The sequence below is a fragment of the Pelodiscus sinensis genome, chromosome 1, assembly GCF_049634645.1.
Source record: "Pelodiscus sinensis isolate JC-2024 chromosome 1, ASM4963464v1, whole genome shotgun sequence".
In the NCBI taxonomy this organism is placed as follows: Eukaryota; Metazoa; Chordata; order Testudines; family Trionychidae; genus Pelodiscus; species Pelodiscus sinensis.
This window is the reverse complement of record NC_134711.1, coordinates 233,369,536-233,898,936: the sequence shown is the minus strand read 5'-3', so window position 1 is coordinate 233,898,936 and position 529,401 is coordinate 233,369,536. Positions and strand designations below refer to the sequence as shown.

Here is a 529,401-nt window from a genome sequence, read left to right as displayed (position 1 = left end):
CGAACTAGTGGGGTAGTGTAGACATTCCCTCTGGGATTGTCAGGGGACCTGGCGTGGGGCAGCAGCAGGGGTTAGGCTTCCTTACACTCACCACAGTGGTGGGATTCATGGGGAAGGGGAGCTACGCAGCAGCTTCTGCTCTGCTCCATCTCCCAGGTCAGCCGGATTGCCCCTCTTCATTGCAGTGGCAGCTCAGGCTTATTTTTCCTACAGGCTCCAAGCAGAAGGCACCCTCCCTGCTGCTCCCGCTTCCTTCCAGGAGACATTCTGTGAGGGGTTATTTCAGATCCACCTGCTCAGGTCTCCAGGCTCAGAGGGGCTGTCACTGGCCTTGCTCTGCCATTGCTTTTTACCCTGCTTGTGCTTTACTCACAGCTGTGAGTGGCTCCCATTTTGAAACTTCCCTGCAGTATAGAACATTAGGCACACTGTCCCAGCGCTTATTAGATTACTGAGCGCTCACAGGCTTTTTACTGTGCATGTCATAATTAGTTTTTTTTAAGGGTTCTCCTAGCGTTCAGATTTCTGTCTTCAGTCTTAAACCATTTTGCCCTTACCTAAAATGGCCACCATTGTCAAACTGTTCAAGGGACCAAGTGGCAGGCTACCTCCAACAAGATGGCAGCCATTTCCCTACAGGCTTTGCTAGTGAAATTGTGGCTGCCCTTGCCAAATGTGGCTGTTTTCTCACACTGTTTGCAATGGGGTTGAAGCCAGGGAAAATTATAGTTTGGTCATCACATGAAGAGCTGGCTGGCTATAAGGGAATATGATGATGTAGGAAATGAATCTGGGAAGGGGCAGCAGAAAAGGATCGGTGTTAGGAAATGGAAGCAGAAGCTCAGACCTGAAAAGTGTCATGCCATTTGCATGTTTATCACCTGTTCCCATATACTGGTAAAACATTTTTAGAGATGGTCTGCTGTGCATAATACACCCTGTAATCTAGGGCAAAGTACACAGAGATATAAGCCAACAGACCATGAGTTCTAAACTTAGCTCATCCAATGATTGCTGTTAATATTTGTATGCTGCACAGTTGTTCCTTACCAAAGCTTCCATACACCACACCAAAGAGAAGGTGTAATAATTCACTTACTTTACAGCTAAAATAACAGAGCAAATGGATATGGTCACTAGACACAAAAGTAGAATGCTCTAGGGGCTAAGCCACAACAATTTGAGCATCTTCTAACTCAGGAGAGGTTGATGTTTTTAGAGCTAGAGATCTGAGCACATTCCCTGTTAATACTCTGCATCTATGGACCGGCCCTTCCTTAGGGAGGGTAATATGTTTTTCTCCACCAGCTACTACTATAGCAGAAAAGGAAGAGTTGTGTGTTACATGCCTCCATGTTGTAGATCAAACACAATTCATGTATGACCCCTAGTGGAGGGAAATTAGTATAAGGATCCTGGGATACTTACATATATTTTAATGTGAAAATATTGGTACAATGTATTAATATTTGTCATATTTTGGTTAGTGGGAACTATCCTATTAAAATATGATGCAGCATTTAGGATAAGGTTTGTTTGAAGATTGGGGTTGCATGGAGGAGAGGATGCTTGGGTGTACAGAGTGGAAGGTCCTACCAGAAGGAGTTCCACAAAGGTGAAAGCTTTAATACATACATATCTGGAAAAAATAAACTTCACTTGTGAAGGAGCAACAACAAGGGCACTTAATGTCTCCATTTCCGTTCTCACCTCAGAAACACACCATCACAGTTAGCATTAATTGGTAGAATCAACAGAGGCCAAAAGTAGCATGGGCCATAGAGTCTAAATTACCCATTTATCCCTATACTCTTTCCCAAGGCTCAAAAGTGCTGGTGAAGTTGTGCTGTGTGTGTGCTGTAGCTAAACAAGGGCATTCATTCATGAAGGCTGTATAAATACTACATTAACACTCTTTTTAAAAAAGCCTAACTTTACAGCTGAATTTTGAATCCAAAATGATTACATAGAAATTGGGGGTGGAACGATTCCTCCCAAAAGTGAAGAAATCAAGATGTGATGGCTTAAAATCATGAGGTTTTTTTAAAAGCTTGGGGAGAGAACTGACTCCCAGAGTTGAAACATTCTGCAATAATTATTGGTCTTTCTTAAATCCCCACCTTCTGCAGTCAGAGGAATATATTTTAATCTTAGCCTTCATTTTTAAAAATGAAGTTTCTAGCCCTCACTTCTACAAAGAAAACCCTGAAAATGTGACATCCCTCTCCCCCAAGGATCCTTTCCAAAGGCTCAAAATTCAGACTGAAGAATCCCACACACAACCGTTTAATTTTTTGTTTGTTTGAGGGAGTCTTATAGCTTTGGGGTTTCCAAACTCATGATTTTTGACTATTTGGGATTGGCTATATGGGGTGTCTCTGTAATTATGTCCTTTGATCAAAACTCCCCAGGGAATTAGGGCAGTGATGGACAACATAGACTAGGGCATGGGTTGCATGAGTGGCTTCCTTCATCCCAGTGGGCCTCAAGATTGTTATAAGCAAGACGGTCTTCTGCGGTAAGGTTTTGCTAACTGCACTTGAAACCTAGAATTTACACGGTGTGGCAATTGACCGGTAGCAGCGCTTTGGATTCAGAGGGATTACACAGCTCTCTGTCAACGTTATCAGCAATCGGCACACACCTCACTTCAAGTGTCCTGGCTTTACGTGCAGGTCACTTTAGTATAATCTATGTGGATGGAAACAAGTGGACTTTGGCAATACTGTGCAGGGCCAGTGTTTAAAAAAAACGTCTTGTGGGCCACACATGGAGCCCCGATGGGCTGCATGAGGGCTGTAGGTTGCTCACTTAACTAGGGTGCCACCTGGAGCTAAGGTGGAGACACTGTACACATATAGTGATGCAACTACAGACACTGCTGTCTGGGATTGAACCTGGATGTCAAAGCATGAATCTACTCAGGAAGGATAGGTGGCGGGAAAAGGGAGGCGGTATTCCCTTATATATTAAAAATGTACACACTTGGACTGAGGTGGAGATGAGCATAGGAGATGGACGTGTTGAGAGTCTCTGGGTTAGGCTAAAAGGGGTAAAAAACAAGGGAGAAAGGGCACTGCTGGCCAGTGCTGCAGGGCTTAACACAGCTCCCGCCCTGGGTGGCTGCTGCAGCCTGCCGGGAGCCAGGCACCCCCCGTAGTTTGGCGCCCTGGGCAGCTGCCCGACTAGCCCACCCCTTAGTCCAGCCCTGGCTAGGGATCTACTACAGGCCACGTACTCAGGTGGAAGAGAGGTGAATGAGGCTTTTTTTAAACAACTAACAAAATCATCCAAAGTGCGGGATTTGGTGGTGATGGGGGACTTCAACTATCCAGACATAACTTGGGAAACTAACACAGCAGCACAGACTATCCAATATGTTCTTGGACTACGTTGAAGACAACTTTTTATTTCAGAAAGGTGAAAACGTTACTGGGGGGAAGCTGTTCTAGGTTTGATTTTAACAAATAGGGAGGAACTGGTTGAGAATTTGAAAGTGGAAGGCAGCTTGGGTGAAAATGATCTTGAAATCAGAGTTCATGATTCGAAGGAATAGTAGAAGGGAGAACAGCAAAATAGAGACAATGAAGGAAGACTGGAAGAATTGGGCTTGTTTAGTTTGGAAAGGAGAAGACTGAGAGGGGACATGATAGCGGTTTTCAGGTATCTAAAAGGGTGTCGCAAGGAGGAGGGAGAAAAATTGTTCATCTTGGCCTCTGAGGATAGGACAAGAAGCAATGGGCTTAAACTGCAGCAAGGGAGGTTTAGGTTGGACATTAGGAAAAAGTTCCTGTCAGGGTAGTTAAACACTGGAATAAATTGCCTAGGGAAGTTGTGGAATCTCCATCTCTGGAGATATTTAAGAGCTGGTTAGACAGACGTCTGTCAGGGATGGTCTAGATGGTGCTGGGTCCTGCTGTGAGGTCCCTTCCAGTTCTAGTGTTCCATGATTCTAACCGCTGTCCATGGAAGGTAGTAGCCTTATAAATCTCTCCACAGCCACAGTAATTTGGAAGTCTATGAGGCTGCTAATTCTTGTGACGTCCCTGCAGCATGGATCAAACCCAGCTGGAAATTCATGCTACTACTCAGGAGCCTGTGAGAAAGTGTCTGAAACTGGGATTCTGCTGGGCAAAAGGGGAAGGTTTTATTGGGTCTGAGAAGGTAGCTTTATCCATGGCTGTCGCTAGCATGGAGGAGGAGAGCATGAGCCCAGGCAGAATAGTTTGAACTGGTAGATGATACGCAACGGTCCCAGAGATGCCACTCTTGTCCTTGGGCATGAAAACAAGCAGATGGGGGATGCTCTGTAACAGCTTTCTGCTCCTGGGATGCCCAGAGAGGAAGGGAAGCTGGACAGCATGAGCTGGCTCAGGTGTGTGTGAAGAGGTTAGGAGAAAAGTTGGGGAAATAATTGATTTTTTCCCCATCAGTTCAGTGGCAGAATAGAAAAATCTTTTTGTGCCAGGTCATTCAGAAATACAAATTGGTGTTGATTCTGGGTTGGGTTTTGTTTTGTTTTTTTGGCCAAAACCTCTTGTCTCGAACTTGCAAACCATTTCAGTTGACCCTAAATTGCATTTTTTTAAACAATAATGCCCAGCTGTAGTTGGGAGCCTGCCTTTGCATGGGAGGGAGAAGTAGCCAATCAGTCATTGAAAACATTTCTCTTGATATTTTCTGGGGATATGTTTAAAGGTCACGATAGGTATGTTCATTATTTTCAGTGTCCTTCAGAAAAGTAGCAAGAGCCTGCAGGCATTTTGTCTGTTTTCTCAGAAAATTGGTAGGACCACCACTTGGTCTGAATTACTGGATCAGCATAAAGAAATGTGACTTTGTTGGGTCTTAAAACATTGAAAAGCTGGCTCACAGCCAAACAGTTCATATTCTTATTTCAACTTCCACTATGGCTAGGTCTGTTTTTCTCTAATATACTTAAGGAACTGGTTGAAGAGATCTCTGATCCATTACTAGTTGTCTTAGCGAACTTATGGAGGATGGGAGTGATCCTTTAGGACTGGTGAAGAGAAAACATAGGACATGTCTGTAAAAAGAGGAATAGATATAACTCAGGGAATTACAGACCCAGTCAGTTTAACTCTGCTACTTAGAAAGATAATGGAGCAAAGCAACTAGAAGAAACTAAGGAGATAAAGAGCAGTCAACGTGGATTTGTCAAGAACAAATTATGCCAGATGAATCTAATATCCTTTGACAGGGTAACAAGCATTGCGGGGAAGCAGGTGTGATATGCTGAAAAATGCAAAGTAATGGACATTGGAAAAAAATAATCCTAACTATACATACAAAATGATGGGGACTAATTTAGCTACGACAGTCCAAGAGGGAGATCTTGGAGTCATTGTGGATAGCTCTCTGAAAACAGCATCAGCAGTCAAAAAAACAAACAGAATGTTAGGAATCATTAAAAAAAGGAATAGAGAATAAGACAGAGAATATCTTATTGGCTCCATATAAATCCATGGTATGTTCACATCTTGAATGCTGTGTACAGATGTGGTCACTTCATCTCAAAAAAGATATATTGGCATTGGAAAAGGTTCAGAAAAGGGCAACAAAAATGATTAGGGGTTTTGAACGGGTACCACATGAAGAGAGATTAAAAAGACTTGGACTTTTCAGTTTAGAAAAGAGGAGTCTAAGGGAGAATATGATATGGGTCTATAAAATTGTGACTGGTATGGAGAAAGTGAATAAAGAAAAGTTATTTACTTGTTCCCATCACATAAGAACCAGGGGTCACCAAATGAAATTAATAGGTAGCAAGTTTAAAACAAACAAGAGGAAGTTTTTCTTCACAGAGCAGTCAGCCTATGGAACTCCTTGCCAGAGGTTGTTGTGAAGACCAAGGCTATGTCTACACTGCATTTTTTTCTCAGAAAAAGATACGCTACCTTTTTCCACTTGTTTTTTTTTTTTTTTTTGGAAGAGGTATTTCTAACATTTGGCCCACCTACATCAGCCTTACCTCAGTCCCTGGAAAAATCATGGAGGGGATCCTCAATAAATCCATTTTGAAGCACTTGGAAGAGGGGAAAGTGATCAGGAATAGTCAACATGGATTCACAAAGGGCAAGTCATGCCTGACCAATCTGATTAGCTTCTATGATGAGGTAACTGGCTCTGTGGATATGGGAACGTCAGTGGATGTAATATACCTTGGCTTCAGCAAAGCTTTTGATTCGGTCTCCCACAATATTCTTGTCCGCAAGTTAAGGAAATATGGATTGGATAAATGGACTGTAAGATGGATAGAAAGCTGGCTAGACTGTTGGGCCCAACGGGTAGTGACAACAGCTCGATGTCAGGTTGGTGATCGGTTTCTAGTGGAGTGCCCCAAGGATCTGTTCTTGGAACAGTTTTATTGTACATCTTTATTAATGACCTGGATGAGAGGATGGATTGCACCCTCAGCAAGTTCGCAGATGACACTAAGCTAGGGGGAGAAGTAGATACTCTGGAGGGCAGGGATAGGGTCCAGAGTGACCTGGACAGATTAGAGGATTGGGCCAAAATAAATCTGATGAGGTTCAACAAGAACAAGTGCAGAGTCCTGCACTTGGGACAGAAGAAGCCGAAGCATTTTTACAGGCTGGGGACTCCATGGCTAAGTAGCAGTTCTGCAGAAAAGGACCTGGGGATTACAGTGGATGAGAAGCTGGATATGAGTCAACAGTGTGCCCTTGTAGCCAAGAAGGCTAATGGCATATTAGGTTGCATTAGGAGGAGCATTGCCAGCAGATCTAGAGAAGTGATTATGCCCCTTTATTTGGCTCTGGTGAGGCCACATCTGGAATATTGTGTTTAGTTCTGGGCCTCCCACTGTAGAAAGGATGTGGATGCAATGGAGAGGGTCCAGTGGAGGGCGATCAAAATGATTAGGGGGCTGGCACACATGACCTATGAGCAGGGGTGGCCCGTGAGCCTAGGCGAGCTAGGCAGCTGCCTAGGGCACCGCTGGCCCAGGCGCCTGATGATGACGTCACGGCCATTGATGGCCGTGCAGGCAGGGGCGCCGATTGCACCACCCCGCCTAGGGCGCCAGCTGCTGCAGCCGGCCTCAGGCCGCTCCTGCCTAAGAGGAGAGACTGAGGGATTTGGGTCGGTTGATTTAGTTGGGATTGGTCCTGCCTTGGGCAGGGGGCTCGACTTGATGACCTCCTGAGGTCTCTTCCGGCTCTATGATTCTATGATACACAGAGCCAAATGTGGGAAAAACCTCCTCTTTCAGAAGATCCATTGTTCCTCATAAAATGAGGAATACAGGGATTCCGAAAGAATGAGCCCACTTTTTCAGAAACTGTTCCAAAAAAGCAGACGCATTCCCTGGATGTGGCGAAGTTATTCCAGGATAAACTCTGAAGTCTAGACATACCCCAAGGCTTTAACAGGGTTCAAAAGAGAACGAGATAAATTCATGGAGGTTAGGTCCATCAATACTTATTAGTCAGGACGGGTAGGAATGGTGCCCCTAGCCTCTGTTTGTCAAGGACTGGTAATGGATGACAGGAGAGGGATCACGTGATGATTTCCTTCCTGTTCTGGTCACTCCCTCTGGGGCATCTGACATTGGCCACTGTTGGATGACAGGACACTGGGCTAGATGGACCTTTGTTCTGAGCCAATATGGCCGTTCTTCTGTTCTTATAATATATCTTAGTAAGATGGTTGATACAGCCTTACTTCACCTTCTCATAAGAAAACTAGTGAAAAATAGCGTACATGGATCGAGCAGGTAATGAGTGCACAACTGGTTGGAAATATGCCATTAGCCTTCTTGGCTACAAGGGCACACTGTTGACTCATATCCAGCGTCTCATCTACATACCGCATACACACAAAGCATACATATCAATAGATCACAGTCAAGCTGGCAGGAATTTGTCCTTGGTTGGGTTCTATTCAATATCTTCATAAACGATTGAGATAATAGCACAGAAAATACACATATAACATTTGCAAACGATACCAAAATGGGAGGAATGTTTGGCATCAATTGTTGGGATACCATCACAGATCCACTGAATGCAGTCACTAGTAACTGGGATCTTGGCATGATGAGTTGTTGCCTGCCTATAGACCCTACTCACTAATGCACTGTCTGGGTTGCTGCACTGTTCTACATCAGGCTACATCTGCTGTCTGTGTGAAGGTAAGTGATAGATAAGGCTTAGGAGACATGATGGCTGCCATACAGACATTATAGCTATGTACGGTGTTGGAAAGTCTTATTTCCTTCAAGCCCCAGCGTGCCCCAAGTTCCAGACTGGATTTATGGAACATATTGTCCCGTTTATCATCCTGACCCCTCCCCTCACTGTCAGTATCCTGAAGCCACACAATTTTTCCTCTGACTTCTCTATCTACATCAAGCTCTTGTCCTTTAGACTCATACAGAAACGCCTCATGCCTTTGACAAAGTCCTCTTGCATTCATTTAAACTCTAATAAAGGCTTTCTACGGGGGAAAAAAGAAAAAGCTGGATCTGCACTACAAAACCTCACTGAGCTATGGTGAGTCCTGCATGTTTTTCTTCATTAATCTGCTGCCATCTTCATGCAGATACATATTTTTTATCACAACTTTTAACAGCACAATTTGATCATACCCAGGCTGCATTTCCCATGGTCATTGTCTTGGACACTTTAAAAACAAAACATTAATGTCCAGTGCTATTTCATCACTAATAATTTCATTGGACAACATGTTATGCTTGATTATATAGTGATGGAGAAACCCTTTAACCATCTATTGTTTGTCCACTCATACAACTTACAACTAGCCCCTTGGGTAATTTTGTGCCCAGGTTGAACTTTCCCAGACAAGTTGTAAAGGACACAGTATGACCTATGAAAGCACTATAATATTGAATATGTATTGTCCACAAGAGGTTGTGTATAGTATGTGCTGAACATAGAAATGTATAGAGAGGACCCCATAAAATGTTTAAATCTGAGGAAACGTTTCTTTCCTTCCCCCCTCAGAAGCGTGGGATTTATTTACAGTGCTGATACAGACCTAAATAACTGAGCACACCAAAATGCATTGTTTTATAAAATACACTAAAATTGGGTGAGATCATGGAATCAGTTTTTATAAATGAGTAAAAAGTCCTTGAAAGTATAATCCTTAATAATGGGGTGCTTTGAAATGGAGTCAGCTAGTGTAAACTGTCTATTCACGAAATGGAAAAATGCTTATTTTACCAAAAGACTTTAATTCTAACACGTCTACATAATGCACAATTAAGCAATTATAGAAACCCCATTCCAAATACATTTCTGTGCTAAACAGTTCATTTCTTCTCTTGGTGTATATAACAAAAGACTACTATAAAAAAAGAGGAGGGGGGTGGAAAGACAGAGGATGTGAGCAAGTGAGGCTAGGACTCAGTTCAATTCGATATAGACGTACAAATCTGAGTTACAGAAGCATAAATGATGTTAATAATCATCGTAGTTTACACTTGCTCCATGCCTGAAGGTGTGTGGGTTTCGGGGCCCAATGGCTGCATCTTCATCATAATGGTGCTGATAATAGCCTCCGTAATATTCATTGCCACCACGTCCCAGGTTTGTCCAGTACGAGATATCGTCCTCAAATTTCTGCAAACAAAAGATTAGAAAGAATCAACTTGTGTTCTAAAGCCACAATAATTTTGTAGAAAAGGAAAACTGTGTGTTGGGTTCTTCTGGTTTGTTTTAGGTATTATAAGTCTTTCCTTATTTGGAAAAAAAATATTTTTTCAAAATTAATGCACTAAATAGTCTACACAGTCATGGAAGTAATTCAGTCTCATCAAAAACATTCCAAGAAGCCAAGAATTTAACATTTACATCTTTAACCTTTACTACTTCTTTATGCTAGAGCTGGGACTGTGTGACTTTAAATATTTCTACTCTCCACTTTCAGAGATCTCTCACTCACAGCTTTGTGCAATATACATACGAACTGGAACGCTTAGTTTCCAGAGAAACAGGTAATTTGTAGGAATGTTGGAGTGGGACTGTCATTGGGCAGAAGGTTTGTCAAATGCCTTCAAGTATGCCTACACTTCTTTTTAAACTTTTTAATTAACTTTAGGCGCCTAACTTTCATTAAGTTGAACAGAAATTAGGTGTGTAAGTACCTTTAGTGCTCATGCTAATTAGAAATTTACAGCACTCATCAAAGCTGGATGTACCATGGTTACGTGATCTAAAAGCATCTCCCCATAACTACCAATGCACAAGGTACTCAAATTCCTTGCTTCTTCTGAGAAGAACTCTGATCGTGCCAAATTGTGAGTGGATCAAACACATAAAAGTAAGAGACTGAGGCCACCATGCTCATTTCAACATGTGTAACTTGGTTTGGTATATGTCTCTCACACTCTTCCATATAAATTAGATAACAATTTCATTAAATTGAAGCAATAGGATTCAAAATTTTGGAGCAAATTTTCTTAATATAATTTTGTATGAATAGAGTTTTAAAACATATGATCAAAAATAACTATTGGAGTTTGCATTCCGCTGTAAAAATTCTCTATTCTCTGTTTCAAAAGATGTGAGAGTGTCAAACTTGTGAAAAAGAAGTCACTTTTTTATTGATATGTATTCTTAGTATCACTAGATTTACACACACATTGAAGTCCCCATTACCACTGGAAAGATTCTACTCACAGCTTCATCAAATCCCAAGTAGAGGAACTGCTGATACCACTGCTGCACATCAGGTTGAGTCCTGTCCCACAGTTGGCGCTTCTGGCGTTTCAGGCTGCTTAAAAACTCCTTGGCCGTGTTTTCCTTTACTGACACCTCTGTTTTAACTGGTGCAAGAGCTGAAATGAAGTCCCCAAAAGAGGTGCCAATAACTTTTTAATCAACTCAAAATATATTACCATAAATATACCTTTAACATGAAGTTATCACCTTCTGTAACAACAGAGCATGCACTAGTAACAACAGAACAATAATAATAACAGACATACTCAATAGAATAGAAAAGATCAGTTTACTTCATTGTGGATTTGCCTGTGTCTCTCCCTCAGCCCATGCTGACTTTTGTATTAGCTCTGCTTGCCCAGAATCTATACTCTAAACAAGGAACAATGAAACCACTGCGTGCTATGAGCTGTGTCCACTCTGATGAGCAATGCTGAATGAGTGCTCTGGTGGTACAAGTGAGCAGGAGGAAAGCAAAATGTGTCCTTGAACCAAGCCTAAGGCTCTAGGATAAACACCAACAAGTCAAATTCATGGGTTTTTTTTCACTCTTAAATCAGTTGTGTGGTCATGTGAAAACAGTAGTTTGCATCTTTAATTAGATGATTTTAATAGACAGCATAGTCTGGTGCTTCCAAAACTGTGAGACATGACTACAAAGAATTCATGTGTGTCTGGCACATTTTTATCAGTATGAATATTCTTGTTTTTTTTACAATTAAGGGGAAAAAATCATGTACCTTATCTACGGCTCTACATCTGATCCTGCTGGGGCTGAAAGGCCCTCTGGGCCCTCGGCACCTGTAGGGAGCCTACAGCAGAGAGACATCCCGGTGGAGCAAACATTCAGCAGGATGTGTCTCAGGTGACAGCCCTGTGCTGGAGCAGCTGGCACAGAGAAGCTTCTTGTGCAGGCAGTACTAGAATCTAGAGGAAGGATTCTGAGGGAAAGCCACAGTTTATATAATGGACCAATTTTTACCAAGTGCTAAGTCTGTGAGTAGCTTGCATGCAGGTGAAAAAGATGATGGTTTTAATACAGTTAAACAGGACAGGAAGCCAAAACGATAATAGTGATGTTATGTTTGGATGTTCATGTTACCACAGAAAGTTCACGGCCACAATGTGTCATTTGTCTTCAATGTGTTAGTACATGAAGTCTGAGGAAACTACAGAGACATATGGAAACCACGCAGCCAAACTTCATAAATAAGAGCTGTGACTTCCCTTTGGATACAGGAAGAATTAAAGCGGCCAAAAAAAAAAAAAAGCAACTGGTCTTTAAAAAGCCTTAGCAGCAGTTTATGTTGAGGCCATACGAAGTGCAAAATGCAAACAAGCATTGGTAAGAGACTTCTACTTCCAGCAGCAATAGCCAGAACAGGATTATGCCTGAGGAATACAGAGCCATGGCACTGAAAACCATTCCTGTACTACATAATACTGTCCACTTATGCCTTGATCCCCTTGCGGAACATGCCCAAGACCAGTTCATAGAACTGGAAAGAACCTTGAGAGATTAAGTCCAGTCCCCTGCACTCATGGAAAAACCAAGCACCATCTAGATCATCCCCAATAGATGTCTGTCTAACCTACTCTTCAATATCCCCACTCACAGAGATTCCATAACCCCCTAGACAACTTGTTCCAGTGTTTCACCACCCTGGCAGGAAATTTTTCCCATTGTCCAGCCAAAACCTCCCTTGCTGCAATTTAAGCTGGGGGTAGAAAGTGGAGAGTGACGTTCGATGGTTCAGTCATGGAGGAGGCTTGAAGAGGCTTAGCGTCTGCAGCATCTTATGGGTGTCATCCTGCCTCTCTATATGGTACAGCCCTGCTTCGTCCCTCTCCAGCACTCCCACTCCTCCAGCCATTACCTTTGGCTCCTAATGTTGGCCCACTGCACTTCATTTGCACACTAGGCCCAGCAGTGAAAGTAACTTAAAATTTCTTACAGATACTGTCCTATTTTAGCCTGGGTCCCTGCCAGCTCTGTAAATAGCTCCCTGCTGGCTTTCGCTGCATCCCAGCCAGTTCTTGCCAGAGCTGCACACCGGTGCACACCCGCTTACTTTCACCTCTGACTAGGTCCCTACTTTTAAATTTGCTTGACAGAGGCAGAGTGGCCTTTCAGGAAGGAGACCCAGAAGGGCAAAATCAGTGTATTCACCTTTACAAGGAGAGGAGACAAAGGGGGAAAACAAGTCTCCCACGCAGATTTAACCTGCTCCTTTTCTGCTCTACATTTGCTGTTCCTTGGGGGAAATCTCAGTATCTAGAAGGCATATAAATTGTGACTGCTCTGGACATGTGGAACCTGTGTGTGGGTTTTGGGGTTTTTGCTCTTGGTTAGCTATCTATTATGGAGATGTTCCCTTCTCACTTCAGTGTGATGGATGTAATCCATATGCTGTACCAACAACAGCATGTACATCGGTTCCAGAGCTGACAGGCATGCATAGGCACAACAGAACCAATCTGTGTAGTATTTTTTGACATGGTTCGTAGCGGCGTGCCTGTACACAGTGTGAGACAATTGTTTTTTTCCATACTCCTTAGCTTTCATTGGAAATATGTTTTTAAAATGTTTCTGGTGAGAATAGAGAAACAAGGCGAGGAAGGCAATATCTTTTACTGGCCCATATTAGCATTTCACCGGTAGCAACTGCATGGGCCGTGGGTGAAGCTGCTGCTTGGGGAGGTGAGCTCTCTAGTCTTTGGCCCTGCTCATACTCCACCCCTGCTCCACTCAGGCCCCATCCCCTCTCCACTGCTCCTTCTTCTTTTGCTTACCCATTCCAGCCAAAATCCTGAACCCAAATGTAGCAAATGACATTGAGAAAAAAACCCACCACTCTTCTAAAACTTGTTTCTAAAGAAAATGGAGCATTTCTTCCACTGCATGCCAGATTGTGAAGACTGGACATGAGATACTTAATTAAAATTTGGGAATAAAAAATATCAGTCACCAATTATTTTAATATACCCTGAAGTTTGTCAAAAATGTATTTGCAAAAACTTTGTAGTAAGGGCAAGTTAGCTGTTCTGCTGAATACAACACTACATCTTATGGCATACATGATGCAGCCCTTCTCTGTTTTACATTTTATCCATCAGCATTTCTAAGTTGATTTTATATTTTAAATATAATCTTAAACCTTCATAAAGTAATCATTCCAGATTATTACAAATTTAAATTAACTGAAACAGAGACATTTTAAATTAATCGGTCAGAGTGGCTTAGTGTGTTCATAATAAAGTTCATTGCTTTTAGAAAAAAAGAATACTATTGTGTGATTTTCATAACAAGACATATTAGACTATTATACTACACTGCAGCTATTTTTGGGGAAAAGATACACAAATTGCAAACTGCAATTTGTGTTCCTTTTTCGGATTCTTTTTTCGGAAGAGGCTTCTCTGATATTTGGCCTGTCAACATGGGGCCAAATGTGGGAAAACCCTCCTCTTTCAGAAGAGCCCTTATTCCTCATAAAATGAGGAATACAGGGCTTCTGAAAGAGCGCGCCCGCTTTTTTGGAAACTGATCTGAAAAAGAGAACATGAACTCTGGACATGGCAGAGATTTTCCAGGATACCTCCAGTATCCCAAAAAAACTCTGTAGTATAGACATAGCCTTAATGAAATTTCACTATATGTTTATGTTAAAAATGTTTCCAAAGAGTTTAGGCATAACAACCTTACTACTAGGCTGTGTCTACACTGGGCCACTTATTCCGGAAAATCAGCCGCTTTTCCGGAATAAACTGGGAGCTGTCTACACTGGCCCTTGAATTTCCAGAAAAGCAACGATGCTCTACTGTACAAAATCAGCCGCTATTCTGGAAAAACTATTCTGCTCCCACTCGGGCATAAGTCCTTATTCCGGAACACTGTTCCGGAAAAGGGCCAGTGTAGACAGCCCAGTAGTCTTTTCCGGAAAAGCGCGTCTACATTGGCTACAGACGCTTTTCCGGAAAAGGGGCTTTTCCGGAAAAGCAGCCTGCCAATGTACACGCTCCTTTTCCGGAAAAACTGAAAACGGAATAGTATTCCGTTTTAAGCATTTCCTGAAATTCATGCCAGTGTAGAGACAGCCCTAAGGTTTTGATTTAGGTGGAGGGTTCTCTTAAAACTAGCTCATCAAATAGTCAGAGCTAAAAGGAAACGTATTTGTCCAGATAGATAGCAGGACAGATCCATTTGTACAGATATCTGGCAGAAAAGGAATGTTGTCCCTTTATAGGCTCTCTTCAACAAGGGACATGAACGGAAAGTAGGGATGGATACAAAAGACAGGAAGACTCAGGAAGCAAACTATTGCACTATAGTAATCACAATTAAAATGTGTATTTTAGATAAGACTTTATTTTAAAAACTGCATGTCTGAAGAAACAAGCATTCAAGCCTAAAGCTGAATACTGAGCTTGTGCACCTAAATATCTATGCAAGGATTCTTTTAGAGATGTGATTTTAAAATCTTCAGCAACAAACTAGTAAAATATGTAAAGCAATTTTTAAACTAAGGTCCTGTAGACATAGTAATGCACAACTGCTTTTGTCAGTAAATCCAAGTTTGGTACATGACTGTTAAATGGCTTCATTACTATGTAATGGGTCTTTCACAGGTTCAATGTTATGCTAATAGTTCTGGCAAGCTGGACGGTTATTCCCTTCTAAGATAACAGATCCACTTTGGGGGAAGAGTCTCCAGTCTGCAACCTGCAACAGCCTGCTGTGGGCGCCTTCAGCAGCAGTTCCCAACCTTTTCCAGATGGGGACCCATTTTGACAAATCAGGAAGACTTGATGACCCAAGCCAATTAAAAAAAGGTGGGGAGGGGGGCGGGAGGAGAGAGGGCAGTGCAGTAACTAGCTAATTTTGCTCCTGAGGCAGGAATATAAAATTGTGCCCCTTCCTGTTTAAATATTCATAGTAGTTATTTCATAGAAAAACTGAAAATACATGAATAATAAAATAATAACAACACATTTATTTGAGTTGTGGTGGGGGAAAGATACTCATCCCCAAACCGCTCCTCCTCCCCCCTGGCTTAAACCCCACACTCAGAGGCTGTAGGAGCTGGAGGAGTCACACTCAGGATCTGGGGGGGGGGGCAGGGAGTCACACACTCAGGGGTTGGGGGGGGCAGGGAGTTCCTGCTTGTTGTGCAGGGTGGGGGAGACAGATGCAGGGGGGCACTTTCCCCCTCCCCTGTATCCCATATTCACAGAGTGAGGAGGGTGGGGCCTCAAAGGGGTGGAGCAGGGGTATTTGGGTTTGAGGTAGATCCTGGTCTGACATAAATTCAAAAAGTGATCTCAGGCTTAAAAAGGTTGGAGACCACTACCCTAGTCCAAGACCAGAACCTGTGCCCCAACCCTCTGCCCCTGCCTGATGAAAGAGAGGGAGAATGGTTGGAGTGAGCAGAGGCAGGGCCTCAGAGAAGGGGCACAAAGGAGGTGGGGCAGGGTATTTGGGTTTGAGGTACATCCTGGATTGCATTTAAATTCAAAAAGTGATCTCGTGCTTAAAAAGGTTGGAGACCTTGCCTTACTCTGCTCTGAGTCACTGAAATGGTATTCAATTCAATTGTTGGTTTAACTGCCTGAAGGTTGTTAAACCAATAAAGTTGAGTACCACTTCCGGTGAATGGCTCCTTAAGAACAAGCCAGCTGTGGAGCTGACCAGTGGGGACTTTTTCAAATGTGTGAATGGCTCCTTAAGAGCACCACCTGGGGAGACACTTGGCGCCCCTTTTGAAATGTAATGGTGACCCATATATGGGTCCAAACCCATAGGGTTGGGAAACCCTGGCCTTCAGGAAGGGTGTAAAGAGGGATAGGAAGGGCAGGAAGGGTAGTGCACTAAGACTCAGGGAAGGCATTGCCTCCCCTTGCCTCGTTTACCTGCTGCCAATGAGCAACTGTATTTGCATCTGTTTAAAAATCTGAGAGAACAATTTGCAGTTTGTTTGGGAGGTTTTACCTTCATGTTTTTGAAGCATCAGCTTCAGCTTATTCCCTCTTGAACCATCTAGATGAATGAAAATAAAGATTAAATACATTCTTTAACCATGCACCTTGGACAGCAGGAAGTAAGAGTAACTTGAAAAAAGTACAAAAGGCATAACTCCTGACTATATTGGGATAACAAAACAAGGCCGCATTAGTAGCTGTCCTAACTCTAGGTCTGACACTTAGGTATAATATATGCTATGAGAAGGCATTCATGAGTCTAACATCCTTTCACTACAGAATTTGACAGTAAAACCTGATGTGTACTTATCTTGTGCAACTGCTCTATTTTTTTTTAGCAGATCAAAACTTCTTCCTGGTGTCAGTGACAGGATATAATGTCCATGTTGGTGTGATAAGCATGAGAAATGCTGTCACAAAATAAAAAGTACATTAGCAAGCAGAGCTGCTACAATTTTCCTCTCGGCAAGTCTTCAAAATCTTTTAAAACTGTGTTTTTGCTAAAACAATTTCTCCATAGGAAAACTGTTTGCCTCTTAGTCAACAATATCAGGTGCATTCACACACCAGTTTATCTGAATACGCTGCCTTTTCATACCCAGTAGCCTTCACCACTATTTTATAGCATGCCCATAATGGCATAATTCTTCTGAATCACCTTCTCTGTTTAAAAGCAAAATGGAAACAGGCTGCAGTTTTTAATTTATGAAAATTCATTTGTAATATTGGAAAATATTAGTCCACACACTTAATGGGTCATTTTTCCAAGAATTTTTGTAAGATAAATTATATCTTGTGGACTTGATCCAGCTGTCCCCACTTAGTCAGAATTCCCATTGACTGCTATGGACTGGTAAAGTACTGCAGAACTAGCCCTTATATTTATGAGAATTGTCGTCCTGGAGCTGCTAGGCAATATGTAAATATGACAGCAAAATCCATTTACTTGTCTATTTTTCTTCACATTTTAACTAAGACTTTTGAACTTTTTGTAATCCAGTGGCAATTCAGTCCAGCAAAACGCACAAAGCTTTTGCATTGTTAATTTTTTCATTACCTAGCCTGGAAGGACAAAAAGAACATTAAGCAAGCGTATGGGGTTGAGGAATTTTATACGTTGCTGTTACCACATCTAATTCTCAGCTTGCATAACTGGAATGCACAGCTCCCTTAATTTTAATTAAGATGACAAGGGGGAGGGGGAAAAATCTCTGCACAGAACCAGTCTTGATCCTTGGATCTTTAGACTCCTTTAGCTCAGCTACAACTTTGCTAACATTAATAATGTTCTTGTCACCTCCCAGAGCCAACTGAACACAAGGACAATTTTTATAGAACACAAAAGGCTTAGAGAAAATCGCTATGCCAATGAATATGTGTGGGTGGAACCAGATTTATTTTTTAACGATAAAGAGAAAAAAATTACCCTTCCCTTATTATTCTCCTTTTTGTTTCAGTTACAGCAGCGCTCTTCTAGATTTCATTGTTTTGTTTTTTTAATGCTGAATATTGCAAAATGACATGGGCAGAGAGGCTAGGAGTTTTTCACCTTCTTCTGCAGCATGGGGCATGGGTCATTTGCAAGTTTAAACTAGAGTACATGTTAGATTCTCTGGAACTATATGTCTTTAAACCACAGTATGAGGACTTCAATAACCCAGCCTGAGGTTAGGGGTCTATTACAGGACGGGGTGGGTGAGGTTCTGAAGCCTGTGATGTACAGCAGGTCATGCAAGATGATCAAAATGGTCCCTTCTGGTCTTAAAAGTCTATGAGTCTATAATGTGTGTGGTGTTATCCATAAAAACCCTTCACTTCCAAGTGGGCCCTAAGCAGCTGCAATGAGACTGTTCACACTGTTCTTTCCCACTGAGGTAAATGAGATGGAGGCTTTGACCCAAAGACTGAGGTCAGGATCCAGAGCAGGCCCGAGTGTCACCCTGCTGTACAAAAAGGGAACCCTTTATCCCCAGAATGGGTCTTTAATTATAGGAGAATTCAAAGGCAGGGATAACTGGGTCACTCTCTAGCCCCCTTCCCCACTGAGCACTTCTCTGGGCACATCACCCACTGCAGTGGTGTCTGGGGATCACCCATCTCCCTCTCCCCTGGGTGTTGCTCGCTGCACCAGGTGCACTGCTTACTCACCGGGAGCCAGGCAGACGAGCAGAAGCAGTGTTAGGGCAGCCAGGGGCAGCACCCCCCGGCAGGCTGACAGCAGCATGGTGGCAGGTGACAGCTGGAGAGAGGTAGGTGAAGTGCAGCTCTTCCACCTGCAGGGAACAGACAAGGGCAGCTCAGGAGAAAGCATGGCATAGAACCCGCTGGGCAGGGCTGGACCTGCCGACAGGATGTATCCCCTGGCAGTGATCCAGTCAGTGCATCTCCTTGTGCTCAGCTCCCCCGCTGGGACATGAGCCATGGGGCACCGCTGGCAACAGTACGAGGGTCACCGATCAGCTGCACCCCACGTATTGCACCCCGGGGCCAAAGGAGCTGTGGATTCCTACAGAGCCCTGTAGGGTGCAGCCCCCTACACATTATGCATGTGCAGAGGCAGAGTGCTGCAAAACCAGCTGTAACACATCTTAAGCTTTAGTCATTGCAATTGGTAATATACGAAAAAGAAACTCTGCCATGTTCAATTGGGATGTGCGCTAGAGAGCTACTCATCTGCCTGAGACCCTAACGCATGGAGGCTGTAGCTGAGCACATACTCTCATAGGTATGCAAAAGCATTAACTTTAAAAGTGGACCATAGTGTCCAGCGAAACCCGGTGATGAGGCAGCCAGGGGACATTCTGAACATAAAGCGCTCTCAGCTGTGCCTGTAGCTGTCTCCATCGCTTCATGTGACTCGGCCAACGTTCCAGGCTTCAGAGCAACACACACAGAAAGGTGACAATCCTGGGATCTAATCAAATATCTGGGTTCTCTAAAGCATCTATCGCTGTAGAATCTAAATATCGTGATTTAATTGTTTGTAAAGAGATTTGCGCATTGCTGTAGATATTTCTATGTAACTGTAAACGAATTCAAAAGAGCCTCCCACATAGCAGATCTGTTTAAATAGCCATGTTTATAAAAAGGATGCATACCGGGTGTTAGGACACTTCAAAAAGGCTAAATGATTTCAGATTTGTTCCTTTAACAACTACCTATGGGTGCATCTGCACTGCAGGGCTTAACTCAAAATAATTGAGCTACGTCAACTGCATAGCTTATTTCAAAATTGGGAGCATCTACATGGCACTTATTGTGAAATAGAGCACTCTTCCTCTGACTTCCTTTACTCCTCCTACAATGAGGGTTACAGGAGTTGGACTAAGAAGACCTCCAGCTTGACAGTATTTTCACACTGTTTCGAAATAACTACCTGCTATATAGATGTGGACTAAGTTATTTTGAAATAATGCTAGTCATTTTGAAATAGCGTTGCAGTGTAGACATACCCTATATGAATAAAGTTACTCACAGTGTGTCTACGCTGCACCGTTATTTCGAGATAACTAGCGTTATTTTGAAATAACAATGTGAGCGTCTACACAGCCATTCCGTGATTTCCAGATTATTTGCTTATTCCAAAATAGCTATTTTGAAATAAGGCGTGTGTAGACACTCCACTGCTGCTATTTCGAAACAGCCCCTCACCAGGGCCATTCTAAGCTAATCCTCCCCAGTGCCTCCTGGCGCTCTAAATCGAGATAACACATCTACTTTAGGGAACCTTGCCTTGGACAAGTTTTCAGGCTTCCCTGCAGTGTAGACGTGCTATTTAGAAATAAACTATTTTGGAATAAATATTCCAGAATAGCTTATTTTAAAATAGCCATGCAGCTTAGATGTACCCTCAGTGAGGAATACCATTGAAAATTAGTTCCTTAGATTACAAATTCCTCAAAATAGGGAGTTTGTCACCTTTATATATATACGAAGTGTTATGAGCTCCATTAGAATTAAGTCATTATGCATTTTAAATTTTGAAATCTTAATTCCAAAAGCAGAAAAGTGTAAGCAGTTTGAAATGTGTACTACTACCTGCTGGTCCAAATCACATCTGATATTTCTTTGCAATTATTATAATGTAAAGCAAGCATGCAGTCTGCACAAAAATGCCAGCACACAATGGAGAGATGACTAGATAATAACGTCTGGAAGAAAATACTAAAGTCTGAGTAGGAAATTACAATGTCCAATATATATAGAATCAAAAACAAGGTGAAGAAATGTTGTTATGAGCAAACAATACTTTCCGTTTATATTAGGATCATATCTGAAATCAGACAAAAATGAAGTTAGCTATATTACAGCCATTACTGGATGTACAATTATGCTTTCAGTATTGAATATTTTCTGGACACATTGTAGCTTTTTTTAAATGTCACAAATATGCTAAGATATCTCAGTATTGTTTGTCAGCAGTTCATACAGAATTAGAGATCATGTTACACAAGAAATAGTCATTTAAAAATTGACCCTGTTATAATGTTTCTGTCATTTTTCTACATGAAAAGCCAGATTCTATTTTGATGTAAAATCAGATGGAACCAAATGGTTTTACACCAGATGATCTCTGGCTCTTAGCCCTTTGTTATTTTAAAGGGAACATCGTTACAGTCTGGCATGGAATGCTCTCTGGATCCTAAGTAACTGACATCATCTGATTACTGAGAAAAAAATGATATTAGTCAATGGTCCAAATTAATTCCTGAGGTAATTGCATTGCTCTCAGCAGACTTCCCCAGGCTTAATTTCTCCTTCTGGACCTGAGCCAAAGCTCACCGAAGTCAGTGGATTTTGGATCAGGACCTGCGTGGATCTAAATCCACTTTCTATGCAGGTCCTGGGGCCTGGTCTACACTAGGGCCTAAGTCTGAAATTAGCCCCCCAAGATTGATTTTCTAAGTGTCGCATCCATATTAGTCAAGCCATTATTCCAGAATAAGGGGCCGCAGAATTCAAATTCTGTAGTCCTGCTTTTCAGGAGGAATAACACTATTCCTGAACGTGTAAGTCCGAAATAATGTTAGTGTAGACACTCCGGACTAATTCAAACTAATTGGCCTCCGGGAGGCCTCTCACAGCTCCCCAGAGTGCTTCATGAGTGGCTCTGAGTCCAAGGCAGGCCCTGTTAACATGGACGCGCTACCTCGGACTACATTCAATTCTCCCCATAGTGAGGACATGGAACTTCAAATGTGTAAAACTGGATGCCCAAAGTTCCACTTAGTAAATTTGAAATAATCACCTAGTGGAAACATGGCTAGGGTGACATATCACCTACAGATGGTGGATGGTTTTGGGTCTGATCTAAAGTCTATTGACATTATCAATTGACAAATCGCTGCCTAGATTTTCTAATGGACAGTCTTCCAGTTGACTTCACTGGTGTTTGGATGAGGCCCATTGCTCAAAGTGGAGTATTGGAAGGCAACTAATAGTGAAGGCTATGAATCTGTCTCAGAGATCAGGAATTCCATGAATTTACAAGACCTCAGTGACTGCATGAAAATGTGAATAAGGCAGTCCTGGGCAGCAGGGCTCAAGCTTTTGAGCCTCTAATAAAGTACTCCAGCAGGATAGCTGAAGGAGCTCTGGTTCTGGCTTCATCCCGTCCAGTTGGGCTCTGGCTGTGGTAGCACTATAGCTATGATTTATATTTATTGCCTGCATCTTGTCCATGATTTTTAATAAAAATACTTTTGTTAAAATCGTAGTCTTTATACGAGATAATAATGTTTCCTGTCTATTCTCCACCCCTGACCCCGCACACACACCCTGGAATCTTTTGTGTACCACAGTATTCTCTACAAGTTATAGACCAAACACCTTAGTACTTCTATTAGCAGTTTGGAGCTCCATTTTACATTTTCTTTTTTATATTTTAAGTTTGTATTGTTTGCTAGCTGTTGACCAATGAAGCCTATTCAAGCACTTCTATTAAGCAAAACACTGTCTTAAGATCCAAAAGGGTTTCTAGGGAATGAAACTCTGCTACCCCCGTATTAGAAACTTCCTTTAAACAACTGAATTTTGTTGGTCTCCATATTTTACTGTGTTTTGAGGGTTTATACGTGCAGCCCAGTGCCATATGTGCCCACACTCATAACACACATGTCACAGTGCATATCAGAAAATACCAATACTTAGAATCAATGTGTGCACTAATTAATTTAATTGATTACATTCAATCAAGCTTGAATTCAAATGACTAGTTGCAGAGTATGGCAAAGAATACAGAGATGATACACAGAAAATACATTATGTTATGGAGACAAATGATGTAAGAATGAAAGTAACTCTTATTAACAAAACAATGGGTAGTCCTATGGCACCTTACAGACTCACAAATATATATATATACATATATATAATATCATGAGCTTTCATGGGCAAAACCCACTTCCTCAGACAAAAGCTCATGATACCATATATATAAATAAGGCTCTAAGGTGCTACAGGACTACCTGTTGTTGTTTTTTAAAGGTACAGACTAACATGGCTAACCCTTGAGACTTTCAAATATTAACAGTATTGGCTATGGGAAATTGGGACATTATATGTGATTCAGTAACTAATTTGTTAACAAGCTGCAGGCAGACAGGCATACACAGAGCTTGGCATGATGTTTGGTGTTGCTATGCCATATTTCCTTGGAAATCCAGGGGAATACGAATACGAAAGTTTCACCTGTGTACTAAATACATTATTATAGTTCAAGAGGCTGCCTGGAGCAAATGCTATTTCATTTAACTCAGAGAATTTACTGACTCAAGTTCAAGGTTATTGTGTAAAATCATTGCTCTTCAGGTGGAAAATATGGGATACGATGCTCAAGGTTAGATTTAGAACAATATTTTGCTGGGGGAGGTCACTTTTTTTAGGGAACAGATGTTTTTAAGATAAATAAAAAAAAGGAATTGAAAATATATTGCTGCATGCCCTTTCAAAAATGATGGTGAAAAAGGAGATGAGCAATATCCTTCTCTGAGCAATCGTTTACTCTCTGCTTTCCATGCCAATCTATTTTTTCAAGGGACTGACATATTGCCACCCCCTTGTCATGTGTCAATTGCAGCAGGAGGTAATTTCTCGGCTGAGCTGGTGCATACTGTATCATCAAGTCTCTAGTATGTGCTCGCATTGCTGTAAATCTTCAAATGAGTACCCCTCTTTATTGACAGCTCCATGGTGAGGATTTCCCCCGTTTTCTCTTCGCTAGTCCACACAGTATTTGAAAGACGGCACTGGGAGTTCTACTTGATACTGCAGTTCTTCCCAGCAGCTCATTGTCAGCAGCAATAGCAATGGCCATCGGCAGAGATGACTCTGGAGCATGTTTTAGTCCTAGAGGCAGTGGCTTTCATGTCTATGTATAGTACTATGGTTTTTGGTATTGGAGGGATCCTAAAACAACCAGTCAGAAGCCAGTTTTCTATGGTAGCTCACATATACAACGGGCTTGCTGAGAGAGTCTCCTGGATTTCTGCTTTGGCCAAGAGGTAGTACAGTAAAACTCCATTAGTCCGGCATCCAATGCTCCGGGACTCCTGATGGTTCGGCACCATCAGGAACCCAGAAGTGCTGGGGCAGCCGGACAGGCTTCCCCCATTCAGCTGCTGCTGAAACTGACCAGCAGCTGAATCGGGGAAGCCAGGAGCAGAGCAGCTGGGGTGCTGCCGGGTTGGTCTCGTAGCGCCACCCCTCGGGGCTGTGGGACCAACCCGGCAGAACCCCAGCTGCTCTGCCCCAGAGGTCCCTGATTCAGCCGCTGCTGAAACAGATCAGCGGCTGATTCCAGGAAGCCCGGGGCAGAGCAGCTGGGGTCTTGTCGGGTTGGTTCCGCAGCGCCGTCCTTTGTCGCTGCGGGACCAACCTGGCAGCACCCCAGCTGCTCTATTGCAGGCTTCCCCGATTCAGCTGCTGCTGAAACTGACCAGCAGCGGCTGAATCAGGAGCAGAGCTGGACTATTGTAAGGGGGGGCTATGAGGGGTCTGGGTGGCATCCCCTCCCACCCCACTCCAGACCCCTCATAGGCCCCCCCCCATCTGATAATCCGGCACCCCCTGGGTCCTAAAGGTGCCGGATTATCAGAAGTTTACTGTAGTTGGTTAATAGTTTTTAATCACTGACGCCTACTGACAAGCTAACAGAGCAGTACAGGAGACCCTTGTGATTCACAGAATCGCTATTCATTGTTCCACAGTTTCATGGGGGTTTCCTGTCCCAGAAAGGGTGTGTGTGGTGGGGGCCAGGAGGCCAAGGTGAGTTTCGGGCTGTCATAGGGAACTCGTTGCAGGGGCTGGGAGCCCTGGCCCCCAGAATTTGCGAATTTCGCCATTTGCGGTGGTGCCAGGGTTGCATCCAGCATGAAAGGTGAGGGGTTCCTGTAATGCTAAACTGCCATGCTGACAGGTGCTGATGGCTGCCATGAGGGGGAGTCTCTGATCCAAAGACACTTTCAGACTTAGTTCAAGTCAGCCGATGTGCAAGCTCTCTTTCAGCCACAGTGGAAAATGCAGTTCCTCCCCTTTCTGTAGAAAAAGACTTTTTGAAGGGACTCTCTAAGGCAAATGGCAGATCAGAGCTGGAACTCTTGGGCTGAGGAGTTTCTCTGATGGACAATAAAGGGGCTGCATGTGCTGCAGCCAGCAGAGCTGACAGCCTCCACAGGCTCCTGGGCAACATGGGGAGGAGGGGCACACTCCAGCAGCAATTTAAAGGGCCTGGGGGGCCAGAGCCCCGAGCCTCTTTGACTCTCCAGGCCCCAGGGAAATTGCCCCATTGGTCTCTCTTGTTCCCCCGCTCCTGTCAGCAGACCTGGGGATTCCTGAGCAAGGCAACTGTCTGAGGCTGCTTTGTAAATAAACAAGATAACACCAAGGTTATACCTGACACAGTTCAAGGGACAAGGCTATTTCAGCTGCATAACATATGTGAGCAACACTTCTCCTGCCACATAAAACTGTTACCTATTCTGTGACCTCAATAAACATGGCTGTTTAAGTGAATGGGACTAGACAAGTAAGAAATATCTGTCCCAAACAGCCTTGTATATGTATGTAGGCACCAAAAGATGCAGAGGTGCCCAGTGAGTTCTTCCAAAGTACCTTGGTACCCAAAGAGAGTTAGAAGCAGAGGCATTTTTGAAAATCCCACTAGACACTTCTATATATCTTTAGGCACCTAAGAATCTTTACAGATCTGGCCCTTGCTCCAATGCAATGCAGGGGTTCATACATTTTCAGCTGTCTGTTTGTAATGTTATATATAGCCGGTACAAAATAAATGCACCTGCTTTTGGGGTAGAACACTACTGCTATTAAACAGGGAATTATATATGTTCTATTGAGCTAAAATTGCAGAGATAACTTCTGTATTGCTAACCCCAAAACAATCAAAAATCATAACATTTGGCATAATAACGAGATCTAAAATGTTTGTATTATTTTATTTGCCTTTAGTTTTGGAGCCTTTAAAATTCATGATTTCATGCTTTTCTCCATGACTATGAGGGCTAGAAATATACCTTATTTTGAAAAACAGAAACTGAGAGCCTCATACAATCACATGACTCCTGAAATTAGGGGTTTAAGAAAAGCACTGAACATTATGTGATTTACGATAAAAATCACAATATTTGGCAATAATAATTTAGAAGACAAATTGGAATCTGGCCAGAATTCCAGGGGATAACACTTTTCTTCTTGTAAAAAAGCACCAGGGGATTTTTAATGACCTCATTTGATCAGGAACTTGGCAGCACAGTCAAGTGCCCCAATGCCATGCAATCATTGTTTTCTGCTAATAAGGGTTTTTACATAATATCCCAACTATATTGCCTCTGTAGCTAGTTTTAGGTTAAATGCCTTTGGCATTCAAAATTGCTTTCTGTAGGTAGTTCCAAGAAAACTGTAGGAGTCATGTTTTTCTTCCAAACCCAAGAAGCAAAAACATTTCAGTGATCAGTCAATTACTCCCAAAACATCCTGACTTTTATACTATTTGCCACTCTCCTGCTACACATATTTCCTTATAGATGCGGGACAACAAATCCCAAATGCAAAAACCTCACTCTTGGAGATAGTCTGTTTCTGTACAAACTGTGCATCACAGCCTGGTTGTTGCTAATCACTGACCATGAGGTTTGTTGACTTTATACCACAGTTCAGTTCACAACAGGCAGGATCAACAACATTTCTTCTATTAGTGTATTATTTTTCTGTCCATATTCATTGCTCATCACTGGGGCATGTCAGCTTTCTCAGCAATTTTCGCAGTGATTAGACAGTCATTAGAGAGGTTTTTCTGCTTTGCCACAGCTGATGATTTTTGCAACTTCTTTTGTCTGAGCTTGTCAGATACAAACTGAAGCTTATTCACCTATTTGTCCTCCTACTTTGTTCTGTTAATTCTTGGTACTTTGTCATCCTGTTTATGAAAGGAACTGTCTTGCTGTCATATTAAGCACAGTGGAAAGTATATTAGTGCAGCAACATTATCTGGCTACAACTGCTCCCTTTCATTAACTAGCACACCATAAGAGGATACAAATATATTCAACCTCTGAGCATTCCTTCTCTTCAGCTCCTAAATCAAATAAACCTCAAGCAAATATAGCAGGCTTGTGAGCCAAATGTAACAGGAGAGAAGATGGGATGGGGGAGAATGGAACAGCTTCTGTCTCTGTCTTTTCACCGCAAAACTATTGTTTCCAAAGCCTTATTCTTTTGTTGCCTTCTCTTAGGCATGCTCTAGTCAGGCTGCTTACACACAATTTCCTAAGTCCTTCTTTCTGAGTTACTTTTGTCTCTTATTTCAACACTTCCCACATTTTAAAGCTGTTTTATATATGTTACACAACCTTTCCCCACATTAAAAGAACATCATTACAATTGCAAGATTCCAATAGTTAGGAAATGCCAGAATTAAGGTTGCCTGTGCAACCTTAACCTTGTCCCTCCCATATGTATGCATGATGATCCAGTCTTTAATTACATGAGCGGATACTATTCTCCCCCCAGAACTTTTGCCTGAGTGAACAGGATAGATGGTGCTCATTAATGAGCATCTATTTAATGCTCTGTTTTCTCCTGATTCAGTGTATGGCTCAATGGCTTATTTGTGGTTCATACCTCACTCTTAAGATGTTATTATGAATTTCCACCTGGGCTTTTCTACAGGGGTAATTACAATAGTATCTGAGTGCTCCATAAACAATTATTTTATCTGCATAACACTCCTGGATGTTGAGAGGTCGGATTGGTCCCTTTTTTGCAGATGGGACATGGAGATACAGAAAAATTAAAGTAACAAGTGTGTGCTAATAAACATCCAGATCTGATTTTTCATAGTCTTTTCATTGTATAGCACATGATATGGTCAAAGTACAGCTCCCTCCTCCATGCTGCTGAGAATCAGTAGGGTGGGCATTGTGAGCAAAAGACAGACATAAATCCTGCACTGAATTCAAGTGCCTGGACCCATTACAGCTGCAGGAGCCCAGAGGTGCAAGCATAGGGAAAGTCTGCTCAGCCCTGGGTTAAAGGATGTTCTGTGTGGATGGATTCTTTGAAGATTTTACCTACAAAGCTCTCAGGCAGGGCTCGACAACCTTTCAGAAGCGTCATGCCAAGATTTAACTTATTCACTTCTATTTACAGATCTGTGCGCCAGGGGAAGAGGAGCCAGGGGCAGGCTGGGTATGATGATTGTATTTTCTGAACCAGCTGCAGCTAGGGAGAATAGTTTAATTTCAATTATTAAACAGATTAAGCATTTCAACTTTTTCAAGTTTGTTTATCAAAATTCATTTTAAATAAAGTAAAATATTAATTTATGTCCAACACAAAAGGTTTCAATGTTTTCTTTATTTATGGCAGGTGTGAGGAATCTTTTTTGGGTCGGGGAACACTGACCCACAGAAAAATCAGTTGGGGACCACACTAGTGAAAAGCAAAAATACTCCTCCAACCCCCCCCCCAACTCTCATGTGGCCCCCAACTGAGACACCTCACTCCTCTGGCACTCCAGCCTAAAGGGGTGAGGAAAAGGGACAGAAAGGACTGAGGTTCAGGGTTTTCCATAGGCCAGATTTACTTTTCTGGGGTGCTAGAGTTAGTGGATTTTATGGACCCCCCTTAGGCTCTGGAGTGGGACAAAAATGAGGGATCTGGTGTGTAAGACAGGGCTGCCAGTGAGTGGGTAGGGATGGGTGCAGGAGCTGGGAGGGAGGTGGGGTACACAAGGGAGAGAGATTGCGAGGCCTGGGAGGAAGGTGGGGTGCAGAAGCAGGCTGGGAGTAGGATGTCTGAACAGGGGGAGGGAGCAGGAACAAGGGAGGGTGCAGTGTCTGGCCAGGAGGGAGGGTGCAGGAGCAAGGGAGTGTGTCGGAGCAAGCCAGGGGTGTGGAGTCTTGATGGAGGAGGGGAGTGAATGAGGGGGATTGGGGTGTCGGGGTCTGGGCATGAGGAGGGGACACATATTTGGCTTCACATCCCCTTGCAGTAGGGAAAGCCTCGTGCATCACTGCGCTGCCATTCCTCCAGTGGGGTAGGGAGGGAGAGAGAGCTCAGGCCCCCACTGTGCATCGGGAAGCCTGCACAGCCACAAAGCTGCAGCACCAGCTCTGGCTTCCAGCTCGGAGGGTGCAGGGCAGGGAGGTGAAGAAAGCCCCAACCTTCCCCACCAGACCGGGCTTGCCATGGAAAGCGGCAGAGCGAGCAGCACCATGCACTGCTTCTCCCCCAGTGGGGTGGAGAAGGGGGGAGGGGGGGAGAGTGGCAGTGCACAGAGCACATGTGCTGAGCCCAAGAGTGTCCTGCCTTGCAGCACCTCAGCCAGGCTATGCGCAGCCCCTCCCAGGACTGAAGCGCAGCTACAAGGCACCAAGCTCTGGTGCCTCAGACCTGGCCACCCCCCGCTCCCACCACTGGCAGCAGTAGCGACAGCAGCTGCTGTAACAACAAGCGGCTGCCTGGAGACGGAGGAGGAGGCAGCACAGCCAGACCGGGTCCCCTAACATCAGAGGCAGTCCCGCCGGGGGAGGAAGGGGACCACGCTGTGCGCGGTGGGTGAGGCAGCCACAGTGGGTGGCAGGGGCTTGCCAGGACTCAAAAAAATGCTCCAGACTCCAGAAACCGCACGCCCAGCAAGCCGCCCAGAGCACCTTCGTTCTCAGGGGTTGTGGGGATAGGAAGGCCATTGCTGCTGCGTCCTGCTAGCATGAGCCTGTCCCAGCCAGGGGAAGGGAAATGGCAAGTCAGGAGGAGAGGGGGAGGGCTAGTGTTCCCCGCATGCCAGATCCAGCAGGGAGGCTCGTGTGCCAGTGAAAATCATCTTGTGTGTCACTTATGGTACGTGCGCTGTAGATTGCTGTCTGCTGCTCTAGGGCATCTGTGCTGTGCATGTGTAACCAGTGATTTTCCAAAGGATTGGATAACTTGCCTAAGTTTGAGCAAATTTCCACAGGTATGGCAAAGGCGTACGTCTGAGACAAAGACTGTCCACCTCACCAGCCGCATTTCCAGCCCCTATTCCAATGCACGGGTGCACTTCAGCGGCCAGTGGGGCCAACAGTGGGTCCTGGGGCAATGTGGGGGGAGGGGAAGGGCTTGGCTCTGCACCCCTGGAAGGCTTGGGCCCTCAGGCAGAAGGGGCAGACCTGAGGGTAGTCAGCCCTTAGCACCACCCAGACCGTGTTGCGCCCCTCCTCCAGTCCTCAGAGTGGTGTTCAGGCAGTAATTCAAAAGGGCTCACGGCTCCAGCCACTGCTGATGCTGCAGTAGCAGCAGTGGCAGCTGGGAGCTCCAGGCCCCTTTGAATCTCCATGCCAGGGAGCAATTGCCCCCTTCATCTCCCCTTGTCTGCAGGCCTGACAACAGCCCAAGAAAACGTTGCCAGAATTTTTATCACAAGCCAAACAGCATGTTTTTTCCAAGACTCATTCTCAGAAATGGCTGAACTGGTTTGGCTGCCATTCCCCTCACATCCAGCCTGAGACATACACCCATCATGGAACCTTTCAGCCCACATGGTTAAAGTCTGGCAAAATTGTAAGTAGCTGAAAACAAGAGGTTATATAGCAGGGGTGGGGAATAAAAACCCAGCAGCCTGGAGGGTTAGTCCCCGGAGGGCCACCGCCACTATGTTTACCTCCACAGGTATCAGAGGATCACTGCTCTGGTTGGCCACGAAACACCAGTGATGGCCAATGTGAAGCAGATCAAAACTCAACATTTTGGATTTGTGGGAAGTATTCACATGTTGAAAATTTTGGAGGCAGAAGATGGGGAGGGGGAGGGTACAGGCAGTCCCCGAGTTACGCGGATCCGACTTATGTCGGATCCACAGTTACGAACGGGGCCCTCTCCCTGGTCTCCAGTAGACCAGGGGGACGGGGAGCAAAGCAGAGCAAAGCCGCGGAGCCCGAGGGCAGCAGGACAGCCACGGCGCGTCTGGGCTGTCCCGCTGCCCCCGTGCTCCGCGGCTTTGCTCCAGACACCTGTGGTACAGCAGCTGGGGCGCTGCCGGTTGGTCCTGTAGCGCCGCTCTGGGCGCTACTGGACCAACCCGGCAGCACCCCAGCTGTTCTGCCCCAGGCGTCCTGATTCAGCCACTGCTGGTCAGTTTCAGCAGCGGCTGAATCAGAACGCCTGGGGCAGAGCAGCTTGGGTGCTGCTGGGTTGGTCCAGTAGCGCCGAGGAGCGGCGGCGCTACTGGACCAACCCAGCACCACCCCAGCTGCTCTGCCCCAGGCATCCCCAAGTCAGCCGCTGCTGAAACTGACCAGTGGCTGACTACAGGAAGCCCCTGCCCCAGGCTTCCTGGAATCAGCCGCTGATCAGTTTCAGCAGCAGCTGACTTGGGGATGCCTGGGGTTCTTAAGTTGAATCTGTATGTAAGTCAGAACTGGCATCCAGATTCAGCCGCTGTTGAAACTGATCAGTTTCAGCAGCGGCTGAATCTGGACGCCAGTTCCGACTTACATACAGATTCAACTTAAGAACAAACGTACAGTCCCTATCTTGTACGTAACCCGGGGACTGCCTGTATTTAAAATTGTTGGTTCAGATTTCAGAAATTTCATTTCAGAATATCACTAGGATCATAAAAGTTGTGTGAAGGTGTCAATGCTTCATTACAACACACACACACACACACACACACACACACACACAACATTCTGGTCTAGAAAAGATCAGTACCAGTTGCCTTTCATGAGTTCAAAAATAAAATAAAAAGAAACTATTTCAACTATTATCTTATGTCATCTTGTGACAGTACACAATATGTACTGCCATGCCATTTTGTGTGAATGTTTATACATACACACACAATTTAACACAAGATTTTAAAACACCAAAACAAAATTTCCTGAACCAAACTGTTCCAAAATTAAAAGTTTTCATTTCAGGGTTTTTTTTCCCCTAGGTGATGTAATGTAGAAATTGACATGGTATTCTAAAATGTTTTGATGAAAATGGCATTTCCTGTTGAAAAAGAAAGGTTCCACTAAAAATTTCCAATCGGCTCTATTCTCCGATTCTGAGGGCTGGCCCAGTTCTGACACATGTGCTGGTCCCCTCCAGAAAAGGAATTATCGGCTGGGCATTTGCAGGCTAGACTTGAACTGTGCGCCGAAACTGACCCATTATATTTTTTTCTTGTTTACTGGACAATCTAAAAACATCAGCACAATCCTATTTTTAAATGCCAGATTAAATGTTAGTAGTCATGCTTATCACTAGCAGTAAAACTCTTTTGAAGAACCTTTACAATAATCATTTTTATGTATGTTCCTAGTTATTACAAATGAAGAGGATGCTGCAGATGGACAGTGAAAGGAAACAAAAAGGCAGGGAATCTTCACACTGACAGTCATTGTTCTCCCCTTTGTCTAGATGTGTTTTATCTGCAAAGTGCTAGTTTGAAAGGCAAGGCAGATAATGTTCCCTTGTCACATGACAGATGCAGACTGCACAGCACAAACTTCCTCATCCCATCCTGCCAATGTGACTCAAACCGCACCTAGAGGCAGCATCTTGACAGCGTGTGAGTACAGGGTAATTCCAAGGTCTTGCATTCCTTGGCCATTAGGACATGTGAGGTGACAGGATCCTAGAGCTTGGGCACCAACCCAAGCCCAGAAGTCAATCCAGCAATGAAACAGCCCTGCAAGGCCAAGTCAGTTAGCGAAGGCCAGCCATGGGCTTCTCTTTGTTATGTAGACATAAACTCAGTTCAGTTCCCAGAGGCTATCAACTCACTTAATAAAGCATTCCAACCTCCAGCAGATCATAATCTTTTACAGTCACTACTAATTTAGGGTATGCCTACACTACAGTGTTATTTTGAAATAACGCGTCCATCTACACACAAAATGCATTTCGAAATAGCGTTTTGCTATTTGGAAATAGCGCATCCACACTGAGTGGACTCTGAATTGCATTTAAGGCTGGCCAGAACCAGTTCCAGCAGGGCACCAGGTAGGACTTACTGTGTGGGGCTACTGCCTGAGGTCTGTGCTTAAAGAGACCCCCCCCCCCCGACAGCCAGTTCTCATGTTTCCCTGCTTGCTTGTCTACCTTGCTGAGGGACAGCAAAGCATTTTGTCTCTGCGTGTGCTGGTTGCCTTCACTTATGACACCACAGCACTCTGCAAGTCTGGGCACTCTGGTGCCTCTCTTGGACACGTTGCTGCGAGCCTGGCTGCACTTGCTGCATCCCACCTGTGGGGAGCGGGCCTGCCCCCGGGGCGCACAGCGCATGCGCAGCCCAGCTACAGCCACTGGCGCACAGCCCGGGGCCCGCCCCTAGGGCTCACAGCACAAGTGTGGCCCAGTCCGGCCCGGCTGTCACTGCTGGCGTGCGCACCGGGCTGTGTAGGGACCCGTGGCCGTGGGGGAAAGGGATGCCGTGTGCCCCTTACAGATCCCATCAGGCACCCCCCCATCAGTTTGCAACCTGGGCAGCTGCCCGGCTCACCCATGCCTCCGTCCGGCCCTGCTGGGTGGCTGTCAGTATCCAGGAGGCCCTGCAGGAGAGCTTCCACCCTGAGGAGCACTAAGAGCCTCCCTGGTCTGCCCCACTGGTGGCTTGTGCCTCATTCCCTCCTCACATCCTTCCACTTACCCCTCCCTAACCCCCCTTCCTGATGTCAAATAAAATACACGTATTTTCATGAACACAAACGCTCTTTATTTAACAAAACTGGGGAGAGGGGGAATGAAACTGGTGAGACTGGGGAAAGGAGGCAGGAGAGGGGAGGAGAGAGGGGAGGGGGAAACCTGGGAGGAGGGAGCTGGAAGGGGGAAGCAAGGGGAAGAAGGGGAGGGGAAGCTCAGGGTTGGGGGTCTCGCCAGACCAACTTGATTTTCATGCAAACCTGCTCCTGGGTTTGCATGTGGCCTTTGGTGCCCAGGCTGGCAGCTACCCTGCCATAGACGGCCGCGTTCCTCCGTCTAGTGTGGAGATCATGGATGTTGGGGCATCCCCCACAAACCTAAATAAGGTCCATGATCTCCACCCTGGACCAGGAAGGCGCCCGCCTTCTCCAGCCCCTGACAGGCTCCTGGGAGCTGGCAGACTGCTCCTGGGGAGCAGTGGAGGGCTGGCTGCCAGTGGCTTGCTGGCTCATGTTTTGGGGCCACTGGGTCAGGGGCAGTGACTGCTGACTCTGGGCTGGCAGGCTTGAAGCTGGCACAGGCACTGTGGCCTGAGTCTACCCCTTTAAGGGCTCCGGTGAGTGGGGGAGAGAGAGGAGTGTTCTTAGTTGAGGCTGGAGTGATCACAAGGACACCCCAGGAAGGCTGAAAGCCCCCTATTTTGAAATGTGTCTATACAGAACTTATTTCAAAATAGCTATTTCGATTTTTGCGTTATTCCTCGTAGAATGAGGTTTACCAAATTTGAAATAAGCGCTCTGCTGTTTCGAATTTATTTTGAAATAGTGGTTTGGCTGTGTAGATGCCAGGAAAGTTATTTCGAAATAAGGACTGTTTTTTCAAAATAACTTTGCTGTGTAGACATACTCTTAGGGAGGTGAATTTGAACTAGAAGGTATGCCAGAGTCTATTACCATAACTCCTTGTTTTCTTTTTTGGTTTTGGTTAAGCATACCAGTGCACAGTTCATCATCTTCCAGGCCTGTTTATCTTAATTTGCATAAAACTTAGTTTTCTGCTACCTCATATCTTTTTGTGTCTCACATCCATGACACTCCTTCCATTAGAGACCAGTGTCTTCTGTTCTTGTTATATGCCAACAATACCTAGTGCCCCTATAATCTAAAAATCCCATTTTTTCCACTAGTCCCTGTGTCACCTAATGGCCACCCTAAAACGACACTGCCTCATAATACATTACTACTAAAGATGCAGTATCTTTAAGTCTAATATACACTGGCTGAGCTGGGGTAATTGTTTGGAAAATTATATTTTCCTTGCATTGATCTCTTTGTCTTCCAGTTGAGTCCTGATTGTTGTTCAGCAATATGGAAGCCAGTAAACATGCAAGTAAGCACCGTGGGAAGTTACTGTAACATAAAAATAGCACAAGCCTGGTAATAATTGCAAGATAATGCAAGAGAGGCCCCCAATGTGGTGTAAGATTATTTTTGTTCAAGTAATAAGAGGGTTTGGAACCCTTTTTCAAGGATGATCACTTAAAAAAAATCTTTTCTTGCTGATTGCTACAGATTTTCATGTCAAGGCTGTGACAGCGTGTGACATGTAATACAATGCGCTGTTGGTAATCACTTGTAAATTGGAGACAATAAGATAGAATGCTTGAAGCCTATTTTTAGCAGAAGGAAAATTGCAGGAGCTCAAAGCACTCATTCTCTTTGAAGTACACCAAGGTCGAGTGGGACTGCAGTTCCCATAGGGCAACCCTGAGCTGTTGGTGGGGTTTACGTAGCTGTGCTGAAACACTAGCCCCACGGAAGTCTATGGGCGTTTTGCCGTTGATTTGAAAAGAGTTGGGATTCCATGCTGAAATCATTTCATACAGAAATATGTAAGATCACATTGACCTTTCAAAGGCAACATCTCTATTCAAACAGCCCAGCAAATGGTATCAGCGAACTAGTATAACAACCATCTAGGGTAGTGATTCTCAACCAGGGTTCTGGGGTCTCCTGGGGAGGCCATGAGCAGGTTTTGTGGAGGGTGCCAAGCAGGGCCAGCATTAGACTAGCCGAGGCCAGAAAGCCAAAGCCGCACTGAACAGGGCTGAAGGCTGGGATCTAAGCCTTGCCATGTGGGGCTGAAGCCAAAGTCTGATCAGTATAGCTTTATGGGCAAGGGTGCCATTTTGGGAAAGCAGAGGGAGAGCAGCAGCCCTGTATACCAGCTTGCTGCTTGCTTTTCTTCCTGTTCCCCTTATGATAAGGAGCGAGGGGAAACTACACAGCTTGTGTGCATGCCTCTCACTCCTGGCCGGTGAAAGGAGCCAGTAATTCACGGAATCCAAATACTTTCCCCTCGCTCCCTGATAATTAAAGGAACGGGAAGAAAAGCAAGTCGCATCCCGGTGCATACAGCTGCTGCCTCCTCCCCCCACTCTCCCGAAATGGCTCCCTTGTTCATAGGGGCCCCTTGTGTAGGGGGTCCTTTGCAATTTTATAGCTTTTATAGGCAGATAGCCAGTTGTGACACAAGTGGACCATGGAGTTTTTATAGCACATTGGTGGTGATTCCAGGAGGAGAATGGCTCAGAAAGAAAAAAGTTGAGAACAAACCCCGCAACGCCACAGGCCGGACGTAGAGCACCTCCGTTCCCTCTCAGAAGCACCCGGCGCTAGCTGGCCGCCCGTGAGGACTGCGCTTGTGTCCTTTAAAAGATGGCTCCTGCAGCAAGGACATCTGACAGGGGCAAGATGGAGCCCCTGGATGCCAGAGCGAGGGGAGGACCCACCAAGGTGGGGGTCTCTTGGCCTAGGGAGCGTGGCCATTCGGAAAGGAGCCAGCTATGCCAGACGGAATCTTGCTGCTAAGGGGATGGTCCTCGGGACAAGCCCTTGTGAAGGAGGAGGTCAGAGGGTAGGAAGCGGCCCAGGCCAGGGTGACGTGGAACCTGTGGGTTAGTGAATTGCGGGGTACATCCCCACCAACCGAGCAGAAGATCAGTGGCTCTGCTCTTAGGGTCCTGGGTCGAGACCTGGAGTGAGAGAGCACCCAGGTCTCCCTACCCCCCTCGCACTGTGGAGGTAAGCCTCCGGGGAAATTAATCCAAGCCAGGGCTAAAAGACTAGCCGTGCTTGCGAGTGACTTATTACCGGGTAGATAAGGACGTGGGTAGCCGACCCACGGTGGGAGGGGTTTGGGACTATCACCTGCCCGTTCAGGTGATGAGGCTTCGGGGTGTCTGAATGAGCACAGATAGAGGTACCGCCCCCACCTTGGAGACTGGGACAGAGGTGTAGGGAACTCATTGGAAGGGAAGAGAGGTTTAGGGCAGGGGATCAGGCCAGCCCAGGGCAGTCAGAACCATGCAGCCTGACCACTGGCTGCTTCCTGGCATCAGCCTGGGATGACAGGGGCTATGTGGCTTGCCTACCGGGTGCTCCTGGAACTGAGGGACTTACTACCCCCATGGTAATTCGTGAGTATAACTGTACCTGCTCTCACACTCCTCCCCTTCTGTTTGATGAGAAACAATCTAATTCCACACACATCCCATTGTCCTGGCACAACCAAACCCTGACCTTTTTTAAGTGACGGTAAAAGAAATCTACATAGCAAATGTGGTGGTCCTAGCTTTTACCATGTAGGAGGAGTTCTTGAACAAACAGACTCACAGAAGGATAGACGGACACACAGACACACAAACTCTCTCAAACATATAGTGGATAATGAATGTCACTGGGCGATACTAGGGTCCCTTTCTGACCTGCCCGGGGCTCCTCATTACCTAAATCTAGATTCCTGTACTAACACACTGTACACTACTTTACAGTCAACAAGTTTCAGCATCTCTCCTCAGACAGTGCTTTCAGAGACTGCTGACAGCCTTAAAATAATCAGTATAGATACCAGTTCTTTGCATATCAGCACTAGGAGATTAGGAATTAGTCAAGAAGACTAGCCGACAGAGCCAGGCTGAAAGTTATGCAGCGGGGTACTGAGGAAATCTGAAGATGCCAAATAATAGAACAGTAGAGAAAAGAAATTTTACTAGTTAGAAGATGCAGTTTGAAAAATTTATGACTTGGTTGCTTCCAATAGCAGGGGATTGATTTAATGACCTAGGAGGTCCCTTCCAGTCCTATGGTCCTAAATTACACCAAAATTGCATTGCCACAGGAATTTTCATGAAGATACGAAGTTCAGTTGAATGTTGAACTCTTCGGAGGGGCCATGAAATAGGTGCACTAAAAATAATGAATATCAGATCAAAGTGCAGTCCCCTTTAGGTAATTATCCTATCTATCATTAGGTTTTGGCAGTAAGTCATGTATAGCACAGTGTGAAAGTGCCCCTAGCATTCAGCCTCTATGCAAGAAATCTTCTTAGTATTTCTCAAGGAGAAATGTTTCCCCTTTTACATCACGCTGCTAGATTAGCCATTCCCTAGTGTTGGAAAAAAGAGGCAAAGCTAGATCTTTTTGGATGGGCCTTTAAATAAGTTTGCTAAAATCTGCTTTGCCCAGAAATGATAAGTGGAGAATTCTAATATAAAAGCATAGCAGAACTGTTAAATGTTTGAATGAAAAGAACACACAGATAAAACTATGTGGAGTTGAGTAGAGACTTTAGAAAGATAATTGACCTATATACAAAGCTTTCCTGCCAACGTTGTCTGGTGCTACTTTTTCTGATTTTGACTTTTGCTATTAATTTAAATTTCAGACGAGAGAAGTCAGCAGGGGCTAAAATACCAGACATTAAAGGAGGCTCCATTAAATCAATCCTGTCACATTAGTGCATATGCAATTATTACTGAATGTAGTACAAAGATCTACCATTTCCCTCAAATGAATTAAAAGTTCAAATAGTCAAAAAACTTACTTAAATATCAGTTGCTAATGCTGGCAAGACTACAGAACATGAAAACAAAGCATTCCTCTTTCCGTAGAAAGATAAACATTTGAAATTTCTTGGTAGACTCACACATTTCATGTCAAAAGGTCTCTGAAACCTTTTGACATGAAAGGTTGGTGTCTGTAGGCGAACCACTTCTTGGCCTGTTACAGCAGTATCTCATTAATACACATTGCACCTTCATTTTCTACATGGATATCCTAATGTCCTTCTCACACACACCAGTGCTGGATTAAGACATGCTGAGGCCCTAAACTATGTCAAGTGTAAGAGATCCCATAGCAGAAAGAAAGAAAGAAAGAAAGAAAGAAAGAAAGAAAGAAAGAAAGAAAGAAAGAAAGAAAGAAAGAAAGAAAGAAAGAAAGAAAGAAAGAAAGAAAGAAAGAAAGAAAGAAAGAAAGAAAAAGAATTTTAGTTGTTATTTTCCATTTGGGGCCCCTTTATGCACACTAAAGGACATATAAGGCTTTCTTACTACACACCCCAAACTTAAAAAAAGAGCAAAAGGGAGGCGGCAGAGTTGTTTCTGCAGAGTAAGGATTTTTCTAGCACTAAAAGCCAGATTTTGATAAGAGGTCGCCTCTTAACAAGACAACCAAAGAGAGGCACGGGGTGAAATTCTGATCCCATGAAGTTAATCAACCTTTTACCACTGATCTCTATGGAGCCTGGATTTCAGCTCAGATTTTTCATACCGTTTGATGCCCAGCAGCTCCCAGTGAAACCCTTCTGATAAGATTGTTCAAAGAGCTCAGTATCCAGCCAGTGTGCTGAGTGCTTTTGAAAAGCTGGCGGTAAATTCATATCATATGTGGCAGCCCACTCACTGCTTTTTTTTTTTTTTTTTGCAATATCTCCAAAAATATTGCTTCTCCGTGTACTCTCTAAAGCAGTATGATCTGTACTTTCTGAAAGTCTGTCACTAATAAACTGAATAAATATGTGATTTCTTTAAAGACATTTCAAAGGAAAACATAATACCAAGTAGGTGTGTGCTTAAAACATTAAAACAGGCCAAGTTCTACACAAAGGGTAAGGACAATTTTTTCCTGTGTCAAAACTTTAATGACACTGTATTACTGCAGCAAATTGTTCACACGAGTTAAATGAGGCGCTTTATACTCTATATGTAGCTGTCAGCATGCAATTGATCACTGAACTAATAAAATGAATATTTATCCCATGCTTCTATTTTACCTTTGCCTCTCAATTTCAAACACAAACCAGAATGCATCCATCCAACAGTCTGAGGAAGTAAAATTGGTGTCTGATATAGCTGTGCTACCACAAGCTCCTCATGGAAACTCGGTTACATGAGCAAACCTGCACTTTAGTTGGTATAATTTATTTTGCTGGGGGTTAGTGGAGTAAGCTATGCCAGCAAAAAACAACAACAGTTTTGTCAGAATAAGCACAGATATCCTAGGATAGCTGCCTCAGCAAAGTGCTCATAGTCTTCCACTTTGTCTCCACAGAATCCAGGAACAAACATTTAAGGGGCACAGACACAAGTCTTTCCGAACAATTAAATAATTCACTCAACTAACTTAACTAACTCAAGCTAACTAGCAATCCACAGAGGTAGACAAACAATGCCGTCAGTTTGCCTTTATGAATCTTAGCAAGAGCTTAGCTATCAAGGTAAGTTTTCTTTCATTAAACATAAAACAAGCCTGGTTCCTTTTTAGACAGTTTAAATTACATTTTCAGTCATTGTCTGTAGTAGAATATAAGACCTCCTTGAGATGTAACATAATAAACCCAGAAGTACATTACTTCAACCCCAGTAGGGGCCCTGCTACAAACTGCACTTGGAGAAAACACTCAGCTTCCACATAAATAAAGGATGTTGTTGTCCTTTTCTTGATGGTTATCCAAAAATGAAGAATACATTGAGAAATGAACTCTGTTACTACCATCCACACTTCTAATATTCTTCAGTGTATTACTCACTGTACGTCAGTGGTAGCAGTTTTAGATATTCACACACTCACACACTGACACACACATGCACACACACGCACACACACACTGACAAACTAGATTTCTGTGAGCAAAGAAAAATATTTACACATTGTGAACCTACAGATAATTGAAGACTAACCTGTTTCCCCTACGGTATCTGTAGTTGTTATCAGAGCAGTTCTAAAGTGTTAGAATAACCTAACCTGGTACTGCCTAAAGAATCCTGACTTTTTTTTAATTTCCTCCCATTTCTACAGAAAACACATACCGGTATTTGATCAGTTTACCTTTAAAATAATACGCTTCCCGGCTCCTTCCCAAATGCCTGACGGAAGAAATGACCTTTTCTGTCACAGAACAAGTTTCTCTTTATTTGAGCATTCCTTGAGGTCTGAAAGTTGGGCAAGAAGTGAGCAGGCAGTGGAGGGAAAGGGTTCCGAATGCTGGGACCACCTGAGTGGTGGAGAAGCAGTATATGAAAGGCACATTTATTCCATTGCTCACAAATTCCAGCCCCTTTGCTGAACGCTTCTACTAAGCATTTTGTGGATCAAGTGTGGAGAATCACATTTCTGCTTACTCAGAAGGAGGCCCTGACTGCCTAGAGAAGGGTGATTGCAAGCAGATGTATTCCTGTGTTCTCATGTAAAAAGAATTCAGTTCTTTTGTGTAGGCTGTATGATGAGCAACAGATTTTAGGGTCTATTTCAATCTTTCTTAATTTCTTGCAGGTGTTAGAAGCATGTATATTCTGCCAGGATAGATGTGATCACTGCATATATCATATTCCTGTGTTTCTGTGTGAGATGGCCTCAGGCCAGGTCTACACTAAGCAAGAAAGTCAACATAAGATACGCAACTTCAGCTACAAGAATCACTTAGCTGGAGTCAATGTGCCTTAAGTCAAATTTCTGCAGCATCCCCATTGCGGAGGTCGACAGGAGAAACTCTCCCATTATCCTTACTCCTCATGACCTCATGGAGTACGGGAGTTAACAGGGGTGCAATCAGTAATTGATTTAACTGGTCCTTACTAGACCCACTAAATCAAACCCTGGAATATTGATCTCTAGATCTTGGGGTAAATGTAGACCTGACCTCATTTACCAGAAGGCACCTACCAAGTTTAGCAGAAGGAGCTGGGGAACAAGGTTTGACCTCCAGCAGTGCAGACGCTACGGTTACTATATGCAGTAATGGATCAAGGCGGTGCTTAGCCCCAGCCTTTTACAAAAGTGAAACAGTGACATCAGAGTACTGCCAAAGTCCTTTTATGGCCAATAATCAAATCAGGAAGTATATTAAGGATGGACATGAATAGTATCACAATATGTTTTCTGAGGCTATGTCTTCACTGCAAGGTTTTTGCACAAAAACAGCGTTTTTTTAATTTCCACCTCAAATGCACTTTTGCTCAAGGAAATCAAGAGTAAAATGGCAGAACAGAGCGCTTTTTCCACCATAAGTAAACCTCCTTTTACGAGGCATAACTCCCTGTTGCGCAAGAGTTCTTGCGCAAGAAACCCCTATGTGAAAAAGCACAAGTGCTCTGATGGCCATTCACAGTATGGACACTCTTATGCACAAAACCACATGGCTTTTGCGATATGCTTTGAGCTATTGATGTGCTCTTGCACAAGATATTTTTGCACAAAAACTCTTGCACATAAGGCTTCTTGTGCAAGAAGAATGTAGTGTAGACATAGCCTGAGAATATACAAGAAACACAGACAGAGCAAATGCCTCTGAATGAATTATCAGCAACAAGGACTGACACTGAGACAGCAGGATCTCAGTGCACAAGCCTTTACTGCTTAAACTATACACTCTATTCTCTCCAGACTGCCTGTAGCGCTCTTGTCAGTCTCTAAGGTTAGTAGGTTTGTGCTGTCACTGTGAAGGAGCCACTCAGCCTGGGTATGCAGACTCAGGTGGGCAGGGCTGGCACTAGCACAGTGACAGTAATACGTGGACATTGCAGCACTGCCAGCCGAGGCAGCCGGCCGACCCCAGAGGACCCAAAATCTCACGAGGGTCCATGAGAACCTCTTGCGGCAGCATGTGTGCGTCCTGCGCGACATGCAGCAGACCCTGGCACAGAAGGTCCAGGAGGACGCTGAGTGGCAGAACTGTGCCTGGGACCAGCTTGTGCAGCAGGGCAACAACATGTGTGCCATCACGCATCAGATGATGACATACCCGGCCGCTGTCCCTGCTCCTTCCTCCCACCCTCCTGCCCCCCCCCCGCTGTGTCCATTCCCCTTCCCCCTCAAGCGATGCCTATGCCCTCTCCCCTTGCTATGCCTATGCCCCCTGCCCCTGCCTCCCTGCCATCCCTGACCCCGTCCAGCCCCTCCTCCTGCCCACCTCCCTGTTGTCCCAGGCCACAACCAACCCCAGTTTTGCCAAGGTCCCTGCACCTAAGGTGGCACTTCCAGCCACCCCCCATGCCACTCCCAGCCCTGAGCCCCCCTCTTTCATCCCCTCTGCAGGTTCTCAGCCCCCTTCCTCCCCAGTTGATTTTATTGAAAGAAAAATACAAAGTTCGTTGTGTTGCAATCAGAACAGGTGTGTTTATTCAGAGGTCAGGGAAGGGGTGAAGGGGGCGGTTGAGGTGGGAAAGGGATAGTGGAGCAAGGCACAGGCCCCTAGTGGGGAGGCCCTGGGGAGAGTTAATGGAGTCCTAGAGAGAAACTCTCCCTCAGGGCCTCCTGGACATGCATCCTGGCCTGATGGACCTGGTGGATGGCAGTTGTCCAAGGTTGCCCGAAGGCCTTCTCTTCGCAGCTGACCTCTGCCTCCCACCCCAATAGGAACGCCTTCCCCTTCCTCTCCACGAAGTTGTGGAGGACACAAGACGCTGACACCACCTCGGGGATGTTGTGCTCCCCCATGTCAAGGTGGGTCAGGAGGCACCTGAAGGTGCATTCCACCTGCATCCTCACCCAGCAGAGGTGGGCGATGAATTGGTCCCTGCTGGGGTCCAGGTGGCTGGTACATGGTTTCATAAGCCACAGTATGAGGGAATAGGCCACGTCCCCCACAATGCACAATGGTATGTGCTCATCCCCAATGTGAAATTCACACTGGGGGGAAGAATGTGCCTGCCTCTAGCTTTTTGTACAGGCTTGATTTCCTAAATACACGGGTGTCATGCTCCCTGCCCTACCATCTGACAAAAATGTCCATGAACATTCCACGGCGATCGACCAGGGCCTGCGGCACCACAGAGAAGTAGCCCTTCTGGTTCATGTACTGGGCGACACAATGACTTGGTGTGCAGATCGGGATATGTGTTCCATTGATTGCTCCGCCACAGTTGGGGAACCTCAGGCAGAACCCCAGAAGGGCAGCAAATCCTGTGATGATGGGGTCCAGGTCTCCCAGGCAGATGACCCTGTGCAGCAGGATGGAGTTAATGGACCTCTCCACCTGCAGAAGGAGACAACCCAACACACAAAACAGAGAATGAGAGAAGGCGTGCCTGAGCCTTTGGGCAGTGCCTGTCCCCCTCTTCTCCCCACCTCAAACACCCCAGGAGCCACCCCCGATGAGGCCGCCCCCCCAGCAGTAGGGCTGTGTGAGGATGGGACGGCACAACCCCTTCCAGGGACAGGGCTTCCCCCTCACCCTTAGACTCCCCCTACCTCCCCACCCACTTTCCCTATGCTCCCCCTTTCCAGAACTCTCCCTCCCCTCCTGCAGAGACTGCAACCACAGACTGCCTTACCTGCATCAGGACGGCCCCGACGGTGACTTCCCCACACCGAACTGGTTGCCCTCCGACCGGTAGCTGTCGCAGGGTGGCGAGCTTCCAGAAGGCGATTGCGACCTGCTTCTCCAGGGGGATGGCAGGCCACTGGTGGGTGTCATGTCATCGGAGGGTAGGGGCATGCCAGGCACACAGCTCCAAAAAGGTGGCCTTCCACATGGGGAAGTTTTGGAGTCACTGCTGGTCGTCCCACTGCTCCATGACCAGCCAGTCCCACCAGTTGGAACTGGTGGCCAGCCTCCAGAAACGCCTCTCCACTGTGGGGTGCAGTTGCAAGGGCCTTGCTCCCATACACAGGGAGAGGATCTCAAGAAAGAGCTCGGTGTTGAGCTTGTGGAGGGCCATGAAGGCAGACGGCACAAAGTGCTGCAGAAACTATAGCATGGCCGCGTGTGGCCATCACATGCCATGGGGCAGCTCCGGCTCCATGGCAAAAAGAATGCTGTAGCGTCCAAAAGCTGGGCAACCACAGCACGCACTGCTAAAGCTTTTCTGTCCCTCAAAGAGGTAGGAAAGCTGGCAGCAGAAGCAGAGAAATGGCTGGCTTAGAGGGGGCCCTTTAAGCACGTCTCTCAGATAGCCTTAGGCAACAGTACTCGGAAGCAACTGTTGACCTATTGCCCTGCCTGAACTGGTTCCAGGTGGCCTTAAATGAGATCAGTGTGGACGCTAATCATTTGAAAAAGCAGATCACTTTTTCGATGCATTTTTGCTGTGTAGATGCTCTCTTTTGAAAGAAGTTTTTCCAGAAGATCTTTTCCAGAAAAGCTTCTTTTGAAAGAAGCCTGCAGTTGAGATGTAGCCTGATTTCATTTCAATATCTAAAAGCTGGGGGATTTGCTGGAAAAACGGACCAAAACATTATCTCTTGCTACCATTATATGAGCCAAGCAAGAGCTGAAAAAACAAGAGAAAACCTGTTTGTTCAGTATTTCTTATAACAATTTACTTGAATACAACTTAAGCCTAGATTAGGCTTAATTTTTACATTCATGATTTAACACCCTATGGTATCTGTAAAATCCTGCATTTATTAGACCAGGGGATTCCCAAACTTTTTGACACAGGGACCAGTAAATCCATTCACGAGCTTTTAGAGGACCGGTAACATTCATTTGCATATTTGCATAATCATTAAGCAAATGATGAATATTCAGATAAGTTGTTTCTGGTCCGCCCAAAGCCCCCAGTGCCAGCTTTAGCAGAGCTTTTGAGACGGTCACCCACAATATTCTTGCCAGCAAGTTAAGGGAATATGGATTGGATAAATGGACTGTAAGATGGATAGAAAGCTGGCTAGACCAGGGTTTCCCAAATTTTTACTATCGTTAGAACCCGTTTTTTTTCAGTACTGTTTTTTGAAGCCCAAACATATAAACACACAGAAAAAAAGAATTAAAAATGAATAAATTTTCAGTGTTTCACCCGGCTGCATCCTCTGCCCAGCCTAGGCCAGGGCTTCAGGGACCCGGTACCTCATGGGCACTCCAGGAGGCGGGAGCAGGAGCAGATTGGGGGTAGGGTATCTGGCTAGGAGGGAGGGTGCAAGGAGGGGTAGGGTTGCCAAGTGTCAGGTTTTGTACCAGACATTCCAGTATTTGAGACAATTTCTGTCCGGGAAACAAATTGAGAAAATACCGGACATATAAAATGTCCAGTATTTTCTAATTAGGTAAGTTTTATTATCAGGGCTCGACAATTAATGTAATCTACTCGCCCGTGGCAAGTAGATTTTAGCCCGGCGCGGCCGCACAACACGGTCAGCGCATGCACAGTGTGCGGTTCCGCGCAGCTGGTGAGTGAGGCTTGCCACCACTTGGCAAGCCCTGTTTATTATAATTAGATGTATCAGTCTGTAGCTGCGAACTGCCTGGCTGGTAGATGTGCTCACGCTGAGTGAGTGTATTTATCAGCCAGGCAGTTCGCAACTATTCAAAGGAGGGTATTGGGGGCGGGGGAAATGGAATCCCCGTGGCCGGACTCATTCGTGTGCCCGGGTCAGTCCCGCTTCCCGCCGGCCGATTCCCCCCCCACGTACTTCTCCTCCCTATCTCCCCTGTCCAGCCCTGCTGCCCCCATCCAGCCCTGCTTCTGGTGGCCGGTTCCCCCCCACTCCCCACTGATCTCCCCCAGCCAGCCCCACTTCCCCTGACAACACCCCTCCCAGCCCCGCTCCCCCCACTTCCTCCCAGCCGGCCGATTCTCCCCTGCTTCTCCTCCCAATCTCCCCTGGCCAACCCTGCTGCCCCCGTCTAGCCCTGCTTCCAGAACCTGGTTCTCCCATCCGCCTCCTCCCGATCTCCCCCAGCCAGCCCCCCCTCTGGTCCCCACCCCCTGTTCAGCCCTGCTTCCACCAGCCACCTGCCTATTCTCTCCCCCTCCCTCGCCATCTCCTCCGGACAGCCCCGCTGTCCCCAACCCTGCTTCCCGGCGGCCGTTTCTCCCCCGCCTCCATACACACACCTCCTCCCAGCACGCCCTGCTCCCCTCCCGGCAGCCACGCTGAGGCCCGGTATTTTTTTCCCACGGCCCAGTACCGGGCCACAGCCCATAGTTTGGGAAACTCTGTATTAGACTAGCAGTGACTGAACTATCTGTTTTTGAAAAACTCTTCCTGCTTCTTTGAGGTCTCTGCCTCTTTTGCCTGCCTCCCCTGCCTCCTTGTATGCCAGGCACACAGCCTAATGTCACAACCTGCATATCAGTAACTGAAACTGGACTGTATTTATGCAGCTCTCTCACTTATCCGAGCTCACCATGTTATGAAAACCCCCGCTTGCGTGGCACATAGGTGAGGATACAATAGATGTCTGAAACATCAGCAGCATTTTGAGATCAGCACACAGATACTATGGTGCCATGGTTATTTAATCAATATCTACATTACTCTGCAAAAATTTAAAAAATCTAAACACACAAAACCTGAGCTCCATAAAAATTCTTCTTTGTTCAGTCTATCTGATCCCGCAGTGTTTGTTAAAAGGGACTGGTCCACCCAGAATAAATATGTTTAAACATAACAGGCTATTTATAGCTGATGTTTGTGCCCTTGTGAAAGATCATTTTTATATTATCTCAAGAAGCATTCTTTTAATTTGCACAGCCATGGGCACGCTGACAGGGTGACTTTGAGTGACAAATGAGACACATCCTGAGTTGCAGTGTGTGCAATATGCAGTACGAAACTGTCATGCTGTTGCTTTCTGGATGTAGCACGTTGCCATTCATAAAAACTTTTCCTTTTGCTCTAAAACCTTCCAGCTTTGTACAAACAGGGCATATTGGGTTCTCAGAGCTATTGCTTCCTGTTGCACATACCCACCCCTCTCTTTAGGGAGACTCCTTTGCAGCTTTGTGCAAAGGTCACCGGAACATCATCTTGCTAGGGTAATGGATTCTAACTCTTGAGAGAGCCTGAAGGCCATCTGAGCATGGAAGCTAACCCAGAGGCAGAGGCTTCATAAGGGAGCCACAGGGCAAAAGGAGGGAATGGGTGTATGAACAGCAGGCAATGCTGACAGGCTGATGAAACAGTGATTAAAGGAGACAACTGCTTTTGCCAAATGTAAGCGATTTGCTGTTCTGTTTTCTCAGTTACTAGGCTGAAAATGCTGTAGCTAGTTTAGTGTGTGAGAAGTGTCAGGCTAACTACATTAAAGAGCCTTTTCCAAAACTCACTTCTCTCTGCGCTTTGTAGATTTTGTTTTTGTTACATTACTGTTGTGTGGGCTCTTTCAAACAGACATCCCCAAAGAGACAAAATCCCTGTAAGCCTCCAAAGAGATGGGTGAAAAGGGTCTGGAAACTACACTCCTCTACCCCATCTCCATCAAGGGCTACAAACAGACACCTCCACACTCAATGAGCTGTCTTATAGGCTATGGCAGGATGAACATCGGGGAGTCACCAAAGACCCAAGCGCAAAAAAGTTACCCTTGTGAGTTTCTTTAAAATCAGGACTAAAACAGATTGAAAATGTTTGTGTATCTATCTATCTGTAAGTAACTGGAGGGGTAAATATTTAGGGCAGCTTATATCTTAACAAATCATATTTTGCATTTCTAGAATGGTTTTGCATTAAATTAAAGTTAATGAAAGCCAAATGAAAGCCACACAATGCTTCTGGGAAAGCATGGTGCTGTAGGGGAGCATTCTTATCCCTAATCACCGTGAAGAAACCAAGACATGCAGAGGCAAGGTGGTTTTACCTACATCACAAAGGAAATTTGTGGCAGCATTAGGAATATAACCTGGATCTCCTGGCTACCAGCTCTATGCTTAAGCTGGAAATCCATCTTCCCCTCTTGAACCCTGTTGATGTATTTGTTAAGGGAACCATTCTACAGTCAGCAATATGCTTTTGGTGTGAAAGGTTGTGCAGCACAAAATAACAAAGAAAGAAGTTTTAATTGGTCTCTGATAGATCATTAATATGCATCAAATGTATTGCAGTGACAAGACTTCTACCTGTGTAGTTTCCTTTCATACTCATCAGGTCCATTCTGCACTAAAAACTGGCTGTCAAGAGACACATTTACTGTCTGGTGCATCAGAATTTGTTATCACCATACCATTAATTTCCACACACATCTGCTGTAGTGTTTGTTACTGCCTGTCTCTCACATTCATCTTCATTTAATCCCCCTTTTATTGCCCTTGTTCTAATGCCAGCAGCTAGGATGAAGCCCTATAAACATTTGTTAACTATGTGAGCTGGCCCACTCTCTAAACCTCCACATCATACCAGTTGTTAAGGTTGCAGAGGGTTTCATTTCCCTGGTATTCCATGTACTAGACCAGGGGTTCCCAAACTTTTTGACACGGGGACCAGTAAATCCATTCATGAGCTTTTGGAGGACCGGTAACATTCATTTGCATATTTGCATAAACATTAAGCAAATGTTGAATATTCAAATAAGTTGTTTCTGGTCCTCCCAGAGCCCCCAGTGCCAGCTTTAGCAGAGCTTTTGAGACGGTCACCCACAATATTCTTGCCAGCAAGTTAAGGGAATATGGATTGGATAAATGGACTGTAAGATGGATAGAAAGCTGGCTAGACCAGGGTTTCCCAAACTTTTTATTTTCGTTGGAACCCGTTTTTTTTTTTCAGTACTGTTTTATGCAGCCCAAAAATATAAACACACAGAAAAAAAGAATTAAAAATGAATAAATTTTCAGTGTTTCACCCGGCTGCATCTTCTGCCCAGCCTGGGCCAGAGTTTCAGGGACCCGGTGCTACATGGGCACTCCAGGAGGCGGGAGCAGGAGCAGATTGGGGGTAGGGTATCTGGCTTGGAGGGAGGGTGCAAGGAGGGGAAGGGCTGCCAGGTGTCCGGTTTTGTACCAGACATTCCGGTATTTCAGACAATTTCTGTCCGGGAAACAAATTGAGAAAATACCGGACATATAAAATACCCCGGTATTTTCTAATTAGGTAAGCTTTATTATCAGGGCTCGAAAATTAATGTAATCTACTCACCCGTGGCGAGTAGATTTTAGCCCGGCGCAGCCACACAGCACGGTCAGCGCATGCACAGTGTACGGTTCCGCGCAGCTGGAGAGTGGGGCTTGCTGCCGCTTGGTGAGCCCTGTTTATTATAATTAGATGTATCAGTCCGTAGCTGTGAACTGCCTGGCTGGTAGATGTGCTCACGCTGTGTGAGAGTGTCTACCAGCCAGGCAGTTTGCAACTACTCGAGGGAGGGTATTGGGGGGGAGGGGAATGGAATCCCCGGGGCTGGACTTACTCGTGTGCTCGGGTCTGCGTGTGCCCGGGTCAGTCCCGCTTCCCACCGGCCGATTCCCCTCCTCCCACCACACACACACTTCTGCTCCCGATCTCCCCATCCAGCCCTGCTACCCTCAACCAGCCCTGCTTCCGGCAGCCAGTTCCCCCCCACTCTCCACTGATCTCCCCTGGCCAGCCCTGCTTCCCCTGACAAACCCAACCCCCAACCAGCCCCACTCCTCCCACTCCCTCCCAGCCGGCTGAATCTCCCCCACTTCTCCTCCCGATCTCCCCTGGACAGCCCCGCTGCCCCCGTCTAGCCCTGCTTCCAGAGCCTGGTTCTCCCATCCGCCTCCTCCCGATCTCCCCCAGCCAGCCCCCCCCCCCCGGTCTCCGTCCTCTGTCCAGCCCTACTCCCACCGGCCACCTGCCTGTTCCCCCCCCCGCCATCTCCACCGGACAGACCCGCTGACCCCAACCCTGCTTCCCAGCAGCCGAAACATACACACACACACCTCCTCCCAGCCCTCCCTGCTCCCCTTCCGGCAGCCACGCTGAGGCCTGGTATTTTTTTCCCACGGCCCAATACCAGGCCGTGGCCCATAGTTTGGGAAACGCTGCACTAGACCACAAGTGAAAAAAGTGTGTAATAAACTTTCCAAGCGCACCCAACATGTAGCCTCCCATTTCCCCAGAAGGGCAGTGAAGTTGCCATTTTCAAAGGACCAACGGGAGCGGAGCTGTCAGCTCTCAGAGATTTCCAGTGGAATTTGTGTATCCAGCTTCTTTAGTGTCCTTTGAAAACCAGAGTTTAAACTAGTGGTCTCCAACCTTTTTAGGCAGGAGATCACTTTTTGAATGTAAGTGCAATCCGGGATCTACCTCAGACCCAAATACCCTGCCCCACCTTCTTCCTGCCCCTTCTCTGAGGCCCTGCCCCTGCTCACTCCATCCTCCCTCTTTCTCCCATCCTCCCTCCCTTTCAGCAAGCAGGGGCACAGGGTTGGGACACAGGCTCTAGTCTTGGGCTAAGGGATTTGGAGTGTGAGGGGGCTCTGAGCTGAGCCTGGGGCAGGGATTTGAGGTGCAGGAGGGGGTTCAGGGTGCAGGCTTTGTAAGGGAGTTTGGGACCAGGGAGCTCAGGGCTAGGGCAGGGGCTTGAGGTGCAGGAGGGGGTGCATGACTGGGGCAGAGGTTTGGGATTCTGGTTCCAGCTGGGCTCTGCTTACCTCAGGTGGCTCCTGGGTGATGGTGCAATGGGGCTAAAGCAGGCTCACCCCTGCCCTGGCTCTGCACCCCTCTCAAAAGCATCCAGCAAACTCCCTCCATCCCAAACCCCATCCATTCTGAGGAGATAGAATACAGGGTGGGAGGGGGCACCCTGACATCAGCTCCCCTCCTCTTCCTTCCCTGCCCTGCACAGCAAGCAGGAGGCTCCCTGGGGGCGAGGGGCAGCTCCAAGGCAAAGGACAGGAGATGTGCAACAGTGGGGGCAGGGGCATCTGAAGTGCTGCACTTGACAGCCTCTTGGCCAGACCGGTCAGGATCACCTGTCAGAGGCTCCAAGATCTACCAGCAGATCCCGATCCACTGCTTGGTGACCACGGGTCTAAACCTTTTGCCTGATAGGTTAGTGACTCAGACGACTGATTCCAACATTGTCTGTTCCAGCTGTCCTGGGCACCACATCAACCACACTCGTTTTTTCACTTCCTTCAGCCATCTTCTAGTGGGATCCACCATGATACACATAAAACATGTATTAAAAGAAAACAGGGCTTTCCCTCCAATGAGTGGGCGTATTACCCATTCACCCTTCCCTCAGGGAGCCTTCCAGTTCAATTATTTTGCCTGGTTAAAAAGGCTGGTTCTGTTCCCCTTTCTCCTGTGGCTAGCTTAGTCCAATCCAAGGGCTAGGGCCTAAGTGAAACTTGAAGCTTTAGAAGCTGATGGGCCTTCTCAGCTCATTTCTATCAGAAAATGGTTCTTTGTGGTAGCTCATGGACTTTTTTGGGAATATATAATGTGTGTGTTCAACTCACACGTTATTGGGCGCAAAGGATGCCCAAAGGAGCCTGGTCTCTTCGGCTTGTTGTTTAATTACTTCATTCTGCAAGGGCCTGACCTGAAGCCCTTTGAAGTCCTTGGAAGCCATTCAATTGACTTCAGAGGACTTCAGACGGGATTCATGTCTATCTGTCATAGCAGTTTTGGTGCGTATGGTAAATGTATGAGAGGCTACGATCTCATTCCATCATGATGGCTTCCTTTTCTGTGCATTTCTCCTCTCGTTTTCATAGGGCACATGACAGAAACAGTCTTTCTCACTGCTCGTGCTGCTTATGCCTCACTTGATGGGACAATCCTCTGTCAGTGATATCATAATTGCAGTTCATGGAAATTATTTATGAGGTTGCCAACAGAGGATTAAAATTTCAGGAGAGGAGTAAGCAGCAGGAGAAAATGTATGCTTCAGAAACAAGCCTTTTGTGCTTATGTAAATATCCTACCTAATAAAGACCAAGGGGAAAACAATATGATACATTTTGCTTACAGAGCAGGTAGGTATTTTATCTAAGGGAAAGTAGATTTTCAAAGTTTCCTATGAAGTGTCACTTGGGCGTTCATTGTCTTCATGATAATACCTGTTATATAAGGCATGTTCATTAGTCATTGCTGCCAGCAGCAAACAATGCATTAATTTATATTTCTGTGTTATGAATTGGAAGAGAGGAGAGGAGAGGAGAGTGGAAAAGCAAAATGTAAAAGAGACACACACCAAGACTCCCTTAGTACAAATACAAACCTCTCATTTCCACCCTAGCTACCAAACGCCACAGATTCTTGTCATCTCAGCAACTATTTGTTCCCCCGAGGAAAATATACACGGGTTGAGGGCTCAGTGACAAAGCCCACTGACATCAACAGAAAGACTCGCACTGATTTCAATGTTATTTTTCTTCTTATGTATTATTAATTCACATTTAATATTTGCATGGCAGAAGATCCTGTCAGGATTGGACCCCTATTATAGTAGGCAAACTGCAAATATATTTGAAGGCATAATATTTAGCAAGGGCTTACATGCTTTGCTGAACTGGGGCCTTCCTGTAAAGAGCTGACATGGACCTTCTGCATTTAGTCACACCATAGATTAACAACTTGCATATTCCGATGGATTCCTTTTTGAGCACTGAGGAAATCATAGCTCTAGGACAGCGGTGGCCAACCTGTGGCTTGCGAGCTGCATGCAGCTCGCGGAGAAAAAAATTGCAGCTCCTGATGGAACCAGGATGGAACCCGGCACCTCTCACAGCCAGGCTGCTGTGAGCTACATGCATGCTCATGGCCCATGCTGTTCCACAAACGGCCCCCAGTGCACTGTGTTATATCCTGTACCTGCAGGCCGGGTCGCACACAGCGTCCCAGCCTGCACGTGCTAGCAGTCAGCTGCTGAGTGCAGGCCGCGGCTGGGGAGAGGGCTCTGGGTGCAGCGGAGGCGCCAGTGACAGCTCTGGCTCTGGGACCTGGGCCAAGGTTAGTGGAGAAGGGGAATTGGGTTAGAGCAGGGGGGATGTGCCTGCCTCTGGAGAAGGGGAGGGAAGAAGAGAGGAGAGCAGGGAGATCAGATGTGGGGGGATGCACGTGGCATCCCAGATGTGCATGGTGGTAGCAGCGGTTCTGGCTCCGGGACCCGAGCATAAGGTTGCGGAGGAGGGGGATTGGATTAGAGAGGGGAGGGGAGGTGTCTGGCTCTGGGGAAGGGGAAGGGAGGGGGATTGGGTTGGGGGGTGCGCATGGCATGCTGGCTGCTCAGCGCATGCACCCTAGTGCCTGGAGGGAGATGTGTGGCTGTAGCAGTGGTGGCTCTGGGACCCAAGAATTAGGTTAAAGCAGGGAGGGAGTGTGCCTGGCTCTAGTCTGGAGAAGGGGAGGGGAATTGAGTTGGGGAGGAGGTGCCTGGCTCTGGGGAAGGGGATTGGTTTGGGGGGGTGCCTGACTCTAGGGAAGGGAAGGGGCTTAGAGCAAGGAGGTGCCTGGGGGAGGGAAGGGGATGAGCAGCCAGCACTCTTCCCGAGACCCAGGATCCCCAGGTGCTGGCCCCAGCTGTCTCTGTCCCCTCTCCCTGGCCAGACCCGACCCCCCCACAAGTACCCTGCCCCAGCACCCACCAGCACCCTGCTCCAGCACCCTGTCCCCTGCCCTCACCAGCACAGTTGGGGCCACATTAGTGAGGTTTGGGGGGTTTTGGAGCGGTTGCTTTTTTGCATTTCACTTGTGTGGCCCCGACTGACTTTTCTGTGGCCAGTGTCCCCTGACTCAAAACAGGTTCCCTGCCCTTCTCAGAAATAAAGACAACGCTGAAACCTTTTGTGTTTGACATAATATTGTCTTCAAAAATGAAGCCTGGGCAACAAGCCCCCATCTGGCTGCAGCATCATAACACTGTTGCACCCACCCAGGCCCCAAATCTGAGCCTATCATACCCTGGAACTCCCTGTCCTGAGCTTCTCACATCCCCAAACTCCTGAACCCCCACATCCCCAGTCTTCTGCCACAACACTCCTGCACCATCCACACCCTGCAAATCTGTGTCCTGAGCCCATCATACTCCCAGCCTCCCTGCACTGAGCCCTTCACGCACCCCAGCCCAAACTCCTGCACCCTCAGAGCCACAAGCCTGCGGCTTGCTCAGCACCCCAACCCTCCACCTGACCCCAACATTCTCCAGCCTGGAGCTCCCTCCCTGAGCCAGCATCCTCTTCTCTACTTCCTCCTGCACCCAAATTCCCTCCCAGAGCTTGCACTTTTCACCCCTTCCCAGTGCTTTTTTTGTGATGGTATGCCCTGGAACAGTGTACTGGCACTTATTTTCCCCCGGCGTGTTTTTTTTTCCTCTCAACAACTCCCCCCTCCCCCTGGTACGTGGCTCATTGCACTCTATCCACTGCTATTTTGGCTCTTTGTCTCTAACTGGTTGGCCACCCTGCTCTAGGAACATGCTGTGCACGCATACCCCTTTCCTCCACCATCAATATCAAGGGCTAAGACAGGGCAAAACAGAGTTGCAATCACAAAAGATTTAATAACATTTTTGCTCTAAGACACCCTTTCCTAAGAAATCATCTCCCTCTCTGCACTTTACTGCCATTTTAATTTCTTGGGACTTTCTAGATTGACACTATGAAAATTTGCTAATCTCCTTAGAGTGATGAATTCCAATAAAGTCTGTATCACACGCATGTATTTCAAAACGTGTACGATTCCTTTGCTCTTCCTGCTGGGCTTTGAGCTGGCAAGCCTTGATGAGCTAATCTGCTTGGAATAAGTCTTTGTGACAGTTGGACTTTTAACTGTAGACACCTAATAGTTCCCCAGCCCTCACATTCTGTTCTTCATTTTTTAACTTCAAATAAAAGAGGACATATTCTGCTTGTTTGTTAAAGAAAAGGTTGAAGTCAAATGTTGCCAAGTTAAATCTTTCCATTGGTATCTCCATATACAAATACAGCTAGGCTTTGTCTACATTGCATGATTTTGCGAAAAAACCTGTCCACCTGTCTACACCGGCCACAAGTACTTGCGCAAGAACACTGATGTTCTAATGTATAAAATCAGTGCTTCTTGCACAAATACTCTGACACTCCCACTCAGGGATAAGCCCTCTTGTGCAACTGTTCTTGTGCAAGAAGCCAGTGTAGACAGGCAACGTTAATTTCTTGAGCAAGAAAGCCCAATGGCTAAAATGGCCATCAGAGCTTTCTAGCGCAAGAGAGCATCTACACTGGCATGAATACTTTTGCGCACAAGCACATCTCTTGCGCAAAGGCACATGCCAGTGTAGACACTCTCTTGCGCAAATACTTTAATGCAAGACCTCTTGCGTTAAAAGTATTTGCACAAAATCATGCCAGTATAGACATAGCCCTATAGTTCTACTTTACTGTCTATATCTTTTATATTCCATTAACCTTTAGTTTTCGTTTGCGACCACACCCTCTATTGGGATTCCTCTTAAGCAGGGCTTTCAGTTTTCTTGTGTATGTACCAACATTTTTCTCCATGTATTCTTTAATCATTTTGTTTTGTATTATTATTTCTAATAGGAAAAACTTAAACAGATAATGGAGCTCATGATAACATCTACATTTTTTGTTAGTCTCTACAGTGCTGCAGGACCATTTGTCGGTTTTTAAGTTTTTTCAGACTAACAGCCACCCTTCTGAGACTTTTTATCTCTAATAGGGTGACCTTTGAATACATCTCAGTCAAGCTCCATCTAGGTGCCTTCCTTATGTATAGTATCATGAAAGCCATTGACAGAAACAATGAGTGGTCTGATAAGCTTGATGGGTAATATGTCACAGTCACCTATCTTTCACAATCAAAATTGTGACATAAGAAAAAAAAATTGAAGGCTAGATAATATAGCACAGTAGAGGAAGTGAGGAGAATATGTTCTATTCAACTGATAACAATTCCTCCAGGTATCAATCATTTCTATTCTTCGTGCCAATTCTAGAAAAGCCTCTGGCCCCAATACACTGTTACCTGCACCTCGTGGAATCTCCTATATGAGCATAACATGCCAAATGCTGCCACATTAGAATGGTTACAATTTCATTCATTTTGCTCTGGCATAAATGACTAATGTACAGGGCACAATTAAGAGTTGGGGTCTCTTCTCTTTGGATTTTGGAAATCAGGAAAGGGCTGGATCTAATGCAGCATTCCAGACTCCGGCAATTATAAACAACAAATAGAAGACATATTCAGAATAGCATAGACACTTATCCCAATATTATTTGGTGCATAAACTGCAACCTCTAGGGTTTAATTACTCCTTATAATTAGCACTGCTAATAGGATATTAGTCTTCTGCACAAGGCCTGCCAAGTTCAAATGGCCCATTGTCTTCAGTATTCAATAACTCATATAGAACCCTGTAAGGTAATTAAAGCACAATGCTCCCTTTCTTGGCACTTTTAGGGATCCCTGTGAGCCTAAGAGTATTTCTCTGGAGCCTATTTTCTAAATAATTTTAATTGTTGAAGCTCCTGTGAATTAATAGGTAACCGTGGCCTCACAGTCAGTGAGAATGGCCTCAGAGCTCCGGGCAGCTGAGTGGGAAAAGGCAAAGCAGTCTTCCCATTTCCCACAATCCTCGGGTCAGTTGAGGGCCAAACTGACCTCCAGCACAAATCAGAGCGTAGCTGAAGTTGACATACTTACTGTGGTGCTTTCTATGAGGTAAGATTGGCGGTTGATGTTCTCCTGTCAATTCTGGCTACTCTTCTCATTCTGGTGGAGTACTGGAGTAGACAAGAGAGCGTCTGGAGTTCGATGTATTGTATCTAACCAGAAACAATAAATTGACTGCCGGTGGATCGATCACTGTAGTGCTGATACTCCGTCTAGTATAGACAAGACCTAACTCTAGGCTAAGGCAGTCCTGCTCCTCTCCCAGACACTACCTTCCTGTGCCTTTTTGTCAGTCCTGAGCAGATGAGCTAATTAATTCTTTAGCTCCCACAGCCAGCCAGCCAGCCAGCCAGATAAGCTAATTTCATTCCATTCCCCAGTCAGACCTCTCTAGCTGGCTCCAGAATTATTAGAGGGCTGGCTCACAGTGAGCTCCAACACTCTGTCTTAGTCTCCTGCTCTTCTGAATGCTCTTGAGCAATCTTCAAGTGAGGAAGATGATGAATAGGGATGCAAATTGCACTGCAGTATGAGTTATCCAGGGAGAAAGAAAGATATTTTATATTTATATTGGACCATATGGAGTCTAACATTCTATTAAATAGAGGGTGACGTGTCCTAAGTGATGAAGTGGTCTGTGGTCATAATGAGTGAGACACTAATGGAGAAAAGAAAGCCAAGTCTGAAAAGAGTACTACTGTAATGATGATGATGAAGATGAAGACGAAGACGACGATGACGAAGACTGTATAGTCTAGCCACATTAACCAGGACTAGACGTGCTGAATAAGGAGATGGCTTGTTGAATATAGTCATCTGACAAAATTGAACTATTCTTTAAATTGCAGTGACTTGAAGAACAGTTCCCTAAATTCATGTTTGCTGTAGTGATCAAAAATCTCAGTCAGGACCCCTTTGTGCTAGCTGCTGTACAAATACATGACAAGAGATGGTCCTTGCCTCAAGTATCAAATGCAATAGAAATGCACTTTATAAGGAAGACATGTAAAAAGTCAGACACAGAGGCCGCAAATTTCAAAACAGTCAAATTCTCTCCTCAGATGCTAGCCCACAGGCAGCTCTCATTGACTGCAGGGGGTGCTCTGTGCACGTAATGGAGAACAGCTTTTGGCCCAGCACATAAGCTTGTTCCTACCAAGACCTATGTGCAAGTAAAATATCCCGAACATTTCCTGACAGTGCACCTTGCTTCCGAAAGAGAGAGTTTTCCTACATTTTAGTCACAATTTGCTCCATTACAGTTATTTTGGTAGGTGATAAAAGAGATACGTTGAAGATTACAAAGGGAAGAAGATGTGAAAGAACCCCAAAAGAATATTGCTTCATGGTAAAAGCCCAGCCCATTGCCAAAGACTTTTGCCACACGGACTTTAGAGGAATCAGGATTTCATCCCCTATGCTTGATGCAGAGAGAGAAATACCCCACATTCTCCATCTAGATCAATCTTGTACAGCGCTAGTATCTGAATATTGGCATTATGGTAGTGATTCAGTTCTGAAGGGTCTATTCGTATTTCCAACATTAACTTGGAAGTTTAAATTTTCAGCTGTTTCAGATCACATCAGGTTGAAACTTGAAAGCTATGAAAATTCATAAGTAACAGCACTAGTCAAAGCAGCTGGGGAGACTATACCCCACTAAACAAAATAATGTGGGCAGATAAAATAAACTTTCATTTGATTTTAAAACATATCTTTGCCCCTTTAAAAGTTCTTCAACTCCTGCTGCTAATTTCCCACATGCAGTCATGTGCTTCCATACCAAATGTCTTGGATGTCACAAAGAGGAAATTATGAATTTAGGAGAGGAGAGCGAGAATAAGCGGCAGATGCAGATAATCTTCTTAAAAAAACAAAGATTTTACTTTACTGGAAACATCCTTAGTTAAAGAAAAAAAGAAGAGAAATGTAGAACATATCTGATATGCATGTCATAGAGCTGTCTCTAAAAGAGAATGGTTTCTTTCAAAGCCTTCAGTGAGACATAAATGGGACATTAGCTCACTCTGTAGTTATTGTTGCAAACCCCATTTTTGTTTTTGTTTTTGTGCTGAAAAATGCTGAACAGTGTTTGATGTTAAAATATTGTCCTACTGTGGTTCCCACAGAAGACAGGGTCAGACTCTGACCCTTTATTTTTAAACATACTTTTTTGCATTTAACAACATAAAAGGAAGCAGTTAAAAACAAAAACAAACAAGACTCCCAACATTTCCAGATGCCCGAGGAACTCTCCTGTCACAGAGAGGAAAAAACTGATTCTTCCTCAAGTTGATGTCCTTACTATGATTGTAAGAAATCATATTTTATCTTCCTACAGAGGTGATCACTCATGGCCAGATATATTATTTCAAGAACATACAATGAAAGTCACCAAAATCGCATGAAAAAAAGATAAACACTAGCTATGGAATTAGGGAAATTTTAGGGTCTGTCTTTAATCAACAGAATATAGAAAACAAATCAGGCAGAATAAGCTACATACAATCCTGAACATGTGCAAAAGATCATTTTCACGGAAGTGTCTTGAGAGAAAAGAAGCAGCTTTTCTTCCAAAAGTCATAACATTCAAAAGATAAAGGACCCTGATCAGACGTTGCTAGTTATCCTTTAGAATACGCTATGAACTTGGCAGTCAGCAAAATGTACAAATTTGAAGTGAAGTAAAACACAACGGTGTGTTCTTATGGTGATAATTCTGAGTACAAAAACTGTCTTTCAGAAATGAGGCTGCATAAATAGAGCAAGGTAAATTCTTTGTTATGGAATGTTCTTCTGAAAATAAATAAGCAAACCACATGCAGAAAATGTCAGTGTGGTGTGTAATCCAGGAGATACCTGTAGTACATAATTTGGACAGCAAACATTTTGAGCAGTAAGATGTCCAAAGTTAGATGCATCCATTTAGACATCTACATTAGAACACATCTAATTCATGCAAATAAGCACCCGGTGTGGTTATGCAATTCCGATATATTAGCATGTATATTCCAGTTAGATGCCTCGCTTTCAAAATCTGGCCCTATATTAAATTCCCCCCAGTGTATCTAGTGAGGATATCAGCCACAATAGTGACAAAACACAGAGGATTCAAAGCAGAACATCCTTTGAGGTTGTCACTCGTACCTTCATGCTGGAAAGGCAGAGGCATGCTGGCAGAGCCACTGCAGTGCCGATTCGCTCACTGTAGCTGTTCTGTGGGTACCTAGTGACATGGGCGGCTGGTAAAGTAAGCCAGAGAAGGCACAGCCTTCCCGAAACTGCCTACATGCCCAGCTGCCTGGTCGCAGGGGAAGGCCGGGGCCTCAACCCCCCAGCCACCAGGAAGGGATGGGGCAAGGGCTGGCGCCTGGCAACCTCCAGGCGGCTAGGAAGATTGGGCTGGGTGGAGCAGGGCTTGGCTTCAGGGGCAGGGCCTCAGGCAGAAGGGCTGGGGTTTGCCTTTCCCAGCTGGGCCTTCACCCGCTGCCGCCCATGCCTAGTGATCAGTCTTCACAGCTGTCAAGCCGGCAACTTTTTTCTCAAGCAGAGAATATGTTTTAAACAACTGTATAGAAAAAGAAAACAGGAAATGGCCAATAAACTGATGCTCAGGAGGCAAGAGGCCTCATGCAAGAGCCAGATTTTGGTTTTCAGATTGCAAAGGGCTGTTCTATGTAACTCTGAGAACAAAAAGATTTTAGAAGTAGATGAACTGTACTTCCAAAAAAAGTGCCCAGGGTAGCACCTCCAGAGTGAAGTGAAAACAGAAACATGCCATGAACTCTGTGAACAGTTTGGTTGGGGGGAAATGCAGTTTCAGGAGAATTTACCACTACTGTGCAGGAACAAAACACCACCTACAGCAAAAACAAGTCAAGGAAACCCATGGGGAAAAAAATGAGGTGCAGACTAACTCATTTGTTTCACTTTCTCCCTGGATTTAGGGGAGCACCGACCCAAAATTCTTTGACTTGAACGTGTCCAGAACAAAATTAAGCAACTTATTTTCCCATATCTCCCATTTTTACAAGGCTTTTTTTCTTTTCCTAAAGAAAATGTTACACTGTCTCGACAAGCCTCTAAAACAGCTGTTAAGTGAGAACAATACACTGCAGTGAGAAGATAGCAATTACAACCCACTGACTTGTGATGGTAAATATTTTACACGTAACAGACATATGTCAGAATTGTTGTTAGTTCATGTGACTACTTGGAGTTTTTCTACTAAAATGATTTTCCTGAACTGAGGGGAGAGAACCCGGGGTGGGGGGGTGGTGAGGGTGAGGGGGCAGGAGACAAATGTAGCCAAGAAATGAGCATCTGATTTACTGTTTTGCACAGAATTCCCATGACACCGTCCACATCAGCAAAAGAAGTTTGCCTGCAGCTGTGCATTGCATACCAACGTGATGAGCAGAACTTTTCTTGTAAAGCACAATGGAATGAAAGTGAATGGCAGATTTTCATTCTAACAGGACTTCTAAAGAAAACTCTTTTAGGGATTCTAGCAAGCAAGAGAGAGGTGGCATCCTCTCCGTCTTTCCTCTCTCTACGTCAATTCCAATAAGGTAGAGTGAACGTAAGGGACAGAAGGAAGATGCTGCATTAAAAATAAATGACCAAGATATGAGTTTTTGAGATCTACAGCATATGGTTGGGGAACTTCCCAGGAAAATAAAATCCTCCTGTGATCGAATTTCCCTTTGATAGGAAACTTCTTTCAGAGATGCAATCATTGGTTCCTTTAAATAATACCTATTCCAGCAGATGTCTGACTAATTAACAGAAGGCCACACACATGGCTCTTATTTTCATTATTTACTTCGTTTCTTTCTGGACTAACTGCCTGATTTATACAAATTTTTAAAATACACTTTTACTATTCAGAATAACGCGTTGCTTTACTGGGGCTGCTGCATTTTCTGCCCAGCTCATATTGCTATACTCTGATCTCAGCAAGACATACAATGACAACAGAAAACATTCAAATAAGCAAGACCTGGTATTTCCATAAAACCTGCCCAGCTCATATTGCTATACTCTGATCTCAGCAAGGCATACAATGACAACAGAAAACATTCAAATAAGCAAGACCTGGCATTTCCATAAAACCTCTCATTCAAGGATCTCCAAGCCCTAAGAAAGGAACCATTTAATACCCATGAAGCCAGCGTCACCTGACATTATGCAGATGAAAATTGGGTGCCTGGGGAAAGTAGCATCCATCTCAAACCCTGGCAGGGTTTAAGGCTGCAGCATGGCCAGCCTATGGCTGTAATTCAAGCCAAAAGCTTAAGCACAAGCCATAATCCCTCCATGCCATTTGTACAATGTGTTCAGGCCACTTGGCTGTCTTAGTGCTGTACTTTGTGAGCCTTTGTATGAGGCCTAGGCAAAGAGCCCTTTCTCAGCATGTGCAGAGCACAAAGGTTATACTCACTGCAGACAAACTGCCATTAGATAAAAACAAACACTCTTGCTAAAAGGTCGCAATGTAACACTCATTTATTTCTTAGAATTCAGAGCAGAAATACACAAGAACCCAGAAACAGGGAGAGACAAAGCAGGCTGTTTCCTAAAACAGAGAGGCGAAACTCACCCAACTGTATTCTAAGCTGGCTGAAGCCCTTAGTGCGTGTTTTCCTGCAGAGCCTCCAGCCTGCCAGCAGGCCCAAGAAAAAACAACTGGCACTGAAAATGGCTCTTTAGAAGTGTCACCGTTTTCAGTAGTCTGCAAAAGGCACGTAGGCCCAGAAGGTTTACAAGCAGCCTCCTGCCCGTTCCGTCTCTGGGAGTATTTGGGGAGTAACTCATGTGAGGGTGCACTAGGGATGTAAGCCTCGCACAGAAAGCACTATCAACAGTCTGCTGAAGGTAAGCAGCAGCATGGTCGCATCACAGAAGCGCCAGCCTCCACCGGCACAAGGTCACCCGCTCAGCCAGAAACAAAGAAGAAACTGGCCAACAAGCATTCTGGTTCCCAGTCCCAGGTGCTAACCACTGGTTCAGCTGCTTCCCCAGATGTGATCACACAGCAGTCACTAGCTCAGCAGAAAGCAGCTTTGTTTTATACAGTATATTTCATACCCCTGATATCCCACAATGCAGGACATGTTTTGATAAGACCATTTCAGAATTATTTTCTCTTCAGCAGCTACATCCCCAGCTCACACATATAGAATGGAAGAGGTGGGGCTTGGGAAGAGCCTTGACTCCACCCTCATATTGACTCTACCCTCCCTGGACATTGGGCTGCCATCACTGCAACAGATACTGACCTGTCACCGCTTATTCCTGGCCCGGAGCAACGAGGAGACCAAGGAGAGCACAATATGCTGGCCTTGCGAGGGACTAGGTCCTACAGTGACAACCCTCCTACCTGACAGCTAGCCCGGTGCCAAGGTAGAGGAACTGCCGAGGGCTGTTCCGTGAACAAATTGTTAGCAAGGACAGTGTAGTGGCCAGGGAGCAGGGAGCAAAGGGAAGTGGAAGTGGAAGTGAGAAAGAGAGAGAGAGAGAGAGAGAGAGATTGGATCTAAGGGGTGAGCCGCTACATTTTCATGAAGGGTTTTTAAAAGCAGTGAGTAATTTGAACTTGACCTTGAAATTGGCGTGCAGGCAAAAGCAGCAGCTTGGCACTGGCAGGATATGGCCACTTTCCGTGGTAACAGGCCTACATGTGAGAGAAGGCAGCCATGCATTATACACATGCTGGGACTTAACGGGCGTGGCTGCAAAGTAACTCATTAAACACAACGTGATTCCTGCCATGTCTGCATACACGGATACAGGCCAATAGATCAACGTGGGAATTGCATGTTGATTGGTGTAAGTAAAGGAACAAGAACCTCTGTCCTCGCGTAGTTGTCATTTCATCCTGAAGAAGGCCTAGAAACAGGCCTGGCGAACTTTGGACATCCTAAAGAGAAGGGGCGCACAAAGGAAGAAGCAGACAGACACATCGCTTTGGAGACATATGAGCAGTTGATTTTTAACCGACAGTAATAAGGGGAATCATCTGTGCCTGGTATTATTCTACCATATTTCTTCTCTAAAAAGAACAGGCCAGCAGTTGAGCCTGACTGACTAGATGTCTTGTCTAAGTCTGTCTTGCCACCAAGCCAGTGATCTAACACAATCCTTCAGGCATAATAATCGGTAGCCTAGCACAACATAGAAAGAAACAGAGTCCTGGAGAGGAAGGTTTGGGTTGAGTCACGTCCATGCTGCTGTTTAATGTCCCTTCTCTCCGGGTGTATGACTCAGAGCTATGCCAAATGACAAGCACTGCAGATGGGCACCTATACCCAAGTCCTTAGGCTAGTGGTGTGTATGTTTTCACTGGGGACATGTCCAGCTGTGATAGCCTTTGTGCATTGAAGGCTGCTCCCTGCTCTGTTATGGCTGCTAAAAGGGGTCGGCCTGTTTTTACCACAGTGTTACATGTTGCAGTGCTTCCCCCCACCCCGCCCTCCAGTGCTGCTTTTTTAAGGCAATTTATGAAGTAAGAGTGACTGTTCTCTAGCAGAGTGCAGTCCCGTGAGCCTAGGGTAATGGGCACGGCTGCTTGACTGGCATGTTTCTGTGTCCTTGGGGTATGTATACAAACGTACGTGACAAGGCCATTGAGCATTCTTCTGGAGCACGGATTTTCTTTTGTTAGCTCTTTTCACCCATCCTCAAGTGCTGAGCTTGCTGGTAGAGCTAGAGCCCTATCAACACTAGAATGTATCTAATTCTGCAATGCACAGTTTTCTCCTGTTGGCTAATAAGCCTGATTTGGCCATTATTTGTAGCAATTGGGTAACCGTGCTTTTGTATTCATTTGCTGTTGGCAGCTGGGTCTGTGAAATATGAATGCTTATATTTCCCCCTTTCTTCTTTTCGCCTCTCCACAATAGTGTCACTTGAAGTGCTCGCATAACAGATTGCTTCTTTGAAACTCTGGCATTTATGTCTCTTTGTTTGCTTTTCTCCTGACTCAAAACTTCAATCACCCCTCTGTACCAACATGTGTTCTTTCTCATTATTCTCTTTCTCGGAGAGCTGTAGCCAGCATTGGACTTTCTGCTGCCCTGCGAAGAAAGCATTTGCTGGTTGCAAAGCAGTCTATGAATGACTTTGTTTTATTCAATGCCTGGCGATCTTGTACCCACTTCTTGCTCTCTCTGGCTTTCCGCTGCTCATAAAAGAGCTGCTTGTACCAGCACCTCCAAATCCTGCCTGTGCCTGTAGCAGCCAGTGAGAATCCCCCAGCTGACATTTTTCACTTCCGGATGCTCCTGTCAGCAAAAATATTGACTGCTGTTGCTGTTCTTTTCTTCTATTTGGCTCTGTCCTTTTGCCAACAACGGCTTGCTACACACAACACTTTTATTTCTTTGCCTGAAATTGCAAACTACATTTCAGGAAGCAGGGAGCTGCAAGCAAACTAAGTGTGCAAATGCTGTGCCAAACTGTCAGATTAGCTTTTCCTTTTATTCTAGAAAGATCCTTTCCACCAGAGGACCCTGAACAGGAGTCGGACTGGATCGGCTTTGCAGAAATGTTGCTGTTTAAGTTTTCATTTTGATTCATAACTTTTCTCAAATTGAAACCAAAGGGTAAATTCTCTTGGACTTCATTAGGCCCCTAATTTTTTCAATATAAAAGTAGTTTCAAAGGAACAAATTGAAAGTACATCGAGGGGGATAATGTGGAGAAACACTGCACTACTACATCTGGTAAACATCAGGCAGAGGTCTCGCGGCTTTGATTTAGGTCAGCTGGCATTAAAGGCAGTGTTTGCTTTCATTTCCAATCGAGAGCAAAATAATCTGTCATGAACTTCAGGCCTTTTCATGCCCTGCTCAGAAGCAAGGTAATTCTAAGGGGGAGAGGGAACTTAGGGTTAGCACAGTTCTCCTGCTTTGTTTCTCTGCTTCATGGGCGGTGTCTGTAGGGCTTGGACAGAGGGGGACCCATACTTCCACTTGCTCAAATATTTTGAAGAAGAAAGATGTTAGTTAAATAAATCTCTGGGAGGAGAGAAAGGAAGAAGAATTCCCCTGGTTAAGGGCTCCCCTTTGAACCTTGCGTAGGCGCGGTTGACATGTAATGACATCTGAGTAAGGGCAAATGAAGATGTGGCTGATATGATAGATTTCTTCTGGTTTTTCCCTTAGACTTGAAAGCAAACACCACTGATTCCTTCCCAGCCGCTCCCCAATGATCTAATGCAAAGCCTGGAAGACGCTCTTTGATAATGTTTGCCAGGTGTTTCCCACAGTACTCGTCAGCTCAGCCTACTTCCCCAGCCTCTTTATCCGCATCCTAAGAGGCTTCTGTATTTGAAAGCTATCGAACCAAATGCCAAACAAATGATTAACATTGATTTTGTTACCTTTTGATCCTTGCTCCCTCGGATCATTCCCCTGGATATTTTCGCTTATGTTGTTTGGAACTAGCACAGCAGATTCCATTATTAGCAACTGGCCTGAGCTGCCAGCAAAAAGTTGTCATTATGTGGCAGTTGCTAGTGCAGGGAAGGCAGGTTTGCAGAGCTGTCTCCAGAAAAGGAAGGACTATGGATGTGGACTTCCTTGGTTGCAACCCTGCAGATCTGCTTGGGGAAGCTGGGCAGAGGTTCCTGTAAGCTGAGCACACGGGCAGTCACCCAGGAGAGATTAAAATGCTGCCCAGCTGATTAGCAGAACACCCACAGGCAGCAGCATGTGTTTCTACTGGTGGTGCACAGCCACACATGCCTCAGTGCATATAACAAAATTTATTCTGCACATGTATGGAAAAAATTAGGAGGAACATTGATTCCATGGCTTTTATAGGACGTGCCAGAAGGGGGCTGACAAAGGGGGCAATTGCCCCAGGGCCAGAGATTCAAAAGGACTTGGGGCTCTGCAAGCAGGGAGAGCAGAGCAGGGGGGTGGGGGGGCGAGAGGAGAAGGGACGGAAGGGCATGGTGCTGACCTGAGAGCTGGCTGCCACAGTCCTGCCCCTTCTGCCCAAGGTCCCACCCCTTCCATGAGCACAGAGCCAGCCCTTTCCCCTCCCCCCTGCCTTGCCCAGGGGCCTGGCAATTCTGTCATCCCACTGAGTGACACTACTGGGGCCACCCATGGTTCTCTCCCTGCACTCTCTGAGGCTTGGGGTTTGGCATGTCCCAGAACTGCCTTTTCATGGTGCAGTCCCTCCCTGGTAGTCTAGGAATGGGATGAAAAGTAAATCATTTCCCAGTACACATGGCTGCTACCTCTCTCCCTCCCCCTGCTGCTCTCCCAAAACTCTGCCCTAGCAGGTCAGAGCCTGGAGTGTGCAAGACAAGGTACTGGGTAACAATGCCATCTGGGCTCCAGCCCCCGTGCTCTGCCCCATGGCCTCCCCTCCCAGCCCTGACCCTCCTGTGTGGCCCCTGGGCATAGGCAGGTTTGCAGGGCTGCAGCCCCACAAGGAAGCACTAGGGCAAGCTTAGCACTGGGGGAGGGACCCAGGTACCTGACTTTTCATTTTGGAGCCAGATGCTGACAAAACTTATGCCTGGGTTAGCCCCATTGACGTCAGGCGGAGTACTCAAGGAGATCAAGTTGCTTGCATATATAGGTGTTTGCCTGATTGAGCCGTTAATCTATTATCCATGCTTTCACATAGTATTAGCAAGCAAATGATTTATAATAGGTTAAGCAGCCTGCAGAGGGATCAAGTGTTTTGATCAGCCAATTAATTTTCTTAACATATTGGAATGCGGTGAAAGCTTAAAAATCAGAGAATTTGAAACAGAATAACATTTTGTGCCAGACAACTGCATTGTATTACAGCCAGCACTGTACTGTCGCTTGTTTGACACAGCCTGCGGATATCAAACATGATTTTATGCCACCTGTGTAAACCAAGATTTTATTAGTCTCAGGCTTTCCTAAATCTTGCATCCTAGTGAATTTTATGTCAAGTTTTTAGTTGCGTGTGTTGATGATCAAAAAGGGGTACATGAAGTATCAGATTCCTAGGGTTTATAATCCTCATTCAGTAAGGTTGGCTCTGTTTCTTGCTCTGCCATTCTGAAGAAATCAAGCAGTGTTTGCCAGAAACCTCTCAATTGGGCTGATTGCCTTTTAAGCTCTGATTCTTCAAAGTGACCTGTTTGCCTGGATCCACATAAAGACCCACTGAGCTGGAGCCTTAATGTGTGTCCAATTTCTTAAAGGCAAGGTTTCTTTAAAAAAAAAAAAAGTAAATGGGGTCAGAAAAAGGAGTGGCTTCCCCAGTACATAGGGGAAGAGTGGATTTGTCCTACATTTAAAATGGTTTATGCAAACCAATTATTACTCATTTCTAAAAGATAACATTTCACTAATATTCAGAGGTCTATGTTAGCGGTGGCTAAGCCTTGTTTCTGCTCTGTACATGAGTTATTTTCACCCCAAATGCTTACAGAGGTGATATTGACTAGAAAGACTCTTTGTCCTGTACTGCACAGTTAGGTCAACATAAGTCAGATTACTCTGTAAGCCTTAGACCATCCCATACTTTACTGCACATTGATCTACCTGCTTTTGCCATCCTTGCCTATCAACTGTCTGTCTCTCCAAGTCTTGGAGGTGCCTGATGTCATCCAGAACTGGTCGTTTCAATGTTATTCACAGTCTTCCTTTCTTTCTTCTTGCCTTGTCCATTCAGGGTGCTATTTGGTAAGCATTCTTTTCCTATTCTCAGATATTGATGTCTTCTTCTGTAGATTATTTGTGAGAGGATGCATTGTCCAATCATTTTTCTGACTTCTTCATCTGTCTTCCTATCTCTATATGTTATTTCCAATATGCTTCTCAGTAGAGTCCTGTATAGATACAAAATTTGTATCCTCATCTATGCATCTGTGTCTGCAAAAATGAGCAGCAGATATCTGCAGTGACATCCACGGATGTGGATACCTGTAGATATAAAGTGGATATCTGCAAATTTTGCAGGGTTCTAAATACAAAATATGTATCTGCATCTGCATCTACGTCTGCAAAAGTGAGCTGCAGATATCGGTAGATTTTCAGGGCTCTACTTCTCAGACATTTGTGATGAAATGCATCCTGCTTTTGTGGATTTTCTTGGTAAAGAGCTACACTAAAATGTAGCAACCTCTGATGTAACTCGCCTACTACACCAACTGAATAACTCCAGCTCCATGTGGAGCAGTCAACGTAGAATCAGTGCAGACACTGCATTGCTTACATTGACTATTGCTGCTTTTCAAAAGCCATCTCACAATTCTGCATGAAGACCATTAAATTGGTGCAAGCACTCCTGGTGGGGATACACACTGCCGATACAAGAAGCATAGTGAGGACACACAAAAATAATTTAATTACTTCAGTGGCTGTAAATCAATGTAAGTTAGGTCAATTTAATTTTGTAGTTTAGACTTACCCTCTATTTTAGGAGCCTATTTTCAGTTTGTGGTATTAAAGAGGGTCATGTTATGGAAGATTTAAGCCTTCATGCCTTTTGCTGAAAATGCACATTTAGTTCTTTGTCCCAAATGACCCTAATGCAAAATCTGAGCCAGAGTGAGGCAAGGAGGTATTTTTTATTACGGTGTCTTCCTGACCTATTTTAGAGAAAGTTAAGTTATTTGTTATGAATACACAAACCAACAAATTGAACCTTTCTTCTGTTTGAAAACTGTTAATGAACTGGTACATATTTCTGTAGGTGAGTTTGTTTTTTGAACTTATGTGCTGAGCAGTTTAGGCAGACACATTTCAGTCTACAAATAGATGAGTAGAGTAGATCCAACCGTGTTCACTTTGTTGACTTCTTCACCCGTCTAAAGTGCATAGTGTGTGACTGATCAACACAGGGCCCTAGTCAAAGGGCAACTTTTTTGATCAGGGTTAGCCCATTGAAACTTTTCAAAGAGAAGAATAATGCGTGGCAAAAATTAATACTGCACTTTCCTACAAATCCTCATTCACATGGAAATTCCTGGAAACCCCAGAACATGTGTATGTTTCAGGAATAAAAAAGGAGTCATTTGAATACTGGTTCCTGATGAACAATATGTTGCCTTATATATTAAAAATGAACACACTTGAAGTGAGGTGGAGATGGACATAGAAGACGGACGTGTTGAGACTCTCTGGGTTAGGCTAAAAGGGGTTAAAAACAAGAGTGATGTCATGCTAGGAGTCTACTACAGGCCACCTACCCAGGTGGAAGAAGTGGATGAGGCTTTTATTAAACAACTAACAATATCATCCAAAGGCCAAGATTTGGTGGCGATGAGGGACTTCAACTATCCAGATATATGTTGGGAAAATAACACAGTGGGGCACAGACTATCCAATAGGTTCTTGGACTGCATTGGAGACAACTTTTTATTTCAGAAGGTTGAAAAAGCTACTGGGGGGAAGCTGTTCTAGATTTGAGTTTAACAAATAGGGAGGAACTGGTTAAGAATTTGAAAGTGGAAGGCAGCTTGGGTGAAAGTGATCATGAAATCACAGAGTTCACAATTCTAAGGAAGGGTAGAAGGGAGAACAACAAAATAGAGACAATGAATTTCAGGAAGGCAGATTTTGGTAAGCTCAAAGAGCTGGTAGATAAGGTCCCATGGGAATCAAGACTAAGGGGAAAAACAACTGAAGAGAGTTGGCAGTTTTTCAAAGGGACATTATTAAGGGCCCAAAAGCAAGCTATTCCACTGCATTAGAAAGATAGAAAATATGGCAAAAGGCTGCCTTGGCTTAACCACAAGATCCTGCATGATCTAAAAATAAAAAAGGAGTCATATAAAAAATTGAAACTAGGACAAATTACAAAGGATGAATATAGGCAAAAAACACAGGAATGCAGGGGCAAGATTAGAAAGGCAAAGGCACAAAATGAGCTCAAACTAGCTACGGGAATAAAGGGAAACAAGAAGACTTGTTATAAATACATTAGAAGCAAGAGGAAGACCAAGGACAGGGTAGGCCCACTGCTCAGTGAGGAGGGAGAAACAGTCACAGGAAACCTGGAAATGGCAGAGATGCTTAATGACTTCTTTGTTTCGGTCTTCACCAGAAAGTCTGAAGGAATGCCTAACATAGTGAATGCTAGTGGGAAGGGGGTAGGTTTAGAAGACAAAATAAAAAAAGAACAAGTTAAAAATCACCTAGAAAAGTTAGATGTCTGCAAGTCACCAGGGCCTGATGAAATGCATCCTAGAATACTCAAGGAGCTGATAGAGGAGGTATCTGAGCCTCTAGCTATCATCTTTGGAAAATCATGGGAGACAGGAAAGATTCCAGAAGACTGGAAAAGGGCAAATATAGTGCCCATTTATAAGAAGGGAAATAACAACAACCCAGGAAACTACAGAGCAGTTAGTTTAACTTCTGTGCCAGGGAAGATAATGGAGCAAGTAATTAAGGAAATCATCTGTAAACAGTTGGAAGGTGACAAGGTGATAGGGAACAGCCAGCATGGATTTGTAAAGAACAAATCATGACAAACCAATCTGATAGCTTTCTTTGATAGGATAGCTAGTATTGGGGATAAGGGAGAAGCAGTGGATGTGGTATACCTAGACTTTAGTAAGGCATTTGATACGGTCTCGCATGATATTCTTATCAATAAACTAGGCAAATACAACTTAGATGGGGCTACTATAAGGTGGGTTCATAACTGGCTGGATAACCGTACTCAGAGAGTAGTTATTAATGGTTCACAATCCTGCTGGAAAGGTATAACAAGTGGGGTTCCGCAGGGGTCTGTTTTGGGACCGGTTCTGTTCAATATCTTCATCAACAATTTAGATATTGGCATAGAAAGTACGCTTATTAAGTTTGCAGATGATACCAAGTTGGGAAGAGTTGCGACTGGTCTGGAGAATAGGGACATAATTCAAAATGATCTGGACAAACTGGAGAAATGGTCTGAGGTAAACAGGTTGAAGTTTAATAAAGACAAATGCAAAGTGCTCCACTTAGGAAGGAACAATCAGTTTCACACATACAGAATGGGAAGCGACTGTCTAGGAAGGAATACTGCAGAAAGGAATCTAGGGATCATAGTGGACCATGAGCTAAATATAAGTCAACAGTGTGCCACTATTGTTAAAATAAAATTTAAAAAAAAGGGCAAACATAATTCTGGGATGCATTAACAAGAGTGTTGTTAACAAGACACGAGAAGTCATTCTTCCGCTCTATTCTGTGCTGGTTAGGCCTCAGTTGGAGTCCAGTTCTGGGCATCACATTTCAAGAAAGATGTGGAGAAATTGGAGAGGGTCCAGAGAAGAGCAACAAGAATGATTAAAGGTCTAGAGAACATGACCTATGAAGGAAGGCTGCAAGAACTGGGTTTGTTTAGTTTAGAAAGGAGAAGATTGAGGGGGGACATGATAGCAGTTTTCAGGTATCTAAAAGGGTGTCATGAGGAGGAGGGAGAAAATTTGTTCATTTTGTCCTCTGAGGATAGAACAAGAAGCAATGGGCTTAAACTGCAGCAAGGGAGGTTTAGGTTGGACATTAGGAAAAAGTTCCTAACTGTCAGGGTAGTCAAACACTGGAATAAATTGCCCAGGGAGGTTGTGGAATCCCCATATCTGGAGATATTTAAGAGTAGATTAGATAAATGTGTATCAGGGATGGTCTAGACAGTATTTGGTCCTGCCATGAGGGCAGGGGACTGGACTCGATGACCTCTCGAGGTCCCTTCCAGTCCTAATATTCTATGATTCTATGATATGATCACACAGCCAACAGCATAGAAAACTCCCCATGTTCAAACAAAATACAGGACTATGTAGCACTTTAAAGACTAACAAGATGGTTTATTAGATGATGAGCTTTCGTGGGCCAGACCCACTTCCTCAGATCAAATAGTGGAAGAAAATAGTCACAACCATATATACCAAAGGATACAATTAAAAAAAAAAGTGAACACATATGAAAAGGACAAATCACATTTCAGAACAGAAAGGGGATGCGGGGGTGGGGGAAGGAAGGTAAATGTCTGTGAGTTAATGATATTAGAGGTGGGGAAAGGTAGATGTCTGTAAACTAATGGTATTAGAGGTGATAATTGGGGAAGCTATCTTTGTAATGGGTAAGGTAGTTGGGGTCTTTGTTCAGCCCCCCCGCGGAGAGTGTCGAATTTTAGCATGAATGACAGTTCAGAGGATCCCCTTTCAAGTGCAGATTTGAAAGTCTTCTGGAGTAGGATGCATGTGATTAGGTTGTTGAGACAATGTCCTTTCTGGTTGAAATGGCAAGAAACTGTTTTTTCTTTGTGATTCTGTCTAATATCTGTTTTGTGGGCATTAACCCTTTGGCGAAGTGTCTGAGACGTTTGTCCAATGTACATAGCAGACGGACACTTTCGGCACATGATAGCATAAATTATATTTCTGGATGCGCAGGAATATGTGTTCTTGATCTTATAACTCACTTGGTTAGGCCTAATAATGGTATCAGCAGAGTGAATATGTGGACAAAGCTGGCAATGGGGTTTGTTGCAAGGGAAAGTACCAGGGTTGGTATTAGTGTGGTATGTCCTGTGGTTGTTTTTAATTGTATCCTTTGGTATATATGGTTGTGACTATTTTCTTCCACTATTTGATCTGAGGAAGTGGGTCTGGCCCACGAAAGCTCATCATCTAATAAACCATCTTGTTAGTCTTTAAAGTGCTCCGTAGTCCTGTATTTTGTTTCAGCTACACCAGATTAACACGGCTACATTTCTATCACTATTCCCCATGTTCAGATATTCAATTTCCATTCCACTGAGAATACTGCCTTTCATTGTTTGCTAGTCCAATTTTCTTTCAGACACTTTTTGTGTTTTTTCCCCTGCTACCTCTTATGCACACAATCATTACATTATCCTCTTTCAGATTCCCTCCTTAAACTTCATTCCTGTTGTGAGGCCTACAAAACACACAGTGGCACCTAAATGGTGGGCATGCAGTGATTTCTACTTATTGTACTAAATATGATTATTTCACTGTTACCTGGGCCTTCCTCCTTCAGCTTGTATTTGTCACATACATATGCCTATAGAGATCACTATTCTATTTCTTGCTCCAAACAACTTGCAATCTAAACAACAGCGCAGCAGGAAATGCTTTTCCACCTCCCATGGAAATTTTCCTGTTCCACTTAGGGGTAAATCTGAGACCTTTTGAATATTTTCACTAAAATGGCGTGGGCAGGTCTACACAGCAGGGATACACTCGAAATAACCTATGAAGCTTGAGCTAAGCTAATTGCGTAGCTTAAGTCGAAATAGCTTATTTCAACTTTTGGCACTATTTACACAGCAGTTATTTTGAAACAGAGCCCTCTTCCCCTGACTTCCCTTACTCCTCGTACAATGAATGTTACAGGAGCTGGAGTAAGAAGCCCATTATTTTGAATTTATTTTGAAATAATGGGCTTGCTGTGTAGACGTGCACCACATTATTTCAGAATATCTGATGTTATGGCGAAATAACACTGCTGTGTAGACATAGCCTGTGAGTGGACACTCAGGTGTCCCTTCTGAGTAGCCTGGTAAACCGTGTACACTCCAAAGATGATGGAGACCCAGGTTCAAGTCCGTGCCCTAAATCAGGTACGTTGGGGAGGGTACTTACCTGCAATGAGCTACTCTTGCCCTCTGGTGCTGACCACCAATACAATGCTCAACTCTTTCCTGATGAAAGTTTGATCAAAACTAGTGGGTTCCCACAGAAAGGCTTGGTTTTGTTGAACTGGCAATTTCTGACCAACAAAAATTTTCTTGGAAAATTCTTGTCAGGGACCCTACACTGATGATGATAATGATTCAGTGACTTTTTAAAACAACATTTTTACCTGTTATGACACGGACCACATTCAGTGATCATCTCAATGTAGCTATTTGGATTAGAGGTAATCTATTAGGTAAACTACTATGAAGTAGAATAATCACTTAGAGTAATCACTATGAAGTAGAGATGTTAAAATGTTAATCAAGTAAATGTGTAACTGCTGAAAATTTCAGCAGCTACTTGGTTACATGTTGAGGGGCAGGCAACATGAGTCTCATTAGCCTCCCTACTAACTGTCCGCGACAATGAAACAGGAGGTCGAAGTAAAGCCCTTAACTCAAATTAGCTGGAAAACCTCATTCTAGGAGGAATAACAGCTAATTCAAGTTAGGGCTTTACGTCAACCTCCCCTTTCACTGCTGTGGGTAGATGTGGACAGTTACTCCAGGCTAATCAATTTCCAAAATGGTGACCGCCTAGGAACATGCTAATGAAGCGCGGGATCTTTAAATCCCGTGCTTCATTTGCAATTTCGGTCGCCCTCATTGGCCTCCCTATTTTGAACTAGGGGGCTAGTGTAGACATACCCTATGTGTGAAACTGATTGTTCCTTCCTAAGTGGAGCACTTTGCATTTGTCCTTATTAAACGTCATCCTATTTACCTCAGACCATTTCTCCAGTTTGTCCAGATCATTTTGAATTATGACCCTACCCTCCAAAGCACTTGCAACCCCTCCCAACTTGGTATCATCTGCAAACTTTATAAGCGTACTCTCTGTGCCAATATCTAATTCGTTGATGAAGATATTGAACAGAACCAGTCCCAAAACAAACCCCTGCGGAACCCCACTTGTTATGCCCTTCCAGCATCACTGTGAACTGTGAGGGTATGTCTAGACTACATCCCTTTTTCAACAGAGGGATGTAAATTAGACACCTCGAAATTGCAAATGAAGCCAGGATTTGAATTTTCCCATGCTTCATTTGCATAATTGCATCATGGCACTCTGTCAAAAAAGCTCTCTTTCGAAAGTGAAACTGCAGTCTAGACACGGTTCTTTCAAAAATAGAAGCCATTTTTGAAAGATCATGTAAACAGCAGTGCTTTTTCGAAAGAGCACCATGATGCGATTATGTAAATGAAGTGCAGGAAATTCAAATCCCAGCTTCATTTGCAATTTTGCAGTGTCTAATTTACAATCCTCTGTCAAAAGAGGGATGTAGTCTAGACATGTCCTTAATAACTACTCTCTGAGAACGGTTATCCAGCCAGTTATGCACCCACTTTATAGTAGCCTCATCTAAGTTGTATATGCCTAGTTTATTGATAAGAAGGTCATGTGAAACCATATGAAATGCCTTACTAATGTCTACGTATACCACATCCACCACTTCTCTCTTATCCACAAGACTTGTTATCCTATCAAAGAAAGCTATCAGATTGGTTTGACATGATTTGTTCTTTACAAATCCTTGCTGGCTATTACCTTATTTTATTCCAGATGTTTACAGATGGATTCCTTAATTACCTGCTCCATCAACTTCCCTGGCACAGAATTTAAACTGACTGGTTCGTAGTTTCCTGGGTTGTTCTTGTTTGCCTTTTTTATAGATGGGTACTATATTTGCCCTTTTTCGGTGTTCTGGAATATCTCCCAACTTCCATGATTTTTCATAGACAATAGCTAAAGGCTCAGATACCTCCTCTATCAGCTCCTTGAGTATTTTAGGATGCATTAATCAGGCCCTGGTGACTTGAAGAAATCTAACTTTTCTAGGTGATTTTTAACTTGTTCTTTTTTTATTTTGTCTTCTAAACCTACCCCATTTCCACTAGCATTCACCATGTTAGGCATCCAGTCACCATCAAACTTTTTGGTGAAGTCCAAAACAAAGAAGTCATGAAGCACCTCTGTTGTTTCCAAGTTTCCTGTTATTGATTCTCCCTCTTCATTGAGCCTACCCTATCCTGGATCTTCCCTTTGCATCTAATATTTAAATAATGTCTTCTTGTTACCCTTTATGTCTCTAGCTAGATTGAACTCGTTTTGTGCCTTAGCATTTCAAATCTTGCCCCTGCATACCTGCATTGTTTGCTTATATTCATCCTTTGTAATTTGACCTACTTTTCACTTTTTATATGACTCCTTTTTTATTTTTAGATCATGAAGATCTCTTGGTTAAGTCAAGGCGGCCTTTTGCCATACTTTCTATCTTTCCTACACAATGGAATAGTTTGCTTTTGGGACCTTAATAATGTCCCTTTGAAAAACTGCCCACTCCCTTCAGTTGTTTTTCCTCTTAGTCTTACTTCCCATGAGATCTTACTTACCAGCTCTCTGAGTTTAGTAAAATCCATCTTCCTGAAATCCATTGTTTCTATTTTGCTGTTCTCCCTAGTATTATGAACTCTGTGATTTCAAGATCACTTTTACCCAAGCTGCCTTCTACTTTCAAAGTTTCAACCTGTTCCCCCCTATTTGTTAAAATTGAATCTAGAACAGCTTCCCCCCTAGTAGCTTTTTCAAGCTTCTGAAATAAAAAATTGTTTCCAATGCAGTCCAAGAACTTATTGGATAGTCTGTGCCCCACTGTGTTATTTTCCCAACATATATCTGGATAGTTGAAGTCCCCCATCACCATCAAATCCTGAGCTTTGGTTGATTTTGTGAGTTGCTTAAAAAAAGCCTCATCCACATCTGTAGAAGACCCCTAACATGACATCACCCTTGTTTTTTTACCCCTTTTAACCTAATGCAGAGACTCTCAACAAGTCCGTCACCTATGTGCATCTCCACCTCCGTCCAACTGTATAGATTTTTAATATAAGGCAACACCTTCCCTTTTTTTCCCCTGCCTAACTTTCCTGAGTGAGCTGTACCCATCTATACCAATATTCCAATCATGTGTATTATCCCGCTAAGTCTCTGTGATACCAACTATGTCATATTGTGTTTATTAATTAACACTTCAAGCTCTTCCTGCTTATTTCCCACATGTCTTCCATTTGTATAGCAACATCTAAGATACTGATTTGATTTTGCCTTCCAATTCTGTCTTGTCCCTCCTTTATCTCTGCTTGTTATAGCCCACCCTCCCTACTATTTCTGAGCCATCTCCCAGGTCTCCATATTTTTCACTTACCTGTGAGCTTTTGTCACCTGCCCCTGTCAAACCTAGTTTAAAGCCCTTCTCACTAGGTTAACCAGTCTGCTTCCAAATACAGTCTTCCCCTTCCTCGAAAGGTGAACCCCATACCACCATAAGGAAGTTTTCCTCGGGTATCACAGTGTCCACATTACAAGTTGTATTAATTTTTCTATAATGGTTTCCAATCTGATATCGTTAAAGTGATACAAAAAGTATGCACATACCCTCGACTGGGATTATTATTTGTATTGCAGTGGCATGAAGGCAATAAATAACAGTAGCAGTCTGGGAATCAGAGTTTGTATTATTTAATCAATGTGATATGTAGGGCTACTTTATTAGAATGCTTACATATGCCAAAAGGTTTCTGTCACTTTAATGAATCTTTACAGACCCCATCTGTTTTTATTTTAATTTATCCACATCCCATGGGCTCAAATGACAATTGTTTCAAAATATATTTTTAACTCCTAATAAAATCACTCTACAGTGGGGCCATGTTTAGCACTGCAGTTCAGGGGCCATCTGCATTTAATTTATAAACCTCGGGGATGTAGCTCCGATTAGGGACTCATGGGCTGAAATCTGACACACTTGGGGTACGTCTAAACTACATGCCTCCGTCGATCAAGAAAGGCTTCTTTGTCGACGCGTCACGTCCAGACTGCCCCGATCTGCCGACAAACAGCTGATCGGCAGAGCGGGGCAGCCATTTAAATTTAAATGAAGCCGCGATTATTTTAATCGCGGCTTCATTTCCCTCTGCCGATCTGGCTAATCTACATGCCTCCGTCGACGGAGGCATGTAGTCTAGACACACCCTTGCTGTCAAGGCCAGAAAGTGGTTATTTTGTTACAGATTTGAGGAGAATGAGGATTTGAGCCTCATTTTGGGGGCTGAACGTTTGAAATAATGTTCACAATGAGCATTTGGCAACTCAAAGATGACGTGGAACAGTATGTTTTAATATCCACTACTATGCACCCCATTCGCCTTCCCTATGTCAAACAGCTCTCTGCCTCCCCTTAAACAAGCATTCTTGGTAGCTGAAAACTCTGTGCCATGCTCAGAATAAGAATCCCTCCCAACCTGTCCCCAGATTTTGAGAAGAGAACACAGATTGATTTACACAAGTGAACTGCGAGCTTACTCTGTGGTGGTGCTGACAGCGAAGAAAAGCTAGTTCTCCACCCATATCGCGTCCACACAATGCCGTCCAGCGCAATTGTTTCGAGTAGTGCGGGGCCTGTTGCAGTCTGGCACTCATGACAAAATAGAGGAGTCTTTGACCCCCCCCGCTGCAATCTGTTTGCAAAGCATTTTGCAAATAAGATCGCCCACATCCGGTTGGATTTGGACTCTGGTTGCTGTGTAAGTGGGGCACTGAATGTGTTGAGTGCACCACCCAGTCTTTTTTCTCTGGATCAATTTCAGCTCTTACAGACTGAGGATGTGGACAAGGTGTTTGGAGGAATGCGACCGACCACGTGTTCACTTGACCCCTGCCCTTCATGGCTTATTAAATCTAGACGGGAAGGGATGACTGGCTCAGTCCAGGGGATTATAAACACGTTTTTTAGATCTGGTATGGTTCCTGCTGCCTTGAAAGAGGCAGTGATAAAACCATTACTCAAGAAGACTTCCCTGGACCCACATGACTTAAATAACTATCGCCCAATTGCTAATATTCCCTTCTTGCGCAAAGTCCTCAAGTGGGCGGTGGTGTTGCAACTCCAAGTTTTCTTGAAAGAAACAAACTACTTAGATCCATTTCAGTCTGGCTTTAGGCCTGGTTTTGGAACTGAAACAGCCTTGGTCGCCCTGGTAGATGATTTCCGCTGGGAGATAGACAGGGGGAGTGCATCCCTGTTGATTCTATTAGACCTCTCAGCGGCTTTTGATACCATTGACCATGATAGCCTTCTGGGACACCTGGCAGAGTTGGGTATTGGAGGCACTGTTCTGCAGTGGTTCTGGTTCTACCTGTTGGGACACTTTCAGAAGGTGGAGCTAGGGGGCTGCTATTCAACCCCGTGGCGATTGTGCTATGGGGTCCCGCAAAGTTCCATCTTGTCCCATATGCTGTTTAATATCTACATGAAGCCGCTGGGAGAGGTCATAAGGAGTTTTGTGACATTAGAACCAGGTGTGGCGGTGACTGATCTAAATCGGTGTCTGGAGGAAGTGATGGTTTGGATGAAGTCAAATAAGCTGAAGTTGAACCCAGATAAGACTGAGGTCCTGTGGACCAGGAAGCCATCTGTTCGGGAATGTGGCATGGCACATGTTCTAGATGGGGTTACCCTCCCCCTGAAAGAACAGGTGCGGAGCTTGGGAGTCCTCCTGGACCCTTTTTTAATATATGAAAATCAGATTTCTTCAGTGGCCAGGAGTGCCTTTGGGCAACTTCGTTTGATCCGCCAGCTGCGACCCTTGCTGAACAAGCATGACTTGGCCACAGCGATCCATGCTCTTGTTACATCCCGATTGGATTACTGTAATGCACTTTATGTTTATGTTAAGGCCAGAGTCAAAGAGGGGGGAAGAGACATTCCTGACACAGTTCAGCTGACGAGAGTCAACATTTCCCCCACACTAATGGGTGGAAGGCAATATTCCCCCTAAACTTTTCCATCCACATGTGGATTTTTCTATCCAGGTGTGGAATACATTTTATGTGCACAGAGGTATGTGCAAATGTGCACCACCAGGGAAAACAAAAAATCCTAGCAGTGGGTGCTCTGCTAATCAGCTGGGCAGAATTTGAATCTCTCCTGGTGGCTGCCCAAGCACACAGCTCACAGGGAACACTGGTGGGAGGTCCAATGAAAGTAAAGGGTGACTTTTCCCCTCAGCTGACTGGCAAGAACAGCCCATGCAGGGCATAAAAGAACAAGGAGCTTGAGCTGGCTTGATGTACTCTGCTGGTTGGCAGGAGTGAATCTTCAAAGGAGAAGTGGGGCTGCCAGCCTCGCCTGCCAGCTGATAGGTGAGAGCAAAGCTTCAAAAGCTTTTCCCTGTGCAGTGTGGACTGTGTTGGAAAGGAGCCAGCAGCTCCACTGCATCTTTGAACTCTTCTTCTGACTGTTGCTGAGGAGGGAAGGAGGCGGTGCTTTCAGTGGGTCAGAATTTTAAAACTCTCAGAAGCATCATGGACCAAATTCTGCCCTCATTTAGGCTGGGGCACATGAGGAGAAACTCTACTGATTTCCCTGAGGGTATGCCTAGACTACATGCCTCTGTCGCCAGATGCACGTAAAATAGGCTACCCGACATAGTCAACGAAGAAGAGATTTAAATAGCCCCCGCTTCATTAAAATAAAAATGGCCGCCGCTCTGTGCCGGCTCAGCTGATCGTCGGCACAGCGCGGCAGTCAAGGCGCGGATCCGCTGACAGGGAATGCCTTTGTCGACCTCTCCCTTATGCCTTGTGAAATGAGGTTTACAGGAGCGGTCGACAAAGGCATTCCCTGTTGACTGATCCGCATCTTGACTGCTGCACTGTGCCGATGATCAGCTGAGCCAGCACAGCGCAGCGGCCATTTTTATTTTAATGAAGCCGGGGATATTTAAATCCCAGCTTCATTGACTATGTCGAGTAGTCTAATTTACATGCCTCCAGCGACAGAGGCATGTAGTCTAGACGTACCCTGGGTGTGCACTCGCAGGTGGGGGGGGGGGGGGGAGGTGTATTGAGAATCTGTTTGTACTGTCCAAAGTTCTGTAATTGCGATTCCATAGTCCATGGCCAGGTCAAAAAGGCACATTGCAGTGGCAATATTTTGTTTCTTAGATGCCAAGCAACGTGAGGCGATATCATTAATTGGACCAACTTCTGTTGGTGACAGAAACAAGCTGCCGAGCTTACCTAGAGATGGAATACCTACTTTTGTTCTTTATTTGTATTTTGGTTTGGTATCTGGTCAACTCATTCACCTCAGTGGGGCTGCGCAGCTTGTACCATTGGCACAGAACCTGGCCAACTATATTTTAATATTGAAAACTGATTTTTCAGGCAATTATTTTATAGGCAGTACACACCAACAAACACTCATTATCTGTCACTGATAGTGCACATGCACTGGCAGATGAATACATATGCTTCTGGTGGCAAATCTGACCATTATAATGTCTGTGCAGGATCAGACGCCAATGAAATTGCATGATAGAGGGCAGATTTTGGCCTTTTAACTATATGTACACTTTTCAGGAGACTGCCTCAGCATGTTGGAACCGGTTTGGACAGCATCTTACTTTGGTTATTGTACATGTAGCCAGGCAAATGTGAAAGAGCCAACATTAACACAGGCCTGGGTATGTAGTAGTCAGTCAATAAATTATAAACAAGTGGGATTTCCAGTAATGTCAATGCTTCTCCCATTGAAATTAATAACAAAACTCTCATTGGTGTGGGAGCAGAGGCACACCAATACTGAGTGCTTTTGAAAATCCTGTCCAAAATCGGTCATAATTTTATAACTCTCAGAAGCGTTGTGATGTCCCAGTGACATCTCTACCACCATCTGTAATTGCACGGCTGCTGTAATTCTCTAACTCTTCTTTTATAGTCAGTCTTGAACTCTGACTGTACTGCTGCTGCATTTTCCTGATTGCAAACCCACCATTTTAGACATATTGCATGTATGCTGTGACTAGTGTCACTCTGTTAAGCATAATAAGTTATGGCTTTGTCTACACTATACCACAAATGTCACTAGGCTGCTATCATTCCATCTCATTCTTGTCAGGCGATTTCTTCTTAACTTAAACCATCCCCATCATCTTCTTTCCTCATATCCTCTAAAAGTATCCAGTGTGTGCTTCTGTGTACCTGTCAAAGACTTAATATCAGGACATAACATACTAGCATAATATAGCAATGGTTTTCCAGAAGAGCTCAAACAGAATCACAGCAGCTTATATAAGAACAGCCATACTAGGTCAGATCAAAGATCCATCTAGCCCAATGTCCTGTCTTCTAACAGCAGCCAGTGCCAGATGCCCCAGAGAGAGTGAATACAACAGGGAATCTTCAAACAATCTCCTGTCACCCATTCCCCAGCCTCTGACAAACAGAGGCTAGGGACACCATTCCTATCCATCCTTGCTAATAGTCATTGATGGAGCTAACCTCCATGAAGTTATCTAGTTCTTTCTTGAACCCTGTTAAAGTCCTGGTCTTCACAACATCCTCTGGCAAGGAGTTCCACAGGTTGACTTTGGTTTGAGTGAAGAAAAACACTGTCCTTTTGTTTGTTTTAAACCTGCTACCTATTAATTTCATTTGGTGACCCCTAGTTCTTATGTTATGGGAGCAAGTAAATAACTTCTCCTAATTCATTTTTTCAATACCGGTCATGATTTTATAGACCTCTATCATATCCCTCCGTAGGCTCCTCTTTTCTAAGCTGAAAAGTCCCAGTCTTTTTAATCTCCCTTCATATGGCACCCGTTCCAAACCCCTAATCATTTTTGTTGTCCTTTTCTGAACCTTTTCAAATGCTAATATATCTTTTTTGAGATGAGGTGATCACATCTGTGCGCAGTATACAAGATGTGAGCGTACCATGGTTTTATAGAGAAGCAATAAAAGCTTTGAGCAACCGTGTTCATATTTCTAAAGCCTTCACCCTTAGTCACTAACAAGTTTAACTCAGACGTCTTAGCTGCTTGATACTTAATATATTGATCTTGCTCTAACACATTTAGGGCATGATCCAACTCCCACTAACACCCAGTAGAAAGATCAGTTCATAACTTTTCTTACTGATGATACTACTCAGAACACTAAGGTGAAAATCACAATTTTAATTGAGCAAAACTCCCAAGGGAAGACTACAGAATTTGCCCCTGACTAATTAATCCTCCCCAAAGCCCTCTATGACAGTGATGCACCATCAATACTATCTGCAGAGTGGGAGACTGTGACAGGGAGGTTAAGTAACTCACCCACGGCCATAGGTGAAGACATTTTTGGACCTAGAGCTAGACCTCAGAAGTTCCATGCACCCAAGAACTAAATAACTTGGCTATGCACATGTTCCAATTACTGTGTCCATCCTCAAGAGAGACGTCACTTAGCTGTGCCTTGTATTAGGCCAAATAACTAACATAGCTAGATAAATTGTATTAATTTTACTTCCATAGTCCCCAGTTCAGCAAGGTGCTTATGGTACCATCATAGTCTCATCATGTGCTTCAGTTTAGGCACATACTCTCCTATCTTGCTTATGAGGAAAAAAAATCCTTTAAGAAAAAAGCATCTTTGTTGAACAATGTAAAAGACCTTTGGCACTTCTAGCAATTGGATTGAAAATCTGTACCGCTGTGCTGTTAACACATCATTTTGCTCTCAGGCTATGTCTGTACTGCACCCGTTTTGCACACGAAATAGACAAATGAGGCTAAGCGTGGACTATTGCCGAGCCTCATTTGAATAATTAATGAGCGCCCGTTTTTTGCTCAAGAGGCTTTTGCACAAAAAGAAGCCATCTACACGGCTCCTTTTTGTTAAAAACTCTCTCTTGCGCAAGAGGCATTCTTCCTGAAAAAATGAGGAAGAACAGCTCTTGTGCAAGTGAGGGGTTTTGCGCAAAAAGGAGCTGTCTACTCAGCTCCTTTTTGCGAGAAAGCCTCTTGTGCAAAAGCAGCTGCTAATTAATTATGAAAATGAAGCGCGGCGATATTCTACACCGCGCTTCATTTGCATAAGCTTTTCCAGAAGAAGGCTACAGTGTAGCCATAGCCTCAGTGTACCCAGATTTCCTGTTTGTATAGAATACGCACAGTAGCATTACTACCGTTTCTGATCCACTGTGCATCTGGTACCTAAATGGCATGGACTCCTGATCAGGTATACACAATTTGGAATTCTATAGCAATCCCAGTGATGATATAAAAGTAGCAGAAACTAGTCACCAGTTTTAAAAACAAGAACATGCAATTCTAATATGAATTAAAGTAAACTGTTTATACTTTGGCTCAAAAACATGACATTCAAACCTCACTCAAAATTAGCCCCACGAAATCAAGCTAAATTAATAGCTCATATCAGACTTGGCTTTGCTTCAGGAAAATTTCTCTTGCCTTTGTAAACACAGCTGAGCCTCCATTTTCCTCCTTCCTATTGGCAATGGCTAAATAAGGATGTCTCAACAGTCTCTCCATGTACAGTAATTTCCAAGCTTTTAGCACCAGTGTATGTCTGATAGCTATCCTTGCTCTGCTCAGCACACGGGAAATAAGTGTGTTTATAAAATGTTAGTTCTTTATTCAGGGTTTTATTAGCATAAACAATTTGCTGCATTACCTCTGGGGATTAATCTGGCATTACAGAAAGCTCCCCTTTTCATCATGGTCTCTAAGGGACATTGTCCTGTCAATGTTTCCATTACCAAATCCCACATTTCTGGCTAGAATTAGGACAAATTCACTTCAGGATAAAGTCCAGCAGATTCTTATCCCCCCGCCCCCTTATAAAATATTGCATCTACTTAATTTTATGTCCCAGAAGCCTAGTACCTATTACTCAAACGTAGCTACGTGTTTCCAGGGGTGACTGCTAGGGAGGGACACAAAGGAGGCATGAGTCATGTGACTGTCCCCCCACATAGAATCATAGAATCATAGGACTGGAAGGGACCTCGAGAGGTCATCGAGTCCAGCCCCCCGCCCTCAAGGCAGGATCAAGCTCCGTCTACACCATCCCTGACAGATGTCTATCTAACCTGTTCTTAAATATCTCCAGAGAGGGAGATTCCACCACCTCCCTTGGCAATTTATTCCAATATTTGACCACCCTGACAGTTAGGAATTTTTTCCTAATGTCCAATCTAAACCTCCCCTGCTGCACTTTAAGCCCATTACTCCTTGTCCTGTCCTCAGAAACCAAGAGGAACAAATTTTCTCCTTCCTCCTTGTGACACCCTTTTAGATATTTGAAAACCGCTATCATGTCCCCCCTTAATCTTCTTTTTTCCAAACTAAACAAGCCCAGTTCATGAAGCCTGGCTTCATAGGTCATGTTCTCTAGACCTTTAATCATTCTTGTCGCTCTTCTCTGTACCCTTTCCAATTTCTCCACATCTTTCTTGAAATGTGGCGCCCAGAACTGGACACAGTACTCCAGCTGAGGCCTAACTAGTGCAGAATAGAGCGGCAGAATGACTTCACGAGTTTTGCTTACAACACACCTGTTGATACAACCTAGAATCATATTTGCTTTTTTTGCAATAGCATCACACTGTTGACTCATATTCAACTTGTGGTCCACTATGACCCCTAGATCCCTTTCCGCCATGCTCCTTCCTAGACAGTCGCTTCCCATCTTGTATGTATGGAACTGATTGTTCCTTCCTAAGTGGAGCACTTTGCATTTCTCTTTATTAAACCTCATCCTGTTTACCTCTGACCATTTCTCTAACTTGCTAAGGTCATTTTGAATTATGTCCCTATCCTCCAAAGAAGTCGCAACCCCACCCAGTTTGGTATCATCTGCAAACTTAATAAGAGTACTCTCTATCCCAATATCTACATCATTGATGAAGATATTGAACAGTACGGGTCCCAAAACAGACCCTTGAGGAACTCCACTTGTTATCCCTTTCCAGCAGGATTTAGAACCGTTAACAACAACTCTCTGACTACGGTTATCCAGCCAATTATGCACCCACCTTATCGTGGCCCTATCTAAGTTATATTTGCCTAGTTTATCAATAAGAATATCATGCGAGACCGTATCAAATGCCTTACTAAAGTCTAGGTATATGACATCCACCGCTTCTCCCTTATCCACAAGGCTCGTTATCTTATCAAAGAAAGCTATCAGATTAGTTTGGCATGACTTGTTCTTCACAAACCCATGCTGGCTATTCCCTATCACTTTATTACCTTCCAAGTGTTTGCATATGATTTCCTTAATTACCTGCTCCATTATCTTCCCTGGGACAGACGTTAAACTGACCGGTCTATAATTTCCTGGGTTGTTCTTATTCCCCTTTTTATAGATGGGCACAATATTTGCCCTTCTCCAGTCTTCTGGAATCTCCCCTGTCTGCCATGATTTTTCAAAGATCATAGCTAAAGGCTCAGATACCTCCTCTATCAGCTCCTTGAGTATCCTGGGATGCATTTCATCAGGACCTGGTGACTTGCTGACATCTAGCTTTCCTAAGTGATTTTTAACTTGTTCTTTGTGTATCCTATCTTCTAAACTTACCCTCTCTCTGCTTGTATTCACTACGTTAGGCACACCTCCAGACTTCTCGGTGAAGACCGAAACAAAGAAGTCATTGAGCATCTCCGCCATTTCCAAGTTCCCTGTTACTGCTTCTCCCTCCTCGCTAAGCAGTGGGCCTTTCCACACCACCCCTAGCCTGGAGAAGGGCCCGCCCCTGCCCTACCTGACCCCAGGTCCCACCCTTCCCTGCCCCCACTCCACCCCACCCTACCCACATCTCCCAGGACCCCTCTCCCAAGCAACACAGCCCAGGGGGTTAGTGGAGGGGCCTGGCACCAGCAGCAGGGATCAGCACCACCCCCCGCACTAGACAGTGGCAGCAGAAAGCAGAGTGACCTGGCCCCAGCCTGCTGTGTCCGCTGGCTCCCAGCTTCACCATTCTGCTTCCTACCACAAATGAGTGTGGGCGTCGGTCCCACCCCAGTCCTTATGCCCCCTCCCCTGATCAACATGGCTAGGAGCTGGGGGAGCAAAGCAAGCTGGGGCCAGGTAGCTCTACGTCCCATCACCATCAGTGAGTGCAGAGGGGGTGGGGGCTTGGCCCCTGTCACTGGAACCATTCTCTCCACTAATCCCTCAGGTCACCGAAGCACAGGGTTAGGGACAGTTGCCTCTGGATTGGACAGCTCTGCTAGCTCCTTGCCCCTCCCTCCACAGCATTTGGGGGCACATGGCATTTCCTGCCCCACAATGTGTCACCCCTGCATGTTTCCACCGTGTAGACTAGTGTCTTTGGGTATTTAATTTTGTGTAGTTTCTGAGAACCCCTAAATACTGAGGATTTCCTTATTGTATAATCCCTTTCCGTTAATTTGTACCTCCCATGAGTCATTTTACCACAGTGGCAAAGGGTGGGACTCAGCATACTAGCACCTTCTGCTGCTCACCATGCAGTTCTGCTCTACTGGTCAGTACACCAATTCTTGGTGGCATCTTTCCCACCATCACTTCTGCTCCTGGAAGCATATCACTTCAAGGACCTCTACAGGACCCAGCCTTTCAGCTGTGCCACACTCTCTGCTCTTCCCTTCCATGGAACAGTATCAAAGTTCAAAAGTTTGGCCACTGCCTCAGTGATGAGTGTGTACATGTGTGTCAGGGGAGACCCAGGACCACCCACTACTTTTGGTTCCACCCCAGGAACTCTGTAGATGGCAGGCATGTGCTGCATCCCCACCAACCTCTTAGTCTATTTCCTTGGGCCACTTCCCCCACAGCCTCAGTAATTTCTTTGCCTTTGCTTCAGGGACTCAGCATGCACTGCCCAAGATCTCTTCTCTAGTTCCTCAGGTTCCTGCTAGTAGCACTGTTCTGTTCTGGGTGCTGGCTTTCTTCCACCTCAAAGGCAACCCGCCCTCACTCCTTTAGCTCCAGGGAGCAACTAAACTTGCACTTAGCGTCATGCTGGCTCTGCTCCCATTGAGATCAACAGTAAAGTTCCTATGCAATTCAAGGAGAGCAAAGTAAGACCAACAGAGAATGCTTTTAAAAATCCCCCGCCACATGACCTTCCATCATTGAAGAACGGAATGGTACCATTAATGAAGTTTCTATCTGTTAATACCCTGAAATCCTGCAAGTTAAAGGTTTCCATTCAGAACAGTGCTTTTAGTATTCAACTTTCACCACAGCCTTAGTAACAAACCCAGATTTCAGATCCTCCACTAGGTCAAAACAACAAAGTCCCGCTGAAGCCAGTTTATACCATCTGAAGAACTGAACCCTATTTGTTTTCTGCATGAGCGGAACCTACTGGGTAGTAAAGAGCTCATTACTATGGGAGTGTTGGGTTTTAAATGTGGCATTTAATGCTGAGAAGGCATGTGTGTTGCAGGACCAAGGGGAAAGCTAATTGCAGACAGATTAACTGTAACTGCAGAAACAATGTCATCTAAACACCGACGTTGATTCTCTGATCCATCACATGTACGATGTACACATCTACATCTTTACATGCTATAGGGAGAAAGTAAACTCTCCAAGGCCTGAAAATGGGATTTATTTTCTTTCTTGCCCATTGGTTTGCAAGTGCAGTTCATTAATTTGGCTTTTCATGACTTGGAAACCAAGCCTATTTACTCTTTAATCTAATCTAAGAAATTGTTTTGTTCAAAAAGCCATTGTTGCTTCAACCCAGGGAATGTCACTCTTGGCTTTAGCAGCATGGCAGCCAGTGATACAGCCAGGTTTCAAAACTCTCCATTGAATTACATCTGGGCGAGACAGAGAGTCAGATTGTGGTTATCAATCTGGGGGTGCACAAGATGGAGGGGGTTGAAGAATTTGCCTCCCTTCAGCAGGCCTGCACAGAGGCTAGCCATTGGATGAGGATCATAGGAACTGTAGTAGTCTCTTCCTGCTCTCAGACTTCCCTGAGGGTGAGAAGGACAACCTGGAAGGTTTTTCTATTGAGTTCAGTGAGACTAGGTTCTAGACCCTCATTAATATGTTCTTTTGCTACCAACCATTACCCAAGTAGCTGGTGCACAGGGTGCAAAGCAAGGAGTTGAATTACAAGAGCCTAGGACAACAGAAGCACATGGAGCTTCCCAAATCGCACCAGTTTTAAATGACTCTTTGTATCCCAATTAGAAGAGATTTAAACATCTCCCATTCTGCTCCCAAAAGAGAAACCTACCAAAGGACTGCAGTGGCAACAGAGCCAAAACCTTGGAGTTCAGAAAAGTCCAGATACAGAGCCTAGCTTTAGGATTGGATCCTGGTTTCCACAATGGTCTCCACGAAAACCTTGGCTGTGATCGTACAGCCACGGTCTTGGATAGTGGTTGAATATGGGTCCAAATCTAACATAGTGGGATGTAACTGCTGCTGGTCTCTAAATTAAAAGTTTGGGGATAAGAGCTTCACAAAACAGGGGAGAAGCAAGAGATGCAAATTTACCCTTGGGAGAAAAAAAAACCCCTAGAGACAGAAACAAATCCATTGGCTACACCTGTGTCCTTAATTGTGGAAATAATTTCTGCATGACAAGCACCTCTACATCTAGAGCAGCGAGATCCCTAAAAGCGATTCAAAAGGAGGCCATTCATTCTAATCTAGGAGTTACGATTACAGTGAACATGGCCTCTGTGTCGGGCAGGGATTTTCTTATATATGACAAGCAGGGGGCCCCTCAGCAGGGCCGCATTTTGACTTTCGTGGGCCCTAGACACTTTTGCCTTCGTGGGCACCTTCCTCCATAAAAAAAAATATTAAAAATTATTTTTGATATAACTTTAAATACTTCAACAGTGTATTTTTTTCTGTTTTAGGCAAAATTTAATAGATTTTCGTGGGCCCTAAAAGTTTCATTTTTTTCTGATATGAGAAAAAAATTAAAACATTTTCTTCGACCCTAAAAGTTCATTTTTTTCTTCTGATTTTAAAAGAAACTAAAACATTTCCATGGGCCCCTAAAAGTATTGTGGGCTCTAGGCACTGTGCCTACTCTGCCTAATGGATAAGTCGTCCCTGCCCCTCAAACAAGCCAGGCCTCTGGGCAAAGGGTGTGTGCATGGCTCCACACACCCAAAAGAGACAAGGCCTCAGACAGAAGGGGTGGGGCTGAGGTCTAGCCTCCCATTTCTCTGGCAGTGAAGGGCCCAGGGCTGCAGCGGCAGCCAGGAGACCGGGGCCCCTTTGAATTGCTGAGGCCTTTGGTAGGTGCCCTCTTCAGCCCTCTGCCCCTCCCTCCCCCCCCCAGCAGTGGGCCTGGTGACAAGAGAATAAATGAAACTGTAAAGGATCAGAGTTGGGTAGAGGGAAAACCTCCAAAAGGTTTACTGTTAAAGTAGGCAGCAAAAGGAATGTAACCTCTAAGCCAGGATATGAATGAGGGAAGCTGGAGGACTCAGTTGATAGGATACGTAACCTGCCCCTATTAAAAAATCCAGTCCAGGTCTGGGGCGATCAAGAGGCTAAATTAGCTCATGGCTGTTTGGTGGCTTCTGAACTTTATTGATCCTACATCCAGTTCCAACAGTCCTTACATCACAAAATGCAACATCTTCATTGATATCACCCTTGTCAGAAGCCTCTGCAGAGAAGCCAAGCAGGCAACGAGGTTTCTTTGCGACAGGATGGAGTTACCTAAGTGGATCAGTATAAGCAAGTTCACATTGCTACAGCACAGTGTCTGTTCTAGGAACAGCTGAAAACAATGTCGAGTCAAATTGCAACAGTTTATGGACAATATGTTCACTTCAAAAATGTGGAGCACTACACATCAAGAGAATTTCATTAAAAACTCATGCAAAACATTTGCAGGTTTTGAATAAAAATGCAAGTAAAACTAGTTTTTATTGTTAAAAAGAACTCTGTAGGATGATTCCAGAAACTGCACTGATGACTTAAAAACATCAATTTTTGGATCTCTCTGGATCTTTCAGTAACCATAGAAATGCAAAATATATTTAATTACTTTTCAAATGGAAAAGAATGAAGTAATTTCATCTGTATTAGATATGTCTAGCTAGGGCCATCATCATTTAACCTTCAGAGCCATCCTCACAATCAAGCTACTAAAGCTCAGAGGAACTTCATTGCACTATGTATCTTTAAGGCAAATAAAGCATGCTAGCTTTTGTAAAATAAAATGTGAAGCTGCTCCAAACAAATATTCCACTTGGTAAAATCTTCAGGTATCACTCATTCCACCTACTGGCATAAAAAGCTGCTTTCCGATGCAGAAAACTTTGAGATTACAAAAAACTAATGGTAAGTAGTGTCAGAGCTTTGCTTTATTGCATCCTAAACATTTAAATGAAAAAAGCCAGGGCTATTTCCAATGAACAGGGCTTATTAAAATTAAGATGGTAGTTAGCTATAGTTGCATCGTGCGTAAGCTTGTATAAGATTAATGAAGTCCCACCAAGCCTTTATGCACAGCATAAAAAACATAAGGCCATTCATACAGGGTGTAACATTATCTGATTAAAATATAACCACATAGCTCATTGTTGCAACCACTGTTATATACTTGAAATAAAACTTGTACAAATTGTGGCACGTAGTGTGTCTATGGAAAGAGTATGAGTTGGTGAATATGATTAGGTTATTTGCATCCATGTATCATTTTCATATTTGAAGGTATAGACTCATCAATTCATAGAATCATAGAACTGTAAGGAACATTGAGAGATTGTCAAGTTCAGTCCCCTGCCCTCACAACAGGACCAAGCACTATCTAGATCATCCCTGATAGATGTCTATCTAATCTGCTTTTAAATATCTCCAATGATGGAGATTCCACAACCTCCCTAGGCAATTTATTCCAGTGTCTAACCACCCTGACAGTTAGGAAGTTTTTCCTAATTTCCAACCTAAACCTCCCTTGCTGCAGTTTAAGCCCATTGCTTCTTGTCCTATCAACAGAGGTCAAGTAGAACAATTTTCACTCTCCTCCCTGTGACACCCTTTTAGATACCTAAAAACCGCTATCATGTCCCCTCTCAGTTTTGTCCTTTCCAAACTAAACAAGCCCAATTCCTTCAGCTTTCCCTTATAGCTCATGTTTTCTAGACATTGTTTTTGTTGCTCTTTTCTGGACCTTCTCAAATTTCTCTACATCTTTCTTGAAATGTGGTGCCCCGAACTGGACACAGTACTCCAACTGAGGCCTAATCAACACAGAGTAGACTGGAAAAATGACTTCTCGTGTCTTGCTCACAACACTCTTGTTAATGCATCCCAGAATCTTGTTTGCTTTTTTTGTAACAGTGTCATACTGTTGATTCATATTTAGCTTGTGGTCCACTATGACCCCCAGATCCCTTTCTGCAGTACTCCTTCCTAGACAGTCACTTCCCATTCTGTTTGTGCAAAATGGATTGATCCTTCCTAAGTGGAGCACTTTGCATTTGTCTTTATTTATTAACTGTTCATTTCAAATGACTGGTTCCTGTGGTAAGACTCATGAGGTATTTAGACAGCACACTGTGAAGGGACTATGCAATTTGAATGGCCCATCAAGAAACATTCAACTCACAATGGACTATGGAAGATGCCCATCTGACCCAAATGGACTTTCCTATGAATGCTCAAAGTAGAGGGTGGGTTATGGCTTCTGCTGTGACTAAGCAAAATTATGCCTGGGCATGTGACTTGCCCATGGGACCCCATCCTCCAGCTTTACCTGTCATTTTTCACAGTCATAACAATGGGATTCCCTCCACATGGCAGAAGCTATTAAAGGCCCTTGAAACACCTGCATTTTGTATCTTTCCTGCTCCAGCCTCCCTCCTGCTCAAGCCTCTAGTCTAGGGGTCAGCAACCTATAGCTCTCCAGCCACATCTGGCTCTTTTGACATTCCCCCACACACAACTTTTTAAACTAAAATGAAAAATTAATTCAAAATTTTAAAAACACATTATTACTCATATCAAGATGGTCTTTTTTGTCTATTTCACCTTTAACCAGAGGTGAAAGTAAGGCAGGGTGCCCAGCTAAGAACCAGCTGTGCTCCAGCAAGAGCTGGCTTGGGCACTCTGCTCATTTAAAGGGCTGGCAGAGTCACATTGTAGGGGACACATGCGCTCTTCCAGGCAGGATAGTGAGAGAGGCCGGCAGTGGCAGATGCCTGCATCTGACCGTGGCAACCCATCTCCAGCCCCCATCTGACGGCCGTGGTCTGTCCTCAGCCGCTGTGCTCCTGGGGCAGACCCCGCTGTCCAGCAACTGCTGCAAGAGCCCAGCCATGGTGGTCTGCCTTGGGCTCTGGCCATGGCAGCCTGGCCAACAAGGCCCCAATGAGGGCCGCAGTCTCCAGTCCCTGACCCTGATTTTGGGGCAGGCCTCACAATCTGGCCTCCATCTGGCCACAGGAAGGGCTGGTGGTGGCCTCCCTCCTGCTGCGGCACAGGTGGGAGGGGAGGCCATGGTCCAGCTGTGGAGATCCTGGCCCAGCCCCTCATCCAGCCACTGCCAGGTAAGGTAATCCAGCCCCAGGGCCCCACCCCATATTCTACTTCCCACTCCCAGCACCCTGCCCTGCCTACTGCACCCCCATCACCTGCCCTGAGCCCCTCATTCACTCCATCCCTGACTTCTGCACCCCCACATCCACAAACTGCACCTCCAGAAGAAGCAGATGTCTGATTAAATAAAGTCTGTGAGTACAATGTTTCAGCTCTGCTATTATTCATCATGTCAATTATCAATAAAATTAAGTTGCATATTTTCATTCATGCAAATGGGCATTCTTACGTGGCTCTTTGTTGACCACTTCTTCTGAATTTTGATGTAGTTTGGCTCTTTGGTTTGAAAAGGTTGCCGACCCCTGCTATAGACTTATACTAATGAAATCATTCTAACAAAAGGTCCTTCCCATGATTTGGAAACAACCAGAGACTTGACTTAAGCTAGCAGGTTATTTCATCACTGCTACAAGCCCAGACAAAGAACTTGACAATTATTGTATGGATTTGATTCCTTAGACAATTTTAACTCTCGCTTTTCTTTCTTTTATAAATAAACCTTTAAATTTTTCTATATGAAAAGATTGTCCACGGTGTGATTTTGGGGTAAGAGCTGAGTTGTGTGTTGACCTGGGCATGTGGGTGATCCTTTGGATCAGAAGAACCTATTATTTGCTGAAACTGGTTTTAAAGAAATCTAGTGTTTAGGGGGATGATTCAAAGACTGGAATGCCTCTGGAAACTAAAGCAAAATGCAGGACAATGTAGCACTTTAAAGACTAACAAGATGGTTTATTAGATGATGAGCTTTCGTGGGCCAGACCCACTTCCTCAGATCAAATAGTGGAAGAAAGTAGTCACAACCATATATACCAAAGGATACAATTAAAAAAATGAACAAATATGAAAAGGACAAATCACATTGCAGAACAGGAGGGGAATGCAGGGGGGGGAGGGAGGAAGGAAGGTAAGTGTCTGTGAATTGATGATATTAGAGGTAGGGAGAGTGGGCTGTTTGTGAGTTAATGGTATTAGAGGTGATAATTGGGGAAACTATCTTGGTAATGGGTGAGATAGTTCAAATGTTTGTTGAGTCCTTTTTGGAAAGTGTCGAATTTTAACATGAATGACAGTTCAGAGGATTCCCTTTCAAGTGCAGATGTAAAAGGTCTTTGTAGCAGAATGCAGGTGGTTAAGTCATTGAGAGAGTGTCCTTTCTGATTAAAATGGCAAGAAACAGTTTTCTCTTTGTTTTCTCTTTTGTTTTCTCTGGAAACTACTTTTTATTAGCCAGTGTGGAGAGATGGAAGTGTGCTTTTGTGGCTGGTTTGATAGAGCTTATGGCAGTTGGCAGTATAACCACCGGCAGCTTGGGGCTGTATTTACCTATTTCTCAGCAGTGTGACCTGAATTTAAAGTTCTCTGTTGTAACCCATAAAGGCACAGTTACACAGGGTCAGACCGATAATCCATCTAGCCCAGTATCCTATCTTCCAACAATAGCCAATGCCAGCTGCTTCGGGAAGCTGAACAGCACATGTAATCATCAAAGGATCCATTCCCAGCTCCTGGCAAACAGCTATCCCTACCCATCCTGGCTAACAGCCATTATAGGTCCTATCCTCCACAAACGTAACTAGTTCTTTTCTGAACCTTGTTGGGCTATGTCTACACTCGCGGCTTCTTGCGCAAGTACGGCCGTTCTTGCGCAAAAATCTGCAGAGCATCCACACTGCCCGCCCGCTCTTGTGCAAGGAAATTTACAGTACGGCGTGGTAAGAGCGGGCGTCTTGCGCAAGAGCTACGCTCTTTTTTAACAGGTGTAAGCTCTCTTGCACAGGAGCTCTTGTGCAAGAGGGCAGTGTGGACGCTCAGCAGGGATTTCTTGCGCAAGAAAGCCCTATGGCTAAAATGGTCATCAGAGCTTTCTTGCGCAAGAGAGCATCCACACTGCCATGGGCGCTCTTGCGCAAAAGCACAGCTTGCACATGGCAGTGTGGACATTTTGTTGCGCAAGACTTCTTGCATAAGAACACTTGCGCAAGATGTTCTTGCGCAAGAAGTCGCCAGTGTAGACAAAGCCTTGGTGTCTTGGCCTTTATGACATCTTTTCCAAGGCGTTCCACAAGTTGACTGTGCATAGTGTGAAGAACACAGTTTGAGTGGGTCTGGGGGCTGCTTACTCTATGGGTTCAGATACTTTACAGACAGGTAAGGCTGCAGCTAGAAAATGAACCCAACAGGGCATGGTCAGTTCATCAGTCTACTTATAACCTGACAGATGGTGGTGATCCTTCATGCATGCATGCTCCAGCTGGGCATGCTGCACTTCCTGCTCATCTCAGCTACAGGACAAGCAGTGGAAGAGAATTAATGCACTGTGGGGCAGGAACTGAGATGTGGCATGACACCTTTGCGAATCATGTGAATATACAACCCATTGTGATAGAGGTTATTTCCTCGACTGGCAGAAATGCTTCTGTAACAGTTTCAATGAATGTTTTACTCAAGGCGAGGAGGAGACGACCTTTTTTTTTAGTTGGGGGCCACACACAAAAGAGAAGAAAAACAAACAAACAAACCCCTCACTGACGTGGCCTCCGACGGAGAGGAGAAAGACGTTTCCGCAAATCCCCTCGCACACCAGAGCCTAGGGGGGCCCAGCTTAGTAGATTTTGTGTGCTCCAGCCCTGCAGTGGGTCAGTGGAGGGAACAGGAGCACCAATGTGGGCTCCCTAATGCTGGGGCTGGGACTAAGCCACGAGGACAGGATCGAAGCAAGCCGGGGGCCATATCCGGCCCCTGGGCCTTAAGTTCCCCATCTAAAGGGGAGGCTTGAGAGAGCTTTAATTTACACCTGGATCTAGATGAAATTTTTTGATCCAAAATTTCTTTAGTGAAAAATGCAGATTCAGTGACACGAAAACATTCAGTGACTGTCTGGCAATCGTAGCAAATTGCTGAAGAGTATATATATATATATATACAGGGCTCGTGATCTGCACATGTAAAGATTGCCGGAAAGCACGGCTAGCGAGCGGGGCTCCCCACGGTTCAGCGAGCCTTATATATATATAATCAAAACATTTTATTCCAGCATTTTCAAAACAAAATGTATTGATTTTTTAAAAATTTGACATGACCTGGTTTTGAAATCTCCCATAATTATTTGAGGGCTGTCAATTCATTGCAATTAATACATGATTAACATAAAACAAATTCACACTTTTTTTTAACCAAGCTTTAATTGCACACCTATGGAGATGCAATTCGGTGGCAGCCAGGGATGGAGAGAGCACCCTGCCACCTGCATCATCCCTTCCCCAGGGCTGGCCTTGGGAAGGTATGAGGGGGGTCACAACCCAGGGGTTGCTGCTCTGTACCTCTGGGGAAGGGGTATCCCTTCTCCTGTCATCTTGCTCTAGTGTTGCTCCTGCCTACTCCTCCCCCTCCCCCAAATCTCCTGCCATGCATCCACCCCTAACCAAGCTGCTCTGGACTGAGAACATGCCTCCTATTTGTAGCACAGAGGTAAGGGTGTGTTGTAATTGAAAGCAATGTATTTGAAAATGTAGAAAACAGCCAATATATGGCATTCTATTACTGCTTAGCAGTGTGTGAGATTATACCTGCAAGTAATTGCAACTATTTTGTCTAATCACGCAATGAATTACAATCCACTTTTAAAACTGTTTGACAGTCCTAATTACTTTAGCAAATTAAAAAAACATTTAAAAATGCTGGAATGAAAGGCTTTGCTGAACCCAAAACGTTTTAAAAATCTTTTTAATCTGCTAAAAATGTCATGTTCAGTTTAGCCAAACTTGATTTTTTTCCCTGTGCTTTTTTGGACCCACCAAACAAACTGAAAAATGAGTTGTTCGTACAATTCTATGTATAATTTCCACTGGCTGGTTTGTGCCACTCTTACACTTCATTTAAAGACATATGTCATGGCAAATTTTGACAAGAGGAAGCTGTGGCCTACAATGCGCAGCATTCCATGGCTCCTTTTAGCTCAGAAAAAGGGATTGTTGCAGAGTTCAGTGAGGCTTGCTCAATCTGTGCATGGAGGGGCTAGGCTTGTTTACATAGACACTCATGCTACGGCCATACTACAAGCTTTTTCCGGAAGAAGAAATGCAAAAGGAGCACTCATTTGCATATGTCGTGCTCTCATTTGCATTTTCTCTTCCGATCCTTTTTGCAGAAGAGGTGTTTGCAAAAAAACCCTCAGTGTAGATAGGGCCATTTTGCACAACAAAATCCTTTTGCACAAGGTCCTTTATGCCTCAAAAAAGGAAGTATATGGGATTTTGCGCAAAAGGGGGGTTTATGCAAAATGGCCCTGTCTACACTGCGTTTTTTGTGTGCAAAAACATCTTCCGCAAAAAGTATTGGAAGAGACTATGCAAATGAGAGTGCAAGAAATGCTAATGAGCGCTTCATTTGCATTGCCTCTGCCAACAAATTCCTGCAGTGTAGACGTAGCCCCAGTGTCTGTGTAGGCAAGTCCCAAGTGTCCCTAACCCTCCAAAACCTGAGAGTCTAGTAACAGTGCACGGGCCACAACAATGCAGATTACATTTTTGGACAAGGATTTTCACGCTGCATTTTACACTAATGCTAATGGAAGTTATATGGCCAAAAACTTCCCCATAAAATAAATTTTTTCTCTGGATTTCTGGTTATTAAAGAGCCTCACATTTCTGAGAGAGATACTGTCCTGAGCATAGAATCTTACAAGTGTAGAACTGGAAAGCATGAGCCAGGCTGAATCCCTAAGCCCAACAAATGTCTCCTGTGGAGCAGAAACCCCAAACCCTGGCAGGTGTGCTATGGCTCCCCAACTTCTGAAGACTGTCATATGCAGCTTGGAGGGCCAGTACATTTGGCCACCTCTGCCATTAACTAAATCATTGATGAAGATATTGAACAAAACTGGACTCAGAATGTATCTCTGTGGGACCCCACTTGTTAAGTGCTTCCAGATAAACTGTAAACCAGTGATGACTACTTTCTGGAAACAGTTTTCCAACCAGTTATGCATCCACGTAGCTCCATGTAGGCCGTATTCCCCTAGCTCAGTGTTTCCCAAATAGTGCTCTGAGATTCTGCAAAGTGAAAGTAAGGGTTCTGTGAGAACCTGATCACTCCCTCCCCCAGGGCCAGTCTTAGAGGGGCTGTGGGGTTTTTTTGGTTTTTGCTTTACAGTTTTTACCCTTTTTTTTTTTTTTGGTTGACCAGTTTCCCCCAGTGTTTTTTTTAAAGGGTTCTGTGGCCAAAAAAAATTGGGAAACACTGTCCTAGCTTGTTTATAAGGTCATGTGAGACAGTATCAAAAGCCGTAAAGTCAAAATGTACCACATCTACCACTTTCCTCTATCTACAAGGCTTTTGTTACCCTGTCTCTGAAAGCTATTGGCTGCGTCTAGACTGGCATGATTTTGCGCAAATGCTTTTAACGGAAAAGTTTTTCCATTAAAAATATTTGCACAAGAGAGCATCTATACTGGCATGTGCCTTTGCACAAAAGATTTGCTTTTGCGTAAAAGCATCCATGCCAGTGTAGACACTCTCTTGCGCAAGAAAGCTCCAATGGCCATTTTAGCCATTGGGCTTTCTTGCGCAAGAAATTAACATGGCTGTCTACACTGGCCCTCTTGTTCAAGAATACTTACGCAAGAGGGCTTATCCCTGAGCGGGAGCGTCAGAGTATTTGTGCAAGAACCACTGATTTTGTACATTACAAAGTCAGTGTTCTTGTGCAAGTACTTGCGGCCAGTGTAGACAGGCGGCAAGATTTTGTGCAAAAGTGGCTGCTTTTGCGCAAAATCATGCCAGTCTAGACGCACCCATTAAGTTTATTTGACATGATTTATTCTTGACAAATCCTTGTTGACTATTACCTATTGTCTTCTAGGTGTTTGCAAATTGATTGTTTGAGTAGTTGTGCCATTATCTTTTCAGGTACTGAGGTTAAGATGACTGGTCTATAATTCCCCAGATTGCCCTGTTAATGTGGGCTTCTTTATTAATGTTAGACCTTATTAGTTATCAGTTAAGTTGACATGATTTAAGTTGTTTATTTGTGCGTTCACCATTTTGTTTTGTTTAGAACAACAGGTGAGCCTCCATTTTGATTAGTCATCTTCTTCCTTGCTCATGGAGAAGGCAGGAAAACAGGGAAAGAGAGGGAAAGTTTTGCTAGGCAACAGGAGTGCATAACTAGGGGGTGGTCAGAGTGCTTGGGGCTCTCTTCCTCCAGCCTGCTCACTGACAGGGTGCAGTGAGTGCTGCTCAGGTAACTGATCACTGGCTTGGAGTGTCAGTTGTGAGTAAGGTGGGGTAACATCAGATGGTGTATTTGATTACTGGGGGCACACTCGCACACACGGCTCGATGGATTAGACAGGGCTAACACACACCCGAGACGGCGCAAAGGGGCTAGGGTGGGTTCTGAGTTAGGGCCTAGCCTAATCTGCTACTGTCACTGAATTATTCCCGATCCCTGCCATCCGGAGAGGAGACTTGAAGTCAGCTTTCCCTGGAGCTGGGTAAGACAGGAGGCCTAACATCAGCAACTCTCCTCTGTGTGCCTGCTGTTGTGTTGACTCCCTCAGTTTCCAGACCCAGTTATTCTGTCCTTCCCTAGTCCTTTTTACCTTCCCTATCCTATAGATAATAAAGTTAAGTTTCCTTTATAATTTTGTGTGTGGACTCCTCATTTGGTGCCCTGATAGACGGGTGAAAGGGGTGAGAATCAGATAAGAGCTCAGGTGGATCTCTCTGGAGTCCTTCTTTCTCTTAGGGTGTGTCTAGACTACATGCCTCCTTCGACGGAGGCATGTAGATTAGCCAGATCGGAAGAGGGAAATGAAGCCGCGATTAAAATAATCGCGGCTTCATTTAAATTTAAATGGCTGCCCCGATCTGCCGATCAGCTGTTTGTCGGCAGATCGGGGGAGTCTGGACGCGATGCCCCGACAAAGAAGCCTTTCTTCATCGACACAGGTAAGCCTGGTTTCACGAGGCTTACCTGTGTCGATGAAGAAAGGCTTCTTTGTCGGGGCATCGCGTCCAGACTCCCCCGATCTGCCGACAAACAGCTGATCGGCAGATCGGGGCAGCCATTTAAATTTAAATGAAGCCGCGATTATTTTAATCGCGGCTTCATTTCCCTCTTCCGATCTGGCTAATCTACATGCCTCCGTCGAAGGAGGCATGTAGTCTAGACACACCCTTACAGTCCTTTATCCCCTTCTTGGAGATTGGCACTATATTTGCCCTCTGCCAGTCCTTTGAATTTGTCATCCTCCATGAGCTTTCAAAGATAATCTCTACTAGCTTAGAGATCTCCACAGTTAACTCCTTGAGCATTCTAGGATGCATTTCATCAGGCTCTGGTGAAACTGAGGACATCTAACTTGTCTAAGTAACTTTTAGCTGGTTCTTTCCCTATTTTATCTCGTTCTTTCCCTATTTCAGATCCTCGCTTATTTTCACTGGTATTTACTAGGTTAGGTGTCCGATTGCTGCCAATCTTTTTGGTGAAAATTAAAACAAAAGTCATTTTGCCCTACAGGTTGTACACCCCTAAACCAGGACTCTCTGGTCCAGCAGCAACTGGTGGCTGGTCTAATTTTGTCCCTGCATGCTTGAGTTGTTCCTTTATATTCATCCTTTGGAATTTGGCCTGATTTCCACTTTTTGTAGAGCTCTTTTTTAAATTTCAGATCACTGAAAATCTCCTGATTAAATCAGGTTGGTCTTTTGCCATACTTCCAATCTTTCGTATGTAGTGGGATAGTTTGCTCTTGTGCTCTTAATGATATCTGTTAAAAAACTGCCAACTCTTTCATACGCTTCATCCCTTTAGACTTACTTCCCATTGGATCTTACTTACCAGCTCCCTGAGCTTGCTAAAGTCTGCCTTCTTGAAATCCATTATCTTTATTCTGTTATTTTACCTCCTATCATTCCTTAGAATCATAAATTCCATTATTTCATGATCACTTTCACCTACACTGCCTTCCACTTTCAAATTCTCAACCAGTTCTTCCCTATTTCTCAAAATCAAATCTAGACCAGCTTCTCCATTTCACCTTCTGAAATAAAGTCTTGCTTCCAATGCATTCCAAGAACTTGTTGATTATCTGTGCCCTCCTATATTATTTTCCTAACAGATGTCTGAGTAGTTGAAGTGCCCTGTAAAATTTAGTGCTGTTAGCTGTTTAAATAAAGCTTCATCCACCACTTCTTTCCTATATAATAGAACCCTACCATGACATCAGTCTTCTTTTTATTTGTACCCCTTTTATGCTGACCGAGAGAATTTCAGCAAGTCTGTCTCCTCTTTCCATCTCAACCTCTAGCCAATTGTATCTTTTATATTCAAGGAAATATACCTCGGTTACATCTATACTGTGCTCTCTTGCTCAAGAAAATATGCAAATGAGGTGAAGTGGTGAATATCGCCACACCTCATTTGCATACTTAATAAAACACCATTTTTGCACAAGGGGCTTTTCTGCTGCTTTTTTTCAGGCAGAACAGCTCTTGCATGAGAGGGAGTTTTTGTACAAAAAGGAGCTGTGTAGACGGCTTCTTTTTGCGCAAAAGCCCCTTGCACAAAAATGGTGGCTCATTAAATATGCAAATGAGGCACAGCTATATTCACCGCTTTGCCTCATTTGCATATTTTCTTGTTCGAGAGAGTGCAGTATAGATGTAGCCTTCCCTTTTTCCCCACTGTCTGTCCTTCCTGAGCAAGTGTAACCATCATGAGCTGTACAGGCAGTCCCCGGGTTATGTACAAGATAGGGACTGTAGGTTTGTTCTTAAGTTGAATTTGTATGTAAGTCGGAACTGGTACATATTGTAGGGGAAACTCTAGCCAAACATTTCTCCAGAGCTCAGTTTTATTCTCCCACACCTCACTTCCCTCAGTCCTTTATTCTCAAGCTGAGGTATCTGCTGAGAAAAGCCACTTCACATCTCCCTGGTCTGCTGGAGGGGGGGGGGGGGGGTGCTAGCTTCACGTCTTCCTGGTCTGCTGGGGGGAAGCAGCTAGTGCGGGGTTGCCTCACCCCATTTGTAAGTAGGGATCCGATGTAAGTCGGATCCATGTAACCCGGGGACTGCCTGTATTTGAATCCTGGCCCTCTGGAGTTTAGTATAGGAGCCTCTACCCTTTGAGCTAAAAGCCAGCAGGCTCTTAGCCCATGCTGTAGAGGTCTCTTGTTCTTATCTGTTGCTGTGGTCTAGGTGCCACTGCATGAGAGAAAAGGTTACTCACCTTGTGCAGTAACTTCTGTTCTTCGAGATGTGTGTCCCCGTGGGTGCTCCACTACAGGTGTCGGGCTCGTCCCGGCGCCGCAAACCGGAAACTTCTTCGTAGCAGTAGCCCCCTCCGGAGGACCGCGCGTGCGCAGTGTGTCCCGCGGCGTTCGCGCCTTTTCTGCGTCGCGCGGTCCGACCCGCCAGTTCCTCCTAGCCGGAACATCTGCAAGATACAAGAGAGATCTCCGAAGCAGGGAGGAGGGCGGGTCGTGGAGCACCCACGGGGACACACATCTCGAAGAACAGAAGTTACTGCACAAGGTGAGTAACCTTTTCTTCTTCTTCGAGTGATGTCCCCGTGGGTGCTCCACTACAGGTGAGTATGAAGCAGTCACCCTCGCACTGATTGTGCTTCGGATTTACTTGTGCACGGACGAAAGGACTGCTTGAGCGACTGCTGTGTCAGCGACCTTGAGACGGTCAAGGGCATAGTGTCTAGCGAAGGTGGATGCGGACGACCATGTCGCTGCCCTGCATATGTCTGTAAGAGATACATTTTTCATAAAAGCCGTGGAGGCAGCCATACTTCTGGTTGAATGCGCTGTTAGCGAACAGGGCAGAGATTTCCCCCTGAGAGTGTAGCAACGGGTGATGCAGTTAACTATATGTTTGGAAATACGTTGGGACGACAGCTGATGACCTTTAGAGCGATCAGCGAGTGATAATAGCAAACGCGGAGACTTCCGGAATGGACGTGTTCTGTCAAGGTAAAATGCCAATGCCCTTCTAATGTCCAGAGTGTGCCAGCGGGCTTCCTCCGGTGTAGCATGCGGTTTGGGGTAGAAAGTAGGGAAGATTATAGGTTCATTGACATGAAAGGACGAGTTGACTTTTGGCAAGAAGGATGGGTGACATCTCAGTGAGACTCCCTGCTGAGTGAACATCGTGTATGGCGGGTCCGCTGAGAGTGCTGCAAGCTCTGAAACTCGCCGAGCTGAGGCTATTGCCAGGAGAAAGGTAACCTTTATCGTGAGAATTTGTAACTCACAAGTCGCAAGTGGTTCAAATGGTGGGCGGGTAAGGGTGTCCAGTACAAGGCCAAGGTCCCATGGCTGCGGGATAGGCTTGTGTGGTGGACAAATATTGGAAATTCCCTTGAGAAATTTCTTCGTAAGTGGATGAGAGAAAACGGAAAAGCTCTCTATGGGAGCGTGAAAAGCCGAAATAGCTGCCAAGTGTACTTTTAGCGAAGCAGCGGCCAATCCTTGGGAGTGTAAATGCAGGACGTAGTCCAGAATACGCTGGATCTGCACATTTAGGGGGTTAATGGCTTGTGGCCGGCACCAGGCTGAGAAACGACGCCACTTATAGATGTACGATCGTTGGGTGCTGTGTCGTCTGCTTTGCACGAGTACATCCATGACTGCTTGGGAGCAGGTTAACTCTAGGCCCTGGAGCCAGTTAGGAGCCAAGCTGTCAGGTGCAAGCGGTCGACATCCGGGTGGAGAAAGTTGCCGTTTTGTTGTGAGATCAAGTTGTTGATCCTTGGAAGACGTTGAGGTCTGGACACCGACATCTGCATGAGTTGCGTGAGCCAAGTCTGGCGCGGCCAGAAGGGAGCCACGAGGATTACTGTCGCCGAGTCTGATAGTATTTTCTGTATTACCCGCGGTATCAGCGGGATTGGGGGAAAAGCGTAGAGGAGATGGTACGCTCCCCAATTGAGAAGGAAGGCATCCCCCAAGGATTGGTTGTCTATCCCCGCTCTCGAACAGTAAGAGCGGCACTTCCTGTTGTCGCGAGTGGCAAAGAGGTCGATCTCTGGGTAACCCCATGCCCGAAACAGATCGAGGGCTACAGAGTGAAGGAGCTCCCATTCGTGTTGGGAGTGGAATGATCTGCTGAGCGTGTCCGCAATTATATTGGTTTTGCCGGGGAGATAGGAAGCTACGAGCGCGATCCTGTGGCGGATCGCCCAGTTCCACAGGCGCACTGCTTCCGCACACAAAGTCCTGGACCGGGCCCCGCCTTGCCGGTTGATGTAGTAAACCGTGCATATGTTGTCGGTAAGGACTTGTATGGTGGTCCCCTGTATATGTTGGACAAAGTGGCGGCATGCGTTGAAGACTGCCCTGAGCTCCAGGAAGTTTATATGGAGTAGGGATTCCTGATGGGACCACAGTCCCTGAATCCGGTAGTGCAACATGTGCGCCCCCCAGCCTATTAGCGACGCGTCCGTGGTCAATTGAATGGATGGGGGCTGGATCCGGAATGGAACGCCTGCTAGAGTATTGGCAGGTAGAGTCCACCAAACGAGCGATTTCCTGACCCGGGCAGGGATGGTTATGAAAGTGTTGATATTGGTAATGCCCGGTTTGTAGGCTATGAGGAGCCAATGTTGCAGACATCGCATGCGGAGGCGAGCATGGGCTATGACGTATGTGGTAGAGGCCATGTGGCCCAATAGTTTCAGGCAGGTAAGGTAAGAGACCTTCGGGGCTGTGAGCAAGACGTTCGATAGGTCTCGAATGGTGTCGGCTCTGTCCGTAGGCAGATACGCCATAGCAGTGGTAGAGTCTAGTCTGGCCCCAATGAACACGATGGACTGGGCCGGAGTTAGAGTAGATTTTGGCAGATTGATAATTAGGCCAAGGGTCTCGAAGATGCCTTTTGTAGTGGCAACTGCCATCTCGGCTTGTTCTCTCGAAGGTGCTGAGAGGAGGTAGTCGTCGAGATAAGGGAAGATGGTGATCCCCGCTCGACGGAGGTATGCCGCTATGACTGCCATGGTCTTTGAAAATACTCTCGGAGCTGCGGATAGGCCGAAGGGAAGTACCGCATATTGGTAGTGGTCGTCTCCGACGGTGAATCGCAGAAACCTCCTGTGAGCTGGATGGATAGGAATGTGGAAGTATGCGTCCTGCAGGTCGAGAGACGCGAACCAATCCCCCTTTTGTAGTGTTGGAATGATGGAACCCAGAGTAACCATCTTGAATCTGTATCTTCGCAGGTAGCGGTTGAGACCGCGAAGGTCTAGTATCGGCCTCCATCCCCCCGACTTTTTCTCTGTGAGGAAGTATCGGGAATAGAACCCCCTGCGATGGAATTCGGGAGGAACTATTTCCACTGCACCTATGGTAAGTAGGTGTACTACTTCCTGTCGTAACAGATTTTCGTGGGAGGGGTCCCTGAAAAGGGGTGGGGAGGGAGGGTTGGTGGGAGGCAAGGTGGAGAACGGAATGGTGAGTCCTGAGGTTACAATCTCCCTGACCCAGCGGTCTGTGGTGATGGCAAACCAACGAAGGGAGTATGGATACAGACGGCGGTTGAAGAGTTTGGTTACTCTCGCGTTGGGTTCTAGCTGAGGGATGGCTCGCAGACTCTCGATCAGTATGTCAAACTTGCTGTCTAGATTGTTGCTGGTTGTTGGCCTTGTTAGGTTGCTGGCGGCGACGTTGGGGGCGCTGCCTCTGTCTATGCTGGTCGTATGGCCTAAATCGTTGGTTGGTATAGTAGGAAGCCGAAGAAGGAGGCGGCCTCTGCCTGTTATATGGCCAGGCTCTCCTGCGCCTGAAGGGCGGGGTGTACATCCCTAGAGTTCTTAACGTATTTCTAGAGTCTTTTCCTGAGTGAAACACTTGGTCTGTGTTTTGAGCGAACAGGGATGCTCGGTCAAATGGGAGGTCCTCCACCTTAGGGTGTAGATCCTTTGGCACGGAAGCCAGGTGGAGCCAAGAGTCTCGTCGCATGACGATGGACGTCGCGGTAGTGCGGGAGGCCGAGTCCGCGATATCGAGGGATATCTGGAGCGCATTACGGGCCACTGTGTACCCCTCTTGTACTATGGCCTTCAGTACCTCCCTTTGGGAATGTGGGAGATGCTGTATGAGCGGCACTAACTTCGAATAGTTGTCGAAGTCGTGGTTGGCAAGATGGGCAGAGTAGTTTGCCATCCTCAATGTGGCCGTAGCAGATGAATAGACCTTTCTGCCTAGCAAATCCAAGCGTTTGGCCTCTTTGTCCGCGATAGAATTTCTCGCCTGCGCGGATCTCGCCTTTTGCTGTGCTGCGTCAACCACGATAGAGTTCGGAACAGGATGGGTAAAGAGAAACTCTGCATCCTTGGCGTCGATAAAATATTTCCTGTCCGTGCGTTTGTTGGTAGGAGGCATAGACGCCGGAGTTTGCCAGATGTCATTGGCTACCTCCAATATCGCGGCATCGAAAGGAAGAGCTAGCTTGGATTTACTAGAATGTTGTAAATTTCTGAGCAGCGGATGGTGTTTTGGAGGCGCCCCCGAGGTGCGTAAGTTTTGTGAATCCGCTACCCGTGTAAAAAGCTCATGGAACTGCTTATAATCATCTGCTAGAGGGGGTTCGTCGTTAAACACCGCATCATCAGGAGAAGAGGAAGCGACATCTGTCGGGGAGGCCACTGACTGGTGTTCCGCCACTGGTGACTGAGTGGTATCGTCCTGTGGGACCGAAGTCGTGGACGCATCTCCCGTAGGCGCTGGTGGGCGTTGAGCCGGTGGAATAGAGCCTTGGGTCGTTGGCGAATATATTTGCTGTCGGCTCGGAGACAAGGGTGAGCGCCTCGATATTGATCGTGAACGCTCCGAATGCGGTGAGCGGTGACGAGACGCACGATGAGAGTATTGTGGAGAATAGGACAGAGTGCTCCTATGACGATAATAGCGGGAGCGGGTAGGTGATCGAGGGGAACGAGAACGGTACGAGTAACGGTACGGCGATCTGGAGTAGTATGATCGGTGATAGTGAGGCGGTGTGATGGACCTTCTCGGGGATCTATAGTAGCGGCGTGCAGGAGAGTACTCGTGATAGTGGCTCCGCCGTCTTTGAGGTGAAATCGAAGGTCCAGGCGAGAAGGCTGCCCTGTCCGAACCTGGAGAAGGGGTACGAGGGTGGTGTGTTTTCCTCTGTGCCTTCGTCGGTACCGCTCTAGAAGTATGGGGGACCGGGCTATCTGGGATCGAGATAAGTGAGGCCCCATCAGAGATTTCCCCTGGAAGGCATGGTGATTGAGGCGCAGGAGGCGAGGAAGGCGGAAGCACTTCTTGTCCCGACACCTGAGGGTGTAAGGTCGTCGGATCCGGTGCCGAAACGGGAGACTGAGACGGCTGCTCCACTTCCAGCGATCGGTCGGTGCGGTGCGGTGCCGACGCGCCCTGAGGATGAGGAGTGGCTGCGTCGCTAGGCTTTGGATGGGATCTGGGTGCCGAGTGTTTCCTCGGTGCCGTGTCCGGTGCCTTAGGTTGTTGCGGCTTAGGCTTCGGTGCCTGTTTAGGCTTCGGTGCCGGGCCGGCCACCGGTGCCGTCTTAGTCGGGGCACGGTCATGCGCCGACGGTGCCGATTGCCTCGGTGCCGAGGACCGCACCGAATCCGGCTGCGGTGCCGCTCGGAGGCTCGGTGCCGCTGATGATGGTGCCGACTCCGGACGGGTTGGCGGGGCCGATGCCACAGAGAGTACAGGGCTCGGCGCCGATGTGCTACGGGCTTTGGAAGGCTTTTCCATCGCCTGTGGGTGGCCCGACGCGGCTCTCGAGTCTGCCGCACTTAGGCTCCTGGACGAAGCGGAGGCCTTTTCTTTGGTCTTGTGCGTACCCTCGGTCTCTCGCTCTGTTGACGTCGGCGGCTGAAGAGCCTTGTTGAAGAGGAGCATTTTAAGGCGCATCTCTCTGTCACGCCTCGTGCGCGCCGTTAGCTTGGCGCAATGGCCACACTTCTGAGGGATATGGCCCTCCCCTAGACAGCGAATGCAGCGGGAGTGGCCATCCGACACCGGCATAGCCTCGCCGCATGATGCGCACTTCTTGAACCCGGGAGAACCGGGCATGGTTCGCTGAGCGGGTGTAACCCCCGGGATTAAAACAGGGGGTTGAAGTAACAGGGGTGTTTTTTTTTTTTTTTTTTTTTTTTTTTTAAACAATTAACCAATCTAACTAACTAACGATATAACACTGACTAACACTACGTTGGGAAGGGGCTAACTGGGAAACAACTGAACATATATCTGATTTTTTTAACTAAACGATTCCTCCTCAGGAGAGGAGCGTGTTCCAGATCCGTCTGCGGCCGTGGACGGTTAGGAGGAACTGGCGGGTCGGACCGCGCGACGCAGAAAAGGCGCGAACGCCGCGGGACACACTGCGCACGCGCGGTCCTCCGGAGGGGGCTACTGCTACGAAGAAGTTTCCGGTTTGCGGCGCCGGGACGAGCCCGACACCTGTAGTGGAGCACCCACGGGGACATCACTCGAAGAAGAACAGTGACCCACACTAGATGCGTGAGCTATACAAGCTTTATCCTTCTATATCAACATTCTAGTCATGTTTATTATCCTGCCAAGTCTTTGTGGCTATGTCTATACTACCAAGCTACCAGGTTATTTATTTCAAAATAATAATTCCTGAAATAACTATTTCCAAAAAATAATGCATCTGCACTACAAGGAAGCCTCAAAATTAGTCCAAGGCAGGCTCCCTTAATGTGGATGTGCTACCTCGATTTAGAGCCCCAGGGAGCACTGGGAAGTAATTACTTTGAATGACTGTGGGGAGTAATCTGTTAGTCTATAAGGTGCCACAGGACTTCTCATGGTTTATGCAGATTCAGACTAACACGGCTACCTCTCTGATACTTGTGGGGAGTAGTTATTTCAAAATCACAGCAGCTGAGCATCCACACCAACCCTATTTTGAAATATCCATTTTGAAAGAGGGGTTATTCCTCGTAGAAGGAGGGGTTATTATTTCAAAATAACAAGCCTGTTATTTCAAAATAATGGGTTTGCTTTGTGGACGTTTACCTTGTTATTTCAAAATAACTCTAGAGTAGACATGCCCTGTGATACCAACTATATCATAGTTGTGTTTATTCACTAGTATTTGATAGGTGGTTGATCTTGAAAAACCCAGATAGATGTGAAAACTTTTACATCTCCTTTATGTAAACCACGAGAGGTGAGCAGCATGGATTTCTCTCCAGCTTTTTTTTTTTAAGGGGGGGGGGCATTGTCAGTTTACAGAGCTCAAAATATTGTTGCCTCTATTATAAATCAACAAGAACCCACACCTTCTGCGACTGCCCATGAAGATAGATAGATAGATAGATAGATAGATAGATAGATAGATAGATAGATAGATAGATAGATAGATAGATAGATAGATAGATAGATAGATATCTTTCCCAGCAAATAGCTCTCTCTTACAGTGGTCAGGAGACAGGATAAGAATGCAACAATCCTGCAACAAAAATAACAAGAATGCTCTATTTCTCATCTCCATGCAGCTTTTGTGAGACTCTCCAATTGTACCGAGCATGGACAAGATTGCCAAGCGACAAACTCAGCATGTGTTCACACAAACACTTTTGGAATGATGTTATTCCTCTGATAAGGGAAAAAGTCTGTCATGCCAGGTCCTGACATGACTGTAGCTTTCCTTGGTGCTCCAGGGCAATTCAGAGGGTAGTAGATTGGAGAGGTTTTTGAAACAGTCACTGTCAGGCAATCCAAGTCTCACGTCTGGAAGCATCAAAACAGTTGAATCGGTGTATCAATTGTATAAGTATAGTTGACACATCTGACGCAGGACAAACAATTCCAGAAAACCTCAGATTGCATTTGTGGACTCAATTTCCAGGTGGCTCCACAGTACCAGGAAGAACTACAGTATTTCTAAAAAAGTGAATCGTTGCATTGTACATCTTAAAATCTAATCCTCTGCAATGCAAAAACAGTACAATGTTTCCTTCCTGGGTCACCACACATATCCCCTTTGTTTCTAAATGATAGTTACTCTGGCCCAGATTGTGTTACTCTAATACACATTACATAGCCAGTTATTATACCTCTTTCCCTTTCCCTGAGGCTATGTCTAGACTGCAGGCGTCTTTTTGAGGAACCTTTTCTCGGAAGAGATCTTCTGAAAAAAATTCTTCTGAAATGGAGCATACACACACAAAAGCACATTGACAAAGCGATCCGCTTTTTCAAAAGCTAGTGTCCACACTGAATGGACGCTCTCGCGCATGTAAGCTGTGATTACTATGGGCAGAATGGCCAGCAAGGCTTTTTCCTTTTCTTTTGAAAGAACTCCCTCTTCCCTGTCCACACACGCCTTTTTCTGAAAGATCTCTTTTGGAAAAAGGCTTCTGCCTCATAGAAAGAGGTTTACCACTGTTGGAAAAAACCCTCAGTTCTTTCAATTAGCTTTTGGAAGAATGTGATTGCAGTGTGGATGTAACTCAGGTTTTGTCAGAAAAGTGGCCGTTTTTCCAACAAAAATCTGCAGTGTAGACATACGCCGAGTTATAATATTGTAAGTGGGCATCGGTGTTTGGCTAGGATTTTAGGATCATAGGCCAGGATTTGAATGATTTTGGCAATTAATGATTTTTCATTAAAAAACACTTCTTCACTGTTAGCAGCTCCCATAGATACACAGATAAAGCTATTAGTGCAAATTTTGGGAGAAACTGAGTGTACATATACAAATCTGGAAAGACACTAAAAATGTCAATTGAGAGAGAAGCATGATAAATGTCAATTTTAGAAGAAATCATTTTCCAGTTAAAGGGATATTTATTTAAAAGCTTACTAGGAAGACAGGAAAGATGGAATTTAAATCTTCATGAAGCATGTCTTCTATAATTATGCACATATGCTCAAAAGACAAAATTCACCCTTGTACAGAAAGCCAACCCAGGGCAAAGGCACAACATATATCATCAACATTATCTATGCTGTTCCTCTACAAAGAGTGAATTTCACCCAAAATGCAGCAGCTTTTGGGGAAATCAATTTGTCCCACAAGTGCTGAATTTTCTTTTTAAATGCTCCCCATCCACACACACACGATTTATCCAGGGTTTGTTATAGATTAATAAGACCTACTCTGGAAAAGGCATGCTTGTAGTTAAGTGATAATGCAATATTTTGGCAGGGTTAATGTGAATGCCCATTCCTGGAATGCCAACTGTGATACTGATGCCAACCCAGATTAAAACTGTAGGCTCAGTTGAAAACTGCCAGACTAACAGCTGAAAATCAGACCAATTCACTTGTGTATTAGTACAGATTAAAGCGGTTATTAATGGTATGAGAATGTATTTGACTTGTTAACTACAGGAATGGGATGTTACGTGTATTGTTTTCTTTCATCTGTATCATGTTATAGCAATCACTTATTCCTGTATCTCAGTGGTTACCAATCATTAGATATGGATCTGCCGGTAGATCTTGGAGCCTCTGACTGGTTTGATGATCCTGACTGGTTTGATCAGGAATCTATCAAGCGCTGGCACTTCAGTTGTCCCTCCACCCACTGTCATGCTGCTCCTGCCCTCTGCTTTGGAGCTGCCCCTCTGGGAACCTCCTGCTTGCTGTGCAGAGTGTGCGAGGGAGAAGAGGGGGGTGCTGATGTCAGGGTGACCCTCCTCCCCCTCACTCCTGTACCCTAATTCCACACAGAGAGACGGGAATGGAGGGAGCTTGGCAATGCAAATCTCTGTCACTCTCATGCACTGTGTGTGTCTCTGTCAGTCTCACAAACACACAGGCTGAATCCATGCTGGGCCACTTATTCCGGAAAAGCAGCCGCTTTTCTGGAATAACTTGCCAGTTGTCTACACTGGCCGCTTGCTTTTCCAGAAAAGCACTGACGATCTACTGTAAAATTGTCAGTGTTTTTCCGGAAAAACTATGCTGCTCCCGTTCGGGCAAAAGTCCTTTTCCAGAAAAACTATTCCGGAAAAGGGCCCGTGTAGACAGCACAGTAGGCTTTTCCACAAAAAAGCCCCGATCGCGAAAATGACGATCAGGGCTTTTTTCCGGAAAAGCGCGTCTACATTGGCCATGGACGCTTTTCCAGAAAAAATGCTTTTCCGGAAAAGCATCCTGCCAATGTAGACGCGCTTTTTCCGGAAATACTTATAATGGAAAACTGTTCCGTTTTAAGCATTTCTGGAAAAGGGTGCTAGTGTAGACGTAGCCACACTGTCCTTCACTTATGTCCCAACCCGACACATACGTGGAAGGTTGTTACTTCTTTTACTGCTCACAAAGTGGGTTATTTTGGGGTTTTAACTGGTCTGTGCTTTTCACCATTTTCATTTCTCTCTTACACTTACATTTATTCTTTGACTAGGGAGTTCTAAAATTCCTAACTTGTTGTGGTTGGAGTAATTATCCCTGTGGAGGCTCAGGGGTCCCTGCATGGAGCTGACTGACTGGATGGGGCTGATTAATCACCTGTGAAGCTGTGCGGCCCTTCAGCTTAGAGGGTATACTGCCCCATGCTGTATTGTGCCTGTATTGCATCTTAAAGGTGGGCACATCTGGACTGCCCATCCCCACCTCCACCCCCTGCTCGTCACATGGGCTGGGGGAGCTACTTCCAAGTAGGAGGTGAAGATGTGGAGTTTCACAGGCACATGCAGAGCAGGAGCAGTGCTGGGGTTTGGCCTCGCTTTCCTGTAAGCCACACATGCAGTCCCACAGCTCTTAGCTGGGAGGGGGAGAAGCTAGCATGTACCGTCCAAGCCCAAGAAAGAAACTTCCCAAGCTTGTGCTAGAATCTGGCCTAGAATATTTGTTGCTGGAGCACAAACTCCTGCCTACATGCTGGACTCAGAGGCTATGTCTACACTGCAGGCTTCTTGTGCAAGAAGCATTTTGCACAAGAGTTTTTACACAAAAACTTGTTGTGCAAGAGCATACCCACACCTCAAAGTGCATCGCAAGTGATGTGCTTTTGCCCAAGACAGTCTCCACACCTGTGCTTTTTCCCACTTGTGCAAAAACCCCTCTGGAGCATCCACACTTGCCTTTTTGCCCAATAGTTGTAGCGGAAAAGGGAGCTATGCCTTGTACAAGGAGGTTTACCTAAACTGGCAAAAGCCCTATGTTCTGCCACTTTACTGCTGATTTACTTGCGCAAAAGTGCATATGAGGTGTGGACGCTCCCTAGGTTTTTGCGCAAAACCAGCCATTTTTGCAAAAACCTTGCAGTGTAGACGTAGCCAGAGGATATGTCTAAACATCAAAGCTACTTAATAAAATAGCTACCCTGCGCCTTTTGAATGTGCCCACTATTCTGAAATATAGTGGGCACGCTATTTCGGCATTCCAGTAACCCTTCAAGGGAAGTCTTGAAATAGCACTTTATTTCAAACTTTGGTGCTCTGTAGATAGGCTATTTTGAAATTTGGTGCTATTTCGAAATAAACTCAAAATAAGCTACGCAATGTATTGTGCAAATTACATTATCTTATTTCAAGTTTGCAGTGCAGTGTAGACATAGCCTGAAGGAGTAGTTTCATTTTAAAGGGCTTCAGCCTGCACCAGTCACCTAGTGATGCCTGCTGGAGGTTAGATCCATGAATGGCTATTAGCCAGGATGGGTAGGAATGGAGACCCTAGCCTCTGTCAGAGGCTGGGAATGGATGACAGGAGAGAGATTGCTTGAAGATTCCCTGTTCTGTTCACTCCCTCTGGGGCATCTGGCATTGGCCACTGTCGGCCGACAGGATACTGGGCTACACGGACCCTTGGTCTGACCCAGAATGGCTGTTTTTATGTTCTTATTCTTGCAAAATAACCAACCCAATCCAAAAATGTATGATGTAAAGCCATGGTCACCAATCAGTAGATCGTGAGCTACCGGTAGATCTCAGGGGCTCTAAAAGTAGCTCTTGAGCCCTCTCTGAACTGTGCGCCTGCACAGTACATTTTCATTAGATTTCCTCATTTGAGGAGCAGCTACTCACCGAGCAACAACACAGGTGAGTAGCTGCGAGGAATGGTGGGAGCTGGGAGGTCGGGAGGGCTGAAACACCCCAGCCAGCTGACTGTGGCTTTCACAGCTGGAGCTAAGCACAGCCTCCCTGGGCTGAGCACAGGGCAGCCGGGCTGGAGGGAAGAGAAGCAGCTGCCCGGCCAGCTGGCCATGGTGCTCAGCCAGGATGCACCACGCTCCACGTGGGCTGGCGCAGAGGAGAAGCTGCCTGGCCTGCTGGCTGTGGCCTTCAGCCCAGAGGAGGCTGAACCGCGTTCCAGCTGATTGGGCGGCTTCCCCTCTGTGCCTGCCCACGTGGAGCTTGGTGGCACCCTGGCTGAGCGCCATGGCCAGCTGGCCGGGCAGCCGCTTTTCTTCGCTGCAGCCCGGCTGCCCTGTGGTCAGTCCGGAGGGAGTGCGGGTCGGAGGCTTCCCTCTGTGGCTGGTGTAGGGAACTCCCTGCCCCCAACCTTGTTCCCTGTCCTCTGCCCCAAACTTGTCCCCTGCCCTCCTGGCCCCCTGTTCCCTCTCCCTTACCCCCCCCCCGACCCTGCTGCAGAAACCTGCCCCCCCCCGCAGAAACTTGTCCCCCGGCACCCTGCCCCCCCTGCAGAAACCAGTTCCTTCTGGCACCCTGTCTCCTACTACAGAAACCTGTCCCCCTGCTCCCCTCTGCAGAAACCTGCCCCCCGCCAGCACCCTGTCCCCTGCTGCAGAAACCTGTCCTGGCACCCTGCCCCCTCTCCCCTGCCTCCCCTGTTCCCTGCTCCAGAACCCACTAGCACCTCTCCCCAGTACTGTGTCCCCTGCTCCCAAATGACTTTTCTATGGGTCAGTGACCCCTGACTCAAGGCAGGTTCCCTGCCATTCTCATAAATAAAGACAATGCAGAAACTTGTTGTGTTTAACATAGTATTCTATTTAAAAATTAAACCTGGCCAACAAACCCCCAATTGGGGCCAAGCCCCTATCTGGCCACAACCACTCCTGCACTCCCCCTTCCCCAGACCCTAGATCTGAGCCTATCAAACACTGGAACCTCATGCCCTCAGCCCCTCACATACCCCAATCCAAATTCCTGCACACTCACATCCACAAGCCTGTGGCTTGCTTAGTATCCCAACACTGCCCAGCCTGGAGCCCCCTCCCCGAGCCAGTGTCCCCTTCTCCACCTCCTCTTGCATCCAGATTTCCTCCCAGAGCTTGCACACCTCACCCCTTCCCACACCCAAATCCCTACACATCCTGTCTCAACCCAGCGAGGGTACGGCTAGACTGCAGGAGTTTTTTAGGATTCTGGAGATATCCCAGAAAAACTCTTCTGCATCCAGGGTTGCATTTGTTCTTCCGCTTTTTTAGTGGAAGAGCAAACAGGCTCTTTTGGTCACCCCTATTTTCCTCTTTCCACAAGGAATAAGGTGGCTTCCAAAAGAAGGGTTTTTTTTCTGACATTTGGTCCAGTGTAGACAGGCCAAATGTTGGAAAAATCTCTTCCTACAGAATAAATAAATAAATAAATAAGCAGCAGTATAAGGATTGGGGATAGCAAGTGATGGAGAGGAGGAGAATAGAGAGGGCGGGGCTTCAAGGAAGGGGCGGGGCAATAGATATTGGCTTGGTCTGTCATTTAAAAAGTGATCTTTGGTGTAAAAAGGTTGGAGACCACTGATGTCAAGTGAGATATAGTAAATTCACTTAGAGGTGTAAATGTATATGAAGGGAGAAGATTTTGGTGTAATTCTGTATGTGTAAAAATGAGGAGGGCTGTAGTACCTTAGGCCGTGTCCAGACTCAGGGGTTTTTTCGGGAAAAGTAGCCTTTTCCCGAAAAAACTTCCCCTGCGTCCAGACTCAAGCCGCGTTCTTTCGAAATTATTTCGAAAGAACGCGGCTTTACTTTTGATGGCGGTAAACCTCAATTTACAAGGAAGAACGCCTTCTTTCGAAAGTTCCTCTTTCGAAAGAAGGCATTCTTCAATGTAAATAGGCCGTCTTCGAAAGAGAGCATCCAGACTCGCTGGGTGCTCTCTTTCGAAAAAGCGGATTTCTCTTTCGAAAGATCTGCCTGCAGTCTAGACGCGATCTTTCGAAAGAACCTCTTTCGAAAGATGCTTTCGAAAGAGCGTCTTTCAAAAGAAGCCTGCAGTCTAGACATAGCCTTAGAGACTAACAGATTTATCAGGGCATAAGCTTTTATGGGTAAAACCCACTGCATCAGATGTATTGGAATGGAAGTTACAGAACCAGATATATATATAAGAAAGAAATTACTTGCATTAATGAAGCTAATCAAGTCAGGGTGGAAGTGAGTTAGTCAGCATTTGGGGGAGGGGAAGAAGTGAATATCTAGAGGGGAAATTGCCTTTCTAATGCATTAACCAGTTGAAATCCTTATTCAGTTCTAAGGTGATAGAGTTGAATTTGCAGATGAATTCCGGTTCAGCTGTTTCCCTTTGTAATCATGTTTTGAAATTCTTTTGTAGAAGGATGGCTGCTTTCAAATCCATTCCTGAATACCCAAGGAAGTTAGACTCACCTTGCACACTTGAGTCAGACCAACTCACTATAGCTTTGTTGTATGCCAAACAAAGGAACTCAAGTGATAAAATCTGTAGTCAAACTGAGAGTTTTGGATCCCAGAGATTTGAATAAGGGATTCTGTATAAGCTAAGTGGGAAAGGTCTCCAAGGGAATCCCAACAAAATGAGAGCATTACAGCACTGTGCCACCCACCTAAATTTGTCTGAGATCTTTTAATATAACCACACAGGCCCCATTCACAATATTGTTTAAGTGGCTATTTTAAGCTACCCTCAATTTCATATTACAGTTTGGACCTTCCTAGTACAGGACCCTGAGAACCTGATTGATCCCAGATGAGGGCTTTTGCTGCACCAGGCTATATGTGGCCTCCCCTGCTATCAGCCCTGGACCTCTACCAGTCTTCCCCTCTCCTTTGCCAGTCCTATCCTCCTTCCCTGCTATGCTGAGCAGCCCAGCTCCCAGCACTTGGGAGTTGCATGGGGTAGCCCAGATGTGACAAGCCCAGCTGCCAGTCCTCCACTGGGTCTCTCTTGTCTGGCAACATCCATGGTCCAGTAGGTCAGGTTGCTTTACTTGGCATATAACAAAGCTATGGTGAGTAGGACTATGGATTTCCAGGACCAGAGAAGCCCAATTGACAAAGGTTCAACCTGCACTACTTGAAATCAGACCATCTTTCAAAGAGAGCTGTTAGAGCAGTAAAATATCCCATAAAAAGTTTTGGTCATTTTCTATGCAGTTCATGCACTTGTATCACAATCCTCTGAAATCCCTGTATAACTGCTTGCCTGAGATGCCTGTTAAAATATATTCTCTTCTGATTACATCAGCACATATATACTTGCTAGACAAGAATGACAATGATCTATGGAAAGCGTGTGTTGAATAAAACTGCAGTTATATTCATGATAAAAGTTTGTGTTGGCAAAAGAGACTGTTTTCTCTTTGCAGGAAAAAAACCCCACCTCTAATTCTATAGTTGAATGAACTCTTTGTACAGATATTATCATGGTCAGGGAAGATGATTATGAAGCCACAATTTAAAAATGCCCCTTTTAATGCAATATATAATTCTAAAAAGTTATAAAATAATTTAAAACAACAGACCTTTAGTTTGGTCTTTATTATGCCCTGTGTTCAAACCAGTTAATCAAATCAGACAATCCCATATCATTAAAATGGTGACTCCTGAGGAACTAACCTGCATGTAAGACTTTAAATCTAAGCCCTGATATAGTGTGACTAGCACTGGTGTTTGCTTAGCACAATTTAGTGGTTTTTGAGACAAAGCCAGAATTCCCAAGGCTCCAGTTAATAAAGTAGATGGAATCATGCATTCTGGATGCTTCAAGGAGGAAAGAGTGAATCCATATTACCAAAAAGATGTTTTCCTGTTAATTTAATACCTTAAAAACACACCCAGAATTATCACTCAAACAACATTTGGGAGGCTTATGCTGTTGTAAAAGAGAAGGACTTAGAGAGGCAGGTTGTGTCCACATCCACAGAACCCAGTGAGCCTTCCAGAAATAGCGTGTTTAATTATTACAGAATTGATACAAGCTCAGAACAATGGGCTTCTGTGACTGGCAGCTTTGTGCAGTGTGGTTAAGTGTGTCCTAGTAAACTAGGTGTGCAATTCCAACAGGCCGGATGACTAGTACCATGTCAGTGACATTTGAAAGAAGAAAGATATTTCTTGATGAGCTGCACTGTTCAGTAGCCTGATCCCTGCAGAAGAACATACTGTCTCTACAAGTACACAGAGAGCAGAAACAGAGACTCAAACCATCTGGGCCCTTCTTTGTCATCGGATCTGGGAGTACACTGGAATGTGGGAGGGGGCAGAACATCTAGTAGCAGTACAGCACAGAAGGCCTGGCTTGTGCTAGCGGATTAGGAACACACACATCTGTGGCCAGGATATTTTTTAAAGCAGCTCATGAGTATGGATGACCCAGTTTTGAGTTCCCAGCTCACAGCTACTACAAGGGATGTGATGTAATAGATTCCCAAGGGACTGCATATTCCTTTATACTCTTCCCTACATCCTGCCTGCTCCCTACCTCTTCCATTGTTCTCATTTTAGACTTCAAAGCTCTTTGCAATACAGATGTAGATAGCTTCCTTGCCCCATCATGCTATATAAGCAATAATAATGGACTTATTTCAACTGATTGGGATGGCAGAGTTCAGCTGATACATTAGCTGTTATATTGCACATCCATTTGAACACTTTTTCAATTTTATACACATGCACACCGGACACTATTTCTTTTTCAAAAAAGATTTCATGTTCCTTCACATTGATGATGGGTGGGTGTGACCCCATTAATTCCTTACAAATCTCTTTTCTTTTTTGATCCTTATATTTTCCCCCTCACCTCTGATGTTCCTCCATATGTCACAACTAAAGTAGGACTGGACATTCTGGGCAGGGGGAGTTGATGGATATGCATGGCACAGTGGTGCTAAGCACACCAGCACAAAGGATACCCCACATTATGTGTGATGGATACAGCCATCTTCAGGGAAGTTTGAATATTCCAGAAGGGGGGAGTATTATTGGAAACATTCTGTTTGAGGTAATATTCCAGCATTTCTCTCCGTACAGCACAAACATCTGCTGTTGGGCTTAGCATGCTTGCACTTATACTGCACTTGTGTACCCGTGGGAACTGTAACACAACATTGTGGCCATCAACGTAGAGGATGCTCAGGGACTGGATCCAGAGACCACACTAGTGTCTCTAGTCTGTCATCAAATATACTGCTGCTTGTCTCAGCGCTGTTTTTACTTTAACGAGAAAAGAAAGCAAGGATTCCATCCACAGTTTTCTACTGCTATGCACACGATCTTTCATTTTTGCTAATCATTTCCATTTTATCACCCTCCCCAGAAGAAGCAATTTAAGTATTTAAGAAAGAAAAATAATTTTCACGATGGTATTGGTCCATTGCTAAATGGAAATGCTAAAACGATCAATAGTAATGCAGAAAACACAAAAGTATTAATGCATGATTCTGTTCAGCATTTGATAAAAACAAATGATTCAGTCATACTTCTTTTCTACTAGAATCTCAGGAGAATGATAAATTATAGCTACTAAAGTTAGACATTTTATAATCAGCACGTCCAAAAACTTGCATCCAAGATTTTTAAAAGAGCTGTCTGGGGAGCTCACTGGGTCATTAATGTTGATTTTCAGTAAGTCTTGGAGCACTGAAGAATTTCCAGAAAACTGGAAGAAAATTACTGTTCCTCCAATAATTAAAAAGGTAAACAAGATAACTGGGGTAATTATAAAGCTGTCATATCTATTACAGGCAAAGTAATAGAACAGCCAATATGGACCTTGATGAACAAAAAATTAAAGGAGGTTGATACAATGAATGCCAATCAAAATAAGCTGATGGAACATATATCCTGGCAAATTAACATGGTATCTTTTTCAATATGTTTACTAGTTTGGCTGGAAAAAAAAAAGCAATAGCGTTAATGTAATATAAACAGACTTCTGTAAGATAGTCAGCTTTATACCACACATTTTAATTAGCTAGAATGATAGAAAATTAACATATCACACCTTAAATGGATTAAACATTGGCTAATTGATAGTAATTGTAACATACACTGAGAAAGTGTGTTTGTATAGTGGGGTCTGGGACTGGTTTAATGGCCTTTTACCAGTTAACATTGCTATTAGTGACCTGGAAAAAAAAAACATAAAATCATCACTGATTAAAAAGATGACCCTAACATCAGGAAATGGTAAATAATGAAGACAGCTCACTGATACAGAGCTAGCTGGGTTGCTTGGTAAGCTGGGGGCAAGCAAACAATGTATTTTTTAATACAGCTAAATGTATACTTTTACAAACAAAGCATGTAGCCAGCCATTCTCATCAGAGGGAGAACTCTATCCTAAGAAGCAGTGACTCTGAAAAAAGGATTTGGGGTTCATGTGGACAACCAGCTAAACATTGCCTATTTGGTGCGATACTGCGACCAAAAATGAGATCCTTGGATGCATAGAAATCTTGAGTAAGAGTAGAGAAGTTATTTACCTCTCTATGTAGAACTGGTGTGAGCCCTGCTGGAATAATGTGTCCAGTTCTGATGTTCGCATTTCAAGAAGGATGCTAATAAACTGGAAGAGGTTCAGGGAAGAGCCATAAGAATGATTAAAGGGTTAGGAAATACATCATATGATGATAGACTCAAGGAACTCCATCTATTTAGCTTAACAAAGAGAAAGTTAAAGGGTGACTTGATTACAGCCTGTAAGTATCTACGTGCCAAACAAATATTTAATAACGGGCTTTTCAGTCTTAGCAGAGAAAGTATAACACATTCCTATGCTTGGAAGCTGAAGCTAGACAGATTTAGATGGCAGTATAGGGAGGGCCATAGCCTGGATTAGGGAAAGTTTAGCATCCTTGGGCCTATTCTACCCACCACCCACACCTACCATGTTGAGTGAGTAGATGTGATGATGCTGAACATTAAGGCTATGTCTAGACTGCAAGCCTCTTTCGAAAGAGAGCGTCTAGACTGCACGTTGAACTTTCGAAAAAGCGACTTGCTTTTTCGAAAGAAAGCAACCAGTGAGTCTGGATGCTCTCTTTCGAAGAAGCCCTATTTACATTCAAGAACGCCTTCTTTCGAAAGAGGAACTTTCGAAAGAAGGCGTTCTTCCTCGTAAATTGAGGTTTACTGCCATCGAAAGAAAAGCCGCGTTCTTTTGATTTAATTTCGAAAGAACGCGGCTGCAGTCTAGACGCAGGTGAGGTTTTTTCGAAAAAAGGCTACTTTTTTCGAAAAAAACCCTGAGTCTGGACACAGCCTAAGAGAAGTCCTGAAGAAATATATGTGGTATCCAAGTTGGAGACAAGCTCTGTCTCTTGGCTCCATGTCTGGCTGCTTTCAAGCTTCTTAGGCATGAGATTAACCTTCACGTCACAAGTGTCTGGTAATAGCAACCTCTGCACTCTGCTCTCCTCTGAGCAGGTCCAGTATTATCTCTGTGCTCATGCCAAACCCCTGGTGCGATTCAGTTCTACTCCCACGTAGAGAGTCAGCTTAGTTTTACTCCTTCCTCTGCTATTTTACCCTTCTCCACCTTGCTGGCTGCACCTAAAGCAGATTTCAGATCCTGTGCTTTCCTTTTACCCCATCTCCACGTCTAATGCTCCCTAAGTCAAGCACCTGCGTTGGGAGGGTTGTGATCTTTCACTGCTTCCTGTTCATTTTGAATGCAAAAGTTAAACCTGAGGAAGTTTTTTTTGTTTTTTCCATTATAAAGTCAGCATTTGACAAGTGAGCTTTTGCAAAACTTGAGACAGTTGCCAGGGCCTGAGCCAGCTCTCATTAAAGTCAATAGTCATCTCTCAGTTGATGTCAATGGGAGTTGGATTGGGCCCTAAACGCTTCAGAATTCTATACATAACTCAGCCCGAATTCTAGACATAACCCTCACCTAAAGGCAACACAGCTTCTAACGCTTGGTCCCCATTTTTTTATTGCCCTCCTGGAAACCTTTCCCCTGTACTATGACACACCGAAAATTGAGCATCGGGTGCCAGCTGAGGTTCTGCAGGGCTGTAATGTGGATCATAATCTGATCTGAAGCTACAGCTCAGGATTTTATTCCAGGTCATGGATGGGAAAAAAAATCATCTCTGGCTTTCTTTGCTTCCAATTTTCCTTCTTAGTCACTCTTTTTTTGCATTCAGTGTACATTCCCAGAGTAATATATTCAAATGAAAATGAATAATCACTACCTTAACAGAAGTCATTAATCCCTTGTAAGTACACTCTTGCATGAACCTATTAATTCTCATTTCCCAAGTTTTCAGAGTTAAAATAAATGTTTGATGTAATATTTGCTACCTACTCCGCTTTAATTAAACAACCTCCAACTGCCTATGTTGGTGAAATATTTAATCAGTCAATAGCACTTTTAGTCCTCAAGGAGAAAAGCTTGTCTGACGCATGCGGAAACATTGTGAACCATCAGCTAAGGCAGAGGTGGGGAACCTTTTTTTGCACTGGGGCCACAGCCCCACAGAAAAATTAGCCAGGAGCTGCACACAGTCAGATGCAAAAAACCCAAAAAGTCAAACAAACAAAACACCCAAACCACCCTCTCCTCACTGTGGCCCCAACTGAGAAGGAGAAAAACACTCCCCACATTCCTCTCCCACACCAGAGCCTAAGAGGGCCCCGGCCTAGTACATTTTGTGTGGCCCAGCCCTGTGGTGGGGCAGTGGGAGGGGATGAAGTGCCAGCATGGTCTCCCCAATGCTCAGGGAGCCCTGAGCCTCACGGGCCAGACCCAGGCAAGCCAGGGCTCACATATAGACGCATAGACTTTAAGGTCAGAAGGGACCATTATGATCATCTAGTCTGACCCCCTGCACAATGCAGGCCACAGAATTTCACCCACCCCTCCTAGTATAATCCTCTCACCTATATCTCAGATATTGAAGCCTTCAAATAGTTTGAAGACCCCAAGATGCAGAGAATCCTCCAGCTGTGATCTGTGCCCCATGCTACAGAGGAAGGCGAAAAACCTCCAGGGCCTCTGCCAATCTACCCTGGAGGAAAATTCCTTCCCGACCCAAAATATAGCGATCAGCTAAACCCTGAGCATATGGGCAAGACTCACCAGCCAGACACCCAGAAAGTTCTCTATAGTTCTCTACATATGGCCCCAGGGCCAGGGGTTCCCCATCCCTGAGCTAAAGTTTTCAGCTAATGTCCCATGTGCAACATGACCAGCTTTTCCTTCTTCTCCACAGAGAGTAATTCCACCAGCCCCAGTGAATGAAAGCAGTTCACTCCTCCTGCTTGAAATCTATACATACAGAAAATGGGGCTGGATGATTCAGGAGATTTCTAATAAAGATGCACAAGTGCAAATTTGATCCAGATGAAAAGCAGAAGACAATGGTTACATCCTAGTGATAGCTCCTCAGTGGCTCATGTGGAATGAGTTGATGGTTTCAATGTTCCCTCTAATGTTTTCCATCCAGGCGCAGAATAATTTTTTTATGCATGGCACGTGTGAATGTGCACCACCAGTAGAAACAAATAGTGAGCTGTGGGCGCTCCGCTAATCAGCTGAAATTCCTGAGCAGCCCCACAAGCACACAGCTTACAGGGAACACTGGTCTCATTGTGGTTCCTCTGTGGACACATCAACACCACGGAAACCACCACCGCGGCTGGCATCTTTTGTAGCAACTTCAGCAGTGAAACCAAACAGTAAAGGGGAATGAATTGCCCTTTTATTCCCTGGAGGCAGTCCCTCCAGAATAACGCTGAGACATGCGGACAGGGTAGGTACTTAGGGCATCTTGAATTGCCACGGCCTTTGCTGTATCTCTTCTGTGGGGGAAACTGTCTAATTTCTTGGGCTGTCAGTGTCCTCACTAAGTCTCTTCAAAATTTAAACCTGAAAAAAGGGGGCAATTGAAACACATACAAGAGTTGATTAGAAAGTAGCTGCAGATCAGCAGTAATGCCTGAAGATAGCCCAAGATTCTACATTATGGCATGATGATTCTCTGGGCTCTTCAGGGCCCAAAATTCCTTCTTGTAAGCCCACAGGATAAAATACTCAGCTTTTCTTTAGCGGGGGGCAAAGGGGGCTGCACGGGGAGGGGGGGTTCTTAACAAGCATCTACAAACAAGGATTGCAATTCTCTTCCATTTCAAAAGAGATGAAAGCCCTGAAGTCCTTCAAGTCTCCTCCATTTTTGCTGGCTATCCAATTATAAAAAAAAAAGTGAGATGAGGTTAGGTTTGGCATATTTACATTGTGCATGAAGTATACAGAAAGAAGGTGAGATCTCACAAGGAACTAAAAAAACATAACACGAACTTTTATTTATAATCCCCCCCTTTAAAAAATCCCGCAAAGTACATATAAAGTAGATGTGATTGAAAATGACATTGGGATGTTCCTATACATGTTTGTATTTTTCATAAAGAAAGCGTGGGAATTTGCTTGATATAGAACAGTGGTTCCCAAACTTTTTGGCATCATGCCCCCTTTTTGATTTTTGAGAAACCCTCATGCCCTCCCTCCCCATAGCAGCAAAACTTGAGCAAAAAAGAAAAAAAAAAAAAGGAACTGACCGGGGCCAAAAAACAAGATAGCAGTTTAGGGGGAGAGACCGGGAGAGGGGCTGGGTTGCCTCATGCCCCCCCAGGAATTTCTTCACGCCCCCCCCCCCCCCCAGTTTGGGAACCCATGATCTAGAAGGTGATATTTAATTCCAGTGAAGATGTATGGATGCTTTTTATGCCCATACTTCATGCACAGAGGCTCAGATTGTTCTGTAAGGCCTATAGAAGATCTAGCTGAAGACTCACCAAAGCCCAAATGTGAAACAAAAGGAAAATGGGGAAAAAAGGAATAGAAAAAAAAACATATAAAGTTGTGGGTCTCAACATACAGTACTCTCATGGAGCAGCAGACTGATGGGTCTGAGATTCTACTTGCAGCTAGGAAAAGTGGACTTGGTTAGCCGGTAACTGTTAATATGGGTTTTAATGTGTCCGAAATAGGTGGAGCTTCGCTCAGAGACAGATGACTTGGTCCAATCTGCTGCCAACACCAGAAAAATCCTGGTAAATGCCAGTGTTGTCTGAATCTAGTCCCCAAATAGGAATGCATGGCTCTATCCTCGAGTTCCAACATATTCAGGTATTAAAACCAAGCATTAGGTATCAGGGTAATTAGTGCAATGCCATGCTGCTGAGTCCAATCAGCATTATATAAAGTGGGAGCATCATTTTGAGCAGCAAGAATTAAGGAGCCAAGACAGCAGAGGGTCAGGAAAGAAAACCCAAGAGCTGCTATGCTTGAGGGAGATTAGGCTAAAGTTTATGTTATTATTCCACGGGAAAATTAAGACCACATCCCACAGAAGGAATATGCTGAAGACACTAATTCACATCTTGATGAAAAGGCTTTCATGCACTAGATGAGATTATTGATTATCTGGAAAACAAGGTCTAAATAGGTGAGCCTGATGGAGACAGATTCTACTACATTTCCAGAAGATTCAGGGAAACCTGATTACATAACTTCTCCGGTGTTTATTATTAAAGACAGCTCATTGGACCAAAGTTTATATTCAGAATCCCTGTGTGATGGGAATACTAGAGTCCAGACAGTGTTATTATCTCAGCCTTGCATAATTGGGACTGTATCCAAAAGGCAGCAAGAAGCAAAGGAAATGGGAAAACAACAATATACTGTTTTTGCCTGATCCTAGGCTTGTAGGCCAGAAAAGATTTACTATTCCTTAAAATATCCTTGATAAGCAGATGGAGTTGGAGTCCTTTGCCTAATATAAATATACCTTGTATTGTCTGAGTCTACCAAGGCTGCTGGTGAAAATTATAAGTCAAAGAAAAACTTAGAACAAAAGAACTGAATGATTTAACAATTGGATGGTTTTGAAAAGGCCACAAGATTCCTGAATCAGAAGAAAACTTGAAAGCCAGTGTCAGTTAAACAGCATATAAACAGCGAATGTCAAAGTAACCACGAAATAGGCTTTATAAGATGATCTTCTTTACAGATTTGTGACCATGGATCTCCAAACTTTTACCCTTCCATTGGAGTGTTGAACAACACTTGTGTTAGTTTGGGAACTGCATATATGTAACTCCATCAGCTATTCCAGCAAAAAAACCTTAAAGGAGTGGTCCTGTAGCACCTTAGAGACTAACATATATATATAATATTACATTATTAATCACACCGTGCTTTGGTTGAGGCTGTTAGAAAAAATACAAAATAAATGTTATCACTTTTTTCCTTGGATTGCTACTATATACTTTGGCAACCTGTATCCCTATACTCACCCCTTTACAGGATCGTGCATTTTTTGTGACGGTACTACCTGGTACACAGTACCAGCACCTCCAGACAGAGCTCAACAACTTTTCCCCTGGAGTACCGGCACCTTTTTTTTTTTTAAACAAATAAAGCACTGTATACAATTATGTAAAATTTTGTACAAAGCATGCCTTGCAAGGTATCATTTGAAAACTCATAATTGGCTGATTATTGCCCTGGTAAAATATGTATGCTAACACTGTATGTAAAGTTGTAATATTCTGCTATGTTCTAAGGATGAAGAGTAGTCACAAAATGGTTTGCAGGAGACAAAAGGCTTGGGAAGAACTCACTCAGGTGCCAACAAAATCAAATGGACCATTACCTGGTTAAGTGGCCATTGTTTGGCAGGAAAGAGAATGTGGGTGAAAATCTACATCTTGTCAAAGAAACACCTAGGAGTTCCTATCCACACAGATTTCCTGACTCCTAAACCTGATCTGGAAATTCTTCTCAAAGAAGAAAAAGAGCTGTAAGATGTGGGAGCAGGTGTTCCAAATGATCTCTCCTCTTCCCTTTTACTCATGGTATTGACAATACTTGAAAAACAAAAGAAAGCAACATCGGATTGGAGGAGGGATCCTGACAAACCAATTCAGACAGCAAGACTGCTGTAACACATGGGATATGTTTACACTAGGAAATTATTTCAAAATCAGTAAATTTAACATAACTCCCGATAACAAAATCAAAACTAACTCCTGATAACAAAATCAAAATAGCATGTCCCCACTATAGGGAAGCATCGAAATTAGTCAGAGTTATTTTGAAATAGCATGTTAACACTGATTGGAGCCTGCCTCAGACTTAAGAGCCCCCAAAAGCGCTCCAGGGAGGGCACTCTGTGGCTGACTGGTCAGGCAAGCTACAATGCGTGCTTACAGGGGCTCCTCTCTACGGCCAGGTCTCACATGCCACTCCTCCACTGCCTCCCTTCTCACGGAACACCCAACACACACTGTGTGCTCTGGTTGCCCTTGCGGACACCACAGCACTGACATCACGGAGCCAGAACTGCTGTAAAGCAGTGCCAGGCTCATGGGCCTCGTGCTCTGCCTCATGGCACAGTTCATCCAAACTACCCACATCTTGCTACAGCAGGATGTGGACTAGCCTGGACCACAGGCCCTGATCACCCAGATCCTTGCACTCCTACTGCTGTGCATGCCCCTCAATCTCCTGGACACCGTGGAACACTGCCTCTGGCAATGCGAGACCAGTTTTGACTGGTGGGATTACGTCGCCCTTCAGTGATGGGACAACCAGCCGGGGCTCCAGAACTTCCATATGCACAAGGCCACCATCCTGGAGCTCTGAAAGTGATTCATCCCTGCCCTCAGGCAACAGGACATCTGACTGCGACTCCCCATCCCCGTACACAAAAGCATCATCATCGCCCTCTGGAAGCTCATCACACCAGACAGCTACTGCTCCATTGGGAACCAGTCAGTGTGGGGAAATCCACAGTCGGGGCCGTGCTTCTACAGGTCGCCAAGGCCTCAACCATGCGCTGCTACGGATGCGCTGAGTTCACAGCTGGCCCAGCTGTGAAAAGTTACAAAGTCAGTCATCCCAGGAGAAACTGTATATGAAGCCCAGCCCTCATCTCTAAGCCAACACCGAAGGTCTCAGTTCAGACAATGGTGATGTGCTTTGAGCAAAGCCATACGCTGCCTAGACAGCAGGCACTTTCAAGCAAGGGTACAGACATCCCAGGGGAGCAGACATCACTACCCTTACCGCCTGGGGTCAAGCAGGCAGGGGAAGGTGACAGCCAGGCCAGGAGTGGGGGGATGGGGCAGCTCAGCTTCCTACTTTGTCCCATGCAAGCCAGATCTAGCACTGGCAGCATCCTACAGAGTGAGAACTTCTCTCCCTGCCAGCTGGAAGGGAGGAGCGGTTGGGAGAGGTGTGTGTAAATGGTACATGGTTCTTGCCAGAGAGAGTGCTACTGGGTTCCCCTCATCTTCCTCCCCTCAAAAGGTTTCCATGCAAGAGAGAAGTCTCTTCCACATCGCTGTGCTTGACTGGAAGCGAATGCTGCCTGAGTGTGGGCATGAGCCTGTGTCACGTGTGGCACGGTTGTGTGGTTACATGACCCCAGACTCCTTAGTGGTGACCTATCGTGGGAAGGTGTCCCACCACGGAGGCCAAAGGCAGGCCTCTCCAGAAACCTTGAGAGAAGGACCAAGGCACTCCTGTGTGAGAGCATCATGGGTTGAATGCTCTGGACTGGTGCTCCATGTGCACAGACGTGCAAAGGCTGTTGTGTGATCCCCAGGCCAAGCAGGCTGAAAAAGGAGCACACAGTCCCCCTCGCAGCCTGTCGTCTGCCCCTGTCTGTGTCTACTGGAAAAGAACTCTCACAGAGAAGCACAGTAGACACACACTTGGTTGGAGAATGTAGGGGATGTAGCTGTTCATCAGTCCAGATTGTATCCTGGGCAATGTTACACATATGTATGTTGATAACCTACTACATTATAAACTTAACCTTTATAAATGAGTTGGCCAACAGGGCCACTGCACAGTCCTCATACAAGTCCCTTCTTAATACACTTCTCTTCAAAAAGACTACAAGTTAGTTAAGTTGTGTATATATTTTATCTTTAAAAAACAGTCATTTTGAACTCCCCCTTGGCTCATCCACATGACCATAAAGTGTAGCCACATTCAGCTGGGTTGGTACATTTCCAACAGCATATCTGTCACCATTCCTTAAATGCATTTCACTTCAATAGCTTATTTGTGGATTCTTTTGTCTGTTCTCCATCAGTATTGTATGTTATATAGTAATTATTTTGTATTTCTCTTTTTGGTTTGCAGTGTTCTTTCCTTTTGTATGTGGGTTGATATATTTTTAATTACAGGGTTTTGTTTACAGTTTCAGTCTTCTGAATGGAGGTTTATTTATTTTTCTGCCTTAACAGACACTATAATTACAACAATCTCAATAAACCCTATATACTGTGATTTTACAGTAACACAATGGTTTCTAAGCTTATACACCAGTACAATGCCTACGCTTTGGTCAGGCTAACTTTGCATCAATTTGCTTCAAGCAAAATCACGCCTCTTCCTGAAAACGGCTACTGCTGAACCACAACTTTTAAAGGGGCTGCTCTTCTGCTTTGCCTACCTGCCTCAACACTGAAAGTTACAACCTGAGAATTAAAACAAACACACACACACACACACACACACACCCTCTCTTCAAACACCTGCAGTCAATTTTTCAAACATGACTTCTGAATGTGGCTGCCTTCACTTTTGGGTGCCCAATCTGAGACAGCCTGGGTCTGATTTTCAGACGTACCAAGCACACACAGTTCCCACTTCCAGCTTCAATTGGAGCTTTGGCTGCTCAGTTCTTCTGAAAATCAGTCCAAGGTATCTGACATTGACACCCAATCCTGAGGCATCTAAAATAACTTTCCAAGAGATTACATAGGTTTTGACAAGGGGGAGGGGCTAGGGCAAAACAGATTTGCCATGTGATAGAAGAGTGGTTCAACGTTGCTTTTTTTAGGTCAGGTCTACACTGGGGAAGAGTTGCCCTAAAATAGGCAACTCCAGCTACATGAATGGGCACAGCTGGAATCAACGTAACTTAAGCCGAATTTCCACAGTGCCCCCATTGTGGGAGATTGATGGGAGAAATTCTCCCATTGACTTCCATTCTCTTTGGGTACGTTTAGATTACATGCCTCTGCCAACAGAGGCATGTAAAATAGGCTACCTGACAATCAATGAAGTAGGGATTTAAATATTCCCGGCTTCATTAAAATAAAAATGGCCACCGCGCTGTGCCGGCTCAGCTGATTGTTGGCACAGCACGTGAGTCAAAATGTGGATTGTTCGACAAGGGAAGCCTTTGTCGACCGCTCCTGTAAACCTCATTTCACGAGGCACAAAGGATCGGTCAACAAAGGCTTCCTTTGTCAACTGATCTGCACGTCTTGACTTGCACGCTGTGCCGACGATCAGCTGAGCCGGCACGGCGCAGCGACCATTTTCATTTTAATGAAGCCAGGGATATTTAAATCCCTGCTTCATTGACTATGTCGGGTAACCTATTTTACATGCCTCTGTCGGCAGAGACATGTAATCTAGACGTACCCTTTGTGACCCTGTGGAGCACCAGAGTCGACAGGGTACCCTCGGGGTCCTTGCTATACCCTCTAAATCAGACCCTGGGAGATCAATCTTCAAAGTGTTGATCTCCCACTAAGTAGACAAAGCATTACTGTTACATCTGTTGGCTCAGTGCAGCTGCTTAGCGCTCAACCCCTCACTACCAGTACTACAGGAGCAGAGTATCAAGCACAGAAACTGTTCTAGTTCTGCACAATACCCGGCTAGAGGAGTGGAACAATGATCAAAGGCAGAGGAGCAGAAGGGTAAGAATTCTGAGATCATAAGATTGGAGATAGAAAAAGGGTCAAGTTCAAAGCAGAAAGTAAAGAAACTGGGTGGTTCTGAGAACCACAAAAAAGGAAGCCAAGGAGGCAGACACTAAGAAGGAGAAAAGAGAGTAAGGGATGACATGTAAATGAGAGAGCACCGAGCAAAAAGGGCAGGAAGCTAGTAGGGGGAATGGAAAAAGAACAGGCTCATGGTAAAGGTCAGTTAGCAAGAAGAGAGCTCTACCACCTAGACTGAAAATCCAGCATCAGAGTCCGTGGATTTGCCTTAGAGAAAGAATAGATTTCATTCTTCAGTACTACCAAATCTGACACAAAGCATTAAATGTAAAAATACATTGAATGTCTGTGTAAGATGTGCCCTTGTTGTTCTTCCTATGCTTTAAAGTTTTTAAATACTACACTAGTGGTCCCCAACGCAGTGCCCGCGGGTGCCATGGCGCTCGCCGGGGCTTTTGTGTGTGCCCGCCTACTGACCAGGGCCAGCCCGAGCCATTCCTGCATCAAGGGCACGCAGTGCCACCCCCAGGCGAGTGCGGCCCCCGCCCCGGGCACATGGCGTATGCGCAGTGCCACCCCTGGGCACGCAGCACGTGTGGCCCCGCCCCCAGGTGCCCAGCAGCCCCAAAAGGTTGGGGACCACTGTACTACACCAATAGATATAATTACACATTTTGAGTGTCTAGACTACAGGGTTTTGTCGACAAAAGTGGACTTTTGTCGACATAACTATACCTGCGTCTACACTGCCGCTGAGTTCTGTTGACATAACGTCAACAGAACTCAGCAGTTTTGTCGACATCTGAAAACCTCATTCTACGAGGAATAACGCCTTTTGTCGACAGAGTTCTGTCGACAGAAGGCATTATTGCATCTACACTGTCCTTTGCATCTACTTTCATGTTGACAAAGCGGCTTGCTTTGTCGACAGAACTGGATGTAGTCTAGACGCTGTTTGTCTACAGAAGCTTTGTCGACAGTATTTGTCGACAAAACTTCTGTCAACAAAAGCCTGTAGTCTAGACGTACCCTTTAGTTTTACAGGTTTAGAGACTTCAGAGGTTTTTTAAAAAAATCAGTTAAGGTCCATATGAAAGCAGTACTGTACACCTTGTATTCACCTTTCCATTAGGAGTTTGTCTAATTCCTGTTTGTTATTAAGAGGATGAATGTTGGCTTCCCCACTCTTTTGGAGTTATAGTATATGGCTAACATTTTGCAGTTTAGAAGCTTTAGGGGTAGCCGAGATAGTCTGTACAGAAAAAAAAACCAAATGGTCTGATAGCACTTTATAGAATAACAAAACATGTAGATGGTATCATGAGCTTTCATGGGCACAGGAAAGGGACACAATTCAAAAAACAGGCATTACTGAAACATTGTAGAATGGAAAAAATCAAAAGCATATATTGTTATATCTGAGCTATACAAGATGAATAGTGGAAGGAAAAGGGATGGAGATGCAGCACTAGATTTAAAACAAATTCCACAATCTGGTCATTCAAGTAAATATAAATCATAAGACTACAAATATACCATATGCAATTACAGTAGACTTGTGACACTCAAAATGTAGAATGGGCATGATCTGACTATTTTTGTTGTGTTTGTACAGCACTAGCAAAATAGCGGCCTGGTCAATGACCAGAGTTCCTAGAAACTACCACAAAACAAACAAACAAAGAAAAGCTCATTAAAAAGACCCTAGTGAAATTAGAATCCTTGAACACGGTGCTTAGATATAGCAGTGTACGTTAACAGATTCAGAGAAGGTGTGCATACAATTAAATTGAAAAGGAAGCAAAAGATCAGAAAAAAATTAAATGATAGTACCAATAAAATTGGGTGACAATTAAAAACGAATAAATACACTTAGAAAAATGTGATACTATTTGGAAAAATCAGAAAGATTTCTGTAAAGAAAAATCAAGTATTTCTAATCTACTATAATTCTGAGCCCTTTTAATGAAAAAAAAGAGCTGAAGAATAAGTAGATTGATTTATTTAATCTTAAAACAAAACCCCAATAATTTTTTATGAGAGGCTGTTAAGGAAACGAAGTAGTCATGGAGTGACAGATAAAGTTATGTCAGGGATTAGAATCTGGCTGAGAAACATAAATAGTTTGCATTTATTCCTAAAGTAGATATTCTAACAGTAGACTATCCCAACAATCTTTATTAAGACCAGTATTGTTTTTAGCATAATTATTAAAGAACTGTAAAAAATAGCTAGCAGTCAGGTGGCAAAACTTGCAGAAAAAACAAAATTATTTAGATCAGTTCAGATGACAAGATACAGAGGAAGTGCAGAGGAACCTAACAAATAAGCACCAACAAAGGCAAGCTAAAACTCATTGGAAGGAATAATTTCAACTACTTATACACCATTGTTGGGTTATAAATTAGCTATAACCACACAGGAAAAAGACATGTCCCTCTCACTGTAGGCAGTTCAATAAACATCTCTCCTCAATATACACCAACAGTCAAAAAATAAGCCATGTTAGAATGTAGAAAGACAGGGATAGAAAATAACCCCAAAATTGTGATATAAACCTGTGGTATCCCTTTATCTGCAGTATGGTGTTCTGTTAGATCTCCATATAGAAGGGGTACAGGGAAAGGTGAAGAAAAAAACCTCACTTGATATGGAAATTCTTATGTTACCAATGTCTGGTCACTACCTGGATATATCAGTCCACAAATTATGACTCTTTATGATAGCAATGTTGCTATACTGATTGGGGTCTCTCTCAATCAGTGATGCCATGACAAAGTTGTAGTGGAGAAAATCAAACAGAGTTATGAATGTTACTAGCAGATTCCATTGAAAAAAAATGAAGAAACCTAAAAGAAGAAAAAAAATGAGAGCGAGAACAAACATGTGCACACCTAGATATGATAAAAAACAGTAGATTTGTAAAACTTCCAAAAGTGTCTGCCGATCAAGCTTTTCTTATGCTTGGATTTCAGCTACCTGTGCAGCTGCACCAGTGCAACCCCACTAAAAGGATGAGTTACATCAAAGCAGATCATACTGCACTTGTGTAAATCTTGATCACATTACAGAGTTTCATCAGGGCAGTTATGCCAGTAGCTGAATTCTCAATGGCAGACAAGGAGACACACATAAAAAATTGCCAAAATAATAAATAAAACAAAAGCCTTAGGAACTGGTTTCCTTTGCATTTTCATTACAACTCTTTTTTGCTCATCATAGTAACCAAGACTAAGGAATTACAAAGAATCTCCCCCCTACCTACAGTGTATTGTTCTTTTTTTCTTTAGGTCAAATTCAAAATACACAAATTCCATATTTACACTATTTCATCTTCCTAAATCAACACCATGACTACCAGTCAAGGATACATCCAGTACTCCATCTTCACATAATATCTTTTTATTACAATATCCAAAAAACTGGGTAAGCAAGAATTTGAGATTTCAAGATCCCTTCTTCAATCTCAGGAATGTGCCATCTCAAGACTGTATATTTAAACCATAAAAGAGTTTAAATGTAAAGAAAAGAGAAAATGCATTTTCTTCATAAACATTCTGTGTGTCTCTTACTACCAATCCTACCATCCTCTGTAAACCCTGAAGTTTTTCTCTGTAAAGCAAATATATATATATATATATATATATATATATATATATATATATATATATATAAATAAAATAGTGTTGGTAGCCCACCCACCCTAGCCCAAGATCAGTTTTTATTAATCTTCTGTATTAGTGTCAACAATCAGCTACAGATACATATTACTTTGAGAATTAAATACATAACTGTTTAATTCAAACAAGCAGAAGGGCAAGAGGAAAAAGCATTATGTGGATGGCACATTTGGTTGTAGATTACCAAAACATTCAGCCTTTACAATTCAATGATTCGTTCTCTAGTAAATCAACGTAAAAAAAGAAAATTCCTCTCCGTTGCAATTACAGACCAAAATACACTAGTTTTCTTTTACTACAATCTTACCATAGTAGATTAAGAAGTACTATTACAAAATGCTTTAATTAGTGTACTCTTTACAAAGAGTTAAAGAGGCAATGTAATAGCAGAGTACAGTGTAAAGAGTGCTTCTAGGAACTAGGAATTTTTGTAATATACTACTTGGTAAGCAAAATAGCTACAGAACTCACTGCCACAACTGTTATGTCTACTGTATCTCATTTAATTAGCTGCAGCTTCAGTGCATTCAAACTGTGCCCGATGTCTTTCAATGAACAGTTCCGTCAGCATGAGCAATTTGAACAGATTAACACTGTCTTGAATTGAAAACACCCCTCGTTTATCAGAACTAACTATGTAAACGTACACAGAAGAGGGGAGTTTAGAACTCAGGCCTGAAAGTGAGTGCTTACAACGTCCATTTAAGTGAAATTTTCAACCTGAGGGAAGGTCATCTGAGATTAACAGAACCAAAAAGACAAAATAGGCAAACAAAACAAAACCAAAAAAGGACAACAACAACCAGAGCAAACACTTGTGAAAGAGCCCATTCTTTAAGCCTGCTCCAGGGAGTAGATTGCTCTGCTCTATAAAAGTGAATTAGGACCTAAGGCTTGAAAGTTATAAGAGGCCTAGGCGGCATAGTCTATCTTCAACGTCACTGAAGTGCTTTTACAAGATACAACTTTTCCCCGTGTTCACTGGTGAAGATGGGAGCTTTTTTGTAGTGTTCCACCAATTCATCCATTGTTTGAAATCGACGCTGGCCAATACAATAGACATTGTCCACGAGCTGCACCTTGAAATGTTTGTTCTTCCCTGATGCCTTTAGAGATACTGAGAAGTCACTGGGCTGTTGAAAGAGAGAAAAACAAAATTATTATTATAAAAGAGTCAAAGAGAAAACACAAATGTTGTGATATAAAGTAACTACCATAAACTCTATTCTTTGTTCTCTAGTATAGTGTGTTAGCTATTTAAGACATCTAAATGTCTATTATTTAATAAATGTATCCCATTATTAATATATGCAGTTAATAGAAAACTCTCCAGTTACACGGTCTGAAGTAGCCAGACATGACTAAATTGCAAATAGTGCAAAAATTACTGACTCAAAGTAGCATCACAACAATGACAAGCACAGAAAAAGATCTGTGTCATGTATGGTTTCTTCTATTGATACATCCTGGATAAAATCAATATTGTTAGGGTGAAGAGAGGCACAGAGGTGGAAATTCCCATGACTTTTTTTAAAACCATGACCACTAGAGGGCATTTCCTGCATTGCATTACAGGAAAAAAATCGTTTCCATCCTTAAACTTTGTTTAAAAGGATGTGAGGAACAGTTCTTGTTTAGACATAGGAAGCATATTTGCAATACAAACCACCCAAATACAGTACTAAACACATAAGGTGAAATTCAACATTTTTTTTACTGAAAGATTATTTGAAAGACAAACAAGAATTATTCCATTTACTATTTTTTATACTGAGCAACTTTTCAGTGTTTTTCATAACATTAATGCTATGTAATAAAATAGTCAACGTGAACATAAATAAATGGCAGCAAATATTTTGCACATATACAACATTTCTTTCTACTCAAACATGAGTGGGCCATTCCTTCATCCTCTGCCATACTATTTTAAAAAGCAATTGAAAACGCTCCTTTTTTAATAAAGAATGAACTTCCAATTTGTACATTTTATTTAATTTAATGTTCATTTATACTAATTCTCAATTTAAATTATTCCCAGCGGTTTTGGATCCAATACTTGAACTTGGGCCTACTATAGTATAACTCTTTAATAATGATAGAGACAACATTTATATAAAAGTTAAACAGTGAATGTCCATCTGATTATACCTCTAAAATCTAGTCTATGCTACACAGTGAGTTTGACGCAAGGCAGTTTAGTTCAATCAAACTATGGAAGAGTCTACACTTAAATTTTGCTCCCACTGACATAACTGATTTAATAACTTCATCTCCACAAAGGGTGTAGAGTCAAGGTCAAAGCAATTAGGTCAAAGCAGTGTGTGTAGATGCTGCATTGCTTTTGTTGACTGTTAATTGCTTTTAGTACCACAATGCCCCCATAGTGACAGTGCAATCAATAAAACCACTCTTGTTGAGGTCATACACTGGTGGGACAAGGTGTAAAGAATAGACAAGCACAAGTGATGTAAATACTGTGGTTGCTATTTGCCGATGTAAGCTAGGTCGACTTAATTTTGTGGTGTAGACATGACCTAAGTTTACAAACAACGTCTCTGGTACAGAACATAGATCACAGAATGCATACACAGTGAAGTATGTTTGATTTACCATAAGAGCTGTGTAGTTAGTTACAAAATCAGAACAGATTCACAAAATGTGGCAATAACCCCTAAATTCCGCAACATTATCTTATTCTATTCCTCCACTTCCACACAAAAACATAGAATTATGGCTATTTTAATGGAAAACTCTTATTGGCATAACATTCTTGAAGGACTATTTTTGACAGTGACTGACTTTATGGATGAGTTTTCACTGTGATCTCCAGGCAGCCTAATTCCACTCCCTGGGATGCTGTCCAAGTAGCCAGGTTTAGGCCATCTCTCTGTCAGCATGTATCATAGAAATTTGGAGGATAGGGGTACAGAGCTTGTAAATGGTTTTACATCTCATCTCCTTGAATTCAAGGGCTTCAACTATTGCACTATTCCACAGCCAGCCGAACTTGCCAGTTGAGCTGTGCAGAGAATAGTAATTCTGTTTCAATGAGAATTTTGATTTTACAATTTAGTTTTGTTCCAATTAGGATTGAAAACCAACATTTTTAAATGCTCTATAAAAGAGTCCTCCAATGTGGTTTGCCAAGGAGCTGGACAGGCAAGTTGGCAGGGTTCTGGTGGATCATTGCCTGGGTTTAACTGGGACGTTGCTGAAACTGAATCATCTCACTGAAATGTTTAGCTTTTAATGAATCCACAAATTCTGATGAACAATGTTTCATTGGAATTTTTCTTACTAGCTCTACTTGCCAGCATAAAATCTTATATTTTATTCCCTCCCCTTTCTTCCTCCTCCCTCTCCACTCCCACAACCTGGCTGTCAATTGTATTTTAGCTTTGGCTCTAAACCCATCCTGCCTGAGCTCAAAGGAACAGTGCACAGAGTTTTTACTGTAATTGGATTAATTCCCCCTAGTGAGGAAAACTGGAAAGCAAGAGACAGCTGCAGGCCAGTCCTTACCAAGAAGGGAAATGAACACAAAGTATCAGGAACTTGCCTGCAAAACTTGCACAATCCATGGGCCCTGGCTGAGATGAAAAGGGCAATTCAGTTTTCAATGGTATTGTTACAAATTCTATATGCTGCATTGGTCATATTATACTACAAGATCATCTTCACCATCGTATGCAATAGAACCATTCATGAAAAAAGGTAAACTTGAGACTCTGGAGCACAAAATTCTGCGACTGCTGAATCATAGAAATGTCACAGGGCACTGACAATGAATAGCATACCACTAACTTTGTTTTAAATACGAAAACTAACAACATAAGCCTCCAGGAAATAATCTAATAAGGATAGATGCAAGTCAGTAATAGAATGCTAATTTGTGTTAGTCTGAGAAACAAGACCAAACTTTAATATTAAAGTGCTAATTCTGTTCTTCTGTAGATCACACACACACACACACACACACACACACACACACACACAACAACCCCCCCCCACAAAACAAAAAAACTCAACAACCCACATTTAAAAATACTAATTGACACAGTTACAATCGGAAATACCAAAATATGGAACTGAAAATGTTACATCATGTCTGAAGCAAAACCAACTAAACTAATCCTTTTACGCCATGGGTGGAGAATCAGGCCTAGTGGCTAGATGCGACCCCAGGCTTGCCTGGATCTGGCCCCCGAGGCTCAGGGCTCACTTCAAGCATTGGGGAGCCCATGCAGGAGCGCCAGCCTCCCACCCTACCCCAGGGCTGGCCAGGCTCTGGTGTATGAAGAGAATGTGGGGAGTGTCTTTCTCCTTCTCAGTCAGGGGCCATGTCAGTGAGGGTTGTTGTTGCTGGTTTTGGGTGTTTTTTGCTTCTCACTTATGTGCAGCCCCTGACTGATATTTCTGTGGATCAGTGGCCCCCGAGCCAAAAAAGGTTTCCCACCCCTGTTTTATGTTCTGTGGAGATTTAATGCCCTTTTGTTTAAGGCAATGTTATTATCAGAGCCTCAAAGCTATGATCTCAAGTAAATATATGCGAGTACTTTACTGGAGTGGGTAAGTATTGTTATCTTTATAAAGATGAAAAAGTTGGAGAACAGAGAAGTTGTGACAGTGAGTCAATAGGAGATCAGAAAAAAACCCCATACCCTGTCATTTTCAGTCCTGTGACCAAGCCACTGGCCCACCCTCACTAGCATGCCAAGTAGTCACACAAACACCAGTGCATTATTGCACTATTGCCACACTGCTCTGCTATTTTTGACACTTGCCCACCCTTCCCCAAATGCTGCCCTGCTCACCCCCAGTACACCCCTTTCCCCAAGCGACATAGGCTAAGAGATTACTGGGGAGTCCGGTGCTGGCAGCAGGGTTGTGCCTCCCCACTCACTGCAGAGGCAGGAAGCAGAGTGACCCAGACGGGAAGTGGAGTGAGCTGGCTGGGCGATAGAGCAGTAGAACGGGCTATGGCTGGGCTGCTCCGCATTGCACAGCTGGTGGTGAGGGTGGGGGTAAGTCTGGCCTCTGCTGCCAGCACCAAGCCCACCCAGTAATCCTCAAGTTGCCCTAGGCCTTGCGAGACCCTCCAAATCCTGGGGTGGATGCGCCTTGAACTTTTCTGTGGATGAGACAGCTCTGCATATAACAGAAGAATTTAGAATTATATATATTTCACCACAACATGTTGAAAGTTACATCTTCTTGATGAACTCAGTCTTAAAACTATGGAACAGCCCGTATAACTTTACTGTGAGAGCCATCAGATGGTACAGACACAACAGCTCAAACGCCAGTTGCAAAAGATCTGAAACTTTTTATTGCCCTCAAATTAATGAGTAACAAGAATACAAGAAGAATCAGTGAAAATAACTGGACTTGTATTTATTTTGATTCCTCCTCACGGCAAATATTCCAGTAAAAGGTTTAAATAATGTTTTTAAAAAAAATGTGTGTAAACTATTGCTCTTTAAACTTAACATTACCATCCTAAAGTTTGTTGGTTGAATATAGCCTGAATTGGTTCCCTGATGTCCTTCTTGGATATGTTCCAAGCCTGTTTGTTGATTTTAAATCTATTTTTTAGGCCATTTTCTTTTAGCTTCTGGCAGATTTCCTCCCTTTTCCCACTTGAATTAACTACTACCTTTAGATAGCTTGCATGCACACTTTTCTTGCTTAAAAGCCTCAGATGTTACACACACTCCTTAAAGACACACTAAAAGCAAATCTGAGTCTCTAGATAATCTGTAAGGTTGTCTGGTGATTCTGCAGTAGGATTATACAGCAGAGCATCATGACAGGGAGCCTATGAGTATTTCTGTCATTCTGTATCCCCCTGGATTTCCTTATCACCCCCATAACGTCCCTCCCTACAGTCAACAGTACTCACTTTAAAAAGCATATACAGTAAATGATGAAAATGCTTGAACCCAAAAAAGCTCAGTAAGTTTAAAAAGTATGAACAAATACTAGCTTCCTCACATAGATATTGTATTTTTTATGACAATGTTGGAACATTTGTTTCAGCAATGTTGAATTGTTTCAGAATTTCAAATTATGGTTTTTAAGCAAGGTCTGAATAAGCCCTCCCCTGACAGCTAGTGATGAGCAAGGGGGCAAAAGGGAAGAAGGCTTCAGGACCAGACTGTGTTTACAAAAACATATCTTCCTTGCGTTGGTACCAGCAGACAGAGCTGTATTGCCTATATGATCAATTTTGGTTGGTGTTAGGATACAAATCATCAGGTTATGCTCCTCTAGCCTACATCTTGAGAGGTAGGGGCTACAAGATTCAAACTCACACCCTGATCCTTCATGTCCTGGGTGCACAGGACCTTGGTAATAAGCAAGTGTAGAGAAAATGTGGAATTGGTGAACTCTATGTAAGACTGATGTGGTAACTCTTGGTGGCAGACTTGCTCTGAACAGGCCAGCTCCTCAGCATTTAGCCAGGGAGCTTACAAGCTGTCTGGTTGAGGATGTTCAGCTTTGGGTGAGCATTTGACTATGGTCCTGGTAATATATCTAGGAGTATTCATCTACAAATTTGACACTGTTTCTCTGGGCTTGAAGAAAGCCATTAATTGAATGTTGCATTATAAAGCCAGTCTCCGCTAGGGATGTTAAATATCGGTTAACTGAATAGTCAATTAACCTAAGGCATTCTTATTGGTTAGCTGACTACTCTATAGTCTCTGGGGAAGGAGCAGCAGTCAATGCGCTCCAGCCTCAATCCCGAGGAGCCCCTTGCCACTCCACGCTGCTGCCTCTGTATCAGAGGCAGCAGTGTGGGGCGCCAGGTGGGAACTGATCTGCGACAGGAACCAGTTTAAAAATCAGATACAAAGGCAGCAGCGTGGAGTGGCAGCAGCCCATTTCAGGGAGGAGAGGTTGAGCTTCCGGACCCAGCACGAGTTGGAACTGAGGTAGGCTGTTGGCCAGCTTGCTAAAAATTTACTGGCATGGGGGGGGAGGGGAGGGAAGAGGATGGGGGAAAATGCGTGTAGTCTATAACATTAACCTATAAGCTTTTGCTTATCGGTTAATCAACTATACTATTGCATCCCTAGTCTCCCCTGCCTCTAACAACTGCATTTTTACATCAAAAGCTAAGATGGGACACTTTCAGCCCACTTAATTAGCCTCATTAACACTGGTCCAACAACTGACAGGTACTTCCCCCTTCCCCTTTATAAATATCTTGATTCTGTTATTTTCACTCTAGCACATGATCTGATGAAGTAGGTTTTACCCACAAAAGCTCATGATACTATATATTTTTGTTAGTCTTTAAGACACAGGACGACTCATTGTTTTAGCAGCATCAGAGTCACTATTGAAAGGCCTAGCAGTGTGGTGAACCAGTGCTGGTGGGGCCAGGCTGGGGCTAGAGAATGACCCACATTCAGTCTCATTTGATCTTCAATAGGATACAGTGCACTAGAGGAATGGAGGGAAAGGTATTGAGCAGGTGTCCAATTCAAGGGAGTACAAAAGTGTCCATGAGTGAGCTTGGGTTGTGGCCTCACAAGTAGCAGAACTGGTGACATTTCCTGTTTTGCCTGGGGACGAACAGATCTTCCTGTGAAGTTCCCCACTGCTGGAAACTGACCTTTACTATATCAGAGAAGGACCTACTGAGGTGATCTGCCTCAAAATGGATTGAGTGCATTAGGCAGAATTCCCACAAGTGGATAGTTTTCTGACGTGCGAAAGAGCGAGTTCTTCCCTGCCTACTAAGGTAGAACATGGTTGTGAGCACTAGCACATTCTTGTGCAAGAACCTGACAGCCAGGAAGATTGCTCTTAGTTCCCAAACATTTATATGTAAAGAGAATTCCTTCCTGAGACCACAGGCCCTGCACTCCAGCCCCTGGCGACTTCCCCATTCTAGATCTGCTTGTGAGGAAGTCCCCAAAGAAGAACTGGGAGGGAGGGAGCATGTGAGAAGTGGAAATAAACCAGGATACATCGTTCCTTTCTTCAGTGTTCAGCACCCAGCAGTCCATGGTGATAAGAGACCATGTCATGCTGAAGTGAGACTGTCCAAAACCAAAAGGGAGACAGGATCCAGTGGTATGGTAACTGGTATGACTACTTCAGGTGTACCATCAAAAGTTCTGTTTGGCTGCCTCCATTTATCTTGGTAGGCCTGGTAGAGATGTTGAGGCAGACAGAAGCAGCTTCCTATGTCTAAAACCCATTTAATTTCTTTTGCAGGTCCTGACGGGGCAGTGAAAGTGAGTGTTGGGGGGTTGAAGTACTCAGTTGAAGATACAGGAGTGTAAAGATCCAGAGTCTTAAGAGTGTCTCTAAAGTCTTTAGGGCCATGGAGCTTTGCATCTATTTGCTCTGAGAAGAGTGAAGTGTCTTCATACAGAAAATCCTGACTTGATAGCTGAATCTCCATTGGCAGTCCTGAGGACTGGAACCAAGACACTTGCTCATAACCACTGCAGAAATCAAGATCTATCCACTGAGCCTGCTGCATCCAGGGCAGCCCGGGCTACTAAGCTCCTCTGCCAAAACAGAGAACTGCTGCCTGGACTCTTCAGAAGGAAATCCTTGAATTGCAACATCAAGTCCCAGACCATGAAGTACTACCTCCCCAGCAAGGCCTGGTTATTGGAGGTGCACAGCTACAGACCCCCTCCAATATTAACCTTTCTATACTTTTTATCTGAGTCTTTCGCCGTGGGGACCAGTGCTTATTGCCCTTGTCTGTCCCTCTTGTTGGCCACTAACAACACCAGGACCCAGGAGAGGGCTGGGAATACAAATATTCTTACCCTTGATCTTAGACCTTAGTCCATCCCGTGCTTTTCAGTAGACTGGGCTACCCACAGGTGACAGGGCGCAGTCACAGAAGACCCCTTAGGATTATTCCCGCTGTGCTGATCATGCCACTGATACCTGCCTTCTCTGGGGCTTCCCACCACCCTGTCCTGCTGGGCCAGATCCTCTAGTCTCCCCTGACAAGGCAGAGTCGGGGAAACCACCCTCCTGAAGAGCAATGTAGACAACAAACCACTTCAGCTCTGGAAGAATGCAGTTCTAGGGCACAGCACCCAGGAAACCAACCCCTAAAAGGGATCAACCCCTCCCCCAAATCCATCTTTCTCTGTGTAAAAGTTTTACACAAGGAAAGCTCATGAGGATACTTACCCTCTTTATCAATAAGAGAGATGTACACTGGTCATTTCCCCACAGATAAGATTTACACTGGGCCTGATAATAAAAAGATTATTTTGTTTTTTTTTAAGTACAAACAGCAAGGATTTAAATGGCTGCAAGGCCTCTTTCCCAGGAACAGAGTGGGCGGCCCTTGCCTGCCCAGGTACCCGGGAGAAGGCTTTGCTGCAGCAGTGAAGCCACCTCCCAGAAGGAGTCTCCTCCCTAGGAGCAGAGCTGAGCACCTAGCTCCTGGGGAGGAGGCTTCACTGCCCTGCTGCAATGCAGCTGCCTCCCCAGGAGCCAGCTGAGTTTAAGCAGTATCATTCTAGCATCCCTAGTGTATAGTATATACAGCAGTATAAACAAACCTGTGTCTATGAAATTTGTTTGTACTGACTTTGCTAGTGTTTTTTTTTTTTTTTAAATGTAGAGCATTGTAGAACTAGGCAAATATCTAGATGATTTGATGTACCCACTGGAAGACCTCTGAGTACCCCCAGAAGTTAAAATGTGTCTATTCAGGTTTAGATAAATATGTAAATGCAGAACATTTCAATAGGGGCGAGGGGGAGGCAGTTCCTGCCTATATCAGAGGCAGTAGTGTGGGGGCAGGAGGGAAGGGAGAGTGCAGGGGCTGGAAGCTTCATGGCTCCCTGGCTCATTGGTTAACCATACATTTACAGGAGTTTCAGGGGGTAGCCAAGTTACTCTATTATAGAAAAAAACAGCAAGCAAATGGTCTGGTAGCACTTTATAGACTAACAAAACATGTAGATGGTATCATGAACTTTTGTGGACACAGCCCACTTCTTCAGATGACTGGAGTTATGACTAGGTGATTAGAAAACTTAAAATAAATAGGAGAAGGGAAAGGGTGGGGGAGAGAAAGATACCCTGTTGCCCATCCCCATCCCTCTACCTGTATACATAAAGTATCAGGAGAAAGGGTGCTAAACCTGAGTAGATAAAGATCAAAGTCAGTGGATAGATTGGTAAGGCAGGAAGGATACCATTCAGAAAGCTGTTAGCACCTACCAGGGAATACACATACCTCTGGTTGAGAACCACCAGAGCAGGGGAAGAATTAATCTGAGTTAGCGCTATAGCTCCATAAGATGGAATTTCTCCCCCCCGTTTTCTTTTTAAAAGCTTTGATGTACGTATTTTACATTCTGGTAAAGTTTGCTTAAAATCAGAGAGATTTTTTTTAAAGTAAAAAACTACTGTAAGCTGTCAGTGGGCTGAGGAAAAATATAAAAGGCTCCATATTTTGGTCATTTGTCACATACTGAGTACTTTTGTCACACATCTGCAGGTTTGAAACTTGAATGGTATAGGAGGCCCTATATTCTGTGCAGAAAACCAGAATACTGCATTAGCATCCTGTTTTCCCTCCTCAATGTCACCTTCCTCTGCTGTGTTGCAGGGCAAGAAGTGTGGTAGCTCTAGTCACACCAGAAGTCTCCCAGTGTCAACCAGCTGTACTAAATCTTGGAATTTATCAGCCACACTGCAGAGTGCTTGTAATATTACTTCTGGAAGAATTCTGCACCACTGCATAATGCCAAATTTCAGAAATTAATGGTTTTTGCACAGAATTTCCTTCCCTCAACAGAAAAGGACTAGAGTGCTGTTTGCCACTAGTGGCCACTGGACCCGGTGGAGCCCAGCTCGCACACAGATGACACTACTGGGGGAGGAAGAAAAAGCAAGATGGTTGCCGGCAGCTGCAGTTCCCTTCATGCTCTGAAGAAAGGAGAGGGCGGTGTGCAGGAAATTATGCAAGCTCAAGACCAAGCATCAAGATGTTTCTCCTTCTGGATCCCTGGACTCTAAAGGCTTGAGGTGTGAGTGGCTGGGCTGGGCTGGGCTGGGTTGGCCCATGGCTGGGCTCTGGGGAAAGGAGATGTGAATATCTGGATCCCCAGCTGGACTCTGCGGGGGGGGGGGGGGGGGGGCTGGGGACAGAGTAGTAGGAACCGAGTTGTCGTAAGGGTTTCTTTAACTCTACTCCTGGAGGAAATTGTGCGTGTGTATTGTTACAGTGATAGAAATGTAGCCATGTTAGTCTGGGGTAGCTGAAGCAAAATGCAGGACAATGTAGCACTTTAAAGACTAAGAAGATGGTTTATTAGATGATGAGCTTTCGTGGGCCAGACCCACTTCCTCAGATCAAATAGTGGAAGAAAATAGTGACAACCATATATACCAAAGGATACAATTAAAAAAAATGAACACATATGAAAAGGACAAATCACATTTCAGAACAGGAGGGGGATGCAGGGGGGGCGGGAAAGGAAGGAAGGTAAGTGTCTGTGAATTGATGATATTAGAGGTGGGGAGAGTGGGATGTTTGTGAGTTAATGGTATTAGAGGTGATAATTGGGGAAGCTATCTTGATAATGGGTAAGATAGTTCAAGTGTTTGTTCATTCCTTTTTGGAGAGTGTCGAATTTTAACATGAATGACAATTCAGAGGATTCCCTTTCAAGTGCAGATGTAAAAGGTCTTTGTAGCAGAATGCAGGTGGTTAAGTCATTGAGAGAGTGTCCTTTCTGGTTAAAATGGCAAGAAACTGTTTTTTCTTTGTGATCTTGTCTGATATCTGTTTTGTGGGCATTAATCCTTTGGCGAAGTGTCTGAGATGTTTGTCCAATGTACATAGCAGACGGACACTTTCGGCACATGATAGCATAGATTATATTTCTGGATGCGCAGGAATATGTATTCTTGATCTTATAACTCACTTGGTTAGGTCCAATAATGGTATCAGCAGAATGAATATGTGGACAAAGCTGGCAACGGGGTTTGTTGCAAGGGAAGGTACCAGGGTTGGTATTAGTGTGGTATGTCCTGTGGTTGTTGGTAAGAATCATCTTGAGGTTAGGTGGTTTTCTATAGGAGACTATGGGTCTGTCTCCCAGAGCCTCTTGGAGTATGGTATCCACTAAAGCTTCACCCTTTTATTCTGGGTCACAACAAGAATTTAGGTGGAATGAGTCAGGACATATTAAGTGTGACGAGCATTTTTCATGGTTTTTAATGGATCAAAGAAAGAAATACATGTTTTTTGATCTAATAAAACCATTAAATAATTCACTCAGGTCCTAGCTACATTACAGTCTACATCTTAAGTTATAACTTATCATCATCACAGTTGCACTCCCCTGGGAACTAAGCATATGGAGAGCTGGGGTCAAAGCATTCTCAACTGAAGGGATCCAGCTGGGGAATGATTTTCCAGAAGATGTGAGATAAATCCAATTTTTAGGAAATGCTTCAAAACCTACCCATTTTGACAAAGATTTTTCCCAATTAACAGAATAATATTAACATCATCCACATGCATTCTCTGCCAAAAAAGCCCAACCTACTCCAGGCAGAGATTTTCATAATCTGCAATGGGGAAGAACCAAAGACTCAATGAAGTGCATGAAAAAACTATTTTGGATATGTAAGACTCTCAGATAATGAGCAGCTGTACAAAATCCTACAATGGTCAGGTCAGAAAATATGGGACAAACCATAGTAAGAGAATGACCCACATACAGAAGACCACTTTGTCACACGGCATCCCATATTTTTCATGATTGTACTATAATGATATAATTATCAAGCAATTTCTACAAGATGAGTTAAGTAAGGTATCACTGAAAAGACAGTATATGATTACCCTATCGGTATGTATCATTTTTGTATCTGAAGTGATGAATATTGACTATATATCCATATTTCACACACAGTCACACCTGGGGGACACCCATTAGGCAAGATGCTGCCATTCGAAATATCTTGTTGTGAAGGGCCCATTCAGGATAATGGGCCATTAAAGAAAACAAAAGGCCTTAGAAGTTTATTCCCCCACCTTCCTGAGAAACCTCCAGATAGCCCGTCGGTAATGGCTGCTATGGCTCTGTAGGGACAAGTGACCAGACCACATTACCTTGAACTCTATTTTGTGTGCCTGTATTTTTCCATAAATTATGCTCAGATCTGTTTTTGGAACAAAGGGTTCCTGCTATACACTAAAGCAATATAAAGCAGGAAGTTACTTCATCTATTTTTCTTTACTCCTGCTCTCCCCGCTCCCCCAATTCAATGCCTATGAAAAGCTCTTAAGAACTTGGAATATGGGTAGGGTGCCCAAACTGCAAAGCAAGTACAGCTTGTGCCTGGAGAATCTGCGTGGTTGCTTATATCATCGCTCCGAGTGAGAAATTTCTATTTCATATCTGATATTTCTAGCATTTTAGGCTTAGCTTCTGGTTTTGTTTATTGGCTAGTTAATCTGCTTTGATCTGTTTGCTATCTCTTATAATAACTTAAAATCTATCTTTTTGTAGTTAATAAACTTGTTTTATGTTTTAATCTAAACCAATATGCCTTTGACTGAAGTGTTTGGGGGAAAATCCTAGTTTAGTTTAACACAAATGTATTGTGCAGTTTCCTTTTCATGCTGAGGGAAAGATGAATTGGGGATAAATTCATATTGGTCGGGGTTTTGACAAGGACAGGCTGGTACAGCCCTGGGGGTCCTAGGCTGGGAAGCTGCAGGTTAATTTGATTGTAGCTCCTCTATTGTTGGTTCATGCAGTGGCTGAACCACGCAGTGGTAATTGCAGCTAGGTGTGTTTCTACTGCTGCAAATGCTGGTGGGAGTGTAGGACTAGGAGCAGTCAACAGCTTGTCACAGTAACACAGAGTAAGAGGAAGTCCAGCATAATAAATCAGAGGGCTCAGTGATAGGGATGTAAGTGTCTAGTCGACTATCTGATAAGCAAAAGCTTATCAGATAGGCAACTAGTCCCTCGACTAGTCGTTCTTCCCCTTGCTGCCTCTATCAGATCTGATAGAGGCAGCAAGGGAGAGGGGAAGCAGGAGCTGGTGTTGGGGAGGAGCTATGTTAAAAGCCGGCTCCTTCCAGCACCATCCCTGCAGGGGCACCGGAGTAGTGGGTCCGGGTACGGGCAGGGAATATATATAACACATGAATACAATGTGAGTTGGCAGATACTGATACAGATACACTCTCAGGAGTGTCCTCTTTTTTGAAAGTTCAAATATGGTAACCCTACTCTTGGTATGCTCCACAAGCAATAATGAGCATGAGAACCATCATTTGGCAACCATTCTGGACACCAACTTATCAAATATGAGTTCATTTGACCGGGGGGGGGGGGGGGGAAGCACTCGAAGAATTTGGTAAGAGATGAGGGTGCAGACAGTAGGACTGGGGTGCCAAAGGCAGGCTTTGGCCAGGAGACACTTACCAGGGTGACTCCTAGCCAACAGCCCAGCTGGATCCTCAGCCAGGGTCCCTGGCTTACATGAGCCACATGTGGCTAAGTCTGAATGCTGCAAGCCTGGAAGGGGAGGGGTACTTCATGAGCTGACTGTCCTGCAAACACACAGCTCCCATTGACCAGAAATTGGCCAATGGGAGTTGCAAATTATGCTGGGGGTGGGAGAAGCGTGTGAAGATTCTCTCCCCTCCTCCAGGATTCCAGAGTTCAGAAATTGCTCTTATCAACATGCAAGGGAGGGGAAAACAAGCAAGAAACCTGGTGGAAGCTTCCCCATGCCACATCCGGCAGCTTGACGGGTCTCATCCAGACTGCAGGTCGAATTCTGCCCACCCCTGGGCTAGATGAGGAGTAACGTTAGTTCGAACCAAGGGTTTTGGTTCGAACTAACGTGTCCCGACGCGCACTTTTTGAAACAGCTGTTGATCAGAGTAACGCGCCGGCGAGTTTGTGCTAATGAAGCGTGGGATATTTAAATCCCTGCATTATTGACTATTTTGAATGCCTACCTTTGCATCCCTAGTTCAAACTAGGGTACAAGTGTAGACATACCCTAACAGTCCCAAAAAGATAAAGTTGTGAAGCAGGACATTTTCATGTTTCCCCCATAGAAGGAGACAAAACTCAGTAGTTTCCTTGGAAAATCCTTAGGAGTGTGAAGCCTGAAACCTAGACAGATAATCATTTTGCAAGATATTGTCCGTATGTCATCATTACTGTTGTGTATGAAATGAGAATTACAGGGAATGGACACACATGTCAGTTCCCACTCCCAACCTTAGTAAAACTAAAACAGCAAATGTACATCAGAAAATAAAACCAGTTTCTAAGAGTTTAAAAAAAAAAACAAAAGAAAAATGTTTAAGCAATTGAAAAAAAACCCCTACTTTCTTGCCTTTAAATTGTTATTCCCTGGCTTCCAGAAATCTTACTGGCAGAAACAAGGTGTACCAGCAAATCCCAACTTAAAGTACATGGCTGAGTTTAAAAAAAAAAAAAAACTCCGCTAAACTCAAGAATAGATTTATACTTATTTAAACATTCCCTGAGCTGAGTAAAGGCGATAAATTTGGGGAGGATATATTGCATTTGTCATATCTAACAAGAAAAATATTTCTTGAAGTTCAAAATGGAATTCACTCTTTAGTACGGAATTATGATTTGCTACTCCACAATACACAAGCATACAAATACACAAACATACAAACAATGGTTGCACCTCAGTAGTGAATTAAGTAATTCCAGTGTATAGCAAAAGTATATGTTTGTAAAGTTTGTAAATTGCTTGCTTCTTTTGGGTTAGATATTCACTGTACTTACATTGCTACTTTAAAAACCACACACTATGTCAGGGGTGGGCAATAACTGAGGAGGAGGTTCACCAGGATTAGCCCCTGGCAGTTCCACTGTTGCTATATTTACCTGTGCCTCTACACAGGTACGGGTGATTGCAGTTCCCGTTGGCTGTGGATCGCCATTCCCAGCCAATGGAAGCTACAATCACTGTACCTGCAAAAGTGCTGGTAAATATAGTGGCATTGGCCAGCCAGGAGCTAATCGGATCTGACCTGTAGTCCAGTATTTGTCCACCCCTGCACTATGTGATATTATATTTACTTACATCAAGCACATAATACAAATTCAAGTGTTAAATGTCACTTACCGAAGATTCACTATCTCTAACAAGGAAGTCCCCTTCCACTCCCCTCTCGTTTAGGGCACATTCTGCTTGATGCCGTGTAACATTCCCATAATACCACTCTCTTCCAGCAAACCGTCCTGTAGAAGATGGCCCTGTATAGCTTATCTGAGGTGGATGGGAAGTGTTAATGGCAGGACCATCACTTAAGATTACCACATAGTTTTTAGGAACAAGACCAATTTGCCCCCGGGAATTTTTACATTTCCACCATTCTGGGTCATTTTCTGGTTTTTCAATGACTTCCATTGTTTCCCCCTTTTCAAAATTGAGCTCTTCTTCTGTGACGGAGCTGAATGGATACAGTGTCTGAACAACATGGAGTACTTTTGAGCTCTGGCCATTACTCATGGATGCACCTTTCCTTAAACTTAGAAAACTTGGGGAATCTGCAGTTGCTTCCTCAACTTCCTCCATCACATAGTTCGAAGGAAACCAGCCAATCTGTCCATTGTAGCTACCTCTCCACCAGCCATCACTGCACTTTTCCATAACAATGACTCGGGATCCTTTAACAAGAGACAGCTCATCCTCCCTCTCTGCCACATAGGCAAATTTAACATAAGCTGGGATGTTAAGGTCATAAATCCGGTCTGCACTGCTACCGTTGGATGGATATTCTGCATCTGTACTAGGAGTAGGTGAAGCATCTCGTGCACTTGTCTTCCTTTTTGTTTTACCCAAACCTGTTAAATAAAAAGAGAAATTTCCAGTAGGCATGTAGGATATAAATAGAAAAATAATTTAAAAAATTAGTCTATAATGCATAAATTAGCCAAGTGATTTTCCTGTCATTAACAAAAATGTTAGGCATATAGTCATCAATATTACACTGGAAATAGACTGTCAGGAAATATCAGCATCTTAGTATTTTAAGAAATCACTCTGTCTATTGGTTCAGCTTTTTGGGTATGTCTAGACTGCACGCCTTTTTCGACAAAGGCTTTGTCGACAGATACGGTCGACAAAGCCTCTGTCGAAAAAGAGCATCTAGTCTCTCTTTCAAAAATGCACAGTTTGCATGCAATAGAGCCTTTTTTCAACAGAGTACTATCAAAAAAAGGCATTATTCCTCGTAGAATGAGGTTTACCGCCTTTGACAAAACTGCCACATTTTGTCGACTTACTGTCAACAGAATGTGGCGGTAGTGTAGACGCAGGTATAGTTTTGTCTACAAAAGCCCACTTTTGTCGACAAAACCCTGTAGTCTAGACACACCCTTTAAGTTAAGCTCTATTTCTCTACAAAGTCTCTTAGTGGAAACTCAGAAACAGAGTCGTACAAGACACATCATTTATGTAAACAATTAGTCTTCCAGGGATGTTATGTCTCCTGAAATCCAATCCAATCAATCATATATTTTAATTTTAATTATAAGGATTTAAATGGGTCTGGAAAAAAGTAATAACAAAAACAAGTTAGCACCGTTAAAAGGCTCCTCGCAACAAACTATATTATTGCTGAATTGTGCATCTATAAATCTTCCAAGGTTAAAAATATAGTAACCACACTGTAAAGCACAGATAACATATTGAGGGATTTTTAGGCATGAGACGATAGGCAAAATGATTCTGAATAACCTTCAGCTTTGACAATTTTCAAAAAATGTACATTTTGAATGGTTTTCCATGATATTAGGAAATAGAAAATATATTTAAAAAGGAGTGAAGTTGTGACAGTATATATAAGCAGACTGATACAGGGGAGCAGTGCCCTGCTCTTCTGAATTTCAAGTGATCTGATTAAATTCTATGTTATTTATTAAGAGGGAACCCAATACACACAAGCCAGACAGCATTCAGGAATCAGACACAAGGGACAGAAAACAAAAGTACTGCAAAAAACTCTAATAATGTGTACATTTCTCTGTGCTCTAGGATCCTATCACCAGCATTATTCAACAAGCATGGAGCAATTTATCTAAGAGGACATGAATTTAAACCGTCTATAAAACATGCAATGAAAATCAAACGTGTGTCAGTATTTAAAAAAAAATTGTCTGTGTCAGAAATAGGGATGTTAAACTGCAGGTATTTAATTAATCAAGTAGTTGATAGAATTTTTATTGACTACTCGATTAGCAGATAGGCAACTTGATTCAGTTCTGGCTCGTGCCAGGTGCAGAACCAAATCCTGCTGCGGCTCTGCAATTTAAAAGGCAGTAGGAGATGGGGAGCCTACTCTCCCCCCCCCCCCCCCGACTCCTACTGAATTTTAAATTGCTGAGTTGCAGCAGGGTTTTGTCCCACACCCTGTGTGATCTGGAACTGAGCTGGGCTGATCGGGTACAGGGACTGCTGCTGCTGATGGGGGGGGGGAGTGAGAGAAGATGGGCGGCATAGCAGAAATGGTGCTAGGAGGAACCGGTTTTTAAGTCAGATCCCCTCTTGATTCCCCCGCTTTGTTGCCTCTGATATAGAAGCAGCAAGGGGAGGGGGAGGAAATGCGAGTAGTTGACTTGACTAACTGATAAGCATAGGTTGATCGGGCAATCAACTAGTTGACTACTCCCTTACATCCCTAGTCAGAAGTAGCCATATGTAATTTGACTATGCTGACAGTATCAATTTTGCTTGACCAGATACCTGCTTAATTACAAACAGCAATTCAGCAAAAGTGCTTGTCTAGAGCAAATAAACTCACCTGACATATTCTTACAGACTATCCTTTTGAGCAATATACATAACTGTCTACTAGACTTTAAGAATATTTAGGTAGCCTCAAAAAGAGAAAGAAATTAACTGATTAAGCTGATCTAATAAAGATCACTACAACTTTATTTCTTTACAACCACAAGAAATCTGATGAGGTTCAACAAGGACAAGTGCAGAGTCCTGCACTTGGGACGGAAGAATCCCAAGCATTGTTACAAGCTGGGGACCAACCAGTTAAGTAGTAGTTCTGCAGAAAAGGACCTGGGGGTTACAGTGGATGAGAAGCTGGATATGATTCAACAGTGTGCCCTTGTAGCCAAGAAGGCTAATGGAATATTAGGTTGCATTAAGAGGAGCATTGCCAGCAGATCCAGAGATGTCATTATTCCCCTTTATTCGGCTTTGGTGAGGCCACATCTGGAGTATTGTGTCCAGTTCTGGGCCCCCCATTACAAAAAGGATGTGGACGCATTGGAGCGGGTCCAGCGGAGGGCAACCAAAATGATTAGGGGGCTGGAGTATGATGACTTATGAGGAGAGGCTGAGGGAGTTGGGTCTGTTTAGTCTGCAGAAGAGAAGAGTGAGGAGGGATTTGACAGCAGCCTTCAACTTCCTGAAGGGAGGTTCCAAAGAGAACGGAGAGAGGCTGTTCTCAATAGTGACAGATGGCAGAACAAGGAGCAATGGTCTCAAGTTGTGGTGGGATAGGTCCAGGTTGGATATTAGGAAAAACTATTTCACTAGGAGGGTAGTAAAGCACTGGAATGGGTTACCCAGGGAAGTAGTGGAGTCTCCATCCCTTGAGGTGTTTAAGTCTCCGCTCGACAAAGCCCTGGCTGGATTGATTTAGTGGGATTTGTTCTGCCTAGAGCAGGGGGCAGGACTTGATGACCTGAGGTCTCTTCCAGCTCTATGGATCTATGATTCTATGAACTTCTGATTGAAGAAAGTTCCAAGGATTGCAAAGCACTTCTCTGACTTGTTTCAAGTGATTTCCCATTTCCTGTTAGAGCCTACGCTTCCAGCTTTCATATCCTGCTAATCCTTCTGTAACTATTTTATTTTAGCTGGAAATGAATGGCTATATCCTTGGCATGATGACCAGTTTATTGTCCTGTGATACAACAGGAGAACAGCACTTCTACTCTTTGAACAAACTCCAGCAGAAAATTGGCTATGGTCCAATCTCTGATAAAATATTCCAATCTCAGCTATTTAGAAGTGACTGTCAACCAAAAGACTACCATGAATATAAGAACTAAGGGACGCTAATTAGTAAGGTTAAGTAGAAACAAAACATGGTACTATGTAGAGAAGCTGGACAAAATGTAAATCTGAAGTTAATGACCTCATTACTTTTTTATGGACAAATGGCTGAGATTTGATTTAAACAAACAAAAAATCCACCCTAGTACTTGAGATTTCAAATATTTATCCCTATCAGTTCAAGGAAACCACCATTTCTGGTATTATATTATAGGAATGCATATCTGAAATTTTCCTATTTTGGAGTAATAAGGTCTACACATCCAGGATATTGGGTATTCTGCTCGATGCAGCCTTGGAAGCAGACCAAGCCTCTCAATCAGAGGAAGTATGGCTCCACCACTGAGAAACTGTTAGTTGAGACACTTCCATATGCTTAGGAAAAAACAAGCACTCTAAGGAAAATTAAACAGTAAGGCTACGTCTACACTGGCCCCTTTTTCGGAAGGGGCATGCTAATTTTGAAAGTGGGAATAGGGAAATCCGCGGGAGATTTAAATATCCCCCGCGGCTTTAAATAAACATGTCCGCCGCTTTTTTTCCGGCTTGGGGAAAAGCCGGAAAAAAAGCATCTAGACTGGCCCGATCCTCCGGAATAAAGCCCTATTCCGGAGGATCTCTTATTCCTACTTTCCCCAAGTCGGAAAAAAAGCGGCGGACATGTTTATTTAAATCCGCGGGGGATATTTAAATCCCCCGCGGATTTCCCTATTCCCATTTTCAAAATTAGCATGCCCCTTCCGAAAAAGGGGCCAGTGTAGACGTAGCCTAATACTAAATAGAACAATCCTTCTGTACAGCAGTGAATTAAATGAACAGCAAACTGAGTACCAATAATACAATATTTTTCTAATTAACAACCCATTCAAGGGTGGGTGGGGTCTGAGAACCTCCTTCCTCCAAGAAAGGAATTTTTCCTATTTATATTTGTAAGGAGGTCCACAGATCCATGACACTGAGATTTTTACAGCAGTATAAACTCACTGGGGACTAATATACAGAAATATGTACAGATGCAAATGAGGATACTAACAATCACTGGGCTGCTACAGCGAGAAGCATATGTGTATTGATGGCAGCACAGGATGATGAGGACATCCATTGTATAGAACTGTGAAGGTCGTATGAACAGATAATCAGGTGGGTTTTATTGTTTAAGGCACATGATTCCCCTCCCCTCCCCCCCATGAAGCTATCACAGCTTTGAGGGAGTGAGCAACAGAATTAGGTAAGAGCCCGTGAAAGTACACCGGCAGGATGTAGAAGAGATGCTGCTCTCATTAGAAAAATGCAGGACATTTAGGTAAGGTGAATTTCTCTATCTTTTCTACTGGGCAAAGGATGCTAGACAAAGCAGTAACTTCACCTTTGAGCATCAGAACTGAGGCCACATCTCCACTTACCAAAGGAGCGACACTCTGGCAATCAATCTTCCTAGGTTCCATTTAGTGGGTCAGCCAGGGAGGGATAAGACAAAATTCTTTAGTGCTCTCACATGAGCAGTGGCCCATTAAGAAAATCACATGGAAGTCCAATGATCCCGGAAGAAACAGAAGCATGTAAGACAGTTATCTGTCCTGTAACTGATTTTCTTGGAGATGTGTTGCTTATGTACATTCCAATTTAGGTGTGTGTGATCGCCATATGTCCAGTGCTATAAGATTTTCCTCCAGCAGTATCCATAAAGGGGCGGCGGCTCTGGTAACCGCTGCAGTGACACTCTCATAGAATCATAGAATATTAGATCTGGTGGAACTGGAGTTATTAAGTCTGTGCAGTAGTCAAGTTACTGCTGTGGCAGCTATATTTTAGGGCAGATGATTATAGAGTTAGGTCAATGTAAGCTGACTTACGTAGACCTAACTCTATAGTGCACAGCAGCCCTAATAGGAATTTACTAATGCCACACTGCAGTAGTGGAATTAACATGAAGACAGACAATATGGAGACCTTTGGAAGATCAACTACAAATAACTGTTCAAAGTTAAGAATATGAATTTCAGATACAATTAATAAATAGGAAAAGTAACCTGCTTTCTTAGAATCTTTGAACTATGTGACAGAATATAAAAAGCAAACATATCTTCTTTAAGCATGTAATTGCAACAGGCAATTAAATGTCAAAAGTTCACAGAAGTCCAAAGCTCTAATGACACCTAGAAGGAAGTGACCAGGCATGAATAAAATAATTCATGAAACAAAATATCTAGAAGACAGCCAGCCAGCCAGCCGGCCAGCCAGCAGAGAATTATTTCAGAATCAGAGTGAAGAGCTTATTAGAAAGGGTGGAGTTGAACGAAGAAGAACAATTCTCTAAATAGAACAGTGGACTGGTATATCTCCTGTGATAACTAGAAGTGTGTTCAAAATCCAAAATTCTTAAGTGTAAAAAAACCACCCAACAACCAACCATCATTTATTTTACTGGATATTTTAAAAGATTACCTAAAGTGGTTGTGTTTAGAAACCAAACTTAAATTGGAAATCTCTCAAACTCTGCTTTTTCACACGTTTTCCAGAACTTTCTGCTTTAGGCTGGGCTAAAAATACAACAAAAACAACTTATTGCATTGTATTTCAGTATTTCTTTTTCTGGCTCATACCACAAACCACAGCAAGGTAGGAAAACTACAAGAAAACAACAAAACAAGTCTTTCAAAGCTCAAAGAAAGACTGTTTTACTTTTTTGTTTGAACTTATGCTCCTAGTGATAATCAGAATTTTTTTTTTAACCATTAGCACCATTGGCTCTTTGGAGCCACTGGACCCAGAGCAGAATTTTCCAAAGCTCAAAGGGATCTTGTAGTTTATAGTAGCCTATGAAATGGTCTTTATAAACCACCTATTTTTTAGATGGACCCCTATTCTGCCTGCAGAAACTCAGCAAGCTTTGGAATCAAATTGGGATACATAGTAACACTTCTTTGTGCTCAGAAACCATTTTAAACAAAGGTCTCTAAAACTACACCCCAAAGGAGAAGATACTGGAGTTTTTTTGGTGGCTTTTCTCTTTCAGAACAGGACTTGCAGAAAATGATAATCTGAAGCAGACTTTTTGACATGACAAGATATGGATATCTTAAACCTTTGTTTTGTTGTTTTATCTGCCTCAATGGCTAGACTGATGAAATTTTTGGGTTTGCACATAAAAACTTGAAGTTACTAGTCTAGATCTACAAGCACTATATAGAAATTAGAATTAAATGGTTTCCTCATTACTGTACAACATAAGGGAGACAGAGATACCTGATACACAGGGAGGAACTGGGGGACATTAGGATAGGCTAATCATATGCTTGAGGTCAGAAAGGGGAGAGGGTGGCATGTCCTTAAGCTAAAAGATGACAGGACTTGAAGAGCATGCACATTCACCAAATGTAATTCAAAAGAGGTTGTATGATCAGGCCTGCAGTATCCACAGTTGGCCTCTGTAAAGGCCATATCAGTAAGGAGAACCTGTGATTTTTATCACCTATCTGGTAGTTCTGTTCCAGCAGCAGACAAACACACCTTTTTCCGTAGATTTATCTTCCATTTTCTAATTATAGGCTTGCTTTGTCAATGTGCTTTTGTCTAGCAAAAATATTACATAGTATAAGCTATACTTACTAAGCCTTCTCATGCTCCTATATGTTGGTGTTCTTGGTACTGATGAGTTATCACGCTTTCTCATGTTGATTATTTCTCCTCATTCAGATAAGTGAAAGAGAAGAAGCACTGAAGTGACTATAAAATGTTTCTCCATTTTGCTCATCAATAACCCACACTGGTTTAATCTCTAGTCTTAGGTTCTCTTTCAAATTAATATGCATCACAAAATCCAGAGACTGAAGAGCCCTTTAGTCATACTGTCTAAATCGCAAAAAAACACAACATTGTCCCCTAAATTATATTCATGAGTACCTTGAGCAGTTTAGTTTCAAATATTACATAAAGCCTTTCTTCCTCCAAAAGAATCCCTATTTTTTGTTTATTGGTGACAAAACTATCTTCCCACATCACACATGCTCCCTACACGTTCAAAGCTGTCACTAAGCGCTGAATCATCTTTTTACACAAGACACCGAAAATACACTAAATCTTCTTTTCTGCTCAAAAAACTAAACATTTTGTCTGTACTTCAGAAGTTCAGACTATTTTCTTCTGTGTGGATTACCTTGCATTTGTCAACACAGAATTTAATTTGCATCTTACGCTCCATGCATCTCACTCTGTTGGGTCCTTTGGAGTGCCTCAGTTCATGACTAACCTATATATTTTTGTGTTATCTGGAATAATATAAATAAGCCATTACTTCGTTAAAACATACTAACTTTCTCCAGACATACAAAAGTCACAATACTTTATCAAGACACATCAAAAGCAATGTCTGGATCATGCATAACGATGGCAAAAAACTTCATTGTTCACCCTGCCACCATCCTAAACTCAGAGACTGAAATCTGCCTGTACAAAATACAGCACGTTTAAGTGATGTGTGGAAATCATGTACCGAGTAAGTGAGTGTTTGTGTTCCTATGGTTAGTTTGTGTATCAAATCAATTCCAGGAAAAAAGAATAAACCTAAACCAGGACCTCTGGCTGGCAGGAAGGCTGGTGGAGAAATATTTGGATGCCTAATCAAAGATTTGGCTCTAAGAATTCATATTTACAGAAAACAAAAATACAGATCAGAGTAAAGGAGGGAAAGAAATAGCTTAGATGTTACCTTGAAATGCTAGCCAAAATACTTCCAATGTTAATTTTAAAACAGAAAGCCACCAACGACACTGAATTGGCTTAAAACATATGCTCATTTAAAATATCAGTTAGGACTGAACATATTAAAAACTATTACTCACATAAGTACTAGCGATATTAGATATAAAACTATTTTTTGCTTTTGACGGCAATTAAATTCTCTAGCTATCAATGTGGATCTTTCAAAAGCAACAGAATATAACATTTTTTAATAGTTAACTTTTAAAATAAGGATTCAGGAGTAGCTGTATTACCTAAAACTACTTCTAACATTTTAAAATCCCCTAAATTACTAGACTTCAGTTTTACGGTATCCTTTTTTTCCATATCCTATCAAATTGGATAGGGGGATGCTGCCTGAGGGCTGGCCACAGACAAGACTGTTTGCCACGAACAGGGGCTGCTGGACTCAGCGCAAGCTGGACCAAGAAGTCTCAGCTAGCGCTGATCTCTGCACCTCTGCATTTTAATTGTAGTAAGAGCCCAGTGGCTCTTACAACATTTAAAATGCAGAGCCGCAATGCAGGTGGCTCCAGAGCAGACATGAGCCAGGACTGCTCATTCCTAGCTGGAATCGGCTGCTAGAGCTACCCCCGCTGCGGCTCTGTATAGCGGTGCTTATTGACTAGTGGATAGTCAATTCAAATTGTATCAACTATACGATTAGCCAGATAATTGCATTTTAAAATCCTTAGCCAACCCTGTCCACCATGAACAGGCTGCTCCAACGCCAGCTCCTGTCTGCAGGGGGGCCAGCTCCCTGCTGGCAAAGGCTGCTTCGCAGCAGCTTCACTTAGTCCCCCTCTGCTGCCTCTCATAGAGGCAGCAGGGGAGGGTGGATAAGCAGCACAGAGGAGCCGGTGCTGGGGGAAAACCAGCTTTTAAGCCAGCTCCACCCCAGCACCAGTTCCTGTTTCTTCCCCTCCCCTTGCTGTCTATCAGAGGCAACAAGGGGGAGAGAGAGGGAAGCGAGTGGTCGATACTCCAGTCTACTACCAGATGAGCTTATGCTTATCGGGTCGTCGACTACTGGACTACTTGCTAACATCACTATTCTGAAGGCCCTGATTAAAACCACAGATATGACCTCCCTCCATGGCCCTGGTGTGCGCATTAAATTACTTAACAGATATGAGAGGTTTAGGGTTGCTAGATGGTTTAACCAAAAATACCGACCGTCCCCCAAAGAAAAACACTAGGGGAAAAATTCTGTTGAGGAAAAAAAAGGAGGGAGACCAAAGTTGTTGAGTAAAAAAAAAACAACCACACCACAACACACATCACCCAAACCCCAGCATGTCCCCTTTAAGAAATGCCTTTGTGGCTTTTTGGCCCTAACAGGCTGCTGGCGGACATCCGCCATCTTGTCTTCCTCCTCCGGGCCAGATGGCTCCCCTGTGGAACCAGGTAAACACCTGGTATTTTCATCTCCTGGCTGGAAAAAAAAATAAATCAGAAAATATTGGACATTTCAGGTGTCCGGTATTTTCTGAATTTTTTTTTACCAGAAAGAAGGTGAAAATACCGGACTGTCCGGGTCAATACCGGACACCTGGCAACCCAAAAGAGGTTGGAAGGAGATTAACACAGCCAGTGAGCAGCACTGATGCCCTGTAGATACTACGCGATAAGGTTGAATTTATTAAGGTTGATTTTTAGCACCCAATTTTGAAGGTGCATGTTTCCACTGTGCACAGGAGTTTGGCATAGTTTGAACAAATGTGACCCCAGGAGGGGGCTATTGTCTTTGAGAGCAATGAACTGTGGGGTAGCTCTCTCTCAGTTCCTGCACCTCTTTGCAATTTTTCACTGAAAAAAATCACCTTATATTCTGTTAATCTAAACTGTTAGGTTGACATTAATAAAAGCAATTAGACCAGAATAGGAAGTGAACATGTGTGAAGGACAGAAGTTATTACATTCATAGAACCCTTTAACATGGGGATGGAGAGAGGTCAGAGAGTGGAAAATGTTTTAGCATATCCTTTGGCTGGGAAAACATTTTTCTAATGAGTTTTCAAAGGCTAAATGTCTACATATTATGTTCAGTACTTTTGACAGTTTATTTTCTGACACTCCCACAAATAGCATTCTGTTTGAAGTATGCTGCAGTAAATTATTATATAGAAATGGAGGCTTAGAGTCTTAATAGAGATTTAGGAAGCTCACTATGACAGGCACAGACATACCATATCAATCAGAAAGCTAGAAAAGCTTGTTGAAAACTCAATGTGAAATTATTCAGACATTTCTACAAGCAGACTGTTTAAGTCATGTTACAATTCTACTAAGATATACCAAGGAATATCGTTTAAGATTCCTTTAGGTCAAACACCGCTATAACTGAGTCCTGCAGATGAATTTCACTCGATGAACGTATTAAAAATACTGTGTGAAAATTTGTAATTTAAATGATGTTGTGCTTCCAGATATCATCAAAAGAGATGGTACTTAAATACGGTCAGCCAATAAAAAATAATAAACGTTCCATCACATTCCACTAATGAGGTTTGAATACATCACCAAAATATAATAAAAGAATAATTAAAATTACAGCAATTTAGGTCAGGGACTGAGTCTTTTTTTGTCTTTCATGTGTCTAGCATGTTGTGGGCAAGCAAGAAACAATTAACCAATAAAAATACATTAAGTATCAATGCTTTCAATATGGAGAAAATTATAAATTAAATGCATGTAAAATTCATTTTGGGATAAGATGTTAACTGTTTGAAAGATACAATCAAAATAAACTATTCTCTATAATAACAAAACAGAATTCCAGGACTTTTTCCATTCACCCACTTATACTTAAGAAATAAAAACAAAGATAACATCCCAGCTTCCCTCCCCCACTTCCTCCTACCTCCAGAAACAATACAAAACCTCAAAGCAGAAGCAGCAGCATATAAATTAGATAAAACCTAATTCTAGATACTGAAGTTGCATAGTAGTGCAAAATGTATATTTTTGTAAATTAAATTCCCTGGTTTATGTCTTTATGATGAAATAAAAATTGAGTTAACTGATTTTATCACCATTTTCTTTAAAACTAATTTAGAATGCCAGCAAACTATACCTCTTCTTCCTGTATAAAATCTTAGTTAATTCATTAACATGATTCGTTAATGACATCACCACTTCCTAAAGTAGGAATGGGGAACCTTTTTTGGGTTGGGGGCCACTCACCCACCGAAAAACTAGTAGGGGGAGTTAATGACAATCCACTGAATTTGGGGCTAAAGATCAAGGCACAACAGAAACTTCATTTTAGGTACTACCTCTCTGCTCTGCAACTTCCATCGGTTCCCTGTTTTCTTTCCAATGCCAACTAAAGGCACTGTTATCAAGAAACTCAAATGAGTTAAGATCCTGTTACATCAGAGACTGCCCTTCCAAAGAGGCAGACACTTAAGACTCAGTGAAGCACAACTACCACATTACTCGGGGAAAACTTGAAAGAACCAGTAATAACATTTGGTAAGGAATCCTTCATTATGGACTGACATATCAGAAAAGTAGGACTAGGTCTGAAACTGACCATACTGCAAAACCCACTTGGGTCATCTGACCTTATTTTCTTTGCAGCTAAATACCTTTAGAACAGGGATGGGAATCCTAATGATCCAGCCCATGGCTTGCCTTGATTCGGGCTGGGAAGCTCACTCTACCCCATAATGGAATGAGCTGATGCTAGTACCCAGCCATATGTGGAGCGCTGTGACTGGAACACCAATGCCAGCTCCCTGTGTGAGGGAGGAAATCGGGGGCCAAGACTCACGGGCCTGAGCAAGGCAAGCCATCAGCTGCACCTGGCCTATAGGCTCTGCCTGGCCGGGAGGAAGAAGTGACTCTGTGCACTGCAGGGAAATGATCCCTACAGGCACTGCCCTCCATTGCTCCCATTGGCTGGTGCCTGCAGCACACAGAGACATTCAGAGCCACCTGTGCCCCCCTTCCAGGAGCCACGCCAGGTGGGCATCCCAATCCTCTGCCCATTCACCACATCCGCACCCCTAGCCCATTCCTGCATCTTCTTTCCCGCCCAGATCCCACACCTAGCCCACCCCTGCCCTTTCACATCGAGCCTGCTCCTGCGCCCTACCTCCTATGCAACCTCTTCACCTCAGCTCAGTCCTGTAACCTACCCCTTCGCCACTCCCTCCTGCACACTTGGACCCACCCCTACAAGGGTCCCACAAAATCTACTAGTCTCAGGTTCCCAGAAGAGTTAATCCAGCCCTAAGAGTAAAACCTGAGCCTCGCCTCCCTCCTCCTCCGATCCCGTGGGGCTAGAGTGTCAGGGGACTGTCTTTTTTTCCCCTCCTGCTGTTAGTTGAGGATATCGAGGTTTTTCCCCACCTCCTACTTCTCATTTGGAGGCCAGGGGGAAGTGAGGCTTTTTCCCCCCTTCTTACCAGTGTGTGGGCTCCCTACTAGTTTTTCTGTGGGTCAGTGGCCTCCAACCCAAAAAAGGTTCCCCATCCCTGCTTTAGAAAGTGGTGATGTCAGAAGTCTAACTCACCTTGATGGGAACCTTTTTACGATCCTTGAGTTTCTGATGTCCTTGTTAAGATACTTGGGTTTGGTTTCCAGAGTCTATGGTATTAACGAATTTAAACAGCTCTTTTTGTATTTAAATTCTTTGTTTATATCTTATCAACATATGATATACTCCAAATAGGAAGGCTTAGATCTGTAGACACTAGAACTCATAGAATAGAAATTTTCAGTTAGTATATTTTTTCCTTTTCTCTTTCATTTATGAGGTTCCCAGATCCAGCTGGGATTTTCATAGCAATGTTCATTCAATCAAACCAAACAATATATGATCCTCAATTATTAATCTGCTTCTTGAAAACTACAGAACAATGTTTCTTCCTACAAAAGCCCACGATGTCAATGTCCAGCTTATAACATTTTAGGAAGGTATGAAACAAGCTGACTGCCCTGCAGATCTTCTCATGTGGAGCATAAATCCTTTTGGAACAGTAGGCTGTTAGTTCTATGAGAAAGCAACCTTCATGTTTCCTGTGGAGAGATTCCTTAATTTGTAGGCCTCACAGATGCATCACTTCAGTAACCTGGAAACAGCAAATTTAGATACTTTCTCTAAGATGCCAGATGGAAGAGAATGGCTAGAGTATAGATTCTCAAACAGGAGTTGGGAGGTTATTGCATGTAGGGTAGTGAACCATCAATCTTCACCTCAAACCCTGCTTTAGGTTGCACTCAAAGGTTTGATATATGGAAGGGACCACTACTACCCAAGTTGTAGGAATGTAATATGTAATACTGAACCAAAACAAAAATACATTACACTGGGCTAAAGTATTGGACTTATCCTTAGCCAGGGATGTACACAGTTTCTGAATGCTCCATATATAATTACGCTCTTTACTCTACTTTGGATATATAGCTCCTCAGTTGAGCAAGATATATTTAGGCCAAAAAAACAGTTGGGGGAGGGGAGGGATAACCACAATCTTGGACTCTGATGACACGGGGATATTTTTATGAGTCCTGTTTGTGTCTCAGTTTCCTATATGTGCTTCTTTGCCATCCAGTAACTGGAAGAGGACTCTGTTTTCAGGGCAGGTGAAGAGATATAGATGTGGGTGTCACCTCACGGTCTAGCCTTAGTCTCCTTATTAATGGAGCACCTGAAGAAACGATGATGAATCCATTCGCCAGGATACTGGAACCTAGCAACCAACAACCCAGAGAGATATGGACTTTCTTGCCTCTCTGCAGGGAAGCTGAACCACAATTTCCCAGCTCAAAATCAAAGGACTGGAGAGGCATGAGGTGGGATAAGGAGTCAGGGCTCTAACCTTGATTATGACAAAAGAAGTCAGATGGGGAGGCACCTTGGCTAGGCTCTTGGCTAACCAGAATGGACTATACTTTATCCTTCATTTCTCTATGCTACCCTAAAGACTTTGTATACCGTATTTCATTCAATGAATAAATCTTATTATTCTGACAGTGTTGTGTGAGTACTGGTGCAAATGCTTGATCAGATGTATTAATCCCTGAAGAGTGTACAAGTCTCCATCAGGCGTCTCTGTCTGTTGGACTTGCTGAACAGAGCTCAAGATGTGAAGCAGGCATGCAGAAGTCCCAGAGGTATGCCTCTCCTAGAGATTGTTACAAAGCTGGGGGTGTAGCATCAATCCTGTAAATCTGTGACAGGCTCTCTCTGTGAATCTCTGAATTAATTTTTGTCAGGAAGGCTGTATCTGTTCAAAGAACCATTTTATTGCTGAGCACTTAGGACAGTGAGTATTAAAAGACTCAGAAAGGAGATGCTAGTGAAGGACTCCTGTGCCTGCGCTTTAGGGGAGGGTACTTTGAAGATCCCTGGCACAAGCTAATCAAAGTTTCTCCTCATTGCTGTAAATGCAGAGACAATCCAAGTACTTTACCAGTGAGGTGGAGCAATAACAAATCTCTTATCTTCATATCTTTCTCCAACATGCTACGCTCTATGGAGAGAGGTGGACTAGCTCCAGGCCTCTGGAGGGGCAGGGCGTTAGGCAGAGGAGTGAGTTGAAGGCTAGAGAGAGAGAGAGAGAGACTGTGTGTGTGATTGTGTGCCACAAAGACTGGGAGAGTGTGTGTGGCCCAGTGTGTATGTGTACAGCAACTGTGCACGTGTGAGGCACAGAGATTGGGTACAGGTGACACACAGACTGGGTGTGTGTGCGAGCACGGGGCAGAGATACTGGGTGTATGACACTATGAGAGAGAGAAAGCGAGAGCGAGTTAGCTGCTGGAACAATGGACTGCCTCTTTAAAGAAGCACTTTCAGGGTGTCCCTATATACCCATCTCTGCAAAGTAGGGGTTGGGCAGAGGGACATAGGAGAGTTGCTTCAGTCTGAGATCTGAATGGTGACCGAGACATCAGCATTTCTCTCTCATTTCTTTCCCTCCCTCTTTCCCCCATTTTGTGCAGCTAGCAAGAGGGTCCTGGAAGCAGCTCAACTACAGGATGGAGCAAGGTGGGGAGCGGAGGGGCAGCTGAATACATGATGACAGCTATAAGTATGCACACACTGCTATTCAGCTAGATGGGCTGGAGAGAAAAGTTGGGCAGGCCACATCCAGCCCACAGGACGGATTTTGCCCACCCCTGTCATAGAGATAGGCCAGCTGCAGCAATGGAGTCCCAACAGTAGAGAGGAACTGGATCCTTCGATCTCCAGCAAAAGGGAGAGAGAAGTGAAGATCAGAGACACAATTAGGAAACTACCAAGAAAAAGTCTTTTTTTTTCTTTTTTGGGAGGGAGGGGAAGAAGATTTAATGTTTTTTCTCTGTAGCAGGTCTTCTTAAAGTTATTCTCCTTAACCTCTGATGATAGGACAAGAAGCAATGGGCTTAAATTGCAGTAAGGGAGGTTTAGACTGGACATTAGGAAAATCTTCCTAATTCTCAGGGTGGTTAAACACTGGAATAAGGTGCCTAAGGAGGTTGCGGAATCTCCATCACTGGAGATATTTAAGAACAGGTTAGATAGACATCTGTCAGGTATGATCTAGATAGTGCTTGGTCCTGTCGTGAGGGTAGGGGACTGAATTTGATGACCTCTCAAGGTCCCTTCCAGTTCTAGTATTCTATGATTCTATATAATTATTCCCCTTTACCTGTTTCCTCATTGTTTGTCACATACTCCAATTTCAAGTGTCCCACCCCAATATAATATTCAAAACTCAGTAATCATTGTCTAACACAAATGTTTTTTTAAAATTCATGCCTGGGTCTTGTTCAGTTTGCTCATGCCATTCTTTGGAATCCTAACCTTTTCTCTCAGCCTTCCTTCCTTTCTTTCTTTTTGGCTGCCAATCCTGCAAAGAGTACTGATCAAGCAGAGGCCTACATCCATGATGTGCCCCACTGAAATTCAATAGAGCTCTCCTATATAGAGCTAGTTGGAGGATTAGGGCCTTAGATTGTATTCTGCTTGGAATTAGGTCTTTCTTGACCTCTAAATCATCTTCATGGTATCTGGAAAAGGGTTTACTGTTCTGTAAGAGCAACTCCTATGAGTAGGGCTGCAAAAATGTGTCAGACCATGAAATAAACCCTTCCCTATGAAAACTGAGCTCTCCCTTGCTGCTGGCAGTTCCCTAGTCATTAGGCTCCTAGTTGCAAGTGCCAACTGTGCTGGAAGGGAGAAGAGCCTCTCTCACTCTTTGGGGCAGACTGGATTCAATGTAGAGTGCCTACCCGGGCTGCCAGAAGCTCTAGCCATGAAGGTTCCTGCAGTGGGAGACTTGTGGAGGTGGTTTCAAAATCCCTCTGCTCCTGGTAACACTCCAGCCAGGGAGCTCCTAGCTGTGAGTTTCTGCTGGGCTAGGAAGGGACAGAACCATGGCCGTCTGGTATAATAGGTGAGGAAAAGCACTTGCCTTCTCAAACTGCCAGCAGGGCCCTGTTCACGCTCCACTCCCAGGACACCTACTTGAAGGCATTCTGATGATGGAATGTTGCTGCCCCAGTGACCGCCTCTGGGGCCAGGGAGACTGGAGCCACACACAACCCACCCTCCCCGTGCTTTGGGGTTGGGAAGGCTAGGGCCATGTTCCCACGCACCCTCCCTGTGCACTGGAGCAAGGAAGGCTAGGGCTGCATGCTGAGCTACCCTCCCTGTGCTCTGGGGCCAGGAAGGCTGGGGCCGTGAGCCTGCACACAGCATGCTGCCCTGCCTCCCTGGAGGGGAACAGGGAAGCAGTTTGACTCCTGTGTGGGACGGGTTTCCCTCCCTCAGCCCTACCTTCATTGACTGCCCATGGATAGGACTTGTCTTTGTCTGGATGCTTTTACTATGTTACCAATTGTAGAAAGTAATTTTGCTGTGAGAATATATACAGGCAGTCCCCGGGTTATGTACAAGATAGGGACTGTAGGTTTGTTCTTAAGTTGAATTTGTATGTAAGTCGGAACTGGTACATATGGGGGGGGGGGGGGGCGGGGAGCTGGAGTTAGGTGGAAAAGACCCTGATTCTCATACAACTTCCTTATTCTAAGAAAAACACATACTGTTTTGATATGAAGGTTTTTTTTGGTTGATATTTTAAATAAAAATTGATCATAAGTTTCAGTGTTTCATGCTATATCCAAATCTTCCTTTTGGGGTACCTGAAAGATCCCAGTTATTCATTTAATAGTCAGAATCTTTGTTTTTTATAACTAAAAAAAGTTTATTCAATGCATATTACTGTTCCAAATAGAATTTGCTACGGATAGTTCAGTGAAATGGGTATTAAGTGTAATCAATAGTCATTGGAGAGTGCAGTGAAATATTGATACAATCAAAGCTGTTGTTGTATTCTGCTGAGCAGAAAATGGAAATCCCTTCCTGTGAAGTGTGTGTGTGAATTTATCCACAGGATTAATTTTAAAGAAAAATTCTGTGTTGGGAACAGGAGTTTAGCCACAGGTGGGTCCTCGTTGTCCACTCACCCACTTTGCAACCAGACCCATTCCCTCGGGGCTTACCGTGCTCCGCTCCAGCCAGGGTGTGGGGTTGGGGCTTATCCCCTCTTCCCTTCTGTCCTGCTCCTCCCCATTCTTGCCCACCCACACCACTGGGTAATTTTTCAGCTTCACCTCTGCCAGGCTGAAAGGGACTTGTTAATTTCATGTGACACTAACAAGATACTTGCAGCTCTAGTGCTGAAGAGGGAAAGAGCTGTTGCTCCCAAGGTGGGGACTGTAACACAATGGGTCTCACTGTTTGCTGCTCCTGCTGTTCCCTAGGAAATTAATTTTTCCGCTCTGGGGTGCCCCCTTTTGGCTGGTGTCTTGTTCCCCCCCCAGCAGACCCGCGTCCTCCGCAGCGAGAAAAGCCGCTCCGCGTCTCCCTGGTCTGCTGGGGGGAAGCGCCCCCCGCGCCGCCGGAGGCAGCGACAGTGGGGGAGACACCCCGCACTAGCTGTGCCCCCCCCTCCCCCGTTTGTAACTAGGGATCCGATGTAAGTCGGATTGATGTAACCCGGGGACTGCCTGTATACATATTTGTATTATTCAATTATTTTGGTGGTGAGCATATATATGCAATTGTAGAACCGTCATTTTACTGTGTGTGCACAATAAAGAAAGGGGAAAAGAAAAGAGTCTAGTAGGAGTGGAAGATTTTTGCTACCAAAACTGGTTGTTTTTTCCTGACAAAAGTAGCACTGCAGCATGAATACTCTCACTTTTGTCAAGACAGGGCAGTTTTTGGTGACAAAACTTGGTAGTGTAAACAAACCCTTGACCTAAAGCTTTATCTATACTACATAGCTTTTGGTGACACAGAGCTGTCTCTAAAATTCAGGCAGCATAAACATTGTTTATTAGCACTATTACCCACAAAAAAACTTCCACCCTTCATGAACAGTGTTTGCTTTGTGTGCAGGAGAGCTACTGCCCACAAAGCACTGTTTACATGAGCACTTGCCAAGGTGTTGCAGAGTTTATTAAGCACCTATGAACGACAAAAGCTTTTGTCATTCAATTGCCAGTGTAGACAAAGTGTAAGTATTCATCTGATTAAATTGATTTTACCCACGAAAGCTCATGATACCATATATTTTTGTTAGTCTCCAAGGTGCCACAGGACTACTTATTGTTTTAAAAAGGAAAACAGACCACCACCTATAGCCCCTAGCTTAAATACTCCACCGCATCTCTGACAATCTATCCTGGAAAACGATCCCTCACTCTCACAGACCATGAGAGAAAGGCCAATCCTTGCCTACAGGCAGCCCCCCAATCTAAAGCGAATACCGCAGCCACACACCATACCACAGATACACTCATTCAGGAACCAGCTCCTGCAACAAACCCTGTCCACATATCTATACAAGCAACACCACCACAGGACTCAACCACATAAGCCACATCCCTACTCTGTATATAGCATTAGTGAAACTGACAGTGGAAAAAACTGTTCTGTTCTGGCATCATATTTTATAGAGGATGATGAAAAATTGGAGAGGATGTAGAAAAGAGAAACAAAAATGTTTTGAAAGCTAGAGACTACAAAAAACCTTAAGGAGATCAATCTGTTTTGCTGATCAAAAAGCAGATTAAGACCATCATAAGGCATAAGTGTAACACTGTTGCTGGGATGTATTAGCAGGAGTGTCGTAAGCAAGACACAAGTAGTAATTATTCTAATCTGCTCTGTGTGGATTAGGCCTCAACTGGAGCATTGTGTCCAGTTCTAGGCACCACCTTTTATGAAGTATGTGGGCAAATTGGAGAGCTCAGAAAAGTGTGACAAAAAACACAATTAAAGGTCTAGAAACCATATCCTATGAGGGAAGAATGAAAAAACTGGGCATGTTTAGTTTGGAAAAGAGAAGACGAAGGGGGGACATGAAAACAGTTTTCAAATATTAAAAGGTTGTTACCAGGAGGAAGGGAAAATTGTTTTCTCTCAACTTCTGATGATAGGACAAGAAATGATGGACTTAAATTGAAGCATGGGAGGTTTAGGTTGGATATTAGGAAAAATTTCCCAACAGTCAAGGCGGTTTAGCACTGGAATAAATTGCCAAGGGAGGTTGTGGAATTTACACAGGAGATGTTTAAGAGAAGGTTAGACAAACACCTGTCAGTAATAGTCTATACTTAGTTCTGCCATGAGTGCAAGGGACTCATTTTGTGATTCTATGATAAGTACCTTCACAGGAGAACATAGTGGGTATTAAAGGATGTTACATATTTAAGGCACTGTGTTTAAAAAAAACACACAGTAGTGCCCCAGTTAAATGTTTTAATTTCACAGAATATCTACACAGCTCCCCTCTGCCATCCCTACCCACACCACTGAAATTTTTCCAACAGCAGTGAGGGGAAAATGGGCATCCCTGCTGAGGCCAAAGGTGCTTTTTGGGGATTAATGGGCTGATCCCATCCCAGTGAGATGAGGAGAGTAATGCAGAGCAAGGAAAGGCGTTCACTGTGCACATGATGCTGGCTAGTCCAGTCTGCCATTGCTACTTTCTTCCCCAGCAAGTGGGGAGGGGAGTCGGTATTGACAAGTGTATGGCATTTAGAAGCCCCAAACTTGGCTTTGTCCTCCAGCAAGCCCATTGGTGACACGAGAGGAGCTGAAAACAGGATCTGCTGCTTTGAGCATAAGCAGATGTATTGGGAAGGCGGGGGGCCTAAGACAAGAAATGTGTCTCAAACTTGGATCAAGCATTCTTTCATTCCTTCGATGTAGAAGGGCTCCCTTACATACCTCGTGCTTCAAGTGGTGGATCCTGGTCTCAGCTCCTGTAGTGTCTCCTCTGGGTTTGGGGAGGTGGGTAACGTGGGCCAGGTCAGGGATTCAAATCACAGCGCTTTGTCAGTGCTGTCTACCTCTCCTTGGTGGTTGGCAGGAAGCAATAGGAGAGCAAGCTGAGCTTTGATTCTTTACCCAGGCCAGGCTAGACTAGACCAGACAGACACTGCTATGTTGTGAGAAACCTCCATCCCACAAGTAGCCAAATTAGGCAAATGCTCCAAGTTAGCTGCCTCCCCAATTCTCATTTCCACCTCCCTACTGTTGGAAAAATCACTGTATTGAGCTAATGCCACAATTTCTGTGAAGAATGAAATTATGGTTTCTGAGGGCCTTATGCATGCACAACGAGCATTTGCAAAATGTGAATGAAAAGCTCTGTGAGAGGAGAGGAAACCCTTGTTTTGTCTCACATCTTCTTAACGCTGGATATGGGGTGACAAAAAAAAGTAGACAGTTGTCCCCAAAACCTACAGCTCTCAAAAGGCTGATGTGACAAAATTGATTTGGGAAGGAATGAGCTGGGATGAAGTGAGGAGTCCATTTCATCCCAATTGAGTATGTTCTTCACTGGCTCTCTATCTTCACTGTGCACAAACTGGCTAGTTACAGCTGTTTGCTTAGGAACTGCTTGGGGAGAATGGTTTCATCTTGTTGAATATTCCTCTGTTCCTAAAAATCTAAAACAAGTGAAATATAAACAGCAGGATTGATCCACAAGATCTACACCACAGTGAGTGTTTCCCTGAGATGAACTAAACTGCCCAGCCACTGCAGCAGGAATCTTGAAACAAACTACAAAGAAGAGATTAGAAAAAAGGGCAGGCTGCTAAAGGAAGAGTATACGTATGTCCCAAATATCCTGGTAACATTGGGGTGGAGGTACTCATAGCAATGAAGAAAAGCCCAGTCCCAGCACAGACTGGAAATCACTTAGTCCTCATAAAAATGCTATTAAAAGTGCTATTTTAGATATTAAAAGTAAGAGAGACATGAGAAGGAGCTGGATGGACAGTACGTAGGACCATTGAAAATTTCTCAATGAAAAATTGTGTTTTCAACAAAACAATGGATTTTTTTCCTCAAAAGTATTTGCTTTCTACACTGATTTTTACTTTGTGTCAAAAAAGCCAATAACTGAAAACTGAATATTTTTGATGAACATTAACAAATTTTCATTTGGAAATGCTTTTGTTCCCCCTCATGGGACTAGTACAGGGATGGGCAATAATTTTTGAAGGGGGGCTACTTCATGAATTTCAGAAGGGGCGTGGCCTTGGGCAGAAGGGGCAAGGCTGGGAGACTTCATGCATTCCCACACCCACAGATTCTGATTGGCCTGGGGGTGGGGGAGCATGTGAAGTCTTTGCACCCCACCTCCATCCTGTCAGGGGTGCAAAGTGCCTAATGAAAACCACTAGCTGTCAAACTGCTGGCAATTCCCTCTGGTGCCGCATGCCTCTGGTGGGGGAGGGGGGAGAGGAGACTTTGTGCACTCCCGTTGCCCCCACGTCTCAATTGCCTGGGGGAGTGGGAGTGGCCAAAAGCCACATCAAAGGGCTTGGGAGGTTGAATCTGGCTTGCAGAGGCTGTCATGCCCACTTGTGGACAAGTACTTGAGGTTCCTCTTTAGGCTAGGTTCTCAAGTTGGACCGCCTATTCCATAGTACACTATAGCTAAGGTTACATTTTTGCCATTATATCTTTTACTTAGTAAAAGTCATGGACAGGTCAAAGGCAGTAAACAAAAATTCACAGCCAGTGACCTTCCATGACTTGTATTATACACCCCACACTAAATCATGGGTGCTCTGAGGTCCAGGGCCCACAAGGTTGCGTGGGAAGGTAGAGGGCTGGGACCCCTGCTGGTACTGGAGAAGAGTTGGTGGGGCTGGCAGGTTCCCTACTAGGGATGTAAAATCCCATTTAATCAGTTAACTGATCTAAATTATGGCAGATGGGGGAGAAGGAAGGTAGCTCTAATCCAGCTGGATTGGAGTGTCCCATTCCCCGGCCATGGACATGGGTTGTCCTGGTTAGGCTAGAGCCCTCCTGCCTGAAATGCACCTGGACCAGGCTGCTGCAGACAGAAGCTGCTCCGGCTGGGCTGGCGTGCCCCTCCTGCCAATTTGCAGTGGGCTCCGCAGAGCTGAGTCCCTTCCCCATCAAAGAAAAAAGACACAAGGCAAACTAGAACTTCCACAAAGTGGCAGGTTAGCATTTCCAAATTGAAATTTTTGGTTTGTAGTTGACAGTTTTCAGCCTATAATTTGAGAGTTTCTGCTGGAAGCTCAAAACATTAGAAAAAAAATTAAATTAAATAATTTTCTCCTATTTTTTCAGTTTCCTCACACCATTCTTTTCTCAGCCAACTTTTCTCTTGCTTTATAATTGTTTCTATTTTAATAAATACATCCTGAAACATCACTATGTTTATAACAGCCTTTAGCTATAGCTATAAGCACTTAAAAGTTATATTTAATTAAGGAAAAGTCGTAATTACCAACATCAGTACAAGAAATTCCAGAAATGAGGACCCAAAGTCTAAAAAAGCACAGTAAAAACCTTTCAAGTTTATGCTATTACTCTGAGTCCAATATAGAATGCTTCTTAAAGTATTCAATCTGCAAGAATCACATATTTGATGAATTTTGCAACAAATTCAAAAATTTAGTGGTGAAAAGATTAAACGTGTATAGGTGACTTTCAGATACACCTCATCAAAACAACTTAACTTCTTAAAAATGTAAGCATTTATACTTTTCTTTATGTGTTCTTGGGGGGAACTGGTAGGCAGATATAAGTAATGGTTGAAATATCAGGATATTCATTTCCATTGCTTCCATTTGGACTTTTAGAAGAGTTAGAAAACACCCTCAGGTTAATGAAAAAAAAAAAATCAAGCGCTACTACTATGAACTAGGGATGTAAGTGAGGGTATGTCTACACTACCCCGCTAGTTCGAACTAGCGGGGTAATGTATGCATACCGCACTTGCTAATGAAGCCCGGGATTTGAATTTCCCGGGCTTCATTAGCATAAGCGGGGAGCCGCCATTTTTAAATCCCCGCTGCTTCGAACCCCGTGTAGCGCGGCTACACGGGGCTCGAACTAGGTAGTTCGGACTAGGGTCCTATTCCGAACTACCGTTACTCCTCGTTTCACTTTAACTTTTAAGTGCTTCGTGGCACTCCTCGTTTCAATATAACTTTTAAGTGCTTCGTGGCAGTCTCCCCTTCCCTCATTATACCCCACTGTTGCCTCTGATACAGAGGCAGGAAATGGGGGTAATGCAAGTAATCAAGTAATTGACTTGACTACACAATAAGCCTAGACTTAGTTGATTACTCAGGGTATGTCTACACTACCCCGCTAGTTCGAACTAGCGGGGTAATGTATGCATACCGCACTTGCTAATGAAGCCCGGGATTTGAATTTCCCGGGCTTCATTAGCATAAGCGGGGAGCCGCCATTTTTAAATCCCCGCTGCTTCGAACCCCGTGTAGCGCGGCTACACGGGGCTCGAACTAGGTAGTTCGGATTAGGGTCCTATTCCGAACTACCGTTACTCCTCGTGAAACGAGGAGTAACGGTAGTTCGGAATAGGACCCTAGTCCGAACTACCTAGTTCGAGCCCCGTGTAGCCGCGCTACACGGGGTTCGAAGCAGCGGGGATTTAAAAATGGCGGCTCCCCGCTTATGCTAATGAAGCCCGGGAAATTCAAATCCCGGGCTTCATTAGCAAGTGCGGTATGCATACATTACCCCGCTAGTTCGAACTAGCGGGGTAGTGTAGACATACCCTGAGTAATCAACTAAGTCTAGGCTTATTGTGTAGTCAAGTCAATTACTTGATTACTTGCATTACCCCCATTTCCTGCCTCTGTATCAGAGGCAACAGTGGGGTATAATGAGGGAAGGGGAGACTGCCACGAAGCAGCCTCTGCCTGCGGTGAACCCAAGCTCGCTATGGGCAGAAGCTGCTCCACATCCCTTAGAACAGTCACTGTCTGTGGGGAGACCCAGCTCCCCACTGGGACTCCCCGAGGACAGGGGTTATGGGACCCAACGTAAGTTGGGACTGAGCAAGTCCGGTTCAGTCCAGGCTTGCACAGGTCAGGGACTGCTGTGGCACTGCATTTTAAATGCAGAGCCACAGTGGGTTAGCTCCCAACCTGGCAAGAGCTGGGACTGAGCTGGGCTTACTCAGTCCTGGCTCATGCCAGCTCCTGGACCTACCCCTGCTGCACCTCTGCAGTTTAGATGTAGTAAGAGCCGGGATGCCTGCAAGCCCACCTCCTACTACATTTAAAATGTAGAACCGCAGTGGGGGTAGCTACTGGACCAGGCGTGAGCCAGGACTGAGTACCTTCCCTTATTGACTAATTGTGTAGTCAATACAAATTGTATCGATTACTATTAGCCAATTACCTGCCTCTTAACATCCTTAAAATGAACATGGTGCATACAACTGAAAAAAAAATGTTTCTTGCTCTACTTAACATGCACATAGATATGAGCAAAATCGTTACTGACCACATTAATGTTTTGTGGAAAAAAAATTGATCAAGCACTACCTCCCATAACTACAAAATCCCCCCAAAGCATTCATTTTACTGAGACAAATTCATTTTTAACACTCTAATTTAAAAGTCACTAGTTGTATCAGACTTACCCAATGTGTCTTTTAGATTTTTAACCAGGGAGCCTTTCTTCAAGCTGTTCTTTCGCTCCACGTAATTTGATGGCACATATCCCGTTTTGTTGGCCGCATTTCTTACCCTCCACCATGTTTTGGAATCATCCAGTAGCCAAAGACGCTCGTTCTTCTTGATGTCAAGTTCTTGGTCCTGTTGTGCAGTATAATCCCACTTGGCTATAACAATAACTTCTTCTGTCATCTTTCATGGAGTCCCTCTGCCACAAAGCAGTGGAAAAGTTCATTAACACACTCTACTTGAATCCCCTTCCATTATTATTTCAACATAAAAGCATGTAAACTTAAACTCCTTTGGAGAAAAAACAGGCATATACAAAAATAAATGAAAAAAATCATTCCTTTTTGGTTTGCCAAACAATACAGTAATCAAATTAGGATATCCTGGTAATACACTTATTCACAAATTTAAATTTCTTCTTCTGGACTATTAAATAATGTTATTAAACTGCAAGAATATCTAAAAAAGTTCTTAAACTTAACATTTACAACACATTTAACCTCTATACGCACAATTATAAGATTATTCCTACATTCTTTAAGATCCTCTTCGTAATAAAAAAAAAAACAGTAGTACAAGCCAAAAAAGATTTTACTTTTCCATTCTGTGACAGGGTTGGGCCAGAGGGGTACAAGAAAATAAGTGTTAGGAGAGAAATATTAGCCCTAGATTAAGTCTCTTTTCCCGGGGTAAACTAATAAGGGCTAAACCAGAACCTGCAGGAATTTACCAGAACCAATCAGGGCAAATAAGTCACCTGTAGCCAGACTTGTCCAGAGTCAAGTGAGTTAGACTAGTCAGAACACCTGGGGCCTTTGAAGAACCAGTTGAGACTGGTTAAAATGGGCTCCCTTTCTGGTAGCTCAGAGTGCACGAGGAGTTTGGGGAGAGAGGGAGCTGTGGAGAGTCTGAGAGGAGAAAGTAAAAGCAGATACCAGGAGAAAGAACCTGCCATAGGGAAGGTTCTGAGGAAGACTATGAGGAAATGGCATAGGGGATTCGTAGCTGTTACGCAGATGTTACCAGAGACATCGTAGACAGTTTCTATCACAGGGTTCCTGGGCTGGAAACTAGAGTAGATGGTGGGCCCAGGTTTCCCACACTACCAGTTCTCCATTCCAGTACTAAAGAGAGACTGGTTATGTCCTGTCCTATATCACAGAGACTATGAAATTTGGTTTTCTCTCTTTTTACCATGCTGGCCAATGATAAGAGTATCTCAACAAACAGCAAACTGGTGTCTAAATTGAGGGCTGATGTGAGCCTCTGAGGTAAGTAAAGTGCCTGAAAGTGTGGGGCCCACCACAGTTAAGGAGGAGCTATGTCACAATCCTCAATAGCACACTTTGTATGTTACATCATTTTATAATGACTGTCATTCTAACATGCTCCGTACAAACATTAAAAATACTTCAGTTTAAAAAGAAAAGCATGGGCTCTCTCTCTCTCTCTCTCTCTCTCTCTCTCTCTCTCTTAAAAAAAAAAAAAAAAAAAAAAAAAGAGGACCATGTGGTATTTTGGGTCTATTTAGTTATATAATTAATTTTTGCTTCAGCAGAAAAAATAGATATGTTCTTCTAATCTGTATCATTCAGACCAGGGGAGGGCAATAATTTTGGGGGGGAGGGGCACTCCAAGAATTTGGAAAGTGGTCAAGGGCTGCACTTTTCTGTGGAGGTGGTGTGGAGTCCTAGGGGGTTGTGACCTGGTTCAGGGGTTTAGGGTGTAAGATCAGGGAGGGAGTATAGGTACAGGAGAGGATTCTGGCCTGGGGGAAGAGGTGTAGGAAGGGATACAGGTTCTGGGAGGGAGTTATGACCTGGGACAGAGGGGTGCAGAGGGTTTGGATGGTGACCTGGTGGAGAGAGTTGGGGTGTGGGAAAGGCAGGGGTGCCAGAGGTAGGCTTTGGCTGGGAGGCCCTTACCTAAGTGTCTCCCAGTCAGCAACCCTGCAGCTCCCCAAAGGCAGGCTGGGCTCCCTTCCTGCTGAAGCCCCAGACAGCTTAAAACTGCAGCCTGTTCCCTCCATGCAGCTCTCAGCTCGGGAGGGGATAGAGGCTTGCGCTGTCCCTGTCCCCTAGGCCAATCTCAGCTCCTATTGGCTGGTTGTTTCTGGCCAATAGGAACTGAGAGATTAACTGGAGTCCATTCCTTTTGGTTGGCTGTTTCTGGCCAATAGAGCTGAGGACTGAGATGGGGGTGGGGAAATCACACAAAGCCTTCCCCTCATTCCAGAGCAGAGAACCACATGGAGCAACCCTTCACTTAAAAAATACTGGTGTGTGTGTGTGAGAGAGAGAGAGAGAGAGAGACCGACCCGCTGCTGGGAAGCAGGGTTGGGGGCAGCGGGGCTGTCTGGCGGAGATCAGGCAGTGGAAGCAGGGCTGGCCGGGGGAGATCGGGAGGAGGAGGACAGGAGAACCAGCCGCCAGAAGCCAGAAGCAGGGCTGGATGAGGGCAGCAGGGCTGGCCAGGGGAGATTGGGAGGAGAAGCGGGGAGGGGAGAGGAGGGGGCAAATTGGCCGGTGGGAAGCGGGACTGACCCGGGCACATGCAGACTCGGGCACACGAGTGAGTCCAGCCCTAGGATTTCCAATCCCCTCCTACCCCCCCATGCCATCCCTCGAGTAGTTGCGAACTACCTGGCTGGTAGACACACTCACGCAGCATGAGCACATCTACCAGCCAGGCAGTTCACAGCTACAGACTGATATACCTAATAATAATAAAACTTACCTAATTAGAAAATACTGGACATTTTATATGTCCGTATTTTCTCAATTTGTTTCCCCGACAAAACCTTCAAATACCAGACTGTCCGGTACAAAACTGGACACCTGGCAACCCTACCGTACCCCTCCTTGCACCCTCTCTCCTAGCCAGATACCCTACCCCCAATCTGCTCCTGCCTCCTGGAGTGCCCATGCGGCATCGGGTCCCTCAAGCCCTGGCCCAGGCTTGGCAGAGGATGCAGCAGGGTGAAACACTGAAAATTTATTCGTTTTTAATTCTTTTTTTATGTGTATTTATATTTTTGGGCTGCAAAAAACAGTACTGAAAAAAACAGGTTCCAACTAAAGTAAAAAGTTTGGGAAACCCTGGTCTAGCCAGCTTTCTATCCATCTTACAGTCCATTTATCCAATCCATATTCCCTTAACTTGCTGGCAAGAATATTGTGGGTGACCGTCTCAAAAGCTTTGCTAAAGCTGGCACTGGAGCTTTGGGAGGACCAGAAACAACTTATTTGAATATTCATCATTTGCTTAATGATTATGCAAATATGCAAATGAATGTTACTGGTCCTCCCAAAGCTCATGAATGGATTTACTGGTCCCCGTGTCAAAAAGTTTGGGAACTTCTGGTATAGAACATAGCTATCCATCTTAGAATCTCTTCTTCCTTATTGTTCCCTGGTGTGGTGTGGCAGGTTGTGTTAAAAAGAGAGAGTCAGCAAGGAGGACCACAGCCAAGGCTCCTCTCTATTCTCCCTGGCCCATCCCCTCCCTTATTCATGAGATTTGAGAAGGCTGGGTAAATAGCTCCTTCTGCCCACATGGAGAGGACTCTGAACTGGAGCTGTAATCTGAGTAAGCTATTATTTTGTTGAGTAGGGGAAGCTTCACTCCCCTTTACTCTCATCATGACTGAGTAAGGGCTAGGAACAATTTAGCCCTATAAAACCAAGGAGCTTTCTTTTAGAAAAAACCACACATGCAAAATATAAGTTTCAAGAGATAATAAGTACAGTAACATTCAAATAAATAAGAGTCTATCTTATTTCATCCCCTCAATTTCATCCTCTTTGAAGATCTTTGAGTGGTATCACAAGATTTCTATATTAAAAAGCATCACATTGATTTCTGATCTTTCAGTTTTTTAAAGTATGAAGTCAAATATATGGGTATCTCAGAAAGCCTCTTGAGGTCCCACCCAGTCATATGATTCTGTTTATGGTGGTTTCCATTTCAAGATCCAACTTGTGCAGTACCTACCTACCTACAGTACAAGCTATGAAAACTCAAAAATGTTGTGACAAAAATAAAAGACAAATACATCTTTAAAAATCAGTTATCAGAGACCACAAACACTAAGTTATCTTAATTGTGACTGTATGGTTATACCATGATGCCATCACAGAACTGAGTTATGTCTGGATACTGCTGATCCATTATTCCAAGTAAAGAAAGATGAAGTGAGATGATTCACCTGAAAACAATGGTCAGGACAAATTTGTAACTATGGAAGTCTATCTGTAGCATGGAAGTCAGGACATGCAATTTTTTCTGAAATACTGAGAGTTCAGAGGTTTGTCTACATCCTCATTTCTCAATTGGCAGAACACAAGATACAGAGCAGCATGCAACAGGTAAGGATGAGATGGGGAATTTGAACATGAGTCTATAAAATAATTATCTTTTGATCAACTTAAGAAAAGTTTAAACAGTTACAGACAATAAATGGGGTTTTTACAATTCACAATAGCTGAAGCATGTCAGATGAAGATTAAGAAATAAGAAGTACAGCAAAGGATAAACCTCCATTTCAGATCCTTTGAAAACTGAATTTTTAAAATAATTTTACCCTTTGGATAACAACAGACATAATACAGTTTTGAGCTTTTGAACCAAGTTTTCTGGTAAACTGAAATCTCTGCCTTTAGTTCATATAAATCAAGCAATATTTCACAGATCAGTAAGCTGATGTAGCCAGAAGGAGACTGTAGTTGAATCCATTCTGGTTGTTGCTGCTGTCAATACAATCTCTCTACAGTTTAGGATTGGTTTATTTCAGCAATTGTGAACTGGGACAGCCAATTCTCACTACTCCTGTGGATATGCAGAACTTAAAATTAGTTACTAACTCTTTACTAGTTAGGCTAATTGAGGGTATGGTTGTGCAGAAGAGCTGCAATTAACAGGTTTGGACAGAGATTATTTCACACCTAAAGGAAGGTTAAAAATGTAAGATGTTAAATTGTTGAGAAATTCAGATCTTTTAAATAAATGAAACATGTTAAGACAAAGACGTTTCCTGTACTGCTAACATAAGAACGGCCGTACTGGGTCAGACCAAAGGTCCATCTAGCCCAGTATCCTGTCTGCTGACAGTGGCCAGCACCAGGTGCCCCAGAGAGGGTGGACCGAAGACAATGATCAAGCGATTTGTCTCCTGCCATCCCTCTTCAGCCTCTGACAGACAGAGGCCAAGGACACCATTTTATCCCCTGGCTAATAGCCTTTTATGGACCTAACCTCCATGAAATTATCTAGCTTCTCTTTAAACTCTATTATAGTCCTAGCCTTCACAGCCTCCTCTGGCAAGGAGTTCCACAGGTTGACTACACGCTGTGTGAAGAAGAACTTTCTTTTATTAGTTTTAAACCTGCTCCCCATTAATTTCATTTGGTGTCCTCTAGTTCTTCTATTTAGGGAACTAATAAATAACTTTTCTTTATTGGCCCTCTCCACACCACTCATGATTTTATAGACCTCTATCATATCCCCCCTCAGTCTCCTCTTTTCTAAACTGAAAAGTCCCAGTCGGTTTAACCTCTCCTCATATGGGACCTGTTCCAAACTCCTAATCATTTTAGTTGCCCTTTTCTGAACCCTTTCCAAGGCCAAAGTACCTTTTTTGAGGTGAGGAGACCACATCTGTACACAGTATTCAAGATGTGGGCGTACCATAGTTTTATACAGGGGCAGTAAGATATTCTGGGTCTTATTTTCTATCCCTTTCCTAATAATTCCTAGCATCTTATTTGCCTTTTTGACCGCCGCTGCACACTGCGTGGAAGTTTTCAAGGAACTGTCCACGATAATTCCAAGATCTCTTTCCTGATTTGTCGTAGCCAAATTAGCCCCCATCATACTGTACGTATAGTTGGGGTTATTTTTCCCGATGTGCATTACTTTACACTTATCCACATTAAATTTCATTTGCCATTTTGTTGCCCAATCACTCAATTTGGTGAGATCTTCTTGGAGTCCCTCACAGTCTGCTTCTGTCTTGACTATCCTAAACAGTTTTGTATCGTCTGCAAACTTTACTACCTCACTGCTTACACCTTTCTCCAGATCATTTATGAATAAGTTGAAAAGGATTGGTCCCAGGACTGACCCTTGGGGTACACCACTAGTTACCCCTCTCCACTCTGAAAATTTACCATTTATTCCTACCCTTTGTTTCCTGTCTTTTAACCAGTTCTCAATCCAAGAAAGGACCTTACCTCTTATCCCATGGCCATATAATTTACACAAGAGCCTTTGGTGAGGGACCTTGTCAAAGGCTTTCTGAAAATCTAAGTATACTATATCTACTGGATCCCCCTTGTCTGCATGTTTGTTAACCCCTTCAAAGAACTCTAATAGATTAGTAAGACAGGATTTCCCTTTACAGAAACCATGTTGACTTTTGTCCAACAAATTATGTTCTTCTACATGCTTCACAATTTTATTCTTTACTATTGTTTCGACTAATTTGCCCGGTACTGAAGTTAGACTTACCGGTCTGTAATTGCCAGGATCGCCTCTACAGCCCTTTTTAAATATTGGTGTCACGTTGGCTAACTTCCAGTCATTAGGTACGGAAGCCGATTTAAAGGATAGGTTACAAACCACAGATAAAAGCTCAGCAATTTCCCATTTAAGTTCTTTTAGAACCCTTGGATGAATGCCATCCGGACCTGGAGATTTGTTAACATTAAGTTTTTCTATTTGTTCCAAAACCTCCTCTAATGACACTTCAATCCGGGACAGTTCCTCAGATTCATCACCCACAAAGAACGGTGCAGATTCAGGAATCTCCCCAATGTCCTCAGCCGTGAAGACTGAAGCAAAGGAATCATTTAGTTTCTCCGCAATGGCTTTATCGTCCTTGATTGCTCCTTTTATAGCTCGATCATCTAGGGGACCCACAGGTTTTTTAGCAGGCTTCCTGCTTCTAATTTACTTAAAAAACATTTTGTTATTTCTTTGAGTTTTTGGCTAGCTGTTCCTCAAAATCTTTTTTTGCTTTTCTTATTACATTTTTACACTTGATTTGACAGTGTTTATGTTCTTTTCTATTTATCTCACTAGGATTGGACTTCCACTTCTTAAAAGATACCTTTTTGTCCCTCACTGACAAAGTTAGTTATGGAGGTTAGGTCCATAAAAGGCTATTAGCCAGGGGATAAAATGGTGTCCTTGGCCTCTGTTTGTCAGAGGCTGGAGAGAGATGGCAGGAGACAAATTGCTTGATCATTGTCTTCGGTCCACCCTCTCTGGGGCACCTGGTGCTGGCTACTGTCGGCAGAAGGACCTTTGGTCTGACCCAGTATGGCCGTTCTTATGTACTAAGGAGCCGGATACCAACGTCTTCTTATTTGTGGGAAGGAAGGGTATCGGCATGGTGTTGTCTGAGCTTTATGGTAGCTTTGCCCCTGGAGAAGGGGTGGCAACTTAAATGGAATGACTGGTTCCTCTGCTTCTGAGAAGGAATCAGACTCCAGCTACACTGGTAATGTGGATGGAGAGGGTGGTATTATATGAACAAGACCCGATAGCAACAAATCTGATGTTGGAGGCTGGGTCTTCATCAGAGACGTACCGGTGCCTGTGGAGATTGTCCACTCAAATCACTTCAGTAAGTATTAATGCAGAACCACTCAAGGGGAAAGAAATTGCAGGGGATGCTGCTGCCAATAAAGTCACCAGCATCAGTACCAACAGTGCCTTAGACACTAAGAGTTCTGATTCCAAGCCTTGTGGTATGAACTGTGGATCAATGCATCTGGCAAGCACTGCGATTTCGTATCACTTTTGTGAGCCCTGGAATGATGTGTCCCTTCTTGGTCAGTAGTCCTGAATGGCACAGCATCTGTCTGTGGCTTGGAGAAAGATGTATTGCCATATTTACATGCATGCTTCTGTGGCTTATGGCTAGGCCCCAATGAAGGGATCTGTAGCACTGATACTAGTGGAGTTGGACTATCTCTCTGAGGCTGGAGGCACTCTCTTGGATTGTCCTGGCTGATGTACGGAGGGATTCCTTGGCCAATGTCCAACTGTGATCCATTGGTGGCCTCCAGGAGGTGCTTTTTTTAAAACAGAGAACTCTGCCTTCTTGCATACATGTGGGGAAGGAGAGGCAAAATGTGCACCTGGAAAGAGTGTAGGCTTCTCCCAAACAGAAGAGACAGCACAGGGGCTCCTTGTTGGGGGAGAACAAAGGGCAAAAGAAGTATACCTTGAATCCTGGCTGCTTCTGCATACTCTAGTATGCAGAACCAGGTTCTGAGGGTAGGAAGAGAAGGAAAATTCCAAAGCAGTGTCCATTTGCAATTCTTTAAAAAATAAAACAAGAAAGTGCATAATAGAAAGGGAAATATAGGAGAAATGTCCCAAGTCCTGACAACCATGGCACATCCTGCCTACATGCCAGGGAGGGAACTTTTTGGCAGGATACTGACAGAGTGTATCCCCAGTCTGTAACCCCATATATTTTTTCAGTAAGGCAGACTTAAAAATACTGAGCTAAGTGAGAAATAAAAATAATGTCAGCAAAATGCATCACCCTTAGGACAAGAGGATAGTAGGAGCTCTCACTTGGACCACACATGTGCTGTGAAAGAACTGGAGACATGATTGGTCTTCCCTGGCCTTTATCACCCAGGGAGAAACCACAAGTAGTGCAAGGATGCATGAACAGACAGACAGGCACTACTAGTTTCAAAAACTCTGGCTTTGGGCACATGTACATTATCCTCTGTGGAATACAACAGGGACCATCACTCAAAGAAAGTAATTCTATTAATGTATGTGAGGTATTCACATATACTGAAAAGTGGTATATAACAGACTATAAATGAAAGAAATAAGTTGGGGAGGCTGCACACAGGGGAGAACCCAACTACCAAAGTTTCAAGGGAATTAAACATCCATCCAAAGCATCAGTGTTCTCTGAAGATCTGCTATGTTATATTTTTTTAAAAATCCAGTCAAATGCAAAAACTCCAACAACAATGTTAATGAGACTATCAAACCAGGAAAATCTGTGGCTAGGACAACTTCTTCCTGACCTCTTTGTGCTGCCAAAGCAATGCAAAGGGCCTGGACCAAAGTATAGAATCTGGCCCCTAATCTCCTTATGGCCGGAGATGGAGTTAAATGATGTCACTTTCTAAAAGACTTCAGCACCAGTTTGGAAATGCTTATTTAACTAAAAAATTAATTGCAAACACAGCTGTCAATTCAAGCATGAAACTTAGCTGTTTCTCACCATGTGAGTATTAACTATGCTTTTACTTTGCAACATGGGTGCCGCTTTCTTTTTAGCTTTATTATTGTAACAGAAGGTTGGGTTTTTCTTTCATATATTATTCCAACTGCAGTTTCCATTAAACATTCCCTATGTTCACAGGTACTTCTCATACTACAGGTTGACCCTTCCAAAACCAGGACTCCCTCATCTGGCAACTGGACCAGGGAGTCCCGGCTGGGAGCCCCAGTGACAAGATGGCAAGTGGCTCGGAGCCCGTTGGGGCTGGGGCTCAGACCAGTGCCGGACACATGGTAGTGCAGCAGGGGCCGCAACAGCCCCACTAGCAGGGCTGGGGTGTGACAGTTGCAGCAGCTGCAGTAGTGGGGCCGGAGATACAGCAGCTGCGGCAGCCCTGATAGCAGGGCTGTGGCCAGTGATGCAGCAGTCCAGATAGTGGGGCCAGGGTAGTCCGGGCTGCCAGGGTTGCAGCAGCATGGCAGCCTGGCAGGGGTGGTGGCTGGGGCCAGCAACGGGGAGGTTAAGTGGTCTGGGGAACTGGCAGCAGGGGACTTCTTCTGGTCTGGCACATTCCCTCGTATGGGAACGCGTTAAGTCCTGAGGGTGCCGGACTGAAGAGGTCCACCCTGTAGTTTGACAGAGCTCAGGCTTCCCCTCTCACTCTCCCTGCCCCTGGTCTGCTTTTCCTACAATGCTGTATCCTAAGCTAATTTTTATTTTATTTGCCACAAGATCAGAACTTTCTGTTAAATTTCATTAAGTTGCAAGTACATGTAGACTACTAAGTATATATTTAAAAAAAATCTTGCCCACCCAGGAGGGATTCTTGCAGCTCATTAGTCTCTAACTCAGGGATTGGCTAAATGTGACCTGCAAGTCCCTCAGGAAGGCTCCTTGCCTTCCACAATGTGTCACACCCCTCAAAATGACTGGCTGAGGGAGTCATGTGCTCTGTGTCCCACGAGCCCCTGGGCAAGGGCTTCACATACTGCCTCTGCCTCCAGCATGATCTTGCAGCTCCCATTGGCAGCCAATAAGAGTTGCCTGGCCCATGCTTGTGGTGCATCCAGCAAACAATGCCTGTCCCCTTCCAAGGGTTTGCGGTGCTCAAAGAGCACATGAGCCCCATAGCCAGCTTCCTTGAAAACCTGCCTAAAGGTCCTAATGGGCTGCTGGCCAGGAGTTGCTTAAGAAAGGGTACGTCTAGACTACAGGCTTTTGTCGACAGATACTGTCGACAAAGCTTCTGTCGACAAAGAGCATCTAGACTACATCCAGTTTTGTCGACAAAGCAAGCCACTTTGTCGACATGACAGTGTAGACGCAAAGGACAGTGTAGACGCAATAATGCCTTCTGTCGACAAAAGGCGTTATTCCTCGTAGAATGAGGTTGACAGTCGTTGACAAAACTGCTGAGTTCTGTCGATGTTATGTTGACAAAAGTAGACTTATGTCGACAAAACCCTATAGTCTAGTCTAGACACCCCCTAAGTGATTTCGGGCTAGAACCTGCACCTGGCACCCCTGTCCATTTCTCCCCAGCCCTCTGCTTCCCCTCCACCATGCCTGCCCAGGTCACAACCCAAACTCTGTGCACCCCCGCTCCTGCACTCATACCACCTGCTCCTCATACTAGGAATGTAATAATTTAAATGCTTAAAATGGTTAACCCAGTGGTCGCCAACCAGTTGATTGCGATCAATTGGTCGATCGCAGAGGCACTGCCAGTCGATCTCAATGCAGTACCCCCTTGTTCCCTACTCCCTGCAACGAGGAGCCTGCTCTGGCGCTACAGCCTCCTGTCCCTCGCAAAATTGGAGCCAAAGTCGGCTTCCTGTGGTTGGGGAGGCGAGGTGTGAGAGGGAGAGAAGTCCCACAGTTCCTTGTCAGATCCGGATTCTCAGGAAGCATGCGCATGCACTGCTCCTTCCCTCCCCACAGCAATGTGCACACTTTCTTGTCTTGCCTTCCTTCCCCCATTCCCCAGGGAGGCAGGGTTGTGGGGGCAGGTGCTAAAATGGCAGCGGAGGATCCAGAGCAGCTGGATTTCTTAAAGGATCCACACGTGCCCTTCTTTCAGCACTGCCTGCAGAGCCTGCCTGAGAGATCCTCATACCGAGAGATTCCCAGGTACTGGTGGAGCTGCACCTGCCCTCTCTGCTGGCTAGACACCCACCAGCACCGTGCTCCTGCCCCCTCTTCCCTGGCCAGACACCCACCAGCACCGTGCTCCTGCCCCCTCTTCCCTGGCCAGACACCCACCAGCACCGTGCTCCTGCTCCCTCTTCCCTGGCCAGACACCCACCAGCACCCTGCTACTGCCCCCTCTTCCCTGGCCAGACACCCACCAGCACCCTGCTACTGCCCCCTCCCTTCTGACCAGACACCTACCCCCAGCTTACTCCTGTACCGCAACTCCCATCCAGATTCTGCACCCTCGTCCCTACCCCACTCACTGGCAGCTCAGTCTCGCACACTGGATCCCTCATTTTTGGCTCCACACCAGAGCCTAGGAAGGCCCACAAAATCCACTAACCCTGGTACCTCAGAAGAGTTAATCTGGCCTTAGGCCTTGAACTTCAGTCCTACCTACTTTACCCTCCACCATAGGGCTGGAATGCCAGGGGAGTGAGGTGTCTTAGTTGAGGCCACATCAGTGAGTGCTGGGATTTTCTGGAGGGGTTGAGATTTTGCATCTCACTTGTGTAGTCCCTGAATGATTTTTCTCTGGGTCAGTGGCCCCTGACACAAAAAATGTTCCCTGCCCCTCCCATAAATAAAGAAAACGCTGAAATGTTTTGTGTTTAAATAATATTTTATTTAAAAATGAAGCATGGCCAACAAGCCCCCATCTGGCTGCAGCCTCATAAACCCCCTGCATCCCCTACACACCCCAAGCCTGAGCCTATCATACACCTGAACCCCCTGCCCTGAGCCACCCACATCCCTGAACACCTGTACCCCCAATACCAGTCTTATGCCACAACACTGCAACCCCCCCCTACCCTGAGCTCCTCATACACCACAACCCAAACACCTGCACCCCCACATCCAGAAGTCTGCAGTTTGCTCAGCATCCCAACCCTCCCCCTGACCCCAAAATTCTCCAGCCTGGAACCCTCTTCCTGAGCCAGCATCCCCTTCTCCACATCCTCCTGCAGCCAAATTCCTTCCCAGAGCTTGCACCTCTCACTCCTTCCTACACCCAAATCCATCATTCCCACCCGAGAGTCCACATCTCCTGTCTCAACCCAGTGAGAGTGAGTAAGGGCTGGGGACAGCAACTGAAGGAGAAGAAGGAAATGGAGAGGGTGAGGTCTTGGGGAAGGGATGGGGTATATCTTGGCTTGCCCTGACATTTAAAAAGTGATCTTGGGTGTAAAAAGGCTAGAGATCACTGGGTTAACCACTTCTGTTTTTCCTTTGATATTTCCATATCCTCTGCTCCTTGTTTTCTACCCCCACCTCCTTTTTTCCACCTCCTTCCCTTCTCCCCTATTTATTTTGGGTCTGCACATCCTAAACTCAAAACTCTGGTCATTTGAAGAAGTGGGCTGTGCCCACGAAAACTCATGATACCATCTACATGTTTTGTTAGTCAATAAAGTGCTACCAAACCATTTGTTGTTTTTTAAGAGGCTCGTCGGTTAACCTTCATGGTTACACATAAGCCCTGCCCCCTAAACTCCTGCCTCTGTATCAGAAGCAGCAGCATGGAAGAAGGGGGAAGGCGCAGCATGAGTCAGTGCTTATGGGCAGCAGGCTTTTAAGCCAGTTCCCTGCAAGCATGAGCCTCTTCGGAGCAGCCTCCCCTGCCACACTCCACCACTCCAGAGGTCACTAAAGCCATTCCCCCATGAGTAATGCAGAGGAGAAAACTTCTGGCACTCGCACATATGGCACGCACACACACCTAACACAAGACAAACATAAGCAATCTCTCAAGGAAGAACAATATGCTTCAGTAAAGGCTGAGCAAAGATTGAATCATCACAAAGCAAGTCACAGAAAACAGAAATACTGTAGCTACTGTATATACCTTTTAAGAGACCTCCTAGAACGGAAAGAGCAAACAAATGGAGAAAGACAAGAAAAGGTATGTATGACTGATGCAGCACTGTTAGTTTCAGTATATGCCCATAGGCAGAAAAATAAAACAAGAAACAATTTTTGAACCATGTGTAGGGATAAGGTATTTTCCTGCTGCCATATTGTAAGGTTTGAAGCCTTTTCGTAGGGCCACATTATGAGAGCAGCAGCCATGTGTCAAACAGCAGAAAGTCACATCCTCACTAGGGATGCAAAATTTCAATTAATTGGCTAATCGAATAGTAGATGCAATTTGCATTGACTTTTCGATTAGTCGATAAGGACACCTCCACCTTTGAAATGTAGCAACAGCCTTAGGGTACGTCTAGACTACATGCCTCTGGCGACAGAGGTATGTAGATTAGGCTACCCGACAGAGTAAAATGAAGCGGCGATTTAAATAATCGCCGCTTCATTTAAATTTACATGGCTGCCGCGTTGAGCCGACAAACAGCTGATCAGCTATTTGTCGGCTCAGCGCGATAGTCTGGACGCTCCCCTGCCGACATCAAAGGGAGTTGTCGACAACCCAGGTATGCCTGGGATGAGGCATACCTGGGTTGTCGACAACTCCCTTTGATGTCGGCAGGGGAGCGTCCAGACTATCGCGCTGAGCCGACAAACAGCTGATCAGCTGTTTGTCGGCTCAACGCGGCAGCCATGTAAATTTAAATGAAGCGGCGATTATTTAAATCGCCGCTTCATTTTACTCTGTCGGGTAGCCTAATCTACATGCCTCTGTCGCCAGAGGCATGTAGTCTAGACGTACCCTTAGGGTTGTTGCTACACTTCAAAGGCAAAAGTGCTGCAGGGAGCATGGGGCCAGCAGGAGACTGCTTGAGTCCCTCGCTGGCCCCATGCTCCTCCCAGTATTTCAAAGTTTCAGCGCCACAGGGAGCCCTGGGTCAGATGGGGAATCTGAGTCCCCAGCTCACCCCGGGCTCCACATGGCACTGCTGCTTTGAAACACCATGTGCAGCCTGCAGCATTTCAAAGCGGCAGCGTCACATGGAGCTCGGGGGTCTGGCCCCAGGCTCCATGCAGTGCTGCCACTTTGAAGCACCTGCTCCTCACTCCTTCCTTCTGATAGATGCAGCAAGGGGGGAGGGGAAGCAACTAGTAAACTAGCATCTTGACTATTTGATAAGCATTTGCTTATCGATAGTTGACTAGTCATTCACATCCCTAATCCTCACATTCCACCATCTAAATTACATTAAAACAATGTAATATCAGGCTGTTAAGGAGGAAATCCTGACCTAACAGTATCCACCATCACCAGATAAAGAAAACAGACTTTAATATGGTTAAAGAAAACTTAGTTCGACAGCACTACAGTATCAGTGAAGTCGTCACTCATCAACAGGATTATAAAATCTATACTGCAATTGTTTTGCCTTTATGGTTTCCACTTCTCTATTGTTTTTCTGTATGGTTTCTGCCTGCTTCTTTTATTGTTTCCTGCCTGTTGCATAATTAATTTTGCTAGCTGTAAATCAACTATGGTAGTGGGGTAGGACTGGTTAAAGAATTGTTTACAATATATTAGGATTGGCTAGAAAAGTATTTAGTAATATTTTAGTAAAATGAATGATTAAGGTACAGCTAAGCATGGTTCAAGTTTCCCTACTATAAAAACTGGGGTCCAAAAGGAAGCTCTTTGTAATGAAGCCCAGGACACAGCCTCAAAACCAGAGTTACCAGACCTCAACACCCTGCTAATAACATTGTGAACAAACTAGAATTTCCCAATGACCTGATCCTGACTGGCCATCAAAAAAGCCCATTTACCTTATCAGAAGTGGAGAGCATTGTATGCTTAGTTAATAAATAGAGACAAGTAAGATATTACTGTGTAAGGCTCTTTCATTGGTAAAAGACACTGTAACCTTGCAAAAGATTAAGCCTTGAGTTCACAGGCAGTGGGTGTTTACCTGGAGCCCAAAAAGTAGAGCCTGAAGCCCCTACAGAGGTAAAGTTAGGTGTCTTTTGCCCAGAGCCCTAAGAACACCTGCAAATTTATTAAGAAAGTTTACAGATATGGAAGCAGAGGTTCAGAGATGTTAAGAGACTTGCCCAAGCGAACAATGATTCAGTGACAGAGCCTAAGCTATCTGACATTTAGTCCTGTACTTTAAAACCAGCCCATGGTTGGTGGATTACTTGCTGGTGCTTAGATAGTGAACAGGTCCAGCGATAACCCTCTTTTCTGGTCACTTCTAAAGCTTTCAAAGCTCTTCATTATAAAGCATGACCTGTGCAAGCACATTTATTGCTAGTCTGAAAAAATGGGTGAACAATTTTCAAACAATACAACATTTGGAGATGTCACAAAATTTATATGAGTCAAGATGAGACAACAAGGGACAATTGTTGGACCTGATAAAACATAATGATTATATAGCACAATGAAAGATGAAATTCAGTGAAGACAAGTGCAACATAGTACACACCACCAAGATAACGCCTAGAACTATGCAAGCACATTTAGCTCTAAATGAACTGTAACTGTTCAGTAAAAGATCCAGGTATTACTATTGTCAACCTAACATCTTGTAAATGGCAAACTGGTGGAATGGGATGGGACTCTACATCAAAGAAAATATTACCTGCTTTAAAATCACTGACTATTCAGAAAAGCAGGATCTGGAATACTTATAAATTATTGAAACAACTGATGAAATCTCAAGGTGGTAGGGGACTGCTACAGACCACCAAATCACGAGGGACCAAGATGAAGAGTTCCTTAATCTACCATCTATAATGTGAAGAAATAAACAGTGTGTTATTACGGGGGTTTTGCCTCAGGAACATTTGCTGGAAATCTCACGCTGTCACTAGCAAAACATCCCTGGCCCGGACCTTCTAAAATTAATGATAACTTTTAAACACAAGAAGTAATGCAATCAACTCTTTATCAGAACTTATTCTGATGAGTAAAGATGAGCTGATCATTGATTTAAAATACTATACTTGGCTAGGTGTAAACAATGACCTAACGCTATCTGATATGTGCAAATAAAATATATAGTTCTAGCCAATAAATATACACAGTTGGTGCTTTACAAAGGCTAATTTTCCAAAGCAGAAAACAATCATGAGCAAAACTGAGTAACAGAAAAATGTTAATCATACACATTAAAGAAGACATAATTAAAAATGCTTTACTAGAGGCAAATTGACGGAATGGCCTTTCTTGCTTTCCTCATCTCCCTCTCCCCTCCCAGAAAAACCTCCACTCAAACAACACAATTCCCCAATCATGAAAAAAATGTCTTTGGTTCAACATACTAGTTAAGAGATGAGGTAAAAATGAGAATAAAAGGAAGGCTAAGAAATATTAGTGAACAATCTCTGGTTGTTAGGGGGTAAGGACATTAAGAAGGAATTCTTCAAATATAATGGAGGAAAATAATTGTAGCAATAGTATAGGTCCAATACTAGACAGGTTGGTAAAATGTCAAATATGATGCAGCAAAAGTCAGAAGTATGGAATAAATACTTATATTCTCTATTTAGAAAAAATATAATGATATACAGGCAGTCCCCGAGTTACGCGGATCCGACTTATCTCGGATCCGCAGTTACGAACGGGGCCGTCTCCCTGGTCTCCAGCAGACCAGGGAGAGGAAGCAAAGCGGCGGAGTACGCGGGCAGCGGACAGCCCAGACGCGTCTGGGCTGTCCGCTGCCCGCGTGTTCCGTGGCTTTGCTCCCCGTCCCCCTGGTCTGCAGACCAGGGAGACGGGGAGCAAAGCAGAGCAAAGCCGCGGAGCCCGAGGGCAGCAGGACAGCCACGGCGCGTCTAGGCTGTCCCGCTGCCCCCGTGCTCCGCGGCTTTGCTCCGGACGCCTGTGGTACAGCAGCTGGGGCGCTGCCGGTTGGTCCCGTAGCGCCGCTCTGGGTGCTATGGGACCAACCTGGCAGCACCCCAGCTGCTCTGCCCCAGGCGTCCTGATTCAGCCACTGCTGGTCAGTTTCAGCAGCGGCTGAATCAGGACGCCTGGGGCAGAGCAGCTTGGGTGCTGCTGGGTTGGTCCAGTAGCGCCGAGGAGCGGCGCTACTGGAGCAACCCAGCAGCACCCAAGCTGCTCTGCCCCAGGCGTCCCCAAGTCAGCCGCTGCTGAAACTGACCAGCGCTGACTACAGGAAGCCCGAGGCAGAGTTGCTCTGCCCCGGGGCTTCCTGGAATCAGCCGCTGATCAGTTTCAGCAGCAGCTGACTTGGGGACGCCTGGGGTTCTTAAGTTGAATCTGTATGTAAGTCGGAACTGGCATCCAGATTCAGCTGCTGTTGAAACTGATCAGTTTCAGCTGCGGCTGAATCTGGACGCCAGTTCTGACTTACATACAGATTCAACTTAAGAACAAACCTACAGTCCCTATCTTGTACGTAACCCGGGGACTGCCTGTATTCTTATCCTACAGGGATAATGAAATCGTAACTATGGAGGGATGTTAAATGGCAACTGTTATAATGAAGCATTTTTTAAATCCGCAGGACCACATATATTTTACCCCACAAAAATTAAAAGAATTCATCATTTTAACAAATCTTGAAACACTGTGCAGAGAACTGAGGAAAAATGTCTGTTACACCAATGTCTCTGGGATGATTAACCTGACATCAGTCAGGGAGAATCATGGAAAGGCTGGTATGGGACATAATCAGAGAAGATTTAAGAAATAACAATATTAATAGGAATTAATTAGGTTCTATGAAAATTTGGTCTTGCCATAAAAAAAAAAAATCAGGTTTATCTGACAATGCCAATGTAGTTGATAAAGGTAACTGTGCTGACATGTGTTTGACATAGTCCTGCGTGACATTATGATAATGTGAAAGAAAATATAAAATAACTGGTAAAACTAGCAGATGACAAAGATTAGTTTTGAGAAGTAAGTTATGATGGGCTCAGGTCAATTGTATAGGTTGACCCCAGGTGAGTCTCTGAACAATATGCATTTAATTCAGCAAATATGCAAGACCATACATCTACAAAGAATGCACACACTCATGATGGGGAACTGTTATCCTAGAATGCAGTAACAAGAATGAACAGTCAGCGTGGAAATTATGGGCAATATTTTTTTTCTTTTAAACTGTGAGGATAATCAACAATTGGAAAAAAAACTTAATGGATGTCATGGATTTTCCTATCACTTTATATCTTTTAAACAAGACTAGATATATCTTTCTAAAGTTATGCTATTGCTAAAACAGAAGTTATGAGGTTGATGTGGAGATTACTTGGATAAATTCCTTGACCTATGTATGCAGGGCAGACTAAATAATCTAATTGTCACACTTTGGCCTTAAAAAAAATCTATTAATCTATACCATAAACGTATTCATTACAAGGCAGTTTACATTACAGAAAAGTTTTTTTAAAAACTCATTAATACTAGCCTGTATGTTTTGAGACATGTTCCTTCACTTTTATTTGCTTGCCTTAACAAAATGCAACTCTAGATATTCTACCACATGATTGATAGTAAATAATCACTAACATCTCACTTTTCCTCTTCTGGATTTTCCATCACAATTACAGACCATCTGAGGTTCAGGCCACCTAAAGATATCCAGACATTGTTCCTTCTTTTCTTTCATTCCTTTTCATCCTTGTTGCTGGTGGATTTTTTTTTAAACAAATGCTTTTTGACAACTGTAACCAATACCTGCTTTTCTCTCCAGCACTATAATATATCTGACACGGAAATCTCAAGTGCATCTACAGCCACCCTACAATGCTTGCATCTTGTGGTTCAAAACAACTGCAAACAGGAAACCTCAATTCTACTTTTGAGACAACGAATTTCTTTGTAGCTCCATTAGAGCACAGAAATGAAGTTTGTTTTGTAGCCTACTAGTGGTTTAACAGTCTTTAACTGATATAACATTAGAAGAGCAATTAAAAATAACAAACCTGGATCTGTGATTTAAAAAGGGGCAGCTTACTTTAATGCAAACCATAACTCTTCTGCTCTCTACAATTAAAAGTTTTCAAATATGTGTGAAACATTTCTATAAAATGTCCCTGTGGACATATATAGCACAGTAGACATACAACATGCTGCAGAAACCACAGAACTGTGAAACATCATACCAGAAAATACTCTCTCACTCCTGGTTCCTTGCAAAGCATACTCATTACAATACAACTAATAGGACTTATATTACATTTTTATTAGATTCATTTACTTTGTTCACAGAGTTTCAGCGAGCCACAGTTTTTGCACTGCAGCACGCAACTGCATTATTTAAGCTGTCATTTGTGGAACTGGGTGTTTTCACAACTGAACAGTTGGGGCTTTTGATACCCAGAAACACCTGGGCTGCATTTTCTGTGGTTGGAGTGGGGTTGGTTTTTTTTATTGGCATGAAGCTTACAGTGAAATCTTCTATACTTTGAGAGAGTCTCTCTCCCATTTTCATCGCTTACATGGTTAGTCATTTATATGCATTTTAACATTCCTACTACAATCTTGCCAGAGCTCCAACCACTCTCCCCTGGTGGAATCTCCGCAGGGTGCTGTAATAGACCCAAACTTTGGATCTCACATGCTCTTAAGGCTACCTAGAACTGGACAACAATAAGTTATGTCAAGCTCTGGGCTTCTAGACACATTATTGGGATGCAGAGTCTTCATCCAGCATCCCTTCCTGAGATATAGGACTCAAGACTTCAGCTAGCTAGGCCATGGGGGAACCTTTTCTGGATTGAGGGCCAGTGACCCACAGAAAGATCAGTCAGCAATCTGAAGAGCAACCAGAAAAGCAGCTCCCATTCCCTGTGGACCATTGCCAATGGGAGCTACAGGGACAGTACCTGCAGATAGAGGGAGCATACCTCAGCCTAGGAGACAAGGGACAGATCAACATTTCTGCAGAGCTCCCTGAGGTAATCGCCACTTGGCACCTTCACCCCCTTTCCACACCCAACAGTGTGCCCCAGCCCTGAGCCCCTTCCCATACTTAAACTCCTGCTGCTGCAGGAGGTAGTGGGGAAGGAGAGGCGAGAGAGTCAACCTCAGCAGCAGTCGGTGCAGTTGGCCAAGGGCCTGCCCAAGTTGCTTAGCCAGTCTCCGGGCCAGCTGCACTGGCTGCTGCAGAAGTCATGGAGGCCTTGGAAAGTTAAGGAATCTAAGACTTCCATGACAGACTCGCAGTCTGAATGATGTTTAGTCTGGAAGCCAGAGGAATGAGGGAAGATTGTAATCTAGCAGTGTAGCTGTGGTAAAAAGTCACATACCACCAAAAATCAACTCTCCAAGTCCTATGTTATTAGGCTACAAATCAGACTTCCCTGACCAGGACCCTTGGGACCAGAGCAGTCCTGAACAAGGGATTTTGCAGGACCAATGGAGGTCAATTTCAGCCCTTCTACTGATGGATGCCAGGCTCTCCCAGGGTCCATCAGCAGACTCGTCTGGGCTCCCCTCTTAGCCACTAGGCCCTGTCGCTTGCCCAGCTCCCCACCCCCTGGGTTCCCAACCTCTGAGCTCCCCGCCATTTGGGTATATTCATTTTAAACATTTTGAGAATTGCTCAGATGCTATAGTAATAGGTGCCAACTATATTTTATCTATCAATCTACTTTCAAAAAAATCTATACTGCAGAACTGTAACTGAGACAATGAAATTTTACAGTACCATTTTTGGTCAACTTAAAAATATTTCAGAACCAGAGAGCAGGCTACCATGACTCTCCAGCTACTTAGTCTCCTTCATTAAATTTCACTCCTGAGAACCCCTTATCCAGGACATGTCTGCAGAAGCCTCCAGTCTGGAGCCTACCAAATAGTGCAACAAATCCCAAGTGATTTTGCAAGATAGTGGTTTATTGTAGGAGCCTAAGGGGAAAAAATGAGTTACAACTTTCCATTAAACACATGCAATAGTATTCTATTGTTCTGTGTGGAGTTATCTGTGTCAAATGATGTGACCTTCAAATATGCTTACCTCCCCAGAGTCAGATTTAATTTTTATGTCATTAGTGATACCGCGGTGATACAAAATTTCCTGCATGGGGGCATTTCAAGATGCTAATGCTTAATCAATGTGACACCATTTAAAATATATAACACTAAAGTCTGCCTTTCCTATTTACTCAAACATTCTGCTGTTTAAGGGAGGGGAGGATTCTTAAATAACACCATCTTTCATAAAAAGAAAAAGGCTATTCCTATTTCTTATTTGGAATTTTTCACAACTTATACAGCAAATAGCTTTTCTTTTTGATTCTCATACATGTTTATATTTAAACTAAATTAAAGTGCAAATAGTTCTACAGAACTACTCTACAGAATTCTACAGAAATCACTTGGTATTACATAAAACCAGGTTTTAAGTGCAATGACACTAGGTTACTTGTCCTAGAACCTGTTTAACCTAGGAAAATAATCTGTAGTTGAAAAGTTGTCTGACAATTCACCAAACAGACCATAAATTTAAAATGAGCGTGGATATAGTTTGATTACTAAATAATCAAGAAGAAAAAAGTTTAAGCAGATTGGGTTGAAAAAAGTGTATGGAGATTACTTACTATAACTGAAGGTTCTTTGAGATGTGTGGTCCCTATCTGTATTCCACACATAGATACCCATGCATGCCATGCACCAGAGTCTGGAAATTCTTCAAAGGGGTGAGAATAAAACGCAGTATAGGTCAAAGTCTCCTCAGTTCCTTTTCTTCCAGCAAACAAACTGGATGCAAAGTGGACAGGAAATACAGCAGGTAGTGCAATGTAGATAGGGGCTATTCACCTTGAGGACTCTTCAGTTACAGTAAGTAAACTCCACTTCTTCCTCAAGTGATGATCATTGTATGTATTCCCCATGTGGGTGACTGGCAAATAGTGTTCATATCGGAGGAGGGTGAGAGAGAGTTGGCAACAGAGATTCTTGTCATACTTCCTTCTTACAGCTGCATCTGTAGTTACTACTTGGACTAGAGCATAGCATGGTGTGAATGTGTGAACACAGCTCCAAGTTGCTACTCTGCTAATGTCTTGCAGTGGAATATCCAGTAGGGATGCTATAGAGACAGCTGGTGCTCATGTGCACTGAGCTATAACACCATTAGGAGGGTGAATTTTTGCTATTTTGTAGCATTTTAAGATGCATGCTGAAACTCACTTAGAAATCCTGTGGAAGGATATGATTTATCCACATGATCTTTTTGCTCTAATAATAAAGAGCTACAGAAATTTTACAATGTGTTTGGCTTTTTGCAGGTAGAAAGGGCATGATTAACACCAAGAAACTGAAGAGTCTGATCTTTGGAAGAAACATGGAATTTTTTAGAAAAAAATACACATAAACATATTGTCTGATTGACAATCTTGTGAATAAATCTGAGATGTGACTAAAGGAAACCTCTTTGACAGAAAAACTATGTATTGTTTTATATTTTAGTTTAAACATGTGTTTATATTGCAGTTTAAACATGGGGCGAAAGAGGACATGATTCCAAGTAGGGACATAAAGAGATAAGAAAACTGGAGAAGCAATGACCCACACTACCTTTTATACCCTCAACTGGGAACACAAGGGAAACTACAGAGCACATGAAGGTCAACAGAAGATGCTTTGAAGAATTTCTGGATTCAGACATACAGGGCTGTACCTAAGTGGGACCCGGAATCCCCTGTTCCAATTGCATCCCTTCCCTGAAGCCCCAGCCCCCAAACTACATCACCTAAGGGATTACTGGGGATCCTGGCATGGGTCATAGGTAGGGCTCAGGACACCCACTGCCCTCACTGTGGTGGTGGGAGCTGCAAGTGGAGCAATCCAACAGCCTGCTCTGCCGCCACCTCCCAGCCAGGTCACTGGGCTTCACTGCAGTGTCAGGAAGCAGAGATGCCTCACTCGGGGGAACAGAGTGAGCTGAGGCACTCCGCTTCCCACCACTGTGGTGAAACAGCGTGACCAGGCTGGGAAATAGCAGCAGCAGAGTGGCGCAGGCTGCTGGGTCACTATGCTTGCCGCAGCTCCCTGCTGATGTCCTGCGCCAAGCTCCTCAGTAATACCCCCCAGGCTGTCCTGGGCCCCATGTCAAATCAATATGGGAGACTGGCCCATTCATAGGACAGTTGAGGTGCCCGTTGTGGAGTCTCCCAAAGCACAGAGGCTAGGGAGGCAACCCCAAACCATCCTGTGGATTGAATGGCTCTGCAGACACATGGCACACATGTAAACCCATGTGTAGAATACACATAGGGACCATCACTTGAAGAACAATACAGTAACAAGGTAACTGCCACTGGTTAAAAAAAAAAAAAATCTATGCCTAAAGATGACCTGAATAATTTAAAAAGGGGACGATGATATTATGGAAACTGGAAAACTATTGAAATAATATCACAAGAGTACAGAACAAAACACTGAGCAATAGGTGGATATGAATTTTTAAAGGCATATGGGCTTTATCAACACCAAATCACTCAAAATTAGATAACATTTCAGAAAAAAATGTCTTTGCTAAAGATTCTACACTCCACTGAGTATTAACTTCAGGCCTTCATACATAGAGGAGTAAAAAGCACACAACTATATTTTTAAAATCATCTTTTCAAGTAATCTTTAAGACTTAGAGGAACTACATGGCATTTAAATAGTTAAGTTGCAGTGAAGAAAACCTTCTCTCATTCGAGGACCTCGCCATTGTCCTTGCTTGGAAATAGCCCCAGTAGAACAATCAATTGCCAGCAATCAATGTTGCTATGTGGATTTTTTCCCTAATTATAAATAAGGACAAGCTTTGTTTTTGACTGCCAAATTTCCATTCCTCTAATCTACTTCATTCTTTGGAACAGGCAGCATATAGAAATGTATAAAAAAAATAAGTAGGCAGAATGAGAGGGGAATGCAGGAAGACTACAATTTGCACAAAATGCCTACTAGACATGACAAAGCTAGAAGGTTCAATATTAGACCTACCAGATTTCATGTAACTCCTTAATGAAAAGACCACATAAAAATTTGGAAGGGAACATAAAAATAGAAGAAAAATTATATACATTGAGCCATGAAAAAGGGAACAAAAAATCAGAAGGAAAATTGAAAGTGTTTTTCTGTATGCTATACTGATGTGACATGCTCTGTGGAAGACAAATCCCAATAGACTTATTGCTGTTCATAGACGCCTGCCACCTACGGTGAGTCTGTCAGTTCAAATGGAGAGAGCAATGTTTCTGTTACTCTAAGTAAAAAACGAAAAAGATAAAATAATGAGAAACTACTTCCTAGACTGGCAATATTAAAGATTCCATATGGTAAATTTTATGAAATGTTAAGGAACCTCTCTCTTTCTGGTTAAGATTTCACTACAGGCAGTCCCTGGGTTACGTGGATCCGACTTACGTCGGATCCCTACTTACGAACGGGGCTTTTCTCGCCGCGGAGGACGCGGGCGGTGGGACCGCCCAGACACACCGCAGTCCCGCCGCCTGCGTCCTCCGCAGCGAGAAAAGCTGCTCCGCATCTCCCTGGTCTGCTGGGGGGGGCATCTCTGCGGCATGGCGCATCCCTGAGGTCCCGCAGCCCGCGTCCTCCGCAGTGAGAAAAGCTGCTCCGCGTCTCCTTGGTCTGCTGGGGGGGGGCCCCCAGCAGACCAGGGAGACGCGGAGCAAAGCCGCGGAGGACATGGGCAGCGGGACTGCAGCGCGTCTGGGCAGTCCCACCGCCCGCGTCCTCCGCGGCGAGAAAAGCCGCTCCGCGTGTCCCTGGTCTGCTGGGGGAGGGGGAGCGCAGCTAGTGCGCCCCCCGCCCCAGCAGACCAGGGTTTTCTCGCTGACGCCTGGGGTAGAGCAGCTGGGAGGCTGCCGGGTTGGTCTCACAGCACCGAGGTGCGGCGCTACTGGACCAACCCAGCAGCACCCCAGCTGCTCTGCCCCAGGCGTCCCCAAGAGCAGCTGGGGTGCTGCCGGGTTGGTCTTGCCGTGCCAAGGGTCAGCGCTACCAGACCAACCCAGCAGCACTCCAGCTGCTCTGCCCCAGGCATGTCTGATTCAGCCGCTGCTGGTCAGTTTCAACAGCGGCTGAATCTGGACGCCTGGGACAGAGCAGCTGGGGCGCTGCTGGGTTGGTCCCCACAGCGCCGCACCTCGGCGCTGCGGGGACCAACCTGGCAGCACCCCAGCTGCTCTACCCCAGGTGTCCCCAAGTCAGCTGCTGCTGAAACTGATCAGCGGCTGATTCCAGGAAGCCAGGGGCAAAGCAGCTCTGCCTCGGGCTTCCTGTAGTCAGCCGCTGGTCAGTTTCAGCAGCAGCTGAATTGGGGACACCTGGGGTACACGACTTACGTACAAATTCAACTTAAGAACAAACCTACAGTCCCTATCTTGTACGTAACCCAGGGACTGCCTGTAAATATTTAACAATCTCAGCATGTGAAATAGTTACAATGACCTGGTCCTAATTTGTTCTTCCTCATGTTTCACTTCACCATATCAAACATAACCAATCTCTGAATTAAACTTTATTAGGCGCACTCTTTTTAGAAACAAAGAACACAGTTCTCAAATATAAGATTTTAACCTTGATCTTACATAAAAGGACAAAACTCAGAACCACCGTACTCTGCTACATTTTATTGCTAATCCCTTAGAACACCATTAGCCACTTTTAAAGGGATTTCACTTTATGCTGTCTATAAAATGCTGAAAATAAAACTGAACTGTTGACCTTCTGTTCCCCATAGAAAAATCATACACTGTATTCACTTTTTGTGTTCTAAGTAGAAAAGATTCAGGTATTTTAGAGTTTGACAAGAAAGATAAAAAATGAGCATCTCTGAAAAGGAAAAAAAAAAAGATATTCTGCCTCTATTTTTTCTTCAAAGCAGCAGATTGGATTAGCAGGATTAAGTGATCTTTATCAAATTTTCTGTGTTATGTATATAAATACTCCATAAAAAGTAATGACTTCCAGAACACTACAGCAGCATTGCAAACTCTCTCTCGAGATCTGCTTTCACACAAATGTTACTCTTTTTTTTTGGTTCACAGATATTGTTTTAAATCAAGAGTGTATGTCTAAATTTGTTAAAATTTTCCAACTATTATTTCAAATATTCAAAATATTCTGCTCCTTTAGAGTTTGCAATAAGTCATTGAGAGTAATTTTACACCCTTTTTAGGAGGGGGAAGGGCAAAAATTCTCCCAGTTTGTTAAATTTCAAAGCTGAGCTGCATTCGGTGCTGGAGTACTTCATACCAAGAGAGTCAATCATCACACACCAAACTGGTGAATAGGCAGCTATATGCCACAAAGCACATCACCTCTGGCACACTGCATCCAACAGATCCCAGTTCTGAGCAATATTGCTCCTTCCCCTATCAGACAAGAGGTTGCCACTGGCAAGTTCCTAAAGAAAGTACATGCCAACCCCAGCTTGCTGCTGCACAATGACCTTTTTAAACTGCCAGCTGTATGCTTGCCATAATGTCATACACCTTGGTGTGGCAGATGAGGCCATAATGATAGGGTGAAAACACTCTGGCAGAGGAAAGGATATCCGTTATAATTCCCAACTAGGCCCTTGTCGTGGACCCCACAATTTGCTCACTTGGTTTTGACATATCCCATTGTCAGTGATCCCTGTTGAACAGGTTCCAGAGTGGGAAAGATTTCTATGCAGCCAACCAATATTGCAGGACCTTTGTGATAGCTCTTTGTGCAGCTGCTGCACAACACAGACAAGGACACAATTTGTTAATGAATGCCTGTTGAGTAGGTTCAATGGTGGTATAGAAAAACTGCATCACGCCACTGAAGATACCATTGCTTGGCTAGACAACTATGCACATGCTAAACAAATAAACTGCTAACATACTAGCAAAATGAGCAAAAGTGACATCACTAAAACTAACTGTTAATTAAAATGCTCACTCAAAGCTGTTCCACTGAAATAACACCTTGTAAATATTTTCTAAATATATTTAGTCTGATAAGCACCAAATTAATGCTCTTCTATAACAGTCAATGCTTCCCATTTTTTCCGCTAAATCAATGTATCATTCTGTCTTATTTCTGAGGTATGACAACTTGAAGAAAAGTGCTCACACCACAGTCTTCACTAATTATCATCCTTACTAGTTGTTTCTACAGCAGCCCAAGAACTGAATGGCCATGAAATACAAATTCCTTCCCCCTGCTGCCTTCCTGCACGAGGGGATGGATAGGAGTTCCGGGACTGAGCACCAGCTCCAACTGCTCAGGAAGCACGTGGCTGCCATGGGGAGAGGAGGAGCAGGATGCATGCGCTTCCTGAGCAGTTGGAGCTGGCGCAGACCTGGGACTCCTACTGCCACTGCCCCACACGCAGGAAGGCAGCAGGGGGAAAGAAGTTGCTGGTGTATGACAGACCCAGCTGTTCAGGAAACGTGCCAGCTGTTTGGGGAGGGGAAGCAGTGCAAATCTGTGTCCTGAGCCCATCATACTCCCAACCTCCATGCTCTGAGCCCTCAGACACCCAAAAAACTCCTGCACCCTCACATCCACAAGCCTGTGGCTTGCTCAGCACCCCAACCCTCCACCTAACCCCAACTCTCTCCAGCCTGGAGCCCCCTTCCACCTCCACCTGAGCCAACATCCCCTTCTCTGTCTTTTCCTGCAGCCAAATTCCCTCCCAGAGCCTGCACCTCTCATCCCTTCCCAAACCCAAATCCCTCATTCCCACCCCAGAGCCTGCACCTCCTGTCTCAACCCAGTGAGAGTGTATAAGGGCTGGGAATAGCAACTGATGGAAAGGAGGGCAACAGAGAGGGCAGGGCCTCAAGGAAGGAGTGGGGTCTTGGGGAAGGGATGGGGTAGATCTAGGCTTGTCCTGACATTTAAAAAATGATCCTGGGTGTAAAAGGTTGGAGACCACTGCCTTAGAGGGTCAAAAAATCCTTATGGTTTTTTTCAGATAGAATTTTATAGTTCTACTAACATTCAGGATACATCAGAGACCTAAAAGGGAAGAAAAATAGGCAGACTATCTTCTGATTAAGGAATAACAAAAGCTGTTACACAGTCCTGTTACTGGAAAACCCAAGTTTATGTTACATGCATCTGAGAGAGAACAATAGTGTGAAAAGGCATTAACCTCATGTATAGCATGGCTTCAAAGAAAAGTACTTTAATGACACCTAAAACTCATGGAAAGCTAATATTTTGATTTAGGTTCTATGTGGGAATACTATGTTTTAACTGGACACCTAAAGACATAAGCTGCCCAAAAGTAATGGAAAAAGATGATTGCTCACCTAGTGCAATAATTGAGGTTTTCGAGATATGCCTCACTGTGGGTGCTGCACTCCCAAGTGATGGTGCATCCCAGAGCCATTAATCAGAGATCTTTGGTAGCAATGGCTGGTCAAGATGTGCGTGCGCAGTTGCTGTCTTGCGGTACCACTGGAATCTGTTTAGTGTATGCATGTCCTAAACCCCTCAGTTTCTTCTCCCCTGTAGAATCTTATGAATCAAACTCCAAAGAGGAGGGAAGGAGTGTGAGTAGTGGAACACCCACAGGGACACACATCTTGAACAACCTCAGTTATTGCACAAGGTCAGTAACCTCTTCCTCAAGTGCTGTCACTAGGGGTGCTTCAATTCCAGTGAATATAAAGCAGTATACAACAATATAGTTGGGTGGACTTTGGAGTAGCGTTTTTGGTAGTAGCAGAAAGTACTTTATGACAGTACTATGGTGTCCGCTTTGGTGTCCTGTGCAATGGTGTAGTGTTTGGCAAATGTATGGCCTGATGTCCAAGTAGCAGCTTTGTATATGTCAATAATGGGTCTGTTGTAAAGAAATGCTACAGACGTTGACAGAGTACAGTGTGTTCTGATGCCCTCTGAGGCTTCAATATCCTGGATCTGGTAGCATGACTTTATACAATCAGATATTCACTTGGAATGTCATTGTTTTGAAATAGCAGCAACTTTGGACCATTTGGCTATGGACAAGAAAAGTTCCAAAGGATTTATAGACTAGATTAGTTCTGTCCAAAGAGAAGGCAATCACCCTTCTAATGTTGAGGTTATGTAGTGCTTCTTCCTGTATGTGGGTTTTTGTGGAGTTTGCAGTAAAAATGTAGGGAAGTGAATCCGCTGATTGATAAGGAAGGCGGATGCCATCTTTCAAAGAAATGTATGGTGGAGCTGCAACATGGACCTTGTCCTCAAAGAAAATAGTGTAGGGAGGGTTGACCATTTGTGCACTTATTTTCCCAACTCTTCTCATTGATGTGATAGCAATGACGAATGTTACCTTCATGGACATGTGTAGTAGGGAGGTGGGTAGCTAGCAGTTTGAAGGGAGGTCTCATAAGTACTCTGAAGGTGAGATTCAATTATCCATGTGCATGTGGGAGGTGTACCTCAGAGTAAAGTTTTTGAAATCTTGTAAAGAAGTGTTTCATAGGAGGGTGTGTGAAAACTGAGAAGCCATTCCTGTTGTCATGGAAGGTGTTGATTGCCGTGAGGTGTACTCTCGTGGAATTGAGTGATAGTCCGTCATTTTTTATTTCTAAAAATGTAATCAAGGATGTCAGGAAGAGGTATAGTGCAGGGTGAGAAACTTTTCGGCAAGCACCACAGAGAATTATTTCCAATTCTGTAGGAAAGGTACTGCAGATGTAGTCTAGTCTACTGTGTAACACCACATGTTTGACTTGCTTCAAACAGGGTCGCCAGGCACGTTTTCAGTTGAGGATGGAGGATTTGACCATCACTCTAGGACAGAAAATCTGGTTTCACTGAGAGAGTTCTTAGATCAACATGCATAGCAGATAAGAATACCAAGTCTGACTGAGCCATGCTAGAATGATAAGCATGACCTTGGCATTGCCGTCCCTAATAGTGTGGAGGACTCTGTGCATTAGTAGAATAAATGGGAATGCATACAAGAGTGTCTTGTTCCACAGGATGAAGAAAACATCTCCTAGGGATCTGAGTTCTGCCCTGAAACATAATAGATGACATTTGCGATTTTTTTGCTTTGGCAAAGGAACCACAATGGAAGAAGAGTTGGCATAAGATTGTAGGGTTTAGTTCCCAGTTGTGTCTGCTGGGTGTGTCAGTGGTAGGGATGTTAGAGTTTAACCAATTAAACTATTAACTGATAACCATTAGCTTATTCGTTAACATTACTGGTTAAACTCCCAGCCATAGACAGAGGTCTGCAGGTCAGGCAGCCTGCAGAGTGTTTAACCATGTAAATGACTGAAATTCAATCAGTTTCAGTTAGTAGGTTTGGGTTTCTTTTATTTATTTATTTTTACATCCCCGTTCAGTGTTCTGACACTCAGGAAGGTAGGAAGCCATGTCATCCATGTCATGTTGTATGTACCAGTTCCACAGTTGGATGGCTTCTCTGCATAGAGGGTGTGACAATGCTCTCCTCGTCTGTTGATGTAGAATATGCATGCTATATTATCTGCCAAGACTTGAATTGATTTATTTCTTAGGGAGTGGGAGGAAGTGAAGATGTACGTATCTGACTGAGTTCTAGGAGGATTAAATGCAGAAGGGCTTTGTGTGGTGGTCCAAGTGTGCTCCCTGCCTATCAGAGAAGTATCTGTCCTGAGCATAAGTGCAAGAGGATTTTGAATGCCTGTGCATGTGTTCACCCTTTTATATCACCACAGCAATGAGTTCAGGACTGTTGTGGATGGAGTTACCATCATGTTTAAACTGTGCTTGATGGATCTGTATACTGAGCTCAGCCAGTCCTGTGGAGGCACCTCATGTGTAGTCTGGAATATTTAATGATGAATGGGGTGGCCTCCATTTGACCCAGAAAATGCAGGCACATTCTTGCTTTGACCATGGGCAGATGGACACTGTGTCTACGATGTGTTTGATGAGGAGGAATCTGGTGTGCAGCAGCAATGTTCTGGCCAGAATCGAGTCCACATAAGCCCCAATGAACTTTATCTGTTGCATAGGTATCAGAGTGGAGGTTTGGAAATTTATTTGCAGTCCTAGTCTTTGGGGGTGATGATAAACCATATGGCCATTTGTGTCTCTTCATATAATTGATAAAGCAGTCATCCAGGTATGGGAAAAATATGATTCTTTGTTCATATAGGCAGCTCAGAACTACTGCAAGAGTTTTGGAAAACACTCCCAGGCTGTAGAAAGACTGAATGATAACACTCTGTACTGGAAGTTGGTTATGCCCCACTGTGAATCGTAGAAATAGTCTGTGGGCTAGATGTATTGAAATGTGGAAGTCTGCATCTTGTAAGTCGTGGGCTAACAACCAATCCTCGTTACAATGCAGATATTATTATGCTCAAAATGACCATCCTGAATTTTGAATCCCTTTCCTCTGTGTTGTGTTGGAACTGGTTTCACTGCACTTAACTATAAGAGGTGAGACTCCTCTGTTCCTAGGTGCTCACGAGAAGGGTCCTTGAAGAGAAACGGGGAAGGGGAAAGGGTAGGGACATGAAATAAAGAGGACTGAATAACCCGACTACTAGTTCCAGGGCCCAGTGGTCCTGTGTGATCTGTTGCCAAGCATGGTAGAAGCATAAGAGGCAACAGCCAAATGGACAAGTAGACACTAGTGTTAAGGAGTGATCGCCCAGACCCTTGACCAAGCCTTAAAAATTAAGGCTTGTAACCAATAGTTGGGATGTGGCTTGTTCCAGCTGGTTTTGTCTGCGTCTAGCAGTTCTGCTTCAGTTCCTCTTAGTCTCATATGGCTTAGACTGTGGAAAATTGTACTGTTGCAAGTGAGGATTTCTGGTTCTGCTTTCTCTAGTCTGGGGGAGTTTATATGCCCAGTGTGGGCAGAGTGGCCCTGGAGTCTTTCAATGTGATCTTGTGTCCTCAGAAACATCAGGGGTAAATTCAAATAGTTTGTTATAGTTACCAAAGTCACTAGCAAGAAGAACAGTTTAACTGGCAATACTAAATTGCAAGTTATAGACCAGCAGTGGCCAACCCGCAGCTCGCGAAGAAAATAATTGCAGCTCCTGACGGAACTGGGACGGAATCCAGAACCGCTCAGGTCAACCGCTCTCATGGCCGGGCTGCTTTGAGCCGCATGTGTGCTCATGGCCCACTCCGTTCCACTCACGACCCCCAGCGCATTACATCATATCCTGCACGTGCAGGCTGGGACGCACACAGCATCCCAGCCTGCACGTGCTAGCAGCCAGTTGCTGAGGGCAGGCAGCGGCGAGGGCTCCAGGTGTGGCGGTGACACCAGCGGCAGCTCCAGGATCCAAGTATAAGGTTGCAGGGGAGGGGAATTGGGTTAGAGCGGGGAGGGGCGGCATCTGGCTCTAGGGAGGATGATTGGCTGGGGGGGGGATGTGCATGGCGTCCCAGCCAGCTCATGCTCAAAGCTGCTGCTCAGTGCACGCGCCCCAGCACCTGGAGGGAGACGTGTAGCTGTAGGGGCTCCGGGACCCAAAAATTAGGTTAGAGTGGGGGGAAGGGAATTGGGTTTGAGTGTGGGAGGAGGGCTGTGCCTGGCTCTAGTCTGGATGAGGGGAGGGGGATTGGGTTAGGGTGAGGGGTGCACACCACGTCCCAGCCAGCACATCTCAAGGCCAGCTGCTCAGCACACACGCCCTAGCACCTGTCCTCAAGGGAGACGCGCATGGCTGTAGCGGCAGCTCCGCCTCTGGGACCCAAAAATTAGGTTACAGCAGGGGCAGAGGGATTGGGTTAGAGGGGGGAAGGTGCCTGAGGGAGGGAAGGGGATGAGCAGCCAGCGCGCTTCCTGAGACCCGGGATCCCCAGATGTCTCTGTCCCCACTCCCTGGCCAGACCCCTCTCTCCCCCATGAGTACCCTGCCCAGAACCCTGTCCCCTGCCCACACCAGCACAGTTGGGGCCACATTAGTGAGGCTTGGGTTTGGGTTTTTTTGAATCTCACTTGTGTGGCCCCGACTGAGTTTTCTGTGGGCCAGTGACCCGACTCAAAACAGGTTCCCTGCCCTTCTCAGAAATAAAGACAACGCTGAAACCTTTTGTGTTTGACATAATATTTTATTTAAAAATGAAGCCTGGCCAACAAGCCCCCATCTGGCCGCAGCATCATAACACTGTTGCACCCACCCAGGCCCCAAATCTGAGCCTATCATACCTGGAACTCCCTGTCCTGAGCCTCTCACATCCCCAAACTCCTGAACCCCCACATCCCCAGTCTTCTGCCACAACACTCCTGCACCATCCACACACTGCAAATCTGTGTCCTGAGCCCATCATACTCCCTGCCCTGCCCTGAGCCCTTCACGCACCCCAGCCCAAACTCCTGCACCCTCAGAGCACTCCAACCCTACACCTGAGTCCAAAACTCCCCGGCCTGGAGCCCCCTCCCTGAGCCAGCATCCATTTCTCTACTTCCTCCTGCACCCAAATTCCCTCCTAGAGCTTGCACCTCTCACCCCTTCCCAGTGCTTTTTTTGTCATGGTATGCCCCCGACGGTGTACCAGCACCTATTTTCCCCCAGCACAGCTTTTTTTTTTTCACGCCTCAACAACTCCCCCCCGTCCCCTGTCCCCTCCGAATACATGGCTCTTCGCTTTCTATCCACCACTATTTTGGCTCTTCGTCTCTTAACAGGCTGGCCACCCTGGTATAGAGCTTGAGACCCAAGAGAACATTTGAGGTCTTTTTCCTGTGCTGTGGACCCGTGCTGGGATTGTTCTGCCCAACAGTTCACTACTTCAACCACGGGGGAAAGGCTGGTGGTGAGAAAATAAGTTCATGCTCTTAGCATAATATTTATGGCCTGCTCACTTATAGGCAGGTGGTGTGGCGGCTGGTGTCTGTCACATAACATCAACTAGTTTCAGTATGGTGTCATTTATAAGGAGTGCAATCTTTGATATCACCAAAAGTAGGAGGATCTTCAGGCATTTGTGTTAGGTCACCTGCACATTCTCAAAAGAAATGTCTTGGCTGACTGCCACCCTTTTCAACAGCTCCTGAAATTGCTTGAAGTCATCCGCCATCGCTGGTGCTGGTGGCATGACAGCATCATCTAGAGTTGAAGAAGAGTTATGCTCTAGTGACTCCATCTCCAGTGCAGGTTCCTGCTCTACCTCAAGTGGATCTTAAGTAGCTCTAGATATAGATGGGCCTGGAGATCCTAGTGAAGAATGTATCTGTGCTCTGGCTGGTGAAGAGGTGCAGGAGTAGTGGGCTTATAGGCCACCCGTGAGTCCCAAGGTGGCCATTGCATAAAATATGGCATGTAAGATTCCATTCATGGGGGAGCAAACCACAGAAACTGGGGTTGATCCATGTGAGCCTTTGCAATTTTTGTGGTGGTAGTAGAGGAGAGTCAGGTGGTGAAAAGACTGCATCCTTTTGATGGCACATTCTTAGTGTTGCACCCATACAAGATTTGTGAATACACCAAGTTTTTATTACCATTTGTTTAGAGGGAAAAAAATATTCAAATACTATGGCATCAATATTAGAATCCTGATAACAAAATGTAATAATTCAAAGGACACCTGACATGTTCTCAAGCCTGACTATGAAGAACCCAAATTCTTCCTGATAGTATTCCCAGCAGCTCCTGGTCCCCACAATGAATCAGTACAAATAGCAACATCGTTATTCTTAACTTAGATGAGATTTGAATAATGTAAAATAGCTATCTTCTGACATCCATTTTGAGGTCTCAGTACTGATCCTGACAGACAAGTTACATATATATTTGAGGTTCTAGTCTGAGTCTCCTGGTTTTGGAATGGGTATGTGCGCTCTCTCTCGCTCTCTCTCGCTCCTTAAATGAAATTAGTAAAATGATGATAGCTTCATTTCTTTTCCCCCTACTCACTGCACAGTATAAGTATGAAAGGTTATTCATAAAAAAAAAACCTGTGGACTGCATGTCAAAGCACTGCTGGGAATGTGCAAGTTTATTTTTAATTGCATTTCCACTTTACATCCCAAAACCCCGGAGTGGTTAACACCTTCAACTTAGAAACCAATTAATTCTCCCAAAATCCCCAGTCGCGAAGTTGTCAGCCCAATTCTTAGACTCTGAAAACTTCATATGTCAGTAGTCCAGCCTTTGGATGAATCAAATATATAACTATTCACCAGACCAATCATGATGCTTTCAGCATTCCAAGATACTCCTCCTCTGATGTTACTTAACTTTGTCAGATATCCAGGAGCGATGCAGCACTTAGAGCAGAGGTCTCAAAATCACGGGCCACAGGCCATCTGTGGCCTGAACAGTTCCACAATCCGGCCCACACATGATTGCTGGCCCATGAGTCCCTGCAGCCCTGACCCGGGGGACAGGGGGAGGGAAGGGTCTTTACCTTCCCCCAAGTACAGCCCCCGCTCTGTCCTCTGCCTCCTTCCTCCATACTCAGCAAATCTTCCCCCACCCTCCCAGGGTTTCTGGAGCATGGCAAATAGCTCATTTGCTGTGCTCCAGATCAGGAAGGGAGGGGAAGAAGTAGGAATAGAGGGATGCTTGGGGAAAGAGGCAGGATAGCTGTCAAGTCCCCTCAGCTGGGGGCCACAAGTGTAGTCCAGCAGCAGTGGAGTTCGGTGCACTTCCACAGGGATGCAAGGCAGAATTTTTCTGTCATTTTACCCCTGCCTACACTGGGGATTAAGCTGGCTTAATTTTTCACACCTCTGATGAATACAGTTGAGTTGTCTTAACGTTTTAGTGTGGATTTGGCCTGAACCTTTCCTTTTTTGATGAGGCATGATGTGTCTACAGGCAGTCCCCGGGTTACATGGATCCGACTTACATCAGATCCCTACTTACAAACGGGGTGAGGCAACCCCGCACTAGCTGCTTCCCCCCAGCAGACCAGGGAGACGTGAAGCAAGCACCCCTCCCAGCAGACCAGGGAGACGCGGAGCGGCTTTTCTCAGCAGACACCTCAGCTTGAGAATAAAGGACTGAGGAGAGTGAGGTGTGGGAGAATAAAACTGAGCTCTGGAGAAATGTTTGGCTAGAGTTTCCCCTACAATATGTACCAGTTCCGACTTACATACAAATTCAACTTAAGAACAAACCTACAGTCCCTATCTTGTACGTAACCCGGGGACTGCCTGTACTTGGTTTGTACTCCTTATCCTCTTACCAATTTATATAACACTGAAATGTGTATAACATCAAGCTGGAAGTGTGTGTAATATTTTCTTTAAAGTTTTAACTTGTCATAAATCCTAAAAAACTCTCAATCGCTTGGATGCCCAAACATAGTAAATTTCAAGAAGCATTCCAGTGTCCACTGTCATCAGCTAGCTTTACTAAATGTTTTTGTTTATAGTTCTTCTCCTTAAGTGAACAACAGAGTTCACATTTAAGCTGCTATAACAATTAAGTGCCTGATTCTGCAAGGTGTTGAGTGCTCTCTATTTAGAGCTACTTTTGTACTTTACTGTCTTGAAATAAGCACTGCAGAAATAATTATTGAAGAAGTCTGATCACAACCCAATGTAACCTCATTTTGGGAAGCCTGTTGAAATTTGTCACAGCTTCTAAATATTCATTTTCACCAGTTTACATCTAAACTTGTCTAATTTAGCCATATCCACATTTCACAGCTTACAATGGCACAGCTGCACCAATGCAGCCATACCACTATAAGGGTCTCTCATGTAGCTGCTCTGTGCTGACAGGAGTGAGCTCTGCCATCAACATAATTAAGCCATCAACAATGAGCGAAGGTAGCTATGTCGCTGGAAAAAAAAGGTCTCCCATCAACATACTGCTGTGAACACTACCACTTATGCTGGAGAAAATGACCTCACTCGGGGGGTTCATACTCTTGAGCAACAAAAATTCTGCTAGTGTAAGCGTGGCCTTAAATTCTTCTCTGTATATGTATATTATTAAAAGACCTAATTAGCTTATGTTGTATGGATTATGGAGAAAAATGTTCTTAAATAAAATCTTTTGATACCTCCATTTTCTCTATGTGGTCAAATTAATTCTTGCCAGTATACATACACATATTATCCAAAATATTTTAGTTTGTAAAACTGTAAAATGTAACCCTTTTTTTTTTTCATTCAAAGAAATTAGTGACAAGTCTCCCCAGTTTAAACATGCAGAGTAGTACTCTTCATATTACATTCTAAACCAGACAATATTTACATACATCCTGATGAAGGATGTTAAGTAGCATGTACATGACTAATTGTGTCAATTTGTATCAAGTACACGATTAGTCAATAAAGGGCCACTGAGGCTCTGCAGTTTAAATGTGGTAGGAGCCAGGCTTCCATTTAAACTGCAGAGCTGTAGTGGGGGTATGCTCATCCTGGATCCCGTGCTGCGTCTCTGCCTTTAAATGTATTAAGAGCCGGGTGGCTCTTACAACATTTAAAAGGTAGAGCCACAGCGCCTCTGTGTCCCCTGCCTCCCCTATCACCACAGAGAAAGACAGTGAGAGGGAACTGGCTTTTAAATCAGCTCCAGCTTTGCCCCTCCCCCTCGATGCCTCTGATATAGAGGCCACAGGGGGAGGAGAGGAGATGCAAGTAGTTGACTGCCGGATAAGCTTAGGCTTATTAGGCAGTCAACTAATCAACTACTCTTTTACATCAATAGTCCTGATGCTGGAATAGACTGTTATTTGCAATAATGTGTTATCTCAAAAAATCGTAAAATTTGAATTCAGAGATGTTCTCGTCACAAGATGAATTCAAATTATATTAATTTTTTAGACAAACTAAAGTGTCTGTAATAGAGTAAAATGTATTGAAAACCACAAAGTTCAATGGAATATACTATGTTGGCCATGTAATTATGTTACAACATACACAAAATGTGTCCTATATTTAAATGTATTAAAAAGTATGAAAGCCACATGTGGCTGCAAAAAAAATCAACTAAGTGAATCACAGATTTACCCATATATACCTAATTTTGACTTAAGTATGTATTTTGGACCTGATTCAGCAAAGCATGTAAGCACATCCTTAATTTTAATTGTGTAAATTATCCTATAAATGCCAACTGTACTAATCATAGTTTAAGATTAAACATGAATCAGTGCCTTGTGTACAAAAATCTTTTAATGTTGTCTTCCACCAAACTAGATCAGTTAAAAAAAAAAAAAAAGTCTTATGAAAATAACATTTAAGGTGACAGAAAATCCCCTACTGCTCAAAAAGGAAAATCTGAGTTAACAATAGGGTATTTTTACCTTAACTGCACAGAATTATTTCAGCATATTTAGCATGTAACATTGCCCTCTATTTGGCCTTTAAATACAAAAAACACCATTTACAAGCTAAACGTCTTTTTTCTTGGAGAGGCCACAACTTTAAATGAGCCTTTTGGAATAAGGGGCAAACATGACACATTTTGTAATCTTAATTCAAATGCTCATTCTCAACCTCACAAGACTGTTATATAGGGCTAAAAATCTTGGGAGAACAGCCAATTATTTAAGTACTTTTACCTCTAGCTATAAAAAAAAATTAGAGTTATGCAAAAAAAAGTATCTATGCGTGCATACTCCTCCTAAATTTCACAAGGAAAATTTTGTGTATTTTGTTTTTGTTTTTATTTTAAATGGTACACGTAAACTCTACTCTCAAACAAGCAAACATCAAAAAGTAAAAATAATGTATTACTAAGTACATTTGTGCATTTATTTAATAAGTTCCGTTCCAGTCAAAACAAACAAAAGGAAGTTTTTCTTCACCCAGTGCACAGCCAACATGTGGAACTTCTTGCCAGAGAATGTGGTGACAGCTAGGACTTTAACAGGGTTCAAAAAAAAGCAAGATAGTTTCAGGGAGGCTAGCTCCATCAATGACTATTAGCCAGGATAGGTAGGAACGGTGTCCCTAGCCTCTGTTTGTAAATTGGTGACAGGAGCGGGCTCACGTGAGGATTACCTATTGTGTTCCCTCCCTGTGGAGCATCTGGTATTGGCAACTGTCAGCAGACAGAATACTGGGCTAGATGCCTTGAGGGCGGGGGGCTGGACTCGATGACCTCTCAAGATCCCTTTCAGTCCTATGATTCTATAATTTGGTCTGATACACAGCATTCAGGTAATACATTTCTGCTAAACCATGGTGACAGAGTACAGTTGCCATGTGGAAATGGTGTGCTGTGTGGATTAGGAAAATAGGAATTAACAAGATTCTTTTGTACAACAAATCCTGCATAAAACACAATTTAATTGGACAACCTCATGTCTTTGAAGACTGCCAAAAAATATTTTAAAATGTACCAAGTACAGATCTATGTTTTGTAAACTGTGGTCTAAGTAAGATGAAGTCTTTACGCAATTCTGCTACTCCTTTATAAGAAGGCTATGTACATTAAGCAAGTGAAACAAAATTCTGATTTTATTTTAAACACTATATACAACAGTACTTATTTTATGGATCTAGTTTTTAGGAAACCAAGAGGAGTCAATGCTGAGCCTATTAATAAATCAGAGCTAACAAACTTTGGCTGAGCACTGTAAAAAAAGAAAATTCTGGAGCAAGGTATTAGACAATATAGAAGAGCAAGAGCCAAATATAGTCTTTAGTGAGATCTAATTCTTTAATCTGATTCTATTCACTTATGAAAGAGAGAGCTAAAATTTAGTTGGTTCAGATCAGTGGAGGAAAATGCTTTAACACTTTTCTTAGTAGCTTAACAATTTATAAGCACCGAAGTACATTAAATAAATGGAATACCAAATAATTCAGCCAGTTATCTTCCTATCATTGTCAGTTATAAGACTGAGTTTGGAGTTAACTCACCTTTGGCACACCTTTAAAGGATCCAGACAGAAAGAGGCAGGAATCCCCAATAAAATTATGTTCACAAGGAGTCTCTGAAACAGCAAAGATGCAGACATTTCAATTATAACAATAAACTCACCTCAGGATTTTTATCTATGGATTAAGTTCTACAGATTTCCTTATGAAAGTTTCATATGGAAATCTGTACAACCAGAAAAATACAGTGTGGCAGAACTTATTTAAGTTAATGTAGTAGGAGTCATAGGGGGGAACTGGCTCTTGCTCCCTCCCCTTTGTTGCCTCCAATACAGACTACTCGAGTAGTCACTTACATCCCTAGTCATATAATATTTTCGAAGGGACCATGAAGGGTTTGAATAGTCATTGCCATTTTTAATTACATTTCAAAACTTAAGGATGTCTCACATTTCACATACTGCAAATCCATTAATTTGTGACTGGTAATATCGTGTTCCCAAAATGCTAAGAAATACTCTCAGAAATGGCTAGCCCAGTTTGAATTTTTTTTTTTAAAAGGCCAATTTAAGCAAAGAAAAAAAATGGCAATTTTTAGCTGATGAAAATTACTTCCCTGGTGGAGTGTCTTTGTTTGGTGGATGCAAAGATTGCATCATAGAATTGGCCACCCAAATATTGAACAAGAACAAGCTTCAATCAATAATAAAACACCACCTGGCAAGCACACTTGTCACTACTACACTACACAGGAACCTATAAAAAGTAACATCAAACTACAACCCATACTCAAAGGAGACCCCATCCTCAAAGAAATCTTGCCTTAACTATCTTTTCTGGCCGTCAAACAAATCTCAAACCTCTCCATGCTTATCAAAAGCAAGCTCCCCCACAGACCAGGACATCCCAAATCAAATCTGTATCAGATCCTGCCAGAGTACCCGACAGACATATCTCCATTGCTATACTTGCTAATGAGTAAATCTGGCTATGGAAAGCCCTGAACCTCAGTCCTCCCTGTCCCTTCCCCTCACCCCGTGGAACCAGAGCGCCAGAGAAGTGAGTTGTCTCAGTTGGGGGCCACATCAGTGAAAGTTGGGGGGGGGGGTTGGAGGAGGTTTTTTGCTTCTCACTTGTGTGGTTCCAAACTGATTTTTCTGTGGGTCAACAACCCCCAAGCCAAAAAAGATTCCTCACCTCTGCCATAAATAAAGAAAACATTGAAGCCTTTTGTGTTGGTCATACATTCATATTTTATTTATTTAAAATGAAGTTTGATGAACTAACCTGAGAAAGTTAAAACTATTAATCTGTTTAATAACTTAAATTAAACTGTTCTCTCTAGCAGCAGCACTAGCAAAATGGCTCAGGAGTAATTATGTAGTTAACAGTGAGTTTCCATTAGGAGCTGATGGTCCATAAAAAAGGTGTAAATGGAGTCAAGTGGTCCACAGGCCAGAAGGCTTCAGAATCACTGAAAAAGAGCAACCCTGAGAGACTGCCCTGGGCTCCACAAAAGCCCAAAGAGAGATTGGGTCTGTTACCACAGTGGTGAAACCACTGTGTCACTCCAGTGTGGATGATGGACAAACTCTTTAAGAGTCTTCCTCATCCAAGCAGTTGATGATTTAAGCCAGGCATGTCCAAAGTCCGGCCCGCGGGCCAATTGCGGCCCGTGTTCCGGTTTAATACGGTAATTTGGCAATATCTATCTTTTATGGCCCCCAACGAATCCATATGTATTGAGATGAATACATTGTAAAATCTCAGTTAATGTCAGTTGGTCTAAATCAGTTATAAATATATTTGGACACAACATGTATACTTGGTGTTATGTTCCTGTTCATATTTTTTTAACTTAAAAGTTGACAGACAACCTTTATTACCAATAATATGTAATGTACTTTACAATGTTCCTGACATATATTTCAGCTTCCTGGATTTTTTTTTCATCTGGCCTTCAGATATGAAAGGCAGAGTGATTTAACACCTGTTTAGATTTGTCATCCATGTGACGAAATGAAAAGTATGCCGTTTGCAATAAACTTTGCATAAAATAGTTAATTTGCATTTAATTTTAATGGTTCAAAGAATGTCAGGCAAAATGGTCGGCCCTCACGCATGTTCACTTCTTCAAATCTGGCCCTCTTTGAAAAAAGTTTGGACACCCCTGATTTAAGCAGTGTGTTAAGATGCCACGTGAAAACACATGGCATGTCCACAGGGAGGCGAGATGTAACGTCTTACTACAACAGGGCTACTCAACTTTGGAAGCCCCTGGGGTCACAATGATACTCACAACACATGACAAGGGCTGCAACTTAAGTGTGGTTGCATATACATGCAAATATATATATGCAAATAGCTTCTTTCACACTGACGGGCATGAACATAAAGATTAAGGCAAGACTACACAACATGCAAACCCCATTTAAGTCAGTTCTGTTGATATTAATAAAATGCAATATTTAATTTCCACCCATATGACAGCATTTTTAATGAGCAATGACAATTCAGGAATTTAACTACTAAAGTACATATCAAAAGAAGACCATTATATTGACTTGCTGTTGTGGAGTGTGTCCCCCGTGGAGGCCATGTTCAAAGGATCCCACCCGCAGGCCGCATGCTGAGCCCCGTGTAAACCCAAACTGCACCACGGGCCGCAAACAAACGGGATGTGGGCCACATGTTGAGTAGCCATGCTCTACAGAGAGGACTGTCATGATTTTTATTATTGGTAAATAAGCCCTTTGTGAGCTCTGTGAAGAGGTGAGATGTTTTGACTTTCAGTTTCAAGGGATTGTTTTTCTGTCTTTTGGCTGCACGTTGGTAAGACCTGAATGGAGTTAGCTGTGGCAACACATTTCTGAATTATTCTGACACCAAAGTGAAACCTGTACTAAAGACCCCACATCCAGGGAGAGAAAGTGCTGCTGTTAGAAGTCAATTCAAAATCTCTCCAATTTTCATCAAAGATGGCCTCTACCAAACAGTGGGGCTTTTACTAATTGGTGCCTTATATTTTTGAAGGGTGACTAAATGTTAACTGGATCTTCTTGGTAATGTCAACAGACTGCATTGGGCCCAATCCTAGTTTAAAGTTGAAATTGGATCAGGCCCTTTTGTAAGCAGGTTTGGAAGTGGTCTCATTTAGCAATTATTATTAGGGATTATTTACATAATATAAGCACTGCCATCATGGTATTGATACATACATTTCTTAGTAGCTTTACATATAAAATAGCCCAGCCCCATTGACCTCCATCAGAAATGTACCTTTAAGAACATAAGAACGGCCATACTGGGTCACAGCAAAGATCCACCTAGCCCAGTATCCTGTCTGCCGACAGTGGCCAACACCAGATGTCCCAGAAGGAGGGATCACAACAGGTAATCCTCATGTGATCCCTCTCCTGTGACCCACCTCCAGAGAAACAGAGGCTAGGGATACCATTCCTACCCAACCTGGCTAATAGCCATTGATGGATCTAACCTCCATGAATCAATCTAGCTCTTTTTTGAACCCTGTTAAAGTTCTAGCCTTCACTGCATCCTCTGGCAAGGAGCTGCACAGGTTGGAAGATCACCGGATGCTTTATTTACCTGAGTCGGATAGTATGGTAGCTCACAGTTGCACACAGTTCACCATTCCCGGCCAATGGGAGATGTTGGAATGGCAAACCATGGCCAACAGTAGCTGCCAGCAGCTGTACCAGTGAATACCAAGGTAAATACAGAGTCTGGCAGCCCATGGGCTGCCTATTGCCCAACCCTCCTCTCAGGGATGCAATGGATAATCCCTTATTCTTTAGGACAAGCAAGTACTCTAAAATACATTGCAAAAACTAGATTAACCTCTTATCTGATATTCACAAGAGAAGTCTCCTTATTTTAGATTATACCATTTTATAGTTGATTTTTTAAAATATTACGTAATACACGAGTCTCAAAAATTGTCAGAGTCCTGTAGCCCATGATGTGAGATGTAGTGCTTCAGAGTCTGGATGGTACATCTTTCCCCTTGTGATAGGAGATTCAGTTATACCAATGAAAATCTGAATTTCCCTCTAGAGAGGAGAAACAAGCCAGAGGCTCGAAAAGGTCTACATATTTTTCCATGGCTCACTATAAGAAGTGGTTGAATTGCGTTAGCCTAATCTTTCCAAAACAATAGACAACATAAGACAGAGCAAGTATGGAAAATATTAGCATAATATGAGTTATAATGGAACTCATACAGGCATTGCTATCAGCACTGACTAATACCACCAATATTCCATGACCCATACAGTACCCAAATAAAAATATAGAGACTGAATTATGATAATGATTAATAAATCATAACTGTCATTACAATTTTATCTCCGTGATTTGGCCGGTATAAATTTGACTCAGTGCACTTTGGTGATATTTTATCTATAAATTTTATCATACCAAGTCAGCGGAAAGAACAGGAGAGAGAAATACTCCAACCCTAAAACAGTGCTCTGAAACGCACGATTTCTTATGGCAGCTGTCAAATTAATGACATCTCCAAAGCTATCTGAATAGAATTTCTGGGCATAAATCCAATTATGTTCTTTCTATCTGAATACCCCAAAAAAGTCCTGCCGAGGTTAGAAGTGGAAGTAATTTTAAGTGCAGATTAGATATATAACCAGTTCCAAAACTGAAACCAGAAATAGAGAACAAAAATATTCGCATACATGTCCTTATCTGGAAGTGAAGGGGGAAGGGAAAATAATTTTTGGTATTCATCTGGCAAAAAGTCAAAATCATTATCTTGTCCAAATTTGTCACTTATTAGATGCACCTCACAAAATAAAATGTCTAGATTACAAAATTTACATCAGCTTGCTAAAATTACTTTATGCAGCACAAATTTTTCTTCACTCATTAGGGTCCTACGTAGAGATTTTATCAAAAAACCGATTAACTAGTATCCATGTAACTGATAACTAGTATCTGAGGCGCAACCCTCTGCCCGCTTTGACAGGCCACTGCGCGGGGTTGCTGTCCCCCAGCCTATATGGACTAAGAGCCGACAGTCCTGTCTGGAAGTGGCAGCAGTGCTTGCTGCAAGGGGGCCGCTCCAGCCTGGCCATGGCAAGTGGTAGGAAAGGACACTCCAGCCCAGCAGGGTTGGAGCAGCTCCCCCTCCCCCACCATTTAATCAGTTAACCAGTTAAACATTAAGTTTAAACAGTTAACTAATTACATAAGATTTTACACCCTTACTACTATGTTCACTATTTTTTCTTTGTTCAACACTAACCTTTAATAGGAAATAACAGTACTGGATTACTTGTTCACACAACAGTTCAACTTCCTTCAAATTAATTTCACAATACTGTTAATATATAAAGCCCAAATTTTAGAGGGCTGTTCTAATGGCAAGCCACAAAAGAAATAATACTGTTCGTGGCAAAGTAAGGGAATACAGTAAATGCCAGCAATATAAACAGATTTCTAATTAATTATTATTTTTTTGAGAAAACAGTATTCTGCAACACATAACAATTTCTCCAAGTGTGAGGAAACAGTATTCAGTGTTTATGTATTGCTAATGTTTCACATTAACCTTCTCCCATAAACTAATTATTTTTGAAACTACTGATCTGAGTTACAAAAAACATTTCACCACTCAAAGGTTGCAGATGTGCTCAGTTATATGGCAATTTCAGTTTGCAAAGTATGCTGCAGAATTCTCACTTAATTTCTTGTTTTAAAACATTCAGTGCAAAAAAACAAAAAACAACGGAAACCACTAACCAGCTATTTGATTCCCCACAATAAAACCACTGTGACCTGAGGATTGGTGTTTCTTTTAAGGACCTATAAGAAAACATGCTTCCAAAGGCAAAATGAATTTACCATTTTTAAAAAGCTATTCAAGTAAATATTTACAGAAGTAATTTTAAACACTTATGTCCCCAGGCATGTCAACCATTATGAGTAGAAAAGAAAAAAATCTCATCCAACTGCCTCATACACGTAAAGGACAGATTCTAACTTGCTGAAGCCATATAAACTGTTTAGATTTCAAATATAGATAGGAAATCTCATACCAAATCACAAATAAACAAATAAATAAATAAATTAGTACGATAAATGGATGCTAATGCAAATAATATCAAACTAACAGCATAGGAGACATGAATGTATTTTAGCCATTCTGTGAATTAGCATACAGACTGTATCAGTGAAATGTTCCAATCATGCTTGAAGATTGTCCTGGAAGGACCTCCTCTAGAGACAAGTGACTAGCTCAGGGTACATCTAGATCGTAGAGTTTTTCCAGGAAACTGGAAGTATCCCGGAAAAACTCTGCCGTGTCATAGACTCAGACTTTAAGGTCAGAAGGGACCACTATGATCATCTAGTCTGACCCCCTGCACAATGCAGGCCACAGAATCTGACCCACCCACTGCTAGAATAATCCTCTCACCTATACCTCAGATAATGAAGTCCTCAAACGATGGTTTAAAGTCCCCAAGATGCAGAGAATCCTCCCACAAGTAACCCGTGCCCCATGCTACAGAGGAAGGCGAAAAACCTCCAGGGCTTCTGCCAATCTATCCTGGAGGAAAATTTCTGCCCAACCCCAAATATGGCGATCAGTTGAACCCTGAGCATGTGGGCAAGACTCACCAACCAGACACCCAGAAAAAAGTTCTCTATAGTAACTTCTGTCTTCCCACCATTGGCCTATTTATCTTGATAGTGAAAGGTCAATTAATTGCCAAGGAATGCGTCTGTTCTTTCGAAAAAAAAATTTTTTGGAAGAGCAAACAAGTTTCTTCGGCATCCCTGTAAGCCTCGTTTTACGTGGAAGAAGGGATTTTCTAAAAAAAGGTTTTTTTCCCCCCACACACATTTGGCCCAGTGTAGACGGGCCAAATGTCAGAAAAGCCTCTTCTGAAAAAAGAAGTGGAAAAAGCTACACAAATTGTGGTTCGCAATTTGCGTATCTTTTTCCAGAAGAACTGTGTGGTCTAGACACAGCCTCACTCTTTATATACTTGGTATGTGTCTACAAACTATCAACAGGGAATCCAATCAGGTCTGAATTAAACAAGTTACAGGTCTATTTCATGGGGCCTAGGACTCAGGGTACTGTGATTTGATTATTAGAAACAATATCTGCTTTCATTCACAAAATTAGGTTCCTAGCGCCTGAAGATGAAAACAGAAGTTTAAAACATAAATTGAGTGTATAAGTAATACCCATCTGAGTCTGCAGACACACTGAAACAATACTGCTAAATGTCATGAACTTCCACATTCTTCATAACTGTGAAACCTGTTACTACCTCAAGGAGTAGAAAGGCCACAGCATGAGGGCAGAGAATAACTGCCCCCATAAGCTGAGAGCAGGGGTTTTCAAAATCTGTGTCACTTGCCTTTACAGGTCACCATTAGGTGGCCACTTCTGCAGATATGGGGGATCGTAACTCCCATTGGACACAGATCACCGCTCCCTGCCAATAAGAGCTATGGGAAGCAGTGTCCCAGTCCGCACCACTTCCGACAGCTCCCAGTGGCCGGGAACAGTGATCAGCAGCAACGGGAGCTGTGATCGCCTGTATCTGTGAAGGTGCAGGTAAACAAAGAGTCTTGCAGCCAGCTAGCAGTTTGCCCTTACAAACTGTGACCCAGAGTTTGAAAATCTCTGGCATGGAGCACCACACTGTCTTAATTCACCCCTACTTCTGAATTGTGACGATGGCTCTAGTCACATGAGCACACCTGTCCAAGACTCACCAGAATGGCACCAACAACTTGCACACAGGTCACTAGACTTCTGACAAGTGATAGACAGCATCACCATTGACCAGATTTGAACCAGGACAGCCAAAAGTTTCTTCTTCCATTTCTTTTAAGTTATATCATAACTATGGCAAACAAAAATCAATTTAAATAAATAAAATTCTGACAAAATTAAGGTAAATTTACCAATAAACATTTACTTACAATGCAAAAAATTGCACCAACAAAAACATCAGACAGTACTTGAAAGTAGTTTGCAAAATTAAACAGCTGCAAGCTGGAAGGTTGAACCACAATCATTAGCTTCTGGACGCTTCGTATTTTTAAATGAGAAATAATACAGGTAAAGAATTGTGTGTTACAGTTGTTCATGGTGAAAAATTTCATTTTTGCACCTCAGCACAATAAAACACAACGCAGCAGCAACATGAATTTTGGTTTGTGTCACAAATGTACTGCAAATCCAACTATTTTTCTATCAGGTCTCACATATGATGCAGAATAAACTGAAAAAATGAGTATCAGCATTTTTTATTCATGTTAACAGCATGATATGGTTAGTAACTGTAACCTAATAAAACCTTCACTTGCCGAGGTAGTACTACATTCTGTTTAGAAAGGCAAACTTGTGAGAGATTTAACAGTTTTTTCCATCTCTTCTTACAAAGCAATTGGTTGTCACTACCTCATGCTAACTTTCTTAAACACATGAACATTTCTCTTCCTCATAAAACAAAAATTTGTGTTCCATGGTCAAATGTGTTTCTGCATTTCTGAATGCCTGTGGGTTAATCAATCTCTCCCTCAAAAATGGCACTGCTTCTTTTTTGGTTTGCATGGGTAAGGACTAATGTACTGTTTAAATATAGAGAGGGCTTTCGAAGATATCTACATTTCCTTCCTTTAGGAAACAAAGTACTCTCATATAAAGATTTCTTTTTAAAATGCCCACAAATCAAACTGCAATAAGGAAAGTGATTTTCAATAAATTTTCCTTTGAATTATACACAGGGTACATCTAGACTACATTCTTCTTTCGAAAGGAGATATGCAAATTCAGTACTAATTTGCATATCTTCTTCTGATCGCTTTTTCAAAAGCAATTTCTCTAAGTGAAAGCAGTTTAGACTTTTTTTTTCCCCCTAAAGAACCCTCCTTTTTTAAAAAGAACCCTGTACACTTTATTTTTTAAGGAAGAAGGGTTCTTTCGAAAAAAGGGAGTTCTTTTGAAAAACCCTGTCTAATCTGCTTTCACTTTCAAAAAAAACGCTTTCGAAAAAGCGATCAGAAGAAGACATACAAATTAGTGCCAAATTTGCATATCTCCTTTCAAAAGAGGAACATAGTCTAGATGTACCCACAGACAAAAAGTCATTAGAAGGTCTCAGACACCATCACATTAGCAGAATACTGGCTGGCTCTGAAGTCAAATTTTACCTCATCTCTGGGTTGAGGTCTCAGATATGTATAAGAGTAACCATGAGTTTCCCACTACTTTTACTACCTTATTCCCCAAATGGTCCCACTCCTTAGTTTCCCCTAGACCAGTGGTCACCAACTAGTAGATTGGGATCTACTGGTAGATCTTGGAGCCTTTCACAGATGATCTTGACAGGTTTAGCCAGGAGGTTATCAAGTGCCAGAACTTCATCTTCCCCTCTCATTACTGCCATGCTGCTCCTGCCCTTTGTCCTGGATCTGCCTCCCACTCCCTGGGAGCCTTCTCCTTGCTGTGCAACGCATGGGAAGAAGAGGAGGGGGTGCTGATATCTGGGTGCCCTTCTCCTCCCTTCCTCCATCTCCACAAGGGGGAAGGGGGGCAGGGAGTTTGCTGGCTGCTTTTGGGAGTGGTGCAGGGCCAGGGTAGGCCTTGCCTTAGCACCACTGTACCACCATCCAGAAGCCACCTATGGTAAGTGGTGCCCAATTGGAGCCCACATTCTGAACCTTGACCCCGGTCCTGCACCCCAAACCTCTGTCCTAGTCCTGAGTTCCCCCTCCACCCAAATTCCCTCCTAGAGCCTTCACCATGAGCCCTCTCCTGCACCTCAACTCCCTGCTCCAGGCTCAGCTCAGAGTGCCTCCCACACTCAAAATCCTTTAGCTCAAGATCAGAAACTGCATCCCCCTCCCCTGCACTCAGCCTTCTGCCCCCTGAATGATAAAAGTGAATGTGGATGGGGGATGGAGTGAGCAGGAGCAGGGACTCAGAGAAGGGGCAGAAAGAAGGTGGGACAAGAATGTTTGGGTTTGAGGTAGATCCTGGATTGCTCTTAAATTAAAAAAGTGATCTTGTGCTTAAAAAGGTTGGAGACCACTGCCCTAGACCACCTCAGCTTATACATTTTCCAATGTTTTCCCTAGTCTTCTGCAGCTCTGCCCCTTCCTTCAGAAGGCTTAATAAAAAAACCTCTCTCGATAGAATTTATTTAAAATGCTCAATTCAAAAATCACTCTCAATTTAACAATCTAGTCCCATAGACCACTAAATCTTCAAAATCTCCACTAAAGGAGCTCTCAAAAAAATGAAACATCTACAGACTTTTGCAGTTCATAAAACTATGCCTCTTTCGTGCATATTATCTTCCCATAATCGCAGCTTTAAGATGCTAAACGAATATATGAGTCAACTAGAAATAGTAATTCTCTCCTTGCAAATATTAATACAATATTTACTGACACTGGAAAGTAAAAGGCATTCACTCAGGCTTATACAGCTTCTTTGGGATGTCAACTCTTAGGCTATGTATATACTTCCCCCTCTGCGAAAAAATATATGCAAATGAGGCAAAGCATGGAATATTGCCATGTCTCATTTGCATAATTAATGAGGCTCCGTTTTTGCACAAGAGGCTTTTACGCAAAAAGGAGCCATCTACACAGCTCCTTTTTTTGCGCAAAAATCCCCTCTTGTACAAGAGCCGTTCTTCCGTGTAGACGGCTCCCTTTTGCACAAAAACAGGCCTAATTAACTATGCAAATGAGGCACAGCGCTGCTTCACCTCATTTGCATTTTTTTTGCGCAAGAGGGGGCAGTGTAGACAGAACCTTAATGTGATTAATAGTGCACAAACATAAAACAGTAAAAATAAGCAATAAAACAACACAGACAGTAAACAAAGTCACAAACTGACACCACTGAAAATAGGAAGGGAAGTAAAACAACAGGTGGTTGGTTATGGGTATTTTAAATGACAGTTTAAAACAGGATCCATGCTATCCAAATGAAACAGAGACCTGTAAAAACAGATAAAAGTTCTCTTGGTTTGAAAGTTTCATACTGTATGTGCCACTACCTACAAGACTAGATGCCCCAGAACACATTAATACATGGCTTCAGAGTCTGTAGACAGATCCAAACTTCAAAGAGCTCACAACACGGTTTTTATCCTACAAAAACACCTAGCATCACACCTTGCTACTTCTGAGTACGCCCATTGACTCATAAGAACCAGAACTATACCGAAGAGCAAAGACCTGGCCTTATCGGTTTGCAATACCCCTCTCCAAACAAATTCTAAAACTTAACTGAAATCACTTGTCTGGAATCCAACTGTAATTGAACGTAGTGATGTGAAACCGTAACACGGTTAACCGATGAATCTGAGCTTACCCGTTAACTTTCATGGTTACATGCAGGCTCCCGGTATGTAAAAAAGCCAGCTCCCAGTGCATACCAGCTCCTGGGGAGTCACCTGCATTCCCTGAGCTGTCGCCTCTGTATCTGGCTTGAGTTATTGATGGATCAACTGCCTCTATCTAGTATATATTTTACTGGTTGTAGGGAGGTATTTTTGCCCTCAACATTTCTGCACTAGGAGAATGGATTCAAAAAAACAGCTATATTGAACTACTATAATCTCACTAACTGGACCATATTTAATTTTCCTGCTCATGAAACAGCTAAAGACTTATCTGAGTTCTGTTTATAATTCAATAAATCACTTAGAACACTTCAGTTGGAAAAGTCATGCCCACACCCTACACAGTGAAAGGTGTTCCTTTTAACACACTAAGCAGACCTACAGCACCTCTGGGTATGTCTACACTTGCACCCTCTTTCGAGAGAGGGATGCAAATGAAGACATTCAAAATTGCAAATGAAGCCGGCATTTAAATATCCTGTGCTTCATTTGCATATGCGCATTATGGTGCTATTTCAAAATCATAGATGCTGTTAAGATACGGTTATTTCGAGAGAAAACTGTTCTTTCGAAATAACCCTAAGTTTTCTCTCAAAATAACCGCGTCTTAACAGTGTTTGTTATTTCGAAATAGCACTATTTCAAAATAGTGCCATAACACAAATATGGAAAAGAAGCATAGGATATTTAAATACCAGCTTCATTTGCAATTTTGAATGTCTTCATTTGCATCCCTCTCTCGAAAGAGGGTGCAAGTGTAGACATACCCATAGGTGCTGTAGGTCTGCTTAGTGTGTTAAAAGGAACACCACACCTTTCACTGTGTAGGGTGTGGGCATACAAATATATCATGAGCTTTCATGGGTATAACCCACTTCATTACATGAGTTGGAGTGGAAATTATAGAATCTTAAACACTGTTTATTAAAACAACTTCATTTATTGCTACATTCTGTTTTCCAAAATAGCTCGTTTCCATAATTCTTGATGCCTCTCACTCCTCATATCTATCAAATAGCTGGCCATCAACCACCTCATTACTGCTTACAATTATCAGTTTTTCTTGTTTGGAGAAGAGAGTCATGTTATAAATTATCTTTAGTTACATAAACTGAATTGTGAGACTATTATGAATATAAAACATCTACAGCTCCAAACAATGCAATTAGGAACCAAGTTAGTAGCTGAAAGTGAGCCTTCCTTCCATATACTTTGCTGATCAGAATAACTGGAGCTTTGAGGTCTAAGCGTGAAATATAATGTGCTATGCAGAATCTTTCCTTTTTCCCAATTATTCAGATATTTTCAAATATACATGATGTGCTTTCCAGGAACTATCCATCTCCAGAAAGTGCTCTACAATGGTATTTCTCTTAATGCATTGTAATTTTCTATTTATCAAATGGCATCATGAAGAAAACCTGAACTTTACATAAAGGATCATTTCACTTTATCATAAATCACTCGATACTAGTAAGCAACCTTTCAAATACAAGTAGAAATTCTAGTGGGAGGATGAAGTGGCTGCTCTCTAGCTACAATCTTCCATTAAAATACGCTGGTAGATCAAGTAACTGAGCTCAGAGACTATAGAGGATTACTTCAGACAGCAAGACTACTCACTTTCTTTCATTTTAAAATAGCTATATGCCATTCTCCCTGTCTTAAATATTACTGTAATAAATGATCATGAAGTGGCCTATACAGGGATGGTTAGAAGTAGCTGCCATCCTTAAGATTTCTCATAAAAATAAAACTTTTGAGCCGGATTATCCACGGCCTTTTACATTGTGTAGTCACTTATCTAACATGCCAAAGATGCAAAAGTGCATTTAAAATGCTAACTCTGACATTATTTCACCCACTTCACATTCACTTGGGTGCTGGAGTAAATGACTTCACAAGGTGCAAAGCAGTGGTAAATAAAGCGTTTCTTGCTTTAAACCTGGCCTATGTTCAAAAGGCTGCACCAATAAAATTCTACATTTCTATCTTGTCCCCAATAGAAGTATACCCTGAGGTACCGTGAAATAACTATTCTCCTTTTCCAATGGATGTAGTGTAGATGCAGATGTTCACAGGAACCAAGTTCGTACACTGCACCATTCTCTTCAGCAGTGAGCAAGCTTCTACCTCCCCTAGCCAGAGTAGGTTTACAACCCTCTTCTTTCTTCTCATCAATTTGCTGCTCCATTATTTAAATAAATAAAACATATTTGAATGAAAATATTCTAACAGCTTACATGGAGGGACTTTCTGCTAGGTTTCTTCCTCTTTAAGGATGGAATTGTAGAAATCACCCTCCTCTGAAGTAGAGAATGAAGAAAAAATGATGACTACATTTTTCTCTTTTGAAAGAGACACATGGAAAGGGGATTTAAAAAAAAAACAAGGATGTTTGCTCTGCTTCCTCTTCCCTATAAATTATTTGGCTAGCTCACTATGAAGCAAGAGGTTACAGAGTTAGAAACCCTGTTACAGATCCTGGAGCAAGTCTTCCCTCTATTCTCCCTAAGCTTCCTTTTTGGACTGAGCTGGAAATAGTCTTGGAGCCCTAAGAACAAAGTCTGGCAGTGAATGTAACTCGTCTGCCAATTTCTCCCTTGGTCAAATGCTTAGTTTTGACATAGGTTTTTTGGATAGGGCCCATCTATGGAGATATTTAGAGAAGTGCTATTTGACATAATTTGGGCATTCAGTTTCAAACGACAACTAGTCAAGGCAATGGTCTGAATCCAACTGGGCAAGTTCTGTTTTTTGAAAACAAGTACAGTAAACTTCCGATAATCCGACACCTTTAGGACCCAGGGGGTGCCGGATTATCAGATATGCCGGACTATCAGAAGGGGGAGCTATGAGGGGTCTGGGGTGGGGTGGCAGGATGCTACCCTAGATCCCCTCATAGCCCTCCCTTCTGATAGTCCGGCTCTGCCCCAGGAGTCCCTGATTCAGTCGCTGCTGGTCAGTTTCAGCAGCGGCTGAATCGGGGACGCCTGCAGCAGAGCAGCTGGAGTGCTGCCGGGTTGGTCCGGTAGCGCTGACCCTTGGCGCCACGAGACCAACCTGGCAGCACCCCAGCTGCTCTGCCCCAGCTGTCCCGGATTCAGCCGCTGCTGAAATTGACCAGCGGCTGACTCCAGGAAGCCCAAGACAGAGCTGCTCTGCCCTGGGCTTCCTGGAGTCAGCCCTGGTCAGTTTCAGCAGCGGCTGAATCGGGACGCCTGGGACAGAGCAGCTGGGGCGCTGCTGGGTTGGTCTGGTAGCGCCAAACCTCAGCGCTGCGGGGACCAACCCAGCAGCACCCCAGCTGCTCTGTCCCAGGTGTACCCAAGTCAGCTGCTGCTGAAACTGACCAGCAGCTGATTCCAGGAAGCTGGGGCAGAGCAGCTCTGTCTCTGGCTTCCTAGAGTCAGCCGCTGGTCAATTTCAGCAGCGGCTGAATCCGGGACAGCTGGGGTGCTGCCGGGTTGGTCCCGCAGCCCCGAGGGGCAGCGCTACTGGACCTACCCGGCAGCACTCCAGCTGTTCTGCCCCCTGCTTCCCGGATTCAGCGCTGGTCAGTTTTAGCAGTGGCTGAATCGGGGAAGCTGGGGGCAGAGCAGCTCCAATGGTCCGGCTGCCCGGAGCACTTCCAGGTTCCTGATAATGCCGGACCATCAGGAGTGCCGGACCATCAGAGTTTTACTGTAATATTTACTTCTCCAAGATGGGCGGTGGCTGGGAAGACTGAGATAGAAAGCCTCAGACAACTGTATCCTGGTCTAAATGGGTATGTTTATGCAGCAGTGAATCTTTAAGGCCAAGTTGACAAACTGAGGCTCGGGCTATCATGCTAAAATAGCAGTGTAGACACTGAGTTCAGGCCCTAAAATCTGCACTCCTCTTTTTCCCTTTCCCCCCTCAACTCCCACTCCAGGCTTCAGAGCCTAGATTCCAGTCAGAGCTCCAATGTCTACACATTCTCTTAGGGGGATTTTTGTTCATAGTTGTTTTTAAATCATGGTTGTGTTGGGGTTTTCCCTAATAACGTTGGGTATCTTTCCCCTTTTTATTAAAAGTTTTCTTTTCTATACATAGACTCAGTGTTTGCAAGAGGAGAGGTATTGTCTCATAGAGGCATCCAGAAGTAGTGTGTCACTGTCCCAGATTAATGGATGGGAACTCCAGCTGGTTCTGTCTTGTATTAATAAAAGGAGTGTCTACATATAGAATCTGGTCCTTGTTGCTGCCAACTCCACCTGACAGAAGGGTTACAATAGAATGGCAATTTCTACCCAATCTTCAGATACTAACTGATTCCTTCTACCTTCCTGAATTTCCTATACTCTCTGCTCCCTGTCTCCCACCCCCTCCTTTTATTTCCTTGCCCCCACCTTCTCTCCTATTTATTTTGGGTCTGCACATCCTAAACTCAAAACTCTGGTCATCTGAAGAAGTGGGCTGTACCCACTAAAGCTCATGATACCATCTACATGTTTTGTTAGTCTATAAAGTGCTACCAGATCATGTTTTTTTCTGTACAGACTAATTCCTGAAATGTCTATGTTTTTAGGATTCGTAGATTTAACAGAAGAAATATTTGGTTCTCAACTTCTTCTATTTTAACCAAAATTTTTCTTTAATTCTCTATGGAGCAGTTTCTTACTGGAGCATTAAATCCAATTCTAAAAAGAGCAGTCTAAGTGGATTTGCATGCACACACTAGTCTTGATTCATATTTTAACTTTGTTGGTAGAAGGGTTAAAGAATTCCACTGATGACTGAGCTGAAGCAAAACCAAAACCAGTACCATAATAAGAAAATAATGGAAATACATTCAATGTTTACATTCCTAACACCAATTCAGTAGCAAATTTCTAATGAGAGATTCATGCTGGAGATAGATAGAGGAAAAAGATAAGCAATACTGTTTAAGAAGAAGAGAAACATCCTGTATCCGGTAAAAAAAAAAAAAAAAAAAAAAAAGTGAAAATTCCATTTATAACTACATGAAATTTAAAAAGTGATTGTCAATGTTATAATTAGATACACTACACACCTATTTTTTTCCTTAAATCTCAAACTGCATGGTGAGAAAGCTATTTTGCACTCTTAATAATTGATAGCTTGAGGCTCAGCCTTAAAGTGGTCCAAAACTTTTTATGTCACACCCCTCTCACTGTTAATGTATTTTGTCCACAGCACTCCAAGAGCTGCAGTCAGGAGCCAGAGACAGCAGCAGGGCCATAGTCGGGGACCAGGATCTGGACCGTAGTCGAGTCCAAGGCCAGAATTGAAGTTCTAGCTGGGGCACTGGAGAGGGCCTATGATGGAGCGGGGAGCAGAGAAATGGCTGGGAGCTAGGGCAGGAGCAAGTGGTACTCCGTCCCCACCCTCCATGGGGATTGGCCCAGGCCCTACCACTCCTCCCCTGAACATTCCTCTGTGCCCCCTGTAGGGCATGCCCCAGAGTTTGGGCACCACTGAGTGCCAGATGTTGAACACATTTGTTAAGGCTCTGTGCATCTATTTTAATTTTATATTTAAAGATAATTCTTCCCATATTCTAAGATTATTATTATTTTGCTTTGATGCTTTTTTCTTGAGCATTTTCAGATAAAGCTTTGGATTAAGCTATGCAAGGTGATCAAGAGCACTAAATTTCAATAACAGAGAATAGAAAATGTAGCCTTCAGCATATTAAACTCGCCTCTATGAGCTATACATGAAAATATATTGCTCCCCTCAGAAAACTCTCCATTGCTATAATTGTCATTTCACACATCAGTGATCAATCTCAGCTGAGCACATTCTGTAAGTCCACACAATTATAAAAAATTACATACCGAAGGAAAATTAAAACCTTTCCTTCATGAGCAAGTTTACTCACCTTGTGAGTTTATATGAAAATGACTTTGCTGCTGCTTCTCAATACAAAGCCAAACAAACTGAAGACACGTAAATCATTGATAGGAAAGGGACAAAGACTCAGCAATCTACATTGTGCATACTTTTAATCAGAAACACAAAGACAGCAGATTATTTTAAAAACAAAATATTAAAAAGATATAATCTGTAGTCTTAATAACCATTCTCTCTCACACACACACAGGGCTAGAGGCTACATTTAGGTGACTGGTAAAAAACGAAAGATAGTTAATAATAGGAGGAAGGGGTTGAGTTAGGGCTGTTACAATTAGATTAATCAACTAATCAAATAGTTGACAGAGTTTCCATTGACTATTGTATTAGTTGATATGGGTGCTTCTGCTTTGAAATGTAGCAAGAGTCCACCCATCTCTTGCTACATTTCAAAGGCAGAAGTGCCACTCAGCAGGGGCCCTTGAAATGTTGATTAGTCGCTTACATCCCTAGTTTGAGTGATGAAAATAAGCTATGAAGAGTGACACTAAACTGAGAGGGAAGTAGATTAAAAAAAATCAAAACTAGAAGGGATCAGAGGTATTTCGTGTCAAAGTGATTTTGAAAGAAAATTAAATTTCTGTAAAATATAAATTCTCAGTTGGAAAAATTCAATTTTGCTGAACTTATTTGTTTAGATTTTCTTGATGGAAAATCAAAGTTTTGATATAGGTTGGTTCAACCCAAATTAAGAACAGTTTGGCTTGAGGAACTAAACCAATATATTTTGTTTGGAGTCAGTTTGACATTAACTACATTTTTAGTGCAGTGATTTTATGCCATCATTCTTTCAAAAGGACAGGGCTCCGTGGTCAGTCTATATCTCAAAGACCGCAATTTTTCTTATAAACAATATGGTTCCTCAAGATAGATGCAGTCAGGCCAGGGAGCCAAGTTACAGACAATGACAACACATTGCATGAGAACTTCAACACAAACAAGGCACTCTAGCATCACCAGTAAATTAAGTTTAACATCAAAGCAACACAAAACATTTCTGTTACGTGTAAAAAAACATTTGCTTTTAGGAATGTCAAAACATTTTCTTCTGATCAAAAAATATTAAAAAAAGTAATTCTGGCATTTCCAAATCAAAATTTAACAGAACTTTTCAGCCAGCAAAATAAATAAATAAATAAATAAATCTCTGCCTTGATTTAGAAGAAAAACAACTTTGGTTATTAACCTTTCCATACCTAGTGTACAAGATGGGTTGCACATGTCCATTCTACTGTAGGTGTGTGTGTGCTACAATGCACTGTTGAGTTTTTGTCTAGGTGATACCTGTCAGGGTGCGGCTAGTGCCTTCTGCTGCTTCATGCACAACAAGCAAGCATAAAAGGGTCAACCACACAACACCCTCCTGCTCTCTCGGTTCCCTCCTACTGGAAAAACTCCAAATAGAGAGGGGGAAAGGATCATGAAATGGACATGTGCATCACATCTTGAATAATAGACACAGAAAGGTTATTAACCATTTTTTATTCTTCTAGTGAATGCACATCCATTCCAGTGTAGGAGACTCACAAGAAATACCAACTAAAGCTGTGTTTGGAACAGGGACTGGAGGATCACTAGCTCAAATTTAACATTATCTCCAGATTGCTGAGAGATTGTGCCCTGAAAGGCAAACATGCGACATAATAACCAGGATGCCACATTGCAAATGTCTAATATTGGCATGTTAGCAAGAAATTCTTCAAAGGTCACTTGGAATCTTGCCAAAATACACCATTATCCTATCCAGTTGTTTCATGATACCTAAGTGGTAACAGACAAATACAACCAAATTTGTGACAAAATCCTTTGCATGGAAACAAGACCACACATCATTTTGTCCAAAAAAGCAAAGAACAATTGAGACAAACTTGTTCCAGATAAAAAAATCACTAAAACTCTTTCAACATCTAGTGTGCAAATTCTCTCCTCCCACTTTGATTACCAGGAAGCTTTTGGAAGAAGGCTGGTAAGAAAATTGCTTGGTTGATTCAAAAAGTGGAGGCCATTCTCATAAGAAAGCTTGGAAGTGAAGAAGAAAGCAAACTTTATCTGTGTAAAAAAATGGTATGAAGGATCTGATACTAGCATCCTCAACTCTCCCTGATTAACATAATAGCAACTAAATACTCGCCCTTTAATGAAAAATGCAACAAAGCAGAGCGCCTGAGGCTTGGGAGAAGAGGACTAATCCCTTTTGTTAAGATTCAAGCTCTAGGATGCAACTAACTTTTGCACATGTGAAAACACTTTGTCTAACTCCTTTGAAAAACTTAGGCTAGGTCTACACCAGCAGTTCCCAACAGTTTCCAGATGGGGACCAATTTTGACAATTCAGGAAGACTTGGTGACCCAAGGCAATTCAAAAACGGGGGAGGGGAGGGGACAGAGCCACCTGGAGAGACACTTGGCAACCCTTTTGAAATGTAATCACAACCCATATTTGGGTCCCGACCCATAAGTTAGGAAACCCTGGTCTACACTATAGGGTTTTTTTTTTTTTTTTTTTTTTAGAAAAGCTACGCAAATTGCGCTGTGCAATTTACGTAGCTTTTTCCGATCGCTTTTCCAGAAGAGGCTTTTCTGCCATTTGGCCCCGTCTAGACGGGGCCAAATGGTAGGAAAGCCTCCTTTTTTGGTGGAGCACTTATCCCTCATAGAATGAGGTACACAGGGCTCCCCGAAAGAGCATGTTTGCTCTTCAGCAGAAAAAAGGGTAATACACGCATTCCTTTGACATGGCGGAGTTTTTCCCGGGATACCTCCGGTATCCCAGAAAACGCCCATAGTGTAGATGTACCCCCAGTGAAGCTGGACTGGAAAAAAGGAAATAGTTATCAACAGAAGGTAAAAATGCTGATATAGTTGCCATGTGTACCCTGAAGGGTCTTACTGCCAATTCCCAATATTTCATGTCAAAACATCATCCAGCACATGCTGAATAAAAGCACAAATGGGAAAGATGTTTTTCTTCCACAATCATCTGGAAAACCTCATCTGGAAAACCTCCTCCATTTAGCAAAGTAAGTTACCCTAGGTAGTTTTCTACTTTTCAGCAGTACTTCTTGCACCTCTTAGAACAGGACTCCTCCACCAAAAAGTTCAAAAAGTCTCTCTTGTGTCAAATGAAGGGACAAAAGAATGGGGTGGAAGTGGAGGCCATGATTCTATCAGTCCCCACTATCACTCTGAGTTAGAGGTGGAGAGCTCTGAAAAGGAGCCATGCCAGGGCGACCAGTGAAAGACTGGCCTTGTCTTGCATAACCTAGCGAAGAACTTCAGGAAGAAGAACAGATAGAGAGAAAAGCATACAGCAGGCCAACAGAAAAGACTCCCTCAATGCTCTGGAAAAGAGCTGGTAACATTTTGCATTGTCCTTTGTAGCAAATAACTAGGGAGTTCCACAGAGCTGGGAAATGGATTCTGCTATGTCTCGCCAAGACATCACACATGTGTGATTGATAAACATCCTGCTTAGGCAAATTTCATTTTTAACAGGATGCTACATAATAACACCAGGCACACTCAATTGCATAGTGACCCCAACATTATTTCAGAAGGGACTTAGAGCATGTAGCTCTAAGGCAATTTATAGAGGCAACCACTAGTACTGGTAACCACTGTAAGGCAGAAGAAAAATTACTTGAGGATGAGAAAATAAAAAAGAGGAAACCAAGTTTCAAAAGGCTGTACATTTTAATTAGTAAGAGAGAAAGGACAAAGTGTGAAAACAATGGGATTAAAGAATAAATATTAGCAGTAGAAGTACAGAGAACTCTCAACAGGCATGTTATAAAACATGGCATTCGTTTTAGATTTATCTTAATTTAGATGTTTTAAAACCACTTACAGTAAACGCTAAATGTACTACTTAATACTAGGGATGTAAAAGGTTAACCGGTAAGCCTCACCCTTAACGGGTGAGGCTTACCAGTTCCAGTTACTGTAAGTGGTTTTAAAACATCTGAATTAAGATAAAACTAAAACGAATGCCATGTTTTATAACATGCCTGTTGAGAGTTCTCTGTACTTCTACTGCTAATATTTATTCTTTAATCCCATTGTTTTCACACTTTGTCCTTTCTCCTTTACCTCATGTCAAACTTCCATTTGTTTCTGCCTCTGAAAAAACAAGTCAGCTTCTTGTCAAAATATGTACTTTTCACAAAATGTTGGTATGCTGCCGTTTCTTTTATTTTAGAAGGTTTTGTAGTAAATGTAAAGTTTAAATGAATCATCTGAATCATAAAAATTAACTCAATTGCCATGTGTATATATCTATGTAACCTTAAGCAATGCCCCAAAATAGTTTATTCCAATATGAGTTCTGGACTAATAATTTTAAAAACTCTCACTCCACTGCAGAAAAGTGTGTGTGTGTGTGTGTGTGTGTGTGTGTGTGTGTGTGTGTGTGTGTGTGTGTGTGTGTGTGTGTGTGTGTGTGTGTGTGTGTGTGTGTGTGTGTGTGTGTGTGTGTGTGTGTGTGTGTTGCTCAGGTTCTTCAGGGCAGGGGGTGCAGAAGTCAGAGCAGGAGGCTGGGGGACAAGGAGAAGCCCAGGGCAGGAGCTGCGGGAGTGGGAGGGCTGGAGTGAGGGTTCAGGGATGAGGAAAGGCTCAGGGCAGGGTGCTGGAGGTGTGAGGGTGCAGAAGTGAGAGTTTGGGGGTAGGAGGGGCTTAGGGCAGAAGGCTGGATCTGTGGGGAATGCAGACATCAGGGGATGAGAGTGAGGAGGAGCTCAGGGGAGGGAGCTATGGTATGGGTGGCTGAGGCAAGGGGGTGGGGGTTTGGGAGTCAGAGCAGGGAGCTGGGAGGTGTGGAAGGGCTCACAGGGGCTGCCCATGGCGGCAAGGTAGCACTGCTCCAATGACAGAGGCTTCCTGGGCCTCCTTGACTCTGGCTGGCAGCTCCTCCTGGAAAAAGAGCTGCACTACACCCCTGGCTCAGTGACTCCTCTGAGGGGGAGGGAGCTGGACTGCCTGGTCACAGCCAGCGGCTCCTTGGGGGGTGGGAGGGAAAGAGGGCTGTGCTGCCTGGCCACAGCAGATGCTCCCAGAGGAACAGCAGCGGTGGGAGTCGCTGGCTGGCAAGGAGGGGTTTGGGGCTGGGATGCAACTGACCCATGGCCAGTAGCTGGCAATATGGAGAGCCCTGGCCCCAGCTGGCCACTCTCTTCCTAGTGCAGCCACCCCACTGTGGTCATTGTAATATAAATGTTCCCTGGACTCACTGCCCCCCGTGGTAATTACAGAGCATAACCGTCCCTCCCATTAAACCCCTCCCTTTCCATGTTATGGAAAACAATCCCATTCCAAGCGCTTCCCATTTTACTAAACCCTGGCCTTGCTTTAAGTTAGGATAAGAGAAAGCTGAATACCAGGTGGTCCTAGGTCTTCCCATTTAGGACAGGGGTGGGCAATAATTTTAGAAGGTGGGTCACTTCACAAATTTTTGAAGTGGCTGAAAGGGGCAGGACCTTGGGTGGAAGGGACGGGGCCAGAACACTTCCATGCTCCCCCGCCCACAGACCATGATTAGCCTGGAGGCAGAGGGAACATGTGAAGTATTTGCCCCCTGACCCCTAAAGAGAACTGCCAGCTGTTCTGAACGTCTGGCAGTTCCCTCTAGGCACTGAGTGCCCCTGGCAGCAGGAGGACACATCGTGCACTTCCTCACCCCCAGGCCAATTAGGTGCAAAGCCTCTTGCCTCCTGCCCCCACCCAGCAAGGGGCATGAAAGTGCTTACAGTGAACCTCCAGCTATTCAAAACAGCTGCTGGTTCACTCTAGGCACTGCCCCTGAGGGGGAGGAGACTTTGCTTGCTCCCCCAGCCCCAGGTCTCGATTGGCTTGGGGGTGGGGGAGCAGCAGGGTGGCCACGAGCTGGATCAATCTGCTTGGTGGGCTGGATGCGGTCCATGAAGGCTCTCTTGCCCACCCCTGATTTAGGAGAAGTTCTTAAACAGCCTTACAGATGTACTCATGGAACAACAGACAGATGCACAAACTGAAATTTTTATATAAATATATACACATACACACACACACACACACACACACAAACTCTCTAAAATATATATATAGATATATCACATGATTTGCCAGTTGTTTCTCTGAAACTGAAAGCAATCTAAGAGTCCAGTGCAGAGGATGTTGTATGAATAACCCAAATCTTGTAATTTTAGAGTTAATAATCTCCCCCCAAATTTGAAAAGAGGCTTCCAAACCAGCACTTTCCTTCCTTCAACAACAACAAAAAAGAGTCTTATACTGTTATGTAGGGAAGTGACAGATCTTATGATTAAGTCTTTAAACTAAACTTCTCCTCCTGTGACAGCATATTGTGCGCACCCACACCTTCTCTTAGAAAAGCTTCAAACCACAATTCGTAAGGCACAGCTATATCCTGCATTACACTTAAAGAAACACTGTCTGTTTGAAAAATCATATTGTCACCTGAAAGTTAGTGCAGCACTCTCAGGACCTTACCAGTGCCAAACCACAGAATTTGTTGGACTGCAGGAGGTCAATATTGTCATTACTAACACTTCCACTGTTTACTAGGCTCTTAGAAGACATTTAGGGTAAATTAGAACTAAATAACAGCACACTGAGAGCCAAGACTGGTGGCAGTAAACAAACTTTATGGGACCACGGGAAACTTGGCAACACCCCTGATAAGTGGACATCCTGCTAACTAAAACCATGCTGTTACCGGACCAAAGAGCGCCAGACTAGAGAGGTTCAATCTGTACCAATAGCAGACTAAAGCAATACTTAGTGCTGCTGAAACTGAAAGATTAAAGGAAGAAAAAAAAATATTTCCAATTTGCTTACTTTGATATTTAATAGCATTCTATACAATCAGTTTCACTATTTTGATGATGGGCAAGTACACTTCCCATTAGGGTTGTAAGTGACTACCCAACAAGCTTACGCTCTGCTATATCAGAGGCAGCAAGGGGGGGGGTAGCAGGAGCTGGTGCTGGGGGGGAGCCATCTTAAAAGCCGATTCCCCCTAGCACTATCTCCTTGGGGGACAGGAGAGGCAGAGGCACAGTGGGGGATTGGGCACAAGCCAGGAGTCATCTGTCTTGGCTCATGCCCGGTCCCAGACTGCTGCAGCTCTGCCTTTTAAATATAGGAAGAGCCTGGTGACCACCAGTCTTTTACTACATTTAAAAAGCAGAGCCACAGAGGGGTTATCTCCTGGGGGCAGCACGAGCCAAGACTGTTTAGTCCCGACTTGCACCACGCCAGCTTCATGTTCTTATGATCCCAAGAGCTGTGCCAGCAGGAGCTTAGTGCTCCTGGTAGGTTCAACCAAGCCGGAAAGGTCAAGGGGGGAGGAGCCAGACCAAGCAGGCACACTGGTCCTCCAGGAGTGAGGGTTTGGCTCAGGGCTAACAACCTTGACCTAGAAAAAGCTTTTGTTACGGAAACAACAACAAAGAATTGCTTCTCAACTCTGTGAGACAGCCTTCCAGAGTCACTTATAGTGACTTGTATGACTGAGGCTGCCCAGAGACAGACAGAAGTGGAGGACCTTTGTTGCTGTCCTATACGCCAGTGGGCATGAAGGGCAATGATGATGCACTGCCCTGGTGAGCTAACTCCGCTGTGGCTCCCCCTTTTCGACTAATTGATGCAAATTCTGTCGACTACTTGATTAGTTTATCTGCAATTTAACAATCCTACTTTCCACTACAACATAGATAATGCACTACAAACTACAACATTATCATTCTCCTGTACTGCTCTGAAACAGCTCATATGGATATTCCCCCCAAAGCCCTTCAATAAGGTTTTGACTAGGAACAATGAAGTTAAAAATGCTGCAGAAAGAAATATACACAAAGAGAAGGGCTGGGCCTGAGAAGGTTTGATCTTAACTATCTAGCGCTTACCAACGAGTCTTTGTACTGAAAAACCTTATTTTAGGGGGGAAAAAAGTTTCAAGCACTAGTTTCAGGATAAACTCTGTAAAATTGTGCTCTACTAGAAAAATTTATTCTTTAACTAATCAGTTTTTAAAAACGCAGTTTTCAGTGTTCATATGATGAATGCACTGAACATATGTATATTCAAGGATTGCTCAATTTCAGTTTTACGGGGGTGAGGAGTAATGTTTCAGAAATAAAGAGGGCACAGTTCCTGGACAGGGAAGGGAGGAATAAAACACAGTATCTCTCCTCTCAGTGGCTCTCAGCTTCATCCATACCATTGACCCAATTTTATAAAACTGAAGTTTTGAGAATCTTTTCCCATCTAGTGATAAAGAAAAAGAAGGTGGTCACGACACCCCTGGATTCTATGTAACCCTCAGGCTGAAAAGCAACCTCACCTGAAAGTAAAAATAAGAAACAGTCTAGGAAACTGTCTTTATACTGCCATTAAGACTTTTGAGATCCTTTCTGCAATTAAACGATTGTAATACAAATCTAACTGGATTACACTTAAAATCATTATCTATGACTGATGGAACAGCTCAGATTATATACTAGTAGAATAGATGGAAATTGGCTCAAATGATGTGTTTCTCCCACATCCAGATCAAATACACTGAGTGCATAAAAGGTACAAAATTTCAAAAATGGGATTCTGCATTGACAAAAAGGAATTCTCCCTACCAAGTTGGTTTTTCATATGCTATTTCCTCATGTGGGGAACTGTGCTAAACTGAGGCTCTGCTGTAGTCATACCTTTACAGATCTAGATTATGTCAAGCGAAGGAGTACCAGATTTCCATCTTAATTGACAACAATACAGCCTATTGAATTCTTGTCTGCTTCTAATGTTATCTATTAAGCATACTAATGATTGAATGCAGTTCTGCAAAAGTGGTCTTTCCTATTTATTTTATTTTTAATTTTATAAACTTGCTCTGCCTATTTTTTAATTATTTTTTCACAGTTCTGACAGTGTAAGATACACTCATTTCTCATTATCTTCTCTGCACTGGACTACAACAGACTTGTTTGGCTTTTTCCATAAACCCAAATTTCAGAAAAATCCAATCCCCTATTTCTGAACCCTATTTCAGTAGTCAAAAAAAGGAAATCAAAGAATGAAAACTAAATAAATCATGATCAGGCCCATTATGAAAGGCAAGTTAAAGTATTTAAATAATTAATGGAATTCAGAAAGAAGTCCTTATATCTAACTTAATATTATCTATTGTGATTTTTTCAAAATATATCCCATTTAGAAAATAAAAAGATTTGGGTATCCTTTAGAAGGCCAGTGTTTAAGAACTTCTTCAGCCCTGATCCTACTAAGATTTACATACATACAGCATATACCTTTGTATACCTTTATACCATACAACATACATTTGTATACCTTTATACATTGTGAACAGTCCCATTGACTTTAATGGGTTATGGAATGGGTCAACCTCAATGGGTTTTTATTTTGTTCTAAATCATTCCCTATGTTATTTTAATTTTGTTTTCAGTTTTTAAAACCCAATGTCTATTTTCAAACTAATTTTTCTGTTTTTAAATCTATTGCCTACCTCACCTAGTTTTCCATTTAATCACCCATACAGTATAGCAAATAAATTCCTTTTCCTATTTTCCCCCAAATTATCAATCCTTCAGCAGGCATTGGATTAAGTCCTCTTTGATTCATTCATGTTCTTTAATGGACATATTCTGAAACTACTTAATAAGTAAGAGTATTCTGACTTCACAAGCAGTCCTATTAAATCAATCACAATGTACTATGCGGGGGTAGAGAATCTGGAAGTAAATATAAGTTTACCACTAAAATTTCATGGCTACCAAAAGTTCATCATGCATCAACTTAAAAAAGTTAAAGCAGCAGTTTCCAACCTTTTTACTCCCAAGATCACTTTTTAAATGTCATGACAAGATAAGATCTATCCCATCCTTTACCCAAGACCCCACCCCTTTCTTGAGGCCCCAGCCCCTCCAAACCTTTCTGCAGATTACCCCTTGCTAATTGAAACTCACCATTAATTACATAATTACACACAAGCCATTTTGTTTGGGCTGCAGCTGGGGAAAACGGTTTAATTTAAATTATTAAACAGAGTAATAATTCTGTATTTTAACTTTCGCATGTTTATTTAAAATTAAGTTAGATAAACTAAGTAAAACATTATCGTCCAACAAAAAAAAAATTCAATTTTTTTTTAAATTTATGGCAGTGTGGGGAACCTTTTTTCGGTTTGGGGCCACTGACCCACAGAAAAAAAAAAATCAATTGGGGACCACACAAGTGAGAAGCAAAAAAAAATTCATCCCAAAACCTCCAACCCTCACTGATGAGGCCCTTACCTGAGACACCTCACTCTTCTGGAATGATAGCCCACATGAGGTGGGGGAAGGGAAAGGGAGGACTGAGGTTCAGGGTTTCCCATAGGCCAAATTTATTTTTCTGGGGTTCCAGAGTTAGTGAATTCTGTGGACCCCCTTATGCACTGGTGTGGGAACAAAAATGAGGGGCTCAATGTACGGGACAAGAGTGCCATTGAGTGGGATAGGAATGCAGGATCTGGGTGGGAGGTGAGTGCAGAATGGGGTGACGAGGGGAGGGTCTGGAAGGGAATTTGACAGCAGGAAAGGGTGTGGGGTGGGGGGTACAAGAGGGAGTTTGGGAGTAGAAGAAGGTTGGGGAAGTAAAGCAGAAAAGTTGAAGGGTGAGAATGCAGCCAAATAGCTAGTTAGGGAAGGAGGCAAAGAAGTGGGGAGTAAGGGAAAGTGCAGCTTCTGCAAATTGAATCCCCTCCCCCCTCACATATTCCCTTTAGGAGGAGGGCTTTAAACTAGGTTTGACGGGGAAAGATGACCAAAGCTCACAGGTAAGTAAAGAACATGGGGACTTGGGAGATGGGTTGGAAATGGGAGGGAATGTGGGCTATAATAGCAGAGAGAAAGGAGGGACAAGGCAGAACTCGGAAGCAAGATCAAACCAGTATCTTAGATGCTGGTATACAAATACAAGAAGTATAGGTAATAAGCAGGAAGAACTGGAAGTGCTAATAAATATATACAACTATGACATCATTGGCATCACAGAAATTTAGCAGGATAATACATGATTGTAATATTGGTATAGAAGGGTACAGCTTACTCAGGAAGGGCAGGCAGGGAAAAAGGGAGGAGGTATTTCTTTATATATTAAAAATGTACACACTTGGACTGAGGTGGAGATGGACGTAGGAAACGGACGTGTTGAGAGTCTCTGGGTTAGGCTAAAAGGGGTTAAAAACAAGTGTGATGTCATGCTAGGGATCTACTACATGCTACCTACCCACATGGAAGAGGTGGATGAGGCTTTTTTTAAATGACTAACAAAATCATCCAAAGCACAGGAGTTGGTGGTAATGGGGGACTTCAACTATCCAGACATAACTTGGGAAACTAACACAGCGGGGCACAGACTATCCAATAAGTTCTTGGACTGCACTGAAGACAACTTTTTATTTCAAAAGGTTGAAAAAGCTACTGGGGGAAAACTGTTCTAGATTCGATTTTAACAAATAGGGAGGAACTCGTTGAGAATTTAGAAGTGGAAGGCAGCTTGGGTGAAAGTGATCATGAAATCATAGAGTTCGTAATTCTAAGGTATGGTAGAAGGAAGAACAGCAAATTAGAGACGATGGATTTCAGGAAGGCAGATTTTGGTAAGCTCAGAGAGGTATGGGAGGCAAGACTGAGGGGAAAAACAACTGAAGAGAGTTGGCAGTTTTTCAAAGGGACATTATTAAGGGCCCAAAAGCAAGCTATTCCGCTGCATAGGAAAGATAGAAAATATGGCAAAAGACTGTCTTGGCTTAACCAGGAGATCTTGCATGATCTAAAAGTAAAAAAGGAGTAATAAAAAATGGAAACTAGGACAAATTACAAAGGATGAATATAGGCAAACAATACAGGAATGCAGGGGCAAGATTAGAAAGGCCAAAGCACAAAACGAGCTCAAACTAGCTACAGGCATAAAGGGACATTCTATAACTATATTAGAAGCAAGAGAAAGACAAAGAACAGGGTAGGCTCATTGCTCAGTGAGAAAGGAGAAACATTAACAGTAAACTTGGAAATGGCAGAGATGCTTAATGACTTATTTGTTTCGGTCTTCACCAAGACGTCTGATGAAGGGATGCCTAACATAGTGAATGCTAGTGGGAAGGAGGTAGGTTTAGAAGATAAAATAAAAAAAAGCAACAAGTTAAAAATCACTTAGAAATGGTTAGATATCTGCAAGTCACCAGGGCCTGATGAAATGCATCCTAGAATACTCAAGGAACTGAGAGAGGAGGTATCTGAGCCTTGAGCTATCATCTTTGGAAAATCATGGAAGACAGGAGAGATGCCAGAAGCCTGGAAAAGGCAAATACAGTGCCCATCGATAAAAAGGGAAATAAGAACAACCCAGGAAACTATACACCAGTCAGTTTAACTTCTGTGCCAGGCAGGATAATGGAGCAAGTAATTAAGGAAATCATTTGCAAACACCTGGAACAGCCAGCATGAATTTGTAAAGAACAAATCATGTCAAACCAATCTGATAGCTTTCTTTGATAGGATAACAAGTCTTGTGGATAAGGGAGAAGCGGTGGATGTGGTATACCTAGACTTTAGCAAGGCATTTGACATGGTCTCGCATGGTATTATTATCAATAAACTAGGCAAATACAACTTAGATGGGGCTACTATAAGGTGGGTGCATAACTGGCTGGATAACCGTTTTCAGAGAGTAGTTATTAACGGTTCACAATCCTTCTGGAAAGGTATAATAGGTGAGGCTCCGCAGGGGTCTGTTTTGGGACCGGTTCTGTTCAATATCTTCATCAACAATTTAGATATCGGCATAGAAAGTATGCTTATTATGTTTGCAGATGATACCAAGCTGGGAGAGGCTGCAACTGCTTTGGAGGATAGGGTCATAACTCAAAATGATCTGGACAAATTGGAGAAATGGTCTCAGATAAACAGGATAAAGTTTAATAAGTACAAATGCAAAGTGCTCCACTTAAGGAAGGGAAAATCAGTTTAGCACACACAGAATGGGAAGCAACTGTCTAGGAAGGAGTACAGCAGAAAGGAATATAGGGGTTATAGTGGACCACAAGCTAAATATGAGTCAACAGTGTGATGCTGTTGCCAAAAAAAAAAAAGCAAACATAGGATGCTTTAACAGGTGTGTTATGAGCAAGACACGAGAAGTCATTTTTCCCCACTCTACTCTGCACGGATTAGGCCTCAGTTGGAGTATTGTGTCCAGTTCTGCACCACATTTCAAGGAAGATGGAGAAATTGAAAAAGGTCCAGAGAAGAGCAACAAGAATGATGAAAGGTCTAGAGAACATGACCTATGAAAAAAAGACTGAAAGAATTGGGATTGTTTAGTTTGGAAAAGAGAAGATTGAGAAGGGACATGACAGCGATTTTCTGGTATCTAAAATGGTGTCACAAGAAGGAGGGAGAAAAATTGTTCTTTCTGGCATCTGAGGATAGAACAAGAAGCAATGGGCTTAAACTGCAGCAAGGGAGGTTTAGGTTGGACATTAGGAAAAAGTTCCTGTCAGGGTGATTAAACATTGGAATAAATTGCACAGGGAGGTTATGGACTCTCCATCTCATATTTAAGAGTAGGTTAGATAGATGTCTATCAGGGATGGTCTAGACAATACTGGGTCCTGCCATGAGGTCAGAGGACTGGATTTGATGACCTCTCGAGGTCCCTTCCAGTCCTAGTATTCTATGATTCTACTCCAGCCTCACTCCCCTCAGCCCCATGATTCCCCCCTATCTGATCCCCTGCATTGCTCCATGCCCCTCAGTGCAACCCCTGCCCCCTTCCATCCTGCAACCACAACTCTGTGCCCCCAGGGCACTCACTGGCAGGGCAGCAGTGCTGGGACTTAAAGCCTCCTGGGAGCAGCGCTGGAGCGAGGAGACCTACGGTGGGGAGAAGGCAGAGTCTCTTCCCTGCTTGGCCCAGCCCTTTGCCTACAAGCAGCAGCTCTGGGGATGGGGCAGGCATAGGCAGAGCCCGGGGCTGCCCAAGGCTGGCTCCAGCACAGCCAGGCACAGCACAGTGCTGGGAAAGGGGCTTTCCAACACTGCACACAGCCTGTGGGGAACAACAGCATAGCTTAGCCTGGTGCCCGGCACGCCACGTGTGCCGGTTGGCCAACCCTGGCTCTGAGCAGCTGGCTCAACTCCGCTGCCTCCTGGACCAGGAAACAAGAGCCAGAGACGCACGTGTGTATGTGCATGCATGCCTCTTCCTTCCCCCCAGCCAGCAAGATAACAAAGAGGGGCAGCCATCCCCCTTTGATCCAGTTTAGCTAGAGCGTAACACAGCCTCAGCAGGTTGAACCTGCGGCCAGTTGACTAAGCAGCTGGCCCTCTTTGCTCCGGCCCAGCTGGATGCAGTGTTCAGCCTCCCAAGGTTGCACCATGCTCCAGCTTGGCTGGATCAAAGAGAGGCAGCGGCCTGGCCAGCTGGCCAAGGCAATCAACTCCTAGTGGTGCTGTGATAGACCAGTTGGTGACCACTGAGTTAAAGGATACAGGACTCAGGAACACCTGATCTATGATGCAACTTTAGGCCCTGATCCTGCAAAGACTTACAAATGTTCATAACCTTATACACAGTAAGTAGGCCTACTCACTTCAGTAAGACTACAAATGGAACATAAAGTCCCTTTCTGAGTTTTTTCAAGATTAATGTCACAATGTGCTAGTTAGGAAGCAAATGATATAAAAGCAGCATCAAAAACATTTTTATTTTTAATCAGAATAAAGGGAATCTTTTAGATTTCCCCAATTGTGTGAGGGAAAGAAAAACATTTTTAAAAACTGAGCAAAATGAACACCCACAGCTTTAAAAGAGAGCAAAAGGTTATAAAATGGCTATGAACAATGGAATTACAAGACACCAGTAAAGGTAACAAATGCACACTGGCTATGCAAACAACTTCGCTCATAATGGATTAATGGACGGGCTAGTGTTCTTTTAAAGTAATACTATATAATTTCAGATCATTATGATTCCACATGCATCTTTAATAGCCCATGTGCTTATTAAGATGGGTCATCTTCTGATACTTGTGCTAAACATAAGCTTGATTATAACCTAATTTTAAAAACCAATACAAATTGCATAACCCTTACACAGATTTCTGATTAAACTCCAAATATTTTCAAATTAGGTCATTCAGAACCCTTAATATTATAAAATTAAGTCTTTTGAGGCATGGAAATGTTAGTCATTCAGGGACAAGTGGAGGGTAGATCTCTTATTATAATGTTTATTATTTGGGATAGTAGTGTTCATTTTCCTCTTTACAGATGTTAAATGGAATTCAAAATTTAATGTAAAAAGTCCATAATACAAATATTTTGTACAATCGCAGCACAGTTAAAGAGAAAAGCGATGGCAAGTCAACTAAAAATTAAAAACAGGGAAAAAAGAGAACTTAATAAATTTAGATTCTTAATGATTTACATTTATTTTAAAATAAATATTGAACAAGATTGTATTTAATGTTTGAATTCAACCTTTATATTTAAAATTCTCATTGTTTTCCTTTAGTAGCCATAAGATTGTATTTTTGTGTATTATTATAATTGAAAACAAACCAGTTAAAAAGAGACAATAAAAGAAACAAAATAATCATTGACTTCAACATATTTTATTGACAAATTCGTAAATTTGACAAAGTTTTAAAGAGAATTATGAGGGAATCTGCATAAGGCTGATGGAAGAGGGTAATTGCAAAAACTAGCTACCACCAATTTCTAATTCTTTAATACCACATGAATTCTTGTCAGTTTCTCACTATTAGATAGTCCCCCGGGGCAGATCAGAAGCCAGTACGCTCCAGCCCCACTCCCAGGAAGCCCCTTATCACCCCAGAGTGACAGGCAGAAGCCAGTCCATAAGGGTAGCCAGTTTAAAAAACAGCTCCCCGCGCAGACTGGCTGCCTGCTGCCCAAGGTAGCAGCAGTCCCTGTCAACAGAGGTCCGAGCTCCCCACAGACAGAGGCCAGCCTCAGTCCAGAGAGAGCTCAGACCCCTCCCCACAATAGAAGTTGCTCCATGGGAGATGGAGAAGTCTCTGTCTGCAGGTAGTTCAGGCCTGCTGCGAACAGATGCTGCTTTGTGGCAGCCTCCTCCCCCCCATGCTGCTGCCTTTCGTGGCAGATGGCACTGTGGAGCCAGTGTTAGGGGGAACTGGCTTTTAAGCCGCTCTGTTTCCCAACCCTCTACTGTCTCTGATACAGAGGCTGGGGGGGGGGGGGGGGGGGGGGAAATGTGTGCAGTCAAAAAGATTAAACGATAAGCTTTCGCTTATCGATTAATTGTATAGTCGACCACACGCTGACATCCCTAAATGCTATAGAAGGTGCATAGACAACACTTTTCACTAACAAGAGAATTCACAACTGGACTATAAAACCTATATACGATGTATACAGTTACATCACCGAATTGCCATGAAATACTATATTCTGAAGTACTATGTCCTCAAGTTACAGCGTAATTCAGTACAGATTATTTTCTGGGTTTACAAGATTTCTGGGTTTTGGTTTAAACCAAAAGAAGTGTCCAACTAAAGCTGCAGGTTTACTAAAAAATGTTAGTCAAAGCTATTAAAAAAAAATCAGGTTTTTGAACTACAGCAGAGATTCTTCTTCTCTTCTTCCCACAACCTCCTCCACATGTCAGCTTCTTGCTCCTCCCTCAACTGCAATACTGAAGAGTGGTGTTAACACACTAACTGTTGCCAAAGCTTCATAAATTCTAAATAAAGCAGGTAATTTCTTCTGACAAAATTTTTGCTGCTTCATACTACACTCATTTTTTAGAAAAATAAGTATTGTAAGCATTTGCAATAGTTTATACATTTATAAATTGATTAAAAGGAAGTCTTAAAAGGAAATAAACATGGTTTTAATTTATACAAATCAATGTTCAATCCCAATTTTATTGAATTTAGCATTTTTCCAGCCAATTCAATTTCATAAGTTAGTTGTTGGATAAATGCAAACTTGAATTTTACAATGGGATCTTGTATTTCTGTTCCACTTCAGAGATGAAAGAATTCTACAATAAATTTTGCTAAATTGTGGGGCAACTTTAACTTGTAGCTGTCTGTATTTCCACTCCATAGAATCCAGAATCCTTGCAATTTCATCGTGTAATTTCATCATGGTTGTGAAATGTAATAACCTTTTTAAGCATGTTTGGAAGTACAGCATATGTCCAGAAAAATAAATATGTAATTTGTCATTATGACACATTAACAAAGTGCAACTTTAGAACGTTGCCTACAGACATGCATGCTAGGGATGTAAGCAACTACTTCAGTAGTCGACTACCTGATCTTATCAGGTAGCTGTGTCACTACTCAACTACTAACTTCCCCCACCTCTTGAGTCCTCTGTACCAGGGACAGCAAAGGGAGGGGAAAAGGAGATGGTGTTGGGAGTGGGATTCGACTACTTGATTAGCTAGTTAACATCTACTTAACATCCCTAATGTGCGCTGCCTTTTACACTGAAAGGTTGAAAGAGCCTTCCTTCATCACTATACAAAATGGCGCCAACTTTTTAACTAACCACTGAATTTTTTAGAACCGTATTCATTTAGGTTGAAACCGGATGCCAACCAGGATGTATACTGAAGATGAGAAACAGAAAACTCCAAATCAAAACACACTGCAACTAGAAGAAGGGAAAGAGGGGTCCATATTTGGTTTTTATGTTGCTGGAACTGTACCTAAGGAGGATCCATTCTGCTCCGTACTCAGATTTTCCTCCAAGAAGTAGTGCTATCAATTCCACACAATGGAAGTCTTAATTTACTGTTGTCTCTAAGATACTCTGACAGTCTTAGAAGTTCAAAATAAATTAATATGGTAAGTTAAACTCCGCCTTCCTAAATTATTCCTGAAATGTCAACAGGATTTATTGGACTTTGTTTTCTGCCCTACACTCCTTGTATAGCTGAGGTCTGTTAAACAGATATATTTTCCCACAGATGTGACAAACTTCAAGTGATGACTGAAATAAATGTTGTATAATTTTTCAAGTACTTTGGGACTCATATGGAATATATGGCTTTAGAACAGTGTTTCTCAAACTTTTTTTAAAGTATCCTTTCTTCAAAAAAAAAAATTAGAAGTCCCCCTTTAAAAAATGTTTTTGAAGTACCTAGTTTTCAGACAATTTTTTTTCTACCATTGCAACACATTTGTTTAAACAACTTAATCGTAGCTGGGCAGAAGATGAAATTTTTAGGTGTAAAAAGTACAAAAATAATAAAGCACTGTAAAACATAAACCAAAAATTCAGTCTTCTTCAAATTTCAGTTGTGTTGATGTACCCTACCCCCCAGACTCCTCTCAAGTCCATATCACTGGTTGAGAAACACTGCTTTAGAGCACCTGAACAGCAAAGAAATCCCATATTTACAACAATACATTTAATTTAATATATTTCATATAATTTTTAAAAAACTTTTCCTTCCCAAAACTATCTAAACTGCTTATGTACAACCAGCTACTTTTCAACATTAATGGCCTCTTTTAAAAAATAATGAAAGTACACAGTAGCTGAAAAATGCAATGCTTTTCTATGGAGATCTGTCTTGGTAATTTTCAGCACCAAGCAGTTAGCACCAAGAATCTAGCTTCTTGCTACAATGTAAGCAGAAATACTCTTCCCTTTACCAGCCCTGCCATCCCTCTTCCCCTGATAGCTTCAATCAAGTTGGACAGTGTTAATGTCAGTCTGACCCAAACTTAGTGTAAGAAGAGACTGCTGCCATTAGTAAGGAAAGCAGCCAACTCCTGTGTAGAGCACAAGTGGTTAGCAGCTGAGAAAATGAAAAGCACCTACCTACTATAAAAAAGACTGGGATTTACTGCATCTGCTGTACTGAACACAGTCCCTTATCTCTGTCCCTTCAAAATGCTTCCAAATCTACCTGTATCTCCTTTTCTCTTAAAATAAAAATCAACTACAAATAATCTGGGCCTTTTAGTATCCCCAAAATATTAACCCATATCAGGAAAATGCTATCACTGTCTTCTTAAAAAAATACAATAAAATACATTTGTAGAACAGAACCCCCACTTAGGTGAGCCAGTGCAGTGGTTCCCAACCGCTGGGCTACAGACCGGTGGCTGACAGGCCGCAGCAGCTTTAGGGGCGAGGGCTGGGATATACCGCGCAGCACCTCCTCTCCTGGTGCAGCCCCATCTCTCAGCCAACCAGTCCCGGCAGGGGCAGGGTCTCCTCCTGGCCATGGAAGAGTAGTCTGCTGCATGGCAAAAGGGCAGTGCGGAGCCTGGCATGTCAGCCTTAGAGCAGCCACAACCTGGGCAGCAGCGCTCAGCTGGCAGCTGGGAGACAGCGCAGGGCTAGGTAAGGAGGGATAGGGAAGGCACTGGGAGGGTTTGGGGGCAAAGCTAATACTGGGGGGCTCTAGGGCAGGACTAGTACTGGGGAGCTCTAAGGAGGGCGGGTGCTAAAAGGCAGGGGGTCTGACACGGGGGGAATTGGGGTGTTCTGGTGGGGAGCTGGCACTGGGGGGCTCTGAGGGCAGGGTTAGTAGTGAGAGGACTTTGGGGGCACAGCTGTCACTTGAGGGGTTAAGTACAGTGGGGCTCTAAAAACAGGAGGCTGGAACTGGGTTGTTTGGTGGGGGGTTCTAAGAGGTGGAGGGCTGGCACTGAAGCATTTGGGATGGGGGACTAGCACTAGGGGAGTTGGGTACAGCAGGCTCTGAGGTCAGCGGCTGGCGTGGGGGAGTAGTGGAGGTGTGGGGAGCTCTGGAGGTTAGGGCTGGCACTGGGGGGCTCTAGGGGCCAGGAGTTTTAGACCACAGACCACCAAACTTTTGGCGGACGGGTAACATTTTATTTGCATGTTTGCATATTCATTATTCAAATTCAGGAAATTCCACTGACTGCTCAATTAGCTGATTGCACGCAATTTTACCAAATACAGTGGACATTTAGGTAACTAACCACTGTGCTTGTTTCTATGCATATTTAGAACAGTTTTAAACTAACAATGTTGATAATGAAGATTCTTTTCCTTATACTTGAGCTTATACACTTAATAAAGGCTACTAAATATTATACATTCTGTTAAACCAACTCACTACACAAAAAGTATTTTTGTCATAGTTTCACAATTTGGAATCCATTGTTTTGTTAATAATGGAAAAATTAATTTGCTATGTAGAAGAGAAACATTACATAGATTTATTCTTATAATTCAACTTTCTATTCCATTTCAAGTTTTCATGAACTAGAAATTAATTCTTTTCATGCATATTAATTAAAATAGTGTATCATACATTTATCCAGCTCTTTCAGCAGAAATCTGAAATCATTTTTAAAAAAAGCTAAACACCATAACGAAATGCTTCACCCACTATTGAACAGAAATGTAGTATAATATATGGAGATATATCATCTCATAGAACTGGAAGGGGCTTTGAGAGGTCATCGAGTCCAGTCCCCTGCCCACACAGCAGGACCAAGTACCATCCCACGTATCATCAGTTTAGCTATACAGACTGTATCTATAAAATAATTCATGGAAAAACTGTCCAATGCATCTAATTACAACTGCAGAAAGACGTCTGTAGATAAATTAAATGATCTAAAATGGAAATTGGCTTGGAATATTTGGGTCGACAGTCTTGCAAAAAGTCATAAGGACTTCAATATCTCTTCCAGAAGGTGGTACCTCATAACAGTATCCTGTGAATACCAGCATGGGAAACTGGTTTAGCTGACTGGCTTTTCTATACATCAAGTTAGCATGCAGTAGGGACGTAAAATCCCATTGAATTAGTTAACCAGTTAAATGCCAAGTTTAACCAGTTAACAACAGTTAACGGATTAAATGAGGCAGGCTGGAGCAGTCCCCTCACCATGAACAAGGGCTGCTCCAGCCCTGCTGCTTCTGAACCCACACTGGACTGCTGTCTGCCAGCCCACGCGGGGCTGAGAACAGCAGCTGGAGGGAGTGGGGAGAGAGGAAAGAGGGTTACCTATTCACATCCCTACTACACCGCAAGCCAGGATGTGAATCTGTGGCACATCAACCTGCCATGCAACAACATCCTGCACTGAAAGCATAGTTAGTTAGCTAATCAAAAATCCTAGACTGTGACTTGGCTAACTGTAGTTACAAGCCAGGATGAACTCCAGAACTTTCACTATGCTACAACAATGCCAACATGGGCACATTACAGAATAGCAGGTTGGTGTGCTGTGGTGATGCCCTGGCTTTCCATGCAGGTGAGCACTTATGCTTCCAACTAAATTACCAACTTCACCTGAGTTTTCCATTGATATTTTCTGTCCTAATTTAGATAGAGTTACCTCCGTACTTAACTTACAAGTGTTTACCTTGTGGAAACAGAACACATTGTGGCATTTATATATACAGGCAGTCCCCGGGTTACGTACAAGATAGGGACTGTAGGTTTGTTCTTAAGTTGAATCTGTATGTAAGTCGGAACTGGCGTCCAGATTCAGCCGCTACTGGACCAACCCAGCAGCACCCAAGCTGCTCTGCCCCAGGCGTCCTGATTCAGCCACTGCTGAAACTGACCAGCGGTGGCTGAATCAGGACGCCTGGGGCAGAGCAGCTGGGGTGCTGCCGGGTTGGTCCAGTAGCGCCCGGAGTGGCGCTACGGGACCAACCCGGCAGCACCCCAGCTGCTGTACCACAGGCGTCCGGAGCAAAGCCGCGGAGCACGGGGGCAGCGGGACAGCCCAGACGCGCCGTGGCTGTCCTGCTGCCCTCGGGCTCCGCGGCTTTGCTCTGCTTTGCTCCCCGTCCCCCTGGTCTGCAGACCAGGGAGACGGGGAGCAAAGCAGAGCAAAGCGGCGGAGCACGCGGGCAGCGGACAGCCCAGACGCGTCTGGGCTGTCCGCTGCCCGCATGCTCCGCCGCTTTGCTTCCTCTCCCTGGTCTGCTGGAGACCAGGGAGACGGGCCCTAATACATCCGACATAAGTCGGATCCGCATAACTCAGGAACTGCCTGTATAAGCCTCAGAGCAGGGATGTGAATGTGTACTCGTGTACATGGTTACAAGCACATTCAAAACACACATACATACACCCTGGCCTGCATCCTCTGTATCAGAGGCAGCAGCGGGGGTGGGGCAGGTAGGAGCCGGTGCTAAGGGGAACTGGCTTAAAAGCTGGCTCCCGCAGATCCACCTACCCCCCCCCCATGCTGCTGCCTCTGATACAGAGGCAGTAACGGAGGGCGGCAGAGGGCAGGCAGGAGCCGGTGCTTGCGGAGAGCCAGCTTTTAGCCAGCTCCTGCCTCTACCTCCACATGAGAATGTATATCCGCTGATATTTTCAGCGGTTACATGTTTACAAAAACAACACTTTTTAATCCCTATTTCAGAGGGATAGCCCTTTTAGTCTGAATCTGTAAAAACTAAGGTGCCACAGGATGACTCCATAAAGACTAACAAGATTTATTTGGGCATAAACTTTCATGGGTCAAAAACACTTTGTCAGATACTTATGCCCAAATAATCTGTTAATCTTTATGGTGCCACAGGACTTCTCGTTTTTAAATATGATAAAAAAATGTACTTTATGTATTTCCCTTTAAGTGAAAAAACAGCTCTCCTCCACAGTAACTTCACCCGTCCCCAGAGGTTATCCCTCCAAAACAAGGCTGAGCTATTTTGACAGAGCACTGTGTCCAATGAGGCTTATGCAGCATCTTTCACCACTCCTAAATTCATTTTGAACTCAAACTAATACATTAGAGAAACTAAATTTATAGCAAGCCACTGGGAAATAACTCCAAATCTTTTTGCACCTTCTCTATCAGCTTAATGTAGAATGGACACTTCAACTGACTATTTCTTTCCCCCTTTTTTCCTTCTTTGCCTTCCCCCTCCCCATCCCTGATTTATTTATTAGAAACTGGACCTTTAATAACTCCATTCATTTGAAGAAGTGGGTTGTGCCCATGAAAGCTCACGATACCATCTACACGTTTTATTAATTTTTAAGATGCTGAAAAACTCTTTTTTAAGTTTTTGAAAATCTTTTGACAAGTTCTGCCAATAAAAATAATGATTATAGCCATGCCTCAAAATATCCATTCATCAGGTTAAGTGGAAAGTTTTCCCAGAATTTTAAGTTTTATTTCAGAAACAAAAATTACTATATCTCATGATTATGTTAAAGATGGCCTTTCAACCCTGAGGCTGTGTCGACGTTTGAGAATTTAAGCGCAGCCATAGCAGCGCTTTAACACGGCAGGGTGGTCATGGCAAAAACACTGGGAAAGAGCTCTCCCAGAGCACTCTTAGTAAACTATCTGTAGCTAAAAGCACAGCTCCCAGCACTGTAGCCTGGTTTTAGACTGGCGCTTCACAGCGCTGTAATTTGCTGTGCTTAGCGGGGGAGAAGGGGAGGTATTTTTTCACACCCATGAGCCAGAAAGTTGAATGCAAGAAAGAGGCAATGTAGACTTAGCCTAAGCTAAATGTAAAGTAATACAGTATTGTCTCCATGAGTCTGTAGGCAGCTCTGATACTGCTGCAGCTTGTAACTTGTCAGTCAGCAGAACCGTGAATAACTCCACCAAGCAGCAGCGGTGTTAAGAAAAAGACGACTCTGGTCAGCTTCACTACTGCTTTTCAGAATTGTAGCCAAAAATGAAGCTCCTGGAATCTCAAATGTTAGGCTGATGCTGAGGAAAGCCTTAGAATCGGCAAAGGAATACACAACAGTTATCAAAGGAGAAAGAGACTGCAGTAAGACAAAATTATAGCAAAGTAGAGAATGGCAGACCTCTTTGTCCTAATCTCTCCCCTTGCAGCAGCCAGGAGGTGCTGGCAAAAGTGTAAAGTGATGTGGACCTTTCCTCACTCAATTACACATAGCTACCAGGAGACTTTCAAGGGGGAAAAAATAGAAATAGATAGTAAGTTCCCTATGTTACAACAGCCTGCGAGATGCTAGAGTTTCTAATTTATCAGACACCTACTACTCAGAGGTCAATATAAGGAACCATGCTGAAGGTAGATGACTAATTATAATTGTTGTGTTTCTTTTGCAGGACAGCAAGGGGAAGAAGATTTGGAAGCTCATTACATAGCTCAAGAAACTGGAATATGCTTTTCACCCCTAGGTAAATGATCCAAATACAGCAGAAAGATGCAGTGTCCAAATGTTTACCATCTGAAGACTGTTCACTGTCATGGACAGAATTATTTGCAAATTTTAGTATTGATGTTGGTAGGCAAGAGTGTCTCCAATCTCAACTCCTACTCACAAACATGTTCGGCACAACTGACCTCCTTGTTAAAAGTCTCAGCAAAATAAACAAGGAATGGTTATGAAGACTGAAATACCCTATCGTTCAGACATACTGATGGGATAACAAAACGAAATACAACTGCTTAGGTCAGACAGATTTCAGTTTTCAGAATTCTAAAAAGATCTTTCAGAAGCACTAAATTCACTAAGTTACATAAATCTTATTTTGTAGTTAGTTATGTCTATAATCGAAATATAAGAGTATTGGCATCGTACTGCCTAAACAGTGATGACAGCCTAAGGTTGCTTAAGATCAGTTGCAGCAGACAGCAGGGTAATGACACTAGGGTAATGACACTTCCAACCCTAATCTATGATTCTGATTTCCTCTGGGAAGAGACCTCAGGAGGTCATCTAGCCCAATCCCCTGCTCAAAGCAGAACTGACCCTAGTTAAATCATCTGAGTCAGTGCTTTGTCATACCAGGCGCTGAAAAGCTCTATGGCTGGGGAAAGAGATCCTTAAAAGGGATCCTTTTTAAGAATCTCCCATCTGGTACGCACTTAAAAACTTAGATTTTTCCTCCATTTTAAGATACTGGACAAAATTCTGGAGAACAAAAGCCAACTGTGGCAGAGCTGACCTGCCCATATGGTGTTACAACACCCCGGTTCTGTAAAGGCCTGATTTTCTAATGTACGTAAAGCTGCTACAGCAATAGTATGTCCTTCAGAGACACCACTCCAGCCCAAATAAGAAGGCGGGAACAGAAATGGAATCCAGATACACAAAGAGCAAAATTAAACAAAAAATGCAGAGGGGGCTCAAATTTTATACCACCACAGAACAATTTTAAGTGAAATTCAGTATTTAGTTCACAACTTAATCTCAATATATACAGCTTTTTACAGTGCAATACATACAAATTACATTACATGGGCTCAGAAAATTAATCGAAGTTGCAATTTTAACCTATTCCATAACCCTGCAACAGGATCTATGTCAATGAACCACAGTGCCAAAGTCTCACAGAAGTCTATCTGTAGGTTTGTATTTTATTAATCTAGAGTCAAATATTTAAATTATGTACTATTTGTCATTCCTCCAGTGCCTGTCAACTACTCAAAGAACAAAACTATATATATGGTACAGCCTTAAGTACTGTGTTATTTTAGTTAATATTACTGAGGATTAGTGGGGCTACCATCATCAATGTGAAGTATCAGCCTACTACAACATACTGATTTTAATAGCATTACAGGTAACACAGTTACTACAAAACACCGTTTTAGTTCTATATGCAAATGCAAACATCAGAATATTCCTATGTTTTAGCATTTGAAGCCTGTGTTGGCTTTTTTGTTTTAACTGTGTCAGGTGCTGGGTTTGACTTATTAAGCAGTTGCAAAGGGTCTAATATTCTCTGAACATGTTGTAAACATGTATAAAAACTATGTACAAAACCTAAGTTCCATACCTAGTAAACACATTAAAGATGCCATTTTTTTGTATATTAATACCCGTCACATTTCAAAAGCCATATTAAACTCTTCTGAAAACTTTACAGAATATCAACTTTCCATTAAAATATAAACTTTAATATTTAAGATGAATTAAGGACTTGGTGCTACTTGACCTAGGCTAGCCCACATTCCTAGTAATTTGACGATGATTAAGTCATTAAAAATATAAATGCAAATAATCAGTTTTGGCTGAGCAAACTGACTATTACACTCATACAAAATATCTCCTGGGTTACTTTATTGACAGGATTATCATGTACGTCCTAGCTGAGCACTGCTTTCTGCCCTTTTGGCAGTCGGGCTCCGCGCTACACAGGGAAACCTGAGCGGCACTTAATTTAAGCCACGTTAGAAGCAGCTCGCCTCCGGCGTCAGCCCGGCGGAATCCCAGAGCCGGGCTAGAGACGCCGCCGCCCGGCTCTGCCCCGCACGGACCGTGCTACCCAGCAGCGCCCGCTGTCAGCAACACTCGGGCCAGGACAAGGAAGCTCGTGCGGCTCCTTCGCAGCCCCGGCCTCCCCGCGGCCCCGGCGCCCGAACGTGGCAGCCAAGCCCCCGCCCCGCCGCCTCCTGCGGGCCCCGCGCTCGGCCCCGCCCTACTCACCCCGGGGCTGCAGGCCCGGTACGCGGCGGGGGGGGGGGAGGCGCTAGGCCCGGCAGCGCCCCCCGGGGCCGCCCAACTCCCCGGCAGCGGCCGCCACAAGTTTGCGGCGGATCCCGGCCCCGCTCTCACCTCGGGCCGGGCGGCGCTGGCTCGTGGCGGGGCGGGGGCCCGGCGCGCTCCGGCCGAGGGGCGGGAGCGGAGCAGCAATGGCAGCGGCGGCGGCTGAGGGGGGGGCTCCCAGGCGGGCTCCGCTCTTTGTCTCGGCGGCGGTTGGCGCGCGCGCTGCCCCCTCCCCGGCGGATTCTGGCTGCTGCGTCCTCGTGAGGGGCCGCGTCCCCCCCCCCCCTTCCTCTTCCTCCCTCCTCCCGCGGGCCGGCCGGACGTGCCCAAGGCCCCGGCGCTCCTGCCTCTGCTCAGCCCGGCGGCGGCGGCGGCAGCGACGGCCCCTCCCCCCGCCACACACACCCCTCCCCTTCCCTTCCCTTCCTGCCTCGGCCCGGAGGGGCGGGCCCCCGGACTCCCCCCCCCCTTTGCTCCGGCCGGGAGCCGGGCTCGCTCCGCAGAGGGGCGGCTCCCTCCCCGGCCCGCAAAGTTCGGGGAGGGGGAAGTGGGTCCGGGCCCGCGCCTAAAAGCGAAGCCGCTCCAGCGGCAGGACGGCCAGGATCGGGCCCCGCACACCTGAGCGCCGGGCGAGCGCTGCCCCAGGCGTGGGGGTGGGGGGGGGCAAGCTCGCCGAGCCCGCGCTGCGTGTGCCGGCTTGAGGGGAGCCCCCCGCAGCTCGCTCTAGTCTGTAAACTGAGTGCCACGGACCTGGAGCAAGTGGGAGAGCCGGTGTGCACGAGAGAAAAGATGGAGCCGCACAAAGCCGCCCCTCCACCCACCCGCGCTCTCCTTTTGAGTCGAGCTGCGCTACAGAGTTTGCAGCGTGATGTGTGCCTAAGGCGTCCTTGGCAAGGGACTCTGCCTAACGCATCCTCTTTGTCAGGGAGACGCTCGGAAGGGGCTCAGCCATTTCTCCCGCTGAACTGCAAATGTTTCCCCCTCATTCTCGGCCCGCTGACTTGGGGTTAGCTGGCGGGGCCGGGGACAAAGCGCTTCGCCTGCCCTCTAAAAATAGAAAGCATTCAATGTTATTCCCCGAAGTGCCACCCTAGGGAAGGGAACTTTCAGGAATAGCATCACAAGCGTCTAATCGAGCGGATTGGTCAGTGCGGTGAGGTCACTTGCAGAAGCTCTGCCTCCTGAAAGCTGGAGTGGAGGGAATATACCAGCTCAGAGAGCTTCCTCGTAGAAAGGTAAGGGGAGCCGTGCCTCTGTGCAAGAAGTTAAAGGCAAAACGCCATCGTTACTGCCATAACACAGTTGTGACTTTAAGAGCACAACAGTAGGAAATGCTTAAGTTTAGTCATCATAATCTTTATGTCCCTAATACATATCTATTATTTTGGATTATGTTGGGATGCTACAGTAAAGTAATACTTTTCATATGTAGTATGAGAAAATCAGCATTGCCACTTCCCATGAGAACCATACATTTTGCATTCCCTGGCTGTTTTTGCTATTGTAAACATTTAACTTTTATATTTTGTTAACAGATTTTTCAGTTTACTTTTCCTAGGTTCTCCTCTTCTCCCTTCCAAAAACAAAACGTGCAAAACCCAAATACTTCTGAAATCACGGATATCTCCACAAAAGACATACCAGTGTAATTGACACACATCTGTCCTGTTATGATTGCATCTCTACCTCAGTAAAGTGTGCCAAGTAGAAATCCTCATGCCAGATACATCTTAAATTAGTCAAGTAACCACTTTGTCAATGCATGTGCTGATTGTAGGTTCAGTGACAGGCTCTTGCTCAGCCCCATTGAAGTCAGTGACATTCAACTTAGGTAAAGGCATTGCCAGGATTTAGTTCTTAATTGTTTGATGCTTAATTATACATCTTGTAATGAAATAAATGCCTTTGCACACATCACTAGCACTATTAGTTTCTTTCTGCTTTAGAGTAATTTTCACTTTAATGTTCTTAGCAAAGCAGTGTTAGGGTTTCAGATATATTTGGACAATGTTTTTAAACAATATTATAAACTTTTAAATGTGGAAAAACTAACTGTTGTTGGTCTATGTTTTATAAATACTTAAGATAATTTAAAATTTAGGTCAAATCTTAAATGTGTGTATATCATGAACATTTCTACTGCCTATGCTCAAATCATCATTTTTAAAAGTTAATTACTATCAGCAAGTTCTCCATTAAAAGAAGTCAATGGGGCTGTGTCTACATTGGCAAGATTTTGACTTTTGTGCAAATTCTTGCCGCCTGTCTACACTGGCCGTGAGTATTTGCTCAAGAACACTGATGTTCTACTGTATGAAATCAGTGCTTCTTGCTCAAATACTCTTGACGCTCCAGCTCAGGAATAAGTCCTCTTGCACAAGAGGCCAGTGTAGACAGGTAACATCAATTTCTTGCACAAGAAAGCCCGATGGCTAAAATGGCCATCGGAGCTTTCTTACGCAAGAGAGCATCTACACTGGCACGGATTCTTTTGCGCAAAGGCACATGCCAGTATAGATGCTCTCTTCCGCAAATACTTTTAACGGAAAAACTTTTCCGTTAAAAGTATTTGCACAAAATCATGCCAGTGTAGACACAGCCTGGGTGTTTCCTTACTGATATCAAAGGGGGCAGAACTGAACTCCTTGTTATATAAGAGGCAGCATGGCCTGAAACAGTGGTTTTCAACCTTTTGGGGTCCCAATTTTCAAAATACTAGGAAATCATTACGCAGGAATAACAGGGAGCTATTTTGTGGGGATAAGTGCTAACCGGGTAGGACGTTGGAGCTGCTGGTGGAATCTTGTAGGGCAGGTAGGCAGGTGGATGGGGGCTGATAATTCTGGGTGCTGTGAGTTAGGCCACTGATGTTGCTAGGTGGGGGTTTCTGGGCTAGGTAAGAGGGACTGATACTGTTGTGTTCTTCCCCCCTCTCTCCCCTGCCTCATCCCCTCATTTTGAATGATCCTCACTCGTTTTTGTCCTAAAGTTATGTATGTTGTACACAGATTTGGTCTTTCCTCACTTTCACTACTGAAAATTATTTGAATCAGAATTAAAGAATTCTGAAACTGAAGTGATTCCAGGAATCCCACAATATTTGGAGCTTGGGATGTTGAAATGTATGTGCCTTCTCCCCATTAAATAGCACTCAGATTCCAGGGTATCATTGCTCTGGTTGCACATACACAGTTAATTCAGCTCCTTTTTTCTCTTGTACAGCTCAGCATTGAGGGATAGAAGGGAGATGGACAAATTCCAGTGTTAGAGGTGGGCCAGCAAGAGACGGAAGGGAAGTTAAGGAACTGCATCTTTCTTTTACCTTTTCAAATTATACCTAGCTCCTAGTACGCAAGATTTTTTTGGCCTTATCTGGCAACGTGTGCACCATAAGTACATAAGGGCGTGGCAGCGCTCATAGTATTGCCAATCTCAAATGTTCTGAAATAATGAGATAAAGTAAAAACACAGATTTGGTGTTTTTATTTACCTTCTGCTTTTGAGACTCTCATGTTTTGAAGCTTTCTCCACAGCCACAAAGGCTAGAAACCTACTTTTTCTTTAAGAATGAAGGCTAAAATCATCACTTATCCACTTGACTGTAGGAGCTGGGGCTTTAAGAAAAATAATTATGAAACTCATGGCAAAATCATGAAAGTTGGTAACATTCATCAATAATGGTCACACTATGATTGGAAGCTGAGATCCCAGAGTTCTAATCTTATGAAATAAACATGTCTGAATTATGGGTGGGACCCAACCAAATTCAGAGCCATGAAAAATGCATCGCACCCCATAAAAGGAATTTTCAACGAACTAAAAATAAAATTTTAAAAATCACCATCTTTGTTTCGCCTGCAACAAATCTCGGTATCAACTCTGCCCACATATCTACACCATCACAGGACCTAACCACATCAGCCACACCATCACGGGCTCATTCACCTGCATATCTACCAATGTAATATATGCTATTATGTGCCAGCAATGCCCCTCTGCCATATGTAAAGAATAAATGGACACCAACCAGATGTCAGGAATGGTAACCTACAAAAACCTGTAGGAGAACACTTCAGTCTCCCTGGACACACAGTAGCAGATTTAAAAGTAGCCATCCTGCAGCAACAAGAACAACTTTCAAAAACAGACTTCAAAGAGAAACTGCAGAGCTTCAATTCATTTGCAAATTTGACACTATCAATTTAGCATTAAACAATGACTGTGAATGGCCACTAGCCAACTGCAAAGGCAGTTTCTCCTCTCTTGATTTTCACACCTCCACATCATCTGCTAGAAGTGGGCCACATCCTCCATGACTGAATTAACCTCGTTATCTCTGGCCTTCCTCTTGATTGGTTCTCCCTTCTTTTCATGTGCCTGTATATTTATACCTGTCTCTGGAATTTCCACTACATGCATCTGACAAAGTGGGTCTTTGCTCACAAAGATTATGCTCCAATAAATCTGTTAGTCTATAAGGTGCCAAACTCCTCATTGTTTATGCAGATTCAGGCTACCCCTCTGATACTCATCTTTGGACAAAAGAAAAACCATGGAAAATTTCAGCCTACAAGATTTGTTTCACAAAGTTATGATTTGGGATCTGATCTTGGAAATGTTTCTGTAGGGGGGCAGACCTTCTTGTTTTGTAAGTCATGGGCTCTCAAACTTAGTTTCTCAAACTTCATTGCACATACCCCATCTTCTGACAACAAAACTTACACCACCCCAGGAGAGGGAACTGAAGCCTGAGCTCAGCTGCCTCTGGTACACAATATTAACTAAATTTACATTTTGCTATGAGCAAATAGAACTTGCACTTAACAAGACTGGCTCAATCTGTCTCTTGCCAGTTCATTTTTCCTGGCTCTTGAGACAATACATAAATCTGTCACAGGCAGCTCCAAACTAAATTCATGGCACCATGAAAAATCTGCACAGATTCTTCACTAATTGGGGGGGAGGAGGGGAGGGGAGAAAAGGACAGGGAACTGAATATTTATCCACCATATAGAAACTTCTGAAACAGATCAATTTTTTTTTCAAAATTATTACTTTTCCTGGGATTTTTCTGCTTCACTAAACTAAATCTTTTTCGTGTTTAAAATAAATCTCTTATAATTATTTCTAAATATGTTTATAATTCCATTTTACAGGTGTTAATTTCTTCCTTTATCCTAACCATTTCTATTTTTTAACTTTCTGAATACATTAGGCCTGATTCCTCCCTGTTGTCACTCCATAGAAGTCAATTGGAAGAGATATTTGACTCCTTGTTATTTTCAACCATGTGTCTATCTACACAAACCAGGAAGAAGTCAAAGGACCCTTTTCTTACCTAACCGGATTCTCCGCCCTCATGTTGGAATTTGATTAACCCAGCAGCCTACCTTTCTAAGTATCAGCTCCCTAGCCTGAGACAATGCTTAAGGTTCCAGGAAATGAAACAGAATAATGAGTAGTTACCCTTTTAGACCCACGATGACCTGGGACAGCATTCCTTCATAGGAACTGATCCTGCACACCCTTACTATTACAATGGGATCAGTTGTGTAAGCGCTTCAGTTTTATCCGTAAAAAATAGACTGCAGGTATAATTATGGGGAGAGAGAAAATTTCTGCTGTAGTTCAAGTTTATAAGCTGCCTATTATAAATTCAGTTTTGACCCTTCCCAACTAAACCAATTCTTCACATTATTATTTCCGATTGCTGCAGTGTGTTAGGTTTTGTACAGAGGAATATCATACCTGCATTAAGGAATTTAAACTGTAAATTAAATAAACTATATAGTTCAGATATACAGTACACCAAATGATGGTTCAAAATTGTTTAGATATCTTTATTTAAAATTACGATTTTAAAAGGCACATGTAATTTTGGTGAATTAATGTTCATAAGATCTGAAGAAGAAAAGTGTTTTAAGGAGGGACTGAAATGAATACATTGTCTTAATGCAAAAGACTTGTTTAAGGTTTTGAAAGTGATTCTTTAAAGTAGGTTTTCCAAACTGTGCATTATGACCCAGAAAAGGGTCATAGAATGGGTGTGGGATGAGTAAAAATGTAAAATTTAGTTTGTTTAATCCACAAATGTAAACTGATTTTCTTTGGCTGCCTCTGAAGAGCCATACTGAGCTGCAGTTGCAGAAGTTTGAAAATTCTCATCCCATTTCATCCTAATATCTTTATAAATCAAGTTCCTCTTCTGATGGTGATGATATAACAAAGAAAAATTTCAATTGCCTATCTACTGAAATGGTTTCAAATTCAATGGTCCATGTTTCATTAGCAATACAGGCTAAACCACTTTGTTTAATTGTACTTAAAGTGTTTCATCTTCTTGAAAATTGAAATTTATTTTCTGAAGCGTTATAAATAGCTTTTATTTCTGAAATAGCTATGGTTTAAAATTTTGCCTGCTCATTGATTAAAATAGAATTCAATGTGGAGGGTGATCAACAGCTCAAAAAGTTTGAGAAATCTTGCTTAAAAATAAAACTAATACTTATGATAGTGAACACATATTATTGTATGTAAAAATGGAAACATTCTTTTCACATTTTTAAGTATGGTGCAATCATCTTACTATATATTTTAGAAATGGACATCTGTCTTTTTGTTCAAGAACTCCCCATAAATGGTAAGAGCTAGGAACACCAAATTTGGTATGCAGCTTCCTTTTATCATATCTTAAAGCAAGGTAAGGGTTTGATTGTGCCAAGACACTGGGATGTGCCTGGAATTCAATTTTCTCATAAAATGATAGGTGGGAGTTACACTGTAGAATGACCACAGGAGGCAGCAAGGGGCTAGAGATGGTAACTGAGACAGCTATAACCCCATTGGGCCAGCAGGGGTGGAAAAAGGGACTGCTATCTACATTTCATTGTCTGTGTGTGTGTCTTCTGTGCCCCAGCTGGGGGACATGCACCCCTCCCCCAGCTGTGCCCGTTACAGCGGGCATGGAAAGGCCCTTCTCACCTACCCGCAAGCTGCTGTGGTGAGAGCAGGTTGGGGTTGTCCTCTCATACAGAATCCCTCATCCCCAGCCCCACCCCAGAACAATGATTTAAGTGAAAAAAAATAAAAAGACTTAAGCAATGCCAGATAAAAATCTTCTAGTGAAATAATATAAGCAAAAAAAATGTATAAATGTGACTTAGCATCTGGTTATAATTGTACAGTAAGAACAGAAGAAACTTACTCAGTATTAAAAAACTCTATCTTCAATTTTGTTAAAAGAATAAATTACTGGATACAGCTATTTGCAAACAGACTGTTTTTTAAGAAGAAATCTAGATGTTGCACAATTCACAACCTTCTTGGACTACATAAAAACAGTAAACCCATCTTAAAATTTGAGTTGCACAATACAATTATTTAAAAAAAAAATCTTCATATTCTCTTTTTTCCTTTCACTTCTCTTTTCTCCCTCCTGGTCCTCTTTTGTGAGTATAGCTGTTTTCTATTTCATAGATAATGTTACTGATTGATCATTATTGTTCTGTGCTAGTTTTCTTGCAGAAAACAACCTAGATGTGGTCACTGACATGTAAACAATTATATTTTAAGATTTAAGACATATTAATTTTTTATATTTGATAAGACTTGTCTCAGATGACAGGATCTTTTCTAAGCTCTACCACTTAATTGCTTATTTTACCTTTGAGTCATTTGAACTATTCTAACTGGAAAATGACATCGTACATGCTCCCTATATGCCAATAGGAGGTTTTGGTATGTCATACCAGAAGAAATAATTTTACTAGATCCCAACTTTATGTGCAGTTTTAAAATTACTCTTGTACCAATTCACAGATGGACAACAAAAATATTCTGTTTCCATTCTGTCTAGTTTTTAGTCTATTGGCTTCACTGATAATAAACTAGCACATGGATTTCAAATAAGGGCAACTTCTTAAACAATTCATTACTGTATTCCCATCCTTCAGAACTGTCTTTTATATATGCCAACTGTTATATATTAATCTTTCTTTAAACTTTTGTAGTATAATTTCATTGACCAGAGAGGGAGAGGGAGGGTATGTCTACACTATCACTCTAGTTCGAACTAGGGTGGTTAATGTAGGCAACCGGAGTTGCAAATGAAGCCCGGGATTTGAATTTCCCGGGCTTTATTTGCATATTGCCGGGCGCCGCCATTTTTAAATGTCCGCTAGTTCGGACTCCGTGCCCGCGGCTACACACGGCATGAACTAGGTAGTTCGGATTAGGCTTCCTATTCCCAACTACCGGTACACCTCGTTCCAACGGTACAATTCTTACTAAATATGCTTAACACCCACTAAAACTAAAGGAAACTAAGTGGGCACTACACGGCTAGAACATATTTGTAATACTCAATTAGTTACTGCTGAGTCACTTAAGTATACTTGCACAATGATTCTAATTCAGCCTGACAGTAACACAGCTGCTTTTTTCACTTGCTGCTTCACTGTTGTATCTTCAGTGACATTTACAAAAAAACATTGTCTCTATGGAAAGTGATGTAGAGATAGAAATATTTCCAATTTCTTATATTCAATTAACCAAAGATACTATAATTCTGTAAATTAAATCCATCAGCTGATGATATTTTATTATGATAATTTATATCACTATCTTTTTCAGACAGGTGCAAATATTCAGTGTGTTTCTGTGACCAAATATTCTTGGGTTTTAGAAATGTCAAGGCTCTTGACTCATTCCTTTATCTGCAGGTGACAGTCCAGCACAGTATGCCATTTGAAACTTGTTCAGAGTGCATAACTAATCTTTTCCATTGTTTTGGAATTCAAGATACTGTTGCTAAATGACATGACTCAGACTGATATAATAATATTATATGATCTTACACTTACATAGCACCTTTCTGCCAAACACATTAGGATCCTTTTGGTTAATTCAATGATACAAAGAGCTCAGTGGTTCAGGAGCCAAATTGGTGATCAACATTACCCAAATAGCCATAGTAGTGTGAAATTGTTTCATTTTCTATTTTTATTTATATACAAGTCTCACAGCAAAATGATCAACCAAACATTTTATCAGCTACAGCAGCCCCCGCTCTGTGATGTGTGTATATCAGGTAAAAAGATGGAAGTTGGTGACACTTCTAGCATGCAGATATGATCACCCTCCTGCAATTAGATCTATGCTTTTGATGCTATGCATACACCTCTAAGCAGCTGAAGAGCTGAGATGACCACTGTGCTTTCCAGCAAGAGCACCAGGAGCACCTCCAGACTTACTACTCAGAAAAGCAGCCCCTTAGAGTTGTAGATGCAGCCCTTAAATACCAAAAAAAAAGCTTGCTGGCAGAATTTAGGTCACATTCTACCTGATTTTTCCTATCAAAGGCCACAAGAATGGGAAAATGTCCTTAAGGGAGGAAGGGGAAAGGCAGACTGTTAAGATAGAGTCTAGGTTGTTTGGACATTCAAGATAGAGCACCTGTGTAGTTAAACACTAGTGTTTCCTCTCTACATTATGGTATTTTGTTTTCACTCCAAAATTACCATAGTCACCACTATGGAATTAATTGCAGCTATAAGTAAAAGGGGAATTAACTGAAAGAAAAAAATAGTCTAAAGAAATAATATTGCCCTATAACTCCACCAATTTTAATTCAAATTGCAAAACTACTGTGTATAATACAAAATTAAAGTAACAAGAATTCTTTGTATCGAATATAAGCAGGGCCATACACCACGGGGTAGGGAGGGGGCAAATGTACTCCCATTCTATGGTCCACAATGAGGCCAATTCTGGCTGGGCTGGGCTGGGGCAGTGCGTTGCCTGAGCCTTCCCTCCCACCATGCTCTGGCCAGCCAGGGGAAGGCTGGGCTTCATTTCCCCCTCCCCTAGGAATGAGGTAGAGGGCAGGGCTGGGCTGCCATGGCAGGAGTGGGACAGCCACCAGCCCCTCCAATGGGTGGTGGATATCTTTGTCCTGAGGTTCCCTAGAAGACAGGAGCTTCAAACGCTCCTTAATTAACTGTGAACATGTCTTACACACTGCTGTGAACTTCTTGTCATGAAGAAAAGTTTGCTGTTACCTAAAATCTATTTTACTACTACTAGCTCATATATAGTCTTACCTGAAAAACACTGAAGATGAAGACTGGGATATTTTGGAATATTGTTTTTCACTTATGATATTACAGCAAGGTTAATTTCTATAAAACCTTTATTACTATATACATTTTAGTATAACAAAATCATTTTACCAATCACTGTTTCCACTCAATTTTTTCATTAGCCTCTCATGCACCCTCTTTGCATGAGTATTTTGAACACCTTAATATTTTTAAAAAAAAATGCAGTCCACTTTTACAAAAAAAAAAAAAAAAAAAGCACCACCACTCCCAGAAATTCCTGCCTGATAAGTGTTATTGAAAAGACAGATTGTAAAGCCTGTTGCTAGGCATCAGTCTACTGTGTAAAAATATGAAAATATTTAATGTAAGTCAATAAATGAAATTAAGATAAAATAAGATTTTTTATTTTAAAAGTTGATAGCTTTTAAGTGAAACTGATAGTAGAGTCTATCAATTTATTATTTTAAGTAAATTAATATAACTAATTTTTTAATCACAGAAGAGTTGATTAAAACAGTCAGCTTGTACAGAATTGATTTTTAGAGTTTTACACTGATCTGTTTCAAAAGAGCTGATGCAAATAGAGTGGCTGTACTACAGCAAACGTTACAGCATATTTAATATCAGCATAGTTCCGCTACCCACACCATTCTAGTGGTTGAAGAAGAGACCCTGGAATCAGAACGCTGGGATTTTTCCTAGCTTTGTCACTGGGTTGCTAATCAGCCTTCACTAACTGAAAGAAAAAAAGAAATAATATTGCCCTATGACTACCAATTCTAATTCATATTGCTAAACTACTATGTATAATAGAAAATTAAAGTAAAAAATTATTTGGATCAAATATAAGGAGGCCCGTACACAGGAGGTCAATTCACTACCCTGAGACCAATTCACCACCATGAGGCCATTAAAGCTTTTTATAGCTTAGTGTTCCTCTCTTGTTATATGGTTGTAATCCTTTATAAGACTGTCATGGGGCACATTTATGGTTGTAAAGCACTGAGGTCCTCAGATGGAAGATATTTTGTATGCGTAATCGATTATTATTTAATGACTCTTAGTAGTCAAATTAGTTTTGATTCAGTTGCAAAACTCCAGCTCTCAACAGAAATGTTAACTGCTATTTGCTTTTTAAAGATGTTGAGTGGATTTGTTGAATTTATAGGTTTTACGTTAATGATTCTTATCACACACCAGTGTAAGTCGAGAGTAGAGGCTTATACTTGATTCAGTCCCATACTGCAAACGAAGAGGAGATATACAATTCCATTCAATGTTCCACATAGTTCTGCAAATTCCTTATTTGAAATATATGGTTTTCCAAATGCCAAAATTGCTCCAGGTGCATCATAATCAGGGGTGCTAAGATGCAATAAGTAAAAATAAGCTGTAAAAGTAAAGAGCATGACGTGCTCAACTAAGGAGAGTGGACACAAAAGTATCTAGCTATGGTGCTGTCTCCCCCCACACACACACACACACAGAGAGAGCAGGAAAATCTCCCCCTTGCTTTTGCATAGATTGTGAAGTACACAGCAGGCTGGCACCACGAAGGGGATGTTGCACTCGCTGAGGTCCAATGAGGTGAGGAGACTCCTGAATCTTGCCTTTAAGCAGCCACATGCACACTACCACCATGTAGCACCTGATGAGTCTGATGTTAAATTTCTCCTTGGTGGGGTCCAGGCTTCCCATGTAGGGCTTCATAATTCAGGGTAGCAAGAAGTACACTGTGCCGCCCAGGATGTACATGGGCATGTCCATGTCCCTGATGGTACTGTTTGGAGAGGGGGGAAATGCTGGCATGCATCTTATGGAACAGGCATGAATTCCAGAAGTGGGCATCGTGCGCCATTCTTGACCACCCGACCTTAATGTCTGTGAAGTGGCCCTTGTGGTTCACCAGGGCCTGCAGCACCATTGAGAAGTACTTCCTGTTTATATAGTCTGAGGCATGGTGGTCAGGAACTGGGATGAGGATGTGAGTGCCATCAGTGTCCCCCTCTTCCCCCCATAGCTGGGAAAGCCAAAGCCCTCCACGATGGTGTTGACATTGCCCAGAGTGATGACCCTCCATAGCAACATGTTGTTGATGGCTTTGACTACCTGCAGAAGCAAGGCCCCAGCTGTGGGTTTCCCCATACTGACTGGTTCCCCATGGAGCAATAGCTATCTAGCATGGCGAGCTTTCACAGGGCAATGGCTACGTGCTTCTGTGTGGTGAGGGGGGGTCGCAGTCGAGTGTCCTGTTGCCTGAGGGCAGGGGTGAGCCACTTGCAGAGATCAAAGAAGGTGGCCTTGTGCATGTGGAAGTTCTGGAGCTACTGCTGGTTGCCTCATTGCTGCAAGACTATGCAATCCCACCAGTCAGAACTGGTCTTCCTCCACAAGAAGTGGTGTTTGACAGTGTCCAGGAGCCTTAGGAGCATTTGAAGCAGCAGGAGTGCCAGGACATGGGTGAAGGGGCCCTCCGGTTGGGTTGGTGGTCATCCTGCTGTAGCAGAATGTTGGCAGTTTGGATGAACTGCCATGAAGCACAGTACAAGGCCTATGAGGTTGGCACTGCTTTACAGTAGCTCCAGCTCCGTGATATCAATGCTGTGATATCCGCAAGGGCAACCAGAGTACACTGCATCTGTTTGGTGTCCCACAAGACAGGAAGCAGTGGAGCAGTGGTGGATGAGGCGCAGTCAGAGAGAGGAACCCCTGAAAGCATGTGTTCATCCTCGTAGTGCCCTCCCTAGAGTGCTTCTGGGGGGCTCTAAGTCTGAGGCAGGCTCCAATCAGTGTGGATGTGCTATTTCAAAATAATTCTGAACTATTTCAATGCTTCCCCCATAGTGTGGATGAGCTATTTCGATTTTGTTATTTCAGGAGTTACTTCGATTTTACTTATTTCCAAATTATTTCCTAGTGTAGACATGCCCTGAGAGGGGTGGGGCTTAGACAGACCCTACCTGTTGACATTTCCCATTAACTAGCTTACGCAGTTTGCCACCTTTCATGTAACCCATTCTAAAGCATCTGTCTTTTCCCATGCATTATAAGGGGAGACCAGCTGCCAAATATGGGCTTTGTAGATCTATGTTCCTGTGATTTCCTAGATGCCTAAGTGCAAAGGGCAAGTCCCTTTCTGGATCTAGGTTCAAACTGAAACCGCTTCCCTTGACAGCTGCTGAGCTTTCTACAGCAGAGGGAAGAGGTATCACACCATGAGGACATGTTAGCATGGAAAGCAGAGGGGGGAAAAATGATGGTGGAAGTGTTTGTATTCTCCCTTTTCTTTTCCCAGTACTGCAGTCCATGGCACCTCATCCACAGAAATACTCCTGGGAGAAGTATTCATAAGTGGCAAGTGACCAGCATGATGCTGTACATTGAGGCTACGCCTACACTGCAGCGCTATTTCAGGTTACAGCTTTTCCACATCTTTTGAGCGTGCCAGTTATTTTGAAATATAATGGGCTCGCTATTCCAACATCCCTGTAAGCCTCATTCCACGAGGAGTAAGGGATGTTTTGGAATAGTGATTTATTTCAAAATTGACTTGAAATAAGCTGCACAATTTGTGTAGCTCAAATTGCATAGCTTATTTCAAGCTTCGGGTGCAGTGTACATGCACCTTTGGAGTCACATGGCAACCAGAGGTGTGATCTGGTTTTATTTCACGGATTTGCTCCATGTGACGTCGAACACTAATCAGCTAATCTTGGATAACTAACCTGGGATACTTTTGGCCTGATTTTCAAAAGAACTGGGCAGTCACAGCACTCAGTGACTTCAGTTGAAATTGCAGGTGTTCAGTGTTGGCAACTCTCTCAATTTTATTGTATCTTGTAATACTCCACACACGCGTGGTTTTTTAAATCCCCAACAGCTAGAATCAGGCTATTACCCAACAATTTCAGCTTTTGTTATGGAAAACAAATTTCTAGCTCTTATGGCTGTGGAGAAAAGTTCAAAAGTATGAATCTGACACCTTCCAATAACAGAAAGCTAATAAAAGTAACTCAATATTTGTTATTTAAATCTGATGGCATTGGAGACATGTTTTAAGATTTTTTTAATCCCCTGGGTTGAAAATCCAAAATATCTCATCTTGGGCATCCAAAAATTGAGTTACCCAGAATCAGTGGGCATGTCTGAAAATATGAGCCTTAATTTTTATGCCTCAGTTTAGCTACTTGGAAAATGCATATTATTATATCAACTTCCTAAGGATATTGTGAGACTTTGTGTTTGTAAACTCCTTAGATGGGAAGCACTATAGCAGTGCAAAATATTCCCATAGCTATCCTTTACTGTTTAGAAGCACCTAAAACACCCCAAAATAATAAATTTGCTTCTCATCTGTATTTAAAGGTTACTTTTTTAACCACTGTTGTACTAAATTTCTCTGTGAATCTTTACCACAGTTATCACATGATCATCAATAACAAAAGAACAGTGTCTATTTACTCTCCAGAATCAAAATTCATACAATCCTTTCAGAGGATATTGATGAAGAGAATAAATACAACATGGTGCAAGAAAAGACTCCTGTGGGAACTTTGAGAATAGAACAATTGCCTGCTTTCTCTCCATCCCACAGTTTCACATTCTGCCTCTAACATGTTGGATAGAAATAAAGTTAATGTAGCTCACTAGCCCACCAGAGTTGAACCTGCTGAGAGCATGAAGTGAAAAGCCTTGAACTGAGCTTGCAGCGAGAGCCCTTCTTGTTTCATTTGGTGATGCCAGTAAGTCGATAAACTGTGCGACAGCCCTATCAGAATGGAGATGCTTATGGCAAACAAAGTCAGCATTTGTTTTAAGGATAAAATTTACACACAGGTGTACTGGCCAGGTTAACTGAAGAATAGGTGCATTTCTCCCAGTTCAGCAAATAGAAGTATAATTATAGAAGAGCACTTTATCAAAATTGTTACCCTTGCAATTGTAAACAAGAAAGCCTTGCCAATTTTCCACTCAATGGAAAATTTCTGTGTGCTTTGATAGCAATATACCCGAAGCAGCACATAATGGAAATGTTATTATGGCTAGTGCCAGAACAAGGAGAGGAAAAGGTAGTTGAATTAATTCTTGTCAGGACCCTTTTTAACCTTACATTTTGATTTCAAGAGAAAGATTTATATCTACAACATTTCCGTATGTCTTTTCAATTGTAATTTAAGATTATGTCTACAACAGGTTCATGTGCATCTTTCAGCTGTAATTTCAAAGACATTTCCTACTTACGCCTTTTACTGGTGTTAGTTGAATAATGAAAGAGCAAGCTCCAGAGCACTCAAATATGGTGTTGCAGATGTTATAAAAACTTTAATGGACGAGAACAAAACAGATTTCAGAATATGTTCAAAGAAATTATTCACATTTGATAACTGCTACTATTTGCAGAAATATGTATCTATGGACCAAACTGCAAACTGCTTTATGTGCCCTCCCAAGGATCTTTTTTTAAACTCAAGTTAATTGATTGCCAAACATCAACTCACATGCCTATAAGTCAGTGGCAGGCAACCAGCATTCTGTAAGCGTGAGCCACTAGTAGGCCATGAGGCAGTTTGTTTACATTGAACAGCCACGGACATGGCCACCTGCAACACCTGGGGACTGCAGTTTGCCATTCCTGGCCAATGGGTGCTGCAGGAAATGCATCTCCCTGTGTCCTGCTGCTTCCCACAGCTTCTTGTAGCTGGGAACAGCAAACTATTGCCACTGGGAGTTGAGGAGGGGGGAAAAAGAGACATGTCTATGGATATATAATGTAAACAAACTATCTCACCGCCCACCAGTGGCTTACCTTGATGAGGCACATGTGGCCTATGGGCGGGCCACACGTTGCCCACCATTGCTGAAAGTGCTAACCTGAATGTTTGCTGTTTACCCAAGAGCAAGTCCTGGGACAACAGTTGACAAGTTAAAAATACTTCCAACTCTACTATAAACAAATCCTCACTCAGGCTTGTGTGAGAGCCACAGTCTAGGCCTGTAGGTCATTATTTGGACAACTGCCTGCATTCAGAAAAGTATTGGTGAATACTAAAATGTGGATCAGAGAAAGCAGGAAGTAGTGATTTGTGAAGGCAAAAAATAGCCTACATTACTATTTTGGATCTTACTTTTATTTACTTCAATCTAAAATTGGTAACTGCATTTAGAAAAACAAACAGCACCAGTGGTTTTTCAGATTGCTAAACTGGGTGTCATGATCATGAGGGTTAGCCAGCAGCCTGATAACTAAGGGGTTAACCTTATCTAAGTCAGGTGGATTCAACTAATAGGAATGTAGCTAGGAATTTCAAACTGGGACAAAGGAATTTTTGGTTTTTCTCTCCTTTGTCCGGGGGCATTTTCTCTCCATCTACTGCGGGGGATAGACAGAATGTCTCCCTTCAAGAATAGACTCTTCACTCTTCTGTAAGTAAGGTAAAGTTTAGATAGATCCGTTAGGTTTTATTGTTTTATGGTTTGGGAAATAGGATCTGATGTCTGTGCATTTAAAATGCTTTTTTGCTCTCTTTTGTAACTAAGCTCCTGGCCCCCGGTGGGGTTCCCCCCAGGACTATATTACTTTGTTACTTTTCCATCTAGTCATTATGCTTGCAACAGGAATATTGTACTGATAATAAATGTTTCCTTTTTCTTTTCTTAACATGGCATTGGTTAATTTTTGTGTCCTGGTTTGTACTTTAGGAGTGAGATTTCCCAAGTGATCTTTCCCCTGATTTCTTTATCAATACTTGGGTGGTGGCAGTGGGATCTTATCCCCAAAAATCTAGGTTGTTAAGACTTTGGGGGGAAGTTTTATACCAAAGCCTAGTAGATAAGGTTTTTGGGGTACTTTTGCTGGTCCCCACCCCTGCATTTATCGTGCCAGAGTGCGGAAGGAGCCATGACACTAGGGAAGAGGGCATCTTGTGGGGATGTAAATATCTGAAATCCACAGCCTTAGGCAATTAGCATTTTGATACTTTAAATTAGTTGCAGAGAAGAGGAAAATTCCTGGCAGCAAAGTCTTACACATTTACAGTCAGAAAACAAAGTTTATGAGGGGTGAGAGGAATTCAATTTCTCTAGCTAGCTCCTTCCCTTCAAATGAATCAGTAGGACAGAGCTGACAGTAATAGTAGACAGAAAGGAAGCACTCAATATGTCCACAGCTTTCTTCAATTCAATCATTTCATTGACCCAGAGATCTGAAATCCATGGCTTGTTCTGACCTGCAGGCCATTGCTTGTTCAGACAGTTTTTGAATAACTTGGGTAGTATCCTATCTTTAAAGATTTAACTTTTTACACGACAGCTTATGTATTTCTTCCTATTTTTGCTAAGCTGCTCTTGCTAGCATTCATTTTTTTCAGATAACAATGTATTCAAATACCTGTGCTCAGATATAATAAATGATTTTAATAAAACTCCCATTCATTTGCCACTTGTGAGAGTTCCTCCTTACTGATTAGATTGTTCATTTTGCATGTCCAATAAAGGGAAATGTTCCAGGGAGATTTTCACGCTAGGACAAACTTAGAAGAAAAAGCATTTATACATGAACCAATTTACTTTGCTAGTCTTTTTGATATTTCACCTTCTACTGTGAATGATTCAGTGCTACCACTTAAAGTGTAAATGATCAATAAAATTCAGATGACTAGTCTGTATGCATTTTACTGAATTCAGAGAAACAAAATAATTTTGATATCAAATAGAACCAGGAACCATGAGTGGAAATTTGAGGAAAGAAAGTTCTTAGAGGAGATGTGTAACAGTAACAGTTTGGCTTGTGTTTCAATTAATATCTAGATTTATCTAGAAAGCAACATGTCTCAAGGGCCAAATCCAATTTATCTTATTCATCAAAAACAAGATTTGCTCAGAATTAGGGTTGCCAGGTGTCCGGTTTTGAACCGGACAGTCCAGTATTTGAGCTGTCTGTTCGGGAAACAAATTGAGAAAATATAAATGAGCAAATATAAATGTCCAGTATTTTCTAAATAAGATGTAATGTAGATTGTGATGTAATATCAAGTGTGTCCGGTATTTTTGTTGAAACCATCTGGCGACCCTACTCAGAATTGATGGTCAAATACTCCAATATAATGGTGATGACTAATAAGTATGAAGTAATGAAAACTTTGACATGTTTGTATAGCTAGAGATCTCTTATAACCTAGGTACAGGATCCTAGGCCAGATCCTCCGTTGGAGTAAACTGGCATAGTTCCACATGGGTTCAGCATGGAGTTCAGTTTTCATAACAAAACGGTAGCACCAAGACATTCCTGGGAAGTTGCTCTGCCTCCAGTACCTCTACAGAGCACCTATTTTGGGCTGAAGTACTGTGCAGATCTTGTGTTGGCCCTCTTTACCATGGCTGAATGCCACTCTATATGAACGTTATTATTCCAATACACAATTAATTAAATATACACCTTCTAACATAAAGCAAAGATAAATAGGGAACGCCTGCGAACTATGCATAGGTTATGGAATGGAATCTTCCCCTCACGCTCACACATGCAGAATGCTACCTTGCTGTCTGTGCTCTCTGTGCATAGGTTCCTACTCCCTTCCCTGTCTCAATTGTTAACATTTCCCTCTGCACCAGATTCGTCAGGGCTGCTACAAAGCTCACTCCTACAACACATAAAAGGGGAACACAGGTGTTTCTGCTGAATTACTTCCTGGTGCCCAACCCTTATGCAGAACTGTTGTGCACATATTAATGGGGATGCAATCTAAACACACAAAATAAGTACAAAATAAACATAAGCTATAATATGACACTAATTCCAATATAACATTGTGGGTTATTCTACCACACTCCAGCCAAACCACAACATTTTGAGAGAGAAGAGATTTAAGTGATCATGTTGTTACAGTCAGCAAAATGGTAGAAGAACAACATCAAATCAAAGTAGTGCAATGTGTGCAACAAGCATAGTTGTAATGGGCAAACATTCCATTCTGGAAGCATTTCCCAAGCCAACTATTACACGCAATACACTTTTCACTGTTCATGCTTTGGACTGCTGAAGAAAGGGTAAACCTTGTGGGATGAGATGGTAACTGAGGAAATGAGATAGAAAAGCTCCAGAAATTTAATTTCCCCACAAAGTAATTCATCCATAAGCTACATAAACTTTCCTTACTTTAAACAAATACTCTAAGGCACAAAGGGGTTTACATTTTCAATGAAACACTCAGAGTAACCTTTGCCTGACAGTCCGAGAACCTTGGCAAATAACCAGCACATTTACATCTTGCCTACTATATTGAATTAGACAAGGGTTAGGAGTTACAAAATTCAGCCAAACATTCCCAAAATATTGGAGTGTTAAAAAGAATCCTACGACTGACTGCAGATAAACTTAAATAAGAATTCAGAATAAAAGCAGGAAGGAACCTAAGCAGGAAAGATTATAAAACCACACATTTCTTCCAGACACACCTCTCTCCTTCTCTTTCTTACTGGCAGCGCTTAACCACTTGTGTGCAACAATAAAATCATCTATATGCAGAAAAAATAACACTTACGAAAGTTTTAAGAGCTGAGCACCTCGGAATACAAATAAATGCAACCAGTTTATATATGTAATTATATAATACTTTGAATTTATATAGTTCCCTTCATTCTCAAAATACTCCAAGAGGAAGGTAGGCATTATTTAGCCCCATTTTACAAATGGAGACACTATGGCACAAAAGAGGTTAGGTGACTTGTCCATTGCAAAAAAAAAAAAAAAAAAAAAAAGTCATTGTGCAGAACTAGGAACAGAACTCAAGACTGCTTGATTTCTATGCCAAGCACTAAGAATGTTTCTAGACTTCAGAGTTTTTTCGAGAAATGTGGACTTTTGTCGACAAAACTATACCTACGTCTACACTACCGCCAAGTTCTGTCGACAGAATGCGGCAGTTTTGTCGACGGCGGTAAACCTCATTCTATGAGGACTAACGCCTTTTTTCAACTGAGTTATGTCAAAAAAGGCACTATTGCATCCACACTGTGCTTTTTCAAAAGAGAGCATCTAGACTCTGTCAAAAAAGCAGCTTGCTTTGTCGACAGAACTGGCTGTAGTCTAGATGTATCCTAACTATCAGACAATATTTTCTGCTGTATGGTCCATCATTCTAACTCATTTTCTGCCTCTATGTGCCTCAAAAATTATTTAAATATCTCAGTCTGAATTTATTAATTCTTGTTTAAAAGTGCTTTGCTCAAGGTACTTTTGACAATATTTTAAAACCAAAAAATCAATACAAAACAATAAGCCCAGTACCTATCTTCTTCCCTTAGCCAAGATTAATCAAAATGTATCTCTTCTCCCCCCAAAATAAGTCTTCAAGTCCATCTCCTCCATAATCACATAACTACTAAGATTATTAGCCATCTGTGAGGCCATATCTACGCTGCACAATTATTTTGGAATAAGCTATTCTGGGATAGTTATTCTGAAATATCTTATTTCGAAATAGCACATCTACACTGAAGGAAAGCCTCAAAATTAGTCTGAGGCAGGCTTCCCTAGTGTAGACGTGCTATCTCAATTGAGAGCCCCAGGAGAAATAGTTTAGCATGGCCCTGGTGAGGGGCTATTTTGAAATAGCAGAAGTGGAGCATCTACACATGCCTTATATTGAAATAGCTATTTCAGAATAGGCATTATTCTTTGTAGAATGAGATTTACAAAAGTCAGAATAAGCCGTCCATTATTTTGAAATTATTTCTAAAGAACAGAATTGCTTTGTAGACACTAACATAGTTATTTCTGAATAACAGCCATTATTCTGAAATAACATTGCTGTGTAGACACACCTTGAATGAATACTGGCTGGGGGGGAAATAATCTTACTGTCTTCTTTCATTAGAACCAGACTTTGGGGCCACTCTGTTTTTAATTTAACTTTTTATTAAAAGCACATCTTAAGTCAGACAGGTTACTTCAAATAAATTAATTTAGTTTTTCTCTACTGAGACCATTTTGTCAAGATATACTTTTGAAAAACAATCGACAGCATGATCACCTGTATCACACAGACTACTATAAAAGCTTTATTGAATCCAACTCTAGATCTGCGCAATTCCAACTTTAACAACATTCTGGTTACAGCATCTGAAAATCTGATCTTGGCAACTGAAAACTGAATCATGTCCTTTCTCTTAGGCAAGGAAAAGGTAATGAATCATGACGCATGCATCTAGACTAGAAAAAAAACTTGCCAGCTGCCTACACTGGCCACTTGAATTTGTGCAAGAGCACTGACATTCTAATGTAGGAATTCAGTGCTTCTTGCGCAAATATTTTGACGTTCCCGCTCAGGGATAAGCCCTCTTGCACAAGAATACTTGCACAAGAGGGCCAGTGTAGACAGGCACCTTAATTTTTTGCGCAAGAAAGCCCGATAGCTAAAATGGCCATCGGAGCTTTCTTGCACAGAAGCGCATCTATGCTGGACACGGATGCTTTTGCGCAAAAGCATCTGTCCCAATCTAGACACTCTTTTGCGGAAATACTTTTAATGGAAAACTTTTCCGTTAAGAGTATTTCTGCAAAATCATGCCAATCTAGACGCAGCCGACTTGTTTACAAAAGGACTTTTTCTCTATACTTTCCGCACAGTTTTGGGGTAATAACCAAATCATAACTCCACATGATGTCCTCTTGTTCAAATTTAATTAGCAATTGCCCTTGTCATCATGTGATTAACATGCCCAATGCAATACAATGCAATCTCAGATACTCAAATGGTATTTTACAGGATTTAGGGTTTATCAACATTCTTTAATGAAACAAAGAAAATTTTGCAAATAAAAACATACTCAAAAAGTCATATGTCTTTACACACAAAACCACAAAAAGTCATATGTCTCTACACTTCTCATCTGTCCTTCATTTTAGGGTAATTAGCACATTTTTAGCCAAAAAGTTAAGTACACTTAGAGAATTGGCATCTCTCACTTTTATTGTTGAAAATATTTTACATCAGAAACAGAGAATGATAAAATTGAGGCTTACTGAAAGAATTATTTAACTGAAAGGAACAAAACACACAGCATTTTACATTTCCCACATGAATTATTTTTATGTCCCTCATTTTGAGTCGTCACCACACATTCATTTCTATATTTGAACCTTGGCAAGTTGAAGTGCATGTCTATTTTACCATACTCTAAGGCTATGTCTAGACAGGCAAGTTTTTCCGGAAAAGCAATCGCTTTTCCGGAAAAACTTGCCCACTGTCTACACTGGCTGCTTGAATTTCCGGAAAAGCACTGACGATCTGATGTAAGATCGTCAGTGCTTTTCCGGAAATACTATGCTGCTCCCGTTTGGGCAAAAGTCTTTTTCTGAAAGACTTTTGCGCAAAAGGGCCAGTGTAGACAGCACAGTACTGTTTTTCGCAAAAATGCCCCGATCGCGAAAATGGCATTTTCGGAAAATCATGCCAGTGTAGACGTAGCCTAAGAGTGTCTCTGTAAGGAAAGGGTATTGTACATGTAGGGGCAAATTCAATAGAACATGCACACATGTAAATGAAAGGAGAATTTGGCCTGGGAACTTTAAAAATAATACAAAATTAAGCCAATCAGTATTCACTGCATCCACATTTCTGTGGTCTTCATTGCCAGGAAATCATTTTTACAGCTTGTAATGGCGTCACATAAAGTATAAAATTCAAAGTGGTACAGAAAACAATATTAAAAGAGAGACTAGATGTTAAATTCAGATAAGAAGGAAGTTTCTATAAGAAAGCTTTTGTAACTCCATTTTAAATAAAGTGTTTCGTTTATTTTAAACAATTACACAGAGTATGTAAGAAAAGTATGTGTGTGCCATTGACACCTAATTTTGCTAAAATCTCCCTTTATAAAACATTCTACATAATTGGAAGAAAAAAATCTTTATTTAAAAATATTTATTGGAAAACTTTGAAAATAAGAGTAATATTTGAATATTTTCGCTATTTTAGATAGATTTCTGCATCCCTTCTTCCATATTAGTTAAAAGTTTAATATCCAGAGGAAGCAGCACTGGCATTGCCCATATAGTCAAAATGTACTGACATAGATTTAAATCAGAACATGAAGCCAACAATTTTCCGGTTTCCACAGTACAGTCGGTGTCCATCTAGCCTGGAGTACAGGCAGTCCCCGGGTTATGTACAAGATAGGGACTGTAGGTTTGTTCTTAAGTTAAATCTGTATGTAAGTCGGAACTGGCGTCCAGATTCAGCCGCTGCTGAAACTGATCAGCGGCTGATTCCAGGAAGCCCGAGGAACAGCAACTCTGCCTCGGGCTTCCTGTAGTCAGCGCTGGTCAGTTTCAGCAGCGGCTGACTTGGGGACGCCTGGGGCAGAGCAGCTGGGGTGCTGCTGGGTTGCTCCAGTAGCGCTGCTCCTCGGCGCTACTGGACCAACCCAGCAGCACCCCAGCTGCTCTGCCCCAGGCATCCTGATTCAGCCGCTGCTGAAACTGACCAGCAGCGGCTGAATCAGGATGCCTGGGGCAGAGCAGCTGGGGTGCTGCCAGGTTGGTCCAGTAGCGCCCAGAGCGGCACTGCGGGACCAACCGGCAGCGGCCCAGCTGCTCTACCACAGGTGTCCGGAGAAAAGCCTGGTCTGCTTGGGGGGGGGGGGGTGTGGAGCGCCCTAGCTGGGCCCCCCCCCCCCAGCAGACCAGGGAGACACGGGCAGTAGACCGAGATGCACCGCGGTCCCGACACCAGGGTCCTCCGCGTCTCCCTGGTCTGCTGGAGACCAGCAGACCAGGGAGACGTTGAGCAAAGCCGCGGAGCACATGGGCGGCGGGACAGCCCAGACGCACCGCGGCTGTCCCGCTGTCGGCGTCCTCCGAGGCTTTGCTCCCCGTCTCCCTAGTCTGCTGGGGCGGGCTCCCCCCCCAGCAGACTAGGGAGACGCGGAGCAGCTTTTCTCGCCCCGGAGGACGCGGGCGGCAGGACCGCGGCGCATCTGGGCGTCCCGCTGCTCCAGTCCTCCGGAGCGAGAAAAACTCCGTTCGTAACTGCGGAACCGACATAAGTCAGATCCGCGTAACTCGGGGACTGCCTGTATATGTTAAAGGAGCTGAAATATATATAAAATGTCAGGAGAACATGTGTCTTTTTTAGAAAAGTCACTAAAGATTAAGGTAAGATACTACAGGTTGAACCTCTCTAGTCTGGAACCCTCAGGACCTGACTGGTTCTGAATGAGAGACATTTTTGGACCACGGAAGGTCAATATTGTCTAGCAGCACTACCAACACTTCCACTGCTTACTGTGCACTGACAGGACATTTAGGGATAAATTAGAGCTAAATTATAGCACAGAACACAGAGTTAGGACTGGTGGCTGCAAACAAACTTTATGGGACTGCAAGAAAATTGGCCACACCCATGAAAAGTGGGCATCAGGTTAAAATCATTCTGGATGAAGGATGTTTCTGGATGAGAAAGTTCTGGATTAAAGAGGTTCAAACTGTACTTCAAAATGTCATTTTAAGAAAGAATGGAATGAAAGAGATATCCCATGAGATTTGGATATGGGCAAGAAATGAGGAAAAAGGAAGAGTATTTTTCACTTCCTATGGCAATATTCTAAAATTCAGAAATACTGGAAAGGAATTTGAATATTTGTTTAAAATAATTATATCTTTAGAGAGCCAAGGTTCTCCATATTGAAAGTTTTGGAGCCTGTACTTAGGGGGCTAAGTAAATCTGAGAAAGTAATTCTTGTAAAAGGTATCTGCAACTGTCAAAAGAATTAAGACCATGTCTTCAAATATAGTCTAGGAATGTCCATCATGTTTTGAAAAAAATCTGTATTTCTCCATTAACTCTCTAAGACTTCATTTTCCTTAAGTATAAGTGTAATTATATGGGAATAGATGGACACTGAATGAAACATGCTGGGTTGGGTGGAAACAGTGAGTCACTGTCATGACTAAAGGCAGCTAATTTATTGACTTATAAATTCCCTGTAATCTCATTTTCCATCACAGTCAATGAGTCACTGTTTGCTTACCAATGGAAGAAGAAACAGACACTTTCTCAATATATCGGTTCAGATTGTCCTACTCAGAGTTGTAAATGAAGAGATTCTTCTGAGCATGGCTCTCACTTCTCCCACACACAACGGGGGCTTGAACTCAAAACAACATTACCCACCTCTTCTGTGCTTAAATGGATCCAAGGTCTATGCCGAGGGCAAAGGGAGACCATAAGAACAGCCATATTGAGTCAGACCAAATGTCCATCCAGCCTAATATCCTATCCTCTGACAGGTGCCCCAGAGGGAACAATCAGAACAGAGGAATCACCAAGTGATCTCTCCCCTGCTACCCATTCCCAGCCTCTGACAATCTTGAGGCTACAGGCACCATTTCCACCCATCCTGGCTATCATTAATGGACCTTTCCTCCATGATGAATCTATTCTCCATAAGGACAGTGACAGTGAGTATCCAGGGGCAGGCTTAGATGAACCATAAATCATACCACCTTCATCCCCACAGGGAATTCCCATTATCTGTCTGTGGCCAGTGGGGGTGCTCTGTCTACTGGAGATAGCCATAAGCTTGACATCTGTCAATGCCAAGCTAAATAAACTCAAACTTTGGCAGTCTGTGCCTTTAGCTACACAGAACACCAAGGCAAATGCCCATCTGCAATGAATCATAGAATCCTAGGACTGGAAGAGACCTCAGGAGGTCATTGAGTCCAGCCCCCTGCCCAAAACAGGACCAACCCCAACAAAATCAACCCAACCAGGACTTTGTGAAGCCGAGACTTAAAAACCTGTAGGGATGGAGATTCCACCACCTCCCTAAGTAACTTATTCCAGTGCTTCACCACCCTCCTAATGAAATAGGCTGGTGGCGATCCTGCTGTAGACCGCCACATTTCTCTTTCTGGTGCGGAGATCCTGGAAGCTGGGCTCCTCTCCCTAGACCTTGATGAGGTCCAGGATCTCCACACCAGTCAAGGCTGAAGCGCTCCTGCGTCCCTGGCCAGTGGCTGTCAAGAGAGCAGCAGGAGCACTGGCAGCTGTTGGAGGCTCTGAGGGAGCATGGGGGTCCATCAGGGCTCTCTTGCTGGCTGCTGTCTCGCATGGGGCTTGCAAAGCTTACCACATGAGAGAAGCCCTTCTCCTCCTGCCTGGATTTTAAGCTCCACAGGAGAAGGGGAGCTGTGGAGATGCCAGGTGTGGTTAGAGCAGTCAGAGTTGCAGCTGTGAGAGGCCTCCAAAGGCCAATTATTTCAAATTAGCAGCAGGTGAGCATTCACACTAATGCTATTTTGAAATAACTAGCATTATTAGCTTGGTAGCATGGACACTCCACTTATAAGATTGACCTAAGGGGGTTTATTTTGAAATAAGTCCCTAGTATAGACCAGGGCTTAGAGTGATCTCTAAGATCTGTCTAGTAGTGTCTCAAAGTTTGAGAGCAAGAAAATAATCTTTCTATATGAGACTATTTTAAACCAGCGTAGCCTAATGGAATCATAACTGAAATATATTATGCATATTTGTTTTGTATAAATAAAGATTCAAAAGAGGCAAACAACCTAGCTGTAAATAACCTAAAATACTCCAGGATCATTGCTCATCTTGTAAAACACACACACATATACATACCAGTTTTAAAAATTAGGGTTGCGTAGTTTTACATCTAATTTATTTGCGTAACCACTGTGACTGACTGCTCAGATCTAGTAACTGATCATGCAAATACCCAAACAAATGTCTAACCAAGCTCACTATGTTCTATATTTTTATATAAAAACAAAACATTAAAATCACTCCTTCACAAATCAACAAAGTGTATATTAATATATACAGAGCATTGCAGAGATATTCACAAAGAAAATGTCCTCAGAAAGAAAAATTCCAGTTACAATTCTACTAAGGACACTAGGTCCAAAATAAGAAGTTCTAAAAATACATGTGCTGCAGCTGTAAGTGGGAGCTATCCATAGCTGATGGTCACATTCTTAACATCAGTCTATGCTGGTTATAACTACAGGCACTCCCAAGTGATATTTTAAAAAATACTACTCTGTACTGCAAAAGCATAAGAAAATAAAATTGTATTTACTCTAATATGGCAGTCATGCAGTTGATTTACATGATGAAACACAAAGTTAGATTGATGCTCTTCTCAAGCTCTATTTTAGTCTGAACTTTACAGCAGTTTGTCTAATGTCTAATGTCACTCAAAGCACTCACATCAATTGAGTGCAGTTTTAAACCTGTATTAAAAGAACATGAACAAACCAGGTTATAGACAGGGATTTTCTATAAAGAGATAACTGAAAGATATAGTAACAGAATGCAGTATTTTGAGGAACCCATTGCATTAAGTGTGTGAGTGATTTATGTATCACTATGGACCAGGGATTGTTTACAACTTCAGAGTGGGGCTCTGGAGCACACCACCTGGCTCTCTGGCAACAATTCTAAACGGTCCAGGGCTCCCGTCACTTCCCACTGGGACCTTTGCCCCCTTTGGGCAATAATTTTCTCCACTTCAGAAATTTGTGAAGTGGCCCTGGGCCACCCCCGAAGGGGCAAGGCCTCAGATGAAAGGGGCAGGGCCAGGACACTTCCATGCTTCCCCCACCCACACACCCTAATTGGTTTGGGGGTGAGGGAGCGAGTGATGTCTTTTCCCTTGGTGCCCCACCCCTAAAGAGAGCCACCAGCTGTTCTGAACAACTGACATTTTCCTCTAAATGCCTGTTCCCCTGGCAGTGAGAAAAGACTTCCCATGCTCCCCTCCACCCTTCTGGCCAATCACGACTTGAGGGTGGGGGAGAAGCACACAAAGTCTCCTCCTGCCCTGCCTCCCTCCTGCAAGGAACACACGGCTCTTAAAAGCACCACACCCCTTGTAGGCTGGGAGACTTCACATGCTTCCCCACTCCCTGGCCAATCAAAGCCAGGGGCAGGGGAAGCACATGAAGTCTTATCCCACCCTGCCCCATTCCTGCAAGGAGTGCACAGCATGCTCCCTGCAGGACAGGAGCAATCTGGGAGGAGACTTCCCACATCCTCCTTTCTGCCCCCAAGCCCTGATTGGCTGGTGGGCAGGGGGAAAGGCGAAGTCTCTTGTTCTGTGCCCTTGAGCACACGGGGCTCTTGACTCTAAGCACTGCATGCTCTCCAGTCCCTAGGCCCTGATCGGCCTGGGGAGCAGCAGGGCTTCTGGGGGCCAGATCAACCTGCTTGGTGGGCTGAATCCAGCCTGCAAAGGCCCTTTTTCCCACCCTGCCTTTTCTCATCATTTTTCCTGGTCCCAGGGGCTGCATTAGATTCTCTCTCAAGGTCAGTTCCAACCCTACATTTCTATGATATGAGTATAAAGACACCTAATACTAATATAGCTTTCCATACGGGAACAGCAATATCATCCTATGCAGCACCTTCATACTGATATAACTGTGTCCAACTAGAGGGCTGTGTCTATACTGCCAGCTGTCTACACTAGCCACTTGAATTTCCGCAAGAACACTGATGATCTCATGTAGAAATCAGTGCTTCTTGCGGAAATACTGTGCTGCTCCTGTTCGGGCAAAAGACTTTTTGCACAAAAGAGCCAGTGTCGATGGTTCAGATTTGTTTTGCGCAAAAAAGCCCCGATCGTTAAAATGGCGATCGGGGCTTTTTTTTGCGCAAAAGCGTGTCTAGATTGGCACAGACGCTTTTCTGCAAAAAGTGCTTTTGCAGAAAAGCGTCCGTGCCAATCTAGATGCTCTTTTCCGCAAAAGCTTTTAACGGAAAACTTTTCCGTTAAAAGCATTTGCGGAAAATTGTGCCAGTCTAGACGTAGCCGAGGGGTTGTTTCACTTTAGCTAAACCCATATACTTACAGTGGTACAGATTTTGTGTGAAGGCAACTCTTATGCAAAGGCATGTGCATATATGTACATTTTTAATACATGTGTCTATGTATAGTAAACTAGATAATAATGACTTGGCTAACATTTTCTGCGAGCCTCACAGCTGGAGTAAAATTTAATAGGAGATCTGACTGATGGGAGAGTTGAACTACAGGGAGGGAAGCAATTAGAGTATTGGAATGCAAGTTAGAATTCCTGGGTAGGAAGCTGTTCCTGACTCTGAAACTGACTTGCTGTGTCACCTTGGGTGGGTCAATTAATCACTCCGTGCCTCAGTTTCCCCCTCTGTATAAGGAACCTACTAATAGTCCATAACCATAGGGTATTATGAAAATTAATTCATGTTTGAATAGTATTTCATGTTTCTCAAAATGAAAGGCATTAAGTACTATTATTCTCATATTACCTCTTAATTATGAGATTTGTATGCGTTCCTTTAAAGCACATGGTACAGGTTAGAATTCCCTGGTCTAGCACCCTCAGGACCTGACTTGTCCCAAACAAGGAAGTTTGCCACACCAGGAGAGGTCAGTTCCAGCCCCCCTTGCCATCGCCACTCCAGGCCCTGCTACTGCTTCCAGCTCCCCTGCCACTGGCCCTGGCCAGGCTGCTGGGCTCCACTGGATGCCCAGCCATAGGCCCTCCAACTCCTGGTCGCCAGGGCTCTCTGGCCCAGGAACAGCCATAGTCCTTGTGGGGGTGCATACTCACCACCTTGCCTCAGTGACCCATTGCCAGTCTTCATCTAGCCCATCTCAGGGCAAACTGCAGTCTGCACGGGCCGCTCATCACCAGCACAGGTGATCTGCTACCCTGCTTACCAGTGTTGAGGTAAAATGGAAGGTTCGAGAATGTGGCCAGCCCCAGAGAGGTGCAGAAACAGGCAACCTTGTTCTGAATATTTTTTAACTTTTATTAAAATGCTTTTAACTATAACTTTTTATTTATCAGCTTTTTACATGCGTGGGCGCCAGATAGCTATTAACAGTAACAATAAACAAACTGCAGTGCAATAGAGGAAAATACCTTGAGGTTTTTCCAAGTCCCAGTAATTATCAATAACACCCCAGGGATTTTTATCAGATATATTTACATTAATTTTACTCATAAGGTCTGACATCTATCTAAACGCCTAACTATACTATTTAACAAAGTTCTATTTAACTTACTCTTAACGCTATTATTTATCAAACCTTTAACTAACTTTACACAGCAATACTCACACTTATCAGACATACAAGGGACAACAGAGACAACAGCATATTCGTTATTCGTTACGCTCTGTGGAAGATTCAGTAGATTCGGTGAGCGGGAGGGGGCCTTCGGGTGATCAGCCCTCAGAACCTGGTTCGTGTTCTGCCTTCCAAATTTTCAGGAACCCTCAACTGGATGCAGGAAGGGTAGCTGCTTTATAGAGAGAGCAAGAGCTTTCCTGCGCTTAGTCATGATAGGCTTAACAGATTCTGTCTGCCTAGTGACAGGCTGAGGGGGAAGGGGAGGCAGTGAGATGGCCCTTGACTGGCACGCACTTTGCATGACCCTTACCTGCCTGGTGTTTTACTCCTGGTTTTTACTGATCCTAAGTCACATAGTGGAGGATTTTTGGTTTGAGGGGAAGGTAATCTTGGGCTAGGAAGGCTATGCGCACAAGGCCTGGCCAGAAAAGAGCCTGCTTTTACGACCAGGACTGCCTTGCTACCACCCTCCAAGCCCCGGGCCTTGCCTCAGGCTCTACAGCCTGTGAGTAAACTTGGCCAGAGGTCCCCTAGCCCTGCCTTGCTGCCCCAGTACTGCTCTAGCTCCTGAGAGCCTCCTACTTCCTCAGCTGCCAGCTCCTTACTGCTCTCCCCCTCAGTAGCAAACTGTTCTTCTTTATATAACCCCCAGCTGGGCCCTCATTAGCCCTAGCAGCCTCAGCTGGGTCTTTGCTTTCAGCCCCTGTTCCACGCCTGGGCTGTGTCTACATTGGCAAGATTTTACACAAAAGCACTTGCTTTTGCGCAAAATCTTGCCACCTGTCTATACTGGCCACGAGTACTTGCGCAAAAACACTGATGTTCTAATGTATAAAATCAGTGCTTCTTGCGCAAATACTCTGATGCTCCTGCTCAGGGATAAGCCCTCTTGCGCAACTGTTCTTGTGCAAGAGGCCAGTATAGACAGGCGATGTTAATTTCTTGTGCAAGAGAGCGCCTACACTGGCATGGATGCTTTTGCGCAAAAGCACATTTCTTGCGCAAAGGCACATGCCAGTGTAGACGCTCTCTTGCGCAAATACTTTAATGCAAAAACACTTGCGTTAAAAGTATGTACAAAATCATGCCAGTGTAGACGTAGTCCTGGGTTTTGCCCTCTCACAGTCCTGCTAGTCCACAGATGTTGCTAGTCCAGAGAGTCTCAGTTTTCAGAGGTTCAACCTGTACTTGCTAATTTATATAGATGGGCTACCAGACCTGATAGATAATTGGTCTGATCCATTTTGACAGTTATTGTCTTTCCAAATTGTGCTTAGCTATGTTGTATATATTTATCTCTTCCAGTACTTCTCTGTAAGTACAGGCAGTCCCCGGGTTACGTACAAGATAGGGACTGTAGGTTTGTTCTTAAGTTGAATCTGTATGTAAGTCGGAACTGGCATCCAGATTCAGCCGCTGCTGAAACTGATCAGTTTCAACAGCGGCTGAATCTGGACACCAGTTCCGACTTACATACAGATTCAACTTAAGAACCCCAGGCGTCCCCAAGTCAGCTGCTGCTGAAACTGATCAGCAGCTGATTCCAGGAAGCCCGGGGCAGAGCAACTCTGCCTCGGGCTTCCTGTAGTCAGCCGCTGGTCAGTTTCAGCAGCGGCTGACTTGCAGACGCCTGGGGCAGAGCAGCTCGCCTGGGGCAGAGCTCCTCGGCGCTACTGGACCAACCCAGCAGCACCCCAGCTGCTCTGCCCCAGGCGTCCTGATTCAGTCACTACTGAAACTGATCAGCAGCGGCTGAATCAGGACTCCTGGGGCAAAGCAGCTGGGGTGCTGCCGGGTTGGTCCAGTAGCGCCAAGGAGCGGTGCTGCGGGACCAACCGGCAGCGCCCCACCTGTTCTACCACAGGCTCCAGGCTTTGCTCCACGTCTCCCTGGTCTGCTGGGAGGGGGGGGCACTAGCTGCGTCCCCCCCCCCAGCAGACCAGGGAGACACGGAGCAAAGCGGCGGAGGACCCGGTGTCTGACCCGCGGCCGCTTCCAGATCAGCTGGAAGCGCCGCAGGTCCGGCCCCTGGTCCTCCACCGGGGCGAGAAAAGCTGCTCCCCGTCTCCCTGGTCTGCTGGGGGAGCCAGCAGACCAGGGAGACGCTGAGCAAAGCCGCGGAGGACCTGGGGTCGGACCCACGGCGCCTCCAGATCAGCTGGAAGCGCCGCAGGTCCGGCCCCTGGTCCTCCGCCGCTTTGCTCAGCATCTCCCTGGTCTGCAGACCAGGGAGACGCTGAGCAAAGCGGCGGAAGACCCGGGCCGGACCTGCGGCGTTTCCAGATCAGCGCCGCGGGTCCGGCCCCGGGTCCTCCACCGCTTTGCTCAGCGTCTCCTTGGTCTGCTGGCTCCCCCAGCAGACCAGGGAGACGGGGAGCAGCTTTTCTCGCCCCGGTGGAGGTGGGCGGTGTCCCGCCGCTCCAGTCCCCCGGGGTGAGAAAATCCCCGTTCGTAACTGCGGATCCGACATAAGTCGGATCCGCGTAACTCGGGGACTGCCTGTAATACTCTTCAACCTCTTACTTCCTTTAGCACTCTGGGAAGTGTATCACTAGGCCCTGCTGATTTACATACATTCAGGTTTGCCAAGTATTTGATGTGCTTATCTTCAACATCTTCAGTATTGCCACTACTCCTAATTCCATATCCCCTTTTGAAAGAAGCCTGTAGTCGAGACGTAGCCTGAGTCTGACAAGCGGTCTTTGTGAAGCCATACTGGCCATTTCTTTGTCTATGTTATTTCCAATCAGAGGAGATCTATAGTCAAGGATGTTGTAATTGTGGTTTCTTTCAAGATGCTGCACCCTTCTTCCAAATGCATGGATTTGGAAAAAAAATTCTTTCCATTGCATCACTCTCTCTACATTTCTTAATACGTGTCACACTTTATATCAACTCTTTTTCTTTTAATATGGGCCTTTTCCAAAGGTCAGTGTAGTTAATGGGATGCTTTCCATTGACTTTAATGGGGACTGGATCAGGCTCTTTGTTCCATAGCTTACTGTGTTTAATTCAAGTAGCTGTGGTCACTCTCATCAAACTTTCCTATTACTCTCACAGTTTTCCCTTTGTTGGGAAGATGTAGCTTCAAGACAACTGAATCCCAGTACTGCCAGACCAGAGCATCCAAAAATTATAAATCAAGCCCCCCAAAACATGAGACTGGTTTAAAAATCACGAGATTTTCATAAAATTATGATTTCTAGTTTCTTTTTATTTGCCTTCTGGCTTTTGATCCCGTAGGACATACTTGCTTGCATCATGTTTCCACACTATTCATGGTAGCTATGAGGGCTAGAAACTTATCTTTTTTAAGAAATAAAAACTGAGATTTTCCACAGAGCAGACTAACTCTAGGAGCTAGGGCTTTAAGAAAAATGCCATATGTTGTGAAATTTTCAAGAACATCTGGAGAGTTGGCAACATGGACTGGATCATGTGTTGTCCTGTATATAATTTAGGAACTTCTTTCATGATCCATATTTACAGTAGCTACAGCTGTCATTCTGTAGATGCCTGGGTATTTTCTTCCATGAGCCCTGTTGTTTTACATTCAAAGTATATGTCTACACATACTGTGTGTGTAGAGTATAGACCTTGAGTGGGCAGCTAGCACAAGTATAAGATATAGCGTAGACAGTGAGGCATGGTTTAGCGTGTGTAGTACCCTATGTGTCTGAACCCACAGGCTATGTCTAGACTGCCCCCTTTTGTGCAAAAAAAAAATGCAAATGAGGCAAAGCATGGACTATCCCCACGCCTCATTTGCATAATTAACGAGGCTCTGTTTTTGTGCAAGAGGCTTTTGCGCAAAAAGGAATCATCTACATGGCTCCTTTTTGCGCAAAAACCCCCTCTTGCGCAAGAGCACTTCTTCTGTTTTTCAGCCTCTTGCACAAAAATGGAGCCTAATTAATTATACAAACGAGGCACAGCAATATTCCATGCTTCTCCTCATTTGCATTTTCTTTGCGCAAGTGGGGCACAGGGTATATTCCCTGTCCAGGCTCCATACACGCCCAGACAGTGCCTCCCATGTTTGTATTGCTATAGTTAGCAGTAAAATGTCCTGCTTCCTCCCCACTGCTGGAGGTTTTCTCTGCCACAGTGAGAGGCTCTGCCAGGGGAGAGGCAGCAGGGAAAATCAGTCCAGGAATTCCTCAGATTCAATAGTAATAGAAATGTAGCCGTGTTAGTCTGGTGTAGCTGAATCAAAATACAGGACTATGTAGCACTTTAAAGACTAACAAGATGGTTTATTAGCTGATGAGCTTTTGTGGGCCAGACCCACTTCCTCAGATCAAATAGTGGAAGAAAATAGTCACAACCATATATACCAAAGGATACAATTAAAAAAAATGAACACATATGAAAAGGACAAATCACATTTCAGAACAGAAGGGAGATCCGGGGGGGGAGGGGAGAAGGAAGGTAAATTAGCTCACAGACATCTACCTTTCCCCACCTCTAATATCATTAACTCACAGACATTTACCTTCCTTTCCCCCCTCCTGCATCCCCCTTCTGTTCTGAAATGTGATTTGTCCTTTTCATATGTGTTCATTTTTTTAAATTGTATCCTTTGGTATATATGGCTGTGACTATTTTCTTCCACTATTTGATCTGAGGAAGTGGGTCTGGCCCACGAAAGCTCATCATCTAATAAACCATCTTGTTAGTCTTTAAAGTGCTACATTGTCCTGCATTTTGCCTCAGATTCAATCTCTGCCAACATTTTGGCCCTGTAACAAATGCCCACTGCAGTTTCCCTTAGGGATATCATATATAAAATGTCCTTATGCCACACATTTGGGTGATGTTCTTTTCATTACCAAGTGCATCTAGTTAGTTTTGTACTCTTCCCGTCCTGCACCTATCAAAGGTAACATAGTCTTTATGCCAGAAGCTTTGGAAGATTACGTGCAACCAATGCTTCTAATAACCAAAAATATATGAAATCAAGATTTCCCCCAGTAATTCAAACTGTTCTTTAATATTGCTGATATTGTCACGAAAGGCAGGGCCCAAATCACCAACAAAAACTGGCCTCAGAACTGGGAGTCTTTACTGTTCCTTTTTAAAATTGTACTTTTTATCTGTCAATGCCACAAAGATCAATAATCTCATATGTGAGGAGAGATACTAGAGCTCCCAGTGGCCCCTAATAAGATGGCCAGAGCACAATCTCTCCCCTCCACAGTACTGTGGTATTTATTATATTGCTAAACTTGATTAGATAATTCTTTGAGTCTAACCTAAAGCAAAATGATTATACTTTCCACATGTTATGCATACTGGAGGTAGGGAAATGAATAATCACAGTTCACTCTACATAATTATTCAGCTATGATAAAACCTTGATGAAGCAACATTTGGACTAATGGAGACTTAAAAATAGACTGTATAAATAACTCCCTATTTTCAGTTTCCGTCTGTATGCATATTATCCACCCACATATACACTGTACATGTACACGCCCAGAGATGTAGAGAATGTGTTTGTGTGTACTTATGCACACAAAAATTGGTCTTAGGGGGGCCCTGTGGCTGTCCAAACTTATTCTATGTCATTCACAGTGCCTCAGATTTGTTATGGAGTGTGACAGAGCACTTATCAAATGCTAAATTTTCACAGATGCATTATAAATGAATATTTATATAGATGTATATATAAATTATAAATCCATATTAATATTTAAGTGCATTTTAATCACATAGCTGTATATGTGGGTGTGCATAAGGTGTATCTATAAGTAACTTATCACATAGAGTTGATAGCCGTATGTTAAACTGCAAAGCCATGTCATTAAAGCAGTATGAAAAATTAACTTTAAAATATGTTACTGCTATTGAAAGATACAATCCCCAGGTTCAAAGATAAATGTTTTACAAACCTCAATTCAAAAGTTTTGTGTGTCCATGAAAAAACCTACACAAGACAACATAAAGGTTTTGTCTTTTTTAAGGCATTTTCTTTACTTATTATTCCGGTACATTTATACAGAATGGAAAGAAATAAGAGTGAGGAGGAAGAAAAGCAAAGCAAATACAATTAAAAAGAGGTGAAAGCGGAGAAGAGTGAGGTGCTTCAGCATTTTTATCTTCAGCTCTCTATGCAACACAGATTGCAATTTACATAGTCATTTTTTTCAGAGTAATTTGCAATATACACATATACAGACACATGCTCAAATGTCTATCTAAATATATACATATGAAATAGAAATCCACCTTGACAAATTGGTTTTCAGGGAGAGGAGAGTATTTGATCAAGTTCCTTCCAATCTTAGGAAAACTGGACATCTGGTTCACGTCACCTGTATTTCCATACAACCTAAAGTATAGAAGATTAAACTCTGTTTTACATGTAGTCTTTAAAAGCAGTGCCTTACAGGCAGATCTGCAGCAAACAACAATAAATGAGTGGGTGTAAAGTCACTGAAATGCTGACACAACTCTTCAGCTAGAAAAAGCTCCTCTGAGGCTCCCAAAAGATCAGCCAATTTCTTTCTTCAACACATCTTAAAACATATTGCTGTCATCTCTTGGAAGAAATTCAGGGGTTTCTACTACAAGAAATAACAAAAAGGAGGATATATTTCTACATCTGAGGCAAAAGAAGAGTGGACTTTCTATAATATTGCCAAATCCACTGCAAGCAGTACATTTCTTCATATGCATTCAAGCAGTTATTTCACCCTGAAATGAGGGACAGAAATATTTTCACTTCTGATCCTTGAACTTCTTCAAAGACCTTGGTCAGGAATGAACACATTTGCAGCCACGTTGCTTTGAGGGATACTACAGTTCTGCCAACCCTCCAGAGCAAGTATTGTGCCTTGGTTTGTTTTGTGTAGTTTTCTTTCTCTCCATGAAAATAAGCAATTCTCCCTGATCTAGATTTCAAATAAGTGGAAACTACAATGAAAACACCTACCATTCTGGTTGCAAATGTAGCCAAATCACCTCTCTCTTTCTCTCTAGAAATGAAACATGAACACTGCTCAGAAATAGCTGTAATCATTTAGAGGGGTGGGTTAACAGCACTGTTTGTGTATTCATGTAAATAACAAACTGACAAAAGAAATGTAGTTAAGTTTCCTGTCTTTCAACCACAAAGAACTACAGAACGGAAATAGTAAATTAAAAGTTCAGTTCAAAATAACTGCCATCTAGTGGCCAAAATATTGTGTTGGCTATTTTGAACAATATATTATGCATACATATGAGGTAATTCTGTTCAATTATTTATATGCCAGTGCCCAGAATGCTTTTCTAGTTCTTTTTAATTTCTGGAAGTGCTCATGTGTGAACCTCATGGATAAATCAAGGTGTGAAAATGAGGCATAGCCATTTTAGTAGCTGTATTTGTAAGAACTCCTTTTATTTGGGGGTAGCACTTATGGTCCCCCGTCATTGTGCTAGACCAGGGCTGGGCAAAATATGGCCTGGGGGCCAGATTTGGCCCACCAAGCCACAGCATCCGGCCCATGGACCACCCTGCCAGGACCCTCAGGCACACGCAGCTGCCACGTTTAACAAAGACCCTGTGTTTCGCTGCTCTGCAGGGAGGGGAGGCTTCACGTGATCTCCCTGGCCCAGTCCAATCCTCAGCTCCTATTGGCCAGAAACAACCAGCCAATAAGAACTGACCTCAGCCAATCTCTCAGCTCTTATTGGCTGGAAACAGTAAGAGATGAGAGATTGGCCTGAGAGTCTGAGAGTTGAGAGCCACGTGGAAGGAGCAGCCTGTATTTTCAAGTGGCTGGGGCTGCTGGCCAAGAGATAATTAGGTAAACTCCTCCCGGCCAGCGCCTGCTTCTGGCACCTCAGTCCCTCCTGCACCCCAGCTCCCTCCCCCAGGTCACCGTCCAAACCCTCTGCACCCCCAGGCTCAGGCAACAACTCCCTCCCAGACTCTGTACCCTTCCTATACCCTTCCCCCAGGCCAGAATCCTCTCCTGCACCCACACCCCCTCCCTGACCCTGCACCCCAATCCTCTGACCAAGGTCACAGCCCTCTCCTCTACCCAAACACCTTGTGAGACCTCACGCCATCTCCTGCACCCCAGTCTCCTACCCCCTGAGTCCTTCTGCACCCAGCCTCCACCCTAGACCCTGCACAACCTCCACAGAAAAATGCAACCCTTGATCACTTACCAAAATCTTGGAGTGGCCCCCACCAAAAATTATTGCCCATCCCTGTGCTAGGCCAAGGGTTGGCAACCCATGGCACTCATGCCATAAGTGGCAATGTGGGTCAATTTTCATAGGGTGGGAGCTCAGCCCCCTTGTATCTCCCGCGCAGCCACTGGAGAGCCCTCCCTCTTCCCCGCAGCAGATTAGGCTGCAGTGGGAGGAAGCAGCTCTGGGGCTGAAGCTCCTCAGCAGCGCCTCTGGGGCCAGCTCGGGACTGCATGGCCACGGCAGTTGCAGCAAGGGTGTGCAAAGTCAGGCAAGTGTCCAGCCTCATGCCTGTACTCAGCCCACCTCAATCCCCTCACTCACTCCCCTACCCCTCACCAAGACCCTGCACCCCCACCTTGCTCTGACATCCTCTCTTGTCCCTGCATCATCCCTCCTGGCCACACACTGCACCCTCCTTTGCTTCTGCTCTGTCCACCTGGCCAGACACTCTACTCCCAGCCTACTACTGCACCCCACCTCCCTCCCTGCACCCCCATCCCTATCCCTATCCCACTTGCTGGCAGCCCTGTCTCAAACACTGAACCCTTCATTTGTGTCCCTATCCCAGAACCTAAGGGGGTCCATAAAATCCACTAATTCTGGGACCCCAGAGGAGTAAATCTGGCCTATGGGAAACCCTGAGCCTCATGGGGCTGGAGCACCAGAGCACTGAGGTGCCTCTGTTGGGGACCACATCAGTGAGGGTTGGAGGTTTTAAGAGGAGTTTTTTTGTTTCTCAATAGTGTGGTCCCCAACTGATTTTCTGTGGGTCAGTGACCCCCGCAACCCAAAAAAGGTTTCCCGCCCCTGCCATAAATAAGGTAAACATTGAAACGTGTTGTATTGGACATAAATTAATATTTTACTTTATTTACAATGAAGTTTGATAAACTAACATGAGAAATTTAAAATGTTTAATCTATTTAATAATTTAAATCAAACCATTCTCCCTAGCTGCAGCTGGTTTAGAAAATAGGGTCACTGTACCCAGCTTGTCCCTGCTCCCGTCCTTTCCCCAGCACATAGATCCACAAATAAGTTAAATCTTGGCAGGTCACCTCTCAAAGGTTGCTGACCCCCGTGCTAGGCACTGTACAAACACATCACCTCAAGAATTTAAACCAGGGGTCTCAAACTCAGTTAACCCTGGGGCCAGGGCCAGTCCTCCAATCATCCTACTGGGCTAGTGAATGGTCCAGGGGAGAGGCTCCAGGGAAGGAGCTCCTTGCGTTTCCCCAGCACACATCTCCCAGCCGGCATGTGCCCCACATCTACTCTCCAGCCCCACCAGCCACGCCCAGGCAATTTAACGCCTCGTAGAGTGTTAGGGTTGACAGCTTTATTCTTTTTGGCTACGTCTACACTGACATGATTTTCCAGAAATGCTTTTAACGGAAAAGTTTTCCGTTAAAGCATTTTCGGAAAAGCGCGTCTAGATTGTCAGGACGCTTTTCCGCAAAAGCACTTTTTGCGGAAAAGCGTCCGTGGCCAATCTAGACGCGCTTTTCCACAAAGAAGCCCTGATCGCCATTTTCGCGATCGGGGCTTTTTTGTGGAAAAGAAATCTCTGCTGTCTACACTGGCCCTTTTGCGCAAAAGTCTTTTGGAAAAAGACTTTTGCCTGAACAGGAGCAGCACAGTATTTCCGCAAAAGCACTGACAATCTTACATGAGATCGTCAGTGCTTTTGCGGAAATCAGCGGCCAGTGTAGACAGCTGGCAAGTTTTTCCGCAAAAGTTTTTCCGCAAAAGCAGATGATTTTGCGGAAAAACTTGCCAGTCTAGACACAGTCTTTATATTTCTTATCCTACGTTTAGTAATGTAAGGTAATATATATAATCAGGGCTTGACAAGCAGTGGCAAGCCCCGCTCGCCAGCTGCACGTTTTGGCGCACTGCGCAGGCACAGACCTGCCAACTGATTGTGCTGTGGCGCCGTGCCATGCCGGGCTAAAATCTACTCGCCGCGGGCGAATAGATTGCCCTAATTGTCAAGCCCTGTATATTATCATATAGTAATGTAGTCTAATAATGTAGCAATATTATAGCAATATAAGGTATATATATTAACATACATTTAATATTTTATACATTACGTCCTTTCAGTTGAAGGTCTGTTTTCTTTGTTCTGAAGTTTAGTAAATGTCCTAAAGTAGAAAAACAGTACTGGGTATTGTTGCTGTGTTAATAAGATTAGAGAAATTCTGCTAATGTGCAAGGCCAAAGCCTTAATTGCTTGATTTACAATTGCAGATCTGTAACCTCCAGAGTTCTTGTAACATTGCTCATGTGTGTGAAAGGATTATGAATGTATCGAGATAAGATGCAAAGTTATATGGCTTAGAACGAGATGGCCAAAGAAGGGGGTGAGCGAGAGCGGGCAAAGGCCAGAGGTCGAGATGACCTGGTTGCAGAGAAGCCATCTATAACAATCGATGTGTACCCCTTACTCACAAGAGGATTGGCAGATTGACGAACCTTGAAGCGGAGCGGGCATCCCCAAAAGACGATTGATTACAGGATGAGCCTTGGAAGATGTTTGGGAACGATTGACATCAACAAGATAACATTCCGGTCACAAGCTGACAGAGCGGAATCCATGGATTTCAACAAGAGAAAAGGATTATAACAGCAAGGTGCTTTACTATGGAACTTTGGGTTCGTCTGCCACTGTCTTGAGAGGAGTATTGGATCAATTGACCGACAAGGCCCTGCTCCCCCCTGTGCTCGATCTAGCTGGCCACTAGATTGATACAGACTCTGGACAGGTAACTATGACATCATCTGGCAAGACTGTGTATGCATGATGTGTTGTGTGTGAGTGATTGAAAAGCATATGCAACTGTTGTATTCTCAATAAATGCGGCATACTGCCTTTTCCCCTATAAAAGATCTCATGTGCTTCGTTTAAGCATAACAGGGGGACCCTGGCACCACCACTGGTAGCACAGTGGGGCTAGATTAGCTTCCGACTGATAGTGCTGTGCCATTGCTGGCATGTACCGGTGGCCCAGGGGACATGTGTACAGAACCATCTTATTCACTACCCCAGGCCCCACACTTTGGGGATTCCATGGCAACTGCCCCAACCATCCTATGGAAGGGATGGTCCTCCATACTCAGGTTAGCCTACTGGGCCGTGGCTGTCTAGTGCTGGCAGCAGGCATCAGCCCCCCTCCATACTCACCATGGTAGTGGGAGCTGTGGGAAAGCGAAGCTATACAGCAGCCTGCTCTGCTCCAACACCATCTCCCAAGCCATCCCATGCCACCGTGGTGAAGGGAGCAACTAGGCTGGCCTGGGAGATGGTGACAGAGCAGAGCAGAGCAGAGGCTGCTGCATCACTCTGCTTCCATGCAGCTTCCATCGCTGCAGTGAGTGAGTGTGTGTGGGAGGGGGGGCGGGGAGGAAGGGGCAATCCCTGCTACGGCCCTATGCCAGGCTCTCAGGTAATCTCCGAGGTCACATCCCTCACAGGAGGGAGCTTGAGGGAAGGGATGCAATGGCAGGGAGAGGATGAAGCAAGGATGGAAAGAGGTAGGTCAGGGGAGGAGCAGGTGCTGGAGTTGTGGGAAGGATATGGACAACCCCCACCAGGGCCGCAAAGACTCACATGCAAGCAGCCATGAGCAGGTCAGGTTGTGGCAGTTGGCCCAAGGGCCATGAGATTGAGACCTCTGACTTAATTTAAACCCGTTCAAAGGGTGGATAAGACACCTATATTCTGTGTTTCTAATGGTCTTGTTTCAATCTGGTTCATTTTTTAAAGTATATATATTTTTTCTTTTTCTACACATAATAATTAACAACAATGCTTTGTACTTCAGAAAACTTTAAATTAAATGTAGCACAGCAGATTTATATATTAATTTCTAAATCCTTGATTATCATGGTGAATAAATTATAATGTTATAAATATGAAAAACAAAACTGGAAAATGAATGTTAACCAGTGAATTTTTATTGGGATAAGTATTCATCTGATTCTATGCTGAACAATTGAAAATAAAATTAATTATAAGGGTCACAGATTAAAACTTCTCAGTCTTTAGTTTGTCAGAATATTTGTGATCTTCATCTGAGCTTTCTCATGAAATCTTAGATCTGAAAAAGAGGGATAGGTTTTAATTCTTACCATGTTCTTATGCAATGGCTGAATTTCAAATAATATTTTTAACTACATTAGAACATTCTTAATGCCAAATTACTTTTAGTTGTATCATTTGGCTTCAAAATATATTGTACAGAAATAGAATGTTACTCACTGATTTTTTATTAGCTATTTTTTTTACTAAGAAGAAAACTACTTATAATCATAGACATGACTCTTGGTGATTTGTGCCTTACAAGGTTAGCTATATTACATGAAGTATTTGTGCATACAATAATCCTGCTAGTACTTATATAACACTTTACATTTTCCAAGTACAGGACATAAGTTCACCAATTAAGCTCACCACTAAGAAAGTGGTTCTTTCTAGGATTTCTTTGGTCTAGAAAGGTGAAAAACCTGCAAAGCTGCCCTAATTCGTATAACTTCTCTACTCCTTTTTTATAAAATGAGTGAATGATCCTTTCCTGGCTCATGGGATAGGTATATGAGGATAATAATGGCTGTGAACTGCTCAGAAAGGGCACATCTACACAACAGGGCTAAACTTGAAATAAGCTATACAACTTGAGCTATGCTAATTGCATAGCTTAAGTTGAAATAGCTTATTTCGACTTTTGGTACCATCTACACAGTTATTTCAAGAAAGAGCACTCTTCTCCCAACTTCCCTTACTCCTTGTACAATGAGGGTTACAGGAGTCAGAGTAAATAGTCCTCCAGCTCAACATTATTTTGACATTATGTCGAAATAACTGCCGGTAGTGTAGTGGACTATATTATTTCGGAATAATGCCAGTTATTCCAAAATAACACAGCGGTGTGGACATAGCCAAATAGTAACACCAGTTAGTCAATGGGGAGACTTGAATAAAGAACTCACAGCCCAGTACACCATCTCCTAGACCAGGGGTGGCTAACCCATTACCGACAAAGAGCCAGAATAGCAGAATAGTGGTGGATACAACGCAAACAGCTGAGAGGGAAAATGTTGTTGAGCAAAAAAAAAAAAAAAAAAAAAAAGCCCTGGCTGCCGCATTTGGTCAAACAAAAACAAACAGTTTGCCCTTTTAAGGGCAGAGTAGGCATTGCCCTTTAAGGCGGCCATTTTTAAGTCTGCACTGGACGCCACAACTCCGGTTCTGTCTCTTTCAAAGGGAGCAGGAGAGCAAGACCCTGCACCCCCAGCTTCACGGAACCCTTGCTTTTGCTTTGCCATGCTGCCCCTTTAAGATACACAATTTTTTCTTTGAAGAGCCGCATGCAGCTCGCGAGCCATGGGTTGACCACCCCTATCCTAGACCAAAAAGTCTTTTTCTTGAATTACCCTAAGGTACTGAGAGACATGACAGGTCACACGGATATCACGAGAGATGTGTAACACTTACTGGCTTTGTACAAGTAACTAATAGGGATGCTATTGGAATAGAGACGGGGTTATAAAATGATTCATAATTTGTCGGACTGCCCACAGGCTGAAGATTTATGGGATAGGATCATTGATCAAATCAGGTCTTCTTAAGGGCCCATCAGTTATAATTCTAGGTCTCATAAGTAATTATGTGGCCAAAATAATATATAACTTTAACAGCAAACTTTTAGTAACATGGCTCTTGTTAGCTGGAAATAGAGAAAAGAAAATACCCTTCTCTATTAGTTGTTGATGACATAGAGGCTGGAATATTTGTGGTAATGGAAACATTAATGCATCAAATTAAATTCAGCAAGAGGGATTAAAAACTAACAAATATCTAGGAATATAGCTTCTTATTCCTATTTAGATGAAATATGCTAAATGGGGTACTTAAGTATTTTTTCTAAGTACTAAATGAAATGTCGAGTGAGAAACTTTTCACTGATAAGGATAAGAAAAAAAAATACAGAAGCGAAGATTCAATTGATGATAATCTTTTATATGAAGATGACAACAAAGCAATACCTGGTAACAAGCCAGGAATTGTAAATCTTGCAAGACTAAACTTTATAACTTTATGTAATGGAAAATATCACATTGATTCATATTGAAGAAATGCTACAAGACTGTTATGCTTTCTTTTTTACTCAAAGGGGTAGCTGTGTTAGTCTGTAACTTTAAAACCAACAAGTAGTCCTGTGGCAGAAGTACCCATTAGTTGTCAGACCCATGTTAATGAGGCTAATTGATAGATGCCATCAAGTGCCAGCAATGCCACTCTGCCATGTACATTGGCCAAACTGAACAGTCTCTACAACAAAGAATAAATGGACACAAACCATACATCAGAAATGGTAACACACAGAAATCTGTAGGGGAACATTTTAACCTGCCTAGGCATTCAATCCGGGATTTAAAAGTAGCCATTTTTCCACAAAGGAGTTTCACTAACCAGTTACAGAGTCTGCAGAGTCTGCAGAACTTGGAATTTATCTACAGATTTGACAGTTACCCTGGGCCTAAACAAAGACATTAACTGATTGGTGCATTACAAGGCAGTTTCTCCTGCCATTAATATCTGCATATCCACATCAAAAGTGATGTATAAGACCCTCCCAGCCACTTAATTTGCCTCATTAGCATGGGTTCTACAACTGGCAAGTACTTCTGCTATTGTGTATGTCTCCTGGTTTCTGTTATTTTCACTCCATTTAATCTGATGAAATAGGTTTTGCCCATGAAAGTTTATGATTCTATATAGTTTGGTTCTAAGACAGGGATGGGCAATAAAGAAATGGCAGCCTGCCAGGTAAACAAAATGGCATACATAGTGACTAAGCCTGAAGAGTGGATCTGGTCCGACGACCGGAAATTGCCCACCCTGCTCTAAGGTCCCACGGGGCCACTCGTCTGTCTTTTTACTGTCATTCTAATTATATTTTATAAGGCATTATGAAAAAAATAAAAATTATTTTTAAAAAAACATTCTGAAATATCAACCAGAGTTTAAACTTTGAAACTCCCAAATTGGGTTTTGGGGCAGAAAGAAAGACCAGAAGTACATTATTAGGCATATGGAGAAAAGCTATAGATCATGGAGGCCTGAGATTTAGATTGGAGAAAAGAGTGAGGGCAGGACAACTGGCTTAGCTAGAGGAAGAACTTTTGGGAACTATAAATTAGCCCGTCATAAGACGGGATTTTCAGGTCTCTCCTCTAGGTCGGTCTTCTCTCCTGAGCCTCTGGTCTCTTGCTCTGTGTGTCTCTCTCTCTCTCTCGTCTCCTCCTCCTGCCTCCCCCCCTCCCTCTCAGCTCTCCTCCGCCTCCTGCCTCTCTCTGGGTATGTCTACACTACCCTGCTAGTTCGAACTAGCGGGGTAATGTAGGCATACCGCACTTGCAAATGAAGCCCGGGATTTGAATTTCCTGGGCTTCATTTGCATAAACCGGGCGCCACCATTTTTAAATCCCCGCTGGTTCGAACCCCGTGCCGCGCGGCTACACGCGGCACGAACTAGGTAGTTCGGACTAGGATTCCTAGTTCGAACTACCGTTACTCCTCATTCCACGAACTAGCGGGGTAGTGTAGACATACCCTCTCTGTCTCTCTCTTTCTCTTCTCCTCTCCCTCCTGCCTCTTACTTGGGGGACCACGGGCACCGCACTCCCCCTGCTGCATGGGGAGCATGCAGCCCAAACGGTCACTTGCGCCACTTGCTACCACGCGGCGGCCCGGCTGAACGGCACAGAAGTCAGCTGAGCCCCACTGCAGAAGGCAAAGGGGGGCGGGTGGTGATGTTCACAGCCAGGGGGCGGGGCCTGGAGCCGCTGTCACGCCACACGCCATCGCCCCGCCACCCTTCACCTCCCTTTGTGGTGCTCGGCTGACTTCTGCGCCACTCAGCCGGGCTGCCGCGGGGAGCAAGTGGTGCAAGCGGCCGTTTGCGCCGCTTGGTCCTCCGCGGAGGCCTGGCTGAGCGGCGCAGAAGTCAGCTGAGCACCACAGCGGGAGACGAAGGATGTGACTCAGGCAACAGCGCCGCCCAGAGGGAACAGCCAGGGAGGCAACAGCCAGGGAGGAAACAGCCAGCATTTCAGCATTACAGAGTCACAGACATTGGGCTACTATATATATGATACTGAACATGCTCCCATACAGACTTTAGAACAGGGGCTACGTCTAGACTGCATCCCTCTGTCAACAGAGGGATGCAAATCAAGCACATTGAAATTGCTAATGAAGCAGGGATTTAAATATCCTGTGCCTCATTAGCATAAACTTGGCCACCACTTTTTTTCGAAACAGAATTTTTTTGAAAAAAAAAAACGGCAGTCTAGACGCGGATCTGTTGAAAATAAATCCTTTTTCGACAGATCCTGTATTCCTCAAAAAATGAGGTTTATGGGATCTGTTGAAAAAGGCTTTATTTTCAACAGATCCGTGTCTAGACTGCCATTTTTTTCCGAAAAAAATCCGTTTTGAAAAAAAGCAGCCATCATGTTTATGCTAATGAGGCGCAGGATATTTAAATCCCTGCTTCATTAGCAATTTTGATATGGCTAAACTACCTCTTTCTGTCGACAGAAAGGTGTAGTCTAGGCACACTCTATATATCTAAGTGTGTGTCTACACTGCACCAGTATTCAGGAATGACAGCCATTATTCCAGAATAATAATGCTAGTGTCTACACAGCAATTGTGTTATTTTGAAAGAAAATTGAAATAACTGACAGTTTTTTCCAATGTTGGTAAGCCTCATTCCACGAGGAATAACGCCTCTTTTGAAATAGCTATTTCATGAGGTATAAGGGAGCGGTCGACAAAGGCTTCCCTTGTCGACTGATCCGCGCCTTGACTCGTGCGCTGTGCCGACAATCAGCTGAGCCGGCTTAGCACGGCGGACATTTTTATTTTGTTTTAACGAAGCCAGGGATATTTAAATCCCCGCTTCATTGACTATGTCGGGTAGCCTATTCTACATGCTTCTGTCGGCAGAGGCATATAATCTAGACGTACCCTGTGAGAAACTCTCCCTCGGGGCCTTCCGGATGCACAGCTCTGCCTGATGGGCCTGCCAGATGGCAGCTGCGCACGGCTGCTCAAAGGCCTTTCCCTCCCGGCCAGTCTCTGCCCCCATTCTGGAAGGAAGGCCTCCTGCTTCCTCTCCACTATGCTGTGGAATACACAACGTGCCGACACTACCTGAGGGATGTTCTACTCCGCTACATCCAGGCGGGTCATGAGGCACCTGAACCTCACCTTCAGACGCCCAAAGGTGTCTTGCTGGGATCAAAGTGTCCAGTATATGGCTTCATTAGCCACGGCATGAAGGGGTAGGCTGTGTCCCCCATGATGCACAGTGGCATGTCCACGTCCCCAACCCTGATCCTGCACCGGGGGAAGAAAGTTCTGGCCTCCAGCTTCTGGTACATGCTGGAGTTTTGGAACATGCGGGCATCATGCATCTTCCCCAACCAGCCAACAAAGATGTCCAAAAATTGGCCTTGGTGGTCAACCAAGGCCTGCAGGACCATCGAAAAGTATCCCTTCTGGTTGATGTACCGTGATTCCCAGTGGTTGGGGGCCTGGATAAGGATGTGGATGCCATCAATAGCCCCCTCCCTGTAGTTGGGGAAGCCCATGGTGGCAAAGTCAGTCCTGCTCAACAGTCAGGCCCAAAATGACCAGTATCCCAATGGGGAATGTCAAGCATTCTGTGATTAATTGATTAAGATCTGTTGTCACTTTTCCCCTGGCAACTGATGGATCTAGTAGTCTGAACTGCACACAATGGATCAATTGACAAGGAAACTATTTAATGACAAAGCTTCTAAATGTGGGTCTGAATTCTTCTCTGCATGCTAATGCCTGTCTGAGACTACTTATTCAGTGGGATGAATGTCACTGATACTGAACTGCCCAGTTGAACTCTAGCAGCTTCTCCATCAAGAATGCATATGGGGTGCAGAATTTTTCTGACAAATGGTAACATGACAGGATAAGGATTCAGTGCTCAAGGGCTGTCCATTTGGATGGAAAACAGGCATTTGGAGGTATTTTAAAATGATTTAGTTGATCTCAGATTGCTAGCACCTAATCATTTTCTGTTTGTGTCATCCCCTAAAGGGAGCTGTTCAAACTTCAGAGTGATGTTGAGGTGCAGGTTAATATTTCATGCCTGTAATAGTCATTTGTGAGGTTCTTTGTCTTTTATTGGCTTTATGCCCAAAGCTTTGCTTCAAAGCTACTGAAGAACTTTCTAGGACCAGAGGAGTTTGGTCAAGTTTTGGCAGGACATGTTTTCTCTCTAGGTTTGTGGTTTTCCCCTAGATTTATCAGTAGTTTAGTTTATCTCTAAGTCATTGATATTAGACAATTCTGAATCAAAGTCTGATATAGAATGCTCTTCATTTCATGAGGGCTCAGAAGTAGCACTGTAGGAAACATAACATGATCAATAATGGTAATTGCTCATCCTCAGACAAATTTCTTTAAATTAATAATTCTGCTCAGTTTGGAATTTCAGTAATACCATTGCTACAGATGTTCTGGTTGTGTGTCAAGTTTTTGAGCATTCACTAGAAGAAGTGTCTATAGGGATTCTGCTGCTCTTGCATTGAAGGACATGTCTGGACTTGCTTTCACTTTCGAAAGAAGGTATGTAAATTTGGCATGAATTTGCATATCGTCTTCCGATCGCTTTTTCGAACGAGGTTCTTTTGATAAAGAAAGTAGTCTAGATGCAGTTCTTTCAAGAAAAAACTCTTTTTCGAAAAACTGTGTAAACCTCATTTTTTTAGGAAGAACGGTTTTTTCAAAAAAGGGTTTTTTTCCTCAAAAGAACCGCGTCTAGACTACTTTCTTTTTTGAAAGAACCTCTTTCGAAAAAGCGATTGGAAGAAGATATGCAAATTCAGGCCAAATTCGCATACATTATTTCAAAAGTGAAAGCAAGTCTAGACATGCCCTCAGGAGTAGCCTGGTTGATTCCCTTTCACTTCATTGAGTCAGTCATTATTCTTTGCGAGAAAAGGTAACAGAATTTGGCACTCACAAAAAGAATAAGCAGCAGAAGGATCATGGGATAAGGCAGTTACTTACTGTAGATCAGGATCTGCCACCTTTGCTTAGGCGGCGTATTTGCTTCCTCCATGTGAGTCAATAGGGCCACTCACAAAGCTATTCGGCACAAATAAAGTGGCAGAGCAAGGATCTGTGTAAGTGTGATTATGCTGACTGAGTCAAGCCAGCGAAAGCAGGACCACACTAAAATATGTATGCTGCACAGTATCTGAGAAGTGCCAGAATAAAAGCAACCCAAGAGCAAAAATTTGGCTCACCCACGGAATTTTGCCTTTTTATCATACTTTTTTTTAAGGCAGGCCACGTCTGTTAGTCATTAATGCTTCCATTGTTCTATCTCAGAAGGAAAGAAGCAAAATGTATAATCTATTCCAATGCTATGAACTGTCAAGGAGTAAAATCTAGTCTTTGGGGAGGAAACATAGAACTCTATTTTGCTTTTATCGAGTTCAATTTCTCTCTCTCTCTCTTTCTCTTCCTTCCCTCCATGTTTGCTAAGGGATTTTGTCTTTTTAAGCACTGACATGAAGTTTATTTGCTTGAAAGACAGGATGAGATTAGGTCATGTTTATATTAAACTCTTTCTAAACATCATCCTTATTTTGCATATAATTAAAAATGGCCTCATAATTTCATGTCCAATTTATCATGGAAGAACAGCCTGACACTTACTTCCCTTTGTGATTCCCATTTAAGCTAACAGCCAATTACAAGGGAAAAAATTAACCTAAAAAATGCTCTGCCACTGCCCCTGTTATTGTCCAAAAGTGGTGTCCATTTCTGCTAGGCTTCAACCACTACCAAAACGAGAGCTGCTTACCATACCGCTACTGCTAAGTGCTCCTGACTACATCCCTTTTCCCCACCCCAAAACAAAGCCTGGTCAATCACAGATATCTTGAAAATTCCACATACTACAGTGTTCACTTACACGTGAATGCTATAGATAAGGCTGCAGAAGAGTTTCCATTCTAATCTACATTTTCACATTCATACTATTTTCAGAAACATTCACATTTTTGGCCTGAAATTTAACTTAAAGATCAATTTCGATTTCTAAAACTTGAACAAAAACTGTCCCACTATAAGACGAGGTAAAAACAAACCAAAACTAAAACAAACCGCTCTTTCAGCATTACAAAAATATGTGTTCATTTTTCTGGGTGGTGTGAAGCAGCCTCCATCCCACACAAACCCTTTTCTGCCCAACTGCTGCTTAGCCAGTCTGTCTCCAGCCTGTAGCAGTGCATGGGGTTCTTCCATACCAACTGCAGGACTCTGCACTTGTCCTTGTTGAACCTCATCAGATTTCTTTTGGCCCAATCCTCCAATTTATCCTGAGTGAACCCTATCTCTACCCTCCAGTATGTCCACCTCTCCCTCTAGCTTAGTGTCATCCATAACCTTGCGGAGGGTGTAATCCATCCCATTATCCAGATCATTAATGAAGATGTTGAAAAAAACCAGCACCAGGATCAACCCCGGGACACTCCACTTGATACCAGCTGCCACCTAGACATTGAGCTGTTGATCAATACCCATTAACCTGACAATCTAGACAACTTTCTACCCACCTTATAGTCCATTCACCCAATTCCATACATCTTTAACTTGTTGGCAAGAATACTATGAGAGACCGTATCAAAAGCCTTGCTAACATCAAGGCATATCATGTTCACTGCTTTCCCCAGGTCTACAGAGCCAGTTATCTCATTATAGAAGGCAATTAGGTGGGTCAGGAATGAATTGCTCTTGGTAAATCCAGGTTGACTGTTTCTGATCACCTTCCTCTCTTCCAAGTGTTTCAAAATGGATTCCTTAAGGATCTGCTCCATGATTTTTCCAGGCACTGAGGTGACGCTGACCAGTCTGTAGTTCCCTGGATTCCTCTTCTTCTGCTTTTTAAAGATGGCCACTACATTTGCCTCCTTCCAATTGTCTGAGACCTCCCCCAGTTTCCATGAGTTTTCAAAGATAATAGCCAGTGGCTTTGCAATCACATCAGCCAATTGCCTCAGCACTCTTAGACACATTGCGTCCAGTGCCATAGACTTGTGCTTTTCCAGCTTTTCTAAATAGTCCTTAATCTGTTCTTTTACCACTGAGGGTTGCTCACCTCCTCCTCATAGCATGCTGCCCAGTTCAGCAGTCTGGGAGCTGACCTTCTGTATGAAGGTGGAGGCAAAAAAAAAAAAAAAACCCCACACACAAAAAACATTGAATTCTTCAGCTTTTTCCACATCATCTGTCACTAAGTTGCTTTCCCCATTCATTAAGGGACTTACTGCGTTTGAATGTTTTAAATGTAATCCTCTGAGTAATCATTTTAGTTCCTGCTATAGCAATTTCAATTTGGCTGGCAATAAGTAAACTTAATTCTGGTGCAAGCATTAATCACTGACATATGGCTGTTTTCTCCATGAGTTGGTCTCAGATTGTCTCATTAGTGGTATTCCTGTACTGGCAATTAACAAGTTTCCATGAAGTAACAACATATCAGTCAGTAGATGAACCCACTTTCTGGGTACACTGCTGATAATGATCTAAAGAGAGCATTGCCATTCCTTTTATGAGTAACCAGAAATTGAAACTTAAAATTACTATAGTATATTGAGCATCCAGAAATAAATATATTAAAATACACTGCTTTTTTAGTATCCAGATAGTGTACTAGAACATTTTGCTTCCTAGTATGTGAGAGCTGATCCAAATTATAATAAATATTTTTAAATGCAGGCTCATCAAAGCAAGAGAGAAATGTGAAATGGAAAGGGGAAGAATGGCTATACCTGTAGCATAATGATATGCTATTATTAGGGAATGTACGAGTACCTAACATATAATAATTTCTTTGTTTCAAGAAGTTCTAACCAATCTCAAGGACTGTAATCAGAACAGTTAAATCTGCATAGCAATTTAGGGGTATGCCACAGCTGACCAGGTAACTCAATCACAGATAATTTCCCCCAGACCTCAATGGGAATATGTCTACTCTGCAATATAAGCCCAAGGTTGGTAAAACTCATGTTAGCAGATCCTGGATTTATTAATCTAGGGCTTGAGCATGTACTGTCATTTGTACCCCCTGGTTAGGAATTGTTGAACCCGGTGTTCAACCTGAGGCTCCATTGCAGTATGCAGGCTTAAGGCCAACCACCCATATCTTCAGACTTCCCAGGGCCTTCCCAAAACATGGCTTCTGTAGCACTTTCTTTGTGGTGCATTGTGGGAAAATGTGACTATCCAGAGGACAAAGAATGTCAGTCTGTGGGATACTTTGGGTGGACACCCAGAGTATGAGTTCATTGGGGCTACATTTTCACTGCAAAGGAATAGGGTCCTGGTTTGATCCTTCCACCTCTGTGGGATCTTGGGACCTTGGGTCAGTGCAATGTATGTGTAGATGGAATGGGGATTAGACCCAAGCCTGCGTTCAAACCCTGGGTTTACACCGCAGTGTAGGAATAACCTTAATGGGCCTCCTTTGAAGTAGCACTGAATTAAACAAACACTGAACTCTAGGTATAATTCAAATGGTACTTTCATGGCTTTTCCTGCACACCACAGTCCTGGCCTGTGTTGTTGCCCCATCTTTTGGGTAGGGTAGCTAATTAATTTAAAAGGAATGGGGAAGTCCATACTTCCTTGACATGAAACATTGTTTCAGGCTGATGCAGGCTCCAGTTACATGTGGGTCACATATTAAAAAAGTTTCAGATATTTTACATCCAGAACTAGATTTTTTTTCTTTTTTAAATGAAAGCTGAAGTTTAGATTTCATGTGACCCACCCCCCTGGAATTGGGCACCTATGCATGTGGCTATAATTCTTATACCTTAATCTGTTCTATTTTGAACTTTCCCACTTTCCTTTGGTCTTTCAGAGGACTTCAGGGACATCTAAAGAAACGGTCTACAGCTATGATTCCTTTATACTTTCACTTGTTCATTTTCAAGGACAATGTTGGGAAAAGCAGTGCACAGAGGCAAAAGATGTGCTGGGGTCCCTGAAGCTTGGGAGAGGGGACAGTACCGATGTGTGACTGCCTCTGGCTTCCTATAGATCTCATCACCAAAATGTCTTGGGTCCAAACTGCTTGTTTATTCTTCAGAGGCTGGGGGGCCAGCAACCCTCTAATGGAATGGCCTGAGGAAAATGCCACAAGGGGAAATGGGTAGATTTTTCTGACCACATCTCCCTTTCCCAACACTACCCGCCCCCATCAGAGGGCAGATATGACCTACTAATTTGCAGTCTTTTAATATTTGCCAGGAGGTACAATGATGAACTTTATAGTTCTGACACAGGCATTTATTGGGGGGAGGGGGGTGATACTAATTCTTCTAAACCTCATTCGTCCAATCACATTGGAGCCTTCATCCAAGACATTCCATAGTACTTGTTAGTTTTGCAAACCTTGTATTAAAACTACCAGATGAGCCAAGTATATTTCTTTCTTTCTCTTTGAAAAATAAATGAAAATTATACGTGTGTTATTTCAATGATTGTATTTTTCGAAAAAGGAAGGCTGAAGTGAGAGTTCGAAGGTAATGAGGGGGCAACGGTAGATGCATTAAAGCAGAGGGTTGGGAAATGGGGGGGGGGTTCTGGGGAGGGGAAGGAAGATGCGGGACTCAGGGCAGGAGGAGGAGGTACTGAAGTCATGGGAGATGCAGGACTCAGGACAGGGGATTGGGAGGGGTTACTGGGGCCGCCTGTGGCAGCAAAGGTGGTGCTGCTCCCGCAGTGACTTTTCCCAGGGCCCCCCTCAGTTGCCCTCCCCTGCAGCTTGGGAAGGAACAGGCTCCAGGGGCTGCTGCCCGCTCCAGGCCTCCACCCCATGGCCTGCAGGCTGTCTGGGGGGTAGCAGGATCAGGAGGCTGCCACCTCCTCCAGTGGCACCACTGTGGCCTACAGACATCTGGGAGAGGGTGAGGTTCCAGGGGCTTCCCCCTCCTGCAGTAAACGCCCCCCACCCAGTGGCCTGCAGACTGTCTGAGGGGGTCGAGGCTCCAGGGCCGCCCTGGCCTGCAGGCTGTCTGGGGAGGAGCCAGGCTCTGGGGGCTGTTCCCACCTCAAGCAGCCCTCCCATGACATGCAGGCTCTCCATGGAGGGGCAGGCTCCATTTTTGGGGTAGGAAGGCACAGTGTAGTAGCAGGCAAGATGGTGGAGCTCCAGCCCTGCTAGCCATGGTATTGGTGCTGCAGCTGCCCCTAGTGGCCACTCTCAGTATCGTGTCCCTCCGATCTCTGTGCCCCTCCCTTTTGTGTTCCTCCTCTCTCTGCACCCTACCTTTCAAACAGTCCCATTCCCAGCACTTTCCGTTTAGTAGGTACAACTGAACCCTGACGCAGGTTTAAGTTAGGGGAAGAAGGAAGCTGCATGCCAAATTTGGTGGTCCTAGCTCTTACAGTTTAGGAGGAGTTCTGGAACAAATGGACAAACAGATGCACAGACAGACACACTCTAAAATATACAGAGAGATATAGAAAACTATTCCTTGTATGTGTTTTATTTAACTAGAGATCCAAGATATGCATTCATCTGAGACAAATCTCATGTGGATCAGATTCTGTCTCCCAAAACACAAACATGCGAGAACCTACTAATCACTAACGTTAGCGACTCATTGCCAGACTCCTCATTAAATATAGATATACAGTAGATGAAAGCAAGCAAGAGTGCTGAGACAGTTCGCTACCATGGCACTGAGAAATGAGAAGCAGCTAGTGCAAAGAGTTAGTGAAACTCATTTGCAAGGGAAATGCACCACCAACACAGAGCGGACTGCATTCCCAAAAGCAGGTTAAATCTGCTCTGCTAGTGCTCTGTCTTTTGAAAGTGTGGGTGTCTATCACTGCTCTTAACTGTTCTTCAGTGGGGGTAGGAAAGAATGTGCACAGATAAGAGAGTCCTGACTGAGCTTGCGAAGCTCTCACATTCAACTTGGTGGTATTTGTGTCTGTCAATAAGATGATGAATTTGAAATGACACATCTGACCAATTCAAAAAACTCAGGGAATGTTCAGAACCCTACTGATCTGGGGCAAAACTGGAAAACCACAAGGGAGAAATGGGGCCTTCATGGAGTTTCTGTCAGCTTTTTAGCACAGCTGCAACATCAAGCCCATCTGCAACTGTCTGTATTATAGATCAAACTCACTGTTGCTAAGTCCTGTTAAAGCCCTCCAGCATAACAATGTCCCTAACTCATCTCTGCATCTTCTCCCAATAGAGCTTAACTTGTCAGCACACTGAATGACTTCTTTCTGTCTGGGAAGTAAAATGTGGCGGGAACAGAGGAATGCAAAGAGCCCCGGATGGGTGCAATAAACACTACCTACTCAAGATATGAAATATGAGAAGCTCTAATGTATGCAGCTACTGGGAGAAAGTAAATTTAAATAGAATTTAACACTTATAGAGCCCTTTATATCCCTCCAGCACTTTACAGGTACTGTAGTGTGATTCAGGCTATGTCACACTACACAGCTTACAGCGGCACATCTGTAAGCTTTTTAATGTAGCCACTCTATGCTGACTGGAGAGGGTTCTCCTGTTAGCTTAATTAATCCAATCCCAACGAACAGCAGTACTATGTCAGCAGGAAAAGCTTCCTGCTAACCTAGCACTTTCCCCGCTAGTGCTTAGGTCAGTGTAGCTTATGTAGCCCAGTGGAGTAGCTTTTTCACACCCCTACCAATATAAGTTATACAAACATAAGTGGGAGGGTGCACACAGTCTCACTAACTCACACTCCCAACCACATTCTGTCGAGAAGTAAGAGCATATCAGCCAAATTTTTAAGAAAGAGTATCTGGGACCCAATCCAGCAAAGGAGTTTAGTCACTTAAGTCAAAGCGATTTAAAAATTAAGCATATGCTTAAGTTCTATGGTGGATGGGAACCCTACCCCTGTAAAGTGCAGAGCATCTTCCAGAATCAGCCTCTAAGGATATGTCTTCATTGCAGAGTCAGCCGCAGCTAATCTGGCTGCACATACTCCACAGCCCCACTGCAAAGCACTAGCTGACTCAGATCTGTGTGGCTGTGTCCCAGTGGCGCTATACTAGCCCCACTGCTGGCTTGGAGTTCTGGTGGCCTGTCCCATGGTTCTTAGTGGTAGAATTCTATGAATTCAGTGGCTCTTCTTCTCCTCTCGCCTAACACTGAGCTGCTGTCTGGCAGTGACATGAGAACAATGCTTTATGGTAATAACTTCTAAGTGGAGCTCCTCATTATTAATGCAGGCAGCACTGAAGGCAAAAGCAAACTGCATCTGACAGCAAACACTTTTAATGAGAATTGTCATTAAGGTATTCCGTCTGCAAATTACAAAGTGATTTGTAGCCCACGAGACTGACAACTCGGCTTCTCCATTTCTTTCCTGTCCACTAACCAGAAAAGTGTCATGGTAGGTTCATTTCCCCTGATTATGGATCTTTCTGACTTCACTTCTCAGCATTACCAGAAGGCCCGTGTCAGCTTTTGGCCAAATGGTAGCTCTGGAGAAGGATTTCTTAGACGGCATCTCTGTTCAAATGCTCTGGAAGCACAGCAGAAATGGAGCAAGCAAATGAAGTTAACACTGAGCAGTGTAGGTGATTTACAGTGCAGAAGACAGGAGGAGATAGACAGTTCAGGTGGAACCGTGGGAGAGCATTGAAGGACTAATTGCACCTAGACTTGATTAGCCTGCATTCTCACTGCAAAGGGAATAGGTTTGCCAGACCAGGCTCAACTTTGAAACACAAGCTCAACTTTATACCCTCAGCTGTGCTTGCTACCCCAGGCTTAATGTACCTTCAATCCTAGGTTAGAGGTTTTTCTGTGTGGACAGAAGGAAGGTTATGGACAACACCTGGGCAAGATCCCCAGCTGACTTCTGTGAAGACACAGTCCAAGGCCAGAAGGCACAAAAGAATGTAGGTGCCTAGAAAATGGTTGTGATTTACAATGCCTGAGTTAGGTACCTATACAGTGAATGGTGTGAGAGAGGTGCCTTAGACAGTGATTTACAACAGCCAGCATGCTAGGCAGGGAGATGCCTATGCTAGCTAATGGGAGATGCCGACCTAGCGGGGTGTCTGAAGATAAGTGCCAGAGGAGTCCAAGCGGCACGGAAGTGCCTCCCACTGCTTGGGATTCTTACCCTGTAAGAACTGGAGGCCTGTGCTGTTCACAGGAAGCTGAGAAGAGGAGGAGGACCTTTTTCATAACTTTTCTTTTAGCCCATTGTTAGGGTACTCACCTGGGATGTAGGAGACCCTTGGGTCAAGTTCCCTATCTGCTCCAATGACTAAGCATATAGCCTGCTCCTTGGCTATGGAGCCCAATCCAGTAGGCACCCTCTGAGCAGGCCTATCACATTGGGCCCTTCACACAACTTAGGGGGAGGAATGCCTATCTTCCCTTGGTTTGTGAATCGCTCTGGGGCTTAGGAAAGAGGTAGGTGGCCTAGAGGGGGACAGCCAGTAGCAGCATGCATGTTCAGAGCCAGAAACAGGCTCTGAGGGATTTTTTTATTAAAAAAAAAACAAAAAACTATAGGGCCTATAGGCTTAGTAGGAGTTTTGTACATCACAGTAGTCTCCAAACTGGGAATTAGATGCCTAATGCCTTTTGTGCTTTCAGGCTCAACTGACTTATCCAATGCCACAAAGGCCTTTATTTCAGGGCAGCTATTACATGAGAGCTATCAGTGGTTAATTCAGAGAGAAACCACTTTAATTTTACGGTGAGTTAAACTAACCAAGGTTGGCCACTGAAAGGGTATAGAGCTGGTCTTACACCTTCTTCAGCAGTGAAGACAAGGTCAAAGGCAGTAACTGGGAGAACCTGAGTTAAGATAAGAACTCAGGAGCTCTTGGCTTTCAATTTTGTACATTAGACCATAATCCTCTCTCAAAAAGAATTCTATAATGTTGAGGTACTTAGCAAAAATAGAAAATCTCTTACGGGAAATAGAAGCCAGTACTGAGGCTATGTCCAGACTACGTTCTATTTTCAAAAGAGGATATGCAAATTCGGTGGCAATTTGCATATCTTCTTCCGATCTCACTTTCGAAAGTGGACCTTTCGAAAGTGAAAGTAGTCTGAACACTTTTTTTCTGGAAAAAAACCCTTTTTCGAAAAAACCACTCTTCCTTAAAAAATGAGGTTTACACAGTTTTTTCGGAAAAGGGGTTTTTTCCCCTGAAAAAAACACTTCCAGACCACTTTCACTTTTGAAAGATCCACTTTAGAAAGTGAGATCGGAAGAAGATATGCAAATTCCTGTGGAATTTGCATATCCACTTTCAAAAATAGAATGTAGTTTAGACCTACCCTGAGAGTGGGAAAAGAAGGGAACAGGTATCTCAGGCAAAAGGCACCTCTGAAGTGCTGTCACGTACCACCTGTACATCCACACTGCAGTGCTGGGCCTCCAAAAATGCAATGTAGGAATCTGGCATGTCAGAAAACAGCAGTATTCTTTACCACAATATGTAGTGGCTGTGGCAGAGAACACGAGCCAGCAGTAAATTGAGTATATAGAGTATATAAAGATCTGGGTAAACACACCATACCCTACCATTTTTTTAAAAGAAAAAAATTATTTTCCCAAGATTGTTGGACTTGTTTTTCTGGATTTAGACCTGATAACAGGAGCTGCCAGCTGTTTTTTCAATCCTCTTTTGAATAAAATACAGATTCTACAAATGATTTATCTATGTCAACTAGTGGGTAGATTTTTGTCTGGCTTGTTTTACATATATTAAAAAAGACTGTTCAATGTTCAAGGGGGAAATCTGCACCTGAAGCTTTAGCAAGCTGCCAAAGAGTTTAATGCCTTATTGATCAAGTGGTGTACTAACTCCATATCAAATGCCAGCAAGTCATACATACAGCATTTCTCTGGTTACTTAAATATTCCTTCTCTTCAATTTTTATATTAATGAATAAATATCTCCAAATTTTTACATGATATTCTATTAGACTGTTGTTTACTTCTTGCAACCTGAAATGTGAGCTATGTTCAGAGACTGACTATAATCATTGTGAATTGTGTTTGTGGGGGACAATATTTGGGTGTAAATATTAATCAGTACCAGAATACACTGAGTATGGACGTTTCTTTTCCAAGGAAATGACTCTTTAGTTGGCTTTAAAAAAGAAATGTTCGAGACTGGAACAGACTAGTTATTGTAATCATTCAAAAAATTAGGCTATCTAGTGACTCATTGTTAGGATATTAACAGAGCAAGATAAACGTTTCTTGCTTTACACATACATGGCTTATCTGATTGGGTTATTGATTGATTTTGGATTAATTTAAGGAGGAGACAGCTGTTGATGGGGTGACTGCAGTCATAGAAACCGCAGAGGGCTTGGCTCAGCAAGCAGTGGCCGGAGTTGATAAGCAAAAGAAAAAAAATATATTTTTTAATATACAAGAGGAATAGAGCAGAGCAATTGGGCAGAGCAGCTTGTGGAAGCCTTGTAGGAGCAGGTGAAGGAGAACGATTTGGTTCTGCAACAAATGAAACCCAGTGAACCAGAAGCAGTGAATCAAAATCTACTTGCAGCTCCATTCTGTTCTAATACAAATGTCTAGATCAACAGATGGGCCTAATGCACGGAATGGTGCAGGAACAGAACTGGTGTACAGTGGGGAGGCAATAACAGACATATACTTGCCAATGATAGTATCAGTAGGAGTAAAGTAACAGAAAGGTTTGTTCTGGGGGAGCGTTGATGATACACCAGAATTAATGTCAGCAGTGTTAGTGGTGCTTAGAAACTATGGTGATGGGCACTATAAAAAACACTAAAAAGATAGCTAGCACCCTTCAATATCTTACTCACAGCAGATGAGGCATCAAAATGCATCGCTGACATTAGTCTACTCTCAGATACGGTAGTTACTGACAGACTGGTTTACCTGGATGTTTTTGGTGTTTGTAAATTTTCTTTGTGCAAGAAAAATACAAATGGGGGCTTTGTTATTTAGCATATCTCCCCAGGATCATGAACTATGTAGCTCTTGTTTTTTGTACTAGAAAACTAGCTTTAATATTGACTTGGAATAAAAGTACTGAATATATGGATTTCTCTCAGTTCCTGTTGTACTATATGCATCTCTGTCCTGGATCTCTGGCTTTTCGCATGAATGGTGTATGCCTAATATTGATTGGAACGTGGCTAGATAGAAATCCATACTGTATACTTTCAATCTCTGTATAATCTCTGCTGGTTTGGACAGGAGAAAATTTATAAGGATGAATTTCTCATGTGCTATCTTTCAGCGTGTATAAAAAGAAATTACCTAGAGCATTGAAAGTGACCTCTTGTAGTATTTGTTTTTCAGTCTCCCCATCATTATTTTAACATCTCCCCTACTTAAAGCTCCTTCTTTTTAGCATCACGGCTCAGTTGCTAACACTCCCAGTAAATTGACATAGCAGGGCATTTTTATGAGACATGCCATCTGTCTTCCTTTCCCTTGGTATTTCAAATGATTTCTTGTTTAAATACAGGTTTCTGAGTCTGTCTTTCACATCATGCTGCATGCTCATGTTGAGAGCCCTGCAAAAATGTCAATCTCTCCGCTTTTTTGAGGGCTAGAACTTGCCTTTGTATTTCAGTTCTACTTCTCAATCAGCCACGGCCCACATGTGGGACACAATATGAGACAAACACTCAAAATGAGGGACACAAAACATTATTCATGCAAGGAAACTGAAAATGTTGTAGGATCCATTCCTTTGGTCTAAATAATCCTTTTTAGAGTTGGCATATCATGATTCTGTATTTCTTTATTGCTGATTTTTATCAGTAAAAGTGAGGGGACACCAAACTTGTTCGCAATGTAGGGAACTGTGATTAAAATCACTTGACCTTTGAAATGAGAGACATCTGAGAGGCATGATTCCAACTTAGTTACTCAGGTTCAAACATGAATTGAGCCTGGATTCATTTTATGCCTTTCATGACTATATGTTTTCAGATTCTACATATAAATCCCAACTTTTCTGCAGACAATAAGTTAAAGTATAATGAATTCAGATTAATGTAGCATTATATAACCTGTCACTCATCTATTGTATCAAAACCAAACTTTTTCTCTTGTTCACTCTTGTCTAATATAGCTGCTTTCCTTCTGGCTCCATCAGCCCCCATATTGTAGCACTGAATTCATTAGTGTTCTAAATTCTTATACCTTTATCAATCTTTTTTATTATGATTTTTTGTATTATTTATACAGATTTTCAGTAGTATTCTAGGCACTTTAAAAACACTAGTTACAAGTAAGAACATTAGGTCCCTTCCCCTCTCCCACAAGAATTTATGAGCAAGATGTAAAGGATTATTAGTTTATTGGGAGTTCATTTCCACAGACTCGTGTGAGGCACATATGCAATTGTACCCATATTATATAATGATATGTATTAACAAATCCTTAACCTGTTCTGCAGTTTCAGTCTATTCAACATTTTTCCTTGTCTTTTCCAATATTGTAATCCACCTGGCTACATTAACAGGATTTATTTTCCTAAAAGGGTTCCTTTTAATTTTATTAATCACTGTTAGTTTCCTTCTCAGATCATCCTTTTGCTGTTTCTTATTACTTCCTCTGTATCTTAGAGTTTTGAATGCTGTCTTATTTGCTGCTTGGCTATTAGCCCCAAAGAACATTTCCATTTCACCCTCTTAAAATTATGCCCATACAGGCAGTCCCCGGGTTCCGTACAAGATAGGGACTGTAGGTTTGTTCTTAAGTTGAATTTGTATGTAAGTCGGAACTGGTACATATTGTAGGGGAAACTCTAGCCAAACATTTCTCCAGAGCTCAGTTTTATTCTCCCACACCTCACTTCCCTCAGTCCTTTATTCTCAAGCTGAGGTGTCTGCTGAGAAAAGCCGCTCCACGTCTCCCTGGTCTGCTGGGGGGAGCGCTAGCTTCACGTCTTCCTGGTCTGCTGGGGGGAAGCAGCTAGTGCGGGGTTGCCTCACCCCGTTCGTAAGTAGGGATTCGATGTAAGTCGGATCCATGTAACCCGGGGACTGTCTGTACTTCATAAGTAAAAACCAAGATAGCATTATATTCGGTGGTTGTTCTCATGATCATTCCTCAGGACCTCCCCCTCTGTGTGCAAAAAGGAAGTAATGCTACTTTAATGTGCCATTATCACCCTGTTCTTGCTGTGAATGGATGTCCTTATGCTTGAGCTCCATGTACATGCAGCTATGTGAGGAATTCAGGGCAGGAGGGAAGGACAAAAGAAGGTAGAATAATGGAGGTGGTGTGCTCCACAGCACTGTTCTCTGTAGATGTGATGAGATGGACCAGGCCCTGAGGCCTCTGCCAGAGGCCCTGCCACACCTTGCCCCAGAAAGATAGTAGAGAGGTCCTCTAAGCAGGGTAGAATGGCTACAAAGGAAATGGTCAATCAGGGGCCAGGAAGGCCCTATAAAGGGAACTGCAGGACCAGAGTCAGTTGGTGCATCTGGAGACCTCAAGGTGTGCAGACCAAGAGACTGGCTGACTGGAAGAGCAGTAGCACTGTGGATAGCTCTGTGTGAAGAGCTTATTGGAGACTGCTGGATTATGTCGGGACTCTGCGATAAAGCCCTGAGGTAAGGGCCAGGATACTGCCTCCAGGAGGATAAGTCCTGGGAACACCATTCTCTGAGAGTATTTTACACTTGCACACTCTTTCAAGAGAGGGATGCAAACGAAGACATTTGAAATTGCAAATGAAGCCGGGATTTAAATATCCCATGCTTCATTTGCATATTCATGTGATGATGCTATTTTGAAATAGCGCTATTTCAAAATAACAGATACTGTTAAGATGCGATTATTTCAAGAGAAAACCTGTCTCTCAAAATGACCCTTATTCCTCAAACAATGATGTTTACCAGTTATTTTGAGAGACGGGGTTTCTCTCGAAATAACCGCGTCTCAACAGCGTCTGTTATTTCAAAATAGCGCTATTTCGAAATAGCACCATAACGTGAATATGCAAATGAAGCGCAGTATATTTAAATCCCAGCTTCATTTGCAATTTCAAATGTCTTCATTTGCATCCCTCTCTTGAAAAAGGGTGCAAGTGTAGACATACCCTAAGAGAGTGAGGAATGAACTGAGGGATGCTCTAGGGAGAACCAACATGGACTCTATTAGGCATGTACTCTGGAAGAGGTTTGTTTTGATTCACGTATAGGCAATGTGTGTGACTAAGAGTCTTTGGGGAAGAGAGTATGCAGACACATGGACTTGGCCAGAGAGGGGTGCTTGTGAGAGATGAGTACCATCCTATTACAGCAAGGCTCAGTATTTCTTTGTAGAAATGAAAGAGGCAGTTAATACAGACTGGAGCTGTTACTTCTCTCTGGAGCCCTTCTGTGTGGAGCATGCTGTCAGGAGAAGATCCAAGCGCAACCAACCTTGCTGGATCTGTTCTGCCAAGCTACCTTCTTTAGTTTTCAACCATAATCCCTTTGGAACAGCGGGAAGCAGGGAGGTAGGAACAAATAGGTAGAAAAGAGAGATTTGGCAGAAATAAGTGGCTTTTCCTCTGATTGGTACTATACCAAACTCAGCATGTGGCTCTTGTACATCTGTTAAGACCCAGACTTGCCTGGATGATGTGGATGCCTGATTTTAGTTCTATCCTTTCCTTTGTAAGCTGAAATTTTCCATGCCTTGTGACTTCTTGTAATGGACAGGAGGGCTATGTCTATACAGCAAGCCTCTTGCAGAAGAGCAAATGCAAATGGAGTGCTCATTTGCATATGCAGTGTTCTCATTTGCATTTCCGCTTCCTTTCCCTTTTGCGCAAGAGGTTTTTGTACAAAAAAGTGCTGTGTATATGGCGCCTTTTTTCGCAAAAAAAAAAACCTTTTCCGCAAGAGCCATTCTTCCTCATTTTTTTTGAGGAAGACTGGTTTTTGCGCAAAAAGGCACTGTCTACACAGCTCTTTTTTGTGCAAAAACCTCTTGCACAAAAGGGAAAGGAAGCAGAAATGCAAATGAGAGCACTGCATATGCAAATGAATGCTCTATTTGCATTTGCTATTCTGCAAGAGCCTTGCAGTATAGACATAGCCAAGCAGTGCTGATCAGCCCTGGTGACTAAGGGGTTAAACTCAGGTAGCTAGCAAAGGTGTTGGCCAGGGGGCTGGGAGAACCAATTGAGATAGAGGGATGAAATTTGAATTGTATAAGATTCATTGCCTATTTTCTTTTTGTGGGGAAAGTTAAACCAGGAGTTGAAAGACACAGAGAATGATTTAAACCCAGGCAGGATTACTATGCCTCTAAGGAATTCGAGACATGGAAGTGGACTGAATAAAGAGAAGATTGGAAGTAAGTAGAGGGAAAAAGTGAATGTAGTCACATTCAGGGTATTTTTTCTTTATTTTGAGGTTTGGTTTGAACTGCTCTGTGTGAATCTATGCTCTCCCCCTCCCCATTTACCATCTAGCATTGTGCCCAGAGACTTTTCTCTGTTTTAATTTGTTTTCCTTAGTTGCTCTATAACATCTAGCAACCAAGTATGCTTTATCAAGTACATCTTTTGTTTTGTAATATTTTTTTTAATGGGATGATTTGATTGTGTCCTGGAAGGTAGAAGAGGCCTGTCTGTCTGCCTCAGACTAAGAGGTCAGCTACTAGAGACTGCAACTTGTTTTTCCTCTTTTCTTTTTCCAAGCTCTTTTAGGGCAAAAGCGCGTGGGCTACCTCTGGGGAGTGGATTCAAGCAGTTACCCAGTGATACCCCAAAATCTGTGTATTGTGATTTGGGGGGATGGGTTTTTTTGTAACCAGTGCCTACAGAGGCAAAGGTGTTGGTTTTTTTTCTTTTTCTTTTGAGCTCTTTGCAGGCCTCCATCTTCTGCACTCAGAGTGCCAGAGTGGGGAACACTTGACACTTCTCATAGTCCCAAAGGTTTTAGTTTTTGATAGTTGAAGCAAAAATCTTTTAAACAAAACTCAGTTGTGTCTGAACCTATTTTGCTTGGTCAGATATCTTTGGCTACATCTAATCTACAGGATTTTTGCAAGATCCCACCAAAACCCCACTGTGTCCAAGGGACACATTTCCTCCTCCGCTTTTTTTTTTGTGTGGAAGAGCAAACATGCTCTTTCGGGGAGCCCTGTATACCTCATTTCATGAGGCATAAGGGCTCCACTGAAAAAGGAGGCTTTTCCACCATTTGGCCCCATCAGACTGGGCCAAATGGCAGAAAAGCCTCTTCTGCAAAAGTGATCAGAAAAAGCTATGCAAATTGCAAAGCACAATTTGTAGCTTTTTCTGATAAAGCCCCGCAGTCTAAACCTAGCCTTTGAGAGCTAAGGAACAAGGCTATTTTGAAGGATTTCTGATTCAGTAGTTTTGAAATAAGTATTGTAAATTTGTGTAGTAGGGTTAACTGAAGCTACCACTAATTGGTTCGACTGCTCAAATTCACCTAGCTCAGAACACTGAAAGCACTGTTGAGTGCTTTATCTTTATCTTACAAGGACTTTTGAGATTTGATAAGCCTTACGCAGGCTTCAGGAAGTGAACAGCAGACTGGTCATAAAGAAAAGAATTAGTGAGGATGTCTGCCTGAAAACCAAATGATCCAGAGAACAGGTACAAAGTCGGAAGTGTGGTACTTCTGAGTTGTGTTCCACTTCTGCCATTGACTGATCTTCGTACTCTTTGGCGTGTAAACCCATTAAGAAATATTATTTAATTAGAAGATTTACCTGCTGTTGCTCGGGTCCTTAACTCAATTAATTTTTTACTTTTTTGGAAAATAAAACAAGTTGTACATGCTTCATTTAAATCATTGCTCTGGGGTGGGGCTGGGGATGAGGGGTTCAGTAGGCTGCTTCTGGGAGAGAAGACAACCCCAACCCTCTCTCATCACAGCATCCTGGGGACAGATGAGAAACGCCTCTCCATGGCTGCTGCAGCTGCAGTGGGCACAGCCAGGGAGGGGTGCATGTCACGCAGCTGGATTTGGTCCCGGTTCATCTGCCCCCCTATGCTCCCCATCCAGAGTGAGGAATGCAGCAAACTGTGCACTTTCCATTCACTCCCCAGTGAAGGTGAACAGCCAACAACATCCCTGCGGGAATGTGGCGGGAGGAACTTCAACCCCCCTTCCCTCCCTAAAGGATGAGTGTGGGGTGGGAGGCTTGGGGCTGGGGTAGTCCCGGATGCAGCGAGGTGCATACCTAGTGACCCCCTTTCACCTGCCCTGGTGATTCTCTTTTCTCAGAGGTGTAGTCTGTAATAGAAAAAACTTGACAAACAACAAATGGTCCTACAGCACCTTAGGGTATGTCTACACTACAAAGTTAATTCAAACTAACAGACATTAGTTCGAATTAACTTTGATAGGCGCTACACAGGCAAACCGCTAGTTCGAACTTAATTCGAACTAGTGGAGCGCTTAATTCGAACTAGGTAAACCTCATTATATGAGGACTAACACCTAGTTCGAATTAAGTAGTTCGAATTAAGGGCTGTGTAGCCACTTAATTCGAACTAGTGGGAGGCTAGCCCTCTCCAGCTTTCCCTGGTGGCCACTCTGGGCACCACCAGGGAAACTTGTCTGCCCCCCTCCCGGCCCCGGAGCCCTTAAAGGGGCACTGGCTGGCTACGGTGCCTGTGCCAGGTGCAAGCCTGCCAGCACCCAGCCAGCAGACCCTGCACCTGGCACGGCACGAACCAGCCACCTGCTGCCACCCAGCCCTCCGCCTCTTCCTGGGAGCAGTCTGGCGGCTCCCGGGAGCCTGCCCAGGTCCGCAAGAGGTGGGCGCCCACCAGGTCTAGTGCAGAGATTGTGGACCTCATCCACGACCTCCGCACTAGGCACAGGAAAGTGGCCGTCTAGGGCAGGATAGCTACCAGCCTGGCCACCCAGGAGCAGGTTTGCATGAAAATCAGGGTGGTCCAGTGAGACCCCCGACCCTGAGCCCTGATCTTAGAATGGCCGTACTGGGTCAGACCAAAGGTCCATCTAGCCCTGTAGCCTGTCTGCCGAAAGCGGCCAACACTAGGGACCCTGGAGGGGATGGACCGAAGACAGTGACCAAGCCATTTGTCTCGTGCCATCCCTCTCCAGCCTTCCACAAACAGAGGCCAGGGACACCATTTCTACCCCCTGGCTAATAGCACTCCATGGACCCAACCTCCATGACTTGATCTCACTTCCCTTTAAACTCTGTTCTAGTTCTAGCCTTCACAGCCTCCTGCAGCAAGGAGTTCCACAGGTTGACTATTTGCTTTGTGAAGAACAACTTTCTGTTATTAGTTTGAAGCCTGCTACCCATTCATTTCATTTGGTGTCCTCTAGTCCTTCTATTATGGGAACTAATGAAGAACTTTTCTTTATGCACCCTCTCCACACCATTCATGCTTTTATAGACCTCTATCATATCCCCCCTCGGTCTCCTCTTTTCTAAGCTGAGAAGTCCCAGTCTCTTTAGCTTCTCTTTATATGGGACCTGTTCCAAACCCCTGATCATTTTAGTTGCCCTCCCCTCTCCCACCCTGTCTCTTTCCCTCTCCCACCTCCATTTTCCCAGTCTCCCCGAGTTTTGTTCAATAAAGAGTTTCTATTTTTGAACACACGTGTCCTTTATTTTGTACATCAGGGAGGGGGGCTAGGGAGGTGTAAGTGGAAGGAGGTGAGGGAGGACTGGGGTATGAGCCCCCGATGGGGAGGACTGGGGTGGCTCTGCGGGCTCCTCGGGGTGGAAGCTCTCCTGCAGCCCCCCGATTGACCCCCCCCGGATGGCAGCCTGCGGCAAGTGCAGCCGGGCTGATGGCCGAGTCCTGTGATGTGCCGAGTGTGGGCATTCAGGGCACTCCAAGCCAGGACTGCTTTGCTGTCCCTCATCAAGTTAGACAAACGAGCAGGGAACTCCTGAGAACTATCTGTCCGGGGTGGGGGTCGGGTCCCTTTAAGCTCAGCCCTCGGCTAGCCTGAGACAGCAGCTCCACGCTCTAAGTCCTAATCTGATGCCCTGATGGCACTGCTTCCGGCCATGTTTAACCTCGGTTCAGGGTCCACTCAATGTGGACATGCTAGTTCGAATTAGCAAAACGCTAATTCGAACTAGTTTTTAGGTCTAGATGCACTAGTTTGAATTAGCTTAGTTCGAATTAACGAATTTGAATTAAGTTAGTTCGAATTAGTGCTGTAGTGTAGACATACCCTTAGAGACTAACAAAACATGTAGACGGTATTGTGAACTTTCATGGGCACAACGGACTTCTTCAGATGAAACATCTACTATTTAACCATCTACACTTTTTGTAGTCTCTAAGGTGCTGCAGAACCATTCGTTATTTTTAAGTTATCTCTTTTCTGTATGGTTTGATGCGAAGCAATCCCATTCTTGGCACATCCCATTTTAGGCACATTTTCCTGGACAACCATACCCTGACCTTGCTTTAAGTTATGATAAGAGGAAGCTGTATATCAAATTTGGTGGTCCTAGCTCTTATTGCTTTGAAGGAGTTCTTGAACAGACTTTTGGACAGACAAACTCCAATATATAGTAAATTAGACCTCAAAACGTATATTATGATACAAACTAGTAGAGATGTGAAAGCATAATTACTAGAGAAATTAATTTAAGCAGGTAAGGTCATGCTAGTCAGAATTAGAAGTAGCATTAGCAGTCAGTACCAGACTTATACTTACATTTACTAGATTGTAGTGAGTGTCTATAGATTCTAAGAACTGTATGAGAGAGACATTTCACCTCACAACACGCAAGAGGGCCAGTGTCAGAATACTGCCACAATATGTCTGAATTAACCCACTATATCTGCTTTGCAGAGGAAACAAGGTCAGAGAGACAAGCAAACAGCACTGCAGCAGCACCCAGCAGGAGGCCTTACAGTTTCCACACTGCAAATGGCAGACCTGCTCCTCCCCAGATCTTCTGTGCTTGTTGCCTGCAACAATGTGGACGTTATGGCACATGCAGTGCAAGACTGGCATGGTAAAACAGACACAGAAATGGTATGTGACTTGCTCAGAGGGCACTTTGGCAAACTGCAGTTGTCTCAGGTCTGGTGAGCCAGAGACCTTGGAACTAATCTTTACTCTGATACTGATTTTCTGTATTTAAAAAATGTTGTCTTCAGAGGAGCACTGGAACTTACAGGCCGTGGTGGTGAAAATGATAAGGTGGATAAACAACAGGTTTGAAATATTTGGCCTCTCTAGTGCCAATCTAAGCGAAGTTGGCTCAGGCTTTCCTGTTTTCTGTGGGGCACCTGGATGCTTTCAGCCAGGATTTGGTCAAGAGCACAGCACAACTCCAATAGCATGGAGAGATTACCCTCTCCAATCTATGGACTGAGGTTACATCTTCATATTCCTACAGTTTCACCTCTCTGCAGCTTTCAACACAGCCAGCCCCAAAGTGCTAATGAGACCCACTTATATGAAATAGCTAAGGTAGATGGCTTAGCAATACATTAGCTTCAGTGAATTGGACTGGACCCAGCAGATAGTTAAAGTCCTCCTTCCCAAAAGCAAGAAATTAGTATTCATCCCGACCCTTTCCACTATAGTATATATATGAAATCACTCACTGAGTTTGCCATTGACTTTGCTGCCAACAGTGCGCCGATGTCATAGATAGCTAGATAGCTGATTTTTTACAAATGCAGCCAAGATCATTACAAACATGCCTTAATACTTACCAGAGATCACTGCTAGATGAAGAACAGCTGGGGCATGCTGAATCAACATGGCCACTTGGACTGTGACTTAATTAGAACATTATCAGTGTAAATTCTGCTTAATGAGGATGAATTTAGCTTGTACTAATAACTAAGTGGCCTTTAATTTGATGTAACAGGTTGAAACAAAGTTCAGATATGGACAAACTCCGATAACAAAATGTAACTACCAATGGAGAAAGACTATCTCACAGACACAGAGTCAATGAAAAGATGATTGCTGTCTTGAGAGGAGCCCAGCCCTAGAATCTACTAAATCAATAGGATTTTTGCAATCAACTTCAGTGGGAGCAGAATTGGATTCTCTGTCTTTTACTCAGGCAAATTACACATTGACATTAGTGGAACTGTTTCTCTGAATAGAAAAAAAACCAAGAATCGGGACCCTCATTGAGATACATGTGGTACTCAGTAGTTTAGGTGATGCAGTGAACATTCCTATTGTAATGTTAGTTTTCCAGGTCAATTAGAACTTATGACCGAATTTGACCCTGTCAACACTCTCTGAGGCAATGATATACGGAATTACTGGTAGAAAAGAGCGTATAGAACAAAATGGAATCATTCTGCTAATGGCCTGTCAGCCTGAAAAAGCAATTTTTTACGTTATTAAAGAAAGCCAAGTGTTATTCAGCACTTTTGGACTTCACTCAAGTTCTGTCGCCAAGAGCAGATGCTAATAATTATTAAATATAGAAGCATTTCCAAAAATGCAGTAAGTACTGATGAACTTGTTCTGGTTTGTACATCAACTATATTTTAGAATAACATGCATTATAAACAAGAGGAAATAATTTATTATAATGTATTATAAGGCCACACCTACACTTCTTGCATCCAGTTGTAAGTATTTTATCCTGATAGGGAAATGCAAATTTTGGACAAGACCTACAAAGCAAGCGAACAATTCAGAAGTTTTGAGGGTCTTAGTTATGAGTCATGCTTATGATGGCTTTCTTTCATTTCTCTTTGGAGCACTGAAAGAGGATCATCCATTAGGATGAGATGAGTATGGTCTCAGGCAATTCAGTTGTCTTTATTTTCAAGCTATTCCTAAATTCTTCTGTCTCCACATTGAGCAGATTTGGTTTAATTCTTCCTTCCAGAAAGCATGTGAAGATACCTATATACAGTGGGGGAGGTAAATGGGGCAATTGCCTCAGAGCCTGGTGATTTAAAGGGACCTGGGGCTATGGCTACCAGCAGCCCCAGGCCCTTTAAATTGCTGCTGGAGTGCCACACCTTAGTAACAGGCTGTGCCTTCAGGGCAGCACTAAAGACTAGGGAAGTGCTGCACTCTGGGCAGAGCTAAGGGCCAGCTGTCTTCAGGCCTGCCCCTTGCATCGTTGGCCCCACCCCTTCCAGGAGTATGGAGATGCTCTCTCCCCCTTTCCCCCACACCTTGCACAGGGCCCTGCACAGGCTGTTGGCTCTACTGCCTATATAATGGTAGGACCCAGGGCTCTTCTGTTGAGTCATTCTGGTGTCAGGTGCTTGGAACCTGTCTAGAGGCAAAGGGTAATTACTGCTGAGTCACAGCAGCAGATGCCACTTAATAACTCTACTAGGGATATAGGAGGCGTTGGAGTCTCTTTCAGTAATGGAAAGAAATAGTGTCTGGGACAGAGAGGGCCCCTAATAACAAGCAACATTACTGAGAAAGGTTAGGTTGAGGTTTATGTTTGGTGGTTGTTATTAGAGTTACTATTAAAGTCAGCTCTCTGGATGGCGTAAGATTTTCCTATGTTCATTATATGTGTATATCCTGTTGTTCTCTGTCAGCAAAAATGAGCCCGTATTTTAGTTCCTGGGCCAAACTCCAGTCATGGGGTTTTAAGAAACCTTAAAGATTTAATAGTCTCAGGGGGCTAGCTGTGTTAATGTGTATCTGCAAAAGCAGTGAGGAGTCCTGTGGCACCTAAGGGCTCGTCTAGACTACAGGGAACGGTCGAAAGAAGATATGCAAATTCCACAGGAATTTGCATATCTTCTGATCACTTTCGAAAGCAGAGCTTTCGAAAGTGAAAGTATTTAAGACGTTTTTTCAGCGAACCCTCCCCCTTTGTCAAAAAGCCACTCTTCTTCAAAAAAGGAGGTTTACGCAGCTTTTTGACAAAGTGAGGTTCACCAAAAAAGCCGTGTCTTTACTACTTTCACTTTTGAAAGCTCTGCTTTCAAAAGTGTGATCAGAAGAAGATATACAAATTCCCCTGGAATTTGCATATCTTCTTTCGACCATTCCCAGTAGTCTAGATGAGCCTTTAGAGACTAACAGCTTTATCAGGACGTAAACTTTCATGGGTAAATCCCAATTCATTGAATGAATTGGAGTGGAAGTTACAGAAGCAGGAGTATATATATGGAAGAAGATTTAAAGCTACTATTGGAACCTAAAAGAAGACCATACACACATAGTTTATATGCAGATTGATTGACTGGAAACAATACTTTAGTCATTATCTCAGAAAAATCATTCATTTTCTTTTGATGTGTCTTGAAACTAGTATACCCCCCTCAGAATTTCAAAATGTTTTTATCAGTGAATACTACAGAATGCTGAGACTTGTTTTAACATGCCACGTTAAATAAGAGGCCTTGTACCAAGTGGTGAAAAATGACTGTTGGATCAGCATAAAGCATGAAAATATTGTGCAAGATGTGGGCTGAACTGCCAGAAACCTGAGATGAAAGATTAAAGATGAAAATTCTTCCCAGATCACCTTTTTACGGGTGCTGTGGTACAGGGATAGGGAGCTAGTGTTATAGTAGGTGAAACTGTCAACCTGCCAACTCAGGCAAGTGCCAGTTGTATCAGTCAGGTATTTGGTGGATGTTAGCTGTCTTTCAATGCCATTTACGGTTGTCAATAAGGATGAGAAACAAGAACAAATGAACAACCCTCTTCTTATAGGCTACCAACAATTGATACACAAGCCACAACATGATATAATCCAAATATGTTTCTTTATAAATAAACTTCAACGTGCATTAAATGGCATCAAAACATACCTATTATTCAGGCTGCAAACCATACCTGGATTAAAACAGCATAATAGTGCTTATATGTGTATAAAATATAAATCTAATAATGTCTTGGATTTTTTCATTTTATTTATTTGGGTTTCATTCTCATTTATATTTTATACATTTTGTTGGCATAATTTATATGAAAATATAGTTTTTTGATTTGTTTGTGATAAGTGACTTGATATAGAATATTGAGATAGTTTAGATATGAAGTTGTTTGCCATCTTTATGTATAAAAAGTTCATTTAAAGAATACTTTTAAAGTTTGGTTGTAGATAGATGTCTATTTCCTGGAACAAAGTTTAATTAAAAATAAAGAACTAAGTAAAGTCATGTTACTGTACTTAAAAAGCCTTATTCGAAAAATAAAAGGTAGAATTTAAAAGCTAACCAAATAAAAGTAATGATTCCGCACACAACCTTAGTTTTCACCCTCTCACACCATTTTATCTCACAGAAAACTCCTGTACAGCAACATACTGTGCCACTAAATCATCTCTTCCACATCACCAATATCCACCACAAACCATCAACTCCCTCCATTTCAATAAAGATCCCCAAATTATCTCACTTCCTAGAGACATGGGACGTTAATCCAAGCACACAGTTACACTTCTGCCACCCACCTGTTATCTATAAAGAACAATAACATCTCCTCTCTATTACTCATCATACACATTCCAGGAATAACTCTTCTTCAGAGCCATTATTTTGCAACGTGTTATGCAGGCTAATTAACTCAAGTGTAATCACTCTTAGGTTAATACCACTCCTACACTTCCCTTATTCATTTCCTGAAATAGTTTAAATAAAGACACCTCAGCATGTGCACCCTAACATTATGCTTGTGTTACTCATTCACACAAATGAAATGTAGTATAAATACATGCTAGGTGGGGATACAGAATGGAATTAAAGTTGTTTTTTGCAACCCCAAACTTAAAAAAACCCACTTTTAACACATTGGATACAAAAGGTGTTACATGAAACATTTTCTTTTAAAAATGAACACATCTTGGTGATGTGCCAAATATAATTTTGCAAACTTTTATTGAAGAATTTAGCAGGGCAAGCAATTTAATTTTGTCTCAACTTAATCATGACAATATCAAAGATGAACCCCATCTGATTGCGGTGATTTATTGGTGTTCATCCTTTTGGCAGTGACTTTAGTTCTCTCATCTGTTTCATCCTGGTACACATCTGCTCGTAAGTGTCACATGTAGGTCAGAAACAGCCAGAGCCGCAAACAAATCGTATGAAACCAGATGGCTACTGATTGAATTCTGGGAAAGATTTGGCCAAACACACTAATCATTTGATCTGCTATCATCAAAAGTATTTCCCATTTCTAGAATTTTTCACCAGATTTTTAATGGCATTCATGTTTGGACAGTATAATCTCTCTTAAATGCTGCAGCCTGCTATTGTCATTGGTCTTTGCTATTTGTCAGTTTTTCATGCATCTCATGAAATTCAGAGCAAGAGGTTGTTTTCATTTGTGACAAACCAGAACTGAACTAAATTCTTCCACAGTGAACTTCAAACTAAACCTAAAACCCATAACAGTCTGATTTCTAATCCACAGGTTGCTTCATTTTCCTGAGCATAAAGTCAATCAAAGCACAGGATTTGGTGGTGATGGGGGACTTCAGCTATCCAGACATAAGTTCTTGGACTGCATTGCAGACAACTTTCTATTTCAGAAGACTGAAAAAGCTACTGGGGGGAAGCTGTTCTAGATTTGATTTCAACAAATAGGAAGGAACTAGTTGAGAATTTGAAAGTGGAAGGCAGCTTGAGTGAAAGTGATCATGAAATCATAGGCTGCGTCTAGACTGGCAAGGTTTTCCGCAAAAGCAGTTGATTTTGCGGAAAAACTTGCCAGCTGTCTACACTGGCCGCTTGATTTTGCGCAAAAGCACTGACGTTCTACTGTTCAAAATCAGTGCTTCTTGCACAAATGCTTTGATGTTCCCGCTCGGGCAAAAGCTCCTTTCCGGAAATGCTTTTGCGCAAAAGGGCCAGTGTAGACAGCTGAAAATTGTTTTGTGCAAAATAGCTCCGATGGAGAAAAGGCACTGGAATAAATTGCTTAGGGTGGTTGTGGAACCTCCATCTCTGGAGATATTTAAGAGCAGGTTAGACAGACGGGGTGAAACACTGAAAATTTATTCATTTTTAATTTTTTTTATGTGCGTTTATATTTTGGGGCTGCAAAAGACAGTACTGAAAAAAAAAACGGGTTCCAACTAAAGTAAAAAGTTTGGGAAACCCTTATCTAGCCAGCTTTCTATCCATCTTACAGTCCATTTATCCAATACATATTCCCTTAACTTGCTGGCAAGAATATTGTGGGTGACCGTCTCAAAAGCTTTGCTAAAGCTGGTACTGGGGGCTTTGGGAGGACCTGAAACAACTTATTTGAATATTCATCATTTGCTTAATGATTATGCAAATATGTAAATGAATGTTACCAGTCCTCCAAAAGCTCGTGAATGGATTTACTGGTCAAAAAGTTTGGGAACCCCTGGTCTAGATGGTACTGGGTCTTGCGGGCGGGGGACTGGACTCGATGACCTCTCGAGGTCCCTTCCAGTTCTAGTGTTCTATGATTCTATTAAATACATTTTTTATTTGTTTTTTTTTTTCAGCAGAGCTAATAAGATCCATGTTCCATCAGTGGTGGCTATCAGAGTTCACATTTCTGTTCATTCTGCTCTGTTCCTTATTATCTCTTGAAAATAACTGTTCATAATAGTACAATATTTTATTCATTGTAAATTCAAAATCACATTGGATAACATTTGTTTTAGAGGCAGAAAGATAATTGTTACTGTATGGACTAATCAACGAAATAGTCAGTTGAGTAGATGGCGCTGTTTTATTTTAATTAGTATTACCTCTTACTTGAATCAGGATTACTACTACTACTACAACTTGTAGTTTTGATATTACAGGATTTATTTCTCATGTCTGAATGATATACCTGATAGTACTAATTATGATCTAAAATTATGTCAAACTATCTTGTGATATAAAATATGCCATTTCTATGTAGTGTAATATTCTTAATCAACTGATAAAATCCACCTATGTTGATCATAATTGACTATGAAGTAATAAGTCATATGTGCTCAAATACTGATGACAGTTTCAGGTCTGCCATATGCACAAAGTAAATTGGTAGGAGAATATTTTTCCCAGTGAAAAAATTCACCAACATTTTTTTCCACACATTTCTGTTTATCTGAAATACTATTTCCTCTGAAATAATGTTTCAGTTCAAAATTCACCAACTTGATTTTACACACATATACATAGACTTTGTCTACACTGTCGTTTTTGCTGGCCGTTAGTATGCAAATGAGGTGCTGGTTAGCATATTGTTGTACCTCATTTGCATAATTTATGCCATTTTGCGGAGAAAATAAGTAGTGTAGATGGGGGGTTTTTACGCAAAAAACCCCTTTTTCAGCAGGATCTTTATGCATCTCCGGGGCTACATCTACACTACGAGTTTTCTCTGCAAAAATATGCTAATGAGGTACTCCTTTGAATGAGTTGTGATCTCATTTGCATATTTTCTGCCAATCCGGTTTTTCGCTAGGGTTTTTGCACAAAAGCAAGCAGTGTGGACGTTTCCTTTTTGCGCAGAAACCCCTTATCCTGCAAGATTCTTATATTCCAAAAAAGGAGGTTTACTGATCTTGTGGAAAAAGGGTTGTTTGCTTTATCCAGCCCATAAATGATACAGATCAAACTATCAAAAGGCTTCCTGGTTAATTAGGTTTTTATAAAATTGAATAAAAGCTATAAGGGCACTAGTCCGAGGGGCATGGGTAGGATTAACAAAATGTTATGTAATACAAATAAATAATAACAGGGGTTCCTGAATCTCTGGAGTAACAGCTGTGTAAAGACAAAGGTGGATAGATATGCATATAAATAATGGAGGATCGCTACCACAAACAGAATACTATAATGGCAAACACATATCAGAATGTGGTCTGCAATGAGGGTCTGCAATGAGGGTAACTATGTTGGGGATGGGGATCCACTGCTTAATTCATGCCAGGGTTTGTCATGGCTGAGCGCCAACACCTCTAGGCTTGGCAGCTCACAGCCCTGGCACCTGTGGCCTTGCTGCATCAGTTATGGATGTAAAAAAATTGCTTGAGCCTCAGCACCTCTTTCAATGTAAATTAAGCACAATGGAACTCCACAGTCCCCAAGCCCTCAGTGCCCTGTAGGTTCTTTTGCATCTCTTTAGGTATTCCTAGCCACTGGAGCCACATAGGTCCCAACCTCCTCCCTTAGCTCTCCTACCGGTGGCCTCTCCTTGCCTGATTTTCTGGAATTAACATGTAGTTCTCATTTAGCAATACTCTGTGCTGTCTTCTGTGCAGCCATATACTGGACGTAAATACTTTGGGGGCTTTGCAATGCCCCTCCACCCACTTGTCTGCATTTCATTGTATGTGAATAATTCAAGAGAGAATCCCTATGAAACCTTCAGTTAATGTTTCTTCCCAATAATTCCCCTCCTCTCCCCTGGGGTATATTGTTGCACAGTTAGATCTTCTTCTGGTTCATGCACAGGGTGTGGGAAAGACAAAGCACTTAGTAAAGGGGAAAACAATCTGGCTGTGATGAACAAATTACACTGACTGGTTTTTTAAAAGCAAAACATCATTTGGGAAATTCTTAGTCCTTCCCTGCCTGTAGCCAGACACGAACCCCATCTTGTTCTCCCCCCTCCCCCCCCCAGAGAGCAAGAGAAAGGCAGTCAGCCTTTGATGCCCTGGGAACGCAGGTGTGGTGCCTGTCCCTGACTCTACCATAAACAGAAACCACACAGTAAATGGGCTAGCTGACGACTGGGAGGCCTCCCGTCGCCCTGATGGCTAGTACCAGTAATTGACATGCCTGCACTGTCCCAGGAGAGGAATCTTCGCCCATCACATACCAGAGGTGCCCATTGTCTGCATTTTCCCAGGTGTGAATTATGCTTTGCACCCTTCGTGGGAAACTTGGCATTCAAAGCCATTTTTCCTAATTGGCCACTTGAGACCAGGAAGAAGCCCATGTGACCCAAGGGGTATAAAGAGGGGTTGAGTTGCCCACCCCATTGGAGCTCCAATCACCTACACCTGCTGGCAGGTATTGATTGTCTCTCGAGGTCCGTGGGACGCCCAACCTCGCCCTACTTCTTCCCGAGGGATTGAGAGAAAGACGCTGGCCATGCCAAGTCTGGAACGTAGGGGTGAGAATTGTACCTGCAATGTGTTTTCTTTATGTGTACACTTTAATTGTCACTCTGTTGTAAGTTTAGTTACTTTATTATAGTTTTCTTAAGTCAAGCTGCTTCATTTCTATTGTAAACTGCCTTTGGTAAGGTGATTTAGCTATAAACTTTGGGAATAAGTGGGGTGCCCTCATTCACTTATAAATATATATATACTGAACCAAGTTTCTTTATTTCTTTTCTCTTTCTTTCTCCTATAAATAAGCCAGTGCGTGTCAAGCTTCTGACTTGAACCCGTGCTGCTGTACCCGAACCGAACACAGACAAAAGAACTTCAGCCGGTCAAAAGGGACAGGTATAGGAAGAGCTTGGGCATTTTGGATCGTGTCGCTTCCAGGGGACAGAGCCGTTGGGGCACCGCTCAGCCTCCCCAGGCTGCCCGCTGCGAAGGGATTTCTGAGGTGTAATAAACTCTTCCTATAAACTCGGGGCGTCTGAGAGCCTGTTGGCTGCCCTCTGCGACGGGACCCTGGTCCTAGCAGTAAAGTCACAGAAGTTAAACTATTTTTCGGGGCACCCTCCAGCCTCCTAGGCTGCCCACTGCAATGAGACTTTGCATCTCAGTAGTTGAAGACTTGGGTGTAACAAACACGCGCACACTGCCCTGACCATTTCGGCTGACACTGCCCAAATGTCTTTTCAATACTGACACCACACTCTCTCACCTGGAAGAGCTGGAGGATTCAGTGACATCACTGGAAGGAAATGCTGACCTTATCTTATGCTTACATTGTCAGGCTTCAGAAGGGTGTGAAGATAACCTTTATACATGATAGACCCAGTCCTGCTGTATTCATTCATCCAAAATTCCCATTGACTCCAGTGGGAGTTTTGCACGATCAAGCCCCCACTGTACAAAATGAGCCGTTCCTATGCACTGCATATTAACCGTGACTGCTGCATTGTCACTAGAGGCCAGGTGAAGTGATAAGAACCTAAGAATGGCCATATTGGGTCAGACCAACCATCCATGTAGCCAGGTGTCCCAGAGGAAATGAAGAGAACTCTAGTAAAACACAAGAAACATTTTTCTATTAAGAATAAAGAGAAATAGAGATGTAAAGTACAAATTATTTTAAAAGGCAAAATACATTACATACGATTGATGGGGAAAACGACCCACCCAGCTAGCATATGTGAAAGTTCAGTCCAGCAGTTATCAAACTTCATTGCACCTCCACCCTCTTCTGACTACAAAACTTACTACACAACACTGAGAAGGGAGACTGAAACCAGACCCCAAGTATGAGCCTCACTGCCCTGGTCAAGGGGGTCCAAAGCCAAAGCCTGAAGACTTCTGCCCAGGCAAGGGGCCTGTAATCAGAGCCCTCATACCCTTAGGCTTTGGGTTCAGCCTAGGGCCTGAGAAAGTCTAATGCCAGCTCTGGCCACCCCATTAAAATGGGTTCTCTACCAGCTTTGGGTCCTGACTCAGTCTGGGAATTGTTGAGCCCAATGAAGTATAATGTCCCAAATATACGTTATTCTGCATGAAAAAGTTTGATCCACTGCAAAGAAATTAAATATATAGGATACTTGAAGGTCTAATTTCTTTACTCATCTTGCCTGTGAATTGATGTCCTGCTCAGGCAGACAAATAGTCCAATCCCCATTCATTAAATTCAGAATAATTCCCAATAAGAGCTCATATTATTCCTATTTTCCTGCAAATAATTGCATTAACAGATGATTTACGTTTTCTGTTTGACATTAGAAGTCTGAAGACACTTAATTGTGCTGATTTGGAGATGGTGTGGGAAATTCTATTCCCAGCACTGCCAATGATTTCCTGCATCGTCTTCAGCAATTCACTTAGCTTTCCAATGCCTCCCTTTCTCTGACTGTGTAATAAGACTAATGATACACACCGTTGTGAAGTGCTTTAAGATCTATAGATGAGGAGCCCTGCATGGAGAGATCTATCATTATTAAGTATGAAGTGCCAATTACTATTCTGTTATCTTGTTCTGAAATTATAGCAATCAATAAAACGTCAATCCATTCTCAAATGTAACTGAATAAAGCAAATAAGTTATATCCATAACTTTTTATCCTCATATTTCTCTATCTGCTATTTTATCTGATGTGATCTATAAACAATTTACACTTCACTGATCAAATGTGTTATCAATCCTCTTATATCATATAGAAATGTAAATATTTTCTGCATCAATAAATCATGTAAACCATAATTTGAACCTCAGGAGATATCATGAAAGCCACTTTTAAGATGTAATCACTTTCAGGCTGAATGACAGGCCAGCTGCCTTCAGCAGGTGTATTTGTCCATTGCTACTGATAAACCTGATATGTGCAGAAATTCTTTTTCAAGTGAAGAAACATTTGTGGCTTACCTGAATTTTTTAACAAAAAGTAATATATGTTCTAACATGACAAAGGATGGCTCTGAAATTATTACGCAAGATATAGCCTGCTACTTATAGAGTACAAGGGAGAGTATACGATAGTTGCTCTACATTACAAAATGTGAGACATAGCTAGTGCATTCATTTTACATATTTTTACTGTAGGAAACTGCGTTGCTATTCTCATTTAGGCTATGTCTACATTGCACACTTACTTCGAAATAAGCAATTTAAGGAAACAAAACTCCAAAATAGCTTATTTTGAAATAGCATGTCCACAGTACAAATGCCCACTGAAACAGGGCTGAGCTAATTTGAAATAGAGTATCCATACTGATTTGCGCCTGAATTGCATTTAAAGCCCTCCAGAAGCACTTCTGGCAGGGCATCAGGACAGCACTCACTTCCTTGAACTCATGCTTAAAAGGGCCCCCTATACACTCATGTCTCAGGCTCTTCACCTTTGCCTACTCCCTTGAGGGACAGCGGAGCCTTCTCACTGCATGCTCTGGTTGCCCTTGCGCATACCACAGCACTTCTGCCATGGAGCTGGACCTGCTGGAAAGCAGTCCACAGCTCTTAGAACTGCTGCTGCACCTCTTAGTGCAGTTATTTCACGCTGCCCTCGTGGCTATGGAGGAACATGACCCACCTGTGGGGCAGCTCCTCTCCTCTCTCCACGTGCTGCTCATGCAGCATAGTCCCTCCCACCCTCCCCTGCACACGATACACCACAGCTTCTGGTGCTGGGACACCAGCTCTGACTGGTGGGACCAGATCGTCATGGACTGGTGGGACAACTAGCCAGGGAATGCTGTTCCTCTTCCCTATTTTAATTATCCAGGTTTTACAATCAGAAAAAATATTGTTTTATCTGTTCTCAAATTATTACCAACTAGTCTTTAAAGTTCCATAAATTAGTTTTCAGTGTGTACAGAAGTTTTTAAAAGGACCATGAAAACACTTCAGATGCAAATACTTTTGCGTTTATTTATATAATATTGACAATGCTTTTAGATTGAAAACATTCTTGCAAAAAAAAAAAAGATTGCTTTCTAAGTGTTCATTAATAAGAAATGGGTCACAAATACAAACAGAATTATGTGTTTTATTCATTAGAATATTATTCATTAATTTTTTGCTATATTCTTCCTGTTATTATTTGTTAGTGGTTGTATTGATAAGTTTGCCACCTTCTCCATAAAATATTGGGAAATCTTTGTACACAGCCATCATTTTGCTGATGATACTGTGAATGGAACATTGTTTTACTGTTACTTTGCTGTATCTCTCTTACGGATAGTTGTTTTGAGAGAGAGTTTTAGTAATTATAGAAAAATGCTTTATTTATGACCTCTAGTGGCAGGAGAGTCACTATACATGATACTACTTGAAGCATACATTTGAAAGAATGAAGTTATGAAAACTTGCCACAACATAGTTTCCTTGTCCAAATTAGAATAAAGTTCAGCCATGAATGGATTTTAACCATGAAATTATTTTACCCTACATAGATAATTACATCAGATTAAATCTGTTACATTATAACCAACCAATCTAACAATGGAGGTGCTAATTGTTCTTATCAGCCTCTTGTAACTATTTGGACTATCGACTCACTGTCTCTCTTTTTTTCCTCCCCTCCTTTTTTTTCTCTTTTTTCCTTCTCCCATCCCCCCTTCCCTTATTTATTCTTAGATCTGGACTTCTCATACTCTTGTCATCTGAAGAAGTGGGTTGTGCCCACGAAAGCTCATGATATCATCTGTATGTTTTGTTAGTCTTAAGGTGTTACTAGACTATCTGGTTTTTTTTAAAAAGTTTTTACATGATAATAGCCATTCAAATAATGTGATCACTACAGACTTACTTAGGGACCTGCAGAATGCTTAATTTCATGGAAGCCTGTTTACTATACATTTAACTATGCTGTGTCACGTCACATAACCCTCAAATTAACAACAGTCTATGCACAATTTTATACTATTTTAAATTTAGAGTTTTTTAAAATAATGAAACTAACGCTTAGCATTCTTAAAAAATGTCCAAGCACTTTGTTTCTAGACAAAGTCTGGTCTCATTCCTGCCCATGAGACTCCACAACAACGTGCAAGTAAGGGAAGAATTCATCCTAAATTGGTTAATTCATCTTCGTAACACCACGGTGAAGCACATACATATTAGCCTCATTTTACTGATGGAGAAACAAGTGGCAGAGAAAGTAAGTGACTTAAACAAATAAACACTTAAAGTCAGTGTGAGGAGTGGGATAAAAATTCCTAGCTTCCAGCATTGTCTTCAGCCCACTTCTTCCACTTGTAAGCAATATACACTGTTTTATTCGCTCACATCAATGGTAACAAGTGCTGCCATTCTCCCTGCACCCCTGACCAAACACACCATCTCACAAGCATTGCAATTCTCAGCTGTCAGCTATCCAACGATGCAATCCCAAGCTTTATTCTTGCTTTGCAAATTTGATGGAGGAGAATGAAGGTTTTAACTCTGCACAAGCCACCCTCACAATCCCAGTTCCAACTTGCTGTTAATTCATGATGATGCAGCCTAAAACAGTAGCACATTCATTGGGAAAGAACCCCTTCAACACCCGAGCTTGTTTAAGAACATCAAAATGGGGTTTGTTATTTCTCCTAGTACAAATAAACTAAATTCTAAAAGAAGCCCAATGTTTTTTTCTCTGTACAAGAGTCTCAAGCTGTTGCTCAGACTTGACAGAAGGGAGTTGAAAATGTCAGGACCCTGAGCAGTCACTCATGAGGAACCTTCAAATCTGTTGGTGACTGGTCCACAGATGTTCTCCTGGGCTTAAGCATTCTGTGGGAGAGAGGCATCCCTTCTCATGCAACCATTCCTTTCACAGGAGTTGTGCAATATACTTTATCCACAATAAGGAAAAGCAGGGTCATTGAAATGACGTCAGGAAGCTGTCCCACAACTATAGCGACTACACCTGCACATTCCTATGACAAAAACCACCAGCTCAAGCAGTGCCTTGATCCTCCAGAGCAGGAGTGAGCAACAATTTTCGCAGGGGGAGCCACTCCATGAATTTTGGTACATGGTCATGGGCCAGCTCCAGGCCCTCTCTCTTAGAAGGGGTGGGATCCTGGGCTGAAGAGGAGAGGGTTGGGGCTACAGAAAAAGTGAGTGTGAAAGGGAGACACTATGGGTACGTCTAAACTACATGCCTCTGTCGGCAGAGGCATGTAGATTAGAAAGATCAGCAAAGGCAAATGAAGCCGCGATTTAAATGATCGCGGCTTCATTTACATTTACATGGCTGCCGCGCTGAGCCGACAAACAGCTGATCAGCTGTTTGTCGGCTCGCGCGCTAGTCTGGACGTTCCCCCTGTCGACATCAAAGCCCTTTGTCGGCAGCCCCGGTAAACCTCATTCCACGAGGAATAACGGGGCTGCCGACAAAGGGTTTTGATGTCGACAGGAGGAACGTCCAGACTGGCGCGCGAGCCGACAAACAGCTGATCAGCTGTTTGTCAGCTCAGCGCGGCAGCCATGTAAATGTAAATGAAGCCGCGATCATTTAAATCGCGGCTTCATTTGCCTTTGCTGATCTTTCTAATCTACATGCCTCTGCCGACAGAGGCATGTAGTCTAGACACAGCCTATGTGTGAGAGACAGACTTTCTGACACAGATTGAATGTTTTGGCACAGAGACTGGGGCAGGGGCAGACTGGCCCGGCGGGATACTGGGAATTTCCCGATGGGCTGTCTTCCGAAGGGCCAGCCGAAGGGCTGGCTGCCGGCTGCTGGAGGAGGAGGGGGATTGTGATGGGGCGCCGCAGCCCTGCACTTTAAATTCCCCAGCGCCGGCCATGTACTGGGCACGGTGGGGCCAAGGGAATGCAGGCGCGGCGTACTCAAACGCTGTGCAACAGCTGAGAGGGGAGATGCCCGGGCGTGGCGTGACATCATGGCCCAGGACTTTAAAACCGCCCGGCCCAGAGTTGCACCGTGCGATCCAGCTCCAGGCCTGGCAAGTGGTCTGGAGCCCTGGAAGCAGCTGGGGCCAGGGCTGCAGGGACTTCTGGGGCCCGATCATAGACTCCAGCACCGCAAACTGGAGGGCAAAAGGTGGGGGAGGGGGAAGGGAGAAAGTAGGGGGAAGGGGTGGGAGAGGAAGGGGCTTGTGCTGAGGAGAGAGGGACAGGTCAGGAGAAGAAAGGGGAAGGCACCAAAGGGACAGAGTGGAGGAGAGATAAATGTCAGGGGTTCAAGTAGAGACAATAAGGAAAAGGGCAGGAGGGGAGGTGTCAGTGGGAGGGGGGACAGGGTGATGCTGGGAGAGGAGAGGGTAAGGGCATTGGGAGATAGAGAGGTGAGGGGAAGGTGCTGAGAGAAGGCTTGAAAGAAGGGGTGGGCATGAGGAAGGTAGGAATGGAGCAAGTCATGTGTGAGGGCACAGGGGCATGAGGGGAACAGGGGCAGAAAGTGGTGAGGTGGGCATCAGGGAAAAGAGGGCAAAGGGAGCAGAGGCAGTGAGGGAAGGGGGGCACCAAAAGGGTTCAGGGGTAAGGGAAGGTGGAGGTGCCAGGGGATTCTGGGAGTGAAGCAGAAGGGCAGACACCTGCAGGAGAGGGACCAGCACCAGAGGAGAGAGGTAGGGCAGGTGTGTAGAGGGAGGTGTTAGGAGAGGGGATGAGGAGGGGTAGCTCACGTGATCAGAGTGGGGCTACTAGAGGAGAAGGCACAGGGGGGAGAGAAGGGCTGGTGGAGGGGGGCAGGTCACAGGAGGGTTGAGGGCAGTGAGAAGGGCAGGAGTCAGGACAGCAGAGGAGGGTGAGGGGTAGAGGGCAGCAGGCACCGGGGGAGCTGATGGAACAAGGGGAGTAGACATGGCAGCAGAGGGAAAAGGTAGAGGTTTATAAGATATTTATTAATAACTTGGATGCCACAGTGGCACATCCAAACAAGCCACATAAACTCAGTACTGGTGCACAACATAAAATTCATTCTGCTCATGGGAGGAAACTCTTAAAGGGAACACTTCCCCCAGCCTCTCTGCCCCCTCCGTCCCCGAGTTAATGTCACACACATTGGGTTAATGCAATTGCAGGATAGTTGCATGAGGGGGGTTTGGTGGGGGCCAAACTAATCCCTATTGGTAGGAGGATGGTGGGAAAAGTCCTTAGAGAGGGGTCACATGACACCTTTTACTTCTGCTCATGTGTCCATCTTGCCCTGAGAGTGTTACCTCCAGAGGCATAGCTAGTGGGAGTCAAGGGGTGTGGCTAATGGGTCTCAAAGAGTAAATTAAAAAAAATTCTTTGATGTGAAAAAGTGGGCCATTCTCAACCCATTCCCGGGCCTATTTTGATTGCCAGTCCACCCCTGGACTGGGAGAGTGTGGGTAGGGGGAGGCACAAACTATGTGTGTGTGGCAGGGTGTGCCTACACTGCACAGTAGCTCAAAACAAGATATGCAATTTGAGCTACGCAAACTGTGTATCTTTTTTTGGTCTTATTTCAAAATAGCTTATTTCCTACTTTGGCGCTGTCTGCACAGCACCAAATTTTGAAATAACCCGCTATTCCACAAATTCCCTTACTCCTCATGGAATGAGGTTTACAGGGCTATTGGAATAGTGAGCCTGTTTTATTTCAAAATAACGGGCTTGCCGTGATGATGTGGAATAGCTATTTCGGGATGCTCTGGTGTCCTGAAATAGCACTGCAGTATAGACATAGCCACAGTGACACAAAGTGTGTGTGTGCTGGCTGCTACTGGGTATGTTTCTGAGAGAAGCAATGTGCTGTCTCTTTAAGACACGGAAAGCTGTCCTGTTCTGTTGTGTCCCCTTTCCCCCCCTCTGCAGAAATGGAGTGTAATGTTACATTTGTAGTTATAGGGCTTTCATATATTTTTCCATTCTGTGAATTTAGGGAAGATAATATGTATTCTGTGGCTCAACATCTAATATACATAAAGTGGGGGGAGGGAGGAATTTCTTTACAAGTGAGTGGATGTAAAGTCAGCACTACATTTTATACAATTTGTTACAGATTCACTTCTTTAATCACTTTTTCTTTGTACTTTTATTCCTGTGTAGGCCCTAACTGAGATCAAGGCACATTGTGCTAAGCCTGATATGTTAATATAGTAAAGCCATGTCTACACTGCAGGTTTTTATTTGGAAAAAGATACACAAATTGCGAAGCGCAATTTGCGTATCTTTTGCCACTTTTTTTCGGAAGAGGCTTTTCTGACATTTGGCCCATTTACATGGGGCCAAATGTGGGAAAAACCTCCTCTTTCGGTACATCCCTTCTTCCTCAGAAAATGAGGAATACAGGGATGCTAAAAGAACGCTTATGATTTTTCGGGAACTGTTCTGAAAAAGCGGAAGTGTTCTTTGGACATGGCAGAGCTTTTCCGGGATATCTCCAGTATCTGAGAAAAGCTCCACAGTGTAGACATAGGCTAAGAGAAAGAAAGAGAGAGAGAGAGCAGGAGCACTGAAATCTTACAAGCAGTACACTGCCTCTTACGACAAGCACTCCTTAATCAAGGAGCTTTACACTCCACATAGACAGGACAAAAAGGGTAGAAAAAAAGAAATAATATCTCTAATTTACAGATAGAGAACAGAGGCACGACAAAATGTAAGCTATTTGTCAAGCACACAGAAAGCTAGGAATTGAACCTACATCTCCTGGGGTTCAGTTTCATGCCTTATGCATCCTGCCCTGTTCTAGCTGTCCAATTCTTTTTCTATTTTTAGTTACCTGTTTTCCAATAGGGGTTCCTGACAGAGTGGGGGATTAAGGACGAAGAAAATGGAATCAGAAGAAACAAACCTACTTGTACACCTCCCTCCCTTACCAACATTTGAAGAGCTTTTGGATAATTACACAGAAAAACATGGCCCATGTTCCCTCAGAGCATAAGCATGGCCTCTGCTTATCATTGTTTGGCTAGAGTTCTTTCTGAGATGCTATATAAATACATATCCCATGTCTGTGCATTTAAATTATCCGCTGGTGCTCATTACAGAGATGTGCATTTGAAAGGCAGGCTCTTCCTCCTGTTGTTGGGCCGATGTCACAATGCCCAGTAAAGTGAAATAACTGTGTGTGTCACTTCAGGTACATTGGCACATTGCCATGGTAACCAATTTATGTAGCACTACAAACAAGAGGCCTTTGGGGGAATCTCTGTTGAACCAAGCAGCACACGTTAGTGCTTTCATAGGCCACAGGTGACACACACAACCCAGGAGAGAAAGAAGTAATTTTGACTTGAATATGGGGAAAATGCAGGACATTTGTGAAGCTTGAAAACTGGCCCAAAGCTGGGAAATGTTAAAAGGGTCACATCATTGGGGAGCATCTGGATTTGCAAACATATAAGATGACAAGAGGCCAGTCTCTGTTCTAGGCTTCACTGGCAAAAGCACAGAGTAAATTAATTGACTCCTGCCCCCTCTCTAGCACTGACAATATAAACAATGTTGATATGATGCGAGGCTTGCTATTGTGCTAGACCCTTTCACTGCTGCTGTGTGCATGGTGCACAGAGTAATGAGGACCCTGCCAGGTTGGCAGGACAGGTTCAGTGACACCAAGGAGCTCCAAGATAAAGAAGGGAAAACAATTAAAACGTTTGAAATGTAGAATGTTAAGTAAGGCTTTCCTATTAACAATATTTCTTGTTCTCTTTTCTCTAACTGGAGGGAGTTATTACAAAGACCTTCTTTGTCTGACAGTCTTTTAGATGGTATGGAAGATGGTAATTGTGACAGATATGGCAATATCCAGCAATATCCATTGCAGATCTTCTTGAATTAAATGTAAGTATATTTGAGCTTCACTGTATTTAATGAATGTTTTATGTATTATTGTGGGCCAGGAGTGTATGAAATCGCTTGGGAGGGGTGACGTGGCAGATGTAAGATCTCACAGTGCAAAGGACGATTCTGAACTCTGTGCCAGACAAGAGCAGACTTTTGGAACAAAATATGTTCAGCAGTTTTCCTAGGGAATACCTAGAGAAAAGGGAATGCAAATTCCTCAACTCGTTATGCAAAACCCAACCTTTTTAAGCTACCCTTTGGAGAGGGTCTTTGCCTGCTGATTACCTGTTACAAAAGGCCAAGATCAAAAGCCCAAACCCAAGAAAGAAATGGATGCTCTGTCTATCCATTGTTCTGGATATGAATCAGAGGATTTATGGAAGATAGGCCAATCTATGATTATTAGTCAAGATAAGCAGAGATGGTGTCCCTAGCCTCTGTTTACCAGAGGCTGGGAATGGGCAACAGAGGATGGATCACTTGATGATTGCCTGTTATGTTCATTCTCTCTCAATCTTCTAACACTGGCAACTGTCAGAGGAACGGACACAGGGCTAGATGGAGTATTGGTCTGACCTATTATGGCCTTCTTATGTTCTAGACAGTTGTGAACTTTTAACCATTTTTCTTCTTACTTTATAAACTCCTCAAGGCAGGAAACACTTCTCCACATGCGTTTGAACAGCACCTAGCACCTCTGGCATATAAATATTAAAAATTAGCAAGGGGTCTGCAGAGAGAGAGGAAATAATGCAGTGAATAGATATGTTTTTGTGAACAATGAAAAATTAACACTGATAGCATCTGAATATACTATGTGCAACTGTCTGAGTGTATTGGAAATCAGATGCCTTCCCTGTTCTTATTATTTTCACCAACCTCTTCCACTGACCTCCCTTGCCCTGCAAAGCTAAACATGATGCCCTTTTATTGGAAATAAGCCCTGCCCTTGTCAGTTTTGTGGAAGATCACTGTAATGTGTGCTCTAGGGGAAGAGAAGAGGAAAATCAGTGCCTGATGTGCTAGCAGATAGTGAAACTTGAGGGTCATGGGAAGCAGCGAATCTGTCAGATCTGATTATTTCAGAGCAGAGCATAGAGGTCTGCTCTGAAAGTTATTCTGTGTTACCATGTGGCAATACTAACTCTTGGTAGCAGCACGGAGTAAAAAGGGGCATATTAAAGACTACCCAATGGCATTTATTTTCCCCACATAGTTCACCTCAACATGTTGTAGATGAAGGTGCCACATTCATTCCATGCCAATGAAAACTATCATGTTTGAGAGTTAACAAAAGCAAAAACAATTAACTAATTCCTGTCATTTCTATTTTATTGATCTACTCTTTTTCATAATTAACATTCATGAGGTTACTTTGTTCAGTTTCCCAGTCATGTGAAAATAACTAACTTTAAGTTGAGAGTCAAGGTGGGTGAGGTAATACCTTTTTCTGGGCCAACTTCTGTTGGTGAGACACAGAGGATGTGTCTAAACTGGCCAGTTTTTCCGGAAAATCAGTCGCTTTTCCGGAAAAACTTGCCAACTGTCTACACTGTCCGCTTGAATTTCCTACTGTAAGAAATCAGTGCTTTTTGCGGAAATACTATGCTGCTCCCGTTTGGGCAAAAGTCCCTTTTGCGCAAAAGGGTCAGTGTAGACAGCTGAGATTTGTTTTGTGCAAAAAAGCCCCGATCGCGAAAATGGCGATCGGGGCTTTTTTGCGCAAAAGTGCGTCTAGATTGGCCACGGACGCTTTTCCGCCAAAAGTGCTTTGGCGGAAAAGCGTCCATGCCAATCTAGATGCTCTTTTCCGAAAATGCTTTTAACGGAAAACTTTTCCGTTAAAAGCATTTCCGGAAAATCATGCCAGTCTAGATGTAGCCAGGGTGTGTCTACACAGCACCATAAACTCAAAATAAAATATGCAATTTGTGCTATGCAAATTGCGTATCTTATTTCAAGTCTATTTTGAAATAGCTTATTTTGAAATGTGGCGCATCTACACAGCACCAAATTTCAAAATAATGTGATATTTCAAGTCATTCCTTATCCCTCATACAACAAGGTTTACTGGGCTGGCAAATTAGTGCACCCGTTATTTTGAAAAATATTTCAAAATAACGAGCGGATTGTGTAGACACAGAATAGCTATTTTGGGATGCCTTTGGTATCCCGAAATAGCTGTGCAATGTAGATGTACCCAGACAAGTTTTTGAGCTTACACAGAGCTCTTGTTCAGGGCTGGGAAACTAAAGGTTTGTCTACACTACACAGCTTTTAGCAACACGGCTGCATTGCTACAGCCAGGTCACCAAAAGTCAAGCAGCGTAGCTGCTATTTGTTGACTCTTTTGCTAATAAAATAGTTCCACACCCAATGAATGGGGTTGGCGTTGCTGGCCATAGAACACTCCTGTCGACAAAACACTGTTCTCACTGGCTTTTGTTGCAACAAAACATTTGTCTTTCGGGAAGAGGAACACCTTGAAAGACAAAAGTTTTGTCATTTAATCATCATAGCCTAACTCAGTGACACTGCTAAATACAAGATGGAACAAACAGCGTAGCATAAGCTGCTAACACATGTTTCAAGGGATGATTTCAAAGTGAGGTGGCCCTAGAATGGTCCACCTGAAATATGTTTTAACTGCTTGTACAACACAATCTGTTCCACCTTGTATTTAGCAGAGAGGCTCTGAGTTAGAGCAGGTCTACGCTTAAAATGCTGCATTGCTCCAGCTACATTGGTGCAACTATGTTGCTGTCGCACTTTAATGAAGATGTTGTATGGGAACAGGAGAGAGCTCTCCCATTGTCATAATTAATCCACCTCCCCAAGAGCTGTGGTAGCTGTGTCCATGGCAAAAATTACCCCACCAACATAATACTGTCTACACTAGTGCTTGAGTCGACTTCACTATATTGTTTAGGGCTATGGATATTTCAGACTGCTTGGAGCAGGGGTGGGGAACCTCACGCTGGATGTGGCCCCTGACCTGCCTGGATCTGGCCCCCAAGGTTCAGAGCCTCTCCCCCCAGCATTGGGGAGCCTGTGCTGCCCCGCCAGCCCTGAGCTACCCCACTGAGGGGCTGGAGCATACAAAATCTACTGGTCTGGGTGCCCCAGGCGCTGGTGTGGGAGGGGAATATGGGGTGTGTCTTTCTCTTTCTCAGCTGGGGGCCACATCAGTGAGTGAGAGTGAGGGTGGTTTTTTGTTTTGTTTTTTTGTTGCTTCTCACCTGTGTGCATCCCCCGACTGATTTTTCTGTAGGTCAGCAGCCTCCCCAACCCAAAAAAGGTTCCCCACCCCTGCCTTAGAATCTTAGTTACAAGTAATCTTGTAGCATATTCTTCCCTCTAGTTTCTGAGACCTGAACAAGAGCTCTGTGTAAACTTGAAAGCATTTCCCTCTCTCACCAAAAGAAGCTGGTCCAACAAAAGCTTGTCCACTGATCCACTTCATCTCTCTGATATTCTGGGACGAGCTCAGCTACAACAACACTGCAGAAGTTGATTATTTGCCTCGGTGATGGGTTCAATAACAAAGATCCCCTTGAAACTGTCGCTTGATGTGCCTATCACACCAGTGAGCCCACCTACCTGCCCTCTGGGGCACCCCACCACTGGGTCCTGCTGCACCAGAACCTCTGGTCTCCCCCAGTGATGGCACAGATTAGTGGACACAGCCCACAGCAGAGCAACACAAACACTGAAATAATCTGAGCTCTGGGAAGGCTCATTCACAGGGACTTGACACACCACCCAGGTACACAGCCCCAGTGGGACCAAAACCTCGGATAAATTCATCTCACTGTGCATAAAGTTTATACAGAGTGAGCTCATAATTGGTTCTCCCCCTTTATCACTGACAGAAAAATGCACAACTATTATCCCCCTGAGATAATAATTATTTACACTGGGTTTATTAATAAACAAAAGTGATTTTATTAGATATAAAAAGTAGGATTTAAGTGACTGCACATGATAGTAGACAGATCAAAGTAAGTTACTAAGCAAAACAAAACACACCAACTAAGCTTAATACTTTAAGAAATGTTTTATATGCAATTTCTTACTCTAACAGTAGTTCTGATCACCTTTTCTCACAAGTCAGGTAGCCTCCTAGTTTGGGTCTAATCCTTCCTCCTCTTCAGTCTTAGATGTTTCTAGCAAATCCGGCCTGCTGATGAGGAGGAGGGGGCAAAGGGGCAATTGCTCAGGGGCTGGGTGATTCAAAGGGCCCTAGGCCCCAGCCACTGCTCCAGCAGAAGCAATGGTAGCCAAAACCCCAGGCTATTTAATTCATTGCCGAAGTGCCATGTGGCACACTCCAGACTAGGGATGTAAGAGAATAGTTGACTAGTCGACTGGTAGTTGAATCGACTACTCACATTCCCCCTCCCCCCCACTTGCTGCCTCTCTATCAGAGACAGCAAGGGGGTGGGGAGGAGCAGGAGCCAGTGCTGGAGGGAGACAACTTAAAAGCCGTTTCCCCTAGCACCATCTCCATGGTGCCACCCATTCTCTCCCCTCTCTCTGCCTCTATCAGAGGCAGTGGGAGAGGGCAGGGGTTGCTGCTGTGAAGTAGCTCCTGTCTTCAGGAGGTCCCACCTCCCTACTGCATTTTAAATTGCAGAGCCAGAGCAGGGCTTGGTCCTGCATCCTGCCCCTTCCATTTGAGACTTTTTCAGATGCTCAGTGAAGCTGTCAGGTACCCTACCAGCAGTTATCTTAGGTAGTAACCAGGGGTATGTCTACACTACCACCCTAGTTCGAACTAGGGTGGTTAATGTAGGCAACCGAAGTTGCAAATGAAGCCCGGGATTTGAATTTCCCGGGCTTCATTTGCATCTTACCGGGCGCCGCCATTTTTAAATCCCCGCTAGTTCAGACTCCGTGCTTGCGGCTACGCGTGGCACGGAGTAGGTAGTTCGAATTAGGCTTCGTATTCCAAACTACCGGTACACCTCGTTCCATGAGGAGTAACGGTAGTTCGGAATAGGAATCCTAATCCAAACTACCTACTCCGTGCCGCGTGTAGCCGTGGGCACGGAGTCCGAACTAGCGGGGATTTAAAAATGGCGGCGCCGGCAAGAAGCAAATGAAGCCCGGGAAATTCAAATCCCGGGCTTCATTTGCAACTTCGGTTGCCTACATTAACCAACTAGGGTGGTAGTGTAGACATACCCCAGGGGTCTTATGGCAGCAGCCCCTATTGTTTGGTTTTGTGCCTTAATATAGATTTTGCCCAAGGTGGGAATCCTTTGCATTTAGTGAGAACTTTTCTCACTTGGAGTGGAAAAGTACATCAGTCAAAATTGTTTCCAGCATCATGTGACCTTGGCCTTGGTAATACCAGCCATAGAACAGGTTTACAGGAAAAGCAGGACAATTCACAGATCATTGTCCCAAATTCTGAGACATTAAGCTTGAGTACAAAGCTACATAACACTGATCCCAATTCATTGCTGATTTAACTCCACTAAAGATGAATGTGACCCACTCTGCACAAGATCATTCCCTATGGGACAAGATTGGACTAATCACAAATGGAAACTGAGCAGAGACCGTGGAAGAACAATACTAGTCACATTTTGCAATTGTTTTCTGCTTTTGGGGACAGAGGAAAGAAGTAGAGGGGGAAAATACAATCAGACCTAATTACTTGAGCAATGCTGACACTCTGGGGACATGATATCATATCTTTCACTGTAGTCAACGGTGCTATGTGGTCTTTTACCTTTAAAAAAATCATCCATTTCCAGAAAGCCAATGCATAACAAATACTTCATCTCAGTATATTTCCCCTCCTTCCCTGATGTGGGGCTTTTAAATATGTTAGTAAGCTTTAAAACAAGCTGGATTTTAGGCATGCATAGAATCTTGGCCTGAGCAGTTTAGGTAGCTTAAGAAAGTGCAATTCCCGGCAAGACAAACCAGGCAGTGTTACCTGGGCTGTGTTCTGGGGGAACAGTCTGAATATTGCTTCTTTTTTCTTCTGTGTTCTGATCCAGTTTGACTGATGTGTAAATTAATTTTCTAGGGCTTTTCCTTTTGAAGAACTGTTGCCCATTGCCAGGGATTTGGGAAAGAGAGAAGTGAAAGAAAGGACTGGAGAATTTACAGGCATATCACGTGCATTGGTTTGCACCTGCAGAACAGCAGGATGGGAGGCTTACAAAATGTTCCTGGGTTTTGTGCCTAAGAATACTCTTTACTAATAGAATGATTGTGAGGAAAAATATTGTCAATAGTTTACTCATCCACCAAAAATATGCATTTTCCCTGGGTGAGTAGAATTTTGCAGGGCTCATTATATTATCTATACAGGAAATAGAGGTCTTCCTCTTAAGTAATTTTTCGTGTTACTAATTTTTGTCTTGGTCCAGATGGGGAGCACTTGTCAGTTCCCCTCCCCAACGTATTAATCTGGTTCTGTTATATGCATGTTTAGTAATGAATAGTACTTTGACTGGTTGAGCCTTTCCCCCACACTTAAAACCATGAATATCATTATTCGGTTTTCACCCTGCTTTTTTTTCCACCCTTGTTGCTTATGCAAACACACTTAATTTTTTAAAAGAAATTGCAATAGTCAGTTTGTACACTAGATGGCAGATCTGTGTCTCCTTTCCTTTCCATTAATCCTTTAATTGGTTTGATACATTGATGAAGTCTATGTCAAATGATGTGTATGTGGCCTTTGGCACAGGTGGGAAAAAGTATGGCAGTAAACAATAGCCACCAATTTAACACCAAATAATAAATGAAGGCATGACATTGGATTTGCTAGTTCACCAGAATCCATCACCTTGCCTGTTGAGTTCATGGAAGTTATTCTCTACCTATTTACATAACATCCTTCTTCTTAGCCAAGACTTAGTTAATTGTTTGCAAATAACTACTGCTGCTGTGATTGTATTCACTAGGTCTTAATTTTTTAGATGTTTGTTTAAAAAGTTTAGAGACAATGCTATCTCCCACAAGGCTTCTTACCTGTTACTGTGTTCAGGGATAATTAAGCCATTGTGATCTTTTGATATGAACATCCTTTTCAGGAGCTGCAGGAAGGGGGAGCAGGGCAATAGAAGAATGAATTAGAAACTGAAGGGAGGAAAACAGTTTAATCCCATTCTTTCAAAAGCTTTCTGTTTTAAGGCCTTGTCTATAACTGTGTCCACAGTGTTTTGTCTTCGAAATCTAAAGATTAGAGGAGGTTCATATCCTGTTTGTCCAGCCTCTCTCAGACACATTCCACCCCCATCCCAATGCAGTACAGGGAGGACAGATAACTGGTACCAGATTTAACCTGTCTCTCCTAATAGGTACCATGGGAATGTTTCATTTCAAAACATAGAAAATCACATAGAATATAATCTAGTTTTGAATTGGAGCCTGCTAACAAGAATCTTAGCTTTGGTCACCTCTCCCTTCCAAAGCCTACTCAGAAACACAAGAAAGAGAGGTGTCTCAACCCATGAATCTCAGATCTGGGACCAGAACTTAATTCAAGCTTTTCCCGTAGTACAAGGCTGTTCAGACCCCACACAAAGGAAGGCCTAAGCCACAATGTTTAGTTCTGGATCTGAAAAGACCTATAATTTTGGGGAAGGAATCAACTCCATAGTTCTGATTCAGGCTCATTTCTCAGGAAAGAAGTTGTTGCTTCTGGACAGGCAAAGATCTGAGGCAATTTTTTATTCACAGTTTGTTTTTGTTACAGAATTTTGAGACATCTGATCACTCAGCCATCATCTGGTTTAAACCAAACCCCATACATTTTGTAAAATGTTGCAAGTCCACATACAGGCACTGTTTCCCGAAGAAGCAGAGGGGACTGGCCACTGGTGGGTAATCAGCACCCAATTTTTTTCAAGGGTGCTCAGCATTTATGAGTCCACAGGCAATGACAGAGGTAAGTTAAGTTCACTCCATTCATTTGGGAGTTTTGATTTAGCCATGTGGGCTTAGATAAACACAAAAATCAGAGCCTACAAAACCATGTGGATGCAAACTCTTGAGGTTTGCACATCACTATCCAAAAAAGAAAGGAAAGTTGTATTAAATGCTCAAACTCCCAAACAGCTCAGAGTGCTTAATATCTCTAAATCAAAGAGCAGAAAAATGAAGTGACAAAGTAGTAATTTAAATATTTTTCTTGTAATACCATCTGTCACAATGTCTGGAGTGGCTCACGACTGTGAGTGCCAATCTTAGGGCAGCTTCTTAAGAAGCAGGTGAGAAACCCCAAACTGGTGACATGATTTATAACTAGATTTTACCACCCTAGTAACAAATGTGACCTCCTGAAGGACTATAACATTTTACCATGGAGTCACAGTCAGTCGCTTCAGGCATTCCATCTATCTTGCCACTCAGGCTAGCTGGATTTAGTGATAAATAGTAATTTATTCCAAAGATCACAAAATATTCAGGTTGCTTCCAGACCCTAGAGACAAGTAAACTTACTCCAAGTCAATTTGTACCTCAGATCTCTCACCAAAGACAACATTGGCAGCCAATCCTGTAATGAACTAACTAAAGATTTTGTTAATTAGAAAAAAAAATGAAAGAGTTTTTACAAGCAAACATAGACCCACAAATGAGTTACAGTCTATGGCTACGTCTAGACTACATCCCTCTTTCTAAAGAGGGATGTAAATTAGACATCAAAATTGCAAATGAAGCCAGGATTTGAATTTCCCATGCTTTATTTGCATAATCACATCATGGCATTTTTTTGAAAAACGTTATTTCGAAAGTAAAACCACAGTCTAGATGCAGTTCTTTCGAAAAGAAAAGCCTTTTTGAAAGATCCTGTATTCCTCAAAAAATTAGGTTTAATAGGATCTTTCGAAAAAGGCTTTTCTTTTTGAAAGAACCACATCTAGACTGCAGTTTGACTTTCGAAATAACGTTTTTCAAAAAAACACCGTAGGACGCAATTATGCAAATGAAGCGTGGGAAATTCAAATCCCGGCTTCATTTGCAATTTTTTATATGTCTAGTTTACATCCCTCTTCAGAAAGAGGGATGTAGTTTAGACGTATGCTATGGTTTTAAAAGGTGATAGAGTTGTAGTACTCACAGAATGTCTTTTAGGTTGCCTCTGGTGATTTCTGCTTCTATTTCAGAGCTCCAGCCTTGTGAGAATATAAACAGCAAAAGAAAAATGAAAAATGTTCACGTCATCTTTTTTATTTATTTCTTCCAGAATTCAAACTGATGGGACAAGCCCTTTTACACGTAGCCTCTTTGTGGTTGTAGAGGGGCAATTAACAAAGTTCATTACCCATCTTAACTAGAGTAATATGCAGGTGAAAGAAACTAGCACTGAATATATCAGTGCTCAACTAAGGCCTAAATCCTTGGCTAAAGCTGGTTCCTGGTATGCCAGCATCACAGCATTAACGTCCTAAGACACTAAAAATGAAAATTATTCTTGCAGTTCAACAGGAAACAGTTGAAACTAGATGTGGAGAGACACCAAAGTTTAACAGTAAGTGGTGACTCCTATTTTTGAAAAGGGAAATTCTTGAAAGAGAAAAGTAGCCACTGTCATTGGGGATGCTGTTCCACTTTGCTTTCACTCCCTGCAGGTTCTATTATGTCACATACATCTGATTTAGAACTGTTGCTAATATTTAGGAGAACTGCCAAGCAGAAGAGCACCTGCTGGAGAACATCATGGCATCAGTAGTGAATGCCAGATCTTACAAAAAAATCTGAGGTATTTAATCTGAGTCTCTTATGGGGAATATAATTAGTGCTTTTAAGTAAGCAATGCTGGAAGAATGTTTGGAAATGTCCAAAATGCTGCATTACTGATTATTAAGTGTCTTTATACATTTCTGGTGGAATGGGAGGCTAACTATCTGAGAATGATTACAGAAGTGAGGAACCTAAGGTCCAGGGGTTGGATGTGGCTCCTGGCTTGCCAGGATTTGGCCCCCTGGCACTTATGTATGAGGGGAATGTAAGGAGTGTCTTTCTCCTTCTCGGTCAGGGGCCAAGTCACTGAGTATTTGTTTTTGTTTTGCTTCTCACTTGTGAGCGGCCCCTGACTGATTTTTCCGTGGGTCAGCAGCCCCTTATCGTAAAAAGGTTCCTCACCCCTGGCTTGGGTAGAAAGATTGGCTAGTTATTTTTTCTTGTCAATCACAATTAGAGAGGTGATAATGAGGATAAAAACTTGCTAATCAGACATTCAACAAGTGGTGCACTTTCTTACATGGAGTGTTCTCAAAATGTCAAGCACATCAAAGAAGCTGTCTCTTGCTATCTATTACACACCTGTTTGGCATAGGAATATAGTGATATTTATGGATTTGATGATTACACAGAGTAAGTTGAATTCCTTTCCCATACAAGTCACTTTTTGGGTCACCGTGTTCTCCAAAGACATTGCCTAATCAGGACACAACAAATCTATGTATTAAGGGAATTTCAGTGTCCTAAAAGAACTGGCTGAGGAGATCCCTGGCTCGATGATGTTGTTTTTTAAAACATCCTGAAGTGCTGGGGAAATTTCTGGCAATATTCAAAAAGGGCAAGTTGCATAGCTCAAGCTATTTAGCCTGATAGCAGTCCTAGTCAAATAAATGGCAAAGCTAACATGGGATTCAGTCAGTAAAGGATTAAAGGATAATGATATAGTTAATGCTGGTCAACATGGTTTAATGGAAAATAAATCTTTTCAGACATGCCTGATTTCACTTTTGATAAGATAATATGTTGAGGTGCAAGAGGTGTTAGTGTATTACATGTATGCTGCTTAGCCCTTGGTAATGTGTTTGAGGTAGTCATGCATGGCAATCTGATTAAAAATCAGCAATAACAGAGCACAGGTAAAATGGATTAAGAACTGGTAAGATGACGGATCTCAAGAAGTTAATCATGGGGGATTCCATTGGGAACATTTCTGTTCAAGGGATCTGGAATCCCTTTATCATATTGAATGGGACAGGGCAGTCCTACAGAGTAACATGAATTACTTGGTAAGTAGTAACCAGTTAAATAAATGTTTTAAAATACAACCAAATGCAGAGTTATACATCTAGGAACAAGAAATGCCTGTAGAATGGGGGACTGCATGCTGGAAAGCTGAAAGGATTTAGAGATCTTAGTAGAGATCCTGATCCTAGATAAATTCATTGAGGATTGGTTCATCAATGCTTATTAGCCAATGTGGATAGGAATGGTGTCCCTAGCCTCTGTTTGTCAGGGGCTGGAAATGGATGACAGGAGAGGGATCACGTGTTGATTCCCTGTTCTGTTCACTCCCTTTGGGGCATCTGGTATTGGCCACTGTCGCAGACAGGATACTGGGTTAGATGGCCATTCTTATGTTCTTAAAAGCAACTGAACATGGAATCTCAGTGTGATGCTTTTACTAAAAGAGCTAATGTAATCCTTGAATGTATAAATGGGGGAGTAGTTGAGCAGGAGAGGAAGGTGATTTTACTTCTGGACATTGAATTAAGTCTCCCATTATCAGCTCTGATGATAAAATATCCACATTTTTAAAGGATATTTAGAAACTTCAGAGGATGAGGAGAGGAGCTACAGCAATGATTAAAAGTCTGATCCTCCAATCATACTTCAGGATTTCAACTTGCTTCTTTTAGGGTATGTAAGTAACCTGGGTGATGAGCTAGAGCTGAACTGAGTTTTTTTTAATTCCAGAGTGTGGCTGAAGTGTTATTCCAGAACTGGACAACATGTTCTGGATGAGCCATGTTGATTTTGTGTGATGTTATAATTAGCTAACAATTTATGTCATATATAATCTTCGTATGTTAAATAGGGTTAAATTGTAGGATTATGGAAGTATAAGACTGATTAGTTGTTAGAAGGGATAATTATGTATTGGATATTTCAAGCAAAGGAAGGTTTAAACACAAGGCCTACAGACTGAGGCCCATAAGATTTTAGCTTAGCCATACTAGGCCATAGGTTTAAAAAATGTTTGACATCAATAAGTAAAAAAAATGATCATAGGCCACAAGATTATGGGAAAAGATGTACCAATGGGTGATACTGCAAAAAATGAACAGTAAGAGCAATTTTTCGCTTATGAGATACTCAGTGCACTGTGTGCTAAATGTGACCACTATGTGTATAAATGCTGATGAGGTATAGTCAGAATCACATTGTAAAAATAGGGTGTCCTGATTAGGAGAATTAAGTTCCCTATGGGAAACTCCAGAAGGAACCATCCCTCTATTGATGATCAATCCATGAAAGACCCATTAGACCTTAATGCCATCTAGCAGGATGTGAGTATAACCCTATTTATAACTTGTGCAGAGCTGTGTATAAAATTTCCGTATGCTTGGGTAATCACAGCTTTTATTATAACTTTAATAAAACTTGTGAAATAGACTAGACCTCAAACTTGTGAATGTGTCTTATCACTACCTTTGGTCTTCGTAGTGATAGAAATGTAGCCGTGTTAGTCTGGTGTAGCTGAAGCAAAATACAGGACTATGTAGCACTTTGATCTGAGGAAGTGGGTCTGGCCCACGAAAGCTCATAATCTAATAAACCATCTTGTTAGTCTTTAAAGTGCTACATATTCCTGTATTTTGCTTTGGTCTTCATGTAATTCTAGAGATCCCAAAACTACAGGAAGCAGCAAATGTGATTTTCACTCTGTTAAGCTTGAAACTCTAGTCCTCAGAGCCAAACCCATGGTTGTGTAATGCCACATTACAACATTTACTTTAAATTAAAATAAAATAAAATAAAATAAAATAAAATAAAATAAAATAAAATGCTACAGCTGAGTGGAAAGGTCTCAGGGGGAATTCCAACAGACAGACTCATCCTTCCATTGACCTAGTTGCATGTACACCAGCAGATAGATAAGCATAGTTATAATGCTTAGGAATGTGGATTTTTACATCCCGGAACACCATATTTATGTTGCCCTAAGTTTTAAGCCTAGAGAAGGCCTTACTGCTCTCAGTTTATCTCCACTCTCTTTCTTCTAGAAATGTTGCTGTGCGAGGTTCTTCTGGAATCAATAATACCACACATAAAGCTGCTACCTATGTATTTTTTTTAAAAGTTTTTAGTTTTTGTTTTGATTTTTTTACCCCATTAGCAACTGGAATGCTCTTGATTATAATTGGTCTATGATTGGGAAGGGAAATAGGAGAATATGGACAATGAACTGATAGTATCTGTGCTTTTTTGGGCCATTTTTGTACTGGAAGTGATTTCTTCTCTCTTCTACCAAATATTAAAATCTCAAATGACTAGATACATTCTTTTGGAAAAGGCAAGCCTGTTGAACATGTACATTTTTTTTAGTTGGTTAGCTTCTAATTTGCAAACGTCATCTGACACAAAGCAAAGAGTTAGAATTTGTACAGTGGATTGCATGTCAACTAAAAAGAACTTCAGCTGCAGAATCATCAGCTAGTGGCATTTGCTGTTCTGTTTCTAAATTCCAATTTTCCTGTTTGTTTAACTGAGTTTAGAGTTTACACATAGTGAAAAATTAGGAATAAGCAGTAACTGTGGGTGGCTAAACAGAGAAAATGTCTAGACTACTCTGTATATTTCTTCTCTCTTCTAGAAGGAGACAAAAAAGATAGAAATGCCTTTTGGAATTTATTACTTTTAGATAATTCAACTTTTTCTTTCTATATAATATACCAAAAACAAAACAACAAGTATAATTAGTGTGGTGCAGGTGGTGGGAAAAAAAGTATTAAATCAAGCTGCTAAATTAAATTGAAAACTGGAGTAGCTCCAATTAGATGTTGTCACAACTGTAATATGTAGAAATCATAGGTACAGATGAACAAGATGTAACAGAACCTGAACTTGCTAAAGTATTGCTAAAACTGTGTTCTCAAAATGTCTTCTGCAGATCATAAATAAATCCACAGACTTAAAAGGGACATGTCCAGATGAAAATAATATTCGTCACTTATTTTATTTGAGTCAAAATAATATTTAAAATCTCACTTACTTTCCATTTTTGATGCTGTTTCCTTAATCTTGCATTTTCTTTCAACTTTGCTGTTAGAATTACACTATAGTTTTATTTCAGTTCCTAGCCAGATTTACTGTCTACTTCCTAGGTACCAGCACAATGCTTGTGTGTTATTGTTTGCAGCACAGGAGGGGAATGCTTAAATTTAAAAAATAGTTTTTATTGCATTTTAATTGCTCCATTCCTGGCACTCAAAACTCCCATTGGTTTGAAGCCTGTAGGACTGGTCCAAACATTAAGGCTATGTCTACACTACGGGGATTTATCGGAAAAAGGTATGCAAATTGCACTCCTGATAGTTTTTTTGGAAGAGGATTTTCCAAAATTTGGCCTATCTACACTGGGCCAAATTTCACAAAAAAACCCTCTTTCGAAAGAGCCCTTCTTCCTTGTGGGAGGAGGAAGACAGGGCTTCTGAAAGAGTGCGTCTGCTCTTCCATTTAAAAATGGGACATCTAGTCACCTTACACCTGGGGTTCAGCCCTCCTCCCCATCCATAGGGGGTACTTCTAGCAGCACAGTGCCCCCCGCCATGGGAGTGACTTGGAATGCCACCAACACATCAACACCATTTCTTTGAATATGCTGGGAGACTCCAACCTAAGCGCTGACCCAGCACAGCCCCTTTAGTCTGCCAACAGAGAGGTGATCCCAGCCCTGGGAGAGGAGACTAGCAGAATGCCGTGAGCCTGACCCTCTCCATGACCTCTGGACGCAAGAAAATGAGGTCTCATTTTTGGAGCCTACTGGTGCAAAAGCACCACTGTGTAGCACTGCTTGGATGGGGGATTTTCTGTGTGGGATTAGCGAGGTTTAAAAGAAGAGTGGAGGGTACAAAACAGGTGCATAGTGGAAAGATAAAATAGACACAACAGGGCATTGCTGAGAGCACCTACAAGTTTTCCTGTAATGCTGAGCTAAGGGAAATTGCCTGAAAGAGATCGGCTGCCCATATAGCGAGTTACTGAGCCTAAGTTCTGTTGCCCCAGGACCTCTGTCCACCGGCCCTGAATATCACAGCTGTTCAAGTCATCCTTGTCCTCTTTAACAAGCCCCTAGGTCTGGAACAGAGAGACGACAAGTGGACTATGGCTTAAAGGAGCCCACAAAGGAGGGGGGTGACCAGTGGGTTTCCTGAAGGATCTGTACTGGGAAGGGCCATCCCTGGGGGGGATGCAGGGCCCAGGACAACCCTCTCCCCATTCCAGGCCCTGCCCCCTAGCACACAGCACCACTGCTCCACTCCCATGCACCCTTCCCCCAAGCTCCATCCCTGCTCCACCACTTCCCATCTCTGCTCTGCCCCCTTTCCTGCACTTTCCCAAAGCCCCCTCCCCCGAGTGACATGACCCAGGGAATTACCGGGGGGCTGACACAGGGAGGTAGCAGGGGTTGGGCCCCCACACTCACTTCGGTGGTGGGAGCTGGAGTAACCCAGCAGCCCACTGTGCTCCTCTCCACAGAGCCCATGTCAGCTAGGGGAGGGGAGGAGAGGGGAGCTGGCTGAGGCTGGGTCACTACACTTCCTGCCGCCATAGTGATGCAGAGTGACCCAGCTGGGAGATGGGGGTGGAGTGGGGCAGGAACCTGTGTGCATCTCTAGCCATTCAGGTTTTCCAGACATCACCTCTTGTTTGGTCCTCAAATCTCCCTCCAGGCAGATTTGGGAAATATTAAAAAATGTCTGTGGTATTTCCTGGCCTCCCACGCTGGGTGGCTGGAGAGCAGAGGCCACTCTCTGAGCACCCAGTTCAGAAGCAGCACCACTGCCAGCAGCAGCACGAAAGGACGGGGGCGGGGGCATGTTATGGTATTGCCACTCTTCCATCTGCACTGCTGCTGGGGTCAGGATTTGAGGTGTAAATGACCTAAATGTCACTTTATTAAATCAACATTCAAAAATGCATGAAGCAATTTGTATAATAAATAGTTACACCTGCCACTACAAAGCACCTTAGAAGCGATCATTTGCTATGCAAGGGAGTCTGCTGTCCCCTGAACAGCCAGCTAATTGTGTTTGTTTGGGCCAATCCCACAGAGGTGCCTTTTTCTAGGTTTGGTTGTGACATTTTTCTTGTTATTCATCATTTAGTTAAAACAAATCCTGTTCAAAGTCCAAACAAATACATTCGTTTGTTCAGTGATAGAAGTGTAGCCGTGTTAGTCTGGGGTAGCTGAAGCAAAATGCAGGACAATGTAGCACTTTAAAGACTAACAAGATGGTTTATTAGATGATGAGCTTTCGTGGGCCAGACCCACTTCCTCAGATCAAATAGTGGAAGAAAATAGTCACAACCATATATACCAAAGGATACAATTAAAAAAAATGAACACATATGAAAAGGACAAATCACATGTGTCTGGCCCACGAAAGCTCATCATCTAATAAACCATCTTGTTAGTCTTTAAAGTGCTACATTGTCCTGCATTAGTTTGTTCAGTCATTCACATTGCAATCAGCTCCCCCCCCAAAAGCCCTAATTCACATGAGCAGAAAAATTCACAAAAAGTCCCCCCTCCCCTCTCCAAAAACACAGTCCAGATTATTTGTTGGAACAAAGAGACTATTTATTGCTTTGTTTTGTTTAGACTTACTTCAGAGAAACTCTATTTCTACCTTATTTGTGAGCAACCCAGAGGAAACACAAGGGGATATAGGACTGGACGAGACTTTAAGTCATTGAGCTCAGTCTCCCGCTTTGCAGGCAATCATGTCAGATAATACTGTCCATAAACCCTGGCACATACCCCACTGAGACTTACATTTCTTCTCACTACCAGAATCTTTTTTACAACTACATATTAAGGCATCCACATTTAAAGATGTGCCAAAGCAAAAACCCCACCAAGATGCCCACCATTCTTTAAAATTATCCTCAGCTCATGAGTTGTCTAAGTAAGTATCCAAGAGTAATGATGGCAACATGAAACAAAATTCTGTTGTGATGGCTCATGTCAGAATTTAGGGAGTTAGGGAAACTGTTCAAAACCAGTAAGTAGTTTAGGAATGAATTAGGGAAGCCATTCAAAGAGCTTATTTGTATTAGATCAGCTATGCAGATGTTTTCAGCTGTTGAAAGAATCAGAAACAAGCTTAAAAAAGAAGAGAAGGCAGCACCGAAAAAAACATTTTGACTGCAAATTGAATTGTTGCTTGGGAAATAAAACTTACATGAGGCACTCGGCTTCAAAACAACTTTTTTAATGAAAGACTGGATAGTACAGGAGATGTGTGTTGTCATGATCATGAGGGTTAGCCAGCAGCCTGGGGACTAAGGGGTTAACCTTACCTAACCAGGTACATTCAATCAATAAGAATGTAGGTAGGAATTTCAAACTAGGACAAAGGATGGTTTGGTTTTTCCCTCCCTTGTCTCTCTGAGAGTTCCCTCCAGCTTCTGAGGGAGACAGACTCTCTCTCTGTCTCCAAGAAACAATTCTTCACTTTCTGTAAATAGGGTAAAGTTTACATAAATCCGTTAGGTTTTATTGTTTTATGGGTTGGGTATGGGATCTGATATCTGTGCACTTTTTAAGAAATGGTTGGCTTTTCTTCGTAACTAAGTTCTAGACCCATTCAGTTTCTAGATGGCTGTGTCTAGACTGGCCAGTTTTTCCGGAAAATCAGCCGCTTTTCCGGAAAAACTTGCCAGCCGTCTACACTGGCCGCTTGAATTTCCGCAAAAGCTCTGACTTCCTACTGTAAGGAATCAGTGCTTCTTGCGGAAATACTATTCTGCTCCCGTTCAGGCAAAAGTCCCTTTTGCGCAAAGCTTTTGCACAAAAGGGCCAGTGTAGACAGCTCAGATTTGTTTTCCGCAAAAAAGCCCCGATCGCGAAAATGACGATTGGGGCTTTTTTGTGCAAAAGCGCGTCTATATTGGTACGGATGCTTTTCCGCAAAAAGTGTTTGCGGAAAAGCTTCCGTGCCAATCTAGACACTCTGTTCCGAAAATGCTTTTAACAGAAAACTTTTCCGTTAAAAGCATTTCTGGAAAATCATGCCGGTCTAGACACAGCCCAGGAGTATATTATTTGTTACTTTTCCATCTAGGCATTATGCTTGCAACAGGAATATTGTGGTAGTGATAAAAGTTTTCTCTTTTCTTTTATTAACCTGGCATTGGTTAATGGTTGTGTCCTGCTTTGTACTTTAAGGCTGAGATTTCCCAAGTGATCTCTCCCCTGATTTTTCACATCAATACTTGGGCAGTGGCAGCAGAAGTTTTATTCCCAAAATCTAGGGTTTTAAGATTTTTTGGGGGAAGTTTTATACCAAAGCCTGGTAGATAAGGTTTTGGGGTACTTGCTGACCCCCACTTCTGCATTTATCATGCCAAAGTGGGGAAGGAGCCATGACACCTTTAGTTTATTGATTCCACTCAGGCAGGCAGTTAATGAGACCTGTTAGAAGGTGGTGTCATTGGTTCTTGAGTTTGTGGTCTCAGTCCAGCCTGGGTGGACTAGTGACTACATGTACATCATAAAACCTCTGCCACAACTGGGCACTGTATCTATTTGACACTGAAAAGTTTTGCTTTATGAGCAGCATGTGAAGCCACAGACCACGGAAATGTTTTCATCTTAAAGAGATATACCTTTCTTTGTATCGCTCCCTTAGTATCAGGTGTCTCTCTAACAGAGTTCATTCCATACTAACCACAACTTATTTTTTGGTCTATGATGCTTTTCTTTCTTAAGGCTGTTGTGGCAAGAATTGGTTCCCCCCTAAGTAAAAGTGTTTCCTAAAATGAAAATTCATTGAAAACATATATGGTCTGTACATATTAGTGTGATTATAACATTATTCTCAAAGGCTTTGTCTACACTACACATTTTTTTGGCAGAAAATGTGCTAATGAGGGACTCGTTATCATAAGTCATGACATCATTAGCATATTTTCTGCCATTTATTTTTGCACAAGGGGCTTTTGTGCAAAAAGAAGCAGTATGGATGGGGGTTTTTTTGTGCAAACCCCCCGTTTTTCACAAGATACTTATACCTCTCTGGAACAAGCATAAGGATCTTGAACAAAACGGGGGTTTTGCTAAAAAAAAAGTCCATACTGCTTCTTTTTGTGCAAAAACCTCTTGTGCAAAAAAAAAACCCGGCAGAAAATATGCTTATGATGTTGAGAGTTATGCTAATGAGTCCCTCGTTAGCATATTTTCTGCCAAAAAAATGTGTAGTGTAGACGTAGCCTAACATTATCTTTATTGGGAGGGTCAGCAAAGAAGCCAACTACCCTAACAACAGTAACAAGGATGTTAGAGCAGCGTTGTAGCTTTGATAGTGTGGATGCTTTTAAACAGACTATAATCCCAAACACATTTCACAGTGGCGACGGAAGAACCAGGAGTCATTAGGTACAGAAGCTGATTTAAGGGATAGGTTTCAAACCAAATTTAATAGTTCCACAGTTTCACATCTGAGTTCTTTCCAAAATCTTGGGTGAATGTCATCTGGCCCGGTGACTTGTTACTGTTAAATTTATCAATTTGTTCCAAAACCTTTTCTAACGACATCTCAATCTGGGATAATTCCTCAGATTTGTTACCTAAAAATAATGGCTCGGGTTGGAGAATTTCTTTGAGTGCTCCTTTTGCATCTCGATCATCCAGGTGCTCTACTGGTTTTTTAGCAGGCTTTCTGCTTCTGAGGTAGTTAAACATTTTGCTATTACTTCTTGAGTTTTTGGCTAGTTGTTCTTCAAACTTGTGTTTGGTTTTCCTTATATTTATACACTTAATTTGACAGAGTTTATGCTCCTATCTATTTTCCTCACTGGGATTTAACTTCCACTTTTTAAACAATGCCTTTTTATCGTCATTGCTTCTTTTACTTGGTTGTTAAGCCATGGTGGCACTTTTTTGGTTCTCTTATTGCATTTTTAAAATTTGTGGTATACATTTAAGTTGGGCCTTCATTATGGTGTCTGAAAAGTTTCCATGCAGCTTGCAGGGATTTTACTTTTGTCACTGTACTTTTCCATTTCTGTTTAACTAATCTCCTCATTTTTGTATAGTTCCCTTTTCTGAAATTAAATGCCACAGTGTTGGACTGCTGAGGTGTTTTTCCCACCACAGGGATGTTAAATGTTATCACATTATCATCATTATTTCCAAGCTGTGCAGTTATATTTACCCCTTGGAGCAGATCCTGTGCTCCACCTAGGACTAAATCAAGAATTGCCTCTCCTCTTATGGGTTCCAGAAGCAGCTGCTTCAAGAAGCAGTCATTTAACTAGTCATCTTAACTAAACCTGCTAAATCAAATGCCAGAAGATCACTCTCTAGTGTAGGTAGTGGAGAGGTAGCCTTTGTGACATCCTAATTAGCTACTGTGGTGCACATGATTACCCTGTTATAAACACATTATTGTTACTTAAAGGAAGAAATAAGCAGCAAGAATAGACTATTAGTGAAGCTGAAAAAGCAACACAGATTCTGCTTTCATGCAAGTATCCTTAAGTAAGAACAACAACTAAGAAAGAAGAAAAATCATATGTTCCAGTTAGATAAAGGAAACTGTCTCTACACAGAATGTTTTTTCAGTATCCCAATTCAGGAATTTGCAAAGTATGGGAAGTGCTGGAAGTGAACCCAGAGGGTGTATTCTGGTGTACTTCAATGGCATACAAATATTCTTCAGAATTATCTTCATTACATCTGTGTAGTGGTAGTTTCTCTGAGGCCTAGTTTACTAAGTGTTTAATCAAAATCAAACAGACCCAGAAAACAGAGAGAGGCTTTAGTGAATCATACAAAGAAGAAAGGGAGATAACCCAAGGTTGAATTCATCTCTTGCCAAAGCCAATCACACTAAGAACTAGCAATTGTTGCATGGTGGAGGGCAAATTCAAGAAAGATTTTAACTTGAGAGAGTAAGTGGGAATTTAATTTAGATCAGAATAGGAGGATTGGACTTGGCAATGGCCAATGGTGACAGTATGACACATACTAGTCACACTGACTTCTGGTATATTGGCAACTGATTTAAGTCATGTCAGCTCTTACAGCAAGTTATTTAGCTGTGAACAACCAGAACCAGCCTAGAATTTGGTTTAAATCAAGGATCTCTGAGCTGATCTGGTGAAGACATTAAGGCTACGTCTACATTGGCCCCTTTTCCGGAAGGGGCATGTTAATTTCAGCGATCGTAATAGGGAAATCCGCGGGGGATTTAAATATCCCCCGCGGCATTTAAATAAAAATGTCCGCCGCTTTTTTCCGGCTTTTAGAAAAGCCAGAAAAGAGCGTCTACACTGGCCCCGATCCTCCGGAAAAAGCGCCCTTTTCCGGAGGATCTTATTCCTACTTCGAAGTAGGATATTTAAATCCCCCGCGGATTTCCCTATTACGATCGCTGAAATTAACATGCCCCTTCCGGAAAAGGGGCCAATGTAGACGTAGCCTTAATGTAAGAGACAGCTAGGATCAGGAATAAAAATCATACTTTGAGAGAGGATTTTACACGGGAAGAAGGAAGATTAGCTGCAGAGAAAGAAATCCCTTTCTCTGTCTATTCTATTTCTCTTCAATCTGACCACTGCTTTTGTCTGTCCATCCCCACATATTTTCCATGAACTATAAGCCTCTTTAAATATGGCGAGAGATGGCTAACCCTGAAGAGAAGACATTCTGTTTAGTAGCTCAGTTTCAGATTATTGTACCTTTAAGACCTTGGTAGGGGCATGGTATGAGCTGCCCCATATCCATCCCCTTTGCTTGTTGTTTTGTTTTGCTTTTGTTTTTTGTATTTACAGTATCTGGGGCAATGAGCAATCTGGATTCTGGAGAGAAAGTAGTAGATGATAAGGATGCAGTCATCTAAGCAGAAGACCAAAAAAATAGGCAGGAGGTGCTATAGGGCTGACAGTCTATAGAGAATTGAAAAGAACAAGCAACACATCTCTAAGTTTTATTCATTTGGATCTATCTATTGAAAGAGTCTCAGAACTCTCTCAGAACTGAATCTTGAGATGCCTTTAAAATATACGATCAGTTTCTTCTCCCCTGCTAGCCCATTCTTCTCCCATATATCACCTTTTTTGCACTTGGATTGATGGTGGGAGGCTTAGAAATGGCAATCACCATTTTAAAACAAACCAAAAACTTATTTTTCAAATAACTGTCATAACTCATTCAGGCTAGCAGAGGTCTCCAGCTGAGTGAGCTTTCTGCTGCTGAGCTTTGCAAAGGATGAAAGACTTATTTAAGGATATCATCGAAATTCTGAGGATATATTAAACAATGGTGCATATCTTTCAGTCATGTATATGTAACCCCCTTTTTCCTTCCTGGGTTACTGGGGAGCAGGTCACACTCACAGGTGTGCCTGGGCGCCTGGTGTTTTAACCCAAAAAATATCCTGAGCACCCCAGTGGTGATGGTGTTTATTTGGGGAAAGCCCTATCCACTCCCTTGCTGCAGTCTCTTGCTGGCAATGAATGTAAAATGGCAGTGCCTCCACCTGGCTGGCTTTGTACACACACTGGTGTGCCTTGAGAGCCTCCAGGAACATACTCATGCAAACTATAATCTGGATTTAATTCCAGAACAACTACATATCATATACATCTAATGGAACACTTTAAAATAAACAATCTTTACTTAACTTAAATAAACAGGGATTAACAGATTAGCAATGAATAGCAGTAACAAAACACATAACAATAATTGAAGCTTATATAGCTAGACAACAGTGACCCCACCCCAGAGTGTGCACACCCCTAGACTCAGTCCCAGACACTTGCTTGCGTTGGCGCGCTGATGTTGCAGCTGTAGTGAGGATTTGGTCCAAGCTAAACAGCAGCTCTGTCCCAGGCAGCACTTTTCCAACAAGGCCCAAAACTTACTGCCTCATGCTGTGCCTATAGGAAGCAGCCTGCTAACTCCCAGTTCCAACAGGCATCTAGTAGCTGCATCCAACAGCCCCTCCACTGGGTCAATGTCCTTGACAGCAGCCTGGCTCCCCCTTTGGTTCCAAACTCCAAGGCAGAGTCCCAGACTGCTAGGCCTCTTTCTTCAAACACATGGAGAGAGCAGTCCTCTCCCTTACAAAAGTCCTTCCTTCCTGTTTTTTCCCAAGGGCTCATGGGAATTGTAGTCTGGATTGTAGCACACGGGGTCTTTTCAGAATAAAACAGAGGCCCCTTTAGAGTAAGGGGACTACATATATGTTCCGTTATTTGCCAACTGCATCAATGCATGCAGTTTTTAATTTCCTATGGCAACAATTCTTCTGGTGACAATGGTCAGGTTGGGTTTTTGTGTGTGTGTTCTTCCCTTGGCCTATTAACACTACATATTAGGTCTCAGATTTTAATTGCATCTAGTTTATTAGTGATTATATTGTTCATCCTTGTTACTTGAATAAAATAGCTCAATAGATCAGTAAATCTGTGTTGTAGCTACATTCCTCTTTAAAGTTATTAGTGTTATTTCAGAATAACTTAGTCTGCATCTACACAGCAGGCAGTTATTTTGAAATACTGTCAAGCTGGAGGACTTCTTACTCCAACTCCTGTAATCCTCATTGTAGGAGAAATAAGGGAAGTCAGAGGAAGAGTGCTCTATATCGAAATAAATGCTGTGTAGGCACTCCCAATTTCGAAATAAGCTATGCAATTGATGTATCTCAATTTGTGTAGCTTATTTTGAGTTAAGCCTGGCTGTGTAGATGCACCCTAAGGGATCAAAGGCTTTGTGAAACAAAAAACCTGATTTTATTTGTGTCTTTGTAGATAAAAATCTATTGCTTTGAAGTCACAAAAGGATTTTTTTCCCTGCTTTGATTGGTTCCTGGTCCATGACTAGGGGTGCTACAGTAAAGCAAGTAAATAATAATTGTATTTAAAGATGGACAGTTTGGTATGTATTAGAACTGGATCTGGTCAGAAAATATTTTTTCTGTTGTGAAGAATTTTGGCACATAACTGAAACTTTTTTTAACTAAAAAATGAAAATTTCAATTTGGAAGTGCCACCGTAGTGCCTCATTCACCCATTCTCCTCTATGGCTTTGACTCCCTATTCAGAGTACTTCTTCTTTTGCTGAACAGCTGTAGTGCATCATGGGAGACACCCATCATGGTAGATGTAATCCAGGTGGGAAATCCAGCCCGTCTGAGGGGTGTAATGCACCTATCCTTCTACTCCCATGAGGTAAGGGGGTGGTACTTCCAAATCAATTTTAAACTGCTCTTTTTTTCTTTTTTAAATAACTTGTGCTCAGGAAGCTGATACTTTTCACACAAAAATTCCCTCATTTATTCAAAACCCCAATTCTTCATCAAAGGCAGCTTAGATGGAATTTTTTTGAGAAGCCCTAAATAGAGCTACTCAAAGTAATGTAGAGCCAGCGGTTAGCTTTCAGCATCTGGTAAGGAAAATAAGAGACTGCTTAGTCATAAAAGGGGGAGACTGATCAGTTCAGGAATCTATATTTCCCTCTGATTTTTAATCTTTGCAGGTCATTAAAACACCACTCTTTAAAAGCAATGCTGTCTTTTAAGATAATTAAAAGAAAAAGTATAGCCAGATGGCACCTGGCTGTTACACAGTGCTGCCTATATGTGATTTTATTGCATCTCTCACAATATTTGATCTTTTCCTTAAGACCCAGCTCCAGGAGACAAGTGGTTACCTTTAAAGACTAATGAATTTATTAGGGCACTAGAGCAGGGGTCTCCAAACTACGGCCCGCGGGCCGGATGCGGCCCGTGAGGCCCTCTCATCCGGCCCGTGGAGACCTTTTTGTCTGGCCCCGCCTTCTTCCGCGTGCCGGTGTGACGAGGCGACCCCCGCCCGTCCCTGGGGCGCCGCCGAACGGGCCCTTCTTGCCGCGGGGGGGGGGGCCCTGTCAGGGGTGTGCAGCATGTACTCACGCCGCGCCGGGGCAGGAGAAGCGGGCCGCTCCGCTGACAAGCGGCCGCGCGGCGGCAAACGGCGCAGGGGGCAGGGGTTAGCACGGGCGGCGTTCCCCCGCCCAGACTGACAGGGCAGCCGGCCAATCAGGGGGCAGGATGGGCGGTGGTGGTAACGCCCGCCCGGCGACGTGCGGGGGAACGTGAACCCCGGCGGGAACTTTAAAAAGGTGACCCCTTCCGCCCGGGGGGGGGAAGGAGTGAGCGGTGGCAAGCAGGAGGGGAGGACAGTGTGCAGAGGAAGGGGAGAGCAGGGGGAAAAGCCCCCCCCCCTTCCGGGAGAAACGGATTCGCAGGCGAATATTCTGAAGAGGAAACATTAAAAGCAACAATCTCTCTACCATAAGTGGATATATTTGCACACTATATTCAGGTAAGTTTAACTTAAGAAATCATAAGAATTTTTAAAAATTGTTTCGGGTGATTTGCAGCTATTATTGCGACAAAATTAGTTCGAATAATCAGGTTTTTTGAGCGATATTGTGTGCAAGATACTTTCAGTTTCATTATTTATTCATGTTGAATTCACTTTATTTTAGTGCCCAGCGATGGCCGAGAAGAGGAAAAGAAAAATAGACGATGAGTGTCGGCAATTTCAAGAAGAATGGAGTTTGAAATACTTCTTCATCAAATCCGGCGAGAAAGCATTGTGTGTGATTTGCAACGAAACCGTGGCTGTGATGAAAGAATACAACCTGCGCCGTCATCATCAAAGCAAACATCAGGAGAAATATGTACAGTTGAAGGGTAAAGTCCGTGCCGAAAAATTTTCTAAATTACAAAATCAACTCACATCTCAGAGGACATTGTTCAGTAAATCCTCAAATGAAAATGAATCCTTAACTAAGGCCAGTTATAAAGTTGCCTACGTCCTGGCTAAAAGTGGCAAACCCTTTACAGATGGTGAAGTAGTGAAGGAATGTTTGTTGGAAGTGGCTGAGGAACTTTGCCCAGAAAAGTCAAAACAATTTGAAAATGTAGCTTTGGGTGCGAATACCATTGCCCGCCGTGTTGCAGACATGGGTGAAAACATTGTGACTCAAATAGCGAAAAATGCAAGCAAGTTTCGCCATTTTTCAATTGCAATGGATGAATCGCTGGACAGCTGCTCCACCTCTCAACTGCTTGTGTTCATTAGAGGTGTGGATGAAGACATGAACATAACACAAGAGCTGGCTTCCCTACATAGCATGTATGGCACTGTTACTGGAGAGGATATATTCAATGAGTTGAAAAAAAACATTTGCTGATTATAACTTGGACTGGACTAACCTCAGTTGCCTGACTGTTGATGGAGGAAAGAACATGAGTGGCATAAAGAAAGGCTTGGTTGGACAAGTGAAGCAGATGTGTAATGAGAAAAACATTATACAACCAATGTTCCTGCACTGTATTATTCACCAGCAAGCTTTGTGTGCTAAATATGTGGACATTAGCAGTGTACTGAATCCTGTGGTGAAGATGGTGAATTTAATAAGGTCACATGGGCTCAACCATAGACAGTTCAGAGACATGTTGAAAGATACAGACACAGAATCGCAAGATTTACCATATTACACAGCAGTAAGATGGCTAAGTTGTGAGAAAGTTCTGAGCAGAGTATTTAAGTTAAGAAAGGAAATAGGTGACTTCCTGGAAAGTAAAGGCAAGCCACAGCCATTACTGTCTGATGAAGAGTGGGTATGGAAATTGGCTTTTGCTGCAGACATAACTAGTCATTTAAATTTTCTGAACCTAAAACTACAAGGAGAGCAAAATCTAGTTTCTGATCTATACACCCACCTAAAGGCCTTCAGATCCAAACTTGTCTTGTTTTTGGAACAAGTACAGGCCAACAACTTGACGCACTTTCAGCAGTGCAAGGTCTTCATGGCTGAAGCAACAGCTGAGTTCCCCACGAGATCATCAAAGACCTCCAGCTGCAGTTTCAGCAGCGGTTTTCTGACTTGGATTCAAAGGCAGAAGAAGTGAGATTGTTTCAAAACCCATTTGAAGCAGATGTGGCCAGTTGCCCAGATGAACTGCAGCTGGAAGTCATTGAGTTGCAAGCAAATGACCTCCTTAGGGACAAGTTCAAAATAGGACTGGTGGGTTTTTACCAGTTTTTGCCCAAGGAAGACTTTCCTAATGTCAAAACTTTTGCATCAAGGTACCTTTCAATCTTTGGAACAACATACCTGTGTGAACAAACATTTTCAAGAATGAAATATGTGAAGAACAATTTGAGAACAAACTTGTCCGATGATAATCTCAGGTCACTGTTGATGTTAGGGACAACAAATCTAAAGCCAGAAATGTCTGCTATTTTGGCATCCAGGAAACAATTTCACCATTCACACTAATACAGGTGTTCATGTGTAGTGTATCAATGTGTTATTAAATAATAACTGAATAAAATAATATTAAATAAATAATTAAAAACAACATCCATGTTTTGATTGTTTTTTATTTGGACCTCAAGTGTGTAGTCGGCCCCCGAACTGCTGTTTGATAGTTAATGCGGCTCTCGGGCTGAAAAGTTTGGAGACCCCTGCACTAGAGCATAAGCTTTCATGAGCTACAGATCACTACCCCAGATGCTGAAGAAGAGAGAAAAGTATACAGAGATGGGATTGTGACATCAGTGCTAATTAAATCAGAGTGGATGTGGCTCATCTCCAACAGTGATGAGAAGGTGAGAGTGTCTGAATGGCAAGTTACCGTGGTGTCCAACCAATTTTGAAGTAGTAGCAGTAGTAGCCACTATAGTGGCTACTGCTATAGAGAACTAGCCACACTCACTCAGCCAAATAGCAACACGTGGCTAGTGGCTAGCGTGTTGGATACCATAGATTCCTATTGTAATGCAAGAACCTCTCAATGTAGCTATTTAAACCTCTGTTTAGGATGACAAATTTGCATATGAATTCTAGCTCAGCTGTTGCCGGTTGAAGTCTGTTTTTGAAGTTTTTGTGCCTGAGAATGGCAACTTACAAGTCCAAAACTGTGTGTCCAGGGAGGTTAAAGTGCTCCTTAACAGGTTCTTTGTATGTTCCATTCCTAATGCTTGATTTGTGTCCATTTATTCTTTTGCATGGAGATAGTCCAGTGTATCTGACATCAGGGGCGGCCCGTGACTATAGGCTGACTCGGCCGTCACCTAAGGTGCCACCTTCAACAGTGCCCGATGATGACGTCATGGGGCACCCAGGGCACCTGATGATGATATCACTCTATTGACGGCCGTGCAGGCGGGGGCAGCGATCGCACGTTCCACCTGGGGCGCCAGCTGCCGCAGCCCGCCTCAGGCTGCTCCTGTCTGACATACATGGCAGAGGGGCTTGTTGACATATGATGGCATATATTACATTAGATGTTCATGTGAATGAGCCTTTGATGATGTAGCCAATTTGGTTAGGTACTGTGATGGTGTCACTAGATAGATGTGTGGAAAGAACTGGAAATGGGGTTGTTGCAGGGATAGATTCCTGGATTAGTGTTTCCGTTGTGGGGTGTGAAGTTGATGTTGAGAATTTGTCTCAGGTTGGAAGGCTGTCTGTTGAGCGAGACCTGGTGTGCCTCCCAAGGTCTGTGAGCGAATGCAAGAGAGCTCCGTACAAGCAGCCTCCCAGCCTGAGACCAGTACTCACCACCAACTACTTTTGCCTACTGCACTGATGGACAAAAGGTATCTCAGGAGTCATAGGAGAGGACGAGCCACCTCCACTAACCCTCAAAGCTACCATGGTATATGTCTGCGTACTAGGATACAGCATTTGTTCCCCTAACAGGCTTGAAGCCACTAATCAGCATGACCTTGCTGTACCCCAACTATGTGGTTTAGAATATCCCCCACCAAAGGCACGCTAGCTGTCAGGCTCAAGTTAGCTCAAAAGTTTGAGCTGACCTTTTCCCATGACCCTGGGGCAGGTGCTCACCTGTGCCTGAGGTTGGCTTGGTGCAGACAGCTTATTTTCTGCACCGTGTGCTGAGTAAATACATGAGAAGATTCCAGCTTCCTACAATGAAACCGCCTCTTTGTTAAAAGACAGACTCACAGAGGTGCTGTCACTGCATCTCACATTCGAGCCACACACACACATGGACTAGCTTCCTGGTGGTATCCTCCAAACTCTTCCCTCCTGAATACAGTATTCCTCCCTCCAAGTTCCATACAGGTTACTGCACTGAAGAAGGGCTGTCAGAGATGTTTATGGCTTAGCTGTGAGGATCATTCTGCACCAGTCTCTACCCTAGCATGAATTATAGCACACTAATGGCCATGTATCGGTTGAGGACTGGTGTAGTAGAACTGATCTCCACCTGCCCCTCCTCAACCCAGACACTCTTTTTTGCCCCCTGCATATAGGGAGCAGGAGGAAAGATGGCTAGTGCAGGGATGGAGGGGCCATTTACTTCCAGAATCCAGCTCCTTTTGCCACCTGAGCAGCACAGAGAAGCCACATTACGTGTGAAAATCTGGTCCATTATTTTTATTACAATGCCAAGGATGGAAGACTACTCACTTCACTTTTCAACAACTTGTAGAGCCGTTCACCCAACATAAATAAAAGATAGACCAAAATAAAAATAAATGGAGGTGGCAGATAGTGTAGTGCCTGCTTCAGTGCCCTATAAGGAGAGAACAAGTTTTAGCTGGCAACTCCATTGTAACTCTCAGCAAAGATGAGATAGACGCTATCACTGTTTGCTCTTAAGTTGTCCCAGGCTCTAACTTGTTTCTGATTTCAAGTTGACTTTCAAATTTTTGTCTACTGTTAACAGCTGTTCAGTACGCTCCTACTTCCTTATCAGTAGACTACACTGCCCAGTGTGGATACCACTTACAAGCCTGATGGCCCGGTCCTGATCCTAATGAAGTCAATGGGGGTTCTAGTGTTGATAAGATTCGGACCAGGTTCAAGCCCATATATTCTGCAATCAATTATCAGGGCTACAAAAAATATTATCAGGGTTAAAAAAAAAAGTGTAGTGACAGGATTTACAATTATTTACAATTTATTCCAAACGATCACATGGTTCCATTCCATTTGGTGACGTGTAACTATAATGAGATTCTACTTCTCACTGATAACAGAAAGTTCTATACTTTCTTTGCCTCTCCCGTTTGGGAACTTTATATAGCACATGGCAATGGAAGTCAGAGAAGATCCCAGCTGTCCATGAATGGATTTCGGAAGTTTCACGGCATATTACCGAACAACTAGTTTATAGAATAGCTGGCAAATGACAAAACTTAAAATTAGAATCTCCCACTTACAGAACCACATAAAACAGAACACTCCTTTTGTTGTGCTACCTAAGACCCCAGTCCTGAACTGAGATCTCAATTACATCAACAGAACTTCGCATGAGTTCAGGGGTTTGACATGAACAGAGTCTAGTGCAGAAGCAGGGGACTATTCCTGGTAAACTGAAGTCCATTGAGCTGTGGCAGGACTCTGATATTCCTTATATACTAAAAAGAAAGTTGAGCATCATATTATTCAAGTTATTTATTTATTGCATATTCTGATATGTTTCAGAACTTAATTTTAGGATCAAGTCAGAGATTAGGACACTCAATGAATCTTCATCTTCCTTTGCTTTGAAATGGCATGCTACCAGCCTTCCCTGTATGCTGAGCCCTTGGGCAGCCACCCAGGAGAGATTCATATGCTATGCAGCTGATTAGCAGAGTGTCCACAGCAGCTGTCAGCATGTGTTTCTACTGGTGGTGCACATGCCTTGGTGCACATAACAACATTTATTCTGCCCAGGAATGGAAAAAAATTAGCGGGAACACTGCACGTTACCTATCCATTTTTCCTTTGTTTCTCAGCTCCCTGATTTGAATAACTTGCTAAAATAATGGTTACTTACATAGTACAGTTCTAGACAGGGAGTTACTTTCAAGATTACTCACCTCACATTATTCACACTAGCCTATCCCCCAAATGGAGCTTCTAGGATTTATACAGGAACACAAGAATGCTGGTACTCTGCAGCTTGATGTTATTAATGTCAAGGGAAGTATTGCCAGGAGACATTTCAGACTATGACAGATATATTCCCTCAGAATATGCAATCAGAGTGTATCTTCAGGCATTGAAAGGTGGTGGATATAAATGTTTTGCATTTCCATTTCACTCACACATGAAGGTCAAATGTTAGAGAAAGTCACACTTGTTAACAGTATGCATTTATTTCCATCTGCTCAGTTGGGCTGCAAGGAAGGTGTTTTGCACAAAATAAGTGATTCTGACTAGAAAGGAGTTCAGAAGGTGTTATGTAAACAAGTCTAACAAGATTGATGCTGATTATAGTAAATCTAGTAGCATTGTAATGTGCATAAACCCTACAAATATTGGTTGATAAGTTTTCATTTTTTAAACTGAGTAAAACATTAGAAATTAATTTAGATTTTTAAAATCCTTTCTATTTTCATACACTATGGTGTTTTTAGTAACAGGGTAACATTTTTAAAGTGTCTCAGAGGGGTAGCCATGTTAGTCTGTAACTTTAAAAACAATGGATAATCCTGTGGCACCTTAGAGACTAATAAATATAGACATGGTATTATGAGCTTTTGTGGGCAAAACCCACTTCTTCAGATGAGCTGGGAATAAGGTGCCACAGGATTACTCATTATTTTAAAGAGATGTAACTTGACACTGTAACTTCAAAATTCTAAGATTCATGCAGCTCTAACTTGGGCCCAGCCTACACTACAAACTTTGGTTGACACAAGTTACATCAGCATAAAGCCACCGGTTAGTATGTCACTTGAGTGCATGCATTGTTGGCTGCTTGTGTTGATGGTGAACATGCTCACCGAGAATGCTTCTATCAATGCTCAGTGCAATGCACCATGGGCAGGTATCCCAGTGTGCATCGTGCCATCATCCAGTGTTTTGGCAAATGTATGATGAGACAGAAACAAGTTGTGGCAGGTGACTGGGAGCATGGGGACATCTTCCCAATATTTACTTACTATATAAAGTAAACAAACACTGGGCATTCTGGGGGGACCTTCTCAGGGCTGTGACAGCAGCAGCTATAGATAAAACTCCCTTCCCTTGCTCCCCTAAAGTTTTAAACAAGATATGCTTGTTGATGCTTCTGCTTGGGAGTGGATGGCACCACACACAGCCCCAGTTGTGATGAATATCGCCTTCTGGGAGTGAGGGAAATGGGGAGGGAATTGCTTGGTTGCATGAAACTATTAGAACCAGGCAATGTCACTGAAAATGGGCAGCATTTCCCACAGGCAGCCATTTTAGCTGATCTCTCACTTCTGAGGATAACAAAGGCAGAGAAAGATGTCAGCTGCTGGTGGTGGCCTGAAGCTGCCCAAGTCTGCATGCTTCTAGCCTGTGAACTGCAATGGTGCCTGCCGAAGTCCTTTTGGCTGATCCTTCCCAGAGCTGAGCTGATCTCAGTGTCTGTATTATACTGCAAAGGGCTGTGATTCTAGATCTGTGTCGGTGTTGGAGAAGGACAGGGTGGAGGGGTGCCCAAGAGGGCAGGAAGAGAGGCTGAGTGGCATCTCAGCACATCAAGTGACGGTCACCAGGATTTCTGTAAGAGAACCCATCACATCCATATTCCCTAGAATGTGAATGTCACAATTGTGACCAGAGCAGTCATTGTGGAACAGCTCCTGGAGTGTTATTAGGGTTGACAAGAACTTTACCCTAGGGTAGAGCTTCTCAAAGTTGGAGGGGGCACAGAATGTATTCTGGGGAATGGCAAGTGTCAGAAGTTTTGAAAAAAAAACACACATTCAGAGCTGGATGACTGCTGGCCGGGGATCCATCTCTGAAGGCAGTCCCACCACTAGCAGCAGCAACACAGCACAATCTAATTTGTAGACTAGGCCAGGGCCTTACACTTTGTGCTGTGTCTGTAAAATTACTCAGTGCCATTGAGCCTTCTCTAGACTACACTTGACCTAGTTGTTCTCCAACTTCTATGAGAGAGTTGCACATTGCTATGGAAACATTAACATTACAGCTAGAGTGCTTTTACAGTGAACAGGGGTTATAAAGATCTGACTGAGAACCAATGGAGGGCAAAAGAACTTTAAGTTGTTTGAGGTAGGAAGCTACAGCCCAAGAAAATGCAGGTCGTGCTATAAAGTGAAAATGCTATAAAGTGAGTGACATATTCCACTCAATCCACACTTGTTCTGGATGAAAAGAGAGCTCCTCAGAGTAGAACAGATGTGGAAAAGACCTTGCAGCACGTGTAGCCAGCCTCTTTTGAATCCCTCAGAATTCCAGAAGTGTCAATCTACGGAGCCTCCAAATTCAAGGTGAGAAGATTTTTCTTTATGTAAAAAATAGTTTGGCTAAATAGTCTTCAGTGTTGAGTATCTTTAGATACATAAAGTAGAGGGGATGATAACTGAAGAGTCAGACTCTCTTTTGGCATTTCCATTGCAGACTGAAAGGAATTGGTGTGGGGAAACTTTAGAAAGCAATCAATTAATAGGGAAAAGAAATGAACACAGATGAAATTCTAAGGACTGCTATTTTATTTAATGCATCATTAAAATGTCAGTAATGATATTCAGGATGCAACAGAATCCTCCTTTACTTGGAGTCAAGGGCACCATTTCTGGGGGGCTAGAAGGGCAGTAGCCCCTCCTCCCATGTTTGAACTCCCTGGATTTCATATCTGAGGTCTGCTTAACGCTACATGCCCTCCAGAGGAAGTTATTAAATACAACAGAGTTTGAGCTGCTTACAGCTTTGCCTTTAGGGTAGGGAGTTTGTTACAAAAAGAGGAAGTCAGGGTGATTAGGAATAACAAAAGACTGGGCATTTCAATAATTGAAGGGTCATTATTTCATCATGAAAACATTGCTGGGCACTCCACTTAAAATACAGGGGGGAAAGAGTAGGAATGAGTGTTAGAATCATAGAATCATAGAATAATAGGACTGGAAGGGACCTCAAGAGGTCATCGAGTCCAGCCCCCCGCCCTCAAGGCAGGACCAAGCTCCACCTACACCATCCCTGACAGATGTCTATCTAACCTGTTCTTAAATATCTCCAGAGAGGGAGATTCCACCACCTCCCTTGGCAATTTATTCCAATATTTGACCACCCTGACAGTTAGGAATTTTTTCCTAATGTCCAATCTAAACCTCCCCTGCTGCACTTTAAGCCCATTACTCCTTGTCCTGTCCACAGAAACCAAGAGGAACAAATTTTCTCCTTCTTCCTTGTGACACCCTTTTAGATATTTGAAAACCGCTATCATGTCCCCCCTTAATCTTCTTTTTTCCAAACTAAACAAGCCCAGTTCATGAAGCCTGGCTTCATAGGTCATGTTCTCTAGACCTTTAATCATTCTTGTCGCTCTTCTCTGTACCCTTTCCAATTTCTCCACATCTTTCTTGAAATGTGGCGCCCAGAACTGGACACAGTACTCCAGCTGAGGCCTAACTAGTGCAGAGTAGAGCGGCAGAATGACTTCACGAGTTTTGCTTACAACACACCTGTTGATACAACCTAGAATCATATTTGCTTTTTTTGCAACAGCATCACACTGTTGACTCATATTCAACTTGTGGTCCACTATGACCCCTAGATCCCTCTCCGCCATGCTCCTTCCTAGACAGTCGCTTCCCATCTTGTATGTATGGAACTGATTGTTCCTTCCTAAGTGGAGCACTTTGCATTTCTCTTTATTAAACCTCATCCTGTTTACCTCTGACCATTTCTCTAACTTGCTAAGCTCATTTTGAATTATGTCCCTATCCTCCAAAGAAGTCGCAACCCCACCCAGTTTGGTATCATCCGCAAACTTAATAAGCGTACTCTCTATCCCAATATCTACATCATTGATGAAGATATTGAACAGTACGGGTCCCAAAACAGACCCTTGAGGAACTCCACTTGTTATCCCTTTCCAGCAGGATTTAGAACCGTTAACAACAACTCTCTGACTACGGTTATCCAGCCAATTATGCACCCACCTTATCGTGGCCCTATCTAAGTTATATTTGCCTAGTTTATCAATAAGAATATCATGCGAGACCGTATCAAATGCCTTACTAAAGTCTAGGTATATGACATCCACCGCTTCTCCCTTATCCACAAGGCTCGTTATCTTATCAAAGAAAGCTATCAGATTAGTTTGGCATGACTTGTTCTTCACAAACCCATGCTGGCTATTCCCTATCACTTTATTACCTTCCAAGTGTTTGCATAGGATTTCCTTAATTACCTGCTCCATTATCTTCCCTGGGACAGACGTTAAACTGACCGGTCTATAGTTTCCTGGGTTGTTCTTATTCCCCTTTTTATAGATGGGCACAATATTTGCCCTTTTCCAGTCTTCTGGAATCTCCCCTGTCTGCCATGATTTTTCAAAGATCATAGCTAAAGGCTCAGATACCTCCTCTATCAGCTCCTTGAGTATCCTGGGATGCATTTCATCAGGACCTGGTGACTTGCTGACATCTAACTTTCCTAAGTGACTTTTAACTTGTTCTTTGTGAATCCTATCTTCTAAACCTACCCTCTCTCTGCTTGTATTCACTACGTTAGGCACACCTCCAGACTTCTCGGTGAAGACCGAAACAAAGAAGTCATTGAGCATCTCCGCCATTTCCAAGTTTCCTGTTACTGCTTCTCCCTCCTCACTAAGCAGTGGGCCTACCCTGTCCTTGGTCTTCCTCTTGCTTTTAATGTATTTATAAAAAGTCTTCTTGTTGTTGTGCTGCTAGGATTTGCATTTGGATTACTGTGTTAAATTTACAAATGGTCTTGAAAAAGGGATAAACAGGGACTAATCCAAAGCTGACTGTAAAGAGCTACGAAGGGATTTCATAAAATTGGGTGACTGAGCAACACATAAGCAGATGAAATTCAGTGTTGATAAGTGCAAAGTAATGCACATGGGGAAAATATAACCCTAACTATAGATACAAAATAGCTGTTACCACTCAAAAAAGAGATCTTGCAGTCATTGTGCATACTTCCTGAACATATCTGTTCAATATGCAGTGACAGTCTAAAACCTAATCTTGGGAATTGTTAGGAAAGGAATAGATAATAAGACAAAATACCATATTGCCTCTACATAAAGTCATTGTACGCCCACATCTTGAATACTGTATGCAGATCTGGTCACCCCATCTAAATAGAAGATATTGTATTTGGAAAAGGTACAGAAAGGGCAACAGAAATGATTAGAGATAAAGAACAGCTTCCATATGAGGAGAGATTAACAAGACTGGGACTTTTCAACTTGGAAAATAAATGACTATAGGGTGGGGGGATATGTCAGATGTGTAGAAAATCATGAATAGTGTGGAAAAATAGAACAAGGGAATGTTATTTGTTCTTTCACTAACATAACACAAGAAACTGACCCCATTAAATTTATAGACAGCAGATTTAAAACAAACAACATAAATTATTTTTTTCGCAATCGAACCCTTTGCCAGGAGATGGTGGAAAAGTCCCAACTATAACAAGATTCCAATAAGAACAAAATAAGTTCAAGGAGGACAGGGCCATCAACAGCTACTAGCCAGAATGGGCAGAGATAGGAATGGGCAACAGGGGATGGATGATGATTATTGTCTCTTCTGTCTATTCCTCCTGAAGCACCTCGCATTGGCCACTATTGGCAGACAAGATACTAGGTGAGAAGGACCTTTGGGCTGACCCAGTATGGCCATTCTGGTGTTCTTATCTACAGCTGAAATGTATCTGCCCCCTTGCTGTAACCCACTAGATCCCACTCCTCTTCCTGAGCTGAGAGAGAGCCCAGGAGTCCTGATGGGGTTAGTAACGCAGAGTTAGTAACAAAGTAAGAATATAATTAAAATGTTAAGGCTAACCAGTGTCCCTTAAATGACTTTCCACAAGATGTCAGAATGTGTTAGTGCTTGTGTTAAGTGAGTCTAATATTTATGTAATTTTCTTTCTTTTATATAGGAATTAGATTCAGTGCTCCTGACAGATAACTAAGTTGTCTGCCAAAAAATAGCATTTTCTACTACCTTAGTAGCCCGTGGATAGAGATAATGCATGTTGGGGGGAGGGTAGAAGGTTGGTTCTTCCTCTCCCCATTTGGTGCTTGGTTTGTACTGAGCATGCTCAGTAACACTGCTGAAGCCTCTGTCCTCAGTCCGCCATGGTTTCACTCTTCCCTCCCCCCACATCATGGCATTCACAGGTCACCCCTCAATCTGCAATGGTGCCCCTGCCTGGAATAACTATGTTTTTTAAAAATGGATTGTCCTGTGTTGGTTATTAGGAGCTATAGTGGCCTTCCTTTAGAGGAGTAATTTTTACCATTTTAAAGTGATTGTTATTTCCCTTACTTTCTAAGAATTATGCACATTTGTATTTTCCAAGAACCCAGTTTGTCAAAGAGACAACCTAAATCCAAACTAATGCCTTCTGAGTTTGTTGACTGAAGTTCACAGACAGCAAGAAACTAGCAGATGTTTCTGCTTTTTAGGGCCAAAGATTCTCCTCCCCCTCTTTTTTTTGGATACATCCCCTGTCTCAGCCTTTTACTGTAGCAATAACAAGGGCAGTGTACAGAATCCTGCCTCAGCTCTAGGACTAAGGGACACTGTTAATATGAAGGATTGAATCAGTGTACCTGGTAGCATGAAGTCCAAGATACCCAGCCATGGTGTCAGCCGACGGTCAGGGCAGTGAGTCCCTTAAGACCGGCTGAAGTTCTTTTAAATTGTGCTTGGTTCTGTTACAGCAACTGAAGGAGTCAGGTTAAAGCTTAAACAGTTACTATTTATTGTTACAGGGTAAACTTAGTTGTTAAATGCTACTACTGTGTTACAGATAACACAGACACTACAAAGGACAGGACAGAAATTACACTAATAAGTCACTTACAGGTACCATGAAACCCTTTTGGTTCTCTGAGCTCTTATTAAATGCATGCAAAATACACATAGCAGGTATATATTCTCACCCCTGCGTTCCAGACTTGGCGTGGCCAGCGTCTTTCTCTCAATCCCTCGGGAAGAAGTAGGGCGAGGTTGGGCGTCCCACAGACCTCGGGAGACAATCAATACCTGCCAGCAGGTATAGATGATTGGAGCTCAAATGGGGTGGGCTGCTGAACCTCTTTTATACCCCTTGGGTCATGTAGGCTTCTTCCTGGTTTCAAGTGGCCAATTAGGAAAAATGGCTTTGAACACCAAGTTTCCCACGAAGGGTGCAAAGTATAATTTACACCTGGGAAAATGCAGACAATGGGCACCTCTGGTATGTGATGGGCGAAGATTCCTCTCTGGGACAGTGCAGGCGTGTCAATTACTGGTACTAGCCATCAGGGCGACGGGAGGTCCCGGGTCGTCAGCTAGCCCATTTACTGTCTGGTTTCTGTTTATGGTAGAGTCAGGGACAGGCAGCACACCTGCGTTCCCAGGGCATCAAAGGCTGACTGTCTTTCTCTTGCTCTCTGGGGCGGGGGGGAACAAGATGGGGTTCGTGGAAAAACAAGATGGGGTGTGTGTCTGGCTACACATGGCATTGACTAAATTTTATTGGAGGAAAATTAGAGAGCACAGAAGGGATTTGATATAATGGGTTACAATTGCTGCAGTTTCATTTACCCAATGGCACTACATTTCAACAGAAAGCTCTTACTGGGCTGGAAATCTGAGTCACACCCTCAGAGAATGTTTATAGACTGCTTTGCTAGCTGTCATTAGTGAATGCTGACAGTACACAGGTTACAAAAAGTTGGACCTGCTATACAATTTCATGCTATGGTGCCAGGCCAGAATCAGAATGCTACTAGCGGTATCTAAAATACACAACGAAAGCTTGTGATGACATATATATATAGCCAGTGAAATTAAGGGTCATTTCACTCATCTCACTGCAAGGTAATATAGTACAAATATACCATTAGAACAATTGTTAACTCTTGGGTGTCACATCCCCATCCACTGTTCATCTAAATAACCTGATTATATACCCATGATTGTGGATAAATATTGAGACCCTTGAATGAATGTCTGGACTCTACACAACTCCTCACAAACTCTTTGGTTCCCTTGAAGAGGATTATGAATAGCAATTCAAGACTTCTAAAGATGCATCCTCAAGCAGCATAGAGGAAATTCTCAGAATCTCGTTTCTTGGGAACGGGCTGCAAAGTGTGGACATATGAAAGCAACACCTTGGATAACACGAACAGGATTAGCTATGAGGAGACATTCCTGGGGTTGACAAAAACCAAATGTCATCTTGGTAAGAACACTAGTTTCCAGTGCCTTAAGAAGGGGAAGCATTGCATTTCAAAGTCTTCCTTAAAAGTGAACTCTAATGGGGAAAAAAATCATATTGCCTTTCATTGCTCTGTTCTGATGTTTAAGAATCTGAAAGATTTGACAGACAGACAGACAGACATTTTGTATAGTTCACATTATTAATATTCTGTCTTTACTTCTGGATTTGCTGGGAAATTTAAGAGACTGTAAAACTGAAATGGAAAAGTGCAATCCAGCAGCTCAGATGCCACAGCAACTGTCAAAATAATAGGCTGACATCTGAGTTGCCTTTTTCCCCAGCCTTAACGAGGGAGGAAGTGGAAGGGTATATTGAGTTCATCATTGCCAGAGTTCCCAGACTACTAACATGACACCTGCCTGTTTTCCCTGAAGGCTGTACAAACATAGGGACAAGAGTTTGTTAAGTCTGTTTGATGTACCATAACTGTGCATTTCATTGCAAGCTGCTCTTTTAAAGGGTGTGCTGGCTAAATCCTAGTCTTAATTTGTGGCCTTCAGACACATATTTTTGTATTGAATTGAATATACAAGAAGCATTGTACAGCTACATTTAGCAGGACTCAGTTTTATACACACAAAATACAGCAAAAGGAATAGTCTGTTTTGTAGTCTTGTTTTTAAGCAGGGATTCCATTTTTTAAAGTGTCTTTAATTGTTTCTCCGCCTACTATTCAGTTCTTGATTGGGGTGCATTGTGAAGCTTTTGAAGTCAATTTTTTTTATATCCATCGCTGTGAGATATAAATAGGCAGAAGCTGCAGACAAAGAATCCCTTTCCAAAAGGATACCCATACTTTTAAACTATTAATAATGCCATGGGAGCCATTCATGGGCCAGAGCCTCAATGTGTGAGGTGCTGTACAAACAGAACAAAAAGGAAGTCCCTGCCCCCAAAGAGCCTACAATATTCTAGCTAGGTTTTCCCCCATTTTAAATAATTCATGATCTCCAGTTAACTTTATATAATAATTATTTGATTTTGATTAATTTTAGGAATGTTTAATTATTTTGCCTTTCTTGGCTTAAATGAGAACTGAAAAGCAGTTCTCATTTAGAACTGCCTAAGTTTAGAGCAAGCCTTCTATATTAATATAAATCTCCCATCACAACCACCAGATGATAAGCTTTTTGAAAAACCCATCAGTGGTAGGCCTGCATCCTTATACCTATTTATTTACCAGAACAAATGCTCTCCAAGCCAGGCCAAAAACAGCATTGTTCCCCCACATGCAAAAGTTTTGTTCTTCTTGTGATGTTATGTGATTAAAATGTGACCATGTAGTTCATTGTTGCAACCACTGTTATAATTTGAAACAAATCTTATATAAAATGCGGTATATATGATGTCTATGGAAAGGTTATGATTTGTTGGCTCTGACTATGCTATTTGATTGCACATACTATTTTTGTATGTAAAGGCATGAATATTAACTCTGTACCTGTATTTCAACCAATTGGCCCCTGTGATAAGACTCATGAGATATTTATACTGCACATTGCAAAAGGATTATTCAACCTGAATGGCCTATCAAAAACCACTTAGCTCACAATGGACCATGGAAGACGCCCAGTTGCACTTAAGGGACATTCCTGTGAACATTCAAACGAGAATGTGGGTAATGGGTTAGCAAAATTATTCATGGATATGTGACTTGCCCATGGGACTCCATACTCCAGCTTTACCTGTCATTTTCCACAATAAGAACAGGACTCCCTCCACTGGCAGAAGCTATGAAAGACCCTGGGAACATCTTCATTTTGTCTCTTTCCTGTTCCATTGTGTTTCCTGCTAAGACCTCTGGATAATGGACTTCTAATGAGAGAATTCTAACAAGGAGAGTCTTCTTCCAATGATTTGGAAGCAACCAAAAGATTGACTTAAGACAGCAGTTTATTTAATCACCAGTTATTGTGTCTGTATGTGAGTCCTTTAACCAATTTTAACTCTCACCTTTCTTTTATAAATAAAACGTTACTAAAGGATTGGCAATAGTGTGATTTGGGGGTAAGAAATTCATTGTATACTGACCTGGATGTGTGGCTAGTCCTTTGGGATCAGAAGAATTTGATCTTTGATGAGAGTAGTTTTATAGAACCACTTATATTTAAATGCAGTGTTTTGAGGGTGTGTGTGTGGGGGGCGGGAGGGAGGTTTGATACAAAGACTAGAATGCCCCAGAAAAGTGCTTTCATGACTTCTTGTTAGCCAGTGTGGTGAGACAGAAGTTTCCTTTTGTGACTGGTTTGGTATCTCTTATGGCAGAATAAAACCCCCCAATTTGGGAATGTATTTTTCCGCTGTACCTGAATTAGTTGTTCTTGGTTGTGACCCACAAAGGAACAGTTACACCCCTTTAATCACAAAATTGAAGTCTTGTCATTTTAGTCTCATAAAGAGCTTACATAGGCTGTTATCAATACAAAAAAGACCGTGTAACAGCCCAAATGTGGTAGTAGGCTTCTGTTAAGCTTTGATGATTAGCACTAATTTTAAGTCATTTGGCCACTTTCCAACTTCAGATAACAGTGATCTGAGATGTAAGTGTTATAGACTCTGCATATGCTGTTAGAAATAAATGTCTGGGCAGTCCAACCTCCCGCTCCTCCCCCCAGTATATGGGGTACACTCACTGACACTAGTTATTCAAAGAAATTCTAGCTCCTCTGTACTCAAAGGTACAGTGTACCCAATTTACTATTTTTTTCTTTAACCACCACTCCTGTATAGCACACAGCACTTGTGAACATTTACAATTAAACAGAAGTAGGGTTATTTAAGAAAGAATGAGCTAAGAATTTAATTAGAAGTGCGAGAAAGCGATGGAAACACTACAACACAAAACAAAATGAGAAAATGAAAACCTGGATCTATCCTTATCAATTTTTGCATCCCTATATAGTAAAGTAGGCTTCCCATGCAATGTTCAGTCCACTGCAGAGCTGGCTGGATTCATGAGAACCAGGATCCAAATGCACATGAAAACCCCCTGTTCCTTAATAGGTTTCCTCAGGGAATGAGTCCAGAGTGACTTTCCCTATCTTGTTCCTCGGAGACCTCTTACAATGATGGTGGTGTCTCTCCTGCAAGCACTGGTGTCATGTTTTACAGTTCCCACATTTAGGGGTAGCATGATTTGTGACCCCCACAACGGCTCCAAATTATTTACAATTCTTCACATTCCATTCCAACACTGACCCTCCATTAGCCCTCGATGAATTGGATCTACATAGACACACCTCTTATTCTCTCCGAATCCTGGCATGAGCTGTATTTACATATCCACAGTTAACAGTTAATTATCTTGCAGAGCTAAACAATTGGGCTATGTCTATACTCGCAGCTTCTTGCAAATGAATATTAATATGCAAATGAGGCTAGCATGGAATATCGCTGAGCCTCATTTGCATACCTAATAAGACACCATTTTTTTCAGAAGAGGCTCTTGCGCAAGAAGGAGCATCTACACTGCCCCTTCTTGCGCAAGAAAAACCCTCTTGCGCAATGCCGTTCTTCCTGTCAAGTAATAGGTGTAACGGCATTGCGCAAGAGGGTTTTTCTTGCGCAAGGAGAGGCAGTGTAGATGTTCCTACTTGCGCAAGAGCCTCTTCTGAAAAAAATGGTGGCTCATTAGGTATTCAAATGAGGCTTGGCAATATTCCATGCTTAGCCTCATTTGCATATTACTCGCGCAAGTGTAGACATAGCCTTGTAGTGGGCACACCTACCCCAGGGCAGCTCTCTCCTTTTAGCTGGCTGATAGCAAGCAGCAGGTCAGCCCCTGCTTACACATGAATATATTTAGTGCAATAGCAGGCTGATGAAAAAGAATCAGGAAATGAGACAATAGTGCAGGAAAATCACTTAACTGCCAACAACTAAGGGACAATGCAAAAGCCTTTTGTTTTTTATGTTCTACCTCTCACCATGAATAGCACACACCAAGTGGGCAGCAGAGTCCAACTTTGAGAACACAGGAGAACAGAGACCCAGACAACTCTTAAATAAAAACTTTACCTCAGTCAGAGGAGATACACAGGTGAGGAGAAAAGACTGACACTCAGCCCCCAAAGGTTCAGGGAGACTGAAAGGGAGGCCTGTCCAATGTCTCTACCAAAGGATACTGAGTTGCTAAGGGAAACTCTCTCATGTTATGCTTCATCCCAATTTAGGATTAAACAATAAATTGGTTTAAACAGGTTCCTGAAGGGCAGAACAGCTAGCACTGAATCCGGTTGGATTTTCTGGGTGAGCACGATCTATACAGATGAGTCTTGTAGCTCAGTGCCTGGACTATGAGTGGGAGAATTACATTATTCCACCACAAAAGAGGTAAAAGTCCAAGACTGGAGGCCTCAGGACGGACTCAGAGAGACCAGATGTGTAACTGGTGATAGGGAATAGCCAGCATGGGTTTGTGAAGAACAAGTCATGCCAAACTAATCTGATCGCTTTCTTTGATAAGATAACGAGCCTTGTGGATAAGGGAGAAGCGGTGGATGTCGTATACCTAGACTTTAGTAAGGCATTTGATACGGTCTCGCATGATATTCTTATTGATAAACTAGGCAAATATAACTTAGATAGGGCCACGATAAGGTGGGTGCATAATTGGCTGGATAACCGTAGTCAGAGAGTGGTTGTTAACGGTTCTAAATCCTGCTGGAAAGGGATAACAAGTGGAGTTCCTCAAGGGTCTGTTTTGGGACCCGTACTGTTCAATATCTTCATCAATGATGTAGATATTGGGATAGAGAGTACGCTTATTAAGTTTGCAGATGATACCAAACTGGGTGGGGTTGTGACTTCTTTGGAGGATAGGGACATAATTCAAAATGACCTTAGCAAGTTAGAGAAATGGTCAGAGGTAAACAGGATGAGGTTTAATAAAGAGAAATGCAAAGTGCTCCACTTAGGAAGGAACAATCAGTTCTATACATCCTTTCCAATTTCTCCACATCTTTCTTGAAATGTGGCGCCCAGAACTGGACACAGTACTCCAGCTGAGGCCTAACTAGTGCAGAATAGAGCGGCAGAATGACTTCACGAGTTTTGCTTACAACACACCTGTTGATACAACCTAGAACCATATTTGCTTTTTTTGCAACAGCATCACACTGTTGACTCATATTCAACTTGTGGTCCACTATGACCCCTAGATCCCTTTCCGCCATGCTCCTTCCTAGACAGTCTAGGAAGGAGCATGGCGGAAAGAGATCTAGGGGTCATAGTGGACCACAAGTTGAATATGAGTCAACAGTGTGATGCTGTTGCAAAAAAAGCAAATATGGTTCTAGGTTGTATCAACAGGTGTGTTGTAAGCAAAACTCGTGAAGTCATTCTGCCGCTCTATTCTGCACTAGTTAGGCCTCAGCTGGAGTACTGTGTCCAGTTCTGGGCGCCACATTTCAAGAAAGATGTGGAGAAATTGGAAAGGGTACAGAGAAGAGCGACAAGAATGATTAAAGGTCTAGAGAACATGACCTATGAAGCCAGGCTTCATGAACTGGGCTTGTTTAGTTTGGAAAAAAGAAGATTAAGGGGGGACATGATAGCGGTTTTCAAATATCTAAAAGGGTGTCACAAGGAGGAAGGAGAAAATTTGTTCCTCTTGGTTTCTGAGGACAGGACAAGGAGTAATGGGCTTAAAGTGCAGCAGGGGAGGTTTAGATTGGACATTAGGAAAAAATTCCTAACTGTCAGGGTGGTCAAATATTGGAATAAATTGCCAAGGGAGGTGGTGGAATCTCCCTCTCTGGAGATATTTAAGAACAGGTTAGATAGACATCTGTCAGGGATGGTGTAGGTGGAGCTTGGTCCTGCCTTGAGGGTGGGGGGCTGGACTCGATGACCTCTCGAGGTCCCTTCCAGTCCTATGATTCTATGATTCTATGATTCTAACTCACCTGGTAACGACGACATGTAATTTGGACCTCCTACGGGCAGACATCCCTTTCCTCCATGCGTGCTGAGCTGCACAAACTATATAAAAATATACTGAACTGAAGAGAATGAACCAGCATTACTAACCTGCCAGTAACAGGCCATTTCACCTCTAATTCACCTCTAGGTTAGTACGCTGATCAATAAAAACAACTTTCAGACCTACCTTTAAATTATGTGGAGAGAAAGGATGGCCTTGCAGTTAAGGAAATAGACTGGGACACAGAGGTAGGCGATATATTGTTTTTAAAAATAAATTCATTAATATCTGTGGGTTATTAGTACTATGGTGACAACCAACACAGAAAAGTCTATAGATAACAAATGCTCTGTGCAAGTTAAAATGGGCAGGACCTGATGTAGCTTTCTTCCTACCCATGTTAATTTGCTGGGGGCCAGTGTTCTCTATAAAGTGCATGCCTGCACGGCCACGCTCAAAAATTTTTAAGCTCACCTACCTCCTTCACAGAGCTGCGCAGCAGTGCTCACCTTCCTGGAAAGTGAGTGGCATGGCTTATACCACAGCCAGGGCCACGTGGTGGATGTGTTGATGCCCTGGGGGACAGAGCCACAGGTGGGTGGTTTGCTGCCAATGAGAGTCAGAGCCATGGGTGGGCGGGTTGCTGTGCCAGGGGTCAGAGCCGCAGGTGGGCGGGTTGCTGCAACCAGGGGTCAGAGCTGTCGGTGGGCAGGTTGCTGTGCCAGGGGTCAGAGCCGCAGGTGGGCAGGTTGCTGCTGCCAGGGCTCAGAGCTGTGGGTGGGTGGGTTACTGCACCAGCGGTTGGGGCCACAGGCAGATGGGTTGCTGCATTGGGGATTGGGCCCATGGGTGGGTGGATTGCTGCACTGGGAGTTGGGACTGCAGGCGGGCGGGTTGCTGATACCGGGGGGGTTGGGGCCATGGGCGGGTGGGTTGCTATCACTGGGGGTCAGAACCTCAGGCAGGCGGGTTGCTGCTACTGGGGGTTAGAGCCACGGCTGCCTGGCGGGTGGGCTGGTGGCTGTTGCCAGGATATTTAGGCCCCAATTCTGCCAGCACAGACTTCTATGCTCACACAATTATACGAATGCCCCTTTGCATGTTGGGACCTTAAGTATGATGAAAATTTTTCACCGTTTCCTTACTCTGTTCTTAGAATCATAGAATCCTAAGAAGGGAAGAGACCTCAGGAGGTCATTGAGCCCAACCTTTGCTAAAAGCAGGACCAATCCCAACTAATCATCCCAGCCAGGGCTTTGTCAAGCTGGGACATAAAAACCTCTGGGGATGGAGATTCCACCACTTCTCTAGGTAACCCATTCCAGTGCTTCACCACCCTCCTAGTGAAATAGTTTTTCCTACTATCCAACCTAGACCTCCCCCACTGTAACTTGAGCCCACTGCTCCTTGTTCTGACATCCGTCACTACTGAGTACAGCTTCTCTCCGTCCTCTTTAGAATCTCCCTTCAGGAAGTTGAAGGCTGCTATGAAATCCCCCCTCACTCTTCTCTTCTGCAGACTAAACAAATCCAAATCCCTCAGTCTCTCCTCATAGGTCATTTCCTCCAGCCCCCTAATCATTTTAGTTGCCCTATGCTGGACTCTCTCCAATGTGTCTTTTCTTCATTGCCTCAAGCTTTCTTGGGGTCTGAATGTTTTCATACATATAGTTAAATGAACTCAGCTGGCCACTTGAAGTTACAGAAGTTCTTGCAAGCATTTCATGTTGTATTGATTCAAAAGACAATTGTGGCAGCCAGGGCTATAAAAGTAACAAGCATTTATTTGTTGCAGTGTATTGCCTTGTTAATCCCATTAGAGGACATGCATCACAGCCGCACCATTCATTTATTTTGCAGATCACTTTGTGCTGATCAGCCAGTAAAATAAATAAGACTTCCAGGCAAAGAGAGAGATCTAGTTTGGCATGAACCTAACACGGTGATGCTGTCTTCCTGCAGCTGCCTGTCTTGGTACTAAATCCCTTCCATTCCAGCAACAGTTCAGGGGATACCATCTTGGCAAGTAGCAATGGTGCATGTCTCCCCAGTTGTCTTTTTGCCTTTCTGAACAGGACCATTCTCTCCCTCTGTCTCAGAGTAATATTCCCTGGAGCAAAGATGGCCTGCAGGTGTGCAACCAATAGTCTGCCCCTTAGGAAAGCCTCCCTCTCCCTTATTCCCTTCCCCCTAAAATATTGTGTAAGAGCGATTCAAAGAGTATCATTTCACCATGGAGCAGGTAACCCTGCCTCACTATCACCAAGCGCAACTGAGGCTGAAAATAGCGCAAAAGAACGGAATTCCAAAATTCAGCCTATTTGGAGAGAAGAAACATTCTAGCAGTGTTGACATGGGGCTACAGGGTTCCCTGTTCTCCTAGCACAGGGGGTGGCATGGCTCACATGTGCAGAAGGGTTATCAGTAGCCAAGTGCCTGGCTAACCTTCCCGAGGAGACAGGGTAAGGGATGAAATGTTTGCTAACCTTGTGACTAGGTCCCACAAGAAGACAAAAAACCCAAAGAAAAGGAGGGAAGCAGTCGTTGTGCAGGACAAAAATGAGAGAGAGGAGGACAAAGAGCCTGCCAAAAAGTTGCCAGTGGAGCACATGGATCAACAGGACACAGAAAAGGACTTCCAGGGCAGGACATTGGACATGATGCAAATGAAGACCGGTTCCCTGGAGAACACGGTTGCACCATGCTGATGTGTTACACTCCCACATAGCCCTGTCCTGCAGCCAGCTGAGAAAGCAGGACATTGAGAGCCTGCTTCCAGTCACATACCTACAGGAGACCGTTTCCATGCCATTCTCCCATCCCCCGCCCTCCATGGATTTTTGGACCTTCATCTGCACAACAGGCTTGCTCTGCACTGTGGCTGGTCCCACACCATTTTAGTTGGGGGCTTTTGAGTTTGCATTGTCTTCTTATGTGGCACAGCAAGGTTTTTTTGGTATTATTTACAATCACAAAACTGCCCTTAAGATAAAACTTCTCTCTCCCCTATAGCACCTGTTCTTAATAAAATCAATTCACAAAGCATATGCTGTAATCATTTCATACATTTGCATTCCTTTCACTCATCACATTGCATTGTTTTGCCTCCAGTACATCCTGCTCTCAAAATAAAGCACAATGCTTCTCTGGCACCAATTGCTGGCCATTGGGACATTTGATAGAGGCCTCCTCTCCACCTGATGGTAATGTCCAAAAGTCATTCCAGCTCTGCCTCCCAACCCTTAGTGAGGCTCCCTTCCTTACTGTCAGGGCAGCTGTGTAACACAAGCACCTGTAACACAAAGCAGAGCTCTCTCAGAAACCTCCATATTCGTCATGAGACACTTCCACCTTCCTTTCTGTCTTCCAAATCCACACTCCCCAGTCACTCCACAGCCACTCTAGGGACAGTTAAACAAATCCTTTCTTGGAGAATCCAGGGAGAGGGCCCGTAAGGAAGGTAAGTTGTGTCCACCAGAATAACAACTGAAACCACAACACCATTAATGTCCATACTAGATGCTGGGCACAAAAGATTCATTTTTCACTGCATAAAAAGGTAGGGGACGGGGGAAGTTTCTAAAGAACCTGGCATCAGCAACCCTTTCCAGGCCAACCCCACAGGAATGTCGGTGATACTGCCATGGTGGTAAACCAGGCCTTGCAGGAAGAAATACCACTTTCTGTTGATGAATGCCAAGGCCTGGGGGTGAAGACAGGCAAATGATAGTGTTGTGGATACCCTCTATGACTCCTATATAACTTGAAAACCCCAGACACCAATACTATCAATACTTCTCTGCTTTATGACCCGAGGCAACAACACTCTTTCCACAGCAGCACCCACCAGCATGAAAACAGCCCCAACAACTGATTTGCCAGCACTAAACTGGTTATCGACTGCGATGGTTTTCAACCTTTTTTTATAAAGAACCCTTTTAAAAAAATGTATAAGTACCTCCAGTACCTACAGTGTTCAGACACACACAATTTTTTTCTACCATTTCAACACATTCGTTTAAACAACTTAATCGTAGCCAGGTGGGCGACAAAATTTTTGGGCGTAAAAAGTGCAAAAATAACAAAGCGCTGTAAAAGTTGAAATAAAAATTCAGTTTTCTCCAAATTTCCATTGTGTTGACGTTCCTCCCAGACTTCTCTCAAGTACCACTAAGAGTACTCATACCACTGGTTGAGAAACACTGATCTACTGAGCATTCTCAGTAAAGGGTGAGCCACTTCCAGATGGCGATTACCATGCATTTCTCTGCACTGTGGGAGGAAAGGACTCTTCAACTGGTGCTCCAGCCCTAGCATGAGCTCTGGGCAGATTTCTAGGAAAGTAGCCTCCCGCATCCTGAAGTTCTGATCAGCACTGCTTGGCCAGACCCAGAAGCAGCGCTCCATCAAAACTACTTGGCTATGTCTACACTGTCATGATTTTGCGCAAATACTTTTAACGCAAGAGTTTTTGTGTTAAAGTATTTGCACAAGAGAGTGTTTACACTGGCATGTGCTTTTGCGCAAGAGATGTGCTTTTGCGCAAAAGTATCCGTGCCAATGTAGACGCTCTCTTGCGCAAGAAAGCTCCAATGGCCATTTTAAGCCATCGGGCTTTCCTGCGCAAGAAATTAACGTTGCCTGTCTACACTGGCCTCTTGCGCAAGAATAGTTGCACAAGAGGACTTATCCCTGAGTGGGAGCATCAGAGTATTTGCGCAAGAAGCACTCATTTCCTACATTAGAACGTCAGTGTTCTTGTGCAAGTACTCACGGTCAGTGTAGACAGGTGGCATATGCTTTTGCGCAAAATCTTGCCAATGTAGACACAGCCCTTCAGTAAATGTCACACGGGAGTAACTATGTCCCCCACATGTGGTATACACGAGGCCTCTTGGTGGTTATAGTGAGGTGATCTTCCATGTTTTCTGAAGCCACCCGTCTGCATCGGTGCCACTACATCCAGTGCCCCTTGCTGGGGGACTAGCAATGATCAGGATCCCAGTGGGCAGCAGTGCTTCCTTCAGGCTGCTTCACAGCAGTTTGAAAATTTGCTTGCCAATGGAACAGCATGAAAATGGCTGGCTAGTGAAAAAACAGACTCGTGTGGGGATACCATGGATGTTTGACCCGCCCACCCCCCGAATTCCATTATGTTCCAGTAAGTGTCCCACAATCCACTGAAATAAATAAGCCATCAGGCCTCAAGCCCTAGTGACAATATAAAAGCTGTGCACTCATTCTGAAAAAGGGCAGTGCTGTGCACACACTGGCTAGGTCTAGATTGCATCCCTTTTCCGTAAAAGGGATGCAAATTAGACGTATCGCAATTGCAAATGAAGTGGGGATTTAAATCTCCCCCACTTCATTAGCATAAAAATGGCTGCCGCTTTTTTCTGGCTCGGAGCTTTGCCGGAAAAAAGCACCAGCCCTTAAAATGAGGGATAAGGGATCTTTCAGAAAAGGCTTTATTTTCCGAAAGATCCGTGTCTAGACTGGTGCTTTTTACCAGCAAAGCTCCGAGCCGGAAAAAAGCGGCAGCCATTTTTATGCTAATGAAGCGGGGGAGATTTAAATCCCCGCTTCATTTGCAATTGCGATACGTCTAATTTGCATCCCTTTTACGAAAAAGGGATGCAGTCTAGACACAGCCACTATGATTTACATGGGAAGTATCTAAAGCCATATAGAACAAAGCAGCATGGACACACTTGTTTGGTTTAGTTATCTGTATAATTTTAAAACCCCAACTCCTCCATCAACAAACCTTTCTCATGTACACGAGACCAATGAACAGAATTCTGCTGCATACTCTGAAAGGACACTGAATTAGTTTGACCTTCCCTAGAAGCTGGCTTTATTGTACAGGGTCTCGTTTGAATAAACATTCCGTGATCATAAGTAATTTTTAGTGTATACATAATCTTTGGAATAAACCTCTGTGTCGGCATGTGGTTACAGAAAACCAGAAACAATTATGTCAGCAGTGAGACTGTAGGCCTCTTGAGGAAAAAGCTGTTTCTCTTGCTAGAGCCTTCCAGCAGAAATCGGCCTGGTCTGAATATTGTGGCTGGCTTTATGTTTAATTATCATCATGCTCTTAAGATGACTTTCTTTTTTTGCTTTTATTGTGTGCATACTTTCTTAGCCAACATATCAATTGTAGTGGATCTGTGCATATGCAACCACGAGCATTTGTGCAGTGATGTTTTAAAACATGCAGGGTAAACAATCCTGTAGGTCTAATGTACTGAGCTTGCTGCTGGTGTCCAGCCCTGCATTCTTTGGCATAGGCAACATTTTGCTGGAATTTGCTGGAATTTGCCTGATTTACAGGCAAAGCATAAAAAATATCAGCTGTTTACATTAGAGTCTATCAGCATCTCTTCTGATGAAGCAAGATCCTTGCTACTCTGATTCCTGACACAAAGGCTAATTCCTAAACACTTCTTCCATCATTCTCAGTGAAGACTGTTTCCAGAGATTCCAGGTACTATGTGAAAATGTCTGATGCTTCCTTTGTCAAGGGCTTCTGTTTTTCAGCGGTAGGATTTGCACTCCAAACAAATATTTGGCATGTCTGCAGATGTTGCCAACAGGGTTCCAGCTTCTTTGGAAAGTAATTAAATTTATGGGCTTTGGTAGTGTTGGGGTGGACAGAAGTGTGAAAAGCAGGCCTTGTGGTTTTGGTGACGCACAGATTATAATCACAAACAGCAGTGGCTGCGTTCCGGTGGCTGTGATAGAGGTAAATGCTATGGTGAAGATTTGTGACACTAATTATTTATGGACACTTGCTGTCCACCTGCCCAGAGCTTTGACTGTGAAATTGCCTTTAAAGAACACCACAATTGTTGTTGACCTATACATGTTAATTCTCTTTGTTTACACTGATGAATGGTAACACATCGAAAATACTAGTTGCCAGGCAATGTTCCTACTCAAATGTAATAGACCGGGAGCTGATATAACTGCGTTTTGGATTGCTTTGTGTTTTAGTAGAGTTATTGTGTTACTTCGTTTAGGGCTCAACTGATTCATTAAACTCAGCCTGCCCCAGAAACTGCAAGAGAGAATTGTGCCTGACAAGTACAATTCTTCATCCCCTTCCCACTTGCTTGGGGAAGAAAGTAGTCTCACAATTGTTCTAATGCAATTTATTCTGCCCTGTGAGAAGAGGGTGGAGCTGAGGCTGCTCCTCCTTCCCATCTGTTTCCGCCCACTGACTCTCAATCTAGAGTTTCAAGTAAGGTGCCCATGATTTACCTCAAAGCCCTGCACCTACAACTCCCATCTAAGCAGCCTTTACTCAACTGAGCAAACACACACATTTGAGCCCTTTACCGCCTCACTGATGATTAAGGGTGAGGGACAAGGTAGCCCTTATTTATTTCAAAATGCAAAAAATTTTCACTAGCTTCTGTGTAAGGTACTTACTAAGTCACCAGATGGTTACATGGGCATTTTTTTTCCCTTTGATATATTATTGTATATAAATATACATGCAAAGGCAATGCAAGCCCACTGTGGGCCCTGTGCAGAAATGTGAATGGGGGCCCCTCTTAAGGCTTGGAGTCCTAAGCAATTGTTTAGTCTGCTTATGCCTACTGGCAGTTCTGCATGCAGGCATGTCATAGAATCATTGAATACTAGAAGTGGAAGGGACCCTCTAGAGATCATCAGATCCAGTCCCCTGCCCTCACAGCAGGACCAGGCAACATCTAGACCATCCCTGATAGATATCTATCCATCCTGCTCTTAAATATCTTCAGAGATGGAGATTCCACAACCTCCCTGGGCAATTTATTCTAGTGTTTATCTCCCTGATAGTTAGGAAGTTTTTCTTAATGTCCAGACTAAACCTCCCTTGCTGCAGTTTAAGCCCATTGCTTCTTGTCCTATCCTCAGAGGTTAAGGAGAATAATTTTTCTCCCTTCTCTTTGTAACACCCTTTTAGGTTCTTGAAAGTTGCTATAATGTTCTCTCTGTCTTCTCTTTTCCACACTAAACAAACCCAGTTCTTTCAGTTTTCCCTCATGAATCATGTTTTCTAGACATTTATTCATTTTGGTTGCTCTTCTTTGGACCTTCTCCAATTTCTTCTGACAGTGACTGATGCCAGTGCTTCAGAGGGAATGATCAGAACTGGGCAATTATTGAGTGATCCATCCCCTGTCATACACTAGCAATCAGAGTTCAGGGACACCAAAAGCATTAAGTTTATTTACCGGTGCTGGAGCCTCACGGCTCCTATTGGCTCCATTTTGCAGTTTGCAGCCAAGGGGAGCCACGGGAAGTGGCATGGGCTGGGCTGCTGTTTTCTGGGGCTCCCCTTGGCTGCAAACAGTGAAACAAAGCCAATAGGAGCCATGAGGCTTGATAGCCATGGCACTGGTAAGTAAACAAACCGGCTCAGCCAATTAATAGGTTTCTCAAAATGGTTTCGCGGACCACTTTGAAAAACATTGTACTAGATCATGGGTTCCCAAACTGCGGGGGGGGGGAGGAGGGCGTGTCTCACCTGGGGGCATGTGAAGAAATTCCGGGGAGCGGTGAGGCGACCCAGCCTCCCTCCCCCCCATCAAGTTTTGCTGCACTCTTCAGTTCCTTTTTCCCTTTTTCCCTTTTTTTTTTTTTTTTTTTTGTCAACAAGTTTTGCTGCTATTTGGAAGGGGGGTCATGAGGGTTTTTCAAAAATCAAAAAGGGGGGCATGATGCCAAAAACTTTGGGAACCACTGCACTAGATCATGCTTGTGCATGGGTTTGTTAACACCCTCAAAGAATTATAATTCTCTGTACAAAAATTCATGTTTACTCTTCCCTAACATGTAGTGTTCATCTGTGTGTCCAATAATTTTATTCTTACTATATTGTTTCAATCCGTTTGCCTGGTACCAAAGCAGATTTACCAGCCTATAACTGCCAGGATCACCTCTGGAGCCTTTAAAAAAACATTGTCACATTAGCTATGTCAGTCATCTGGTACAGAGGCTGATTTAAGTAATGTTACATACCCAGAATTAAAAGACAGGACTATGCAGCATTTTAAAGACTAACAAGATGGTTTATTAGTTGATGAGCTGTTGTGAAGTGGGTCTGGCCCATGAAAGCTCATCACCTAATAAACCATCTAGTTAGTCTTTAAAGTGCTGCATAGTCCTGTCTTTTGTTTCAGCTACACCAGACGAACACGGCTGCATCTCTATCACTATACCCAGAATTAGTAGTTTGGCAATTTCATATGTGAGTTCCTTCAGAACCCTTGAGGGATACTATCAGCTCCTGGTGACTTATTGCTTTTTTATTTATCGAATTGTTCCCAAACCTCCTCTATGGACATCTCAGTCTGGGACTGTTTCTCAGATTTGTCACCTTAAAAAGAATGGCTCAAGTGTGGGAATCTTCCTCTCATCCTCTTCAGTGAAGATGGATGCAAAGAATTAATTTAGCTTCTCCACGACAACCTTGTCTTCCCAGAGTGCTCTTTTAGTGCCTTGATTATTCAGTGGCCCCAGTGATAGACAGGTTTCCTGCTTCTGATGTATTTTTAAAAAATGCTGTACGTTTTTATGTTTTTTGCTAATTGCTCTTCAAATTATTTTTTTAGCCTATTTAATTACTCTTTTTACACTTGGCTTGCTGGACTGTATGTTCCTTTTTATTTTCCTGGGTAGAATTTCCTCATACAACAACGGGACGCTCCTCCATCTGCTTTTTATGATCCTGATGCCCCTTTATACCCTATACAGGCTATTCACATCTGCCAAGAGCAGGGAGAGAGCAGGCCTAATAGAGCTGCTAGCCGTCATCCTCCAGCCACACAGGTATGGAAAGATTGGGACTGGGAATGGAAAGACCTTGATTCCACCTATACCGGCTAGATGCCAACCAGCCATTGGCTACTGATCAGTAGTATGTTACTCCCTCCTCTTGAGTGATTGTGGGACGTGTGGAGGATAGTGCAAGTTAGACATTTTCATTCTCTGGGCTGCTCCGGGGGCAGCACAGCCAGACATTACACCTGATTCAGGGCAGATTGTACCCTTACAATCTAACCCTCAAAATGCCCATTTGGGCCCTTATCTTTCAGTCATTTCAAAGACAAAGCCAATGTGACATGTGGCTCAATTTCAGGATGAGGCCTAGGTTTCTTACAAGAGATCTTTTCATTTTAAGCAACTGTCTAATATACACAATGTCAGTGGAGCGGGGGAGGGGGGCGGGAGATCAAGCTAAAAATAAGTAAAATGTGTCAAAGTCTCTTTGTCCTTGAACAGTCCCAGAGTGGACATAAAACCTTTTAGATTTTCTTAATAGAAATTCCGGGCATTGCACTCTTTCCTCTCTTGGAAATGGCTTTTGTTCAAGGAACATAAAGTGCTGGTTTCACTAATATCAGTAGGTATTGATGGAATAGACACAAGCATATTAAACAGCCACAAATTATCTAAGGAGTGCCTTTGGATGCCTATTTTAAAATAAACATTTACAGTTTGAATTCTTCTGTCGTCCGTGACAGGACAAGCATAGTGTCATAATCCCAGGATTTGGTAGCTTGGATTACTCTGGACATTCCGCCTTTCTAGTTTTACATTGCTAGCTGGCTCATTATTCTCAGCTAATGCAATTATCGGTGCGCATATTTTCCACACAAAGTCTAAAAGCTGCACTCAGACAGTTTAAACTGATAGTTTAATTCAATTAGAGTCACTTGGTTTATTTCTATTTCATGGGTATTGCCATGGCATTAATGTAGCATTTGAGTTCCCCACTTTTTTGGGGAGTACCCTACCTTTGGATACCTGAAAGATGCCACAATTTCAGAAAATGCCAACCCTCTGAAAACTAGGCACCTTTAATGTGACTCAAGTTGGGCACCCAGAAACTGGGGCAACCAAAATCATTAGTCACTTTAATAAATCTTGGCTTACGTCCTTTAGCAGTAATGGAAAGCCAAACATTCTCATACACCATAGGGGTATGTCTACACTACAGTGCTAATTCAAACTAACTTATTTTGAATTAGTTAATTCGAAATAAGCTAATTCAAAATAACGCACCTAGACCCAAAAACTAATTCGAATTAGCGTTTTGCTAATTCAAAATAGTGTGTCCACACTGATTGGACTCTGGGTTGCATTTAAGGGCAGCTGAAACCAGTTCCAGCAGGGCATCAGGTCAGTAATTGCTTTGTGTGGCTGCTATCTGAGGCTTTCTGAGGCTCGTGCTTAAAGGGACCCCCCTGGACAGCCGGTTCTCAGCTTTTCCTCTTGCTTGCCTACGTTACCGAGGGACAGCAAAGCGTTTTCCTCTCCGCCTGCCTGTGTCGGTGGTTCTCATTGGGGATGCCATTGCAGTTGGTACCATGGAGCCAGAGCTTGCACAAAACCCCTTGTGCAAAAACGGAATGAAAGAGAGTATGCAAATGAAGCGTGAGAAAATGCTAATCCGCCCTTCATTTGCATTGCCTCTTTCGGCAAAGCATGTAGTGTAGCCGTAGCCTGAGAATGGGAGGAGCACCTGAGCTGGCTGGCTGCCTCAAAATGACTACTTTCCTAGACTCTTGTGTCTCTCAAAGGAAGCCATTATGGAAAGGCCCTATCAGATAACTTTCTGTGGGTTTTGGGAACTATCCAGCGGAAGTGAACACAGAGCTACATCACTTCCCTAGAACTCTGTAAGAAACTTTGATAACCTATTGATCATTTTTATTGCATTTTAGTGGTGTTTAGAGTAACTGTTGTAGAACTACATTAAATTCCTATAAGACCCCCAGGATCTTATCCTTTTGCATTCCACATAACTTTTCTATAGGCACAGGGGTCTCTGTAGCCTTGTTGCCACCTGCCAGCTGCTACAGGTTACGCATGGATCTGGCATTGCACCGTGCCGTGGAAGGAGTGCAGAAGCTGCTGCTTATCTGTAAGGGTATGTCTACACTACCCCGCTAGTTCGAACTAGCAGGGTAATGTATGCATACCGCATTTGCTAATGAAGCCCGGGATTTGAATTTCCCGGGCTTCATTAGCATAAGCGGGGAGCCGCCATTTTTAAATCCCCGCTGCTTCGAACCCCGTGCAGCGCGGCTACACGGGGCTCGAACTAGGTAGTTCGGACTAGGTTCCTAATCCGAACTACCGTTACTCCTCGTGAAACGAGGTGTACCGGTAGTTCGGAATAGGCACCCTAGTCCGAACTACCTAGTTCGAGCCCCGTGTAGCCGCGGTGCACTGGGTTCGAAGCAGCGGGGATTTAAAAATGGCGGCTCCCCGCTTATGCTAATGAAGCCCGGGAAATTCAAATCCCGGGCTTCATTAGCAAATGCGGTATGCATACATTACCCTGCTAGTTCGAACTAGGGGGGTAGTCTAGACATACCCTCTGAGACACAGCATCAGATCTAGCATCTGCTTTACATTCTTGTCTTCTCAAAGGCCATTGGAGACAAATGCTACAGCTATCAAGCAGCATCTCTTGGAAGTTAGACAAGCAGGGAGAGCATCTTTTCTCTGCTTCAGAGGCTTCTCTACTAGGGTATGTCTACACTACAAAGTTAGTTCGAACTAACAGACGTTAGTTCGAACTAACTTTCATAGGCACTGCACTAGCGCTCCGTTAGTTCGAATTTAATTCGAACTAATGGAGTGCTTAGTTCGAACTAGGTAATCCTCATTCCACGAGGATTAAGCCTAGTTCGAACTTACTAGTTCGAATTAAGGGCTGTATAGCCACTTAATTCAAACTAGTGGGAGACTATCCCTCCCCAGGTTTCCCTGGTGGCCACTCTGGCCAGCACCAGGGAAACTCATCTGCCCCCCCCCCCCCCCCCGGCCCTGGATCCCTTAAAGGGGCATGGGCTGGCTACGGTGCCCGTGCCAGGTGCAAGCCTGCCAACACCCAGCCAGCAGACCCTGCACCTGGCACGGATCGAGCCACCCACCCGATGCCCCCCAGCCCTCCCCCTCTTCCCGGGACCAGGCTGGCGGCTCCCGGGAGCTTGCCCGGGACCGCAATAGGCGGGCACCCGCCTGGGCTAGTGCGGACATCGTGGACCTCGTCCACGATCTCCGCACTAGGCACAGGAAAGTGGCCGTCTAGGGCAGGAGAGCTGCCAACCTGGCCACCCAGGAGCAGGTGTGCAAGAGAATCAAGGGGGTTCACTGAGACCTCTGACCCTGAGTCCTGAGCTTAGAATGGCTCAGGTCAGACCAAAGGTCCATCTAGCCCAGTATCCTGTCTGCCGACAGCGGCCAACCCTAGAGACCCTGGAGGGGATGGACCAAAGACAGTGACCAAGCCATTTGTCTCGTGCCATCCCTCTCCAGCCTTCCACAAACCTTGGGCAGAGACACCACTCCTACCCCCTGGCTAATACCACTCCTTGGACCCAACCTCCATGACTTGATCTCACTTCCCTTTAAACTCTGTTCTAGTTCTAGCCTTCACAGCCTCCTGCAGCAAGGAGTTCCACAGGTTGACTCTTTGCTTTGTGAAGAAGAACTTTCTGTTACTAGTTTGAAGCCTGCTACCCATTCCTTTCCTTTGGTGTCCTCTAGTCCTTCTTTTATGAGAACTAATGAAGAACTTTTCTTTATGCACCCTCTCCACCCCACTCATGCTTTTATAGACCTCTATCCTATCCCCCCTCAGTCTCCTCTTTTCTAAACTGAAAAGTCCCAGTCTCTTTAGCCTCTCTTCATATGGGACCTCTTCCAAACCTCTGATCATTTGAGTTGCCCTCCCCTCTCTCACCCTCTCTCTTCCCTTCTCCCACATCCTTTTCCCAGTCTCCCCCAGTTTTGTTCAATAAAGAGAGATTCTATTTTTGACCACACGTTTTCTTTATTTTGTACATCAGGAAGGGGGGCTAGGGAAGGGTAAGTGGAAGGAGGTGAGGGAGGAATGGGGCACGAGCCCCCAATGGGGAGGACTACGCTGGCTCTGCGGGCTTCTGGGGGTGGAAGCTCTCCTGAAGCCCCCCAATTCGTGAAACGAGGTGTACCGGTAGTTCGGAATAGGCACCCTAGTCCGAACTACCTAGTTCGAGCCCCGTGTAGCCGCGCTACACGGGGTTCGAAGCAGCGGGGATTTAAAAATGGCGGCTCCCCGCTTATGCTAATGAAGCCCAGGAAATTCAAATCCTGGGCTTCATTAGCAAGTGCGGTATGCATACATTACCCCGCTAGTTCGAACTAGCGGGGTAGTGTAGACATACCCTTAAACATTAGAAGTCAACTTCCTGAGGGTTGATCTTCATTGTGTAGCAAGCCTTTAGAGAGAGAACTTCCACTGTCTCATAAGTGAGGGTATGTCTACACTACCACCCTAGTTCGAACTAGGGTGGTTAATGCAGTCAATCGAAGTTGCAAATGAAGCCCGGGATTTAAATATCCCGGGCTTCATTTGCATCTTGCCGGGCACCGCCATTTTTAAATCCCCAGTAGTTCGGACTCTGTGCCCGCGGCTACACGCAGCATGGAGTAGGTAGTTCGAATTAGGCTTTCTAATTTGAACTACCATTATACCTCATTCCACTGAAGTATTAAATGGTTATGTTAAAAAATTGTAATGTCTTTGAAAATCTTTAATCTTTTTTTGGACAGTTGTTCCAGCAAGGTTAAGCAATTGCCATTACATTTTGGTGTTGGACATACTTGGTGTATCTTGGAGATTTATTAATTCGAATGGATGTTTCATAGGACAGTTGCTTCCATGACAAAGAAAGGTTCCAGCATCACTGAGAGCTGTTATAAAGCTGCAAGAGATGACAAATTCTAGTTTTGGCTTGCAGGCCCATGCCAACTAGATTGAGAAGAGAGAAATCTAAGGTATTCTAGGAAGCTATCGTAAAATGAGACTGATTGGGGTGCAGATGTGATGCGGGAGTGTTTGTTAATAGCCACGTTATAGATAGTGATGACAAGGCTAAGAAGAGATTTAAAGGAGGAGCTTGAGTATGTGAGCCTGGAGTGGGTAGGGGAGTTGATTGCCTGGGAGATACCTAGAATATCCAGGATGGAAAGGAAGTTAGAGGAAATGCAGGACTTATTGCTGAGGTGCTGTTGAGAGCCAGGGGACAAGACAAAATGAGAGGAGCACAGTGGTGATGGACCCTGAAAATCCTCAAGGAAAGAATTATTATTATAGGCTAAAACAGCCTATAGATTAGCTTAAGTTGGAAGTTGATGATGGGGGCATAGGTTTGTGATGTACATACATGGGAATTAGCATAAGACCACCACATTCTTATGAATTTGTGACCTACTCAGAATCAGAATACAAGTGGTTAAAAAAAACCCCAAAGTGTGCTACACTCCTCAGACGTGGAATTGTAATTACTTTCTTTTTACATTATGGACTTGCCTAAATGAACATTTACATCACAGCAAGCTGGATTGTGAATCTACTCTGCACTAGCCTGTCAAACACTGTGTCCACATGGAACCTGCTGACATGCACTGACAATTTGTTATTGTGCCTTGATCTACTTTGAAACAGGAGTATTGCCCTAATGAACAGTTAGTGTGCACCAACAAGGTCCACAGGGACACTTAGACCATGGCCAGCTAGTACAGGGTAGAATCACACTCCAGCTTGCCACAAGCTAAAAGTTTTGTATAGACTAGCCCCATAATATATATTTAGAAGAGCAAAAAAACAATCCATATGGCATCTTCCTAACAATGTGAAAAATAAAAAAGCTATAGAATCATAGAACAGGAAGGGACCTCAAGAGGTCATCAAGTCCAGTCCCCTGCCCTCTCTAAATCATCCCTGAGAGGAGTCTGTCTAACCTGCTCTTAAATATCTCCAGTGATGGAGATTCCGCAACCCCCTTCGGCAATTTATTCCAGTGTCTAACCACCCTGACAGTTAGGAAGTTTTTACTAATGTCCAACCTAAACCTCCCGTGCTGCAATTTAAACCCATTGCTTCTTGTCCTATCCTAAGAGGCCAAGGAGAACAATTTTTCTCCCTCCTCCTGTTTGAATATTCTTAACTGTGTGCTTTGCTTTCAGGTAACAGAAGTAGCAGAAGAATCTCAAAGTTGTTCTAGATGCTACTTCTATTATTGTTCATTGTTGCTGTTTTCTATTATTGCAGAACTGGAGCTCCTAGGAGCACTAGCCATAAACCAGGAATCCATTGCCCTATATGCTGACATTTTTTAACACCTGAATAACACTTTATAAATCCAGACCTCTTTAGAAACGATTACATCTTTTTACTAAAAAAACCCTTTCCAAGCATTTATAAGTATGAAAATATATTTATGGACTAACTGTGGTATCAGAATTGCAATGAGTATTTTTCTTTCCAAATACCAGAAGAGAATGAGGTCTTAGAGGCAGAATGAAATTTTTGATGATGCACATACTTCTGATGACCACTAAAGATCACAAATGTTGAATCCCGATTCAAAGAAAAACCCTAAAAGAGCAAAAATGCCTTAAAATGAAAGACTTATCTATTTTGGGTCTGGGGAAAGAAAAAAAGCTGGGATTTCTTTTTACAATGTTTTGTGCTTCATCATAGTAACTTGTGGGAACTCAGAGGGATATGTCTTGAGTATAAAGTTTGTCACATTATATCTCTTGTGTACAGATCTAATTTAGGCTCTCAAATAAGATTCCACACGTGTTATCTGGACTAAAAGAGACGTAGCTCTATGAATGCAGGCTGGATCACACTTCTAACAACACTGGAGAAAACCATTGCCAAGGATTGGATTACCAGTTATGTGGTTGATTGTGTCTCCATGGGGAGCATATAAAACAAAATTGGACATAATGGCAACAGTTGCTGCTTTCAAACATAACTTTTTAATATTCCCATGCTTGTTTCAAATGATGTACATGTGTTCACAGCAAGAAAAACTAGACAACTACTTTTCCGTCCAGGATATGGCAGCATCGAGGGAATATTGAGCTTAAAATTTTATTGTTCTATTTCATTTTGTGCGGAGATGATACGGTGTTTACACATTTTATTGAAGATTTTAGGTGAATACTTATTGTAAGCAATGTGACTCCCCCTATCCTTTGAAGTTTCTATAAAGCATCATTTTGTGAAATACCTTTGAAGGTAAGTAACGGTGTATTAACTTGACAACTTATGATTAATTATTATCTGATACATTCCTAGGATAACAAAGTCACTCCAGCGCAATATTTGTAAACAGGATAATTTTTGTCTATGGTGGACAGAGCTGCTAATACAAATCTGATAAAGTCACACGGTTAAATAATTTGCAGTTTGAAAACATGCAGGGCCATATTCTTTGCCGTGTCTAATTTAGCCTAGGCACAGGAAAGGCATGTGTTCAGGAAATGGGCTATGACTCCCTGATTCACTGGGCTTCTCTAGCATATGTAAACTGGCTATAATGCCCTAAGGATCATACATCAGCCCTCCTCATTTCAACATGTCCCTTCTGCCAAGAGCCGTGGGGAAGGAGACATAAAAGCCAATTCTGCTTCTTTTCTACCTGCTGCAGACTACCTTGTGTCAGAAGTATTCCTGAGCTAGAGTGGGGGTGAAGTTTCTATTCCAACATGGTACAAAGGTCCTAAGTGTCCTGTAAAAATGTGGCCCTCTCTAATAAGCTTCATAATACCCCCATGAGGTATGTGTTTTCTCTTTGTAAAATAGGGATCCCTATTTAGTTCCTTTACAATGGGAGTTGCTGGTTTAGATATTAGGAGTTTCTGACTCTTCTTAGTCTTTTGCTCAGCACTCTGAGCTATGCATCCTTCAATTAAATTTAGTAGCTGACAAATGTACAGCTACTAATGTAAGGAATCCTGAAAGCAGAAAGTGTATCGTGCTGATGCTCCTCAGCAGAATTAGCTACTGTAATATGTGCAAATTAATGTAAGCAGCATAGGAGTGTAAACGGACCATTTGGATTAACTTCATTTCAGTGCTAAGGATTCAGTCAGTTACCTGGATACTTTTTTGCTGTCGCAACCAGCAGATAATGATATGTAAGCGTGTTGTTAAATGAAACCTGTTTAGATTAATCGGGATTTAGTTTGGGGATTATGAGGCTGGATTTAGATTTGGCTTGAAGAAGTATTAGCATGATCCAAAAACAGCAGCTACACCAGAAAGAGTGAGCATTTTAGCCTCTCCAGTAAAGGCCAGGGGCAGGGCCAGGAGATAGTTGCTGAGCAGGGGCCTTTATAAAGCTATGGCATTTGCTGGGCAGGTCAATCTAGAAGAAATGATGCCTGCCCTTCCCTCTTTGTTTATGTTCAGAAAATATTTGGCCCCTGGATTCTTGTTGACACAAACTCTGGAGCATGATGGGGGAGCCCTAAAGGGATTGCACTGAAATCACAGACATTTCATTGTTTCATATAATGGTGCCTTAACCTTTCCAACCAGCCCCTCTGTTCCATGGAAACTATGCGAGGGAGTGGTAGACTGTGGGAACAGCAACACATGGAGGGAGAGAGGCAGGTACAAAGGAAGCCTGGGTCAAATCTTGGACTCAATGTACAGGCCCATGCCCTCAGTAGAGATGGCTCTGGAGTTCAGCAGGCCCCCTGAAAGCCATAGACTTTGGAGGCTGAATTTTGCTTTTCCATACAGGAGAGTCAGCTAGCCTCACATAGATCAGTTTTACGTAAGCTGATATTTGTAGCCTAGGGTAAGGCCATGTGAAGAGCAGGGGGCCTGGTGGTTAGTAGTTGTTAACACTCTGACTCCACTTGCAGGCACCTGTTTGTGAGGTTTCTAAGGAAGATATTTTTTCTCTGAAATTGAAATACTGAAAGCAAAGCACTGGAGTTATGATTACAAAATGTAAGACCACACCAATAAGGGCCATTGCTGATGACTTTCTAACACCTCTGAGTCTCAAGCTTGCCCCAGAACATTCTAATCCCATCTTTCTGGGTATACATAGCTGAATGAAAAGTGTTGAAAATGTATTGCTCACCAGTGAAATCTCCATAGCGTCCCTCTTCACCCCTAATGCTGCCTTTGATTGGACCAGCTTCTTTTGGTGAGAGAGACAAGCTTTTGAGCTTACACAGAGCTGAGGTAATTTCAGATTTGCATTCTTCCTGTATGCCTCAACTCTGTATGCTTCCACAAAATGCAGACCAGAGCCTGCTTCTACTGAAGTCAGTGATAAAACTTCCAGTTCTCTTTAATAGATGCAAGGTAGAGCCTTGAGATTTAAAATTGGGCTATACTTCACTAACCAGAGGTGTGGTGTGCTGAACCACAAAATTCTAGTTTGAAAAATACTTGAACAGGTGAGTAAAATATATTTTCCCACAATTATTACTAATTGTACTGACCAAAGATGGGTGAGTTACATTTTCTAGAAAGACCAGTACATTTGTACTGAAATTTTATCATTGCTTCTTAGGTCATTTGTGCTAGCAGATGAACTGTCAGGAGGTCATACTTGTTGCCAGCATGAGTGCTCTTGGAGAATACATGGGACCTAAGGGTACGTCTAGACTACTGGCTTTTGTCGACAGAAGTTGTCGACAAAGCTTCTGTCGACAAAGAGCGTCTAGACTACATCCAGTTCTGTCGACAAAGCAAGCTGCTTTGTCGACATGGCAGTGTAGATGCAAAGGACAGTTTAGATGCAATAACGCCTTCTGTCGACAGAACTCTGTTGACAAAAGGCGTTATTCCTCGTAAAATGAGGTTTACCAGCGTCGACAAAACTGCTGAGTTCTGTCGACGTTATGTCGGTAGTGTAGACGCAGGTTTAGTTTTGTCGACAAAGGTCCACTTTTGTCGACAAAACCCTGTAGTCTAGACACACCCTAAGCGTGGCCTGTAACTAATGCTAACACTAGGGAATTTAACGTGATTCAGAGGCATCATGAAAACACTGAAAAATGAAACTGTGTTGGAGACAGCTTTTGTTGGACTAGTTTCTGTTGCTGGAGAGAGAGAAGCTTTTGAGCTTACACAGAACTCTTCAGGACTAATATCCTGGGCCCAACATGGCTATAACAGCACTGCACACGTTTCATCCAGCTTATTTTTATAGTGTAGCTGGGACTTTTGAATAACTAAAACAAAAAACTGGCTAATGTGAAAGGTTGAGGCTTTAAGGGCTGTCCAAAAACTTGTCCTAACTGCTGCATTCTTGATGCTTATGCAACTTTTCATAACTGTTTATTGTTTTAGGAAATGAGCAAGGAGTGTTTACACAGTAGCTACAGTAACATGTAGCACAAGGCTGCTAACTCTGTGATGAAGACTGTTTTCCTTATCCAACCATAGGATAGTTCTCCTATCTCTAATCTAAGTTTTAGAACATCCTCCTTGTCATGATGCCTGAAAGCTGGGGGATTTATATGGCTAATTCCTAGCCAACAGAGTGCAAAAGTTTCACCAAACCTTTATTCAAGCAACAATTTGCATTACTTGACATCCACAGAGAATATTTTGTTTCGAGCTCTTGAATTAGAATGAACCGCAAAACACCAAACTGTCATTGGTTTGTGGTCTAACCCATACCATACAGCATAGTTCCAGCCAAACCTTAACGTGCTCCAATTTGCTCAAAAGTCAATTTAGATTCGACTTTTCAAAAAACATAGTTTGTGATGTCAAAATCCCCATACTAGTTTCTTTTGTGGGGTGCATGTGTCATAGGGTGATGCCTCCTTGAGCATATTCTTGTGGCAGTCAGTGGCAGAACAGGTGCATTACCTTAGTTTCCCTCCTTCACAGTCCCCAGTAAAGCCATGCAACTCCCTCGCTTCAGCAATTCCCCTCCTTTGAGCCAGTTTATTTCATGTACAAAATTCCCAAACATCATGTGCATGTAGTCCTTGAAGTCCCATGACAGCTAGTCCCTTGATGACTACACACCACATGCTGATGTCACAACAGCTCTTTTTTGGTCCTCTTCTGTCCTTCTGCCAGGACAGCCACCCCAGCCCCAAGTGGAACTCTGCTCTTCTCAGCTGGAACCTCCACCCCTCTTTGCTCATTGTGCCTCTTCCCAAGAGAACATCCATTATGCCCCTTCTGTTCCATTAACCTTTTGTTTCAGATGGGCCAATAGGCAAACCTTTCCACTGCTCCCCTAGCTCTAGCATGGAGCCATTAGCAGGTAAGCCCTTCCATGCTCCTTCTACCTTCAGCCCTCTGCTTTGGTATCAGTCAGCAGGCAACTCCCTCTGTTGCCTTCTGCCCTTGCTCTCTGGCTTGGAGAGGTCAGCTGGCAACTTATTGCTCTCCTGTCTTTCTCCCCACCTACAGCTTCCTTTAGGACTGCTTACAGTCTTCTGGTCTTTGGCAGCTCTCACATGCTGATCTCTCCTCTCAATGGCACATGTGCCTGACCATCTGGGGTCAGTTTACTAGTCCAAGACAATGGCCTCTTCCCTCTTAAAGGACCAGTGTCACCCAGTGACAGGAAGCTATAGTGAGATTTCAAAATCAGGCTCAGTGTGAACAGGTAACAACTTTGGTCTCAAACTGTAGTTGTAAATAGGGGATTGTCATGGAGGGGTGAGTTTCCAGTGGGGTTCCACCAGAATGGATTCTTGGCCCGAAACTACACTCTACGTGCTACACTAAACTATACTATTCTTGGCCCAATACTATTTCACATTATTAATCAATGATCTGAAAGAAAACATAAAATCATCACCGATAACATTTGTAGACAACACAAAAAGTAGGACAGTGGTAAATCACAAAAACATCAGAACAATTTGGATCACCTGATAAACTGGGAGCAGGTGAACAATATGCATTTTCATATGGCTAAATGCATAAGCATATATAACTAGGACCCAAGAACGTAGGCCATATTTACAGGATGAGGGACTCTATCCTGGGAAGCATTGACTCTGGAAAAGACTTACGGTGGTTGATAATCAGCTGAACATGGCTCCCAGTGTGACCAAAAGAGCTTATGAGGTCCCAGGGTTCATAACAGGACAATCTTGAGTAGGAGTAGAAAGGTTATTTTATGTATATATTTGGCACGGGCGCAACTGCTGCTTGAATTCTGGTGACAACCACTCAAGGAAGATGATGATTAATAGAAGGGGTTAAGAGATGAACCAGAAGAATGATTAAAGGATTAGAAAACATGCGATAGACTTAAGGAGCTCTATCTAGATAGCTTAACAAAGAGGAGGTTAAGGCGTGACTTGATTACAGTCTGTAAGAACCTGCATGGGGAACAAATACTGAATAAAGTGCTTTTTAATTTAGCAGAGGAAGGTATCACATGATCCAACGGCTGGAAGTTGAAGCTGGACAAATTCAGACTAGAACTGAGGCAGACATTTTTAATGGTGAGAGTAATTTATCTGTCCAGCATTTTGCAAGGGTTGTGCCAGATTCTCCTTCAATGATCATTTTAAAATCAGGCCTGGAGGTTTTGCACTAAAAGCTCTGCATTAGGGATTATTGGGGGGAAGCTCTGTGGCCAGTGGTACACATCAGGTGATCCCTAGATGTTCACAATGCTCTCTTCTGGCCTTGGAATCTAGGACTGTCCTATGGTCACAGTGATGTCGGCATAGTGCACTGGCAATAGGATGGACTCTAGTAGCCAGCCTGTCCTGAGAACTGCATGGGCAGATCCCAGCACCTGTACAGAGCCCCTGTTGAAGTCGGTGAGGCTCTGCACAAGCTCAGGGCTTGGCCCACATAATTCTCAGTGCACAACAGAGGCCTAGCTAATGCTTTCCACCTCTACGCTCTGTGTGATTCTACGACAGGTCAGTAGTGCCCTACTTGCATGATATTGCTGAAACTGATCTAACAACTCATTAGAAAGGAGGAGATTAAGGAGCAAGTTGGAATCTGGTTCAGTTCAATTCAGATCGAGCACAGGTTTCCCTGTGACCCTGAGCATGTCCCTTAAGGCTTGTTTATACAGAGAGCTGTTCATATGTGGCAAGCTATAAGTTACGGTGCACTGTACAGTAGCCTGCTGCCTGCTATCTGTCCATGTCGATCCTAATTCCTGGCTGAAGTATGCTTAGAGCTGCTGTGCACTATGGACTTTTAGTGCATGATAGGGGCCATGTAGCCAGTTACATCACAGCAACCTAGGGCACTGTAGATTTACACCCCAGCAGCTGAAAACTAACTCACCATACATACCTTGATCTCAGCATTCCATGCATAAAGTGGGACTTGTAGTGGTTCCCTAGCTAATAGAGGTGTTATGAAGATCAATATATCATAGATTTGAGATGCTGAGATTCTGTAGTAATGTGGCCATATACCTTAGTTAGATTACTAAAGGGAATCTGTTGTACACAAAGACTAATAGAAACTTTCTAAGTGCCTTTATCTCTTATGTGATAAAACTTACTTAAAAATGAGACATTTTATTTATCTGGGCAGAAGTGGGTTTTACCCATGAAAGCTTATGCCCAAATAAATCTGTTAGTCTTTAAGGCGCCACAGGACTCCTCTTTGTTTTTGCACATGCAGACTCACACGGCTACTCCTCTGAGGCTTTTTTATTGTACAGATATTTATAATAAAATACTAATAGTTCAGTAATGTAATGCCCTGAGTATTTCCCAGCACTTTACACAGATGGGTAAGTTTATATAAAGTTCAGCTGTCTTCATATTAAACAGAACAAAGGGATGGGGTTGCTAAGAGAAAGGCAGCTCCTTTCCATTATAGGTCTTGTGCCACTGTAATGACTCTGCCTTAAAAGGCTGCCTGCCATGAGGTGTTGTGGTTCTTATCTCCTGTAGAAGGCTGGTTCTTTGGAGATAGAGTATTTATAGCTCATCTAGCTAACAAATGCCAGACTGTCTAATTACTAAATACATAGTTTGGGTAATCCAGTGCAGCAATAAGCCGCTGTACTAGTTCCGCAACACTCATTCTCAGACTAGACAGCAGAAGCATCACTAAGGTAAGAGCAAATTATAAGGTGTTTTTTTTTTTACTGTCCTTCCTCCTCACCCCCAGAGGAGAAGAAGATTGTCAGCATTCTAAGTATAGAGTATGAGCTAGGTGCTTCCCTTTTACAGGGAGTGTGGTTATTGAATAGCTTGTTTATTTCTTGCTGTCTAACAATGTACATGTCCCATTTTTCTGAGTTGCTAGCTTATTGGTGGGAACCAGGTGCTAAATAACAGCTGCTCGTCACATGTCAGCACCTAATAATACAGTGTCATGTTTTCATGTTGTGAAGGAATACAATAGTCTTTAAGTATAGCGGCTTTCCTGCACTGAAATAGGAAACTGAATGACTTTAGACAGAAAGCTCTTGATACATTTTTCTCTGTCATGACTTCTCCTTTACTGATGAATATTTGGAAACTAGATACAAAATCAAAAGATGGACCATATTGCTTTTCAGCTTTTTCTCCTTGACACCATTTTCTAATGGCCTGGGGCAAATTCCAGATGATGCTGATTACATAGCTAAACAATTACTTATGGATTATAGTAAATGTGCAAAAGAAGAAATGGAAAAGCACTGCTGTGTTACTCAGTATCAGAGCAGGAATTCTTCATAACTAACATGTGGAACAGCATTAACAATACCTGCCAAACATCAATTATCAGTTTAATGTTACATCCAATTACCTTTATTCTGATCTCATGAGAATACTAATTTTCAAATGAAGTCAATACAAGGAAACTTCTTTGGAAAAATAAAATTCTTTGCATACATATAGTAGACTGTGTATATTTTCATTTGCATACTCACAGTTTTGTTGAGAGGACTTTTCAATCAAGGATCTCAAAGTGCTTTACATGGAAAAATAAGAATTCTTACCCAGACTGTACAGCTATGGATAAAAGCTAACACTAACAAATGTTGTGTCCCAATGTTATTTACTATACTATTATTGAGGGACTGAAATTAATTTAGGCTGATTTTTAAAATGCTAAGCATCCACAGCTTGCAGGTATTTTATCGGGGTTGTAAATGCTCAACACTTCTGGAGATCAGGACCCTTAGACTACATCTACACTGCAGGCTTTTTGCACAAGACGCTTTTTGCAGAAGAGATCTTCCACAAAAACTTCTTGTGCAAAAGCGCATCCACACATGAACGCTCTTGAGCAAGAAAGCTCTGATGGCCATTCACAGAGTGGCCATCAGAGCACCTGTACTTTTTCTGATAGGCTCTTTTTGCACAAGAAACCCCTGTTGAGCGTCTACACACCTTTTTGTGCAAGAATTCTTGTGCAAAAAGGAGTTATTCCTCATAGAAAGAGGTATACCTACACCGCAAAAAGCCCTCTATTCTGCTGTTTTACTGTAAATTTTGTACAAAAACATGCTTGAGGTATGGATGCTCTGTGGGTTTTTGCACAAAAACAGCTGTTTTTGCGCAAAAACCCTGTAGTATAGACGTAGCCTCAGGACCTGATCCAAAGCCCACTGACGTCCATAGGACTATTTCAGTTGACTTCAATAGGTTTGTTATCAGACCCATATTCGGCGTTCTCTGACGCCTCTCTGTTCTCTGATTCTACTCCCTTGGGTGTCAGACTTCATCCCTTTGCCTCTCCTGGAGTGGAATCATGCATCTGGACTATTGTACCTTGTGTATTTCTCATGTCTGCCCAGGAAGCCTGACCGGGTGGGGAACATACAATTTTTGCCTTCAGGCATCTGTGACCAGGGCAGAATGGACTGAGCAGATGACCTGCCTAAACCAAAGAATTGTTTAATCCTAACCATAAAAATAAAGCAAAATACATAAGAAAGGAATTTAAACCAGCAGCTGACACATGTCAATCTTAGCTGAATTTTTACCATCTACTGATGGATGCTGAAAAGATCTAACTTCTTCAGCTATCCCAATAAAAAGCTGTTTGTTCACCACCAAATACTGTCTCCCTTCTAAGTTTTGTAAATCGGCTAGAAGCAAAATGCTCGGGCACTGACTCTTAACCGTGAAATTTTACTGGATGGTATCTCATCTGGAGCCATCATTCCACTTCCTGCATGCTTTTTTCATCAAAAACTAAATCAACATAATTGTACAGTAAATATCCCAGTAACCAAGTTACAAGACAGTATTCATACTAAAGATCAGCCCCACTTCTGTCTTGCCCAGGTCTTCACATTCCCTGTTCCACGCTCTCACCTCTAGGCAGAACCAGAGAGAAATAAAACAGTCATTCGTGCTAGGCACTCATTGTTATGCCATCAGCTTTGCATATTGACACTGTCTTAGGATTTTTATTTGCTCTTAATAAGCAATAAGTGCAAAGATGAAGAATGAAGAATTGGAGGTTTAATTTTACAGACGCTTCCTGTAAATATCTTGCCCAAAGATGAATTTACAGTTTATGTTACTTTGAAAAAAATGCCAATGCAATGCAGAGAATTTGGAGCTTTCCATTGCATTTGACTTTTTAAAGTGAAATGTGTATATGCAGAGAAAGAAAATAGAGACCAAAAATTAATTCATTTTAAGAGATGTTAATAACAATTCCTTGCTAATAATTAGCCTTTGAAAAATGATTAATGGATGAATAATTTTATTTTTTCCCTTACAAATATCCAAGGGTATGTCTACACTACAAAGTTAATTCGAACTAACGGATGTTAGTTCGAATTAACTTTGATAGGCGCTACACTAGCGCTCCGCTAGTTCAAACTTAATTCGAACTAGCGGAGCGCTTAGTTTGAACTAGGTAAACCTCATTGTACGAGGACTAAGCCTAGTTCGAACTTACTTGTTCGAATTAAAGGGTGTGTAGCCCCTTAATTCGAACTAGTGGGAGACTAGCCCTCCCCAGCTTTCCCTGGTGGCCACTCTGGGCACCACCAGGGAAACTCTATGCCCCCCTCCCGGCCCCAGACCCCTTAAAGGGGCACAGGCTGGCTACGATGCCCTTGCCAGGTGCAAGCCTGCCAGCACCCAGCTAGCAGACCCTGTACCTGGCACGGATCAAGCCAGCCACCCGATGCCCCCCAGCCCTCCCCCTCTTCTCAGGACCAGGCTGGTGGCTCCCAGGAGCTTGCCCGGGACTGCAAGAGGTGGGCACCCGCCTGGTCCAGTGCGGACATCGTGAACCTCGTCCACGACCTCCGCACTAGGCACAGGAAAGTGGCCATCACAGGAAAGTGGCAGGAGAGCTGCCAGCCTGGCCACCCAGGAGCAGGTTGGCATGAAAATCAAGGTGGTCCACTGAGACCCCCGACCCTGAGCCCTGAGCTTAGAATGGCCGTCCTGGGTCAGACCAAAGGTCCATCTAGCCCAGTAGCCTGTCTGCCGACAGCGGCCAACCCTAGGGACCCTGGAGGGGATGGACCGACGACAGTGACCAAGTCATTTGTCTCGTGCCATCCCTCTCCAGCCTTCCACAAACCTTGGGCAGGGACACCACTCCTAACCTCTGGCTAATACCACTCCATGGACCCAACCTCCATGACTTGATCTCACTTCTCTTTAAACTCTGTTCTAGTTCTAGCCTTCACAGCCTCCCGCAGCAAGGAGTTCCACAGGTTGACTCTTTGCTTTGTGAAGAACAACTTTCTGTTACTAGTTTGAAGCCTGCTACCCATTCCTTTCCTTTGGTGTCCTCTAGTCCTTCTATTATGGGAACTAATGAAGAACTTTTCTTGATGCACCCTCTCCACCCCAATCATGCTTTTATAGACCTCTATCATATCCCCCCTCAGTCTCCTCTTTTCTAAGCTGAAAAGTCCCAGTCTCTTTAGCCTCTCTTCATATGGGGCCTGTTCCAAACCCCTCATCATTGTAGTTGTCCTCTCCTCTCCCACGCTCTCTCTTCCCCTCTCCCACCTCCTTTTCCCAGTCTCCCCCAGTTTTGTTCAATAAAGAGAGATTCTATTTTTGAACACAATTATCCTTTATTTTGTACATCAGGAAGGGGGGCTAGGGAGGGGTAAGTGGAAGGAGGTGAGGGAGGAATGGGGTATGAGCCCCCGATGGGGAGCACTGGGCTGGCTCTGCGGGCTTCTGGGGGTGGAAGCTCTCCTGCAGCCCCCCAATTGCCTCCTCTCCCCAGATGGCAGCCTGCGGCAAGTGCAGCCGGGCTGATGGCCGAGTGCTGTGATGTGCCCAGTGTGGGCACTCCGGGCAATCCAAGCCAGGACTGCTTTGCAAGCAGGGCACCCTGAGAACTGTCTGTCCGAGGTGGGGGTTGGGTCCCTTTAAGCACAGCCCTCAGCTAGCCTGAGGCAGCAGCTCCACGCTCTAAGTCCTCATCTGATGCCCTGCCAGCACTGCTTCCGGCCATCCTTAAGCCCGGTTCAGGGTCCACTTAATGTGGACATGCTAGTTCGAATTAGCAAAACGCTAATTCGAACTAGTTTTTTAGTCTGGATCCGTTAGTTCGAATTAGCTTAGTTCGAATTAACTATTTCGAACTAAGTTAGTTCGAATTAGCGCTGTAGTGTAGACATACCCCAACTAATTAGAATAAGGCAAACCTTTGACAGCAGCTGGCAAGAGGTGTAGTGAGAATAAATCCATTAAAACAGGCATCATATATATAGTAGCCCAGTGTCTGAGAGTCTGTAATGCCAAAATGCTGGCTGTTCCCACTGGGCGGCGCTGTTGCTGAAATGCTGGCTGTTCCCTCTAGGTGGCCCATGCTGCATGGGGAGTTAGGGGCCCAAACGGCCACTTGCTCCCCTGTGGCAGCCTGGCTGAGCGGCACAGAAGTCAGCCGAGCACCATGGCGGGAGGGGAAAGGGGAGCGGGGTGGTGATGTACGGCGTGACAGCGGCTCCAGGCCCAACCCCCTGGCCATGAATGTCACCACCCTACCCCCCTTTGCCTCCCACCATGGCTCTCAGCTGACTTCTGCACCGCTCAGCCAGGCCGCTGCATGGGAGCAAGTGGCGCAAGCGGCTGTTTGGGCTCCGCACTCCCCATGCAGCATGGGGAGTGAAATTATGTTATGGGGACAAGTAAATAACTTTCCCTTATTCACTTTTTCCACACCAGTCATGATTTTGCAGACCTCTGTCATATCCCCCCTTAGTCTCCTCTTTTCTAAGATGAAAAGTCCCAGTCTTTTTAATCTCTCTTCATATAGGACCCATTCCAAAAAATTGTTGTTGTCCTTTTCTGAACCTTTTCCAATGCCAATATATATTTTTGAGATGAGGCGACCACATCTGTATGCAGTATTCAAGATGTGGGCGTACCGTGGATTTATATAGCAGCAATAAGATATTCTCTGTCTTATTCCCAACCCCTTATTTAATGATTCCTATCATTCTGTTTACTTTTTTGACTGCTGCTGCACACTAAGTGGATATTTTCAGAGAACTATCCACAAACGACTCCAAGATCTCTCTCTTGAGTAGTTATAGCTAAATTAGTCCCCATCATATTGTATGTGTAGTTGGGATTATTTTTTCCAATGTGCATTACTTTACATTTATCAGCATTAAATTGTATTTGCCATTTTGTTACCCAGTCACTTAGGGTGTGTCTAGACTACTGAGTTTTGTCGACAAAAGTGGATTTTTGTCGACAAAACTATACCAGCGTCTACACTATGGCTGAGTTCTGTCGTCATAACATCGACAGAACTCAGCAGTTTTGTCGACGCTGGTAAACCTCATTTTACGAGGCATAACGCCTTCTGTCGACAGAGTTCTGTCGACAGAAGGTGTTATTGCCTGTAGGGTTGCGTCTAGACTACAGGGTTTTGTCGACAAAGCAGCTTGCTTTGTCGACAGAACTCAGTGTGTCTAGACGCTCTTTGTCGACAGTATCTGTCGACAAAACTTCTGTCGACAAAATCCTGTAGTCTAGACGTACCCTTAGTTTGTGAAGCTCTTTACAGTCTGCTTTGGTCTGAACTTTCTTGAACCGTTTAGTATCAAGTGGGTGAAATCCTTCTCTCATTGAAATCATTGGAAATTTTGCCATATCTCCCATTGATAGGCCAGGATTTCATCCTTTTCCTTTTATTTTAAACAGTACTGAGCTTGTGGGTCCCACAGCCTCCTAAGGAGATCCCTGTATATCGATATGTAACAATACAAAATGTTCATATTTTTCTCTTTAATTCTCCCTTTTTTATAGCTAAATGGGGGGGGGGGGAGCCAAATCAGACCATAAGCAGTAAGTAGTAGCTGAACTGCCTCAGACAGTTGTTTTTAAGTTAGATTAATTATTACTGGTGTAATATTTTATCTTTAGTTTGTACACTGGTGAGTTCAGTCTGATGATGATAAATCTAGGGTGATTTCAACAATGACAGTTCATCCTGAAAGACTGATTAGTGTTAGGAAGTTTCGCTGCAATTTGTACATAGCACCTACTTTTTAAAAAAAAGTCGTATGGCCTACTTAACGTATTTTCTATAGACTATTTCTCTACACAAACATGGAAGGAATAAAAGTGAATATATATTGTAAAGGAATACTGTGAATTTAAAAAAAATACAAATCACGTTTCTGTTGGAAATTGATTGGCTGAATACTGGTACAATTATTACCTAACATTACTAAAACTGAAAGTGATTAGAAGAAAAAGTATTTTTCCTCTTTTCAAGTTTATTAACTTTGTGCCTTTGACAGTGCTTCAAGAGTAATTAATTTACAGCTGTCTCCTTTATGATACATTTTCCCTGTTGCCAGTGTTGGCTTTTCATATGGCAACAGGGGAGAGTAATGGAGTTTTAAAAAAATAGGAAAATATGATTTTCCAAGATACATTGCCCTGTGCATATAATAGGGGGTAGAGGTAAAGTCTGAAACTATTTCTAACACATACCACACACTCACTCTAACCTGGAGTTCAAGTTAGAACTTTCTCTTTAAGACTGATACCGAATTTTAGCTACACAATTTTAACTTTTTTTTAAATGTAAATGTACATCCCTTCCCTTGTAGGAAGCTAGGTTGTCAGTGTAACGGAGACTGCATTTCAGTTGATTCATTGCAATTTAACCCATTTATGTCACCCTGAGCCCTTTAACTCCACAAATACAAAGAATGTTATAGCAACGCAGTCCTATCTATTTATTTCCACTGGTTCTGCGGCAAGATGGGGAAATGAAGGGGCTTGAGACTCATGGTCTGAAATAACTGTTACCTGCAGGAACCAAAGTTTCGGAGCAGTGGTGGGCAACCTGCCACCCATCTGGGTTTTATGTGTGGCCCATAAGACATTTTATTTGCCGTTGCCCATGCACAGTGTTGCCAGATTCCCCTGGTTTCTATCCACATTGGTTTTTTCCTACCAATGCTACTAACTTGACACACACATAAAGCAAGGGCACGCAAAGTGAGATGCATGCTGATTGCACATGACATTGATTGTGAGAGCCGTGCGCTCCCTCTGCACCCAATCGAAGCGCTGCTGTGGTTCATTCGGCTCACCCTACACATTCCAGGTACACAAGTGAAGATAATGAAACCACTTTATCCCGGGAGACTGTCTTGGTTATGACAGTTTTGCAGCCCACTGAGAGGAAGGAGGTTGCCCATCTCTCACTAGCTTAGGTTGCCCATCGCTGGTTTGGAGGCTGAGTAGGGCCCAATGAGGGACTAAAGCTCTAGTGAATTTCTGTTGCCTGGCACTAGTGGTGCAGAACAACGTTAGAAAGAAATGGTAAGGGGATAAATTGCATTTACTGGTGCTTTTTTTTTACTTCCAAAATTTAGATGCCAATTCAGGAAAGCACTTTTAAATTTATTTTAGGTACTTCTATAGCCCCCATTACTGTAACTATCTGGGGGCCTCACAATTTTTTAATACAAGCCCTGGGGCAAAAGCAACACAAATGCGGGGGTGAGGGGGCATGCAGGGTCACATTCCCCTCACCTCAATTTCTGCCAGGGCATTCTGGCCAGACCTCCCTCCCTATGTGGCAGCTTCTAGAGATGGTGAGCTGCAAACTCTGGCCGCAGGGAAAGGCGGCAGGAGCAAACAGCTGCAAGCTGCAGGGAGGGATTGCTGAGGATAAGAGGGAGGGACGTTACTCACACTGCTGTAGGAGTGAACTTCAAATTGTGACACCCCCCCCCCCCAAGCAGCAAGTACCAGTCATCTGTCCCTGGGAGATAACAATACGTCTCTATCTCCATTTCACGTACTTCTCTATCTCCAGTTCACAAATAGGGAACAAGGAGAGACTATTTGACTCGGCCAAGGTCATGCAGGACAACTATAGCCAAGGAGGGAATTAAACCCAACTCATCTATATCCCAAATTTGTGCCCTACTCACTCCTCCATACTTGGACTTTTGTGAACCAAGATACTTTCCCAAATCCTGAGGATGAGGTCAGCAAGTGTCCTCCCAAGCAATATATTGTAAAACTGATGCAATAGGGAGTCACTGTACTAACACAGATGCGACCCACCTCCCTCTCATTGTTCCCTTCTACCTTCTTTCTCTTTGTAATTATTCTGTTTCTTGGTGAGGTAAACTCAGCTTCCTTATTGCTCTAGCTTCACTTCCTGGCGCTGTTTCAACTCTTCAAGGCAGGACTGGGTCTGGGAATGCACAAATGAGCTGGTTGTGTCTAAAGAAGGTGATGTTGGTAGGAAAAAAACTTAGCCATGAATTCTTCCTTCTCAGCTGGTGGAAGACTGTAGCTGCAGTAGGAAGCAATACTCTGTAGAAACCACTCTCTCTTGTAAGTGAAGAGAAAGTGAAACATTCAAGAGAGAGGGTTTCGTGTTACACATAGGCACCTGTTAACAATGGTTTGTGTTTGAAGATCTGGGTGACTCAAGAGACTGGCAAGGGAATACAAAGCCCCTTGCCTCTAAATCATCTCAGGTTTGTATTCAGTCCAGATCAGTAACAACTGAAACGTGTATCTGATGTTTGCTCTGTGGCCACCTACATGTTAAATGAGTTGGTCAACTCAGTACAGTTCCTACTGGGCTGGTGTCCATCTCATGACAACAGCCATCAAAAACTCACAACCTTGTTAGCCATCTCAACGGAGCTTAAAGACTAAATAGGCAGAGAGCCTGGACTACTTTATCATGCTACAGGTAACCTATCAAGTTCGGGGAGATACCTGGACTGCTTCTTTTGGAAAACCAGAGATCGCAGTCTTTGGGATTGGCAATCCACTCATTTTCTTTGTTGTATGCATTATGTGATTCAGTAGAAAGTCACCTCGAGCTATTCATCATAACTTTCCTTTTCCAAAAACTGAAAAGTCACAAATCTATATTTGTGCACTAATCACCTATCAGACTTCATTATTTAAACAAAATAATTTTAAAATTAGTCAAATAGAAAATAGCATTTTAAATCAGCAACTATAAATATATTTACACTTGCTGGTTTAAAAAGTTATTTTCCATTTGACTAATTTTAAAATACTTATAGGAAATCTCCTCATAAAAACAGATACATTTATTTTAAACTTGTAAGTAAATGTGCTTTGGGGGCAAGACTTCTATGATAAGTTTCAGCCCTGTGCACATTTATGCCAAGTTGTGTGTGTATTACAAAAATGGATTTGTGATGGCAGTGCTAATAGGCTTTCTAAACAGAAAATTTCAATGGGATATTGCCTGAGCATGGGCACACTATCCTGGCTTGATGCCATGAATTAGAACTACAATATGTTTGTTTGTTTGTTTTTTTATTGAACCACTTTTTAAACCTATCAAAGCAATTCTAGTGACACTGGCTGTTGACCACCTAGAACATACGTTCTGTCATTTTACATCTTTTTCTTAATTTCTGTGTTAAACTTAAATATTTAAAAAAAAACATTTTCCTGCTAAAGGTTTCTTATCTTTTAAAACATTTTGCCATCCGTTTTCTCCTCACAAAACACACCTGTACTTTTGAATTCCCATGTTTAAGCTTAGCTTTTCCTCACTGCACTCAGGCTGAGAATCCCATTCTCTTCTGGAAAGAGACTGTAAAAGTGGCCTGGCAGAGTTCCACCTGTATCATTCTCAGTGATTTCTACACTAAGCATGCTCAGTTTATACTGATAATGAAGGACTTACTATCAGCCTTTCAAGGTCAACCTGAGATCTGCCTGTCAAGCTGTCTTCTTTTTTTTTTCTTACCTCAGGAATCACCACTTAGGCTTGTCTGAGCAGCAGTGAAACAGCCCTGCAGCCTGAATCCCAGAAGTCCGTGTCAGCTGGCACAAACTAACCATGAGGGCTTGCGGTGCTGTTTGGTTTGGTTTTCTGTGCAGTCAGCCCCTGAGAGCCTGCATCTGCTGCACACAGGCTGTATCTTGGTCCCCAAGAAAGTGGGGTGGCACCACGTCTAAGTCATGTCAGCCAAGGGGCTGATGATGGTGAATGCCAAGCCTGGGGAAGGCACTATGCATTTAGATTTGTTGTTTTAAATACACGTTGGGGTGTGACTAAATCATGCTGTGTTTCAGAGAAGCTGTTTCTGTGTTGCTGCATGCTGCTCCTGTCCACTGGCTCCTTTCAGGTGCCCTACCCATTGGGTCTTCAAGGTGTCAGGGGTGGCAGTTAGAGGACAGAGCCTTAACTAAGCATATTAGCACCCAAGGCGAGCAGCCACATTTGAACCCCCAAAAGGTGACATGTGGGGAGGCAGGTGGTATCACTTGGCCCCCACCTAGTTCTCTGCCTCCTATTTAGCACTGAGGTTTTCAAACTGTGAGATATGCTTCCCCGGGGGGGCGGGGAAGGAGATGTGCCCCACGGTTTGAAAACTGTTTCCTCCTGCCAGGAGCTGACAGGTCATAAGCTGATGGGAGCTGCCTGGTCCACTTGGACCTCTGGCTCTCCCTGCTGTGGGAGGCAGGGTGCCTCCCTGTCCCCTGAGCCAGGCCCCCTCTGCACAGTTGGGTGCTCCCCAGGCTAAGTGGGGAGAACAGCCTGTAAAAGCAGCCGGAAATGAGGAATAGCCAGCACCTCTGCCAGTGGGCTCTGCCTGGAGTACCCGCCAGCTAGATTCAGTGAACACAAGACTGGGATTCGGGAGATCTTTGTTGTGCTCCTCACTGCCACCGACTCGCTATGCCATGTTGGATAAGGCACTTAAACTCTCCATGCCTCAGGCACCTCATTTGTAAAATGTGTCGCTAAGGCTTGGCTACCTTTGCAGAGCTCCTTGCAACCTACAGAAGAAAATTCCTATGGAGAAAACATGCCAAGTCTGTTAGCAGCCTACTTTAAAATCTAGTACATTGAATTCTGTCACCACATGCTTTTAAGCAACATATTTTGCAAAGGCAAGAGAGGCTATTCCGTATTTCTGGATCCTCTCCTTAACCACTGCAGCCTTCCAATACACACATCCCTCAGTGGTGGGGAGAAGCAGCAGAAGTAGTGTTGGCTGGAAACAAGACATGGCCTTTGGACACCATCACTAGCTTGAGTCCCATCAAATTGGCTGTGTTTATTTTACACTCCATACTTAGCTCCCCTTTATTACCCTACAGCACTGACAAACTCCAGTCAGTGATGGATGAGATCAAACTTGGGACCTCTGAAGTTTAATGCATGCACTGGTTGTGCATGAGCTCAAATACACCTATCTCTTAGCTAAACCTATAGCAAGCTCCTCAGTCTCTAGCTCAGGAGTAGAGAACCCAGATACAGATAGTACAAATAACATATGACAGATAGAGTATTCAAGAGCACCTAGAGAAGTTATGTGTCCAATTCCCCTTAATTTTTAATAGCAATTGAACACCTGATTCCCTTTCATCCCACCCCATGCCTGAATACTTCACACAACTATGTTTTCTACCATTTCAGTAATAATTTCAAAAGTGACATTCTTTGACATCACAGTCACTTCAACTTTTAAGGGTACTGTCATGTTATTTTATAAAGCTGTCTGTTTCTTCAATTTTTATTTTAATTTTAAACCAAGCCATTCCCATGAAGGTCATAACACATTTAGGCAATCCCTTTATGGAAAACATTGTAGGAAGAAATGCAATATATGTACAGAGCAATTTTAAGATGCATTTTTCATTTATAATTAAGGTGTCTTGTTATGGATTAATGTTCTATACCAGTGGCCCAGAGATCAGAATCCACATCAGCAACAAACTAATGTACTTAATCCTATTATTTAAACAGGACAGGACATTTATAGAGTTCAAAAAGAACTTGGAGCTAGAAGGATCAGTAGCAAGGCTGCTACTTCAAAGTGTCTGACTTGAGTTAATATTTTTAATCATAACATGTCTGAGAGTCAATCTCTACGCCCTCATGCTATATGTAGAATAAATACACCATGTCACTGGGCAGAAATAAATTGCTACCACACAAAAGAATCTTTATGGAAAACAGGGAACCCCCAACTATCTTCAATTCAGGGAGATACAGTAATATTTCTTGAATTATGTCTTCAGAAATAGTAGCATTCAGAGAAAACTGGGATGCGATTCTGCAGTCCTGATAGTGTCAAAACTCCCTTTGAATTCAGTGAAAGTTTTGCTTCAGTAATGACTGTAGTCCCATGACCCATGATTTTCTTTCATTACTTTTTTTTTCTTCTTTCCGTTTTAGCTTTACTGTTATGTTTCTGGTGACGTCTTTCTAGTTTCCTTGTTTTCACTAGTATTTCCTTCACTTATTTTATAGTTCTGCACTCTCTGAATTATTTTATAGTTTTTATTTCTAACTTTTCCTTCTGTACAGTTCTGTTCCTGCCAAGAATCTGAACCAGGGCTGACAGGAACATTATTCATTTTCATCTCCAAACCTGAGTAAGAGCTGGAATGTATAAGTACTGTGAAATTCTGCTCTTAACCCACCCATCGAAATCTCATGTCGCATAACTGTTCGAATCTCTTGTGGCCTAACTGTTAATTACTTCCTCAGCATGCACACCTTTCATTTATACCAATGGTGTACATGAATCATTTATACCAATGGTGTACATGAATCAAGTACATAATATACAATAGTGATCTGGAGTGCAGATACAAGATCTACAGAACAGACTAGAGATACACTTGTATCTGCTAAATGTAGTCTACCCAACATACAGAAATCTGGGGGACAATTTAAAAACAAAATTTGACAATGAGTGCATTCCTAAGCCAAAAATTTACTTTTCAGTATTTGTATGAGTTCTAGGGATAAGTTAACACTAATAAGTGAAATAGGGGGTTGATCCAAATCCTGCCTTGAAAAGGCAGCAGCTACAGAGAATCCGAGACTGAAAATAAGGAAGAAACGCTGACAAGTACTATATGCGTTTCAGAAGTTATTTAACATGAACTACTGTTTAATAAACCAAGGGGCAATATTACAATAGCAGTAATTGCTGCAAAATTCGTCTCCAGTGACTTGGCTTCCCTGGGATCAGGGCTGGAGGAATCCAGTGAAAACCTGCTAATGCAACTCAATGCTCTCTAATGGCAGCAAAGCTAGTATCCAGAGGATGTTCCACAGAGGGGCAGGGAAGAGAGGATGTGACATTTCTTCCCTCCTCTCTGCCATGTCCCAACCCTGTTCCATAGGATCAGACTCGCCTCCATCAGCATATGAAAAGAGAAGCACAGGACCTATACTCAGGAGCAGTGGGTTATATGGACACAGGAATATTCTGGGCCCAGAGGCCCAGCTTCACTAATGTTTGCGGCCGGTTCTATCTCCTACTTCCATCTGCTACCTCCCCAACTTGTCCCTGTCTGCCCGGGACAGCAGCCTGCATCTTGCAGCTCTGCACTGTATTCCCTTGCTGGCCACTGCTGAGGTCTCCTACAAGGGAGTGGTGCCAGGAACAGGTTTAAGCAACTGCTGCACCGGTGGAGGGAAGAGAAGAGGATGCACGTGGCAGTGCTCCTCCCCCAAGCTAGTGACTCCAAGGGTATGTCTACACTGCAGCGTTTTTCCAGAAAAACAGACGAAAAATTTTCTAAAATAGTGGACGCGTTCACTATGTTTTGGTATCCCGACATAGCAATGCGGGCTATACATAACCAAGTTGACATTTCAGAACAAGCCATGGTGACTTGTTCTCTTCTCTCTATTGAAATAAGCATGCTTGAACGCTACCAAGCCATGAGAGCCTGTCTCTCATTTATCACTGAAGCAAACAAGTAACTGGTAAAGACCACATGTGAAAACTATTCAAACATGTTAAGAAAACAGATATTATTGACTAGAAATATGATTTATTTCTCCCAGTTTGTCCAGAGTTCCCACAAATACAATGCTTTTCAGTTTGGTTTAGGAATAAATTGCAGTAACACTTTCCTCCTAGGAGAAGAAAAGGCCTTAGGTCTTTCAGAAGCAAACAAAACAGCTCCCCAGCTGTCTATTGAAATCCATGGAGCTGTGACAATTTACTCCAGCTGAAGGTTTACCCCAGGGGCTCTTTATCAACTAGTGGGAGGAGGGGACAATTCAGATTGCAGTAACTAGGAGTTGTAACTAGGGACTTGAAGGGGAGGAGCAAGGATGAGAAATACAGTAAAAAAAAAACTGTTAATACATTGCATTGCATATGCAGGAGCCAGCAGAAGAGGAGCCAGCAAGCAGAACTGAAAATGGGAATCTGAATGGGAGTTTGTCCAGAAAGTTTTGGGGGGGAGAGTGACGTTCAGTTTGGGATTTTTTGTGGAGGACTTGGATTTTGGGGACACAAGCAGTGGTAAGGATGTACATTATCCTGGTGGGGTACATGGAAGATGCTTCATTTTTATGAAGGGCTGCCTGATAGAACTGATGGAAGAGGATCTGAGGTTTGAAGATGCAGCTAGAAACTATGACTGAGTTTCCAAGGGGACTTAAGCAGATAATTGATGGAAGGCAAGAGAAGGTTGAAGGGAAAACTCAAGACTGGCAGATGCAAGCTGGACCAGTGAAATATGAGGCTAGACAGCTGGTTGAGAAAAGTGACTAGTGGAAGTATGTGACTGTGAGAACACAGCAGAAGAAAAGACTGGCCTATAAAGGTGAAAAAGAGTTGAGGAACAGCTTTGTTGAGCTGTAAAATAAAGGGGAGAGATGGGCAGTAAGTAACGGAAAGACAAGGAAAGAGAAAAGTAGCTAATCCTATAAGAAAAGGGGACATGCCAATGAAAATAGCCAAAGTTTGGAGGCCCAGCAGGATAGTGGATGACTTGCAGAATATTGCAAATGTGAACAACAGACAAGAAGAAATCAGAAAGATTAGAAGGTGGGAGGCTGGAGAAGTGCACCAACCCCAACAAGAGGCAGGTCTATGTGACGGGGACTCCTTAATAAGGCAGGCTTGTCATCAGGCTTGATCCAAAGAACTGAAGGGGAACATAAGAAAAAAGTCCATTTCATAGATGAAGTCAGACCTAACCCACACTGCAAAATGTAGCTGAATATAGTTTACTCTGCCCCAAAGACGATGATCCAGGACATAACTGATATTTTAAGAAGTTAAAAATCTCTTTCTAGAGAGCCCGCAAACAGGAATGGTTTAATTAAGGCACAGAAATGTGTAAAGCTGGGTTAATACTTAAGTAGTTTAAGATAAACTTAGCCTTTTTTTGCATGCACACTATTCACAACAAATCATAACCTAAGTTATTAATTAGTGAGGCTGCGAGTCTGTCACGGAGGTCACAGATTTCATATCTTTCTACAACCTCTGTAATATATGCAACTGCAGTGGTTAGCATGACTGACCCCTAGGCTGTCCAAGCAGCTGGCCCCAAGGAACTGTACCCAGGGAACTCAGAGCAGCAGGTGGCCAGAGGTAGTCAGCCCCCACTGCCAGATCTGGAGCTAGCCATTAGCCCCCCCCAGACCTCTCCTCTCCCTCCGCTTCCTAAGAGAAGTGGTACCCTAGGAGCGGTTAGGAATTACTCAGGGATATTTTATATTAAAAGTCATGAATATGTCAGTCCCCTGAATTTTTGTTTATTGCCCATGGCCTGTTCCTGACTTTTACTAAAAATACCCATAATTAAGTCTTAGCCTTATTAGGCATAATTGTTTAAAAATATTCAGATTAATATTTACAAAACTGTGCTCAGACATACAATTTAAACTGTGCTGACTAGGGAGTGTTCTCTGCAGGGAACTATGATACACAGTGTAGATCTGAGAATGAAAAGGATACCAGTGGAGTGGGAAAGAATCCAGGCTATTGCTAGATTCTCACTGGAATGCATCAAGGAAGTCAGTGCCAAGATGCTTAAAGAAATAGAGGCTCAGGTGATCTTTGGTGGGATTCTATACACTTCTAAGGAGAAGAGTGAAGGTGAGATAAGACAAGCAGGATTAACAGATGACTCAGGCAGTGGTGCTTTGAAGAGGGCTTTAGGATGTTTGACCCAGGGCCAGATTAAGGGGGGGGCTAGCTGGGCAGCTGCCTGGGGCGCCAACCTCTGGGGGGCACCTGATGGCAGCTGTAAGGGGCAACACGCGCATGGCCACACGGTGCCCATTAGAGCTGCAATCAGGTGCCGCGTGCCCGATGGCAGCTGTAAGGTGCGCAGCGCACCAGGGGGTAGGGCCGCGCATGCGCCGTGTGCCTGAGGGCGGAGCCACACATGTGTCGCATGCCCACTGCCTGGGGCGCAGGAATGGCTCAAGCCGGCCCTGGTTTGACCTATGGGAGGCTTTCACAAAAAGAGGACTGCTCTCATGGGGTGGACTCCACCTTAATCAGGAGGGAAACAGACTTCTGGGATGGAGGTTGACACAACTGGTTAAAAGAGCTTTAAACTAGGCATCTGAGGGAGACATTTGGGAAATGCTCATGTAATCTCCACTCCTCATTCTAGTATTGAGTGGAAGAAAAAACAAGTAGGATAGGATACAACAAAGATGAAAGGAACAACAGAGGGTAGGAGAATAGATCACAAGAGGAAAAATAGTGCTGGTACTAGTAGCACTAATAGTGAGGTAAGCAATACTGGCAGTAGAATGACTGTACCTAATTGTGTGAGGAATCTTGGCTAAGCCAAGCAGAAACTATTAACATGCCTCTGCATCAGCACAAGGAGCCTAGTAACAAAATGGATGAATGAAACCTACTGTTGGAGAAAGTGAACCCAGATATCATAGAGAGAACAAAAACATTGTGGAATGGCAGCCATAACTGGAATACAGGTATTGAAAGGGTACGTGCTGTCAGAAAAGACAGAAATAAAAGTTGGTAAAGTAACATTGTAGATTAATGGTAAGGTAGCCTATAAATAAATTAGAAGTGAGGAAATGGATAAAACAGAATCTGTTTGGGTTAAAATCACTTTGGGGAAGAAAGATAACAGAGGTTCCACTGCATAGTACCTGAGGTTTGCTATGGGACCCCAGAATCCTGTTTGGATATAGATAGACTTCTAATATGTTTAATGAAAAAAACTTCTGTGATTATGGAAGACATTATTTTTCCCTCGTCGAAACTGGTAAACAAGTGCTATGATAATGGTGGGACCCAGATATTCTTGGATGCAAGTGTTGACAGATTTCTTTGTCAAATAAACAATCACGATGCCATTTTCAATTTAGCATTGGTAAATAGTGATAATCTCGCAGAAGAATTGCTTGTAGAGGATAGTCCTGGTTTGACTGACCATGAGTTAATTCAGTTTAAACTAAAGGGGAGGATAAACAAAACTAGGTCATCAGGGGAAAAGTGAGAACTGCCAAAAGCCAAGCAGAGTCTGGATCGTGCAGATAAAATTAAACCCAATAGGAAAAGGTTCTATAGCCATATAAATAAGAACACAAGGAGAGACGAAGTGGAACTGTTAAACATGGAGGATGGGGTGAAGCTTAAAAATGATCTAGACACAGCCCAGCACCTAAACAAAACTGGTTTTTAACCAGTGTAATAAGGACCTATGTAATAAGGATAATGTCAAGGTGACTAATGGGAAAGAAGATATGGAAACAGAAATTACAACATCCTAGGTGGGATTTAAATAATTTAACAGGACCAAATCATGGGGATAATCTCCATCCAAGAATATCCAAGGAACTGACACATGAAATTGTAAGCCCAACAGAAAGACGTTCCTCGGGGATCAGTCTTGGGGCCAATCTTATTTAAGATGTTCATCCATGACCTTGACACAAAAAATGGGAATGTGCTATTTAAATTTGCAGGTGACACAAAGCTGAGAGGTATTGCCAATATGGAGGAGATTGGCATACAAGAAGATTTGGATGACCTTGAAAACTGGAGCAATACCATGTGCCATTCTGGTCTCCTATGATAAGAAAGATAAATTAAAACTGGAATAGATGCAGATAAGGGCTACTAGGGTGATCAGTGGAATGAAGAACCTACTTTACAAAAGGAATCTTAAAGAGCTTGACTTGTTTAAGCTTTACCAAGCAAAGGCTAAAGAGAGATATGATTGCTTTCTATAAATACATTAAAGAGATAAATAGCGGGGCAGGAAGGAAATTATTTAAGTTAAGGACCAATACTGGCACAAGAACAAATAGATATAAACTGGCCATCGATAAGTTTAGGCTTGAAATGAGGTGATGGTTTAGGGAAGCCTAACCAGCTTCACAACAACCTTGATAAGTGTATGGAGAGGAGGATATGATGAAGTTGCTTATGGCCCATCTGAGACTACTATTAGTAAATATTTTCAGTGGCTGGTGATGAGACATTAGATGGGGAGGACTCTGAGTTACTACAGAGAATTCTTTCCAATGTGTTTGGCTGGTGGTCTCACCTACATGCTCAAGGTCTAACTGATGGTCATATGTGGGGTCAGAAAGGAATGTTCCCCCATGCCAGATTGGCAGAGACCCTGGTTTGGCTTGGTTTTGGTTTTTGTCTTCCTCTGCAATGTGAGACATGGCTCATTTGCTGCTAGAGTAAATGGTGTATTCTCTGTAACTTGAAGTCTTTAACAGGAAGATTTGAGGACTTCAGTAACTAAACCAGAGATTAGGGGTCTATTACAGAATTAGGTGAGGGCGGTTTTGTAGCCCGGGATGTGCAAGAGGTCAAAGTAGATGATCATGATGGCCCCTTTAGGCTTTAAAGTCTATGAGTCTATATTCTAAATCTGTTTGGAGAATATTAAACATCTGAAATATCCCACATGAGGATGAAATTACTTAACTGTTATTTTAATCTTATTGGACTAAAATGTAATGTTTGCATGACTCCATACCACTCACTGAGCCAAAAACAGCATTTTTAATGGGACCTCTCAACTCTGTTGGAAACTTATATTACACCGGTTCCAGCATCAGAATGGGATTTGCTGAATTTTGATTAAAATTTGATGGCACAAAACTTTCCAGAGTACAGCAGCAGTCCATGGAATCAGACAGAAGCTCAGCAGTTTTCCAGCTTTGCAGCATTGCTTTTTGATTTTCATAGACACTTAATTAAAGATATTTCATGGCTGGAGCCAGAGGAAATGAAAATGGCATGTAATGATCCACCACTACCACCTTTTTCCAGTCTTTTTTTTCTGTTTGTTTTTTCAACCAAAGGGGAGAAAATTCCCAATGTGCTTGTCAACTTCCAGAACTGGGTAGTTGTGACAATACACTGACCATTAAAAAACCTAAACAAATACAATTTTATATAATGCCACATATGAGTTGAATAAAATGTTTACAAATAATGGGATGGAAATTAATACTGCTTATGCTTCCAGGCCTACTTTCTGCTTTTCTTACACAAGTGGTCCAGCCCATGAGAGAGAACCACTTATCCAACCTCTCAACACAACCAGGAATGAACCAGTCAGAATACTGCCTGTAGTACTCCCTTGGAGCCTCAGGAGACAGGTTAGTGCACTCTATAGCACCACATGCTTCATTAGGAGTGTGGCCAAAGAGTCTAAGGCTGTGTCCATGCTACAAAGAAAAGTCGGGAAAAGATACCCAAATTGCGGTTTTCAATTTGCATATCTTTTTCTGCTTTTCTTCTGAAAGAGGCTTTTCCAACATTTGGTCCATCTACATGGGGCCAAATGTGGGAAAAAAACCTCTTTTAGAACATACATTATGCCTTGTAAAATGAGGTTTACAGGGATGACAAAAACACACATCTGCTTTTCCAAAAAAAATTTCGGAAAAGCAGACGCATAACTTGGACACAGCAAAGTTTTTCTGGATACCTCTGGTATCCTGGAAAAGTTCTGTAGTCTAGACGTACCCTTAGGAAATGGCCACAACTCTGGCCCTGGATAGCACTTGACTCCCATGAAAGAGAGCACATACTGTACCTCTCACGAAGGGATGGTGTTCAGCATGCTCACCCAGTGCTCCTGAGGAATTCTTCCTACAGCTGTCTACGCAGCACTTAGTGACAGGGTTGTGTCAACATAGCCCTGTCGCGAAAAGTCAGCACTCCTGCCAACAAAGCAGCATTCGAACACACACTTTCCACGGCAACATTTTTTCATTCACAGGGGAAGAAGGGCGAGGGGGTGTTAAGCACCAGTGAACGATCAAAGTTTTGTCAAGAAAATAAATGCAAGTGTCAAACCGACTACCTTGAACCTCCTCCAGTCACCTGCTACGTTTCTGTACCGTAATTAATCCTCATTGTACCGCAGTTACTTCTAACACTTTTCAAGGATTTTCAGCATGTTTAGAAAAATGCATTTGTAGTAAAATGTCTACTTTCGTATACATAATTACTGTGATGGATTCTACCCATAGGGTGACTGCATCCACATATGGCTATTTAAGTACCAAAAGCAGCAACAGCATCAGAGGTGTCTGTCGTATTAACTTGATATGTAAACATAAGTTTCATTTAAAGGCCTATGTGAGAACTTGCCTATTCCTCATAATATACTGCTACAGTTGTGATCAGCAGAAGTATTTGGCCTGATTTAAAGGCAAGAGAGCTTCTGGCAGAGTTTTTCTCTATGAAGGCTTCTTGATACTGGAAATCAGCCTCCGCAGAAATACAAACTAGCTGGTGTCTTTTAACCTTCAGGACTTGCTGCAAGGCTCATCTCTGATGTAAGATTTATGGGGAAAAGGTGAGAGGCTTGGAGGACAAAATGGTTGGTGAGGAAAGAGGATATTTAAGTTATTTATTGGTAATTATTTTATTACTAGTCACAGAGGGGTAGCCGTGTTAGTCTGTAAATTTAAAAAACAAGGAGTAGTCCTGTAGCACCTCAGATGAGCAGAGTGAGTTTTACCCACAAAGGCTCATGATACTATACATATAGGCTGTGGCTACAGTGGCATGATTTTGCGCAAATACTTTTAACTGAAAAGCTTTTCCGTTAAAAGTATTTGTGCAAGAGAGCGTCTATACTGGCATGTGCCTTTGTGCAAAAGATTTGCTGTTGTGCAAAAGCATCCATGCCAGTGTAGACACTGTCTTGCACAAGAAAGCTCCGATGGCCATTTTAGCCATCGGGCTTTCTTGTGCAAGAAACTGATATTATCTGTCTACACTGGCCTCTTGCGCAAGAACACTTGCGCAAGAGGACTTATTCCTGAGCGGGAGCGTCAGAGTATTTGCGCAAGAAGCACTGATTTCATACAGTAGAACATCAGTGTTCTTGCGCAAATACTTGTGGACAGTGTAGTCAGGTGGCAAGATTTTGCACAAAAGTGCTCTTTCGAAAAAAGGTGTTCTTGAATGCAAACAGGGCTTTTTCGAAAGAGAGCATCCAGGCTGCCTGGGTGCTCTCTTTCGAAAAAGTGGCTTGCTTTTTCGAAAGAAGTTGTTGCTCTCTTTCAAAAGAGGCTTTTTTGTAAGATTCTTTTGAAAAAGCTTCTTTCGAAAGAGGCTTGTAGTCTAGACGTAGCCTTAGAGCAGCGGTTCCCAACCTTTTCCAGATGGGGATCCATTTTGACAATTCAGGAAGACTTGGTGACCCAGGGCAATTCAAAAACGGAGGGAGGAGTGTGGCCAGAGCCACTTGGGGAGACACTTGGTGACCCTTTTGAAATGTAATGGCGACACATATTTGGTTCCTGACCCATAGGTTGGGAAACCCTGCCTTAGAGACTAACAAAAAAGATGGTATCATGAGCTTTCATAGGCACATCCCACTTCTTCAGATGAATGGAGTTAAGGAGTCCAGGGTAAAAATAAATAGCAGAGAAAAAGCGGGGATGGGAGGGAAAGAGAAGGGGAAAAATGGGGGAAAGTATTGTCAATGAGAGTGTTCATGCTAAATGAGGCTAATAGCGTGGGCTGTAAGAATCTGGTGCTTAGCTTTTTATGTAATTAGGATGTGGAATGTAGCCACCCACCCAGTTCAGGTCTTTGTTCAGACCTGGATTCAGGGTGTCAAACTTGTAAATGAAGCCAAGTTCTGCAGCTTCACACTCCAGCTGGTTTTTTAAATTGTTTTGTAATAATATAGTTACTTTTAGATCCATTAGTGAGTGCCCAGGCAAGTTAAAATGTTCTCTAACAGGTTTCCGTGTGTTACCATTTCAAATATCTGATTTGTGTCCATTAATCTTTTGTCCAGTTTGACCGATATACTTGGCAGTGTGGCATTGCTGGCACTTGACAGCATAGATCACATTGGTGGATGTGCAGTTATATGAGCCTCTGATGTGGTGGTTTGTGTGGTTATGTCCTGTGAGGATGTTGCTTGTATAGATGTGTGGACAGAGTCGGCACTGGTATTGATTGCAGGGGTGGGTTCCTGGATGAGTGTGATGGAGGTGTGCCGTGTGGTTACTGGAAAGAATTTGTTTCAGGTTAGAGGGCTGTCTGTAGGTAAGGAATGGCCCCCCAAGGCCTGTGAGAGTGAGGCATCATTTTCCAGGCCTTGGGGGAAAGGCCAATCCTCACCTACAGACAGAGGTTCATATAACTGAAAATGGGATGAACACAATAGTAGTCATGGAAATGTGTTGGGAATTGTAACTCTAGGAGTAAGGATTACTCAAAGGGGATTTGTAGTGGGTTATCTTAAACTGTTGTTCTTAGGATAATAGGAAGTAATACTTAGCTCTTCTTGAGCACTTTGCATCCATAGATCTCAAGGCATTTTGCAAAGGAAGCCGGTATCGTTATCCCCATTTTACAGATTGGGATATTAAGGTACAGAGAGGTAAAGTGACTCATTCAAGGTCATCCAACTGGTCAGTAGCAGAGGTGGAAATCTTAAGAATCCCAGTCCAGAGCTCTATGCACTCAGCCACATTGCTTGTATTTTTAAGGTATGTTAAAGATGCCAAGAACATAGGGTTGGGCACCCCTTTTATCATGTCTGTGAATCAAATGACATTTAAGCAGAAGGATTTATTTCTAAGAAAAGAGAGGTGTAAGGCTTAGCCCTGTCATGTTATACAATGGGGGATTGGCCTGCATAAGGTCTGCAGGCTAAGGCTTGCATCAGATTTTTTTTTTAGAAAAAGAATAAAGAGTGGGGAGGGAGATGTTACAGACGTGTTTCATCCCGGGCCTGGAGCAGAGTACTATGCAAGTTAACAAGGGGGATGCACCTGCAGCAACAGGATTGTGAACTCCCTGCCACACATGAGAGAAGCCTTGTTAAGAACATGCACACAAAACAAAGCACTTCCGTTTTTTTCCTCACAAACCTACGTGCCACCCACAGGGAAGAACTGCGGCACGACAAACGGTAGCTTCCAGACTGAGGTTTATGGGGTTTATGTTCAACCTGATCTTTAAGTTGAACAAACTTAACTTTCTTGGACCGTGGCCCTTATAAAGGAAATAATAACAGCTCGAACTGTCCCCAAGGGTGGAGGGCAAACATTGCTTTGGATCCAAATTCTTCTCTCCTTGAGAGTTTTCTGAGGATCCACACATTAACTTAATGTGTTTCTGTTGGAAGGGTTGAAATATGAAACTAGACTCGACAGTGGAGAAATTATTTCCTGGTTATGTTGGGGTTAATGGTTCCCTCTTTATTTAACATGTGCCCATTGGAAGGGTTCTCTGTGTGGTCCTAGGTGTGCACTGAGCCAAGCTACACAATGGGAATTTGGAACATCAGTTGCTTCACATACCCCCCACACCAACTAAGGCAGTAAAAAAAAGCAGGAAGGGCTATGGATACATGGACAGATGCACCCATACACACATACTCCTCAGAAAACCAGCCAGAGACCTCAAGTACCTAGAGAGACAATGTAAATCAGGAGATTGTTTAGAGAACAGTGAAAACCCCTGACAGAAGAGCCAGTGCAAACAGATTATTATACTAATTCTGACCCAGGTCTTCACTCCCCCAACCAGGTGAGGAGAAAAAAAATGGGCAAAGTATTTGTGTTTGACTTGCTCTCAGCCTCGCCTTCTGCAAGTGGAGATCACTGGGCTTTAACAAAGCTCTATAACTAACAAACATCACGGGGTTAAATAAGCAAAAGTGTGTGTGTGGGGGGGAGCCATTTTAGGAATAGGGCCAACAAAGACAGTGTGGTTAGGAAGGGGGAGAAAAAAATCAACATCCTCAGAAGAAAATGTGTTGAATGCCAGCTGCACAGAACCTAAAAGAACGGGTGTTTCTGAGGCTTTTGTCTCCTTATATGGTAAAATGATACAGAGGGGTTTCACTAGGCTGTGAAGGCAGCAGCCTGTTTCCACACAACGCTGACTGCAGAGCAGAAATCAGAAGAGCTGCCCTTCTTCACAGGCTGTAGAAATCCCTGGCTAGCTCTACACTACAAGTAGGGCCTTGTGTTCTCCTTACATATGTGTTAATGGATGTGACTCCCTGTCTGTGGTCCAGGGAGAAACACTGACTGCCCGCTCCTGCTCTGTAAGTAGATATCTCTTTCCCCACCCCACCCCCACAGTACCATTGACTATACCTGAGGACCTATTGATTTAAAAAATCAAGGGTGCACAGTGAGAGATGTGTAATCCTAAAAAATGTTTTGTATTGGATAAGGACAGCAGGAAAGAGAAATATCTAATCCCTCCTAAAAAACCAGCAAGGGCTGTGAAAAGGATTGAAAGGGGTTTTTTCATAAAAGATCTCTCTGTATGTCCATCTGTAAGTGGTATCTTAAGCAAGGTGATGAAGCACTGAGCCATTTATTTCATTGTTACTGTTTTTATTACTCTGTACCTATTGTATGTTTGTCTGATCTACTGGAGAGGTTGTAAAAAGTAGGAGTTTAGGTTTTGTCTAAAAAAAAAAAGAAAAAAAACCCCTCTGTGAATACTGCCTAGCCCAAGAAAAGAACAGATTATTTTTGCACTGTAGCATATACAACAAAGGTAACCTTGCCTATTTGCTATCACACAACAGGGAGGGAAATGTACATAAGAAGAGAGTGTGCTTTTTTTGTATTTGGAAAGATTTAATTGGAATGAAAAGCAATAAATAGCTTTGGATGTTGTCCTTTTGCCATATATATGTATAAAATGTGTGCATGTGTGTGTAAAACCACAATCACATAGGTGGAGTATCATGGATTTTTCTTTATGCATAATAGAGGAAAGAATTTCAATATCTACTAACTTTCATTTTTCTGCTTTGATTACTATTCTAAATCCTTTCCCCCATCATGAGGTAATATTTAGATTTTGATATATTCTTCATGTGACAGCATCCTAGTTCCCTGTATATAAACAAGGTTTATAGAGAAAGCCAGTCACAATTACAAAGAAGGAAACCAATATTAAAAATACATACAAGAAATGTCATCTGCTATTTAAAGGTATGTTGATTAAGAGGATAGATTATAAATAATAAGTGTCATAACTAGCAATTAAATAATGACAATGTGACAAATTTTTCCCTTGGATATGCATATGCATATGCAGTACCCTTCAACTTCAGTCAGAGTTGGCTCAAGCATATCAAAAAAAGAATGAGGATCAGTTAATATCTTATTGCATCCAGTTGGTAGGGAATATTATAATTCAGATTGCCATTAATTTTTTATTATGATCCTTTATTTGTATTTGTTTATACAGTTAAGAAGCTCTCACCTTTTGGGATAACATCTTTATTTTTCCTCGGCCAAATGATGATTTTTTTGGTTGCTGAAATTTTGAGAAAAAATCCATTGGGATTTGTATCCCTCATCAGCAAATTCCCCACACTCACTTTTCTGTGTAAAAATTGTCACCCATTTACTCTTCCTAAGCAGATAACTAAAAAAGAGTGGACTTTGAAAGTTAGTTTGTAAGTAGAGTATATTTTAGGGTTTTGTATAGTTTTGACCAAGTTTGAATAGACAATTAGCTGGATACTAATGACTGAAACAATTGAGAAGGTGCCATAGTACAGAAAAAAGTTTACTTTACCACATTCCCACAATATTTGGATGTTTTATACTAAAGTTACTAGCAGTGAAACATCTAGCAGTGTTAATATGTATATTACTATCATTAGGTCGAGAATTAACACTTCATTGAGATGAATAGGGAAGCTCAGGTGATTCAACTGTTGCTGAACATTCACTTCTTCCAAAGTCACATTGGGCTTGAGTACTTTAGCAATCACAGCGCTGGACTTTTTAATGAGAATTTACATTCTGCTGAAAATGATGTGGTCACCAGAGTACTAGCGGTTTTCACGCCACCATGTATAAGCTCAGTCCTACCACTGCTATGACTTTTTTACTCAATTATCTCACTACTTGCTATTTATACTCTAGTAGCACATACAGATCCTGTCCTGAAGATGGGGCAGCCCATCAAGGCAGCTTCCTTGGATGCCAACATTTGGATGTGCCAAATATCCATTTGGAGAGTAGTTGTAGAAGGGGTGCTGGACTGTTCTACTTGCTTTTTTTCTTTTTGCTTGCACTTATATGGTAACTGAGTGGGAAGCACTGAAAATATTTCCACCTCAGGCAGCAAAACACCTAGGCCAGCCCTCACTGAAGAGTTTACAGCTAAGACTCTGTCAAGGATACTGGACATAGACAGAACCTGTAGTCTCTGATTTTCCAGCTTTCTAACCAGGGTGTTATGATTAGTAAGGGAGCTCAATGAAATCTGGCCCTCTTTTGTGAAATCAACATGGGCCTTTTCCCAAACCACAGTGTCAGGCATATATGTATAGGAACTGCAACTGGAATAATTTGCATGAGGAAGGCTTTAAAGGGCTCATAGAAATTTGCATGACAGTGTCCTAAAAAAATCCACTAGGTTTAAACATCAGGAACTGGAGAAAGTTACAGGCAAGGCAATTTTAAAATCTCATGACAAATTTTGTTGCATTGTGCAAAGTTCATTCCCTCCCTGGCCCCGCCCCCCCAAAAATAAAAGGTACAGTTCAAAAACCCATACCAACGTGAGTAAGTCCAGTTAGTCTAATTCTCCACTAGGCTGAAGCTTGTGTAGCCATTTACTCTTGTGCAAAGTAAGGATGTTAAAATGCGGTTAATTGACTACTTGACTAGCTGATGAAATTTCCATCGAATAGTCAACTAGTGGATAGGCACTTCCTCATTCCTCCTTTGAAATGGAAAGGAGGAACGAGGAACTCTGAGTACACCCTGGGGCCAGTGGGAAGCCTGCTTTGAAATGCACAATAGTCCCTAGCAGGGGCTCTTGTGAATTTCAAAGCCATGGAGCCTGGGGTCAGTGGGGGACTCGCAGTTTCCCGCTGGCCCCAGGCTCCATGCTAGCTGCATGCTGCTAGAAGCTCGGGGTCAGCTGGGGACTCCCCAGATGACCCCAAGTTCTACACTGCACTTCCCCGGAACCTGGGGTCAGCTGGGGAGTCCCCAGCAGATCTCGGATTCTGGGGAAGTGCTGCAGGGAGCCCGGGGTCAGCTGGGAGTTCCCAGCTGACCCCGGACTCCACAGCAGCTGCCCCTTTGAAATGTGCAGCAGTGGCATTTTAAAGGGGCAGCCCGTCGCACAGCTGATCCATGGATCAGCTGTTCAGTGGCCACCTTGGGGTTTCAAAGCTGTGCAGCACTGCCACTTTGAAGTACCCCTTCGCTCCCCCCCTCGCTTTGCTGCTTCTCTATTATAGAGGCAGCAAGCGGGGGAGGGGTGGATATTGACTAGTTGACTAGTCAAAAGACTATCCTATAAGCAAATGCTTATTGGATAGTGAACTAGTCGACTAGTCTTTAACATCCCTAGTGCAAAGTGGGTGCAAAACACTCTCATATTTGAAGACAGCATAGTATCGCCAGCTCCCACTGATGTAAATACCCACACCAAGTAGAAGATGGGCTCCAAAGTTCCAATGGGGCCATTTAAAAGGTCCTCTTTTATTCTTCCCAGCAAATGAGCCATAAATAGGAGCTGGTGATTACCCCATTCTGGGAATCCCCAGCAGGCATTAAGTCAGCTCAATGCCCAATGCTCAGCTCCCAGAGGCTAGTTACAAGCTCATGTAGAGTACAGCAGGTGTGAGGCTGCTTCACTATGCTGGGAAACAAACTGGTCCAGGGTAGCTTCAGAGAATGGGTGGAGAGTGTAAATATGGGACAGCTCAGTCAGCTCAAAAGACTGGGAACCTTGTTTACATTTTTGCCTGATTAATTTTAATAGTGTGATTTTAATGGTGCATTTACATATATATATATATATATATATATATATATATATATAAAATTATTTGTGACACAGTTTTACCCCAAATGAGGCTAGCCATAGTAGGATAATCAGAAGTACACCGACAGCCACAGAGAAAATTGAATATCAGAAGTATTTAGCGAGGGTTGAGAGTATGTATATGAAAAGCTTTGCTCAAGAAGCAGTGGAGGTTTCCTTTGAAGCTGAATATTCAAGTACTGTACTCCTGTCAGGAAGATTAAAAGTTATGGGTCACATGTCATTGTTAATTTGCACATGCCCTCTCTATAGAGTAGTTTATAATACTAATTATACTACTATGTGATAACTTATATACTAATACATGGTACAAGCAATTTGAGTGTATTTAACACTGAAATAAGAACATCATTTCAGAGCTTATGTGAATTTGCAATGTTAGTGCTGCAACACCATAAATGGAACAAGTCTCTCTCTCTCAGTAGTTTTTTATCCCATTCCAAAGTCATCTTCATTATATGTTTAATTCCTAAACTTTTTTGTTCAGTAGAACAGATGACCCATTATTGCAAAAGACTTAATTTTAAAAGTGGATGCAACTTACTTGAGGAGTTAAATGGATTGTAACATTTAAATAACTTACATTAAGATAATAAAACACTTACAGAGACTCTACTGGGATCTAGACCCCCAGCAGAAAGGTCATTAGAATTGTAGGCTAGATCTTGGGAGATTAAGTTCAAAGATCCTAGTCTGACAGATGTCTGGTGAGACCATGGGCAGGTCATTTATAGGATCAACACCCTGTGAAGTAGAGAAGATCTATTATCTCTGTTTTATAGGTGGGGAATTGGGGCACAGAAAGAGTAATTACATTAACAATTGTTAGGTATTTTAGTGAGTGTCAGATATTATGGTATTGAGGCTCTATAAGTACCTTGATATATAGATAGATCATTGTTATTCAATGTTTGTGTAAAGTACCAAACTGAGATATCTTTTACTTATCTGTAGGAGAGCAATGTACTTTTCATGCTTCTCTGGAAGAGATGCAGTATGAACTATCTAGAACAGTGGTCACCAACCAGTAGATCTGGATCTACTGGTAGATCTTGGAGCCTCTGACAGGTGATCCTGACTGGTCTGGCCAAGAGGTTATCAAGCCCGACACTTCAGCTGCCACTCCCCCCCACTACTGCACATCTCCTGCCCTTTGCCTTGGAGCTGCACCTCCCCTGGGAGTCTCCTGCTTGTGGCACACAGCAGGGAAGGGAGAGGAGGGGAGCTGATATCAGGGTGCCCTCTCGTCTACGCTATATTCTATCTCCTCAGAATGGGTGGGGCACAACAGAGCTTGGGATGGAGGGAGTTTACTGGCTGCTTTTGAGAGTGGTGCAGGGCCAAGTCAGGGGTGAGTCTGCCTTAGCCCCACTGCATCACTGCTCAGGAGCCACCTGTGGTAAAGAGCGCCCAGCTGGAGCCAGCCCCGAACCTCTGCCCCAGTCATGAACCCGCTCCTCCACCCCAAGCCTCTGCCCCAGCCCTGAGCCCCCTGAACCCAAACTCCCTCCCAAAGCCTGCATCCTGAACCCCCTCCTCCACCTCAATTCCCTGCCCCAGACTCAGCTCAGAGCCCCCTCACACTCCAAATCCCTTAGCCCAAAACCCCAACCCTCTGCCCCTGCCTGGTGAAAGGGAGAGAGAATGGGGGAGGGAGGGAGGATGGAGTGAGCAGGGTGGGGCCTCAGAGAAGAGGCACAAAGGAGGCAGGGCAAGGGTATTTGGGTTTGAGGTGGATCTTACATTGCACTTAATTCAAAAAGTGATCTTGTGTTTAAGAAGGTTGGAGACCACTGACCTAGAATATTGTCAAGGTGCTGCTGAATGGGTTGTTTTATGCAGGATTCTTGTACACTGGGAAAGGCAGGAGTTTTCACTGTATAGCTTCATAGGAAATTCTCCCATTCCCTGGTTATATCTTCGGGCCCTGGCTGTTCTGGGCATTGTACTGATTGTGTGCGAATCAATAGAAATTAACTCCTCTGGATGGATCTACAACAGTTGGTGAGAAAGTAGCTTAGTCTCTGCAACCATTCCACCCTGGTCTTGTGTATTACGTCTGCCACAGATGAGAGCTTTATTAACTTTGCACTGTTTTTCTCCCCTTAGCATTCAAATGCTACACTTAGAAAATTGAGTTTCTATATGTGTAATGGTGAGCATTTGATACCCCACCTTAAACAGATCACAGCTTTATGCCTTACTATTTATTCTTCAAAGGAGACTTCAGCATCAAGAAGTACTGAATTAGTGAATTGGCCAGAGGCGTTTAACTTTAATTGTAAATTGCTCTTGTAGATTTAAGAGTCACATTGAAGATTATTTAAGTAGATTTCTTTTGTAGTTGAAATGTACACAGGCATACATGTAAATACACATGTATTCCAGTCACTTCCAGTTAATCACAATGGAAGGTGTTCTGGGTAGGCTCGTATCTACTGTGCCTTCTGTGCTTACACTGCCACTGGCACTTACTTTACAACAGTTGGAATGACTTTATAATTCTAAACTATGTAAGATGGTGGCTGATTGCCAAACAAGCCACAACTGCTAGCATGCCCACTTCCCCCTACTATTTCTGATGCTCCTTTATCCAGGAACAGCAGAAACCTTCCCACATAGGAAACAATTTAAGTGCATTTTAAAAAAATGACTATTAAATAGACTTTCTAGTTCATGATAGCGAGTCTGCAACCCAGATATGAATCTGGGTAGCAGATATGCTTTGCTTATGAGTATTCATGCTAATACATGTTGTTGTCTTAGGACTTAGGTAATTGAGATCAGACATCAGAACATCACACAATCCGCAAAAATGTGGTGGGGATTGTCAGAGGGAGCTGAATGACTGGAAAGAACTAATTTAGGACTCAGAAATATAATTACAGACTACCTTTCAAAGATGTGCGGGGTTAAAAATCAAATTGGGTGTGTAATATTTTTTTTCATACAGATCATGTATCAGCAAGGCCTGAAAGGGATTTGTTAATATTACTTTACTGCTATTTTTATTAAGTGTAGAAAGAGGAGAAATGTCAAGTCTGGCTTTCCCTGGTTTTGTTGAATGACTTCTGGGAGATCTAAGGAATGCTTTTTGCAAGCATCAAACTCTTTTTCTATTTTTGGAAAATCCCCATGCATGCATACAGCAAGCAACAAATCTACCACTGAAAGATTATTTGCTTTTTTCTATCAGCATTTACTGGTCAGGATCCTAGTTTGACTACAGTCCTGGGGTATGAAGCTGGGCATGTTCTGAAAAAGAGCAACAGCATATCTCAAGATGCTTTGGTTTCTTAAGGACACAATATTGAATTCCTCCATTTGGCCCTCGGGTCCTGCTTACAGTAACTATGGCATTAAAAGGTTTCCCTCCCTTCCCTTTCTAAAGAAATGAATGAAGAAAGAAGAGGCAGACAACCAGCCAACTGAGAAAGAAAGATAGCAGCAAAATTCACATGAAAAGAGTGGGTTATGCGCCTTTTAACAGAGCTAGAACTGCTATCATAACATAGGATACACAGCTTGCTAAATGGACAAGAGTGCTGAAGTCAGTAAGTCATGCTTCCCCAAAGACAGGAAGCACAGTCAAACAGGAAGTACAGTCGAACAGGAAGCTTCTGCTCACTCTACTTTAGAAGTTTCCATATCAGGGACCTTCAAAAAGATAGGTGTCTCTATGCTTGACATGGGGGTGTTGGTACTCAGGCCACAGGTTAACAACAAGAAGTATAATGGAGATTGCCTATCTCCTAGAACTGGAAGGGACCTTGAAAGGTCATCAAGTCCAGTCCCCTGCCTTCACAGCAGGACCAAGTACCATCCCTGACAAATTTTTGCACCAAATCCCTAAATGGCCTCCACAAGGATTGCACTCACAACTCTGGATTTAGCAAGCCAGTGCTCAAACCGCTAAGCTATCCGCCTCTCCGTCACAAGAAGCTACCCTAAGACACTGTGCCTGTGGAATACACATAGGGGTGCCTAGTGTATACCCACTACTGCACCCTTTCATAGGGTGTAGCATAAACCACTGTCCTCTGAATTGGTCCATTTGGCAGTTGAGTGTCATTGTTGGTGCTGTTCTTTCTTGGTCCTTACATGTTAGGGGTGCAAGACCCAGGACTGTACCTAGTCCTTGCCCAGAGACAGAAAGTAGAAAAAATCCTTCCTACCCTCTCTCTACACTGGGCTAGGCCTGATTTATTTCCAAGTATTTCAGCTCTCCTGATGTCAGCTCTGTAGAGAAGATCAAATCTGGAATACTTTAGAGCACTGAATGCTAGGAAAGAGAAGAGTCAGATTAAAGTGACAGAATCACATAGTAGAGGCAGAGACAGAGAATTGCCAAATATGCTACAAAATTAATTAAACGCAAACACACAGAACCATTTCTGAGACAATACACAGCAGCATGTGTAGAGAACTGAGATCTTTCAATAAAAAAATGTGTAGCCTGACATGTGAAATTTACACAGATTTTAGCCATTTGTGGTTCCTCAGCTGATGCAAATCAGTATAGCTCCACCTGGCCCTGAATATGTTACAGTAAGACAGTCAACTCCTCTTTCTGGGCCATCCTTAATGGTCCTATGCAGTACTATTAAACTGGTGCCCCTATGCCTCACAGAAGCCAGGGGAAGGGGGAAAGAGGATTATTTTTTAGAGATATGATTTCATAGTCTTCAGCAATACACTAATGAAATATTTTGAAATCAAATTTTAAACTAAGATCTTGTCGACTAACACAGTAAATTCAGAAACTGACAGTATATACCTGCGGTTGGCAAATGCCTGTTAAATGGTTTCATTACCACCTCAATGACTCTTTCACAGGTTCTGCTAATAGGTCTGGCAAGCTTTTCTACTTTTAAGTCAACTAGATCCTTTCTGGAGGAAGTGAAGCCACAGAACGGGGATAGGAAGAGGTGTGTGGGTGGACATTAAGATCCAGTAGTACCCCAGATTTTTGTGTGCCCTACACTAGGGATGTGAGAGACTAGTCAACTATCTGATAAGCTTATGCTTATCTGATAGTCGACTACTGATGCAACTAGTTGCTTCCCTCCCCTTGCTATCTCTATCAGAGAGAAGCAGCAAGTGGGGGGAGCAGGAGCCATTGCTGCGGGGAGCCAGCTTAAAAGCCAGGTCCCCCCAGCACTGTCTCCCACGGGGGTCCTTGTACATTTCAAAGGCTAAGGCACCACAGGGAGAGCGGGGCCAGTCGGGGAGTCCCACTGACTATTTGATTAATTAATCTAAATTTAACATCCCTACCCTACACAGCTGCATATTCTGTGTATGGTAAGGATGGTGCTGCCTCTTCCTGAGAATCAGGCATATCACTCACTATAAAAGAAACACATTTGCCAGATGCATATCAGAACTCAAATAGGTGCCCAAAAGTGGACAGTCTTACCTCCTTCTCCCCATCAGTCAGCCAGTCCATAGAACCACCCTAGGTTTTTGTACAATACCTATTCCATAGTAAGTTTCATACTGTTTCATTCAGGTGTATTTCCACCTACCCTTTGCAGCTGCTTCTCCCACTAATGCTTGTGGCAAATGCTCATTTAGTCTCTTCTGCAAATAAACAAAAGAAGAAATAATATTAGCCTCTGTTACCTGCATGGAATTATGGTTCTGGTCATAAAAATTATTAGATCTTGCAAAAATTTCCTACAACTAGTGCAACAAGATGATCCATAATGATGTGCCCATAGCTGCTAAGTTACGGGAAAGATAGTCTCTTGTCAGTAATTACTTTGTATAGTTCAGACTGGTAGATTGTAAATACGAACGACATCAAAAATATGTACACTTTAGCCTTTGGAACCTTAATATAAATAGTTTCCAGATGCTCTAGGTCTGCCTGGACTATGTCAGTGGTGTTGCCAGACAGAAATCTTCCTTTCTTGAATGAAGGAGGATAAAAGGATTGAAAAAGTTTATCTGCACATAGAATTGTGGGGGGAGGGAGGGGTTTAAGAGTCACACGTGTGGGAGATTTTGTACACCTCCAAAGAGCACTTAATTGCTAAACAGAGGGTTAGCAGAATCTCATGCCCATAGAGCACAGACTATGGGTGAAGTCCTGGCCCCACTGAAGTCAATGGCAAAGCTCCCATTGATTTCAACAGAGCTTGGAGTTCCTTCTGTATCTCAGTATGCCAAGTAAGAAGCTTTGAATGTCTTACTATAATTTTTCTCCTACATTTTATAGTTCCCTCATACTTTTACCATTGTTGTTTTTCTTTTTAGTGTCTCGTAGTCTGACAGTGTACATTTTAGCAACTCTTCTCTTATTCAAGAGAAGAAGGAAAGGAAACACATTATACAATTAATGTATTAAATTATTCTAATTATTCTTTGATTATTGTCATATAATCACTGCCCTACTTAGTACAGCAGAACCTTGATAGTATTAACATTCTGAGCATAGAATCATAGAACTAAAAAGAACAAAGAGGTCATCCAATCCAGTCCCCTACACTTGCAGCAGGAATAAGCACCATAGACCATCCCTGACAGGTGTTTGTCTAGTTTGCTCTTAAAAAACTCCAATGAGGAAGATTCCACAACCTCCCTAGGCAATTTATTTCAGTGTTTAACCACCTTGACAGTTGGAAAGCTTTTCCTAATAGCCAATCTAAACCTCCCTTTCTGCAATTTAAGCCCATTGCTTCTTGTCCTATCCTCACGGGTTCTGGAGAATAATTTTTCTCTTTCCTCCTTGTAACAATTTTTTAGCTACTTGAAGTTTCACACTGAAGTATACATCTTTTTTCTCTGGCCTATGAAGAACAGGTTGCCTGAGAACGTTTTTATTCCTTTGGAGCTTTATTTATGATTTGGAAAATTGCAGAAATGAGTTTTTATGGTGGGATGGGCTTATTTATTATGAATGTTTTTGATGAGACCAATATTAACTGTTGCAAATAACATCAGTATTATTTTTAATTTGTATTATGGTAACACATGGAGGCTTCATTGTGTTAGGCACTGAATGCACACAAAAAAGACAGTTCCTGGCCCAAAGAGCTTATACGCTATCCATGTTACCAGACAGGAAAAAGGAGTATTAGATGAAGAATAAAGCAATCTGGTTACGTCTAGAGTGCAGCACTTTTCCGGGATACCAGAGGTATCCCAGAAAAACAATACTGTGTCCACGGAATGCATCCGCTTTTCTGAATTTTTTTTTTCAAAAAAGCGGATGCTCTCTTTCGCCATCCCTGTAAACCTCATTCTATGAGGCATAAGGAATGTGTTGAAAGATCAGGTCCTTCCGAAATTTGGTGCCATATAGATTTGCCAAATTTTGGAAAAGCCTCTTTTGAAAGAAAATCAGGAAAAAATACACAATTTTCAGTACACAAATTGCATATCTTTTTCCGATTTAACTCTGCAGTCTAAATGTAAGCGGGGGAATGATCCCGCTATTGTGGGGAACTTTCCTGGCTTCTATACACCCCGGTGAAATGAACCAGCAAAAGGATCTGAGTCCCCGCTCCCACTTCCTTTACCCCATGGCTCCCTGATCCTGAGGGCTCCCCCTCCACTCTCCTGAGTAGCAGAGCCCTTGAAACCCCAACAAGGCTGGGCCCAGGTTTCCTGGGGCTTAATCCCTGACCTTGTAGTCACTAGGGGCAGGAGTTAGGGTGTCCCCACTCCGAGGTGCTCTCTTTACACTGCAGGCCTTCTTGGCCCAGTGATCACTTCATAAGGTTCAAAGCAAATACAATTTATTAAACAACAACTGGTTAAAGAGAAAAGAATAAGAAAAAAATGAGAATGGTTAAATGAGAACACACAGCCCTGCTCTGTAGCACAGGGACATCAAAACAGCAGCCTGCAGAGTGTAAGGACAGTCCACAGTCTCTTCCTTAGAGGCCTTGGATGTGCTGCGGGGGGGGAGGGGCTGCAGGCTGGACACGCTTGCTCTGGCAGTGACCACACAGCCTCAAGCTCTAAGTGGCCAGACCCCTCTCCCAGTCCAGAGCCTCTCCCCACACTTTGCAGTTCCCAGCTGCTCACCACATCCAGCTGCAGGCTGTGCTGTGTGGCCAGTCTCTAGCTTCTTGCATTGCTTCTCTGTTCCTTTTGGCTCTCTGAGCACTGCCAGTCTGCTGCTCAACACAGGGTCTGCGCTCTTTGAGCTGTGTGTGTCTGGCTCAGCTGCTGCAAAAACTGCCCCTCAGCACACAGCTTGCACTGCTTGGGCTGTCTCTCAGCTCTCTGTTCCTTTTGCAGGACTTCTTCTGCACACAGCTTGCTTTGCTTGGGCTGTCTCTCAGCTCCCTGTTTTTGCAGGACTTCTTCACACAGCTTGTACTCCTATTTCAGCTCTCTGTCTTTGTAGGACCTCTTCTGCACACAGCTTATTTGTTCAGAGAGAGAGCCAGAACAATCCCAGCTCACAGGGAGGACGGGGCCTGGCCTCTCCCCTTCCTCACTGGCCTATCCAACCTGTCAATCAGGCTGAGCTGGAGTGTTGGCTGCTTTCCATTGTCTCTGGGGTCTGTCAGCCTCCTGAACCCTTCCCCCTCTGAAAGTGGGAGCTGGCAAACCAAAAAACTCCCACAGAGTTTTAGTAAGGGGTAACAGTCCCCTTACATAAACATAGCCTCTGATTAGTTTACTAATACCTGCACAAGGAAATTAGTTCCAAATAACCACATTGGTCGAGGGTGTGAAAAAATCTGTGCTGCTGAGTGATGAAGTTAAACGGTCCTAATCCTTGGTCTAGCTAATGTCTCTTGGGGAAAATCCCTTCCCACTGCAGTGTTTTAAGTGTAGACAAGCTGTAAGTATCAATATCATTCACGCATTCTCTAGGCCCCGTCCCAGCTTAATGCCAGTGAACAGGACAGGTACCTGTTGAGTTGTGTGAATCTTTCATAAATCTAAAACAAAATGATGTATTTTTCCATTCTCACATCTCATTGGATAGTCCTTGTTATGATGATATGTGATCATGCTTATGGCATAAGCATTATCAATATGGGAAAAGTTAGAAAAGTGTTATTCCTACAGTACAAAACTTGGGTCATCTGATTAAATTAATAGGCAGCAGGTTTAATACAAACAAGAGAATGTACTTTTTCACTCAATGCACAATTAAATCCTTCTCACAGGATGCTGTGATCGGCCAGAAGTGTAAATGGGTTCAAAAAGAGAATCTAATATGTCCTGGAGGATAAGTTACTCAAGACAATTGCTATTGGTCAAGATGGTCAGGAATGCAAACCCGAACTTGGGATGGCCCTAAATCTCTGAGGGTACATATACACAGCAGGGCAAAACTTGAATTAAGCAATGCAATTTCATCTATATCAATTACATAGCTGAAGTTAAAATAGCTTAATTCAAATTTTGGCACTTTCTACACAGAGGAAGTTGAAAGAAGAACACTATTCCTCTGACTTCTCTTATTTCTCATGAAATGAGGGTTACAGGAGTCGGAGTAAGAAGTCCTCCAGCTCACCATTATTTCAAAATAATGGCTTGCAGTGTAAATGCACACTATGTTATTTTGGAATAATGTCTGTTATTCCGAAATAATGGTTCTACATAGACACACCCTGAAGGTCAGAATATAATAATGGGTCACTCCAACTTCCCTGTTCTCTACATCCTCCCCAAAGCTCTGGGACCAGCCATGGTCAGAGACAGGATACTGAGCTAGGTGGACTATTGGTCTGACCCACTATTGTCTGACCCTTGTGACCTTACTTTTTGTTTCTTTCTCCTGGGAGAAGAGACTGTGAGTGTGTCCAGAGTATTATAGAATAGAGATGGAATCCATTCAACTCCCCAAATCTAAACATTCCTGAACTTTTGGGAAGTTTTGGTCTTGATCCCAACTTCATGAGTGAGTCCTGTCTGAACCAAAACTTTAGCTCTGAACTTATGAGTCCCAAACATTGGGAGATTTTGCAATTATCTTCCTTCTCTTTAAAGCAAGGGACTGTGGGCTTGAGAACCTCAGTTGAATACTGCTACAGATAAGAAAGATGGACACTTTTGTTATTAGGACCCAAGCCATTTAAATCTTCATTTGGGAAACCAACTGGAAAACAGCACAGAATATGGTGCACAGGTGTAATGCAGTCCACATGAGAAACTACTTCATAGGCAGGCAGTTACATTCGGCAGTAATTTTGAATGGTTTTAAGGTGTAGTTGCAAGCATGGGGGGTTGGTGCTGCTGGGGCTGAGGGAGGCAAGCCTGCAGCCCCTCCTACAACCCCACCCCCTCTGCTGTGGAGCAGCATGCTGAAAGCACCCCCTCCCCCAGGAAAGGAAAGAGGGAGAAGGGGGCATGTGCACACGCCCAAGCCTCCCCAGCCCCTGGAACACTGGGGGAGGGAGGAGGCCATGTGGTGTGGTTCCTGCCACCCTGGTCCCCAGAATACCAGGGTAGGGAGGAGGACACATGGCAAGGTGTCTGGAGCACCGGGGGAGAGAGGAGGTCACATGGTGCAGGGCTTTGATTTGCTTTGGGAGTCTCCTTGGCCCTCCAGTGACAACACAACTCTTCCCTCTCTTAGTGTACCTTAACTTCTTTGCTCTCATAGTATTGGAGTGTCCTTCTCTTATAGCTTAATATATTAATTAGCCAAGGTCACTAACATATGTCAGTTGAATTACTATGGTTATCTGTGGTTAGGCATCTGCTAATATGTCCTCCAAAAATGTTCTAAAGATGATAGGTACAAACTTCTTGCAACATTTGTGATTGTTAGAAGACTATACACAGAGTCTTATGCCATCTTGTGACTTAAGATCATTGTTAGTTTTCTAACTTATAATAGCTTACTATTGATCAATTATCCTTAGGCAGGCTGAAAGGACTCACGCTAACTGCTTAAGTTATCCTTATCGATCTAGGCCTACAAGTCTTGCACCTGTGCTGTCAATTCCTTACCTCTCTATCTTATGATTACTGCTATAATTACTGTACAGCTACTGGAGAATAACTGAATCCCCAGGTTGCAGCCTGCTCAGCATTCCCAGAACTATAGACAGTTGTGCTGGCTGCACCCCACACGTAAAAGCTAGTTTCAAATCTGAATGAGATAATCCAAAAAATGGCTTGAAAACTCTTCAGCGCAAGAAATGCTCAACTCTGTCAGTGGATGAAATGGCTCACTTAACCAGGTTGTTCACCAAGCAAGACCATTCTGCTGAATCAAACTTTGCCGGCATTAGGAAGAAAATTTCCCATGGGCAAATTATTTAATTACTGTCCATTATGAGGATGCTTGCACCTTCCTGTGAGGCATCTGATACTAGACTCTGTCAAAGACAGAGTGCAGGAGTACAAAGACCAGCTGCTCTGATGCAGCATAGTTATTGCTGTGTTCCTAATTTCCCTTCACATGAGGATTTAATTAAATAATAAAAAGTGTTGAAATTACTTGCCATTAAATTAAGTAAATGTGTGGTACAATGCAATAACACTAAACGGGATATATATCATCTTGTTTCTTTCAATGGAGTTAAAGGTAACCTTACTATATTTTAGAAATGTGCGTCTGTCGGTCTGTCCGTCCATTTGTGAGTTCATTTGTTCAAGAACAATGGGACGCGTCTGGAATTTGATTATTTCTCATAAAATGGTAAGTGAGAAGTCTGATAGAAGGGACAGTTATACTGTAGAATGACCACAGGGGGGCAGCAAGGAGCCAGAAATGGGGACTGGGGTAGCTATAACCCCACTGGGCCAGCAAGGGGTAGGAGTGGAGAAAGGGATAGCCAACTACTATATATTTCAGAGAGTTTGTCTGTTTATGTGTCTGTCTGTGTGTTTGTCCCCCAGCTGGAGGACATGCACCACTCCCCAAGCTGTGCCAACTGCAACTGCAGCAGCCATGATCAGACACTTTTCACCTGGCCTCAAGCTACTACTTTGAGAAAGGGCTGGGGTTGTCCTCTCTCCCCAGGGCAGCCTGAATACTGAACCTCTTATCCTCAGCCCCACCCCAGAACAATGATTAAAATTAAGAAAAACAAAACTTACTTGAGTTAAGGACCAGAGCAATGCCAGGTAAATCTTCTAGTAAGTCATAAATCTGAACCTGCTTGTTTTCTTCTTCATGACAGATCAAGAGTCTAGACACCAAAATGACTGAACGCTTTGACTGTCACTACTGCAAGGAGTCCTTGTTTGGCAAGAAGTACATCCTGCGAGAAGAGAGTCCCTACTGCGTGAAGTGTTATGAAAGTCTTTACTCCAACACCTGTGAGGAATGCAAAAAACCAATTGGCTGTGATTGCAAGGTACTTTGGACTTGCATTTCATTGACATCACATCTGTCAAAACAGATAGGATAGGTCCATTCCCCACACGGGATCACTACAACACTACAGGAGAAAAGGGATCTGGGTGGAAGAGATCTGTTTCATAACATCTTATCATAGAATCATAGAATCATAGAATAATAGGACTGGAAGGGACCTCGAGAGGTCATCGAGTCCAGCCCCCCGCCCTCAAGGCAGGATCAAGCTCCGTCTACACCATCCCTGACAGATGTCTATCTAACCTGTTCTTAAATATCTCCAGAGAGGGAGATTCCACCACCTCCCTTGGCAATTTATTCCAATTTATTAATTAGGTAATTAAGAACCTGACCTTCCACTGTGCTAAGCACCTCCTTGGAGAACCATGGGAACTGAAGATGCTCAACATTTTCCAGGAAGTGCTTTGATCCAGATTCCCAAGAATATTCATTAATTTTGAGTGCCTCACTTGATCATGGTTTGCCTCATTTTTCCAAGGTGCTGTGTAATCACAGTTCCTATTGACTTAGTGGTTTAGATGCTCAACACTAATGAACACAAGCTTTCTATGGTTCTAATGTTGGGCACCCAAAGAGTGAAATACCAAAAATTATAGGGTCGCTTTTGAGAACTTGGGAGTTAACCTCTCTGCCTCAGTCTCTCCTGGGGTTAAAAGAGGCATACTAATAATTACCTGTTTTACACAGCTAGTGTTCGGATGATTTGAATGCAAGTGAAGTGCTTCAGCTGAAAACTGGAGAGTACTTTTTACCATCTAGAAGAAACTTAAAATATCAGCCTTGTATTTGATAGGCTAAAAAATGTTAATGAGTTTCTTTCTGAATGATACATATTGATATTTTAACTGTTCATTTAACAGTAAAAATATTACTCAAGTAACACTAGGCAGAAGCTATGAAAGAGACAACATGCATGTCCCATACACTCTTGCAGCAGAAAATGTCCATAGAACTAACTTAACTGGCTACCCAGGAATTCCCCTGTAGCAGGGTGGACTCACGATTGACAGATCTCTTTGCAACTGAGTGTGATGTAGCAGCTGTTTCCTCCCCAGTCCCCTCTTGCAACAGTCACTATGATGCTGTGGCAGTCTGCCTTGTCTGGTGACTCAGCACTCCAGCCAGGTCTCATTTTAGTCCTAGCCCCTTCTGAGGTACCAAAAGTTCAATAAATAATTCCAAGGCCAAGTCTCTGGGCCCTGACCCTGGGCCTGATGCTCCTTACATCTTTCAAATCGGGATTGTGAATCATCCCTATTCTCTTCTGTCAGGGGAGCTTTACATCACTTTTCCAAGGCCAGTAGGAGAACCCAAGATCAGCCTCTGCCTGGCTTCCAGTCCAGGGATCCTAGAATCAACAACTAAGGTCTGCTTTGCCAGACATCTCATCACAGCCTCCTGCAATTCCATTCTACTATTAGCCTTTCCTCAGGCCTTTCCCTCTGCCATTTCCCAGGCCCTTTCCCTCTGCCATTTCCCAGGCCCTTCAGTTCCTGCCCTTGTGCTGGGGTCTTACCCTAGTACTGTGCCTTCACATCATCTTCCCGGCCTGGACTTCCTGCTTCCACAAGTCTCTCTACGCTATAGTGATAGCAAAGCTCTGTCTTATCTCTCTCTCTCTGCAGTTCCAGACTTCCAGCACTCCATTGCTTCTTCCCAATTTTATCTTTTATTATGCCTTACCTGCCCTCCAGGTACAGCCAGAGGAGTTAACTGACCTCTCAGACACACGCTAATGCTTTCACCACATGTGTGGGATACAGACTCCCATCACATCAGGCCTCTATGTGCGTGGGGGGAGTGTGCCAAAGGTGTGAAGGAAGAATGAGGGGCTCTGTTGGGACAGTGGGTCCAGAGCTCAAGCTCAGCCACCCTCCTTCCCCCCATAGCAGGGATACTGCGCTGGTACTCCAGCCTCGCCCTCCCTCCCCCAACCCCACACTAGATTGGAGCACCAGTGTCAGCTTCCCATGGGGGGGGGGGAAGGGGAGGAGGGAAGAAAGCCCTGAGCTTCGCTGCATGATCCAGCTCATGGGGAAGAAGCACTTCTGCTCCCCCTCACCTCGGTGGGGGAACAGCAGTGAGTGGGCGTGCTGCTTGGAGGGTTTTACCACTGCTCCCATTGGCTAGAATCTGACCAATGGGAGCAGCAGGAGGCAGTGCCTGGGAGCGGCACGGAGCATGAAGGCAAGTAATTGCCCCCCACCCCCTCATGCCCAGACTCTCACACCCCAACCTCCTAATGCATTGAGACAATTGGGCCAAGGGCCAAAAAGTGTGAGAAACAATGTGTTAGGGGGATGGGAGAGTGCTGTGTTGTGGGGGGTTGGGTGGGCGGGGCTGGTGGCAGCACCGCAGGGCTGGGGGAACGGTGGCCCCCACCAACAAGGAGTGGCCCAGCCCCAGCCCCACTGGCTGGAAGCCCCTCCCATGCTCACCTGGCACTGGCCTCGCAGAGCAGATAGAGCAGCAGCAGGCAGAGGAGGCCAACGGAGCGAGGGGCCATGGCAGCCGTACTGTCTGCCAGGATCCCAGAACATAATGTCTATAAAAGCTTTATTACTGTATACATTTTTAGGATGTTATAACAAAAACATTTTACCAATCACTGTTTCCACTCAAATTAACCTCTCTTACACACACTCATTGCATGACTAGTTTGAACTCCTTTATATTTAAAAAAAACTACAGGCCACATTTACAAACAAAGTACCACCAGCCCCAGAAATTCTGTATATGGGCGTGACACTCCTATATAAGTGTATCCCCTCAGGAAGACCAGCAATACACCTCATTTTCCCGGTTAGCAAATGTGGTTAGGAGCTCTCTGTAGGTCACAAGCAGCTGGACATGGGTTAAAGCAGATGTAAGGCTGCTTTCCTTTAACTTATGCTAGAGCCAAACTTCTCCCCAACTGGCCTTAGAACCAGAGAACTGCAAACATGGCGTAAGGTCATGAACTCAAGAGCGATGGCCTGAATTTTCAAAACTATCTTGAAGAGGGTACAATTCTACAGTCTGTGTGTAGGCACCTAGAAATAATTTCAAAACTTTTTTACTCCAGTTTGGAATGTAATAGTGAAGCCACTTACCTCAGACATTCCTATGTACATTTTCCACATCCAAACTGCTTATCTAATAATCTAACCACTGCGAACATGAAAAATAAGCACTTTGCACAATTATCATTTTCATGGTGGAAATACGATGAAGGGGAGAGCTAGGGTGGTGGAATTTGGGAGGAGGGGGACAGAAGAAAACTGAGGATCTAAGGATTAGGCACCTATTAATGGGTGGGTTCAACAGATTGGACTCTCAAAAGCTGGTACAAATGCCAGTTCTTACCTCTTCCCAATTCATTGACCCACTGTGAAATGCCGGCCAGTAAGAGGTTATGTCACTACAGTTCTCCTGCAGCTCTGCATGCCTTTAATGCAATGGTGCTATGGTCACCAATAGCCCTAACACCAATAGACAGTAAACCAGCATGCAGGTCACACCATGGCTTTCACCTTCTTTTTGTAGAGCAGCACCCAACACCCTTTCCCAGTCCTGCGTTTCCCCAAAATTATCTGCTCTGCTGTGTCCAGTCCTCTCCTGGAACAGTCAGAGTAGTTAAGTTCACTGTTCATTTAAAGAACAGTAGCTCGTTAATATAACTGAGGTTTGACACATGCTCTATTTTAATCACAGCACTTAACTGGTTTAATGTACAAGTAAGACACGTTTATGAAACAAAACGCCCTCAGTGTAAGTGATATCAAGTATAAAGCTAGAAAGGGTTACCAGCAGTGTTCCCTACCAGTGTTCCCACAAAACATTCTTAGCCCGCCCACTTCCTTCACAGCAGTACTCGCCTTCCTGCTGGCATGGCTTCTACCACAGCCAAGGCTGCGTGGTAGGTGGGTTCCTGCTGCTGGGAGTCAGAACCATGGGCAGTGAGATTGCTGCTACCAGGGGTCAGAGCTGCAGGCAGGCAGGTTACTGTGCTGGGAATTGGGGTTGCGGGAGGGTTGCTGTTCCGAGCGTTGGGGCCGCAGGTGGGTAGTTTGCTGCTCCCAGCAGTTAGCACCGTGGACGGGTGAGCTGCTGCTGCCGGGGGTGAGAACTGCGGCCACATGGTGGGTGGACTAATGGCAGTTACGTTCTGCCAGCACAGACTTCTATGCTCACACAATCACACTGATATCCCTTTGCATGTTGGGACCTTCCTTGATAATAGGTTTGATGAACATTTTTCACCTGTTTCTTACTCATTTGGAATTAGCCATTGCCAGAGGCAGGATGCCAGATTAGATGAACCATTGATTCATTTCTGCCCCCTAAACAGGAAAATATCTGGGTTTTGCTGGGTTTTGTTTTAAACTAGATGAAGGGAGAAATAAAGAAAATATAGGGGGGTTTTCTGAAACTGAGAAAAAATGAGTGTAAAATGAGAGTGTTTAGAATTCACCATATTTTAAATAACGGAGGTTGTAATATACTTGCATACCTAGATATATAACTGAAATCATTACATTCTGCCATACCAACTATTATGACCTCCCGGATGTTCTCTTTCCAACATTCTACTATATATAAAGAGATTCTCCAAAGTCAAGCAATATGGGTTAATGCTTGTAAAACAACATTTACAAACACTGTTTATTATTTGACCATGCTCTGCGTATCCTTAGAAGCCTCACAATACAGATAAAACAATTAATATTTTTGTTTCTCTTGTGCCCCAGAACCATTTTTCACTCCAGTGGCACAAAAGTACCCTAAAGGCAGTGATCTCACTTCCCTACTTGGGTCTTGTTCCCAGTGTAGGTAGGGGGCTCCCTATCTAGCTTAGAGCCAATGAAATGGCTCTGGATATACCCCCCTTAGAGCTCCTGGAATAGGGGCATTTTGGAGGAAAACTAAAGCAGTGCTACACTGTGCTTATTCTTGGCCTACTATGACTTCTATAGACAGTAGACAGTGCAGATTTAGAGCAGCCTAGAAGCTAATCCTACATACTGAAAACTTTGCAGTATTAATTTTCTCTTTATTTGACTTCATATTAAATAAACATTTAAAGTGTGTGTGTGTGTGTGTGTGTGTTAGCACTTTTGTTCTAACCTCTCTTTCTAATACCCTGAGAAGATATTTCCATGTGTTGACATTTAAGAATCCCCAAACTTGGACTGAGTTCAACAAATATCAGACAAAGTATTCAGGATTTATTTAGTATGAACTTTTCAACTCAGATTTATGGATTAGGGAGTGTGTGTGTTATTCAATATGTTTATCTTTTGTGTTTTTAACCGAGATGCTCGTTAATGGAAGATAAAGGTAGTAACATTTTAATATTGCAGATGATTTGCGGGGGGGGGGGGGGGGGAATTACTAAGTGTAAAGAAAAGACACAAAACTGTCTTCATGAAGAATGTAATTGCACCATAGCAAATTAAGGTAAAACTTTCTCAGTGAAAATTTGTTTTAAAAATGTGTTGAAAGTTAGTGGAAAGGCCAATGTAGGAACTGTGTTTCTTTTCGTGCTCAAGTATAACTTCTATACAGCTGAAAATTTTCTAACTACAGCTTGGACCTCCCTGGTCCCGTATCCTTGGGACCGGAGTGGTCCCAAACAATGGGGTTTGCTGGACCAGGGGAGATCAATGCTCCTCTCTGGACTGTGGGGGTCCTCAAAGTTTGGGCTTCCCTCACCACTTCTGGCCCCATGCCAGGGCTTCCAGGGTCAGCCTATTCAGGCTGGGATTCCCGCCAGCCACCGCCGGCCCCTCTCTGCCGGGGTTCGAGCTGAGACTGGAAGGGCATAACAAGTGGGACTCCAAAGGGGCCTGTTTTGGGACTGGTTCTGTTCAATATCTTCATCAACGATTTAGATCAGTGGTTCTCAAACTTTTTGGGCTCTGGAGTCCTTTATATGTGTAAAAATGTATGTGGAGCCCCAGTGGTCCACTGATTGTATGTGTTGTACCTATCGATGTTTCCAGTTTGTCAACCTCGCAGAGCCCCTGGAGATGTCTCGTGGAGCCCTGAGGCTCCGTGGAGCACAGTTTGAGAAACATTGATTTAGATGATAGCATAGAGAGTACACTTATTAAGTTTGCAGATGATACCAAGCTGGGGAGGTTTCAAGTGCTTTGGATGATAGGGTGATAATTCAAAATGATCTGGACAAACTAGAAAAATGGTCTGAAGTAAATAGGATGAAGTTTAATAAGGACAAACACAAAGTACTCCACTTAGGAAGGAACAATCGATTTCACACGTACAGAATGGGAAGTGATTATCTAGAAAGGAGTACTGCTGAAAGGGATTTGGGGATCATCGTGGACCACAAGTTAAACATGAGTCAACCATGTGACACTGTTGCAAAAAAAGCTAACCTGATTCTGGGATGCATTAACAGGAGTGTTATGAGCAAGACACGAGAAGTCATTCTTCCGCTCTACTCTGTGCTGACTAGGCCTCAGTTGGCGTATTGTGTCCAGGTCTGGACATCACATTTCAAGAAAGATGTGGAGAAACTGGAGAGGGTCCAGAGAAGAGCAACAAGAATGATTAAAGGTCTAGAGAACATGACCTATGAAGGAAGACTGAAAGAATTGGGCTTGTTTAGTTTAGAAAGGAGGAGACTGAGAGGGGACATGATAGCAGTTTTCAAGTATCTAAAAGGGTGCTACAAGGAAGAGGGAGAAAAATTGTTCTCCATGGCTTCTGATGATAGGACAAGAAGCAATGGGCTTAAACTGCAGCAAGGGAGGTTTAGGTTGGCCATTAAAAAAACTTCTTAACTGTCAGGATGGTTAAACAGTGGAATAAATTGCCTAGGGGGGATTGTGGAATCTCCATCACTGGAGATATTTAAGAGCAGGTTAGATAGACATCTGTCACGGATGATCTAGACTGTGCTTGGTCCTGTCGTAAGGACAAGGGGCTGGACTCAATGACCTCTCGAGGTTCCTTCCAGTTCTAGTGTTCTATGCTTCTATGATTCCTGCTGGCTTTGCTGCTGCTGGGGTTCCAAGCCAGGGCCAGGGCTTCCTTCTGGCCACCTCTGGCCCCCCTTCCACCAGAGATATCCCCCAGCAGCTGCTAGTCCCACTTCCACCAGGTTTTCCATCTGGGGATTCCCTGCACCTGCTGCCGGCTCAGCTGCTGCCTGGTTTCTGGATGGGGTCGGGGCTTCCTCCAGGCCAGCCCTGGCCCCACTGCCGTTGGGTTCCCAGCCTTTCAGCCACCACAGGGGCTCCCCAGCCTGGGACTCCCCACCCACCACAGGACCAGCCCTTGCCAGCCCACCTGGGGCTTCTTAGCACTCACGGACTCCCAGCTGGCTCGTGCTCCTCGCCTCTAGGGCTCTCTTGTCCAGCAACATCTGTGATTCTTCCTTCTGGACAATGGATGTTGCCAGACCAGAGAGTCCTGGGTTTGGGAGGTTCAACCTGTAGAATTTGATATTTAGTATAAACCCAATGGGCCAGAAGTTACACTGGTGTGAGAGCAGAATTAAGAAAGCCCTGGTTTTTCCCCAGTGTCACTGATGGAGCCTTGAGGATCTCTATTTGTTTATGGATATCGGATATTCCCTGTATGCCCTGTGTCATAGCTACTACTCCTTTTCTAAACTGAAGAGTCCTGCAGCTGGCAGAGCATTTAATTTTGCCTCATACACAGGACTGAATTAACATATAGGCAAATTAGGCATGGTGCTTAGAACCCAGATTTGGGGAGTGAGGTGAGCCAGGGCAATTTGGTTAATGAAGGGGCAGGTGGTCCCAATATGAATGGCACTGTGATTTTGTGAACTAGGTCATAACACCACTCACTCAAATTACGGAATGGCAGCTGGGCTAAATTTGAGTGAGTGATGTTGTGACCTGCTGCAGGGGGTCATATTAGAAGCTAGAGGCCCAGAGCAGCAGTTCACAACTGCCAGGACATGGACTAGTGCCGGGCCACAAACTGCTGGCTGCCAGGCCGCAGCAGCTGTCGGAGCTGAAGTCAGCTGTTTGCAGTGGCTCTGAGAGCTAGGACTGGGGTACATATTTTGGCAGACCAATAACATTTTATTTGTGTATTTGCATATTCAGCATTTACATAATGAATATGCAAATGTGCTAATAAAATGCTACCTGTCTGCCAAAAGTTTGTGAATGGGTATGCTGGTCAGTGGTATAAAAACGGTTAGGAACCACTGCACTAAACCTCCTCTCTAAGACATCCAGTCTATGTCCACACTAGCAAATTTACAGCTGCATTGCTGTACTGATGCAGCTGCGTTGCTGTAAAATCACTTGTGTAGCTGCTTTATGTTGTTGGGAAAGAGCTCTCCGGTCAACATCATAAAAGACACCTCAACGAGTGGCAGTAGGTATGTCAGCAGAAGCTTTTCTGCAAACAGCACTGTGCACATTACCACTTGTACCAGAGAAATTTATGTTGTTCGGGGATGTGTTTTTTCACACCCCTGAGCGACATTACCACTTATGCTAGCATTAAGTGGTAATGTCAACATGCCCTACAATGAAAAAAAATACTGTTTCTACTGAAATCTAAAGGGTTATTTAAAATCTTACAATCTCTTTATTGTACTTTCATGGATGACTGTGAATATAATTTCCAAATCATACAGATTGGTACTTTATTTAAAATGTCACAGTAACACGGTTAACTAAATGACAACATGTGGCATTAATAATACACCTGGCCTGAGGCCAACAATAAACATTTCTAGTTAATATTTATAAAACTGACAGGCAGATTAAAAATTGTGTGTATCAAATGGCAGGAGGCAGTGGTAGACCTTAAAAAATACACCAGTGTTTCTTTCAAAGCCATTGCACATTACTCATATACCAACAGCTTTCAGAGATTTTTTAAGAATTAAGTTATATTTTTTTAAAAATAGGCTTGCATTTCAAAGCCCAAGTCACTCACTGGACTTGTACTACATCTATTGTTTCTCGCTCTTGCTTGCTTGAAACACTGAATATTCTCACATTTGTTTAACTGCTTACATTTGACTTTTGAGATGATTTTAGCATTCTTTACAATTTTTTAAAAATAGTTTCCTTTCAATCTCTTTGACAAAGAGAACATCACCAATGTAGGGAATACCCACACCAACTCACCTTTCTAATGAAGACCATCAGAAGACCTATAAAGGAACACAAACATATGTTTGAAAAATCTGAGAAAAAAATTAAAAGAGAATTGTTGTAGAAAGCTATTGTGGGCCAGAAATTAAATCAAAAGGGTCCATCTTAAATATGCACTGCAAACAGAAAATGAAGCCACCAGTAATATATGGAACAAGAAAGTTATCTTAACAACACTTTAATTAAATCTCAATCCTTTGCTGAGCTGCAATTCTTATTTTGCTTTGGCACTGCATATCTGACCTGTTTGATATCCTGTGTTGTGTTGTAAGGAAGAAGGGAAAAGAGACATGAAGGAACTTCACCTGTACATTTTCTAAGCTGAGAGGTACTAGTTTTAGCAATCAATCACAGGATCTGCACGCGAAAAATTTATTCAAAACTTTGAAATTGTATCCTACTCTTCCTGCCTTAGATACTAAGGAGAACAGTGTTTCTTTTAAAAATGCTGATGTGTTCACTAATTCATGACCACAAATATATCTGGTTACTCCCCTTTCATAACCTCTCTAATCTCCTTCTTCCTATTGTGATCTGTGAGGAGACCAATTTCAGTGGAAAACACAATGGCTTGAGTAATAAAGTCTAACTAAAAAACAATACAATTTCAGGGTAGAAAGGGACTTATGCTTATATAAAACATGGTAACTCTAATATTAAAGTTTTGCTCAGTTACAAAATTATTCACCAAGGGTACGTCTAGACAGCGGCGCTATTTCGGATACCAGAAGTATCCCGAAAGAGCAATCCCACATCTTTAAATATGCCCATTTCTAAATATATTTCAAAATAATGGGTGCGCTGTTCCGGCATTCCTGTAAAACTTGTTCCATGAGGGTTAAGGGATTTGTCGGAATAGCGCTTTATTTGAAAATTACCATGAAATAAGCTACGCAATTTTCATAGCACAAATTGCGTAGCTTATTTTGAGGTAAGGATACTGTGTAGATGCACCCCTAGTCATTTCACAGAAGAGGAAAAATACATTGTACCTTGAACACGTACATTATGAAAGAATTATGAGGAAAAATATGTTCTTGCCTTCACTTAAGAAGGCTTTACATGGAGCAGTTTGCTTTGAGGATATTATTATGTGATGCAGAATTGACCTTTGTGGAAAGATCAAGATCAAGCTGAGAAGTCCCCCAATCCTGTTTCTAATTCATGCAAGTTTATTAAATTAGGGGGGGTTCATAATAATCAAGTCAAACCAACTAAAATTATTTTTTTGAACTCAGAAGAAAAGTGCTAAATATTTTCCCTGTAAATTCTCCTCCGGGCTTTTTTTAAAGCTCTGCATAGGCATGCAGTTCCCCCTCCCTGCCCATGCACTGCTTTAACCAGTAACATATATCCCTGAGCTTTGTCCGGAACACTCTTCCTTTGCATCGGCTATCGAACATTCATTTCATAAACAAATGAGCAGGTATCCACCTCCCCCGTAAGGTTCAGACACTCATGATCCATGCAAGGTAATCCTTTTACATTTCTCACAGAATATCTCAACTGTACATCCGTTTGCGCAAGCTGAGGCATTTGTTTTCAAGAACAGCCTCTAAAGTTGCACCTACAATATTAAAGGCTGGATTAAAAATCAGGGTCAATGGATACATTGAGACAGCTCCTCATCAGGGCCATCCCTAGGCATACGCAAAATATACGGTTGTGTAGGATACCCAAAAAATTGGGGCATCCAGTTCTTGGGTGCCCCTAGACAACCGTGCATCTGCTTGTATACCTGAAGAGGGCACTAACAGCCTCTGCTGGTTCCTCTCTAGCTTTTCCCAGCAGCTGCTCCCTGTCCCCTCCCCCACATGCTTCTGTCAGCCAGCGGAAACTGGCTACCCAGGGCTCCCTGCTGCCAAACTGGAGGCAGAGAGGACCCTCCAGCCTCTGCAGCTTTGCTGTGGCCCAAGGGAAGCCCTTAAGTCCTGGTAAATTGCAGGGGCCAGTGGGGGACAAAGGAAGCAGTGTGGGGAGGCAGGAGGGAAGACCCAAATCACAGACCCCCAGCAGAAGTTGCATGTGGGGAAGGAAGCTCCAAGCCCCTGGCAGAAGCTGCAAGGGGGGGCCCTCAGAGCCCCATAATTTAGAAGGATGGCCTGGAAATTCATCTCCTCTTGAGCTGCTTTGTTCCACTCTGGGGGTATGTCTAGACTGCATGCCTCTGTCGCCAGCTGTTTGTCGGCTCAGCGCGGCCCAGCTGATCAGCTGTTTGTCGGCTCAGCGCGGCCCAGCTGATCAGCTGTTTGTCGGCTCAGCGTGGCCCAGCTGATCAGCTGTTTGTCGGCTCAGCGCGGCAGCCATGTAAATTTAAATGAAGCGGCGATTACTTAAATCGCCGCTTCATTTTCCTATGCCTGGTAGCCTAATCTACATGCCTCTGGCGACAGAGGCATGTAGTCTAGACGAACCGTGGTTGAACTAAGCAGCTATGCAGTCAGCTTAACCAGTCTTTTAAGGATGCCTCCTAGTGCTGAGGGGAATCTTTGGGTGTCATACTGCCATGATAGTGGCTTTATATCACTCCCTCCTGGTCTCATCCTTGCAGTGAGGCTGGAGAGAGTGTCTTTATATCCACAATACATGCTGCTGGAACAGCTCATTGCAGTTGTGAGCATCCAACACAATCTAGAGGGGTTCTGAGGCTGCTCTAGTTTGCCTAGGAAACTGGTCCAGCAGTAGGATAAAATATGGCTTCACAATGCCATTGTGCACACCGCTCAGCAATTTCTCTAAGCCAGTATGTCTGTGTTACACGTCGAGATTTAACTTCGCTTTCTTTAGCTTTGATGACTCCAGGCTTCTGGACCAGGAACATTTTATTGTGAAAGAAAAGGAAAAAGCACAGGCTTCATCAGAGTCATCCTGGCCACAGCACAAATTAGGGCAGCTGCCGCAGACCCCATGCACTTGGGGATCCCACAGTGGCCACCCCACCAGTGTATGAATGGGAGGGACCCGAGGGATTATGAGGGGCCTGGCATGGTGGCAGTGGGAGTTGCCCTCCCCTCCCCAATACATACACTCACCACATGGGCAGCAGGAAATGGAGCAGCCCAGCAGCCTGCTCCAATCCACTGTGCTGCTCTCTCAAAGCCCTTTGCATGCCACTTCTTAGCGGTGGCAGGAAGCAGAGCACTCCACCCCAGGGAGTTCCGCTTCCTGCTGCCGCAGAGACACGAGGCACAGTGGGGCAGGAGGGAGGTGCAGCAGGGAAGAGCAAGTTGCTGGGCCACTTTGGCTCCTGCCACCCACGTGGTGAGTAGGGGGACTCCTGCTGCTGCTGTGTCAGGCCCCCATAATCCCCTGGGGCCATGTTGCTCAAGGGCGGGGACAAGGAGGTAGAGCTTGGGGAAGGGGTGGAGTGGGGGCAGGGGAGATGTGGGGCCTACAACAGGGGGTTGCCCCAGGCCCCACACCTGGAGCACTGTGGGGGGAGGTTGCCCTGGGATCTCTTGGAATAGCCCTGAGTTTCATTATGTCCAACTTTTAATGGTATGTTTACACTTGTCCCCTAGTTCGAACTAGGGAGGCAAATGAAGCATACCGAAGTTGCTAATGAAGCGTGGGATTTAAATATCCCGCGCTTGATTAGCATATTTGCGGCCGGTCGCCATTTTAAAATGCCAGTAGCCCAAATTAACTCGCCGCGTGTAGACGCGGTAGTCCGATCCAAAACCCTTCCCTTGAATTAACTGTTACTCCTCGTGCAATGAGGAGTAACAGCTAATTTGAGGGAAAGATTTTGGATCGGACTACCACATCTACACGTGGTGAGTTAATTCGGGCTACTGGCGTTTTAAAATGGTGACTGGCCGCCAATATGCTAATCAAGTGCAGGATATTTAAATCCCGTTCTTCATTAGCAATTTCAATATGCTTCATTTGCCTCCATAGTTCGAACTAAGGAGCAAGTGTAGACATGCCAAAAAAGTAACTTGCACTTTTAGGGTAAGGTGTAAATAAACAAAAAGAGGGGGAAAATAAGCCATTAACGATACCAACTTCATAAACTATGGAGGAAAACAACTCCCTGAAGAACATAACAACAACAACCACCAAGACGACAAATCCTTATTTTTTCCAGTTTCCTAAGTTTAAAAATGCTTCTAGTTTCACAAAAGACAACAATAAAGAAAATAGATCTGCAGTCATTCCATTTTCCAGCAAGCAGATTTCACATTTTGGAAAACTCCCTGTTGACTCTAGGTTGTACTTTTCCAGGAAAAATATTATTCCTTTGAGATCATGATTAAGTTGTTCAACTTCCTTTCAAGAAAGAAATGTAAATAGCAATCTCTTCAACCAGATAGGGTGGGATTTTTTTTCATTTTGTGTTAGAAAATCTGATATTTAAGGATCAGAAACTGATTTGTTTCAGAAGGTTTTGTCTGACATGAACAGAACAAGTTTTATGAATAAGTCTTTGAAAACAGTGAAATAGGAACCTCTCTGGGTATTACACTCTGTATGACCTCATAGCTGGAAAAACAAGAACATCGTCAATTATAATTGAAAAGAGATTTTGAGGGAGTTGAGGTGAGCAGGGTAAGTGTTCAAACAAGATTTTCTCACTGTGCCACTGTTAATGTTCTGTCTCATTGATGATAGATAAATGTTAGCATTCCTTGGTTCGTTCTTCTCTCTTTTACTCACCAGTATAATTTAATACAAAGGAAGTTTGTCCAAATTATCGGTGAGTCTTTACATGAACAGTTAAAGGTTAGCTTTTCCAGTGTATTTTTAAAATTGCCTTTTCATGATAGAGGAATCAGTTCAAACTCTGAGAATCTATACATTTAAGCTATGTCTAGACTACAGGGTTTTTTCGAAAAAAGTGGCCTTTTTTCGAAAAAATTTCACCTGCATCTGGACTGCCATCACATTCTTTCGAAATTAAATTGAAAGAACATGGCGTTTTTTTCGGCAGAGGCAAACCTCATTTTATGAGGAAGAATGCCTTTTTTCAAAAGAGCTCTTTTGGAAAAAAAGGTGTTCTTAACTGCAAACAGGGCTTTTTTGAAAGAGGGTGGCCAGTTTGGTGGGTGCTCTCTTTCAAAAAAACGAATCGCTTTTTTGAAAAAGTTGTGGCTGTCTAGACAATCTCTTTTGAAAGAAGCGTGTATTAGAGGTAAATGCCGTTAGATAAGTCAAATATTCTGATTATTCAACCTATGCAAAAAATGCAACATCTTGCTGGTTTTGGGGTGTATATATTACTTCTTCATTTGAGGTTTATTTTGAAAAATGAGAATGGCTTGGATCTGGGTTTTGTCTGAAATGCCCAAAGACTTTGGGAGTTACCATGAACGAGGGGTGTTTTCTTTTTATTCACTCCTAGAAGGATCAATCTTTAAAATCATTTCCTGCACTAATATTTTAGTGGAAGAAATATTGTTTGGAATTGCGATATGTCAGTCCCAGGTATCAGACAGTTCTAGAGTGTCATATACAGAAATAATGTGACAGTGTATCTGTTTGAGATGCCCATGGCAAAGCAGCAATGTAAGTAGCAGCAAAGTGGTTGTGACAGTTTTGACTCATATTTAGCACCTAGATAAAACTGAACTAAAACTAGTCCTAAAAAATGGAGGCATCCATGGTTCCATCCTTAGAGTAAATCCATTAACAAGTGGAATTAATACCAGAGACGAATGTGGAACAGTGATTTCTGCCAAGACCTATGTTAAGAAGGAATGACCTAGAAGACAGCACTGGCAAAGATAGAGCTGGAAAATGTATTTCTGTTAATGACTCAATTCTCAGGGGAAATACCTAAACGAGACTACTTGTTTCTCTGTGGCATTACAAAAAGCAAAGGTTATGTTGTTTTGTATGTAAAGCCTATTGTAAAGGAGATAGAATTGTCTTTGGCCCTTTTAAATAACTACAGCAAATCAATGTATTGTCAAGTAGGACCATTTATTTTTCTGAGCTGCATGAATAACAACCCTCCAACCCTGGCTATGTGATTCAGATTTGGATATGCTTGGACATTCTCCAAGCTTCCAACTATGCAAATTATTCCTTCTGTTTATTCTGTGGTTTTGGATTTCTACAGGATCTGTCCTACAAGGACCGGCACTGGCATGAAACCTGTTTCCACTGCTTCCAGTGCAAGAACTCATTGGTGGACAAACCTTTTGCTGCCAAAGAGGAGCATCTACTTTGTACCGAGTGCTACTCCAATGAATACTCTTCCAAATGCAATGAGTGTAAGAAGACTATCATGCCAGGTCAGGGTATACCACTTTTTCATTTGCCTGTACAGTACTTTAAAGGCCTGTCCCAAAGCCCAGCGAAGTCATTGACCGTCTCTGAACTTCATTTCATTTTGTCCCCTTTCTGTATATCCCCATAGGCTATTCATTTTGATCTAGATGTCCCTATATAAAGCCCAAAGAGTTTAGTTATACTAAAGCATTTCAGTCCTCAGGAAATTAAAATGTGTGCCCCTGGGAGACAGCAGGAGAGATGAAGGGTGTCCAAATGCCAAAGCCGCTAGAATGGCAGGACATTGGATGAGACAAAAACAAAACAAAAACAACCTGGATTAAATATAAAAAACTAACTCCAGCTACTTTTTTTTTTTACCAAACCTCATTATAATACTGAATGTCCTAAGTCATAAGCTGATGGGCCAGTTGGGGATGTTATAACCTATGTTTTAAGTTATCCAGATCACCTAATTTATATAATAGAGCTCCAGACATCTATACACAAATGAGATGGATGTTAATACAAAGACAGGGAGAAAGTAAGTCTCAGTTCTATTTTGAATTCAGTTTTTGATAAGCATTAACATCATGCCATGATCAATTTGTAAATGATATATGCAGCAGGGACAGCCAAAGCTCTTACACAGCTGTCTAGCTTTGACTTTCTCTTATACAATCTCTTGCCAGGCTGCTGCCATTAGAAGAGCAGCATGGTGCTTGAAAAGTTTAACTTTTTACTTAAATAGCTAAATTGGGAACTAAATACTCCCTGTTTAGCTTTTTAATGAAAAGTGAAAAAAGCAGCCAGGCTACCTCCAAAGTGCACTTGAGTGCTGAATCTGAAGAGAGGGAACCATTTCCCTTCCAAGTTCAGCTATCCAAGAAACAACTGCCTCTCAATAGCCTGAAACATGCGTATATCATATGGTAACAGACCATTGACACATGCTCAAGCATTTACAATGCCACAGCATTCCATAACAATTTAAAGGCTTAAAAGGGCAGAGGGTTGAGGCTGGAGCTACAGATAAACAATAAAAACAGTTTTTCTCCTAACATTCAGGAATCCACATGTACGCCTGGTAATGCTCAGTGATATGATGTTATTCCAGCTGAATCCTTTCTGAATTTGCACTCTCCGGTCAACCATATAAAATTGGGGTGGGTGCCTGACAGGCTGTGACATAAAAATTGCAGGGGCTTGGGATAGAAGATAAGATGTATAAATAGAAATCATGCAAATATGTTTAAAAGCAGATGGCCAAAATTGCTCAGGGTTCCACATTTGTACTCTCTTTCTCCATCACCAACAGATGCATTTTTAAGGATAGAGATGTTACTTCTGTTTTATTAATCGAAAACTATTGCTAATTGTATCAATTTTAATTGTGGGGAGGGGTGTTCATGTTCATTAACATTATTTTAAATGAGTCATCTCCTAGCATTGGGCCTGCTCCATTTAATTTAAGTTTACAACCCAGACAGGAAATATGTTAATCAAAATTCCTCTACCACATCCCTGACTAATGTATGCAGCCAATGCCACCATCACGCTTGGTAATCAGGCTGCTCAACACTGTATGGACCATTGTGTGTAGAGAGCTACACATGCAGCATTCATCTTCTCTCTTACATAGTGTGCTGTACAAGTCGTGATGCAGCAACAGGATTAGGATTAGCAACAGTGACTAGGAGGATTAATTCATAAAGACCTAAAACAGACAGGAGAGATTAGATACATCTATAAATGGCTGCTGATGCTGCTCTTAGTCTTTACTTTGCTGCGACAAATGTTCTATTTAGATTTCCTAAAGCAATTTTATGACATTACATTTAACTCCACAGGTTGAACCTCTCTAGTTCGGCACCCTCAGGATCTGACCAGACAAACCAGAAAATTTGCCAGACCACGGGAGGTCAATATTGTCTAACAGCATTGCCAACACGTCCACTGCTTACTGGGCTCTTAGAAGACATTTAGGAGTACTTAAAGCTAAATAATAGCACAGACTACTGAGAGCTAGGACTGGTGGCTGTAAACAAACTTTTATGGGACTGCAGGAAACTTGGCCAGATGATAAGTGGTCATCCAGCTAACTAAAATCATGCCAGACCATAGATGTGCCGGACTAGAGAGGTTCAATCTGTACAGTAATTAAAAGACTAATCATGCAGACTTCATACAGGCTAAACTCCCATTGACTTCAGTCTGGCAGATATCTAATTAACAAGGTAGCCTCAATGAGTTATGTTTCACTGTCATCACCACCACAGTTAGAGCCCAATCCATCTTACCTCCCAACCAAATATGTGAAAATGAGTATGTTGCCCTGGCATACAAATCTTCCCAGATTCCTCTCATTAATCGCTCAGCATTTCTTTTCTTCAGGGACTGATTCTGTTGCTCCTTTGTCTCATCTGAAAATTGCACCAGTGCTAAGTATCTGATTAGATTATTATTAATATAATGCTCTAATAAAAAGTGATAAACATTGAGGCACTGAGGTGTTATGAAGCAAGATAATTCTCAATTAACATATTTCTATGCTGCCTTGAACCAGCAATTTCTTTATTGTTTAATTTGTAGTTAATGAAACATGCCCTATCATATATCTCAGGGCACATTTTAGAAAAATATAAGAAGAGAAAAGTAAGTGAAGCCTGAAGGAATTAAAAACAGGGCTATTAAAGGAAATAATCTAAAATTGGGGTAGGGGGGAGGAGGAAGGTGGAGAGATTCTAGGACAAATATTTTTGGCTTCCACTGAAACCAGCCAATAAAGGATAGAATCTGTCCTTTAACCACCCTCTAATACCTGATTAGCTTGTTGTAAACAGATCATTTTAAAAGGTAAATATAAGATCCATGCATTTTGTTTAACAAAACAAAAATTTTGCTCCCAGTCTGGCTTACCTCTGATCTAAGTAGTTGACATACAGAAAAATATGCATCAGAATATGAAGATGTTTGCTTACGAAAATGTGGTGTTTGTGATATTGTCTGGAATGGCAAAGAATATGCCTCTGAAATGCTTGCTTCAGTGAGGGCAAGGAGAGGGCTTATGTTTCTGACTCAAAAAATTAAGATTGTTTCATATTTTTTCTCCTTCTTTTCTCAACAAAAAGCATGGTTTAAAGGTTATTGAGCTCAAAGAAAGTTTGAATGGGCATGCAGCCAGCCAATTATGTGCACAGGGTCAGATGCTGCACCATTTCAATCAGAGAAGATTGTGTTATCGATTTTATTATAGACTTCAAAGGAATAGAGCAGATGTGATGGGTATGTCCTAGCCCAACATTTTCTTGGAAGAGGGTCAGGGACTAACATAATTGGCCTTTCCACCAGACTCACCCATTTGTGTTTCTATCTGAGGCACAAACACAGAGCAGAAATTAAGTGAAGAAATAACCGTAGGACTTACGTAAAATGGTGTGGAACAGAGCAAAAGTAAGGCTAAAAATGAAGCATTCACTAGAATTCCTAATGAATGAATTCTCACAGTGCCAGCTGAAGGAAGCCAGAGGCTCTCTGGTTTTAGTAGTAGCCCCTTCTCTCTCATTACCATAACTCACATGAACTGGAAACTTCCTCTGTGAACAGCACCCAACTCCTTGTGATGCTAAGTGGAAAACTGAATAGGTTTTACACCTAATCACTACGCAGATTCTAGCTAGCAGTAGAACCAATTCAAAAGCATCTGAAGCACCAAACAATCGCTAAAACTGCTATAGCTGCAGCAAGAACAGTTTCATTTGGGGCTCTGGTTTCATGACAGGTACCCGCAAGATGGAATATAAGGGCAACAGCTGGCATGAGACCTGCTTCATCTGCCATCGTTGCCAGCAGCCAATTGGAACGAAGAGCTTCATCCCCAAAGACAATCAAAACTTTTGTGTCCCCTGCTATGAAAAGCAGTTTGCCATGCAGTGTGTCCAGTGTAAGAAGGTATTATTCTTAACTTATCTATCTCAAATTTACAAATACCTACCAAACTGATGGAGGGATTTTTGTTTTTCTGTGTATGAGATAAAGATGTTATGAAAAAATGATAAAAATCAACTTATCTTAGGAAATGCAGTAGCACTTTAGGGTCCAATCCTGCAAAGCCTTATTAACAAGCTCAATGCTCAAAGCTCAATGCTTGCTACCATGAAATGTCTCCTACAAGGGAGGGGCATCTTTAGTCCAACATCTTTAGTGTTGGAAAGGAATCCCAGCTGAAATTTTCAAATGAAAACACTCAGCAGTGATCCAACTCGGCGCCCACTGAAATCAATATTTTCTCATTGATTTCAATAGGAGCTGAGTAAAGCTAATGCCGAGCACTCTTGGAAACCCCAACTATAAAGATCAAGAGGGAAAAAGAAAGAGTTGCCATGTTTATTGCATATATTTTCTGAAATCAACATTTTTAAAGTCATTACTCAGTAACAAGCGTTACTGAGGATCAGACCAATTGTTTGCACAACATATTTCCTATCATTCATACATCACCATTCTATAGCGAATTACAATTTAAAAATACCAGAGAAAAATAAATTAATGACTTGTTCCTGCAACCCAAAGTCTTGAGGCTAATTCCTTGCTCACACAGTTTAGTATCAGTGACTTCAGTGGGATTGTTTGAATAACTCATCATGTGATGAATATCCAGGGGTCAAAAAGATGCAAGCAAAGGAGAACAGACATGTTTTCAGTAGAGATTGAAATTAAATGGTCTGTTGATGAGAAAAAATAAAAGGAGGATGTTTCAGACAGCAGCAGCTGCAGAGATGAGTTATTTCACCCCCAGGGATGGGATTATGTGAAAGCACGGACAGGAAGCCAACACTGAGATGAGCATAAGGAAAGGAGTAGAGAAAAATAAGATAGTGAAGCAGGTTGGTATAAGGCAGGGGTCAGCATCCCTCAGCACATGGCCCATCAGGGTAATCCACTGGCAGACCACAAGACATTTTGTATATGTTGCCCATCCACAGGCACAGCCCCTGCTGCTTCCAGTGGCTGTGGTTCATTGAGATAATCATGAGGAAAAAAGGAGAGAAAAACATAGTAATGAAGCAGGATGGTGAAAGGAGGACAAAGAGGACAAATTTGAGCATGATTATAACATGAAAAGGGAACAAATAAGTTGTTTAACGATGAGATTTTGCATAATTGGGAAATACTGAAGGATAATCACTTATCCCAAACCAAGACTTCCCGTTCAAGGTCAGAGCTTGCCCGTAATCATAAATTATATTCCTGGATTATTTTTTTTAAAGTCATCCTCAGTAAGAAGGTGATCTCACAGACCCTCTTTTATTCATGGAAAAAACCCCACAGGCTATCACTACAGGAGGGGTAACTTACCGGGAGCAGCCCTGGCACAAGGAGTGCTTTGTTTGTACTGGATGCAAGAAGCAGTTGTCTGGACAGCGCTTTACCTCCCGGGACGAGTTTGCATATTGCCTGAGCTGTTTCTGCAATCTGTATGCCAAAAAGTGTGCTGGATGCACCAACCCCATCAGTGGTAGGTGGCTTACTACAATGATCTTCAGAAATGTGAAACAATTAATTTTAACGATTATTTGTTAGAAATATAGTGGCCATCAGGATAATTTAAGAGACCCAGAAATGGTCCCTATCTATCACATACTATATATATATATATATATATATATATATATATATATATATATATATCCTGAATTTGAGCACTTGTACTTGAGCAGTTTTTATAATCTTTGAAAACTGAAATTAATCCTAACTTTGAATTTTTCTCCTTTTTATTTGATTTCCAGGGAACATGTAGCTACATCCTAAGACAACTATGCATATAGTAGGATATACATACACCATTTGGTATTCAGCCTGCTTTTATTTCTGAGACACTACTGTGTCCACCAACAGTAACTTCCTTCCCAATAGAAACTACATTTAATTATGTTTCATTTTTGACTGCATGGAGGTTTTCCTGGGTTTTCAGGATAGGTGCCTAGAAATCACACCGCTTTGATGCACAGCCTTTCAGTATGAAAATATTAGAGAGAACAATTATACAGTGTTTTATCAACATTGGCTAAGCATAAAGATAACCCTATGGGGGTGGCCAATGCTTTAGACATACTAGATACACAGTCCAAGACTAAGGTTCCAAACTACAGCACGGAGCAAGTCTCTCATGTGACACTTGGATTGCTCTGCCCCCAGCCATTATTTCACTCTTTGCCTGTCTGCTCACACCTCTCTTGCCGTTACCAATCATCTGTTTTAGATGGCACACTTAGCACTTCTTTGCCATCATGGAAACTGCAGCATAAACATAGGCAGGAAATGCTGAATTTCCCCCTTTGAGTTTTTTTATACTAACTGCCCTTCCCTCCCAACTATGCAAAATACTCCTGAAAGAATCATCTCTCACCTGTCACTTCAACAATGTTCCACACATCCTTTCAGTCTCCTCGGTCACTGTGATTGCACTGTGCCCTCGGCATCAGTTCAAACAGCTTCTCCTTGCTTTCAAGGTCATGCAACGCATAGGTCATATCAAAGCCTGGCCCCTTGTCCCCTGCACAGTCCCCCAACTACTACTTCCCCAGTGAGGTCATCCTCAATGGGCTCCCTCACCTCTTTCTCTCAAATATTTTTGCATTTTCTTCCCCTCTTTCTTGGCACATGCTCCTCAAAACTGTCAAACCATTATCTTCATTCTATTGAGTTTACTCAATTTTAGTTCGGCACCTTCAGCAATACAAGTTAACAAGTTTACATAACAAAATGTAAACCCCTAACTTTTCAAGACAAGTATGCCTATACTGAATAATAATGTTATCTTTATGTAGCCCATAACCTTCCTGTCTGTTCTGATTCCCTGGTATATGTTATATCTCATTTCTCTGTCAAATCCATCAGTTAAAATCCAGTTCCTATGTCCATTGAGTATCATGAAGATTAAGGGCTGGTTTATGCTAGAAAATGTACATCAAATCTGGTATATCACTCAGGGGTGTGAAAAATCCACACCTCTGAGTGACACAGTTAAGCTAGCCTAAATCCCCCTGTAGAACACACTAGGTTGATGGAAGGCTCTGGCCTCTTTGAGAGCTGAATTACCTATGCCGAAGGGAGAACCTCTCCCAATGGCAAAGGAAATATCTACATGGAAGCTCCACAGCAGTGCAGCTGTAGCATTTAAAGTGAAGATAAAGTGAGAGCCCTACTCACCATGGCTGCGTCTACACTGGCATGATTTAACACAAATACTTTTAACGGAAGAGTTTTTCCATTAAAAGTATTTGCACAAGAGAGTGTCTATACTGGCATGCTTTGTGCAAAAGCATCCGTGCCGTGCTTTCTCTTGTGCAAGAAAGCTCCGATGGCCATTTTAGCCATCGGGCTTTCTTGCACAAGAAATTAACATTGCTGTCTACACTAGCTTCTTGCACAAGAATACTTGTGCAAGAGGGCTTATCCCTGAGCAGGAGCGTCAGAGTATTGGCGCAAGAAGCACTGATTTTATACATTACAACATCAGTGTTCTTGCGCAAATACTCATGGCCAGTGTAGACACAGCCCATCTGTAAGGATGGCAAAATTAAGCTAAAGCACAGCAGGATTGGAATTCTCTTTCACAAAAAATTTCTTTCACTGCTTTACAGCGGATATCATTGGCAGTCCTCAAATAGAATTCTTGCACTAAGTCACCTGATGACTGGTACTCCATTGTTTTTCCTTATTGCTTTTGGTTTTTAAATAGGACTCGGAGGAACCAAGTATATCTCCTTTGAAGAACGGCAGTGGCATAATGACTGCTTTAACTGTAAGAAGTGTTCTCTTTCATTAGTGGGCCGCGGCTTCCTCACAGAAAGGGATGACATCCTTTGCCCTGAGTGTGGGAAAGATATTTAAAGTTTAAAACAAGGAGGAAAGCAGAGCTGTGCTTGCAATACTTATTTTTTGAAACATGCAATGTGTACTAGTTTTAGTCAACCATATGAAGACTTTACTCGCTCATCTGTGTTTCTCAGTACCATTCACATCACATCAACTTTTTCCCCTCCGGACTGTCTAAATCTCAAAGTGGATGGGGAGGAGGGCAACAGATGATTTCAGAATCTCTAGATGGATTGTTGATTATTAAGGAGTGATATAGTTAACCAAGATCAGTGCAAGGCTTGACATATGAAATGTGTTGGCTTTTTTTGACATTTTATTTTCTTCACTGAATTTTTAAATATACTAACATGATGTAGTCTGTAAGAGAGTGATATGTTTGAAGGATTACAAAGGCCATGTGATTTAACTTCGTAGGTAGAGATTAAAGGTGAAATTTTTGACCCACTGAAGTAAATGGCAAGACTCCATTTGACTTCAATAGGGCTGACCTTTCAAGCCCAGTGTTCTTAGAATGTGTAATTGCACTGTGCTGTCAAGTGTAGAAGGAGATGAGAATGAGATGAGTGTATTGTTGCTAAAGAATCTGTACCATGCCTTAACTAAGAGAAAATGATTATTAGTCATTGAAGCAGGAATGTTCTGTAACAAATATTTTATTGCATGACTAGATGATCATTGTGTGAAGTACAAATTCTGATTATCAGTACAGTCAAAATGACACTGCATATTGTATTTCTTAAAATAATAAAATAATTTAAAATACATTTTTTATCATTTTGGTTTGTTATTACTTTCAATGTGTCAACATTTTCCTGTGTTCTATAGTATATTAGTATATAGTATATAGATTATAAATAGAGCGCTTCAAAAGTTTAAAAAAGATGCAGTGTAAGCTATATAAATACAATCTATTTCTTCGTAGTAGTAGTATATTTACAGTGTTCTGATAATTGTCCTAAAATGAATGCACCAAAATAGCAGGTAATCTTCCACTAATTTCAACAAGTGGAAGGTTTTCCATACAGAAATGAATACTAATTGAATTGTGTAGAAAATGAAATATCACCCGTTATAATAATTACTGTATGTTCAATTGCTATATTTAATAATCCAGTAAAAAAGATTCTTTTGAAAATAAAGTTTTAAGATAAACTGCAATTTGGGATTGTCTGTCAACTTAGAATCCATATGGCCTTATATAAAAATGTTGAACCAATCCAAAACATTGTGTGATTTTTATAGATAAAACTTAGGAATGTGATTTTTTTGTTTCTCACGTAGTTTATCACGAAAAAGCATTTGCAGACACTGATTTACAGTAGTGTGTTTAGTTTAATTTTTGCTAATAGAAGTTCACAATTACTAGGGATGTATTCTTGTATCACTGAGTCCCTTGTTTGGAAACTCAAGAGTGTGCAGTTCTTACCCCACTCTCTCTACCAATCTGACTCAAGGGGGAAATTCTTTTGTTGCCCCAAACACAGCAGTCAGTTAGACCCTGATCATGTGGGCAACACCCACTACCAGTGTTCCTGATACTCTGTGTGTTTGTGCTGCCACTAAGAAGAGCTTCAGATGCTACCAAGTGGATTAGCAGAGCACCCATGGCCAGGTTTTATTTCTACTGGTGATGCATTCACACATGCCTTGATGCACATAAAAATGTATTCTGTATATGGATGGAAAAGATTAGAGGGAACATCGCACACCACCCAGACACCTGGGAAAAAATTATCTTTAGTCCTCCCCATCTAGTATCCCATCATCAGCCATTTCAGATATTTGCTACCAGCCATCACAAATGGGCTACATGCTCATCAGACTATACCTTCCATAAACTTATCAAGCTCGGTCTTGAAGCTAGCTAGGTTTTTTGGTCCCCTTTATTTTCCTGGAAGGCTGTTCCAGAATTTTACTCCTCTAATGGTTAGAAACCTTTATCTAGTTTCAAGCCTAAACTTATGGATGGCCAGTTTATAGATATGTGTTCGTGTGTCAATACTGGTGCTTAACTTAAATAACTCCTCCCCCTCCCACCTGGTATTTATCCCTCTGATGTTTTTATAGAGAACAATCATATCTTCCCTACTATGTGACCCTTGAAGTAGGTTGTCCATAGTGTGTGTGTGAGACAATGTGTGTGTGTGTGTTTGTGGTGTGCTTGCTGCTTGATGGAAAGATACCGTGCGGCAGATTCTCCATGGTGTGCGGAGACCAGCAGCCTGCTAGGCAAGGCTGAGAGTTGTTAAAGAGGCTTTGATCCCTAATCCACAGGGCAGGGCTTATCAGGAAGGGCAGGGTTTTTAAAAGCCTATTTCTAAGCAATCAGAGGAACTAGTGAACAGAGGAGCTTAGAGGGAAATTGTGGGGAGGGGAGGGCAAAAATACACTTAATATTCTTTAAACATAAAAGTTTAAAAAACCGTCCCACCAAGAGAGTAACAAAATCGAGGAGTAAAAAGAGAATACAGGCAGAAGCCAAGCAGCAGAGTGGGGGCTATTTAGTTTATTGCACCCAATGTAGCATGTATGATTACCTTGCCCTATTGACAGGTGGTGTATATGTGGATATGGTGCAAGGAGCTCCTGGACCCCAGAGACCATGTACAGGCTTTGGAGTCCAGTGTGGCTGAACTGAAGGAGCTAAGGGAGGCAGAAAGGTACACAGATGAGACTTTCTGGGACACAATAGAATGGTCCCAACTCCAGTCAGAAAGCCTCTGTGTTGTTGAGGAGAGTGAAAATCTCAGAGAAGGAGAACATCCAACTGGAGCAGAGGGAAACAATCCTCTAGTTGGGACCTTCTTTCAAGATGATGTTCTGGCATTCTCTTGCACCTGTCCGGAAGACGGAACTAAAGTTATTAAAAGAGAGACACGTGTTAGTAACGGGGGATTTGATCATTAGGAACATATACAGCTGGGTTTGTGATAACCAGGAGTATCTCATGGTGACTTATGTGCCTGGTGCAAGGGATCTAGATAGACTTATGTGCAGTGCTGGGGAGGAGCTGGTGGTCATGATACATGTAGGTACCAGTGACATAGGGAAAGATAGGAGAAAGGTCCTGGAGACCAAATTTAGACTGCAAGGTAAAGTCCAGGATCTCCACAGTAGACAGGAAGAACTGCAGGGTCTCAATGTGTGGAAGAGACAAAGGTACAGTGAGGAGGGATTTCATTTTACTAGGAACCAGGGAACCTTTTGGGGAACCATAGGCCCCACCTAAAACAAAATGGAACCAATTTGCTGGAACTTAAAATTAAAAAAGGTCATAGAGAAGTTTTTAAACAAAGCCGCCTGGTGCAAAAGACCACCTGGATTGGACAGAGACATCTCTTAGGAAATTCATGGAAATTCTCTATGTCCTAATAAGGAGAAGACGGTGGAAGATGATAAAATATGAGTAAGATCTGAAGAGAAACAGTCAAATGCAAAAGGGCACCTTTCAATCATGTCTTGTAATTGCAGATGGCTAAAGAGTGACAAGCATTTAAAGTGATTAACAAACACTGGAAGTCTAAATAATAAGATGGATGAACTAGATTGCCTTGTATTAATGGAGGATATTGATATAATAGGCATCACAGAAACTTGGTGGAATGAGGGTAATTAATGAGAAACAGTCATACCTGGTATCAAATATATCAGAGGGACAGAACAGATCATGCCGGTGGGAGAATGGCACATATGTGAAAGAAAGTGTAGAATCAAATGAAGTAAAAATATTAAATGAACCAAACTGCACCATAAAATTTCTATGGATAGTAATTCCATGCTCTAACACAGGGCTCAGCAATCTTTTCAAACCAAAGAGCCAAACTACATCAAAATTCAGAACAAGTGGTCAACAAAGAACTGTATAGGAATGCCCATTTGCATGACTGAAAATATACAACTTAATATTATTGATAATTGACAATGATTAATAGCAAAAATGAAACTTTGTACACATAGACTATTTAAAGAGACTTCTGCTGTTGCATCTTTTCGCACATTTCTTTCAAGTTTACATCATAACTGGTCAAATCCAGCTTCATGTGCACATTCAGGCTGTCTTCTGTCAGTCTTATGGTGGGAGGCTGGGAATGTGGGGGTTCAGGAGTTTGGAGATGTGGGGGAGTGAGGGGATCAGGGCAGGGGGTTCAGGTGTATGATGGGCTCGGGGTCACCAGCACAGGCTACCCATGGGGGCTGAGCTTGAGCTGTGAGCCATATTTAGCTCCTAAGTGAGTCGTATATGGCTCACAAGCCATAGTTTGCTGACCTCTGCTCTAATAATAAGAATATAGCAGCAGGAGTATATTACCTACCACCTAGGAGGGATGGTGACAGTGAAATGCTAAGGGAGATTAGACAGGTTATAAAAATAAAAAAGCTCAATAATAATGAGGGATTTCAACTATCTCCTTATTGACTGGGCACATATCACTTCAGGACAGGATGCAGGCAATACATTTTTGGCACCTTAAATGGCTGCTTCTTGAAATAGCTGCTTCTTGAAATAGCTGGTACTGGAATTCACAAGAGGAGAGGAAAATTCTTGGTTTGGTCCTAAACTGAGCACAGGATCTGGCCCAAGAAGTGAATATAGCTGGACCACTTCATGACAGTGACCATAATATAATTAAACACCCCCGTGGTGAGGAAAACACTACGCAGCCCATAAAATGTAGCATTTAATTTTCAGCACAGGGGACTACACAAAAATGAGGAAGTTAGTGAAAGAGAAATTAAAAGGCACGATGCCAAATCTCTGCAAGCTGCATGGAAACTTTTTCAAAACACCATAATAGAGACTTAACTTCAGAACCAGGCAAACTGGTAGAAACTATAGTAAAGAACAGAATTGTCAGACACATAGATAACACAATTTGTTGGGGAAAAGTCAACATGGTTTTTGTTTAGGGAAATCATGCCTCGCCAATCTACTAGAATTATTAGAGGGGGTCAACAAGCTTGTGGAAATGGGGGATTCAGTGGATATAGTGTACTTTGATCTCCAGAAAGCCTTTGACAAGATCCTTCACCAAAGGATCTTAAGCAAAGTAAGTTGTCATGGAATAAGAGGGAAGATCCTCTCATGGATTGGTAACTGGCTGAAAGGTAGCAATCATAGGGTAGGAATAAAAGTTCAGTTTTCAGAAAGGAGAGGTAAACAGTAGTGTCCTCCAGGTGTCTGTACTGAAACCTACCCTATTCCACATAATCATAAATAATCTAGAGAAAGAGGTAACCAGTGAGGTGGCAAAATTTACAGATGATACAAAATTGCTCAAAATGTTTAAGTCCACAGCAGACTGCAAAGAGCTTCAAAAGGTTTTCACAGAACTGGGTCAGTGGGAAATAAAATAGCAGACAATTACTTTTTTGATAAATGTGAAGTAGCAGATTGGAAAACATAATCCCAACTATACATATAAAATGATGAGTGGTAAATGCTAATTTAGACCCAAGACAGAGCTCTTGGAGTCATATTGGATAGTTCTTTGAAAACATCCCCTTCAACGTGAAACTATTCCAAAAAGCAAACAATGTTGGGAATCATTAAGAAAGGGATAGATAAGACAGAAAATATATTGCAATTATATAAATCCATGGTATGTCCACATTTTGACTACTGTGTGCAGATGTGGTCATCTCATCTAAAAAAAAAAAGTTGTACTGGAATTAGAACAGGTTCAGAAAAGGACAATGATTAGAGGTATGGAACAACTGCCATATGAGAGAGTTATACATTTTGGACTTTTCAGCTTGGAAAAGGGATGACTAAGGTGGGGGGACATAAAAAGATCTATAAAATCATTACTGGTATGGAGAAAGTAAATAAGGAAAATTATTTACTCCTTCCCATAACACAAGAACTAGGGTTTACCAAATGAAATTAATAGGCAGCAGGTTTCAAACAAAAAAGAGGAAGTCTTATTTCACACACAACCCACAACCTGTGGAACTCCCTGCCAGATGTGAAGGCCAAGACTTTCACAGGGTTTTAAAAAAGCTAGATTCATGGAGGAGAGGTCCATCAATGGCTACTAGCCAGAAAATGGGCAGGAAAGGTGCCTGTAGCTTCTATTTGTCAGGGCTAGGAACAGGCAATGGGATGGATTACTTGATTACTTGTTCTTTTCATTCCCTCTGGGCACCTGGCTCTGACCAAGGCTGGAAGACAGGATACTGGGCTAGGTGGACCTTTGGTCTGACCTAGTATGGCCATTCTTCAGTTCCTTCAGCCTTCTTTTGATTATGTTAAACAAGCCAACCTCCTCTCATAAGGTTGCTTTTCCATTCCTCTAATGGTCTTAATCATCTCTTTCTACACATGTTCCAATTTGAATTCATCTTTCTAAAACATGGGGAATCAGAATTGCACACAGTAGGAACAATATATTTTCTCTATGGGCACGTCTACACTGCACGGTTTTTTCAGAATAAGCTATTTCGGAGGAAATACTCCAAAATAGCTTATTTCAAACTAGATCCTGTGCATTGCCCCTCTTTGCCTTTACTCCCACATCCCTCCCTTCCCCTGCAGAGACAATAAACCACACTTTTTGTTTGGAAACAATAAACTTCGTTTTGTTAGTTGGAGTAAATGTCATTGGGGAGGGACTGGGGAAAGAACCTTGGAGGGGGGGGGGAGGAGAAGGGAGCTGGGGGAGGGAAGGAGAGGCTCAAGGGTGGGGCTGGGAGTTGCACCTGCCTAGGGTGGTCCCACCACTTTGTGTGCAGGGCCCTCCACAGCCACAGAGGGCATTAGGGGGAGAAGCCAGAGGGGTGGCAGGTGGCGTGGGAGCGACAGCAGGAGCGGCCACCAGGAGGTTGACGACTGTGGTGAAGGCTGCGCAGATGGTCTGGCCCTGCTGCAGCAGCTCATGCCAGGTGTTGTGGCACAGCTGGAGATCCTCCTCCAGTCTCCGGTCCTGCCGGTCCATGGAATGCTGCAAAGCTCACACAGCAGCAATGTGCTCCCTCTGGAGGTCCTTGTGGGCTTTCCTCTGCATGCAGGTCATGCAGGTCAGGACGACAGCACGTGGGGTGTTGACCGCTCCCCTCTTGCAGCTAGTCCAGCTGTATAGAACAGAGAGAAGGTCAGTCATCCCTGGAGCCATTGTGTCTGATGCCAGCACGCATCTGAGCCCGAAAAGCCACAGGTCAGACTAAGGTGATGTGCTTCCAGCAAGGCCACCTGAGGCATAGACAGTGGGCCCTTTCCTGCAAGGGCACAGGTGTCCAAGGGGGAGTTTCACTACCCCCACATCCCAGGGACAAGCAGGCCTGGGAAGACTGGAAGTCTGCGGAGGGGACAGGGAACCATGGAGCAGCTGGGCTTCCCTCTGTGCCATGCACATACCAGGTCCAGCAGTGGCAATGTCCCACAGAGAGAGGACTTGTATCCCTGCCCGTGGGAGGAGAGTGGGGCAGGATGGTGGGAGGAGGAGGTTTATGGGAGAAGCAGAAGCTCTTCCACCTCGCCGTGTTGTCCCAGAGAGAGGATACTGCCCCAAGTGTAGGGCACTCCTGAGTGGGTGCATGTCTCCATGTCCCCCACCTCCTTCTAGTGGTGGATGTCCTACCCTGGCATCAGTATGGCAGACTTCTCCAGACCCCCCGTGAGCAAGAGCACAAGGGTCCTCTGTCGCTGAGCACCCCAAACTGCCGCTCCACATGCATCCACGTGCACAGGCTGCTGCATGATCCCCAGGCTGAGAAGGCCAAGCAAGGAGCATGCAGTAGCCCCTCACTGCCTCCACCCGTGTGTGTCTGGGGAAAGTAATGGCACTCACCTGATGGGCCTTCCCCAGCTTCAGATGATGCCCGGGAGACATCCTGGGTTGGGGGTACCGACTCCAGGGCAAGCATGACCTCTTACTGGACGACATGGATATGGTGATGGTCTCATCCAGCTCCTCCTCTTCTTCACAGGCTGTGCCCCCCCAGGAGGGCAATGACATGCATCTCCAGCCCTGAGTCCACAACAAGGCAGGGGGAAGGAACTGACCCCTCCCCTGGAATGTGGTGGTGGTGTGTGTAGTATGGGCAGGATTGCAGTGCTGCCAGAGTGGGAGCTGTGCTCCCTGGGCTTGGCATAGGCCTGTCTTAGCTCCTTTACCTTAAAGTGCACCTGCTGCTGGGTGAGCGTGGCCCTTGGTAGCTATGCGGCCATACATAGCTGCATTCCTGCATCTGGTACAGAGATCCTGGAGGTTTGCTTCTTCTCCCCACACCTCAATGAGGTCCAGGATCTCCACAGCAGACCAGGAGGGCACATGACTCTTCTGTCCCTGGGTAGGGTCCTGGGAGCTGGCTACTGGCTCCCTGGGAGCAGAAGAGGGCTCAGTGGGAGCAACAGGGTTGCTCATGGCAGCCAAAAACACTGCTCTGGCACCTGCTGTGTAGCTCAGGGCTGTCAGGGCCTCCACTTTGCCATGAGACCTTTCCCCAGGGACTGCAGCTCTAAGGGCTGCAGGGGAAGGGGGACTATAGAGTTTTGATGAGTATGGACAGAGTGGCCAGCACGGCACCTGTGGGAGGAGCCAGAAGCCTCTTATTTTGAAATAACTCCAGCTTCCCTGTCTATACATGTCCTGTTCCAAACTAGCTATTTTGGAATAGGCTTTATTCCTCATACAATGAGGTTACAGAACACAGAATAAGACGCCCGTTGTTTCAATATTTTTTTGACATAATGGGCTTGCTGTGTAGACACTCACATAGTTATTTTAGAATAACAGGAGTTATTCCAAAATAATGCTGCTGTGTAGACATGCCCTATATTAATTATATAATCCTCTCTTTCAATTTATTTCTTTAATATAGTTCTTACAGTTGATCACAGTTTTCTGCTCCAACCTCATCCAAATCTGGATACAGAGTAATAGTCTGCAAAACAAGCCAAGTAAATACTTTTTAAGTATATCCAAATTTAAACCTTTATTTTTTGTAACACTATGCCATTGCTCTCATACTTCGTTGCCATTATTTTTGGCTCCAGTGCCTTGCAGCCATGAACAGATATAAAATTTGTATGCGAATCCAATCTACAAACGTAGTCAAAGATACAAAGTCAATTTGCTGGGCTCTATTATTATTGCTGGTGTGGTTAAATGGACTGAAAACTGAGCTCAGGACAAGGGACTTTTCTGAGTCTGTGCACACATCACTGCATAATTCAATTGATAGCTCCATTTCCCCGCCTGTAAAAATGAGATATTTACCTCTTATACAATGCTTTTAAAAAATGGAAGTGCTGTCTGAGCTATTTATCATCAATCATTTTTGTATACCATATATGTGAATTTGATTATCCCATAGAGATGAACCTCTATGTCTTTTTATTGAATCTTATTTCATTGATATCTACCAGTTTCTCCAACGTATCAAGATCATCGTACCTTATTCCATCAAACCTTCCAGAGTTTTCAGTTACTGTGCTTGCTCTCTACCAGATAACTTCTGAACAGGCTGCTCACTATTCTATGGAATCAAATCATAATAAGATTACTGGCAGGGAAAAATTAAACTAACATCTCCAAATATATTTATGAACGGATATTATCTGTTGACCAGTATATGATTTTTTTAAGGTTTAGCCCCAACAGTGAATATATGCCTTTAATCTAGCCACATGCTATTTTTAATTTATAAAATTATTTCTAAGTCTATGCTCAAAATTTAGCTAACAATTCAAGAGCTCAAGAGAACATAGGAGAAATTTGTACAGAAGTCACAATACCATATCCGCCAGGAAAAATTATAATTTTAACTTAGCATACCAACTGTTGCAACATGTGTATTCTTGTCCAACACTAGTGACTATGTGCTAGCAGTGGAATATTATCATGGAAAACAATCAAATGAAGGGAGACCCCTGGCAGTAACTTCAAGAATGATGGCCATGTCAGACAGCGAATACACTCTTTATGCACTTTTCAGATGGAAAGTAATATGTATTCAGCAGGAATTGGAGATCAGTCAGCTAATTATACCACACATCCTTTCAAAATATAAAAATTTCCTTGTCATTGTTATAGATGCAAATTAACTTTCAGAATAAAGAGAGGGAAAAAAATGCTGGAAATCTTTGTACCCAACATGGGTTACTTATTACCTGCAGTGAAGTGTCTTTAAAAACTAAAATCAGTAGAGCAGTGCAGTGTGTACAGGTATCACTCACATAAATGATTAGTTCACAGTTCAGTTTGCATAATCACATTCTTTAATGAAGATTAAAAAACCCAGTCAGTCCCAAACTACAGGCAGTCCCCGGGTTACATGGATCCGACTTACATCGGATCCCTACTTACAAACGGGATGAGGCAACCCCGCACTAGCTGCTTCCCCCCAGCAGACCAGGGAGACGCGGAGCGGCTTCTCTCAGCAGACACCTCAGCTTGAGAATAAAGGACTGAGGGAAGTGAGGTGTGGGAGAATAAAACTGAGCTCTGGAGAAATGTTTGGCTAGAGTTTCCCCTACAATATGTACCAGTTCCGACTTACATACAAATTCAACTTAAGAACAAACCTACAGTCCCTATCTTGTACATAACCCGGGGACTGCCTGTATTACTTTTGGTTTTACAGTATCAGCTAAGTGAATCCTATTTTTACCACCACTGACTTACTACATGAGCAAAAATGCACTTACCACTTTTACAATACTACACATTTAGGTCCTTATATTGCATCGATCAAATAGTGTCTGATCATGGTACTGATTGCATTTCAGATGATTCTTCAGACAGCATAGTAGAAGAGAGATATCTTAGGTACTGTAAGTAATTTATTCAAAAAATATAGTGGCAGTTGCCCTTTGAGCTTTATGTATGGAAACCTTAGGCACAGGTGAAATATCTTTTTTCTACATGCTTTCAGAATAGATCACTTGTTTTCTGTATCCATGCTAAGGATGTTAAGGACTAGTCGATTATATGCTTATCGGATAGTTGAGTTGACTAGTTGATTCTGCCTCTATCAGATAGAGGCAGCAAAGGGAGGGGGAAAGGAGTACTAAAGCGGCAGCACAGAACGGAGCTGACCCCAGGCTCCATGCGGCTAAATGTTTCAAAGCAGCGCTGCATTGAGCTGACCCCAGGCTCTGTGCAGCACTGCCCCTTTAAAACGCCGCCGCAGCATTTGCATGGAGCCCGGGATCAGCTGGGGACTCCCCAGTTGATCTTGGGTTCCAGCACAGCACACAGAGTCCGGGGTCAGCTGGGGAGTCCCCAGCTGACCTCGGGTTCCACAGAGATGCCATGCAGAGCCCAGGATCAGTCGGGGAGTCCCCAGCTGACCCGGGTTCCACGTGGCATTTCAACGCTGTCCCCAGCTGACCTTCAGCTCCATGAGGGCGCTTCTGCCTTGAAATTCACAAGAGCTCCTGCTGGGGACTCTTGTACATTTCAAAGCTGGCACCCACATGCAGCCCAGTCAGTGGGACTTCCCACTGGCCCCTGGCTGCGAACGGAGTTCCATATTCCTCCTTTGAAAGGTGTAAGAGCCCCACCTTGTTAAAAATAGCCAGGAGAACATAAAACATTGGCTTACATCTAATGTCCTGTCAACATTTTTTTAATTTCATGCTAACTCGGCAATGTATTTCAGATCAAATAATAGTTTTAAACAGGTTGTGCTAGGGACTTAAACTTCTTAACAGTATTCTTTTTTTAAAAATTAGGCACAATTATTAGAACTGGTTTTGAAGTTATTACTGAAACTTTGCAAATTGCACCAGAAGCTACTGTTTAAAAGCAATGAAAAAAATTATGAAGTTACAGCAACTCATTTCTACTGCAGAGAACTGGACCAGGTATAAGTAGTTCAAATGAAACCCTAGAATTCATGTTTAAATCTCTCTGAGCTATACAGAGAAGAGAGTGGTGACTTCTGGTGAGTGTATAGGTGTAGGAGAAACAAAGCCCTAAAGAATCAATTTTGGAAAGGATAATGAATGAAGCCTTTGGGAGCAGCCATGGACAGGAACTGAGTTAGGAATATAGTTTCAAGAAAGCAGATTGGAACATTGGCATTTCAAAGCAAATATGGAGGCACAGACTAACATAGGCTTTTATGAATCCCCCTGACTTATCTTTCAAGGAGCCAAAACTGAAGACGAGACAGAATGGAAAATTTTGCAAGGAGAATCGTAAAGAAATTTCCTCTCTAAAGCCCCTCCTCTGGGTTTTACTGTCAGCTGTGAAAAAGCTAGAACTGGCCTAGTTTTTTCAATATCTTGTTTAGTCAGGAACAGAACTAGGGATTTTAATGGTTAGCTGGTTAAATGGTTACTCGGTAAGCGTAACCCTTAACTGGGAGCGGGGGCAGAACCATGGCAGTAGTAGCAGTCCCTGTGGGGGGGAGGTTGGAAACTGTGGCAACAGCCCAGTGAGGGCCGCTTTAGCCTGACCCCAGCCCACACCTCTTTAATTGGTTAAACAGAATGCCAACACCATATTCAACTGTTTAACCAATTAAATGGGATTTTGCATCACTAAACAAAACCCCTTTGATTTGCTTTTAAAATGAGCAGCATGCAGCCATGTAACCATTTATTTTGAGAGGAGAAAATATCAGAAAGGTAATCTGTATAAAATTAAACATTTTAAAATGTAAGTATAGATCAATGTATGTTTAATCTGAACCACTTCTAGATACATAAGCAGAGGTGGTAAGTCTACTTAAAAATCTAGCATCACCCATGCTACACAAAGCCAGTCCTTTGCTGGAGCATAGTTGAGGAGGTCTCATCGCAAAACTGTAGAATGTAAAGAAAGGATATCTGAACAAATAGCTCTATTAATCATTGGTCTACTTCTTCAATGGAGCTGTATATTTGGTCAAAATGATTTGTAAATCATTCTTTAAGCTATATTAAGTATTGTGGTGGTCTGTAAGCTATCCATATAGCTGACAATCAATAAAGTTGTTAAAAAATGACACCTCAGGAATATGAAAAAAATGAGTTGCCAATTTACTTCTGTTAATGAAATATCTGTTTGAAAATTTATGTATCAAATATTTAGAAAACATTGCAGCCATAAGCTGCACATAAAAGTTGTCACACAGGGTATTATACGCAAACTGGTAATATGCTGGTCATTAACAGGAATGTAAAATGTAACTGTGTAACCAATACATTTTTAACTAGGAATTATGGATGAAGGGGGGTGTTAAGTGGGGGACACACCACTGCTGGCTCCACACAGCCACATGCCAGCCCCCTTGTCTGGGAGTCAGCGGACAACCCCCAGTGCCGGGGTCCGTTCCGGGGCAGCAATAGAGTCCAGGGCTCCAGTATAACAGCACTGGGATAGTTTTGTAACAAACCAAGAATAAGTGTATTAACAAAAAAACATAAGTTTGAATAAGTTAAGAGTGAAAGAAACTGAATATCTGAGAACTGACTGAAGGTCAGAAACCTCCTTAAACAAAAAAATAACTTTCTGAATTTGTTTTAGTGACTGGCCAAGTTACAAGCAAAACATGTTATCTTCCATATCTCTTTCACTCTTGACTCAAACCTACGTTCTTTGTTAATAAATTTATTTTTGTTTTGTTGCAAAACTATCACAGTGCTGTTATACTGGAGTGAAGCGATAAGTCTTCAACTATCTATCAGACAAACGTGTGCAGTCTTTTTAGAGGCAGCAAACTTAACTTCTGTGAATATCTACAGAGAACACTGCAGAAGGACATCTCCAGGGAACCTGGATTCACAGTCACCTTTAAGGTAAGTCCTGAAGCATTTGTTTGCAAGGGATAAGTTGATGCATCAGGGAGCTGAAACAGAGATCAGCAGCAATACTCACTATTCCTGTGGCAGAGTGGTAACTAAGGGCACGTCTAGACTACGTTTTAATTTTGAAAGAGGATATGCAAATTCTACTGGAATTTGTATATCGACTTCTGATTGCTTTTTCAAAAGCAGGTCTTTCGAAAGTGAAAGTAGTCTGGACATGGGTTTTTTTTGGGAAAAAAAACCCCGCTCTTCCTAAAAAAATTAGGTTTACGGGGTTTTTCGAAAAAGGGTTTTTTTTCCTGAAAGAACCTGCATCCAGACTACTTTAACTTTCAAAAACCTGCTTTCAAAAAAGCGATCGGAAGACAATATGCAAATTCCCACAGAATTTGCATATCCTCTTTCGAAATTAAAATGTAATCTAGACATGCCCATAGTGAGTCACAATTCTGGTTGCCTGAGCAAGATGTCAAAATAAAGAAAAGTGTAACATTGACTAAAATTACAAACCACAATATTGCAAACACTTATGCACATGCTTAACTTTATGGAGTAGCCTCAGTGACTGAGTACTCTTCAGCATCACTATTTCAACTAAATAGGCTTAAATTACATTACGGAATTGATCTATACTACTTACATGATTATATTTAATTCAGTTTATTTAAATAGGATAAAACTACTTAAAAGACCACTCTTTACATACAAAATGTACATTAATTTGAAACTTTGCTATACTGAAGTATAAAACCTGCACACAGGTTTTAGTGTTTAGTAAAAGGATACGGGCACACAATATTTAAAAAAACATACATCATTCTATTTTACAGCATTCAGACATGCCTTTGATTCCACAATAATGAATGGGAAACTCCTGTCACAATTATGTCTGATGTAGACTACTGTTCATATTTTTAATATATATACACACATTTTAAAAATTCAAAGTAAGCTTTCAGATTGGTGCTGACAGCATTTTAAACTGGCTCATTAAGCCAACCAAAAGGTCTTTTCGTGTTTAAATTCAGTGGAGGAAAAGCTTTAATATTAGAGGTACACAGATTTCATGTTAATTGTTGCATAGAAACGTCACTATTTACCACATACACCAAAGTAGGTGCAGGATCAGGCCCACTAAACCACTGGAATCAATGGCCCACTGTCATTGATTTTAATGAACATAGGACCAGATCCAGTGTGCTACACCACACAATAACCTAGATGGAATCCACTGGGATTCAAAGAAAAACCAACAATCTTATTTCAAAACGGTCACAGGTAGGAGAGAGGCAAAACATTGCTAAGAGTATAGTATTCTAACTCTCAGTGCCATGACTGGTACCTCTTGATGTGCTGTTGATAGGAGAGTGCTGGCCTGCATTCCGTGATTTCCCACTTTATTTTAACAGGCATTATTGTAACAAAAGAAGCTTGTTGCATACACACACAGAAATGTGTATATATAAGAGCATGGCACTAATCCATTCATTACTTTTCCTCAGATTCATACTGAATACAGATTCTAATGTGCTTCCATGTGCATTTTTTAATCTCAAATGACTATAGAAGCTTCAATTTGAAGCAAAGATTTTACATAGTTCATCTATTACCAACTTAATCTGTATTTTAATTGTAATACAAATACAATTCTGTAGTTTTGTTCTGTATAACAAAAATAATAATAGTTTCCCTAGAATAAAATCTGTCAATAGGATGATGTTACACTATATTGTTTAAGTAACTATCTTCTGGAAACCAAGCAGGGTTTGGATACACAATCTTTCATACCACTTGGAACCTCAACAATTGTGTTAAAGGTATTTAGAGCCAGAACATGACCTACTCAACTGAATTTAGTTAAACAGCATAAAATATGAACATTTATAAGGTCACATAGGTGTCTTACAAGGATACGTAGGAGATGAACTATAATATACTTGAAAATTCAAAAGTAGTATTTTTTAGTTTCTTGCAACATCACCATCTTTGGAAGGGGAAGTGAAACCACTCAGTACAAGACGGTAAACACTTTTAAGGTGATTGGTGAGAATAGGATTCCAATTTTATATTAGGAAGCTTTCAAACTTGTTAAGAAAACTCCATAATAATGTGAATCCCTGTATATTTTAAAGAAAAATGTACTTCAAATATGTACTTCAACTGTTTTGAACTATAGGAGTGATATATTTTACATTTCTAGGACCCCCAAAAATTCATGGCCATGTTACATGCTGGATTTTCTTCTTTGCTTCTGTAGGTTTCAGGTCATTCTGGAATAGAAGAAAATATACAAATAATATTAGAGGTGTTGCAGTAGACAGTATTTAGTAATTACTGTACTATATCGAGGGGTGGTTAGTTGAACACTTCAGCACTATATGCACCATAACAACAACTTTCTGTTGCCATCTTCTGGAGAAAGCTAAAAGGTCAGGCTTATCCAGAAAGTAAAAAGTAAGCAGGAGAACTATAAAAGCTGATGAATTTAATCTCTTGCAAATTCACCCTTTTTTTGTTGTGGTGAGACAGAGCAGTTTACCAAAAGTATCCCTCTCATTATGCAAACATGAGTAATTTGGAATACATCCATATAAAAAATTCTTAGACTAAAGTTGAACCCATGAAGAATTCTTTAAAGCAAATACAGGAATGTAATCTATTCTTCAAATAATTAAATCTATTTTAAAACGAATATTCAAAATGATGTTCTATTCTAAAAACAATTATAATACACTTGCATAAAATTGTTGAAAAATTACCATTAGAAGATAAAACAGGTATTTCTTTACACTACAACATATAAATGAGGAACCCATTGCTTAAGCCTTTGGGTGTATTTGCAAGTTTGAGAATAAAAAAAGTCTCCATGCAGACAATCTCCAAGTCAATCTCCAACAATCATCAAGAATAAGAAACAAAATAGAGGACTATGTAGCACTTTAAAGACTAACAAGATGGTTTATTAGCTCATGAGCTTTCGTGGGCCAGACCCACTTAGTGATCTGAGGAAGTGGGTCTGGCCCACGAAAGCTCATCATCTAATAAACCATCTTGTTAGTCTTTAAAGTGCTACATAGTCCTGTATTTTGTTTCAGCTACACCAGACTAACATGGCTACATTTCTATCACAAGAATAAGAAGGAACTGAGAAACAATTACTCCAATTGGCTAAGCAGGCAAAAGCCGGGATAAACAGACTGGTTTTGCACCACACTCCGAAAAGCAAACTAGCTCTGACAGAGCATAATAAAAGATAAGGACACAGATTCAAGTGCACTTCAACATGACACTGACACCACACTTTGATGCATAGACCTAGGTGTTATGAGCAACAATTCAGCTGATCTCAGGTACTGGAAGTTGCAAAGAGATGGTCTTTAATCAGAACACAGACAGACACTTTACAAATTAACACTTTACTATGAGTAGTTCTTAACAAAGGGGGAGGGAGGAAAAAAAAAAGCATCAGCATGATTGAAATGGCAAGTGCCAATATCTTGAGTTTCATACTAGTGCAACCATCTGCCACTTCAAGTCTTGCCAAGGACCAATGTTAAAACTGTTTTGCCAGTTTAATGGTGCACAGTAACTTTCCCAATGACAAAATACAGGACTATTTGATCTGAGGAAGTGGGTCTGGCTCACAAAAGCTCATCATCTAATAAACCATCTTGTCAGTCTTTAAAGTGCTACATAGTCCTGTATTTTGCTTCAGCTACACCAGACTAACACGGCTACATTTCTATCACTTTCCCAATGACACTGTCTCTCGTATGTTGAAGATTCTTTACCACTTTATTATGTGTATGGTTTTCTTTAATTATGAAAAGTCTGCTTACGACTAACAATCTGTTCACCAAATTACTGCAAAACAGGAAGTCATTTATTCTGCCAGGAGATATATCCCTCTTAAAATTACAATGATCAATTAACAGATACAAATATATAACATTTACTACCACTCAAACTATGCACATGGAAATCACTTCCCAAACAACCAAAAATACACAGGAATGTAGGACAGGAAGCAAAAGACAGTATTATCAAATTAAAATTGAATGAGGAATTTGGGCTGTACTGACAGCATGTGGTAGCTCAGGGCTTGTCTACACTACAGAGAAAATTGAAGCTGCGCCAAAACATGATTTAGGATACTTTTTTATTCCAACTACATAATTAACATTGCTCGAGTTAACTTTCACCTTTAGTATAGGTCAGGCCTCAGGGACTAACCAACATTAATTCCTACTTTATACTTTTCTTCTAAAAACTCTGAAGCTATTCATTAATTAATAGTAAAGTTAAATTAAACCACTTGCCCAGTTGTTAAAGCTCGATTCAGCAAGATACTTAAATACATATGTAACTTTAAGTATGAGTACTGACACTGACTTCTCACACTTTAATTTAAGCACATTTTTAAATATCTTGCTATAATGGATCCTAAATCAGTGTAAAACTACAAAACTGCAGTAAAGATTTTGATTTCAAGAATGTCAACAGTAAACTCTGTACCTGAATTTAAATATTTAAGTGAACAAAACCTGCTGATGTACCACACAGCAGCTTTGTGCTGTGAACCAAACAAATTTCAAAACCTATTTAAGTCTGGACATGGTCAGTATCTAAGGGTATGTCTACACTAGCTCGGTAATTCGAGCTAGGCAGGCAAATGAGGGCAACCGGAGTTGCAAATAAAGCCAGGGATTTAAATATCCTGGGCTTCATTTGCATCTTCCCGGGCACCGCTATTTTTAAATCCCCCTTAGTCCGAACTCCGTGCCCGCGGCTACATGCGGCACGAGTAGGTAGTTCGAATTAGGATCTCTAATTCGAACTACCATTACTCCTTGGACTTCATTTGCAACTCCGGTTGCCCTCATTTGCCTACCTAGCTCGAACTACCGAGCTAGTGTAGACATACCCTAAAAGACCTCTACAGAGCACTGAAATAGTTCAGTGATGTTGTCAGTAAGGGTCTCTTCCTGCTAGGTCAGCGTTTATCCAGGAGGCCTTTGAAATACTGCTGGAAGAGCTGATTGAGATTAAACACACAAATGAGTATGTGAGCACTCAATTTCCAAGGAATTCTCCATAGAAATCAAGTTCCCCGTCTAAGACAGGGATACATTATTTTATCTGGCTTCCTTTGATAAAGTTTTGAAATATGTAGATGGGCCAAATGTCGGAAAAGCCTCTTCCGAAAAAAGCTACACAATTTGCTTATCTTTTCCCTGGAAGAACTGTATAGTCTAGACCAGGGTTTCCCAACCTATGGGTCGGGACCCAAATACAGGTCGCCAGGTGTCTCCCCAGGTGGCTCTTAAGTAGCCATTCACACATTTTTTGAATTGTCCTGGGTCACCAAGTCTGCCTGACTTGTCAAAATGGGTTCCCATCTGAAAAGGTTTGGAAACCGCTGGTCTAGACACAGCCTTAGGGTGTGTCTAGACTACAGGGTTTTGTCGACAAAAGTGGACTTTTGTCGACAAAACTATACCTGCGTCTACACTACCGCTGAGTTCTGTCGACACAACGTCGACAGAACTCAGCAGTTTTGTCGACGCTGGTAAACCTCATTTTATGAGGAATAACTCCTTCTGTCGACAGAGTTTCTGTTGACAGAAGGTGTTATTGCAAGTAAACTGTCCTTTGCGTCTACACTACCATGTCGACAAAGCAGCTTGCTTTGTCGACAGAACTGAATGTAGTGTAGACGCTCTTTGTCGACAGAAGTTTTGTCGACAGTATCTGTTGACAAAACTTCTGTCGACAAAAGCCTGTAGTCTAGACGTACCCTTAGAGAGAGGCAGCAGGGGGAAAGGAGGGAAAGAACCGGTGCTGGGGGAAGCCAGTGCTTGGGGGGCGGGAGGGGGAGCTGGCTTAAAAGCCAGTTCCCCCCACAACATCTGGAAAGGGGGCATCGGCACAGCAGGGAACTAGCAACACACTAGCAGGGCTCTTGCTACATTTCAAAATCAGAACACAGCAGGGAGCACGGGTGAGTGGGGGCCTGTGCTCCCTGTGCACTTTGCTTTTGAAATGTACATTTTCAAAGCAGGGGGCCAGTGGGGGACTCAAGTTACTTCTCCATTGCATCAAACATGAAAAGGAAGACACATAGTTCAAGGCCCTTTGCACCCAGTCCCCCAACCTATCATGTCTCACAGGCTGTCACAATGCCAATTCCTGCCTTTGATTCACAAATGACAGCAGCCTTCACTGCCCACTTAAGTTTTCAAACATAACCATGCTTTCTCCCATGCTACTCATCATGCACGAGAAGCTCCCCACAACATCCACATAGCAACCTCATTGTACTCCTTCAAATTCCTTCTGAAACTCTTCTTTGCTGAAATGCTGTTACCCCAGAATTGATGCTATGTCAAACCAAAATTTAATCAATCTAATTGCATCCATATTGAGTATTTTCAGCCATCATGAATAAAGAAAATAGAATACTACATACTCAAGGATTAATTTGGACAAGATAGATTTGAGGAAGCAAATACTAGCTGTAGACTTGTAGTTTCCCTTAATCAGGATGGGAGGAGGAGAGAAAGTTTCCACAAATTATGAAGCTGAAAAAAATAAGTGGATCAAGACCTTGAGCTTGGGTGCCTTTGAGACAGAAGCTTGTTGTGGCTAAGATTACTAAGAATGTTTTATTGATAAGTAGTTGACTGAAATGAGAAGTAAAAACCCATTGGATACTAATACACTATTAGTCAAGCATGTTCTGTAAAAATTATTTTAAAAAATCTAGATGATAAAGCATACTGTCACATAGTTCTCTAAAGCTATCCTGAGAAACTTTTCTCTGGCAGGGAAGCAACTGGCCATCGCTGACCTGCTGCTAACTACTTGATGCCATGTCAGATTTCAGGTAATTATTTCAGATGTCCTCAACCTAAAGCTTATGTATTAGGGCTGTCAATTGACCTGTGTTAACGCCTGCAATTAACGCAGGACAGGATTAACGCTTTATTGCTGCGCTGTCCCTCTGAAGTGCTGCTCCAGCGTTTCAAAAGGGGGTAGTGTAAGCAGTGCCCCTTTGAAGCACCGGAGTGGCACTTCAAAGGGGCTGAGCAACGTGGAGTCGGGGATCAGCTGGAGTCCCCAGCTGATCCCAGGGTCCTAATGCACTTCCCCTTGGATACACAGCCACGGTGCTTCCAAGGGGCAGTGCTGAATGGAGCCCAGGGTCAGCTGGGGACTCCCTGTTGAAATGCCGCTGCGGCATTTCAAAGGAGAAGCGCGCAATGAATCGTGATTACATTTTTTAATCGCTTGACAGTCCTATTATGTATATGTATTTAAATCTAGTAAGCAGTAGTTTTAGATAAGAGCATGCTTCCTTGTATCTCTCTTTCATCAGCTCAAAGTGCTGCGTTCCTATTGATTTATTCCTGATACTACATAGAGTGAAATAGTTATCAATGCTTTGGGTTCTGAAAACCTTGAACAACGTCTGCAGAAGCAATTTAATATTGGTTAGACAGCTGATGTGCTGAGCGAGCTGCCTATAATACTGACAAATTGTTGCCTTCTGCTCATTCACCATCACCACCCTGTTAACTAATGTCCTATACTTAGACTCTGATGAGGATCATCATTTTATTTTGTTTGAACGGTATCAAGACAATGGAATTCTGACCCATAATAGGAGCTCCAAGGCAATTGTGAAACACCAGTTATTAATATAAGTAACAAGTGCTAAAGAATTAATATTTACTGGGGGAGCTGGCTAGTCGATAAAGTACAGGTCAGGGAATCAAGAGAACAGTTCTAATCCCAGCTCTTAGACAAGTCACTTCAGCTTTCTGTGCCTCTGTTTCCCCTCCAACCTATTATCTTAGGGTATGTCTACACTTGCAGCCTATTTCGGAATAGGGCTGCAAATGTAGGCATTCGGAATTGCAAATCAAGCCCGGAATTTAAACATTCCGTGCTTGATTTGCATCTTCCCGGACAGGCGACATTTTTTGAAATTTACAAGCCCGGAATAACTGCCCGCGTCTACAAGTGGCAGTCAAACGGCCGTTTGAAATAAAGCCCTATTTCGAACTACCTGTTAAACCTCACTGCAGGAGGAATAACAGGTAGTTCGAAATAGGGCTTTATTTCGAATGCCCGTTTCACTGCTGCATGTATTATTGGGGCAGTTATTCTGGGCTTGTAAATTTCAAAAAATGGCACCCAGCCAGGAAGATGCAAATCAAGCGCGGGATATTTAAATCCCGGGCTTGATTTGCAATTCCAAATGCCTACATTTGCAGCCCTATTCCAAAATAGGCTTCAAGTGTAAACATACCCTATGTGATCTATTTACACTATAAACTCTTGCTATGTGTTTGCCTATTACCAACTATAATGGGGCTTTTTAATACTGCAGGAATGCATATACCCAAAAATTTATATAAATTATAAACTAATTATCAAGATATAACTAAAATATAAGAATTATAATGAGATAAAGGATTCTCAACATAGGGATCTGAGGACCTACCTGCTCCTTTGTATGCTCAATAAAAAGATGCAAAAATATATACAGTGGAGAGAAGATACATACCGCTGATTCAGATTCTTCTTTTGGAGCGCCTCTCTTTAATTTCACAACACCAGCTCCTGCTACAGGGGTTAAAGGTGGAAATTTCAGATTAGCCAATACACTATTAGTCATTGAAACACTGTTCTGTTTAGCTTCATTCTTCCTAATTTCCAGTTTCGCTTCCTGTGATAAACTGGAGGCTGAAATATGTGTTGAGGCATTTGAAGGAACAGATAATCTCCTGGCAGTGATTCCAGCTGGAGGAGGTTTTATGCGATCATTAGCTCCATCTTCCTTCTTTTTCAATTTTATACTTGTACTTGTTGAACTGCCATCAAATACAATTAGTGGTCGCTTCCGTAAACCCTCCACAGTTGTAACACTGAAAAGACAAGTTTTAAAGTTTTCAGATATACAAACTAGATTCGAGGTTTAGTTAGTAACTCAACACAGAAACAATTTAAACAAACATTATTAAAACAATTAATATAGCCCAACCTGGCAATATTTGTCAATGTCGTTTCCCTTAAACTGTTTTACTCACTTCAATTTAAATCAAAGCAATTGCTTTAAAAAAAAAAAATCAACCTAGCAATTTAAAAACTGATTCCAAACAATATAGTTGTCAAATTTAGCAGCATTAATATTGCTGCTTACAGCTATTTTAGGGCTGGACAGTATCAAGAGAGTTACAATTTATTCCATATAAAAGGCAAATACTTGATGAGCTGTGAATTGCCTTCATCTAAGTCAGCGCTACTCAACACGCAGCCCATGGGCTACATGTGCTTTGGGTTCACGCAGGGCTCAACATGCGGCCCCCAGGTGGGAGCCAAAACAAAAAAGTAGTTAATATAATGGTCTTCTGTTATGTATTTTAGTAGCTAAACTCCTGGGCTGTGTCTCCATTGGCACCCTTTTCCGGAAATGCTTAAAACAGAACAGTTTTCCGTTATAAGTATTTCTGGAAAAAGCGTGTCTACATTGGCAGGATGCTTTTCCAGAAAAGTGTCTGTGGCCAATGTAGACACGCTTTTCCGGAAAAAAGCCCCGATCGTCATTTTCGCGATCGGGGCTTTTTTGCGGAAAAGACTACTGTGCTGTCTACACTGGCCCTTTTCCAGAATAGTTTTTCCGGAAAAGGACTTTTGTCCGAATGGGAGCAGCATAGTTTTTCCGGAAAAACACTGACAATTTTACAGTAGATCGTCATTGCTTTTCTGGAAAAGCAAGTGGCGAGTGTAGACAGCTTTCAAGTTATTCCGGAAAAGCGACTGCTTTTCCGGAATAAGTGGCCCAGTGTAGACACAGCCCTGGACTGTCATTGTTCATTAAAAGTGCTGTCATATGGATGGAATATGCGTTTTATTAATATCAGCAGAACTGACTTAAATGGGGCCTGCATGTAGTGTTGTCCTGCCTTAATCTTTGTATTCATGCCTGTCAGTGTGAAAGAAGCTATCTTCATGTGTATGCAATCACACTTAAGTTGCGACCCTCAGCATGTACTGTGAGAATCATTGTGGCCCTTGGGACTTCCAAAGTTAAGTAGCCCTGATCTAAGTTAAGATTCACTGGCAATTTAAAATTTTATAAAAAACACTGCTCCTAACATCTGCTTTTGTTCATGATTCTTATAGTGAGGAAGCCCAAATGGGCTAGTTAGACTATTAGGCTGCATCTAGACTGGCAAGTTTTTCCACAAAAGCAGCTGCTTTTGTGGAAAAACTTGCCAGCTGTCTACACTGGCCGCTTGAATTTGCGCAAGAACGCTGACGATCTAATGTAAGATTGTCAGTGTTTTTGCGCAAATACTTTGATGCTCCTGCTCGGGAAAAAGCCCTCTTGTGCAAATGCTTTTGCACAAGACAGCCACTGTAGACAGGTAAAAACTGTTTCGCACAAAAAAACCCCGATGGCTAAAATGGCGATCGGGGCTTTCTTGCGCAAAACTGTGTCTAGATTGGCATGGACGCTTTTCCGCAAAAAGCACTTTTGCGCAAAAGCACCCATGCCAATCTAGACACTCTGTTCTGCAAATGCTTTTAATGGAAAAACTTTTCCGTTAAAAGCATTTGCGGAAAATCATGCCTGTCTAGACGCAGCCTTAGTGAAAATATTTAGCAAAATAAATTTCTGAAATAAGTTGTTCCTGAGTCAAAATAGTGGGCCTATTTATTTTTTTTGCATCTAAATGCTATCAGATTTGGCTAATCAATTATTTTATTTATGGAGGAACACTGTCAAATTGTCTAAATACAAAAGATAATTTAAAAAGTGAACAGCGTAAGTGGCAAAAAAACCCTATATGATTTTAACAAAACTGTCTGATGTATAGTTATGTCAGTCTAAGTTTAAAAACGAGAACTCTTGTGGCACCTAGAGGAAGTGGGATTTGCTCACGAAAGCTCATGGTACTGTATATATTTTTGTTAGACTCTATGGTGCTACAGAACTACTAATTTTTAAAAAATACATATATATTATTTTTCATGAGCGCACATATATATATATATATATATATATATATATATATATATATATATATATATATATATATATATATATATAGTATCATGAGCTTTAGTAAGACTCTAAACCTCAGGGACATGGTTAAGACACAATTGCCAGGAAACCTAAAAATGGTTCAAATAAAGTGTTAACTTTATAACGTAAATATCACTGAGGTGCCTATACATACAAGTTGTTTAGATAGACAGGATTATTTAAATATAAATAAAAACAAATGCATTTTACATACACTCATATTTAATACCCATGTCATGACACCCATCTAATTCAATTACAGTATCACCATTAGAACGGAAACTAAACATGGAGTTGCTGGCAGTCTTTAAATGCAAAGATAAAGGAAATTCCAAAAATCTTCTGCGTGATAGCATTTACTCCTTTTATTTTTAAAGAAATTTTGATAACAGTTCAAAAGTGCACATCCATGCTCACTGGAGTACATTAACTGAGTGTGCAAAGCTGGTCATCAGGTTTGCCTTTTATTAGACAGCAAATGTGTTTAATTAATCCATTAATTTGACACAATGAACACAATACTAAAGACCTTAATAAAAGCTACTTACACAAATGAACTGAGTTAATCTCTACCACACACTTTGAATTTTTCCTTATAACAGCACCCTGGATCTTGAATAGACTCTATAAAAGGTATTGTCAATGTCCATCCCCAGTGGACCACAGTAAAAAGTTTCAGTCTCTTTCATTAACTCACCCAAAGATGTAACATGTATTCCTTTATTAAGGATTGCTCTTTAAACACTCCATATTTTAATGACTAACACTCTCAATGCTTATATGTTCAGTTAAATATTTGATATTTATCATTGTGGGCATTGCCCGTACTATATTTTTCAGGAATACTGTAACAGCACCTCTATCACCACAAATGATAACATGACGGTATTAAAAAAAACATATTCCTGGAGCAGCCACAGTGGAAAATTAGTGGGTACAGAGCAGCTGCCAGTGCCAAGTTCACTTCCCACCTCTCCACTTCACTGACTAACTCCTCCCAACCTTCCAAGCATTTCCTGAGCACCATAAACAGCTGATTTGCAGCCTTCAGGAAGCTTCAGGAGGGAGGGAGAGGAGTGGGAACAGGGCACACTTGGAGGAGGAGGCAGGCAGAGGAAGGGCTTAGAGCAGGGGTGTCCAAACTTTTTTCAAAGAGGGCCAGATTTGATGAAGTGAACATGAGTGAGGGCCGACCATTTTGCCTGACATTCTTTGAACCATTAAAATTAAATGCAAATTAACTATTTTATGCAAAGTTTATTGCAAATGGCATACTTTTCATTTCATCACATGGATGACAAATCTAAACAGGTGTTAAATCACTCTGCCTTTCATATCTGAAGGCCAGATGAAAAAAAATCCAGGAAGCTGAAATATATGTCAGGAACATTGTAAAGTACATTACATATTATTGGTAATAAAGGTTGTCTGTCAACTTTTAAGTTCAAAAAATATGAACAGGAACATAACACCAAGTATACATGTTGTGTCCAAATATATTTATAACTGATTTAGACCAACTGACATTAACTGAGATTTTACAATGTATTCATCTCAATACATATGGATTCGTTGGGGGCCATAAAAGATAGATATTGCCAAATTACCTGTGGGGCCGTATTAAACCGGAACACGGGCCGCAATTGGCCGGCAGGCCAGACTTTGGACATGCCTGGCTTACGGGAATGGCTAAAATAGGACAAAGGGGTTTAAGCACCCCACCGCTAGAGGAGATTAACAAAACGGGGACTTTTCAGCTTGAAAAAGAAATGACTAAAGGATGGGGGGCCGGGATATGTTAAAGATCTAGAAAATCACAACAGAGGTGGAAAAAATAGAATAAAAGAAACATTATTTACTACTTCACTAACATGACACAAGAATTCAATTAAATTTATAGACAGCAGATTTACACCAAATTATTTCTTCACAGTCAGCCTGTGGAACTCTTTGCCAGAAGATGGTGGAAAGGCCCAGACTGTAACAGGGTTCCAATAAGAAGAAAACAAGTTCAAGGAGAGGAGGTCCATCAATGGTTACTAGCCAGAATGGGTAGAAATAGTGTCCCTACCCTCTGTTTGCCAGAAGCTGGGACTGGGCGACATTTGATGATTGCCTCTTCTGTTGATGCCTTCTGAAGCATCTAGCATTGGCCACTGTTGGGAGAGAGGATACTGGGCTAGATGGACCATTGGTCTGACCCATTAAGACTATTCTAATGTTCTTATATAGCACCCAAATGTATCTGCATTCTGAGGTTACCCACTAGACCCCACTCCCCTTCCAGAGTGGAGATAGAGCCCAGGAATCCCGACAGTCTCTCTGCAGTTAGTAAGACAGACAGACCATATGTTAAAAGTTTAAGGCTAACCAGTGTCCCTTAAGTGACTTGCTACAAGATGTCAGAACATGTTAATATTAGAGCTGAGTGGATCTTATATGAATTTAAATTTTCTTTCTTTTATATAGGAATTTGATACAGAGCTCCTGTCAGCTAATTGCTAAGTAATCTGCCAAAAACAAACAAACAAACAAAAAACCCCTAGAATTTTCCAGTGCATTCATATTACTAGAAAGAGGTGATATGTGTGTGAGGGGAGGGCAAATAGAATCAGTCCTCCCCCCCCCCCCCCCATTTGCTGCTTGGCTTGTACTGAGTATGCTCAGTAAAACTGTTGAAGCTGCTGTCCTCATCTGCCCCCTCCATGATCTCGTTACCCCCCCCAAAAAAAAATCTGAAATGGCACCTCTGTGCGTGTGCAAAGCATCCAATCACTGTGCAGTGATGTTTTTTTTAAAGCCAATCAACAAGCACAATGACCCTGCCAACAAAGAAGCCTTTTAATAGCTACATCAATAACTTTTCATTCAAAAACAGTATCTATGCAGGGGTGGAGAGCCCCAAGCCTTGTGGGTTGGATCCAGTATATGGGGGAGAAGAAGCGCAGCACTGCATCCTGCTGCTCACCATACCCTTGGCTAGGAGAATGAGGTGCTGGAAACTGCTAAATGGAAGCATTTCCCTGCTGCTCCCATTGGCCAGATTTCTGCCAATGGGAGCAGTTGGGAGCACAGAACTAGGTAAAAGCCCCCCCCCCAGTCTCCTCATAGCCAGTCCCAGCAACAGCATCCTTCTCGCATTCCTCCCTCCCGCCCAGCTCTTCCAGCCCCGGTCGGTTCCTGCACTCTCCCACCCTTCCTAACACCCCATCCTCAGCCTTCTCCAGCACCTCCCTCCCAGCCCACTCACTCCAGCACCCTACCTCCCACCCTGACCCCTCACTCCATCCCTATCCCACTCCTGTACACTGAACCCCTCATTTTGGTTTCACCCCAGGGAATAGGGGGGATGGGACTCTCAAAATCTACTAACCCTGGGACCCAAAAAGAGTTAAGCTGGCCTGTAGGAAGCCCTGAAGCTTGGTACGCCTTGCCTCCCTGGGGCTGGAGTGCCAGGGAAGTGAGATATCTCAGTTGGGGGCCACATTGGTGAGGGTTGGGGTTTTTTTGGGGGGGGGGAGTGATGCCTCTGACTTGTTGGCCCCCGATTGATTTTTCTGTAGATCTGCTGAATTTCACAAAATTGCTGATGTCCTGGACACAGGTAACGGCCTTGAGTACCACCTACCAAAATACCACTGTAGTGCCTGCTGCTTGTTGAACCTTGTTTCACAGGCTGAATCAAATGACACCTACAAAAAGCTGGCCAGGTCCACTTTTGCCAAATGCCAAGCACTATGGAATGCAACTGAACACTCAACTGCTGAAGCAGAAATAGTGGAAGCAGAATGCAAGCTACAGTTCATTCGGCCAAACCAGACAAGATGGAACTCTTACGTTCATAGCTGTGGAGAGAATTCTGTGCATACTGAATGAACAAGAAGGGGCCATCAGAAATGTGTTTACAGCACTCAAAATTAACACGTAAGTAGCAGTTCTTTGCTTTATACTTTTCTTTTTGTTAAAAAAACCCTGATCATTCTGTATTTAACTTAATTAACAATGTCTATTAACTATTCTACAGGCTGAATCCAGCAGAGCTGGCCTTCTTGGCAGAATATGCCATGGTCTTGGACCCAGCGACAAAGGCACTAAATATTCTCTAAAAGAGACCAGCGTACAAATGGGATGGCTGCTTCCTATATTATACCAGCTGGATTCAAAAGTGCAAAGACTCAACATTCACATTTGTGAATGTGGGCAAAATAAATACGTTTCTGAAATGTGACTCCTGTATTTAATTTGGTCACTCTTCACTTTTATAAATTAAGGTTGTGACTACATTTAAATTCCAGATTTGAAATATAAATGTATAGTGTGTGTATATAGTATATACTGTATATACACACACACACACATGCATTGTATACAGGAGTGTGTGTGAGAGAGAAATAATAGTGCCCTACAATAACTCAGGTGGTTAACCATAGGATGGCTACTTTTTACTTCTGGATTCTTACGGACAATTAAGATGTGATACTTTTGTACTTTTACTCAAGTAATTTTCCAGAAGGATACTTTGACTTTTACTCAGTCACATTTTTTTCAAAGTAGCAGTACTTTTACTCAAGTAACTTTTTTGGGTATGTTTTCCACCACTGCTCCTGAGCAATCAAGGAACTCTGTTTCGGCATAACTTAAATTTCCATTAAAAAACAATTCAATTTGTAATCTTTCAAGTTGTGAAGATTACCTCCTGAATGTGAACAAAACTGATGTAATGTCTTCCTGACCCTGCAGAAAGAAATCCTGAAACAAAGAGGTATAAACTGTCTAAGGCGCCACTCCAAGCTTCAGCACACAGTCAAAACAGTTGTGCTGTGTTCTGGGGAATTCTTCAAAGTCTGGAACAATTAGGAAAGAATCCTTCCCTCCTTGCTCCATAGCAGGCAACCTGCTCTTTTTCTCCTGGGGGAACTACGCACATAATATTTTAATAACACAATACAGTCACACTAGTTTCAATTATTTTTGGTAATTTATTTTCAAATACCCATCAGCAAGTATATTTGTATCAATAAAGACAACAAAAGAGAGTTAGGAAATGTTTTTTAAAAAATAGGTTTCTAACTAGGTATATTAATACAGAATTCTGAGAAATAATTAATTTAAACAACAGTACAGAACCATATATTTCCCAATCCCCTCAGAAGTGGTGCAAAGGCTTGGGGACCTTAGAGGTAAAAGAGGAGCTGAGGGAAAGGGAAGTAAATTTCTGGGAAACAGCCTGGGTGGAAAACTTGGAGGGTTGTTGGGTATGGGTAGGAAAAATACAGAACAAGGTTGTTGGTTTTTTAGAGGGCAGGGAGGGATTGTAGACCCCTTCTGACCACTAGCCTCTTCCATTCAGTCAGGAACAACTGCTCTATCCCCATGTGTCCCTCCTCTCCATCCCACCCACCTCAGACACCTACTCTTGTATGGCCCTTCATGGCTTCTCCTTGTCCACCTGTCTGTGTCCCTATCCCCATTTACTCTCTGCCACCACTCAGTCATCCCCATATAACTGCATCTCCATTTCCCCTCTGCCTACCTCCACTCCCATTCAGCCCCTCATCCAGTCTGTCCTTCACCACTAGCTCTTATGAGCCCCTGTGTGACACCTCTAGCATACCATGATGTCCATCACCACATAGTGCCTGGTCACCTGACCTGGCCCAACAGGTATGGTGCAGGCTGCAGGTTCTCGCTTTTCCCTAGGTGGCTGGGAATGGCTGTGTTCTGTTGCCACAGCGCCCTCTGGTGAGCAAAAGGTAGAACTGCAGCAACATTTCAACAGCTTTTTTCTGAGCAAAAAATGTAAAATATGCACAATGTATTAATTATGCACTCTTTCAATAGCACAGAATTCACCTACAAGTACTCTTGGGCAGCAATCCAACTTTACCATTAAAGTAACTTCCATATTGCATTAAGTGGTAAATCTGTATTCATCCCCCTCACTCACAAAACCCTTCTTCATGGCAAAGCTCATTAAACCCTACAACACGCTAGGGATGTAATAGTGTAGTCGATTAACCGATAAGCAAAAGTTTATAGGTTAATGCTATAGACTACATGCATTTTTCTTCCCCCATTTCCCTCCCTCCCCCCCCAACCCGGGACCTACCCCTGCTGTGGCTCTGCATTTACAGTGTATTAGGAGCCAGGCAGGCAGGCAGCCCAGCTCCTTTCTGGCTCTCACCGGGTCCAGGAGCTCAGACCTCACCCAGACAGGGACTGCTGCCACCCTGTACTGCTGCCTCTGTATCAGTATCACTGAGGTGGCTATACATAGGAGTTGTTTAGATAGACAGGGATATTTAAATATAAATAAAACCCAATGCATTTTACATACAATTATATTTCATACCCATGTCATGACACCCATCTAATTCAATTACAGTATCACCAGGCAGCCGGTCTGCGAGAACAGATGATTTATAACCTGGCTCCCCTCATGGACCAGCTTCCACCTGGCACGTCAGGCTGTTGCCTCTGATACAAAGGCAGCAGCACAGAGTGGCAGGGAGCACCTCAGGAGTGAGGCCAGAGTACATTGGCTGCCCCCGGGGACTACAGAATAGTTGAGTAACAAATAATTCATGAGGTTAATCAACTATTCAATTAACCAATATTTAACATCCCTCCAACACACAGAAAATGGCTATGATGCTTTCTAGATTCTGCTCCATCTCACACAGAGTAACATCATTCTGGGTCCACTACAAGGCCATCAACAACCACGGGGAGCAATATTCACTCCTAGGTGTGTGAACTATCTTGATTCATCTCAGTAGTGTGTTACAATAACTCTGCAGTTTCTCCTTCATCCGTTTTAGTTTTACTTACCAAAACTGCTCTAAGTCTAGAACTTTCAAAAGCCTTCAGCAGCCTCTTTCCTACCATCTCCATACCGTGTGCTTTATGAACGCTGGCAGTAAAAAGATAACTGAATAAAACACTAACCAGACAAAATTATTTTTAAGTGTTGATCATGACTAACAGTGGCTAATCAATAAGAGGCACTTAAACAGTTACTGGCACTTTCAACATACAATATGTTAAACATCTTAGTAACCTTAACAATGCAACCTTTATGGAAACAGAGCAGTTGTCTAAAGAGCCCCATTTCTGTTCTTGGGTTTCCATATATTCATTTTTTTTATAATAAAATGTGTTTAACTATAAAACAAGGGCTTCTGTACATTTCAAAAGAGGGGAGCACAGGGCCAGTGATGGATTCAAGCAGTCCCCCAATAGCAAAGCGCTCGGGAAGCATGGAGACAGCAGGTGATTCAAGAACTCCCCCGCTGGGCCTGTGGTCCCTGTGCACTTTGCTTTTGAACTGTACAAGAACCTCTGGGCTCTTGTACATTTCAAAAGCAGGGAGCTCAGGGCCAGTGGGGGACTGCTTGAGTCCCCTGCTGACCCCATGTTCCCCTCGGTGCTTCTGCCTTTGAAATGTAGAAAGGGCTAGTGGGGCTCTTGCTACATTTCAAAGATGGAGGTGCCCTTATCAACTATTAGATTAGTGGATTAGTTGGTTAATCTAAATTTAATATCCCTAGTGGCAGGTGGGAGCTGGTCCACCAGGGAAGCCATTTTTAAAAACCAACTCCCTATGCAGACCGGCTACCTGCCACCCCATGCTGCTGCCTCTGATATATAGGAAGCAGCACAGGGTGGCAGCAGCCCCTTTCCATGGGGAGCTCAGACCAGCCATCGATGGGGCTGGCTGCCGCAGACCAGCCTCTGTCCAGGGCAAACTAAGGCTCACCATGGACAAAGGCTGCTCTGTGGGATGCTGGAGCAGCCTCTGTACATGGGGAACTCAGACCTCCCTCCCCCGCCCTCATGGACAGGGGCTGCAGCCATAGGGATGGGGTGGGGCAGGTGGATCCACTGATCATGAAGAGCCTGCTTAAAGCCAGCTGCTTCTCACAGGCACTGGCTACTGCTCCCTGATACAGAAGCGGGGGGGGATTACATGTAGTTGACAAGATTAACTGATAAGCCAAGGTTTATCAGTTAATTGTTTAGTCGACTACACATTGACATCCCTGGTATATGTAATAAAAACTTAAATTCCTGTTCAGCTATTTCAAAACACTGTTGATATATGAGATTATTATATGTTTATTTCAACTTCTTCATGTTTGTGTCTGCTACAATGTCAATGTTTCTAGAACCAATATGAAAAATATTTAGAAAAGACCAAACTGGCCAAAAAAAAAAAAAATTCCCACAGGGAAGCTACTGATGAACAAGAATTTGTGGCCAGAATTTGCTTAGCCATTATGTTTATTGTAATACACAGTTAAATGAGATAGCTATACAAAACTAACTGTCTGTAATACTGTCGAGTGCATAAATGCAGAAAGTTTCTTTATGAATATATTTGTCTCATGCACTCACAAAGTGGTCAGAAACTCAGGACCTGAACCTTTAATATGAAGCAGAGGGAAGACTTTTTAAAATCACGGGGATTTCGCAGGAGTGTAGAGATCTGCCTATGAACATTATGCTATAGAATTCAGACCATGGCATGGAAATGAAATATAAAGAAAACAAAACAAAAATTTTAGATCACTTTATTTTCTCATCAAAGTTGATTTTAAGGTCTCATGTGGGAGTAGAGCGGTTTAATTTTTTAAAAATGGTCTTGAATTAGGTACATTAAACACTTTTGTTGAAGGCTAGTGCTCTAGTCCCTTACTCAATTACTAGAACACGAGCAAGCATAAGTTACTATAGCTTGGTCTACTGTTTGGTCAACATAGTTACATTAATCAAGGGCATGAAAAAAATCTACCCCCCCGACGGATATAACTATATTCACCTACTCCCAATGTAGATGAAACTACATCAAATGAAGAATACTTCTCTCAATGTAATACCATGCTGTAATCCTATGCTGATGGAAAAACCCCTTCCATCAAGGCTGCACCATCACTATGCTAGCATAGTTACCGCAACGTACTTACATTAAGTAGACATACCTTACATCATTAACATTCAGTTGATTAATTATACTATGCCCCAATATTGATTTGAGATCTATTACTAATACTAACAGTAATTGGTAGTTAATGTTACTATTAACAATTACAGGTAATAGTAACAACTGTAACTGTTATTCATGACAACTACCAAGCTTTTAATCAGTTATCCATCTCCACTGGTAAAATGAGGATGATGAAGCTTACCTCCTTTTCAAAGTGCTTTGATATCTACTGATAAAAAGCATTAGATTTTATTATTAGCATTCTACAAGAGCTGAACTTCCTCTTCTGGATCACCATTAAGTAATACACTCTTATATCTCACACCAACATATCTTATAAGTGCTAGCAACCTGTACAAAAACTACTGAGTAGAAAAAGATCAACCTAATCACGTTTTCCAAAATGTGCCAAAGGTTATGAAGAAGCTACAAGCACAACTGAATTACCTTTTACTCTCTGTTTTTGTTTCATGTAACTCTCTTTTCTTTTCCATCATTCTCCCCCATCTACTTTTGGGTAAGTCCCGCTGAGGCAATGGTATGGCATGCTGAACATAGAGGTTAGTGAGGCCATCTTTGTCTATCTTCACATCATTTTCAACTAGTATGTTTTTCTGTGGGAAAATGAACAAAGCCACTATTATTAGGAGAAACTTTCCAATGTAAATAACTTTAATAGCACTCCATTATTCCAATAGTTAATTTCAAACAAGAAATGAAATTGGTGATTTACATAACATAGCAGATCGTCAACACATACACTGGTAAGGCTCTATGCAGGTACAAAAGATGTATCTGCATGTACTCCATAAGAGGATCACGGCCCTACAGAAAAAAACAACCCCAATTCTCTCTTCATAAATCATACACAACTGTCTTTCAAGTCCCTGGATCTGGAGTCCTGATTTCACACCTCAAAAAACAAGCTTCTACCATCTGAGGAGAAGACTGTACTCTAATAACATCTGAACTAGAAAGCTGATGTATTAGTTACAACCACCCAAGAGAATGAAACATACTCTCCCACGCCCATGGGCTTTAAACCTGTAAACCTTTTGCCTGCAACTCTGTGAGGGAACATGAAAATGCATTTTAACTACTCACATGTATAGGACTTAGCATGGGGAACAATCCTCAGCTCTATTGCCAGTTAAACTGATGTCAAATAAACCTTTGACATCAAATGGTGCAGGAGGTGAACTCAAAACTGTCAGCAACCATGTGCAATAATACATTTAAAGTGACTATGGGATCAGAGAATTCTGATGAGGATGGCTGGAGGAATTCCCTCCGAACTTCGGGCGAACTATTCTTTTATTCTCCGGGCGCCCCCGCCCCCTTTTCAAGGTGCACAAAGTTTCCCACGTCAAAGCGGCCACAAGGCTGTGCTAGGCGGAGGCTTTATAAGGGAAGCCGGCGGGCCGCAGCCGGGGGGGTGGGAGGCCAGCGCGCCTCCCCGGGGCCTGGACCAGGCAGCCTGCTCTTTGCAGAAGCCGTTTCGCAGGGAAGCATCGGTCCGCGCCAAACGGGCTCCACGCGGCGCCCCCCAGCTCAGGTCCCGGCGGGGGGGCGCGATCCGGGCTGCTCGGGGATGACCCGCTGCGGGGCCCCGACGCCGGGGTGCGGGTGCAAGTCTGGAAGGGGCTCCCCTCCCTCCGCGGGCCCCTCCCAGCCGCACCTGCTCCAGGGTGAGCCGCAGGAACTCCTGCGACAGCAGCTCCGGGTGCAGCAACAGGTCCGAGTCCACCCGCCCGCCGCCCCCCCGCGCCGCCATGTTTGCCGCCGCGATGCCTTCCCGTCGCCGTTTCCCACAAGCCCGCGGGGCGGCGCGTGAGCAGGAAGTGACGCACTCCGAGCGGGGAGGGATGGTCAAACCCCGCCCGGGCCGGCGCCGCGGGAGCGAGTCAGCTCGCGCCTCACGCCAACGTCGCCCCCTAGCGCGCGGAGCGTGTGTGGACTCTGGGAGCTGCCTTGTAGGGTTTGCTGCGGCTCAGCAGGGGCGATGCACTGACGGTAGCTGTGCTCAGCATGAATGCCCTGTGGCACACTCCCTGGCCTGGGGCGCTTCTGTCATTGCCAGCTAATAAGTCTGCAAGCGCATTGCTACATGGAGCAGGGAGGCAGGCAGCGTAGACATGCTGGCTGAACAAGTGCAGCCCCGAGCAGCTGAGGACCAAGTAAATCTAGACCCTCCATGACAGGTGTTTTGTCTAAACTGATCTTAAAATCATCCACTGAAGGTGGGTCCATAACCTCCTTTGGAAGCATATGCCAGTGCTCAACTATCATTATAGAAACATTTTCTTAACGTCTAATTGAAAGTGCAGGTGCCTGATCTGCCATAATGAGAATGCTCCTTTTAGGGGAGGCTGCAAGAAATAGAGCCAACAATACCCAGAACTGATTATTTTATAACTAGATTTATCAAGTCAGAAAAGAAGCAGTTTCTGTAATACTATCCTAATTACTAAAAAAGCCCTGCTAGTACTCCTTTCATGGCTTCCAAGTCTCTTACAGAGTGAAGGATTACTAAAAATCCATTATACATATGATTTCACCAACCCCAAAGAAACACACACTTACACAAGGCCAATCCTTTAGTAACTAAAGGTTTAATAATAAAAGGATAAAGCAAGAGTTGCAAATGGTTAAAAAAATCAATATACACGCAAGTCCTCAGGACAGTTTAAATAGCATAACCAGCAAGGCTGCTGACATAAATGTCTTTCTGGAATCATCCTGACATATCAGAAACCAAAGACATCTTAGATGTAAAGTCTGTTAAACTCTTTCCATGCACTTTTCAGATATTCCAAATAATTATTTGAAAGATCTCTATCTTAGGACTTACTTTCCCTGTTCAAAGTTTAAGCACGTTGGAGATGGTAGAATCAGGCCCTAGCAAGCAGACAAGACAAAGAAGGACCTTTCCTCCCAGGAAAAGTAGGCATTGCAGATTGTCTGAGGACCATTGCTTTCAATCTAATCTTTTATTCCCTGTGCATTTCAGTATTTCATTATAGCATAGACAGTTAAGATGAAGACAATGTAGATAATGTAGTATTTTCTTCAATCTTAAGGTTAACTGAACCATATGCATACATAATATCAGACAATTATGAACAATTAAGACATGAAAAGGAATTAACATCTACAAGCTACAGTTACATTGTTAAACTTTTAACAAGGGATACAGGTAAAATATACTTAGTATCCACTCCTTATGTCTATTATTACAAATAAATATATAGTAGCCCAATGTCTGTGAGTTTGTAACACTGACGTACACGGCCACGCCCCCTGGCCGTGTACGTCAGCGCCCCGCCCCCCCTTCCGCTCCCGCTGTGGCACTGAGTGCTGCACCCCTCAGGTGGGCCTCTGTGGGGGGTGTTTGGGCTCCCCTGCAGTGGCCCAGATGAGCGCACAGCACTCAGCTGAGCGCCACGGCGGGGGGGAAAGGGGAGCAGGGCAGTGATGTACACGGCCCTGCCCCCTGGCAGTGTACATCACCGTCCCACCCCTCCTGCCCCACGCGGCCCGGCTGAGCGTACAACACTCAGCCGAGCCGCCACGGAGGGAGGGAAAGGGGGCAGGGCAGTGACGTATATGGCCAGAGGGTTGGGGCCGTGTACGTCACCGCTGCCCCTTCCCCTCCCGCTGTGGTGCTCAGCTGAGTGCTGCACCCTTCAGCCGGGCCACCACGGGGGAGCCAGCAGCACAAGGGGCCATTTGGTCTCCCCTGCAGTGGGAGGGAAAGGGGGGACAAGGCGGTGACATACACAGCCCCGCCCCCTGGCCGTGTACGTCACTGCCCTGCCCCCCTCCCTCGTGGCAGCCTGGCTGAGCAGGCAGCACACAGCCGAACGCCACGGCGAGGGCGGGAGGGGAAGGGGAAGGGGGCAGGGAGAAACGGAGGGGAGTGAGAGGCAGGAGGAAGGTGAAGAGAAGAAAAAGGGAGCGTGAGAGGCAGGAGGGGGAGAAAAGAAAGAAAGAGATGGAGAGAGAGGCAGAAGGCGAGAGAGGCAGGAGGTGGAGGAGAGCTGAGCAAGAGCAAGAGACCGGAGGCTCAGGAAAGAAGACCAAGGTGGAGGAGAGACCTGAAAATCCCATCTTATGACAAGCTAATTGGCTAGTTACAAATAAATGAGCAGATTGCTAGTTTAGTATATTTCTTTGAAATTAATTATTATATATCTGAAATTCACACACAAGTAGATTATCTTGCTTACATTTTAACACCTTAAGATGTTATGGGTCATACCCAGATTTGTTGGTTTTTAACACTAATCTAAATCTCTCTTGCTGCACATCACATAAATTCCTTCTGTTCCTACTTTCAGTGGATGCAAAGAACAGTTGATCACCAAACTTTTTATAATAGTCCTTAGCATATCTGAAGATTGTTATCATGGCACCTCTCTCCCTCCTTTTTTCAAGACTTTAAAAAAAAAAAAAAAAAAAGAATGGAGAATGCCTATCCCCTAGAACTGGAAGGGAACTTAAAAGGCCATGGAGTCCAGTCCCTACCTTTGCAGCAAGACCAAGTACCATCCCTGACAAATTTTTGCCCTAAATGGCTTGCTACAAGGATTGAACTCACAACCCTGGGTATAGCAGGTCAATGCTCAAACTACTGAGCAATCTCTCCCCCCCAAATATGCCCAGTTGGGGTTTTTTTTGTTTGTTTTTACACTGCCTCATAGGTCAGGTTATCAACAATTTTTAACATTTTTGTTACTCTCCTCTATACTTTCCAGTTTGGCCATATTTTTCTTAAAGCGTGGCACCCAGAACTGGATACAGTACCAAGAGGAGTGTAGAGTAGAGCAGGACAATTACCTCTCATTAAGTACGTTAAGTATCATTTTAACTTGCTGGGACATTAATGGATCTCAAAATTCCATATTATTACAAGCCAGTTTCAAAAACCATCTTGAAAGGGAATCTGCAGAACTTAATTTCATTTACAAGTCTAATACCTACAACAGAGGTTTAAACAAAGACCTTAACTGGATTACCCACTACATTCCACATCCTAATGACATAAAAAGACAAACACCAGGTACTTAAGAGTACTTATAACCCACTCTATCGGCTTCATTTAACACAGATACTGTAATTGACTATTCTTTTCCCATTTTTTCTCCTTTTCTTTTCCACCCCTTTTTTTCTCTACTGTTTATTTGGAACCTGGACCCCTTAAACTCCAGTCATCTGAAGAAGTGAATTGTGTCCATGAAAGCCCATGATACCATCTACATTTGTTGTTAGTCTCTAAGGTGCTGCAGAACTATTAATTGTTTTTAAAGTTTTTTCAATTACAGACTAACATGACTACCCCTCTGATACAATTTAAAGGGCCTGGGACTCCACCATCGCCACAGAAATGTTGGCCACAGCAGGGAGTCCCTAGTCCTTTTGAATCACTTGGCCCTGGGTCAGTTGGCCCCTTTGTGTCTCCCCCCTCCCCCCATTTAAACTGCAGAGTGAGAATAGGTCTGGGACCCGGCACAATCCGGGACAGCTTCAGCTCTGGCTCACACTGGGTCCAGACCGATGTGTCTCTGCCTTTTAAATGTAGTAAGAGCCGAGCTCGCGCTGGTCTAGACAGCTGTGCCTCTGCCTTTTAAATGTTGTAAGAGCCAATCAGCTTTCACTACATTTAAAAGGCAGAGAGTACCTCTGCCTCTCCTGCACTCCCCCCCACTCAGCACATGTTTTTAAACCAGCTCCCTCCCCCCAGCACCAGCTCCTGCTCTCCTCTGCCTCTGATATAAAGGCAGCAGGTGGGGGGAATGCGAGTACAGGTTGTAACTCCAAAATCTGGCACTCTCTAGTCCAGCATCATCCCTGGTCTGGCAGGACCATGGATGCTCCTGGACCAGAGAGCCCGGGAGCCTAAAAGCAGAAGGGCTATCCAGACTGGGCATCAGGGTCAGCCCAGGACCGGGGCCTGAGCCCTGCAGCAGTCCCCAGGAATGCAGGGCTGAGGCCAGAGCCCTGTGGCAGTGCAGGGTCAGAGACCTGCAGCTTCCCCCAGCTATGTGGGGTTGGGCTTGGGGATGCGAGGGCCTGGGGTATGAGCTATGCAGCTTCCAATGGCTTCCCCCAGTTGTGCAAGGCTGGGCTGAGGCTGTGTGGGGCCCGAGTTGGAGCTCCTGCCCCAGAGCTGCCCCTGGCTACATGGGACCTGAGATTCCCAGCAGGAGCTGGAGCCTATGCCGCCCATGAAGCCAGCATTAGCTGGGCAAGCAGACCGGGCAGGAGGGGCAAAGCAGGGTTGCCTGCTGGGGCAGCCTGCCAGTAGCAGGTGATGAGCTTGGGGGCCGGTGGCAGGAGACCTCCCCTGGTCCAGCAAATTCTCTTGTTCAGGACCTGATGATGCTGGACATGGGAGGTCTCACCTGTAGTTGACTCGACTACCCAATAAACCTAGGCTTATCAGGTAGTCAGCTATTTGACTACTCTTTTACATCTCTACCTCTCATGTCTTATTACAACCAAGAATTGTTGGCACTGCATCACATTATTGGCTCATATTCAATTTGTGACCCATTATAACCTCCTGATCCTTTTTAGTGTCATAAGTCAATGGCATTAGGCACATGCTTTTCAGGATTAGGACCAGACTGCTGAGAACCAAACTAAAAAGACATATTCCAGGACAGGACGGAGGGACATCATTTTTATGATCAGTGTACCTTACCATTCACTCTAGGTAATGATTTATTTTGTTTAGTGTCACATTACAAACTACATAGTACCACAGCAAGAGGTATTTTTTAATCCATTAAGATAAATAAGTGTAACTTAGGACCTTTCCTTCTACAAATACTACTCTCTCCAATTAGTTATTCAGAAACTTCAGGAGTTAATGTTATAATATGAACTATTAAACATTAATTAGTTGTCCAGCATTCTATACAAGTGTGAAGATTCTCTGAGATAATATTGGACCAGACAGAGCAGCCAATAGGGAGGAGGAGAAGCTGCATTCCTCATAGCACCCTGCCTGTAGGGCCAGGTGAGGAGGCACAGGTTATGGTGCAGACAGAAAGAGTAAGGCACATGGGGCTACTGGGAGGTCACATAGACTGGGATACAAAGAGTTAATTGCAGGGGGGAACTGGGACAAAGGCTGAATGGGACTGAGGATGCAGGGCCATGGAAGATGGCCGAGGGAGGCACACATATGGACAGGGCAGCTGAGCAGTGGTACAAGGACACAAAAGGAAACACACAAAAAACAAAAAAACACAGAAAAGAAGCTCACAAGAAGTGGAAACTTGGACAGATGACTAGGGAAGAGTATAAATATATTGCTTGAGAAAGCAGCGGCATAATCAGGAAGGCCAAAGCACAACTGAAATTGCAGCTAGCAAGGGTTGAGAAGGGTAACAAGAAAGGTTTCTACAGGCATGATAGCAATAAAAGGGTGATCAAGGAGGGTGTGGGAAAAGATGAAGTACTCAATGCTTTTTTTGCCTCTGTCTTCACAGACAAGGTCAGCTCCCAGACTTCTGCACTAGGCAACACAGTATGGGAAGGAGATGGGTAGCCCTTGGTTGAGAAAGAACAGGTTAAGAACTATTTAGAAAAGCTAGACACACAAATCCATGGATCCAGATTTAATGCATCTGAAGGTACTGAGGGAGTTGGCAGATGTCATAGCAGAGCCTTTGGCCATTATCTTTAAAAACTCTTAGAGATCAGGGAAGATCCCGGACAACTGGAAAAATGCAAATGTAGTGTCCATCTTTTAAAAAAGGGAAGGACAATCCAAAAAAAAAGGGAACTACAAACCAGTGAGCCTCACCTCACCTCAATCCCCAGAAAAATCATGGAGGGGATCCTCAAGGAATCCATTTTGAAGCACTGGGAAGAGGGGAAAGTGATCAGGAATAGTCAACATGGATTCACCAAGGGCAAGTCATGCCTGACCAACCTGATTGCCTTCTATGATGAGGTAAATGGCTGTGTGGACATGGGGAAGTCAATAGATGTACTATACCTTGACTTTAGCAAAGCTTTCAATAGGGTCTCCCATATATTTTTGCCAGCAAGTTAAGGAAGTATGGATTGGATAAATGGACTGTAAGGTGGATAGAAAACTGATTAGATTGTCAAGCTCAATGGGTAGTGATCAATGGCTTGATGTATCGCTGGCAGTCGGTTTCAAGCAGAGTGCACCAGGGATCGGTTCTAGGAACGGTTTTGTTCAGCAACTTTATTAATGACCGGCTAAGGGGATGGATTGCACCCTCAGAAAGTTTGCGGATGACACTAAGCGAGAGGGAGAGATAGGAATGTTGGAGGGCAGGGATAGGGTCCAGAGTGACTTAGACAACAAATTGGAAGATTGGGCCAAAAGAAATCTGATGAGGTTCAACAAGGATAAGAGCAGAGTCCTGCACTTGGGTCGGAAGAATCCCAAGCACTGTTACAGGCTGGGGACCAATTGGCTAAGCAGCAGTTTGACAAAGGACCTGGGGATTACAGTGAATGAGAAACTGGATATGAATCAACAGTGTGCCCTTGTAGCCAGGAAGGTAATGGCATATTAGAGTACATTAGGAGGAGCATTATCACCAGATCTAGAGAAGTGATTATTTCCCTCTACTGGGCACTGGTGAGGCCACATCTGGAGTATTGTGTCCAACTCTGGGCCTCCCACTACAGAAAGGAGGTGGACGCATTGGAGAGGGTCCAGCGGAGGCCAACGAAAATTATTAAGGGGCTGGAACACATGACCTATCAGGAGATACTGAGGGATTTGGGTTTGTTTAGTCTGCAGAAGAGAAGAGTGAAGGGGGATTTGATAGCAGCCTTTAACTACCTGAAAGAAGGTTCCAAAGAGGATGAAGAAAGGCTGTTCTCAGTAGTGACAGATGGCAGAAAAAGGAGCAATAGTCTCAAATTGAAGAGGGGGAGGTCTAGGTTGGATATTAGGAAAAACTATTTCACCAGGAGGGTAGTGAAGCACTGGAATGGGTTACCTAGAGAGGTGGTAGAATCTCCGTCCCTAGAGGTTTTTAAGTCCTGGCTTGACAAAGTCCTGGATGGGATGATTTAGTTGGGGTTAGTCCTGCTTTGGGCAGGGGGCTGGACTTGATGACCTCCTGAGGTCTCTTCCAGCCCTCGGATTCTATGACATATGGGGACAGGGCCACAGATTCATGATTGAATGTGAAAGGTTAGGGGTCAGCTAGGGTCTGCATGGAGGAAGCTCCCCATCTCTCAAAATCCCTTTCCCAAAAATCAAACCTGTTTCATACTTATGTCACCCATACCCAATAATTCTCCAGGTCACACTCAGATTCTTACCTAGCAATTATTCCCTGTTTCTCAGCTCCTCCCTTACCCCAACTCCCTCAAGCCTTTATACTGTTTTTGAAAGATGAATGAAATATGTTTCTGAATTGTAGTTTAAATTAACTCAAAGTTCTGTAATAATATACCTAATATATAACCAGTTTGTCAAAAAAATTCTGAATTTTTTGTTGTCTGTATTGGTACATATATACTTGCTGACTTGTATTTTGAAATAAATTACCAAAATAATTGAAATTGGAGTGATTACATTGTTTTTGAAAAATAAAATATTGTGCATAGAATTGTTAATTTTTTAGTGCAAATTTCTCCAGAAGTACATTACACTACATATAAGACACTCTGTGTCTATTTCATTGACAGCAGAGGTGTAAACAGTTGTGAACAACAGCTTCAAAGTGACCAATCAACCACACACCTTACTTGGAAGTGTAAGTATGCAATCAGACAGCAGAGACCCAAAAAAGGAAATACTATTCTGTACAAAACAGAGTTAAATATTAAAATGATAAAAAATAAAGGGGAAGTTTAAAAAAGATTACAAAGTAAATAAACTTATTTCATTTAAATTTAAAATGTTAAAAACAACATTTTTCTCCTGTATAATAAAGTTTCAAAGCTATATGAAGTCAATAGTCAGTTGTAAACTTTTGAAACAGCAACCATTACATTTTGTCCAGTGTTTCAGACATTTCAGAATTGGGAACAAGCTCCATTAGGTATTTGTAACTTTAGTGTATGAACAATTGAATAGATCGGACAAAGTGTATCCAGCAGAGGGCAGTGATGTATATAACAAAAGGAAAAGAATTAAAGACCAATTTTCATGCCACAGTGCTAACATCTTGGACAAGATAATAATTATCCAAGGGTATGTCTACACTAACCCCCTAGTTCGAAATACTGCCAGGGACTTGTTTTACTGGTTACTGGTGTCTGACCAGTCAGTACTTATCCCATCGTTTCTAAAACTTTCTAGCAACCCATGTTACCTCTATAACTGAATGGAAATTTGGCATATGTTCCTTAGGTCGGTGAATCCATCTTTATAGTGTAAAGAATCATGCTAATCTTTGCTATTATATAAGCAGTTATAAATGAGATAGGCACTTGTCAAATATTAGAAGTCATTCCTTCTTTGTAGTTTTATCCATGTATCATTTTAAGATCCTAATTCTGATAACACTTATGCATGAGCTTAACTTTATTACTATGAATAGGCTTATTTAAATTAGTGGAATTACAGTAGTACAATTAAGCACATGCATACATGTTTGCAGAATCACAATCTAAGAGAGGACACATGCCATTTATTTTCTAAGTAGTTGTTATTTATAAACTACTCAGAAAAAAAACCAAGTATTTTTCATTGTATTTTAAATGTTTGCCTTGTTTTTCAAAACCTTAAGATATCATGTTCTTTTAAGTCATTGTATTTCTCCTACCCACAGCAATTTAAAAATATTTATTAAAAAAAATACATACTAAGTGAAAACAAACCAACCTTTCCATACATTTATCAAAGTACCTTCAGTTCCTAGTGTAAAAAAGTTTAAACTTCAAAGTATTTTAATATAAAGAACACTGTAGAACCATTAGCTCCTTTCTATTTTATGTTATTTTTACATAAATATTTCTCTATGAATCACATATTACAGTAAAACTCCATTGCTCCGGCATCCAATGCTCTGGCACTCCTGATGGTCTGGAACCATCGGGAACCTGGGAGTGCTCCAGGCAGTCCGACAATTGGAGCTGCTCTGCCCCAGGCGTCTCCGATTCAGCCGCTGCTGAAACTGACCAGCAGCTGATTCCAGGAAGCCCGGGGTAGAGCAGCTCCAATTGTCCGACTGCCCGGAGCACTTTCAGGTTCCCGATGGTTCCAGACCATCAGGAGTGCCGGAGCATTGGATGCCGGACCAAGCAGCTCTGCCCCGGGCTTCCTGGAGTCAGCCGCTGATCAATTTCAGCAGCAGCTGACTTGGGGACGCCTGGGGCAGAGCAGCTGAGGTGCTGTCGGGTTGGTCCCGTAGCGCCGCCCCTCAGCACTGCAAGACCAACCCAGCAGCACCCCAGCTGCTCTGTCCCAGGTGTCCCCAAGTCAGCCACTGCTGAAATTGATCAGCAGCTGACTCCAGTCAATGAAGCAGGGATTTAAATATCCCCCGCTTTTATCAACAAATCCAGGTTGTGAAATGAGGTTTACAGGAACAGTCGACAAAGGCTGCCCTGTCGAAAGATCCGCGTCTTGACTGCTGCGCTGTGCCAACGATCAGGTGAGCCAGCACAGCATGGCAGCCATTTTTATTTTAATGAAGTGGGAGATATTTAAATCCCCGCTTCATTGACTATGTCGGGTAGTCTAATTTACATGCCTCTGTCGGCATAGGCATGTAGTCTAGACATACCCAGGATGTTTGACATTGAAGTAAATAGGTCTGGATCTGTTGATAAAAATTATCTTTGACTACTAATATTTGATGATTTGCAATAACCAAAAAGGTCTGGCTATTGTGAAGTACAATAGACTCATAGACTCATAGACTTTAAGGTCAGAAGGGACCATTATGATCATCTAGTCTGGC

General features: G+C 43.2%; 4 protein-coding genes and 1 long non-coding RNA gene across 19 annotated transcripts; 1 reads left to right on the top strand and 4 right to left on the bottom strand.

Annotated features, from left to right (window-relative positions):
- Nucleotides 1-8,965: 8,965 nt before the first annotated feature.
- Nucleotides 8,966-41,277, bottom strand: ECRG4 (ECRG4 augurin precursor). Of its 3 annotated transcripts, none has more exons than XM_075917735.1 (5): nucleotides 41,006-41,277; nucleotides 18,858-18,982; nucleotides 16,720-16,767; nucleotides 10,689-10,846; nucleotides 8,966-9,629 (listed from the first exon to the last, which is right to left on the bottom strand). In XM_075917735.1, exons 2-5 carry the CDS (start codon nucleotides 18,931-18,933, stop codon nucleotides 9,468-9,470), a joined length of 444 nt encoding a protein of 147 aa, XP_075773850.1. In that variant the 5' UTR covers nucleotides 18,934-18,982; nucleotides 41,006-41,277; the 3' UTR covers nucleotides 8,966-9,467. The 3 variants fall into 3 exon arrangements, with proteins under 3 accessions (XP_075773850.1, XP_075773869.1, XP_006114629.1); XM_075917754.1 differs by lacking the exon at nucleotides 41,006-41,277 and adding an exon at nucleotides 40,858-40,907; XM_006114567.4 differs by lacking the exon at nucleotides 41,006-41,277 and adding an exon at nucleotides 39,449-39,546.
- A 94,558-nt stretch (nucleotides 41,278-135,835) lies between these two features.
- Nucleotides 135,836-262,113, bottom strand: NCK2 (NCK adaptor protein 2). Of its 2 annotated transcripts, none has more exons than XM_075917651.1 (5): nucleotides 261,889-262,113; nucleotides 218,057-218,130; nucleotides 177,943-178,184; nucleotides 152,288-153,009; nucleotides 135,836-137,268 (listed from the first exon to the last, which is right to left on the bottom strand). In XM_075917651.1, the coding sequence occupies exons 3-5, from the start codon at nucleotides 178,166-178,168 to the stop codon at nucleotides 137,074-137,076; spliced, it is 1,143 nt and encodes a 380-aa protein (XP_075773766.1). In that variant the 5' UTR covers nucleotides 178,169-178,184; nucleotides 218,057-218,130; nucleotides 261,889-262,113; the 3' UTR covers nucleotides 135,836-137,073. The 2 variants fall into 2 exon arrangements, with proteins under 2 accessions (XP_075773766.1, XP_075773770.1); XM_075917655.1 differs by lacking the exon at nucleotides 261,889-262,113 and adding an exon at nucleotides 261,760-261,839.
- A 227-nt stretch (nucleotides 262,114-262,340) lies between these two features.
- On the top strand, nucleotides 262,341-484,401 carry FHL2 (four and a half LIM domains 2). 11 transcript variants are annotated; one of them, XM_075917713.1, is made up of 7 exons: nucleotides 262,341-263,054; nucleotides 350,554-350,637; nucleotides 460,213-460,389; nucleotides 475,629-475,803; nucleotides 479,562-479,731; nucleotides 481,112-481,298; nucleotides 483,525-484,400. In XM_075917713.1, the coding sequence occupies exons 3-7, from the start codon at nucleotides 460,234-460,236 to the stop codon at nucleotides 483,674-483,676; spliced, it is 840 nt and encodes a 279-aa protein (XP_075773828.1). In that variant the 5' UTR covers nucleotides 262,341-263,054; nucleotides 350,554-350,637; nucleotides 460,213-460,233; the 3' UTR covers nucleotides 483,677-484,400. The 11 variants fall into 11 exon arrangements, with proteins under 11 accessions (XP_075773828.1, XP_075773807.1, XP_075773829.1 ...); XM_006114572.4 differs by lacking the exons at nucleotides 262,341-263,054; nucleotides 350,554-350,637 and adding exons at nucleotides 419,561-419,665; nucleotides 439,266-439,398; XM_075917692.1 differs by lacking the exon at nucleotides 262,341-263,054 and having other exon boundaries at nucleotides 350,493-350,637.
- On the bottom strand, nucleotides 304,187-373,675 carry LOC142825723 (uncharacterized). Its single transcript, XR_012900083.1, has 4 exons — nucleotides 373,409-373,675; nucleotides 359,729-359,783; nucleotides 357,637-357,701; nucleotides 304,187-304,351 (listed from the first exon to the last, which is right to left on the bottom strand). It is a non-coding gene; the product is annotated as an uncharacterized LOC142825723 (long non-coding RNA).
- A 445-nt stretch (nucleotides 484,402-484,846) lies between the features above and the next one.
- On the bottom strand, nucleotides 484,847-519,324 carry C1H2orf49 (chromosome 1 C2orf49 homolog). Of its 2 annotated transcripts, XM_075917716.1 has the most exons (4): nucleotides 519,165-519,324; nucleotides 517,934-518,100; nucleotides 505,975-506,335; nucleotides 497,610-499,672 (listed from the first exon to the last, which is right to left on the bottom strand). In XM_075917716.1, the coding sequence occupies exons 1-4, from the start codon at nucleotides 519,258-519,260 to the stop codon at nucleotides 499,616-499,618; spliced, it is 681 nt and encodes a 226-aa protein (XP_075773831.1). In that variant the 5' UTR covers nucleotides 519,261-519,324; the 3' UTR covers nucleotides 497,610-499,615. The 2 variants fall into 2 exon arrangements, with proteins under 2 accessions (XP_075773834.1, XP_075773831.1); XM_075917719.1 differs by lacking the exons at nucleotides 517,934-518,100; nucleotides 519,165-519,324 and adding an exon at nucleotides 510,572-511,186 and having other exon boundaries at nucleotides 484,847-499,672.
- Between the last annotated feature and the right edge of the window lie 10,077 nt (nucleotides 519,325-529,401).

What these genes read in the sequence shown, in the direction of transcription:
- ECRG4 (XM_075917735.1), bottom strand. Translation starts at nt 18,933, where the DNA reads ATGCTGCTGTCAGCCTGCCGGGGGGTGCTGCCCCTGGCTGCCCTAACA. An exon ending in GATGCTTCAAAAACATGAAG is followed by an intron (nt 10,847 to 16,719) that starts GTAAAACCTCCC and finishes ACTTCATTTCAG; the next exon opens with CTCTTGCACCAGTTAAAACA. An exon ending in ACTTGGGATTTGATGAAGCT is followed by an intron (nt 9,630 to 10,688) that starts GTGAGTAGAATC and finishes TTTTGTTTGCAG; the next exon opens with AAATTTGAGGACGATATCTC.
- C1H2orf49 (XM_075917716.1), bottom strand. Translation starts at nt 519,260, where the DNA reads ATGGCGGCGCGGGGGGGCGGCGGGCGGGTGGACTCGGACCTGTTGCTG. An exon ending in ACAAAAACAGAGAGTAAAAG is followed by an intron (nt 506,336 to 517,933) that starts GTAATTCAGTTG and finishes TTGTCTTTTCAG; the next exon opens with TGTTACAACTGTGGAGGGTT. An exon ending in AAGAAGAATCTGAATCAGCG is followed by an intron (nt 499,673 to 505,974) that starts GTATGTATCTTC and finishes CTTCTATTCCAG; the next exon opens with AATGACCTGAAACCTACAGA.
- NCK2 (XM_075917651.1), bottom strand. Translation starts at nt 178,168, where the DNA reads ATGACAGAAGAAGTTATTGTTATAGCCAAGTGGGATTATACTGCACAA. An exon ending in AAATCTAAAAGACACATTGG is followed by an intron (nt 153,010 to 177,942) that starts GTAAGTCTGATA and finishes TTTATTTAACAG; the next exon opens with GTTTGGGTAAAACAAAAAGG. An exon ending in TTAGAGATAGTGAATCTTCG is followed by an intron (nt 137,269 to 152,287) that starts GTAAGTGACATT and finishes CTCTTTCAACAG; the next exon opens with CCCAGTGACTTCTCAGTATC.
- FHL2 (XM_075917668.1), top strand. Translation starts at nt 459,690, where the DNA reads ATGGGACGCGTCTGGAATTTGATTATTTCTCATAAAATG. An exon ending in CAATTGGCTGTGATTGCAAG is followed by an intron (nt 460,390 to 475,628) that starts GTACTTTGGACT and finishes GGATTTCTACAG; the next exon opens with GATCTGTCCTACAAGGACCG. An exon ending in ATGCACCAACCCCATCAGTG is followed by an intron (nt 481,299 to 483,524) that starts GTAGGTGGCTTA and finishes GTTTTTAAATAG; the next exon opens with GACTCGGAGGAACCAAGTAT.